This window comes from Oncorhynchus mykiss, chromosome 1 (assembly GCF_013265735.2).
Source record: "Oncorhynchus mykiss isolate Arlee chromosome 1, USDA_OmykA_1.1, whole genome shotgun sequence".
Lineage (NCBI taxonomy): Eukaryota > Metazoa > Chordata > Actinopteri > Salmoniformes > Salmonidae > Oncorhynchus > Oncorhynchus mykiss.
In genome coordinates, this window is record NC_048565.1 from 73,438,787 (window position 1) to 73,944,361 (window position 505,575).

Sequence of the window (505,575 nt, forward strand, 5' to 3'; positions counted from 1 at the left end):
GTCTGCTCTCGTGTTGTCTGACAGGTGATGGGACATTCCGCTCCTCAAACTAGGCTCTGTATGCTGTGCATGTGTGATAAATAATTTATCCTTTTATTTAACTAGGCAAGTCAGTTAAGAGCAAATTCTTATTTACAATGACGGCCGAACCCGGATGATGCTGGGCCAATTGTGCACCGCCCTATGTGACTCCCAATCACGTCCGGATGTGATACAGCCTGGATAATAAATAAGATGCATGACGACTAACAGAAATACACACGTGCCAATTTAATTCCACTAAGTTATGCAAATTAACATAAAGACCGATAAGCATGACTGGTCAAATGTGTTTTCGACAGCTAACCGATTAACAGTTAACCGTTTATATCCCTATAATACAGTATCAGGGTTCTGGGAATAATCCTTATAATAGAGTCCCCATCCCCAACCAACCACCTGCCCTCTTCCCCACATTCTCTCTACTCTTATCCACCCTTCCCATATCATTCGCTCTCTGCCTGCTCCTCACATTTTCCCTTTTCAACTCTCTCCCCCTCTACTCTCTTTTTTTTCTGTTGCCCAGCCGTGGAGTTAGCTAGAGCACAGAGCTGTGGCAGGACAGCTGAAAACGCCAGAGAGAAAAGGCGTTCCTGAAATGTCCGGTTTTTAGAGGAGCTTCCGTCGGGGGTCCTGTATGTGCGTTTCCTCCCAGCTGCAGAATTCCGAGCCCCCCGTGCCCTGGGCTGTAGCTCCTCTAGGAGCTCTGGAGCTTTTTAAAAACACTTAAAATAGTCTGAGTGGAATGATTTTGCCAGTAGGACCAAAGGCAGAGGTGGAGGTTGTAGCCCATTATGTGGTATAGAACGGCCTGCATTTGGTTCCTAATTAGGTCTTTGAGGCATTAATGGAAATGATTATGTTCCTCTATGTTATAGACAGGCTCATATGCTGAAGGCCACAGGCAAGTAGCTTGGCATTATGCAAATACTATAATAAAATCTCTGCTGTGTTTTATTGAATTAATGCAATGTATTGTGTTCCTCTTGAATTTTAATGCCATAGCTGGAATTTGGTAGATACTACGCCTATCTGACATAGGGCATCATATTCTTGCTAGTTTCATTCAAATTTTGGTCAAGTTACATTGGATCTTGGCAAATGTGTTCATCACATCCACAGATACTGCCATTGTACTGTGTGTTTGTGTGCATGCATTATGCAGAAATTAGAGGCAGTTCAAGGGAGTCAAGTCTTCACCTTTCTCACCAGAGTCGTCAGTGGTGTGTCAAATCTTGGAGACTAGTTTTAAAATGATTTGCTCCAAAAAAACAGACATTAAATTGGAGCTGTTTGCCATTCTATTTCTGACACGGTGACACAGGAAACGTACAAAAGGGTGACCTTTCGTCAGTGGTTAAAGTGCAAAATCCCACGGCTTATGTAGGCAGACAGGCTTCAGAATGTCAGTTACAGATAGAAGTGGAGATGATGTGCAATCAATTCAATAATGTTTTGAGATATGACATTGAAGTTGATATGGACATGATCGCACATAATATGGTTGACATTTGTCCTCCAGAGACAGAAATGAGTTTAGTAGTTTAAAGTATCTTTCAAAAAAACGCAGATGCACTAGAACATTTTCAATATGCAGCTGAAAGTAACAGCTTCATTTTGCACTTAATGAGTGTGTGGGTTTAGCAAAATGGTTGGTCAATAGAAATGTTTTTGCAATCATCTTAAGTCGTACACAGTGCCATTGAGATGGTATTATTCAAGATATTTTGATGTGCAGCCTAAACCAGTGATTGTAATGAATTTTGGGGTTACAATTAGCCTGTTGCTATATTTTACTCTAAAAATAGGGATCCAGAATTGCTATGTCTTTAGTTCAATAAATTTGCATACATATTTTGTGTGGCTACAAATAGGCTATCACAAATAGCTACAAATAGGCTAATTCCTTTAGGGCTAATTTGCCAACTGAGGAAGTGGAAACTCCAAATGCATTAGCTAGGTTGAGGAATATAATATGTTGCTAGTAAGCCATGTAATTGGTTAATCTAACAGCAAATGTAATAACTTTGTAGCATTCCCAATGATGTCTAGGCCTATGTAATCACTGTAAATGGCAGATGCGTGCTCCCCCGTTCCGCATATCTCAAAGCCCATAGCCTACCAGATACTTTTGTTTAAAAAACGGCACTCAGACAGTCAATATTGAGAGTTGAGAAATAAATGTAATACAGAAAGCTGAGAACCTCTTCTCTCCAACAGTCACAACAGTAGTTGCTTTTGGAGAAAAACAAATATTTTGTAAAGGTTGCTATTACAACACATTTTTTCTCAGCCACTAGCCTACTCAGAGCCTGCAGGAAAAATGGGCACAGGCAAGCACTTTCATGCACTTTAGGCCAGGGTTTCCAAAACTCTGTCCTGGGACCCCCCTGGGTGTACATTTTGGTTTTTGCCCAAGCACTTCACAGCTGATTCAAATAGTCAACTCATCAATCTTTGATTATTTGAATCTGCTATGTAGTGCTTGGGCAAAAACAAAACGTGCACCGGGGGGGGGGGGACACTGCTTTATGCTAGTTTGACCAAGTCATGATTTCAGCCACCCCATAACAGAATGTTTTGAATGAAGTAACCAGATAGAATTTGGAGCTTGCGCCAATGTGACCAATTAAAAATTGAACTTGACAATTCAAGTCAAAGGGTGGCAAAATGTAACCACCCTGGAGCCCTGTTCGTCGCTGAAGTCACCCCATCAGCGTGTTTCACTGCTCCACTGTTCCTCCCCGTGAACCCCATAACCAATTGTCATTTATCCCAACAAGATACTTTTCTTGTCCGTCAAGGCAGGGTCCTCATTACTCTTACATTTGATCTGTTAAATATTCCATGTGATTCGGCTGGGGCTGCAGGAAAATTAAGCCCAACATCTGCGACGATCTCAATATAACTAGGGCTCTATAAATACATGCAGGTCAAGCTGTGTAAATTCTCCTAGTGCACCCACATGTGGGCCCCGCTTGATTAGGAGTGCTCCGGTCCTCTCGGCCTCTCTCTCGCCCTCACACAGCCAACACCATCTGTTATTCTACTGATCACAACCCTTCTGCCCAGCACTGTACTTTCCCTTTCTGTTCATTACTGCACAATGACACCCACATGGTGATACAAACGTCATGATGATATTTCTTCAGACCTTTTGTGATAGGATTACGTTGTAAGCTAGAGGTTTTGGTATTGTATGAGCTATACAGTGCATTCCAAAAGTATTCAGACCCTTTGACTTTTCCCACATTTTGTTACAGCCTTATTCTCAAATGGATTACATTTTTTTCCCTCCTCATCAATCTACACATAATACCCCATAATGACAAAGCAAAAACATGCTTTTATATTTTTTGGGATCAAATTTATAATAAAAAAATAAATAAACATAAGTAAACTGAAATATTACATTTACATAAGTATTAAGATCATTTACTTTGTTGAAGCACCTTTGGCAGCAATTACAGACTCAAGTCTTCTTAGGTATGACGCTACAAGCTTGGCACATCTGTATTTGGGGAGTTTCTCCCATTCTTCTCTGCAGATCCTCCCAAGCTCTGGCAGGTTGAATGGAGAACGTTGCTGCACAGTTATTTTCAGGTCTCTCCAGAGATGTTCGATCGGGTTCAAGTCCGGGCCACTCAGGGACATTCAGAGACTTGTCATGAAGCCACTCCTGCCTTGTCTTGGCTGTGTGCTTAGGGTTGTTGTCCTGATGGAAAGTGAACCTTTACCCCAGTCTGAGGTCCTGAGTGCTCTGGAGCAGGATTTCATCAAGGATCTCTCTGTACTTTGCTCGGTTCATCTATCCCTCGATCCTGACTAGTCTCCCTGCCGCTGATAAACACACCCACAGCATTTTTGTTATTTTTTATTTAACTAGGCAAGTCAGTTAACAACAAATTCTTATTTACAATAACGGCCTACCACAGCCAAACCCGGACATCGCTGGGCCAATTGTGCGCTGCCCTATGGGACTACCAATCACGGCCGGATGTGATGCAGCCTGGATTCGAACCAGGGACTGCAGTGACGCCTCTTGCACTGAGATGCAGTGCTGCAGAAATGGTTTGGTACACTTCCCCAGATCTGTGCCTTAACACAATCTTGTCTCTGAGCTCTACGGACATTTCCTTTGACTTCATGGCTTGGTTTTTGCACTGAGATGCATGGTCAACTGTGGGACCTTATGTAGACAGAACTGATCCTATCCAAATCATGTCCAATCAATTGAATTTACCACATGTGGACTCCAATCAAGTTGTAGAAACAGCTCAAGGATTATCAATGGAAACAAGAAGCACCTGAGCTCAATTTCGAGTCTCATAGCAAAGGGTCTGAATTCTTATGTAAATAAAGTATCTGTTTTTTATTTGTAATACATTTGCAAAAATGTCTAAACCAGTTTTTGCTTTGTCATTATGGGGTACTGTGTGTAGATTGATGAGGGGAAAAAATAGTTAATACATTTCATAATAAGGCTGTAACATAAAAAAATGTTGAAAACGGAAAGGTGTCTGAAAACTTTCCAAATGCACTGTATAGGATTTTCTTCTATCTGTGTGTCCTTGACCCAATGGTGACCACAGATATCTATCCAAACATCATTGCTATGGGCTTTCCTGCAGAGCGACTCGAAGGAGTGTACAGAAACAATATAGACGAGGTTGTACGGTGAGTAACAAAACAATCCAAGTTGATAAAGTATCCTGAGGTGTTTTACATTCTCATTAGATGCATTATGTTGTCAATTTCTGTAGTTGCGGAATGTTTTGAATGTAACTACCTTTTACCTCAACAGGTTTCTTGACTCGAAACATAAAAACCATTATAAGATTTACAATCTGTAAGTATACCGCTAAACACTTAAATGCTAATATCAATGTTTTGTTGACAAATGAATTGCTCCTTCATGACTGCTGACCTAATATCCTTCCTATTTCAGTTGTGCAGAACGACACTACGATGCTGCCAAATTTAACTGCAGAGGTACGCCGTCACAAACAAAATGTTTTTAGAGCCAGGTTGCTTAAAGGAAACTTACTCTTTATATTTCTCTCTAACTCTCCACCCGCCAGTTGCACAATACCCCTTTGAAGACCACAACCCGCCTCAGCTAGAGCTCATCAAGCCGTTCTGTGAAGACCTCGACCAGTGGCTGAGCGAGGATGACAATCATGTGGCGGCCATCCACTGCAAGGCAGGGAAAGGCCGCACCGGGGTGATGATCTGCGCCTACCTCCTGCACCGTGGCAAGTTCCAGGACGCCCAGGAGGCACTCGACTTCTATGGGGAAGTGCGGACAAGGGACAAGAAGGTCAGTGACAGTGACTTGCCAGGGGTGGTGACTAGTGATGGGCATTTTACATGATTTAACTATTCAAATAATATGACATTTTATTATTTGTTCGGATATCCGGATAGTGATTTATCAGTACGACGCAAATGCACATGGCAGAGAACTGAGGACAGGCTGTTTTTTATTCTCTGCTTGTTTTTTGGCTGAAAGCAACAGTGAAAGAGAAGTCCAATTTTTGCCATGATAGAACTGATTCTGTTACAAAAAGGTTTTCTGATTCATGTTTTACATTCATCTGGGTCAGTTATTGTGGGAACTCTGTTAGGTGTGCTCCTGTAGTTGTTATTCAAAGTGGGGAAAATAGCAAACCAATGTCAATTCATTTTTTTTGTCAAAATTTGCCTAAAAAAAAAAAATCACAAAAAATGAACACAAGTAAACGAATAATAACGTCAGTTCGGATATTCAATTAACCGTGCCCATCCCTAGTGGACACTAGACGCTAGTACTCGGTGTGAGAATTTTTTAATAAACGCAGACTAGGCCTAGATCGTCTGTTTTGTCATAGACCTGCCGTGATCAAATTTTTACATTGACATTTTAGTCATTTAGCAGACACTCTTATCTAGAGCAATTTACAGTAGTGAGTGCAAACATTTTCATACTTTTTTGTACTTACAAGCGCCATGCTCTACCAACTGAGCCACACAGGATTTCAAAGACATCTTTTTCACAATCTGTATATCCTATTCTTTGTGGTAATTATTAAATTGCGGTCATTCCCTATCATTGACTGTTTTTGTTGTCTTTCCTTTTCAGGGAGTGACGATCCCAAGCCAACGGCGCTACGTGTACTACTATAGCCACCTGCTGAAAAACAAGCTGGACTACAAGCCTGTGGCTCTCCTCTTCCACAAAATGGTGTTTGAGACGCTACCAATGTTCAGTGGAGGCACCTGCAGTGAGTCACTCATGTTTAACTTGAACTCCGACTCAGGGTGTAGGCATGTAGCTCTTTAAATGGTGTGTATACGGCCACCCACGGTAGTAGAGAATGGTGCAGGTCAACTTGTGTAGTGAGAGCATAGAGTCATATTATGTACTTTACATTGAAGCCAACGAAGCTCTTGATCAGTTGCTTGTACTCTTTAAGAAAGATGGCTAGATATTGATGAGAAAGAGAGCATGGATGACACTATTCTCAGCTGCGTTCAGCAAGGCTGGCTTCTACCTGCTTTATCCAAATTGTGACATGTTTATGCTCTGCAGTTCAGAGGAGGAATTCAGTACGTGTAAATAACAAGTCACCAATGACCTCTTACAGATAGCAAATATAATAACTGCGTTTATTGTTGTCCAGGGATTTTCAGAAAGACAAAGACTTCAACTCCTAGCTCAAGTAGACATTTTCACCTATGATCTTTAATCAAGAGATGTAGTGATCTATGTTTTTCATCTAATAGAATGTGAATGACTATGCATGTACATCTACTGCATGTAATTTGCTTGGCTGAACTCTTCTGTGAAACAATGATTTTAATATCTTTCCATTTTGGTCATATGAAATATGGATTTCTGGTTTAATGTGCCTGAGTCACGGATTATCTTCTTGTTTTTTCTCAATATTTCACCTTTTTCCTCCTTGGATTATCTGTGATGCTCTAACCTAGCATTTGAATGTGCTCAACTGCTCTGAACTAACCCTTCTCTTTCCCTCTTAACACTCCCTAGAGAGGGCCCTATTCTGAGTTTGACGTTCTCTATTTGCAAAGACCTAGATAGAAAACATCATGTTACTTGTTCGCACTCATTTTAAAGTATTGGCTAAATACTGAGGTGTATTGTAGTGATGTGCAGATCAGCTGTTTGTTCACCCCCCCAAATCTGAGGCCTGCACTCGACCCTAACCCGCAAATATTGAAAATGCGCTGTACCGTCAGATGGCACAACAATTTTTTGAAGAGGTCTTTTTAGATAGGTCCATGTTTCGTCTGATAATTTCCGACATTTTGTTAGGCTATTTGTTAGTCAACTTGTCTATAAATCGATACATGCAGCTTCTCTTCTGTCATTACTTGTTTCCCTTAGACTAAATAAACCCTTTCTCAACAAAATGTCATATATCGATAGAATGAATGATTCAATCTAGTTGGCATCGGTAAAGTTTGCTTTCTGTTTCCTCTTTCATCTCTGCTTCTCTACAACGATGTTTAGGTACTGGGGAGAAAATGCAATAACTAAAAAATAATAATAATAAGATTTTCAGTACAACATTTCCTAATGACATTGGTTTGACTGGTTTTAAGGAAATGTAAATCTGTTGAAATATTATCAGCTTTTATGATGCTGATAAAGACAGCACATATACAGATGGTCGTGTCCATTCTCTCAGGAAGCTAAAATAAATCAATCCTATTTCTCCACTCCTGTTAATATTATATCAGGCTATGAGCGAGGTTATAGAGCTACAGTGTATAACCTCCTGGTCCCTAAGCATCTTTCCAGATTCAGTTAGGCTACTATTCAATTTAACCCATCTGAACAGTAGAGTTACCTTGATGTGCCATATTGATATCCCTGTCTTGTGACTGTCAAGTGTATATAGAGGTTCACAATCATCACACACAACATAGCCGGACGGCACTGCAATCATCCTACCACTTCCGCAAATCTTGCCCAAACATTAGACTACTGTTCTTGCCCTCTGTTTAATTTATTTTCAACTCTCCATTTCACAGCTTTTCTCTTATTGAATTCAACTCTTAACATGATCCTTTTTTGCCTCAGTCGATTGACATGAACCTTTTCTGCCCAAGTTCCCAAAAGCATTTGGCAATTACAGTGTTTGGCCCTAAAGCCTAGGCTTAGGCAACGCACTAATTCCAGATACAAAATAATTAATGAAAACCTCAATGTAGACTATAGATATAAATTGCACATTGCATACATTTATGTATTTGTTATGCATTTTCTCTTTATTTAATCCTCCCGCCACCCACCTGCCCTTCATCCACACAATATTTAATGACCCATAACCCACCCGCCCAAGCGGGTCCTGTGGGTTATGAGTCAACCCGCACATCACTAGTGTATTGGGTGAGAAGTTCATTTGGAGAGAACTTTCCTTTTTCAATGGACTAGCATATAAGACTAGCTAGCATATAAGGCGGTTCTCATTGGTGAATACATTATCACACATTGTTAAGAATTAAATTGGCTAGATGCAGGTTTCTACCATTGGGATTTATGGTGGTCAATTGAGATGTTCTTGGAATATCTACAGTCTGAAGTTCCCACATGTTCTTTTTCCTGTGAATTATTAATGTATTGCACCATGTATCCCAAGTCTTGTGGACTAGATTTAACTTGATATCTCCATTTGAAAGCATTGTTTTTAGATATGTGGCTGTGTATGTATATAATTGATATCCTAGCATATATATGTACTGTTAGAAGTGTTCCTGCTGTGTTCTGAAGGCCCAGCTTGCCAGCCCAGCCAGGCTGTGAGTTAATCTCCTTCTCTCTCTCTAAGGGGACAGTACCGTTAAAAACAGGAGCGAGCCGATCCCTCTGGGCTTCAAGAAAGGGAATTGGCATTGGGGTAAATGAGCCTTTCATCCGTTTTGATGTCCTTCCCTCATATACTGTTCATTTGGCTCCAGTTCCAACAAGAACTAAAAAGGTAGAACTTATTCTAGTGAAGGCTAGAAAAAGGAGTTGTAGCATTAAAACATCATTGCAATGTGGAGGCATACAAAGACCAACCAACCACCCCCTTATGAGAGGTTTCAAACTCTTACAAATGTAAGGCTATTGTTATAGAAGAAAGCACAACAGTCATCAGAATGGGGTCCCATGTCTTTAGTTCTGGTTCTTTTTGGGTGCTATTTGTGGTCTGGTTATTTCCCCCTATCCTCCTTTGTGGTCTGGTTCTTTCCTTCTCTCCTCCTATATTGGAAAACACGGTTTTAGAGAACTCCCAACTAGGGGTTGCTTTTGTAACTGTCATGGCGGCAACTCCAAGACTACTAAGACTTGTATCCTGTCTTGTCTGGTTCTCTCTACCACCATTACCCTTCATTGCAACCTCTCTCCATATCTCTGAAACACTCACCCCTTTTAGATCCTCAGTTTGTGGTGTATCAACTTAAAGTCAAGATCCACACATCCAACCCGGCTCACACGCGGAGGGAAGAAAAGCACATGTTATTTGAGTTTCCCCAGCCGCTGCCCGTCTGTGGAGACGTCAAAGTGGAGTTCTTTCACAAGCAAAACAAAATGATGAAGAAGGTTGGTTAGTTCCGCCTGTCACATGAGTGTCTCTAATTTCCCCCTGGGTTTCCTTGGCTTCAGCTGTTATGGGGTTTTCAATTGCTGCCCCATTGTAGTTATTGTCATAATTGCAGTGTCACTCCAATGTTTACCTGGTATTTTATCATAAAAGGTGTTTTATGTGAGTCCCTTATAGTATCATACATGATAGTCGTAATGACGTTAAACCGCACTCTGATGTTATAATTGGCTAGCTTACCTGGAAATGTATTGAATCATGTTACTATAAATAGCTGATAAGGATTTTCACACTTATGTACTGTAAATGTGTAGCTTTTCTAAGCCGGCATTAGCGTGGTAACTATAACCACAATGATCGTCAGACATACTCCATTACAGTTAGTACCTCTCCCTCTCCACTATCCAGGATAAGATGTTCCACTTCTGGGTTAACACCTTCTTCATCCCCGGGCCACCGGAGGAGAGCATGGAGAAGGTGGAGAACGGGTCGGTGGTGGTGAACGATGTGGACGGGGTTCAGAACCAGTCCACGATTGGCACCCCTCCCCAGGCCCCGCAGAGTTCCGAACGCAGGGACAGCGGCAGGGACAGCGACAGGGACTACCTCATCCTCGCGCTCACCAAGAATGACCTGGACAAGGCCAACAAAGACAAAGCTAACCGCTACTTCTCACCTAATTTCAAGGTGAGCCATTTAAACTAATGTTTGTAATGGAATCTTTTATTTAACTAGGCAAGTCAGTTAACAACAAATTATTATTTACAATGATGACCTACCCCGGCCAAACCCTAACCCAGGAAACGCTGGGCCAATTAATAATATGAGGAAGGTACTGCAAATCTGTTGTGTAAATCTCTCAATTGGTCTTTACGCTATTAGAATCCTGATGAAATTGAAACATTGGTTTTCAATGACAGCAGTGCTGAGTTCTATTGTTTGACAAGGTTCCTTGTTCTGATATTATGGCTTCCCCTTTCTCTCCCTGTCTCGCTCCTTTAGGTGAAGTTGTATTTCACGAAAACCGTGGAAGATTCTTCGAATTCCGAGGCGAGCACTTCGACATCTGTCACTCCAGACGTTAGTGACAACGAGCCAGACCATTATCGATATTCTGACACCACTGACTCTGATCCGGAAAACGAACCTTTTGATGAGGAGCAGCACACGCAGATCACGAAAGTGTGAACTCTTACTTTTTTTTATAGGAACACGAAGAAAAAGATATGTACACCAGAGAAAAAAAGGAGCAAACTTGAATATGAACTCAAAAGAAGAACCTTTGTTCCCCTGCTTCCCCCAAAACGGCAGCAGAGCATCATGTCAAATGCCAATTTTAAAAGAAAAAAATAATATTCTGACCAATATATTGTTTTTAGGACTCTTTTCTTTGGCACGGCCATGTACCATGCGCGAGGTATTGACGTTGTTGGGGGAAGGTGCTGTAGCTGTAATGTTTATATATATACACATACATACATACATACATACATATGTAAACAAACTTTTTGGTGTCATAGACAATGGAAAAGAGTAACAATCAGGAGGACTATGCTGCTCCTTCTCCTGTCGAAACCAAGGCCAGTGCTGCAGTCACTTTGTTTATTTTCCCGTCTTCTCTCCCTCCCTCTTCTCTTCTACCCCCTTCACCACACCTCTTCCCTCATCCTCCTTTACTGTGAATGCTTCTCGTGCTCTTTGCAAGCTGTCTCACACGACGATTACCTTTGGCCTTTGTGCAGTGGAAGCTGCATGCAGGCAATGGGTTGGGGGCGGGGCTGGGTTATGAGTCTGTGATGTCTAAAGCGTTGCCATTCCTTTCCGTACTGTTTAAATTATGCAGAACAAGGCATCCTATGTAATTGTCAGTTTTTTTTAAAATCCTAAAATAATAAAAATATAATACACAAAACAGCAGGGAGACAAGTGTTTGCAATGTCAACACTTTATATACATTTAAAGAACCGTGGCGGTATGCATGTATTGGAATTTAGCACCCATCCCTAATAAATGTATGCAATGTCATCCTTTCTTAGACACAAGCTTTTCAATGTCTTTTAAGATCTCAGGGTTACCCTGTGGATCATTTGTCATAATGGACTTCCTGGTGCCTTTGGAGTGAATTGCATCATGGAAGTTCATGATGTTTTATGATTTAAGTGATTTCACACCATCTGCACTGTGTGTGTGTGTGTGTGTGTGGGGGGGGGGGGGTCTGTTATAGAGTTACAGTTCATGTAAGGACATAAAATAATATCATTAGGCCCTGATCTAAGGATTTCACACTGGGAGTACAGATAATGTATGCATCTGTTGGTCACAGATACCTTAAATAAAAAAGGTAGTGGCGTGGATCAGAAAACCAATTAGTATCTGGTGTATGACCACCATTTGCCTCATGCACCGCATCACATCTCCTTCTCATAGTTGATCAGGCTGTTGCCTGTAGAATGTTGTCCCACTCCTCTTCAAGACTGCGAAGTTACTGGATATTGCTGGGAACTGGAACACGCTGTTGTACACTTCGATCCAGAGCATCCCAAATATGCTCAAAGGGTGTCTGGTGAGTATACAGGCCATGGAAAAAACTGGGACATTTTAAGCTTCTAGGAATTGTGTACAGATCCTTGCAACATGGGGCCGTGCTTTAGCATGCTGAAACATGAGGTGATGGTGGCGGATGAATGGCACGACAATGGGCCTCAGGATGTCAGGGTATCTGTGCAGTCAAATTACCATTGAAAAATCCAATTGTGTTCGTTGTCCGTAGTTTATGCCTGCCCATACCATAACCACACCGCCACCATGGGGCACTCTGTTCACAACGTTAACATCAGCAAACTGCTTGCCCACACGACGCCATGCACGTGGTCTGCGGTTGTGAGGCCGGTTGGACGTACTGTCAAATTCTCTAAAACAACGTTGGAGGCGGCTTATGGTAGTGAAATTAACATTCAATTTCTGGCAACAGCTCTGGTGGACATTCTTGCAGTCAGCATGCCAATTGCATGCTCCCTCAACTTGAGACATTTGTGGCATATTGTTGTGTAAAAACTGCACACTTTTGAGTGGCCTTTTTATTATGCCCAGCACAAGGTGCACCTATTTAAAGATCATGCTTATTGATATGCCACACCTGTCAGGTGGATAGATTAACTTGGCAAAGGATAAATGCTCACTGAAATGGATGTAAATACATTTAAAATAAATAAGCTTTTTGAGTGTATTGAACATTTCTGTGATCTTTTATTTGAGCTCATGAAACATTGAACCAACACTTTATATGTTGTGTTTATATTTTTGTTTAGTGTATCTCCACACTATGAGGTTGTAAAATATTGGTTTTGGTGGGATGGAGTTTTTGCCTGCCTGGTGATATTAGGTAATAGACCAGAAAAGGTTCCAAACTGTTCTGCCAATAAAATCTAGTTTTCCGTTTTCCCCTCCCCACTCAGACCACTCCCAGACAGTCCTAGCAAAAATCGTCCTTGAGAAATTGCTCCTTGCTAAGAAGCTATTTTTGTTTATTTTTGACCATTTTAATTAAAACAATCATAGTAAGGTGCTTAATTGTTACCCAGAAATATTGATATTGAGATAAAAACAGCTGCATTGGCCCTTTAAAGGCAATGTGCCTGCATTCCTGGAGATCACATTCATGGTAAATGCTGCATATGTTGGATTAATCAGAAAATCCCTTTAAATGTCAATCGCGCTGTAAGGCGGATGTAACGCGGATCAGAATCAATCCCGGCCCTAGTCTGAACAGCATCTATCCATTACCACAACTAGATCAAAAACCCAGACACAGTTGACTTTCATTTCATGCAGGGGCGCAAATCGATTTACATTGCGGGCGGCATACCAAGTTTCTCAACTTTAACCAGTTGATTTCATACCCAGCTATCAGTATCAAGCCAGTGGGATGTCTGTCTGTTTGTCCAGGTCTTCTCCATCCCAGCAGCTGAAGGATAGCCAACTCCGCATTACTTCCTGATAATTGAGATGCAGCCCTGGAGAGAGAGAGAGCGAGAGCTGCCTGGGTAAAGCAGCTTGCTGCGCTCCCCACCCTTCAGTGGCTCCCCAAATGAAAGAGTAACAGGATTAAGTACCATGTCACTGTGATAGGAGGCACAGAGAGGCAGGACCCTGGCTAAAGCAAGGTCCAGGGTCCTCCGATAATAAAATAGAATTTAAATAAAGTACAAAAAAAGTGTTCCCACCCCAGGGACAGTCAGTCACATAATCTCCCCCTCGGCTCTATTAAGAGTCGCTCCCCCGGTCGCCTCATGTTGATGGACATCAAAGACGCAGCTCGTCAGCGAATGAGTCTGGCAGCAGTCGGTGGGGTATTACTGTAATTGGCTAGAGCGATGGTGAGACAAAGAAAGTCCCTGGTATGTGAGATTAATAATGAATGTGCTGGGTTGGGTTGGGAGACCAGAAGAGAGATGCCTCAGCACTCTCTGAACAAATAAAGACTGAAGCTAAATACACTGGCCTCTGAAAGAATCGAGCTCAAGCTGGCAACCCACATGGTTTTAATTATGCCTTCATCGCAGTGACTTATAGATAAATAAAATACAAACGCAGCTTGATGGTATAGTGAACAGCGATCCCCCAAGAGAAAGATTTCCCCTAATATACTGGGTTTTTCATGGTATTTCTTTAACATTATATCTCTCTGGCTTCACCATCTTACATTCACAGCACTGTATCTCTAAAAGAATGGGAGGGGTAGAGCTTACATCAAATATATAGATTTAAACACTATGATCAAATGGGGGTCAATTTGGCCTATAAAATCTGAGATAAACCCAATCCGACAAACCTTTTTTCCCCTCCCATCTGCTGGGAGCAGTTGCAAAGTATGGCTCAGCACAGCAGGACCTGGCAACCCTCCCCCAGCTCTCTGCCTGGCTCAGCACAGCAGGATCTGGCAACCCTCCCCCAGCTCTCTCTGCCTGGCTGCACAGCTGTGTTGCGCTTGGATTAGGCCAAGAATAAAACAGGAAGTCAAAATTAAACAAAAGCTTAAAAAAACACAGGCTCTTTAAGTTACCAAAGACTTAGCGGCATGACTCTGACAGCCTGTGGAAAAAACACATACACTACACCTACACGCACTTACAGTATCATATTAAAAACACACATAAACGCTCAATCATTCTGCGAGCACAGTAATTCACATACATTTAGTCTAACACATTTCACACCCCTCCATGCACACACAGACACACAAGCATATTGTCTATAGCTCACGCCCACACATATGGTCCATACACACATGTTAAGTGCCTCAATGCTTTTTTCCCCTTTGCTAGTTTATTGTAGTAGTTTATGAGGGTTATTGCAGCCGAAGAGATCCTCAAAATAATAAATGGCAGAAACATCTGTGGAATATCACTCTCCTCTCTTTGATTGTTCTTCCTAAAGAGGCTCAGAGCTTCAAATCAATACTTTTTTTGTTATGCAAAATTAGCCATTTAGCTACTTCACTGACTTGTCATACGATGAATGAATGAATGACGAGCGAAAAGGTGAGAGCAGTGGCGACCCGTCATTCAGGGCAGGTGAATGCTGTTTTGCCTGTTTTGAATGTTATTTTGGCATTAATAAGTGTCACATATTAGTGTCTTAAGAGTTAATAAACCTGCAACCTTTATTGATTAAGGCAGCTTCAAAATGCAGGTGTTTCAGCCTAGCTCAGTGCTTTCTGTGGCGGTGGGGCAGCCAGCGGAAAATACGGAGCGTAGATGTTGGTAATGTTCTCTAGTTTCACTGTGATTGGCTCAGTGTTCTGTCACTCATGGGGACACTACATCACCGCCAAGTCTAAGGGTAGAGCTTGAAAATGTAAGCCTCTTGGGTGCTGCCATAGAGTTAAATTAGAAGTGCCCATCCAAGAAGGCTCAAGGTCATTGACCACAGATACAATTACGTCATATCACGTTATATCTACCATGGCTTTGATTGGACTTTCAAAATCTTAGCTAGCAGTCATCATCATGAATCAAATCCTTTTTAATTATTGTCATATGAAGAGAAATTATAGATAAAACGTATCGGTGCTCATCGGCCATTGGACATAAACATTACACAACAAGTTGGAAATCGTAAATTCAACAATGAGTGGTTTGGAAGGAATCAGTGGCTAAATGCAAGCATTGCAAAGCAATCTGCTATTCAGTGGAGTGGCTGTGTGGTCCCAAGTCTGGGATTAAGGGTCTCTTTTCCAAGCTTAAAATGATAAACATTCAACATTGGCCATGCTGTCAATGCTCAAAACAACTGTTAACTCGGAAGACAAGAAAACTGGGAACTCGGGAAAAACGGGATCTCGACTGGGAAAATACGTTTTGAACAGTCATCCAACTCGGAATTGTAAATCCGGAACTCGGGCCTTTTTCTGGAGCTACGACCTGAAAATCACTGACGTCATCATGATTCAACATTGTTTTTTTTCAATAAACAATAAATCCAGAGAAAGCCAGACTTTGATGACAAAGTTTGATGACAAAATTTGCCCACGAAGGACCACAGCACCAGCTTCCTGTTCAAGTGAGCACACACAAGCTGTGCTGCAGTACACTGCAACTTTTAAAGGAAGACCCACTGTATGTATACTGTAGCTATGAAAGTAATACTAAGTGTATGTTGTGTAAGCTGTTTGTAGGCCATGTGCCTCCCCCAAAAAATGTCCTTCTTAATATCGCCTACTGTTCTGACTGGTGGTGCACATGTAGCCAATAACCTGTTTTAGAGAAATGTAATCATTGAATATTGTAAGAGCTTTCAATGTCTGCTTATATGCCCCCTTTATTTATCCTACGGTTCTGACTTGGTGTACAGGGAGAACACTGCAAGAACGGCCCATGTTCTGAATTCTGTCACTGTCAATTTCAAAAGTGCTGAACAAACAGTTATATTGTCTACGTCCGTCCTAGCTCGCTCATTAATTTCTTAATCGAAATTACGGATTGCCTCTTACTCGCTTGTCGTCCCCTTATGCCATAGTTTGTACATCTCAATTGTTAGTAGAAACCACATTTGTTTAAGCAAGTCACCCATATCAGCTATGTTTTTTTAAAGGCAGTAAATGAGGAAGAATTTACTGTTTTGCTGCCAGACAAGGCTCCGCTGATAGCCAGGTGTAGCAGTGGTAAGGTGTTGGGACTCTGCTGTTGGTACAGCTTTATGAAGACCCTAACAGTTTGTGGGCACCGTTTGTCACCATTATAATGCAATTAATGTATTGGTTAGTGTTGTGTTGTGTAGTGGCTTTGCTGGCATGCATCCCATATGTTTTGTTTGTTTGCTCCACCAAGATTTACAGTTGCAGTCGGAAGTTTACCTTAGCCAAATACATTTAAACTTAGTTTTTCATAATTCCTGACATTTTATCCTCTTTATAATTCCCTGTCTTAGGTCAGTTAGGATCACCACTTTATTTTAAGAATGTTAAATGTCAGAATAATAGTAGAGAGAATGATTTATTTCAACTTTTATTTCATTCATCATATTCCCAGTGGGTCAGAAGTTTACATATACTCAATTAGTATTTGGTAGCAGTGCCTTTAAATTGTTTAACTTGGGTCAAACGTTTCAGGTAGCCTTCCACAAGCTTCCCACAATAAGCTGGGTGAATTTTGGCCCATTCCTCCTGACGGAGCTGGTGTAACTGAGTCAGGTTTATAGGCCTCCTTGCTCATTTTGCCACAACTTGGAAGTATGCTTGGGGTCATTGTCCATTTGGAAGACACATTTGCGACCAAGCTTTAACTTCCTGACTGATGTCTTGAGATGTTGGTTCAATATATTCTCATAATTTTACCTCCTCATGATGCCATCTATTTTGTGAAGTGCACCAGTCCCTCCTGCAGCAAAGCACCCCCACAACATGATGCTGCCACCCTGTGCTTCACGGTTGGGAGGGTGTTCTTCAGCTTGCAAGCATCCCCCTTTTTTACAAACATAACATTGGTCATTACGGCCAAACAGTTCCATTTTTGATTCATCAAAAGGTCCAATTCTGGTTAACAATTAACCTTACAGTGATAATTTTTTTACCATTTGAAATTAAAACAAACAAAAATTAGAAAATAACACAAAAATTATTTTGATAGGACTGTCAGTTAATGACCTTACTGAGAGGGGAATACTGAAAACGAGCTATTATTGGCAGAGAGGTTTGATATTCTCTCTCTTATTGGTCTATTAAGTAATTTACCACCGAGTGAGAGATGTTCTCACCCGGTCACAAATTGGCATTAGAACTTACCCTAAAATTGGTTGCTTCCCTTAGAAATCCCTTTAAAAAAAATCCCTATATGTTTATTTAAAAACATATATTTTTTAACTTTTCTCCCCAATTGGTACAGTTTTGGTACATCGCTGCAACTCCCTCCGAAACATGACCCTGCCACTGCTTCTTGACACACTGTTCACTTAACCCGGAAGCCAGCTGCACCAATGTGTCGGAGGAAACACCGTCCGACCAGCGACGCTAGTCAGCTTGCAGCTTCCCGGCAAGGAGTTGCTAGAGCACTATGGGACAAGGAATTCCCGGCCGGCCAAACCCTCCCCTAACCCGGACGACGCTGGGCCAAATGTGCACTGCCTCATGGGTCTCCCAGTCACGGCCGGCTGTGACACAGCCTGGGATTGAACCCGGGTCTGTAGTGATGACTTGGGCACTGGTAAGCAGTGTCTTAGACCGCTGCGCCACTCGAGAGGCCTGTCTACCCTCCCTGTTAACCCTAAAGAATGTCTGACAACTTCTCAGGGTGTTGGGCCTTTTCCTTCCATTAATGTATTGTATAAACCATAGTCCCACTGCATTTTGTTATGACACTGTTTAATCTATTCAACATTTTATGATAATTTAGTTAGTTAATGTCGGTGTTACTGTAATTGTTTGTCTTTGTGCATGTGTGTGTGTGTGTGTTTGAATATAGTCCTATGCATGTGACAATCACATGGAAATAGTTACCGCTGTCACCACAACTAACCCCCTCCCCAACACTCACCACAGCATGACCACCCATTCCCCACAATGTATTCTAGGAAGAGTGCACTTGTGTCTAGGGTCCATTGCATACAAATCAAATCAAATTTTATTGGTCACATACACATGGTTAGTAGATGTTAATGCGTGTGTAGCGAAATGTTTGTGCTTCTATTTCCGACAGTGCAGTAATATCCAACAAGCAATCTAACAATTTCACAACAACTACCTAATACACACAAATGTAAAGGGATGGAATAAGAATATGTACATAAAAATATATGGATGAGCGATGGCCGAGCAGCACAGGCAAGATGCAGTAGATGGTATAAAATACAAAATATACATATGAGATGAGTAATGTAAGATATGTAAACATTATTAAAGTGTCATTTTTTTAACTGGCTAGTGATCCATTTATTAAAGTGGCTAATGATTTGAGTCTCTATGTCAGTAGTAGCCTCTCTGTGTTAGTGATGGCTGTTTAACAGTCTGATGGCCTTGAGATAGAAGCTTTTTTTTGTCTCTCAATCCCAGCTTTGATGCACCTGTACTGACCTTGTCTCCTGGATGGTAACGGGGTGAACAGGCAGTGGCTTGGGTGGTTGTTGTCCTTGATGATCTTTTTGTCTTTCCTGTGACATCGGGTGCTGAAGGTGTCCTGGAGGGCAAGTAGTTTGCCCCCGGTGAAAGCATTGTGCAGACCGCACCACCCTCTGGAGAGCCTTAGGTTGAGGGCTGTGCTGTACTGTAATTGTTGACATTATACTGTGCTGTACATATCCACATGTCCATAAACAATTACAGTATAAATCGTTCACACACAAATAGTCTCCATATTCACAGAACACACGCACATACAGGAACTTGCAGTATGTTGTGCTTGGCTCAGAGGAGTGTGGTGGTAAAAAGCCTCTCTCCTCAGTTGTGTTGGCCTCGGAATAAAGACTCCACATTTATCAGTCTTTACTGGAACATGTCCCATTCTACCTGACTTTTACTCTGAAGTCAGAGCTGGTATAATCCTCCCTCTTTCCTCCCCCTCTTCCTATTTCCTTCTCCGTTATCATTTATTCATGTTTATTTGCAATAATGTTCTATTCATGTTTGTTTCTGTGTAATGTTGCTTATGTTACTTTGAAAAGTGTTTCTTTGAAAATAAAAACATAATTGGTCTGTGCTTGTGAGTGGCTGTATTACCTAAATACATAGAATATACTGCACTATGAATAACACTCACACGACAGTATGCATGTGTCCTCTCATTTGTACCCAGCACGGCAGCCAGTGTTTTTTAAAGGGCCTGTGATTTGACAGAATCCTGAGGGGAAAAGGGGGATTAGGTTTAGCAGCTGTTTCCCCTCAAACACTGGAGACGATACGCCGTGGCTACGCCATGCCGCTGACGGCGAATTAATAGATGAAAAGGACATGCGTGGGTCGTCTCAGATAATGCTTAAACCCACCCGCTTCTTAAATAGCGAAGAAGGTGTCCTTTTCTTGAACCCAGCTGTGTGAATCCACTGACACACGAGCATGCAAGCAGGCAAGCACACACAAACACACAGACACGCAGACACATGGAGAGAGTTGAAGGCATATCGTGTCCATGAGAAAGGTTTAAAACATCATGTCTTTAATCTGAGAGCAGCACAAAGCCAGCCTACAGATTAAGCTGCCTGCCTCTCAAGCTACTGTGCAGCAAATCTAGATGGCCCACACTAAGACCCACAGAGACAGGGGCTTTTAACCCCAGACACACACACACACACACACACTCATATGAGCCCGCTACTGCCAGCAAACCAGAAAACACACGTGCACGCGCAAGCACACACACACACACACACACACACACGCACAAGCATCAGGCTAAAATACATTCCAGCTCCAGTCATCTCATTAATTGAATTGACAACTAAGGACATGTTTTATTCAAATCAAATCAAATGTATTTGTCACATGCGCCGAATGCAAAAGGTTACTGTGAAATGCTTACTTACAAGTCCTTTAACCAACAATGCAGTTCAAAAAAGAGTTAGGAAAATATTCACTAACTAAAAGTTTTTATAAAAAACAAAAAAAACAAATAGCAACAACAAAATGGCATAACAATAATGAGGCTATGCAGTGCTGTAGCAGAGAGAACAGTCTATGACTTGGGTCACTGGAGTCTGACAATTTTTTGTGCATTCCTCTGACACCGCATAGTATATACAGTTGAAGTCGGAAGTTTACATACACCTTAGCCAAATACATTTAAACTCAGTTTTTCACAATTTGTTTTTGGAACAGTGGCTTCCTCCTTGCTGAGCGGCCTTTCAGGTTATGTCGATATAGGACTCGTTTACTGTGGATATAGATGCTTTTGTACCTATTTCCTCCAGCATTTTCACAAGGTCCTTTGCTGTTGTTCTGGGATTGATTTGCACTTTTCACACCAAAGTATGTTCATCTCTAGGAGATTGAACGCGTCTCCTTCCTGAGCGGTATTACGACTGCGTGGTCCCATGGTGTTTATACTTGCGTACTATTGTTTGTACAGATGAACGTGGTACGTTCGGGCGTTTGGAAATTATTCCCAAGGATGAACCAGACTTGTGGAGGTCTGGACACCAAGGAACTTGAAACTCTCGACCTGCTCCACTTCAATCCTTTTGATGTTAATGTGGCCTGTTCAGCCCTCCTTTTCCTATAGTCCACAATCAGCTCCTTTGTCTTGCTCACATTAAGGGAGAGGATGTTGTCCTGGCACCACACTGCCAGGTCTCTGACCTCCTCCCTATAGGCTGTCTCATCGTTGTCGGTGATCAGGCCTACCACTGTTTGTATCATCAGCAAACTTAATGATGGTGTTGGAGTCGTGCTTGGCCACGCAGTCATGGGTGAACAGGGAGTACAGGAGGTGACTAAGCACGCACCCCTGAGGGGTTTTGAGGATCAGTGTGGCAGACTTGTTGTTGCCTACCCTTGCCACCTGGTGACAGCCCGTCAGGAAGCCCAGGATCCAGTTGCAGAGGGACGTGTTTAGTCCTAGGGGCGTTAGCTTAGTGATGAGCTTTGTGGGTAATATGGTGTTGAATGCTGAGCTGTAGTCAATGAACAACCTTCTCACATACTGTAGGTGTTCCTTTTGTCCAGGTGGGAATTGGCAGTGTGGAGGGCGATTGAGATTGTGGATCTGTTGGGGCGGTATGCGAATTGGAGTGGGTTTCCGGCATATGGTGTTAATGTGAGCCATGACCAGCCTTCCAAAGCACTTCATGGCTACCGACATGAGTGCTTACAGGGCAGTAATCATTTAGGCAGGTCACCTTCGCTGGGCGCAGGGAATATGGTGGTCTGTTTGAAACATGTAAGTGTTACAGACTCGGTCAGGGAGAGGTTGAAAATATCAGTGAAGACACTTGCCAGTTGGTCTGCGCATGCTTTGAGTACACGTCCTGGTAATCCATCTGGCCTCGCGGCTTTGTGAATGTTGACCTATGCAAAGGTCTTGCTCACATTAGCAACGGAGAATGTGAACACACAGTTGTCCGGAACAGCTAGTGCTCTCATGCATGCTTCAGTGTTGCTTGCCTCGAAGCGAACATAAAAGGCATTTAGTTGATCTGGTAGGCTTGCGTCACTGGACAGCTCGCGGCTGGGTTTCCCTTTGTAGTCCGTAATAGTTTTCAAGCCCTGCCACATCCAACGAGCTTCCGAGCCGGTGTAGGAGGATTCAATCTTAGTCCAGTATTGACGCTTTGCCTGTTTGATGGTTCGTCTGAGGGCATAGCGGGATTTCTTATAAGCATCCGGATTAGTGTCACGCTCCTTGAAAGCGGCAGCTTTAGCCTTTAGCTCAGTGCAGATGTTGCCTGTAATCCATCACTTCTGGTTGGGACATGTACGTATGGTCACTGTGGGGACGACTTCCTTGATGCACTTATTGATGAAGCCGGTGACTGAGGTGGTATACTCCTCAATGCCATTTGATTAATCCCGGAACATATTCCAGCCTGTATTAGGAAAACAGTCCTGTAGCGTAGCATCCTCATCATCTGACCACTTCCGTATTAAGTGAGTCACTGGTACTTCCTGCTTTAGTTTTTGCTTGTAGAATTATGGTCAGATTTGCCAAATGGAGGGCGAGGGAGAGCTTTGTATGTGTCTCTGTGTGTAGAATGTGGTCTAGAGTTTTTTTCCCACTGGTTGTACATGTGACATGCTGGTAGAAAAGAGGCAAAACGGATTTAAGTTTTCCTGCATTAATTGGCATTAACTGGCCACTAGGAGCGCCACTCTGGATGAGTATTCCTAACTCATTTTGAAGTAAATAACACACTGAGTATTTGAAGGGACGGTACATTTCAACAATAAAGCACCAAAATGCCAGTGAAGCAGAGGTTGATGGTTATTTTGAGGACCCAGGCATCTGTGTGAATGACATGGACTGATAGACATAAACTTGAATTACTCTGACTGAAGAACAACCATCCCTATAGAATGACCTCAATCCAGCCGAACCAGTTACAGATATTGATGACAGACCTGAGACGGAACTAATCAACTGATTCTACATCAAGTCACTGACCTCTCATAGACAAGACCAGCTCTGTTGGTTGGAGTAAGGAGCTGAGACACAAAGTGAGTTAGCTCAGCTCACTCGATTAGAACTAGGGCAGACATGATGAGCCTGTTAACTCAGTTCACCTGTGAGCATCAGACTCTCCACCAGTCAACTATCAACCACCAAGACAGACACAATTTGTTTACAGAAGCCTTGTAAAAAGAGAGATAGAAGAGGGCGACAACAGTTCCCTTCAATCGACTTCAGACCAGACACTGATGTCAGACAGTAGTGGGTCATTTCTATGAAAGAAGGTATCCACAGACATGGCAGAGAAAAAAAGAAAGAGAGACTAGCTACATGTTTCCAAGTAATGTTTCCATTAACTTGTCCAGTGAGACATGGGACATAGAGAGAAAGAAGGTGGGAGAGAGGAAGTAAGACAAAATATGAGTTGGAGTATAAGTGATATTTGGTGTTAACAGTATCTTGGGTTTTCAAACCCAGATAGTGGGTGATACTGTGGGGTACAGTGTATTCATGGATGCCAAGGGAAGCCAAGCTTCCCCGAAAAATTGACCAAGAAAAAAAGAAAATAATGTGTCTTTCTTCTCTCTGTGTTTCATGATTTTCCTTCAATTCACAAGAGGCTGAATGTATCTCACTGGAGAAAGCATCCGAGTGAGCGAAACAGCGCCCCTCTGTCTCAGTATGTATAGGCCATATATCTGATGCTGTCTGGTCAAACAGAGTATGACATAGTTTCCGCCTGTAGCATTGAATTCAAGGGAAGCCAGAGAGCACTTGGCTTTCCTTGATAAAAATAATAATAATAGCCAATCAGCGTTGAGCTAAACTGAGTATGCTCAAAGCCAGTTTAGATTTGGCTTCACACCAATCACAAGCCAAAAGTAATTTACAGAAAAAAATTGAATTGTTCTATCTCACTGTGTCCTTGTCCTCCAGTGGCTAGCTAGCTAAAATCGTCCCTTTAGCTATGGATGGAGATAGGGATTTGGCAGTGGTTTTACTTAATTATCCGTACTGGCCAATGATTATAACGGTAATTCTGATTTAACCATAAATTCTTACATTGTGCCCTTGACCTAAATTCAATATGAGGCTAGATGTAGTAGGCTAATGTTAACTAGCTGGCCTGGCGCATCATTGCCAACAAAAAGCATTTTAGCCAGTTAGTCTACTACGACAACAAAAACAAAAAGCTTGTACTGTATGACAGTCATGAAAGAAAGGAGGGTGGCATTGGTGTTTCTGGGTGACTCAACATGTTTTTTTTTCACATGCGCACACGAATACACACACACACACACACACACACACACACACACACACACACACCATGGACAGCTATATCAAATTTAGTTTATGTTGATTGGACAAAATAGTTTTTGGTATCTTAGTTGTGACTGTATTAGGCTAAGCGTAGGTGATTTGATGATGTTGAAATATTGAAGTTGAAATAGCAACTCCGGATGCTGGCCTTCTAGACAAAGTTCCTCTGTCCAGTGTCTGTGTTCTTTTGCCCATCTTAATCTTTTCTTTTCATTGGCCAGTCTGAGATATTACTTTTTCTTTGCAACTCTGCCTAGAAAGCCAGCGTCCCGGAGTTGCCGCTTCACTGTTGACGTTGAGACTGGTGTTTTGCGTGTACTACTTAATGAAGCTGCCAGTTGAGGACTTGTGAGGCGTCTGTTTCTCAAACTAGACACTCTAATGTACTTGTCCTCTTGCTTAGTTGTGCACCAGGGCCTCCCACTCCTAATTTCTATTCTGGTTAGAGCCAGTTTGCGCTGTTCTGTGAAGGGAGTAGTTCACAGCATTGTATGAGATCTTCAGTTTCTTGGCAATTTCTTGCATGGAATAGCCATCATTTCTCAGAACAAGAATAGAGTGACGAGTTTCAGAAGAAAGGTCTTTGCTTCTGGCCATTTTGAGCCTGTAATCAAACCCATAAATGCTGATGCTCATGATACTCAACTAGTCTAAAGAAGGCTGGTTGTATTGCTTCTTTAATCAGAACAACAGTTTTCAGCTGTGCTAACGTAACTGCAAAAGGGTTGTCTAATGATCGATTAGCCTTTTAAAATGATAAACTTGGATTAGCTAACACAACATGCTATTGGAACACAGAAGTGATGGTTGCTGATAATGGGCCTCTGTACGCCTATGTAGATATTCCATTAAAAATCAACCGTTTCCAGCCACAATAGTCATTTACAACATTAACAATGTCTACACTGTATTTCTGATCAATTTGATGTTATTTTAATTGACAAAAAAAATAGATTTTCTTTCAAAAACAAGGACATTTCTAAGTGACCCCAAACTTTTGAAAGGTAGTGTAAGTATTCAGACCCTTCACTCAGCACATTTGGCAGTGATTACAGCCTCGAGTCTTCTTGGGTATGACGCTACAAGCTTGGCACACCTGTATTTGGAGAGTTTCTCCCATACTTCTCTGCAGATCCTCAAAAGCTCTGTCAGGTTGGATGGGGAGCCTCACTGCACAGCTATTTTCAGGTCTCTCTAGAGATGTTCGATCAAGTTAAAGTCCAAGCTCTGGCTGGGCCACTCAAGGAAATTCAGAGCCACTCCTGCATTGTCTTGGCTGTGTGCTTAGGGTCATTGTCCTGTTGGAAGGTGAACCTTCGCCCCAGTCTGAGGTCCTGAGAGCTCTGTAGCAGGTTTGCATCAAGCATCTCTCAGTACTTTGCTCCGTTCATCTTTTCCTCGATCCTGACTAGTCTTCCAGTCCCTGCCATTGAAAACATCCCCACAGCATGATGCTGCCCCCCCCAATTCTCCAGACGTGACGCTTGGCATTCAGGACAAATTTTTCAATCTTGGTTTCATCAGACTAGAGAATCTTGTGCCTTTTGGGAAACTCCAAGCGGTCTGTTGTGCCTTTTACTGAGTAGTGGCTTCCGTCTACCATAAAGGCCTGATTGGTGGAGTGCTGCAGAGATGGTTGTGCTTCTGGAAGGTTCTCTCATCTCCACAGAGGTCACCTCGACTACGACCAAGGCCCTTCTCCTCCGATTGTTTAGTTTGGCCGGGCGGCCAGCTCTAGGAAGAGTCTTGGTGGTTCCAAACTTCTTCCATTTGAAGAATGATGGAGGCCACTGTGTTATAGGGGACCTTCAATGCTGCAGACATTTTTTGGTACCTTCCCTAGATTTGTGCCTCGACACAATCCTGCCTCGAACCTCTATGGATTTCATGGCTTGGTTTTTGGTCTGACATGCACTGTCAACTGTGGGACCTTATATAGACAGGTGTGTGCCTTTCCAAATCATGTCCAATCAATTGAAATTACCACAAGTGGACTCCAATTAAGTTGTAGGAAACATCTCAAGGATGATCAATGGAAACAGGATGCACTCATTGACTCATAGCAAAGGGTCTGAATACTTATGTAAATAAGGTATTTTTTAAATGATTTTTCATTATACATTTGCATAAAATAATACAAATCTGTTTTCGCTTTGTCATTATGGGGTATTGTATGTAGATTGAAACATGTATTTCATCAATTTTATAATAAAGCTGTAACGTAACAAAATGTGGAAAAAGTGAAGGAGTAGTTTACCGAATGCACTGTATCACACTGGCAAGGGATATGAACTAACAGGTCACAGAGCAAACAATGCAATTATCACAACATATAGGTTGTAATATGGCTTCCCCCTCCCTGTCTTTGCTTCCTCAGGGACTTCACCCACGCACAGCTCCTGGTGGGGTAGTGATTGTATCAGCCTGACAGATAGGTACATAGACACTAACTCTGAGTATAAGAGTTAATTGGAAGGTTGATGTTTTTGACACACTTTAACAGTAAAGTTTATCCGCTTTGACCACATTGAGAAACCAGCACTCTGTTAGTGGTGGTTTGGGAAACACGTGTGAGAGAGAGAGCACACCCTGATGTTTCCTGTGTGTGTCTGTGTGTCTGTGTGTGTGTGTGTGTGTGTGTGTGTCTACTGTATACTGCATGTGCATGTTGAATGAAAATAAGTGTTATACAAATTGTGAAGAACATTTTTGTATTAGCATATTCCTATGTGTTGTATACAAGCATGTCTCTCTGTATACAATATCTATTCATTTGGTTCCATTTTTGTTTTGATTTGCAATTCACATCAGTGCCAAATAGAATAAACCTTAACTAGCAACATCCTCTACTGTAGGGGCTAACTGAGCAGGGTACTGTAGCTGTTATAAGAGTAATCAGAATAGAAATAGCCTTGATTGAATCCATAAAGCTGCATGTCTTCTTATAGCAGTTCCCCAATCAGCTTCATTTCTCACATACTGTATCTATCTCAAATCAAATCAAAGTTTATTTGTCACGTGCACATGATACAGCAGGTGTAAAAAGCGAAGTGAAATGCGTACTCTTCCTCAACAATGCAATTATGCTAAATCATATAAAATAATACACATGAGAATGTACACTATATACAAGGCCAATACTAGTACCATTCAATGCGATCGAGGGCGTTGCTATTGTAGCCAGTCAAAATGCTCTCAACGGTACAGCTGTAGAACTTTTAGAGGATTTGAGGGCCTATGCCAAACTTTTTCAACTTCTTGAGGGGAAGAGGCACTGTCACACCTTCTTCACGACTATGTGCGTGTTCGGACCATTTGAAGTCTTTAGTGATTTGGACACCGTGGAACTTGAAACTGTCTACCTGCTCCACTGCAGCCCCGTCGATGTGGATGGGAGAGTGGAAGGGTATAGATGTCAGACACTGCCTGGTATAGATGTCCTCAATGGCTGGGAGCTCGCCCCCAGGGATGTATTGGACCATCCGTACCATCCTCTGCAGAGCCTTGCGGTTGAGGGCGGGCAGCTGCTGCTGATGCAGCCAGACAGAATGCTATCAACAGTGTATCTGTAGAACTAGAATGTGTTCATAGGAACCCACCCCACCCAGTTGGGGATGGCACCTACAAAGACACAGTGTGTTTGCATGTGTGTGTGTGCTCGTGTGTTAGTGCATGCATGCCTATGTGTGTGCGCAGGGTGTTCCCCCAGTTGCATTTATCTACTATAACAGTACATCATTTATACATTTACATGACCATTTAGTCATTTAGCAGACGCTCTTATCAAGTTTACAGTTAGTATGACAATGTGCTGAGGTTTCATGTCTTTTCACTTCCTCTGTGATTTTGGCAGAGCGAGAGGGAGAGAGGCATGCTTAAGACCTGCAGTTAAAAGCTCTCGACCACAAATAAATGTGTGATTCATCACTTCCTTCCTATTGAGCATGAATAGCGCAAGAGCACAGGGTGTAAACTCTTTTCTCCCCTTCTCTCTCTGTGTGTGTGTGTGTGTGTGTGTGTGTGTGTGTGTGTGCGTGTGTGCTGGTTTAGTCCATGTAGTATGTGGACAGAGACCCTGCATACATTAGCTATACATATAAAGTATAAGTATGCGTAGTGTGTGTAGACTGTAGTAGAAGGAGCTCTCCAGTTCTCCTGCCGACCTCTGGTGCCATCTGCCAGCGACAGGGAAGAAATGCAAATCAGCTGCATCCCTATAATCCACCAGGGCCAGCTCTCTCCATTAGAGCAGTCCACAAAACTAAACTAGGTCAGACAGACCAGCAGCCAGCTGTGTGTGTGTGTGTGTATGTGAAAGACGGCACACATGCACAGTTCCTTTGTGTAGTGAGATGACTGTACGTGTGTGTATGGGGGATGGAGGTTGGGTTGATATGACAGTGTATAGAGGCCTTATTATCATATTATCTATCGTGTGTGTTCGTGTGTGTGTGTGTGCAATATCACTTAAAGACATTCTAACACACAACGACCTCATCTTCAAACATATCTTTTAACACAAAATTATCACCTGATGTCGACACACAGTATGTGACCAGACAGGGCGGCTTAGAAACTCAATGGCAAATAATGCCTCTTATCTGAGCCTGAGCCACAACACAACTGACAGGGAACCTATTAAACTTCTGAAAACCAAACAGCCAGGAGGATGATGCAACATTAAGGCAACACTTGCGTAATGCAGACAGACGCGTCCTTTCTCATATCTCTGCCTGGGACGACGCCTCTGAATTATAAATGAGGACTCTTTGCAGCCACTGTTATGCTCACAATTATGTGTGTTTTTTACTGTGTTATTCTCCATTATAAACTGAGTGGTTTGAGCCCTGAATGCTGATTGGCTGTCACTCGTGGTATGTCAGACTATATACCACAGCTATGACAAAATATTTATTTTTACTGCTCTAATTACGCTGGTAACCTGTTTATAATATCAATAAGGCACCTCGGGGGTTTGTGATATATGGCCAATATACCACAGCTAAGGGCTGTGTCTAGGCACTCAGCCTTGCGTCGTGCATAAGAACAGCTCTTAGCCCCCTTTCCCTTATTGCTTAAATATATTATAATCTCTGTCTTTCACCTTGATTTGAGATATTCAATTCCTATTATTTTATTTTATCTTGATTGCATTTACCTTGTTTTTTTGTTCTTGGATAGTCAAGTATAGTGGTGTGGAGCTTCACTGCTCTGTGAATGTGAATGTGTATGTTAATGTGTAAATAGAAGTGTGAGAGAGAGAGAGAGAGAGAGAGAGAGAGGGAGAGCGAGAGAGAGCAGGGGGATAGAGAGTGTGAATGAGAATGAGTGAGGGAGAAGTAAAACATCCGATCTGACATCTGAAGTTAATTTCATGTAATAAACATGTAGTCACAGTAAGGCCTACAATAAATATTACATGCTTTTAAGAATTGTTCTTGAGAAAACACAGATATCCTACAGTCAGTAAAGTTAGCTGGAAAATTCTATTTTCCTCCTCTAACTTATCTAGCGGGCAGATGTGCACTGTTGAGGGACATGGGACAATGTTTTTCATTTCCTGCGTTAAGATTGTTTCCCTACAGTATATAGGCTAATCTTGCAGATATGCCCAGATGCATGTGTGGAAGTGTCTGCCTTCTTTCTGAACAAATGGTTAGAACGTTAGAATGGGCAAAACGAGTGACCTAAGCAACTTTGAGCATGGTATGATCGTTGGTGCCAGAAATGCAGAAAGGCTTCCTGGCCGGCTTCCTGGGCTTTTCACGCATGACATGGTCTAGGATTTACCGAGAATGGTGCGACAAACAAAAAACATTCAGTCAGCGGCAGTCCTGTGGGCAAAAACAGGTCGATGGTCGAAGGAGCAAAAATCGTGCAAGCTAACCGGTGAGCCACAAACAGGCAAATAACAGAGCAGTACTACAGTGGTGTGGAGAACGGCATCTTGGAATGCACAACTCGTCAGTCCTTGTCACGGAAGAGCTATGGCAGCAGACGACCACACCGGGTTACACTCCTATCAGCTAGAAACAAGAAGAAATGGCTCCAGTGGGCATGCGATCAACAACACTGGACAATTGAGGAGTGGAAAAACATTGCCTGGTCTGACGAATCCCGATTCCTATTGTGTCATGCTGATGGCAGAGTCAGCATGAGTCCATGGCCCCATCCTGCCTGGTGTCAATGGTAGAGGCTGGTGGTGGTGGTGTAATGGTGTGGGGAATGTTTTCCTGGCCAATGTTAGGTCCCTTGATACCAATTGAGCAATGGTGCCATGCCCCAAATAATTCAGGCCGTTTTGGAGGAAAAGGGGGTTCTGACCCAGTACTAAATGGGTGTACCTAATAAACTGGACCATGGCCTTGAGTAGGCTAGGGGACAGACTACTTCAGATTTCAGCATCACCAGCTAGCTAGCTCACATGTCCTATACAAGACCTGTGCAAGTAGAGAGTTTAAGGAGCATGAGGACAGGAAGAGGACAGGTTGAGGACAGTGTGATTACATGACAGAGACAGGTGGTGAGGAGTTGACATGTTGACTAGGGGTCTGTACAGCTGCAGGCACACTGGTTTAGCTCATTCTGCCTCTGTTCTGTTTGCATTAAGTCCCTAACCGGATTTCTCAGATACCACTACCCCCGATAAATCTATCTCTATGGGATTTTCAGATGGGATTATTCCTGTCATTCTCTATGGCAGTCAGAGCCGCACTCGGCACAGCCAGTTGTAACAAGGCATACTATTCACTCTCCTTCCTCCATTGTCTTTCCCTCCAGACACTGTCTGGCTGAATGTTCCCAGTCAAATCCCTCAGCAGTGTACAGACACACAGATACACTCAGCTTTAATTAGGCCGACCACTAGAAACGGGGCAGGGAAATCTCTCTGTACAGACATACCGTCTAGAGCCAGCTTTGCAGATTTATTTCTGTGGGTTTTGTGTGTGTGTGTTTTGTGTGTGCGGGAGAGAGAGAGAAAGTATGAGTGTGTGCATTCCATGTGTGTGTGTGTGTTTGTTTCAGCACATAAAGTACTCAAAATCCACTCAACACTCTCTGCTTGCCCCTGAGCTCCTCATCATCAGCTCTGAGGTCACGTCCTGTGGTCATGGAGCAGCATGTCTCTTTTCCTGTTCTATGTGCTGTACAACATCAGCTCTCTGGGCAACCTACACTTCCACATCCCCACTGTCCCCTGTACGTGCGAAGGCATCAGGCGGGAAGGGGTGCAAAGCAGGCAAACAGTGGCAACAGTCTATGAGTCACATGCCCTCTAAGACGGTCTGCTTACACATTTACAGTGGTCACATCCTATCTCACCCTGTTCTCACTCTGACTGCTAACGTCTTGTGGGCCACAAATGTTTCCAACTTTAGAAGGTCTAAGTTCATGAGTGCTAGGCTGCAGTGGTACCAGGTCAAAGCTCAGAGGTCAGGATCACTGGGCTGAAAGCAACAACACTTTGAAGTTTAGACAGTGTGAATTAAGACTGTCTCCAAAGGGAGATGAATGGTTTGTGTTTACTTGCCTTTCTTGAACTAACACTTGCACTTGTATTTTCTTTCTAGCACTGACTTTGCTGACAGCTGTGTTATATATATATTTTTCTTCTTTCTATGACTGTGATATGCAGTTGTCTTACCTAGCTACCTTAAGATGTACGTCGACATGGATAAGAGTGTCTGCTAAGTGACTAAAATGTAAAAATGTAATGAAGTGAACGTTGAATAATTACTACCTAAACTCAGGCCAAAACACTGAGCAGACTACCTAATTACTCAATTTGGAATGGAAATAATTAAACAGCTTTGAAAACCCTGTTGTCTGACATACTTTAACAGCAAGTCACTTCTACAACTTTACCAGTTTTAGATCAGTAACAGTTTAAACAAATGGGCTACCATTGAATAATAATAACATAGTCTTGAAATTCACTACTGTAAAAAAATAACTTGTTAACATACTCGTGCAAGTAGATCTATTACCTGTGTCCTCTTACTCCACTCACTCTCTGAAGGGAAACTTCGCCATACATTCCTATGCATCCTCCACACAACAAAACACAACACTGCTTTTTCCATCTCTGTGGAATAGCAAAGCTAGTACGAGAAGGAAAAAAAAACCATTCTGCTGAGGCTTGGAAACCAAATCTACTATTCACCCAAAAAGACTGTTTGGGGAACACAGACTGGCTAGACTTTACGCTTTCAAAATTTGATGAGAAACATTCAGCGCTCATTCAGGGGAATCTCTTCCAAGAAATTAAATGAACGACTGTGTTGAACTAATTCTGTCATCCATTTGGCTTGAATAAACGAGAGGTATTGTCTGGTTTGAAAGCCTCACAGCAAACCGTGGCAGAATCCCCAACCATAGCTGTAAATTAAGGGTCAAAGTACGGTTTTGGAATCTTCAACTGCTGTTACTTTTCAACATAAGTAAAGTACTAACCAAATGATGTGTCTGTGTGCAGGCTATAGGCCTACCTAAAAGTCAGCGTTCAGGGTGAATATGTACTGGCTAACGTAGGCACACATGCACGCACGCACGCACACACACGCACACAGACACACACACACATCTTTGCTTAAAGGCTTTATTAAGCATCTGATAAGGTGCTACTTGCCTGTCAAGCTCAAACAGGTCTACAAATGCAAACATCCACTCAAAGTATTTAATATATCAATCTATAGGATTAAACAGTAAGACTGGTGTGATATTTACAAGTCCTGGGTGAAGATAAACATTAGCTACATCACTCCCTGATGCAATGTCAGAGACCTACAGAACACATACCACTCATCTGACCTAGTCTAGTATTCATGATGTCACTGTCAATTAAGAAAATGAAGAAAATGTGAACGATTCAGGTTGAACACTTTATTGAGCTATTTCAAAATCAAATGTCCTTCTCCATCAGACATCTGTTGTGAACTGCCAAAGATGTATAATATGTGTGATTGCTTGAAAATATGACACATTTTTCCTTATAGAAATGTCTATAGAGATATGTGACTAAACATGTTTATCAGCTGTATAGGTCTATATTTCAGTTTTGAAGAGCCATAAGAACAGACGTTGTGGGCTAGCACAAAGCTAAGTCGGGACTTCCAAGAATCAGTCAGTCTACAAAGGGCTGAAATTTGATACACTTGAAAAAACAAAACAAATCCCACAGGAGGTCTGCTTCTAGGAAGTTCTTGTTCTCCAGCCAAAAATACTTTTCTTTTAAGATAAAAATTAACATGAGGCCTTTTCGTAGAAAGGCTAAAGTCCTAGTTGACTCCACTTGGCAGAGATCAAACAAATAGTTGAGGGAACTGTTTTTTAAACATTGTTTGTAAAAAAAAAAAATAACATACCAGGTTACATTGAAATAATTCACTGCAACATACCTAGATGATTGTATAGCTAGCTGATCTTAGATCATAGCTTTATGGGCAACCCCTAACCAGAAGCATTCAATCAGCCACGACTTCAGTGTCCATTCCTTCAATACTATTTCTATGAGAAGAATTGAAGATTCTACCACTTTTCTGGTTCACTATATTGTCCCTTTGATGCTGATGGAGACTCCCAGTGTTACAAGCAGTGTCGTATCCACTGCTGGCCATCAAACTAGTACCGTAACTAACTGCTGAATATAAAGTCATCCAGAGGTCTGAGAGGCCTGAGCACAGTCCCCAGACGTATAACAGTAATGAGTCCCGTCCCATCTGTGCGCCGCTGTGCACTTATCATGTCTACTCTCTATTTCAAACCTGACTGGCCACTCTTGGAATATCCACTATTTCAGTATCCTTTCAGTGATCCCACACATCATACTATTTCCACAAATATTCTTTCCCACTCCCTCCTGCACTATCTATCTGAATAGGACTCACAGAAAACCAATGTGAAGGACTACATTTCCTCTCACCCAGGCCTGGTTCCATGAGGGTGCAAAAGGGGGATTAGCCCCCTAAGTTGAAACTCATACCACCTCAGTTTTAGTTGTATGTCCCTATATAGAAATAGCTAAAAAGTTCAAATGATTGAATGACAGGTTGATGTTGAATCTGTATCTCTGCTGTGCTGTGTCTGTAATGAATACTCAGGGAGAAAAAGGTGTAGATTCACGCTCAGAGCGCGGCAGGTGTTTATTTCGCCTTCGAAGAAGGCACAAATTTTGGTCACAGGCCGGCAATGGTCATACACAGGTAGGCAAACAGGCAGGTGAATCAAAACTAGGACTTAAGGCTCTAACTGGTTCTCACAAACGAGCTAGGAAAAGGCTTAGTGGAGTGAAAACGAACAATACCTCACAAAGGCACAAACAGAATTAACTGAACTAAATAAGGAGCTGATGAGACCAGGAGAGTAACTAACACAGGTGAAATCAATGAACAAAAATGAAAGACAGGGCTACGTCCAAGAACACAAAGAAACAGGGCTACGTTCAAGAACACAACGAAACAGAACACAAGGTTGACTAAGAAAATAAACACAGAACCTTACAGTATCAGCACCATGGACAGAGCGTGCCACGGATTGTGTGTGTGTGTTTGTGTGTAGGGGGGCTATGGAAAGCCACTGGGTGGTTAGGTATGACTCCTTTGAGTGTCCATAAAAAGCATTAAAAAATTCTGCTCATCTGTGGTAAGCTATGTGAATAACGTGGTAAGAGACGTGAATAAAGAGATACGCCTCCGCCTATAATATCTGATTTTGATTTATAAGGACGGGGTCAAGTTTACAGTTGAAGCTGCTTCACTGAACTTTGCCTCACGCCACACCACTACAGAGTTTAGTTAGCTTCTTAGCTAGCTTTAAAAGGCATTAGTGTTTTTAGCCTATTTAGCTTTAACCAGCTAATTTGCCACTGCCATTATGGATATCAGAAATGAAACCACAGAGGCCGCCGCCAAGCCCAACAGCGCTGAAGCTGCCGTGCTCCAGCTAGCTCCATTCCACAAGTGCCGCCAGGATAATGGCTTCACAGCCCCCTCCACCCCCGACTGTTCCTGATAATTAATAGCAACTGGTTCATAGGCAGAGAGTGGCTGGAATACTAGGTTACTGCAGATGCGACATTTTGGTTCCCATGTCAAAAGTCCTGTATTAGGTCTAATGCTAATTCAGACAAGGCCTTGACCCAAGGCATGTATTCTATCTGGAAGCATGCTATTGATAGAAACAAAGGATTCGCTAGACACGCATAAAGCAAGGAGCATTTGAAATGAACTACACTATGGAAAGAAAAACAAGTTGTATTCGGCTGCATTCACATAGGCTGTTTGTAATTGGTGAATTACCCTATCTATCCTGTAGCCTATATTCGTTGCCAAATAGGCCTTGCTTTACAGTGTAGGCCGCTGTCCGTTGTGCTGATACAGGGGAGATGGTTTACAGATTTTGCGCCAACATGTCACTTTAAAAGCACTCAATGGTCTTGGAGTCTCGGCATTTGAACTTTATGTTTACTATGGTGTAGCGTTATATAAGTAGAATTCAATATAATTCCAATGCAAGAACCCCCCAAAATTGTGCCCCCTCGCCGATTTTAGCTGCCCCCTTAGTCACTTTATCCTGGTGCCGGGTCTGCTCTGACTACTCTCTTGCTCTACCTTCCCTCTCCCAAAAATGTCAATAAGCTATTAGAATGGCAAGGGTGATACCATGTACAGTAGCTCCGTTTTTTTTTTTAAAGGCATCATAGGAGTAACACGTTGTTTAACTAATGTACCAACTTACGACTGGATCATAAATATAGTATAAGGCTATTTTATTCTCAGTATACAATCATAAAAATATCACACCAAAAAATCACTACCGGCCTATACAATTAAAATTGTAACAATCGGTCCTCACATCTCCACTGTGATAGCATGTGATATAGTGATTTAGAGTCATGGCTCCAATGAATGTACAAACATACTGTATGTGTCTGATAGAGATGTGTGGTAACTGAGTGATGTGACAGTCGCTGCTGTGCCTCACCAGTAGGGATTACTCCATAAGTGTAGTATGCAGACCGTTGGTCTGTAGGGAGCTCTGAATTGCGTCAACCTTTAACCCTAAAAGTGCAAACAGGGGTAAATTCTAACCCCAATGGGTTAAAAAAAATAATTCTAAACCATATTTTTATCATAACATTTTACGACATTGTCAAGCAACTAGTCACAGACAAAAAACACAATTAACCACGATTTATGTGATAAAATGGAGGGTGGAAAAATAATCTCTCTTTTGTATACTAGTGGTGAGCGCCTAAAATGAAAATGTTGTATCAATAGTTAACTTTGTGATCAAATTTGGCACAGAGGGTAGATAGATGTATGTACCCTTAAAAAAATATAGATATGGAGCCACCCCATTTTTGCCTTCTATGGGGAGTGGTAGACTTCTTCATAAAAAATACATCAGAAATGTAAATCCATATTTAGCTACAGTGCATTCGGGAAAAGTATTCAGACCCCTTGACTTTTCCACATTTTGTTACGTTAGAAATTCAAAAATTGATTACAATTATTGCATCCATTATGTCTATCATGGATTCATATTCTATTTGGAACGAATTGATGACATGGGAATATGGCCAGACGTTTTTCCTGTCCACCTGATTAGAAGAAAACCTTGAGGCTGTATAAGTCACAGAGAAGTGTCTTATGCAATGTAGTCTCAACATTGTTGACTGTAGCTAATACACTGACTGGCAGTTTTTGAGGATCACCTTACTGTTTTTGAGGATTTACCAACCAATGATCTCTATTGCACAGCATGGTAGGAAGAGAGCTTGATAGTGAAACAATCGAATCTGCCTCGGGACTTGGTGTGCTTGAAAAATGACCAGCACACATCCTGTCGGTCCTGACGGTTCGCTGCAGTAACAGACCCCTGAAAATAAGTAAAGAGAGGAGCTACCCAGTCCTTCCCGCGCTAAGGCCACTCACTTCCTCTAGTGGTACATGCAGCGATATACCATGCCTTCAGATAGTAGTTACACCCCTTGACTTCTTTCACATTATGTGGTTACAGCCTGAATTCATAATGTATTAAATATATATATATTTCTCTCACCCATCTACACACAATACCCCATAATGACAAAGTGACATTTTAGACATTTGTGTGAATTTATTCAAAATTAAATACAGAAAAATCTCATTTACATAAGTATTCACACCCCTGAGTCAATACATGTTAGAATCACCTTTGACAGCGATTACAGCTGTGAATCTTTCTGGGTAAGTCTCTAAGAACGTTGCACTGTTACGGTGAGTGAATGAGGACCCAAAAGCGAATTAACTTAAACAGAGCTTCTTTAATAACCAAACATAGGTAGGCTCAGATAGACCGGCAGATTCCGACAGGACAGGACAAGGTTACAGCGAACATGACGATAGTCTGGTTCAGGCATGAAACACAACAAACAAGAATCCGACAAGGACAGGAGCAGGAACAGAGAGAGATATAGGGACCTAATCAGAGGGAAAAAGGGAACAGGTGGGAAAAGGGGTGACGAGGTGGTTAGGAGGAGACAAGGCACAGCTGGGGAAAAGAGGGGGAGAAAAGGTAACCTAACAACGACCAGCAGAGGGAGACAGGATGAAGGGAAAGGACAGAGACACACAACATGACAATACATGACATGCACACCTGGATTGTACAATATTATTATTTTCAAAATTATTCAAGCTCTGTCAAATTGGTTGTTGATCATTGCTAGATAACCATTTTTCAAGTATTGCCATAGATTTTGAAGTAGATTTAAGTCAAAACTGTAACTAGGCCATTGGGAACATTCACTGCCTTCTTGGTAAGCAACTCCAGTGTAGATTTGGGCTTGTGTTTTAGGTTATTGTCCTGCTGCAAGGTGAATTCATCTACCAGTGTCTGGTGGAAAGCAGACCGAACCAGGTTTTTCTCTAGAATTTTGCCTGTGCTTAGCTCCATTCCATTTATTTTTTATCCCAAAAAATTCCCCAGTCTTGAACGATTACAAGCATGTCGATAACATGATGCAGCCACCACTATGCTTGAAAATATGGAGAGTGGTACTCAGTAATGTGTTGTATTGGATTTTCTCCAGATATAACACTTTGTATTCAGGATAAAAAGTGATGTGCTTTGTCACATTAGGTTAGTATTGTGGAGTTTTCTCCTATCACAACCATTCAACTCTGTAACTGTTTTAAAGTCACCATTGGCCTCATGGTGAAATTCCTGAGTGGTTTCCTTCCTCTCTGGCAACTGCGTTAGGAAGGACGCCTGTATCTTTGTGGTGATTATGTGTATTGATACACCATCCAAAGTATCATTAACTTCACCATGCTCAAAGGGATTTTCAATGTCTGCTTTTTATTTTTACCCATCAACCAATGGTCTTTGTGGTTAAATCTGTGTTTGAAATTCAGTGCTCGACAGAGGGACCTTACATTTATGTAAGGGGCGGCAGGGTAGCCTAGTGGTTAGAGCGTTGGACTAGTAACCGGAAGGTTGCAAGTCCAAACCCCCGAGCTGACAAGGTGCAAATCTGTCGTTCTGCCCCTGAACAGGCAGTTAACCCACTGTTCCTAGGCCGTCATTGAAAATAAGAATTTGTTCTTAACTGACTTGCCTAGTTAAATAAAGGTAAAAAATACAAAATAAAAATAAAATAAAAATGTGTGGGGTACTGAGATGAGGTAGTCATTAAAAAATCTTGTTAAACACTATTCTTGCACAGAGTGAGGCAATGCAATTTATTATGTGACTTGTTAAGCAAAGGTTTACTTCTGAACTTATTTAGGCTTGCCATAACAAAGGGGTTGAATCCTTATTGACTCAAGAATTCATTTGTAAATATTTAGAAGAACAGAATTCCACTTTGACATTATGTGTTATTGTGTGTAGGCCAGTGACAAAAAAAAATCTAAATTTAATCCATTTTAAATTCAGGCTGTAACAACAAAATGTTGAAAAAGTCAAGGGGTGTGAATACTTTCTGAAGGCACTGTAAATTCCTACTTCAACTCATTGTGTGGATCTCATGAGATGATAAGCCTTTTCAATAGTCAAGCGTACATTTGGATTTCGTTAGTAAATAAAAACATTGTGCTAAATTGTACATATAGTACACCATTAATGACAGACTGGGTGTTATTGTGGGTGTCTACTTCCTTCAAAACTAAAACTAACGAACATTTGCAACGACCGTACAGAGGGCGCAGAAATTTCTTCTTGGTGGCGTCAATTTGGAAGATGAACAAATATACGTTTCTATGTGTCCTGTGCATTTTGGTGAGTTGACGATCAACATTTTATCGTTGACATACTTTGTATAGGGTAAACTCTAACACTTTATTATTGTCAGGGGGTAGCTAACTAAACTAACTCCCATCCAACTCAAGTCACTACGCCGTGATCTTGCGTCAATTAAATAGATGACTACACATCTACAAAACACGATGTATCAATACTCTGGTATATCATATATTTAAGACATATTTAATTGTCAACTAACATAATTGCCACTGTAAGATACATGTATCTTTATAACTCCGTAAAGTTTAGCCTAGTCAAATTCATTCACTCGTCTGTGCTGAAGACAAGTAACGTTAGTTTCACTTTCGATGTACAGTATGTGTATTTTTTTATTCACTTCTTGGGACTTACCACTGGAAATGTGGGTAATATTTGTTTGAGACGTTGATCAATGAGATTTCATTCTTTATTCACCCACCTAAAATACAGCCAGAAATGTGTTGAATTCCCACCCAATGTGTTATCACTATACTTTCAACCACTTAAAAGCACAACAACGTTCAAGATGGAATGTTAAATACACGGAGTATACAAAACATTAAGAACACCTGCTCTTTCCATGACAGACTTACCAGGTGAATCCAGGTGAAAGCTATGACCCCTTATTGCTGTCACCTGTTAAATCCACTTCAATCAGTGTAGATGAAGGAGAGAAGATAGGTTAAAGAATGATTTTTAAGCCTTGAGACATGTATTGTGGCTCCGGAGTGGCACAGCGGTCTAAGACACTGCGTCTCAGTGCTATAGGTGTCACTACAGACATCCTGGTTCGAATCCAGGATGTATCACAATCTGCCGTGATTGGATGTCCCATAGATGTCCCCGCTGGGCGCACAATTGGCCCAGCGTTGTCCGGGTTTGGCTGTCATTGTAAATAAGAACAAAAGATTTAAGAGCCTTTGAATGGGGTATGGTAGTATGTGCAATTCGCAATGGTTTGTGTCAAGAACTGCAACACCGCTGGATTTTTCACACTCAACAGTTGGATGTTACTCATTTTAAGGTTGAATAAATACTGTTGCTTTAGTTTGTAAGATACATTAAATGGCCTAAAGTTAAGGCTAATTAATTTATTGCAAAAGTCATCTTGAATTGTGTTTGGTTGAAATATCAACATTTGAAGGAGATGTATCTTTTGTGCCACAGACTTTGAATCCAGTTTGTCTACAAATTAATAATTTATATGTTGGATTCACACTTCCATTTCATCCAAAAAATGTATGTTAAAAAATAGGACTAAATTATATCAAATCAAACTTTAAATGCAGTTTAGATAAAATTAGATTCAGTCTTATTTTTTAACTTAGGTTTTTGGTTGAGATGGAGACTTGAAACCAACATATTAATTAACAACTTGAAGATTACAGGCTGTATCACAACCAGCCGTGATTGAAAGTCCCATAGGGCTGCGCACAATTGGCCCAGCGTCGTCCGGGTTCATGTTTGAGAATTGATTGCTTCACGTGTGTGTAAAATATTACTGTTGGCAGATTTTGTTATTCATAGATTTTAGATGTGTATGGCAATGTGTTGTTTTTGCCAAACGCTATATGTCCATTGTTTAGCTGGAATGGAATGTTTGTATCCTGAATATTTGACTGTGATATATGGTTGTCTCACCTAGCTATATTAAAATGAATGCACTTTAATTATTAATTCATTTATTTAACCTTTATTTAACTAGGTAAGTCCGTTAATTAAGAACAAATTATTATTTACAATGACGGCCTACCAAAAGGTAAAAGGCCTCCTGCAGGGATGGGGGCTGGGATTAAAAATACAAAATAAATAAAATATAAATCATGACAAGAGAGTCAACACAACACTACATAAAGAGAGACCTAACACTTACTGTACTGTAAGTATGGTTCCAGGCACCCCAGCTTGAGTGTGTCAAGAACTGCGACGATGGTGTGTTTTTCCATGCTCAACAGTTTCCCTGTGTATCAAGAATGGTCCAACACCTAAAGGACATCCAGCCAACTTGACACAACTGTGGGAAGTATTGGAATCAACATGGGCCAGCATTGCTGTGGAATTCTTTCAACACCTTGTAGAGTCCATGCCCTGACGAATTGAGGCTGTTCTGATTGCAAAAGGGGGTGCAACATAATATTAGGAAGGTGTTCAAAATGTTTTGTACACTTGAGTGCATATCAAAGCTAAGCAGGGTTGGGCTTGGTTAAAAATCCGGATGGGAGACCAAATGGATAGCTGTACAGTATATAGGTCAATTCTCCAGTAGCATTTGCTTCTCAGCCCAAAACAAATTCCAGATAGTGGATATAACATTGAAGATCTGATGTTGTGTCAAAGGTACAAATTCAACATATTTGATACAAGGTTTTTGATACAAGATTCTCTATGTTGAAAATTGGTGACCATGATGACATAATCCTGAGGTTGAAATGTCACCCTCAACACAACTGTTGATTACTTTTTTCAAAACTTAAATGTATTATCTACGTAGATTCCACATCACAATACATTGACAAATTACGTTGAAACATGTTGATTCAACCAGTTTGTGCCTAGTGGGTTGACACACATAGGCATGTTTTTTTTCTTAATGATCATTATTGACCTTCCAATCATACTTAAATCACTAATACCCGCTCGCTCTTTCTCACTCGCTTCCTCTCTCTTTTCACACACACACACACACACACACACACACACACACACACACACACACACACACACACACACACACACACACACACACATTGTGTGCCTACTATAACTGCCTACTTACTCTGTCTGTTTTAATAACACGCAATAATGTCATGGCATTTAACAGTGTATAGTTCGTTCAGCTACAACTTCCAAAGCAGAGCAGAGTTCCCAAGACATAACCATCAAATTGCGCACCAAAAGGCAGAGTTGTCAAGATGGCAATTACCAATATGAAAACAAGACATGCTGTCTCTGTGCTGCTGGTAAGCATCTAAAATGTTTAATATTATCTGTATTGAACTATCTAACTTTAGCTTTTTTATGGTCCCCACCATGACAGCATAATACCATAATAACAGCGCAAGAACATTTACTTTGGCGTGAGAACTGAAATGTTCACTAGTTATTATATGTACTGTCTCAGTCAACTGTAAATTGCATGAATAAAATGATTGTATGCTACTATGTCTTTCCCTCTGACTCCCTATGTCTTTGTACTCTGTGTGTACAGGCCATCATCTGGACAGCCACTGTAGTATGAACACAGACGATGGGACCTGCATTCTCTGTGAGCTTGGCAGAACCTTCAACAGTTACCCGAACTTCCTGGACTCTTGTGAGCCCTGCACATCTTGCAACCCTAAAGGTAGGCATACACACACACACAACAGGTGGAACTAACACCCTAACATAAGTCCTACCTACTGTAGCAAGTGAGGTTTCTAACGTACTGTCATTGTGGTGGTTGTCCTCCGTAGCCAATCTGGAGGTGGAGGACAAATGTACCATCATCAGGGACACAGTGTGTCGATGCCAGCAGGGCCACTACTGTGACAAGGGGAAGGTGCACTGCAGGGCCTGCTACCCGTGTACCATGTAAGTCCAGAATACTGTAGTTTAACCAAATAACCATCAAATAAAACATTGATTTGGTTTATTGTTTGTAAATGCTAAAGGTAGACTCAGCGAAATGATGTTGCCACGAGTAGCGCCACAGATATTGAGATGAGTGAGATGCAAGACTTTGCTTTCCCACAGTCACACACAGTATCTGCGCATGTACATGTGTTCGCTTCACGCTTTTAAAGTGTGGTAGACACGGGACCAAAACAGCGGAGAAGTTGAGCCTCACGCTTCAACACTTACTTGATGCGGACATTGACCCACTATGCTGTTTAACTTTCTGCATCTACGTCATATCGCTGGGTCTACCTTTATAACACATTGTTAAATCGGTTGTAGGCCTATTATTATATAGACTAGAGAGATATCAACCTGCATCAAATCTTTTAATTTATCTTCAAGATGTGGGGATGAAGGTACCAAGGTTGCCTGTACCACCACCAACAACACCATATGCCATGACGACCAAAAACAAGGAGGTTTGGGGATTGAGCAAAACCATAACATTTCAATGCAGTACAAAGATGTGGTTTCACTTACAGTATGATTATAATAAGTCTGTTTTTTATTTGAAAATGTGGCTGTTATTTTTCATTTCTTTGTTTCAGGAGGAAGAACTCATGCAGCAGTACTTGGCTCAGTTATGGTTATTGCAGTTTTTCTTATTTTTTGCTGTCTGAGGCGAACAAATAAATGTTGTTTTGGTAAGCATTTGGGTCATTCAGACAGCTGTAGGCTATGCTAAACCACCACAAGGAGGCACAAGAGATTGTTCTATAATTTTAGTTAGTAAAGCAGTTGGAGAGAGCGGAAGTCTGTTTTTCGTTGGAAAGCTCCCTGTCCAAAAGTATCAAAATTATGTTTTCACCCTTGAAACATTTTTAAAAATGTCTGTTTTTGCTTCATTAGGGAAAAAGCTGGGGCAAAATGGTGGTTTGACCAAAATGCCCAACCAGAATTTAGAGGTAGCTGAGGTAATTATCTTCAATAAGTTACACTACTCTACCCTGTCCTTGACCAAAACCACTGCTTAAAACACACCCATGCATCTCTAGTGCTACATTAATGTCACAGTACATACACTACATGACCAAAAGTATGTGGACATCTGCTAACCGAACATCTCATTCCAAAATCATGGACATTAACATGGAGTTGGTCGCTCTTCTGGGAAGGCTTTCCGCAAAATTCTGGAACTTAGCTGCGGGGACTTGCTTCCATTCAGCCACAAGAGCATTAGTCTGGCACTGATGTTGGGTGATTAGGCCTGGCTCGCAGTCTGTGTTCCAATTAATTCCCGAAGATGTTAGATCGGGTTGAGGTCAGGGCTCTGTGCAGGCCAGTCAAGTTCTTCCACACTGATCTCGACAAACTATTTCTGTATGGACCTCGCTTTGTGCACGGGGGCATTTTCATGCTAAAACAGAAAAGAGCCTTCCCCAAACTGTTGCCACAAAGTTGGAAGCACAGAATTGTCATTGTATGCCGTAGCGTTTAGATTTCCCTTCACTGGAACAAAGGGGCCAAGACTGAACCATGAAGAACAGCCCAGACCATTTATTCCGCAACCAAACTTTACATTTGGTACTATGCATTGGGGCAGATAGCTTTCACCTGGCATCCGCCAAACCTAGATTCGTCAGTCAGACTGCCAGATGGTGAAGTGTGATTCATCACTCCAGAGAACGCGTTTCCACTGCTCCAGAGTCCAACGGCGGCAAGCTTTATACCACTCCAGCTGACGCTTGGCATTGCACATGGTATCTTAGGCTTGTGTGCGGCTCCTCTGCCATGGAAACCCATTTCAGGAACCTCTCGACGAACAGTTCTTGTGCCGACGTTGCTTCCAGAGGCAGTTTGGAACTCGCTAGTGAGTGTTGCAACCGAGGACAAATTATTTTTACGTGCTTCAGCACTCGCCGGTCCCATTCTGTGAGCTTGTGTGGCCTACCACTTCGCGGCTGAGCCCTTGTTGCGCCTAGACGTTTCCACATCAAAATAACAGCACTTACAGTTGACCGGGGCAGCTCTAGCAGGGCAGCAATTTTACGAACTGACTTGTTGGAATGCTATGACGGTGCCACGTTGAATGTCACTGAGCTCTTCAGCAAGGCCATTCTACTGCCAATGTTTGTCTATGGAGATTGCATGGCGGTGTGCTTGATTTTATACCTGTTGGCAACGGGCGTGGGTGAATTAGCCAAATCCACTAATTTGAAGGGGTGTCCACATACTTTTGTATATATAGTGTATCATGACACTTATTATAATTACTGAGTGAAATTTCATTGGTGAATTTGTTTTACTTGTAAACATTTGTTTGCTTATTTGCAGGAAATGCAGCCACTGAGGGGTAATGACGTCATCAATATTACCATGTTTACTAATATGACCCATATATGCCATCCCCAACTAAGAATTAACCTCAATCCTGCTTCTTGGTTTCAGGTATTGACCTCTGGCCACATCTCCCAGATGTCGCTAAGACCTTGGGGTGGAAGGACATGAAACAGGTGGCCGAGCGCAGTGGGATGACTATTGCCACCATAGAATCCCACCAGCTAAACTATCCCAATGACTCCGAGGAGCAGTGCTCCAGCCTACTTAGGGCCTGGGTGGAGAAGAAGGGGATGACCACAGCCTCTGAGACACTGATCCATACTCTACGCCGCATGAATAAAAATGCCAAGGCAAATAATATCATGGCTATCATCAGCAACAAGGAAAACATAGTTTCGAACTCCGGGGTAGAACAAGTGTAGATACCGTACGGTCAGTGGTACTGTCCATGCCAGTACTAAGTACCTATGTGCAAATGACCTGTTTGTTGCATTATAAAATATATATTTATTTACAGTTGAAGTCGAAAGTTTACATACACCAAATACATTTAAACTAAATTTTTCACAATTCCTGACATTTAATCATAGTAAACATTCCCTGTTTTAGGTCAGTTAAGATCACCACTTTATTTTAAGAATGTGAAATGTCAGAATAATAGTAGAGAGAATGATTTATATAAGTCTTTATTTATTAAATTACATTCCCAGTGGGTCAGAAGTTTACATACACTCAATTAGTATTTGGTACCATTGCCTTTAAATTGTTTAACTTGGGTCAAATGTTTTGGGTAGCCTTCCACAAGCCTCCCATAATCATTTTGGTCCATTCCTCCTGACAGAGCTGGTGTCACTGGGTCAGGTTTGTAGGCCTCCTTGCTCACACATGCTTTTTCAGTTCTGCCCACAAATGTTCTATAGGATTGAGGTCAGGGCTTTGTGATGGCCACTCCAATACCTTGACTTTGTTGTCCTTAAGCCATTTTGCCACAACTTTGGAAGTATGCTTGTGGTCATTGTCCATTTGGAAGACCCATTTGTGACCAAGCTTTAACTTCCTGACTGATGTCTTGAGATGTTGCTTCAATATATCCACATAATTTTCTTGCGTCATGATGCCATCTATTTTATGAAGTGCACCAGTCCCTCCTGCAGCAAAACACCCCAACAACATGATTCTGCTACCCCCGTGCTTCACGGTCGGGATGGTGTTCTTTGGCTTGCAAGCCTCTCCCCTTTTCCTCCAAACATAACGATGGTCATTATGGCCAAACAGTTATATTTTTGATTCATCAGACCAGAGGACATTTCTCCAAAAGTGCGATCTTTGTCCCCATGTGCAGTTGCAAACCGTAGTCTGGCTTTTTTATTGCGGTTTTGGAGCGGTGGCTTTTTCCTTGCTGAGAGGCCTTTCAGGTTATGTCGATATAGGACTCGTTTTTACTGTGGATATAGATACTTTTGTACCTGTTTCCTCCAGCATCTTCACAAGGTCCTTTGCTGTTCTGGGAATGATTTGCACTTTTCGCACCAAAGTACGTTCATCTCTAGGAGACAGAAGGTGTCTCCTTCCTGAGCGGTATGACGGCTGCCTGGTCCCAGTGTTTATACATGCATGCTATTATTTGTACAGATGAATGTGGTACCTTCAGGCGTTTGGAAATTGCTCCAATTGTACATCTCCAATTGACTCAAATTATGTCAATTAGCCTATCAGAATCTTCTAAAGCCATGACAGAATTTTCTGGAATTTTCCAAGCTGTTTAATGGCACAGTCAACTTAGTGTATGTAAACTTCTGACCCACTGGAATTGTGTTACAGTGAATTATAAGTTAAATAATGTGTCTGTAAACAATTGTTGGAACAATTATTTGTGTCATGCACAAAGTATATGTCCTAACTGACTTGCCAAACTATAGTTTGTTAACAAGAAGTTGGGGAGTGGTTGAAAAACAAGTTTTAATGACTCCAATCCAAGTGTATGTAAACTTCCGACTTCAAAAAGTATAGCTCGTGATTAGATTACAAAACTATTTGTATCCACATTTGTTTTGAGACTAGATATGGTTCGTATTATTGTGGAACAATTATATGAATGGTTTGTAGGTTGACTGATATATACAACATTGTACACATTATTTTTATATCAAATGTTTAAGTACGCTCTCATTGGTTTGACCTGTACTTCCATTTTGTATACCATTTGGTATTATTAGTTTACAAATCAAATTGGAAGATACATCTGATGAATTTGAGACTATTTATTTATCACCAAGCCAAGAGTGCTAATGTATGTAAGATTGTAAAATCCCAGCACAAAATACAGAAAATATTAAAAAGAATTGAGCTGTTACTGTGTACTAGTGTTTCTGTGTCAGAGAGCATCAAATGAACTGCAAAACAAGTGATACTGCACTTCTCACTTATTTCAACACGGTGTTGGTATTGTATAGAGTGCCTGTTATTATTTCGTCTGTCACTCAATTGGTGGAGTCAACCACTAGCCATAAAATAATGTTGAGGATTTACACCAACTTCTGAACCAGAACAGTATTTTAACTTTGTGCCAATGAGTCATCACTATCCTTTCTTACAAACAGAGCCACGGTAGACTTTGGCTAAGATTGGCATTATTATTATTATTATTGGGGCGGCAGCGCAGCCTAGTGGTTAGAGTGTTGGACTAGTAACCGAAAGGTTGCAAGTTCAAATCCCCTAGCTGACTGTTGTTCTACCCTGAACAGGCAGTTAACCCACTAGGCCATCATTGAAAATAAGAATTTGTTCTTAACTTGCCTAGTTAAATAAAGATACAATTATTACAAATTCATTGTTCTGCATGTTCTGCATTATAATATACATTATATTTGGCTCATATTGATTTTATTATGATTTTATAAAATAGTATGTGTATGTGTTCACATACAATTTGCAAAGTGATGATGACCAGTGGAAAAAATTATACTTTCAAAGAAATGAAAGTTGGGCACTTGTTTATATTGCAGTGCAATTATTTTCCTTCATTTTATCTACACAATGTCCCTTTCCAGATTGTGTGGCAAACAAATCAAAGGTCAACGACGATAATGGTGTTGGACTTTCATTTCTTTGAAGACTGGCAATATTCTCCTCCTGATTAAGTGGCAGTAATGAAACAAAAGGCTGTGAAGCTTATGAGGTATAGCCTGGCTGAAGCCACCCACGTGAGGACGAAGTTAGGTGTAAGCTAGGCTATATGAAGTAAGCCCAAGACAAAAATGGGTGAAAAGCCCAATATTGTGTAGTATTTCAGTCAAATACCTAAATGATCAAGAGCGTATCTGAGTAGTTTGTTGAAAAACTGTTAAAGGATAACTTACACTATAAAAAAAAATATATATCCAGTTTTTACATTAACTTACTGGAAGCCAGTTACTTCTAAGTTACTGTTACAAAAATATACAGTATGTGCCTGTAAATTGCAAATAACATTTGGTTTAATAGTAAACTATTGTAAAGTTTAGTTTTCTCTCTCAAGCATTGCCAGTCAGTCACATTCCCTAATGACTAGGGGGAGGAAAATTAAATGAGATGGGTGATGATCTAAAAGTGATCCACAGTTATTCAAAGGCACAGAGAAATAACACCTAAAGCCATGCCTGTACTTTTATTCATTCACATGAGTTTTATTCACTCATGCTTTGTTTTGTAAGGTGAGTAATTTGAGGGGAATGAACCAAACGTTTTCTCACCAGGCGAAGTGGATAATGTTTTATTTATTTAGTTGAGAACAAGTTCTCATTTACAACTGCGACCTGGCCAAGTTAAAGCAAAGCAGTGCGACACAGACAACAACACAGAGTTACACATGGAATAAACAAACATACAGTCAATAATACAATAGAGAAAGTCTATATACAGTGTGTGCAAATGAGATAGGATAAGGGGGTGAGGCAATAAATAGGCCATAATGGCGAAATTATTACAGTATGGCTAATTAATCACTGGGGTGATAGATGTGCAGAAGATGACTGTGCAAGTAGCGGTACTGGAGTGCTGTTAGATGAATTTAGTAACTATGTGTTCATTAACCAATTCAATTTACCTCTTACAGCTACCCCCATGAAGACATACCCAAATCTAACTGCATGTAGCTCAGGCCCAGGACCAAGGATATGCATATTTTTGGTTTCATTTGAAAGAAAACACTCTGAAGTTTGTGTAAATGTGAATTGAATGTAGGAGCATATAACACAATAGATCTGGTTTAGATAATACTATGACAAACCATACATTTTTTCATTTTTATTGTTGTATCATCATCTTTAAAATGAACAAGACAAAACAAACATTCAGATAGGATGATGGCGACAATTTCAGTTAAACACATAAGAGGGCAACAGTACTTGTGCAAAGTTTCAGAATGATAACTTCCAAAATGAGTGTGCTACATGACATTTATCATGAAGTCACCCAGGTGTCCCACACAAGTAGCCCAAATGTACCCATGTGGCCAAATTGGTGAAGTTATACATTTTGAATGGAACAACTATATTCAAAATATCAAAATGGTATTCTAACACACCCCCCCCCAAAAAATTGAGAAAAAACATGAAAAACATATATATATACATTGACTGTTCTACATCAGAATCATACCTCTTCTTATCAGGATTTCTTTATAATCTTCATCAAAGAAACAGTCTAAACATCAAAACAAGAGATAACTTAAACATTAAAAATGGTCTCATCCAACATAGGCTCCTCGTATGTGATGAAGCCGGATCCATCTGCTAGGTCTAAAGTCATGTATTCATCATTCCACTGGTCAGAGCTCGGAATCGGTCCGTATCTCACCATCTGTTGCGTCATCGATTTCCCCAGAGTCCTGAAAATGAGAACCTTTCACACCGGAATCATCTCCACAAAACTAACACAGTCACACAGGTGAAGGTTGCCCAAAACACAGTGATTTGTATGCTTTGTACGGTCTTAGATATATATGTGTTTGTTAATTTAAACAGTAACCTTTCTCTCCTTTCTTATTTCACAGGCACTAGTCAATGCTACTATTTCGGCCTGATTGTGCAGAATAATTTCTGGGCAATGTTTCCGTGTTAAACCCCTTAGTTCCTGAAACCAACTAAGCTTTCATTCCCCCTTTTGTCTTCCCCTATCTTGCTCATTTCCTGGCCCCCCTTCTAAACCTTCTCCTCTCTGCTCTCAAACCTTCAAGTTCACAGCAGTGCGAGGAGGGCTCCTCTGTCTGTCATTTCCCCTATCTGTCTGTAGCTCTTTCTCATAACAGTCCGTAACAACTATGTGTTGTTTCCAAACATTAACTAAGTGTCTCACTGTTTGGCTTTATCTGAACTCATGGATGTTTTGAAAAAACATGTCTATGGTGGCAATTTGGTGGCAATTTCTAAAGTCCTCACTGTCACGACTCCTACCGAAGGTGGCTCCCCTTCCCATTCGGGTGGCGCTTGGCGGTCTCCGGCCTACTAGCTGCCACTGATCCCCCCCCCCCCTTGTCTGTTTATTAGTTACACCTGTGTTTAGTTAGGTTAATTGGTTGGGCTTTATTATCCAGCCGGCCCGCCTGCTGGGTGTGCGGGATTGTTTTATGTTTCGCGTGTACGTGTGTTGTTCGGGACTCTTTAGTTCCCCTGTGTTTTGGTGCATTTGTTTGAATGGCGTCGTTATCACCTGTGTGGTGAATAAAGAAGTATTGCTACTCTGAACTCTCTGTTTCCTGCGTCTGACTTCTTTTTTTAAAATTGTATTTTTATTTAACTAGGCAAGTCAGTTAAGAACAAATTCTTATTTTCAATGACAGCCTAGGAACAGTGGGTTAACTGCCTGTTCAGGGGGCAGAACGACAGATTTGTATACAGCTCGGCGATATGAACTTGCAACCTTTTGGTTACTAGTCCAATGCTCTAACCACCAGGCTACCCTTCTTCCACCACACCCCGGGGATTACACTCACATAGGTTAATTAAGGTTATCTCGATCCTATCAACAATCCTGAATAACCACAGATGTCATATATCCCTGTCCACTTTATACTATTTAAATAAAAATATTCTAATGATCAAATGAAACCAAAACAAATCCTACCCAGCTTTCTGTACTAATGAAATCTCTCCTTCAGGAGTCCACTGTATTTTATCTAACAATAACATGGGTTAACCTTAAATCAGTCTCATCAATAATTAATATTTGTTGCATAGTGTGGGATACATTATCTACAGTAATTTACCATCCCTAAGATGTCATGTATTGTCATGTTGTGTCTTTCTGTCCTTTCCTTTCACCCTGTCTCCCTCTGCTGGTCGTATTAGGTTACCTTTTCTCCCCCGCTTTCCCCCAGCTGTTCCTTGTCTCCTCCTAACTACCTTGTCACCCCTTTTCCCACCTGTTCCCTTTTTCCCTCTGATTAGTCCTCTATATCTCTCTCTGTTTTTGTTCCTGTCCTTGTCGGATTCTTGTTTGTGTGTCTCATGCCTGAACCAGACTATCATCGTGTTTGCTGCAACCTTGTCCTGTCCTGTCGGAATCTACCTGTCCATCTGAGCCCACGTGTGTTTATCATTAAAGAAACTCTGTTTGTTAATTCGCTTTTGGGTCCTCATTCACGCACCTGACAGAAGAATCCGACCAAGAATGGACCCAGCGACTTCGGATCCTCTCCACTCAGCCGTCGAGATCCAGGGAGCGATGCTAGGCAGACACGAGCAGGAATTGTCTGCTGCTCGACATGCCGTTGAGACCCTGGCCACCCAAGTCTCCAACCTCACAGAACAGGTTCACCATCTCCGCCTCGATCCACCGGCCACTTCCAGGGCTTTCGAATCTCCGGAGCCCAGAATCAATAACCCGCCGTGTTACTCTGGGGAGCCCACTGAATGCTGCTCGTTCCTCACCCAGTGTGATATTGTGTTTTCTCTCCAGCCCAACACTTACGCCAGGAGCACTGCTCGTGTCGCCTACGTCATATCTCTCCTTACTGGACGGGCTCGTGAGTGGGGCACGGCAATCTGGGAGGCAAGGGCTGAGTGTACTAACCAGTATCAGGACTTTAAGGAGGAGATGATACGGGTTTTTGATCGATCTGTTTTTGGGGAGGAGGCTTCCAGGGCCCTGTCTTCCCTATGTCAAGGCAATCGATCCATAACAGACTACTCTATTGAGTTTCGCACTCTTGCTGCCTCCAGTGGCTGGAACGAGCCGGCTTTGCTCGCTCGTCTTCTGGAGGGTCTCCGCGCAGAGGTAAAGGATGAGATTCTCTCCCGGGAGGTTCCTTCCAGCGTGGATTCCTTGATTGAACTCGCTATTCGCATTGAGCGACGGGTTGATCTTCGTCACCGAGCTCGTGGAAAGGAGCTCGCGCTCTCCGTTGCCCCCCTCTCCGCATCACTACCATCTTCCTCTGCCGGCTCGGGAGCTGAGCCTATGCAGCTGGGAGGTATCCGCATCTCGACTAAGGAGAGGGAACGGAGAATCACCAACCGCCTCTGTCTCTATTGCGGTTCTGCTGGTCATTTTGTCACTTCATGTCCAGTAAAAGCCAGAGCTCATCAGTAAGCGGAGGGCTACTGGTGAGCGCTACTACTCCTGTCTCTCCTTCAAGATCCTGCACTACCTTGTCGGTCCATCTACGCTGGACCGGTTCGTCAGCTTCCTGCAGTGCCTTAATAGACTCTGGGGCGGAGGGCTGTTTTATGGACGAGACCTGGGCTCGGGAACATGACATTCCTCTCAGACAGTTAAGGGAGTCCACGGCCTTGTTCGCCCTGGATGGTAGTCCTCTCCCCAGGATTCAGCGTGAGACGCTACCTTTAACCCTCACTGTTTCTGGTAATCATAGCGAAACCATTTCTTTTTTAATTTTTCGTTCACCTTTTACACCTGTTGTTTTGGGCCATCCCTGGCTAGTTTGTCATAATCCTTCCATTAATTGGTCTAGTAATTCTATCCTCTCCTGGAACGTCTCTTGTCATGTGAAATGTTTAATGTCTGCTATCCCTCCTGTTTCCTCTGTCTCTTCTTCACAGGAGGAGCCTGGTGATTTGACAGGGGTGCCGGAGGAATATCACGATCTGCGCACGGTGTTCAGTCGGTCCAGGGCCACCTCTCTTCCTCCCGGTCGTATGATTGTAGTATTGATCTCCTTCCGGGAACCACTCCCCCCCGGGGTAGACTATACTCTCTGTCGGCTCCCGAACGTAAGGCTCTCGAGGACTATTTGTCTGTAGCTCTTGACGCCGGTACCATAGTCCCCTCCTCCTCTCCCGCCGGAGCGGGGTTTTTTTTTGTCAAGAAGAAGGACGGGTCTCTGCGCCCCTGCATAGATTATCGAGGGCTGAATGACATAACAGTGAAGAATCGTTATCCGCTTCCTCTTATGTCTTCAGCCTTCGAGATCCTGCAGGGAGCCAGGTTTTTCACTAAGTTGGACCTTCGTAACGCTTACCATCTCGTGCGCATCAGGGAGGGGGACGAGTGGAAGACGGCGTTTAACACTCCGTTAGGGCACTTTGAATACCGGGTTCTTCCTTTCGGCCTCGCTAACGCTCCAGCTGTCTTTCAGGCATTAGTCAATGATGTCCTGAGAGACATGCTGAACATCTTTGTTTTCGTTTACCTTGACGATATCCTGATTTTTTCACCGTCACTCCAGATTCATGTTCAGCACGTTCGACGTGTCCTCCAGCGCCTTTTAGAGAATTGTCTTTTTGTGAAGGCTGAGAAGTGCACTTTTCATGCCTCCTCCGTCACATTTCTCGGTTCTGTTATTTCCGCTGAAGGCATTAAGATGGATCCCGCTAAGGTCCAAGCTGTCATTGATTGGCCCGCCCCTAAGTCACGCGTCGAGCTGCAGCGCTTTCTCGGCTTCGCGAACTTCTATCGTCGTTTCATCCGTAATTTCGGTCAGGTGGCAGCTCCTCTCACAGCCCTTACTTCTGTCAAGACGTGCTTTAAGTGGTCCGTTTCCGCCCAGGGAGCTTTTGATCTCCTCAAGAATCGTTTTACATCCGCTCCTATCCTTGTTACACCTGACGTCTCTAGACAGTTCGTTGTCGAGGTTGACGCGTCAGAGGTGGGCGTGGGAGCCATTCTTTCTCAGCGCTCCCTCTCTGACGACAAGGTCCACCCATGCGCGTATTTTTCTCATCGCCTGTCGCCGTCGGAACGTAACTATGATGTGGGAAACCGCGAACTGCTCGCCATCCGGTTAGCCCTAGGCGAATGGCGACAGTGGTTGGAGGGGGCGACCGTTCCTTTTGTCGTTTGGACTGACCATAGGAACCTTGAGTACATCCGTTCTGCCAAACGACTTAATGCGCGTCAGGCGCGTTGGGCGCTGTTTTTCGCTCGTTTCGAGTTCGTGATTTCTTATCGTCCGGGCTCTAAGAACACCAAGCCTGATGCTTTATCTCGTCTCTTCAGTTCTTCAGTAGCCTCCACTGACCCCGAGGGGATTCTCCCTGAGGGGCGTGTTGTCGGGTTGACTGTCTGGGGAATTGAGAGGCAGGTAAAGCAAGCGCTCACTCACACTCCGTAGCCGCGCGCTTGTCCTAGGAACCTTCTTTTCGTTCCCGTTCCTACTCGTCTGGCCGTTCTTCAGTGGGCTCACTCTGCCAAGTTAGCCGGCCACCCTGGCGTTCGGGGTACGCTTGCTTCCATTCGCCAGCGTTTTTGGTGGCCCACCCGGGAGCATGACACGCGTCGTTTCGTGGCTGCTTGTTCGGTCTGCGCGCAGACTAAGTCCGGTAACTCTCCTCCTGCCGGCCGTCTCAGGCCGCTTCCCATTCCCTCTCGGCCGTGGTCTCACATCGCCTTAGATTTTGTCACCGGACTGCCTTCGTCAGCGGGGAAGACTGTTATTCTTACGGTTGTCGATAGGTTCTCTAAGGCGGCTCATTTCATTCCCCTTGCTAAGCTTCCTTCTGCTAAAGAGACGGCACAAATCATCATCGAGAATGTTTTCAGAATTCATGGCCTTCCGTCAGACGTCGTTTCGGACAGAGGTCCGCAATTCACGTCTCAATTTTGGAGGGAGTTTTGCCGTTTGATTGGGGCTTCCGTCAGTCTCTCTTCCGGCTTTCACCCCCAGTCTAACGGTCAAGCAGAACGGGCCAATCAGACTATTGGTCGCATCTTACGCAGTCTTTCTTTTCGCAACCCTGCGTCTTGGTCAGAACAGCTCCCCTGGGCAGAATACGCCCACAACTCGCTTCCTTCGTCTGCGACCGGGCTATCTCCTTTTCAGAGTAGCCTCGGGTACCAGCCTCCGCTGTTCTCATCTCAGTTCGCCGAGTCCAGCGTCCCCTCCGCTCAGGCTTTTGTCCAACGTTGCGAGCGCACCTGGAAGAGGGTCAGGTCTGCACTTTGCCGTTATAGGACGCAGACTGTGAGGGCTGCTAATAAGCGTAGAACTAAGAGTCCTAGATATTGTCGCGGTCAGAGAGTTTGGCTCTCCACTCAGAACCTTCCCCTTAAGACGGCTTCTCGCAAGTTGACCCCGCGGTTCATTGGTCCGTTCCGTATTTCTCGGATCATTAATCCTGTCGCAGTTCGACTTCTTCTTCCGCGATACCTTCGTCGCGTCCACCCGGTCTTCCATGTCTCCTGTATCAAGCCCGTTCTTCGCGCCCCCGCTCGTCTTCCCCCCCCCCCCCCCCCCATCCTTGTCGAGGGCGCACCCATCTACAGGGTCCGCAGGATTTTGGACATGCGTCCTCGGGGCCGTGGTCACCAGTACCTCGTAGATTGGGAGGGGTACGGTCCTGAGGAGAGGAGTTGGGTTCCCTCTCGGGACGTGCTGGACCGTGCGCTGATCGAGGATTTCCTCCGTTGCCGCCAGGTTTCCTCCTCGAGTGCGCCAGGAGGCGCTCGGTGAGTGGGGGGGTACTGTCATGTATTGTCATGTTGTGTCTTTCTGTCCTTTCCTTTCACCCTGTCTCCCTCTGCTGGTCGTATTAGGTTACCTTTTCTCCCCCGCTTTCCCCCAGCTGTTCCTTGTCTCCTCCTAACTACCTCGTCACCCCTTTTCCCACCTGTTCCCTTTTTCCCTCTGATTAGTCCTCTATATCTCTCTCTGTTTTTGTTCCTGTCCTTGTCGGATTCTTGTTTGTGTGTCTCATGCCTGAACCAGACTATCATCGTGTTTGCTGCAACCTTGTCCTGTCCTGTCGGAATCTACCTGTCCATCTGAGCCCACGTGTGTTTATCATTAAAGAAACTCTGTTTGTTAATTCGCTTTTGGGTCCTCATTCACGCACCTGACATAAGAACTGCAACTTATTTATTTTCATAAATAATCTTAATGCTTATAAAATCACAATATATTTTCCTGCCCTATTTGCTTAAAATATGTCCTGTCCAAACCTCAAAGGACCATATCTTCCCCTATTTATTATCGATGATAAGTAGGATTTCTGTTCCTGTTGTAATACCAAATCGATAGTAGCCAATTCGAAACATTCACAGTCAGTGTTTACAACAGAATCCTGAACCTCTTTCTTATCCTCACTAGAGTCTATTCCCCCGCTCCCCATAATTTGTCCTTTCTCAATTCCACTTTCTCCTCTGTGGTTTAAACTACAATTATGTCCAAGAACTATAAACTCCATCATAATTAATTTACCTTGAAATCAGTATCACAAATGACCACAAATACATTATCCAAATGGCCCTCCACTGAGGCTGATCAGACCATAAGGGAAAGCCATGATAGAGGTCAATGGTTATACCACCCTTTTACAGTCGTGTTCCATACTATATTAGACATATTAAAGAACCCGTTATCTAAAGAATTCACGTGTTTAATTAACTTCTTATGGCTGCAGGGGCAGTATTGAGTAGCTTGGATGAAAAGTTGCCCATTGTAAATGGCCAGCTCCTCAGTCTCAGTTGCTAATATATGCATATTATTATTAGTATTGGATAGAAAACACTCTAAACTTTCCAAAACTGTCAAAATATTGTCTGTGAGTATAACAGAACTGATATTGCAGGCGAAACCCTGAGGAAAATCAAAACAGGAAGTGGCTTCTATTTTGAAAACTCCATGTTCCATAGCCTCCCTTTGCTCCATTTAAAGGGCTATCAACCAGGTTCCTTTTCCTATCGCTTCCTCAGGGTGTCAACAATCTTCAGACATAGTTTCAGGCTTTTATTTTGAAAAATGAGCCAGAAAGATAACATCTCGTCAAGTGGTCGCATGAGTTTTGCTCGCGCAACAGTGCTTGGACAGACATTGCTTTTCCCTCTCCTACTGATAAAGACATTTGCGGTAGATATATTATCGATCATATATTTTAAAAACAACCTGAGGATTGATTATAAAAAACTTTGACATGTTTCTGTGGACATTACGGAAGCTATTTGGAATTTGTCTGCGTTGTCGTGACCGCTCTTTCCTGATGCTAAGTGTACTTAATGTATTGTCGAGCGATCGATAAACTTACACAAACGCTTGGATTGCTTTCGCTGTAAAGCACATTTTCAAAATCTGACACGACAGGTGGATTAACAAAAGACTAAGCTGTGTTTTCCTATATTGCACTTGTGATTTCATGAATATACAGTGCCTTGCGAAAGTATTCGGCCCCCCTTGAACTTTGCGACCTTTTGCCACATTTCAGGCTTCAAACATAAAGATATAAAACTGTATTTTTTTGTGAAGAATCAACAACAAGTGGGACACAATCATGAAGTGGAACGACATTTATTGGATATTTCAAACTTTTTTAACAAATCAAAAACTGAAAAATTGGGCGTGCAAAATTATTCAGCCCCTTTACTTTCAGTGCAGCAAACTCTATCCAGAAGTTCAGTGAGGATCTCTGAATGATCCAATGTTGACCTAAATGACTAATGATGATAAATACAATCCACCTGTGTGTAAACAAGTCTCCGTATAAATGCACCTGCACTGTGATAGTCTCAGAGGTCCGTTAAAAGCGCAGAGAGCATCATGAAGAACAAGGAACACACCAGGCAGGTCCGAGATACTGTTGTGAAGAAGTTTAAAGCCGGATTTGGATACAAAAAGATTTCCCAAGCTTTAAACATCCCAAGGAGCACTGTGCAAGCGATAATATTGAAATGGAAGGAGTATCAGACCACTGCAAATCTACCAAGACCTGGCCGTCCCTCTAAACTTTCAGCTCATACAAGGAGAAGACTGATCAGAGATGCAGCCAAGAGGCCCATGATCACTCTGGATGAACTGCAGAGATCTACAGCTGAGGTGGGAGACTCTGTCCATAGGACAACAATCAGTCGTATATTGCACAAATCTGGCCTTTATGGAAGAGTGGCAAGAAGAAAGCCATTTCTTAAAGATATCCATAAAAAGTGTCGTTTAAAGTTTGCCACAAGCCACCTGGGAGACACACCAAACATGTGGAAGAAGGTGCTCTGGTCAGATGAAACCTGAATTGAACTTTTTGGCAACAATGCAAAACGTTATGTTTGGCGTAAAAGCAACACAGCTCATCACCCTGAACACACCATCCCCACTGTCAAACATGGTGGTGGCAGCATCATGGTTTGGGCCTGCTTTTCTTCAGCAGGGACAGGGAAGATGGTTAAAATTGATGGGAAGATGGATGGAGCCAAATACAGGACCATTCTGGAAGAAAACCTGGTGGAGTCTGCAAAAGACCTGAGACTGGGACGGAGATTTGTCTTCCAACAAGACAATGATCCAAAACATAAAGCAAAATCTACAATGGAATGGTTCAAAAATAAACATATCCAGGTGTTAGAATGGCCAAGTCAAAGTCTAGACCTGAATCCAATCGAGAATCTGTGGAAAGAACTGAAAACTGCTGTTCACAAATGCTCTCCATCCAACCTCACTGAGCTCGAGCTGTTTTGCAAGGAGGAATGGGAAAAAATGTCAGTCTCTCGATGTGCAAAACTGATAGAGACATACCCCAAGCGACTTACAGCTGTAATCGCAGCAAAAGGTGGCGCTACAAAGTATTAACTTAAGGGGGCTGAATAATTTTGCACGCCCAATTTTTCAGTTTTTGATTTGTTAAAAAAGTTTGAAATATCCAATAAATGTCGTTCCACTTCATGATTGTGTCCCACTTGTTGTTGATTCTTCACAAAAAACTACAGGTTATATCTTTATGTTTGAAGCCTGAAATGTGGCAAAAGGTCGCAAAGTTCAAGGGGGTCGAATACTTTCGCAAGGCACTGTAAATATTTTTAGTAATATTCATTGAATGTAGCGCTGTGCAATTCAGCGGTTGTTGATGACAATTATCCCGTTAACGGGATTGCAGCCATAACAAGTTAAAACTCAGAAAATAAAACTCCTAATATTCCATATGTGAGTGTACCCCTTTAAGATATCTTGTTTCTGGGAAACATGGAAATCCCCTCAAACCCAAACCTAATTGGCTAATACAAACAAAACCTAATAATTATGATAATTCTATTGTACTCCCTCAAATCATTAGTTTTAAATTTCCTCAATGATTATATCTAAAAACCCATTCAATCTCTCTTCAAACAGTCTCCCCAAAATGCTTGATAGGAATACCCTGCTATTTGACACACACAACTGTGATAAACGTGCACTGTCTCTTTCAAATAAAATCAACTCAACCTGCAATCCCCTTTGTGGACCTGTCATGGTTCCACTTAATGGAAACAGGCTATAATGTTAGTATACCTTAACTTCCTGTTAAATTTTACTGGTGTTACCTAAACAATCAAACTAAAAATCAATAAAGAGCTATCACAAAACTTTTACGATTCAACTATTCAGACCTTCCTCTCTTATAGCCAAATATAGCCGAGCGAGCGCCACCAACCAGTGATGCCCACCTAGCAATTTTGTTGCTAGTTTTAGCGTCTTTTCAGATTAACCAGACAAATTCATCTACTTTTTAAAAATGTTTTTGGAACCTTTAGCAACTTTTGAAAAGTGACTCAAAGCTATAATGCACGCATTTTCCCTCTAAATGGCACAAACAATTTTCTCTGTCACCCTCAGTCACAACATCATTGCCATCAGATTTTAGTCAGAGCTATTTAACCACTGAACCACCATCACTATTGGAGTGACGGAGCCTCCCCTCCAACAACCCTATTATTATAATTGTCTGTAGTCGCAAACTCTGGCACCGAGACAATTCTCCGAAAATAGCCCTAATTTTAAGGTCCAAGCTTTTCCCCAGCGAGGATTCTCCTTACTCTCTCTCGTTTTCTCTGTATGTCCCCTTATCTTGTAACCTTCTTTTCCGGGATTCAGACAGCCCGGTATTTAACCCTCGTCCTGCTGTTTCTCTTGACTATCTACACCTTTCTTTTGACTGTCTCTATACACTTTTCTCGACTTTCCCCCCTTTCTCTACCTCTATTCACTTTCTCGATAAGTTTGCTAAATCCTGTCCTAGTTTGGTTAACTCTTTCCTGACTTTCCCAGAGTAGCAATAAATATTTGATTCCTGTCTGTCCGCTCTCTCTCTCTCTCTCTCTCTCTCTCTGCTCTCTATCTATAGCCCACTGTAAACCCACCGCTGCCCCCTGTCCTGGGGTTCCCCTTTTCCTTTTACAGCCGCCCAATCCTTTTTCTGTCTCATCTTCTTCTATGTGTATGTGCTTTTTGCCTTCTATGTGTGTGTTCTTTTCTACCGCTATCCAATTACTATAGTTACAGTGGGGCAAAAAAGTATTTAGTCAGCCACCAATTGTGCAAGTTCTCCCACTTAAAAAGATGAGAGAGGCCTGAAAACACTTCAACTATGACAGACAAAATTAGAAGAAAAAAATCCAGAAAATCACATTGTAGGATTTTTTATGAATTTATTTGCAAATTATGGTGGAAAATAAGTATTTGGTCAATAACAAAAGTTTATCTCAATACTTTGTTATATACCCTTTGTTGGCAATGACAGAGGTCAAACATTTTCTGTAAGTCTTTACAAGGTTTTCACACACTGTTGCTGGTATTTTGGCCCATTCCTCCATGCAGATCTCCTCTAGAGCAGTGATGGGGCTGTTGCTGGGCTAGACAGACTTTCAACTCCCTCCAAAGATTTTCTATGGGGTTGAGATCTGGAGACTGGCTAGGCCACTCCAGGACCTTGAAATGCTTCTTACGAAGCCACTCCTTCATTGCCCGGGCGGTGTGTTTGGGATCATTGTCACGCTGAAAGACCCAGCCATGTTTCATCTTCAATGCCCTTGCTGATGGAAAGAGGTTTTCACTCAAAATCTCACGATACATGGCCCCATTGTCATGTATTGTCATGTTGTGTCTTGTTTCTGTCCTCTCCCTTCACCCTGTCTCCCTCTGCTGGTCGTTATTAGGTTACCTTTTCTCCCCCTCTTTCCCCCAGCTGTTCCTTGTCTCCTCCTAACTACCTCGTCACCCCTTTTCCCACCTGTTCCCTTTTTCCCTCTGATTAGTCCTCTATATCTCTCTCTGTTTTTGTTCCTGTCTTTGTCGGATTCTTGTTTGTGTTTTTCATGCCTGAACCAGACTATCGTCATGTTTGCTGCAACCTTGTCCTGTCCTGTCGGAATCTGCCGGTCCATCTGAGCCTACCTATGTTTTGTTATTAAAGAAGTTCTGTTTACGTTAATTCGCTTTTGGGTCCTCATTCACGCACCGTAACAGAAGAATCCGACCAAGAATGGACCCAGCGACTTCGGATCCTCTCCACTCAGCCGTCGAGATCCAGGGAGCGATGCTAGGCAGACACGAGCAGGAATTGTCTGCTGCTCGACATGCCGTTGAGACCCTGGCCACCCAAGTCTCCAACCTCACAGAACAGGTTCACCATCTCCGCCTCGATCCACCGGCCACTTCCAGGGCTTTCGAATCTCCGGAGCCCAGAATCAATAACCCGCCGTGTTACTCTGGGGAGCCCACTGAATGCCGCTCGTTCCTCACCCAGTGTGATATTGTGTTTTCTCTCCAGCCCAACACTTACTCCAGGAGCACTGCTCGTGTCGCCTACGTCATATCTCTCCTTACTGGACGGGCTCGTGAGTGGGGCACGGCAATCTGGGAGGCAAGGGCTGAGTGTACTAACCAGTATCAGGACTTTAAGGAGGAGATGATACGGGTTTTTGATCGATCTGTTTTTGGGGAGGAGGCTTCCAGGGCCCTGTCTTCCCTATGTCAAGGTAATCGATCCATAACAGACTACTCTATTGAGTTTCGCACTCTTGCTGCCTCCAGTGGCTGGAACGAGCCGGCTTTGCTCGCTCGTTTTCTGGAGGGTCTCCGCGCAGAGGTAAAGGATGAGATTCTCTCCCGGGAGGTTCCTTCCAGCGTGGATTCCTTGATTGAACTCGCTATTCGCATTGAGCGACGGGTTGATCTTCGTCACCGAGCTCGTGGAAAGGAGCTCACGTTCTCCGTTGCCCCCCTCTCCGCATCACTACCATCTTCCTCTGCCGGCTCGGGTGCTGAGCCTATGCAGCTGGGAGGTATCCGCATCTCGACTAAGGAGAGGGAACGGAGAATCACCAACCGCCTCTGTCTCTATTGCGGTTCTGCTGGTCATTTTGTCACTTCATGTCCAGTAAAAGCCAGAGCTCATCAGTAAGCGGAGGGCTACTGGTGAGCGCTACTACTCCTGTCTCTCCTTCAAGATCCTGCACTACCTTGTCGGTCCATCTACGCTGGACCGGTTCGTCAGCTTCCTGCAGTGCCTTAATAGACTCTGGGGCGGAGGGCTGTTTTATGGACGAGACCTGGGCTCGGGAACATGACATTCCTCTCAGACAGTTAAGGGAGTCCACGGCCTTGTTCGCCCTGGATGGTAGTCCTCTCCCCAGGATTCAGCGTGAGACGCTACCTTTAACCCTCACTGTTTCTGGTAATCATAGCGAAACCATTTATTTTTTAATTTTTCGTTCACCTTTTACACCTGTTGTTTTGGGCCATCCCTGGCTAGTTTGTCATAATCCTTCCATTAATTGGTCTAGTAATTCTATCCTCTCCTGGAACGTCTCTTGTCATGTGAAATGTTTAATGTCTGCTATCCCTCCTGTTTCCTCTGTCTCTTCTTCACAGGAGGAGCCTGGTGATTTGACAGGGGTGCCGGAGGAATATCACGATCTGCGCACGGTGTTCAGTCGGTCCAGGGCCACCTCTCTTCCCCCACACCGGTCGTATGATTGTAGTATTGATCTCCTTCCGGGAACCACTCCCCCCCGGGGTAGACTATAATCTCTGTCGGCTCCCGAACGTAAGGCTCTCGAAGATTATTTGTCTGTAGCTCTTGCCGCCGGTACCATAGTCCCCTCCTCCTCTCCCGCCGGAGCGGGGTTTTTTTTTGTTAAGAAGAAGGACGGGTCCCTGCGCCCCTGCATAGATTATCGAGGGCTGAATGACATAACAGTGAAGAATCGTTATCCGCTTCCTCTTATGTCTTCAGCCTTCGAGATCCTGCAGGGAGCCAGGTTTTTCACTAAGTTGGACCTTCGTAACGCTTACCATCTCGTGCGCATCAAGGAGGGGGACGAGTGGAAGACGGCGTTTAACACTCCGTTAGGGCACTTTGAATACCGGGTTCTTCCTTTCGGCCTCGCTAACGCTCCAGCTGTCTTTCAGGCATTAGTCAATGATGTCCTGAGAGACATGCTGAACATCTTTGTTTTCGTTTACCTTGACGATATCCTGATTTTTTCACCGTCACTCCAGATTCATGTTCAGCACGTTCGACGTGTCCTCCAGCGCCTTTTAGAGAATTGTCTTTTTGTGAAGGCTGAGAAGTGCTCTTTTCATGCCTCCTCCGTCACATTTCTCGGTTCTGTTATTTCCGCTGAAGGCATTAAGATGGATCCCGCTAAGGTTCAAGCTGTCATTGATTGGCCCGTCCCTAAGTCACGCGTCGAGCTGCAGCGCTTTCTCGGCTTCGCGAACTTCTATCGTCGTTTCATCCGTAATTTCGGTCAGGTGGCAGCTCCTCTCACAGCCCTTACTTCTGTCAAGACGTGCTTTAAGTGGTCCGTTTCCGCCCAGGGAGCTTTTGATCTCCTCAAGAATCGTTTTACATCCGCACCTATCCTTGTTACACCTGACGTCACTAGACAGTTCGTTGTCGAGGTTGACGCGTCAGAGGTGGGCGTGGGAGCCATTCTTTCTCAGCGCTCCCTCTCTGACGACAAGGTCCACCCTTGCGCGTATTTTTCTCATCGCCTGTCGCCGTCGGAACGTAACTATGATGTGGGAAACCGCGAACTGCTCGCCATCCGCTTAGCCCTAGGCGAATGGCGACAGTGGTTGGAGGGGGCGACCGTTCCTTTTGTCGTTTGGACTGACCATAGGAACCTTGAGTACATCCGTTCTGCCAAACGACTTAATGCGCGTCAGGCGCGCTGGGCGCTGTTTTTCGCTCGTTTCGAGTTCGTGATTTCTTATCGTCCGGGCTCTAAGAACACCAAGCCTGATGCTTTATCTCGTCTCTTCAGTTCTTCAGTAGCCTCCACTGACCCCGAGGGGATTCTCCCTGAGGGGCGTGTTGTCGGGTTGACTGTCTGGGGAATTGAGAGGCAGGTAAAGCAAGCACTCACTCAAACTCCGTCGCCGCGCGCTTGTCCTAGGAACCTTCTTTTCGTTCCCGTTCCTACTCGTCTGGCCGTTCTTCAGTGGGCTCACTCTGCCAAGTTAGCCGGCCATCCTGGCGTTCGGGGTACGCTTGCTTCCATTCGCCAGCGTTTTTGGTGGCCCACCCGGGAGCATGACACGCGTCGCTTCGTGGCTGCTTGTTCGGTCTGCGCGCAGACTAAGTCCGGTAACTCCCCTCCTGCCGGCCGTCTCAGGCCGCTTCCCATTCCCTCTCGACCGTGGTCTCACATCGCCTTAGATTTTGTCACCGGACTGCCTTCGTCAGCGGGGAAGACTGTTATTCTTACGGTTGTCGACAGGTTCTCTAAGGCGGCTCATTTTATTCCCCTTGCTAAGCTTCCTTCTGCTAAAGAGACGGCACAAATCATCATCGAGAATGTTTTCAGAATTCATGGCCTTCCGTCAGACGTCGTTTCGGACAGAGGTCCGCAATTCACGTCTCAATTTTGGAGGGAGTTTTGCCGTTTGATTGGGGCTTCCGTCAGTCTCTCTTCCGGCTTTCACCCCCAGTCTAACGGTCAAGCAGAACGGGCCAATCAGACTATTGGTCGCATCTTACGCAGTCTTTCTTTTCGCAACCCTGCGTCTTGGTCAGAACAGCTCCCCTGGGCAGAATACGCCCACAACTCGCTTCCTTCGTCTGCGACCGGGCTATCTCCTTTTCAGAGTAGCCTCGGGTACCAGCCTCCGCTGTTCTCATCTCAGTTCGCCGAGTCCAGCGTCCCCTCCGCTCAGGCTTTTGTCCAACGTTGCGAGCTCACCTGGAAGAGGGTCAGGTCTGCACTTTGCCGTTATAGGGCGCAGACTGTGAGAGCTGCTAATAAGCGTAGAACTAAGAGTCCTAGATATTGTCGCGGTCAGAGAGTTTGGCTCTCCACTCAGAACCTTCCCCTTAAGACCGCTTCTCGCAAGTTGACCCCGCGGTTCATTGGTCCGTTCCGTATTTCTCGGATCATTAATCCTGTCGCAGTGCGACTTCTTCTTCCGCGATATCTTCGTCGCGTCCACCCGGTCTTCCATGTCTTCTGTGTCAAGCCCGTTCTTCGCGCCCCCGCTCGTCTTCCCCCCCCCCCATCCTTGTCGAGGGCGCACCCATCTACAGGGTCCGTAGGATTTTGGACATGCGTCCTCGGGGCCGTGGTCATCAGTACCTAGTAGATTGGGAGGGGTACGGTCCTGAGGAGAGGAGTTGGGTTCCCTCTCGGGACGTGCTGGACCGTGCGCTGATCGATGATTTCCTCCGTTGCCGCCAGGTTTCCTCCTCGAGTGCGCCAGGAGGCGCTCGGTGAGTGGGGGGGTACTGTCATGTATTGTCATGTTGTGTCTTGTTTCTGTCCTCTCCCTTCACCCTGTCTCCCTCTGCTGGTCGTTATTAGGTTACCTTTTCTCCCCCTCTTTCCCCCAGCTGTTCCTTGTCTCCTCCTAACTACCTCGTCACCCCTTTTCCCACCTGTTCCCTTTTTCCCTCTGATTAGTCCTCTATATCTCTCTCTGTTTTTGTTCCTGTCTTTGTCGGATTCTTGTTTGTGTTTTTCATGCCTGAACCAGACTATCGTCATGTTTGCTGCAACCTTGTCCTGTCCTGTCGGAATCTGCCGGTCCATCTGAGCCTACCTATGTTTTGTTATTAAAGAAGTTCTGTTTACGTTAATTCGCTTTTGGGTCCTCATTCACGCACCGTAACACCCATTCATTCTTTCCTTTACACGGATCAGTCGTCCTGGTCCCTTTGCAGAAAAACAGCCCCAAAGCATGATGTTTCCACCCCCATGCTTCTTTGGATGCAACTCAGCATTCTTTGTCCTCCAAACACGACGAGTTGAGTTTTTTTTCATCTGACCATATGACATTCTCCCAATCTTCTTCTGGATCATCCAAATGCCACTCCTGCGTTGTCTTGGCCGTTTGCTTAGGGTCGTTGTCCTGTTGGAATGTGAACCTTTGTCCCAGTCAGAGGTCCTGAGCGCTCTGGAGTAGGTTTTCATCAATGATCTCTCTGTACTTTGCTCCGTTCATCTTTGCCCCGATCCTGACTAGTCTCTCAGTCCCTGCCGCTGAACAACATCCCCATAGCATGATGTTGCCACCACCATACTTCACCGTAGGGATGGTGCCAGGTGTCCTCCAGACGTGAAGCTTGAAATTCAGGCCAAAGAGTTCAATGTTGGTTTCATAAGACCAGAGAATCTTGTTTCTCATGGTCTGAGAGTCTTTAGGTGCCTTTTGGCACAGGCAAGTGGGCTGTCATATGCCTTTTACTGAGGAGTCTGGCCACTCTACCATAAAGGCCTGATTGGTGGAGGTCTGCAGAGATGGTTGTCCTTCTGAAGATTCTCCCATCCCCACAGAGGAAATCTAGAGCTCTGTCAGAGTGACCGTCGGGTTCTTGGTCACCTCCATGACCAAGGCCCTTCTCCCTGATTGCTCAGTTTGCCGGGTGGCCAGCTCTAGGAAGAGTCTTGGTGGTTCCAAACTTCTTCCATTTAAAAATGATAGAGACGACTGTGTTCTTGGGAACATTCAATGCTGCAGAAAATTGTTGGTACACTTCCCCAGATCTGTGCCTCGACACAATCCTGTCTCGGAGCTCTACGGACAATTCCTTCGACCTCATGGCTTGGTTTTTGCTCTGACATGCGCTGTCAACTGTGGGAGTTTATATAGGCAGGTGTGTGCCTTTCCAAATCATGTCAAATTAATTGAATTTAACACAGATGGACTCCAATCCAGTTGTAGAAACATCTCAAGGATGATCAATGGAAACAGGATGCACCTGAGCTCAACTTCAAGTCTCATAGCAAAGGGTCTGAACACTTAAGTAAATAAGGTATTTGTTTTTTTATTATGAATACATATATTTAAAAAAAATCTAAAAACTGGTTTCGCTTTGTCATTATGTAGATTGCTGAGGAGTTTTATTTATTTAAGCAATTTTAGAATAATGTAACAAAATGTGGAAAAAGTCAAGCAGTCTGAATACTTTCCAAAGACATTGTATTCATACTCCCATCTCTTTCTTGCCCAAGAGCTACGACATCACACCTGCTTTTACCCTCTGTTGACTAACTGAGGTTGACACTCCAATAGAGCTAATGTGCTTGGCTCCAGTCCAGTTAGCCCTAAGCTTTTTTGGGGTTAGGCTGCTGGGGCGTCACTCATAGCCCCATTAGTTGAACCTCAGCCAGGTTTCCATTGCTCCATTAATGTCACATTGTCCCAGACTTGGCACCTATCCTAGGACTTGGACTCTGCAGTCACACAGTGCTGCCTACACCCTCACTTTCCTGATGATGCAATCCATGGCCTTCCTACGCAATAAAAACTCCATTGCTGAAGGAAGGTGGGTGGGGAATATTCTTCCTACGCTGCCACCATGAGTCATCTTCATAGAGTTTGTTTTGTCTGTGGGGGTTGAGGGTTGGATCACTAATTGTTATAAGTGGAAAGGGATGAGTTGATTTAATCAACAACTTCTGATCCCGCAGACAGCTAAATACACAAGTAGATCATCTAATTGAATTCAGTAAACCAGAAACTTTTTCTCTGGCCCTGTTTTTTCAACCTTTATCTGCAAAAAGCAACTACTTCAAACAACTTACCTGTACTGAGATCAAGTATCAACCTACTTTGCTGGTATGATTAGTCGAATCCTATTGAATGCAGGTGGTTGGTTACTACAGACAGGTCGTCAAAGTGTCAGCATTTCCCTTGTAGTATGCTCATACCCCCTGGCCTACCAATATCTGCCCTCCATTACCAAAAGCTAGTTCAGTGGTTCTGTTGTAGAAAAAAACAGCTCTTGTAGTCAAGAAAACTGTTAAGCATTCACCCAGGGTTTATTCAATAGTGACCTGCGCATGGGAGACCTTTTCTGGATGCAGCTCTCTTAGACATAAATACGTTTTAGCTTATATAGGCTAGGAACATCTGGCAAGCTTATCTATTCAACTTGGATAATAACTTTAAAGCACACAGTACAGTTGTCTGACAATTGTCATTAAGCTTAATTTCCCCATTGCTGCACTCACCCATGTAAGCTTTATGACTGCAGGGAACATTAGCTAACTGGTGTTTCTGGGGGATGTTTTCTATTTCTCCTCAATAAGACCCATGTGAGATAAAAACGTCACAGCAGTGAATAATTATCCCCCTTGCATCAAAGGAGAACTTATTCGCACTGATATCCAGATGCCTGATTCTCCAGCTCACTGATATCCAGATGCCTGATTCTCCATCTCTCTCTCTCTCTCTCTCTCTCTCTCTCTCTCTCTCTCTCTCTCTCTCTCTCTGTTCGTGTTTGCATGTGTGTATACTGTACTGTATGCTGTATGTGTATAAAACTAGTTGTCAAATCATGGAGTAATACTATGTGTTATGACCCACTTACAGTAATGGCATCACATGCTACCCATAAGTCAAACATTCCCCATTGGTGTCGGGTTCTGAATGAGGAAGAAAACTGACCACAGACTCATCCTGAGTGATATTTTGAACCCCGGCTTATTATCCTGTCTGTCTACTCTCACTTCTGCAGTTGATGTCAATCGAAAGTGATGGAAGATATGCACCAGTGGTTAGCTACCACACAACAATGTTATCTATACTTTCTGTTATAATCTAGAGATGTCACAATTGTCTCCATAAGAGGAAAAGGGGTATACCGCATCAACCATGAAGACAAACACGAAAATACTATTTTAGTCCATGACCCAGAAGGCTACATTTCTAATGTTTGTCCACTTTGGGGTGACAAAGTCTACTGATGATTTTCATTAAGATCCATGTCTGTGGGTTATATTTTGGTATGATAACCACATATTGGAGTTAGCTAAATGTGGTTATCACTGCATTATATATAATGACCCCTACTCGGTTAATTGGGCCAACAGGATTGAGGGTATGAAATGTAATTTTGTATGACCAGGGAACAATCTTCTCAACCTAAGGCAATTTGATATTATTAACTTCATAATACAACACATATGAAGGTATGAAACAATTGGATTGGTAATGACATCTGTATGGGCCCACCTGGAGAGGTGATCATACATGTCATTATTTTAGGGTACATTGAGACAGAATGGGCAGTATTGGGATGTGCTCTGTTTCCACTTGGTGTCCTATATCACCTATATCACCTTATATCACCTTGCCAAGGCTTTCGACTCTGTCAATCACCATATTCTTATCGGCAGGCTCAGTAGCCTCGGTTTTTCGGATGACTGCCTTGCCTGGTTCACCAATTACTTTGCAGACAGAGTTCAGTGTGTCAAATCGGAGGGCATGCTGTCCGGTCCTCTGGCAGTCTCTATGGGGGTGCCACAGGGTTCAATTCTCGGGCCGACTCTTTTCTCTGTATACATCAATGATGTTGCTCTTGCTGCGGGCGATTCCCTGATCCACCTCTACGCAGACGACACCATTCTATATACTTTCGGCCCGTCATTGGACACTGTGCTATCTAACCTCCAAACAAGCTTCAATGCCATACAACACTCCTTCCGTGGCCTCCGACTGCTCTTAAACGCTAGTAAAACCAAATGCATGCTTTTCAACCGATCGCTGCCTGCACCCGCATGCCCGCCTAGCATCACCACCCTGGATGGTTCCGACCTAGAATATGTGGACATCTATAAGTACCTAGGTGTCTGGCTAGACTGCAAACTCTCCTTCCAGACTCATATCAAACATCTCCAATCGAAAATCAAATCAAGAGTCGGCTTTCTATTCCGCAACAAAGCCTCCTTCACTCACGCCGCCAAGCTTACCCTAGTAAAACTGACTATCCTACCGATCCTCGACTTCGGCGATGTCATCTACAAAATGGCTTCCAACACTCTACTCAGCAAACTGGATGCAGTCTATCACAGTGCCATCCGTTTTGTCACTAAAGCACCTTATACCACCCACCACTGCGACTTGTATGCTCTAGTCGGCTGGCCCTCGCTACATATTCGTCGCCAGACCCACTGGCTCCAGGTCATCTACAAATCCATGCTAGGTAAAGCTCCGCCTTATCTCAGCTCACTGGTCACGATGGCAACACCCATCCGTAGCACGCGCTCCAGCAGGTGTATCTCACTGATCATCCCTAAAGCCAACACCTCATTTGGCCGCCTTTCGTTCCAGTACTCTGCTGCCTGTGACTGGAATGAATTGCAAAAATCGCTGAAGTTGGAGACTTTTATCTCCCTCACCAACTTCAAACATCAGCTATCTGAGCAGCTAACCGATCGCTGCAGCTGTACATAGTCTATTGGTAAATAGCCCACCCATTTTCACCTACCTCATCCCCATACTGTTTTTATTTATTTATTTTTGTGCTCTTTTGCACACCAATATCTCTACCTGTACATGACCATCTGATCATTTATCACTCCAGTGTTAATCTGCAAAATTGTAATTATTCGCCTACCTCATGCCTTTTGCACACATTGTATATAGACTCCCCATTTGTTTTCTACTGTGTTATTGACTTGTTAATTGTTTACTCCATGTGTAACTCTGTGTTGTCTGCTCATACTGCTTTGCTTTATCTTGGCCAGGTCGCAGTTGCAAATGAGAACTTGTTCTCAACTAGCCTACCTGGTTAAATAAAGGTGAAATAAAAAATAAATAAAAAATTCGCAAGAAATGCCGTCGGTGGTACACCAAATAAAAATGTGATTCACTTTTAACAACAAAAAAAAGAAAACAGTCCATTTATATTTTCCAACGGGGCTATACATCTGGGTGAGTTTTTTTGCTCGCCTGGGTAGCCTCGTTTCACTGCCAAAAATAAAATTAAACCATTTCTGTTCAACGAAATAACAACACAGTGTCAAATACAGGTAGCCTAGTCAAATAATTAACATCCAATCACATTAACCATTACTCTCTCGCGGGAATTCCACTAAGGGTCCAAATGTAGCCAAACGTAGCTTCTGCTCATTACGTTTGCTCGAAAATTGATAAATGGTTAAAAAAAAAGTAAGGCCCGCGTCCATTGAGACACATACCAGCTCTGCTGGTAGTACTGCTACTAGCAGTACTGCTACACCTGCACCAGCAGTACTACACCTGCACCTGTCGACGACACAAGATGTTCTGCTTCCACGAACACGTCCAATGCTAGCATCAGTAATTCTACATTTGTTGTTAGCCCAGCTGGCATGGACACTGCCAGTTGTGAATCTGATGCAGCTGAAGAGCTACTGCCCCCTTACCCAGGAAAGCACCAAACAACAGACCGGGACGTTGGACCATCGAAGAGGCGCAAATATGATGAGAACTACATTGATTTGGGGTTCACTTATATTGCGAGTAGTGCCTTTCCTCAGCCACAGTGTGTTATATGAACAAAAGTACTATCTCACAACTCAATGAAACCTTCACTCTTGAGCAGACATTTAGAAACAAAACATGCCTATTTGAAAAATAAGCCACGGGAGTTTTTTGAATGAATAAAACTTTTGAGTAGTAAGACATGTATCAAAGCAACAGATACCATTAATAAGAAGGGGCTAGAAGCGTCTTCTATGGTGATCTACTGAGTGGCTAGGACAGGCAACCCCATACTATTGTGGAGGACTTAATCATTCCTGCTGCCCCAGATATGGCTGGGACAATGCTGGGGGAAAAGGCCAAAACAACGATACAGACAATGCCTTCATCAAACAACACTGTTTCACGACGCATCAGTGACATGGCAGGAGATGTTTTGAAACAATTACTGCTTCGCATACAAGCCAGTCAATTCTATGCATTACAGCTGGATGAGACAACAGACGTCTTGGGCCCAGCGCAGCTCCTGGTATATGTCCGTTACGTTTATGAGTTGCCAATTAAGGAAGACATCCTCTTCTGCAAACCACTGGAAACCAGGACAACAGGAGAGGATATTTTTTAAGTACTGGACAGCTTTATGACATCAAATGGACTTTGGTGGTCAAGATTTGTTAGCATCTGTACTGATGGCGCAAAAGCCATGACAGAGAGACATAGTGGAGTGGTAACACACAGGCAATCAGTTGCTCCTGACGCCACTTGGCTACACTGCAGCATCCACCGAGAGAATCTTGATGCCAAGGGAATACCTGACAGCTTGAAAGACGTTTTGGACACAACAGTGAAAATGGTTAACTTTGTTAAAGCAAGGCCCCTGAACTCTGGTGTATTTTCTGCACTATGCAATGATATGGGCAGCGACCATGTAACACTTTTACAACATACAGAAGTGCGCTGGTTATCAAGGGGCAAAAGTTTTTTTAAATTGAGAGTCTAGCTTAAAGTCATTACTGACCATCATTTTCACTTGTCTGACCGCTTGTATGATGACGAGTTTCTCACAAGACTGGCCTATTTGGGTGATGTTTTTTTCTCGCCTGAATGATCTGAATATAGGATTATAGAGACTCTCCGCAACTATATTCATGGAACTCTTCTCTGTCTGCATTAACAAGGACAACACACAGGTCTTTCCATCATTGCGTGATTGTTTGTGTGCAAATGAACTCAAGCTTACGGAAAATGGCAAATAAGAAATAGCGACGCACCTGAGTGAGTTGGGTACACAATTCCGCAGGTACTTTCCCGAAATGGATGACACAAACAACTGGATTCGTTATCCCTTTCATGCCCTGCCTCCAGTCCACTTACTGATATCTGAACAAGAGAGCCTCATAGAAATTGCAACAAGCGGTTCTGTGAAAATTGAATTTATTTAGAAGCCACTGCCAGATTTCTGGATTGGACTGCGCTCAGAGTATCCTGCCTTGGCAAATTGCGCTTAAGACACTGATGCCCTTTGCAACCACTACCTATGTGAGTGGATTCTCAGTCATCACTAGTATGAAAACTACATACAGGCATAGAATTTGTGTGGGAAATTATTTAAGACTGTGGCTCTCACCAATACAACCCAACACTGCAGATTTATGTGCATCTGTTCAAGCACACCCTTCTCATTAACCCTGGTGAGTTATTTACAATTTCCGATGAACAAATATATGAGAGAGGGGGTATGCAGCTGGAGATCGAATGTTTGAAGGGGTACGGGACTACTGCCCTAGATGATGACTACTCAAAGTTTAAGACAGAACAAGAAAACCCATTGGGAAAGTATTTTTTTATCTACAGTATATAGAGTCATCATAGACTTTGTCTATAATCAGTCCCAGTATCCTATTTTCAACATGGCTGCCATTCATTTCAATGGGAGGAACTGCATTGATTGCATGGCCATAATATAATAAATAATTTGTGTAATGCAATTTTTGTGGGCTTAAAATGTGTGTTAAAATAAGGACAACCCAAAATGATGGTCCACGTTTCATCAGTTATATGTATTTAGCTAAATATTTCCAAAATAGTGGTAAAAATATGAGTTTGTAGCCGTTTCAAATGTATTACATTAAAACACATGGAAAATGATTTAGACGCATTCAGTAATGTCTAGTGATTAAAATGATATGCAGTATGATTCTATAAATTGTGTTGTAAAATCTGCCCTGTACATTGTACCCCAAATGAAATCCCATAGGAATGCATTACGTTCAGCAAAGAGGTACAGGTAACCCATTTTCACTAAATGCCTTCACAATAACTGTAACCAGTGTGAAATGGATAGCTAGTTAGCAGGGTGCGCGCTAACAGCGTTTCAATTGGTGACGTCACTCGCTCTGAGACCTTGAAGTAGTTGTTTCCCTTGCTCGCGGCTTTTGTGGAGCGATGGGTAAAGATGCTTTGAGGGTGTGAGTTGTTTATGTGTACAGATGGTCCCAGGTTCAAACCCAGGTAGGGGCGAGGAGAGGAATGGAAGCAACACTGTTGTTACAAGAGCACCAGACCTGACACGAAGCTAGGAAAAGTCTAAACCATGATGCCTCGGTATTGCTGATTTTAACCATAGGATACACATTTTCCAATAAGGCAGCTCCACTGGTGTTCATTGGATGGGTCTGACATTGCCACAACTCTTTCAATAATAGGTGGAATATGCCTAATGATAATTAGATTTAATGATAATAGTTATGCAGACAACACAGCCAATTTAGCTAGGCTTGCAAAACATATAAGCATTTGTAAAATATCAGCAAAATTGTTTTCAAAATATGCCTAAAAACACTATTCATGTAACTGGTTTTGGTCAGTATTTGCATCCTTCATTTCTATATTTTAATTTCAAACAATAAAACATGTATCTATAATATTCTTAATAAAGGGATCTTTCACCAGTATGTTGTGATTATAATGATATACAATATTATATTATGCCATATTGTTAAATATAAGATCTTGAATCATGTCATAACATAACATTCTAACAAACCTGACTGATGATGAGGGCATCAACTTACATAGATGATGAAGTATTAAAGCCTTATAGATTGTGTCTAGTTGCAATACTAATGCAAAATTGTATATTGTAGCATAGGGCCTACTGAAATATGTAATGGTTAGTAGCTGCTAAGGGTCGTCAAGGCCGGCAACGGTCAATTTGGTAAAATGCTGGATTTGTTTCATTTTTAAGATAGAATGTTCCGTTGTTGTTGGATACAGTCATTTTCAATGAGCATGTGAACATTCCAACTTGTCTCAACATTATTTTATCAGCCTGCAAACATTCTTTTGCATAGACTCCCATATAACAAAATATGAAAGGTGTGAAAAACATAGAAAGCTGCTTTTTTGGAGAGGTTGTTATATATCAATTTGATCAGGGGCTTGTGGGGAAAAAATGCAATACCATCAAACCTTTGCCACCCCAAAGTGGCCACAGTCTTATCCTGGCCCATGGACTTGTGGCAGTTATGGTCAATGCCATCTTCAATAATCTTTTTTAATGAAGTCCACATAAATAGCACAATGCCCCAAACTCACTATTAAATTAGTCCCAAAGAGTGTGCCAGACCTAACGCAAAAGGTGACTATATTTTTCAAATATCCTGTTTTTTTATACAGTCAAAAAACGATTAACCACAAGTTATTGTGCAGAGTATTCCCTGCATCTCTCTTCAAGGGGACGTTCCCTGGCATTTGTAGACTCCATAATTGGAAATTCATGTGGCGAAAACTTTAGGGTAGCTGGCTGATTTGTGAGAGTGAGATAAAATAAAATAACTTGGTAAACAACAGAATCTCAATCTTAATGGGAATCTACCCAACTGCTCAATGTAAGGAAGGATCAAGAGACACATACGTCATAAAAGACAGAACACACCTTGAGGTGAGCAAATTCAAACCACCAACAAAATAATGAAATCCTTGTTGAGTGATGACATTCATTCACGTTTTAATAAAAGAGGTTGCTTCGTTTACTTTCATAAAAAAAATGTTTTTGAAATCAACAAACGTATTACTCTGAGTAATGCCTCACTTTGACTAAGAACCATGTCTTTTACCAGGGTGTGTGCCATGGTGTTCGTTTAGCATTCACTTACTCATTCACGTGACAAAAAGATGTTCAGGATTACTGTAATGAATAAACTCAGCAAAAAAAGAAATGTCCTCTCACTGTCAACTACGTTTATTTTCAGCAAACTTAACGTGTAAATATTTGTATGAACATAACAGGATTCAACAACTGAGATACAAACTGAACAAGTTCCACAGACATGTGACTAACAGAAATTGAGGGGGGGGGGGGGGGGGGGGGGGTTCAAAATCAAAAGTAACAGTCAGTTGTAAGGCACCAGCTACATTAAGTACTGCAGTGCATCTCCTCCTCATGGACTGCACCAGATTTGCCAGTTCTTCCTGTGAGATGTTACCCCACTCTTCCACCAAGGCACCTGCAAATTCCCGGACATTTCGGGGGGGGAATGGCCCTAGCCCTCACCCTCCGATCCAACAGGTCCCAGACGTGCTCAATGGGATTGAGATCCGGGCTCTTCGCTGGTCATGGAAGAACACTGACATTCCTGTCTTGCAGGAAATCACGCACAGAATGAGTAGTATGGCTGGTGGCATTGTCATGCTGGAGGGTCATGTCAGGATGAGCCTGCAGGAAGGGTACCACATGAGGGAGGAGGATGTAATGATGCTGTGACACCGCCTCAGACCATGACGGACCCTCCATCTCCAAATCGATCCCGCTCCAGAGTACAGGCCTCGGTGTAACGCTCATTCCTTCAAAGATAAACCTGAATCCGACCATCACCCCCGGTGAGACAGAACCGCGACTCATCTGTGAAGAGCACTTTTGCCAGTCCTGTCTGGTCCAGCGACGGTGGGTTTGTGCCCATAGGCGATGTTGTTGTCGGTGATGTCTGGTGAGGACCTGCCTTACTACAACAGGCCTACAAGCCCTCAGTCCAGCCTTTCTCAGCCTATTGTGGACAGTCTGAGCACTGATGGAGGGATTGTGTGTTCCTGGTGTAACTTGGGCAGTTGTCGTTGCCATCCTGTACCTGTCCCGCAGGTGTGATGTTCGGATGTACCGATCCTGTGCAGGTGTTGTTACACTTGGTCTACCAATGCGAGGAAGATCAGCTATCCGTCCTGTCTTTAGCGCTGTCTTAGGCGTCTCACAGTACGGACATTGCAATTTATTGCCCTGGCCACATCTGCAGTCTGCATGACTCCTTGCAGCATGCCTAAGGCATGTTCACACAGATGAGCAGGGACCCTGGGCATCTTTCTTTAGGTGTTTTTCAGAGTCAGTAGAAAGGCCTCTTTAGTGTCCTAAGTTTTCATAACTGTGACCTTTATTGCCTACCGTCTGTAAGCTGTTAGTGTCTTAACGACCGTTCCACAAGTGCATGTTCATTAATTGTTTATGGTTCATTGAACAAGCATGGGAAACAGTGTTTAAACCCTTTACAATGAATATCTGTGAAGTTATTTGGTTTAGTTTAGGATGTACACTCTTTGAAAAAAGGCTTCCAAAAGGGTTCTTTGGCTGTCCCCATAGGATAACTATTTTGCGTTCCATGTAGAACCCTCCGTGACAAACGGTTCTACATGAAACCCAAAATGGTTGTATTTATATAGCCCTTCGTACATCAGCTGATATCTCAAAGTGCTGTACAGAAACCCAGCCTAAAACCCCAAACAGCAAGCAATGCAGGTGTAGAAGCACGGAACCAAAAGGGTTCTACCTGGAACCAAAAAGGTCTCTTCAAAGGGTTCTCCTATGGGGACAGCTGAATAACCCTTTTAGGTTCTAAATAGCACCTTTTTTTCCACATAGAGTGTAGCAGATCTCCAAAGAAACCACGTTTTTTTGAGTGTATTGTTTGCAAACAAAAATGAGATTAGTAACCTATCCACAAACCAAGGTTGTATTATTTCTGGATGTCAAGTGGGTGAACAAGAGTGTGTCCCTTTACCATTAGCCACTCTCTGTGACCAATAACATTTGATTTGATTTTATTTGCGCACTAAAAGGGCTCATGAACGTTCAATCTAAAGCATTTTATTTCATGGAAATTCCCAAAACCCGATTTTCCTTCGCTGGGACTGGTACAGTCACGTTATGCCCAAAACGAACCAGTTGTGGATGTAACTGTTAGTTTTGCATTGATGGATTCATGTGCATTTAACATCCCAAAACCCATACTGCTCCCATAGTATTCACATACCTACATACATATTGCTTTCGCAATACTCCAATGCCCAAGTGAGATGACAGACACTTTGGCACCCTACTACATAGAACCTGACAGGCATGATTCTCTATTTCCATGCATTGTTTTGTCTTGAAAGATATTTTTGCACAGAGGATGTTGCATGACAGTTGTATTGTGAGTAATGTTTTAGTTTTGGTACCTCTGCCAATAGTTCATTGACATGTACTGATCTGTTGGAAGGGAGGTACAATTTCAGTGAGTTTATAAATAATGTATCACATGTACTGGTCCTCAGACAGTTTTCCATTCGGTCTTGAAACAGGAAATACTGGTCAGGAAATACTGGTCTTAAATCTGTGACTGCACTTCCTCCTTGCAGTATATACACTGTAATGGAAAACTGTAATTTATACGGTAATTTTAGGAATTATAAACAGTAAGAAACTCAGACATTCCTTCAGTCGTTCATTCCGATTTCATTGGCGTTGACTTTTTTATTACAGTTTAATAGTCATTTTTACGTCGTTGTTCTGTGTGTCATTACACAGTACTTACTTGTGTGCTCTCCTTGAGAGTTTTATTTCTGGTTTAAAGGTGTACACGCACTATACATGTTAGATAGCTTTTCATATTTGTGTTTTATTTTGGTAGAAAATGTAAGTAAAATATGATTGACAGTCAATGTCAATACCCATTGATTGTGAAATATAGTATAATCTGTGAAATAAATAACATGTGCATGTAAATATAAATAACACAACACACACACATGCACATATATATATATATATATATACACACACAGACACATACAGTACCAGTCAAGGTTTTGGACACACCTACTCACTCCAGAGTCTTTCTTTATTTTTACTATTTTCAAGAGGTCTATATATCCTTAGCAGTGACTGGCAAGTCATCTCTAAATGACACTCTATACACTGGATTTGGTGTCGGACCCCTACAATCACTCAGTGGCAGTATGGACAATGCATCTGCATTGCCATGCTGCTCTGACAGTTTGTACTGTATCTCATATGTGTAAGCTGCTAAAATCAAAGACCATTGTTGCATTCTAGATGCTGCAAGTGTTGGGACACCTGTTTTAGGACCAAAAATCTTAACAAGAGGCGTATGGTCTGTCAGCAAGGTACATTTCATACCATACAGATACTCATGAAATGTCATAACTTCAAACACTAGTCCTAGAGCTTCTTTCTCTATTTGAGAATAGTTGCTTTCTATTTTGGTAAGCATCCTAGAGGCAAATCATATAGGCAGTGGTGGAAAAAGTATCCAATTGTCATACTTGAGTAAAAGTGAAAGTCACCCAGTAAAATAGTACTTGAGTAAAAGTCTAAAAGTATTTGGTTTTAAGCAGGGACGTCACTAGAGATTCATGGATAGGTGAGCTAAACCTCTTTTAGGGGGGTCTGGCCATACTCCTCCAGGATTTGTTTTAAAGCCTGTTTGTTGTTCCTCTCTCTCTGGATCTGTTTGTTGTTCCTCTCTCTCTGGATCTGTTTGTTGTTCCTCTCTCTCTCTCTGGATCTGTTTGTTGTTCCTCTCTCTCTCTCTGGATCTGTTTGTTGTTCCTCTCTCTCTCTCTCTGGATCTGTTTGTTGTTCCTCTCTCTCTCTCTGGATCTGTTTGTTGTTCCTCCCTCTCTGGATCTGTTTGTTGTTCCTCTCTCTCTCTCTCTCTGGATCTGTTTGTTGTTCCTCTCTCTCTGGATCTGTTTGTTGTACCTCTCTCTCTGGATATGTTTGTTGTTCCTCTCTCTCTGGATCTGTCTGTTGTTCCTCTCTCTCTGGATCTGTTTGTTGTTCCTCCCTCTCTGGATCTGTTTTTTTGTTACTCTCTCTCTGGATCTGTTTGTTGTTCCTCTCTCTGTGGATCTGTTTGTTGTACCTCTCTCTCTGGATCTGTTTGTTGTTCCTCCCTCTCTCTCTGGATCTGTTTGTTGTTCCTCTCTCTCTGGATCTGTTTGTTTTCCCTCTCTCTCTGGATCTGTTTGTTGTACCTCTCTCTCTGGATCTGTTTGTTGTTCCTCCCTCTCTGGATCTGTTTGTTGTTCCTCTCTCTCTGGATCTGTTTGTTGTTCCTCTCTCTCTGGATCTGTTTGTTGTTCCTCCCTCTCTCTCTGGATTTGTTTGTTGTTCCTCTCTCTCTGGATCTGTTTGTTGTTCCTCCCTCTCTCTCTGGATCTGTTTGTTGTTCCTCTCTCTCTGGATCTGTTTGTTGTTCCTCCCTCTCTCTCTGGACCTGTTTGTTGTCCCTCCCTCTCTGGATCTGTTTGTTGTTCCTCTCTCTCTGGATCTGTTTGTTGTTCCTCCCTCTCTGGATCAGTTTTTTGTTCCTCTCTCTCTGGATCTGTTTGTTGTTCCTCCCTCTCTCTCTGGATCTGTTTTTTGATCCTCTCTCTCTGGATCTGTTTATTGTTCCTTTCTCTCTGGATCTGTTTGTTGTTCCTCTCTCTCTGGATCTGATTTTTGTTCCTCTCTCTCTGGATCTGTTTGTTGTCCCTCTCTCTATGGATCTGTTTGTTGTTCCTTTCTCGCTGGATCTGTTTGTTGTCCCTCTCTCTCTGGATCTGTTTGTTGTTCCTCCCTCTCTGGATCTGTCTGTTGTTCCTCCCTCCCTCTCTGGATCTGTTTGTTGTTCCTCTCTCTCTGGATCTGTTTGTTGTTCCTCTCTCTCTGGATCTGTTTGTTGTTCCTCTCTCTCTGGATCTGTTTGTTGTTCCTCCCTCTCTGGATCTGTTTGTTGTCCCTCTCTCTCTCTATGGATCTGTTTTTTTGTGCCTCTCTCTCTGGATCTGTTTGTTGTCCCTCTCTCTCTCTCTGGATCTGTTTGTTGTTCCTCCCTCTCTCTCTGGATCTGTTTGTTGTTCCTCTCTCTCTGGATCTGTTTGTTGTTCCTCTCTCTCTGGATCTGTTTGTTGTTCCTCTCTCTCTGGATCTGTTTGTTGTTCCTCCCTCTCTGGATCTGTTTGTTGTCCCTCTCTCTCTCTATGGATCTGTTTTTTTGTGCCTCTCTCTCTGGATCTGTTTGTTGTCCCTCTCTCTCTCTCTGGATCTGTTTGTTGTTCCTCCCTCTCTCTCTGGATCTGTTTGTTGTTCCTCTCTCTCTGGATCTGTTTGTTTTCCCTCTCTCTCTGGATCTGTTTGTTGTTCCTCTCTCTCTGGATCTGTTTGTTGTTCCTTCCTCTCTGGATCTGTTTGTTGTTCCTCTCTCTCTGGATCTGTTTGTTGTTCCTCTCTCTCTGGATCTGTTTGTTGTTCCTCCCTCTCTCTCTGGATTTGTTTGTTGTTCCTCTCTCTCTGGATCTGTTTGTTGTTCCTCCCTCTCTCTCTGGATCTGTTTATTGTTCCTTTCTCTCTGGATCTGTTTGTTGTTCCTCTCTCTCTGGATCTGATTTTTGTTCCTCTCTCTCTGGATCTGTTTGTTGTCCCTCTCTCTATGGATCTGTTTGTTGTCCCTTTCTCGCTGGATCTGTTTGTTGTCCCTCTCTCTCTGGATCTGTTTGTTGTTCCTCCCTCTCTGGATCTGTCTGTTGTTCCTCCCTCCTTCTCTGGATCTGTTTGTTGTACCTCTCTCTCTGGATCTGTTTGTTGTTCCTCTCTCTCTGGATCTGTTTGTTGTTCCTCTCTCTCTGGATCTGTTTGTTGTTCCTCCCTCTCTGGATCTGTTTGTTGTCCCTCTCTCTCTCTATGGATCTGTTTTTTTGTGCCTCTCTCTCTGGATCTGTTTGTTGTCCCTCTCTCTCTCTCTGGATCTGTTTGTTGTTCCTCCCTCTCTCTCTGGATCTGTTTGTTGTTCCTCTCTCTCTGGATCTGTTTGTTGTTCCTCTCTCTCTGGATCTGTTTGTTGTTCCTCTCTCTCTGGATCTGTTTGTTGTTCCTCCCTCTCTGGATCTGTTTGTTGTCCCTCTCTCTCTCTATGGATCTGTTTGTTTGTGCCTCTCTCTCTGGATCTGTTTGTTGTCCCTCTCTCTCTCTCTGGATCTGTTTGTTGTTCCTCCCTCTCTCTCTGGATCTGTTTGTTGTTCCTCTCTCTCTGGATCTGTTTGTTTTCCCTCTGTCTCTGGATCTGTTTGTTGTTCCTCTCTCTCTGGATCTGTTTGTTGTTCCTTCCTCTCTGGATCTGTTTGTTGTTCCTCTCTCTCTGGATCTGTTTGTTGTTCCTCTCTCTCTGGATCTGTTTGTTGTTCCTCCCTCTCTCTCTGGATTTGTTTGTTGTTCCTCTCTCTCTGGATCTGTTTCTTGTTCCTCCCTCTCTCTCTGGATCTGTTTGTTGTTCCTCTCTCTCTGGATCTGTTTGTTGTTCCTCCCTCTCTCTCTGGATCTGTTTGTTGTTCCTCTCTCTCTGGGTCTGTTTGTTGTTCCTCTCTCTATGGATCTGTTTGTTGTTCCTCCCTCTCTGGATCAGTTTTTTGTTCCTCTCTCTCTGGATCTGTTTGTTGTTCCTCCCTCTCTCTCTGGATCTGTTTTTTGATCCTCTCTCTCTGGATCTGTTTATTGTTCCTTTCTCTCTGGATCTGTTTGTTGTCCCTCTCTCTCTGGATCTGATTTTTGTTCCTCTCTCTCTGGATCTGTTTGTTGTCCCTCTCTCTATGGATCTGTTTGTTGTTCCTTTCTCGCTGGATCTGTTTGTTGTCCCTCTCTCTCTGGATCTGTTTGTTGTTCCTCCCTCTCTGGATCTGTCTGTTGTTCCTCCCTCCCTCTCTGGATCTGTTTGTTGTTCCTCTCTCTCTGGATCTGTTTGTTGTTCCTCTCTCTCTGGATCTGTTTGTTGTTCCTCTCTCTCTGGATCTGTTTGTTGTTCCTCCCTCTCTGGATCTGTTTGTTGTCCCTCTCTCTCTCTATGGATCTGTTTTTTTGTGCCTCTCTCTCTGGATCTGTTTGTTGTCACTCTCTCTCTCTCTGGATCTGTTTGTTGTTCCTCCCTCTCTGGATGTTTGTTGTTCCTCCCTCTCTGGATCTGTTTGTTGTTCCTCTCTCTCTGTATTTGTTTGTTGTCCCTTCCTCTTTGGATCTGTTTGTTGTCCCTCCCTCTCTAGATCTGTTTGTTGTTCTTCTCTCTCTCTCTGGATCTGTTTGTTGTTCCACTCTCTCTGGATCTGTTTGTTGTTCCTCCCTCTCTGGATCTGTTTTTTGTTCCTCTCTCTCTGGATCTGTTTGTTGTTCCTCTCTCTCTGGATCTGTTTGTTGTTCCTCTCTCTCTGGATCTGTTTGTTGTTCCTTCCTCTCTGGATCTGTTTTTTGTTCCTCTCTCTCTGGATCTGTTTGTTGTTCCTCTCTCTCTGGATCTGTTTGATGTTCCTCCCTCTCTCTCTGGATTTGTTTGTTGTTCCTCTCTCTCTGGATCTGTTTGTTGTTCCTCCCTCTCTCTCTGGATCTGTTTGTTGTTCCTCTCTCTCTGGATCTGTTTGTTGGTCCTCCATCTCTCTCTGGATCTGTTTGTTGTTCCTCTCTCTCTGGGTCTGTTTGTTGTTCCTCTCTCTCTGGATCTGTTTGTTGTTCCTCCCTCTCTCTCTGGATCTGTTTTTTGATCCTCTCTCTCTGGATCTGTTTATTGTTCCTTTCTCTCTGGATCTGTTTGTTGTTCCTCTCTCTCTGGATCTGATTTTTGTTCCTCTCTCTCTGGATCTGTTTGTTGTCCCTCTCTCTATGGATCTGTTTGTTGTTCCTTTCTCGCTGGATCTGTTTGTTGTCCCTCTCTCTCTGGATCTGTTTGTTGTTCCTCCCTCTCTGGATCTGTCTGTTGTTCCTCCCTCCCTCTCTGGATCTGTTTGTTGTTCCTCTCTCTCTGGATCTGTTTGTTGTTCCTCTCTCTCTGTATCTGTTTGTTGTTCCTCCCTCTCTCTCTGGATCTGTTTGTTGTTCCTCCCTCTCTGGATCTGTTTGTTGTCCCTCTCTCTCTCTATGGATCTGTTTTTTTGTGCCTCTCTCTCTGGATCTGTTTGTTGTCCCTCTCTCTCTCTCTGGATCTGTTTGTTGTCCCTCTCTCTCTCTCTCTGGATCTGTTTGTTGTTCCTCCCTCTCTGGATGTTTGTTGTTCCTCCCTCTCTGGATCTGTTTGTTGTTCCTCTCTCTCTGTATCTGTTTGTTGTCCCTCCCTCTTTGGATCTGTTTGTTGCCCCTCCCTCTCTAGATCTGTTTGTTGTTCCTCTCTCTCTCTCTGGATCTGTTTGTTGTTCCACTCTCTCTGGATCTGTTTGTTGTTCCTCCCTCTCTGGATCTGTTTTTTGTTCCTCTCTCTCTGGATCTGTTTGTTGTTCCTCTCTCTCTGGATCTGTTTGTTGTTCCTCCCTCTCTCTCTGGATTTGTTTGTTTTTCCTCTCTCTCTGGATCTGTTTGTTGTTCCTCCCTCTCTCTCTGGATCTGTTTGTTGTTCCTCTCTCTCTGGATCTGTTTGTTGTTCCTCCCTCTCTCTCTGGATCTGTTTGTTGTTCCTCTCTCTCTGGGTCTGTTTGTTGTTCCTCTCTCTCTGGATCTGTTTGTTGTTCCTCCCTCTCTGGATCAGTTTTTTGTTCCTCTCTCTCTGGATCTGTTTGTTGTTCCTCCCTCTCTCTCTGGATCTGTTTTTTGATCCTCTCTCTCTGGATCTGTTTATTGTTCCTTTCTCTCTGGATCTGTTTGTTGTTCCTCTCTCTCTGGATCTGATTTTTGTTCCTCTCTCTCTGGATCTGTTTGTTGTTCCTCTCTCTATGGATCTGTTTGTTGTTCCTTTCTCGCTGGATCTGTTTGTTGTCCCTCTCTCTCTGGATCTGTTTGTTGTTCCTCCCTCTCTGGATCTGTCTGTTGTTCCTCCCTCCCTCTCTGGATCTGTTTGTTGTTCCTCTCTCTCTGGATCTGTTTGTTGTTCCTCTCTCTCTGGATCTGTTTGTTGTTCCTCTCTCTCTGGATCTGTTTGTTGTTCCTCCCTCTCTGGATCTGTTTGTTGTCCCTCTCTCTCTCTATGGATCTGTTTTTTTGTGCCTCTCTCTCTGGATCTGTTTGTTGTCCCTCTCTCTCTGGATCTGTTTGTTGTTCCTCCCTCTCTGGATCTGTCTGTTGTTCCTCCCTCCCTCTCTGGATCTGTTTGTTGTTCCTCTCTCTCTGGATCTGTTTGTTGTTCCTCTCTCTCTGGGTCTGTTTGTTGTTCCTCTCTCTCTGGATCTGTTTGTTGTTCCTCCCTCTCTGGATCAGTTTTTTGTTCCTCTCTCTCTGGATCTGTTTGTTGTTCCTCACTCTCTCTCTGGATCTGTTTTTTGATCCTCTCTCTCTGGATCTGTTTATTGTTCCTTTCTCTCTGGATCTGTTTGTTGTTCCTCTCTCTCTGGATCTGATTTTTGTTCCTCTCTCTCTGGATCTGTTTGTTGTTCCTCTCTCTATGGATCTGTTTGTTGTTCCTTTCTCGCTGGATCTGTTTGTTGTCCCTCTCTCTCTGGATCTGTTTGTTGTTCCTCCCTCTCTGGATCTGTCTGTTGTTCCTCCCTCCCTCTCTGGATCTGTTTGTTGTTCCTCTCTCTCTGGATCTGTTTGTTGTTCCTCTCTCTCTGGATCTGTTTGTTGTTCCTCTCTCTCTGGATCTGTTTGTTGTTCCTCCCTCTCTGGATCTGTTTGTTGTCCCTCTCTCTCTCTATGGATCTGTTTTTTTGTGCCTCTCTCTCTGGATCTGTTTGTTGTCCCTCTCTCTCTGGATCTGTTTGTTGTTCCTCCCTCTCTGGATCTGTCTGTTGTTCCTCCCTCCCTCTCTGGATCTGTTTGTTGTTCCTCTCTCTCTGGATCTGTTTGTTGTTCCTCTCTCTCTGGGTCTGTTTGTTGTTCCTCTCTCTCTGGATCTGTTTGTTGTTCCTCCCTCTCTGGATCAGTTTTTTGTTCCTCTCTCTCTGGATCTGTTTGTTGTTCCTCACTCTCTCTCTGGATCTGTTTTTTGATCCTCTCTCTCTGGATCTGTTTATTGTTCCTTTCTCTCTGGATCTGTTTGTTGTTCCTCTCTCTCTGGATCTGATTTTTGTTCCTCTCTCTCTGGATCTGTTTGTTGTCCCTCTCTCTATGGATCTGTTTGTTGTTCCTTTCTCGCTGGATCTGTTTGTTGTCCCTCTCTCTCTGGATCTGTTTGTTGTTCCTCCCTCTCTGGATCTGTCTGTTGTTCCTCCCTCCCTCTCTGGATCTGTTTGTTGTTCCTCCCTCTCTGGATCTGTTTGTTGTTCCTCTCTCTCTGGATCTGTTTGTTGTTCCTCCCTCTCTGGATCTGTTTGTTGTTCCTCCCTCTCTGGATCTGTTTGTTGTCCCTCTCTCTCTCTATGGATCTGTTTTTTTGTGCCTCTCTCTCTGGATCTGTTTGTTGTCCCTCTCTCTCTCTCTGGATCTGTTTGTTGTTCCTCCCTCTCTCTCTGGATCTGTTTGTTGTTCCTCTCTCTCTGGATCTGTTTGTTGTTCCTCTCTCTCTGGATCTGTTTGTTGTTCCTCTCTCTCTGGATCTGTTTGTTGTTCCTCCCTCTCTGGATCTGTTTGTTGTCCCTCTCTCTCTCTATGGATCTGTTTTTTTGTACCTCTCTCTCTGGATCTGTTTGATGTCCCTCTCTCTCTCTCTGGATCTGTTTGTTGTTCCTCCCTCTCTCTCTGGATCTGTTTGTTGTTCCTCTCTCTCTGGATCTGTTTGTTTTCCCTCTCTCTCTGGATCTGTTTGTTGTTCCTCTCTCTCTGGATCTGTTTGTTGTTCCTTCCTCTCTGGATCTGTTTTTTTGTGCCTCTCTCTCTGGATCTGTTTGTTGTCCCTCTCTCTCTCTCTGGATCTGTTTGTTGTCCCTCCCTCCCTCTCTGGATCTGTTTGTTGTTCCTCTCTCTCTGGATCTGTTTGTTGTTCCTCTCTCTCTGGATCTGTTTGTTGTTCCTCCCTCTCTCTCTGGATCTGTTTGTTGTTCCTCCCTCTCTGGATCTTTGTTGTCCCTCTCTCTCTCTATGGATCTGTTTTTTTGTGCCTCTCTCTCTGGATCTGTTTGTTGTCCCTCTCTCTCTCTCTGGATCTGTTTGTTGTCCCTCTCTCTCTCTCTCTGGATCTGTTTGTTGTTCCTCCCTCTCTGGATGTTTGTTGTTCCTCCCTCTCTGGATCTGTTTGTTGTTCCTCTCTCTCTGTATCTGTTTGTTGTCCCTCCCTCTTTGGATCTGTTTGTTGTCCCTCCCTCTCTAGATCTGTTTGTTGTTCCTCTCTCTCTCTCTGGATCTGTTTGTTGTTCCACTCTCTCTGGATCTATTTGTTGTTCCTCCCTCTCTGGATCTGTTTTTTGTTCCTCTCTCTCTGGATCTGTTTGTTGTTCCTCTCTCTCTGGATCTGTTTGTTGTTCCTCCCTCTCTCTCTGGATTTGTTTGTTTTCCCTCTCTCTCTGGATCTGTTTGTTGTTCCTCCCTCTCTCTCTGGATTTGTTTGTTGTTCCTCTCTCTCTGGATCTGTTTGTTTTCCCTCTCTCTCTGGATCTGTTTGTTGTTCCTCTCTCTCTGGATCTGTTTGTTGTTCCTTCCTCTCTGGATCTGTTTTTTTGTGCCTCTCTCTCTGGATCTGTTTGTTGTCCCTCTCTCTCTCTCTGGATCTGTTTGTTGTCCCTCCCTCCCTCTCTGGATCTGTTTGTTGTTCCTCTCTCTCTGGATCTGATGTTGTTCCTCTCTCTCTGGATCTGTTTGTTGTTCCTCCCTCTCTCTCTGGATCTGTTTGTTGTTCCTCCCTCTCTGGATCTTTGTTGTCCCTCTCTCTCTCTATGGATCTGTTTTTTTGTGCCTCTCTCTCTGGATCTGTTTGTTGTCCCTCTCTCTCTCTCTGGATCTGTTTGTTGTCCCTCTCTCTCTCTCTCTGGATCTGTTTGTTGTTCCTCCCTCTCTGGATGTTTGTTGTTCCTCCCTCTCTGGATCTGTTTGTTGTTCCTCTCTCTCTGTATCTGTTTGTTGTCCCTCCCTCTTTGGATCTGTTTGTTGTCCCTCCCTCTCTAGATCTGTTTGTTGTTCCTCTCTCTCTCTCTGGATCTGTTTGTTGTTCCACTCTCTCTGGATCTATTTGTTGTTCCTCCCTCTCTGGATCTGTTTTTTGTTCCTCTCTCTCTGGATCTGTTTGTTGTTCCTCTCTCTCTGGATCTGTTTGTTGTTCCTCCCTCTCTCTCTGGATTTGTTTGTTTTCCCTGTCTCTCTGGATCTGTTTGTTGTTCCTCCCTCTCTCTCTGGATCTGTTTGTTGTTCCTCTCTCTCTGGATCTGTTTGTTGTTCCTCCCTCTCTCTCTGGATCTGTTTGTTGTTCCTCTCTCTCTGGGTCTGTTTGTTGTTCCTCTCTCTCTGGATCTGTTTGTTGTTCCTCCCTCTCTGGATCAGTTTTTTGTTCCTCTCTCTCTGGATCTGTTTGTTGTTCCTCCCTCTCTCTCTGGATCTGTTTTTTGATCCTCTCTCTCTGGATCTGTTTATTGTTCCTTTCTCTCTGGATCTGTTTGTTGTTCCTCTCTCTCTGGATCTGATTTTTGTTCCTCTCTCTCTGGATCTGTTTGTTGTCCCTCTCTCTATGGATCTGTTTGTTGTTCCTTTCTCGCTGGATCTGTTTGTTGTCCCTCTCTCTCTGGATCTGTTTGTTGTTCCTCCCTCTCTCTCTGGATTTGTTTGTTGTTCCTCTCTCTCTGGATCTGTTTGTTGTTCCTCCCTCTCTCTCTGGATTGTTTGTTGTTCCTCTCTCTCTGGATCTGTTTGTTGTTCCTCCCTCTCTCTCTGGATCTGTTTGTTGTTCCTCTCTCTCTGGGTCTGTTTGTTGTTCCTCTCTCTATGGATCTGTTTGTTGTTCCTCCCTCTCTGGATCAGTTTTTTGTTCCTCTCTCTCTGGATCTGTTTGTTGTTCCTCCCTCTCTCTCTGGATCTGTTTTTTGATCCTCTCTCTCTGGATCTGTTTATTGTTCCTTTCTCTCTGGATCTGTTTGTTGTTCCTCTCTCTCTGGATCTGATTTTTGTTCCTCTCTCTCTGGATCTGTTTGTTGTCCCTCTCTCTATGGATCTGTTTGTTGTTCCTTTCTCGCTGGATCTGTTTGTTGTCCCTCTCTCTCTGGATCTGTTTGTTGTTCCTCCCTCTCTGGATCTGTCTGTTGTTCCTCCCTCCCTCTCTGGATCTGTTTGTTGTTCCTCTCTCTCTGGATCTGTTTGTTGTTCCTCTCTCTCTGGATCTGTTTGTTGTTCCTCTCTCTCTGGATCTGTTAGTTGTTCCTCCCTCTCTGGATCTGTTTGTTGTCCCTCTCTCTCTCTATGGATCTGTTTTTTTGTGCCTCTCTCTCTGGATCTGTTTGTTGTCCCTCTCTCTATGGATCTGTTTGTTGTTCCTTTCTCGCTGGATCTGTTTGTTGTCCCTCTCTCTCTGGATCTGTTTGTTGTTCCTCCCTCTCTGGATCTGTCTGTTGTTCCTCCCTCCCTCTCTGGATCTGTTTGTTGTTCCTCTCTCTCTGGATCTGTTTGTTGTTCCTCTCTCTCTGGATCTGTTTGTTGTTCCTCTCTCTCTGGATCTGTTTGTTGTTCCTCCCTCTCTGGATCTGTTTGTTGTCCCTCTCTCTCTCTATGGATCTGTTTGTTTGTGCCTCTCTCTCTGGATCTGTTTGTTGTCCCTCTCTCTCTCTCTGGATCTGTTTGTTGTTCCTCCCTCTCTCTCTGGATCTGTTTGTTGTTCCTCTCTCTCTGGATCTGTTTGTTTTCCCTCTCTCTCTGGATCTGTTTGTTGTTCCTCCCTCTCTGGATCAGTTTTTTGTTCCTCTCTCTCTGGATCTGTTTGTTGTTCCTCCCTCTCTCTCTGGATCTGTTTTTTGATCCTCTCTCTCTGGATCTGTTTATTGTTCATTTCTCTCTGGATCTGTTTGTTGTTCCTCTCTCTCTGGATCTGATTTTTGTTCCTCTCTCTCTGGATCTGTTTGTTGTCCCTCTCTCTATGGATCTGTTTGTTGTTCCTTTCTCGCTGGATCTGTTTGTTGTCCCTCTCTCTCTGGATCTGTTTGTTGTTCCTCCCTCTCTGGATCTGTCTGTTGTTCCTCCCTCCCTCTCTGGATCTGTTTGTTGTTCCTCTCTCTCTGGATCTGTTTGTTGTTCCTCTCTCTCTGGATCTGTTTGTTGTTCCTCTCTCTCTGGATCTGTTTGTTGTTCCTCTCTCTCTGGATCTGTTTGTTGTTCCTCTCTCTCTGGATCTGTTTGTTGTTCCTCCCTCTCTGGATCTGTTTGTTGTCCCTCTCTCTCTCTATGGATCTGTTTTTTTGTGCCTCTCTCTCTGAATCTGTTTGTTGTCCCTCTCTCTGGATCTGTTTGTTGTTCCTCCCGCTCTCTCTGGATCTGTTTGTTGTTCCTCTCTCTCTGGATCTGTTTGTTGTTCCTCTCTCTCTGGATCTGTTTGTTGTTCCTCTCTCTCTGGATCTGTTTGTTGTTCCTCCCTCTCTGGATCTGTTTGTTGTCCCTCTCTCTCTCTATGGATCTGTTTTTTTGTGCCTCTCTCTCTGGATCTGTTTGTTGTCCCTCTCTCTCTCTCTGGATCTGTTTGTTGTTCCTCCCTCTCTCTCTGGATCTGTTTGTTGTTCCTCTCTCTCTGGATCTATTTGTTTTCTTCTCTCTCTGGATCTGTTTGTTGTTCCTCTCTCTCTGGATCTGTTTGTTGTTCCTTCCTCTCTGGATCTGTTTTTTGTTCCTCTCTTTCTGGATCTGTTTGTTGTTCCTCTCTCTCTGGATCTGTTTGTTGTTCCTCCCTCTCTCTCTGGATTTGTTTGTTGTTCCTCTCTCTCTGGATCTGTTTGTTGTTCCTACCTCTCTCTCTGGATCTGTTTGTTGTTCCTCTCTCTCTGGATCTGGTTGTTGTTCCTCTCTCTCTGGATCTGTTTGTTGTTCCTCTCTCTCTGGATCTGATTGTTGTTCCTCCCTCTCTGGATCTGTTTGTTGTCCCTCTCTCTCTCTATGGATCTGTTTTTTTGTGCCTCTCTCTCTGGATCTGTTTGTTGTCCCTCTCTCTCTCTTTGGATCTGTTTGTTGTTCCTCCCTCTCTCTCTGGATTTGTTTGTTGTTCCTCTCTCTCTGGATCTGTTTGTTGTTCCTCCCTCTCTCTCTGGATCTGTTTGTTGTTCCTCTCTCTCCGGATCTGTTTGTTGTTCCTCCCTCTCTCTCTGGATCTGTTTGTTGTTCCTCTCTCTCTGGGTCTGTTTGTTGTTCCTCTCTCTCTGGATCTGTTTGTTGTTCCTCCCTCTCTGGATCAGTTTTTTGTTCCTCTCTCTCTGGATCTGTTTGTTGTTCCTCCCTCTCTCTCTGGATCTGTTTTTTGATCCTCTCTCTCTGGATCTGTTTATTGTTCCTTTCTCTCTGGATCTTTTTGTTGTGCCTCTCTCTCTGGATCTGATTTTTGTGCCTCTCTCTCTGGATCTGTTTGTTGTCCCTCTCTCTATGGATCTGTTTGTTGTTCCTTTCTCGCTGGATCTGTTTGTTGTCCCTCTCTCTCTGGATCTGTTTGTTGTTCCTCCCTCTCTGGATCTGTCTGTTGTTCCTCCCTCCCTCTCTGGATCTGTTTGTTGTTCCTCTCTCTCTGGATCTGTTTGTTGTTCCTCTCTCTCTGGATCTGTTTGTTGTTCCTCTCTCTCTGGATCTGTTTGTTGTTCCTCCCTCTCTGGATCTGTTTGTTGTCCCTCTCTCTCTCTATGGATCTGTTTTTTTGTGCCTCTCTCTCTGGATCTGTTTGTTGTCCCTCTCTCTCTCTCTGGATCTGTTTGTTGTTCCTCCCTCTCTCTCTGGATCTGTTTGTTGTTCCTCTCTCTCTGGATCTGTTTGTTGTTCCTTCCTCTCTGGATCTGTTTTTTGTTCCTCTCTCTCTGGATCTGTTTGTTGTTCCTCTCTCTCTGGATCTGTTTGTTGTTCCTCCCTCTCTCTCTGGATTTGTTTGTTGTTCCTCTCTCTCTGGATCTGTTTGTTGTTCCTCCCTCTCTCTCTGGATCAGTTTTTTGTTCCTCTCTCTCTGGATCTGTTTGTTGTTCCTCCCTCTCTCTCTGGATCTGTTTGTTGTTCCTCTCTCTCTGGGTCTGTTTGTTGTTCCTCTCTCTCTGTATCTGTTTGTTGTTCCTCCCTCTCTGGATCAGTTTTTTGTTCCTCTCTCTCTGGATCTGTTTGTTGTTCCTCCCTCTCTCTCTGGATCTGTTTTTTGTTCCTCTCTCTCTGGATCTGATTTTTGTTCCTCTCTCTCTGGATCTGTTTGTTGTCCCTCTCTCTATGGATCTGTTTGTTGTTCCTTTCTCGCTGGATCTGTTTGTTGTCCCTCTCTCTCTGGATCTGTTTGTTGTTCCTCCCTCTCTGGATCTGTCTGTTGTTCCTCCCTCCCTCTCTGGATCTGTTTGTTGTTCCTCTCTCTCTGGATCTGTTTGTTGTTCCTCTCTCTCTGGATCTGTTTGTTGTTCCTCTCTCTCTGGATCTGTTTGTTGTTCCTCCCTCTCTGGATCTGTTTGTTGTTCCTCTCTCTCTCTATGGATCTGTTTTTTTGTGCCTCTCTCTCTGGATCTGTTTGTTGTCCCTCTCTCTCTCTCTGGATCTGTTTGTTGTCCCTCTCTCTCTCTCTCTGGATCTGTTTGTTGTTCCTCCCTCTCTGGATGTTTGTTGTTCCTCCCTCTCTGGATCTGTTTGTTGTTCCTCTCTCTCTGTATCTGTTTGTTGTCCCTCCCTCTTTGGATCTGTTTGTTGTCCCTCCCTCTCTAGATCTGTTTGCTGTTCCTCTCTCTCTCTCTGGATCTGTTTGTTGTTCCACTCTCTCTCTCTCTGGACCTGTTTGTTGTCCCTCCCTCTCTGGATCTGTTTGTTGTTCCTCCCTCTCTGGATCTGTTTGTTGTTCCTCTCTCTCTGGATCTGTTTGTTGTTCCTCTCTCCATGGATCTGTTTGTTGTTCCTTTCTCGCTGGATCTGTTTGTTGTCCCTCTCTCTCTGGATCCGTTTGTTGTTCCTACCTCTCTGGATCTGTTTGTTGTTCCTCCCTCCCTCTCTGGATCTGTTTTTTTGTACCTCTCTCTCTGGATCTGTTTTTTGTACCTCTCTCTCTGGATCTGTTTGTTGTACCTCTCTCTCTGGATCTGTTTGTTGTCCCTCTCTCTCTCTATGGATCTGTTTTTTGTGCCTCTCTCTCTGGATCTGTTTGTTGTTCCTCTCTCTCTCTCTGGATCTGTTTGTTGTCCCTCTTTCTCTCTCTGGATCTGTTTGTTGTCCCTCTCTCTCTGGATCTGTTTGTTGTTCCTCCCTCTCTGGATCTGTTTGTTGTTCCTCCCTCTCTCTCTGGATCTGTTTGTTGTTCCTCTCTCTCTGGATCTGTTTGTTGTTCCTTCCTCTCTGGATCTGTTTTTTGTTCCTCTCTCTCTGGATCTGTTTGTTGTTCCTCTCTCTCTGGATCTGTTTGTTGTTCCTCCCTCTCTCTCTGGATTTGTTTGTTGTTCCTCTCTCTCTGGATCTGTTTGTTGTTCCTCCCTCTCTCTCTGGATCAGTTTTTTGTTCCTCTCTCTCTGGATCTGTTTGTTGTTCCTCCCTCTCTCTCTGGATCTGTTTGTTGTTCCTCTCTCTCTGGGTCTGTTTGTTGTTCCTCTCTCTCTGTATCTGTTTGTTGTTCCTCCCTCTCTGGATCAGTTTTTTGTTCCTCTCTCTCTGGATCTGTTTGTTGTTCCTCCCTCTCTCTCTGGATCTGTTTTTTGTTCCTCTCTCTCTGGATCTGATTTTTGTTCCTCTCTCTCTGGATCTGTTTGTTGTCCCTCTCTCTATGGATCTGTTTGTTGTTCCTTTCTCGCTGGATCTGTTTGTTGTCCCTCTCTCTCTGGATCTGTTTGTTGTTCCTCCCTCTCTGGATCTGTCTGTTGTTCCTCCCTCCCTCTCTGGATCTGTTTGTTGTTCCTCTCTCTCTGGATCTGTTTGTTGTTCCTCTCTCTCTGGATCTGTTTGTTGTTCCTCTCTCTCTGGATCTGTTTGTTGTTCCTCCCTCTCTGGATCTGTTTGTTGTTCCTCTCTCTCTCTATGGATCTGTTTTTTTGTGCCTCTCTCTCTGGATCTGTTTGTTGTCCCTCTCTCTCTCTCTGGATCTGTTTGTTGTCCCTCTCTCTCTCTCTCTGGATCTGTTTGTTGTTCCTCCCTCTCTGGATGTTTGTTGTTCCTCCCTCTCTGGATCTGTTTGTTGTTCCTCTCTCTCTGTATCTGTTTGTTGTCCCTCCCTCTTTGGATCTGTTTGTTGTCCCTCCCTCTCTAGATCTGTTTGCTGTTCCTCTCTCTCTCTCTGGATCTGTTTGTTGTTCCACTCTCTCTCTCTCTGGACCTGTTTGTTGTCCCTCCCTCTCTGGATCTGTTTGTTGTTCCTCCCTCTCTGGATCTGTTTGTTGTTCCTCTCTCTCTGGATCTGTTTGTTGTTCCTCTCTCCATGGATCTGTTTGTTGTTCCTTTCTCGCTGGATCTGTTTGTTGTCCCTCTCTCTCTGGATCCGTTTGTTGTTCCTACCTCTCTGGATCTGTTTGTTGTTCCTCCCTCCCTCTCTGGATCTGTTTTTTTGTACCTCTCTCTCTGGATCTGTTTTTTGTACCTCTCTCTCTGGATCTGTTTGTTGTACCTCTCTCTCTGGATCTGTTTGTTGTCCCTCTCTCTCTCTATGGATCTGTTTTTTGTGCCTCTCTCTCTGGATCTGTTTGTTGTTCCTCTCTCTCTCTCTGGATCTGTTTGTTGTCCCTCTTTCTCTCTCTGGATCTGTTTGTTGTCCCTCTCTCTCTGGATCTGTTTGTTGTTCCTCCCTCTCTGGATCTGTTTGTTGTTCCTCCCTCTCTGGATGTTTGTTGTTCCTCCCTCTCTGGATCTGTTTGTTGTTCCTCTCTCTCTGGATTTGTTTGTTGTCCCTCCCTCTTTGGATTTGTTTGTTGTCCCTCCCTCTCTGGATCTGTTTGTTGTTCCTCTCTCTCTCTCTGGATCTGTTTGTTGTCCCTCTCTCTGGATCTGTTTGTTTTCCCTCCCTCTCTGTATCTGTTTGTTGTCCCTCTCTCTCTGGATCTGCTTGTTGTCCCTCTCTCTCTGGATCTGCTTGTTGTCCCTCCCTCTCTGGATCTGTTTGTCTGTTCCTCTCTCTCTGGATCTGTTTGTTGTTCCTCTCTCTCTCTCTGGATCTGTTTGTTGTCACTCTCTCTCTGGATCTGTTTGGTGTACCTCCCTCTCTGGATCTGTTTGTTGTCTCTCTCTCTCTCTCTCTCTCTCTCTCTCTCTCTGGATCTGTTTGTTGTCCCTTTCTTTCTGGATCTGCTTGTTGTCCCTCTCTCTCTGGATCTGTTTGTTGTCCCTTTCTTTCTGGATCTGCTTGTTGTCCCTCTCTCTCTGTATCTGTTTGTTGTCCCTCTCTCTCTGGATCTGTTTGTTGTTCCTCTCTCTCTCTCTCTGGATCTGTTTGTTGTTCCTCTCTCTCTGGATCTGTTTGTTGTTCCTCTCTCTCTGGATCTGTTTGTTGTCCCTCTCTCTCTGGATCTGTTTGTTGTTCCTCTCTCTCTCTCTGGATCTGTTTGTTGTTCCTCTCTCTCTCTCTGGATCTGTTTGTTGTTCCTCTCTCTCTGGATCTGTTTGTTGTTCCTCTCTCTCTGGATCTGTTTGTTGTTCCTCTCTCTCTGGATTTGTTTGTTGTTCCTCTCTCTCTGGATCTGTTTGTTGTTCCTCCCTCTCTCTCTGGATCTGTTTGTTGTTCCTCTCTCTCTGGATCTGTTTGTTGTTCCTCTCTCTCTGGATCTGTTTGTTGTTCCTCTCTCTCTGGATCTGATTGTTGTTCCTCCCTCTCTGGATCTGTTTGTTGTCCCTCTCTCTCTCTATGGATCTGTTTTTTTGTGCCTCTCTCTCTGGATCTGTTTGTTGTCCCTCTCTCTCTCTCTGGATTTGTTTGTTGTTCCTCTCTCTCTGGATCTGTTTGTTGTTCCTCCCTCTCTCTCTGGATCTGTTTGTTGTTCCTCTCTCTCTGGATCTGTTTGTTGTTCCTCCCTCTCTCTCTGGATCTGTTTGTTGTTCCTCTCTCTCTGGGTCTGTTTGTTGTTCCTCTCTCTCTGGATCTGTTTGTTGTTCCTCCCTCTCTGGATCAGTTTTTTGTTCCTCTCTCTCTGGATCTGTTTGTTGTTCCTCCCTCTCTCTCTGGATCTGTTTTTTGATCCTCTCTCTCTGGATCTGTTTATTGTTCCTTTCTCTCTGGATCTGTTTGTTGTGCCTCTCTCTCTGGATCTGATTTTTGTTCCTCTCTCTCTGGATCTGTTTGTTGTCCCTCTCTCTATGGATCTGTTTGTTGTTCCTTTCTCGCTGGATCTGTTTGTTGTCCCTCTCTCTCTGGATCTGTTTGTTGTTCCTCCCTCTCTGGATCTGTCTGTTGTTCCTCCCTCCCTCTCTGGATCTGTTTGTTGTTCCTCTCTCTCTGGATCTGTTTGTTGTTCCTCTCTCTCTGGATCTGTTTGTTGTTCCTCTCTCTCTGGATCTGTTTGTTGTTCCTCCCTCTCTGGATCTGTTTGTTGTCCCTCTCTCTCTCTATGGATCTGTTTTTTTGTGCCTCTCTCTCTGGATCTGTTTGTTGTCCCTCTCTCTCTCTCTGGATCTGTTTGTTGTTCCTCCCTCTCTCTCTGGATCTGTTTGTTGTTCCTCTCTCTCTGGATCTGTTTGTTGTTCCTTCCTCTCTGGATCTGTTTTTTGTTCCTCTCTCTCTGGATCTGTTTGTTGTTCCTCTCTCTCTGGATCTGTTTGTTGTTCCTCCCTCTCTCTCTGGATTTGTTTGTTGTTCCTCTCTCTCTGGATCTGTTTGTTGTTCCTCCCTCTCTCTCTGGATCTGTTTGTTGTTCCTCTCTCTCTGGATCTGTTTGTTGTTCCTCCCTCTCTCTCTGGATTTGTTTGTTGTTCCTCTCTCTCTGGATCTGTTTGTTGTTCCTCCCTCTCTCTCTGGATCAGTTTTTTGTTCCTCTCTCTCTGGATCTGTTTGTTGTTCCTCCCTCTCTCTCTGGATCTGTTTGTTGTTCCTCTCTCTCTGGGTCTGTTTGTTGTTCCTCTCTCTCTGGATCTGTTTGTTGTTCCTCCCTCTCTGGATCAGTTTTTTGTTCCTCTCTCTCTGGATCTGTTTGTTGTTCCTCCCTCTCTCTCTGGATCTGTTTTTTGTTCCTCTCTCTCTGGATCTGATTTTTGTTCCTCTCTCTCTGGATCTGTTTGTTGTCCCTCTCTCTATGGATCTGTTTGTTGTTCCTTTCTCGCTGGATCTGTTTGTTGTCCCTCTCTCTCTGGATCTGTTTGTTGTTCCTCCCTCTCTGGATCTGTCTGTTGTTCCTCCCTCCCTCTCTGGATCTGTTTGTTGTTCCTCTCTCTCTGGATCTGTTTGTTGTTCCTCTCTCTCTGGATCTGTTTGTTGTTCCTCTCTCTCTGGATCTGTTTGTTGTTCCTCCCTCTCTGGATCTGTTTGTTGTTCCTCTCTCTCTCTATGGATCTGTTTTTTTGTGCCTCTCTCTCTGGATCTGTTTGTTGTCCCTCTCTCTCTCTCTGGATCTGTTTGTTGTCCCTCTCTCTCTCTCTCTGGATCTGTTTGTTGTTCCTCCCTCTCTGGATGTTTGTTGTTCCTCCCTCTCTGGATCTGTTTGTTGTTCCTCTCTCTCTGTATCTGTTTGTTGTCCCTCCCTCTTTGGATCTGTTTGTTGTCCCTCCCTCTCTAGATCTGTTTGCTGTTCCTCTCTCTCTCTCTGGATCTGTTTGTTGTTCCACTCTCTCTCTCTCTGGACCTGTTTGTTGTCCCTCCCTCTCTGGATCTGTTTGTTGTTCCTCCCTCTCTGGATCTGTTTGTTGTTCCTCTCTCTCTGGATCTGTTTGTTGTTCCTCTCTCCATGGATCTGTTTGTTGTTCCTTTCTCGCTGGATCTGTTTGTTGTCCCTCTCTCTCTGGATCCATTTGTTGTTCCTACCTCTCTGGATCTGTTTGTTGTTCCTCCCTCCCTCTCTGGATCTGTTTTTTTGTACCTCTCTCTCTGGATCTGTTTTTTTGTACCTCTCTCTCTGGATCTGTTTGTTGTACCTCTCTCTCTGGATCTGTTTGTTGTACCTCTCTCTCTGGATCTGTTTGTTGTCCCTCTCTCTCTCTATGGATCTGTTTTTTGTGCCTCTCTCTCTGGATCTGTTTGTTGTTCCTCTCTCTCTCTCTGGATCTGTTTGTTGTCCCTCTTTCTCTCTCTGGATCTGTTTGTTGTCCCTCTCTCTCTGGATCTGTTTGTTGTTCCTCCCTCTCTGGATCTGTTTGTTGTTCCTCCCTCTCTGGATGTTTGTTGTTCCTCCCTCTCTGGATCTGTTTGTTGTTCCTCTCTCTCTGGATTTGTTTGTTGTCCCTCCCTCTTTGGATTTGTTTGTTGTCCCTCCCTCTCTGGATCTGTTTGTTGTTCCTCTCTCTCTCTCTGGATCTGTTTGTTGTCCCTCTCTCTGGATCTGTTTGTTTTCCCTCCCTCTCTGTATCTGTTTGTTGTCCCTCTCTCTCTGGATCTGCTTGTTGTCCCTCTCTCTCTGGATCTGCTTGTTGTCCCTCCCTCTCTGGATCTGTTTGTTTGTTCCTCTCTCTCTGGATCTGTTTGTTGTTCCTCTCTCTCTCTCTGGATCTGTTTGTTGTCACTCTCTCTCTGGATCTGTTTGGTGTACCTCCCTCTCTGGATCTGTTTGTTGTTCCTCTCTCTCTCTCTCTCTCTCTCTCTCTCTCTCTCTCTCTCTGGATCTGTTTGTTGTCCCTTTCTTTCTGGATCTGCTTGTTGTCCCTCTCTCTCTGGATCTGTTTGTTGTCCCTTTCTTTCTGGATCTGCTTGTTGTCCCTCTCTCTCTGTATCTGTTTGTTGTCCCTCTCTCTCTGGATCTGTTTGTTGTTCCTCTCTCTCTCTCTCTGGATCTGTTTGTTGTTCCTCTCTCTCTGGATCTGTTTGTTGTTCCTCTCTCTCTGGATCTGTTTGTTGTCCCTCTCTCTCTGGATCTGTTTGTTGTTCCTCTCTCTCTCTCTGGATCTGTTTGTTGTTCCTCTCTCTCTCTCTGGATCTGTTTGTTGTTCCTCTCTCTCTGGATCTGTTTGTTGTTCCTCTCTCTCTGGATCTGTTTGTTGTTCCTCTCTCTCTGGATTTGTTTGTTGTTCCTCTCTCTCTGGATCTGTTTGTTGTTCATCCCTCTCTCTCTGGATCTGTTTGTTGTTCCTCTCTCTCTGGATCTGTTTGTTGTTCCTCTCTCTCTGGATCTGTTTGTTGTTCCTCTCTCTCTGGATCTGATTGTTGTTCCTCCCTCTCTGGATCTGTTTGTTGTCCCTCTCTCTCTCTATGGATCTGTTTTTTTGTGCCTCTCTCTCTGGATCTGTTTGTTGTCCCTCTCTCTCTCTCTGGATTTGTTTGTTGTTCCTCTCTCTCTGGATCTGTTTGTTGTTCCTCCCTCTCTCTCTGGATCTGTTTGTTGTTCCTCTCTCTCTGGATCTGTTTGTTGTTCCTCCCTCTCTCTCTGGATCTGTTTGTTGTTCCTCTCTCTCTGGGTCTGTTTGTTGTTCCTCTCTCTCTGGATCTGTTTGTTGTTCCTCCCTCTCTGGATCAGTTTTTTGTTCCTCTCTCTCTGGATCTGTTTGTTGTTCCTCCCTCTCTCTCTGGATCTGTTTTTTGATCCTCTCTCTCTGGATCTGTTTATTGTTCCTTTCTCTCTGGATCTGTTTGTTGTGCCTCTCTCTCTGGATCTGATTTTTGTTCCTCTCTCTCTGGATCTGTTTGTTGTCCCTCTCTCTATGGATCTGTTTGTTGTTCCTTTCTCGCTGGATCTGTTTGTTGTCCCTCTCTCTCTGGATCTGTTTGTTGTTCCTCCCTCTCTGGATCTGTCTGTTGTTCCTCCCTCCCTCTCTGGATCTGTTTGTTGTTCCTCTCTCTCTGGATCTGTTTGTTGTTCCTCTCTCTCTGGATCTGTTTGTTGTTCCTCTCTCTCTGGATCTGTTTGTTGTTCCTCCCTCTCTGGATCTGTTTGTTGTCCCTCTCTCTCTCTATGGATCTGTTTTTTTGTGCCTCTCTCTCTGGATCTGTTTGTTGTCCCTCTCTCTCTCTCTGGATCTGTTTGTTGTTCCTCCCTCTCTCTCTGGATCTGTTTGTTGTTCCTCTCTCTCTGGATCTGTTTGTTGTTCCTTCCTCTCTGGATCTGTTTTTTGTTCCTCTCTCTCTGGATCTGTTTGTTGTTCCTCTCTCTCTGGATCTGTTTGTTGTTCCTCCCTCTCTCTCTGGATTTGTTTGTTGTTCCTCTCTCTCTGGATCTGTTTGTTGTTCCTCCCTCTCTCTCTGGATCTGTTTGTTGTTCCTCTCTCTCTGGATCTGTTTGTTGTTCCTCCCTCTCTCTCTGGATCTGTTTGTTGTTCCTCTCTCTCTGGGTCTGTTTGTTCCTCTCTCTCTGGATCTGTTTGTTGTTCCTCCCTCTCTGGATCAGTTTTTTGTTCCTCTCTCTCTGGATCTGTTTGTTGTTCCTCCCTCTCTCTCTGGATCTGTTTTTTGTTCCTCTCTCTCTGGATCTGATTTTTGTTCCTCTCTCTCTGGATCTGTTTGTTGTCCCTCTCTCTATGGATCTGTTTGTTGTTCCTTTCTCGCTGGATCTGTTTGTTGTCCCTCTCTCTCTGGATCTGTTTGTTGTTCCTCCCTCTCTGGATCTGTCTGTTGTTCCTCCCTCCCTCTCTGGATCTGTTTGTTGTTCCTCTCTCTCTGGCTCTGTTTGTTGTTCCTCTCTCTCTGGATCTGTTTGTTGTTCCTCTCTCTCTGGATCTGTTTGTTGTTCCTCCCTCTCTGGATCTGTTTGTTGTCCCTCTCTCTCTCTATGGATCTGTTTTTTTGTGCCTCTCTCTCTGGATCTGTTTGTTGTCCCTCTCTCTCTCTCTGGATCTGTTTGTTGTCCCTCTCTCTCTCTCTCTGGATCTGTTTGTTGTTCCTCCCTCCCTGGATGTTTGTTGTTCCTCCCTCTCTGGATCTGTTTGTTGTTCCTCTCTCTCTGTATCTGTTTGTTGTCCCTCCCTCTTTGGATCTGTTTGTTGTCCCTCCCTCTCTAGATCTGTTTGCTGTTCCTCTCTCTCTCTCTGGATCTGTTTGTTGTTCCACTCTCTCTCTCTCTGGACCTGTTTGTTGTCCCTCCCTCTCTGGATCTGTTTGTTGTTCCTCCCTCTCTGGATCTGTTTGTTGTTCCTCTCTCTCTGGATCTGTTTGCTGTTCCTCTCTCTATGGATCTGTTTGTTGTTCCTTTCGTGCTGGAACTGTTTGTTGTCCCTCTCTCTCTGGATCCGTTTGTTGTTCCTCCCTCTCTGGATCTGTTTGTTGTTCCTCCCTCCCTCTCTGGATCTGTTTTTTGTACCTCTCTCTCTGGATCTGTTTTTTTGTACCTCTCTCTCTGGATCTGTTTGTTGTACCTCTCTCTCTGGATCTGTTTGTTGTACCTCTCTCTCTGGATCTGTTTGTTGTCCCTCTCTCTCTCTATGGATCTGTTTTTTGTGCCTCTCTCTCTGGATCTGTTTGTTGTTCCTCTCTCTCTCTCTGGATCTGTTTGTTGTCCCTCTTTCTCTCTCTGGATCTGTTTGTTGTCCCTCTCTCTCTGGATCTGTTTGGTGTTCCTCCCTCTCTGGATCTGTTTGTTGTTCCTCCCTCTCTGGATGTTTGTTGTTCCTCCCTCTCTGGATCTGTTTGTTGTTCCTCTCTCTCTGGATTTGTTTGTTGTCCCTCCCTCTTTGGATTTGTTTGTTGTCCCTCCCTCTCTGGATCTGTTTGTTGTTCCTCTCTCTCTCTCTGGATCTGTTTGTTGTCCCTCTCTCTGGATCTGTTTGTTTTCCCTCCCTCTCTGTATCTGTTTGTTGTCCCTCTCTCTCTGGATCTGCTTGTTGTCCCTCTCTCTCTGGATCTGCTTGTTGTCCCTCCCTCTCTGGATCTGTTTGTTTGTTCCTCTCTCTCTGGATCTGTTTGTTGTTCCTCTCTCTCTCTCTGGATCTGTTTGTTGTCACTCTCTCTCTGGATCTGTTTGGTGTACCTCCCTCTCTGGATCTGTTTGTTGTTCCTCTCTCTCTCTCTCTCTCTCTCTCTCTCTCTCTCTCTCTCTCTCTCTCTCTCTCTCTCTCTCTCTCTCTCTCTCTCTCTTTCTCTCTCTCTCTCTCTCTCTCTCTCTCTCTCTCTCTGGATCTGTTTGTTGTCCCTTTCTTTCTGGATCTGCTTGTTGTCCCTCTCTCTCTGGATCTGTTTGTTGTCCCTCTCTCTCTGGATCTGTTTGTTGTTCCTCTCTCTCTCTCTGGATCTGTTTGTTGTTCCTCTCTCTCTGGATCTGTTTGTTGTTCCTCTCTCTCTGTATCTGTTTGTTGTTCCTCTCTCTCTGGATCTGTTTGTTGTTCCTCCCTCTCGGAATACTATATAACAAAGTATTGAGATAAACTTTTGTTATTGACCAAATACTTATTTTCAACCATAATTTGCAAATAAATTCATAAAAAATCTTACAATGTGATTTTCTGAAGAAAAAAAAATCTAATTTTGTCTGTCATAGCTGACGTGTACCTATGATGACAATTACAGGCCGCTCTCATCTTTTTAAGTGGGAGAACTTGGACAATTGGTGGCTGACTAAATACTTTTTTGCCCCACTGTATGCTGCCATATACTGTACATTGATTGAACTGAAAGCTTAAACATCTACTTGCTTTTTTTCTCACTAACCTTCTTCAGACATGCTCCCTCAGCCCTGTCAGCCTCCAACTGCTTTCCCTCATTCTTGTCTGCTGTGTTTTGACATGTATTGTTATTAAACTCCTATTTACAATAACTCAAGGCTTAATAGGTGATTAATCAGTTTAAGTTTTAATTTGTTTGTTTGAACTGGTCAAATCTTAATTTCTCACCAGATTGGCCTTCTGGCTGCTGGCACTGCTTCTCTTGAAGAGTTTCCATATATCCATCTAACGTTAGTCATTAGCTAGCCTACAGTTGAGAAGTTGAGGATAATACAATGACATTGTGATCAACACTATGTCGCCTTTTCTACACATGACCTACTGATAATTGTTTTGCAATGGCCTACTGAATGAAAGCAACTGAGTACGAAAAGGTTTGTGCATGATGTTACGTCATCTGTCTCATTTATAGCCTGGCACAGATAGCAAGACTACATTAAATATAATGTTAATTAGATATCATCTGTCTCATGTATAGCCTGGCACAGATAGCAAAACTACATTAAATACAACGTTAACTAGATATAACTTAACTTGTGTCGAATTTAAAAGACACCGTCACCGTTAGCTAGCTCGCAGCGTCTGTTACACTGTAACTTACAGGCAGACTCACATAAAAACTTATTGGTTAACAAAAAATACTTTATTTTATTCAGCCAGGAGTTTATTGTATGAAAAACATATTTCACTGTCTCTGGCATCTAATGGTGTTTGTCTTGGTCTTAAAAACATCTGATGAACATCTGATGTTAATTTCATCAGTGATTTGAAATGATGTCATCAGTGGGAAAGGCAGGGAAAGTTTTTTCAGGGTATTTAGGAGCATACACTGGGGAATGGTTCCTAGCTACCTACAGTATGAGGCCATGAGAATAATTAAATAAAATATCAGAAGCCAACGAGAGAAGTTTTGTGCAAGAGAGAGATGGGAGGGTGAAAAGAAAAGGAAAGGGAACGCGAGGAACAGGGAGTAGCAGGTACTGTATATGAATGTCAGGTTAGCGAACAAGAGTCTTGAGGGTCATTGTCCCTTTACCATCAGCCACTCTGTCTCAGCCAGTCTTACGGAATACATCAACATGCATTATGCAAATATGTGTTAACAACCAATGACATTGATTTGCTGTGATTTGATTAGATTCGCTCTAAACATACTCATGAAAGTTCAATCTAAAGCATTTTTTTAATGGAAAATCCCAAACCTCGTTTTTCTTCGCTGGGACGGGTACAGTTCAAGTTATGCCCAAAACGAACCAGTTGTGGATGTAACTGTTAGTTTTGCATTGATGGATTCATGTGCATTTAACATCCCAAAACCCATACTGCTCCCATAATATTCACATACCTCAGTTTGCTTTCACAATTCTCCAATGCCCAAGTGAGATGACAGACACTTTGGCACCCTACTACATAGAACCTGACAGGCATGATTCTCTATTTCCATGCACTGTTTTGTCTTGAAAGATATTTTTGCACAGAGGATGTTGTGTCACAGTTGTATTGTAAGTAATGTTTTAATTTTGGTACCTCTGCCAATAGTTCATTGACATGTACTGATCTGTTGGAAGGGAGGTACAATTTCAGTGAGTTTTCCAGTGAGTTTTCCATCCGGTATTAAAACAGGAATTACTGGTCAGGAAATATTGGTCATAAATCTACTCTACTCACAGTGTGCTCTCCTTAACAGTTTGACATCTGGTTTGAATATGTACACACTATACATTTCAGATTGTGTTTTATTTAGTAAAAAATCGAAGAAAAATATTATTGCTGGTAACTAATGAACGTATCCTCTGCATCAAAGGTAACCCTTCCTTTCCTTTGGCGGTCATGTTTTTTGCAACTGCACTTGAAGAAACTTTCAACGTTTTTGAAATTGTGCAAATTGACTGACCTTCACGTCTTAAAGTAATGATGGACTGTCATTTCTCTTTGCTTATCTGAGCTGTTCTTGCCATAATATGGATTTGGTCTTTTACCAAATAGGGCAATCATCTGTACCACACCTACATTGTCACAACACAACTGATTGGCTCAAACGCATTAAGAAGGAAAGAAATTCCACAAATGAACTTTTAACCAGTGACACCTGTTAATTTAAATGCATTCCAGGTGACCACCTCAAGAAGCTGGTTGAGAGAATGTCAAGAGTGTGCAAAATATATTTGGATTTGTTTAACACTTTATTTGGGTTACTACATGATATGTGCTATTTCATAGTTTTCATGTCTTCACTATTATTCTACAATGTAGAAAATTGTAAAAGAAAAGAAAAACCCTTGAATTAGTAGGTGTGTCCAAACTTTTGACTGGTACTGTATATACACACACACACACACATATATACACATACACACACATACACATACTGTATATTCCAACGATTTTACTGAGTTACATTTCATATAAGGAAATTGGGTAGGCCTGGGAGGGCATAGGCCCACCCACTTGGGAGCCGGGCCCACCTACTGGGGAGCCAAGCCCAGCCAAAAGTGCTTTATTATAGACAGAAATACTCCTCAGCACCCACCACCAATGTTCCCTCAAATGTTTTTCGTCACTGAGCAAATGTCATGTCTGCTGAGTGCAAACCTGAGCGTTGTGAAAATTCTGTGCAACTTCCAGCAAACTTTTACTGTGAACTCTGAGGCTGTACCCACTTTAAGTTACAGTTTTAAAAGTGGCCAAGAAGGCTACTGTGGCTATTTGATCATGATGTAGGCCTACCAGAGTGACCTACCATCAAAAACAATGGAGAAAATGCACCCCATAACATCTTAACATAGAAATAGCTGTTCAATCATTCAGCCTACACTAGCAGCCAATGTGTGGTATTCAATGTAGGTCTACATTCCGTGAGACTTTTGAAAAAAACACATGCAGGGCTTGATATCAACCTGTTTATCCACTTCTCCTTCAGACAAGGAGTTGACTGAAAATGATGCAAGAATCCACCTTATAAAATAAAATGCATTATTATTACAGAGAATTAGACAAATTATACTACCCTCTGCCCATTGGCTACTTAGCTTATTCAAGCCTGTCTCAAGATACAACACTTTCAGCTCATGAAACATGGGACCAACATTTCACATGTTTTTATTCAGCAAATATACACATTAGATATATGTATACAGTATATATATATATAGATACACATATATATATATTTATAGATACACATATATATATATATTTATATGTATACACACTGTATACACACACACACACACATATATATATATATATATAGATATAGATATAGATATATAGATATAGATATAGATATAGATATCGATCTATAAATATATGGGTGATTATGCAACTACGGGCACTTCTATGTCCTCGGGTCAATTTTGGGGATTTTATAAAAAATAAAACAAATACAAATATGTGTATGTTAAGTTCACACTGGAATCACCCCATACTTTTTAAAACACCTCTCTATCAAGTATTCTAGCTACTTTTCAGATGCATTGTATACCTCAATTTCACTATTTTGCCCTTGTCCCTAACCCAGACTTTTAAGCTTCTACTACGTTTTTCTATGAGAAAACATTAATAATTACACATTATATAATATTATGTACTACAGAAAGAGTCAATTAAATAAAATCTATATCAATATTTATTGTGAGTGTGCATACAGAGCATACAGAGATCTTATTATGACAAATGTCAAACTTGATCATGCTTTATGGAATGCTGAGAAATACAAAAAAAGGTATGATCGACTGATGAACAAAATGGAGAGACAAGATTCCCCAAAGACAAAGACAAAAACGCAAATGAAGGGAACTCTGAAGAACTTGAGAAGGATTGTATTGTTTCAAAATGCCATCATTGCAGAGTTAAAACAAAAGTATAAAATAAATTGCAGTGCCAAGGACAAACAAGGGGCTTCAAAAATGCTCAGACATCCTGAGAACGTATGGCCTGGTCAAAGCCGCAAACAGAGAATTTTGGGGCCAATGAAAACAGGCCGTCAAGTCTTCAATACTCCAGGAAAAATTTGTGTAACCGAATTAGCACAGCCACAGAAGAGAACATCACAAGATTCTATGAACGTGATGACAACAGCAGAGACAACAGGGAAAAGGACACACTAACGAGGAACAAGAAGAAAAAGCAGAAGCACTTCTTGAATGACACAATTCAGAACCTTTATCAGAAGTTTAAGAGGGAATATTCAGAAATTCAAATTTCCTACTGTGAATTCTGCAAAAGACATCATGTTGGTGTTGTCAAGGCAGCAGTACAAGATAGGGATACATGTCTCTGCAAAACCCACGCCAACCTCCAGTTCATGGCGGACAAACTACAATATCACTAAGTGATCAGCTGCAGCAACATTGAGGAAGTTATTGAGTCTTTGTGCTGTGAGAACCTGAAGAAAGAGTACATGTATAGAGAGTGCTCTCTTTGCCAAGCCAAAGAGCTTAAAATATCTGACTTTGATGCTGGTGAGCAGACATAGTGGTTAGAGTGGAAAAACAAAGCGAGAGAGAAGAAAAACAAAGAGGGAAACATGGAGAAGTTCACTGTACATTTGACAGTAAAATAAAAGGTAGGTGGCACACTGCAGATTCTATTGGAGGACTTCTCCAACGGATTGAAAGAGAAGTTGGGGAAACACGTGTACAACATTCGACACCAATACTCCAAACTGAGAGAATTAATAGAGAATCCGGAGAAAGAGGAGATCATTGTGCATATTAACTTTGCAGAGAACTACAGTACCTGTGTAAATACACCAGTGAAATCCAGGCTGTTCACTTTGTTTTCATGTTTTATTTTTACATAGAAGTCATTTCCACCACACCTTGTCATTTCCATCACAACCCATATTTTTGAGGTAAATTAGTATATTCTGTATAATTTACATACATTTATTTGTTTTAGATATGGAAATCATACGGTTATTATCATAATCTCACAAAAAGGTTGGGTGGAAATATCTTATTTTTCATGATAAATAAATGTTTTCAGCTGTCAGCAAGGCAAGTTTATACATTCAGGCATCGTGTTGAATTATTCATATTAGGAAAACCTTAAAAATCACTTAAAATAATATTCAATACAAGTTCATGTACAAATGTATAAGAACTCCGTCATAAATCAATTGTATGATATTTGATTTTCAACAAAAATGGATGTTTAATGACGTGATGGAAATGACATTTGTCTATGGCTGTCTGGGAAAAGGGACAAAAATATATACATTCCTGAATAGTACGATCGCAGGCATTATCAGATATAGTTTCTAGACAAATAAAAGGCAAGTACAATACTGGTAAAATGGTGTTTGAATAAGTTTTACTTTCTGAAAGTTTGCACGGCCAAAGTGGCCAAAGTTGCAGAATCACCCATATATACACTCATATACACACACATACATAAATTCATTGTATTGAAGCAGCTACAGTAATAGTCCATTGGTCACATGATTCTCAATTTTTTTCTTCACAGTTTTGCCATTTTTAAAAACAGAGATAAGATTCATACATTCATACAGTGACATAGTACTATTCTGTTTAGTTTCGTTCTAAGTTAAATGTATACATAATTTAGTCATTATTCATAAAAATCCAAATAACAGTCAGAGAACAGGTCCTCATTTTCCTCTGAACTGTACCTCATAGTCTTTCACACAGCTTTGTGTAGTCTCATACACTGGTGCATGGCTTACATCAGTCACACCACTTGATGCTGTATCACATCTTTTTGAAGCATCCAACACATCTACATCAAACGTGTCTGGTTTGTCTGTATGCAGCAGCGAGCCAAACAGCCTGTCCCAGTGTGTGAAGTAGGGTGCGTAGTTGACCATGAACTTGAGATGGTGGAGGTCGTGGTGTGGAGATCCGCCATAGAGCCCAAAGGGTACCAGTCTGTGAGGGGCCCAGGGCAGGTCATAACCTGAGTGGTCCTCCACAGACAGCCAGATGTTCAGGGTGAAGAAGAACATCTTGGTGAGCGGGTGGCAGCCCAGCAGGTTAGGGTTCACTGCAGCAAACAAGCCCAGACTCAGGGTCTCCCAGATCCCAGAGTGCTCTGTGGTCAGGGCGAAGGTGGCTGTGTAGCGGTGGTGCACCTTATGGAAAGTCCGGTAGAGCCAGGGCACCTTGTGGTGCAGCACGTGCCACACAAAGTACTGCAGGTCAAAGAGAAGGAGACAGGCTAACACATCCCAGGCCACACGAAGAGACCCAGGGGCTTGGGCAGGGAGGACCACTGGTCTCCAGTACCAGTGCAGAACACTGAGGGGGAAAATGAACACAGCGTGGGTGTGCAGGGAGGTAGCCAGGCAGCTCCATGCCATTGCCCAGGTCACCCTGCTCTGTGACTGAATCTTGTAGCGGTGCACCAGGGCTACTCTGGAGGACAGGGTGTCCAGGCACAGGTAAGGCAGGCAGCAGCTCAGATAGAGTGTCATGGAGAACAGGACAGGGAACAAGGGAGAGCGGAGAAAGTCTTCTTGTGCTCTTATCTTGTCCCATAAAGTCTGTAGCAGGAAAGGAGAGGAGGACTCCAGTGAGGGCTCCATCTTTACTGATCGAATGGTCTTCAGTCTGCAGTAGAGGATGCCCTGCCTTTTAAAGAGGGTGTATTGTTACTCTGTGTGACGTTGTGCAGGTCCTTATGAGTCTTTTCCTGCTGGGGAACTCCGCAAGGAGGGAACGACATGCTTCACTCTCCAAACTATTTAACCCTGTGTGTCTATGAACAACTGTCCTCAAATCAAAATGTCATTTTTCAAAGGGAAATAAAATGATGTTTAGGGTGACACAATGCTTCAGACAACGAAGTAAGTCATTATTCATTAGTTTAACATAGTTGATCGTAACTGTTTTCAAATGGTCTACAACACCTTCCCACCCGTTTGAACCATAGACAGGTAAATACATCACTTGATCACATCATGGACTCTAGTTTCCAACTGTGTGTATGTTTGTTTTGTTTCGTGTTTTTATTTACAAAAATACTAGTATTTAGTATTTATTGCTGGGTTAACCAATAGGAATACGCCTGAGTTTCATTTATATGCAGTACCAGTCAAAAGTTTGGACACACCTACACACCTACTCTATTAAAGGGTTTTTCTTTATTTTTACTATTTTCTACATTGTAGAATAATAGTGAAGACATTACAATTATGAAATAACACATATGGTATCATGTAGTAACCCAAAGATTTGATTTTATATTTGATGTCTTCACTATTATTCTTCAATGTAGAAAATAATACAAATTTAAGAAAAACTCTTGAATGAGTAGGTGTGTCCAAACTTTTGACTTGTACTGTTGGTACAAGGTCAGGGTTAGGGTAGGCGGTCAGAGACAGAGTTTTGGTAGAAAGCAATGTGGAATGAAAGGTGACTAGACTTCAGTATCCATCCCAATACATCACCTTCTCAGAAGTGCTCCAGAAATCACAGTACAATTTCTCTTAGAAACATTGGACAACATTTTGCCAGTAGGCCTACTGTACAGTATTTCACATATTCTTAAACTTCTATTGTACATGACATTATTGAAATACCCACTACACTGCACACCTATTGATCTTCTTGATGTTGTACAGTGCAGTAGTAGTGACAGCGGGGTCATTCGTGGGTCATTCGTCTCTTTTTGAACGGCTCTTGTTGGTGAACGTCGAATCGCATCCGTGGAAGAGACATTTCTTTGTCTCCCAGATTTGTCTAGCCTGCTGTTACCACTGCTTTTTGAATCTGCCAACAACAATTATCTGTAGATAAGTTCTTTTAAATATTATCTGGAGATTCCTCACTGCAGGAATAATAGGTAGTGAGGAGAGAGCATCATTCTGGTCCACACACTGTGTTAAAAAAAAATCATTTCATTTTCTTTGCAGATGTGCTCTTTTGTATGGTTTTATGTAAAAGTTTAAGCACTACAGAATGAAGAACTATTTGAGAGGCAAATTAACAACTCTTTTAGTTGAAAGGAGCAAAATGATCCGGCTCACCAAAAAGACCAGAATGCCCATCACTATAAAGTAGACTACCCCTTCAGTCTTCGTGATATACAACACTCTTTTCCTTGCAATGGCTTGACAAAAAACAGGATTTTTATTTTTGTTTAAGGTTCCACCTAGTGTTTTAGTAAAGTCAATGCATCACTTCACCATCGTCTCATGCAGGGATTGGCAACTCCAGGGTTCCCCAAACACGGTCCTGGGGCCACATTTTGTTTTTTTCCCCAGCACTAGACAGCTGATTCAAATAACCAACTCATCAACTAGCTTTGGTTATTTGAATCAGCTTTAAGGAAATAAGCAAACGAGTTCGGGAAACCCTGGCCTAGCCCATAACTCTTGTGCGCTCTTAAAGGGGCACACAGCGATTTAACATTAACGTCACATCTCTCACCATCTTTTTCTCTTTGAAAAGTGAGATGACGAAACATTGCTTTTGATTTCTTAAGAAGAAGAACTAAGAACTAAGATGTTTCAAACATTATAATAAAATGTATCTAAAAAAGCTAAGTCTTGTTGTCAACTATGGGAACCTGTCCTGGGTTATTAACTGTGGGAACCTGTCCTGGGTTATCAACTATGGGAACCTGTCCCGGGTTATCAACTGTGGGAACCTGTCCTAGGTTATCAACTGTGGGAACCTGTCCTGGGTTATCAACTGTGGGAACCTGTCCTGGGTGCACCAAGAGGAGCTAAACCACACGTGATGCCATAAAATATGAAACCTTTACATCTGGTGTACAACACATCTAGACCTTGGACCTGAAAGAGCCTGCTCTCTGATCTTAATAAACTTTAACCTGTAAGATGTGATACACAAAACCTCCTTTGGCTCAACGTGTTGACTCAACATCTCTGTGACTGCCAATTAAAATGGGTCAGTTAGCAATCCACTGACGTGTTTCTTACTTTTGCATAGAGTAAAAAAGGCTGAATAATGTTTGTATTCATTTCTCAGAAATATCATAATATCATATATTAAGTCATTGTGATGATGGGTCGGTTGGTTGGTTGGTTGTTTGAAGTTGATTGATCTTTAAATGTAAATGATATTGGAATGGTGTCTTCAATGACCATTCACTTTAGTCTCTATTTGCTAGAAACAAAACTATGGCTAGAAATTAAACTTTGATACTGCTTGTAAAGTGAGGCAGTAAACAGCATAAGCAGCTGATTGTAAGATAACAATGTGGTCCAGACAGTATAAAATCAGGAGAAAAGTCAGTGAGGTATCTAATCAGACACTCATTTGCTCTTGAAACTCAGAGACGACAAGATGGCTTTCTCTTGTCCAACTAAGAGGTAAGCTCTCGCTCTCTCTCTCTCTCTCTCTCTCTCTCTAAACAAGTAATTGGTTCATCATCCAGGTCTGAAATATTTCTCTTAAGTATTGTTAGTTCTAAACTATTTTGATTGAAATGTTGTCTTTTTTTAAACCAGAATGGCTCAGACCTCCTTGAAAATTAGGCTGCAGGGTTTGGAATGCCACTTCACCTGGAAGCTGGACGACAGCAGATCTAAACTGGAAAGTCTCAGACATACCCTGATAGATATCATCAGCAGCGAGGGGGTTCTCTGTTCCTGGACGGGTCATCTGTACAACCTCCTGGCTTACCTACACCACGCTTTGGGCTCCACAGAGGACGCTCTTCAATGCCTGAAGAAGGCTGAAGAGGCCATTCGCCTAAACAGCCCAGACGACGTGGAGCTAAGTCTAGTGGTCCACTATGGGAACTTGGCCTGGGTGCACTATCACCAAGGGGAGCTGACAGAGAGCCAGACCTATGTGGAGAAGGTGGGGAGACTACTGCGGGACAACCCCTCACCCTGCCCAGGTGTAGTGTGGGGAGAAAGGGCCTGGACTTTGAATAAGTTTGATGTAAGCAAGAGGAAGGCAGCGGTATATTGTTTCCGGATGGCCTTGAAAGGGGACCCTGAGAACAAGGTGCTGCGCTGTGGTTATGCCATAGCATTTAGTAAATCTTTTGAAAATAAAGACATTACCCCGAGGCTGCGATCTGAGATGTTGGAGCACCTACGGATTGCTAGAGAATTGGATCCAGAACATTTGACCATCACAGTGATGTACCTGCAGAGGCTTGCAGATAGCGGCCAGGTTGAGGAAGCACGTAAACTTGCAGAGGAAGTGATAGAGAAGCCTTTGGACAGCTTTGGTGGATTTGGACTCTTACTATCATTTTTCAGAGATTACGTCTCTCATGATTCAAGCATTGACCTGGCAAGAAAGACCCTGGAGAGACACCCTGATTCACGCCAACTGAAAAAGCGTCTTGCGCAGTGTTACAAATGGAAGATTTTCTCTCCGGAAGAGAAAAGGAACCCAATGAGGCATATTCTGATTGAAAATGCAGTCAGCCTTTATGAAGAGGTGGTCACACTCTACCCAAAATCCCTTGCTGTAAAACTGGAACTGTCTTCCATGTACAAAGAATCTGGCAGACTTGATAGAGCAGATAAGATATTCGAGGACCTGCTTCTTGAAATAGAAGCAATGGATCCACAGGATTTACAAAAATTCTACAACAGGTATGCCCAACATCTGTTTTATGCCAAACACGATGCTTCCAGGTCAATTGATTTCCACAAGAAGGCAGTAGAGATTATGCTACCCACTGGCCAACGTGACAGCAGTATTCGTGTTTTGTTGTCAAATGTCCATAACGGAGGAGACAGAGCTGAGGAAATTGTTGACTTTCTGGATGGACTTGATAGAGATGGTGCTGTCAGCCAGTTCTAGACCTTTTTTTTACAATAAAGGCTTGAATTAACCAGAACTGCTTGTCGAATCAGTCAAATTTGCATAACCTGTTTATGATTGATTCATGTGGAAAATATATTCACTATACCACTAGGACAAATCTAGGGCAATCTAGTACAAATTTTAATTTAGTTCTAACTGAATACCTTCGTATTCCAAATGTCTGTGCTCAATTTTACTACTGGGATTGCTGAGAGATGCATGATCATCAATACTAACACTGGAAAGGAAATTCAAGGCTGAGAGTAAAGTCATAAATATGTAGGCCTAACAGGACAATATCTGTCTGGAATCCACATTTTGAATTGAGTCTCTACAAGTTAACTGTGGACAATGTACTGCAGACAAACTAATATGTTATTTTAAATGTTTCATTATAGAGTAGAGAGGTCCAGTATAGCCTCACAGACAGACTATCCAGAACAATATGATCATATTTATTTTATTTTCTTCACACTGGGCACAATAGATAGAAAATGAAAATGTATGTAATGTGTAATATTATACTGTCTAATATCTTGTAAGTTCTTGTGAAAATAAAGTTGTTCTGTTCTATTAAGAGATCATTAATTAAAGAAATACAATAACAGCAAACAACAACAAGTCATTTTATAATTATAAACCACTATCCCAGTAGGTTACTAAAATGTCTTAATGCATAGCTGTGGATATCCAGTTGAAATTGTATGACTAAATACATTGACTGTCATCAGCTATGGTCTGAGTTTGATTGATTAAGGCTCTGAAGGTCATGGATACGGTACAAGGTCAGGGTCAGGGTACACGGTCAGAGACAGAGAACACCCCAATACAGCACAGAATGTTTCAGTGGAAAGCAATGGGGGAATGAAGGGTGATAAGTGTCAGTTGACATCACAATACATCCATCACCTTCTCAGAAGTTGCTCCAGCAATCACAGTATCATTGCTGCTGAAAAAGATTGGCCAACAGTACTGTGCAGTTTTTCACTAATGTTTTAAGTTCTAAGGTATGTGACTTTATTGAAATACAGATTACACTACACACCCATTGAGCTCCTTGATTGTGTTCAGGAGGCTTCCTCTTCAGTTTTTGTCATAGGAAAAACAGGATTAGATGTGTATACTTCGCCACCTAGTGTTTTAATAAAGACAATGCATCACTTCCCATTGTCTCATGCATCACCACCAGTTCAGCATCCAAAATTATGTCAACCTTCATGAAGAGGTGGTCGCACTCTACCCACAACCCTTTGCAGTAAAACTGAAACTGTCTGGCTTGTACAAATAATCTGTCAGCGTTGATTGAGCAGATAATATAGAGGATTTACAAAAGATTCTTCAACTGCTATTTCCAACATCTGTTTTATGCCAAACAAGATGCTTCCAGGTCAATTGATTTCCACAAGGCAACAGAAATTATGCTACCCACTGACCGACGTGAGAGCAGTATTCGTGTTGTTTCGTCCACTATCCGTAATGGAAGAAACAGAGCGGGGCAAAAAAAACGCCACCTGCTGGAGACTTCATATTTTGGGCCCACTTCACACCTCTCGGTTCAACTCTCTCCCCTAACATAACTTTCATGCGCTCTTAAATGCGGCACACACCCATTAGCTTTAGTCTCTATTTGCTAGAAACTAAATCATAGCTAGAAATAAATCTGTAACACTTGAGGCAATAACAGCCCATTGGAAGATAAGGATGTGGTCCATACAGAATAAAATCAGGACAGAAGTCAGTGAGGTATCTAATCAGACACTAATTTGCTCATTAAACTCAGAGATCATGAGGTGGCTTTCTTTCCCTAAGTGCGTTTCTCTCTCAATCTATCCCTCACTCACTCACTTAGGCATTGTTAGTTGAACTAACTTAGTTCTAAACTATTTCTCATTGAACTGTTTTTTTTTTTAAAAAAGCTCTTCAACTGGTATGCCCACCATCTGTTTCATGTCAAACAAGATACTTCTATATCAATTATTTTCCACAAGAAGGCAGCAGATATTACGCTACTTACTAAACACCGTGACAACAGAAACCGTGTTTTGTTGTCACTTGTTCGTAATGGAGGAGCAGCTTTGGAAATTGTGGACTTTCTCAATGACCTTGATGGAGAGGGTACCGTTGGTCAGTTCTATTCCTTTTTTCCAATAAAGGCTTGAATTAACCAGAACTATCTAGTATCTAGAACAATCTAGAGACAAAAATGATTTAGTAAAATCAAAATACTTTCACATAAAAAAGTGTCTGGGCACAGTTTTAGCTACTGGGATTGTTGAGAGATGCATGATCATCCATACAAACATTTCAAAGTAAATTCAAGGCTGATGGTAAAGTATTCTAATTCCTGTAAACATGTAGGCCTAACATGACAAAAATGTGTCTGGAATCAATATTTTCAAAATCAAATAAATAACAATTGGTCACATACAGGTGTTGAGCAGATGTTATAGCTGGTGTAGCATAATACTTGTGCCTCTAGCTCCAACAATATCTAACAGTTTCACAACATATACCCAAAATACATGTAAATCTAAGTAAGGAATGGATTAAGAATATACAGTTGAAGTCGGAAGTTTACATACACTTAGGTTGAAGTCATTAAAACTTGTTTTTCAACCACTCCACACATTTCATGTGAACAAGCAAGTTTGGCAAGTCGGTTAGGACATCTACCAGTTCCTCTTGCAGCAAAGCACCCCCACAACATGATGCTGCCACCTCTGTGCTTCACAGTTGGGATGGTGTTCATCGGCTTGCAAGCCTCTCCCCTTATCCTCCAAACATAATGATGGTCATTGTGGCCAAACAGTTCTATTTTTGTTTCATCAGACCAGATGACATTGCTCCAAAAAGTACTATCTTTGTCCCCATGTGCAGTTGCAAACCGTAGTCTGGCTTTTTTATGTCAGTTTTGGAGCAGTGGCTTCTTCCTTGCTGAGTGGCCTTTCAGGTCATATCGATATAGAACTCGTTTTTACTGTGGATATAGATACTTTTGTACCTGTTTCCTCCAGCATGTTCACAAGGTCCTTTGCTGTTGTTCTGTGATTGATTTGCACTTTTCGCACCAAAGTATGTTCATCTCTAGGAGACCGAAGGTGTCTCCTTCCTGAGCGGTTTGACGGCTGAGTGTTTATACCAGCATACTATTGTTTGTACAGATGAATGTGGTACCTTCAGGCATTTGGAAATTGCTCCTAAGGATGAACCAGACTCGTGGAGGTCTACAATTGTTTTTCTAAGGTCTGGACTGATTTATTTTGATTTTCCCATGATGTTAAGCAAAGAGACACTGAGTTTCAAGGTAGGCCTTGAAATACATCCACAGGTACACCTCCAATTGACTCAAATTATGTCAATTATCTTATCAGAAGCTTCTAAAGCCATGACCTCATTTTCTGGAATTTTCCAAGCTGTTTAAAGGCAAAGTCAACTTAGCATATGTAAACTTCTGACCCACTGGAATTGTGATACAGTCAATTTTAAGTGAAATGATCTGTCTGTAAACAATTGTTGGAAATATTACTTTTGTCATGCACAAAGTAGATGTCTATAGGCAGCTAGTGATGGCTGTTTAGCAGTCTGATGTCCTTGAGAAGCTGTTTTCCAGTCTCTCGGTCCCAGTTTTGATGAACCTGTACGGACCTCGCCTTCTGGATGATAGCAGAGTGAACAAGCAGTGGCTCGGGTGGTTGATGTCCTTGATGATCTTTTTGGCCTTCCTATGGCATTGGGTGCTGTAGGAATCCAGGAGGGCGGGAAGTTTGCCTCTGATAATGCATTGGGCAGACCACACCACCCTCTGGAGAGTTTTGCGGTTGTGGGCGGTGCAGTTGCCATACCAGGTGCCATACCAGGTTGTGATACAGCCCGACAGGATGCTCTCAATTGTGCATCTGTAAAAGTTTGTTATGGTTTTAGGTGTTAAGCCACATTTCTTCAGCCTCCTGAGGTTGAAGAGGCACTGTTGCGCCTTCTTCACCACACTGTCTGTGTGGGTGGACCATTTCAGTTTGCCAGTGATGTGTACACCAAGGAACTTGAAGCTTTCCACCTTCTCCACTGCAGTCCCATCGATGTGGATAGGGGAGTGTTCCTTCTGCTGTTTCCTGAAGTCCACGTCCTTTGTTTTGTTGATGTCGAGTGAGAGGTTATTTTCCTGGCACCACACTCCCAGAGCCCTCATCTCTTCCCTGTAGACAGTCTCATCGTTGTTGGTAATCAAGCCTAGTACTATTGTGTCGTCTGCAAACTTGATGATTGAGTTGGAGGCGTACTTGGCCATGCAGTCATGGGTGAACAGGGAGTACAGGAGTAGGCTGAGCATACACTGTTGTGGGGCCCCAGTGTTGAGGTTCAGCGAAGAAAAGGTGTTGTTTCCTACCTTCACCACCTGTGGGCGACCCGTCAGGAAGTCCAGGACCCAGTTGCACAGGGCCTTTGTTCAGACCCAGGGCTTCGAGCTTGATGATGAGCTTGGAGGGTACTATGGTGTTTAATGCTGAGCTATAGTCAATGAACAGCATTCTTAGATAGGTATGCTTCTTGTCCAGATGGGACAGGGTAGTGTACAGTGTGGTGGCGATTGCATCGTCTGTGGATCTTTTGGGGCGGTATGCAAATTGAAGTGAGTCTAGGGTGGCGGGTAAGGTGGAGGCGTTATAATCCTTGTCTAGTCTCTAAAAGCACTTCGTTATGACAGAGGTGAGCACTACGGGGCGATAGTCATTTAGTTAAATTACCTTTGCTTTCATAGGACAATGGTGGCCATCTTGAAGCATGTGGGGACAACAGACTGGGATAGGGTGAGATTGAATATATCTGTGAACACACCAGCCAGCTGGTCTGCGCATGCTCTGAGGATGCGGCTATGGATACCTTCTGGGCTGGCAGCCTTGCGAGGGTTAACACGCTTAAATGTCTTACGCGTGTTGGCCACGGAGAAGGAGAGCCCACAGTCCTTAATAGCGTTCCCCGTCAGTGGCACTGTATTATCCTCAAAGCGAGCGAAGAAGGTGTTCAGCCTGTCTGGAAGCAAAACTTTGGTGTCTGCGATGTGGCTTTTTCTCCTTTTATAATCCGTGGTTGTCTGTAGACACTGCCACATGCGTCTCGTGTCTGAGCCGTTGAACTGGAACTCAACTTTGTCCCTATATTGACGTTTAGCCTGCTTGATTGCTTTGTGGAGGGAATAACTACACTGTGTGTATTCTTCCATATTCCCAGTCTTCTTGCCCTGGTTAAATGTTGTGGTTTGTGCTTTCAGTTTTGCGCAAATCAAATCAAATGTATTTGTTACATACACATGGTTAGCAGATGTTAATGCGAGTGTAGCGAAATGCTTGTGCTTCTAGTTCCAACAATGCATTAATAACCAATGAGTAATCTAACCTAACAATTCCAAAACTACTACCTTATACACACAAGTGTAAAGGGATAAAGAATATGTACATAAAGATATATGAATGAGTGATGGTACAGAATGGCATAGGTAAGATTCAGTAGATGGTATCGAGTACAGTATATACATATGAGATGAGTAATGTGGGGTATGTAAACAAAGTGGCATAGTTTAAAGTGGCTAGTGATACATGTATTACATAAAGATGCAGTAGATGATATAGGGTACAGTATATACATATACATATGAGATGAGTAATGTAGGGTATGTAAACATTATATTAATGCTCCCATCTATCTACGGTTTCTGGTTGGGGTAGGTTTTAATAGACACAGTGGGTACAACATCTCCTATGCACTTCCTGATAAATTAATTAATCGTATTTAATGACTCCAACTGAAGTGTATGTAAACTTCTGACTTCAACTGTATATGTCAAAACGGCATTGGACTAATATACAGTGACATAGTATAGAGTACATTATATACATGTGTGATGCAATATTTACAAACAATTCAAGTGGCTAATGTGTCAATATTATTTTCTGAAGCTACTCTGAACATATCCTAGTCCACGTGATCAAAACATTCTTGAAGAGTGGATTACGATTGGTCAGACCAGAGTTGAATAGTCCTCACCACGGGTGCTTCCTGTTTGAGTTTCTGCCTATAGGAGGGGAGAAGCAAGATGGAATCGTGTTCCGATTTGCCGAATGGAGGGCGGGGGAGGGCCTTATATGCATTCTGGAAGGTAGTATAGCAATGGTCGAGGGTTTTAGCAGCGCGAGTACAGCAATCAATATGTTGATAGAATTTAGGAAACCTTTTCCTCAAATTTGCTTTGTTAAAATTCCCAGCTCTAATAAATAAATAAATGCAGCCTCAGGATATGTGGTTTCCAGTTTGCATTAAGTCCATTGAAGTTCTTTGAGGGCCACCATGGTATCTGCTTGGGGGGGATATAGACCGCTGTGGCTATTATTGACGAAAACTCTTTCGGAGATAGTACGGTCGGCATTTGATTGTGAGATATTCTAGATCGGGTGAACAGAATGTCTTGATTTGCTGTATGATATCAATTAAACCATAAGTCGTTAATCATAAAACATATACCTCCACCCTTCTGCTTCCCGGAGAGATGTTTGTTCCTGTCGGCGCGATGTACTGGGAACCCAACTGGCTTTACAGAGTCAGACAGTATATCTCGAGAGAGCCATGTTTTCATGAAGCAGAGTATGTTACAATCCCTGGTGTCTCTCTGAAAAGCAATTATTTTCATATTGTGTCTGTAAAGGCATACTGCGGACGAATGTAGACAAACTAATGTTACTCTTAATTCTTGCATTATAAAGTAGAGAAACCCATTATAGCCTCACAGACTGACTATCTGTTTGTTTTTGTTTTCTGCACAGTGGGAACAATCGATTCTGTTTCTAGAAAATCTGTTAAATGTGTAAGATATACTGTATAATACCTTATAAGTTCTTGGGAAAATAAAGGTATTCTATTCTATTGTCTTTACATATCATTAATTCAATTAATACAGTAACAAACAAGGCAAAGTAATTTTACAATGTACATCACTATCCCATGTAGATAACTAGAATTTCTAAATGGAGTTGTGGATATCAAGTAGCAATTTTAAGGCTTAATACATTGACTATTAGCTAAAGCGCCATTGAGGCCATTTTCATTTTGAAGTAGTCAATATTCTTCTTCTACTTCTTCTAGGAGTTGGCAAACAGACTGAAAGGGAGCATTCTGCCACCTAGAGTGGGTTGTTTGAAAAGGTATAAAGCTACGGTTTGTAATTTACTGCCATATCCAGTTATGGAATGTTTGCTCACCAGTATAATTCATTGGAATATCCCTTCTGGTGACCCGGATGTAATCACGTGCAGTGATGCCAACTTAGCAATTGTGTTGCTAGATTTAGCAACTTTTCAGACTACCCTGGCAACTTTCTTTTCAAACAGCACCTAGCAACAAATTTAGCTACTTTAAAAAATGTATTTAGAACTTTTAGCAACTTTTGAAAAGTGACTCAAACGCTAAAATGGACACATTCTCCCTCACACTCAGTCACAACACACGTGCCTGGCTGCAAAAGTGCATTGTGAGTGATGTCAGCAGCAGGCGCTCAGCTCGTGCACAGGCAGCAGCAGGCCAGCAGCTATTTCAGCAAATTGCAAATCATTGTTGGCTGACTGCAGCAGCAGTAGTACAGGTTCGACAAGCCAGACCCAATGAATATACACTGCTCAAAAAAATAAAGGGAACACTAAAATAACACATCCTAGATCTGAATGAATGAAATATTCTTATTAAATACTTTTTTCTTTACATAGTTGAATGTGCTGACAACAGAATCACACAAAAATTATCAATGGAAATCAAATTTATCAACCCATGGAGGTCTGGATTTGGAGTCACACTCAAAATTAAAGTGGAAAACCACACTACAGGCTGATCCAACTTTGATATAATGTCCTTAAAACAAGTCAAAATGAGGCTCAGTAGTGTGTGTGGCCTCCACGTGCCTGTATGACCTCCCTACAACGCCTGGGCATGCTCCTGATGAGGTGGCGGATGGTCTCCTGAGGGATCTCCTCCCAGACCTGGACTAAAGCATCCGCCAACTCCTGGACAGTCTGTGGAGCAACGTGGCGTTGGTGGATGGAGCGAGACATGATGTCCCAAATGTGCTCAATTGGATTCAGGTCTGGGGAACGGGCGGGCCAGTCCATAGCATCAATGCCTTCCTCTTGCAGGAACTGCTGACACACTCCAGCCACATGAGGTCTAGCATTGTCTTGCATTAGGAGGAACCCAGGGTCAGCCGCACCAGCATATGGTCTCACAAGGGGTCTGAGGATCTCATCTCGATATCTAATGGCAGTTAGGCTACCTCTGGCGAGCACATGGAGGGCTGTGCGGCCCCCCCAAAAAATATTTTGGAGGAAAGTGTTGTCGGTGAGAGACACAAGAAGTGGTCATATTTAGACATTTTGTGTGTTTACCAAGCAGAAGAAGCATGTTTTAATCCTTATTAAAAAGATAATCGGTGGAATGTTCCTGTATGGTTTTTTTTACGAAGCAGGGCGCCTATCAAGAGGGTTATTTCTGGGGTTGTGTAAGAAGTAAAGGCAGATGATATAACTGAAGACATACTGTAGATGGAGTGGTTGTTGCACGTTGACTGACCCGTATGGTGGATGGAGAAAATACATTTACTTCATCCATACTAGTGTTCTTTAATGAAGAGTCTTTCCCTTCTCATATAAAGTCAGGATTCATGAGTTTTTGTGCACAAACCCTTTCAGTGTCATTAATGCAGAAGTTTTGATCTCGTGTCAAATGCGGGTAGATGGGAAGAGTATCATATGCCAGATGAAGTGAAATGCTGCAATTGTCGTGGTGAACATGCGTCCGAATTCCTGGAGTGCCCTTTTAGGGTGAAGGAGACAGAGGTGGAAAGAGTAAGGGGTGTCCAGAGTGTCTCCTATCTGGAAGCGGAGAGAAGAGTGGAAGGAGCAAATGGCGGTGAAGGAACAATGGTAGTAGAGCCACACTAGTTTCTCATTAAACAAGGGATCATGAAATGTTACATGTTAAAAAGATGGACTTTGTATTATTTATTTCAATGGTTGTAAACTGTACAGCACAAGCTGAGTAGAAGTCTGAGAAAATTGGAATCATTGTGAATGCAGATTATAGTTTTTGGGATATTCATGATTTCACAGCGAGGCCTTGCAATAAATCTGATCGGTGAATGTTCAATCTCACAGGCCTCTGAGCCTGTGTAGGGATGCATTCTGAAATGGACTGTGATTGAATAAGTGGGATGCGTTTTGTTTGTTGAAGTGTTTTTTCCACAATTAATGTTTTTATTTTCTCTTTCAATACCCCGTCCAGCTGGTGACAGTAATGCACCATTAACATTGGGTGCCAACGGCCATCAAACCCCATCAATGGAGAAGGAAATGTGAAAGCTTATCGTCAGTTCTAAACAAGCTCCTGTTGGTCTTGAAGAATTGCAATCACAGAAGAATGAATTACGTTTAAACGTTTGTGATTTTAAATAGTTCTTAAAAATGCAATGTATCATAAAATGTATCATTCAGTTGATCATCTTTTATTTCGGCTCCAGTTCAAGTGTTCCCGTTCATTCATTGGCCTAAACATTATTAATGGAAAAACTTCTAGTTTTGTTGAGTTATTGCATGAATCCACAATTAAACCATGGATTGTTACAATAGAAAATGGGTAAATTGCAACTTTTTTAATAGACAGCTGGTTTTGATAGGCTCAATGTATTATGTCTACGTTTAAAGCAACATCTTACATTATTTCAAGTTGGAACTTTATGACTCATCGTCAGGTCCGGCAGTGCTAGTCGTCAAGGGTCCAAATTGCAGTGTCATAATAAATGTCCATCCTTCATTGGCGTATGGGCTAGTTTGAAGTATCTTTTAAACAATAACAAAACACTTCATTACAAATAATCGCTTTGCTAATGGTGTATGGTTGTAGGCAGTTCCTATTTCAATTCTGTCCGCCATCTTGGCAGCCATCTCTCCTGTTCTGTCTCTCTCACCTCTATCGCTTAGATTCTGCCAGTCCACTCTGTCTTCCATCTGTTTTCCACAAACAAGTGCTGTGACATGGAAATATGGCCGTGTGGGAACCCTAAACATACAGTGCCTTGCGAAAGTATTCGGACCCCTTGAACTTTGCGACCTTTTGCCACATTTCAGGCTTCAAACATAAAGATATAAAACTGTATTTTTTTGTGAAGAATCAACAACAAGTGGGACACAATCATGAAGTGGAACGACATTTATTGGATATTTCAAACTTTTTTAACAAATCAAAAACTGAAACATTGGGCGTGCAAAATTATTCAGCCCCTTTACTTTCAGTGCAGCAAACTCTCTCCAGAAGTTCAGTGAGGATCTCTGAATGATCCAATGTTGACCTAAATGACTAATGATGATAAATACAATCCACCTGTGTGTAATCAAGTCTCCGTATAAATGCACCTGCACTGTGATAGTCTCAGAGGTCCGTTAAAAGCGCAGAGAGCATCATGAAGAACAAGGAACACACCAGGCAGGTCCGAGATACTATTGTGAAGAAGTTTAAAGCCGGATTTAGATACACAAAGATTTCCCAAGCTTTAAACATCCCAAGGAGCACTGTGCAAGCGATAATAGTGAAATGGAAGGAGTATCAGACCACTGCAAATCTACCAAGACCTGGCCGTCCCTCTAAACTTTCAGCTCATACAAGGAGAAGACTGATCAGAGATGCAGCCAAGAGGCCCATGATCACTCTGGATGAACTGCAGAGATCTACAGCTGAGGTGGGAGACTCTGTCCATTGGACAACAATCAGTCGTATATTGCACAAATCTGGCCTTTATGGAAGAGTGGCAAGAAGAAAGCCATTTCTTAAAGATATCCATAAAAAGTGTCGTTTGAAGTTTGCCACAAGCCACCTGGGAGACACACCAAACATGTGGAAGAAGGTGCTCTGGTCAGATGAAACCAAAATGGAACTTTTTGGCAACAATGCAAAACGTTATGTTTGGCGTAAAAGCAACACAGCTGAACACACCATCCCCACTGTCAAACATGGTGGTGGCAGCATCATGGTTTGGGCCTGCTTTTCTTCAGCAGGGACAGGGAAGATGGTTAAAATTGATGGGAAGATGGATGGAGCCAAATACAGGACCATTCTGGAAGAAAACCTGATGGAGTCTGCAAAAGACCTGAGACTGGGACAGAGATTTGACTTCCAACAAGACAATGATGCAAAACATAAAGCAAAATCTACAATGGAATGGTTCAAAAATAAACATATCCAGGTGTTAGAATGGCCAAGTCAAAGTCCAGACCTGAATCCAATCGAGAATCTGTGGAAAGAACTGAAAACTGCTGTTCACAAATGCTCTCCATCCAACCTCACTGAGCTCGAGCTGTTTTGCAAGTAGGAATGGGAAAACATTTCAGTCTCTCGATGTGCAAAACTGATAGAGGCATACCCCAAGCGACTTACAGCTGTAATCGCAGCAAAAGGTGGCGCTACAAAGTATTAACTTAAGGGGGCTGAATAATTTTGCACGCCCAATTTTTCAGTTTTTGATTTGTTAAAAAAGTTTGAAATATCCAATAAATGTCGTTCCACTTCATGATTGTGTCCCACTTGTTGTTGATTCTTCACAAAAAAATACAGTTTTATATCTTTATGTTTGAAGCCTGAAATGTGGCAAAAGGTTGCAAAGTTCAAGGGGGCCGAATACTTTCGCAAGGCACTGTATAAAGTTGATCAATTTAATCTGTTTCGATTAATGAAAGATGAAGAAGGTCCTCATGCTTCCAAAACCGTACCGCAAGCAATGGGGGTTAATGTTCAGACAGAGTGTAGCAGCTCTTAACAACCCCCCCCCCCCCAAGGAAGATGCCTTCGTCCAATAACTCTTATGTGTAATGTAATGCAACTGAGAGTCATGATCAAGGGCTAGGGATGTATGGCAGGCTACTGTAGAGTCGTAAGAGTGGCCTTTTGGTGTTAGCTGTTATCAGTAATTTGTCTTGATTCTAAAGACAAATGTCAGTGCTTTGAATAGAGAACACCACTTGTCATCTCTTGTTGTTGCAGGCCTAGATTGTTTGTTGAACTGTAGATTATGGAAAATGCAAATAGCCAAGTGAAGTAAGTAATGGGAGAAAAGATTTGAAGTGTTAGCAAGGTAAAATGTTACTCTGAATTATATTTTTCCTGGCTCTATAACTTTCATACCTCACTATAGTCTTTGTCATGAGGGAAAATTCAAAGAACAGACAAAACCCACCTAAAAGCCATGACAACTTTATGGGGTATATTTTGTATCATATGCTTGGCTACTATTGCAGTTTGCAGAGGAATTGCCAAATATTCTGAACAAAATATAAACGCAACATGTAAAGCATTGGTCTCATGTTTCATGAGCTGAAATAAAATACCCCAGAAATGTTCCACAAGCACAAAATGCGTATTTCTCTCAAATTGTGTGCACACATTTGTTTATATCCCTGTTAGTGATCGTTTCTCGTTTGCCAAGATAATCCATCCACCTGTGTCACGACTTTAGCCGAAGTTGGTCCCTCTCCCCTCTTGTTCGGGCAGCGTTCGGCAGTCGACGTCACCGGCCTTCTAGCCACCGCCGATCCACTTTTCATTTTCCATTTGTTTTGTCTTAGTCTTACACACCTGGTTTCACTCACCCAATTACCTGTTTATTATTTAACCCTTTGTTCCCCATGTTTGTTTGTGAGTGATTGTTCTTTGTAAACCGTTATTTGTGGGCTCGTATATTTGCCTTGTATTTTTGAGTAAAGTACGTTGTTTACTCATTTCTGCTGTCCTGCGCCTGACTCTCTACACTAGCTACACACAGGACCACATTAAAACCTGACAGGTGTGGCATATCAAAAGCTGATTAAACAGCATGGTCATTACAGAGGTGCACCTTGTGCTGGGGACAATAAAAGGCCACTCTAAAATGTGCAGTTGTGTCAAACAACACAATGCCACAGATGATTCCAATTTTGAAGAAGTGTGCAATCGGCATGCTGACTGCAAGAATGTCCACCAGAGCTGTTGCCAGAGAATTGAATGTTCATTTCTCTACTTTAAGCCTCCTCCAACATTGTTTATAGAATTTGGCAGTACATCCAAACACCCTTGAAACCACGTGTAACCATGCCAGCCCAAGGACCTTCACATCCAGCTTCTTCACCTACGGGATCGTCTGAGATCAGCCACCACGACAGCTGATGAAACTGAGGAGTATTTTTGTCTGTAATCAAGCCCTTATGTTGGGAAAATGTATTCTGAATTGTCGGGCCTGGCTCCCAAGTGGGTATATATAAACGCAACAATTTCAACGGTTTTACTAAGTTACAGTTCATATAAGGAAACCAGTCCATTGAAATACATTCCTTGGGCCCTAATCTATGGCCTTCACATGACTGGGCATATGCCCACCCACTTGGGAGCCAGGCCCACCCATGCCTGCACCCCTGCCCAGTCATGTGAAATCCATACATTAGGGGCTAAGGAATTTATTTCACTTGTCTGATTTCCTTATATGAACTGCAATAGTATATTTTTGTTCAGTATAATTAAAGGAAACTATTCCCCTCTGTTTAAGTTCAGTCTTGGGTCAATGTATAATTAAATGTCAAATAGAAATGTATGGTTGAAGATAGAAGAGTGGAATGCACTAGTTAAAATTTGTGTAAATGTTTGTTCCTTTTATTTAAAAAAAAGTTGTATGTTTTGTAGTATTGACAGTATCTCTCATACCCATTGTAACTTGCCTATTTTACCACAGAATGTAATTTTAACAATGTATGTTTTTATTTGCATTAATGCAAATAAAAACGATTCATTAATGTTGAAGGCTGCTTCCATTTTGAAGGACTGTCTATTACTTGTGTTGTTAGTCATTACGTTGATTTAGCTATGCGTGGACATACAAGATAGGACTTGACAATGTGGCAGGCAAGACAGTAGAATAACCAATTCCACAAAGAGATATTATTACATGGCAGTGCTCCACCCTCTTTTCACAGACCTGTCCAAGTACCGTATAGGTTTATGTCAGGACTGGTGGTGAACATAAGGTAATGCAGATGACTATCACACTATTTCACTTCCAGATTTCAGGACAACAATAAAAAAAACACCGGAACTCTTGTTGTGCAGTCTTTATTACATTAAAATATTTATATGCTTTTGTAAATGTTTTTTTTTTTTTTTAATATGTCAGGTGTTGACAGAGCATGATAGAATTTAACTTCAACAGACATGATTCACATAGTTCCCATCAGTATTTCTGATCTACCTCTTATGAACCTACACTACAATCATTCTAAATAATCATTGTTATGGGTTCATTGAACATCTGGTAATCAAACCATGTTCCATATACAATGAAATGTAAACAAAGGAAAGGAGTACAGAAATGAACCTTCAGAAAAGTTTCCTATGAGATCAACAGCTGCACAACTAAGTTGACATCTTCAGCTGATGCCCTAATTACATAGAGGATATATAAGAAATCATTTTAGAATGGGAAAACTGGGCGGTTAAGGGTGAATTACCATCGTGCCATGTATCTACAGGCAATAGTCAAAATTGGATTTCCATTCGACCTTTGTTAATAAAGGCCTTGTACAGTAGGTCTCATTGGGGTACATGGTGGCTTTCACTGTTGGATCCTCAAACATGCATTCCGTCCACTTCTTGAGCTCAGTGGGAATAAGAGAAGAGATGTATTTTATTTTTTGAAATGAGACTAATGAGCCCTTGTCGATCGCAGTGCACTTTAGTTGAGCCAAACTATATAAATCACTCAAGTAACAGGACCATCTCATAAAACCTGTGAGAGACGCAATAAGAATATGGAGGATTTTGTAGACTGCTATTCATACACTAGGGCCAGTATTCACAAAGCATTTCAGAGTAGGAGTATGATCACACTATCGTATGATCAGGGGGGACCAGAGCCCTTATCCAAAAAGCGTCCCAGAGTAGAACATTTGTCGCATGTGCTGAGAATAAACTCTTATGGGTAAAAATAAAAACTATGAATGAAACCTCTTTATTCATAAGAGTCCCACTTAGGAGACAGATACTTAGGATCTAATGAGCTCAGTGTTGCCAACTCATTTTCAGGGTAAGTTGCTAGAGGCAGGTTGATTTGTTGCTAAAAGTTGCTAAATGACGTTGTGATGTCATTGCGTGATAACGTAAAACTGCGTCATTACATAGAATAAACAATAACGTTACTCAAATTGACTGGCCATCTCGGCAAAAAATATGATTTGACATTTGTTCAGGTTACAGACTCCCACTCTTTTCTGTACTTCTGGCTGTGCAATTTTGATTGAGACATGTTGATTGATGTTGTAAGTTCTGTTCAAGTTCAAACATTCGTGACCAACTATATTCATTGGGTTTGGCTCGTCGAACACGTACTACTGCTGCTGCAGTCAGCCAACAATAATTTTCAATTTGCTGAAATTGTTGCTGGCCTGCTGCGGCCTGTGCACGAGCTGAGTGCCTGCTGCTGACATCACTCACAATGCACTTTTGCAGCCAGGCACATGTGTTGTGACTGAGTGTGTGACAGAGAAAATCGTTTTTGTGTCATTTAGAGGGAAAAGGTGTGCAGTGTAGCATTTGAGTCACTTTTCAAAAGTTGCCAAAAGTTCAAAATACATTTTTAAGTAGCTAAATTTGTTGCTAGGTGTTGTTTGAAAAGAAAGTTGCCAGGGTAGTCTGAAAAGTTGCTAAATCTAGCAACACAATTGCTAAGTTGGCATCACTGAATGAGCTGCCCTAACCAGTTGAGTTAATAGCAGGTGTCATTATAATAGAAAAAGGCAGTGAGTCAATGGTTCCTGCGCCACATGCAACTGCTTTGGAGTTGCTAACATAATGTTTTGGTATATGATCACTCCATAAATAATGTAGACCTACATGCAACAGTGTCTCTTGCGCTTTTGACAATGATGTTGCATGATGCCTATTTCACATGATATGCCTAAATACTTAAAACCACTAGTCCAATGAATACGTTTCTTTCGATTATTGAATTAGCTACATCATGTTATTATTGAAGCGCAACATCACATAAAAATAAACAAAAATCCCTAAATTGGGCATGCTTAAAGTTGGGAAATTGAAGGCATCTAGGACTTATGTTAATTTTGATTTGTGTTTGATGGGAAAAAAATCAACATTTGTTTCAAACGTATGCAATGTTGTATGCAACCCAGACAGCACACATACATCTCACAGAAGTCAGCCTGAAGGCGGGATATAATTAGTAGATCGGGGTCCATTTAGAAGGTTGGCACGAGGGCGTGTAGACATCGAAATGGGGCCGAGTGTAACAATGCTGCCTTCTCTCGATGCATAATCATTCCTCACCCGCTGGGGCCACATTTCACATCTTTTATGCATAGCCTACCCATGGACAGTCAAACATCTACGGGTCATGGTTGGCAATACTTTTACCAGAAAAGATGTATAAAGCCTATAAGCTTAAATTAATTAATTCAAAACGCATTTTCTGACAACAGGACACCACTTGGCTCAAATGTTATCATTTTTTGTAAATATATTCATCACACATTCACTGCAAAAATCAATTAGCCTGTAATAAAACCTTAATTCCATCTTTATCGAGCTAACTGGACACCATCTGCATTAGATATATTTTTGTTACATGTGATGTTTCAGTTTCTCTGTTCCTTGTTTCTCTCTTTATGCTGGAGTTCTTTTAAGAACTTGATTGTATAGCAGTAGCCTGATAAACATTAACTTGAACCTTTTCTTTTCATTTTACTTACAAACAAAATCCCTTATAGTCCATTATAGTCCCATTTAGCTCAGTTGGTACAGCATGGTGCTTGAAAAACCAGGGTTGAGGGTTCAATTCCCATGGGGGACCAGTATGAAAATGTATGCACCCACCACTGTAAGTTGCTCTGTAGAACACTCTCTGCTAAATGAAAAGCATATTGTGTTTCATTATTGCCAGTGTAATTTTGCTAATAATATTTTATATATTTTCCATTCAAATTTGATGTTAACACTCATTTGGTAATGAGTATTTCAAATCGTGTAGTGAAACATTATTTGCTGTTGGATCCGACCTCAAATAAAGGTATTTTTAATGTTGTCTGTAGAGAGCTAGAGGCATCAACATCAAGTCACTTTCCCCGGTCAATTGTAAGTGCAGTTATTGTGAAGTAGAAACGTCTAGGAGCAACAACGACTCAGCTGCGAAGTGGCAGGCAACACAAGCTCACAGAACGGGGATGATGAGTGCTGAAGCGCCTAGCGCGTAAAAATTGTCTGTCATCGGTTGCAACACTCACTACCAAGTTCCAAACTGCCTCTGGAAGCAATGTCATCACAATAACTGTTCCTAGAGAGCTTCCTGATATGGGTCTCCATGGCCGAGCACCCACACACAAGCCTAAGATCACCATGCGCAATGCCAAACATCAGCTGGAGTGGTGTAAATCATTCCACCATTAGACTCTGGAGCAGTGGAAATGTGTTCTCTGGAGTGATGAATTCCGCTTCACCATCTGGCAGTCCGACGGACGAATCTAGGGTTTGCTAGGAGAACGATACGTGCCCGAATGCATAATGCCAACGGTAAAGTTTGGTGGAGGAGGAATAATGGTCTGGGGCTTTTTGCCATTGCTCCGGCCAGGCCCCTTAATTCAAGTGAAGGGAAATCTTAACACAACAGCATACAATGACATTCTAGACGATTCTGTGCTTCCAACTTTGTGGCAAAGGGCCCTTTCGTGTTTCAACATGAGTCTTGTGGAGCACACACCCATTTGCTTAAGTCTCTATTTGTTAGAAACGAAACTATGACAATAACCACATAACCCTCCCATTGGAAGATAACAATTTGGTCCATACAGTATAAAATCAGGATAGTCAGTGAGGTATCTAATCAGACACTAATTTTCTTTGTCGTGAAACAGACACTCATTTTCTTTGTCGAGACCACAAGATGGCTTTCTCTTGCCCAACTACGAAGTAAGTGATCTCTCTCTCTCACTCACACATAAACAACAAGTAATTGGTTCATCATCCATGTCTGAAATATTTCCCTTAAGTATTGTTAGTTCTAAACTATTTTGATTGAACTGCTGTCTTTTTTTAAACCAGAATGGCTCAGACCTCCTTGAAAATTAGGCTGCAGGGTTTGGAATGCCACTTCACCTGGAAGCTGGACGACAACAGATCTAAACTTCAAAGCCTCAGAGAATCCATGATTGACATCAGCAGCAGCGAGGGGGTTCTCTGTTCCTGGACGGGTCATCTGTACAACTTCCTGGCTTACCTACACCACGCTTTGGGCTCCACAGAGGACGCTCTTCAATGCCTGAAGAAGGCTGAAGAGGCCATTCACCTAAACAGCCCAGACGACGTGGAGCTAAGTCTGGTGGTCCACTATGGGAACTTGGCCTGGGTGCACTATCACCAAGGGGAGCTGACAGAGAGCCAGACCTATGTGGAGAAGGTGGGGAGACTACTGCGGGACAACCCCTCACCCTGCCCAGGTGTAGTGTGGGGAGAAAGGGCCTGGACTTTGAATAAGTTTGATGTAAGCAAGAAAGCAGAAGCACTAGATTGCTTCCGGAAGGCCTTAAAGGGGGACCCTCAGAACAAGGTGCTGCGCTGCGGCTACGCCATGGCGTTTAATAAATCTGTTGAAAATAAAAACATTACCCCGAAGCTGCGATCTGAGATGTTGGAGCACCTACGGATTGCTAGAGAATTGGATCCAGAAGATTTGTACATCACAGTGATGTACCTGCAGAGGCTTGCAGAGAGCGGCCAGGTTGAGGAAGCACGTAAACTCTCAAAGGAAGTGATAGAGAAGCCTTTGGACAGCTTTGGTGGATTTGGAATCTTGCTATATTTTTTACGAGATTACGTCTCTCATGATTCAAGCATTGACCTGGCAAGAAGGACCCTGGAGAGACACCCCAATTCACGCCAGCTGAAGAGACATCTTGGGAAGTGTTACAAATGGAAGATTTTCTCTCAAGAAGAGAAAAGGAACCCAATGAGGCATATTCTGATTGAAAATGCAGTCAGCCTTTATGAAGAGGTGGTCGCACTCTACCCAAAATCCCTTGCAGCTAAACTGGAACTGTCTGCCATGTACAAAGAATCTGGCAGAGTTGATAGAGCAGATAAGATGTTCGAGGACCTGCTTCTTGATAGGGAAGGAATGGAACCACAGAATTTACAAAAAATCTACAACTGGTATGCCCAACATCTGTTTTATGCAAAACAAGATGCTTCCAGGTCAATTGATTTCCACAAGAAGGCAGTAGAGATTATGCTACCCACTGACCAACGTGATAGCAGTATTCATGTTCTGTTGTCCATTGTCCGTAATGGAGGTGACAGAGCGAAGGAAATTGTGAACTTTCTGGATGGCCTTGATGGAGAAGGTGCTGTCGGAAAATTCTAAACCTTTTTTCCAATAAAGGCTTGAATTAAGTAGAACTGTCTGCTGAATCAGTCAAATGTGCATCACCTTTTTAATATTGATTAATGTAGAAAATATATTTACTATACCAAACACCACTAGGAAAAATCTAGGGCAATCTAGGACACAGTTTGATTTAGAAGAAACTGAATACCTTAGTATTAAAAAGATCTGCACTCAATTGCATGACCATCAATACTAAAACTTGAAAGTAAATTCAATGCTGATAATAAAGTCTTATAAATATGTAGGCCAACATGACAAACATCTGTCTGGAATCCACATTTTGAATTGAGTCTGTAAAAATGTACTTTGGACTAATGTACTGTAGACAAACGAATATGTTATTTTACATGTTTCATTATAGAGTAGAGGCCCTGTATAGCCTCACAGACAGACTATCCAGAGCAATAGGATCGTATTGCTTTTATTTTCTTCACACTGGACACAATAGATTGTGTTCCTGGAAAAGGTATGTAATGTGTAATATTGTACTGTCAAATATATTGTAAGTTCTTGTGAAAATAAAGGTAGTATGTTAAGAGATCATTAATTAAAGAAATACAGTAACAGCAAACAATTCCAAGTTATTTTATAATACACCACTATCCCAGTAGTTTACTACAATTTCCTAATGCATAGCTGTGGATATCTAGTTGAAATTGTACAACAAAATACATTGACTATGACCAGCTATGGTCTGCGTTTGATTAAGGCTCTGAAGGTCATGCATACGGTATAAGGTCATGGTACACAGTCAGAGACAGAACACCACAATACAGCACAGAATGTTTCAGTGGAAAGCAATGGGGAATGAAGTGTGACAATGGTCAGTTGGCATCAAAATACATCTTCTCCGTAGTAGCTCCAGAAATCACAGCATCATTTGGGCGGCAGGTATTCTAGTGGTTAGAGTGTTGGGCCAGTAACCGAAAGATTACTAGATTGACTCCCCGAGCTGACAAGTTAAAAAGCTGTTGTTCTGACCCCGAACAAGGCAGTTAAGAAGGCTGTTCCTAGGCCGTCATTGTAAATAAGGATTTGTTCTTAACTGACTTAACATTGCTCCTTCAGTTTTATACAGACAACTACTTATCTCGAAAGGGTTTGACAAAAAAAATGATTTTATGTGTATAAGGCGCCACCTGGTGTTTTAATGAAGACAATCCATAACTCTCCATCATCTCATGCGTCACAACCAGTTTAGCATCCATAAATTCACCCATGTGTCTCTATTTGTCATTGATTGACTGACCTGCTGAAGTCCGGTCAAGGAAAACTCCTGGCCTTAAACATAACATTCTCATTCCATCTCTCTTCTCCTGTCTCTGGTGGTGGTAGCTATTCATAGTAGGTGAATCCAGTGTGAGGAATATGTGAACCCTGGGCTCGTTAATATACATTCTGTCCCGTACTCTTCGATTGTATATCCTGTTTCTCTATTTGGTTATCTCTCCCCTAACCTAATCTGTCAGGCCTCCCCAACATCCTGGATCTGACATGAAGAAAAAAAACTTTCGGGGGAGGTTCTCTTCTGCACTGTTCAACCAATCCAGTAAATGTGGAGTCACCTCGTGTCTGCCAGCAGGGGAGGACCTAACACCTCAGCTCGTGCTGTATGGGGTGGGCCGAAGGCCCATTCCATCAAAGGCCTTCACCAAGCTCTGGCCCACCCTCACGTGCCTGAAGGAAGCACTGTGGTCCTCCCGTAACCTGCTGGTAGCGAAAAACGTAGAGACCACCCCCCAGGCAGTGGCCACGGTAGCCACGGAAGCCCTGGGGTGGTACGGAAGGAAGGGGGCCTCGACCCCAGGCGAAGGGTCCCCCACAACACCCTAGGTCCCGGCGGCCACGGCCTGACAGCGCTGCGGCGCCTAGGGCGATGCGCCTAGGGGAGGGATCTCCTCTGGGCCCCGAAGGATGGGACGATGATCTATTCAGAAGAGCAGGATGAGGTGAGCTTGATAAAGGACTCACCCCGCTCCTGTACAAGGGACCGAAGACAGCCTTTTAACAAAGTGACTTTTTAACATGTTTTTCATGTCTTAAAAATGTTTTACCTTTGTTAGATCATTAGTACACATTTTAAATGGCTTTTACAGATTTGATGTTTTTACAAGGAAAGTACTTTTATTCATGGTTGTTTTCATTGGTTTTAACAACATGTACTTTTTAACAAATTTAAATGTAACTTTCAAATGCTGTGTTTTATGCTTTGTTGCCGTTTTTATGTGTATCAATGATGTAAAAAATGTATGAGCTGTTTTTAAAGGAATGTGTCAATAAAACTTTTCCAAAAGAAAAAAGTAACTGTGGAGTAGTTCAAATGGAGTGTCGCCACAGATAGAACAATGAGACAGATATTTCACTAGGTGTATAAATGTGAAGCATCCGGAAGCATCCGCCAGCAAGCCTATTTGCGGGCAATGGGAGAAGATGGAATGAGATGGATTTTGATCGACATCCTGCAAATCTTCACATCAATGAAACATTTGATCTCAATGCAGTTTTCTGTTCCCAAAACTAAAATATGTTATGAACAGAACATACAAAGTTTTGTAGACTTCACCCTTTGCCAAAGCTTTTAAAAAATTGCGCTGTTTAAGAGTGCAAAGGTGAATTGAGTTCTTACACACACACACACACACACACACACTTCAGAGTAGGCGTTCCCAAACGGAAATATGCAGCTGTAGACTAGAATGCGCCAATAGGTTCTGCCCACTATGACTCATTTGTTCCTATTGGAAACGACAAGCTTTTTATTTTATTTTTGTCTAACGTTTTTGTCTCTTTTTTTTACAACACAATTTTTGATTGTTTTAATGTATTTAGAAGCCCTCGAATGAATTACATCCAAAATCAAGGCAACATTTCTTCAGCCAATGGCTGGGCCACAAATTCAATACTAAAATATCCAACTTGTCATGTCTGATGCAACAAAAACTATTCTAATGACATGCCACTATCGTTGTTGTCTCGTTGTTAACGTCCAAAAGCGGATTTGGTTCACAAGCTCTCTTTCCATTTCTTCTGAAAACCAGAACCAGATCTGGTTAGGGGACTCGGCAGAGGCACAGATAATCGATTATATTGACCAGAAACTCCAGAGAGAAATAGTAATTACGTATTTTTGAGGCACACGAACTCTGAATTGTGTTTTTGTAGTTTTGTTTTTGGATAAACGCCAAAAATAAGGTCAGCGGCAAACACAGGTTTAGGAGATCTTAAACGTGTTTTTGTAATCTTTATCAGGCTAATGTCACTTAAAAAAATAAATAATTTAAAAGCACATAAAGGCTTCATCATTAATAAAGGTCATGTTAACTGACTTATATTATTTCACAGAATCATGTATGTTAACCTCAGACCTTATTTTCGGCATTTAGTCCAAAACCCTTCTCTTTCCCAATAAATAATCCACATTGGAATACATGAACCAAAGATTATGGTCATACTGACAAAATACATGTTTCACAGCCATAACAATGGGAGTTGTTGTTCACAAAGCGGCACAGAGAGCTGTCTAGCTCCCGCTTATCCTTTCTTTGGATTGGTGGATATATCTCATTATTGTAAACCTCTTTTGAATATTCGATGAGGGTTGTTGACGTCAACCGCCCATATTCAATAGAGAGATGCTATGCTACTAACCTCAGACCATGCATCTCAAGACAACTCTGATTACGTTATTTTTTTCAAAGTTGCTGGGTTGCCACGCACACTCGTAACAGCAATTAGCAGTAATTAGCATTACGAAACCTATTTTCAATCAAATAAACCTCACGTAGCAAATAAGCCATGCATTTTTTTATTTACCAAATTCGAAACTCCATACAATTGATTTCCTTACAAAAAGTCCTTGCTTGGTTGGGGAAACAACAAAAAAACGTCATGCTGGAGGGAGACAAAATTTCCCCCGAGTTGGGTCTTCCTCTCTAGCTGAACGAACCAGAGGAAATGTATTTCCAGGTTTAATGACTACAACAAAGATATGTACAGTGGGGCAAAAAAAGTATTTAGTCAGCCACTGTCCACTATCCCAAAATATGTTTTCTGTATAGTTCACAGTGAGCAAATGAAGAAATGAGCTGGGCAAAGTCAAGCACGAGATACTGGCGCGTTGTAGCAACTATTTGCATATTGTCGTTAGGTAACGCCTTCTCTGTGAAGTACGCGTGTGCACAAACTCAATTCAAAATTGCACTCCTTCTAAACAACGCATTTTTTTTTTTTTTACTTTAGCATTGTGTCAACTCTATAAAACTTAGTGCACTGTGTTCGTAACATATCTTAGTTTGGGGAACTGAAAAATGTATTGAGATCAAATTTTTCATCGATGAGCCAATTAACAGGCCCAGTTTGACCAGAGATACTTTAGAGGAGACGGAAAACTCCATAATTCTCTTGATAACGTCATTGACGATGCATGGGCAACGTACACAAAGGGTGTGCATTCTGAGCTATTTTGGGACACAGAGCGTCTCTCCTTCAAAAGGGTGAATGGGAGTCAATTGGGTGCCAGCTCAAATCAAATCAAATGTTATTGGTCACATACACATGTTTAGCAGATGTTATTGCGGGTGTAGTGAAATGCTTGTGTTCTTAGCTCCAACAGTGTAGTAATATCTAACAATACACACAAATCTAAAAGTAAAGTAATGGAATTAAATAAATATTAGGACGAGCAATGTCGGAGTGGCATTGACTAAAATACAGTACAATAGAGTACAGTATATGGATATGAAATGAGTAAAGCAATATGTAAACCTTATTAATTACGGTGCAGGGTTGAGTAACCAGGTGGTAGCCAGCTAGTGATGCCTATTTAACAGTCTGATGACCTTGAGACAGAAGCTGTTTTTCAGTCTCAGCTTTGATGCACCTGTGCTGACCTCGCCTTCTGGATGATAGCGGGGTGAACAGGCCGTGGCTTGGGTGGTTGATGTCCTTAACAATCTTTTTGGCCTTTCTGTGAAATCGGATGCTGTAGGTGTCCTGAAGGGCAGACAGTGTTCCCCCGGTGATGCGCTGGGCAGACTGCACCACACCTGGAGAGCCCTGCAGTTGCGGGCAGTGCAGTTGCCGTACCAGGCGGTGATACAGCCCAACAGGATGCTCTCAATTGTCCATCTGTAAGAGTTTGTGAGGGTCTTAGGGACCAAGCCAAATTTCTTCAGCCTCCTGCGGTTGAAGAGGCGCTGTTGTGCCTTCTTCACCTCACTGTCTCTGACCATTTCAAATCATCAGTGATGTGTACGCTGAGGAACTTGAAGATTTCCACCTCCACTGCGGTCCCTTCAATGTGGATAGGGGTCTGCTTCCTCTGCTTTTTTCTGAAATCCACAATCAGCTCCTTTAGTTTTGTTGACGTTGAGGGAGAGGTTATTTTTCAGGCACCACTCTGCCTGGGCCCTCACCTCCTCCCTGTAGGCTGTCTTTTTTTATTTGTTTTTTATTTAACCTGTCAGATAAGAACATATTCTTATTTACAATGACGGCCTATACCGGCCAAACCCGAATGACGCTGGGCCAATTGTGTGCCACCCTGTCTCGTCATTGTTGGTAATCAGGCCTACTATGGTTGTGTCTTCGGCAAACCTGATGAATGAGTTGGAGGTGTGATTGACCACACAGTCATGGGTGAACAGGGAGTACAGGAGGGGGATGAGTCCTACCTACCCTTGTGGGAACCCTGTGTTGAGGAACAGTGAAGTGGAGGTGTTGTTTCCTACCTTCACCACCTGGGGGCGGCCAGTCAGAAAGTACAGGACCCATTTGCACAGGGCGGGGTTCAGACCCAGGGCCCAGAGCTTGATGATGGTACAATGGTGTTGAAGGTTGAGCTATTGTCAATGAACAGCATTCTTAGATATAAGTATTTGATGAGAGGGCGGAAAATGAGGTTTTGTTTGAAACTGTTAGTGAGTTAGGTGAAGATAATAGCACAGAGAGTGAGAATGAGTGGGTTACAGTGGAAAAAAAGGGAAACAAGAAATGTACAGTTGTGGTGGAAACTAGGAAACCCCTAGACTCATTTTTAGTCGGAGTGAGGGTATTGGACCAATGCTACCTGGGAAATCTGTTTAACGTCTCTAGGAAAATCTGGAATGTGTTGAAGGAAAGTGTTAAGTCAGTGAGAATCACAAGAAGTGGTCTTATTTAGATGTTTCATGTCTGCGGAGCAGAAGAAGCATGTTTTAATACTCAAAAAGATAATCGATGGAATGCTTCCTGTATGGATTTTCTGAAGCAGGGCGCCTATCAAGAGGGTTATTTCTGGGGTTGCGTAAGAAGTAAAGGCAGATGATATAACTGAAGACATACTGTAGATGGATGGAGTGGTTGTTGCACGTTGACTGACCTGTAATGGTGGATGGTGAAAATACATTTACTTCATCCATACTAGTGTTCTTTAATGAAGAGTGTTTCCCTTCCCATATAAAGTCAGGATTCATGACTTTTGTGCACAAACTATTTCAGTGTCATTAATGCAGATGATTTGGTCATATGTCAAATGTGTGCAGACGGGAAGAGTATCATATGCCAGATTAAATTAAATGCTGCAATTGTGGTGGCGATCATGCGTCCAAAATCCTGGAGTGCCCTTTTAGGGTGAAGGAGACCGAGGTGGAAAGAGTAAGGGGTGTCCAGTGTCTCCTATCTGGAAGCTGTGAGAAGAGTGGAAGGAGCGAGTGGCGGTGAAGAAACAATGGTAGTAGAGCCACACTAGTTTCTCATTAAACAAGGGATCATGAAATGTTACATGTTAAAAAGATGGACTTTGTATTATTTATTGTAATGGTCATAAACTGTACAGCACAATCAAAGAAGAAGTCTGAGAAAATTGGAATCATTATGAATGCTGATTAATGTTTTTTAGATTTTTGCTATTTCACAGCCGAGGCCTTGCAAGAAATCTTGTCTTTGAATGTTCCACTCTCACAGGCCCCTGAGCCTGTGTAGGGATGCAGTTTGGAATGGACTGTGATTGAAAAACGTGAGATGCGTTTTGTTTGTTGAAGTGTCTATTTTTTGTATTTTGTATGATGTAATTTTCCCCACTTTTCTGCAATGGATTTTTGTATTTTCTCCTTCAATATCCCGTCCAGCTAATGTACTATCAAAATTGGATGCCAAACGCCGTTTAACCCAAATGAAGAAGAAGGAAATGAGAAGGCTGAACCAAAGATTTTTATAAATTAAACAAGAAATCCTATTGCACGTTCTAGCACACGTCTGCATATTTCCGTTAGGGAACGCCTACTTTGTGACGTGTGCAATAACTCAATTTGTCTTTGCACTCCTAAACAGCGCAATTTAAAAAAAACTTTTGCCACGGGTAAAGTCAAGAAAACTTTTCCCACTCTGTTCATAACCAATTGTAGTTTGGGGAACAGAAAACTGTATTGAGATCAATTGTTCAATCGATGAGAAAATTTACAGAATGTCGGCCAAAACGCCAGTAGTCTTCCTCTCACTACCATATTTGTTAGGGAGTGGAAACGCCAACCGGATGCTTCACATTTATACATCCAGTAAAATATCTGTCTTATTGTTCTGTCTGTGGCTGAACCACTTCTTCCTCATTCGCACATTTCAGAGTTTGCGTTTCCCCGGTTCTAAATAATCTCCTGTTTGTCTTGAAGAATTGCAATCGCAGAAGAATGAATTATGTGAGATCTGACATCACTTAAAGGTTCGTGATTTTAAATAGTAAATCAAAATGCAATTTATCGTTTAGTTGATAATGTTTTATTTCGGCTCTCGTTCGAGTGTTACCGTTTATTCATTGGCCTAAACGTTATTACGGGAAAAAAAAACGTTTTATTGAGTTATTGCGGTAATCCACAATTATCTATGGATTGTCAGAAGAAAATGGGTGAATTGCTTATATATACACACACACATATATATATATAGCTTGTTTTGATAGCTTCGATGTATTCTATCCGTATTTATGGAAACATCTCATTCTTTCAAGTTGGCACTGTGTGACTCATCCTCAGGTCCGGCAGTGCTAGTCGTCAGTGGTCCAATTTGAAGTGCCATTCTGTTTTTCTATCCTTCATTAGCCTATGGGCTATTTTGAAGTACCCTAGAAACAATAACAAAACATCATTGCCAGTAATCACTTTGCTAATGGTGTGTGGTTGTAGGCAGTTACTATTTCAGGCAGAGAGTACTGCAATTTTGTAAAAGTTTTTTTGTTTTATGGTTTTCCATTGAGTCAGTGTATTTTATTTTGTCCCCTTTAAGTTATGGGTTGTAAGTAGCACAATATTGGACTAAAGGAGCTAGCGTTACTCCTTTGTCAAAGAACCATACAAATACTCCATCTGAACGTGAAATTGATTCTCAATTGCTGTATGTCTCTGGAAACATAAATCCATCTACTTTCATATCAAAATAATTTCACAAATGCAAAAAACACACTTAATGTACACTGTTTAACCGGTTTAACACAATTGCAGACGACAGTTATTTTACAGTGACAGCACGTTTGTGGAGTCAGTCTTCTGTTTATACACAGGTGGTCGGAGACACAGATAGCTAATTAGCACAGGTAGTCCACTTTGGGATTGGGTTGGCGGATCGCATCCAACTTTTAGGTGCATATACCGCCACCCACGGTCTAGGAGTGTGAGGCCAGTCACGGCCTACCTACAATAAATTCTAGTACTACAAAATTGTGGAAAAAGGAAAATTACCCTGCCAACTATTATCCCTCACAAAAAAACACCACCTCATTCCACTATTTAACCGTATCTAATCTTACTACTGGCCAATGGTCTGGGAAGACAGATACTATCACACAACACCCCCTGCAACTCTTCTGCAGTAAAACCTTGCAATCCCAAGGACTTCTTTGCAGCTGCCAACACAACCTCTATTTTCTGTGACTTACTTTTTCTGTAGTACAGTTGACAACCATGGCTAAGAATGCTAAGAAAACCCACCATACTGAAGCACATTCTTCCCATCCCCCTGTATTGGTCTCTGCTTATTCACGGGAATCCTCTCAGGATCCCTCACCCTGTACCCATCTTACTCTACCAATCTCTTCACTGCTTCAGCATACAACACTTTCTTTACTACTCTGACCATGGAAACCTCAACCTGCTTTTCTCTCACCGGACACCTCTGATTTCCTGCCCCATGGGCAACCCCTCGGCTAGCACACACAACTTTCTCCACCGATACTACACATTCCTTCATCTCATGTCCTCTTGCACACTTCTCAAATCTAAGAATCTCCCTCTTACACACTGCTGCCACATGACCATAAGCTTGGCACCTAAAACACTGTAGTACTTTTGGAACATAATCTCTCACGGGATAACTGACACATCCTACATTGACCTCGTAGGGCAAAGACGGCATCAAAACTTAGCAGGACAGACAATGTCTTCACTGTTTCACCACGTTCCTACCTCGTCTGTGTCACACCAAACGCCAGGCGTCACAGACACCAGGGATCTTCGATTTCAGCTGATCCTCCTCAACACTTAATGCCACCCCCTTTACCACTCCTTTCCAACGTCGCCCTGCTCCAGGGAGCGAAGCAAGTCACAGTTCTTGTTGCGTGGTCCAGTTGTGTTTCGGAGGACGCACGCCTCTCCTGAGTCCATACGGGAGTTTCGGCGATGAGACAAGACTGTAACTACCAATTGGATACCAGCAAATTGGGGAGAAAATGGGGTAAAACAAACAACGTTCCACTTTTCTCATTTCTTTCTTGTCCACCATCTTCTCCTTTATCAGATCTTCCAGAAGGCTTGTGTAATCCACCACTCCATATTTACTCATATGTTCATATGTTGTTAGCCATCTCTCCTGTTATGTCTCTCTCACGTCTATCGCTTAGATTCTGCCAGTCCACTCTTTCTTCCATCTGTTTTCCATAAACTAGTGCTGTGACATAGAAATATGGCAGTATGGGAACCCTAACCGTATAAAGTTGATCAAACCTTTGTTTTTTGGCCGTTATTTCTCACCGATATGAAAGACAGCGAAGGTCCTTATGCTTCCAAAACCATACCGCAAGCGATGTGTGTTAATGTTCAGACGGAGTGTAGTGGCTCTTAACAAATCCCCCCCCCTAAGTAAGACGCCTTCGTCCAATGACTCTTATGTGTAATGTAATGAGGGGTTGGGTTAAATGCGGAAGACACATTTCATTTGAAGGCATTCAGTTGTACAACTGACTAGGTATCCCCCCTTTCCTTTCCTAATGGAACTGAGAGTCATGATCAAGGGCTTGGGATGTAGGATAGGCTACTGTAGAGTCAAAAGAGTGGTATTTTGGAGTTAAAATAGTTTAGGCTTTAGCTGTTATCAGTATTTTGTCTTGATTTTTAAGGCTAATGTCAGTGCTTTACATAGGGGAACAACCTGACATCTCGTTGTTGTAGGCCTATAATGTTTGTTGAGCTGTAGATTATGGAAAATACAAATAGCCAAGTGAAGTAAGTCATGGGAGGAAATGTTGCCAGTGTAAAATGTTACTCTGAATAAAAAAAAAATCCTGGCTCTACAACTTTCATACCTCATCATAGTCTTTGACCTGAGGGAAATTTCAAAAAACAGACTAATTCCACCTAAAAGTCATGAACAACTTTATGGTGTATATTTTGTATCATATGCTAGGCTACTATTGCTGTTTACAGGGGAAATGCCAAATAGTTGTTCAGCATCTTAATGGCCTATGGGAAATTCCAGCGAAATGTCTCAGAATGGACCAACCAAACAAATTAAATGTGTGTCTACAGAACCACTTCGGGGGGAGCGTATACCCCAAAAAACAGACTTATACATATTGGCATGTTGGAGAAAAAGCTAATAATGGACGTTATAGATGTGTCATGAAATGGACAAGCTTTTTGGGGAGACTGAACATAATTAGCGATGTGAGTTTGTAAGTCCTACGTTAATGCATGGATGGCCATTTTGAAGGAAAGGCTTGGCTGAATACAAAAACAATCATTTTGATCAAGAAATCAATCATAACACATTTGTAGTCATCTGGAATAGGGATGCACAATTTATTGGTGAACATATCGGAATCAGCCGACATCAGCTACAAATGGCAACATCGGTATCGGCCCGATGTCTAGTTTAACATCGATGTGAATAACCGATGTCAAAGCTGACATGCATACCTATATGACGTAATGACGCCAAGGAAAATTTTTCGCTACACGTGCAACACAGCATTCCTAACCTAGCCCACAATGTCTGCTATGTGGATCGAGCAGTCATTTGAAAGAGTAAGAAAATTTCAGCGAGACAACTCAAAAGGCGAAATCCATTAATGCCAAGATAATGGAATTCATTGCTCTTGACAGTCAACCGTTCTCTGTCATGGGTGATGTTGGCTTTTGCTAATGGCTTCAGCACCGGTACACACTAACGTTACCAACTGCACTGTTATTCAGATGTTGCCCTACCGGAGTTACACAGTAATAACGTCACTGCTATTAGCTTCACAGCATAGCTAGCTTTTGCTTGGTACCTAGAGATCACCAATACAACCAGCATGAAAACAATGACCAGTAGAAACTGCAGTCATTTTCACTGTTCTTAGCAATGATTTAGGAATCCTTGTGAGTAAGTATTAGCTAGGTAGCCACTTGTTGTTTTCCTATTTAAATTGAACTTCAGTTCATGAAAATAAATAGCTAGCCAGCTACTTAACCTTGACGCCCAAAGCTAATGTTATAAGCAGCCAGACAACTTCATCTGGCTAGTGAGGCTTGACCTGACCGGGTTATGTGTTGTGAAGCTAGCCACAATAAGAATTAGGCACAATAGTGGAATTTGCTGTTTGACTTCAAAATAAAAGTACCTCTTTGAAAGTGATGCAGAAGGTTACAATTGGTGGAATCATGCCATATTTAGACTAGATAATGTTAAACAAGGTTGGAATGTGACGCAATGAAATGGGGTATCAGTCTACTCGGTGACACCCACAGAACACAACTGTAAAGAGTTTACGCAAATAGCATTGTAGCTCTTATCGCGGGACTGTGACTATGTGAAATCACCTCCCCAGTTAGCCTATTGTGTGTATTGACATTAATTTTGCACTCTACAGCTTTACCTAAGAATTGGGAATCAATGAAATGGGGTAACACTCAATACCCAATATATTTTCTCCCAATGTGCTCCTCATCAGACTCAGCATCCACACAGTATTGTTATTCCTTAGGAATAGTGTTCAATACACATAGGTTGACAATAAATGTGGCTCAATTCACAGTTGTTTCAGAATCCCGCAATAAGAGCTACCATGCTAATGTTCTCTGGGTGTCACTGAGTAGACTGATACCCGTGTCATTAATCCACAATCCATAGGTAAGGCTGTACAGTGAAACACGTATGCCCCCCAATGCAATTCTAAAGTATAATTAATCCAGTGTGATTAACAGATTTGCCAAATTAACAAATTGTCTTTTGTTGATTTTATATAACAACATTCCAACCTTGTTTGGCATGAGCTACTAAAACAAGTATGGCATAATTCTACTATTTGTAATCATTTGCATCACTGTCAATAAAATATTTTTATTTTGAAGGCTAACCGCAAAGTTCACTATTGTGGCTAATCCTTATTGTGGCACGCTTCACATAGATGTGTCCGACCACCATTAATCAAATAAGAACTGTCTTATAAATTAGGGTTCTTTTAGATGATGACACATAGCTCCATAGTTAGCTAGCTAACTGTAGCCACTGAAACAGATTATGCCGTTTTGCTATGTTTTTGGGGAAGAACATTGTTTGCATCCATGAGCTAGCTAGCTTTTCTTTATGACCAGCACTGTAGGTGTGCGAGACAACTTCACCAGCATCATAGCATCGGTATCGACGAATCGTTGTGACATATGAAATACGAGTGATTGTGTAATAACTACGTAAAAAAATGTATGAACGCCTTAAATGATTACGTGCAGTCATATTCAGGTCTTGATTGGTCAACATGCTTATTTGACGTGTATCTTTTTTGACATGCAAAGACCCAAACGGCGTTCCATAGAAATCCTGGTTGAGAATGAAACAAATGAGCAACGAAACAGCACAGCAAGTAAGTGAAATAAATAGGTTTTGATTATGTTTTACTGGTAATGGGGACATACGTAAATGCCAACAAAATAACTTTTTGGTCAGTGTGGTGTGTGTGTAATCTTTTTTTTACTAGGCAAGTCACTTAAGAACAAATTCTTGTTTACAAATGACGGCCTACCCCGGCCAACCCCAGACGACGCTGGGTCAATTGTGCAGTGCCCTATGGTACTCCCAATCACGGCCGGATGTGATACAGCCTGGATTCGAACCAGGGACTGTAGTGATGCCTCTTGCACTGATATGCAGTGCCTTAGACCGCTGCATTCATGTGTGTGTGTTAACTATTTAACTGTACTAGAATGCTTAAAAGGCTGCCAAAAATGTCATATTGGTGCGTCACTAGTTTGGAAGGTTTATGTTCAGTCTCCCAAAAAGCTTGTTAATTTCATGACCCATTCATAATGCCTACAATTTCTTTATTTCTCCAAATATTTAGACGTCTGCTTTTTTGATTATATGCTCACCCCATTATGGCATTTCCTTTCCTATTTAGGCTAAATTATGGTTCCTTCCTATCTAAACACAATCAAAATGTTACATGAACTGAGCTACTATTTACTCCCTTAATAGCGCTATGCAATAGTGATTCTTTGACACAAATAAAAATGAATTATACATTTGCCAAATTAGTTATTGTAAGGCTTTTCATCTAATTGTTTACTGGAAGCAAATTCTTTACAGATGCAATGCGATCCGTTCTGTTTGGTTCTCGCAGTGCTTACTTCCTTCCATGACACACAGTTCAATTTTTGGCTACAGTGCGTCACTCCTCTCTCTCTATATTTAGAGGTGCAGGCTGCTTCCTCAAGAAGGCTGAGGCTCTTCAGAGTTAACATGTGATTTTGTGTTATGATTCTACTGAATCACCTCGCAATGCATAGTACACAATAACAACGTGTTTGAAGAAGTAAACTAGCTCTCAAGCTGATTACGAAATCCTCCAAAAAGTTGCAAGGACATTTAATAATTTAGTCAAATCCTATTTATTTTTCAGGTTTTGGGCTGCAGCTTGATCAGAGTTGATGAGATGCTGGCGTGAGGGGTGACACTGGTTTTGTCTCCCCCCTGAGGTCCAGGGAGCCAGGATGCAGGGGGCCATAGCACGGGTGTTTGTGGTGGTGGCAGCAGCCATCTTGAACCATCCGCTGCTGTTCCCGCAGGAGAACACCACCCTCCCAGAGCAGGATGAGGCCCTGCTGGCCCGCATGAGGGAGCATGAGAAAAGGCTGGAGCTGGAGCAGGCGCGGCTGGAGCAGGAGCTCTTGTATGCAGGCACGGAGCAGCAGGACCCTGGCTCAGAGGACGGCTACGGCTGGTACTTCTGGAGCGCCCTCTCACTGGTCATCTTCTTCACTATAGAGGTGTGTCGGCAGGATTTGGCAGACATGGAAGCCCGATACGCTGATGATGAGGATGGGTTTGTTGAGGGTGGATCCATCAGTTCCAAGACACTCCAGCTTGATAAGGGAGTCCTAAACAGCTTCTGTGAGAGATGCATCCACACCTCGGCCCATGAGAACTGGAGGGTGCGGGAATTTGTGGAGGGCTTCGCTGATGACCTGCTAGAGTCCCTGAGGAGTGTGTGTGACAGGGAAACTGACATGGAGGTGGCGGACTTTGTGGGCGTTGGGAGCATGTTTGAGTCGTGGAGGGTGAGCAAGCCCCTGATGTGTGATCTCATTGTCCCTTTCGCCCCACCGGAGCCATACTCCTTCCAGTTCCATCTGTGGTGCAGCCCCTCCAGTGACGTGCCCCTGGACATGCAGGGCTGTGGCAGGATCAAGGTGACAAAGGTCGGGGAGAATGAGGACGGCTGTCTCTGTGGCTCTGCCAACCTGGGTGAGGACATGCTGTGCTTGCTACACAGCAAAAATGAAAAGCCTAGAGCAGACTACACCCCGGATGACCTTCTGTGCTCCAAGAACACACCTTATCTGGCTAAGGACCAGGTCATGAAGTGGTTCCAGATCTCCGTGACCAAAGCCTGGGGTCGGATTTCTCACAAGTACGAGTTTGAGCTCACTTTCCGCAACCTGGATGCTACTGGAGCACTGAAGGTCCGATTCCGCTCAGGAAAGGTTGTTGTGATGAACATCATCCCTGTTGTGGAACTAGATGGCACAAATGCCTACTTTGTGTCACACTTCCCCTCTGACAGCAGCACCTCCTCAGACACTTACTGGCCCCTCTCCTTCGCTGTCTATGAGAGGAACCTGCTCAAACATCTGGCTAAAAGCCTGCCTGAAAATTCCTGCCACCTCCACTGCCTTCAGATCATCACTTTCCTACACAACAAACAGATGGGTCTAACTGGCAGGTGTGCTCTGACCAACTACCACCTGAAGACGACCCTGCTGCACCTGTTGTTGAGTAAGGGCTCGTCTAGCTGGGGCCCTGAGAGTCTGGAGCACAGGCTACGGGACATGCTAGGCTTCCTTCACAGGAGTCTTCAGGAGAAGAGACTCTGTCACGCTCTGGTTGGGAACAGCCAAGTTCCGCCAGAAGTCCGGGTTCCGGAAACATTCCACAGAGCGGAACCCATCAATCTTTTCCGGCCACTGGTGTTACAGAGAGAGCTTTACGCTGACACGCTTCGGCATTTCCAGGAGATGCTCAGGAACGCTCCTGTTCTGATTCAGGAGTACACGCCTCTGTTACAAAATGGCGACACTCACCACAGATTCAACTCGATGGCACAGTCTGAGTAATGGACTCTGTTTTAATGCACTGCAATGAGTGGAGGTATCCTTAATAACAACAATAATAATAACAATAATTAACAAATGTATGTTACAGCCTTAAGACATTTCTCTAGGCACTGAAAAGAGAGGTGAACAATGTTCCTTTGTTATTTTGAAATGGACTTTGTGGTTGGTGGTTTTATTTGATAGCAGGTTCTAAAAACACTCAAGGAAGTTACCAAAGTGTGTTCTTAGTAACAGTACTGTAACTGCTATTTCAATATGGCTGTTTCCCAAGTGCAATTATATTTTACTGAATGAAGGTTTACAAAAACAGTTTTCCCCTCACAAAATTAGAGCAGTATATTTTGATATGAAGAATAAGTATTATTTTTGTATTCTAGAGAAGACCACATCATACTTTGTAGTATGTGTGTTTTTATGATGCAGTACTTGTCAGCAATTGCTGTTTGACATGAAGGAATATTAATTTTGTAAGCCGTGCAACAGTTTGAAAATACCAATTGAAGACTCCCTGTTACATGTCTTGGCTGTCATTCACCAAAAGATAAGAATGTCAGCAAAGGTATTCCGTTGAAATTCCTTTACAATGGGTACACGAGGAACATAAGATTATTTTAGAAATTCCTTTCAGCATGACAATCTTAGAAATGACACAACATGTACACAGCAGATGTTGTAAGGTTGTGCTAACTAATTGAAGGAAAAATTCCCCTCTGTTTAAGTTCAGTCTTAGGTTCAAGTATAATTAAATGGCAAATAGACAACGTATGGTTTGAGATAGTGGAATGCACTCGTAAAAATTGTATTTGTATGTATGTGTGTGTGTGTGTGTGTGTATGTATGTATGTATAGATGTATATACACATACATATAGATGTGTGTGTATATATGTATATACACATGCATATTTTGGAAGCCGAAATACTCACATTTTATTTATTAAAAGAAAATGTATATTTTGTATTACCTGTATCTCTCATACCCATTGTAACTTGCCTGTTTTACCACCGAATGTACTTTTAACAGCGTATGTTTTTTGCAGTAATTTTATTCATAAATGTTGAAGGACTATCTATTCCTTGTGTTGTGAGTAATGCCATTGATTTTTCTACACATTCTACACATTTTTCTACATAAAAGATAGGATTTGGCAATGTGACAGGTAAGATAGTGGCATAACCAGTGGCAGTGCTCCACATTCTATTCACAGACTTGTCCAAGTACGGTGTAGGTTTATGTCAGGACTAGTGGTGAAAATAAGGTAATGCAGATGACTATCACACTATTTCACTTCCAGATTTCAGGACAACAATATAAAAACACTAGAACTCTATTACATAACAATATTTATATGCTTTGTAAATGTAAAAATACATATCTGCCAGGTGTTGACAAAGCATGATAGAATTTAACTACAACAGACATGATTCACATAGTTCCATCAGTACTTCTGATCTAGCTAAACTAAATTATCATTGTTATGAGTTCATTGAACATCTGGTAATTAAACCATGTTCCATATACAGTGAAATGTAAACAAAGGAAAGGAGTACAGAAATGAACCTTCAGAAAAGTTTCCTATGAGATCAACAGCTGCACAACTAAGTTGACATGTACAACTGATGCCCTAATTACCATAGCAGGAATATAAAATATATTTAAAATGGGAAAACTGGACGGTCAAGGGTGAACTGCCACTGTACCATGTATATACAGGCCATGGTCAAAATTGGGTTTCCCTCCAACATAGCTCCCTTGTAGGTCTCACTGGGGAACATGGTGGCTTTCACTGTTGGATCCTCAAACATGAACTCTGTCCACTTCTTGAGCTCAGTGGTACCATTCAGACAGCTTGGAATAAGAGATTACTTTTGAGTTTTGAAAATGAGATCTTGTCACTCGCAGTGCACTTTGGTTGAGCCAAACTATATAAATCACACAAGCAATAGGACCTTCTCATAATACCTGTGAGAGACACAATAAGAATGTGAATGATTATGTAAACTGATATTCATACACTAGGGCCAGTATTCACAAAGCGTTTCAGAGTAGGAGTATGACCACACAATCATATGATCAGGGGGGCCCAGGGCCCATATCCACAAAGCGTTTCAGAGTAGGAGTATGACCACACAATCACATGATCAGGGGGGCCCAGGGCCCATATCCACAAAGCGTTTCAGAGTAGGAGTATGACCACACAATCACATGATCAGGGGGGCCCAGGGCCCATATCCACAAAGCGTTTCAGAGTAGGAGTATGACCACACAATCACATGATCAGGGGGGCCCAGGGCCCATATCCACAAAGCGTTTCAGAGTAGGAGTATGACCACACAATCACATGATCAGGGGGGCCCAGGGCCCATATCCACAAAGCGTTTCAGAGTAGGAGTATGACCACACAATCATATGATCAGGGGGGCCCAGGGCCCATATCCACAAAGCGTTTCAGAGTAGGAGTATGACCACACAATCACATGATCAGGGGGGCCCAGGGCCCATATCCACAAAGCGTTTCAGAGTAGGAGTATGACGACACAATCACATGATCAGGGGGGCCCAGGGCCCATATCCACAAAGCGTTTCAGAGTAGGAGTATGACCACACAATCACATGATCAGGGGGGCCCAGGGCCCATATCCACAAAGCGTTTCAGAGTAGGAGTATGACCACACAATCACATGATCAGGGGGGCCCAGGGCCCATATCCACAAAGCACCCCAAGAGGGGAAAATTGGTTGCAAGTTCTGAGAAGAGACATTTTACTCCTACTCTTATGGGTAAAAAAATGGATTTTTAGGGAACCTCATGAGCTGTCCTAACCAGTTCTGTTTTAATAGCAGGTGTCTTGATAATAGAAAAATGCATTGAGTCAGTGGTTTCTGCACCACATGCAATTGCTTTGGAGTTGTTAAAATGTTTTGATTTTTTCATCCATAAATAATCTAGAAGTACATGCAACAGTATTTGCGCTTTTGACTATTTCGATCATTTAATTACCTGCATCATGTTGTTTCAAGTTATCCCTTTGGAGCGCAACATCACATCGTAAAACAAATATTTCTACAATTTGTAACGGTTGTCGTAGGTGGAAGAAGGTGAAGAGGACCAATGTGCAGCGTGGTACGTGTACATGGTAAATTTAATAAAGAAACTGCACACTAGAACAAAAGAAACAACAAAACAGTTATGTTTGATGCAGACAGAAAACCACACCCATAGTAGGAAAACAGGCTGCCTAAGTATGGTTCTCAATCAGAGACAACGATAACCAGCTGCCTCTGATTGGGAACCATTCCAGGCCTAAACATAGAAACACAACACCTAGACATACAACATAGAATACCCACCCACATCACACCCTGACCAAACTAAAAATAGAAACACACAAAGCAATCTACGGTCAGGCCGTGACACAATTGTGCATGCCTAAAGTTGGGCAATTGAAGGCATCTAGGGCATATGTTAACTTTGATTGTGTTCGATGGAAATAATAGACAGTTTCAAACGTATGCAATGTTGTATGCAACATTATCAGGAAGTGACTTAATCTTGATGCCTGTCAGCCAAAACGATTTAGAGTTGTAAAACTGGAGTGACGAGTGTGTTGATACAAAGGTAATATTGTAAAAATTCCACTTTAACAACCATCAGAATTGCTTTAAAAAAAGTTATTCATGCCAACAGTCATCCATAATTAAGAATATGCAAAGTGATCATGTCAGGCAAAAAATATTTTAAACATTTATACTAATGCTGATGGTTGTTAAAAGCGGAATTTTGACAATATCACCGTTATATCAACACACTCCTCATTCTCGTTCTACAACTTTAAATAGTTTTGGCACACAGGAATCAAGATCAAGTCACTTGCTGGTAATGTTGCATACAACATTGCACAAGCAGCCGCACAATGCATAATGCCAAGCGTCGGCTGGAGTGTTCTAAAGCTCGCTGCCATTGGAAACACATTTTCTGAACGGACGAATCTGGATTTGGCAGATGCCAGGAGAACTCTACTTGCTTGAATGCATAGTGACACATTTTTTATTTGTTGGAGGAGGAATAATGGTCTGGGGCTGTTTTTCATGGTCCGGGCTAGGCACCTTAGTTCTTCAGTGAAGTGACATCTTAATACTACAGCATAGAATGACATTCTAGAAGACGATACCGTGCTTCCAACTTTGTGGCAACAGTTTGGGTAATGCCCTTTCCTGTTTCAGCACGAATATTGTGCACTCTTAAAAGTGGCACACATAGGACTGTGGCGGTCATGAAATTTCGTCAGCTGGGGATTGTCAAGCAAATAACTGCTGGTCTTACGGTAATTGACAGTTAATTAACAAACACATTTAGCATATCCAGGCTTCCACACAAGCTACTGATGCAGACCTTTGGAACATCTACATTTTAAAAAGTCAAATAAACCCATGTGATATAGCCTACATCTTCACAATAAATCCATTATTTATTTAGGATAAGTCTAAAGAAACATGATATGAAGAAAATGTAGTCTATTTCAGAAGAACTGAATAGCATACTCTGAGTTGTCCTTATGTTAGGTCCTGATCTGGCTATGCCATTTGGCTGTGGGCTACGCTAGTTAATTTAGCAGACAAGATTGGCTTAGAATTCCATGGCATTATTTTACAGTTTGAAAAATACAATTGAACTAAGCAGAATAAAATAGAAAGGATATTTTCTCCAAACAATTTGAGGGAGTGCGCACACTTACCTATTCTGTGTTAAGTTGTTAACATACTGTAGAAATACAATGCATTTGGAAAGTATTCAAATCCCTTGACTTTTTCCACATTTGGTTAAGGTATTGTTTTTTTCCCTCATCAATCTACACACAATACCCAATAATGACAAAGCAAAAGCAGGTCGTAATCTTTTTTTGAAAATGTATTAAAAATCGCAAAGTATTCAGACCCTTTACTCAGTACTTTGTTGAAGCACCTTTGGAAGCAACTACAGCCTCAAGCCTTCTTTGGTATTACACTACAAGCTTGGCACACTCGTATTTGAGGAATTTCTCCCATTCTTCTGTACAGATCCTCTCAAGCTCTGTCAGGTTGGATGGGAAGCGTCGCTGCACAGTTATTTCAGGTCTCTCCAGAGATTGATCGGGTTCAAGGCTTGGCCACCCTAGTCTGAGGTCCTGAGCACTCTGGAGCAGGTTTTCATCAAGGATCACTCTGTACTTTGCTCCGTTCATCTTTCCCTAAATCCTGATTAGTCTTCCAGTCCCTGCCGCTGAAAAACATCCCTGAAGCATGATGCTGCCACCACCATGCTTCATCGTAGGGATGGTCCAAGGTTTCTTCCAAACGTGACACTTGACATTCAGGCCAAAGAGTTTAATCTTGGTTTCATCAGACCAAAGCATCTTGTTTCTCATGGTCCTTTTGGTGCCTTTTGGCAAACTCCAACCAGGCTGTCATGTGCCTTTTACTGAAGAGTGTATTCCATCTGGCCACTCTACCATAAAGGCCAGATTGGTGGAGTTGGTTTTAAACTTCTTCCATTTAAGAATGATGAAGGCCACTTTGTTCTTGGGACCCTCAATGCTGCAGAAATGTTTTGGTACTCTTTCCCAGATTTGTCCCTAGACACAATCTTGTCTTGGAGTTCTACGGACAATTTCTTCCACCTCATGGCTAGGTTTTTGCTCTGACTTGCACTGTCAACTGTGGGATTTTATATAGACAGGTGTGTGCTATTTCCAAATCATGTCCAATCAATTGAATTTCCCACAGGTGGACTCCAATCAAGTTGTAGAAACATCTCAAGGATGATCAATGGAAACAGGATACACCGGAGCTCAATTTCTCACTTTTGAGTCTCATAGGAAAGGGTCTGAATACTTATGTGAATAAGTTTATATATATATATATATATATATATACAGTCATGGCCAAAAGTTTTGAGAATAACACAAATATACATTTTCACAAAGTTTGCTGCTTCAGTGTCTTTAGATATTTTTGTCAGATGTTACTATGGAATACTGAAGTATAATCATAAGCATTTCATAAGTGTCAAAGGCTTTTATTGACAATTACATGAAGTTGATGCAAAGAGTCAATATTTGCAGTGTTGACCCTTCTTTTTCAAGACCTCTGCAAATCTGCCCTGGCATGCTGTCAATTAACTTCTGGGCAATGTCCTGACTGATGGCAGCCCATTCTTGCATAATCAATGCTTGGAGTTTGTCAGAATGTGTGGGTTTTTGTTTGTCCACTCGCCTCACACCTGCCTGCTGCCATTCCTGAGCAAGCTCTGTACTGGTGGTGCCCCAATCCCGCAGCTGAATCAACTTTAGGAGACGGTCCTGGTGCTTGCTGGACTTTTTTGGGTGCCCTGAAGCCTTCTTCATTCACAACAATTTAACCGCTCTCCTTGAAGTTCTTGATGATACGATAAATGGTTGATTTAGGTGCAATCTTACTGGCAGCAATATCCTTGCCTGTGAAGCCCTTTTTGTGCAAAGCAATGATGACGGCACGTGTTTCCTTGCAGGTAACCATGATTGACAAAGAAAGAACAATGAGTATATGCAAATTGCCATCATACAAACTGAGGCAGCAGACTTTGTGAAAATGAATATTTGTGTCATTCTCAAAGCTTTTGGCCATGACTGTGTGTGTATATATATAAATTGACAATTTCTTTAAAAAAATCTGTTTTCACTGTCATTATGGGTATTGTGTGTCGATTGATGAGGATTTGTATTTATTTAATAAACTTTAGAATAAGGCTGTAACGTAACAAAAATGTGGAAAAAGGTATGGGGTCTGAATACTTTCTGAATGCATTGTAGGTACTACTATATGCTTAATTTAGTTGTTCTACAAACACTGGGCTATATGTTTTGATTTTGAATACATTGTAAGGCTGCAGCATGCGATTAATGATGATTTGAAAAAAGTTGCATGAGATGTGCTTTGTTTTTTTGCACAGGCTGTACACACTTCATCAGTCTGTCATTCACAATTTGACAAGCACATGATAATGCCTCGACTTTCTCCTTTGTGTGTCCGTAATGCCTCCTAACAAAATCCATGCCTTTGCGCTGAATATAATAAATTACTATTCCCTTCTCCCTGAGTGCTTCACGCTCCGAAGCACCTCTCACTCACATGGTTCTCCATCATCTGATCGAGTGTTGTTAGGCCTACTTTCTCACAGGCTACAAGTGAAGACAGACACATCGGGGACTCAACTACCTTATCCTATTCCGAGGTGCATATTGAAGATATTAGAAGATCTGTCCACATTTACAATTTTGTCAGCCAACATGATAAGTAGGCCTGACAAACAGCAAAAGCACTAGCCTATGTCAATCCACTATCCATAATACAAAAGTTGACTTATTCTATTCTGTGTAAGAAAAATATATTCCAAACATAGTCTGGGACAGTTATGGGAAGCTATAGATCCCAAATTAATACAACTACTGGCATCAAAAAAACAGTTTTACTCAATGAGGCTGACTCAACAGATTAGGCTGACTCAACTATTAGGCTATTTCTTCACATTATAAATGCAGCAATGCACACACAGCAGTAGGCTATAAGTGTGAATGGTCCACTTAGCGGGAAAACACCATTATCAAGTGACTGCAAATGCGATTACTCATGTAATGCTTTTATTATAAAGGTGCGTTTTTATTGTGAAAATGATCTTCCCCAAATTTGAAACTCACGCACTGCTTATGTATGCCAGTTAGGCTGTAAACCCCTTGTAAAGCGGATTAATGTGCTTATTTATAAGAAGTTATTTGGCCACTTTAGTTGTAAAACAAACCTTATCAAAACATACAGGCCTATGGGCACTTGATAATGGTGTTTTCCCGCTAATGCACCATTACTCATGTAATGCTATATGATTCAAAATTGTTGCGAAAAAAAAGCACAGTTTCTTGCCTTACGCTGGGCATCATTCACAAGTAATAAAATATCATTTACAAGTGATAGCCTAATATTGTTATTAGGGATGCACGATATATCAATAAGCATATCGGAATCGGACGATATTAGCTAAAAATGCCAACATTGGCATCGGCCCGATGTCTAGTTTAACGCCGATGTGCAAAACCGATGTCAAAGCTGACGTGAAAACCTACAGTGCCTTGAAAAAGTATTCATCCCCCTTGGCGTTTTTCCTATTTTGTTGCATTACAACCTGTAATTTAAATAGATTTTTATTTGGATTTCATATAATGGACATACACAAAATAGTCCAAATTGTGAAAAAAATTACTTGTTTAAAAAATGAAGCCCCTAAATAAGATCTGGTGCAAATAATTACCTTCAAAAGTCACACAATTAGTTAAATAAAGTCCATCTGTGTGCAATCTAAGTGTCACATGATCTGTCACATGATCTCAGTGCATATACACCTGTTCTGAAAGGCCCCAGAGTCTGCAACACCACCAAACAAACGGCACCATAAAGACCAAGGAGCTCTCCAAACAAGTCAGGGACAAAGTTGTGGAGAAGTACAGATCAGGGTTGGGTTATAATAAAAAATCTGAAACTTTGAACATCCCACGGAGAACCATTCTATCCATTATTTAAAAAAATGAAAGAATATGGCACCACAACAAACCTTTTGTGCAAAGCAATGATGACGGCACGTCCCAAGAGAGGGCCGCCCACCAAAACTCATGGACAAGGCAAGGAGGGCATTAATCAGCGAGACAACAAAGAGACCAAAGATAACCCTGAAGGAGCTGCAAAGCTCCACAGCGGAGATTGGAGTATCTGTACATTGGACCACTTTAAGCCGTACACTCCACCGAGCTGGGCTTTATGGAAGAGTGCCAGAAAAAAGACATTGCTTAATAAATAACAAAATAAGCAAACACATTTGGTGTGTTTAGGGAGACTCCCCAAATATATGGAAGAAGGTACTCTGGTCAGATGAGACTAATATTGAGCTTTTTGGCCATCATGGAAAATGCTATATCTGGTGCAAACCCAACACCTCTCATCACCCCGAGAACACCATCACCACAGTGAAGCATGGTGGTGGCAGCATCATGCTGTTGGGATGTTTTTCATCGGCAGGGACTGGGAAACTGCTCAGAATTGAAGGAATGATGGGAACGAGGGAAACCTGTTTCAGTCTTCAAGAGATTTGAGACTGGGACGGAGGTTCACCTTCCATCAGGACAATGACCCTAAGCACACTGCTAAAGCAACACTCAAGTGGGTTAAGGGGAAACATTTAAATGTCTTGGAATGGCCTAGGCAAAGCCCAGACCTCAATCCAATTGAGAATCTGTGGTATGACTTAAAGATTGCTGTACACCAGCGGAACCCATCCAACTTGAAGGAACTGGAGCAGTTTTGCCTTGAAGAATGGGCAAAAATCGCAGTGGCTAGATTTGGCAAGTTAATAGAGAGAGAAGTATTGACTTTGGGGGGGTGAATAGTTATGCACCCTCAAGTGTATAGTTTTTTTTGTCTTATTTCTTGTATGTTTCACAATAAAAAATATGTTTAATCTTCAAATTTGTAGGCATGTTGTGTAAATCAAATGACCCCCCCCCCCCCCCCCAAATTAATCTATTTTAATTCCAGGTTGTAAGACAACAAAATAGGAAAAATGCCAAGGGGTTGAATACTACGATGACGTAATGATGCCATGAAAAATATAGCTCTACACGTGCAACACAGCAATCCTAACCTAGCCCACAATGTCTACTGTGTGGATCTATTTTTAAGTTTCAAAGGAAGATAACAAAAAGGCCATATGCAACGTTTGTGCTGCTATTATTTCCCGAGGAGGAAAGAAAGTGACATCATTTAATACCACAAACCTAATTACTCATTTGAAAGTGCATGACCCCCAGACGTTCAGCAACTACTTAGAACAAAAGCAGAAAAATAGAGCTCTAGGGGCGCTATTTCATTTTTGGATAAAAAACGTTCCCGTTTTAAGCGCGATATTTTGTCACGAAAAGATGCTCGACTATGCATATTCTTGACAGTTTTGGAAAGAAAACACTCTGAAGTTTCAGAATCTGCAAAGATTTTGTCTGTAAGTGCCCCAGAACTCATTCTACAGGCGAAACCAAGATGATGCATCACCCAGGAATTAGCAGAATTTCTGAAGCTCTGTTTTCCATTCTCTCCTTATATGGCTGTGATTGCGCAACGAATGAGCCTACACTTTCTGTCGTTCGCCCAAGGTCTTAGCAGCATTGTGACGTATTTGTAGGCATATCATTGGAAGATTGACCATAAGAGACTACATTTTCCAAGTGTCCGCCTGGTGTCCTGCGTCGAATTCGGTGCGCAATTGCCAGCTGCTTCTACTTTACCATTTGATTCAGGGGAGAAAGCATGTGTCCAAGAACGATGTATCAATGAAGAGATATGTGAAAAACACCTTGATGATTGATTCTAAACAACGTTTGCCATGTTTTCAGTCGATATTATGGAGTTAATTTGGAAAAAAGTTCGCGTTTTGAGGACTGAATTTTCGGATTTTTTTTGGTAGCCAAATGTGATGTATAAAAGGAGCTATTTCTAATACACAAGGAATCTTTTTGGAAAAACTGAGCATCTGCTATCTAACTGAGAGTATCCTCATTGAAAACATCAGAAGTTCTTCAAAGGTAAATGATTTTATTTGAAGGCTTTTATGTTTTTGTTAATGTTGCGTGCTGGATGCTAACGCTAATGCTAACGCTAAATGCTAACGCGAAACGCTAACGCTAGCTAGCTACTTTTATACAAATTATTGTTTTCCTATGGTTGAGAAGCATATTTTGAAAATCTGAGATGACAGTGTTGTTTACAAAAGGCTAAGCTTGAGAGATGGCATATTTATTTCATTTCATTTGCGATTTTCATAAATAGTTAACGTTGTGTTATGCTAATGAGCTTGCTGATAGATTTACACAATCCTGGATACAGGGGTTTTTTCATAGCTAAACGTGACGCAGAAAACGGAGCGATTTGTCCTAAACAAATAATCTTTCAGGAAAAACTGAACATTTGCTATCTGAGAGTCTCCTCATTGAAAACATCTGAAGTTCTTCAAAGGTAAATGATTTTATTTGAATGCTTTTCTGTTTTTTTGTGTAAATGTTGCCAGCTGAATGCTAATGCTAAATGCTACGTTAGCCATCAATACTGTTACACAAATGCTTGTTTTGCAATGGTTGAGAAGCATATTTTGAAAATCTGAGATGACAGTGTTGTTAACAAAAGGCTAAGCTTGAGAGCTAGCATATTTATTTCATTTCATTTGCGATTTTCATGAATAGTTAACGTTGCGTTATGGTAATGAGCTTGAGTCTGTATTCACGATCCCGGATCCGGGATGGGGAGATCAGAAAGGTTAAGAGCACACTTCCAACAACTGAACAAGTTCAAGTCGAGCAGTCATTTGAAAGAGTAAGAACATTTCAGCAAGACAACTCAAAGGCGAAATCCATTAATGCCAAGACAATGAAATTGATTGCCCTTGACAATCAACAGTTCTCTGTCGTGGATGATGTTGGCTTTCGCCGACTGGTCAAGCACCCCGACTCACATCCATGAACTACTTGCTATGGGCGTCACTGCTATTAGCTTGATAACTGACATTTAGACCAGCGATGTCAGCCCCATGAGCATGCCGAGTCTGACAGCACAGTGGGTCGACAAGGATTTCGTACTGAGGAATGCCGTATTGCATGCTCAAGAATGTGCTGGCACCCATACCGCTGCTGCCATTTCAATGGCATTTGAGAACATGTTTGAAACTTGGAAACATGAACACACTCCTCGCTCCATTCAAACAACTGGCTCGAGAAATAAGCTCATCAACTGCTTCTGCAGCAGACGTAATACCCTCTGTCACGGCATTGAAATGCCTGCTCAACAAAACTTCCGCCAGACCGTGAGGTTAAACTTGCAAAGGTATTCTACTAGAGGCTGTGAACAAGCGATTCGGTGGCATTCTCTCTGAGCCTCTTTACTGTGTCACCACCATGCTCGATGCTAGGTACAAGGACCGCTACTTCAATGCAGACAAGAAACAGGGTTTACGTGAAATGTTACAGACACAGCTGGACAAGTTGGAAACGGACACAGTGACAGTGCGCACCAAGGAAGAGAGACCAAGGACACACAGAGCTGAAACTTCACTACTTGACATGTATGACAAAATCCTGGTTGAGAATGAAACGACTGAGCAAATGAACAGCGAAACAGCCAGCAAGTAAGTGAAACAAATTGGTTTTGATTATGTTTTACTGGGAATGGGGACATAAGTAAATGCCAACAAAATAACTTTTTGGTCAGTGTGTGTGTTTCAACTATTTAACTGTACTAGAGCAATTAAAAGGCCTCTAAAATTTTAAATATTGGTCATCGTATCGGGTTTTCTGGCAAGAAAATATTGGATTTTGGTATCAGCTAAAAATGTAATATCGGTGCATCCCTAATTGTCCCCAATCAGACTATTCTTGATTTAATCTTGTCTTTACATACACTAAATAATATGTGTGAAATTTGTTTTGATTTAGAATGGACTGTTACGGAGTCTAGTTGATAGGTAATCGACTAGCTGGGCTGTTCCCCGGACCCCGTATGTAGGGACTACTACAATACTTGAACAAGGCTATTGAACTTCACATTTGTGTCTGTCTTTATTCGTTTATCCAATATATCATACTGAAACATGGTATCAGAGGCTAAAAAAACATGTTTGTTATTTTTGTAGCTAAGTACAGTTTAGGCGCAGTTACGTTCCATATGTTAACATACACCGTTTCCTACTGCCAATGTTAGTCACACCACTGATCAACTCGTTGTTAGCTGGCTAGCTAGCATCACTACCTACCTCGATGGCTGAAGGCAAAGAGATCTCCTATTCCATAGCTATGGCAGTGAGCATTCCGCCACCAAATCCCGTGGTTCTCACAGGGGACTGGAATACTAATTGGGACAACTTCAGGGATGAATTTAAAGACTATGCACTAGCGACCGGTCTACAAGAGAATCCCAAAGAGGTCCAAGCGGCAACTCTGAGGAGCTTAATGGGGAGAGAATGCAGGCATATTTAACGGCACAATCTCACCCTCACAGCACGACAACAGGCTGATGCAAAGGCCATACTGGATACATTAGGGAATTACTTCAAACCCGCCAGGAACGTAATTTACGAGTGGTTCGTTTTTGGAAGCTGCAAACAGGAAGAGGGTGAGTCAGTACACAACTTCGTAACCCGTTTGAGAGAAAGATCAGCTACTTGTGAATGCGGGGGATTGAAAGATTAATTGATTCGTGGCAAAATAGTACTGGGAATTCCAAATGAGAACACGAGCTGAGGGCGACTACTAAGAGAGATAGGCTTAACATTAGTAACTGCCATTGAAGTGTGCCGCACTGCCGAAGTCACTGACATGAGAATGAGAGCAATGGAAATTGAAACCCCACGCACAAGGCAAAGTGCACTGCTCTGCCAACGGAAAACCTGCATTGCTTGTGGAACTAATTATCCCTTTGCAAAAGTGTCTCAAAAGCAAAAAATGGGTGAGTGAGGGCAAGATTCACTATTTTTTAAGGTACACTTAAAAAATTGGATGAGAGCTTCCCTCCAGTCCAGTGTGCTCCTCGCAATGTGCCCATTGCAATGAAACTGGATGTGAAGGCCCAGCTGGACAAGTATGAGGCCGATGGCCACATGACATCTTTTTGAGTAAAGTAACGGTTATTACTCATCTCTGTGTCCTGTGCCTGACTCCGCCTTACCCGTTTCACATAGACATATGACAATTCTTGGTATCATTTGAAAGGAAACACTCTGAATGTTGTGGAAATGTGAATTGAATGTAGGAGAATATAACACAATAGATCTGGTAGAAGATAACACAAGGAAAATGTATTTTATTATTTATTTTATTATTGTTGCATCATCTTTCAAATTAATAACAACAGCCAAACATTCAGATAGGATGCTGGGGATAATTTCAATGAAGAACATAAGAAGACAACAATAGTTGAGGAAAGTTTCAGACAGATAACTTCAGGAATGAGCAAGCTACATGACATTGAGCATGAAGTCACCCAGGTGTCCCACACACATGTACCCAAATGTACCTAAGTGGCCGAATTGGTACAGTGATACATTTGGAAGCAAATAACTATATACAAAATACATAAATGCTATTCTAACACACCCCCTAAAATAAAAAATAAAGAATAACAAGGGTAACTATTTACACACTTTCAATTTACAATATTGTGAAGACCCTCAGTCCTCTACACAATATTGTGCTGCTGATGCCATGGCCCATAGCAGTCTCTTTCTGCTGTAAAGCAGAGGGTTACTGAACAAGTGGTGCAGGTGATGGGTCATTTCCTGTGACAAAGCGCACAACGATAACCTCCCTACTGTGCCCTTTTTGCCCTGTGGCACATTCATGCCTGCAGAGATGAATCTGGGCAGGTGAACACCACTGGTTGGAGCAGAAGGGACAGAGGTAGAGGGGACAGAAGGTGCTACAGTGGACTTGCTGTAGCTAGCAAGCTCCTGGATGAGCAGCTCTCTGAAGGCTAGCTGTGAGATGGGGGGCTGTCCACAGTTCTTAGCCATTTCCTTCTGGAGGATGAAGGCATTCACCACAGCAATGCCGATGAAATGATAGAACAATGTCTTGTACCATTTCATTGTCTTGTGGAGAACATTGTAGTAGCCTATCAGTGCGTCTGACAGGTCCACACCTCCCATGCCCTTGTTGTAGTCCTTTACAGCAGCTGGAATGGGGACATTTTTTTGTGGTCCATGCCCCAGTAGTGACCTACACGCCTGATGATGTGATCGCCACTGAAGGACTTGTGGATAGTTGTGCACATGACCACCTCTCTGGTATCCATTCACTTTACAAAGAGCAGGCCATCTTCACGAATCCATCACATGGTACCCCGATCAGCCCGCTTAGGCATGTCGTTCACCTTTGTTTTTGGAAAGCCCACTCTGTTGGTCCGAATGGTGCTACAAGCCCACACAACCTGCTTCCTCAGGTCTGTAAACAAGGTAGGGCTTGTGTAGAAGCTGTACACAAACCATTTGTAGCCCTTCCCCAGCAGTTGAAAATCCTATAACTCCATAATGGAGTCATGACTAAGTCCTTTACTGGTAGCAAAACTGTTTACCCTTCATAAACAAAATAATGTAAGTGTAGGCAAACAGTATCAGCCAAAACAAACAGTTTGTAACCCCATTTTGTTGGTTTGTTACGCATGTATTGTTTGAGGCCAATTCTGGCCTTTGAGGCTACCATCCTCTCATCTAGGGACAGGTTCTAGGCAGGCTGGGTCTTGCAGGCCTCAACGATGTTGGGGTAGAGATGTTTGATTTTGCAGAGCCTATCAAACCTTGCTGTGCCTCTCTTCTTGTCATTCTCCCCATCAACTTCTGGGTCACTGATGTGAAGCGCCCCTGAGATAGTCTGAAACCTTTTACAATACATGACAGTGATGGGGAAAGGCAGTAGATGGAGAGGTGACGTTTTCCAGTAGTCCCTCAGAGTTTTCAACTTCACCAGCCCCATGTAAATGACCAGTGAAAGGTAGCAGAAAAGGTCTGACATGGAAATGGGCTTCCATGCCTCTTTCTTTCCTGCCTGCTTCTTAGCCCCATACTTGTTGGTGTTAGACACCAGGGAATCAATAACAGACGAGGTGAAAAACAGCTGAAAAAGTTGAATGGGGCTGTACTTTGAGGTCATGTCCAGCTGCGGTCCTGGTGGTCTTTTCGGTCTGAATGTTGGTGGAAGTGGCTCCACATCCTCGTCTAATACAGTGTGCCAACGATCTTCTGCAGGTTTTACACTTTCCCTCCTCCACTTCTTTGTCAGTGCCTTCACACCTCTAGATGGCCTGGGTAGGTGTGGAGACGGAAACAGCAGCGGTCCGGCTCGATGAACCAGCTTCAGTTGGGGATGGACACCTTGACATTGGGGGCTCATATTCAGAGTGCTTGGCAAAAAAAATACAAAAAATCAGTAAGAATACTTTCACCTATGAGCCCTGTATCAACATGTAAAATTAACAGATATATGTATTATATAGAGTACAGGGAACATAATCACTATGGTGAAGTGCTGTTCCATTCTACTCCATTCCATGTTTTTATAAAATAAATGTAAAAAATATATAATACACACACACACATCCACAATGTATAGCCAATGTTACTTTACACATTTCATTAATTATGATATTTTTTATATATTGCAAATAAAATAAGAAAATCTCAAAAAAATTCAAATTAATAATATTTGATATTATTAATTTCAAACAACAGCATTAGCATGACAAGTACTTACCAATCCAAAATGGCATCCTCTCCAAGCAGAAACATGTCTTCTGCCTGTGAGTCAAAACTATCATCGTTGACTGACTCATCTTCCTGAAGCAACTCTGTCTCGCTTTCCCTATCAATTTCCTCTATAATTTGGGTTAAATCTGTATGCCTAGACTTTGTTTTTGCTTTTCCAGATTTATTCCCCACAATTTAAATATATAAAATAGCTGAAAATGCTCTTTACCATGTACTGCTATGTGTAACACTCGTGGCATCGTCAAGTATGATTTGCAATGGCGAATTAACCTCTTTTACGCCTGAGTTTATGACAAAGGCTGGTCTTCGAACGTATAACCATTACATAATGCCTTTTACCTCAGCTCATTGGCTATCTTCCAAGCAAGATTTCAAGATGATCAGTGGTCATTGGGCCAAAATATAGTCATTCGACGAAAGACTAGTCCTATCATTGGTGCGCAATTAGATCATTGATTGGTGTCTTCAAATCGGTTTGTTTCGGTCAACCAGAGGATTGCAATAAACCAACCATGACTGGATAAACGTATGTTTAGTGTGTGTAATTACATTGAATGTTTCGTCAAAAGTTGAATGAGACGGAATTCACGACACAAGCGGTTTACAAATGTTCCATGTTAGGCTATAAAAATTGATTTTATCAAACAAAATGAACATTCACTGTATCGCTGGGATACTTGGCATTGCCACCAGAGGAATATCTTTAAAGGTAAGCGATTTATTTAATTGCTATTTCTGACTTTCGTGACGCTAATCCTTGGTTGGAAAATGCTAGTAATACTTTTGTGTGATGGGCGCTGTCCTCAGATAATCTCATAGTATGCTTTCGCCATAAACCTTTTTGAAATCTGACAAAGCGGCTGGATTAACAAGAAGTTAAGCTTTTAAATGATGTAAGACACATGTATTTACATGAATGTTTAATATTACAAATGGTGTATTTAGACTTTTAGCGCTCTGCAATTTCACCGGATGTTGTCCCACGTTACCGTCCCACATGCCCATAAATTAAGCTACGCTTTGGCCTGAAGAAGCTGCAGTTCAAGGTGAAAGGCGTCCACTTCCATGGCCACATTCTCTCGGTCAAAGGCCTGAAGCCAGACCCAGACAAAGTCAGTGCGATCCTCATCATGTCAAATCTGTCTGATGCAAATGGAGTGCAGCGTCTCATCAGCTTTGCAAACTATCTTGCAAAGGTCATGCCACACCTATCAGCAGTCTGTGAGCCTCTGCGCTGGTTGCTGGACAAAGACACACCATGGCACTGGCTAACCAAACATGAGGCCATAGTGCAGGAGATTAAATCTTTGGCTTCATCCATGCCAGTTTTGCGGGACTCCAGCCAAAGTGAACTTGGATGTTGCCTTATTCAGAAATCAAATCAAACTTTATTTGTCACGTGCGCCAAATACAACAAGTGTAGACCTTACCGTGAAATGCTTACATACAAGCCCTTAATCACCAGTGCAGTTCAAGAAGAGTTAAGGAAATATTTACCAAATAAACTACAGTAAAAAACAATTAAAAGTAACACAATAAAATAACAAGAACATGGCTATATACAGGAAGGCCAGCCCATTGGGTTCGCTTTGAGATCGCTCACCCCCATCTAACATGCACAAATTGAGAAAGAGTGCCTCAGCATAGTCTTCTCCTGCCAGTGCTTCCATCACAACTTATATGGCCGAGAGCTGGTCACCAATGAAACGGACCACAAACCACTCATTGCCATATTCAATAAACCTCTCCTCAACGCGCTCAAGAGGCTTCAAAGCATGCTCATAACTATGCAAAACTACAGCCTGAAGGTTGTCTACAAGAAAAGGCCAGAGATGTACATCAGCGACACAATGAGCAGGGCAACAGCACAATATACAGGCAGAGGCACTGCCTATCAGCAGCATGTCATCTGTTCGCTACAGCAGGAACAACAATATGTTCAACAGAGCAATCAAGCAGACTACTTAAACGTCACTGAAGTCCATGGCTCTCACATGTTGGCCATACCTGAAAGAGGAGACACCTTTCACAGTGAGAGAATACTGGATCTTTCGAGATGAGATCAGCGTGCAAAATGGCATCTTGTTCAGAGGTCAGAATGTCATTATTCCCAAATCACTAAGTCCAGAGATGCTTACTCGCATACACTCGAGTCACGTTGGAGGTGACACATGCTACTGCCAGGCACGTGAAACATTATACTGACCAAAAATGCAAGCAGAAATTAAAGACTTTGTCAGCAGCTGTACCACATGCAACGAGTACACTCTTAAACAGCAAAAGGAAACCATGATGTCGCACAAACTGCCCACAAGGGCTTGGCAAATCATCAGCATGGACTTATTCAGCCACAGACAAAAGCACTATCTTCTCATTTTTGAGCACTACACTGACTTTTGAGAAATTGAACGGCTCCCTGACTTGTCTGCAGAGACAGTCATAAAGTGCTTCAAGGCGCAGTGCAAGGTAAGGCCAGCCTGACAAGGTCATCACGGACAACTGCACAGTTCAAGCGTTTCGCCTCAGAATGGGAGTTTGACCATGTGACCTCCACGCCTAAAGGCAAATGGCAAGGCAGAGTCAGCTGTCAAGATTGCAAAAACCCTGTGACGGAGGGCCTTGCGTGACAGCAACGACCCCTGGAAAGCCATCTTACAGTGGGGGAACACACCCACCGAAACATGGACAGAAGCCCAGTGCAACGCTTGCTGTCCAGACCTCTGAAGACTACCATCCCCGTAGCTAAAAAGCCACTTGAGCCATGCGTCATGGTTGGGGTCACGGACAAACTGTGGCACAGAAAGCAGCTCACTAAGTGCTTCTACGACCAGACTGCTGGAGACTTACCAGAGCTGGAGGTGGGTGAAACAATAAGGATGAAACCACTGCCGGGAGACCACCCAGGACTTTGGAGTCTGGATACATGCCTACAGAGTGTTGCACCACATTCTTACCTGGTGGCTCCCTCTATCGTCGCAATCAGGTGGATCTGCATGTAGCAGAGCAGACAACTAACGAGAACACGCCATTCATGCACCTAGATGAGTTGGATCTCAGTCCAGGGCTAAAGGCAAGGGGCACAGAATTGAGACAGGAGCCAACTGAAGGTTAGGATTCTAGCACACCAAGCTCTCCAGCTCGTGGCCCTAATCCTACCCCTGTCAGAGCCCATACTTACTCACGGGTGGGTCAACTGTGTAAGCCACTAGACAGGCTTACTCTGTAAGCAAGAGTCTGTGGTAACTTGTCCTCTGTTTATATAAAAATATCAAATGTAAAAACAGAGGAAAATGACAACTGATGTAAATAGAAAATGTAATGCTTTTTCAATTGTTATGACTTGACTGTTAATAAGAACTTAATGTTGTTCTGTTATGTTTTCACTTTCTATTGAAAAGGATGATGTTACGGAGTCTAGTAGATAGGTAGTTGATAGCTGGGCTATTCCCTAGACCCCGTATGTAGGGACATGTACAATGACATTTGTGTCTGTCTTTATTATTTTTACCTAACATATCATACTTTAACATGGACCATTGTCATACACCTGTCTCAAAACAGGGGCAGGGGAAAAAAAAAGACATGTCATCCATGCACATGTCATAAATAGCAAATGGAGGCTCATTGTTTAATGCCAGCCAGGTAGGCTATACTCCTGCTGTAAAGAGAAGCAATTTGCTTAATATTAGGAAAGTTGAGAAATGAATATTGTAAGCCTTTAGAAAGCTGATGGAATCCTCCTCTTTTTAATAGAGGCCACCACTCTGTTTTCTCATGCAATTGCATAGACTATAGAAATGTTGCACAACATGAGCTCATGGGCTCTCATGAAGTGTTAGATTAGATTTTTGATGACATATGCATTGACGTCAGAGTGATTAGAGGGACAATAGAGTGCTGAGTACCAGGCAGTTAGCGTGTTTGGTAAGCTACTAATGACCATCATTAGCATCAGAGCTTGAATGAGACTAATTACCGTGACTAAACGGTCAAGTGGAATTTGACTGCCTTCATGACTCATAACTGCTGATGACGGTAATATGGTTATCATAACAGCCCTTGGCAAACACTAATTTGCTTTGGTCTCTATTTGCTAGAAACAAAATTATGATAGTTGTTTGTAAAGTGAGGTAATATCAGCATAACTTGCCCATTGGAAGATAATGTGGTATAAAATCAGGATAGAGTCCGTGAGGTATCTAATCAGACACTCATTTGCTCTGTGTTGAAACTCAGAGACCACAAGATGGCTTTCTCTTGTCCAACTATGAGGTAAGTGATATCTCTCTAGCACTCTCTCTCTCTCTCTCTCTCTCTATCCTCTCCTCTCCTCTCCTCTCCTCTCCTCTCCTCTCCTCTCCTCTCCTCTCCTCTCCTCTCATATGACTGAAATTAGTCCTTGGTTCACCATCCAGGTCTTAAAGATCTCTCTTAGGTATTGTTCATGAAAAAAATGTATACAATTAAAATGTTGTCTTTTTTTAACCAGAATGGCTCAGACCTCCTTGAAAATTAGGCTGCAGGGTTTGGAATGCCACTTCACCTGGAAGCTGGACTACAGCAGATCTAAACTAGAAAGCCTCAGAGAAACGATGATAGATATCAGCAACAGAGAGGGGGTTCAATATTCCTGGGAGGGTTATCTGTACAACTTCCTGGCTTACCTACACTATGCTCTGGGCTTCACAGAGGACGCTCTTCGTTGCCTGAAGAAGGCTGAAGAGGCCATTCGCCAAAGCAGCCAAGATGGCATGGAGCTAAGTCTGGTGGTCCACTATGGGAACCTGGCTTGGGTACACTATCACCAAGGGGAGCTAACAGAGAGCCAGACCTATGTGGAGAAGGTGGGGAGACTATTGCGGGACAACCCCTCGCCCTGCCCAGGTGTAGTATGGGGTGAAAGGGCCTGGACTTTGAATACGTTTGATGTAAGCAAGAGGAAGGCAGCGGTATATTGCTTCCGGATGGCCTTAAAAGAGGACCCTGAGAACAAGGTGCTGCGCTGTGGCTACGCCATGGCATTTAATAAATCTGTTGATAGGAAAGACATTACCCCGAAGCTGCGATCTGAGATGTTGGAGCGCCTACGGATTGCTAGAGAATTGGATCCAGAAGATTTGTACATCACAGTGATGTACCTGCAGAGGCTTGCAGAGAGTGGCCAGGTTGAGGAAGCATGTAAACTTGCAAAGGAAGTGACAGAGAAGGCTTTGGACTGCTTTGGTGGATTTGGAATCTTGCTAGATTTTTTAAAAGAATACATCTCTCATGATTCAAGCATTGACCTGGCAAGAAGGACCCTGGAGAGACACCCCAATTCACGCCAGCTGAAGAGACATCTTGGGAAGTGTTACAAATGGAAGATTTTCTCTCTGGAAGAGAAAAGGAACCCAATGAGGCATATTCTGATTGAAAATGCAGTCAGCCTTTATGAAGAGGTGGTCACACTCTACCCAAAATCCCTTGCAGCTAAACTGGAACTCTCTGCCATGTACAAAGAATCTGGCAGAGTTGATAGAGCAGATAAGATATTTGAGGACCTGCTTCTTGAAATAGAAGGAATGGAACCACAGGATTTACAAAAATTCTACAACTGGTATGCCCAGTATTTGTTTTATGCCAAACAAGATGATTCCAGGTCAATTGATATCCACAAGAAGGCAGTAGAGATTATGCTACCCACTGGCCAACGTGACAGTAGTGTTCGTGTTTTGTTGTCCATTGTCCATAATGGAGGAGACAGAGCTGAGGAAATTGTCGACTTTCTGGATGGACTTGATGGAGAAGGTGCTGTCAGCCAGTTCTAGACCTTTTTTTACAATAAAGGCTTGAATTAACCAGAACTGCCTGCCGAGTAAGTCAACTTTGCATCACCTGTTTATGATTGATTAATGTGGAAAATATATTCACTATACCACTAGGACAAATCTAGGACAAGATTTTATTCAGTAACCATTGAATACTTTAGTATTAAAAATGTCTGCGCTTAATTTGGCTACAGGGATTTATTTGCATGATCAACAATACTAAAACTAGAAAGTAAAAATTCAAGGCTGATTGTAAATCCTATAAATATGTAGGCCTAACATGACAAACATCTGTCTCAAATCCACAGTTTCAATTGTATCTGTAAAGGTTTGCTGCACACTAATGTAGTGTAGACAAACTCATATTTTGTTCTTCAATATTGCATTATAGAGTAGCCTTACAGACTGTCTATCCAGATAGGATCTTATTGCTTTAAAAAAAAAAATGCGGACCTGGCACAATAGATTCTGTTTCTGGTAAATGTATGTCTAATATTATACTGTCTAATATCTTGTAAGTTATTGTGAAAATAAAGGTATTCTGTTCTATTCTATTAAGAGATAATTAATTAAAGAAATACAGGAACAGCAAACAACAAGTCATTTTATAATTATAAACCACTATCCCAGTAGGTTACTAAAATGTCTTAATGCATAGCTGTGGATATCCAGTTGAAATTGTACGACTACATACATTGACTATCATCAGCTATGGTCTGAGTTTGATTGGTTATAAGGTCATGGATACGGTCCAAGGTCAGGGTCAGCGTACACAGTCAGAGACAGAGAACACCACAATATAGCACAGAATGTTTCAATGGGAAGCAATGGGGGAATGAAGGGTGACAAGTATCAATAGACGTTACAATACATCCATCACCTTCTCTGAAGTTGTTCCAGAAATCACAGTATCATTGCTGCTGTGAAAGATTGGTCAATCTATTGCCAGTACTGTGCAGTATTTCAAAAATCCTTAAAGTACATGACATTATTGAAGTACACATTACACAACACAACCATTGAGCTCCTTGACTTCGTACAGTAGGCTACCCCTTCAGTTTTAGTCAGACAACACTACTTCCCTTGCAATGGTTTGACAAAAAACATGATTTTATCTGTGTAAGTAGCCACCTACTGTTTTAAGAAAGACAACGCATCACTTCTCCAATGTCTCATGTATCACCAGTTCAGTATTCATAAATTTGCCCATGTTTCTATTTTAGTCATTGATTAACTGACATACAGAAGGTTGAAATACAGGCTCAGAGTTTTTCCTGGTCTTGTCAGGTAAAACTCTTGGCCTTAAACATTCTCATTCCAAGAATATGTGAACCCTGGGGTCATTTATTTACATTATGTCCTGTACTCTAAGATAATTTATATTCTTTCTCTATTTGGTTATCTCTCCCCTAAACTAATGTAGCAGGCCTAACATAAACGCCTGAAACTAGATTCCCCCAATATGCTGGTCTTGACAAAAATAAAATAAAACTTGCAGGGTTCTCTTCTGCACTGTTCAACCAATCCAGTAAATGTGGACGAGTTAAAATGGAGTGTCGCTTTGTTAACGTCCAAAAGCGGATTCGACCTCACAGGCTCTCTTTCCATTTCTCCTGAAAACGGGAACATCTGCTTAGGGGACTCGGCAGAAGCACAGATTATCCATTATATTTACAGAGAGAAATATTAATGGCATCTTTTTCTAGGCACGCTCACTCCGGCATGGCTTGTTGGACAAAGCCTATGTGGAAACGAATGGTGTTTTTGGATAAACTCTGAAAATAAGGTCTGTAGTAAAAACAGGTTTAGGAGATCTTATACGTTTTGTTCTATGAGATAATCTATCAGCTAACTTCCCTTTGTGAATGTTTAAGCATTTATATGATTTAAAAAAGCACATAAAGGCTTCAGAATTCATAAAGGTCATGTTAACTGACATAATCTCACAGAACAAAACGTAAAAGAACTCCTAAACTTGTGTTAACCTCAGTGTAATGTTCGTCGTCTTCCTCTGATGAGGAGTAAGATAGATCGGACCAATTTGCAGCGTGGTAAGTGTCCATTTTAATGAGTAAAAACTGACCTGGGCAGTAGCCACCTACTGACAAGCGGGAGACTCCGGCAGTGCTGGACAGGCGGGAAACTCCGGCAGCTCTGGAGTGAAGGGCGATTCCGGCAGCTCCTAGCTGACTGACGGCTCTGGCAGCTCCTGGCTGACTGACGGCTCTGGCAGCTCCTGGCTGACTGACGGCTCTGGCAGCTCCTGGCTGACTGACGGCTCTGGCCACTCCTGGCTGACTGACGGCTCTGGACAGACTGGCGGCTCTGGCAGCTCAGGACAGACTGGCGGCTCTGGCAGCTCAGGACAGACTGGCGGCTCTGGCAGCTCAGGACAGACGGGAGACTCTGGCAGCTCAGGACGGACGGGAGACTCTGGCAGCTCAGGACAGACGGGAGACTCTGGCAGCTCAGGACGGACGGGAGACTCTGACAGCTCAGGACAGACGGGAGACTCTGGCAGCTCAGGACAGACGGGAGACTCTAGCAGCGCTGGAGAGGCGGGAGCACCTGTAGGGAGAAGACGGAGAGACAGCCTGGTGCGGGGGGCTGCCACCGGAGGGCTGGTACGTGGAGGTGGCACCGGATAGACCGGACCGTGAAAGCGCACAGGAGGTCTTGAGCACTGAGCCTGCCCAACCTTACCTGGTTGAATGCTCCCCGTAGCCAGACCAGTGCGGCGAGGTGAAATACTCCAGATATAACAGACTGACCCTAGCCCCCCGACACATAAACTACTGCAGCATAAATACTGGAGGCTGAGAGAGGAGGGGTCAGGAGACACTGTGGCCCCATCCAATGATACCCCCGGACAGGGCCAAACAGGCAGGATATAACCACACAAACTTTGCCATAGCACAGGCCATACACCACTAGAGGGATATCTTCAACCACCAACTTACCATCCTGAGACAAGGCCGAGTATAGCCCACAAAGATCTCCGCCACGGCACAACCCAAGGGGGGACGCCAACCCAGACAGGAAGACCATGTCAGTGACTCAACACACTCAAGTGACGCACCCCTCCTAGGGACAGCATTGGAAGAGCACCAGTAAGCCAGTGACTCGGCCCCTGTAATAGGGTTAGAGGCAGAGAATCCCAGTGGAGAGAGGGGAACCGGCCAGGCAGAGTTAGCAAGGGCGGTTTGTTACTCCTGTACCTTTCCGTTCACCTTCACACTCCTGGGCCAGACTACACTCAATCATAGGACCTACTGAAGAGATGAGTCTTCAATAAAAACTTAAAGGTTGAGACCGAGTCTGCGTCTCTCACATGGGTAGGCAGACCATTCCATAAAAATTGAACTCTATAGGAGAAAGCCCTGCCTCCAGCTGTTTGCTTAGAAATTCTAGGGACAATTAGGAGGCCTGCATCTTGTGACTGTAGCATACGTGTAGGTATGTTCGGCAGGACCATTTCGGAAAGATAGGTAGGAGCAAGCCCATATAATGCTTTGTGGGTTAGCAGTAAGAACTTGAAATCAGCCCTTGCCTTAACAGGAAGCCAGTGTCGGGAGGCTAGCACTGGAGTAATATGATCAATTTTTTTGGTTCTAGTCAGGATTCTAGCACTAACTGAAGTTTATTTAGTGCTTTATCCGGGTAGGCAGAAAGTAGAGCATTGCAGTAGTCTAACCTAGAAGTAACAAAAGCATGGATTAATTTTTCTGCATCATTTTTGGACAGAAAATGTCTGATTTTTGCAATGTTACGTAGTTGGAAAAAAGCTGTCCTTGAAACAGTCTTGATATGTTCATCAAAAGAGAGATCAGGGTCCAGAGTAACGCCGAGGTCCTTCACAGTTTTATTTGAGACGACTGTACAACCATTAAGATTATTTGTCAGATTCAACAGAAGATATCTTTGTTTCTTGGGACCTAGAACAAGCATCTCTGTTTTGTCCGAGTTTAAAAGTAGAAAGTTTGCGGCTATCCACTTCCTTATGTCTGAAACAGAGGCTTCCAGCAAGGGCAATTTTGGGGCTCCTCCATGTTTCATTGAAATGTCAAAAACAGCTGTGTGTCATCCGCATAACAGTGAACATAGAAGTTAACATTATGTTTTCGAATGACATCCCCAAGAGGTAAAGTATATAGTGAAAACAATAGTGGTCCTAAAACGAAACCTTGGGGAACACCAACATTTACAGTTGATTTGTCAGAGGACAAACCATCCACAGAGACAAACTGATATCTTTCCGACAGATAAGATCTAAACCAGGCCAGAACTTGTCCGTGTAAACCAATTTGGGTTTCCAATCTCTCCAAAATAATGTGGTGATCGATAGTATCAAAAGCAGCACTAAGGTCTTGGAGCACGAGGACAGATGCAGAGCTTCGGTCTGACGCCATTAAAAGGTAATTTTCCACATTCACAAATGCAGTCTCAGTGCTATGATGGGGTCTAAAACCAGACTGAAGCATTTCGTATACATTGTTTGTCTTCAGGAAGGCAGTGAGTTGCTGCGCAACAGATTTTCCAATTTTTTTTAGAGGAATGGGAGATTCGATATAGGCCAATAGTTTTTTATATTTTTTGGCTTTTTCAAGAGAGGCTTTTTTACTGCCACTTCTAGTGAGTTTGGTACACATCCGGTGGATAGAGAGCCGTTTATTATGTTCAACATAGGAGGGCCAAGCACAGGAAGCAGCTCTTTCAGTAATTTAGTTGGAATAGGGTCCAGTATGCAGCTTGAAGGTTTAGAGGCCATGATTATTTTCATCATTGTGTAAAGAGATACAGTACTAAAACACTTGAGTGTCTCTCTTGATCCTAGGTCTTGGCAGAGTTGTGCAGACTCAGGACAACTGAGCTTTTGAGGAATACGCAGATTTAAAGAGGAGTCCGTAATTTGCTTTCTATTGATCATGATCTTTTCCTCAAAGAAGTTCATGAATTTATTACTGCTGAAGTGAAAGCAATCCTCTCTTGGGGAATGCTGCTTTTTAGTTAGCTTTGCGACAGTATCAAAAATAAATTTAGGATTGTTCTTATTTTCCTCAATTAAGTTGGAAAAATAGGATGATCGAGCAGCAGTGAGGGCTCTTCGATACTGCACAGTACTGTCTTTCCAAGCTGGTCAGAAGACTTCCAGTTTGGTGTGGCGCCATTTCCGTTCCAATTTTCTGGAAGCATGCTTCAGAGCTCAGATGTTTTCTGTAGGGGTGCGACTGAATCTAGGGTTTTGCGCAAGGTTAAATTGAGTTCCTCAGTTAGGTGGTTAACTGATTTTTGTCCTCTGACGTCCTTGGGTAGGCAGAGGTAGTCTGGAAGGGCATCAAGGAATCTTTGGGTTGTCTGAGAATTTATAGCACCGACTTTTGATGATCCTTGGTTGGAGTCTGAGCAGATTATCTGTTGCGATTGCAAATGTAATAAAATCGTGGTCCGATAGTCTAGGATTACGTGGAAAAACATTAAGATCCACAACATTTATTCCATGGGACAAAACTAGGTCCAGAGTATGACTGTGGCAGTGAGTAGGTCCGGAGACATGTTGGGAAAAACCCACTGAGTCGATGATGGCTCCAAAAGCCTTTTGGAGTGGGTCTGTGGACTTTTCCATGTGAATATTGAAGTCACCAAAAATTACAATATCTGCTATGACTACAAGGTCCGATAGGAGTTTAGGGAACTCAGTGAGGAACGCTGTATATGGCCCAGGAGGCCTGTAAACAGTTGCTATAAAAAGTGATTTAGTAGGCTGCATAGATTTCATGACTGGAAGCTCAAAAGATGAAACATCGTTTTTTTTTGTAGATTGAAATTTGCTATCGTAAATGTCAGCAACACCTCCGCCTTTGCGGGATGAGCGGGGGATATGGTCACTAGTGTAACCAGGAGGTGAGGCCACATTTAACGCAGTAAATTCATCAGGCTTAAGCCATGTTTCAGTCATGCTAATCACATCAAGATTATGATCAGTGATTAGTTCGTTGACTATAACTGCCTTAGAAGTGAGGGATCTAACATTAAGTAGCCCTATTTTGAGATGTGAGGTATCACAATATCTTTCAATAATGGCAGGAATGGAGGAGATCTTTATTCTAGTGAGATTGCTAAGGCGAACACCGCCATGTTTAGTTTTGCCCAACCTAGGTCGAGGCACAGACACGGTCTCAATGGGGATAGCTGAGCTGACTACACTGACTGTGCTAGTGGCAGACTCCACTAAGCTGGCAGGCTGGCTGGCTAACAGCCTGCTGCCTGGCATGCACCCTATTTCATTGTGGAGCAAGGGGAGTTAGAGCCCTATCTATGTTCGTAGATAAGATGAGAGCACCCCTCCAGCTAGGATGGAGTCCGTCACTCCTCAACAGGCCAGGCTTGGTCCTGTTTGTGGGTGAGTCCCAGAAAGAGGGCCAATTATCTAAAAATTCTATCTTTTGGGAGGGGCAGAAAACCGTTTCAACCAGCGATTGAGTTGTGAGACTCTGCTGTAGAGCTCATCACTCCCCTTAACTGGGAGGGGTCCAGAGACAATTACTCGATGCAGACACATCTTTCTAGCTGATTTACACGCTGAAGCTATGTTGCGCTTGGTGACCTCTGACGTTGGTGCCGACGTGGATAACAATATCCCTATACTCTCTACACTCACCAGTTTTAGCTTTAGCTAGCACCATCTTCAGATTAGCCTTAACGTCAGTAGCCCTGCCCAGTGGTAAACAGTGTATGATCGCTGGATGATTTGTTTTAAGTCTAATACTGCGGGTAATGGAGTCGACAATGACTAGGGTTTTCAATTTGTCAGAGCTAATGGTGGGAGGCTTCAGCGTCTCAGACCCCGTAACGGGAGGAGAAGAGACCAGAGAAGGCTCTGCCTTTGACTCCGACTCGCTGCTTAATGGGGAGAATGGGTTGAAAGTTTCTGTAGGCTGAATGAGCGACACAGGTTGAGCATTCCTACAGCATTTCCCTCCAGAAGCCATGAGAAAGTTGTCCGGCTGCGGGGACCGTGCGAGGGGATTTATACTACTATCTGTACTTACTGGTGGCACAGACGCTGTTTCATCCTTTCCTATGCTGAAATTACCCTAGCCTAACGATTGCGTCTGAAGCTGGGCTTGCAGCACAGCTATCCTCGCCGTAAGGCGATCGTTCTCCTGTATATTATGAGTACAGTGACTGCAATTAGAAGGCATCATGTTACTGTTACTACTTAGCTTCGGCTGGTGGAGGTCCTGACGAACCCTGTCCAGATAAAGCGTTCGGAGTGAAAAAGTTGAATGAAAAAAAGTTGAGTGAGGGAAAAACTAAAAAATATACACGGTAATTAAAATGTAAAGCCGTAAAGTTGTCAGGTAGCAAAGTAAGGTTAGTGAGTTGAGTGAGGGAAAAACTAAAAATATAAACGTAATTAAAAGTAAAAATCGTTGTTAGGTAGCAAAGTAAGGTTAGCAACAAAACGCACAGCAGCACGTAAACAAGTCTGCAAGTTGTGACTGGAAATAAGAGATTACATTTATGTGAGTTTTGAAAATGAGACTAATGAGTCCTTGTCACTCGCAGTGGACTTTGGTTGAGCCAAACTATATAAATCACACAAGCAATAGGACCATCTCATAAACCATGTGAGAGACGCAATAAGAATGTGAAGGATTTTGTAGACTGCTATTCATACACTAGGGCCAGTATTCACAAAGCATTTCAGAGAACGAGTATGATCACACGATCCTATGATCAGGGGGACCAGGGCCTGTCAGACACCTGGGAATAAGAGATGAAATTTATACTGAACAAAAATATAAAGGCTACAATTTCAACAATTCTTTATGATGGGGAGGAGACAGGTTCAAGAAGGATTTTCAATTCAGACATGGATTGTGTATGTGTGCTATTCAGAGGGTGAATGGGCAAGACAAAATATTGAATTGCCTCTGAACAGGGTATTGTAGTAGGTGGCAGGCGCACCTGTTTGTGTCCAAAACTGCAACGCTTTCTTCCTTTACAGACTCCATAAACTTATGACTGTTTCCAAAATATTAATTTTGTGTATGGCTTCCTAGAAACAAGGGGTGGCTCAACTAACCTTTTGGGACAATTTATCCCACCCTCCCTTAACTTGAACAAAGATCCTTATAATCCAGTGACAGTGAGTTTGCAGAATTTCAAGAGCACTAGGCTACATACAGTAATCACATCTTGATCATGGTGACTTAAATAGGTCCAAACGAGGTCATATCTCAAGATATCTTGTAAAACAAATGTCCCATCCTTATCCTGAAGTAGATATCTAATATATGTTGAATATGTACAGTACCAGCCAAAGTTTTGACACACCTTCTACTTCTAGGGTTTTTCTTTATTTGGACTATTTTCTACATTGTAGAATAATAGTGACGACATCAAAACTATGAAATAACACATGGAATCATGTAGTAAATGCCTAGGTGTCTGGCTAGACTGTAAACTCTCCTTCCAGACTCATATTAAACATCTCCAATCCAAAATTAAATCTAGAATCGGCTTCTTATTTCGCAACAAAGCCTCCTTCACTCACACCGCCAAACATACCCTCGTAAAACTGACTATCCTACCGATCCTCGACTTCAGCGATGTCATTTACAAAATAGCTTCCAATACTCTACTCAGCAAACTGGTTGCAGTCTATCACAGTGCCATCCATTTTGTCACCAAAGCCCCTTATACCACCCACCACTGCAACCTTTATGCTCTAGTCTGCTGGCCCTCGCTACATATTCGGTGCCAGACCCACTGGCTCCGGGCCATCTATAAGTCTAGGTAAAGCTCTGCCTTATCTCAGCTCACTGGTCACGATATCAACACCCACCCGTAGCACGCGCTCCAGCAGGTATATCTCACTGGTCATCCCCAAAGCCAACACCTCCTTTGGCCGCCTTTCCTTCCAGTTCTCTGCTGCCAATGACTGGAACGAATTGCAAAAGTCGCTGAAGCTGGAGACTTATATTTCCCTCACTAACATTAAACATCAGCTATCTGAGCAGCTAACCGATCGCTGCAGCTGTACATAGCCCATCTGTAAATAGCCCACCCAATCTACCTACCTCATCCCCATATTGTTTTTATTTACTTTTCTGCTCTTTTGCACACCAGTATTTCTACTTGCACATCATCATCTGCTATTTATCACTCCAGTGTTAATTTGCTAAACTGTAATTACTTCACTACTATGGCCTATTTATTGCCTTACCTCCTGTCATTTGCACACACTGTATATAGACTTTATTTTTTTTCTGTTATGTTATTGACTCTACGCTTGTTTATTCCATGTGTAACTCTGTGTTGTTGTTGTGTCGCACTGCTTTGCTTTATCTTGGCCAGGTCACAGTTGTAAATGAGAACTTGTTCTCAACTAGCTTACCTGGTTAAATAAAAGGTGAAAAGAATAAAAAAATAAAAAAATAAAAAAAATGTGACAATGGGATGGGATGTTTGTTATGAAGTTGAACGTATGAGCTATGACAGAATGTGTAACGATTGTCGTTGGTGGAAGGAGAGGAGGACCAAAATGCAGCGTGGTAAGTGTTCGTCATACTTTATTTGACTGAACGCACAAAACAAAATAACAAAGTGAAATGAAAGAAACAAAACAGTTATGTAAGGTGACATGCACTAAACAGAATACAAACACCCACAACCAAAATGGGGAAAACAGGCTACCTAAGTATGATTCTCAATCAGAGACAACGAACGACACCTGCCTCTGATTGAGAACCATACTAGGCCAAAAACACAGAAATATAACATAGAAAAAAGAACATAGACTACCCACCCCAACTCACGCCCTGACCAACCTAACACAAAGACATAAAAAAGGAACTAAGGTCAGAATGTTTAAAATGAAAATAAAAAGTTAGTTATTTTGGACAAAAAAAATACACTACCAGATATTCTATTCATATATTTCAAACCTTTATTTAACTAGGCAAGTTAGTTAAGAACTAATGCTTATTTACAATGTCAGCCTACCAGGGAACAGTGGGTTAATTGCCTTGTTATGGGGCAGAAGACCGATTTTTGCTTTGTCAGCTCAAGGATTTGATCCAGCAATCTTTCGGTTAATGGCACATATAATGAGGCAAGGACAAGGTAGAAAATACAGCTGGAGGAAATACAGCCTAAGAACTATAGCTAGCTATGGGCCCGAACCAACACATTACATAACCCTTGTGTGGTATTCATGTTTTTGTTATTCACCCAATGTTTGCGGGTCTGATGGACCCACAACATTATTGTGTTTTTAAAACAATACAGCAATAACAATTTACTTAAAAATATTTAATACTTAAATATTGACTTATATCAATTACAAGCAATATAGACAGCATACATGGTTAATATTTGCCATTTACCTCTGCTAGATCACATTTATCAAGAAAAGCTCTATTCATAAAATAAAAAAAATAAAAGATTTTGTAAACAAAAATCTATTATAATCAAGACATGGGTAGAATAAATAATGTTTATCTGGAACAAATATAAATGAAACAACGTTTTCATAACTATTGATGTTTGTTGCTTCGAATTGAACAAATTGGAAGAACAAATGTTGAACACAAATTAAGGCCGGTCTATACACCACATGAGGGACAGAGTTTTACTGTGTGTGTGTTGCAAATGCATTTCTTGCACGTGCATGTGTAATGTGTCTTTCTGTCCTTGGGTCCACACACATCGCAGCGCTTCTTCTTGTTGGTACCGGCTGCAATCTAGTATGATGAAAACACTTAGTTCAGGAATTTTACGAACATCTCACTCACTCAGTCACATATATAGCTGCAGCAGGCCAAGGTAGGAGAGTCAGACACACGCACATGCAACATCACTCACACTTACTTGTGTGAATTGTCGGTTCTGTGGGTCATGCGGATGGGGCAGCCGCATCCTCCTCCTGAATCCTCTTCACGATGGATTCGTCAAGATGACAAACACGTTGTACGCCAAAATGTCCAAGTGGCCAGCGTAGGGTTCTTCTTTTGCAGCTGTAGCCAGTCACCAGCTTATCTAAAAATTGTCCACCGCTCCTTTCATGGCATTGTAATAATTCATTATGATTTCTGTTTTTTTCTGGTCATCCCTATTCAGAACACTCATGAGTACCACATTTTTGCCTTTCTTTGGCACGTAGGACACTAGGGACGTATCGGTCGTTAACACAAACTTAGAGGAATTGATAGGCCTGTGCCGTGTATTCAACAGGAGACAGGCAGACTGGCAGCGAGACAGACAGGTGCTTGGTGCTATGTTGAAACAGCCAGCCCAGGGAGGAGGAAGACACACACACTTTTCCACACTTTTATTACCCTCGGGTCCAGGAAGACCTGAACACCACATATGTAATATAAATGTGTAGGGGGGTTCACAGTGTGCACTCAATGAAAATGTGTTATTTTACATGGTCTTCACAGAAAATTAGCCAAGGCCAGTGAGTCTTAGATTGAAAAAATAATTAATTGTATAATTTTTAATTTAGTAAACATTGAAAATGGGTCCCACAGGCCCGAACACCACACAAGGGTTAAATAGATTTTAGAAGTTGTCTTTCTTACTTTTGGCAAAAGAAATTCAGAGGCCATGGAAGATGAGCAGTTGTGGTTACTCCGAGTCTCTAAGTGACAAATGAACATGTTGCACACTTGTATAGAAACATTACAATGCAAACACTCCTTGTGCACATGTTTTGTCAAATTAAATTAATACCTAGGTAACACTATTTTCTTTACCAAAGTCACAGATAGAACAAGGAGCTAGTTATAGTGTTAGTTATTATAAATATATTTGGCAATGTTACGTTCTCCTCTTTGTTTTGACCGTGTTTCCGAGGTCTGTGGATTTAACACAGAGTTACTGTCTTAACAAGAGTATGGACAAATATGTTTTTTTTTGTGGTATGGTCAAAGATTTGTTTATTTTATTTATTTATAAAAACATGTTTTTTTACAAAAAGTATAAACTGGGTGGTTTGAGCCCTGAATACTGCTTGGCTGACATACAATGGGTATGACACCACTTTTCTTTTTACTGCTCTAATTACGTTGGTAACCAGTTTCAAATAGTAATAAGGCACCTCAGGGGTTTGTGGTATATGGCCAATATAAGAGCTGTATCCAGGCGTTGAGTCGTGACTAAGAACAGCCCATAGCCACGGTATTTTGGTAATTTTATTTTCTTTTGTCTTTTTTAAAATTCATAATGCAGATTACATTGCTACATCAACTTACATTGCTACATCAAACAAAAAGAACGCAAGTATTAACCAGAAAATACTAAAACACAAAAAATATCAATGAAATAATAAAAAAAATAAACAATTATAGTGCACTTGTAATCCCTCTGAAACAATATCATTATAATGATTCAGGAACATTTTATTCCTGTTGTTATTCACCGGGGTTAATCTTTTAAGAAGATAGTTAAATTCAATCAAAAATATGTGTAATTTTGGTATAGAATTTGGGGATTTTTGTTTGTGTATAAAGTATTTGGCAACAAGAATTTTAAAAAATCACAATCATTTCAGTGGTCTTGTTATCATTGCAATAGCAACATATTATATATATCCTTCATGTCAAAAACATGGGTAGTGTTCATAATGGTAAATAAGTATTCTGCAAGCTTTTCCCAAAATTCTGACACAAATTTACATTCAAAGAACAAGTGGTCAAATATTTGTATGTATTTTACTTTCCTGGGTGTGACGGATTTAGAAATCAACAAATGGTTCAAACGCATGTAGGGGGAGGGTGTGGAAGGGAAATTGTAGTTGTCAAGACAACAAACCAAACATTTGCTCCTGTGTTACATGCTAGCTGTTAGTTGTCTTGCACAGCTCAGTTTATTCAGTACATTTCCAGAAATGGATGTATTGGGAAATTTAGAAGTCAGGTAAGTTAAAATGCATTGGTTTGTTCGTTTGGTGATGCGTGGTGTATCTTACTTAGTTCATCTAAAATTATGTGTGTTAGCGAAATGGTAAGATAGCAAACTATATAAATTATGTATCTATATTCACGTTAACGTTACAGTAACTAACGTTACTAGCTAACGTTAGCTACTATAATGCACGCTTAGAAAAAATGGTTCTTCGTCTGTGTGTTCTGTTTCTTAGGTGGGCTCAGGGTTTGACAAGCCAAAATGTTGAATTTGTTGACAAGAAAACAGCCTGCTACATTTGTGGGAATTACATCGTTTTCCTGAATATAGAGACGAAAATTAGAAGTGTGCTGCAGTGTCCTGGTCGGGGTATTGGTGCCTTCACAGCAAATGGACATTGCAGGACACTTGCATTCTCCAACCATAAACTAAATCCCTCCATATTTGTGTACAACTACCCTGAACTTATTCTGAAGAATGAACTGAAGGGTAAGTCTTTATCTGAAACACTGACATTATTAACATGATTAAAGAGTTATATACATTGCATTAGCTATTCAAATACTTCCTCCAGTTAGCAACATTACTAAAGTGTTTTCTCATTTACAGGAACAGCCCATGTAGACTACACATCTCTGGCACTAAGTGATGCTGGTCCTTATTTGGCCTGCTGCTCATCAATACCAGACCACACCATAACAGTATGGTAACTGAAACCACTCCACTTAATATCCTCCTTCCACATTCATTTAAATGACCTCTGTTTTGTACACTCACTATTTGTGGTAATACCAATGCTTTTTTGTAGGAACTGGGAAACTGGGGATCCAATTTGTAACCAACCACAAGCTGGAAAAGACATCACCTCTTTGGTGTTTAACCCAATGAACTGGCTCCAGATTTGCTCTTTGAGTGCATCATCATCCCTCACAGTTTGGACCGTTGAGAAGAGTGACAGCTTTCATATAATGAAACCAGGGTAATTGAGGTTAATTGTAACTACATAAATGCTGCTGGTTATTTCAATAATCACAATTGACACCTACAATAAATGTTATCCATGTCTTCACTATAAATTACATTTCATGGGTACATTTCATGTGTTATTAATGTATTATTCATTACATTGTCAATTGTCAGTGTGATAGATCTCCCTGCGACTGATGGCTGTCTGGTTGAGAGGGAGATTAACCCCTCTCATGTCCCCACTGGAATACTCACCTACTTCGGACCTCAGATGCCCATCTCAGCCATCGCAGGGCTTGCAGAAGACAAGGCAGAAACCTTTGTGGTACTGTCTTCTTAACACCTCTCAACTGCAGGAACTAATTGCACAGGTTTTGTCTCACTCTGTAGTGAGTAGCTTATGTAAAAAAAAAATTTTTTAAAATGTGCAATTGTACTCTTCTCAATCTCAAAACAAGTTCACTATCCCTGTTTTGAAAGCCCAAAGAGCGCATCAAGACCAGGCTAAGACCTAGCACCATCTGCTGGACAGCCTCATCAGAGCTCTATGTGGGCTGTCAGGAAGGCCACCTGCTGCAGGTTGACCCAGACTCTCTGGCTGTCTCTGTCCTCTTCAACCCCTCAGGTACACCCTGCTGTCTCATAGCGTTCTTTACTCTGGCCTAGGGGACCTGCTGTGCACTGGCTCTCACTCCAGATGAGTATCAGTCAGACACTCATACTGAGGTTCATGGGGAACAAAAATGTACTGACAGTCACCAATTTTAGAAACATTGCCGAAAATAATCTACTTGGTTAGAATAATTGTGCACTGACATATCACGTCAATGATCACAATTATATGTGTAGTGTTATATTGCATGTTCATATCAATATGATAAAATATGTGTGCTTACTATTGTTCAGCTGCAGATGACATTCCTGGGTTCCAGCAGGGTAGCTTCCAGAGCTTAGCCCTGCACAAGGATGGACTATTTGTGTCAGGAAAGGTAACAAACTGCTCTTCACATTGATTGGAGGATGGATACATGATATCCAGCGAATTCAGCAGTATGAAGTCTGGGTCTTAGAGTTCAACTTACCCAGATGCATTCTATTTAGAGCCAACAACAACATATTCCAGATTTATATTGTTTAAAATAGGCTTTTCTATTCTACAGGAGAATGTGCTACGCTGCTTAAAAATTAAGGGGAACCAAGTGGAGGTTACACAAACTTGGACATTGGAGGAACCAGCCACAACCATAATATATTCGCCAGACTATGAAACACTGCTCTTAGCTTCCAGTACAGTGAGTGCATACATTGTACTGTATTATGGATACATATTTTTATTATTTCTAGGCTCTTGTTATAGTATGCTTTTGCTTTTTTCCCAGGGGCGCATCTACAGGTATAAACGATCCCAGTGCGAGAAGGTGGTGAAAGTCCTGGATGTTCTCAGTGGAGACTTTGTGGCAGCAGCTTCACTGTATACTGATAATAACTTATGTGTGGTAAGAGATCATTGATGTCATGTTTAACTGATGTAAATGTTTTGTAATGGATCCTCATTCATAATGATGTTGGCGTTTCTCTCCTCGTTACAGTCAGTGAGGGACTCGGGAGAGTTGCAGCTGTGGTCTCTAGATACTGGCTTCTGCATCGGCTCTATATCTCTTCAAGTAAAGGTTAATAGTCATTCAATTACAATAGTATTAGGGCAGCTATGCTAAATAATACAGTAAGTAGGCATAGTCAATTGTGAATTGTGCTTGTTACAGTATTTAAGTGAAAGTCTCATGTAAACTTCATGGACAATAGAACAATAATAAAAAAATAATAATAAATCAACTACTATTGTGTCTAGGTGACCAGTTTGGCCTGCTGTCCGATTGCTCAATACGTTGCCGTGGGAACAGTGTCGGGGCATGTCCTGTTCATTGAGCTGACCAAGGAGCAGCAGCCTCGTCTGGTGCACAGGGTTCACCTCTACTACACTCCTGTGGACCACCTACTGCAAGTATCTCCAATGGGTTTACTGTTGTTATTTGCGTTTTGGTTGTTCTTATTGTAAAATGAGCCTTTTAAAGTTATCAATGTTCAATAGTAATATAGGATTTCATATTGTTTTTGGTTTACAGTTTTGATCAAGGAGGAAACTTCCTTATCACTGGTGCCTCGGATGCAAATATATATGTGTTGAATGCAAGGGCTTCCAGAGTATTTGAGGTAATCGGATACACAGGTACATTAATGCTCCACAAAAGTCCATATATGTTTCTCCTGGTATTTCTTTAACTCATTTCAACCCATTATGTTTGATTAAAGCAGTGTTGTTCTCTCCAGGTGCTAAAGGAGCCATCGTGTCCCTGTCTACCCAGTACAGCCGGGACATTAAGCAGGTCAAACTGCTGGCTCTGTGTGCTGGAGAGAAGGACATAGGCCGAGGGGAGGGAAGTCTGCTTACACTGCTCACTCTGCCTGTGCAGGAGCTTACGGGTACTGACTGGGCTGTGTGTGTGTGTGTGTGTGTGTCCATAGAAAGAAGCTGTTGTTAATCATCCTGCCTGACTTTGGGTCTGTTCCATTTTATTTCACATCTGTCTCTGTTTAATTCCTGTATTGACATGCTGGAACTGAGATAGAATGGAATTTGTGTACTGCTGTTGCTTTGCAGGGGCAGGAGTGTGTGCAGACCTGAGAGGATGTCTTTCCAATAATGTCCTACAGCGGTGCACATATGAGGTCCCTCACGCACTCAGCTCCTCTGCCCTGGGAGCCAATAAGATCTTTGGCTACTGCCAAAAGAGGAAAGCTCTCCAGAGATTCCAGCTACCTGAGGTAAGGTCCCATGCATTACCAGTCTGACTTATGTTTAAAACCCCAAAAATCTTATATCTAACATCTGAACATTTGTTGATGATGGGTGGTTTGCTGTTTAGTTTTTATTTGGTCATGACGTATGACCAAATTTGACACAATACCAATAACATTTGCATAAACACAACACAATACACGTGACCACTGTGCCATCCATGTCTGTCTCCTAGAGCACAGAAAGGTTCTCTGACCAGGACGTGGTCCAGTTGACCCCAGAGAAGGAGGTGGAGGGTCACCCTATGGGCCCCGCCTCCATCCTCCTGTCGCCCCACCAGTCTTGGCTGGCCTCAGTGGGCCAAGACGGACTGCTGCGCATCCGGGAGATCTCCAGTCTGGTACGACCTTGTTTCACTTCAGGCTTTGCATGTTACATTGAACATAACATGCAGCTTTATAGAGCTCATTTGAAATATGCTGAAGAAAAAAAACAGTATTGTATTATAAATGTAGTATTGTCCTTAAAAGAGTGAATCTCAAAAGAGGAAATCTGTGAGAACAAAATATTGATGAAAACACATTATCTTTGTGTTATGACCACTCGTAATGCTATTAACCTGAGTATGTTGTCATTGTCATGTACAGGACCGGTATGTTCAGATGCAGTGTCACTCGTGTTGGCTGGGAGGGGTGAGGACAGTGTCCTTTACCTCAGACAGTCAGACAATGATCACTACAGGCCTGAAAGACGGCTCTATGGTCTGTACAAGACTAAGGTAAGTCAACGGGGACAAGTCTGAAGGCAATGCAGCGTTGAACACCAGAGAGCACTGTAGTTCATGTAGATGTGGAATTTCAAAGATTATTAGATCATTCTAAAACATTTCACAATTTCTACTATAACAAGGAGAACCTTTCTCTCATTATAATGCATTGGACTACTTTTATTTGTAAGACATTGTATTCTGTCTATGTATTTTTCTGTTTTCCATGAAGACTGAAAATGGCAGGTGTTGGCAAAGCGAATGCAGCTACACAGTACAGCCAGTCTATAGCCAAATACCAGGAGAGTGTGATAACATCAGAGAACCCTATTCTCAGTAGGATGGCTGACTGGGACCCAGAGGCCCTGTCCCCTCCTGGGTCAGCAGATCTACACAGAGAAGAGGTAGCCAAGGTTACCATTCACATCACAGGAAGTTGCTGGCACCTTAATTGAGGAGAACAGGCTGGTGGTAATAACTGGAGCGGAGTTAGTGGAATGGTGTTAAATACATCAAACACATGGTTTCCAGGTGTTTGATGCCATTCTATTTGCACCCTTCCGGCCATTATTATGAGTCATTCTTCCCACAGCAGCCTCCTGTGATTCATATAGATTTTACATCCTCCATCTTAGCTTACGCCTCACTGCGCCAGCTAAATACATCCTAGTTGACGCTATTCACACAGGGTTTGTCCTTTGCATCAGTGTAATGAAGATCATTTCAGATCCATCAAATCTTATGGAGTCAGATATGTGATGTTTCATATTTACACATGAAATGTAGTTAATTTGTTTGTCCTCACCTCCTGTCTTTAGGCCAATGATAAGCGACAGATAGTTGATGTGACGGAACAGGATGAGAGCTCCACCAACCTGCCCTCAGCCACAGCCTCAGACTCCACCTGGCTGGACAACAAGCTGGAAGCGGTCAGTAACACTGCTGATGTCACTTCAGCACAAGAGCTTTAGTCCGTCATTGTAGGCCGTCAATATCAAGAAGAATTAGTCCGTCATTGTAGGCCGTCAATATCAAGAAGAATTTGTTCTTAACTGACTTGCATATTTAAATATAGATTTGGTACTCAGTTTCACTCCAGTACTGATGGGAGAAATATTGATGTTGCCCGTGACAAATACTTCAATACCGGATTCACAAAACAGCTGTGTTGCTGTTGGCACATTCTTCCTGGGTGAAAAGATCAGGCGCAGGTTGGGAGAAAGGCAGATAAACATTTCGGAGATTGTAGATAACACTGAACTGATATCAAAGCTGTGGCATTCATTGTGTTGTGGGTTTTCACATTGTAGATCACAGTTAGATAACAGTTAGATAACATAAAACAGCCATAGTTGGGTAACGTTCAGCCACTGTGCCATTACCTGCTTTATTATTTGTGTGGTGATGTGTTTGATTCCATTCAAGTCCCATCATGTTGAGTATAGAAGAATTTAGTAGGGTGTAATGTTATAGCTGATGTATTGTGAAATATATGACAACAGTTCTGGTGAAAGTCAGTGTTGAAAGATATGCTGGCAAAACAATGTACTGTTTTTCAGGTAGTCCAGATAAATGTATCCACTGACGTGCTTTGAGTATGGGGATACAAAACAGAACAACAAATTGTCATCAGACAATACACACATCCTGCTACTACCATTATACTGTCCACAGGTTATCAATGAGGAGATCCAGCAGTTTTCACAGACAAAGAAAAGCCTGAGGAAAAATGTCAAACAATTGCGTGACACAGTAAGCAGAGCTCTAATCCTCTTTTTATTTACTTTGCTTAATGAATCATGCGTGAGTGTAAAATTAGACACAATATCATCAAAATGCTAATGGCTAATGTGACCATGTCGTCGGCCCCAGATCCAGGCAATGATGCGTGAGAATGAGACACTGCCTGACATGGAGAAGCTGGAGCAGCAGGAGTTCAACCTGGATGTAGATGAGCAAAAGAGACTGCAAGCCGAGGGGGAACAGGAGGTCACCAGGGTAAAACACACACACACACACACACACACACACACACACACACACACACACACACACACACACACACACACACACACACACACACACACACACACGTGATAGTATTCTTATTGACTCCCTTACAGGTCCGAAATGAGATTGAGTTGGAGAACCTAGCCAAGTGCTACCTGCGTGACGTCCTTAAGAGAGAATGCTGGGATTCCATGAAGGTCAAAGGGCAAGCTATCAAGGTAAGTTGAGAGTCACAACCAAAATGGAGTTGGTTTTCAAAGGTGCAGCAACGGATATGTTTTGAGACTGTGTGTTTTGTTGGCTTTACCTTAGGCTTTCCACACTGAACACGAGGTGAAGAACTACCCCATGAAGGAGCGGACACAGCAGGAGCTGGATGAACTTCATAGAGTGGAGAGTATGAGGAAGATTGAACGGGCTGACAGTAATGTGAGTTAGAATGTGCTGTATGTCCCTTTAGTCACAGTGCAATTGCTAGAGATTTTGCCAATTTTATACACCTTCATTGGCAATAGTGCCAAGCAATATTTTTTTTTGTTTTACATGCCACTCATCCTCTTCCAAAACACTCTAGCTCCAGCAGGAGATTCTAGAGAAGAAGACCAAGACCACGACGGAAGAAGAGGAGGAGGAGGAAGGCCGTGAGATGGAGAGTGCTTCCCTCACAGGTAGCCTCAGTGCCCAGTATGGAGGCTCAAACCCCTACCTCTACAATCAGTTCAACCTGCATATCAGAGAGCAGAAGATCAACCAGATCACTTTGCTACAGGTAAACAAACAGTTTGACAATATGTACTAGGATTTTAATAATCAATGTATACATATTCAGCATTTAAAGGGCAATTCCACCACTTTTCAACCTCTTATTCATTATCTCCAGCACGATAACAACAGTGTCTACATATGCGAACACAGCATATTTCTATGATCTGTGGTTGAAATGATAAAAAAATCCATGAATTGCGAAACCTGTAACAAGTTGTTTTTGCCAAAGACAGGGTATTTTCTTGCTCCTCATGTCACGGTGAATCTCAGTGTTTGAAAATCATTTAATATATTTTTTTACTACAAAACATAAACACGCCGTTTTCACATATGTAGACACTGGTATTGTGCTTGAGATAATGAATATGAGGTTGAAAAGTGGTGGAATTGCCCTTTAATGATTAAAGTATTAGTGTTTAGCATTTAATAACCAAATTGAGTTTAGCTAAGTATTTCACCTAATTGCCTATAACAGCCTCCTTCTCCATTTGACTTCTCACCTTCACTCACACACTAGGATGTCATCTACAAAGTGAAGACAGCCTTTAACACAGACTTTAAGGGGGTGCACAAGCAGAAGGAGCAGGAGATCAACCGAGTGAAAGACAAGAACCGTCGCATCATGGAGATCATGTCAGAGCTGGACCACAAGATGAAGCTGTGGGAGCCCAGTCTGTCTGACAACGAGCGGCCAGAGAGGGCACTGTCTGTGGAGGACTCTGAGGTTAGACTTGAAGCTGTTTTTTTTGTTATTGACCTACTTTAATGGTTTAGATTTCCACCAAAACACAAGTTACTGCACATGAAATGATAATTTATGACTTATGACTCCGTCTCCAGATTCATTTTGAAAAGTACCTCACCCCAGAGCAGAGAAAAAAAGAGGAGGAGAAGAAGAAAGAGGAGGAACAAAGACGGCAGACGGCCAAGGTACTGTACCTTCCTACCTTTCCCATCTCCCACTTATTAAATGTTTACTCTTAGGGGTCATTCTAACAGCCGATAAACCATTACTAACCCAAGCAAGGTCTTAATCACTAACCGATAAATTGTGAAAACTGAGCTGTTTTCTTAGTAAAAATACAGTGTGAATTGATGTTATTGGCTTGGGTACCCATTGAAACAGACATTCTGGTTCTCCTTTTCCTTAGAGTGACAATATCAGAGAGCGAGCTCTGGATGAAATGATGGGTGGAGTACTCGAGCTAAAAAAAGAGGACATCTTGAGAGTGGTATGGTGGTGGTCAAAAAATGAAAAATCTGAAATATGGATATGAATTTAATATCCAATATTAATTAACATTTAATACATCTACCGTTAACATGATAAACATTTATTAAACATCATTGTCCTGAAGAAAAGTATTTGAATGACAGAATGTAGAGAATGTGTTTGAATGTATTTTCTGACCCTGTACTTTTCTACATGCAGGAGGTGCCTCAGCCTGAGTTCATTGTATCCAAACCAGACATTCAGTGGACAGAGGAAGAGAAAAAGATCTATAAAGAGTATGAGAAGAAAGCCAAAGAACTGAGCGAGGAACAGGAGAAGTACAGAAAGGTGTGATTTTTGTGTGAAAACATCTGCTTTTCAATGTTGTATTCAAAAGAAACACACCATCATAATAGGACCCAGACTTGATTTACTACATACGTTCAGTTGCCATTGTCTTGTTCCAGACTCTGGAAGCTGAAATGAATAAACTACAGACGTCCATCATGGACTCCACTCAGGGGTTTGATGAAACCTTGACCAAGCTCTTTGAGAGGAAGGTGAAATCTGAGATGGTTATATACCAGGTAAGACAGAGCACACACCCACACAGATCAAGATTTAATTAAAGAAATATACAGTTCATTCCATGTGCCATTGTTGTTTTCATGCTATGTTCTTTTGTAGGAAGAGCTGAAGATTACAAATCTAGTTCACTCCATTCTGATAGAGGAGGAGGTTCTCAATAGAGAGCGAGAACTCAGCCTCAAGCTAGAAAAAAACAGGGTCTATAAGGTGAGATGTCGTTATATTAATGCCAATGGAGGCTGGCGTGAGGAGCTAATAGGAGGACGGGCTCATTGTAATCCAGCCTTTACAATGAGCACATCTTCCTATACCTCAACCTACCAGCCTTCATGCTCTATTGGCTATCTTTCTCATGGGGAAGGGATTTACAATGGTTGAGTCCACAGGAGGTTGGTGTTTGTGGTAATGGCTGGAGCGGAGTGAGTTTCCATGTGTTGGATGCCATTCCATTCCAGACAATGTTATGAGCCGTCCTCCCCTCAGCAGCCTCCTGTGGTTGGGTTAGAGATCATTTTATGTTAGCTATCCTCTCTCTATTATATACAACCATATTATTACACATTCCAGTCAGATATTATCCTGTTTCTCTGTCTTAGACTGTGTTTTACAAGCTTCAACATGTGTGGCATCTTAATTGGTTTGCCTTCAACACTGTTCTTGTTACTTCCTGTACTTTGCGTTCCCATCGCTTAACATGCCTTATTCTCCTGACAGAATGAGATTGGAGAAGAGCTTAAGAAGCACAAAGAGGATGTAGAAATGTTCCGGGAGACCTACGACAATGTTGTGGCCGAGGACAAAGTACGACTGGCAGTAGCACGTCTACTATCTCATGTCAGATACTGTCCGACACTTGTTGTTCTTGGGTACTATCTGACATATTGTGTATCCCTAGCTTCTCGACAGGGGATTCAGGAAGGAGTTCTTTGATGTCCCAGGCCATATTGTTGATCAGCTGTACAAGCTATACAAGCGCAGACCCAGGTACTGCATAAAAAAAGAGAAACTGTACATAGCTTTTGCCATTCAGATTTTTAGAATAGGGTGCAACATCCCAGTACTCTCTTGCCCAGGGTCCAGAGGATGAGGACCCAGGCAGACAACAGTACCAGCCCCTTTAAAGAACGGCCCCTGCCGGGCCCAGTGGCAGTAGAGGGTCTCTGTCAGATGATGAAGGCCATGGAGGAGCTGGAGGCTCCAGAGAACATGCCTGAAAGCCTAGACGTGTCTGTGTGGGAGAGGTTCTGCCTGGCCCGCAGAGCCAAAGTTGAGAGTGAGCAGCAGGTAATGGAAAACCAGCCACGGAACAAGTGAGGTAGTCTGAGGAAATGTTAGTGGCAGTACATGCATTTCCTTGTCATTGACGTTCTCCAGCACCTTGAAACCTACAGTATATTTCATAGAATATATAAACTTACTTTACTTACAGGGTAAGTCTGCCTTATTAAAGTGTTATGTAACACAGGACACAAAGAATGTGGAACAGAGAATGAGAGATTGGATCCAGTTAATTATCCAATTTTGTTAAACATTGTAGTAGTTCTAGGTAATTTCCCTTTGTTATTTCAATGTCATCTTTTGTGTCTTGTCCTACTCAGGTGAAAGTTAAGGCTTTGACTCTGGCTGAAATGCAAGCCTTTCTGCAGAAGAGGACCGATGAGGATGAGAGTGCAAGACTGGAAATGAAAAGTCTCATGGATGACATCAATGGGTAAGAGTGTCATACCGTGAGAGTACATCAATTATATTCTTAAAAGCGCAGTACATTTTTCACTAAACACAAATGTTTCCACCCCATGATTCTTTTGAACACTTTATACAGGTGTAGTCTTTCTTAACAGCTGTCTGTCTGAGCACGAATAAGCTTGGCACGCAAGGCTAATTCAGGAGTGACTCATTGATAGCGCATGGTCTTTAAACTTGATGTCTCCAGGCTACGAGAGGAGAAGATGCGTTTCCGCCTGGACATCATGGTTCAGATCCTGATCAAGCAGGGCCAGGTGGAGGTAGAGAACGGAGACTTCATTGCGGACTACTCTGACTCTCTGCTGCTCCATAAGAGTGTGGTGGAGGACCTCAACGGGACCATCAGAGTGAGACCCATAGACATTCTTTATTCATTTATGTGAGCAGAATCATGCTAACATTGTAGCATAAGTTAAACATTTCTAAATGGGGACAAACAGGGCAAAAATGGGTCATGAGGAACTCCACCGATGAGATGCACAGGCTATGTATTGACCTGTGCTCTTCTGTCAGGCTCTGGGAGAGCAGAAGATAGCCAGCATGGTGGAGTGCAAGGACTTCCGTAAAGGCATCATCCAGCAGGAGTGGGAGCACAAGAGGATGAGGATGCAGAAGGAGGACCTGAACAACAAAGCCAGGGACATCCAGATGCTGCGAGTCTCTCAGGAGCTGCAGGAGGTACACTAACGCTTACCATGGGACAGGTCTCCCTGGAACAATAGTTAATTGCAAAGGCATACAGTACACTACCGTTCAAAAATTGTCACAGAAATATCTTTTTTTTTTAATAAAGAAAAGCAAAAAAAATTGTCCATGAAAACAATCAAATTGATCAGAAATAGTGTAAACATTGTTAATGTTGTAAATGACTATTGTAGCTGGAAACAGATTTATGGAATATCTACATTATCAGCAACCATCACTCCTGTGTTCCAATAGCACATTGTGTTAGCTAATCCAAGTTTATAATTTTAAAAAGGCTAATTGATCATCAGAAAACACTTTTGAAATTGTTGGAACAGCTGAAAACTGTTCTGATTAAAGCAATAAAATTGGCCTTAGACTAGTTGAGCATCAGCATTTGTGGGTTCGATTACAGGCTCAAAATGGCCAGAAACAAAGAACTTTCTTCTGAAACTCAGTCTATTCTTGTTCTGAGGAATGAAGGCTATTCCATGCAAGAAATTGCCAAGAAACTGAAGATCTCATACAACGCTGTGTACTACTCCCTTCAGAAGAAACAGCGCATACCGGCTCTAACCAGAATAGAAAGAGTGGGAGGCCCCAGTGCACAACTGAGCGAAAGAACACAAAGTACATTAGTGTCTAGTTTGATAAAGACGCTTCACAAGTCCTCAACTGGCAGCTTCATTAAATAGTACTCGCAAAACACCAGTGTCAACGTCAACAATGAAGAGGCGACTCCAGGATGCTGGCCTTCTAGGCACAGTTCCTCTGGTGTTTTGTGGGTACTATTTAATGAAGCTGCCAGTTGATGACTTGTGAGGCATCTGTTTCTCAACCTAGACACTAATTTACTTGTCCTCTTGTGCACCAGGGCCTCCCACTCTTTCTATTCTGGTTAGGGCCAGTTTGCACTGTTTGGTGAAGGGAGTAGTACACAGCGTTGTACGAGATCTTCAGTTTCTTGGCAATTCCTCACATGGAATAGCCTTCATTTCTCAGAACAAGAATAGGCTGACGAGTTTCAGAAGGTCTTTGTTTGACCATTTTGAGCCTGTAATCAAACCCACAAATGCTGATGCTGAAGATACTCAACTAGTCTAAAAAAGGCCAGTTTTATTGCTTCTTTAAAATCGGTACAACAGTTTTCAGCTGTGCTAACAATTGCAAAAGGGTTTTCTAATGATCAATTAGCCTTGTGTTAGCTAATCCAAGTTTAGCATTTTTACAACATACTATTGGAACACAGGAGTGATGGTTGCTGATAATGTAGATATTCCATAAATCTGTTTCCAGCTACAATAGTAATTTACAACATTAACAATGTCTACACTGTATTTCTGAGCAATGTTATTTCAAAATGGACAGAGTACTTTTCTTTCAAACTTTTTTTTAAGTGACCTCCAACTTTCGAACAGTAGTGCACATGTGATAATAGAAACCTGTGGTCTGGTTAGCGCAGCTGGTTTGAGCAAAATGCTAGCAACACCAAAGTTGCAGGTACAAGTATGAAGCCTCTATAGGCCACAAGACATCTCATTGGCTGTAATATAGGTTATGCTGAAAAAGTGTCTGCACTGTAACAATGTAAAATACCTGCATTGCCTCTTCCACATGGCCAAAAACCATTGACATATCAAAAATACCCTGAACCACCACCTATTTTTGAGCTATAAAATGATCAACCTGCTTTTTTTGTTCTGACATTTGACAGTGAGAGCTTGTATCGTTCGGGGGATGTAGAATCAATCTATGTCAAATGAAATATGCATGTTTTTCCACACAAACTAAGAGATCATTATTTAAACAAAGCTTTTTTGCCCCAAGTATCTCAGTGAGACGGATCATGACAACCGCATATCAAAGCAGGTTTCAACTCTGGAGAAAACCATAACATTACAGGAAAAGGTAATGTGAACAGAGTTAATATAATTTCATATCGATTACATTTATTCAAGTGCTTAAAATATCAGCTATAATGCTTGTGTATTTCAGACTCACCAAAAGAATGTGCTGACCTGTAAGAAGTTGATCAAGCAGCTGAACAGACAGGCAGCAATGAAGGCATCGAAGAATTCTGCTCTGGATGAGCAGCTGACCAACATGCAAGTGACTGTGGCTGAGAGGAGACACATCTGTGAAGCCATAGGTACTGTAATAACTACACATTTCATTGCAGTATAGGTTTACACAATTGTAGGTACATCATTACTTCAACTGTGATGTTATCAGGAGATTTATTGGCATCAGTGTGTACATGTGGTGGATATTGTTCCATTGCATTGTTGTTTTTAACCCCTAACTTGCCCCTTGATGCCTCATTTCCTATAACACTTCCACTGAATCATCTAATGAACTGTGATGTTATTTGCTGCTCTGCTCAGCCATGGAGGAGAACCATGAGAGTGATGCAGAGGAGAGATACCAGGAGATCATCCAGAGGAAGAAGCTGGTGGAGCTAGCCAGGGCCCAGGCTGAGGAGGTGGCTACCCTCAGGGCAGAGGTGGAACGCATGAGGATGAAGTCCTTCCCCGCTCTCGCTCAGCTAAAACATAACTGACACATTTAGGAAACACTTTATTTTTAAAAAATTTACAAAACATCAAACTGATTTTCATGTTTAAATATAGAACTAATATAAATTACTATGGTAGGTAACAGTATGAAATTAAACTGATGAAGTGGCAAATTAATGTTATTTTTTTCACTCAAATTACTTGTGGATCATAGTAAATTTAGGGTGAAAAACATCCAGTACATAAGATTGAATCTAGATTATTCAACAAAGGCAGGAAATCTGCATGATAAATCAACAATTAATATTATTTGTGACAACATGAACAGAAGGCATGTGGGTCTATGCATTGGTGAAGTCCTCTTCTGTGCGGTTAAAGTGCAGTATGCTGTCCTCTACACCAAAGAGGTCAATTAGCTGGGAGATGCTGGCTTTCCTGCCATCTATGGGGAGATCTGACTGGAGCTCATACAATGCAGCCTGACTACAACTCCGCCACTTGTCAATCAAAACTCTCAACTGTGTCAGGTCATTCTAGAGAGAAGTGAGAGATGGGGAATACAATAAACAGTGGTTGAATATTCACAACAAATTATACACATATTATTCACAAAACAAATTATTTTTTACACCCATGTCATTTAGCATTTTCATTGAGTGGTTACCTTGCTTCTGTACATTTTAGCCATCTTCAGTCTCCGTAGTCTCTCGGTCCTTTCTTTAACCTCTCTCTTCAATTGGTCTCGTAGTTGTAGTAAGTCTATATGAGTGGGTTGAGCTGATTCAGACATGGGGCCAGGGACCCCAGCCCTTCTAGTCTCTGGACATTCACTGGGCGTGATCTCATTTCTGTTCATGTCAATATTCTTCAGTCTGTCTGTTTTGGCACCATGCTCGGTCTCTTTGTCTGCTGTTGAGGGTAGTTGGTCATCATCGATGTTAAGACGTTTGGCCACGGAAACAGGAGAGGTGAAGGAACGTTTTGATCTTTTCAGTCGTTCCTTCAGAGAATAACTCATCTGCTGTTTTGGCTGAGAAAACGTTTGACACTTGTGAATGACAATGAACAGCTAGAATCATACCAGAGGCCCATTATTTAATACGAAAATCCATGTAGAAAAACATCAGTACGTTAAATATGCATGTTAGAGGGGTTTGACAAACGTTAAGAAATGGTATCTAACTATACTGTAGCTATCTTTGTGTGTGTGTGTATTCAGCACAATTAGATGGGTTTGAAACAAATTAGATTAGCTACTGGCTGCTACATATATTAGTTAGGTAATTTTAGCTACTTAGCTAGCTAGATTTCACTGTAAATTACATTGCAACATGCCTGGTTCTGGTACTGTAGACCGTCCTTACCTTTTGCACACTACTGGATTCACATGGGCTTGATTTTAAATAACAGGGTGTGCCGTACACAGGTTTTGATTTGGTTGTCTTCGGTGTGGTCTCCATTTCTTTAATTACAACAAGCTACATCCATATAAACACAACGCGTAGGTTACAAATTGGCCTCACGAAAGTTTTCCACAGGGTTAGCTTGCTAACAACAAGCTCATGCAAACCTCCAAGCTTTTATTGGTCATTATTACAGTCACAAAGTCATAAACCCCGCCTATTTCTACAATTTATTTTCTTAAAATCTGATTTTAAAACTAACGTTAACCACACTGCTAATTTATACATAACACTAACCTTACATTAACATCAAAAAGCCACTTGTTGTTTCCATGTTTTTTTACGATTTGGCCCATTTTGACTTTGTGGCTGTGGTAACTAATGGGACTCCTTTTGATTGGTTGAAAGTTAGACTCCATATTTCCTGTTTACAGAAAATAACTGTGGGAGTTGTAGTATATCAATCCTAAAACAGATTTAATTCGTTTCAGGCCAATGTATTTATGAATATTTCAACTGGAAAATCTATTTTGTTTTAGTACAGAAATCAACAACACATATTGCTTTATTTTATTTAATCAGTGGTGTTGAAGAAATAAAATAATTGAAAACATGTCTGTTTTTTCCCCGGATTATTTTAGATGCCCAGGCCTTCAATATTTTGTTGCAATTACGTTCAGCTCAACAAAAAACATTTGAATTCCCTATTAAAGGATTTATTCGCTAATCTCAAATATGGCCACATATGGTTTTCAATTCGTGAGAGTTTTGCGATGCCTTATTGTATTAATTGTCTTTCAATAGAGTTAGCCAGTCTGTAGTCCTAAAAACGGAAATGAGCTAACTCTGCTTTGTTCAGCCATTCCTATGGGGAAAATAAATGGTGAAAGAATCAATGTGTTTAATCCCTGGATTGCTCATGCTATGTGTATTTAAAGTATTTGAAGCCACCGTTCGTACTCCATAGGAATTCTACAGTATTTCAATTAAATGTTTCAAAGACAAAATTACATGTATTTAAGTAACATTAGTACTCTATATAAAAAAATACTTTAATAAAATGTTTTCATATATTTTTTCATATATTTTTTCATACTTTTTATGTTTAGCTCATGTAATGTAGTTTAAAAGTGTTTATAATAAAATAACCGTGTCAAATACTAAATGCATTTTTATAGCTTCTAAAGTTTTTTTTACAACGGAGGATGAGTACCAAGATGGCCGCTCATTGGCTTCAATACAGAACCCAGTCATCCAGGGTTTATGCACATAATTGGTTATTAACACAGGCTTTGGAGATATTATGTTTTATTGTATGAAATAATATCAGTCAGTTAACATGACCTTTATGGATTATGAAGACTATGCGCTTTTTCTGATTACATAAATGCTTCAAAATCCATAAAAAGTGATGAAAATTATCTCAAAGAACAAAACGTACAAGATCTCCTAAGCCTGTGTTTACCACAGACCTTATTTTCGGAGTTGATCCAAAAACCCTAGAAAAATAAAATACATTTCCCCATAGGCTTTGTCCAACAAATCATGGCGGAGTTAGTGTTTATGAAAAGACACCATTACTACTGGTCTGTATAGCCTTGGGGAGAGAGGTGTGGATTGAAATTATATCCTGTCTTGACTTGAACATCAGCATCTGGCTGTCTTATATTACACACCTTAGGGGAGGGAATTTTTTACTTTTTATACTGCGGTTGATTCTCCTAGAGATGAAGGTTGATGATGATTACTCTGTCTGAATGAGTAAGCAGACAGAACTTTTTTTCTTCAGGAATTAAACCGTTGGAAGTTGTTGAGCATGACTCATTTTTTGTGGACTGTTGAGAGAATATAGACATTCAGAGACCATCAGACATTCCAAAGTGGGGCTAGATAAATAAACATGTTTCTACAGTATATGGGTCATCCACCAATTTGTGCAGTTTTGAGCATGGTTACTTGGTAAAACAATTGTTTTAATAATTTAAACATTCTGTCATAAAGAGCACATGTTCAACTTCATAAAAAACAAATTTTTCCATTTTAAGAGCTTAAATTAAAAAATTACCATAGTAAGTGCCTATTATGTGTCAAATAAAGTAACAGGGCTGACTGTAATAGGGTTGACCGTAACAGGGTTGACGATTTCATCTTAAATCAGCCATAAATCCTTGTGCCAGGGGGAATGAAAGCTTGTTGCGTACAATAGGGAGGGGAAATTGAATGCAAGCATAAAAAACAAATAAAAATTGTTAAAACATTTCTAGCCTGTCTATCTATGGGTAACAGGGTTGCCGTGTTATTCTAGCCTGTCTATCTATGGGTAACAGGGTTGACGTGTTATTCTAGCCTGTCTATCTATGGGTAACAGGGTTGACGTGTTATTCTAGCCTGTCTATCTATGGGTAACAGGGTTGACGTGTTATTCTAGCCTGTCTATCTATGGGTAACAGGGTTGACGTGTTATTCTAGCCTGTCTATCTATGGGTAACAGGGTTGACGTGTTATTCTAGCCTGTCTATCTATGGGTAACAGGGTTGTCGTGTTATGCTTGACCCGCTCAGTTTTACACCACAAAACTTCAGAAAATGGCCAAAACGAGTATAACCAGCTCACCTGCCTTTACACTATGATTTGACTATTAGTTGTTCAATGTTTCTTTTGAAAAAAATATTTTAAAAGGAATAATTTCACCATAATTAAAACGAGAGCTCAGTTCATGAAACAGGGTTGAGCTTAAAATGAGGGACAGACGTAAATGAATCACTAATCACATGGAATAAATAATCATCTTCATAAATTACTTTGTCAAAGCAACAAAATAACTAGGGCTTTACAATGATGGTGAATATTTGGAGAAATGTTGGTGTGAAGTGGGTTAAAATCTTCCTAGAAGTGATTGAGGGTGTGCGGAGGGACATGTCAAAATGCACAATTTTGTAACTTTAGCAAGTCCTTATTCATATATCATGCTTTTAAAATTCATTATTGCTGCATAGTTTTTCATTAAAATGTCAAAGGGATGCAAAAGCACTCATTTTCATGGAACGACCTATATGAATACTCTTGTTTTTAGTCAAGGATTTGCAGACATGGGCAAAAAAAAAACAGTATGACCAAGTCCATCTTTCAGGTCTGCATATATTTCAAATGGTAGCATTCATTCTGTCAGAGGTTCTGTAAGAATGGAAATGTCAGGGAGAGGAAAGATCTAGAAGATTCTGGGGGGAACCAAATGGCTAAAGATAAAGGACATTTAGCATTTTATCTGTAAATAGGACATTTGCTTTTAGACCCTTTCCAAGAGAGATTGATAGATAAAACACACAATAATTTAAGAAAACAAATGGCAAAGTTCCTTACATAATTAATGAATGTAAATAGGGTGTGTAGGCCAAACAGTATCTCTGGTGGGATGTCTTTGTTGCTATGGGCTGTGATGTCTACCCAGCCGTTTTGCTGTCAGTTAACCAGTGTACCATCCCTGATGTTTTCTGGTGTATCTGAGGTAAAGTTGCGATATCCTGGCAACACCTACATAATCATATTATTTAATTGAGTGGTGAATCATCAATCTATTCATGCTTTAAGGGCATTAAAAGTCACTCTTAATCAGTGGCGTAAAAAAAAAAAGTGGAATGCATGCCAGCCAGCAAAGCCACTACACAACACAACACTAAATAATACATTAATTACACTATAACGGTGACAAACGGTGCCCACAAACTGTTAGGGTCTACATAAAGCTGTCCCAACAACAGTCTCAACATCTTACCACTGCTACACCTGGCTATCATCAGAGACTTATCTGGCAGCGAAACAGTTCATTCAGTCTCATTTACTGCCTTTTAAAGAAACATAGCTGATATGACTGACTTGCTTAAACAAATGTGGTTTCTAATGACACCTTAGATGTACAAACTATGGCATAAGAAGATGACTAGCGTATAAGAGGCAATCCATAATTTCGATCACATTAATGAGCGAGCTAGAACAGTTAGTCAATATAACTATTTGTTTAGCACTTTTGAAATGTACAGCGACAGAATTCAGAACACTGGCTGTTCTTACAGTGTTTTCCCTGTACACCAAGTCAGAACCGTAGGATAAATAAAGGGGACACATAAGCAGACAATGAAAGCTCTTACAATATTCAATAATTACATTTCTCTAAAACAGATTATAGGCTACAGTAAAACAGTCAGAACAGTAGGTGAAATTAACCTTTCTGATCTCCCCATCCCGGATCCGGGTTCGTGAATACAGACTCAAGCTCATTACCATAACGCAACGTTAACTATTCATGAAAATCGCAAATCAAATGAAATAAATATGCTAGCTCTCAAGCTTAGCCTTTTGTTAACAACACTGTCATCTCAGATTTTCAAAATATGCTTCTCAACCATTGCAAAACAATCATTTGTGTAACAGTATTGATGGCTAACGTAGCATTTAGCATTAGCATTCAGCTGGCAACATTTACACAAAAAAACAGAAAAGCATTCAAAAAAATCATTTACCTTTGAAGAACTTCAGATGTTTTCAATGAGGAGACTCTCAGATAGCAAATGTTCAGTTTTTCCTGAAAGATTATTTGTTTAGGACAAATCGCTCCGTTTTCTGCGTCACGTTTAGCTATGAAAAAACCCCTGTATCCAGGATTGTGTAAATCTATCAGCAAGCTCATTAGCATAACACAACGTTAACTATTTATGAAAATCGCAAATGAAATGAAATAAATATGCCATCTCTCAAGCTTAGCCTTTTGTTAACAACACTGTCATCTCAGATTTTCAAAATATGCTTCTCAACCATAGGAAAACAATCATTTGTGTAAAAGTAGCTAGCTAGAGTTAGCATTTCGCGTTAGCATTTAGCGTTAGCATTAGCGTTAGCATCCAGCACGCAACATTAACAAAAACATAAAAGCCTTCAAATAAAATCATTTACCTTTGAAGAACTTCTGATGTTTTCAATGAGGATACTCTCAGTTAGATAGCAGATGCTCAGTTTTTCCAAAAAGATTCCTTGTGTATTAGAAATAGCTCCGTTTTATACATCACATTTGGCTACCAAAAAAAATCCATAAATTCAGTCCTCAAAACGCAAACTTTTTTCCAAATTAACTCCATAATATCGACTGAAAACATGGCAAACGTTTTTTAGAATCAAGCCTCAAGGTGTTTTTCACATATCTCTTCATTGATACATCGTTCTTGGATACATGCTTTCTCTCCTGAATCCCAGGAGAAAATGACCGCACCTGAAGATTACGCACAAATTTAGACAAAGGACACCGGGCGGACCTCTGGAAAATGTAGTCTCTTATGGCCAATCTTCCAATGATATGCCTACAAATACGTCACAATGCTGCTAAGACCTTGGGCGAACGACAGAAAGTGTAGGCTCATTCCTTGCGCAATCACAGCCATATAAGGAGAGAATGGAAAACAGAGCTTCAGAAATTCTGCTAATTCCTGGGTGATGCATCATCTTGGTTTCGCCTGTAGAATGAGTTCTGGGGCACTTACAGACAAAATCTTTGCAGATTCTGAAACTTCAGAGTGTTTTCTTTCCAAAACTGTCAAGAATATGCATAGTCGAGCATCTTTTCGTGACAAAATATCGCGCTTAAAACGGGAACGTTTTTTATCCAAAAATGAAATAGCGCCCCTAGAGCTCTAACTGGTTAAGAGGGGTAAATAGACCAAATTATTAATGTGAGGCACATGGGCTACTAACATCTTACTACACAACATACACATAGTATTACTATCTTAGCTACAGTATACATATATCCCTGGCATATTACATAATTTATGAAGCAGCATACAATACATTTTTGGACTCACATTGTTCATGGTGTACTCACTTTAACAGGAAGGTGGTGCGGCGGCCCTCTGAGTTAACAGTTGTTTTGTGCGCGTCACAAATCATGCTTCATTGACAGCATGGCCAATGTTGAATGTTAATGATTTTAAACTTGGAAAAGCGCCCCTTAATCACAGATTTGGGACCACACAGCCACTGTCACTGATTCCTTCCAAACCACTCATTGTTGAATTTGCGATTTCCAACTTGTTATGTATAGTTTATGTCCAATGGCCGATGAGCACCGATACGTTTTGAAGCTGCCTTGCTAAAAAAAAAAAAAAAAAAAAAAAAAAAAGAGACTATGTTTGTATGCGGCTTTATTAACTCAATGATATATATATATATATTTTTACATTGTTTGCAAACTGATATGTGACAGGTATTAATTACAAAATAACATGCAAAACGGTTGGAACCAAAACTCTCAAATTTGGACTCATCAGACCAAAGAACAGATTTCCACCTGTCTAATGTACATTGCTCGTGTTTCCTGGCCCAAGCAAGTCTCTTCTTCTTATGGTGTACTTTGGTAGTGGTTTCTTTGCGGCAATTCGACCATGAAGGCCTGATTCACACTGTTTCCTCTGAAAAGTTGATGTTGAGATGTGTCTGTTACTTGAACTCTGTGAAGTGTTTATTTGGGCGGCAATTTCTGAGGCTGGTAACTCTAATGAACTTATCCTCTGCAGCAGAGGTAACTCTGGGTCTTCCGTTCCTGTGGCGGTCCTCATGAGAGCCAGTTTCATCATAGCCCTTGATGGTTTTTGCAACTGCACTTGAAGTAACTTGAAATTCTTGAAATTGTACAGATTGACTGACCTTCATGTCTTAAAGTAATGATGGACCGTCATTTCTCTTTGCTTATTTGAGCTGTTCCTGCCATAATATGGACTTGGTCTTTTACCAAATAGGGCTATCTTCTGTATACCATCCCTATGTTGTCACAACACCACTGATTGGCTCAAACGCATTAAGAAGGAAATAAATTCCACAAATTAACTTTTAACAAGGCACACATGTTAATTGAAATGCATTCCAGGGGACTACCTCATGAAGCTGGTTGAGAGAATGTCAAAAGTGTGCAAAGCTGTCATCAAGGCAAAGGGTGGCTACTTTAAAGAATCTCAAATATAAAATATATTTTGATTTGTTTAACACTTTTTTGGTTACTACATGATTCCATATGTGTTATTTCATAGTGCTGATGTCTTCCCTAGTAGATAATAGGAAAAATAAAGAAAAACCCTTTAATGAGTAGGTGTATCCAAACTTTTGACTGGTACTGTATTCGAATATGAAACAAAAAATGAGTTCACACATTTTTAGATAATTGACATTAAAGGTTAAAGACATTTTTATAAACTAAATTATGGAGTAGTTTGACAACCCTGTTTGTAAGCTTTTCAATTATATCAAACTCAACCATTTATCTTTTCCATGAAGATACATGTCTCATGGTATGTTGGTGAATGCAATATTGGTCAACTTTGACCGCATTTATCTCCTACATGTTTTGTCATTCAGGTTCAAAAGGTCACTTTCTGACCAACATGGGCAAACATGTATGGAAAGTTTTTTTTAAATCAAAATGTAATGTATTCAAATGGCTTTACCCATACACATTTTCTGACACTCATGTTACAGTAGTCTGGTAGGCAACATTTAATTACTGTAAAGTAAGTGGTGGTGTTGACAGCAGGCGTATTATGTTTGTGTGACTTTAGGCATCACTAACTTTAAAATACCTTGGAATTAGGGCACCTATAATTTTAGGGATGGGTTTATCACTTTCTCCTGTATCTTTATCTATAATTCATCGGTTAAGATGCTGTGTAAGCAAGATGAATCCACAATCACTAGTTCCTCTTTGTGTATATTATAATAAAAATACCGGTGTCATTTTATGGTAACTATCAGTGAAGAAGCTGATGGCATCCAAATACCAAGTGCATGTGAAGAACCACTTAAAAACTTCTACCACACTTTTTTTCTGACATTAAATAGCCGATTCGGAGCAAACACAGATTTCTCAGCAATGCATCATTCAAGCCTGTGAATCATTCATCATTCAAAAGCTGAAGAGCACAATGAGTTTTCAGTGATAATTGCAGATTAAGAGGTGTATCCCGGAGTGAGTCATGCAGGGTGGGTGGTTGTTTCTGGAGGGTGTGGTGGGTGGAGACTGGTACCCACCCGACGAGAGCAGGGTGGCAGCCAACCAACCCCTCAGGACAGCAGAGGAGAAGACTTGTGACTGCCGGGATCCTGGGCAGCCCTCCTAATGAAACATCCTCATTTGTTCCATCCTCCCCCTCACAGCAATAAGGAATCAATGAAAAGGCATTTGCACATGCTCCATCTTGTTATATTGGACTCAATGGACATTGGTAGAACACACAATTCACTGAGCCTTTGTTATCAAATGTTCCTTTTCCTATTCTCAATCATCAACAAAGCATAGCTATCTAGGTTGTGGAACTTTATACACACAGTAGGTCTATATGAGGCAGTTTATAAGACCCTGTAGGGAAACAACTTCACCATCATAAATCGGCACCATTCAATTCAACTGCATGTTTCTGTAACTTTGAAATCAGTATTAAAGTAGGTCTTGTCCAGGCATGGGAGGTTAGTGTGTGTGTGTGTGTGTGTGTGTGTGTGTGTGTGTGTGTGTGTGTGTGTGTGTGTGTGTGTGTGTGTGTGTGTGTGCGTGTGCGTGCGTGCGTGCGTACGTGTGAAATGTATATAAATCTGAAAAAGTTCATTTAGAATTATAAAGTCAAATAGGTAGAATGTCAGTCCAGAAAAGAGAAAAACTATCCAAAAGCAGATTCTTGGTTTGCTTTTTAACAGTTAAAGGCTCTAGAATATCTAGACACTACTCAAACTCCTATCTCCGAGTATGCACATGTTTTGAGTGTGAAAAGTTAATTGGTCATTCCCGAGGGCACTGTTTCTTTCAAGCCGTGCTGGGTAGCCTACCTGTTACCTGCCAAGCAACGGTGATGGGTGTGGTTGGATTGGGACAAAAGCCCATTGCCCTGTTATGACTTGCCTGAGAAAGTTGAGAGAAAATAAAAAAAGAGGCAGGTATAAGGACAAACCACTTCACTACCCTGCAACAGTAACATCAACAACATTCACTACCTGACGGATATCAGTTGGACTATCTTAGTGGATTTTATTTATCTTCTTCAGAAGTTGACTGAAGATTCTCCTATTGACACACACTAAAGGTATGCCACGGGTCCACTTGATGATGATATATTTTTGTTGTTTGACTGTTTGATGAACTTGCAGGTTTTAAAAGTGCATATTGCACTGATAATTCAAAAATACTTTTTGGGAGAAAAATGTTGATTTAGCTGTTGTTTGTTGCTGTAAATTACTGTAAGGTAGGTGGTAGGCTAGTCAGTTCCCCAAGACACAAAGACAGCAGGTTAATTATGGTTGTGTGGCTTTAGGCGTCACTAACTTTAAATACCTTGGCATTAGGACACCTATCATTTTAGAGATTGGTGTATCACTTTCTTCTTTAGGACTATTTTGTCTGTTGTCTAGTTCCTTGGTTGAGACACTATGTACAGGTATACGTCCACTTCATGATGATCAATGTTTTTGTTGTTTGACCGCACCTGCAGGTTTTCTAAATTCTGGGTTTGCTGTATTTTGATTGTTGCAACTACATTTATGGGAGGCATAGGACCTTTTCTATTGAAGAAATTGAAGAGCTAAAAAATTGTGACAGAATCGCTTAATTAATGAAACAAATGCTTTGTTATTCTTTCTTTTTTAAATATTTTTTTTTTTACATAGGCTAAGCCTTTTTATCTCACGGGCATAGACTAATAATAAGCAGTCATACAGAATGAATGTTATTGCTTTAACAGTCTAACAGGGATGTAGCTACGTTATTCAATGACCAAAAACTTGTTCTGAGATGTGCCGTTTGTGCGGTGTTTATGTCCTATTTTAGAATGATAGCAGGTATTCTAGTCCCTGTTTTAGCACGTTCAGTTTTGACCATGGAAATTGGAGTTGAGCATGCGGACAAAGAAACTGAAGCTACGCCTAACCTAATGAAATGGAAATTATATTAAATCATAGTAGGTCTGTAGATAGGGGTCTGAAACTGATTTTCAAAATGCCCAAAGTCTCCGATGCATTCTATAGATCTGGGTGTGGTAGAGAGACAAGCCACAGTTAGAAAGGATGATCCTTTGTGTCCTCAGAACAGTACAATGCACCAGGGTTTTTTGTTCTTTGATTACCATGGGATCTTCAAAGAAGACTGCAAAGTTATTTTACCCCAGGCCTCAGGCCCATTCAAAAGCTGCTTGCTCAGGCGTACATAATCTCCTTTTGGGAATTGAGGGCTTTTCCTGGGGTAGGCGAAGTAGTTATGCTATTCAATTTCATGCACTGGCTGTAAATGTGTAAATGCCTCTAACGAACACAGCAAACAAAATAATAGTAGAAGCTCAAAAAGCTTAATGAATCTGCTTGTAAAACACCAAACTAGGCTACTCCCTACAATAATTATGGATGATCTCTGTGTAACATGTAATGCCTGCACGAGAAGGCCTATCTGAAAATCCAGGTCCTCTACAATGTAGTGACCTTAACCCAACACCTACTGTAGCAACCTCGTCAAGAGGTTTGGCTCTCTTGGTGCAACGGCTAAGATTTGTCGGAGTAGGCCTGTGAACCGTTTGTGTGATTATAATTTATATTGTAAGAATGATAATGCTGTGCTGTGCATGTTAACTAAACTAAGAGGAAACTTTAAATAGGCCAATTTTCAGTATCTACTGTAAAATGATCAGTTGCAGTTGCTAGCTGATAACTCTTTGAAAAGCAAAACAAATGTTATCAGTCTGTGTTTAATCTGCACTTAATACTCTGGTAAACTATCACTGATGTTGTTATTTGAGATCAATTGAGGTTATCTAGTTTATAATGAGCTGTATCTATAAGTGCTTTCATGAAAGGAGTGACTGCGGGAGGTGATTTTCTGCCCTCAGGAATATAAAAATGAAATGAATGAGTACAGTATGTGTTCAGACATATACTTGGCTTGTGCGCTGTATTTTTGAGAGTGTTACTGGTTTAAGAAATTAAGCTGTTTATTCTCATCGTTAACCTTTAATTTTAGCAAAAAAAATACAATGGTAACAAAAAAAATGCTAGACCACACAACTAAAAGCTTTTTAGTTCAGTTGTTGAAGTCAAGTTAATACGCTAATGCTATTGACATATTATTTTCCCTAAATGTGGTCTCACTTCACCAGATAACATGGGATGGATGATTTAACAACAAGAAAGAGAAACCACTCAGGAGGAAGCTCCGGGGGAAAGGGTGAGAATTGCCTTCTTACAGTTCTAATGTCGACCTTGTTGAGATATTTATTATTACGTCTATTGTATAGTAGAGATCTAGGATAGTCATGAACTGCTAGTCATGTGATTTACTGTGTTTCCAGTTGCATATCCATTTCCATTCCTGTCTGAACAAACCATTCTAATTCCACCTTTAATACACAGATGTGAAATGTCTGGATGAAAGCAATTATCTCCAGTCAGGCTATTAGTGGGCTGGGTGAAGTCATCATCACTATGTTCCTTGCACCTATTTGGTAGATCCTGAACACAAGAGGGGGTTGTTGCTTGGGGAAGGGTGGAGCCCAGGGAGGTGTAGTGCAATGTTTTTGTTTGAATTGATTGAATTGGACAGTCGATATTGTAGATACAGGGTGCCACCCAGTGGCTTCTTAAAGTTATTGCAAATCCTCTGCTGAATCCCAAATCGACCCTTTTCAAGTGTCTATTTGTGACTGTAAAATGTGATAACCAAACACAGATATACGATCTTATAAATTGAATAACATTTGTAAGTGATTTTCTTCTCTTTGTCTCCAGTTGTGACAGAAACTACAACCTCGACAAGTAGATTGGTATCTTTACCTCCAAGTAAGTTTTCTGTACTCTTAAAATTCCCCTCAAACTGTTAAATTGTTTGATTAAAGGTATTGGTAATGCAGATTTTGTAATAATTTGATTATCATTTCACACTATCTTTTTGTGAAAATTCTGAGAGTTGGACTGCTCTAACACATTGAAAGAACTGTTGAAGAATGTGGCCATGTATCTCTTTATCTACCAGAGGGTGGCAGTGGATCAAAAAGTAGTACCCACAGGACTATGTCTAGCAATGCTGGAGGCCTGTGGTTGGAAAAGAACATTTTAACCCAGAACAGCAGTGGAACTAACTTTTCCTCATGTGAGAATAGATCTGTTAAAATGTTAATTTGTACATTTTTAATCTGGAACATGGACATTAGGCTATGACTATAAATACTTAGGGGGATTAACCCATGCTCTCTGCCCCTCCAGCTTCTGTGGGTGTCAATGCCGGAGGATCCAGCTCCTCATCAGGGTTCTACATGGGGGACTACTCTGAGGGTGGTGGAGATGGTGGAGGGGGAGGTGGTGGAGGGGGAGGTGGTGGAGGTGGGGGAGGTGGAGGAGGCGGCGGAGGTGTTGGCAGTGGAGGTGGGGGTGGCTCAGGCTATGGAGGAGTGTATGGAGGAAGCCCCGGGTCAAAAGTAAAGAGCAGCTCGTCAGGGTGCTCCAGGAGGGCCCAGAGCTCTGCCTCGCCTGGGGGTCTCTCCCCTGGCTTCCTGGAAAGGAAGAGTATGGCCAGTCGCTCAGGAGGCTACGACGGTAAGGGAGGATCCAGCCAATCACACTGTTGATTGTGTGTGTGTGTGTGTGTGTGTGTGTGTGTGTGTGTGTGTGTGTGTGTGTGTGTGTGTGTGTGTGTGTGTGTGTGTGTGTGTGTGTGTGTATGTCAGAGAAGGCTGGTGGGAGGAGCTATAGGAGAGCGGGCTCATTGTAATGGCTGGAATAAAATCAATGGAATGACACCGAACACATAAAACACGTGTTTGACTCCGTTCCATTGATTCCATTCGAGCCATTAAAATGAGCCCGTTCTCCTATATCTCCTCCAACCAGCCTCCTTTGTTGTGTGTGTGTGTGTGTGTGTGTGTGTGTGTGTGTGTGTGTGTGTGTGTGTGTGTGTGTGTGTGTGTGTGTGTTTGTGCATGCGTGCGTGTATGTGCAGCTTCTAAATGTGTGTTAGTGTAAATGACTAATCTGTCTTGACCTGTTTTCATTCAGGAAGCTCAAGTGGCAACTCCTCCCCCGAGTTTACACGGAAAGACTATGGTACCTGTTTTATATCAATACATTTTAGAATTATGTATAGGAGTATTTTTTGTAGCTACATTGTGACTATAGAGATCATACTGACATTTCAATAAAATCCAATTTAGTCAAAATCTACATAATATCAATATGTGTATTTCTTTTCAGCAGGGTCAGGTGCCACTAGAATAGGGAGGAGCCAGAGCAGAGGTATACCAATACTTATATTTATTTCTGCTTTCTCACCTCTATTCCTCCCTCACCTGTCATACTGATAATGACAAGGTGACTATAAAACACCATTATTAATAATAATAATGTGTTTGATATTCCAGAGAGTGAAATCAGAGCCAGACTGCAGAGTGCCTCTCCCAGTGCTGGCAGATGTGAGTTGATATGTCTTCAGGGAAATTGTTTCTAGACACAATTCATCAAATATATGTCATGATGTTGTTTTTGAGATATTGCGTGGCAATGAATAGCAGCATGGGGAGTTTTATTTTTATCTGACAGAGCTATTTGTACACCATTTTAGTTGATTCATTTTGATCTGGTGGATCAGTTGTGATGTGAGGTTACCATTTCAGTAATAACATTACTGACTCAGTTGACTTCCACACAGGGACTGAGCTGGATGATGTGAAGAGGCTGGTGAAGGGAGGACGCTCCAACAGTGTCAGCCCCACCCGCTCCTCCGCTTCCTCCACCCTGCCTGTCCCCAGGAAGGCCACCGTCGAGGCCAAGATCGTCACCCAGGCCTCCCAGTCAGGTAAGCTACACAGTTCACACACAGACCATGTACACACACTTGCAGCATGCTAAACAAGAACACACACCTGCAGGATCAAGAGTCAGATGGTTAGGTTATATTTATTTATGGTTTACCATAGATTTATGGCTGGAGATGGTTTTTGCTGTTGCTGTCCCCCTACCTCCTCCTATTGGGGCATATAAAAAGCCTCAATTTACAGACTCTTTCTTCCCTGGTCCCTCTAGTCTCTGGGCAGTATGAGACCACTACCCTGGACTCTGGCCTACCTTCTTCCTACTGCTGGACTAGCTCTACGCTGCCCATCTCCTCTGCCACTGGCAACAGCAGCAGCGCATACGGTTACCATAGTAACACAAACAACATGTCTCCAGGCTTGGGGTCCTCCCTGCTCAACACCACCTCACCCTCCTCCTTGTCAGGTGAGACAACCAATGAGAGCACTGAGCAGCACTCTGGATGATGTTAGGGCAACCAAATTTGGATCCAGTTCAATTATATCCAATAAGACGGCAGATGCTGCCTTCAGAAAAGCGCCCCCCACTTAGCTATATTGGGTACTACATACTGTATGTTTTTCATGATTCTTATTGGTTCGTCTGAACTCAGTAAATTGTTTTGGGTGTATATCTTAACCTCACAGTTTAGCAAGCGCTCTTCTAGTGCATTCTCTCATGTTTCAGAAAATGTAAAGCAAATGTTCTGTTTCGACATAAAGCCTCACAGCTTTGAGTACAATTCTGTGTGTTGTCTGTGACTGCTGCAGTGTATGGATTCCAGAATAACTTGGCGCCCATGTCCAGTAGTGTCCTCACCACCAGTGGAGTTAACGCACATTCAGGCACTTTGACAGGTATGGTAGTAGAACCTCCTCATCCTACAGAGAGTATACATTTTAATAGACTTAGACACTCATGAAATTAACACTGTGTGTGTGTGTGTGTGTGTGTGTGTGTGTGTGAGCGTGCGCGTGCATGCGTGCGTGCGTGTATGTGTGTATGTGTGTGTGCGTGTGCGTGTGTGTATGTGTGTGTGTGTGTCAATGTGTGTGTGTGTGTGTGTGTGTGTGTGTGTGTGTGTGTGTGTGTGTGTGCGTGTGCATTCGTACGTGCGTGTGTGCAAGCAGGATATGGAGTGCAGAAGAACATATCGAATGGTGGTGGTCTCGTCAGCACCGGAGTGTCAACCTCTGCAAGTAAGTCTAGAGTTTAGAGGATTGCTGAACTTAATGTATAGATTTCGTGATACTGAATTAGAGAACCATGTTTATGGCAACTTATGTTTTTAAAGGACTATTTGTGTTTCTCCATAGTGTCCGCTTTGAGGTCTCACACTGATGACGCATACAGGAAAGACTTAAAGTACCTTGTGCTGCAGAAGGAGAATGTTCCAGTCAAGAGAGATACTGAGGTGCTCACCCTCACAAAAGACAGTGGAAAACACTTCACTAGCAGTGTTCGCAGTGTTGGGGGTAAGACAGCTCCTTCAATATCAGAGTATTCACTGCTTTGTAATGTTGATGTGATATTAACTTCTGTGTATGTTATCACAGGTTCACTGTCTGGTGATTCTCTAAAGAAGGAGAAGATGGTGTCCAGCTACAGTGAGACTGCACCAGTCCTTCTGAAGTCTGAGTCCAATTCATACTGTAAGCACCATGTTTATATGTGCACTCACTCACTCACACACAGGCACGCACACACACACACACACCTGAAAACGTTAACCCTAAACCTAACCCAAGCTCCTAACCCTAATCCTAAAACTAACTCTAGCTCTTAACCTTCAACCTAATTCTAACCCTAACACTAATTCTAACCTTAACCCTAAACCCCCTAGAAATGTAAAAACGTCCCCAGTTGGTCAAATTGTTTCTTTACTATTCTTGTAGGAACTTCTGGTCCCCACAAGTATAGCTCGTTAAACACGTCCACACATGCACACAGTGAAGAGAATGCTGCTGATACATCACCATTTTATCCCGTAGATGGATCACCCCTAGTGTCAACAAAAGACAAAGCAACATATGCAGGTATTTGTGATTTAAATATATCATTAGTTGGCCATTTGTATCTCACACTTCATCCATAACCCACCCATCATATTCTCTGTTCCCCCTCCCTGTCAGAGATCCAAAAAGAGGGGGACTACTACAGCAGCGGAGGACGAGGTGGGGGCTGCTGTGGGTGTGAGGACTCCTGCTGTTCCTGGTGGAAGTGGCTGCTAGGACTGCTCCTGCTCTCCCTGCTGCTCCTGGGCCTGCTCTTTGGGCTCATTGCCCTGGGTCAGTCATGTTTAGGGACAAGAGTTTCCCCTGACCTTATGACCTATAGATGTAGGATCCTAATTTGACCAGTATGGTCATAGTAAAATAATCTTGCAGCAACAGGATTTGAAGGTTTGGTTAGGCTATTAGCAGAACAAAAGTAGGCTACATTAAAAGTGCAATACTGTTATAGTTTTTTCAATTGCTAACAAGCATCTGTCAATACTGAAGCCACTTTTTCAAAACAATTCTCACTCAGAAAGCATACATTGTCACTCATAACACACTGACCTAAAAAACACTAACAGGGAGCATTACGTAAATTATGAACTTTTCTCTTTGAAGTTTGAATGATTTGTCACATAAATTTGATTATGGAATAAGAATAGCATCTTTTCACTTTATTGACTGTACTAAAGTATATGTAACAAGAATTCATCAGAAATGCAGCAATTTGCTTCAGTAGCCTTTATTTTTCTATATCTTTGCACATAGTAATTTACTGGTGAAAAATAAAAAGTTGATACAAAAAAATTATTATTGAAATTCCAGGGCTGCAATAATAATTACAAACAAGAACAACATGTATAGTATAATCACTCATACTGTACAGTACTCTGAGGGTTCTAGTTCTCCCTCTCTCCTACATGTGGTCATTTGGTTCTCATCAACATCACATCTTATGTCTTCTCTGGCGATGCATCTTGGGAAGTATCTTCTGGAATGTCTAATCCAACCCTGGCAGTCTTCAGGAGAAGTGTTTCCACACCCCGCATTCATGGCATCTAGTAAGGACATCTGGTCATGTGGATGGTGGTCATAAACCTTCCACCTCCAAGCAGAGAAAAGCTCCTCTATGGGGTTTAGGAAGGGGGTGTATGGAGGCAGGAATAGTACTGACATCTTGGGGTGTGCAGCAAACCAGTCTGTGACTGCAGCAAAGTGGTGGAATGCCACATTATCCCACACAACAACGAAGTTAGGGGAGTTTCTTGCCCCTCTCTCCTTCACCGGCACAAGTCGATTATGCAGGTCATCCAGACCACATGAGCCTCTGTATCATAAGGGCCAATGAGTGGTTTGTGTAAAAACAAACCATCATTGGACAGTGCTGCACACATTGTGATGTTAGCGCCTCTCTGGCCTGGGACATCCACGGTTTCTCTCTGTCCAATCACATTTCTTCCCCTGTGGCGTGTTTTTGCCAGGTTGAATCCAGCTTCATCCACAAAGATGAATGTATGTGCAGTTTGCCTGGCTTCCATCTCCATTACTCTTTAAAATACAGTAAATACACAGTTTTACAGTACTTGACATTATGAATAGCTGTGTACCCTGTTTGGTTATTGAACCATATATTGATACCGGAGTTCTTTCACAGGTTCACCGTTTCTCTCAAAGGGTACAGTGAACAACTGCTTCATCCTTATTTTCTGTTTCTCTAGGACTCTGGCAATTGTCGTTTTGCTGACCGTAGTCACATTGCCAAAAATGATCTAGTCTGCCAGCACTCTGTCCCGAATTTCCCGCCATTTTATTGAATTGTTGCCAATTACCATGTCAACAATGGAAATTTCCTGCCCATCTAATAATATTCTGCCTCTCCCTCTTGTGGGAGGCAACCATTGGATCCTACTGAAAAACACAAAACAATCAATATATTTCTAAATGTAAATACATGTAAAAATGTGAACATACTGTATTGTACTGTAGTATGTAGTTCAATTATCATTGGATGCACATCTCACCTGTTGTTTTGCCGGAAAATTCATACTATTGATGCAACTGTTGAAAGCTGCAGATTTGGTTGCACCCTGAAACCGGCCACTCTCAAAGAGAGACCATGGTTTACAACATGGTCAATAATTGTGGCCCTTATCCCATCAGAGACCACCGCTCTTGGTCTTCCTCTCCTTTGTCCTCCACATATTCTCCCTCTCTCTGCCACTCTTCTTTCCCCACCAACCTGTCTTCCTTGATCCATATTTATATTTACAAATTAAATGATTTCGAAGCCGTCCTCTTTTGTCTGTTTGGTAACGAGTCTAAAAACAGGACACTTGGGTAGGCTTTCAGCTAAAATTACAATCAGCTGTGTTTGGAATGATCAGCTATTCTGCTGAGATTTTCTATATGTTTATATGTTTACTGCAGAACTGTGCGACATTTGCCATCATTCTGTTTTGAATGTGTTTTTAACAGTTTTGGAAACAGTGTGTTAGCATTTGAAAACGTGCTGCAAATATATAGTTTTGCAGGTGGTGGAGAATGAATGTGAAAAGAGGATGGATTCATGGATTTCGGAGAATGTGGTCATTGAATGCATTTTGTGTGAAAGCAATGAAAAATGATTCACAGTTTGGACCACATGCACTTCTTTTTCGCTGACTGTGTGATGAGTTTTGACAATGTGACTTCAGTTTTGACCAACGCATATTAGCAGTTGAAAAAAACTGTAATAAAACCGTGTGTTTGTGTGGGTTTTCAGTGAATTTATGTAAATCACGAAGCTCTCAGCAACAAAAGAGTGATTCAATTAAGATCCTACATCTGTATAGTTAACTAGGACCAATGCACACAATATAGTCAAAACATGTAGAGATACCGAACATAGTGAACTTGTATACAATCATCTTTACCTCTAGAAACATTTCTCACTCTGTGTCCCTCCACAGCGGAGGACGTGAGGAATCTGAAGTCTCGAGTGGCAGCTCTGGAGACCACCTCCACCGCTGCTCACGCCAGCCGCCTGTCAGCCTCCAATAACGACATCCACAACCCCCAGTCTGGCACCTACATGGACACTGGGGGCGCGGCCCGCTCCGACAACACCCTGAACCTGGATACCAGCCTGGGCATGGGGATGGGCACTGGCACGGGCACTGGCATCGCCGGGCACACAGACAATGCTGCCCTCCAGAGGACCATCCAGCAACTACTGAGAGCTGAGATGCAGTCTCAGTCATTCAGAGGTATTGTACACACATGAACATGACTAGAACTCGAACGTAAGAAATACATTCACCATTTATGGTATATGTACATTAAACATTTACTGAATTCACTGAGCATTCATTTTCTTCCCAAATGTGTGCTTATTTTGTTATTTTGTTTCACAGCCCTTCTTACCTCTTCAATGAAAGGGGACAGAGGAGAGCCGGGAACTAAAGGTAAGATCTCTTGTGAAAATATTGTCAGTATGTGTATTTTGTGAGTACAAACAATGGAGACAATTGTGTAATCCAAGGATATTCAAAGAATTCTGTCTCTACACCGATACTTTAAGGAGTTATTCTGTCTCATTGCTCTTTCTGCTTTGTTTCATGTATTCTGTTTACTTTGCTTCAGGCGATGCAGGGAATCATGGAACTAAAGGTTTGTTTTTTTAAGACTTAAAAAATAAACGTATTTATTGTACTTTAATTTGAAGTTCGCTGTCACCAAGTGTGTAAACGTCATTTTCTTTGTTTCAGGTGACAATGGTTTCCCAGGACTGCCAGGTAAGGACAATGGGTATGATGTGGAAGTTACCATTATGCTGGTTCAGTACTAGTTTAATTGACAGTACAGTATGACTTTTAAGAATAACTTGGTACTTATGTCACACATTTTTGACCTCTCACCTTTGACTTCAGGTCCTCCAGGTGCCATTGGTCACCCAGGACACGAAGGACCCAAAGGACAAAAAGGAAGTCAAGGTACAATAACATTAACCTTTTTTTTTATTATTACTTGTGTTGATTCATTTTGTAACCAGCTTTTATCAAAAAGCTAATATGGACCCATTTAAACAAGTGGGTTACAAGTCAAACTATGTGTATGCTTATACATGTGCATGTGTGTGCATGTGTGTGTAGGTGACCATGGAGCTGAGGGGCCACAAGGGCTCAGGGGCCGAGAGGGGCCTGGAGGGCCCAGAGGGGAGCCAGGACCCTCAGGGTTTGGAGAGAAGGGGGAGAAAGGTAGGTTGTGAATTTAGATTTTCCTAATTTATATAGACTGCATACTCACATGGTTCACTTTCCAGGTAAAAAAAAGAGTTAAATGATCATCAATGTGGGTTTGTTCTCACAGGTTCTCCTGGTGAATCAGGATCTCTTGGTCCTGCTGGTCCAGTCGGCCCGGCTGGGCCCAAAGGTAGGGCTAAGAGTGGGACTGTGTGTCTCAGAGAGGATCATAAACACAATAGCGCTTCACTCTAGACCAGGGGTGTCAAACTCATTCCATGGAGGACCTACAGTAGGGTCTGTGAGTTTTTGCTTTTTACTTTCATTTAAGACCTAGACAACTAGGTGATGGGAGTTCTTTAGTAATTTGTGACCTTAATTCATCAATCAAGTACAAGGGAGGAGCAAAAACCCACAGATATTCTGTGGAATGAGTTTGACAGATATGCTCTACACTGTAACAAAAAAATATTGATTCAATGTATATTTGTAAGGAAACCAGCTGCAATAGGATTGCGAGTTGGCTTAACATCTGGGCATATAGCTGAACCAACATACATTCTCAAGTTGAATTGTATGTTCACTCAACTTAAAATTTTAGGTTGAGTGAACATACATTTCAACTTGAGAATTTATTCAAACTTATTTGCATATTTCAATGTTTGGTATACTAAGTGTATATCATAAGGTCTTTCTTTGAGATCCTATCCACTGGGCACACACTGGTTGAATCAACATTGTTTCCACATCATTTCAATGAAATTACGTTGAACCAACGTGGAATAGACATTGAATTGACCCACCTAACACAGTGGTCTGAAACTCTTTAACAGTCCACATCAAACCTGCAAGTCATATTATGCTGGTTTACAAAGTGATGGGTTATTCCTATTGGAATCCAGTCAGCGTGAGGATATCCAACAACTGGAACTTTTAATCACCCTCAACCTGCATTGAGAAGATTAATATAAACTGCAACTACTAACAGATTGGAGTAGTTTAGAAAAATGTATGTTTCTGTAGCATAAGATTAATCAACCAATCAATGTATATACAAAAACACAGGTATTGAAACAAGCAATTTTGAAAACCAACCTGCAATAGAGTATGCTGGGAAATATGATAATGATGGGCATGTTTTTTTTGTGGTTTTAAGCAAAAATGAAATAGTAATTCTTGTAATTTGTTCAAATTCAGCTCACGTCGATCTGTTTGTTGAGTAAACAAACTTTAACATATTAGCTCAAATTATTGTCCTTTTGATGTCCACTCAACTCACAGAATAACGCTGATTAAGCCATGGGTCAATAATGGCTTTTTTACAGCGTTCCCTTCCAAAGGCAAACATGAATTTGTAATTTTACTCAATCAGCTTTTTCATATTCAGCTCACTTCGAGCAGAGTTTTTTGAGTAAACGAACTTGAACACATTAGCTTGATTCTTGTCCTTTTGAAGCACAGGAGGTTGGTGGCACCTTAATTGGGGTGAACGGGCTGGTGGTAATGACTGGAGCGAAATAGGTGGAATGGTATCCAATACTTCAAACACATGGTTTCCAGGTGTTTAATGCCATTCCATTTGCTCCGTTCCAGCCATTATTATGAGCCGCGCTCCCCTCAGCAACCTCCACTGTTTTTAAGTCCCCCTCAACTCACAGAATAACTCTGATTAAGCAATTGGTTAAGTTGGCTTCTTTACAGTATACTACCAATGTCAAACTGAGGGTAGCCATACAACATCGTGCTTCTGAAGTGTATTTCAAAATGAAGGGTATTGCATACACTCTATCAGGTTTCTAATATCCTTTCTAAATATCTGTTCCAGGCTCAGGGGGTGCTCCGGGTACTCCTGGTACGCCAGGTCAGTCTCCTTCATTCACTTAGGGCTAAATCCTAACTTGAGATATAAACTCTGAGTAGCCTACATGAAAGTTTGAATTAAGTGTGCGTTGACCTTTTGGAATTATTCCACAGCGCATTCAGTGAAAGGTTAAAACCTTGTTATTGTGTATATGCTTCTAGGCCAACCAGGATCTCAAGGCTTCCGTGGAGAATCAGGACTACCTGGTCCGAAGGGTACAGTATGACCTTACATTATGTGGGGCTAATTGATCCAGAGATCATTGATTGAATTAATGAATACTAGTATTGAACTGTTCAATCATGTATTTTCTCTGCTACAGGGGAGAGGGGTCCTGCTGGATTTCAGGGAATCAAAGGTATGTCTTAGGAACTATGTGTTAACATAGAGACACAATCTATTGTGTGGTTTTACTTTTGGCAGTGGAAAACATTGAACTGTTCATTGACCGCTAAGCAGTGTAGGCTATTGGGAGGAGCTATAGGTGGACGGGCTCATTGTATTGGCTGGAATGGGATAAATTAAACCGTGTCAAATGGTGTGTCAAATCAATCAAACGTTCAATCAATCAAATGTATTTATTAAGCCCTTTTTACATCCGCCGATGTCACGAAGTGCTATACAGAAACCTAGCCTAAAACCCCAAACATCAAGCAATGCTGATCATTCAGAGTTAGAGACAGCAGTTGAAAACAGCAGAACCGGGACAAGGTAGCGCGTCCGGTGAACAGGTCAGGGTTCCATGTCCGCAGGCAGAACAGTTGAAACTGGAGCAGCAGCACGACCAGGTGGACTGGGGACAGCAAGGAGTCATCAGGCCAGGTAGTCCTGAGGCATGGTCCTAGGGCTCAGGTCCTCAGAGAGAAGAGAAAGAGAGAGAGAGAGAAAGAGAGAGAGAATTAGAGGGAGCATACTTCACACAGGACACAGGATAAGACAGGAGAAGTACTCAAAATATAACAGACTGACCCTAGCCCCCCGACACATAAACCATTGCTGCATAATTACTGGAGGCTGAGACAGGAGAGGTCGGGAGACACTGTGGCCCCGTCCGACAATACCCCCGGACAATGCCAACCAGGCAGGATATAACCCCACACCACTAGAGGGACATTTTCAACCACCAACCTACTACCCTGAGACAAGGCTGAGTATAGCCCATGAAGATCTCCCCCACGGCACGAACCCAAGGGGGGCGTCAACCCGGAAAGGAAGATCACGTCAGAGACTCAACCCACTCAAGTGACGCACCCCTCCTAGGGACGGCATGGAAGAGCACCAGTACGCCAGTGACTCAGCCCCCGTGATAGGGTTAGAGGAAGAGAATCCCGGTGGAGAGAGGGGAACTGGCCAGGCAGGGACAGCAAGTATGGTTCGTTGCTCCAGTTCCTTTCCGTTCACCTTCACACCCCTTGGCCAGACTACACTCAATCATAGGACCTACTGAATTGATGAGTCTTCAATAAAAACTTAAAGGTCATCAAACATATGGAAACCACATGTTTGACTCCATTCCATTCACTCCATTTCTGCCATTACAACGAGCCTGTCCTCGTATAGCTCCTCCCACCAGCCTCCACTGCCACTAAGAGAGTCAGTAACATGCCTGTGTTTTTCCCATATGATATACAGTAGTAACCTTTATTTTTTATAATAGGTGATCATGGTGAGAAAGGACCTCGTGGTGCCGCAGGTGCGTAGCTGGCGTGATATAGATATACGAAAGGCACTTTCATCCCAAGCAACATATTCAGTATTTAAATGACCCATGATGCAGCATCTGGCATTGAAGGTACTGTATTCCAATCAACGGTCTTTTCCCTCAGGTGACCCAGGACTATCAGGCTTGCCAGGACCAGCCGGAGAGAAAGGACCCAAAGGATCTGCAGGTGAGTGAGTGGCTGGCTGGCTGCGCTTTGAATCTCTACCATTCTCCCCAAACTCATTCTAGAGCTTAACGTGGTTTAATACATTTATTTAATTCTCAAACAGGAACTCCTGGAATTGATGGTGACAAAGGCCAAAGAGGTAGAGGAAATAATATGTTCTATGTAAAAAGACAGGAAACAAAACATCAAGTGTTACGTACAATAGGCCTATATAACGATGATGTCATCCTCAGGTGATCACGGTCCTACTGGGTTACCAGGGATCAGAGGTCCATCTGGGCCTGCAGGGGACTCAGGCCTACCAGGTAAGCTACTGTGTCACGCTTAAAATATTCCCTGAACACCTCTCTTATTTACATTCCTGTTCATCCTGACTTGGCTTTTCTACAGAAAATGATCACATTGTATCCACTTGAAAGAGAAGATTGAAATGCATCTTAACTGATCGTTCTCCCTATAGGAACACCCGGGCTTCAAGGGCCACCAGGTATGTTGTTGCAGTTGGGATTTAGTGTAATAACAGAATTATGACGACAAGCTCAAGTGAAGTCTTTTCATCACTCTTGTCATCAGTTTTCCTCTAAAGTGTTCTTCCCTCTGTAGGAATACCAGGGAATCCTGGACAACCAGGAGCCAAGGGTAAAACAGCTGACATTTTTTTTAGAAAATGGAGGGCTTTAAACTTTGATATTGTGATGACTGTGTAACTTTCTTTTAGGTGAGGCAGGAGAACCAGGAAGAATCATCAATGCAGGTAACCGGTTGACTATTGCAGAACAGCGGCGATGTGTTTACAGTAGCTATACATCTGTATGACTGTCAGTGTGTACCTAAAACTGCTTGTGGTGATTCCTCAGGGGGATCCAGTTCTGTGGCCATCCCCGGCCCCCCAGGAAGCCCCGGAGCACCCGGTCAAGCCGGACCCCCAGGGTTATCAGGTCAGACATAGACTTCCTGTTTAGCTTTGTAGCACTGTGTTTTGTTACAACTACAACATAACAAAGTTGTAATAGCGATACCATGTAGTTTCTACGGTACGTAGTTGACCTAGCTGTGAACCTATGTTGGTTTGGTCAATATGAATGACATGTATAACACAACAGTGTTTTCTAATACAACTTTTCAATCTCCTCAGGCCCCATTGGCCCTGCTGGTCTTCCTGGCCAGTCTGGTAAGTCAGATAACCTATGGATCTGTGGATAGCTAAAGTATTGGTCTTATACATGCTATCTATTTTCTGGCCAAGAGTCCTGGACGTACTGTATGTATGCTTATTTCCCCAGGTCCTAAAGGTGAGAGAGGGCTGAAGGGTGAGATGGGTATTCAGGGACTCCAGGGAGAGGCAGGTATCTCAGTGAAAACCAGTGAAACCGTCAGCTCATCCAGAGCTGAGAGTGAGTACTCATTACAATGATGCTTATAATTTAATTAAAGGATAAATTCATATTTTTTCAACCAAATCAACATTTTTGATGTAAATGGCATGTTATAGAAGACACTGTGGACTCGAGCAATGCTTATTGCCTTATTGCCCAAGCATGCACACATTGAAAAGTATCACTCGAGTCCAACACAGTGAAACATAACGTTGCGGATAAAACAGTCAGATGCTTGTGTAACCTCATGGTTCTTCTTGATATCCTCATCCAGGACAGTTCAATCTTCCTGCACAACCAGGTCCCCCTGGTCCCCCTGGACCCCCTGGAGCCCCTGGACGTGCAGGTGACTCAAGATCAGGACTCCCAGGACCAGCTGGTCCCCCAGGAGAGCCAGGTAAGCCTGTGAGAAGTGTCCATGTTAAGAATGAATATCAACAATACACAAGTTACTGATTTTTTTTGTTTGTTGATTTGGCTAAATGTTGAGTCTTGATGTCATCGTATGATTTTCCTGGTGCTTCTGCCTCTCAGGATATGGCAGACCTGGTCCTAGAGGAGAGAAAGGAGAGTCAGGAAGCTTTGTACCCAATTCAGGTGCGTAACAACATGACTTACATGACCAAACCCATAACGCAATCGAGTTCAAGAAGTGACCCTACATTTTTGTAGAGCTTTTTTTGGCTGCATTGTAATGTTGTGCTTGTCACTATAATTCTTTCAGGAACATTCTTCTCTGGACCCCCTGGACCACCCGGGCCATCTGGGCCAAAAGGATCACCCGGTAGGCCTTTCAGACACCTTTCACCTGCCTTTCAGAGGCATTGCAGATGCATACTGACAGCATACTCTAAACTGGCTCTGTTTATCATCACAAATGTAATCTCCTAGTCCTATGATCTTCATCTAAAAGTATTTAAAAAATATTCTTACTTCAGGTACACCAGGACCAAGAGGAAACCAAGGTATGTGATCTGTCCCCCTACAATCTAAAAAGCTACATTGGGTGGAAATCAATTCATATAACAGAATGAACTACTTATCTGGATCCACATTGGTTGTTCCCATTGGAAACACTAATCCTCTGTCCTTCATCCCTGTGTCCCATGTTCCCTTGTAGGAGATGCAGGCCAGCCTGGTCTACCAGGGAGCCCAGGAAGACCAGGAGGAGGCTCTGAAAGAGGTGAGCTTATCTTGGTCCAACTCAAGGCTAAGCCAACAGCGATTGAAAAAAAACATGACCAACTCTGATACAGGAGGTTATTGACCCAGTAATGAGAATTTATTGTGGCCCACCATAGTCTACCACTGGTCTAGTGGTTCTCAAACCTCTCCTCTGGGACCCACAGACTAGCTCATCTCTAAATTAGCTCAACTAATTCACCTAGTCATGGGCTTGATAATAAGTGGACAAGTTGAATCAGGGGGTGCTAGCTCTGGAATAGATCAAATACATGGAACGGCTGGGGGGCCCAGAGGAGAGGTTTGATAACCACTGCTATAGACCATAGTCAAAACATTGTTAACGGGCAGAAGTCTAGAAGTATGTATAGTAGGACAAACTATTTCTGATTAATTGCTTTGCTCTTTTGTTCCACACAGCATCACCATACGGTGGAACACATGGGCCACCTGGGCCCCCAGGGACTCCAGGGATTCCTGGACCAGAGGGACGGAAAGGTAAACTACCAAAACTTGGGAATCTTAATTAGAAACAAATACACTTAGCTTCTGAAGGTTGTGGTGCCTGTAAAAGTAACAGGTCTAGACTCAGTCTTTGAAATAACTAGTTGTCTTGTTCTCCACATTTCCAAGGCGAACCTGGAATTCCCGGTTCTCCTGGTCTTCCTGGCTCTGCAAGAGGTAAACACTCATCTTTGACCTGCTGTCAATATTCCACCCACAACATTAGATACACTTAGATCATCAAGGTCTCCAAGGTGAACAGCCTCTGGCATGTTAGAACAATGTAAGGGAAGTAGGCAGGTCGGATCCGTAACTTCAGGATAAAGATTGGCTCTAAGGGCTGGGTCGGTCGGGGCTGGGTTGCGAAGCGTGGCTGCGCTCGAGCCGCGGCTGGGGGAGCAGTTGCTCCGCCTCCCTTCTCTCGCCACTGCTGGAAGTTCGTTGTGCGGTCCAACTTGTGGGCTCTCGTTTGTGGTCTCGCAAGGGGCTGCTTATGGGGGTTCATTTGGGTGGTGTCTGTCGGCGTGCCGAAGGTGGATCGGTGGGGATTGGGTTGGTGGTTGGCAGCGGCGACTCTGGACGCGTGCTGGGCCCTTCTCGCGGATCTCCCCAGCTACAGTGCTCGTTGGCCTCGTTTACGTGGGGTCTCTGGCGGGTTGCCTCGGCCGGCGCCTAGCAGCTGACTTAGAACTGGTGTCGACCAGGGGAATCCGACTGTTTAAAATGAAAAGCCCCGGAAAATAGTGAAGCGTGGGCAAGCAAACACAATACTACACAAGAAATGGGAACTAAAAACCAAAATAAAATCGGCAGACAACCGGAGGGCCACAACATAATATAGCTACTAAAATGCATTTATAGCGGGCAAGAAATGTATGAACAAAGGGGCCATTGGACAGGACCCCAACACCCAATTGTGGTGAGGAGCAAAAAGAGAAGTCTAAGGCCCAAGCTATGGGGCCGTGTAAGCAATAAAAATGGATATATAGCGGGCAAGAAATCTATAAATTAAGGGGCCCTCAGACCGGGCCCCAACACCTAATAAAGGTGATGAGTACAAATGTGTTTACAAAGGGGCCTGTAGACAGGACCCCAACACCTGATAATGGTGACAAATGCAGTGAGAACAAATCAAAAACCTGGACCTCGAGCGGACACCACAGGGAAAAAAGGTTGCGAAGTGAGCTAAGTAATGCAGGATGCACCTCCTGATAGCCGAAAAAAAGGTGCCGCTAGTGGGTTGGGTACCACTGGTGAAATCTTCTTATCTTGACCCAGTACAGCTTCAGAGGAAGGGCCACTCCAAGGAGCCGGGTCCTCCCAGGGATTCTCCGCTGGGCCCGACTAATAGGGAGTTTTTGCCACTGGCCGCCTTACATCATTTTCAAACACAGTGATCTCCAAGGAGTACCGGCTGGGTCAAGGGACCCCTTGAAGTACCAATTTACCCCGTTTTCCGTCACCGATTCGGAGCGTTCCGAAGGGCCCGTTAGTAGGGAAGTCCGTTGATTACGCCGAACATCCGCTTGTTCAACTAAGGCTGGGTTAAAACTAGACATGAGGAGTTAATGGGAATTTTCGCCACGACTGTGTTTAACAACCAATTTTGAAGCAATGTGCACAACTTTAAATAGCCGATCATTTCATGAATGCAGATACTTCTCATTAAATAAAGACTGTTGTATCTAATTATCTAATTTCTGACAGGCACTGTGGCGGCCAGCTCAGGGTTCCCAGGTCCTCCTGGTCCACCGGGTCCTCCCGGACACCCAGGCATTCCAGGCATAGCCTCTGCTCCTCCTGATCTGCGTCAGTATGTCAACGACTATCTCCGAAGTAAGAGTCTTCTTCTAAGGCACATTGAACACTAAGTCATGAAGTAATAATTCCCACATGAAATATCGTGACGAGCTACTCTACTTAGATTAACCTGTGCTGGTTGTCCTTTGCAGTTAATGCTAGGAGTATGTCCTCTGGTCTTCCTGGCCCCCGTGGCCTCCCTGGACCCCCAGGAGCCCCTGGATCCTCTGGATCCTCTAGTTCTGTGGAGGACATATCTTCTCGTGTCATTGCTTATCTGCAGCGTAAGTTCCTTTCCTGTCCAATTTTGTAGTTCTGTGGAAGAGTGGAAGCAGCCTAATGATTGTACTGTCTTGTCTCAGGTTCAGGATCAGGCTTCGGCGGTGGTGCTCAGGGTCCTCCAGGCCCCCCAGGACTTCCTGGGTCCTCTGGCTCTGGTTCTGGCTCAATGTCTGTCAACGACCTCATTGTTATGCTACAGAGTGAGTACTTGCATGGTCATTCAGCAGACTCTTATCCATAGCAACTTACTGTTGATAGTTGTGACTGAATAATATATATTCAATATATAATGTATACTATGTAATTTCTACTTTGTAACTACTGTGAAAAAAAGTGCCATGTATGTAATATGTGTCTAGAATGTACAAAAATAAAAACCTGGAAAAACTATGTTTGGGCAAATAAAAAAAAGTATAAATACTTACAATTGATTGATTGACTGATTGGTTCAGGGGATGACGTACGGCGATATGTAATGGGCCCACCCGGACCTCCAGGCCCAGCAGGACCAGCAGCCAGAGGAGGCAGTACGGCAAACTACGACCCACAGGAAGTGGCTACCTACGTCTTCAGAATCATGAACGGTAAGTAGGGGCTACTGGAGCAAAACACACGCACAGTATGGGTAACATGAATGTCTTTGGGTTTCTTATGGACCAGGCTTCAATCTCTCACCTTGTGGATGGCGTTTTTTAAATTATTATTATAGAACGCGGGATCGGTGGTGGGCAGCCTGGACCTCCGGGTGCAACCGGGCCTCCAGGGCTACCTGGCTCCTTCAGCGGTGTTAGTGACATCTCCGCACTCCTGCAAAGTAAGACCTCACCCTCTGGGATTTACAGAGGTATCTTGTGTTTATGATCATCTAAACACGTTTGATTTACTGCTTACTCTTTGTCTTCTTCCTACTTTCCCGCTTTCTAAGATTCACAATTCCGTGCAATGGTTGGGCGCTCTGCTGGAGCCCCTGGTCCTCCTGGTACTCCAGGTATCCCGGGACCCCCAGGCACCCCTGGTACCCCAGGAGGGTCATCTTACAGGAGCTCAGCCTCAGGGGGTTTAAGGATAGAGGACGTCCAGCATTACCTACAAAGTGAGTCTGGTTCAGTTAAGAGGTTCTCCATCCTTCTGCGCTCAGTCGACAAAGACCATGAAGGTTTGACATCTGTCTCTGTCTCATCTCAGGTTCTGGGTACAGTGGTCCTCCAGGGCCACCCGGCCCCCCAGGACCTCAGGGGCCCCCAGGGAACTCTCACGGAGTAGTCTCCTATGGAGATAGTAGAAACATAGGAAACTACCAGCGAGAAAGCATCCGCACAGAACTCCAGGCGTACCTCAGCAGTGTGTTGACCTCTTCCCTATCCATTGGAATAGATATTAACCTGACACTCTACATCACATTAACTATTGTTGTGTTATTTCCCAGGTGACAGTATACGGCACTCCTTCATTGGCCAACCAGGTCCTCCTGGGTCTCAGGGTCCCCGTGGTCACAAAGGAGACCCTGGAGAACCTGGTGGGGTTCAGACTAACCGTCAGAGTTATGCCCAGAGTGACCCACGTTACTCTTCTGACCTTGAGCGGCGCCAGAGTGACATTGGGAGATTGACAGAGCCACTAGACTACTCCAACGTTGCCTTGAGAGTGACAGACTACATCAAGAGTGAGTGAATGACTAGCAATAGCGTGTCTCTGTAACTGTGTGCTTCTACAGTATAAGTGCTGAGACTTGATTGGGTTTGAGGCTTTGATTGACTTTGCACAGTGGCTTAGACGGTGCTGTGACCTTTTAGGTTAAAACAGACAGTATATAAACAGTCTATCCTCTGATCCTCCAGACCAGGGCTTACTGCAGGACATCCTGTCTGAGAGTCACCAGCGAGGAGGCTCCTGGGAGTCCCAAGGCCTCCCAGGACCCCCTGGGCCTCCTGGACCTCCCGGGTATAGCCGTGTCATTGGAGCTTACGGCAACGTGACTGCTGACCTCATGGACTTCTTTAGAAGTAAGATTTGGGGCAAACTCTCCGTTTTTTCTAAATACTGAACTAATGCACAGTTGTGAATTGAATTGTGGTACCCAGAATAATTGCTAAGAAAATGCTTGCTGAAAAGATTTGTGGCCTTGCCTCCTGTCCTCTGACATGGCGTGTACTCTCTGCTCTAGCCCACGGCACCATTGTTGGCCCCCCAGGGAATACTGGCCCGAAAGGAGACAGGGGGTACCTCGGACCCAAAGGAGACAGAGGTACGGTAGTCATACTACAGGGTCACACTGTTGAATTACATTTCCAACAGGGATTGACACTAGGACATAACATGACTATGGTATATCTATCTGCAGGCGAGATGGGTCGCCCAGGCCCTCCAGGACTGCAGGGACTACATGGTCAGGATGGATACAGAGGAGAGAAGGGAGAGAAAGGTAAACATTTCACTTTGCTTGCACCATTTGGGATTTTTGTGATACAAAATCACGTGCAGCTCAGCAACTGTTTTTCATTCCCTTGTTTTCTTTCCAGGTGCAGGTGAAGTTAGGGTTGGTCGTCGGCGTCGGAGCATCGGTGTTTAAGGTGTTTTAAGCTTAACCAGATCTATCAGATAAAGCTTTATTTCTATTCAGCTCTTCTGTCCTGTGCATAGTCAAAATCATACATTACGTTAGAATATGCCTGCTTGCCTATTCAATTACAGTTTCTTTTTTGAGTGTGAATAAAATGGATGATATGGAAATGTTATAGTGGCAGTAAAGCAGAGGTCTCCGACAGGTACTATAGGTTGCGAGCTAGCAGTAGCTCGCAGCCCACCTATGAGTAGGTCGCCAAGTAATTCTGAAAGTACATGGATTTTTTAAAATATGTTCCATTGCAAACTGTCATAAACATAAAGCTCCTGGCAACCATCCAATCAAAGCCACATTGACATTATCCCACCCCTGGTTAGCCACTATTGGCTTAAAAAGCCAAATATAACACAATATCTGGCAATTAATTTCAAGCAATATTGCACTTCTGTCTGTATGGTTCACAAATGTGTCTCACTGTATGTAACCTGTTAGCGATGCTAGTAATGATAACCGTCTTGTGGGTACACAGACTTTCCCCAAAAACCTTCTGCCTACCTGACAGAAATATATAATGATTATTCGTATCAATTGGGTGTTCTTTTTTTTTTACTCTGCCATGAGGTGCTGCAGAAGTAGGCCTAACATAGACATTGATAGACTCAGACATTCCTATCTTTCTAAATGCGCAATTAAAGGGTAATTACACTCAAAAATCTAAATGTATGTTTTTTTTCCAGACCTCAAAATTAGTCGTCTGATGTGATTTAAGCATTGACATGGACTCAAAACATCAATTGTGGTTATTTTTCTATGAATAACTCTAATATTAAGAGTAAAAAACATAATACAAAAATACAGCAATTTTATGGGGCCCCTTAGAGTTGTTTATTAACCATTATTTTACTAGAAAACACATATATTGTACAACAAGGACCCGGGGAAGACAGGTGAAGAGAAGAATGTGCCTATTTGAAAGTAAAAAATAGTTTTGAAGTACAGTAGCTCTCATGCTAGAAAAGGTTGGAGACCCCTGCACTAAATAATGTGTTTAACAGTCTGAAGTAGAGTGATACATTGGCTGCTGGTCATGGTTGTGGTTGCACTCTTTGATATTCTAGTTAGTATGTGGGTGTATCGTGTTTACCTTTCTTAATAAAGCTCTAGTTATTTTTCTCAAGGGAACTCATGGGAAAATGTACTTTTCAAAAAGATAATGATAGTTATGGATCTTAGCTTTATTGATAACATTAAAGTATTTTTCACCCAAAACGTTTAAGTGTTACTTGGGCACTTTTGAACCACTCAAAACAACAATTGTCATTTATTCTTTATTTTCATTAAAACTTCAGAAAACTTAATTTTCAATAAATGTTTATTCCTTGTCAAGCCATGTATTGAAAATTATTGCAATGTATTTTGTGTGGAGAAAAGAAAACTGCACTGAAATGGACTCTTGTCATGTTGATGTTGACCAGCTTTTTGTACCTTGAAGTAAATTCTACAAATAACAATAAATACTATTAGTAAGAACAAACAAGAACATAGTTTAACATAATTATTGTTTTATTTACAGCACAAATGTCCATTAACAAACATCTTATATACACTTTACCTGACCTCAAAAATGCATATGTTTGTTCAGGATGATAAGATGTCCCACATTATAGCTAAATGCAACAACAATAGGCTCATGACGTGTTATATTTTAAATCAACCCCTGTTGATTTTCAATATCCAATTACTTGCAATAGTTTTGTGCCTGTAGGTATTTGAAAAAAAAAAAAAGTAACAAAGAAAATAGAAATATGATAATGCCTGAACCATATAGAATTACAGAGTCCTCTAGTGGTCAAAATGCTGTATTAGCATGTGCAGCGCCATTGAGGGCTTCCACCATTTTAATGTAGTCAACTGGGTGGCTGAACCCTCTTGGTGGCCTTGTTCGAGTCATGTCTAACCCGGGTCATCAGGAGGGATCAGCCAATCGCAAAGAAGAAAATTGACTACTTCAAAATGGAGATTGCCTCAATGGCACTGCCCATGCTGTCACAGATGCTATAATGGTCCAGATACAAAGATGAAACCCCCATCTAGCGCTATGGCCTGAACCTAATGTGCATTACGGGTAATATTACCCACAATCCCAATACAAATCCAGAATTCAAGACGTGATGTCATTGTAATAAAATAACAGCATTCACCCTTTGCATGCCATCTATGTTTTTTATTAGGACGTCATACACAAACCATGACATGCTATAAGAATATGTTTGTTATAGAGCGCTTGCCATCATGTCAAGGGGACTCACTTGAAGGGGTCAGTACTTTGTCCATATTATTAATACATACAGTACATACATTCTTATTTGAATCAACTAATTAGGACAGTATAATGACTTCCATTTACAGATATCATATTGTCCATCCAAAAACGATGTCCAAAGACTATATTGAGATGTACATTGATACAACATGTATACATATTTAGAAAACTGGTCATCATAAAATAGCAGGGATGAGATCAATTCCAGAAATTCAATTCAAATCGCTCTCCCTGTAAATCCCATTTAAATTAAATTCAAGTTCCGGATCAATCTTTAATTTCAGAGATAATTCCATTCAACTCAATATTATCACAACAATTCAACAAATTCCAACTCTAATTCAGTTCCCTCAGGCTTTGAGGCTGACCATATCACTGTTCAGACAGCCTAGCTATACCTGAAATATAGAAATACAAGTTGAAATGATTCAAATCAAATCATACAGTCAATGTTTGATGCTATATGTGCATTCACTTTATTAACTGGTTTTTACAATTCCAATTCAAAAAGTCCAAACAATCTAATTCCAGTTCAATTCCATAGCTTGAAGACTTTTTAAAAATGAGAATTGAATTAAATTCTCCACTTCATGAGTGAATTCAAACTATTTATTGGAATTTTAAATTAAATTAGAATTGACCCCAACCCAGTAAAATAGTAAGGACATATTTCAAATTGAAAATAAAAGTATAAATACAGAACAAAATGCAAGGCGCCACAGCTTTGAATGATTCAGTTCATTTGAAAATAAAATAGATTTGGGTAGAGGCGGCAAAAAGTCATTTGAAAATAGAACTAATCCAAGTGGACCCTCGTTTTTTTACTGACTGTAAGACACAGTGAGCTCCAAAAGTATTGGGACAGTGACACACGTTTTGTCGTTTTAGCTCTGTATCGTTTCAAATACAGAGTACAATGACTATAAGGTTAAAGTATCATTTAAAATCCAAAGTGCTGGAGTACAGAGCAAAAAATAAAAATGTGTCACTGTCCCAATACTTTTGGAGCTCACTGTACATACATAACAGTCCATTACTGCATATTCTCAGTTCACATAAAACAGTGAAAAATTATGACCAGCGGCTTACATTCCTTTCAGCGTAATAATATGTATGTCTGCCACATCCAAAATAATGTGTTCAAAGTATAACCAAAAGACAATAAGCTGTGTCGATTTTTAACAGGAAAGGTGACTGACATGATGACAACCCAGAAGTCTAACAAAAACTATCTACTGATTACAATAGGGAGAAAGTGGGAACATTTGTTCTAATATACAGGACAGTTTGATTTGATTGATTCAACAGCACAGTATCTAAAATAAATCACAACTCCATACATAGTACATCACGTGAATGAGCACTTCACGATTTACCAAAAAATGACTTTTATTTGTTAACAGATATCCATCAATCAACGACCTTAGAATGAACTCAACCACCAGCTTATATGGATCACTAAAAAATACAAGTTTGATGGTATTTCATGGTTTGTACAAATTTCCAGCCATTTTAGTGCAAAAGGCCTCAGGGGAGCACTGGGCTGCAGGTAAGAGAGCAAGTCTGGAGAAAAGCACGATCATTATGTCAATTCATTTAGGCACTGGGTTCTTTATAAACTTGGTACTTGCAATTGGTTTGAAATTTGCCTGAGCTATTTTAAAAGTGGTAGAACATAACCGTGCTCAGAAAAGTGCAATTGTCACTTTTGACAACATTTTCCTTGGAGCTGAGAAGGGTGAAATTGTAAGGGGGAAGAAGGAGAAAATAAAGTCTTGAAAAGGAAAGTGTTGTGATTGCATCCCTCTATATGACAGCTGACACTGCTGTGTGTGTGTGTGTGTGTGTGTGTGTGTGTGTGTGTGTGTGTGTGTGTGTGTGTGTGTAGACTTAAGTGTGTGCTCTTGCATATGTACACTACTGTTCAAAAGTTTGGGGTCACTTAGAAATGTCCATGTTTTTTCAAGAAAAGCACATTTTCTGTCCTTTAAAATAACATCAAATTGATCAGAAATACAGTGTAGACATTGTTAATGTTGTAAATTACTATTGTAGCAGGAAACCTATCTACATAGGCGTACAGAGGTCCATTATCAGCAATCATCACTCCTGTGTTCCAATGGCACATTGTGTTAGCTAATCCAAGTTTATCATTTTGAAAGGCTAATTGATCATTAGAAAACCCCATTGCAATTATGTTAGCACAGCTGAAAACTGTTGTACTGATTAAAGAAGCAATAAAACTGGCCTTCTTTAGACTAGTTGAGTATCTTCAGCATCAGCATTTGTGGGTTTGATTACAGGCTCAAAATGACCAGAAACAAAGACCTTCTGAAACTCTGCAGCCTATTCTTGTTTTGCGAAATGAAGGCTATTCCATGTCAGAAATTGCCAAGAAACTGAACATCTCGTACAACAATGTGTGCCACTCCCTTCACAGAACAGCGCACATGCAATAGCCTTAATTGTCTCAGAACAAGAAAAGACTGATGAGATTCAGGAAAAAGGTCTTTGTTTCTGGCAATTTTAGGCCTGTAATCGAACCCGAAAATGCTGAAGATACTCAACTAGTCTAAAGAAGGACCGTTTTATTTCTTCTTTAAATCAGTACAACAGTTTTTAGCTGTGCTAACATTATCAATTAGTCTTTTAAAATGATATACTTGGATTAGCTAATACAATGTGCCATTGGAACACAGGAGTGATGGTTGCTGACAATGGGCTATGTATGACTATGTAGATATTCCATTACAAAAAAAATCTGCCGTTTCCAGCTACAACAGTCTTTTAAAACATTAATGTCTACACTGTATTTCTGATCAATTTGATGTTATTTTAATGGATATTTTTTAAATATTTTCTTTCAAAAACAAGGACATTTCTAAGTGACCCCAAACTTTTGAACATTAGTGTATGTACATGCTTGTGTGAAGACATCACACTAGCCTAAGATCCACAATAGACCAACGCTAGTTTCCAGATAACAACAGGGCTGAGGTCCTCCCCACCACCATGGGGACACAGTCTATGAGCCCAGCCAGTATGTTCCTGTGCTGGGGAGGGCTATAAACCAGAGTTGTGCACACTGGGGATGGGGTAGAACTTGGACACTCGGCTCTGGGTCGTGGGGTTAAGGCATTCCGACTCCCCGCTCATCTTGAAAAAGACCTCCTGCTCCTGGAGCTTGCGTGTGAATTCCTCCTCCAAGGCCTACATGTGCCAGAAGAGGAAAGACAACAGACTCAAACATCCAAAACAACAACTTACACTGAGGCTATGTCATGATTCTCCACACTGTGCACTTACAAACTCCCAGTCATGGAGTCAAAAGCAATGGATTGGTGTAATCATTGGCTAGAGGAAGTTTCCACCATTGTTACATCCATGCAAGTGCATTTTAGGAGAATCGCAACGCAGCATGAAACTTTAAAGGATGAGAACATAAGAGGGTTGTAAACATGGATAGGTCTTTGTTTCACCTTCTTCCTGGGCCGCAGTTTCTCCCTCCACTCCTGCAGCTCCTGGCTGTGCTCTTCATCGAGCTCCTTCAGCTTCTGAGTCTCGTGTTCAATCAGGAGATGGCACTTCTCATTCTGAAACACACAACAGCAGGAACAGGGTTACCTACTGGAGCTACCTACATACATAATGGGGATGCCTAGTCAGTTAAAAAACAATGCATTCAACCGAAATGGGTCTTCTGAATTTAACCCAACCCTTCTGAATCACAGAAGTGCGGGGATCTGCCTTAATCAACGTCATCGGCGCCGGGGAGTAGTAGTTGTTGGGGGTTCCCTGCCCTGCTGAAGGGCAGAACAGCAGATTTTTCCACCTTGCTAGCTCAGGGATTCGAACCAGCGACCTTTCAGTTACCGACCCAATGCTCTTAACCGCTAGGCTACCTTAAAAGGAATTGTATCACAATCCGTGTTTTAAGGAAAGGACAATAGCAAAACATGCCAGAATGTCTATCCGCAGGCCTTCATCATTGGTGGAATGTAGGATTTGCCCCATTCTGAGCTGTGAGCTGCGCTGTTCAGCAGCCATGGTGCTGAAACTGGCGATCAGCTATCCGCTTTACCTAGCGTTTGACCGTGGAAGGTGTCCATGGTGCTAAAACATTGCTTGTGTGTGCGCCAGTGCATGACACTTTGGAGTTACCACAAGCTCCTTTATTTTAACAGTGCATTCAGAAAGTATTGAGACCCCTTGACTTTTTCCACATTTTGTTACCTTACAGCTTTATTCTAAAACTGATTAAAACGTGTTAGTGTCATAATATATATTTTCACCAATTTCTCTTCTGACTGAATAGTCCATGACACAAGAGCTGAGGCAACAGAGTAGATGGGCAAAGGTTGGTTTGATGCAGCAATTTGATGGATGCTCATGATGACAACATCTCCCTCAACATGATCAAGACAAAGGAGATGATTGTGGACTACAGGAAAAAGACAACCGAGCACGCCCCCTTTCTCATCGACGGGGCTGTAGTGGAGCAGGTTGAGAGCTTGAAGTTCCTTGGTGTCCACATCACCAACGAACTAACATGGTCCAAGCACACCAAGACGGTCGTAAAGAGGGCACGGCAAAACCTATTCCCCCTCAGGAGACTGAAAAGATTTGGCATGGGTCCTCAGATCCTCAAAAAGGTTCTACAGCTGCACCATCGAGAGCATCCTGACTGGTTGCATCACTGCCTTGTATGGCAATTGCTCGTCCTCCGACCGCAAGGCACTACAGAGGGTAGTGCGAACGGCCCAGTACATCACTGGGGCCAAGCTTCCTGCCATCCAGGACCTCTATACCAGGCAGTGTCATAGGAAGGACCTAAAAATTGTCAAAGACTCCAGCCACCCTAGTCATAGACTGTTCTCTCTGCTACCACATGGCAAGCGGTACCGGAGCGCCAAGTCTAGGTCCTAGAGGATTCTAAAGAGCTTCTACCCACAAGCCATAAGACTCCTGAACATCTAATCAAATGGCTACCCAGACTATTTGCATTTTTTTCAACTGCATTGTTGGTTATGGGCTTGTAAGTAAGCATTTCACTGTTGTATTTGGCGCATGTGACTAATACAATTTGATTATAATTATCACTACATAAAGAGTCCCCGTTATTTATTCTCTATGATTTGATTATATTTATTAAGATCCCCATTAGCCGACACCAATGGCGACAGCTAGTCTAAACTGGGGTTCGACACGTAACGATAAAGACAGACAAAATAGTTTACAATTGACATACATTTAAAAACATTAACATGTAGTGTGCATCTATCAGTTACACATACTGTACATGTCAATACATACACACAACAAGTAGGTCACATGTGGGAGAAACGCTGTGCAGTGAGGTGTTGCTTAATTTGTTTTGCTGTTCACTTGCACAATGTGAGATGGAAAAGAGTTCCATGCACTCATGACTCTGTATAATTGCATATAGATTGTATAGACTTTTTCTATTGTATTATTGACTGTATGTTTGTTTATTCCATGTGTAACTAACTATGTGTTGTTGTTTGTGTCGCACTACTTTGCTTTATCTTGGACAGCTCGCAGTTGTAAATTAGAACTTGCTCTCAACTAGCCTACCTGCTTAAATAAAGGTGAAAAAAATACAAAATAAATACTGTATGTTTCCTTGAATTTGTTCTGGACCTGGGGACTGTGAAAAGACCCCTAGTGGCATGTCTGCTGGGGTAAGTGTGTGTGTCAGCTGTGTGTAAGTTGACTATGCAAACAATTTGGCATTTCCAACACATTTCTTATAAAAACAAGAAGTGATGCAGTCAGTCAGACTGGCATGCATAGTATTAATATCAGCCCTCTGATTACAATGAAGAGCAAAACATGCCGCTCTGTTCTGGACCAGCTGCAGCTTAACTAGGTTTTTCGTTGCAGCACTTGACCATATGACTGGACAATAATCAAGATAAGATAAAACTAGAGGACTTGCTTTGTGGAGTGTGGTGTCAAAAAAGCAGAACATCTCTTTATTATGGACAGACCTTTCCCCATCTTTACAACCATTGAATCTATATGTTGACCATGACAGTTTACAATCTAAAGTAACACCAAGTAATTTAGTCTCCTCAACTTGTTCAACAGCCACACCATTCATTACCAGATTCAGTTGAGGTCTAGAACTTAGGGGATTTGTACCTTTCCTAGTGGCTGGGGATTTTAATGCAGGGAAACTTAAATCCGTTTTACCAAATTTCCACCAGCATGTTAAATGTGCAACCAGAGGGGAAAAGAACTCGAGACCCCCTTTACTCCACACACAGAGACGCGTACAAAGCTCTCCCTTGCCCTCCATTTGGCAAATCTGACCATAACTCTATCCTCCTGATTCCTGCATACAAGCAACAATTAAAGTAGGAAGCACCAGTGACTTGGTCAATAAAAACAAAATAGTCAGATGAAGCAGATGCTAAGCTACAGGATGGTTTTGCTAGCACAGACTGGAATATGTTCCGGGATTCTTCTGATGGCATTGAGGAGTACGCCACATCAGTCACTGGCTTCATCAATAAGTGCATCGATGACGTCGTCCCTACAGTGACTGTACGTACATACCCCAACCAGAAGCCATGGATTACAGGCAACATCAGCACTGAGCGAAAGGGTAGAGCTGCCGCTTTCAAGGAGCGGGAAATTCTGCTATGCCCTCTGACGAACCACACCGGCTCCGATGCTCGTCGGATGTGGCAGGGCTTGCAAACTATTACAGACTACAAAGGGAAGCACAGCCAAGAGCTGCCCAGTGACACGAGCCTACCAGACGAGCTAAATGACTTCTATGCTCGCTTCGAGGCAAGTAACACTGAAACATGCATTAGAGCATCAGCTGATCTGGGCGGCTGTGTGATCAAGCTCTCCACAGCCTTTAAACAAGTCAATATTCACAAGGCCACAGGGCCAGACGGATTACCAGGACGTGTACTCAAAGCACGCGCTGACCAACTAGCAAGCGTCTTCACTGACATTTTCAACATGTTTCAAGCAGACCACTACAGTCCTTGTGCCCAAGAACACTAAGGTAACCTGCCTAAATGACTCCGGCCAGTAGCACTCACATCTGTAGCCATGAAGTGCTTTGAAAGGCTGGTCATGGCTCACATAAACACCATTATCCCAGAAACCCTAGACCCACTCCAATCTGCATACAGTCCTAACAGATCCACAGATGATGTAGTCTCTATTGCACTCCACACTGCCCTTTCCCTCCTGGACAAAAGGAACACCTATGTGAGACAGCTATTCATTGACTACAGCTCAGCATTCAACACCACAGTGCCCTCAAAGCTCATCACTAAGCTAAAGATCCTGGGACTAAACACCTCCCTCTGCAACTGGATCCTGGACTTCCTGATGGGCCGCCCCCTGGTGGTAAAAGTAGGTAACAACACATCCGCCACACTGATCCTCAAAACAGGGGCACGTCAGAGGTGCATGCTCAGTCCCCTCCTATACTCCCTGTACACTCATGACTGCACAGCCAGGCACGACTCCAACACCTTCAATAAGTTTACCGATGACACAACAGTGGTAGGCCTGATCGCTGACAACAACGAGACAGCCTATAGGGAGGAGGTCAGAGACCTGGCCGTGTGGTGCCAGGACTACAACCTCTCCCTCAACGTGCTCAAGACCAAGGAGATAATTGTGGACTACAAAGTTGTCTGCAAACTTGATTTGGAAGCATGCATGGCCACGCAGTCATGGGTAAACAGGGAGTACAGGAGGGGGCTGAGCATGCGCCATTGTGTTGCCCCTGTTTTGAGGATCAGCATAGTGCAGGTATTGTTGCATACCTTCACCACCTGGGGAGGACCCAGTTGCACAGGATTGGGGTTCAGACCGAGGGCCCCAAGCCTAATGATGAGAATGGAAGTGATTACGGTGTTGAAAGCTGAGCTATAGTCAATGAACAGAATCCTTACATAAGTATTCCTCTTGTCCTGATAGGATAGGGCAGTGTGCAGTGCGATGGCATCCATGGATCTATTGGGGCGGTATGCAAATTGCAGTGGGTCTAGGGTGTCGAGTAAGGTGGACGTGATATGATCCTTAACTAGCCTCTCAAAGCACCGATGACAGAAGTGAGTGCTATGGGGCGATAGTCATTTAGTTCAGTTACCTTCGCTTTCTTGGGTACAGGAACAATGGTGTACATCTTGAATCAAGTGAGGACAGCAGACTTGGATAGGGAGAGATTGAATGTTCGTAAACACTCCAGCCAGCTGGTCGGTCTGCGCACTCGGGAGGACCCGGCTCGGGGTGCTGTCTGGGCCTGTACTCACATCGGCCACGGAGAACGAGAGCTCACATGTCCCAGTCCGCGTGATCAAAACAGTCTTGAAGCATGGATTCTGATTGGTCAGACCAGCATTGAATATACCTCAGCACAGGAACTTCCTGTTTTAGTTTCTGTGAGGGAGGAGCAAAATGGAGTCGTGATCGGATTTGCCGAAGGGGGGGGGGGGATCGGGGAGGGCCTTGTAGCCTTCCTGAAATGGGGAGAAACAATGGTTGAGAGTTTTTGAAGAGCGAGTACTACAGGTGATGTGTTGATAGAACTTCTGTAGCGTTTTCCTCAGATATGCAGTTTCTAGTTTGCACAAGGTCCAGTGTAGTTCCTTGAGAGCTGTCGTGGTATCGGCTTGAGGGGGAATACACATAGCTGTGACGATAATCGAAGAAAATTATCTAGGGAGGTAATGCCGTCTGCATCTGATTGTGAGGTATTCTAGGTCGAGTGAACAAATGGACTTGAGTTCCTGCACGTTACCTCAATCACACCATGAGTAGTTAATCATGAAACATACACCTCCGCCTTTTTTCTTCCCGGAGAGTTCTTTATTCCTATCCTAAATGTATTGAAAACCCAGCTGGCTGTATGGATGGGGACAGTACATCCGGAGAGAGCCATTATTCCATGAAACAGAGTACGTCTCTCTGGAAGGAGACCCTCGCCCTGAGCTCGTCAACTTTGTCCAGGGACAGAACATTAGCGAGTAATATACTCGGAAGCGGTGGAAGGTGTGTACGCCTCCTGAGTTGGACTAAAGGTCCCCCCCCGAAAACCTCTTCACCGGCGGCTTCTTGGATTAGCCTCTGGGATAAGTTCAATCGCCTTGGAAGGTATGAACAAAGGATCCAATTCAGGAAAGTCGTGATACCTGGTCGAAATGATGTTGAGTTTCCGTTTCACTGTATGTAATAATGCTAAGAACATTCTGGGCTAGGGGTAAGTGTGTGTGTGTACCTGAAGCTGCTGCAGCTCTCTGATGTTGGAGTCACACTGCAGCTGCAGGTCTCTCATCTGGTTCTCATGTTTCTGATGTTGATGGAGTCTCTCGTTCTTCTGCCTCTTCTCCTCCTGGGCAGCAAACTGTAACAAAAAACACACACCTCACATGATTCTGTTGAAAAAAATATATAACTGTGTGTGTACACACACTATAAAATACCTGTTTGATCTTCTCCCTTTCCTGCTCCGGGGTGCCAGGTGCAGAGGTGATGCGGAGGCTCTTCTTGAACATGGCCATGCGTGTCTTGGCATCACCCCGCTGGATCTTCGGCAGACGACCTCTCTCCTGGGCCTGTCTGTTCTTCATCTCCTCAATCAGACGCTGGTTGTAGCGCTGCATCTGCTCCATTTCCTACACGACACATTTCAATTATTAACCTTTATTTAACTAGGGAAGTCAGTTAAGAACAAATTCTTATATGCAATGGCGGCCTACCAAAAGGCAAAAGGCCTCCTGCGAGGATAAAAAAATAAATTAATTAAAACACACATCACGACACGAAACACCACAACACTACATAAAGAGAGACATAAGACAACAACATAGCATGGCAGCAACACCACATGACAACAGCACAATGTGGTAGCAGCACAAAACCTGGTACAAACATTATTGGGCACAGACAACAGCAAGAAGTTAGAGACAACAATACATCACGCGAAGCAGCCACAAATGTCAGTAAGAGTGTCCATTCAATACTTTATCTGGATCCACAATAAAATGCATTGAAATGAGAGCTCTAACCTTTCAGCACACTTTCAAATCACCCATTAATGTCAAAATGTAATGCACCTCACAGTCTACCCTCAGTCCAGATTACCTGATGTAGATAATACCAATACTGGATTGTACTTCACCAGAGCTGTTCAGTAGGTCCCAGAGCACTTACCTTCTCGTGTCTCTTGAGCAGCTGGTGTCTCTGCATGAAGTACTGGTCCTTGAGCTGCTGCTTGAGCAGCTGGTGCTTCTCCTGCAGGTGGCGCTCTTCCAGCTCCCACATGGCTGCCTCTCGAGCTGAGGGAGGAGGCCAGAGACACGTCAGGCGGGGTGGTAACGCAACACACACACACACACACAAGCAGCATTTCCGGTAAAGAGCACCATCTGGCAAGACAGGCTGGTCACAAATAAGTCATTCAGGAAATTGCATCACTGTGGTGGGAAAGTTATAACACAACACTCCACTGAGAACTTCACCATTTACAATAGTATTATTTCACTATCAAATCCTTCATATAGCAGAAGGCCTTCACCCATTGAGGTAGCCAAGGTGAAGTCATGTTAAATGATTGAGATCTCTCTCTTAGGCAGTCTCTTTATGGTAGTCTGTGGTAAGTATATGTATTTTTTCACAAAGCTGTTGTATGTGGCTAGGTTTGCTGTGTTCATAAGACTCTGTGGTACTGTGCATTTCTCCCTCACATCTCATGAGCGGTTGTATCTGGTTAAGTTTGAAAAGTGCATTCGGAAAGAATTAATTCCCCATTCCCTTTTACATAATATATATTTATATAATTTAAAATCTACCATAACGACAACCTGAAAACTGGTTTTAGACATTTTTTGCTAATTTAAAAAAATAAATCCCTTTACATAAGTATTCAGACCCTTTGCTATGAGACTCGAAACTGAGCTAAGGTGCATCCTGTTTTCATTGACCATCCCTGGGATGATTGGAGTCCACCTGTGGTAAATTCAATTGATTAGACATGATTTGGAAAGGCACACACCTGTCTACATAAGGTCCCATAATTGACTGTGTCAGAGCAAAAACCAAGCCATGAGGTTGAAGGAATTCTCCGTAGAGCTCTGAGACAGGATAATGTTGAGGCACAGATCTGGGGAAGGGTACCAAAACATTTCTGCAGCATTGAAGGACCCAAGAAAACAGTGACCTCCATCATTCTTAAATGGAAGACGTTTGGAACCACCAAGACTCTTCCTAGAGCTGGCCACCCAGCCAAACTGAGCAATCGGGTGAGAAGGACCTTGGTCAGGGAGGTGACCAAGAACCCAATGGTCACTCTGACAGAGCTCCAGAGTTCCTCTGTGGAGATGGGAGAACCTTCCAGAAGGACAACCATCTCTGCAGCACTCCAGCAAATCAGGCCTTTATGGTAGACTGGCCAGATGAAAGACACTCCTCAGTAAAAAGCATGACAGACCGCTTGGAGTTTGCCAAAAGGCACCTAAAGGACTCTCAAGACCATGAGAAACAAGATTATCTTGTCAGATGAAACCAAGATTGAGCTCTTTGGCCTAAATGTCAAGTCATGTCTGGAGGAAACCTGGCACCATCCCTACGATGAAACATGGTGGTGGAAGCATCATGCTGTGGGGATGTTTTTCAGCAGCCGGGACTCAGTCAGAATCGAGAGAAAGACGAACAGAGCAAATTACAGAAAGATCCTTGATAAAAACCTGCTCCAGAGCACTCAGGACCTCAGACTCGGGCAAAGGTTCACCTTTCAACAGGACAACGACTCTAAGCACACAGCCAAGATAAAGCAGGAGTGGCTTCGGGGACAAGTCTCTGAATGTCCTTGAGCGGCCCAGCCAGAGCCCGGACTTGAACCCGATCAAACACCTCTTGAGAGACTTGAAAATATCTGGGTAGCGACGCTGCCCCATCCAACCTGACAGAGCATGAGAGGATCTGCAGAGAAGAATGGGAGAAACTCCCCAAATACAGGTGTGCCAAGCTTGTAGCGTCATACCAAAAAAGACTTGAGGTTGTAATTTCTGCCAAAGGTGCTTCAACAAAAGTACTGAGTAAATGGTCCGAATACTTCTGTAAATGTGATAGATTTTTTTGATTTTTGATTTTTTCTTTGTCATTATGGGATATTGTGTGTAGATTGATGTGGGCAAAAACAATTGAATCCATTTTAAAATAAGGCTGTAACGCAACAAGATGTGGAAAAATTCAACAAGTCTGAATACTTTCCGAATGCACTGATTTCATAGCTCTCTATGGTACTGTAAATCTCTCTCTCACGAGCTGTTGTATGTGGTTACGTTTGCTGTATTATAGCGCTTTATGGTACTGTAAATCTCTCTCTCACCTCTCATAAGCTGTTGTTTGTGGTTGAGGCAGTCTCTCTCGATGGTGGCGATCTCATGTTTGTGCTGTTGGATGATCTTCTTCAGGGCTCCATCCAACTCCTGCTGCTGCTTCTGCAGAAACTCCTGCTCCTGAGGATGGAGAGAAGGGATAGAGAGAAAGGGGGTATGGGGGACAGAAAGGGAGTGAGCAGGGATAAGGGGAGGAAGTGGGGCAAGGTAAAGGTACCAGAGGGTGATAAGAGGACAATGGGTAGATGGGGGTTCATTGACAGAAGATGGAGGGATGAGACATGGGCATGGGGAGGAGGGATGCAGGAGATGGTGGGGTAAGAAACAGACACATGGTGCGAATGAGGTATAGAAATGAGGCATGGGGATAAGGAACATTTAGAAAGGACAGGGGGTTAAGAGTTGATGACAGAGAGGGGAGAGAGAAGGAAAGAGGCAAACATGAGTGATTTTATTTATTGTGCATCACACACCAGGGACAGCCAAAACAGTGCAGACTACATGAAGGAACTTTCATAAATACCATGCCAACCACTACTATAGATCAACACAGTACAGTACTACACTCCAAAGAAGAAGCACATCATTGACTGCAGTCAGTGGGGCAAAGAGACAGTCAGAAGTCATGGGAATGATCCAACATTTGAGGAATGGATGGAAAGAGAGAAAAACATTTAACAACCCAGTCGAGATCCACAGTTTCCATGTATGACGACATCCAAATTGACATTCACAGAAAGAGTAAATTATACATAACCTCATTACGGTAAAATAATATGCCTGGTTATTGTTGCTGAGGGGTATGTTTACATGATTATTAAACATGAAACCAAAGTTATTGTCCTGGTCATGCCTTTTGAAGCCATCATTGAGGAAAAGCTTTCCAATAGAAAATGAAGTTTAAAGATTCACTATGCAGAAATTGCTCTGCCATTTCCTGGATGTAATAGTAATACCTCATTTCAGTTTGTGACAAAACAAGGCAGTATAGTGTAGAGAATCATTGTACCATCTAAGCCACAGTGAAGTATATTTTCCATAACAGAAAATATAGTATTTTGAGCTGTTTGAAGCTGGTGTACAAAACCGAAAGTAAGACGCAAAAACTAAACTTAAGAACCGAAAGCACAGAAATAACGCACATAGAACCGATCTACCGCTTCTTAGACAAGCTTTCAACGAGAATGACAGATCTGTAACTGACATTTCCGTGTGAATTTGGTCGGGTCGCCCAGAAAGTGACATATTGCAGATTTAACAATGATTAATTCTCTGATATTTCTCAGCAGGTTACACTACTATAACATTTACAATATTATACTTATTAACTTCTTAGGTTTTAATCCAAGAGCGTTAGCATAACCTAGAGTTAGCATAACCTAGAGTTACCAGAAAATACTCTCCATTGGATCACACCACAAAAAAAGGTTCAGCTCTGTTGCAGTCTCCCAAACAGAGTGTGATGTCACAGGTGGGGGCGTAACATACAGGACACACCTACAGTTACAGTGCGTGGCAGAAGAGATATCAAACAGAAGAAGAAGTACCAGTGTAGCAACACAGTGACAACACTGCAATACATCGACACCACAATGCTCGTATGTGCAGTCTCAATCTCAATCAGGTTTACACTTTGACGAAGACATACACATGTGAGCAGGAGGCCGGTAGAGACGGAGAGGGGGTGACAACTTACATCCTGCATCTGAGCGTTGAAGAGAGCACATGAGGACAACTGAAAAGACTGTATCATAATCTGGGCCACACCCTGTGGAGGAGAGCACACAGCGCACTCATCCAGATCAGGGAGAGAGCACACGCTACACACAGCAGGCTGAGGAAAACACACACAAAGACACACAAAGACCGACAGACACAGGCTAAGAAACACACCCGCACACCCAAAGACAGACACTCGCCTCGACACAAGCCGAGAAACACAAAGACAATCCAGTCAACAGGAACAACCACACACGCACACACCAGACACACTTTCCCAGAGTTTCTAAACCTTTTTCTGTTTTAGGGGTAGACTAAAGCAGGAGAGAGGCGCACGGCACAGTAGGAGGACGAAGTTAATTCAATTCAGGTTATTCATATGCATAACGAATACAGGATGGGTTAGTGTCGTTGTTGTCCTATTCATGCGTGGTCAGATTGAGTTGCCTGTGCAGTAGGAACTACTAGTCACACTTCTATTCCAGCGATCAATACAAAACTGTGTTAAACTTCCATGCTCCCTTTCTGATTAGCTCCTTCTTTGATGGTCATGTAAAAAACTGAGCTAACCAACTCCTGAAAACAATCATTTCAAAAATGGAGGGAAAAAGAAGAACAAGGGGGATGAGATCTTGTCCTCAACAATGCTCAGAGACATTTGAAGAGGGGTGTATTTGTGGGAGAAGATTTGAGAAAGTGTGTGTGAGAGTGAGTGTGTGAACATTTACCTTTGGAGTCTGAATGAGAGCTAGATCTTCCTTTAAGAGTTTCATGAGCGCTCTCCTCATGAATTTGGGTGACTGCTCAACTTCCTGTTTCACCTATAGTGTGGGAAAACTGGGAGTTGTAGTTTCCTGGACAGCTATGTACGGCAGCCATAATAACTTGGGAAAAGTCATGCAAGGACCTGATGAATTAATTTAGATATCCACAAACCCTGGTTTGATTGATAGTGTCTCCACGCTAGATCTCCAAGGGGTCGGTGTTCGATTTAATGAGGAAATGTTTTGCTTTGTTTGATTAGAAGAGTGTTCAAAACCTTTAGCGCAAAGACATGTTTCCAGTGTTTGAGGGATTAGAGTTGATTAGTTTCTGTTGACAGACTTGATACCTGCATGATTAAATCAGTTTGCAGTGTTAAGTAGGAAAACAAGCTTGTCTGGAATAATTCCCTAGTGTTACCTTCCCACCATGCAAGTCCTTTAGAGAGATTTAATCTTAAGTACAGAATGCTTCCACAGTGATCTCAAAAGAAGGTGCACACTACTAATCCAGTCTATAAAATATCTTTTTAGTTTTGACCACAGGCAGCTAAGGCAGTTTTGTTGAGACATGGCACCAAAATAATTTCCAGAGTTTTCTCCTGACCACAGTTATTTTTTTGTCAAGACATTTTCTTGGGACAGCTTGGTATTTGAATGTGCATCAATCTTGGGATCACTGGTCAGTAAGAAAACCCCCAATAGGAAAAGGCCTAAACGGCTACAATACTTCACAAGGCCATTGAAGTGTTTCATCAAAGATGTAATCCTATGAGCCTTTAACAAAATGAGTTTCCCAAAACCTGCCATCCCATCACCAAGCCCAACTCACACACTCACACAAGCGACATGGTTACTTACACATAAATACAGTACAGTCAAATACATTTATGGACTAATATAACTTAGAATACAATATAAATAGCCATATAATACAATATGAAATTTAACAATATATAAAACAACTATGCCCGAAAGAAATATGGATTTTAAAGATTCATTCCAGGAGCCAGTGCAGATCCTGTATAGGTTCGAAGTAGTTACTATGTTCAGTTGAGCAGCGAGAAAGGTCAGTCTAATCAGGTGTGTAGGATTGCCATGCATGTATGAAATAACCACCATCACAGAGTTAGATAGAATTGGCTATGAGAGTTGCCTGAGAACACTTCACCAACATGGCAGAATACTTAAAAGCTTCCCAGATAGCTAATGGAGCTATAAGAGCAGCATAAATTAGAGACACAGTAAAGCTAAGCTACATTGCCTGTACTCTACACAGAACAAAGAATGCATCATTTATAGAACTTGGAAAAAGAAGCCACATCATTTTCAGATGTATGGCATGAATTTTAAAAAAGCACATTGTATGCATGACTAATACCAAGAAATAAGGCAAGAGTTGCATGCCAAAGCTGTTGAGCAGAGAATCACCCTGTTGCATCCCAAAAATCATGAAAAAGGCATGATACGGGCTTATTATGGCTATAGACTATAATAAACAGTTTATAAACCACTTATAAACCCTTTATAAATTATACTCAAATGTAAGGAAGGTATCAACAGCAAGGAAAATGGGAGTTTATTTAGATATCAGCACACCAGCTCTGGTAAGTAAGCCCCAGTCCCCAACAGTCTCATGCACTTTCCATTCATGACAAGAGCTTGAGGCATTGCACATGCACAGACCCACGGCCCCTTACCTCCTTCTTGCGGTTCTTGAGCATGTTCTGGAACTTGGAGAGCTCCTTGTCCTGCTCGGCCTTGATGCGTTTTGCCTCGTCCCTCAGTCGGTTGGTATGGTCCTGCTCCAGCCGCTCGATGGTCTGCTTCTGTTTCTTCTCCAGATTCTCCACTTCCTGGTCGTACTGACGCTTCTTACCCTGAAGGAACACACATGGGATTAGTAAGATCAGGCCTTCACAAAGACAAATGCCTATCCTTAGTGGAATGGCAAACGCTTATTTTGATTATATTTATTATGGATCCCCATTCGCTGCTGCCAAGGCAGGGGTCCAGCAAAATGAAGGCACTTATACCATTTTTAAAACATTACAATACATTCACAACAGATTCTGACTCTGAGGGATGTATATTATTAAAGTATTCGAACATGTCCCAAAGGAATAACAGTTGCTCATTTTGTTATTCATTTCTATCTAAATACGTGTGCAGGATAAAAACCCATTGATATGAATCATCTGGTTTCCAAGGGGACATCCCTAGACAACAACAACGGCATGCACAGATAGATGCACCAGGATGGGTGACTTACAGTCATCTCCTGCTCGAAGCGGCGGTAGATCTGTTCTCTCTGCTGCTGCAGCTTGTCGCTGAGCGCCTGCTGGGCTCTATGCTCCTCCTTCTGCAGCAGACGCAGCTCTCTCAGCTCCTGGCGCCTGACAGCACACAACAACAACACTTCACATTTGGACTCAACAGATTTCCACCTTCAACTAATGAATAATAACGTATAATATTTCATTCCCGGGAGGGGCACGGAATCTGTCCCTCAGGTGACCGATTAATATCCTGATTTGACTCGAAATGGAGTCAAAATGGAATGAACCCAGCTCTCAACTCAAGACACCAATAGAGGAACAACAGATGACATTTGAGATGGAATATTTGTTTCACTGCTTTTTAAAACATACAGAGGCCAAAATAGACCATAAAAGTCTACCCATCATCATTGTTCATCAATCTTGGAGTTGTAAAAGCCAGAGAACTGAGCAATGAATGACAACTATTTATGGCAGGGCTCCGAAATGGGTCACATGCCATATTTAGTCACGGTAGAGAGGAGAGAAATACCTCAGGAATCTCATCTCCTCGTTCTTGGTGTCGTTATCGGTGACTATCTTTGACGTGGTCACACTGACCTCCACTCCGTCTACCATGAACTTACGGGTCTTCTTCAGAGTCTTCTTCTGCCGTCTCGTGTCCTGTGGAGAAAAGGAGTTTGTTTTATGTAATGTCTGAATTGAAGTGCATATGTTGGCCCCTTAAATAGGATGTTCACTTGAATGACACTATGTATATCCTGTATATAGGACACATTTGTCATCATTGGTCCTTATGCCTTGTTACCTGTATGGACACAGACCCCGCCTCAGCCTTTTTGGACAGGAAACTGGAGATGGATAGGTTGAGGTCCATGCTGTTGCTATCTGCTGCAGAGCTGCTCCCCGAGTCAGAATCCTTCTCCACATCTGGCTCCGACTTAACAGGAGTGCTTTCCTGGTCGGTCTTTGACTCCGAAACAGCATCCTGGGATGGAGCTTCCTCATCTGGTGGCTTCTCCTCCGTCTCGTCTGTGGTCCCCTCCTCAAGAATCACCACCGGTATTACATTATTGCCTCTTTGGGCTTCTGTGTCTGCAGAGACCTCTGTGGAGCCCTCAGCTGCGTCTACCTCTGCGTCTGTGTTGACGTCCGATTCTGTGTTGTCTGCGTCTGTGTCTTCATTCAAGTCGGTGTCTGTGTTTATGTCTGTGACCCCATCAGCCTCTGGTTTAACCTCCTCTGTCATCTCCTCAATGAGCGTCTCCTTCTCAATCTCCTCTGGTTTAGCATTGACCTCGGTCGATACGGCGCCAGGCTCTTCTAAAGCACTCCTAGGCTGGTCCCCTGGATCTGTGAATTTGGTGGGAGGCTGGAGAATCACCTCTGGCTCCTCTTTGATTGGTTCCTTCTTCACCTCCTCCTCTGTCTTCTTCTCCTCTACTTCTACTCTTTCCTTCAGGAATACTTGTGGAGGTCCATCCTCTACTTTCTCCTCTTCCCCTGTCTCCTCACTCACAATCACACTCTCCTGTGTGTCTGATGGTGCTTCTGGCACAATGGTGATCTGACGGTCAGGAATCTCCTCAGGCTTTCCAGCAGGGCTTTCCGCTGGTTTGGGCTCCATGGCCTTCATCTGTCCATTGACTAAGTCCTCATTACTGGCATCAGACACCTCGTTCAGTTTCTCACCCTCTGCCCTGTCGCCCACGCTGGTCCCAAGGCCCTCGTCAGACAGCTTATCACTGGCCTTGTCCTCTGCAGTCTCAGGCTCTGTCTTCTCTGTGACTGAGTCCAGTGTAGAGGTGGTCTCAGAGAGCTTCTCATCCTCAGAGCTGGCCATGCTGGTGTCTGATGGCGCTCGCTTATGTCCGGGCACCACCTTGACAGAAACAACACATGGTCAATCAATGCTGTGAGACCTTTTATGACATTGTACGACACTATTCCATAACAGATTATGAAAACAGTGCGCTATACTACATACCAGAGTTGCATCCGTCTCTTCTTCTTCATCTTCCTCTTTGCCTTCTTCTATCTCCTCTAAGACGTCAGCATTGGCCTCAGCAATCAGTTCTCTCAGCGGTTTGTTGTCAACTACACTGCTAACAAAGGGATGCTGTATGGAGTGGTGGGGAAACAAGGTAGTAAATTATCCCACAAGATACAGGAGCCTGCGTGTGACATCAGCACATCATTTAAATTAGGTGTTAGGGTGGGGTATTTCAGATGTTTGTTCTTCGCATGTGACAAAGAAGGATTGGAAACAATTTTTTTCATATGCAGGTTATCGGACATGCCGAGTCGTTCACCTGCAAGAGCTGGGCTGTGCACCACCTACGGTCCACATTCTTATCCAGTGCCTTCCTCAGAAAGTCATTGAACTCTGGTGACCTGCCAAACAGAGGGGAACCATATTTAAGACTACTTTTTATTTTACCAGGCAAGTCAGTTAAGAACAAATTCTTATTTTCAATGACAGCCTAGGAACAGTGGGTTCAGGGGTAGAACAAGAGATTTTTTTTAACCTTGTCAGCTCGGGGATTCGATCTTACAACCTTTCAGTTACTAGTCCAACGCTCTAACCACTAGGCTACCTGCCACCCCATACAATGAAACTCTTTCAACACCTGGTCTAGGGTCTGTTTCTACGGCACTAGTCCTGACTCATTCCATCACCGCTCCCACTCTACAAAATTATTCTACACTCTCACCAGCGTGAAGGCTGCATGAGTGTGGGCGGATCGGCCTTGGCTATTCTCAGCAGGACTCTCATGGGGTTCATCTCGTGGTTAGGAGGTTCTATCTGTGCCAGCTCAATCAGGGTGACCCCCAGGGACCAGATGTCAGCCTTGTAGTCGTACGGACGGTCCTTAGATGTCTCACACATCACCACCTCTGGAGCCATCCTGGAGAACCAGAGGAAAGAGAGGTTGTTTTAGTATGTGTACGTGTGTGTCAGGGTTTAAGTTAGCCGGTAATAGTCGGCTTTTGGACAGTATTTTTTTATTTTTAAAAAGAGGATGAAGAAAATTGGCTCCGGCCAGTTGTCCGGGAAAAGAAGAAACCAATTCCCAAATGCGAAATCATACTTTTTAGCCTATTCATTGATGGAAATACCAGTCGATGTAAATACAATGCCTTTGGAAATGATTCAGACCCCCTAACTTTTTACACATTTTGTTAGGCCTCGCCAGCAGCATACCACCCTGCATACCACTGCTGGTTTGCTTCTGAAGCTAAGCAGGGTTGGTCCTGGTCAGTACCTGGATGGGAGACCAGATGCTGCTGGAAGTGGTGCTGGAGGGCCAGTAGGAGGCACTCTTTCCTCTGGTCTAAAAAAAAGAAAAGAAAAAAGAAATATCCCAATGCCCCAGGGCAGTGATTGGGGACACTGCCCTGTGTAGGGTGCCGTCTTTCGGATGAGACGTTAAAAGGGTGTCCTGACTCTCTGAGGTCATTAAAGATCCCATGGCACTTATTATCGTAAGAGTAGGGGTGTTAACCCCGGTGTCTTGGCTAAATTCCCAATCTGGCCCTTGAACCATCACGGTCACCTAATAATCCCCAGTTTACAATTAACTCATTAATCGCCCTCCTCTCCTCTGTAACTATTCCCCAGGTCGTTGCTGCAAATGAGAATGTGTTCTCAGTCAACTTACCTGGTTAAATAAATAAAAATAAATACAATTCTAAAATTGATTAAAGTGTCGTCGTCCCCCTGATCAATCTACATACAATAAATACCCCATAATGACAAATTAAAAACAGGATATTAGAAATGTTTGAAGAAAAGAAAAATAAAATATTACATTTACATAAGTATTCAGACCCTTTACTCAGTACTTTCTTGAAGCACCTTCGGCAGCAATTACAGCCTCGATTCTTCTTGGGTATGACCTGTATTTGAGGAGTTTCTCCCAATTTGCTCTGCAGATCCTCTCAAGCTCTGTCAGGTTGGATGGGGAACATCGCTGCACAGCTATTTTCAGGTCTCTCCAGAGATGTTCGATTGGGTTCAAGTCCAGACTTAAGGACATTCAGAGACTTGTTCCGAAGCCACTTCTGCATTGTCTTGGCTGTGTGCTTAGGGTCATTGTCCTGTTGGAAGGTGAATTTTTGCCCCAGTCGAAGGTCCTGAGCGCTCTGGAGCAGGTTTTCATCAAGGATCTCTGTACTTTGCTCCGTTCATCTTTGCCTCGATCCTGACTAGTCTCCCAGTCCCTGCCGCGCTGAAAAACATCCCACAGCATGATGCTGCCACCCCCATGCTTCAGCGTAAGAATTGTGCCAGGTTTCTTCCAGAAGTGATGCTTGGCATTCAGGCCAAATAGTTAAATCTTTCATCTGAACAGAGAATCTTGTTGCCCTGCATTTGAATGACTTGTTACTTTTATTTCTTATTCTTACCAGTATTTTTTTAAACTGCATTGCTGGTTAGGGGCTCGTAAGTAAGCATTTCACTGTAAGGTCTACCTACACCTGTTGTATTCGGCGCATGTGAATAATACAATTTGATTTGATTCTCAGAGTCCTTTATGTGCCTTTTGGCAAACTCCAAGTGGGCTGTCATGTGCCTTTTACCCGAGGAGTGGCTTCCATCTGGCCACTCTACCATAAACGCCTGATTGGTGGAGGTCTGCAGAGATGGTTGTCCTTCTGGAAGGACAGAGGAACTCTAGAGCTATGTCAGAGTGACCATCGGGTTCTTGGTCACCTCCCTGACCAAGGCCCTTCTCCCCCGATTGCTCAGTTTGGCCGGGCGGCCAGCTCTAGGAAGAGTCTTGGTGATTCCAAACTTCTTCGATTTAAGAATGATGGAGGCCACTGTCTTCTTGGGGACCTTCAATGCTGCAGAAATGTTTTGGTACCATTCCCCAGATCTATGCCTCTACACAATACTGTATCGGAGCGCAACGGACAATTCCTTTGACTTCATGGCTTGGTTTTTGCTCTGACATGCACTGTCTATAGACAGGTCTATATAAGGTCCCACAGTTGACAGGGCATGTCAGAGCAAAAACCAAGCCACCAATCAGGTGTGCAGACCTCCACCAATCAGGTGTGCCTTTCCAAATCATGTCCAATCAATTGAATTTGCCACAGGTGAACTCCAATCAAGTTGTAGGAACATCTCAAGGGTGATCAATGGAAACAGGATGGACCTGAGCTCAATTTCGAGTCTCATAACAAAGGGTCTGAATACTTATGTAAATAAGGTTTTAAAAAAAACAGATTAAAAATAATAATATTAATAATATATAATATAATAATACATAAATGAGCAAAACATTTTTTTTTTTTAAGTTTTCGATTTACGAGGTATTTTGTGTAGATTCTTGATGATAAAAAAATCGATATATTTTAAAATAAGGCTGTACATTTGATCGGTCATGCTTATCGGTCTGTAGGTTAATTTGCATAATTTAGCCAAATTAGCTTGTGTACAGTATATTCGTTATGCATCTTATTTATCACGCGTACTGCATACAGATACAGAGCCTTTGAGTGTAAAATCTGTAAGACCACGTGGGAGCTGCTGCTGCTACAGCATCTCAAACAGCAAATGCACAGGCAACGGAAGGCAGGCTCCATCAGCGCGTCACACCCCACTTTGCAATGAGCTGGAGGCAGTATGCATTTTAAAAACATATACTTAACTGTTTGAAACCTGAATATTTTACTACACATTATGAGGCATGTCTCACCTTGATTCAAAGTAACCTAGCCAAAATCAGACCATCTCCGTGGAGGCAATTCTTTTATATAAACTTTCTTTCATTATCCAGTAGTCAAACGCACAATTCTACTCATGCAGTATTAGCAACCCATGCTAGTTGTTGCTTATTATCTCTCCCCTCTCTACATTTTGAATGGATATTTTCCATCTCTGTCGATTGACGCCGCTCGCATGTGCAGTGCGCTTTCCCAATAACTGCATTATGGAACGAACATTCACCCGTAGCCTACTGACTTGTGCACACTGTTAAGCTTATAATGTGAAGAAATAATAGTTAATCAACATTTTAAGCTGAATGTTCTGATCTGTGGCATCAGACACATATTTTTAATGTAGCTTAGGTCTACTGGTTGTTGTCACACGACTGTCCCAGGGTCTGTTTGGAATAGGCCATTTCTTTCTCGACAAACTGACCAAAAGATTCGGTACACTTTTCTACAATGGGGAATAGTAGATTGACATAGGCTAGTGATGTTGCTGTTCGTTACTCATCTTGCTGGCTAATGTAAATGTGGACAGTTATTCTAACACCTTCAAAGTGCGCATCAGAATGATGTAAAGACCGCACATCGTTTTATTCTCGACTTTTTATTTATTTATTTATTTTTATTTCACCTTTATTTAACCAGATAGGCAAGTTGAGAACAAGTTCTCATTTACAATTGCGACCTGGCCAAGATAAAGCAAAGCAGTTCGACACATACAACAACACAGAGTTGCACATGGAGTAAAACAAACATACAGTCAATAATACAGTATAAACAAGTCTATATACAATGTGAGCAAATGAGGTGGGATAAGGGAGGTAAAGGCAAAAAAAGGCCATGGTGGCAAAGTAAATACAATATAGCAAGTAAAACACTGGAATGGTAGATTTGCAGTAGAAGAATGTGCAAAGTAGAAATACAAATAATGGGGTGCAAAGGAGCAAAATAAATACATTTATTAAATACAGTAGGGAAAGAGGTAGTTGTTTGGGCTAAATTATAGGTGGGCTATGTACAGGTGCAGTAATCTGTGAGCTGCTCTGACAGTTGGTGCTTAAAGCTAGTGAAGGAGATAAGTGTTTCCAGTTTCAGAGATTTTTGTAGTTCGTTCCAGTCATTGGCAGCAGAGAACTGGAAGGAGAGGCGGCCAAAGAAAGAATTGGTTTTGGGGGTGACTAGAGAGATATACCTGCTGGAGTGTGTGCTACAGGTGGGAGATGCTATGGTGACCAGCGAGCTGAGATAAGGGGGAACTTTACCTAGCAGGGTCTTGTAGATGACATGGAGCCAGTGGGTTTGGCGACAAGTATGAAGCGAGGGCCAGCCAACGAGAGCGTACAGGTCGCAATGGTGGGTATTATATGGGGCTTTGGTGACAAAACGGATTGCACTGTGATAGACTGCATCCAATTTGTTGAGTAGGGTATTGGAGGATATTTTGTAAATGACATCGCCAAAGTCGAGCATTGGTAGGATGGTCAGTTTTACAAGGGTATGTTCGGCAGCATGAGTGAAGGATGCTTTGTTGCGAAATAGGAAGCCAATTCTAGATTTAACTTTGGATTGGAGATGTTTGATATGGGTCTGGAAGGAGAGGTTACAGTCTAACCAGACACCTAAGTATTTGTAGTTGTCCACATATTCTAAGTCAGAGCCGTCCAGAGTAGTGATGTTGGGCAGGTGCAGGTAGCGATCGGTTGAAGAGCTTGCATGTTCTGTTAATATAAATGACCATAATCTAAAATTGATTTCTGTCATCCTGAGCACCGTGGGTGGACACCCTAATCAGGTTACGCACCAATGCATACATGTCAGGTAAATGAATCAAATGTCCAGTAAATTAAAATGCTGCTGGTCAAATGTCCGGCACCACATTTTCCTAACGGAAACCCTCTGTGTGTGTGTGTGTGTGTGGTGAGTGCCCACAAGAACCATTCTTTGTGTGTGTGTGTGGTGAAAGCTGGTGTGCATTTGTGTACACCGAGTGTGCGTTCTGGTGTTAGTTTCAAATAATGTACTATTGGGAACATGAGTCAGTGCTTTGGACACTCTGAAAGAGCTTTTTCATTCACCCCTACAGTAATATACTGGTAATTAGCTTGACATCATCGCTGCGAAACAAATGGTTGCCCCTTGGCAATGAAATACCCCTCACACAAGTTTTGTTCAGTTCAAATCAGAAGCTCTATAAAATGGATACATAAAGAATCAGAACAGCATGACTCACCAATATGGAGTGCCAATGAAAGAATCTCTTCTCTGCAGCGTCATGGTATTCTTAGCGGACACGCCAAAGTCAGCTGAAAACAGACATCGATTCAGAATTTAGTAGTTGGGCAGTTGGGTAGAGATGGAGAATGACAGAGACTTTATGCATTTCATTGTTTTTATAAGAAAAGGTTAATATAGGTTAATATACATCCACATTATATGAATAATAAAGGACTACTTCTACTGTCATTGCTACACTACCTTGTGATTATTTCAGAATGTTACTGTGCGTCTCAACGCAGTCTTCGAGTACATCTGAGAGGTCAAATGAAGCGTTGTGTAGCTAGCGACTGCCTGCTAATTAAGGCTACGCCTAGCCCCGTCACGACCCTCTGTATGCCTACATCGTATGAATCATCATGGAAACTGTAGCTATGGATGCTATCACTTAACTCAACTGCAATCATTTACATATCCAAGGCTTCATTTGCATACATTTGCAGCCTGCATGTTGCCAATAATGATGATGAATCGCCCACATCATGAAACCTGTATTTTTAACAATACATATCAGGCCAGTGTCCAGTCCACTACATTCTCTACTGGGCTGGATGCAAAGGCACTCAAAGGGGTAGTAATACTACACTTTTCCAGCCTAAAGCCTGTTAGGAGTGTCACGTTTGAACAATATCTTTTCAGGATACCAGTTAAACCTATTCGCAAGTCAACAGAGGACAGCCTACTACTCATGAAATACAGTAGGAGATATTCTTAGACAAAGAGCCAATAGAAGTCCAGCGAGGCAAAGCCTTACCCAATTTGATGTCTCCCTCCTGTGAGAAAAGGATGTTCCCGGCCTTCAGGTCTCTGTGGATGACCTTGATCTCATGAAGGTAGGCCAGGGCCTCCAACGTCTGCCTACACACCACCCGGATCTGGGGCTCTGTCAGAGGCCTCTCAAGCTCTGCAGAGGCAAAGACGGAAGCATCCACATGAATTTAGTGTACCATAAAATCTCTATCCACTGGAACTTTCTGTGTCGTATGTTGACATTTCATGAAGGTTTTACCAATGCTTTATGTACTGTATCCTTCATAGTACATAGTGAACACACACTAAACATAACAATTTGGAGACATGGGCCTGTAACCCTTAGCAACTGCAAAAGAACACTGTTCCATGCCCTTCTTCCCACAGCCAGCAGTCATAACTGGACCAACAGCATGGTAGAGTGAGTCACACCACTGGACCACTCCTGATCCAACAGAAGAGGTTCAACCATGACATCTCTTCTCTGTTTAAAGAGTGACTGCTTTTAAAAAGCAACGAATCCCTTTGAAAAAACAGCCTGTGGCATCAATATGAGTCAGACACAGTTATTCCAGTGTCAAAATTGACTACAAAGTGTAAATAGGATAATTTAGGTGATAAAGTCAGTCTAACCTAAAACGGAGTTTGGACCATCCGTGCGTCACAACGGGTAAATGATTTCATTTGATGATGTCCATTTTCCCACTAACATGGGGTGAAGAGCTGTGGTGATTGCGCTCTATCCAACAGCATACACGATGAGACATACCTGCCCAGCAGCCTGGCATTATCTACATAGTAGAACATGTTGCACATTTTCTACTAGCGAAATCCTGCAACAAACTCCTTAAGATGTCAAATTGCGCAACTCAAACATTCTCAGCAAAAACATAAAAATTAATTACAGATGTCTTGTTTTATCTTAGATTCATTGTGGCGATTTTGAGGGGACAAACATCATCAACCAAACGCGGAATCGGTCAGGAAACACACCTACAAACTGAAACCATGTGTTTGATGTATTTGATACCATTCCATTTATTCAGCTCCAGTCATTAGAACGAGACCGTTCTCCCCAATTAAGGTGCCACCAACCCCCTGTGACTTACATGCTTAGAGTGAAGAATGGTAGCAGCCTATGTCAACTTATTACACAAAACAGGCTATTTGTGCTATCATTATCAGCCTGTGTGAATTGTGATCTACTCACTATAAACTGTGTGGTACAATATAATGACAGGGTGTTGTTACAAAATGGAGGACATGTGGTCTCAACTCAAAGATTAATTTAATATCTTACATATCACAGTGTAAAGACTGACACCCAGTGTTACAGATACAGGTAACCTGTGTGTATCCTGTGTGTATTTCTTTTCTCTCCTTCTCCCCTCACAGGTGACAATCATCATTCCCCAATCAGTCACCAATCAATCATCAATCAGAAGACACCTTCTCCTTTTCCCTTACCCTATCACATTCCCTTTCCCTTGGTTTAAAAACCCATTCAGTTGTTTTCTCTGGAGCTCAATCTCTCTGTAGATCTCTTGTTTGGTTTAGCAACTACATGTCACAATGTCTGTTACCCTGTGAGTATTGTTTTTGTTATGGTGTTTGACTTTGTTTGATGGTGGGGAAAGGGGGTACCAAGACAAGTCGCCCATGGGCATACACTACCCGTAGGAATACTTTGTCTAAGAACACTAGTTAGAACTGGGTGGACCACCCACTGTATTTTTGGTTAGTTAGTTAGCTGTATTGAAGTAGGCTAGTCTAGCTTAGGGGTGTTTTTGGGAGATTTGTTTCTTTCCTTGGGTCCAGCTCAGCCCCTTTTCCTGCCCCGCTTTACCGTGTGTTTACCAAATAAACCATGAGTGTTTGACGGTAGATTTAAGTTGTCTGTGGTTATTCTCACTGTTACTTTTTCACTGTTATAATTTGCATGAATTATGAGCCAAAGCGATTCGTATCACCCAGTCACATCTGCAGGCTTAATTTTGTAGCCTAGCGATTATTAAGAGCATTGGGCCAGTAACCAAAAGGCCGCTGGTTTAAATCCTTGAGCAGACTGTCTGTGCCCTTGAGCAAGGCACTTAAAGCTAAATGCTCCTGTAAGTCGCTCTGGACATTTAGCGTCTGCTAAATGACTAAAATATCAAATCAGCAAGTCCGAATACAACTCTAAACCAATGGTGGGAGGTTCCTTAAATTCCAAAGAACACAAAGGAAAGTACTGAGGCATTAAAACTGGACTAACCACTCCTAGAAATGGGAACTATGATACACTTTCACCACTCCACCACTGAGTGGAGGGAACATTCTACACTGGCTGAAATGTCTTGAAATAGAAAAAAACATTTGATCTGACTGATGATCTGACTCTCCAGAGGGTAGTGAGGTCTGCACAACGCATCACCGGGGGCAAACTACCTGCCCTCCAGGACACCTACACCACCCGATGTCACAGGAAGGCCATAAAGATCATCAAGGACATCAACCACCCGAGCCACTGCCTGTTCACCCCGCTATCATCCAGAAGGCGAGGTCAGTACAGGTGCATCAAAGCTGGGACCGAGAGACTGAAAAACAGCTTCTATCTCAAGGCCATCAGACTGTTAAACAGCCACCACTAACACTGAGTGGCTGCTGCCAACACACTGACACTGACTCAACTCCAGCCACTTTAATAATGGGAATTGATGGGAAATGATGTAAATATATCACTAGCCACTTTAAACAATGCTACCTTATATAAATGTTACTTACCCTACATTATTCATCTCATACGCATACGGATATACTGTACTCTATAGCATCGACGGTATCCTTATGTAATACATGTATCACTAGCCACTTTATACTATACTATGCCACTTTGTTTACATACTCATCTCATTTGTACATACTGTACCCGATACCATCTACTGTATCTTGCCTATGCTGCTCTGTACCATCACTCATTCATATATCCTTATGTACATATTCTTTATCCCCTTACACTGTGTACAAGACAGTAGTTTTGGAATTGTTAGTTAGATTACTTGTTATTACTGCATTGTCGGAACTAGAAGCACAAGCATTTCGCTACACTCGCATTAACATCTGCTAACCATGTGTATGTGACAAATAAAATTTGATTTGATTTGATTTGATTTGATTTGATTTGATGAGTGACATTTTCCATGTATTCCATTTTGAAAATCCATACTCACCCAACATGACTGCATCGACAGCACCTCCCGCACAGAACTCAATCAGAATCTGAGGAGAGAAAAATACAGTTACTGTACCAATGTGTCCCCCCCAATGTTATGTGCGTTTCAGAGTAACACTCAAAGCAGGAGACATCAACGTTTTGAGGGAGCCTCGAGGTCAAATTCTTTGTAGCTGGATGAAAACAGCATTTCACAAAAGGCGTTTGCGAGACACTTTGATTCAACCTACTCTGTTGCATGCACAAACTTGTCATTTAATAAGATGAGTGAGTTTCACAGTGGATATTCACATTCTATTATGTAAACTGTGAGCTTAATTCACATGTAAAAAAAAAAAAAAGGGACAACTCAATTACAGATATCCTTCACAGCAAATTATCTTAACAACCCTGTGAAAGCTCTTCAAATTCTCGTGGTCAATGCTAACCAGTGCAATAACTTTCAATCAAGTGTGAGACTTCATGAAGGGGACTTCTTCATTTTTTGTAAGGGATTCAGTTTGGCATACATGTTTGTTAATCTGCAGCAGAAACGACATCAAGTTTTTACATCAGCTCTATTTCAAAGAAAGTGTGGAGTCCTCAGACAGCAATGTCACTGCAAGCAATTCAAATCTGACCACACTATTTGTATTACAGGAAGATGTGAGAAAAACAAATGCCTACTCTATTGAGCTCTGCTCCAGTGTTGTTCCTAGGAGGAAGAATCATTGTAGCAGCCCTTGCCTCAGATACAATGGTCCACACACACAGCAGAGGAATGAGAGGTCTACTCTACATAACCTCTTAGAACCATTCCAACACTTTCTACAACAACTATTAAAGATAACTTTATCAATTGACCCTTTGCTAAGCACCATCCCAGAATTTTGGGCAACCACTTGCAGCACTCCAATAGATAGCAACTGTGTAAAATCTGACAACTCTGACAAGCTCACGTTTGTATTGCATGAAAGCCAGTGAGGGATATGGCAAAAACGGTTTAAAAAATGTATGTTTAAATGGCTAAATAATTGAACAGTACACCAGAGGTACTTGCTACTTGTTGTTCCTGAAATGCAGCACCTGTTGGACCTGTTGGATAATTTTTTTAAATCTGAAATTACACTTGTTATATTGTTTGCTAGCTCTGTCTTATTGACCACCCCAAGTTTCTAACGCTAGCTAGCCACTTAATATAAGTTTTTTTTTTTCTCAAAATATATGTTAGCTAGCAAAGCTAGGAACGTTATGAATACATCTCCAATCTGCTGTCGACATCAGGATACGATTTGAGAGCACTAGTTATCTCCAAAAGTGGATATAGCTTTGACTGCGTGCTGACAGTGAATTCAGAACCCTTCAGTGGCTAGCTAAAAGTTTGAGATCACTGTGAGGGGATTTCGCCAGTGGTTGGATGGGGAATTGGGCTTCCCGGGAAAATGTTGTCCAAGGTTGCAACAGTAACCAAGGGGGGGGGGGGGGGGGGGGGGGGCTTAGCAAATTGTAAATTGAAGGAACAGAACTTCAAACCTGTGTTGTGTTCAGTTGGCACACCATGGAAAAAATGCTTTGAGGAGGTACTACAGGAACATGTCACATAAGAACACTCATTTTCCGTTTGAAAAAGTTTGTCTGTTTGCTGCTGCTGAACACAACCGAGTCCTACTGAACGCAACCCTTATTTCTCTGTTGAAATTAACATCCCCAACATAGCTAAACATCACTATCGTGTGCATTGCGATTTTTCAAAGACATCGCATCGAGCTGATCTAATGCAATTCTTGACTTGCACAGGACTAGGTAAGCGCACTAACCTACTGGTAAAGTTCCGCCTGGTTTATCAGATGATGTCATGGACTAATGCAGTTTTGGAGATGTGAAAACTGACCAGCCTCTGTGATAAAAGCTATTGTGAACTATACTATATCACCTGATCTATGGGAGCATAGCCAGGACGTGTCAAACAGCAGCTTGAGGTATCGGATGCACAAATCAATCAAAACCCTCACTGAGCAACGCCCATTCAGTGAGTTAAACAAAGAGGATGGAAAGACTGGTGATCCATTATGTAATGATGCACATCAATGGAGGGCTAACCGTTTTACAATAATGAACCATTTGAAACGGTTTACTAATGTTATCATGAATTAAATATGATACAATTATCCTTACAGCAGTAAAGATCTCCATTATTGTTTACTATGCCTTAACCGTGCCATAAGACATCAGCCGCTAGCTACCATTTTACTGGCAGTGCCTGCCTTATGTATATTTCACAGCATTCACCTACTGTTGCACAGGGTTTGGTATGAATGAGTCCTTTTTTTGGCTGAATGGAATGTTCACACACATTAACTAAACGCCTGACATGTTTTAAAGGCATACGTTACACATTAATCTCTCTCAGGACTCAACCAGTGGCACACACGACAAGGTTTGATGTCTCTAAATTATTCATTAGCACTTTCTCAAGCCCAGAGTAGCAGTCCATTATCTTCCCATGGCTGCAGCCCCACAGCGGGGGATCACATGATACCACCTGGACATAAATGCGCTGTTGTTCTCTCCAAACACACCAACAGTGTGACAGGATCCTCTGACAGCGTTCACACAGCAGTTGATGGTGATTAGTGCTTTTTGAGGTTGGTTCATTTATGAAAAAATAATCACAGTTTTGATTCAGGCTGCCCACTGTTCCTAAGCCGTCATTGAAATTAAGAATTTGTTCTTAACTGACTTGCCTAGTTAAATAAAGATTTTAAAAAATACAGAAATAGGAAATTACTATGAAATAATAAGATATTTATGTTGAGTATATTACTTTGTTTTTATTTGAGGACTTTGTCATCATTTAATCTCTGCTAAGGCAGTAGCAGCCAGCCAGTCAGACCACCTAACCTTATCTCTGTCTTTAGCCATCCTATTTAGATACACTAGACTGCCTAAGGATGCTGCAGAGCTCTCTGACAAAATCCTTTTACTAGTTCTTCAAAGTAGAAAAGGTACTTTCACAAACTGTCTCTATCCCTCTCGTTGTTGTGTACATTCCTCTCTCATGCGTTCTGTGTGTATCTAACCTTACATAGCAGGGTAAAAGTGTATCCGAAAGAATCAGCACAGTGGATTCTGGTCATTGTAGTTAATTTCCACGTTTCTGCTCTGAGCTAGGTTGAATATTTCCTTAGTGAAAACTTCAACTCCCTTCAACCCAGTGTCCCATAGTTCTTGACTTCTCTTGTGAATTATCTGATTTCTCTCTAGAGAAACGGCACAATGGGCTCACACAGAAATACAAACTAAACGGAATTCAAGTAATTGAACTGAAAATTATCGAAAAAATGCATAAAAACAAAATGGTCGCTCAGCACTATCCCCATGTGAAGTCTGGGACTTGAGAGAGAATAAGGGGCGACATTGATAAGAGAATGTGAGGTGACCTTATTTAAATCGTAAGGTTAATCTCTCAAGCACTGGTTTGTGAATAAATTAGGAATATCATCATGTTTGACTTGTGTGAGGTGCATATAGATTGATGTTTCTCAAGTGTTAGACGGTGAACTCCCGCACTTTAGCAGGTTCATGAGTATACACACAAGTGTGTGAGTGGTGTGAACTGTGAACACTGTCAGTGGCCCTGTTCTCCACATCTGAGAAACCCAATCCCTCCAGAGGGAGCCCACTTACCCACAGTTTGCTTTCATAATAGAAGGCATCCAGCAGTTTGACTATGTAACGGTGATCACAGGAGGCCAGAATGTCTATCTCCACCATGTAATCCTCCAACTCCTCCTCTGTCTTGGTATCGATCACCTTGGCAGCAGCCAGGGTCCCAGTCTGCTTGTTCTGGGCCTGAAACAAAGACACCGACAAAGGAAATGAGTGAATATATTCCCCTGATAACAAGCACCATTCGATCAAACTCATACCGCAGAAAAAGAGCAACAGATTATTAGCCGTACTAATGGATAGTGGTTAATGTAAAGACATTTATGAACGGTAACGATAACATGAAAAGGCCACTGCCATTTTGGAGTTGGAGCATTTAGCATTGGAGTGGTTTATGGTAGAGCAGCTGAAGGCAATTTTCTAAAAAGGTCACATCTTTCTGTAAATGTATTTCATCATTCAGACACAAAAACGTAAGAGGCTTTATATTTGCAGGAAAATCAGCTTGAGGAGAGGCCAAATTCGCATCTGGGGTCAGGACAATTACAGTGTGGAGTCTGGAGAAAACGGATCATCTGTTAGCTGAACTGTATTAACTAGTCTATCAAGGTTAACTGTTCCTATGTGTTTCATTTCATGAACAACGGATACCACATGCCCAAGCTATGCCATCTATCCTCGGTGATAACTACTGTAGAAACATTTACCGAAACATATTTTATATACTGTTTTATAGCAATATAAGCATGTTTCTGCTTTTAAAACAACAAAATTGTCATGACAGTTAAGTTACTGTGACCAATAGCCATATAACAGACACAAATGTTGACAGTAGGAAATTACAATAAAAAGAAGGGATTTAGGATCCAGCTCAAGGTCTGACAAAAGAGGAAGTTTGATTAGATATATAGAAAAAGGTATTAGCTTATGGCTTTAGGAAGCATAGACAAGTAACCATGTGTAATGGTCAAACGCATATAGATACATGCATGTTCCTTTGGCTACTTGCAAAGGCTTGACCTAGTTGAAAATGAATACATTTAAAGGGGAGAATGACCAGTTGTTCCATTCTCCACTTCCTCTCGCTCATGCAGACGGGGCTGCTATTTTGAGCTAAGCTTTGGCCGTAATGTTTATGGATACAGACCCAACCTAGTGGAGTTAAGGAAAGTTAAGGAGGGAAAGAGGGTGTGTCAGTGTAGCGAACTGCATCAGAATTTATATTTACACATAGTCACTCCCTTTTGTCTGTACCAGGCAACGCCTGCCCTAGCCTTAGCAGTCACACATTCAACACGAGGTCATACCTGTGACACTGTGCATATTTGCCTTCCTATTTTAGAGGGCTCTATGACCTCAGTTCTACTGGGCATGAGCCTTCACATTCCATCAAGAACTCTGATGGTTCATATCCAAGAAACAGTCTGACCTTTAGCAAAGCATAACAAGGAAACTGGCAAGAACACCAAATCAAAACATATCCAAGGATTTACATTAAAGAAGCATGGGCACATCCCCAAGCACGCAGAAGAGAAGGTAATGCGCTCTCAAATGATGAAGGGGAAAGTAACCTAGCTACAGTATGTGAATAGAGGGCTATCAGTTGTTTTTATTGGCCATTGTGACAGGGAGCTTTGGCTTGTCCTCACACCCACTTCAGCGGCTGTGCTCCACGGCCCGTCATGGGGTGAGCTCAGAGCTGTGACTCAGACTGAATGCCAAGAATCCCCTTCCTCCCAGACCCAGCCAGCTGATTCACCCACTGCTGCCACCTCTAACACCACCACACCTCAGCATGACACAGCCACTACAGGGCTGTGAAATAACACATGGAATATGATATTAAAAGGATCACTTTTATTTATACCAAATCTCTATTTGATGTAAATCAAATCAAACGTTATTTGGTCACATACACGTATTGACATGGCATGTAATATACAAAGGTCCAGATACTTTTTTGTCGATTTCACATGTTTTTGAGAAACTTACCAAAACCAGTGATTCACTTCCTCATCCTCGTTGTGCAGTACAGGGGCTCTGAAAAAATGGTCCAAAAACACCCAAGTACAGCTTGATTCGCAAGTAAATGGAATATAATGTTGTGGATAAAGTATAGAATGACAATTTCACGTGTACAACATCTAAAGACATGCACCACTATACTAAGAGCTTTTGCATTTCTAAAAGGACGTCTTTGGGTGTTTTTTGCAGCATTTGTTCCATGTTTTTTTCAGAGCCCCTGTAGTACACAATGAGGATCAGGAAGTAAATCGCTGGTTGGGGTAAGTTTCTCAAAAACAAGTGAACAAGTGAAAAAAGGAGTGTGGAACCTTTTATATCATGCACTTACACCAAAAATAGAGATTTGTTTGTGAAAGAGCTCAATTCTCCTTTAAGGTACAGCAGTGTGGAACAATGGCTGTAGGACAAGGGATGACTAAGATAATAGTGTACAGGGTATGATATTGTTATTACATGGTAACAGATTTGGTCAAGTGATCGGCTATGCACACTGCTCTGACACATACACTTACCCCACCAGACATGCCACCAGGGGTCTTTTCACAGTCCCCAAATCCAGAACAAATTCAAGAAAGCGTACAGTATTATATAGACCCCTTATTGCATGGAACTTCCATCTCATATCGCTCAAATAAACAGCTAACCTGGGTTCAAAAAACAGATAAAGCAACACCTCGTGTCACAACGACTCTCCCCTATTTGACCTAGATAGTTTGTGTGTATGCATTGCTATGTAGGCTACGTGTGCCTTTAAAAAATATATTGTTAACCATTAGGGCAAACTCAACTTACTACATTCCATGACTGGGAGTGGATAGGAATTATATAGTACAATCTGTGACTGATAATATTAGAGCTGAGCTCACTGAAACAGTTGACATGATGTGTTTACTAGTGACAAAAGATATCCAGTTTAGACACACCAAATATGTTCTTATGTTGACAGAGACATTAGACATTAGAATGCTTGACTGAGGATGACAAGAAAAATAATTACAAAACAATGACAACAGGTAGGTGTTTTCCCCAACTCTGTTTGAGGGCTGCAGTGTCTCCAGTCCTGGCTTTCATCATTGCCTGCTAATCAGCTAATGAAGACATGGGTAACTGGGGAAAATTGACTCACTGGCTAATCACTGACATTATTTGATCAGTTAAGTTCCAGGAAAAGGAGAGAATCAGCAGACACGGAAGGCTCCAAGGACTGAATAAGAGACTTCTGACCTATAGAATACCTGAACATGCGCATGCAATAACAATTTGTTTACATTAGACATTAATAAACATGAGGAAAAAATTAAATCGATTTCAAATGTATATTTTTCTCTTGGTCATCAAAGCTCCGTTAGCAGATACCATGTAGGAACAGGTCAGCAACAAACAGTGATATTCCCTCTGCTCCATCTTGCTGACTCGGTCAAAGATGACACCCGTCCCAAACACGACAACGAAGAAAGTACAGCAGGGGGTAAATCATCAACAGTTCTATCTCTCAGTGTGTTGGTCCCAACCCTGACAGAGTAATGTTCAGGCCTTAACTAAGCATGACAACTATTGAATGGTTTAGCTTACTAGCCGCAGAGCCAAGAATAGACTAATACAACTGTTAATTGGCAAAATAAAGGAAACATCAACATAAAGTGTCGTAATAGGGCTTTGGGCCACCAAGAGCGAGAACAGCTTCAATGCACCTTGGCATAGATTCTACAAGTGTCTGGAACTCTATTGGAGGGATGTGACACCATTATTTTACGATAAATTCCATAATTGGATGTTTTGTTGATGGTGATGGAAAACGCTGTCTCAGGTGCCACCTGTTTTCAATATACTTTGTATCCCTAAATTACTCACATGTTTCCATTATTTATGCAGTTACCTGTAGATAGCCAATGTACATTATCACAAATTTCCACCCACATACTGACCTTCCGACATGAGAACCTACTACAGTATATGGTACTAACGCACATCCTGCTCACCCCTGAGCTATGCCAACAAAGTACCTGTTCACTAATGATGATGTGTCTACACTGCTGGGGCCTTTCTGACTGATAAGGCCCACTTATCTAGGGAACTATTCAACTGTATCCTGTTTCCTATGAGGTTTACTGCCTGCAATTCACACCCTCAAGCAATCCATATTGCTCTCATCTTCACAGTCAACAATAAGCTCTTCTTGAATGTGAACTATTCTGATTTGTTTTGCAGCCAAAGAGTTCCCCTTCCCAACTGGCCATGAGGACTTTCATACCCCACTGCACTGCTGTTCTGGGAGTATGAACTTGAACCCTTTTATTTGCACTTATCACCCACCATATCATTATGGAGGCCCCGTTGACTTTCTAGGAGAGGCACTCCTTGAAAACTGAATTTTTGACACAGATGAGCATTGAAAATGTCATTGTTTACCAGCAATGTATAATTCAGTAAGGATACCACTACCATATTCAATATTCATTCATAGAACAGTTGTGAGACATGTTCCCTTGGGTTGTGTAAAAAAAAAAGGTACTGTTTAGACAGGCAATGAGTCTTGCTATTTCATGTTGAGGTAGCCTAGTATTTGACATGTCAAGGGTGAACAAAAACGACAAAATTAGATGGGCCATGAGACAACAAAAAAAGGCATATTTGACATGTTGATGATAGGAGGGGTTGAGTTATGTCTCTCAGTAGAACTTCCTGTACGAAGGTATCATGAGTTACAGACTTGATCTTAATGGATTTTATATTGAAAGATAATATATCCGTTCGTTTTACCTTGTATACTTTCCCAAAGGCCCCATCTCCCAGTTCCCCAATAATCTCCCAGATTTCCTCCGGGTTCTCGTCTCTGTGTACGTGCTCATACTGTTTCTTCTTCTTATCAGACCCCAACTTGAAGATTTTACGAAAATTGAAGAACGACGACATCTTCTGTGAGTTTAGTATGAGTGGCCTTTCCAGCAATTCCCACAAAGAAAGAAGAATAATCCAATATTCCCAATAACGTCCAAGTGTCTATCAGGCTGTAATAGGGCAGCTTGCTCGCGCCACTGTGTCCATTTAGCCGCTAGACAAGTAGACAGACGATTCTTGAAATAAACCCAATAATAATAAACTACAATTCAATACCCGAATTTACTCATGAGCTGAAACATCAATCGCGCATTATTATTATTGTAAATTAAACAGTTCACATAACACGTTGGCTACATTTGATCGTTCTCAACAAAATTCACAAGGGTGGTCTTGGGATGGTTAACGTTACTGCCCCAATACACACACCGTCATTCTTAGACAATGTAACAACCGGTTTAATAAATGGATCTCAACAGACTAGCAGCATATTCTTGAAGTTCAGCGGTAGCGATTTCATAAAACTCCCTTCAAAGACATACTTATAACCCGTAGTTACGGCCCAACCACGCAATCTAATACAAGTCCTCTGTCGTCACAAGGAACGGAAAAATAAACGCGAGAATGAAATTAAGTTTCTCAGACTTGAAGCTCCACGAGACGGTAGTCATTTATGGTGTGGCCATTTCTAAACATTTCATTTTCCTCCGGTTGGTTTTAATAGGGAATATTCCTTCATACCGAACCAACTTCAGAATTGATAGAGTGCCTTGCCACCTCCTCCTTGCTGCATGTTGTGGAAAGCGCGTACCCGTGAAGCGCAGCCGCAATGAAAGCCTTGACATGGCCAAACAAAGCATTTGATAAATTCCTTCCAACCGATTACTAATACATTAAACAAATTCCACTCAAATGCAGTCTTCTTCATATCAATTTGTTTAATTCAGTTACCTGACTCAATTTGAAATTTAACAAGCTTGATATGTTTTATTCCTGTGCAATTAGCCGAGGCCTAAATACGATTCCAGTTCATCATCAAATCTTACATTTCCATATTTAAATTTTAATTAACTGATGTAATTTTTTTTCGATTGCATTGACCCTCACCCTCCCTGTTCAAACTAAAGTGATGCGAGTTATAATTGAAGTCCGTGCTTTTGGCGCCACCTTCTGAATTGTTTTGTCACGCACTCTTTTGTCATTTGCAATTTCTGTCTCACATCGAGGTTCAAGCAGCCAGCTCACTGCTTTGAAGAAATATGTATTTCTGAAAGGCTTGATTTATTCCAGTCTATTAACAATAAGCCAGTCCATTTTTGAACCCCACTCCCCCTTGTCAGTCTGAAATAGGTTAGGTCCACATGTAGTGGGGCAAAAAAGTATTTAGTCAGCCACCAATTGTGCAAGTTCTCCCACTTAAAAAGATGAAAGAGGCCTGTAATTTTCATCATAGGTACACTTCAACTATGACAGACAAAATGAGAAAAAAAAGCCAGAAAATCACATTGTAGGATTTTTAATGAATTTATTTGCAAATTATGGTGGAAAATAAGTATTTGGTCACCTACAAACAAGCAAGATTTCTGGCTCTCACAGACCTGTAACTTCTTCTTTAAGTGGCTCCTCTGTCCTCCACTCGTTACCTGTATTAATGGCACCTGTTTGAACTTGTTATCAGTATAAAAGACACCTGTCCACAAGCTCAAACAGTCACACTCCAAACTCCACTATGGCCAAGACCAAAGAGCTGTCAAAGGACAGCAGAAACAAAATTGTAGACCTGCACCAGGCTGGGAAGACTGAATCTGCAATAGGTAAGCAGCTTGGTTTGAAGAAATCAACTGTGGGAGCAATTATTAGGAAATGGAAGACATACAAGACCACTGATAATCTCCCTCGATCTGGGGCTACATGCAAAATCTCACCCCGTGGGGTCAAAATGATCACAAGAACGGTGAGCAAAAATCCCAGAACCACACGGGGGGGACCTAGTGAATGACCTGCAGAGAGCTGGGACCAAAGTAACAAAGCCTACCATCAGTAACACACTACGCCGCCAGGGACTCAAATCCTGCAGTGCCAGACGTGTCCCCCTGCTTAAGCCAGTACATGTCCATGCCCGTCTGAAGTTTGCTGGAGAGCATTTGGATGATCCAGAAGAAGAGATTGGGAGAATGTCATATGGTCAGATGAAACCAAAATATAACTTTTTGGTAAAAACTCAACTCGTCGTGTTTGGAGGACAAAGAATGCTGAGTTGCATCCAAAGAACACCATACCTATTGTGAAGCATGGGGGTGGAAACATCATGCTTTGGGGCTGTTTTTCTGCAAAGGGACCAGGACGACTGATCCGTGTAAAGGAAAGAATGAATGGGGCCATATCATGAGATTTTGAGTGAAAACCTTCCATCAGCAAGGGCATTGAATATGAAACGTGGCTGGGTCTTTCAGCATGACAATGATCCCAAACACATCGCCCGGGCAACGAAGGAGTGGCTTCGTAAGAAGCATTTCAAGGTCCTGGAGTGGCCTAGCCAGTCTCCAGATCTCAACCCCATAGAAAATCTTTGGAGGGAGTTGAAAGTCCGTGTTGCCCAGCAACAGCCCCAAAACATCACTGCTCTAGAGGAGATCTGCATGGAGGAATGGGCCAAAATACCAGCAACAGTGTGTGAAAACCTTGTGAAGACTTACAGAAAACGTTTGACCTCTGTCATTGCCAACAAAGGGTATATAACAAAGTATTGAGATAAACTTTTGTTATTGACCAAATACTTATTTTCCACCATAATTTGCTAATAAATTCATTAAAAATCCTACAATGTGATTTTCTGATTTTTTTTCTCATTTTGTCTGTCATAGTTGAAGTGTACCTATGATGAAAATTACAGGCCTCTCTCATCTTTTTAAGTGGGAGAACGTGCACAATTGGTGGCTGACTAAATACTTTTTTGCCCCACTGTATGTGTAAGAAATGGCCTAGTCTTACTCATACATGTATGTGCCTTATTGCTCACTGCAATAAGGCACAAAGGTTCACAGGAACTTTGTACAAACATATTTAATAAAAAAGTAAGTAGGTTAGTAGCATAGCATCAAAAAGCAAAGCTAAATAGAACATTTGGAGATTACTGGAATAACTGCAAAAACTGCAGAACATTATGCCGAGATAGGGAACCTCACCAGAAGGTGAACGTAACAAATATAGCTGTTGCCTATAGGTCTAGTGTGATCTCAACCACTGCCCTTCCGTTAAGCGTACCATAGAGCTGGTTATAGGCCTATAGCGCCGTCTTGAACTTGGAAGATTCCAACAGCAGGTAGGGTCAGGAAATGTATTATTTAAACATGAATAGGCCCATTCTTGTAGCATATCATGCATTATTTAGATTATCCTTTTTGTTTTATATACAATTTTAAACCGCAATTAAATAATTCAATGAGCATTAAATTTAAACAATTGGCAAATCATTTTAATAGTCTGAAAAAATAGGCCTACCAATACCATCCCTCTCAAAGGACAATGTAGAAAAAAGGCCAACGTAGAGTCCACGCAGTGAAGTGTTTTTGCGAACACACCTCAGTTCCTGGCAATTCGACACTGAGAGAGAAACTCATAAACAAAAGACAACAAACAAGTATTAGAAAACAAACAATTCAAACTTTGTGAACGAATATGTTTTACTTTAATAAATATCCCAGTCTCAGTGTATTTGGATTGTGTAGTAGGCCAAACAAACCAAAACATTGTCAGAGGTGTTCACTGGCCTCTACTCTCACATTTCAAATGCAGAATGTATGTGAAATGTACAGGTTGGCAAGTTCGAATCAGCCAGTGGATGAGCTCTATTGGGACCTCCACACAGTATGGTGGGGATCGTACATACCATACAAACGTAACATATCATACTAAATAGAAAGTTCGGTTTTACGTGCAGAATAATGCTCTGAGACCAAGTTGCAGCCCGACCTTTTACAGGGCTATCAGTTTCAATATTTTCAACAGCCTCTTTAGAGTTGGTGAATATTGTCAGAGGGAGTTTTCAGGGTAAGTGTGGGAGAACACGGTATTCGGTACAGTAGGACCCAGCTAGCGTCGGCTCGAGGCTTCGCTCACGTGTTACAATAGGTAAATTCTGGGTTCATGAGCAAGAACAATAGAATGCATTATTTAAGATGACCAATAGAGTGCAGTATAGCCACTTGTTTCAACTTCTTTCTCAACAATGGAATGCGGTCAGGGAAAACAGTAGGCTAACAGACTGAGATAAAACGAACTATTGGAAATACCATTTTGTTAAGACTACAAAAACATGTCCTATGGCAATTTGCTGAATGTGTTATAGTGGACTTGTAGGGTGTCAGAATTTCAACTGTAAAAATGCGTATTGCTTTATACTCATTGTGTCGATTGGACTACTTAAATAACCCCGTGAGACTTATGAAATGGTCGATTTTGTAGCCTATGCCATATACGTCATTGTTGGAATCCTATTTAGAGCAGACCTTAAATCCCTGCTGTAGCCTATAGGCCTATTTAATGATAGGCCTAACTAGTCATGGTAGATATGATCCCTTTAGATACGTCTATTCTACTATAACATTTTAAATAAGCTATTCTATTTTATTATATTCTAGTTGTTTATAAATGTTATGTGTTTGGGAGCACGCTATTTTTAAGGCTATAGTAATTCATCAGCCCTACGAATTACAATGGCTAGAGTCACACCGCCCCTCATTTAAGGACAGTAACTGTCCAACACAAGGGCCAACCTACTTTTCTTTCAAGGAGGGCTGAGCAGCAGTGCTCTGCAATATGCGCTCCCCGAACCGCTGCCCTCCTTCGGTGTGTTGTTTACAGTATTTCCTGCTCCGCAAAAATAACATGCAGCTGGTAACAACTTACATTGGATGGATGTAGCGGATCAGCACGCACGTTGTGCATTGTTACGCCAAACTTTACTTGACAAACATCGACTTTTCTTTTAGGCCTACATTGTCTTTTTTGGGACAATTGCGAAACTTTCCTTGACAATAAAGGATCATAAATGCCCCACACGTAACTCATTTCCCACCAACTGGATCAAAAGTTGTTCAAGATGCAGTTCCGAACTGTCCTTGAAGTGAAAGTTGTGGATGTGCAAAAGAGGCGGAATCCCTCCAAACATTATGTGAGTATATTCTATTGATTTCTGACAATGCTTGTGCTTGGCTTGTGCTTCATGACCATAAACAATAACTTGACGTTTTGTCTGATATATAATTTTAAATACGTACACTTGCTTATTATTTTATTTTCTGCTGTCAGTTTTTATTTTACATTTACTTAACTAGGGAAGTAAGTTAAGAACAAATTCTTATTTTCAATGACGGCCTAGGAACAGTGGGTTAACTGCCTTGTTCAGAGGCAGAACGACAGATTTTTACCTTGTCAACTCTTGCAACCTTCCGGTTACTAGTCCAACGCTCTAACCACTAGGCTACCTGCCGATCCAAGTAAAACCGTCAATAAGTAAAACATTGAGTTATCTATATTGTAGAATTATATGCACTGGAACAAGTAGGAACATTGCTAGTCTCCATAGAGGAAAATCAATTAGTCTGCCAAATCCAATAGGATTAATTAAGCAGAGAGAGGATACATGTAACCAGGACTGCCTGAGGTCCCCAAAGCCTTCCCCCCTGGGGTATCACATTGGGAGATCCTGCTGGCCTGGGAAGTCCCTTGAGTAAAACATAAATCAAATCTCATTATCGATGAGCTAAGCAACTGAAAATGCTTATCCTGTTTTAGAGAGAGGAAAAAGGCAACCCTTTGTCTTTTGTCTCCAAGGTTACAGTGTGACTTCCTTGCATGGGTGAGAGAGGGACACTGGGCACAAGGACTGAGAGTCTTTGGCAACTACAGTATTGCCACAGTGTTTTGAGATAGAAGACAGTTTCTTTCAGATACCTTCCATAACCTTTTGTCCAAAAAGCAATTTTGTTCATTCTTAAAAATGTTCTATAATGCATATAAATGAAATAACAAGCCTGTGTTTAACTTGCATTGGATGAAATCCCATGTCCGTGTGCTTTTAGCCAGTAAGAATAAGTAAAAACACTACTTATAAATAAGTAATGTCTCCACAGTCCACATCCCAAGCTTTAATGGTAGGTGTTTTTCCTTAATATCCTGCCAGCATGGAGATATTCTGTGGAATCCGTTGGCCTCTTTGTCAAAAAGTCTTGAAAGTTTGCTGGTCATGCAGATATTATGCTGACTTGCATGCAGAGTACTGTGGACATGGTCAGATACCATGTTGGATTTTATTGCAAGTTTTATTTTGTCAGTCCAACAACAACACCAGAAAGTGCTTGTTTTGTACATGTATTGTACATTCAGCAGTATTATGTTGGGCTTGAGAGGACCTCTCTTGATGATGTGTTGAATGAGTCTCTAGTGCCCAAAACGCATTCTACATATAGTAAATGTGTGTCATACGAACAAATGAGGTGTCTGAACTGACATTACCATTTACTGCACAGCTCCAAATTTGCTCTCTATGCACAGTATGTAAGACATTCTCAAAGGGATCTATATTTACCACACTTTAGGGGCACTGTTGTTTCCTAAACACTTAATCCAAAGCATTTGGCCATGTCGTCTGCACTCAATTAACTGTACAGGAACTTGGTCCACCCTGCAACACACTATTTCTGTAATGAACTATGCATAAAATCAAGAATTGATTTCAAATAGGACAGTTAAGTCTTTACTGACTGTAGTAATGTGTAGCGACACTTAGAAACCGCATGCAGATGCAGAACAATTAGCATATGTTCCTGCATCTGCAGTAGAAGAAAGGGTGTGTCCAAATGTTTGTGGCCTACATAGTAAGTGCCAGGGAGAGCTCCCACTCTAGCCATATAGTTATAGTCAACAGCCCCCTCTGGGATTATGCCATGGCTGTCGACTAGAGTCTGACAAAACAACATTGTAAAATACTAGAAAATGCAACTCTGGCCTAACTAGCTAGAGTATCTATCAAAGTTGGAGCCAATGAAGTGTAAATAGTTGATTATTTCCTTGAATTGTTTAAATGTAAAACCCAAAATGAAATGGCTAATGATTAAACCCTGTTGACCACCTCTTTGACCCGGCACGGGCTTCTAATGAGGTGTGTGCAGACAGACAGGCCTAATGAGTTAGCTTGACCTCTACTGACCCCCTGAAGTTTAGTCTGAAGGGAATTCTCTATGTGTCATTGGGTCAGTCAAAACTAAGTGGTATTACAGTGCCTTCAGAAAGTATTCACACCCCTTAACTTTTTCTACATTTTGTTGTGTTACAGCCTGAATTTAAGATTTTGTGTCACTGGCTGACACACAATACCCCATAATGTCAAAGTGGAAATATGTTTTTAGAAATGTTTACAAATTAATACAAAATGTAAAGCTGAAGTGTCTTGAGTCAATAAGTGTTCAATCCATTTGTAATGGCAAGCCTAAATAAGTTCAGGAGTAAAATTGTTCCCAACATGACACATAATAAGTTGCATGGACTCACTCTGTGTCTAATAATAGTGTTTAACATGATTTTTGCATGACTACCTCATCTCTGTACCCCCCCCCCCCCCCCCCCCCCCCCCACACACACACACAATTATCTGTAAGGTCCCTTAGTCAATCAATACATTTCAAACACAGATTCCAACCACAAAGACCAGGAAGGTTTTCCAATGCCTTGCAAAAATGGGCACCTATTGGTAGATGGGTAAAAATAAAAAAGCAGACATTGAATATCCCTTTGAGTATGGTGAAGTTATTAATTACACTTTGGATGATGTGTCAATACACCTATTCACTACAAAGATACGGGCATTCTTCCCAACATAGTTGCTGGAGTGGAAGGAAATCGCTCAGGGATTTCACCAAGAGGCCAATGGAGACTTTAAAACAGTTTAATGGCTGTGACATGAGAAAACTGAAGATAGATCAACAACATTGTAGTTACTCCACAATACTAACCTAAATGACAGAGCGAAAAGTAGGAAGCCTGTACAGAAAACAAATATTCCAAAACATGCAACCTGTTTGCAATAAGGCACTAAAGTAAAACGGCAAAACATTTGCAGAAATTAACTTTATGTCCTGAATACGAAGTGTTATTTTTGGGGAAAATCCAACCCAACACATCACTGAATACCACTCTTCATTTTTTTCAAGCATGGTCAGGGCGGCATCATGTTATGAGTATGATTGCCATCGGCAAGGACTAGGGAGTTTTTTAGGATAAAAATAAACAGAGTAGAGCTAAGCACAGGCAAAATCCTTGAGGGATGTGGCTCAGTCTGCTTTCCAACAGACACTGGGAGACAAATTCACCTTTTCAGCAGGATAATAACCTAAAACACAAGGGCCAAATATACAATGGATTTGCTTACCAAGACAATTTTGAATGTTCCTGAGTGGCCTAGTTACAGTTTTGATGTAAATCGGCATGAAAATCTATGGCAAGACTTGAAAATGGCTGTCTAGCAATGATCAACAACCAACTTGACAGAGCTTGAAGAATTGTAAAAATAATAATGTGCAAATATTGTACAATCTAGGTGTGCAAAGCTCTTGGGCCTACCCAGAAAGACACAGCTGTAATCAGTTGCAAAGGTGATTCTAACATGCTGTATATGTATATATATTTTTTGCCTTTACCTCCCTTCTCACCTCATTTGCTCACATCGTATATAGACTTGTTTATACTGTATTATTGACTGTATGTTTGTTTTACTCCATGTGTAACTCTGTGTCGTTGTATCTGTCGAACTGCTTTGCTTTATCTTGGCCAGGTCGCAATTGTAAATGAGAACTTGTTCTCAACTTCCCTACCTGGTTAAATAAAGGTGAAATAAATAAATATTCGCTCACGGGTGTGAATACTTATGTTAATGAGATATTTCTGTATTTCATTTTCAATAAATTTGCTAACATTTCTTAAAACTGGTTTTGACTTAGTCATTATGGGGTATTGTGTCTAGATGGGTGAAAAAAAGTAGTATATTTTGAGTTCAGGCTAACACAACAAAATGTGGAATAAATCAACGGGTATGAATACTTTCTGAAGGCACTGTATATGTCTGACGTATGTGACTTTGTTAATGAATCTTCCTTGTTTGTTTTCTTCTGTAGGCATACCTCATCAATGTCACATACTCTGACTCCACCTCTCATGTCATCTATAGGAGATACAGCAAATTCTTTGATCTCCAGGTAAAAGTATATATTTTTTCCTTTGGCTGATATCACCATAGCACAATGATATAGAACCATGTTCCAGTATCTGTTTGATCATGCACTCAATCATCTTAAACTTATACTAATGTAAACGTGTATTTAAAACGGTCAATCTGTATGTTTTAACATCTATTTGTCTTTCCATGTATACATTTCCTCACTCACTTTTCCCCAACCCTGGATTTCCTGTCAAACTGACCTGCTGCCCTCTGAATGGGCAATAATACTCATGATCTATTAGAATAGGTTGCAAAAGACATTGCTATGAGGTTCTCTATGAGATTACATTAACATGAACTTTGAGTGTTGGACGTCTGGGGCTCAGTGGGGAGTCAAACCTCAATGCTCTGTGTGTTCCCCACAAAATAATGTTTCAATCAGGGGAAGCCCCAACTGAAAAGCCCCATTGAAGACCACTGGTGCCTGGCGGAAGTAGGGAAAATCCCATTCACCCATGCAGTCTAGTGGTGAGAGGAAAAAATGACCTCAGACTAAAAGATTGGATATGGGGTGAAGTTGCCCCTTTATTGGTTGGAGGGACACCAATGCCCTCGAGGGAAACTTCTTGAGCTGCTGATGCCAGACTTTCCAATTGAAACCCACTGAAGATGCATGAATGTAGGGAGGCCACAGCTCTGAACAGTGTGGGTTCAGACTGTACTGCAGGTCTCGTGACTGTTGAAGTCGGACCCTTGTCTGTTCCAGGGACCCTTGCTCTGTTTGATGGAAGTGGAGCATATCCCCCGTCTCTGTAAACATGAGTCTTTTCCAGAGACCCCTTCTCCTGGCTCTTGCTCAGTTTCAGTGTCTGTAAGGCACAAAGGTCAACACCTGCCCACACAGAGAATGGGGAGGGATACTGCCTTTTACTAGTCCTCAGTCATACAGTATGGTCCATTAGTCAGTTAGGGTGTTGTTCAGCCCTTGTATTGTTATCTACTGACTGAAAGCATATGATGTATCATTTACCATAATGTGGGACCATGTACAGGAAGAAGGGCAGACTCATTGGTCGATCCAGGAAATTGATTCATAGTTATAACATTAGTAACATGGTTAGTTATCTTTATCAATGTCTCCAAGTCCTCATCTGAACAATGTTTTGTATTTTTGTGGAAGCAATTTAGTTTAGCACTTGATTATATTGTAGCCCAATTTGAGAGTGACCGGGCCAGTGGGCTTTGTGACCTGCTTGGAGGTATAGGATCCAGCTGAGGAGATGACAGGCTTCAATCCCAAGATGCACTGAGTGGAAATAAAGGGGAAGTCAAGATCAGGAAGGAGGGGTGGGGGAAGGATGGAGGGAGGGATGGCCATTGGGGAGTGAAATGACCACCAAACATGATGAGGGTGAACGATAAGAGTGGCTTTTCCTGTACTACATGTTGGATATAGTAATGAATCCTTCCCGCTTGCTCTAGATTGTAGATACTCAAACACAGTTTCTCGCTGTGTTTTAGTGATGCGTATATTTCCAATAGTTTTAGATTTTTCAACATACATCATCTAAGATTATGACGTTTCACTGTACTTCATTGTCAAAAATTATTCATTTTCTAGCAGTAGTTAGTTTGATCCACTCCTTCATTCCTCTCTGTTCTATGAAGTCCTCTAGTGGCTTCTATTCTTGTTTTAAGCTAAGTAGACACAAAGCCTGTCTGTGTGTGTTAGTGTTTGTGCCTGGTGCCAACAGACACTTACAGTTCATCTGAGGCTCAGCTCTGTTCTCTGTCCTTTCAGCACAATCACACACTCAGTTCGAAGCTGGCAGGGAAAAGGAACGTGCTTTGCACTCTCTGGCTCGCCAAGGGATCATATGCATGATTTTGTATGAAAGAATGAAATCTGAGATTAAAATGGTGGTTGGTGTACACAGTTGTAACATAAAGCCGGACATGCATTTTCATGGGTTTATGAAATTGCCTCTCATAGTTGTTTGTCCTTGAAATTCAGTAGCTCTTGATAGCTAGATGTGTAGTATTGTTAGCAAGTGTTCACTAGCTTAGTTTGTAATTTGTCTGTTAGATAAACCATCACCCTTCTTCCAAGGGATACTTTAAGTACACTTGCTCCTTGTTTTGCCAGCCTCTCTAGCACACTCATCAGCTCTAGTGATTTCTCCTCAGGGATGCAATCACTATAAACTATTATTTTCCATCCAGTTCACTCTTTCATATTCAGCTGATTTCACAGTATATAATTTGTGGAGTGTAAAAACACATGATTAATCTACACATTTCTTACCAGTTCCTGAGATTTAGCTCAATAATGGCTTTAATTTTGTTGGGTGTAAAAATGTTACAGAGCTTGTGTTCCTACAACATCATCTCTGGTGTGTATGTCTGAGAGAAATGTTTTCACCCACACATTTCATTTTGAACTAAGCAGAAATTATCCCGAACAGAGTTTCTACCCTCAAAGAGAAATGATCTTCCCCGCTCCACACCCTTGGACCACAGAGGACATAACACAGAGGTCATGACATTCCACTGGGCGATTGTGGCGTGTGCAAGTTGGCCCGTTTCCCTTCACTCTCCGCTCGGATGGAAACTCCTCTAAAGGTCCCTTAGTCACTTTATTTTTGGGTTCAGGACTTGGACCAGAATCAGAACGGCATCTCTGTCTGCACTGTAATTTGTCTGCTGCCCTGGTTTCCTACTGAAATAAGCAGGCTCCGTAACAAGTTTGTTCACTTTTAAAACTCTTATCCAAAATCCTACGAGCTTTGATGTCATTTTTAGTGTGAAAGTATTAATCATGAAACCCTGAGTAAAGCAATGGAAGGCAGCATCAATAAACTGTTGAGATATTGATCAGTCCTAAGTGTGCTAGCCATCATCTGTAATTGGTCAAGGATGCAGTGGCGTGTTCAGTACATTTTGAATGAGGTGGCCAATGTGGGGCACAGACCCAGTTTAGGGGAGGCCATAACATTTTGATCCTTAATCGATTTAAAAAAAACAAAAATTATAGTGGTTAAACGCATTAAATGCTTCAACTTACAGTATGTTTGGTACATTTTCCTGTTCCCCAATTAAAATATGTATTCCAAAAGTAGTGTTTTATATTTAGCCTAACCTTAAGATTTCTTAGTTAATGCCTAAACTTAACCCTTACCTTAAAAGTTATGAGTTAACATCTAAACTTCACCTTAAACACTTTGAAATGTGATGTTTGGAACTTTGACATTTGAGAAACGTGAATGAACATCTAATTCTGACGTGAGACGGCGAAAGCTAGTTGCTATTACAAACGCAAAGTGTCATGACATTCAGCCTAAAAAGTGGCGTGTATTCATGGATGCCAAGGGAAGCCGTGCTGCCCCAAAAATGTTAGCAATAAAAAAACTTAGTACAAAATTATTTTATCATTCATGTCTATCCTTGTTTCCAAATGTTCCTTCAATTCGCAAGAGGCTTAATCTATTTCACCAGAGAAAGTATCTGAGCAAGGCAAACAGCGCCCCTCTGTCTTAGTATCTGCAGCCCATCTATCTGATACTGTCTTGCCAAAAAGAGTATGACATGCCATGTGATGTTTGGCCAGACCGCATCAGATACATGGGCTACTCATACTAAGACAGAGGGACGCTGTTTCGCTTGCTCTGATGCTTTCTCCGGTGAGATTGAGTCTTGCTGTCGGTGCACGTCTTGGTAAAAATGATCAATATATTCAGAGAGAACCTATCAGATCTCAGAATTTCTGCTGTGGCCATCCCCTGGATATGCCACTGCAAGGGCATACAATCGGAATCATAGGAGTACTGTGTACCAAGACATCCAACCAGAACCAGAACAAATAGCAGGCCAAACTATCCCTCTCAGCACTGCCTGGACTGTGCAAAAATGCAAATGCTTTCCGTTTGAGTTATATTAGGTTTTATTTTCATTGTTTTGTGTAGAGTAATGACATGAAAACAGATTTGCCTCTCTGTCTTTTCATTTCTCTGTTGTGAAGTTACATGCAGTAAATAAATGTACTGTTGATGCTAGAACACAACCACTGCATGGAATTCAGTTGGCTTCCCACTCAAACATTCTTCCACCCTCTTTCTGTCTGAGAGCTGAACAACACTCACTGTCTCCTTTTTGTCTCCCTCCTATTCCTCTCTTCGTGTTCTGTTTATGTATGTCTGTGCTTCAGGAATACTTTTTATAGTATAGCAATCTGAAATATACTTGAAGCATAGTCACTGACTTTTTGGCAATCTTTTCAGTTAGGGAGTAATGTAAAAGATAGCTGTTAGAATTTTTTTGTTTGTTGTAATGTTTTCCCCCTTCTCCCAATTTCTTGATTACGATCTTGTCTCATGAAGGTCGAGTCATGCGTCCTCCGAAACAGGTGTCCGGCCTGTCACAAGGAGTTGCTAGAGTGTGATGAGCCCCCCCTCCCTCCCCTCCCCCTCGTCCAAACCCAGATGACGCTGGGCCAATTGTGCGCCGCCCTATGGCACTCCCGGTTACGGCCGGTAATGACACAGCCTGGGATCGAACCCCAGGCAGTAGATCCTAGCATCTGCATTTTAATCCGCCCCTAGGGTAGACTTGGCTGACACAGCACTTTTAACATATTAAACTGAACTGCACACTTTGGGAAAGAAACACTGTATACACAAATATAATATCTCCTGGGCAACTGACTAAAGCTGCCGTAACACAAATGTAACAGGAGAAATGCCCGCACAGGGAGTTGTGATTCCAAGCTGTTACTTTGTTTCCATGGGAATGATGGGTCTCCCACCTGTCTCGGGAAGTTTGGAGCAGATCCAGTCGTGCCTAAGAGGGATCCCATCATCACTTTGGGATTGGGAATGTTCTCTGTTTGCCAGGGATCTGTTAGAGGTGTGGAGAGAACTCTCCTAGCCTGCGGGGAGCAGGCTACTGCTATCATGTCCACCAGCGATACAGATAACATGGTACTATGAGTGTGTGGCACAATCTCAGATAAACAGTCAGATAACTAATAGGAGCTTATTGTTTATCTGACTGTGCCATACACTCAAAGTAACATGTTATCTGCATCTCTTTTGAGAAATGCAATTTTGAGAAAAGCCCAGCTTTAGTGAAGGTACAGTTGAGTACTCTGTAGACATCATAATGGCAGTGTGTAGAGTAATGACATGAAAACAGATTTGCCTCTCTGTAAGCTTATACCATATTTTGTTTCTTTGCATTGTTTTGTACGATACATTGAATCTGGTTTTAGTAGAGTTAAGTCTTTGCTTTTTTGTCAGTAGCATTTTGCCATATAAATGAAAGTTTCCCATCTTCCCATTTATATACTGTAGACAGCTCTTACTGTTCAGCTTTTCCCCCTTACCCTCAAAGGACAATATTGAGTGCTCTCCCCTTCAAAGGAAACTCCTCATTTACGGTCTCTGTTTGTTTGTGAGGGGGAAATACCAAGGTCCAAAATAGATGTAAAGTTTCATTAACAGAAGCAGAGAGAGAGAGAAAAACCACAAGAAAATAACTAAACCAACTTTAGCTGGAAAACCCTCTCAAACAACCATTCCATCCCAGACAAGTTGGCCTGGGACTCTTTGTGCACCTGGTTCTTTTGCGCCCTCTTTGGTCCACTTTGGCCCTGGCCCAGTCCCCTGGCCTAGATACATCTGTTCACAGCATCAGTCCCTCTCCAGAGCACATCTGGAACAAGGAAGAGCAGGACCACATCTGGAGCTGAGCAGGCTTGTTACTGTAGGACTCTCCCACTGCATGTGTTTACTACAGCACACTGCAGTGATTTATTAGACCAGGAAACCCGAAGCTCAGTGAGCATGACGCTAACAGATATACACTTGACACTTAAAGGGTGCAAAAGAACACACCTTTTCACACTTACCAATGCATGCACTCGTGTATTGATGCACATGACACGCTACATGAACACATGCGCTCATGAACACATGCAAGTACATATGTACACACACACACACAACCACCCAAACACACATAGGCAAACTCGCAGGCATGCATGCATTCACAGCAGAATGCATTTTTATGCGATCTCGTCATAAAAGACCACTTGATCCAGAATGACCTCTCCTTCATGCACATCTGTTGCCCTAACTCGATTTTATTATTGGGTTACTCCATTTTTAATGCACTCAGTAGCGACAATGATCATGGTTCAAGAACTGTCTCTGAAACTACAGTCGGAAGTTTACATACACTTTAGCCAAATACATTTAAACTCAGTTAAAAAAAAAAAAAATTACGATTCCTGACATTTAATCTGAGTAACAATTCCCTGTTTTAGGTCAATTAGGATCACCACTTGATTTTAAGAATGTGAAATGTCAGAATAATAGTGGAGAGAGTGATTTATTTCAGCTTTCATTTATTTCATCACACTCCCAGTGAATTTTGGCCCTTTCCCCCTGACAGAGTTGGTATAACTGAGTCGGGTTTGTAGGCCTCCTTGCTCACACATTCTTTTTCAGTTCTGCCCACAAATGTTCTATAGGATTGAAGTCAGGGCTTTGTGATGACCACTCCAATACCTTGACTTTGTTGTCCTTAAGCCATTTTGCCACAACTTTGGAAGTATGCTTGGTCATTTGGGAAGACCCAAATGGGAAGACCCATTTGCGACCAAGCTTTAACTTCCTGACTGATGTCTTGAGATGTTGCTTCAATATATCCACATAATTTTCCTCCCTCATGATGCTATCTATTTTGTGAAGTGCACCAGTCCCTCCTTCAGCAAAGTACCCCCACAACATGATGCTGCCACCCCCGTGCTTCACGGTTGGGATGGTGTTCTTCAGCTTGCAAGCGTCCCCCTTTTCCCTCCAAATATAACGAGGGTCATTATAGCCTAACATTTATATTTTTTGTTTCATCAGACCAGAGGACATTTTTCCAAAAAGTACGATCTTTGTCCCCATGTGCAGTTGCAAACCGTAGTCTGGCTTTTTTATGGCGGTTTTGGAGCAGTGACTTCTTCCTTGCTGAGCGGCCTTTCAGATTATGTCGATATAGGACTCATTTTACTGTGGATATAGATACTTTTCTACCTGTTTCATCCAGAATCTTCACAAGGTCCTTTGCTGTTGTTCTGGGATTGATTTTGCACTTTTTGCACCAAAGTACATTCATCTCTAGGAGACAGAATGCGTCTCCTTCCTGAGCGGTATAACGGCTGCGTGGTCCCATGGTGTTTATACTTGCGTACTATTGTTTGTACAGATGAACGTGGTACCTTCAGGCGTTTGGAAATTGCTCCCAAGGATGAAGCAGACTTGTGGAGGTCTACAATTGTTTTTCTGAGGTCTTGGCTGATTTCTTTTGATTTTCTCATGATGTCAAGCAGAGGCACTGAGTTTGAAGGTAGGCCTTGAAATACATCCACAGGTACACCTCCAATTGACTCAAATGTCAGTTAGCCTATCAGAAGCTTCTAAAGCCATGACATAATTTTCCAAGCTGTTTAAAGTCACATTCAACTTAGTGTATGTAAACTTCTGACCCACTGGAATTGTGATACAGTGAATTATAAGTGAAATATTCTGTCTGTAAACAATTGTTGGAAAAATTCCTTGTGTCATGCACGAAGTAGATGTCCTAGCCGACTTGCCAAAACTATAGTTTGTTAACAAGAAATTTGTGGAGTGGTTGAAAAATGAGTTTTAATGACTCCAACCTAAGTGTATGTAAACTTCCGACTTCAACTGTAGGTTTAACATGTCTAGAACACTTCATGTGGTTAGACTACCTACACTAATGCAACAGAACTGTGAGTTCTGGGGGTTGTTGTTGTGAGTGTGTTTTCAGATGACTGTGTTGAGTGATGTAAGGCTGTCTGCAGTTGAAAGTGGGCCTGTGTCTGGTACATAGTAGCTCTTCAGAGACTATGTAATTACACCCCACATTGTAGTCATTTAATTGGGAGGTCGACTGACGCGAAGAGGCCATGACCCAGTGGTTCTCCTCCTGATCTCATCTAGATTCCTCCATTTTGAGCTTCCTCCCATTTATTGCTGATAGCTAAATGGCTTTGTTTGTCACATAGCTATCAAATATACTTTATTGCCACCAGTAATTGATTTAAGTTTGAAATAGTATTGACCATAAAAAAACTACTTAGTACTTAGGACTGGATTAATTGAAAACTGTTATCCATTTGTTTAATATGACAAAAGTTAAGATGTCCTTTATTTCGCTTTAATTCCAGATGCAGATCCTGGACAAGTTCCCAGTGGAGGGAGGGCAGAATGACCCCAAAAAGAGAATAATTCCCTTCTTACCAGGTGAGCATGCCGACATGTACAGAGAACATACTGCACTCATCAACCAGTATAGCAGCATTTTAGAGGTGGGGGTTTGACAACACAATGAAACAAAATGCAATGAATCCCAAGAACACACAGAAAGGACATGTTTCTCTATCATTTTGTAACACACCACATTTCTATTCTTTCCACTGTTCCAGCTGGGTGAATAAGGCTGTGTTGTGGTTGTGGTATGGCAGTGGGAGGCTGGTAGAGAGAATCTCTCTAATCTGATAACCTCAGCATGCCCCAAAGGAGTGAAGAGTGCCATTGTCAGAGAGCTGCACCGCTCCCAAACGTCTGGATAGTGTTGTTTACACTGCCTTGTAAAACCTAGCCAGGGAGTTGGCTCTGTGCACTTAGTCACTCGAAAAGAAACAGTCCTCTTACTGTTATCACAGACAGACAGGGTAACAGAAAGACAGATACACACACACACACATTTCCCACACATATTTGACATTGGTCTTTTTCATGAAATGTTGTCTTGAGTACTACATACTATTTAGAATAGGCCTACTACATAATAGGCCAGACCTTTTTTCTTAAGGTCCACTGCTGAACGCTTGGGTCTGTGCTAATGTCATGCCACCTGGTGGTAGCTTTTAGAAACAGCACATTCAATGACAACTCAAAGTGCAAAGTCTTTTTTACAGGTAAAGTTTTATTTCGGCGAAGTCAAGTCAGAGACGTGGCTGTGAAAAGGTTGAAGCATCTTGATGACTACTGCAGAGTAAGAACAAATTATCACGTTTTTTTCTTCACAGTAATTGATGATGCACTGTTTGCTGCTTTAAAGGGATGCTTCGGGATTTTGGCAGTGACGCCCTTTATATACTTCCCCAGAGTCAGCTGTAGTCATGGATACCATTTTTATAACTCTGTCCAGTATGAAGGAAGTTAGAGGTAGTTTCTCGAGCCAATGCTAACTAGCATTAGGGTACCCATAGACTTCCAGTCATTGCGCTAACAGTAGTTAGCATTGGCTGGAGAAACTCTCTAACTTCCTTCATACTGGACAGATACAGAAAAATGGTATCCACGGAAGTAGATAAAGGGTCTCATTCCCAAGTATCCCGTTAATGTATGGCAAGAGGTCTATCTATTACTCATAACCTTCTAAGGAGCCTCATCTCACACAGTCCAGTCATTTCAAGAAATGGTTTAGATTGAATGTCTTTGTAGCATGTTTGCTGTGGTAGAGACAGGCCTCAGAAGCTATCTCCTCCACCAGCATCCACAGGAAAGTCCTGCTCTATCTTCTCTTATGTCATTTCCTTCCACGTAGTGGGTTTATATAGGAAAGGAGGGAAATAGGGGCACACAGGTCAAACACAGCATCTGTAGAACAGAATGATTCAGCAATTGAGAAGGAGAAATGAATACAGCTAGCCACCTAACCTCATTTGTTTCAGGCTTTCTGGGATCTGGGATACTTGGTGGCTTGCCAAGTGGGGCTGTAATCGCACCTATTTATTGTGGAAAAAAACTGAAACTTGTCTTGTGAGCTGAATGTAGATTCTTGTGACCCAAAGTAAAAAAAATGTAATGTTCTAAAATGATCTGTTTTACAGTATAATATAAATACTGTATGCACCTATGTCTATCATATACATCTGTTAATTGTGTATACAAACAGTAGAAGTCGTTTTCAAAGCAGACAAAGATGTAGTCCTGTCAGAGAGGATTGTGGTAGTTATCGTCCTCCATCTGTTTTCCTCTGTGTTATCCCTGCTCCGGGTTCTGATCCCTCTTCCTTCCCCTTTATCCTCTCCACTGCTGAGTAACAGGGCCTTACTGAAGTGTAAACTGTGCCGTCCACATCCGTACTATACAGGAACACACACACAGTCCTTTTGTGATGTAATGGCAGGCTTCCACATATGGAGTCAGTCAGTCGATGAAATCCAGGGTACATGTGACCACATTAGCTGATAACGTTGTCTTGATGATGTTCCATGAAGTATTGTGAATGAGCATTATACTATTTCACAATTATAATCTTTTCCATCTCCTTCCCTCTCTCCCTACAGGCCCTGATGAGGCTCCCTAACCAGATCTCCCAGAGTGAGGAGGTGCTGAGGTTCTTTGAAACCAAGGCTGAGGACCTTAACCCTCCTAAAGAGTGAGTTTAACTTATTATAATAATACATGGTTATCCCACATATTGTAATGTTTTATAGTGTGGCTATTTATCCATTTCTGTCTTTACTGTTTGGGGCTAATTACCGGTTCTTCATGTTGTACTTTTCAGCTGTACTGTAATGTATCAAACACTGCCCCCAAGTGGACTTGTTACAGTAGTACAACAACACACATGTTTCATTTAGGTTACTATGTACTAGTAGTTCATTTGCATGAGTATGATTATACCAAGTATATGTGTAATGTGTGTGTGTCAGTGTGCTAGCAGCTGGTGCAGATGTCTCTCACCCACGCTGACATGTTTTGATCTCCAAGTGACCTCATGTCACATAGATGACGGATGGTCAGCAAGGCACTGGTGTTTTATTAATGATGATACATGGGAGGTGACACCTGATCCTAGCGCAGAGCTTTTTGTTCAATGGTATTATGAGAGGGAGGTTAAGTTCAGGTCTCAGGTCAGACAAGGCATTACTATAATTAATTGATCATCCTTAGGGCTGTGACGGTCATGGAATTTTGGATGACGGTTATTGGCTAGCCACATGACCACAGTCACCATAATAACCGGTCGAATATGATTTTTTTTGATTGGTTATTAATTTATATATTTCTCCTCTCCTCCGCTAGTTGCTGCATGTGCTGCCATAGAAATAGAATAGAACCACTGCACTTTGTATACCAGGGTTGGCTGGCCTTCTCTAGTCACTCGTAGGCTCAGTCACTGGTATACTTTTATTTACAAAGCCTACCTTTTTATTTGTGCATTTTTATTGTTCAGAAATGGGGTGGGTACTCTCTTCGTTCGCTGGACTTTATCCTGCTAACTGTTCCAAATGTCTGAACTGAATTTGGTAAAAGGGCTTTTATGTACTCTGCGCCATCGTCTTGGAACACCTTACAAAATACTTTTAAACTGGAAGAACTTGTCCCGATATGGTGTTTTTAAATCACCGATGAAGGATTTTGAGGCTGATTCCCTGACCTGTCAATATTTTTAATTTGCTGTTTTATACTCTTGTGAATTCAATGGTTTTTACTAGATTACTTGTAGTTTTTCATGTTGTCTGTCTGTAATTTTTTTTTTGTAATGACTTGGTGCTGCCTATCTTGGCCAGGGCGCTCTTGAAAAAGAGATTTTAATCTCAATGAGCCCTTCCTGGTTAAATAAAAGTTAAAAAATCAATTTAAAAAAATAAAAGAATGACTAGAACGGAGGTCCACATTTCAAGTCAATTAAGGAATAATGGGTGGACTGGTGGCCATTGTGAGTGTACCCTTAGGTACAAAGCAAGAGGTAAAAGAAAGAAGTAAAAGCAGGAAGTGTACCCATCAATATTTGCTGTGATTTGTTGATTCAACTCAACTGACATTACAAAAATATATTCCATTGCATGAGCCACGTCAGTTAACATAATTTGAATAAACATTCTACATTACAGTGGAAACATTGCAAGTGTATCCATAGGTTTACCAGTCAAATTGCCAGGGTTAGAAGTTCCCAAGCCTGTTTTTATTAATTATATTTCTATGTGTGCTGCTGCTGCAGGGAGAGGGCCATTGCTTAGGCAACCAAAGACTTATTTGCTGCAACACCTTGCTTGTTTCAGCAAGGATCAACAAGGTTTCATCACGTTGTTAGGAGTACGTTACCGTCACATCTTCGGTCAGCTGTTCGCTCCTTAAAAACGGTTATGACGTTAGTCATGGCGATCTTCATCCATAACCGTCGGTTACACGGTAATATGGTAATTGTGCCAGCCCTATTCATCCTCAGATCTATACCAGTAGGCTTAGGTACTTGGTGTCAATGGACATTTGATCATTGGAAACTTACATCTGCATTTAGTTATTTTTTTCTCACCTCCTTGAGGTCATCTAGTTAATTTTAGTTCAGCTCATTTTCCTTTCTTGGAAAATGTGCAGTAAAAGCTGACATTTAACTTTGCAGCAAATGCCAAAGATGTTGGCATTTGTTTAACTGTGAATTGCCTCAAATATGTTTAACAGCATTCAGATGTATCTTCGCTGCCTCAACCAATTATTCTCTTGGTATTCTTCATGGTGGTCTCCACCTACGACAGCTACCCTCCACACACACACACGCACTCACACGATAATCCCACTTCAAAAAGTATAATCCTTCTTCAATCCCACAGATAGCCCACCACAGCTTTCCCATAATCAGTTTGGAGTAAAGGCAGGATGGTTGTCAGCGGAGCCCCTCCATACCACCCAGATCCCGGCCTGCTCCTGGGTTATAGTTCAGAGAGAGAGAGTTCTGCTCTACTGATCTATGGCTCCCTCATGGCCCCATGTTGTCTGTCACATTACAGTCAATGTTAAAATCCCTCTATGACAACCAAAGAAGATTGTTCTTATTATGTAGTTGGTAGAGAATGCACAGGCAACTGCCAAAATAAAGGAAACACCAACATAAAGTCTCTTAAAGGACGTTGGGCAACACGAGCCAGAACAGCTTCAATGCACCTTGGCATAGATTCTACAAGTGTCTGGAACCCTATTGGAGGGATGCGACACCATTCTTTTATGATAAATTCCATCATTTGGTGCTTTGTTGATGGTGGTGGAAAACGCTGTCTCAGCCCCCGCTCCAGAATTGGCTTGAGATCTGGTGACTGAGACAGCCATGGCATGTGGTTTACATCGTTTTCATGCTCATCAAACCATTCAGTGACCACTCTTGCCCTGTGGAGGGGGCATTGTCATCCTATGGGGGCATAGTCTTGCTAGCAAAAATAATGGCCTGCACAGCATTTTTATACATGACCCTAACGGCCCTGCTACACTGCAGCCATCGGGCGTCCGGCATTGCAATCAGCTGTTAAGGGAATTCTTCCTTTGAAATCAATTAAAGCTGCTATACTGCTCGTTTGTTGAAGTCATGTGTCCAATGGCAGCGTCCATGCTCAAGAATTGCTGAGGTTCAGTTCTCGATGGCTGACACATGCGTTAATCTTTGTGAATGGAAATAATGAGAATTTATTTTAGATTTTGGTTGGTTTCTGTGTAGCAGGTAGAATGTCACGTTGACGGCAAAAGGAAGACAACGTGTGTAGTTTAGCAGAAGTGTTAGCGTTATGGGATGTTAATTGCTTAATTAACTCAGGAACCACAACTGTGTGGAAGCACCTGCTTTCAATATACTTTACTCAAGAAGTTCCATTATTTTGGCAGTTACCTGTATATTGGCTTCATGAGCGGACAATAAATAGATTCAGACTTAGTCCCGCTTCTTTTGGTCTGACCTGACAGTCCTTGGTTTGCTCTCTGTCAATAGTCAGACCATGGGACTCATTGTCAAATTGTGTATTGTATGAAGGTAAGTATGAAGGAAACAACCTGATGTGACTTGTTGCCTGACAAGTAGTTTGTTTGTTGAAGTCATGTGTGCTCATTTCTCAGACGGAAAGCATCTTGACAGTTACAATTGCCTTCCCTCCACTGCCCTCTATTTTCTCAGGAACCTCATTCCACCACTCAAGCAGTATACAGAAACCAGAAATACAATACCTTTACTATCACAAGAGGGAGCCACCGATATGTTTCTGAACAAGGGTTTTACGGTAACAAAATAGATTGAATTATGCATAGAGTTTTCATCTCAAAAGATAAGATGATAGATATTGTACTGAAACAAACTATTTTGGACAAATGTAGGCCAAAAAGCAAATATGCTGGCTTCTGATTAGCCAACAAACTAATCTAACCATCGTGCTATTTACCTTCACTGACATGGATCCAGGAGCTCCATTGTCTAGGGGCTTTTACTAAATTGGAAACTAGGTTGTCATTGACTCTGTACCTCGGGACAGGATGGAGAACGGAGTACAGTGTGTGTGTGTGTGTGTGTGTTTGTGAGAGAGAGAGAGCACATAAGGTTCAGTAGATTTAATCAGAAGAAGTGCTTTTGCATGTCAGTTGCATGCATATCCCGCACAAGCACACACACACATGAACCAGAAACACAACCTACCCCTTGGAGATGCTGTATAAACAACAACAACATAAAACCCGTGTCATGTTATTAAATCACCACGAGATATATCATTAGTAGTTGACATAGGGTCAAAACAGCATTCTCTATATCTGACCTGATTCCCACTGCTATCCAAGGATGATCACCCAATGGATGTATCCATGCGCTTGTCATCTCCCTCCTCCCACAAGTGCACACACTGCATGATTCTGTGGGCAGGTCAACTCTTGATTAGGCCTGTAATGACTTCCTGTTCAATGTCTTTTGACCACGGACCAGGGGTAACGCATGCAGGGGACAGACTAAGGTTACGGACAGCAGTATTTGTTTAGTGTATACCTCGAGCAGACTCTGTCTCTTGGATGAAACCCAACTGGTTAAAAACTGTGTGCAAAAGCCTAATATTTCACATTCCATGTCTAATAGGCCCACCTACAAAGACTGAGCTGCAGTTGCACACAAACAGCTGGTTATTCTCAACTCTGGCTCAGGATGGGCCCTCGCGGATTCAGATGCAATGGTATATTCAAAACTCCCCCACCCATGCAGTGAATGTTTCTGTGTGTGAGGGTGTGTATTAGGGAGAGAGTGTGTGTGAGAGTGATTGTTTTGTTCTTGTATATGTATGTACTGTACAGTGTCTTCGGAAAGTATTCAGACCCCTTGACTTTTTCCACATTTTGTTAGTCAACAGCCTTATTCTAAAATGGATTTAAAAAATAAAAAGACCCTCAGCAATCGGCACACACTACCCCAAACTGTCAAAGCAAAAGCAGGTTTTTAGAAATTTTTGCAAATGTATTAAAAATGTAAAACAGATACCATATTTAGGTATTCAGACCATTTGCTATGAGACTTGAAATTGAGCTCAGGTGCATCCTGTTTCCATTGATCATCCTTGAGATGTTTCTACAACTTGATTGGAGTCCATCAGTGGTAAATTAATTTAATTTGACATGATTTGGAAAGGCACACACTTGTCTATATAAGGTCCCACAGTTGATAGTGCATGTCAGAGCAAAAACCAAGCCATGAGGCCGAAGAAAGTTTCCGTAGAGCTCAGAGACAGGATTATGTCGAGGCACAGATCTGGGGAAGATTACCAGAAAAGGTCTGCAGCATTGAACGTCTCAAATAACACAGTGACTCCATAATTCTTAAATGGAATATGTTTGGAACCACCAAGACTCTTCCTAGAGTTGGCCGCCCGGCCAAACTGAGCAATAGGGGGAGCAGGGCCTTGGTCAGGGAGGTGACCAAGAACCCGATGGTCACTCTGACAGAGCTACAGAGTTCCTCTGTGGCGATGGGAGAACCTTCCAGAAAGACAACCATCTCTGCAACACTCCACCAATCAGGCCTTTATAGTAGAGTGGCCAGACGGAAGCCACTCCTCAGTAAAAGGCACATGAACGCCCACTTGGAGTTTGCCAAAGGACATCTAAAGACTCTCAGACCATGAGAAACAAGATTCTCCTGTCTGATGAAACCAATGAACTCTTTGGCCTGAATGCCAAGTGTCACATCTGGAAGAAACCTAGCACCATCCCTATGTTGAAGCATTGTGGCGGCAGCATCATGCTGTGGGGATGTTTTTTAGCTGCAGGGACTGGGAGACTAGTCAGGATCGAGGCAAAGATGAACAGAGCAAAGTACAGAGAGAGATCCTTGATGAAAACCTGCTCCAGAGCGCTCAAGACTTCAGACTGGGGGCAAAGGTTCACCTTCCAATAGGACAATGACCCTAAGCACACAGCCAAGACAATGCAGGATATATTTCAGGACAAGTCTCTAAATGTCCTTGAGTGGCCCATTCAGAGCCTGGACTTGAACCTGATCAAACATCTCTGGAGAGACCTGAAAATAGCTGTGCAGCAACGCTCCCCATCCAATCTGACCTTCTCCTCTTGAGAGGAGAAGAATGGGAGAAACTCCCAAAATACAAGTGTGCGAAGCGTGTAGCATCATACTCAAGAAGACTCAAGGCTGCAATCGCTGCCAAAGGTGCTTCAACAAAGTACTGAGTAAAAGATCTGAATACTTATGTAAATATCATATTTCTGGTTTTTATTTGTAATAAATCAACAAACATTTCTAAAAACCTGTTTTTGCTTTGTCATTATGGGGTATTGTATGTAGATTGATGAGGGGAAAAAAACGATTGAACACATTTTTTGAATAAGGCTGTAACGTAACAAAATGTGGAAAAAGTGAAGGGATCTGAATACTTTCCGAATGCACTGCATTTGTGTGAATATGCATGTGTGTGTGTGTGTGTGAAGACAGACACTTTCCAGTCAGCAAAAGGTTAACATCAAAGCAGAAAGCAATAACACACCATCTTAAACATTTTAATAGTGTTTGGACGTATTTTCTCCCCTTACCATCCCCACATCTATTAGATTTTACTATTGGTAGCAGTGGGTTGAGCCAGAGTGCATATGCATTCTTCTCCTGGGAAGTGTATTATTCCATCTCTGAGGTACTAGTCACTTGCTAGCCTGGCTGATCCAGCCCCCCCCCCCCCCCCACTCTAGCCCTTAACGCTCCCCAGCCCCTCTACCCCACCCAGTCCTCCATGGTAATGCGTTTCATATGCCACTACGGCCCAGGACCATAAATAGCTAGATCCAGAGGCCAGAGGTCCAACCGTCCAATATAACAGCTCTATTCTCCTGACTGGCCCTCAGCAAAGAATTGGCTGAAGTGGTGTAATGATTATTGGTGTGTATGTTAAGGGATAGGGTTTGTGTTTAAGGTAGGTGTAAAACTGGACCCGATGGTTGCTTACTATAACCTTAACTACATCAACTACCTCAACTTACAAATGATGAATAACCTATTAATGAGATACTAATAAGCACTTGCCTAGTTCCATATACAGTCAGTACATGTTTTCATGTTCACAAGTCAGGATAAACTTTAGTAAAGTGTTCCCAAAAACTATTGTTCATTTTTGATACAGTTCAAGTCTTAGTATGTTGGCTAGGAATCAAAAGGAGCAGGATATAAGGTTATGTGTCTAGTGTCTAGTTTGAGAAACCAACGCCTCAAGTCCTCAACTAGAAGGCCACCATCCCGTAGTCGCCACTTCACTGTTGACGTTGAGATTGATGTTTTGCGGGTAATATTTAATGAAGCTGCCAGTTGAGGACTTGTGAGGTGTCTGTTTCTCAAACTAGACACTCTAATGTACTTGTCCTCTTGCTCAGTTGTGCACCGGGGCCTCCCACTCCTCTTTCTATTCTGGTTAGAGACAGTTTGCACTTTTCTGTGAAGGGAGTAGTACACAGCGTTGTACGAGATCTTCCGTTTCTTGGTAATTTCTCACATGGAATAGCATTCATTTCTCAGAACAAGAATAGAGTTTCAGAAGAAAGTTATTTGCTTCTGGCCATTTTGAGTCTGTATTCGAACCCACAAATGCTGATGCTCCAGTTTCTTGACTAGTCTAAAGAAGGCCAGTTTTATTGCTTCTTTAATAAGTACAACAGTTTTCAGCTGTACTAACATAATTGCAAAAGGGTTTTCTAATGATCAATTAGCCTTTTAAAATGATAAACATGTATTAGCTGACACAACGTGCCATTGGAACACATGAGTGATGGTTTCTGATAATGGGCCTCTGTACGCTTATGTAGATATTCCATAAAAAAATCTGACGTTTCCAGCTCCAATAGTCATTTACAACATTAACACGGTCAACACTGTATTTCTGATCAATGTAATGTTATTTTAATGGACAAAAAAAATGTGCTTTTCTCTCATAAACTAGGACAATTCTCAGTGACCCCCAAACATTTGAATGGCAGTGTACGTATGCTAGATCCATGTAATAGTTAAATGGAAGTGTCTGTTAATCTGATTACCTTGTTATTTCAAAATGAGGTAAGATTTAATGAGTCTGTTTTTCATGAAGTGAAAAATTAACTATTTACATGTCTCTTGAGGCACCAAGAGGACTCTGCCTAGTTGAGTTTGTTTCAGAAAATTATTCTGAATATTTAGAGGTACTGTTCTTAAAATGTTCCATTGGCTGAAGGAATAGGGACGTTTGTTGGAGTTTGTTGTGATAGCGCTATTAAATTGTTCCAGTTCAGTTTTATTTCTAGGTTTAATATATTAAGTACAGTTCAGGCAACAAGTAACGGTCGTAATACTGTATTTCATTAAGCGGGTTTGATGTCGCTTCACTGATATTTTGTCATATAGATCCATTTATCATAGTTAAAATGGCCACTACTATGACTTTAAGAATCAGCTGGGCATATCACACTACCCAAAGGCCTATCATGTCACAATGGCAACTCTTGACAGCTTAAGAAAGACCTCATTGAGTTCAAACAAAGAATAGGCTCTGTGTTCTGACAATGCTTGTCGAGTCAATGACTATTTTAACATTCATAGTGGATACCGTGGTACAGTATTTTACTTTAGGTAATAACATGTCAGGATTGGATACTTTTATAAAGGGTTATAATTTCTACATTCACCAAAACAGTTTATTAACTTCAGCAGCTGATCATAACCTACATTTTCTTGAGGTTGATAAACACAACTTATGGAATTGTTTGACCAAATTGTACATTGTTGTAGTCCTGCTGCTGGCCTCACTAAACAGCTGTCTGTGTTTGCATTCACATTGACCTTCAGTCTTTCAACACACACTGTTCAGTCTGAGGTTAACCTAATGAAAACCTGCAAACTGCCATTTCCAAACTGCAGTACGCATGCACACACATGCACAACATACACACACACACACACATGCTCCACCAATAAACAGATGCAAATCAACAATCACTCACTCACTCTGTCACTCTCTCTCACTTTCACATACTGTACACACAGCAATCTCTCCCTCTGTCTCTCCCTTGTTCTCCCTCTCAATTTCAATTTAAGGACTTTATTGGCATGGGAAACATATGTTAACATTGCCAAAGCAAGTGAAGTAGATAATAAGCAAAACTGAAATAAACAATAACAATTAACATTAAACATTACACTCACAAAAGTTCCAAAAGAATAAAGACATTTCAACTGTCATTATGTGCAAATAGTTAAAATACAAAAGGGAAAATAAATAAGCATAGATGGGTTGTATTTACAATGGTGTTTGTTCTTCACTGGTTGCCCTTTTCTTGTGGCAACAGGCCACAAATCTTGCTGCTGTGATAGCACACAGTGGTTTTTCACCCAGTAGATATGTGAGTTTATCTACATTTGATTTGTTTTTTGAATTCTTTGTGGATCTGTGTAATCTGAGGGAAATATGTGTCTCTATGGTCATACATTTGGCAGGAGATTAGGAAGTGCAGCTCAGTCTCCACCTCTTTTTGTGGGCAGTGTGCACATAGCCTGTCTTCTCTTGAGAGCCAGGTCTGCCTACGGCAGCCTTTCGCAATAGCAAGGCTATGCTCACTGAGTCTGTACATAGTCAAAGCTTTCCTTAAGTTTGAGTCAGTCACAGTGGTCAGGTATTCTGCCTCTGTGTACTCTCTGTTTAGGGCCAAATAGCATTCTAGTTTGCTCAGTTTTTTTGATAATTCTTTCCAATGTGTCAAGTAATTATACCACAGGCTTTTTTGGGTTGGAGGGTTTGTATTTTGTCCTGTAGTTCATTCAATGTAATTGGAGAATCCAGTGGGTTCTGGTAGTCTTTAAAAGTTGATTCTAAGATTTGTATTTGATCATGTATCGGTTTCTGTTGTTTGTTCTTTGTTATAGGGCCAAAAAAGATTGGAGAAGAGATTTACCTATACATCTTCATTTTAGATAGATAGATAGATAGATAGATAGATAGATAGATAGATAGATAGATAACTCTTCAAATCAAATGTATTTATATAGCCCTTCGTACATCAGCTGATATCTCAAAGTGCTGTACAGAAACCCAGCCTAAAACCCCAAACAGCAAACAATGCAGGTGTAGAAGCACGGTGGCTAGGAAAAACTCCCTAGAAAGTCAAAAACCTAGGAAGAAACCTAGAGAGGAACCAGGCTGTGGGGTGGCCAGTCCTCTTCTGGCTGTGCCGGGTGGAGATTATAACAGAACATGGCCAAGATTTTCAAGTGTTCATAAATGACCAGCATGGTCAAATAATAGGTCTGGGACAGGTAGTACGTCCGGTGAACAGGTGGACTGGGGACAGCAAGGAGTCATCATGCCAGGTAGTCCTGAGGCATGGTCCTAGGGCTCAGGTTCTCCAAGAAAGAGAGGGAGAGAGAATTAGAGAGAGCATACTTAAATTCACACAGGACACCGGATAAGACAGGAGAAGTACACCAGATAAAACAAACTGACCCTATCCCCCCGACACATAAACTACTGCAGCATAAATACTGGAGGCTGAGACAGGAGGGGTCAGGAGACACTGTGGCCCCATCCGATGATACCCCCGGACAGGGCCAAACAGGAAGGATATAACCCCACCCACTTTGCCAAAGCACAGCCCCCACACCACTAGAGGGATATCTTCAACCACCAACTTACCATCCTGAGACAAGGCCGAGTATAGCCCACAAAGATCTCCGCCACGGCACAACCCAAGGGGGGGCGCCAACCCAGACAGGAAGATCACATCAGTGACTCAACCCACTCAAGTGACGCACCCCTCCTAGGGATGGCATGAAAGAGCACCAGTAAGCCAGTGACTCAGCCCCTGTAATAGGGTTAGAGGCAGAGAATCCCAGTGGAAAGAGGGGAACCGGCCAGGCCAGGCCTTCCCCATTCCTCCTTCTCCCAAATCCGTTCAGCTGATGTTCTGAAAGAGCTGCAAAATCTGGACCCCTACAAATCAGCCGGGCTAGACAATCTGGACCCTTTCTTTCTAAAATTATCTGCCGAAATTGTTGCCACCCCTATTACTAGCCTGTTCAACCTCTCTTTCGTGTCGTCTGAGATTCCCAAACATTGGAAAGCAGCTGCGGTCATCCCCCTCTTCAAAGGGGGGGACACTCTTGACCTAAACTGCTACAGACCTATATCTATCCTACCATGCCTTTCTAAGGTCTTCGAAAGCCAAGTCAACAAACAGATTACCGACCATTTCGAATCTCACCATACCTTCTCTGCTATGCAATCTGGTTACAGAGCTGGTCATGGGTGCACCTCAGCCACGCTCAAGGTCCTAAACGATATCTTAACCGCCATCGATAAGAAACATTACGGTGCAGCCGTATTCATTGATCTGGCCAAGGCTTTCGACTCTGTCAATCACCACATCCTCATCGGCAGACTCAACAGCCTTGGTTTCTCAAATGATTGCCTTGCCTGGTTCACCAACTACTTCTCTGATAGAGTTCAGTGTGTCAAATAGGATAGTGCTGTCCGGACCTCTGGCAGTCTCTATGGGGGTGTCACAGGGTTCAATTCTTGGACCGACCTTCTTCTCTGTATACATCAATGGGGTCGCTCTTGCTGCTGGTGAGTCTCTGATCCACCTCTACGCAGATGATACCATTCTGTATACTTCTGGCCCTTCTTTGGACACTGTGTTAACAACCCTCCAGGCAAGCTTCAATGCCATACAACTCTCCTTCCGTGGCCTCCAATTGCTCTTAAATACAAGTAAAACTAAATGCATGTTCTTCAACCGATCGCTACCTGCACCTGCCCGCCTGTCCAACATCACTACTCTGGACGGCTCTGACTTAGAATACGTGGACAACTACAAATACTTAGGTGTCTGGTTAGACTGTAAACTCTCCTTCCAGACCCATGTCAAACATCTCCAATCCAAAGTTAAATCTAGAATTGGCTTCCTATTTCGCAACAAAGCATCCTTCACTCATGCTGCCAAACATACCCTTGTAAAACTGACCATCCTACCAATCCTCGACTTTGGCGATGTCATTTACAAAATAGCCTCCAATACCCTACTCAACAAATTGGATGCAGTCTATCACAGTGCAATCCGTTTTGTCACCAAAGCCCCATATACTACCCACCATTGCGACCTGTACGCTCTCGTTGGCTGGCCCTCGCTTCATACTCGTCGCCAAACCCACTGGCTCCATGTCATCTACAAGACCCTGCTAGGTAAAGTCCCCCCTTATCTCAGCTCGCTGGTCACCATAGCATCTCCCACCTGTAGCACACGCTCCAGCAGGTATATCTCTCTAGTCACCCCCAAAACCAATTATTTCTCTCCTTCCAGTTCTCTGCTGCCAATGACTGGAACGAACTACAAAAATCTCTGAAACTGGAAACACTTATCTCCCTCACTAGCTTTAAGCACCAATTGTCAGAGCAGCTCACAGATTACTGCACATGTACATAGCCCACCTATAATTTAGCCCAAACAACTACCTCTTTCCCTACTGTATTTAATTTATTTTGATCCGTTGCACCCCATAATTTTTATTTCTACTTTGCACATTCTTCCACTGCAAATCTACCATTCCAGTGTTTTACTTGCTATATTGTATTTACTTTGCCACCATGCATCTTGTGACCGTAGCGTACGTGTAGGTATGTACGGCAGGACCAAATCAGAGAGATGGGTAGGAGCAAGCCCATGTAATGCTTTGTAGGTTAGCAGTAAAACCTTGAAATCAGCCCTTGCCTTGACAGGAAGCCAGTGTCGGGAGGCTAGCACTGGAGTAATATGATCACATTTTTGGGTTCTAGTCAGGATTCTAGCAGCTAACTGAAGTATATTTAGTGCTTTATCCAGTTAGCCGGAAAGTAGAGCATTGCAGTAGTCTAACCTAGAAGTAACAAAAGCATGGATTACATTTTCTGCATCATTTTTGGATAGAAACTTCTCATTTTTGCAACGTTACGCAGATGGAAAAAAGCTGTCCTTGAAACAGTCTTGATATGTTCGTCAAAAGAGAGATCAGGGTCCAGAGTAACGCCGAGGTCCTTCACAGTTTTATTTGAGACGACTGTACAACCATTAAGATTAATTGTCAGATTCAAAAGAAGATCTCTTTTGTTTCTTGGAACCTAGAACAAGCATCTCTGTTTTGTCGTGTTGTTGTTCCAATTTTCCCAGAAGTGGTTGGTCTATGATTCTTCAATTACATTGAGCTGATTTCTGACGTGTTGTTCCTTCTTTTTCTGTAGTTTATTCCTGTATTGTTTTAGTGATTCACCATAGTGAAGGTGTAGGCTCAGGTTTTCTGGGTCTCTAACAGGCTGACTACACCACTCACGTCAAGTGCGCGAGCGTTGCAAAATAAATGTAGAAATCTATGTTATTCAATTATTGCACCCCACACTGCTCACGCGCGTCAAGGAGCATCTGCGTTGCCAAGGGCTAAAATAGAAGTCAGTTCTATTTTTGACGCAGATTGCGCTGCAAGTCCTGCCTCTCCCATCTCCTCATTTGTTTAACAAACCATTAAATGATAAATAATTTTGTCATTGTTCAAATTTTTATCAAATCAAATGTTTTTTTGTCACATCGGCCCAATACAGGTGTTAACATTTACAGTGAAATGCTTACTTACAAGCCCTTAACACTTATTTTTCTTAACTGCATTGTTGGTTAAGTAAAAAAAATAGATAAGTAAAAAATAAAAATGACAAATAATAGCTGTTTTCAGCTACAATAGTCATTTACAATATTAACAATGTCTACACTGTATTTCTGATCAAGTTTATGTTATTTTAATGGACAAAAAAATTATGCTTTTCTTTCAAAAACAAGGACATTTCCCAATGACCCTAAACTTTTGAAAGGTAGTATACATGTAGGTAGAGTTAAAGTGAGTATGCATAGATAATAAACAGAGAGTAGCAGAAGCGTAAAAAGGGGGGGATCAATGCAAATGTTCTGTGTAGCCATTGAATTTGCTGTTCAGGAATCATGGCCCTAGACTTGGCGCTCTTGTACCGCTTGCCTTGCGGTAGCATCGAGAGCATTCTATGACTAGGGTGGCTGACAATTTGTCTTTGACAATTTTTAGGGCCTTCCCTTAAAATTGTTTGTTAATTTTCTAAGGTTTTCTGTTTGAAATGTTTAGATTTGATAGGGAAGCTGAAAGGTCAAATGTAATGTTTTAGGTTTTCTTCTGCCAAGTTTACACCTTCACTGTTACAGTGGAACGTTTTGTCCAGGAAGTTGTCTAAAAGGGATAGAATTTGTTGTTGCTTGATTGTTTTTTGGTAGGTTTTCACACTACTTTCCTTCCATCTATAGCATTTCTTAATATTTTTTAGTTCCTTTGGCTTTGATGCCTCATGATTGAGTAATGCTCTGTTCAAGTATACTGTGATTTTGCTGTGATCTGATAGGGGTGTCAGTGGGCTGACTGTGAACACTCTGAGAGACTCTGGGTTGAGGTCAGTGATAAAGTAGTCTACAGTACTACTGCCAAGAGATGAGCTATAGGTGTACCTACCATAGGAGTCCTCTCGAAGCCTACCATTGACTATCTACATACCCAGTGTGTAACAGAGCTGCAGGAGTTGTGACCTGTTTTTGTTGGTTATGTCGTAGTTGTGCCAAGAGGGGCATATGGGGGAGGGAATGCTGTCACCACCAGGTAGGTGTTTGTCCCCCTGTCTGCTGAGGGTGTCAGGTTCTTGTCCAGTTCTGGCATTTAGGTTGCCACAGACTAGTCTCTCTCTCTCCTTCTTTCTCCCTCTCTGTCCCTCCCTCTCCCTCAATCTTTCTCCCTCTCTCTGACATGCTCCATGTGGGGTGCCTGTCTGTGTGTGTGCATTCTTAATGAGGGTTTGGCTGGTAGTGTACAGAGTCCTCTGTAGGACAGCATGCTCCTGCTCTGGCCTGGCTCCCTGTCACAACACTGACCATGACTCTCTGGTGTTGTTTTTTTTGCAGGGACTATGGGGGATCCACCAAACGCAAGTCAGGTAAGACAAGTCACCCAATTTCTCTCTATATTGATCAGCACTCACATAGAAGTGCATCTACTCTGCTCCGGTCAGTTACATTGCATGGAGTCCTGTGTGTAATTTGTGTTTTCAGTGGAAGTGCGTTCTTTTTTGATTTAAGTTATTACAGTAGTGTATGACTTTGGTTGGTTATCCAGTTACCTGGAACAGGTCATGTAGCCTATGAGATGATTTTTCTAAGTCCATTTTTGACATTTGTCTGGTGTGTGTGTGTGTATCTCTGTTGGTGTTTGTGTGTGTAGGCATACATGTCTTTGTACCAAACAGGCATACAGTAACAAAACATTTATTGGGAGTCCATATCCTTTCCAGCAAAGATTGAATAGACCGTTGAAGAAAGCTCTATAACGTCACAAGTGTATACTAAGACCAACTCGGCTCACGATAACATATCAAGTCTCTGCTTAATGCACACAGCCAAATCCAACACAGCTTATTGTGATGAAAGGGTTAAGCAAACAGCGTTGGGTGGGAAGGAGCACCTGTTTGTACAGCTATGCTGTGCCTGGGTTGGGTGCTGACTGTTGGGACGGTGAGTGGGCTCAGTGCATGGGCATATGGCCTTGGGTGGGTTTATACGTAGGATTCAGAAGGGCTGGGGGCGCAGCTGTGCATCTGCAGTATGACCGTGTGTGTGCGTACTTGAGTCACCAGCATTCTACACTCCAGGTGATGTTACCAGGTGATAGTTCTGAGCAATTAACCCAAATTTCGGTTATTTTTTGTTTTATAAACAATTTACTGGAGTCCGTTCAATTATTTTAAATCCATTTAGTTTTTCTTTCTTCTGTGTGCTCGATACGCAGTTTCTCTAGAGATCACTCGGATCAAGCCTGAACTGTGCAATGTAGTAGGGAGTTGTAGTTTCTAACAGGCCAATCATTATTCTACATAGTTTTGCTTAGAGAACGTGGTAATTAACTGCAATGACCATAATCCATTGCGCACCCACCTACTTGTCCGGTCTGTGTGGAGCAGACACAGAGACTGAGAGAAGAGAAAACGCATGATCTAGAGGAATAGAAAGCAGTTGCCTGGCAAGGTATCTCTACCTGAAAGTGGTCACCAACCGGTCAATCGCGATCGACTAGTCGATCTCCAAGGCATTCATAGTCGATCACCAAACATTTCTGTAAAAAACAACAACGGTAAAGCCTTGCGTTTCTTCGTTCAGTGCTGTTGGCGGTAGGCACACTTGATTCTGCAGCCTTAATGCTGGGAAGGCTAAGTGTTCCCTTTTTTAAAACATTTAATGTGTCTGATGGTAGAACTCTGCATACCCGGCAGGCCCAGAGAGCAAATCAGGTGCACCTATAGGCCTACCCCTGGTCAATCAGATAGCGCAGATCACAGTGTCTGCAGTTTCCTCGAGACATAAAAAATGTAGGCTGTATGATTTCAAAACTTTTAAAACCATGACTATAGAGAGACTCAATGAATACAGCAAGCAGCTGCTGTTTTTACAAGTAAGTTCATGTTTAAGTTGTTAATCAGCACTGTCAACACTTTGTTCAACACTTTTATAAGCCATAAAATGCACGTTCTCCCTACGTCCACTCGCGCAACAACAAGCACTAAAGCTACAGTGAATGAGTATAGCAGTGTCATGCACCAATTCAGAGAAAGTGAAATATTCCTTGATATTAGAAAAGACACAAGCCGCTGATAATAATAACGCAAACTTATCGAAGCAGCAGAGGGAGCACCCCGCTATCCACATCGACAGGACAGTAGTGGAGAGGGTAGTAAGTTTTAAGTTCCTCGGCGTACACATCACGGACAAACTGAATTGGTCCACCCACACAGACAGCGTTGTGAAGAAGGCGCAGTAGCTGAAGAAATTCGGCTTGTCACCAAAAGCACTCACAAACTTCTACAGATGCACAATCGAGGGCATCCTGTCGGGCTGTATCACCGCCTGGTACGGCAACTGCTCCGACCACAACCGTAAGGCTCTCCAGAGGGTAGTGAGGTCTGCACAATGCATCACCGGGGGCAAACTACCTGCCCTCCAGGACACCTACATCACCCGATGTCACAGGAAGGCCATAAAGATTATCAAGGACAATACCACCCGAGCCACTGCCTGTTCACCCCGCTATCATCCAGAAGGCGAGGTCAGTACAGGTGCATCAAAGCAGGGACCGAGAGACTGAAAAACAGCTTCTATCTCAAGGCCATCAGACTGTTAAACAGCCACCACTAACATTGAGTGGCTGGTGCCAACATACTGACTCAACTCCAGCTCACTTCAATAATGGAAATTGATGGAAATTGATGGAAAAAATGTATCACTAGCCACTTTAAACAATGCCACTTAATATAATGTTTACATTCCCTACATTACTCATCTCATATGTATATACTGTACTCTATATCATCTACCGAATCTTGCCATCTTTATGTAATACATGTATCACTAGCCACTTTAAACTATGCCACTTTTATGTTTACATACCTTACATCACTCATCTCATATGTATATATTGTACTCGATACCATCTACTGCATCTTGCCTATGCCATTCTGAACCATCACTCATTCATATATCTTTATGTACATATTCTTTATCCCTTTACACTTGTGTGTGTATAAGGTAGTAGTTGTGGAATTGTTAGGTTAGATTACTCGTTGGTTATTACTGCATTGTCGGAACTAGAAGCACAAGCATTTTGCTACACTCGCATTAACATCTGCTAACCATGTGTATGTGACAAATAACATTTTATTTTATTTGCTATACTCATTCATTGCAGCTGCAGTGCTGGTTGTAGTGTGAGTGGAAGTAGGGAGAACGCACATTTTATGGCTTATAAACTCAGCAAAAAAAGAAACATCCTCTCAATGTCAACTGCGTTTATTTTCAGCAAACTTAACATGTGTAAATATTTGAATGAACATAACAAGATTCAACAACTGAGACATAAACTGAACAAGTTCCACAGACATGTGTCTAACAGAAATGGAATAATGTGTCCCTTAACAAAGGGGGGGTCAAAATCACAGTCAGTACCTGGTGTGGCCACCAGCTGCATTAAGTACGGCAGTGCATCTCCTCCTCATGGACTGCACCAGATTTGCCCGTTCTTGCTATCAGATGTTACCCCACTCTTCCACCAAGGCACCTGCAAGTTCCCAGACATTTCTGTGGGGAATGGCCCTAGCCCTCACCCTCCGATCCAACAGGTCCCAGACGTGTTCAATGGGATTGAGATCCGGGCTCTTCGCTGGCCATGGCAGAACAGAGACATTCCTGTCTTGCAGGAAATCACGCACAGCACGAGCAGTATGGCTGGTGGCATTGTCATGCTGGAGGGTCATGTCAGGATGAGCCTGCAGGAAGGGTACCCCCTGAGGGAGGAGGATGTTTTCCCTGTAACACACATCGTTGAGATTGCCTGCAATGACAACAAGATCAGTCCGATGGTGCTGTGACACACTGCCCCAGACCATGACGGACTCTCCACCTCACTAGATTCCGCTCCAGAGTACAGGCCTCGGTGTAACGCGTATTCCTTCAACGATAAACGCGAATCCGACCATCACCCCTGGTGAGACACAACCACGACTTGTCAGTGAAGAGCACTTTTTGCCAGTCCTGTCTGGTCCAGCGACGGTGGGTTTGTTCCCATAGGCGACGTTGTTGACGGTGATGTCTGGTGAGGACCTGCCTTACAACAAGCCTACAAGCCCTCAGTCCAGCTTCTCTCAGCCTATTGCGGACATTCTGAGCACTGATGGAGGGATTGTGCATTCCTGGTGTAACTCGGGCAGTTGTTGATGTCATCCTGTACCTGTCCCGCAGGTGTGATGTTCGGATGTACCAATCCTGTGCAGGTGTTGTTACACGTGGTCTGCCACTGCGAGGACAATCAGCTATCCGTCCTGTCTCTCTGTAGCGCTGTCTTAGGCGTCTCACAGTACGGACATTGCAATTTATTGCCCTGGCCACATCTGCAGTCCTCATGCCTCCTTGCAGCATGCCTAAGGCACATTCACGCAGATGAGCAGGGACCCTGGGCATCTTTCTTTTGGTGTTTTTCAGAGTTAGTAAAAAGGCTTCTTTAGTGTCCTAAGTTTTCATAACTGTGACCTTAATTGCCTACCATCTTTAAGCTTTTAGTGTCTTAAAGACCGTTCCACAGGTGCATGTATATTAATTGTTTATGGTTCATTGAACAAGCATGGGAAACGGTGTTTAAACCCTTTACAATGAAGATCTGTGAAGTTGGATTTTTCAGCTGTTCTAACATAGTTTCTAATGATCAATTAATCTTTTAAAATTATAAACTTGGATTAGCTAACACAGTGTGCCATTGGAACACAGGAGTGATGGTTGCTGATATTGGGCCCTTATACGCCTATGCAGATATTCCATTACAAATCAGCCGTTTCCAGCTACAATAGTCATTTACAACATTAACAATGTCTACACTGTATTTCTGATCAATTTGATGTTTTTTTAATGGACATAAAATTAGCTTTTCTTTCAATGACAAGGACATTTCTAAGTGACCCCAAACTTTTGAACGGTAGTGTATGTACTAGGCGGTGTCAGAGGAAGGCCCAAAAAATTGTCAAAGACTCCTGTTACCCAAGTCATAGACTCTTCTCTCTGCTACCTCACACAAGCGGTACCAGAGCGCCAAGTCTAGGACCAAAAGGCTCCTTAAAAGCTTCTACCTCCAAGCCATTTAACTACTGAGCAACTAAACAAATTAAGTGGTCCTCTTTTTGTTTTTACATTGCTGCTACTCGCTGTTTATTATCTATGCACTCACTTTACAAATGACCTTGATTAACCTGTACCCCCGCACATTGACTCGGTATTGGTACCCCCTGTATATTGCCTCGTTATTGTTATGTCACTTTCTTGTGTTACCTTGTGATTGATTTGCATTTTTAAAACTCTTTTTTTTTAACTGCATTTCTTGAACTGCATTGTTGGTTAGGGGCTTGTAAGTAAGCATTTCATCCTAAGGTCTTTGATTTGACCACTGATCTAAGTGATTGCTATTCAGCAGTCTTAAAAGTATGCCTTATTTACTTTGAAGAATTACTAAAATAGTAATTTTGTCAGATTGCCTAGGCAGGAGATCTAAAGAGATGAGATGATGACTTGGAATAAAAAAAATGTCATATAATAAACAAATGTAAGATACACAACATCTGAAATATTTTATGAAAGTAAAGTAATGAAAATAATGGATGGTAAATAAGTGATAAGCAGTAGTGTGTAGTCATTACCATCATGGAATTTGTATTAATTGTTTTATTTTCTGTTACAGCATTCAACTCACAATGTCTTTAAAAATTATCAAAACCTGGGGGAATAAAAATGTGGTAACCAAATCCGAACCAACCTCAAGAAGCACAAATTGCTCACTACTACCAGGTGAAAAAAATAGAAGATTCAACAATTCATGAAGTTGCCATAAATTTGACTATAATTATTTGAATAGTACATTATACCTGAAGCCTTCAAAATCAACTCTGGACCTCCAAGCCATTTCCACTGCATTTTTTTGTTTCCCTCTGATCAGGGACTGATTTAGACCTGGTACACCAGGTGTGTGTAATTAATTATCAGGTAGAACAGAAAACCAGCATTCTCCAGAGTTGAATACCCTTGACCTACGGTATTATGCATTAAATAGTACAGCTGAATTACACATTCCTGGCAACCTAATGAAGTTGCCACCAAATGAAATGAGACTCCAACCTCATTTTATTCTACACTCTATGGTATTGTGCCTTTACGTAACAGTGAATTCCATTGACATAAGGAAATGGAAAGCTAGATTTTTTCAGGCGTGTGTCTCTGTCGTAGCCTACGTTCAGACTGTGCAAGATATTGCATTTCTTCCAGGAATCGGAGGCTGGAATAATAGCTTATCCACAGTTGTAAAAGTTGCTCTTCCGATACATTTTGAATAGTTACAGTAGACAAACAATGATTCATTAATGAAATGGTCCTATTTTATTGTCTCTTGTAATAGTAAACATAATTTTCCATCTTTTAAATTAAGACGGAAAGCCTTGGAGGAATCTCTCAAGATGCTGATATTTTGCCGCACGACTCTAGTCTAATCAAGGCTTCTATAGCTTAGCCTTACTGGACATCTCGTTTTTAAATCTTCCTCCGGCACACCAAGAAACAGAGTTAACTGCACTGAGATATTGGTATTACTTTATTAAACCAGAACAGCAAAGAGACTGTGCAAGTCTGTGGTGAATTTTTGCTGTAGCTGCAGCTTAAGGTCCCCATAATTACATGTTGTTGGTCTCTCCTAAGAGTTTAGAGTTAGGGTTAACAGGAAAATGTGCCCTAACAGGAAAATGTTGCCCCAGGCCACAAAACTGCTGGTGGTTACTGCATGGTTTAGCCAGACTGGTTCCCACTGTTTACCTGGCATGGACATTCTGCAGAAATCACAGGCTATCTGAACAGCTCTGTCTTATACTCTGACGTAGACAATCAGTCATTCATAGCATCGTCATGATGACTGCCCCATTCTCTCGCTCTCTCTCTGTGTGGTTTGTCATTCCCTCATACACTCGCCAGCTATCTTGAATTTCTTCAATGTTTATTCAGTGTTCAAAAGTTTCAAGTTCCGTTATTTATTATGGACTGGTGAAATTGCCCATAGGTGAACCGCTGGGTCCCTGATTAGGAGCAAAAAAGGATTTACTCCATAGATTATGACATTAAGATAAAGAAAAGATGTCCCTGAAAACCACTATTGAGTTACGAATAAATGATTTGCTCCTTCATGTGGTTTCGGTAAGGTTTTGGCCTGTATCTCAGTAATTATTCTCCAACTGTGTCCTCCCTTACAATCAAATCAAGGGCCCTATGGGGTTCTCAGTTGGATGATTTCCACTCCCTGTTGAGTCCACTTCATTCTGTAGATCTGTTGCTCTCTATGGGTCAAAACAGGACATACAGTACCTTACTAGTTCTCCAGGTATATATATCTTAGCACTGTTTACAGTACGTCTCTTTCTGTCTATTGTTCTCTTCACTTGTTCTCTTCACTAACTTCACAGACAGCATACAGTACAGCCTGGGTGGCTGCCTAAGCATGTGTGGTTTGGTCAACTCCTCATGGGCACAGCACAACTAGACTTGAGACAAGCACATAGAGTAGTGCTATTGATAGACAATATGAGGTTACTCATGAAGTAAGACCTGAATGTTTTCGCTAAATCTGCTGTGTCTCCAAGGAAAATGGTTTGGAAGTTAACACACTGTTAATACACTGTTAACACACTGTTTGGAAACTGTTTTGAAGTAACTATGACAGAGAACAGTTCAGGCTGAAACCCTATTTACTAAAAGAAAACTTAACTTAAACTTGTACAACTGAGCACAAGTGAATAAAATGAGCTGTTTGTCTGAGCAGCTTTACTGTGTTAGGATAACAGGACTGAGTAGAACGAGTAGGAGAGGGGGAGCGTGAGAGAGAATGAGAGCGAGAATGAGAGTTTGGGAGGGAGAGAGTGTAAGAGCGCTTGGGGGCTCTGCATGTGAGGAGAGTAGGTTTACGTGGCAAGTGTTACGCACGGACCGGGGGTGTGTGCGCAGCCATGCTGGCTTTATCTGAGCTGGGGGGCTCAGGGGCATATAGGGAGTGGAATTGTATGTGACGGGTGGTAGGGTGGGGTGGGAGGAGTATCAGGGGGAGTATCGGGGTGTGTGTGTGAAAGGTCAAGGGGCGCACGGGTAAGAGGCCAGCTAGCCGTGTGTGTGTGTGTGCGCGTGTGTGTATGTGTGTACGAAGGTGTGTGTGTGTGAAGGGGAACTGACAAAGAGTTCCTGCACAAGGCTAAAATCTCTATGACGAATGTGTGCTTCTCTACCACATAAACAACTGTGGGCTGTTTCAGCAATCACACTCCCCTTACTTGATAAGCCATTGCATACTGAGCTTTTTGACTCATGCTGCCTCCCAGACACAGGACTTTTATTGTACATGCTGCAAGTCCAATACCATCTGAAAGATTGAATTAACTGAATCTCACTCGAGTGAAACTACCATTTTTAAAATGACATTTTTGCGGGTTAGACAATGCGAGGCAAACATTTGCACCATTCTTATGTTTTTCTATAAAGATACTGTATGGATATTTGGCTGAACTAACTCTAAAATACACACAGCAGTAGCAGAACTGCATTATAAACAGGCAAGTCTCTTAAACCACAAAGTCTGTGTGTGCACTGAAAGTTTGTGACTTTTTGCCGAAGTAGCTAACACCATCATGAGTTCTAGAGCCAAGCCAGTGACCATTGTCACCTCTGCCTCAACAAGGAACCAACCCCTCCTAAGCCTGTAGGCAGCTAGCTGGAGCACTTGTGAAAAGCAATCGAGTCTTCATCTCATAATACCCAGTGTGTGCCAGAAAATACATGTTAGGAAACCAACAGACACAAAATAAGACAAAGGGGCTGCCTGATGATTTTCAATGCTAAACAGCTGTTGAGTGTCAATATGTGGCAAGAACACATGACACTCCAGTTGTCTGATGAATCAATAACAATCAATAAAGACTTTATAACGTAGATGCAATCTGCAAATTGTATATTGAGACGTTTATGTTGGAGTCAATAGATTGTTTGCCAATGCTGCTTTGAGATCCTTTGAATGTTTGAGTTTTGTGTTTCTCAACTCGTGCTGTGGTACAAGAACATTCATAACTGTTCTATAACACCTCAAATTAATGTCACTTTATTGAAGGTTTCTGTGCACACTCTATAAGGGCATTTGACATGGTTATGATGCCCATCATTCCATTTAATGTAATAATGTGACACAGATGTTGGTAAATTACATAACACCCTGTTTATATCATCTGGTATGTATAGATTGCTAAATAGCATGTAATAACATATGACATTAGTTGTCATTCAGGCTCTGTTATAGCAGCTGTTATTAACAGTTGACATTAAAGCATATGTCAACAGGATCAACAGTCATCTATAACACCCGTTATAACTAGTTTTATAACATCTTATGCCATTACTCATAACAATATAAAACTCCTTATGTCACTTTATGACTAATGTTATGTGTTATAGCTGTTATAAGGGCTTTATGAATGCATACATAAGGACACCTACAATCGTGTTACTACATAGGTTTATGTCCTTATACAATGTCTGATTTTGAATATGAGCTGCTCAATATGGTTAGAACCCCATGTGCAGTTTATTTCCCTTTATGCAGGGTTTTATTTATTTGTTGTCTGACGGTACACATTCCACATCCTTTTTAGAGATAGTTTTAACAAAGTGACTCAGTGAAAGCATCTGTAAACTGCATTGAACAACCGCTCAGTATCCCCTTCTTATCCACCCACACAACTGCAGCTGGCGGTCCAAAGACCAGATTGAGATCTACTCCATCTCTCTGCTAAATCAGCTTCAGTGAAATCAAAAGGTCCTCATCATGCCAGTGTCACACCAGCCCCCCCTCTAACCAGACCCAGAGTAAGATCAGGAACCCCGACAACAAAGGAGGATAAATCCTCTGACCCAAACCAACAGCCTTCCCAATTCCCAACCTCCCCTGTTTCCTCCCCAAGATGCATTCTTGCAACGCTCCCAACTTTCGTCCTGTTTTGGACAGGACCAATAATGGGATTGGGAAGGAGGGAGAGCAGGGCTGGGAGCAGGAAGTGCAAGTATAAATCTGAGTGAGGTGAGATGTAAACAGAGAGTGTCTAACAGGGCTATTTCAAAAGTCTGGTGTCAAATATAAAATTTGAAGGGTTATAGATACAGTGCATTGCGAAAGTATGGTACTTTGGTACCTTTTGCCACATTTCAGGCTTCAAACATAAAGATATAGATATACAAACAAAGATATAAAACTGTATTTTTTTGTGAAGAATCAACAACAAGTGGGACACAATCATGAAGTGGAACGACATTTATTGGATATTTCAAACTTTTTTAACAAATCAAAAACTAAAAAATTGGGCGTGCAAAATTATTCAGCCCCTTTACTTTCAGTGCAGCAAACTCTCTCCAGAAGTTCAGTGAGGATCTCTGAATGATCCAATGTTGACCTAAATGACTAATGATGATAAATACAATCCACCTGTGTGTAATCAAGTCTCCGTATAAATCCACCTGCACTGTGATAGTCTCAGAGATCCGTTAAAAGCGCAGAGAGCATAATGAAGAACAAGGAACACACCAGGCAGGTCCGAGATACTGTTGTGAAGAAGTTTAAAGCCGGATTTGGATACAAAAAGATTTCCCAAGCTTTAAACATCCCAAGGAGCACTGTGCAAGCGATAATATTGAAATGGAAGGAGTATCAGACCACTGCAAATCTACCAAGACCTGGCCGTCCCTCTACACTTTCAGCTCATACAAGGAGAAGACTGATTAGAGATGCCGCCAAGAGGCCCATGATCACTCTGGATGAACTGCAGAGATCTACAGCTGAGGTGGGAGACTCTGTCCATAGGACAACAATCAGTCGTATATTGCACAAATCTGGCCTTCATGGAAGAGTGGCAAGAAGAAAGCCATTTCTTAAAGATATCCATAAAAAGTGTAGTTTAAAGTTTGCCACAAGCCACCTGGGAGACACACCAAACATGTGGAAGAAGGTGCTCTGGTCAGATGAAACCAAAATTGAACTTTTTGGCAACAATGCAAAACGTTATGTTTGACGTAAAAGCAACACAGCTCATCACCCTGAACACACCATCCCCACTGTCAAACATGGTGGTGGCAGCATCATGGTTTGGGCCTGCTTTTCTTCAGCAGGGACAGGGAAGATGGTTAAAATTGATGGGAAGATGAATGGAGCCAAATACAGGACCATTCTGGAAGTAAACCTGATGTAGTCTGCAAAAGACCTGAGACTGGGACGGAGATTTGTCTTCCAACAAGACAATGATCCAAAACATAAAGCAAAATCTACAATGGAATGGTTCAAAAATAAACATATCCAAGTGTTAGAATGGCCAAGTCAAAGTCCAGACCTGAATCCAATCGAGAATCTGTGGAAAGAACTGAAAACTGCTGTTCACAAATGCTCTCCATCCAACCTCACTGAGCTCGAGCTGTTTTGCAAGGAGGAATGGGAAAATTTCAGTCTCTCGATGTGCAAAACTGATAGAGACATACCCCAAGCGACTTACAGCTGTAATCGCAGCAAAAGGTGGCGCTACAAAGTATTAACTTAAGGGGGCTGAATAATTTTGCACGCCCAATTTTTCAGTGTTTGATTTGTTAAAAAAGTTTGAAATATCCTATAAATGTCGTTCCACTTCATGATTGTGTCCTACTTGTTGTTGATTCTTCACAAAAAAATACAGTTTTATATCTTTTATGTTTGAAGCCTGAAATGTGGCAAAAGGTCGCAAAGTTCAAAGGGGCCGAATACTTTCACAATGCACTGTATGTGCTGTGTATATGGGGCGATGCCCGCAGGCATCCTAGGAGGCAGGCAGGCACACACGCACGTAAACACAGTAGTCTAGACACTAAAGTTGTTGATATTCTGAGATTCCAGGAAGGGTGGGGGAACTGATATCAATCATATGTGCTAAAAGCAGGATTTCTCTCCTAACAGGCTCAGTTTGTTAACACTATTGTGGCCACTACTTGAAGCACACTAACCCATCCTCCTCCAATCGATCAAATTGATTTAATCTACTGCATCTAATTTAATGCCCTCAGATGATGGAGTTGGAATACATAACTACTGTAAATCACATGTGCTTACTAAAGCTACAGAGTTTGGAGACAGAGTAGAAGGAAGTATTATGGTATGAAGCATATTTCACCCAACATACAATTTCATATTAATCTACATTTCTCTTTGTGGAATGTTACACAGGTTAGAGTTAAAAAATAATTTCATTGGTATCCAGATGAAGACCTTATTTTAGCTCTACCCTACAACGTCTTAGGCTTTCCCTCCTAATATTTCTCACCTTAGTGACCCTTGTTCTAGCCTGTTCTTCCTGCTGATGCAAAACATTTCATTTCCTGAAAGGGGCTGAAATATTAGATTTTGTTTTTGGGACCTACTGAGTGTGTTGACACAGTCTTTACTCATTCGCATAGCGCACACCCTCCCTGCCCAACAAGAGAAGCAGCACGTTTCAAAAACATCACTTCACGTCGTTTTGCGTCGATTCCTGTTTTATCAGATCACACCCTGTTGAGTTTTTTAAATATCTATTTTTATTTTTAATTAATTTGTTAGGCCCGAGGGGGTGTAGTATATGGCTAACATACCACAGCTAAGGGCTGTTCTTAAGCACGACACAATGCGGAGTGCCTGCATACAGCCCTTAGCCGTGGTATATTGACCATATATCACCAACCCCATAAGTGCCTTATTGCTATTATAGACTGTTTACCAATGTAATTACAGCAGTAAAAATAACTTTTGTCATACCCGTGGCACACGGTCTGAAATACAACGGCTGTCAGCCAATCAGCATTCAGGGCTCGAACCACCCAGTTTATATATAGATATACACTTTTAGTCGGAAGTTTACATACACTTAGGTTGGAGTCATTAAAATTTGTTTTTTTTCAACCACTCCACAAATTTCTTGTTAAGAAACTAGTTTTGGCAAGTCGGTTAGGACATCTACTTTGTGCATGACACAAGTCATTTTTCCAACAATTGTTGTACAGACAGATTATTTCACTTATAATTCACTGTATCACAATTCCAGTTGTTCAGAAGTTTATATACACTAAGTTTACTGTGCCTTTAAACAGCTTGTGGAATTCCAGAAAAAGATGTCATGGCTTTAGAAGCTTCTGATAGGCTAATTGACATGATTTGAGTCAATTGGAGATGTACCTTTGGGATGTATTTCAAGGCGACATCATGGGAACATCAAAAGAAATCAGCAAAGACCTCAGAAAAAAATGTAGACCTCCACAAGTCTGCTTCATCCTTGGGAGCAATTTCCAAATGCCTGAAGGTACCACGTTCATCTGTACAAAAAATAGTACGCAAGTATAAACATCATAGGACCACGCAGCCGTCATACCGCTCAGGAAGGAAACACGTTCTGTCTCCTAGAGATTAACGTACTTTGGTGTGAAATGTGCAAATCAATCCCAGAACAATAGCAAAGGAAGAAGATGCAGGAGGAAACAGGTAGAAAAGTATTTTATATTTAGAGTAAAACGAGTCCTATATCGACATAACCTGAAAGGCCGCTCAGCGAGGAAGAAGCCACTGCTCCAAAACCACAAATCAAAAACCACAAAAAAACCACAAAACAAAAACCACAAAAAGCCAGACTACGGTTTGCAACTGCAAATGGGGTCAAAGATCGTACTTTTTGGAAAAATGTCTGTTTGGTCATAATGACCATTGTTACGTTTGGAGGAAAAAGGGGGAGGCTTGCAAGCTGAAGAACACCATCCCATCCGTGAAGCACGGGGGTGGCCACATCATGTTGTGAGGGTGCTTTGCTGCAGGAGGGACTAGTGCACTTCAAAAAATAGATGGTATCATGAGGTAGGAAAATTATGTGGATATATTTAAGCAACATCTCAAGACATCAGTTAAAGCTTGGTCGCAAATGGTTCTTCCAAATGGACAATGACCCGAAGCAGACTTCCAAGGTTGTGGCAAAATGGCTTAAGGACAACAAAGTCAAAGTATTGGAGTGGCCATGACAAAGCCCTGACCTCAGTCCTAAAGAGAAATTGTGGGCAGAACTGAAAAAGCATGTGCGAGCAAGGAGGCCTACAAACCTCACTCAGTTACACCAGCTCTGTCAGGAGGAATGGGCCAAATTCACCCAATTTGTTGTGGGAAGCTTGTGGAAGCCTACATATTTGACCCAAGTTAAACTATTTAAAGGCAATGCTACCATATACTAATTGAGTGTATGTAAACTTCTGACCCACTGGGAATGTGATGAAAGAAATAAAAGCTGAAATAAATCATTCTCTCAACTATTATTCTGACATTTCACATTCTTAAAATAAAGTGGTGATCTTAACTGACTAAGACGGAGAATTTTACTAGGATTAAATGTCAAGAATTGTGAAAAACTGAGTTTAGATGTAGTTGGCTAAGGTGTATGTAAACTTCCGACTTCAACTGTATATAGATTTTATTTTTTTATTTAACCTTTTATTTGTTGTCTGGTAGGCTTTTGAGAACAATTTCTCATTCACAATTGCGACCTGGCCAAGATAAAGCAAAGCAGTGTGACACAAACTGTCATGCCCTGACCTTAGAGAGCCGTTTTATTTCTCTATTTGATTAGGTCAGGGTGTGATGTGGGGTGGGCAGCTGTCTATCTTTGTCTCTGATTGGGAACCATACTTAGGTAGCCCTTTTCCCTCCTTTCTTTGTGGGAAGTTAACTTTGTTTGTGGCACATAGCCCTTAAGCTTCACGGTTGTTTTGTATTGTTTTTGTCGGCGTCATTTCTAAATAAAAGGAATATGTACGCTTACCACGCTGTGCTTTGGTCCTCTTCATTCGATGGCCGTGACACAAACAACAACACAGAGTTACACATGGAATAAACAAACACAGTCAATAACACAATAGGAAAAAGTCTATACATTGTGTGCAAATGAGGTAAGATAAGGGAGGTAATAAATAGGCCATAGTGATTAAATAATTACAATTTAGCAATTAAACACTGGAGTGATAAATGTGCAGAAGATGAATGTGCAGGTAGAGATACTGGGGTGCAAAGGAGCAAAGAAAAATAATAACAGTATGGGGATGAGGTAGTTGGATGGGCTATTTACAGATGGGCTATGGACAGGTGCAGTGATCTTTGAGCTGCTCTGACAGCTGGTGCTTAAAGTTAGTGAGGGTGATATGAGTCTCCAGCTTCAGTGATTTTTGCAATTAGTTCCAGTCATTGACAGCAGAGAACTGGAAGGAAAGGCGGCCAAAAGAGGAATTGGCTTTGGGGGTGACCAGTGAAATATACCTGCTGGAGCGCGTGCTACGGGTGGGTGCTTCTATGGTGACCAGTAAGCTGAGATAAGGCGGGGCTTTACCTAGCAAAGACTTTTATAGATGACCTGGAGCCAGTGGGTTTGGCGACAAATATGAAGCGAGGGCCAGCCAACGAGAGCATACAGGTCGCAGTGGTGGTAGTATATGGGGATTTGGTGACAAAACAGATGGCACTGTGATAGACTGCATCACATTTGCTGAGTAGAGTGTTGGAGGCTATTTTGTAAATGAAGTCGAGGATCGGTAGGATAGTCAGTTTTACGAGGGTATGTTTGGCAGCTGGATGCTTTGTTACGAAATAGGAAGCCGATTTCTAGATTTAATTTAGGATTGGAGATGCTTAATGTGAGTCTGGAAGGAGAGTTTACAGTATAACCAGGCAATAACCCTCCGATTTGACACACTGAACTCAGTGTGGGCAGTCATTTGAGAAACCAAGGCTGTTGAGTCTGCCAATAAGAATGTGGTGATTGACAGAGTCAAAAGCCTTGGCCAGGTCTATGAATACAGCTGCACAGTATTTTATCTTATTGATGGGGGTTATGATATCTTTTAGGACCTTGAGTGTGGCTGAGGTGCACCCATGACCAGCTTGGAAACAGGATTGCATGGCGGAGAAGGTACGTTGGGATTTGAAATGGTCGGTGATCTGTTTGTTAACTTGGCTTTCGAAGACCTTAGAAAGGCAGGGTAGGATAGATATGGGTCTAGAGTGTCAACCCCTTTGAAGAGGGGGATGACCGCGGCAGCTTTCCAATCTTTTTGGATCTCAGACGATACGAACGAGAGGTCCAGATTGTCTAGTCCTGCTGATTTGTAGGGGTCCAGATTTTGGAGCTCTTTCAGAACATCAGCTATCTGGATTTGGGTGAAGGAGAAATAGGGGAGGATTGGGCAGGTTGCTGTGGGGGGTGCAGTTATGTTGACCAGGGTAGGGGTTGCCAGGTGGAAAGCCTGGCCAGCCGTAGAAAAATGCTTTTTGAAATTCTCAATTATCGTGGATTTATCGGTGTTGACAGTGTTTCTTATTTACCATGGACTTTACAGTGTCCCAGAACGTTTTTGAGTTTGTGGTGCAGGATGCAAATTTCTGTTTGAAAAAGCTAGCCTTTGCTTTCCTTACTGCCTGTGTATATTGGTTCCTAACTTCCCTGAAAAGTTGCATATCGCGGGGGCTATTCGGTGCTAATGCAGTACGCCACAGGATGTTTTTGTGCTGGTCAAGGGCAATCAGGTCTGAAGTGAACCATGGGCTATATCTGTTCCTGGTTCTACATTTTTTTAATGGGGCATGCTTATTTAAGATTGTGAGGATAGCACGTTTAAAGAATAACCAGGCATCTTCTACTGACGGAATGAGGTCAGTATCCTTCCAGGATACCTGGGCCAGGTTGATTAGAAAGGCCTGCTCACTGAAGTGTTTTAGGGAGCGTTTGACAGTGATGAGGGGTGGTCGTTTGACCACAGACCTATAACGGACGCTAGGAATGAGGCAGTGATCGCTGAGATCCTGGTTGAAGACAGCAAAGGTGAATTTGGAGTGCAAGTTGGTTAGAATGATATATATGAGGGTGCCTGTGTTTACGAATTTGGGGTTGTACCTGGTAGGTTCATTGATAATTTGTGTGAGATTAAAGGCATCAAGCTTAGATTGTAGGATGGCCGGGGTGTTAAGCATGTCCCAGTTTAGGTCACCTAACAGCACGAGCTCTGAAGATAGATGGGGGCAATCAATTCACATATGGTGTCCAGGGCACAGCTGGGGTCAGAAAGTGGTCTATAGCAAGCGGCAACGGTGAGAGACTTGTTTCTGGAAAGGTGGATTTTTAAAAGTAGAAGCTCAATTTGTTCGGGCACAGACCTGGATAGTAAGACAGAACTCTGCAGGCTATCTCTGCAGTAGATTGAAACTCTGCCCCCTTTGGCAGTTCTATCTTGTCGGAAAATGTTATAGTTAGGGATGGAAATTTCAGGGTGGCCTTCCTAAGCCAGGATTCAGACATGACTTGGACATCTGGGTTGGCACAGTGTGCTAAAGCAGTGAATAAAACAAACTCAGAGAGGAGGCTTCTAATGTTAACATGCATGAAACCAAGGCTTTTACGGTTACAGAAGTCAACAAATGAGAGCGCCTGGGGAATGGGAGTAGAGCTAGGCACTGCAGGGCCTGGATTAACCTCTACATCACCAGAGGAGCAGAGAAGGAGTAGGGTAAGGGTATGGCTAACGGCTGTAAGACTGGTCATCTAGTACGTACGGAACAGAGAGTAAAAGGAGCAGGATTCTGGGTGCGGTAGAATAGATTCAATGCATAATGTACAGACAAAGGTATGGTAGGATGGGAGTACAGTGGAGGTAAACCTAGGCATTGAGTGACGATGAGAGAGGTATTGTCTCTAGAGACATCAATTAAACCAGGTGAGGTCACCGCATGGGTGGGAGGTGGGACAAGAGGGTTAGCTGAGGCGTATTGAGCAGGGCCGGAGGCTCTACAGTGAAATACGACAACAATCACTAACCAAAACAGCAATGGACAAGGCATATTCACATTAGAGAGAGGCATGCATAGCCGAGTGATCATAGGGTCCAGTGAGTAGCTGGGCGGGCTGGAGACACGGCGATTCAGGCAACTAACGGGCGTAGAAGATATATATAGATCTATATATACAGTGCCTTGCAAAAGTATTCATCCCCTTGGTGTTTTCCCTATTTTTTTTGCATTACAACCTGTAATTTTAAATGGATTTTTATTTGGATTTCATGTAATGGACATACACAAAATAGTCCAAAAGGTGAAGTGAAATGAAAAAAATAACCTGTTTCATTTTTTTTAAATATAAAATAAAAACGGAAAAGTGGTGTGTGCATATGTATTCACCCCCTTTGCTATGAAGCCCCTAAATAACATGTATTGCAACCAATTACCTTCGGAAGTCACATAATTAGTTAAATAAAGTCAACCTGTGTGCAATCTAAGTGTCACATGATCTCAGTATATATACATCTGTTCTGAAAGGTCCCAGAGTCTGCAATACCACTAAGCAAGGGGCAACACCAAGCAAGCGGCACCATGAAGACCAAGGAGCTCTCCAAACAGGTCAGGAATGAAGTGGAGAAGTAAAGATCAGGGATGGGTTATAAAAAGTATCCCAATCTGAACATCACAAGGAGCGCCATTTAAATCCATTATTAAAAAATGTAAAGAATAGGGACCACAACAAATCTGCCAAGAGAGGGCCACCCACCAAAACTCACAGACCAGGCAAGGAGGACATTAATCAGAGAGGCAACAAAGAGACCAAAGATAACCCTGAAGGAGTTGCAAAGCTCCACAGCAGAGATTTGAGGAGTATCTGTCCATAGGGACCACTTTAAGGGTACACTCCACAGAGCTGGGCTTTATGGAAGAAAAAAAAATCTAACGTGTTTGGTGTTCGCCAAAAGGCAAGTGGGACACTCCTCAAACATATTGAAGAAGGTACTCTGATCAGATGAGACTAAAATTGATATTTTTGGCCATCAAGAAAAACGCTATGTCTGGCGTAAACCAAACACCTCTCATCACCCCGAGATAACCATCCCCACAGTGAAGCATGGGGGTGGCAGAATGGAAGGAATGATGGATGGTGCTAAATACAGGGAAATTCTTGAAGGAAACCTGTTTGTCTCCCAGAGATTTGAGACTGGGACAGAGGTTCACCTTCCAGCAGAACAATGACCCTAAGCATACTGCTAAAGCAACACTCAAGCGGTTTAAGGGGAAACGTTTAAATGTCTTGGAATGGCCTAGTCAAAGCCCAGACCTCAATCCAATTGAGGTATGTGGTATGACTTAAAGATTGATGTACACCAGCGGAACACATCCAACTTGAAGGAGCTGGAGCAGTTTTCCCTTGAAGAATGGGCAAAAATCCTAGTGGCTATATGTGCCAAGCTTATAGAGACATACCCCAAGAGACTTGCAGCTGTAATTGCTGCAAAAGGTGGCTCTACAAAATATTGACCTTGGGGGGGTGAATAGGTATGCATGCTCAAGTTTTCTACTTTTTGGTTTCACAAGAAAAAATATTTTGCATCTTCAAAGTGGTAGGCATGTTGTGTAAATCAAATGATACAAACCCTGCAAAAATCTATTTTAATTACAGGTTGTAAGGCAACAAAATAGGAAAAATGCCAAGGGGGGTGAATACTTTCACAAGCCACTGTATATATTCACCAGGAAATGACATCATGAACTTGTTTCTATTTTCTTTTTTACAATATGGTGTCCAAACATTTTAAGAGATGGGATTAATCTTCCTCTGTCTTCCACCATCCTTTTTACAATTCCCGACAGGTTATTAAAATGCCTTGAGTGATCTGCACTCAAATTTTAACTAATATTAACTTTCCAATGCTTCTGCGCCCAACCTCGCGGTGAGAAAATAACTGTGTGAATAATGAAAAAGCAATGGAAACCACAAAAGGAACCACACTGGTTCAACTTCACTCATTGGCAGGTTTAGTATTTTGAATGCTATTGAAGCTGAACTCATCCGGTTGATTTATTAGTGTTTTGATGTTTCTGCTAGAATGTGAATATAATCCTAATTTACGGAAATGTTCATCTTTAGTCTGGCAGCTGTCATCAGGTCCTCTCTTTTATACTGGCAGCTTAATCCAAGCAGTATCAATCACTTCTTATCTAATCTTCTTTATTGGACTGGAATCATGCTACACTATTTTCCATTGTCTGAGATAGAGCTCTCTTTACAATGTTCCAGACACTGAGTTTACCACAGGTTGAATAATCTATTAATTTAGACGCATTTGGCTTCATCTAGTTTAACATTTTGTTTGGTATACATTTCTCTTATGTGGGACAGGAACTCCACTATTTCATTTATTTTTCACTAAATACTGTAATTGATTTCATCTAAGAGAGAAACAGTATATTGACAATGTTATTGCATTTTCTTTGTATCCTCTGTTTTAGTATCCATATACTTGAATTGTCTGTTAGCAGTTAAACTACACGTCTGTTTACTCAGGCAAGCCTTGAAGCAGCTTGGAGTTTAGGCCAAAGGATATCCTGGTTTTTCATCCAGATAACGTAGTATGTGCTGTATACTGTCTTGTTACTCTATGTGATCTGTGAATCACTTCTCTCCTCTTTTTATGACACTTTATTTATTTTATGGAACTCTGTGAATAGTCTGAGCTGTCAGTAATGTGTGAACTCCATCTCAGCAGTCTCTGATTCTAGGGTACAGCGGACATGTTAGTTCTGCTCCTAAACGGGGTTCTCTGCAGCTGGAGATGTTTTGGAGTGTTTTTAAGATTCAGTGTACGGTGGTATGTGGGTCAATTTGTTAGGAAGATTTTATTTCCTGTTTTGAAGTCATGCAACAGGTGCTTCGTTTTTGAAAATGAGAATTATCTCCAATGATCTTTCCTTTTGAAGTTTAGGTTATTATATTTTTTACAATACCTGTCTGTGCATATTAAGTGTGCTTTAGTCTTTGGTACAATCCTCTGGTTCAAACTTGCTTTATGGTATGATATTTATAAAATAAACACCAATGCCATGCAATGCAACAGGGACTGCACAGTTTGTGTAAAAGCCAGATATATGAAATAAACCCCTGCAAAACTGCCATCACAGTGTAAGAGCAACCTCATCTATAATAGTGACACATTCTTGGATGTTTGAAGTGATAAATTTATGGTCTTGTTGAACAACATTGTCAAAATGAAGTCATTTCTGGTGCTTAGATGGTTAACCCAGAGAGGGCAGGAAAGAAGCTTTCCATTGGCTATGCTGAATGAAAGTCCTGTGTTCTAGTGTTTCATAGCAGCTGAGGCCTGGCCTCCTGAGCTCAACTCCAGCCCACTCATCTGGTTCTATTTAAGGCCTCTGGTGTCGACTCTTATGATTGGCGTACACAACCCCCCTACTCTTCCTCCAGCCCCAACGAGGAGGAGAAGGAGGCTTTTTAGCAGTGTTTATTTTCCAGGGGAAACCGTTCCTCTATCCCACTACACTGTCCCATCTATAAACTGCTGCTGCTCCTGCTCTGTCTCGCTATTGCTCTCCTCTCTTTCTCCTCTCTCTTTCTCTAACTAAACCCATCTATTCCTATTTTTTTATCTCAAGTTTGGACAATGGATGAGGCCCCCCAACATCATAGAATGGATTCTCTTCAGCTAACTGCTTGATGTTTTTGGGGGGACTTTTAGTTTTCTTTTTAGACTCTCCACTGCCCCTGGTTTTGGGCTGGTGGGGGATCCAGCTATATGGCCAGACTCTTGGGAAGATGCACTGAGCCCAGCGTGTGTTCCCATTGGCTAAGGTCTACTGACAAATTGGCCTATGGCACAGCGGGTGCCCGGCAGTCGCTCTCGCGGACCCATGCCCGGGAGTTGGCTGACAGCTTGTTTTTTCCCATCAACCCCAGGCTTGGATGGTGCGGATCCTATGCTACTGGAGCAGTACATGGTGGTGGCCAACTATGAGAAGCAGGAGCCAGCGGAAATCAGCCTGCAGGCCGGCGAACTGGTGGACGTCATCGATAAGAGCGAGAGCGGTGAGTTACCAACTTACACATGCATATGCATACACATGCACGCACTCACACACAGAGATGCACATGCATGCACACTTTCCGGCCAGCATCAACATGAGCACTTCCATTTTCACCTCTCAGTCTGGGTTTCCTGTCTTTCCCTCATCCTGATAGTTTCCCTCATGTTACCTCCTCTCCCTATCTTTCCCTCTCTCTCCCCTCCCTCTTTGTCCACAGCCTTCCAACTGTGCCTTAGCCCCATCTGGAGGCTTGCTTTGGCCTGCAGAGAGGCCTGTTTTTTTTCTCTCTTTGTTGGTTTAGGCTGGGGGCCAGAATGTTGCCTTTTGTAGGGGGAACGTCTCTCAGACTTCTTTATTAATTATCCAGCTCACTTTAATGGAAAGACATATGCCAGCTGCACAGAGTCCTGAGTCAGCTGTTTAACCTCTAAAAATTGAGTGCTAGGAGTGCTAAACCCTGCACGCACAGCCCTTAAGATCTTCAAAAAGAACTGAAAACGATTTTCATCTAGCCCTTGTTATGAGATTCATTCAATTTGGCTTTTTTCTGTAAGTGTATTTCACAATGAGGTGTGGTGGAAGTTCGCAGAGCTGCCTCTTGACTATTATGCATATTAGGCCCTCCAGAAGAAACAAAGACATGATGTACTCTTTATAAAGTGGCCTTACTTGATGATGGCCTTGCCTTACTTGAGGATGGCCTTGCCTTACTTGAGGATGGCCTTGCCTTACTTGAGGATGGCCTTGCCTTACTTGAGGATGGCCTTGCCTTACTTGAGGATGGCCTTGCCTTACTTGAGGATGGCCTTGCCTTACTTGATGATGGCCTTGCCTTACTTGAGGATGGCCTTGCCTTACTTGAGGATGGCCTTGCCTTACTTGAGGATGGCCTTGCCTTACTTGAGGATGGCCTTGCCTTACTTGAGGATGGCCTTGCCTTACTTGAGGATGGCCTTGCCTTACTTGAGGATGGCCTTGCCTTACTTGAGGATGGCTTTGCCTTACTTGAGGATGGCCTTGTCTTTCTTGAGGATGGCCTCACTTGATGATGGTCTTACTTGATATGATGTCAATGTTTACTTTTGCCGCTACACTTTGACGCAGTTAAGGCTTCTCACAAACCCTTGCACTATAACATCAAAGCACATCTCACCAATTAACTGAACCAGTTTTAGCTGATGCAGCATAAGGAAACCTGTAGTTTTACTGTCCCTTCAGCAGAATGAAATGAGAGGTTTTGTCATGTCCATCTCATGAGCCTCTAGAGAGAGAGAGACAGGCTCAGTAACAGAGGTTGACATCCTGGCTTTAATGGTGTGCCCAGACAGTAAAGCACTAATGGGACTCATGTGTTCTTCAGAGGGGAGGAGAAACGGGGATCAGAAAGCAATTGGTTTCACATTGGGTGTGAGTGAAACCCCATGCCATAGAGGCCTAAAGGAATAGAGTCAATTGGCTGCTTTGAAGTGTCTGTACCCACCCTTTGAGTTCCTCCATTTATTTTCCTGCCTTGGTCCAGTTGGATTTGAGCCCACTAGGGAGTCACTTTGAGGCAGATTTCCAAACACCTTGAAGTCCTTTTGCTCAAGGCCTTGACCTGAGTCCTTTCCTCCATAATTAGCATGGACCTTGATGGATGGTGCTGGAGACTGGCTGCAGTACATTTTGATGACTACAGGGTAAATGTGTCACTGGTTAGGGAGTTCATCCACCTGCAGGTCTAACTGAATCACTGTTTGATTCATAGGAACACAACCAATAGTGTATAGACAGTATTTGACATAAAGGACTCAAAGCACTGTAGGCTAGGGACTCCCAAGTATTAGAGGTAGCTAAAGCCAATCCACTCAGCGCACTGTGTTCAACAAAATGGTTAGCATTAGCTGAAGCCTATTTTGTTATACAGAATGTTTAGCGTTAGCTAAAGCCTGTAGTGTTCATCAAAACCGTTAGCATTTGCTGAAGCCTGTTGTGTTCAACAGAATGGTTTGCATTAGCTAAAGCCTTGACACCTCCTGGACAGCATAGGCTAAGCTGCAATGTGGGTGACATCATTCCTCAGCCCTGTGCCAATGCTAACAGTTCCAGGTGTGCGTAAAAGAGTCCATTTAGTTTATTATCCATTTCTCACAGAATAAGTTAATCTAAAGTCTCAGACTTTCAGTGGTGAACAAGTTAGTTATATGCTCTTTATGAACCCAAAGCTGCTAAAAGGTCTCCATACGTCTCTGTGGAATGATGTCAAAAAGGTTCTGCAGGTCTTTAGAGGCTTGTACATTTCTTAAAGGGTGTTTACCATTCCTCTTCTACAGAGCGCTATCATGAATAAGATGGCTTGGAATGTAATTTGTCCTTATGTCTGTGTAGTGTATGCATGGCGTAAGTGCAATTATATTGTGCTTTACTTATTACCATGTTGGTTCTCAAATTTGAACATAGAAAGCACTTTGGTAAGTAACTCTATGTACCTTCATTGTACAAGGTAAATTTAACTGTGAATTTCACTGCTACCGTATCCAAGGTTAATGCCATTGTAATGCAAAGGATTGCCCACTACACTAAAGGGAAGGCATGTTTTCTTACATTGGATTATATAATATATTTCTGACAGGGGCTTTGAATCTAGGTCAGTTCATATATGCAAGCTCCGGTTTATCAGTGTTCCATGTCCCTTTACCAGGACAAGTCAGTATTTTCCATTGCAATGGTTTGTTGATACTGTACTGCTTTTGGCCTCCGGTCGCTGTCATGGTTAATAATGATTCATGTTTTCATGAGAGGGTGTTCCTTGTTATTAGATCAGGTACCAGAGGGGTATACTACAAAGCAAGATCAATGACTTAACTAGCTAACTTATTCTGAAATATTCTGAAATAACTTTACATTTTTTAGAAAGATATGCTTGAAATTGACTCAACAACCAAAACAACATATCTAGCTGGCTAAATCATTGATCCTGGTTTGTACTATACTCCTCTGGTTAATCAACATAGCTCAGAATGGCAATGTGTGTTGTGGACGCACTCAGCTCTGATTTTATTTTTCTTCTTTTTTTTTTCAATTTTTTTATGTATATCATAGAATTCTTGTAAAATAATATTTAAGACAAGGAATGCTGCACTGCCAGGACACATCAAAGACAGAGAAATGGGACAAATCTATGCTTTTGATTATGTAATTTTCTCAGCGTTGCATAAAAATCAACTGCCACTTTTTAGGATACTCAAAAGAAGTGTTCCATCAGTGTTTTTATCCCTGATGCCCTTGCAGTTGCTTGCATTTGTTTGATTGCAATTCCTCTAATGGTCTATTTTCACAACTGAATTAAGTCAGAGCTTGTCAGAGAGAGACCCTAGCTTTGAAGAGTAGAGGTGTGTGGGGTGGGGAGAGAGTCAGCAGGAATATGGAAAAAGCCATTTCCTGCCAAAGTTAGTGGTTCAGAGGTTGGTTCATTATAATGGATCCTCCAGGATGCTCCTCAACATATACACTGTGTTAGAGAGATGTTAACCAGGGATAGGCTAAACTAGCACCCCACTTTTTAACCTTCACTTAACCAGGTGGGTCAATTAAGAACAATGTCGTCTTTATGGCAATTATGACCTGGCACAACAGACCCAGTGCATTTCTCTGAGGTTCAAGTGCACTTCAGTCTACTGTTGAACTTTTCTTTTTATCGAAATGTGTAGGAAAGGTAAAGAATTTCCCTCTCGAGGTATGCTGCCTGTTGTCTAGTCTACTATATACCTCAAGGGCAGCCTAGCCTTGCCCAGTCCAACCCAGATAATATCCCTCTAAATCTTTTCTGACCACTGTGCGTTTACATTGGCCTTGCTCCAAGTCTAGATCAGCTTTTTGAATTGTAATTTGCCAAATTAACTCCAGGAATGTCTGTGTCGGAGAGGGCAGCAATTCGGGTTTGTCAGCCCCTCAGGCTCTCATAGCCTCTCTGTACCACCCTGCGTGTGTTTCCGTCAATGAACCAATAACTGCGTCAGTCAGTGGTGAATTCTGGGAACACGTTGTGGGGTATTTTAGTCTGCTTAAGGGCTCTCAAATGTTAAAGCTGTGTCCCAATTCTCTTCCCCATCTCTCTTCGTTATTGATGGACCATGGATACGTTGAGGAGGAACTAGATGGCTTTCCTACGTACTGTATTACTCTCTGCTCTTAAATCCTCTCTGATACTGTAGATCAGTGTTCATGAGGGACAGGAGATGTGGATAGGAAGCTGTTGAACACCATTTGGCTACGGCCAGACGATGGACATGAACCAATGGATTCGTGAGGCGCCTCACACTTAGGAACAACCATTAAAGTTAAATAGCATTTTAGAGGGTTGGGATATCAGGCACATCTCACATGCCATCTGTGCTGTCTAGAGCCTGGGACTGCAGAAGACTTTTCTAAAGCTACGTACAGCACACCATGAGGGAATCCTTTCATATTCTAAGGTGCTGCGTGGGTTGTTCCTTAGGTCAACATTAGTTCTTATGCCGTTTTTCGCCTAGCACTCTTAACAGAACCATCGCTGGTAATTGGACCCAGTGTTTTATAAAAAAACTGAAAGTGAATGTATTGCACTTGATATATTTCCCCTCTTTGATACAGTGTTAATAACTACAGAAGCTTGAACTGAATTAGGTTTTCTCCTGCAGTGCTTTGAATTTACCAGAGGACTCCAATGAAGTTGTAGAAACATCTCAAGGATGATTAATGGAAACAGTATGGACAAATTTCAAGTCTAATAGTTATGTAAATAAGGTATTTTTATTCTTAATATATTTGCAAACATTTCTAAAAACCTGTTTTCGCTTTGTCATTATGGGTTATTGTTAGTGATGCACCAATATGACATTTTTGGCCGATACCGATATCCAATATTTTCCTTTGCGCCCCCAAAAAAAACAGATACCGATAACCGATATTTATCATTTTAGCGGCCTTTTTAAGCATTCTAGTACACTTAAATAGTTAACACACACATGGACGCAGCAGTCTAAGGCACTGCATCTAAGTGCAAGAGGCCCTGGTTCGAATCCAGGCTGTATCACATCCGGCCCTGATTGGGAGTCCCATAGGGCGGTGCACAATTGGCCCAGCGTTGTCCGGGTTTGGCCGGAGTAGGCTGTCATTGTAAATAAGAATTTTGTTCTTAATTGACTTGCCTATGTAAATAAAGGTTACACACTCACACCACACTGAACAAAAAGTTATTTTGTTGGCATTTACATATGTCCCCATTTACCAGTAAAACATAATCAAAACCTATTTATTTCACTTACCTGCTGTGCTGTTTCGTTGTTCATTTGTTAGGTCATTTCATTCTCAACCATTTTCTATGGAACGCCATTTGGTCTTTGCTATGGAACGGCGTTTGGGTCTTTGCGTGTCAAAAAATATACTATTTAACACGATCTGACGTGTCAAATAACACTTTGACGTGTCAATTAAGCTTGATGACCAATCAGGACCTGACATGACTGCACGTCACATAATAATTTAACACGTTCATAATTTTTTTTACATAGTGTAATCAATGTGTAATAACTATCACTCGTATTTCATGTCACAACGATTCGTCGATAGGTATGCTATTATGCTAGTGAAGTTGTCTCGCGCACGTACAGTGCTGGTCATAAAAAAAAGCTAGCTAGCTCATGGATGCAAACAATGTTCTTCCCCAAAAACAAAGCAAAACGACATATGTTTAAGTAACTATAGTTAGCTAGCTAACCTATAGCTAGGCGTCATCATCTAAAATAACCCTAATTTATAAGACAGTTCTTATTTGAGTAATGGTGGTCGGACCCATCTATGTGAAGCTAGCCACAATAAGGATTAGCCACAACAGTGGACATTTCGGTTTGCCTTCAAAATAAAGGTATGGCATAATTCTACTATTTTTATTAATTTGCATCACTGTCAATGACATACTTTTATTTTGAAGGCAAACCCCCAAATCCACTAGTGTGATTAATCCTTATTGTGGCTAGCTTCACAACACATATCCCGGTCCAGTCGAGCCTCACTAGCCAGATGAAGCTAACTAGCAGCTTGTAACATTCGCTTTACAACAGGGTTAAGTAGCTGACTAACTATTTATTTTAATGAACTGAAGTTCAATTTCAATAGGCGAACAAGTGGCAACCTAGCTAATAGTTTCTCACAAGGATTCCTAAATCACTGCTAAGAATAATGAAAATGACTGCAGTTTCTACTGGTCATTGTTTTCAGGCCGGTTGAATTGGTGCTAGCTAGGTACCAATCTAAAGCTAGCTACCCCAGAAGTTGCAGTCAAACAAATTATGCTTTTATTACCAACCCGGTATTGAAAACACATTGACAGTGCTACTGTATATTTTTTTACACGCAAATACCTCAACAGCGTTCCATAGTATGTATGTTGTGAAGCTAATAGCAGTGACGCTGTTACTGTGTAACTCCAATAGAGTACTTGGTAGTGTGTACCGGTGCTTGACCAGTCGGCGAAAGCCATCATCACCCACGACAGAACGGTTTCTGCAGGTGCTTCTACACGAAGGGCTATATAAATAAATGTGATTTGATTTGATTTGGTTGATTGTCAAGGGCAATGAATTCCATTATCTTTGCTTTTTTTCAGGCAGCCTAGTCATTGTGTGTAGATTGATGCGGGGGATAAAAAATATATTTAATTCGTTAGAGCCTTATTCTAATATGTAACAAAATGTGTAAAAAGTCAAGACAGAAGGCATCTCAATACTGTGTTAATTACACTGCATATCATTATAGTTTAGATGAGTGCATAATGGTATATATTCACAGTAGGAAAATCTGGAGTTGCTGGTCGTGTCCCATCTTTGTCTTGAGCACTAAATATGTTGATTACAGTAAAAAGGAGACTGGAGTGTTTAACCTAATAGTGTTTCCGGACACCAGGTACTGTAGGGGAGACCAATAGGGCTGGCCCTCCTCGACAGATCTTTTGTCCTCCCTCGGAGAAAGAGAGAGGAGCAGAGTAGTGCTTACAAATAAAGCTTTATCACTTTGAAGTCTGAACCAAACATCTGTTTACTTCCTCCACTTTCTCCTTTCAAGGAAATCCATACTGTAGCAGTACCATTTTTCTTCTCACCCCCTAGAGCCACATTACGACACACATGGCTTACATAATCAGCATAGTTTTTAATGATTCATTTTCTTTGTAAACAAAACAAAGAACCCACTGGGCACACACTGGTTGAATCAGTTGTTTCAACATAATTTGGCAATGTAATGTGATGTGGAATCAATGTGGAAAATACATTTGATTTGAAAAAGTAATCAACCAGTACTGTTTTCATAACATTTGAACCAATGTTGTAAACATTGAAATTAGAGTAAAACTTAAACTTAAATACAGTGGACCAAACCTAGCACTGTTGCAGTTCTTGACACAAACCGGTGTGCCTTCTACCATACACCGTTCAAAGGCACTTAAATATTTTGTCTTGCACATCCACCCTCTGAATGGCACACATACACAAGCCATGTCTCCATTTTCTCAAGGAGTGAGGTTGGGTTTATGTAGGTTTATTGGATCTTTGGAAGTTTAGAAGTAGTTACCATTAGCCCTTATACATGTTTTTTCATAATGTACAGAATATATACTATCCACGCAAATGTTGATATTTGGTTGTGTTCACAATTCAATATCTGGTTTGTCTACAAATTAATGATTGATTTGTTGGATTCACGTTCCAAAGTAAAAAAAAATAGAACTAAATCAAACTTTAAATGCACTTCAAATAAAGTTTGATTTGATTTAGTGCTATTCTTCCACTTAGATTTTTGGTTGAGATGGAGACGTGAATCCAACATACAGTTGAAGTCGGAATTTTACATACACTTAGGTTGGAGTCATTAAAACTTGTTTTTCAACCACTCCACAATTATTTTTTCTTCTTGTTAACAAACTATAGTTTTGGCAAGTCAGTTAGGACATCTCCTTTGTGCATGACGCAAGTCATTATTCCAACAATTGTTTACAGACATTATTTCACTTATAATTCACTGTATCACAATTCCAGTGGGTCAGAAGTTTACATACACTAAGTTGATTGTGCCTTTAAACAGCTTGGAAAATTCCAGAAAATGATCCCATGGCTTTAGAAGCTTCTGATAGGCTAATTGACATAATTTGAGTCAATTGGAGGTGTACCTGTGGATGTATTTCAAGACCTACCTTCAAACTCAGTGCCTCTTTGCTTGACATCATGGGAAAATCAAAAGAAATCAGCCAAGACTTCAGAAACAGCTTGTAGACCTCCACAAGTCTGGTTCATCATTGGGAGCAATTTCCAAATGCCTGAAGTTACCACATTCATCTGTACAAACAATAGTACGCAGATATAAACACCATGGGACCACGCAGTCGTTATACCGCTCAGGAAAGAGAAGCGTTCTGTCTCCTAGAGATTAACGTACTTTGGTGCGAAAAGTGCATAACAATTTCCAGAACAACAGCAAAGGACCTTGTTAAGACTCTGGATGAAACAGGTAGAAAAGTATCTATATCCACAGTAAAACAAGTCCTATATCGACATAACCTGAAAGGCCGCTCAGCAAGGAAGAAACCTACTGCTCCTAAACTGCCATAAAAAAGCCAGACTACGGATTGCAACTGCGCATGGGGACAAAGATCGTACTTTTTGGAGAAATGTCCTCTGGTCTGATGAAACAAAAAATATAAATGTTTGGCTATAATGACCATCGTTATGTTTGGAGGAAAAAGGGGCAGGCTTGCAAGCTGAAGAACACAATCCCAACCGTGAAGCACGGGGGTGGCAGCATCATGTTGTGGGGATGATTTGCTGCAGGGGGGACTGGTGCACTTCACAAAATAGATTGCATCATGAGGAGAAATGATGTGGATTTATTGAAGCAACATCTCAAGACATCAGTCAGGAAGTTAAAGCTTGGTTGCAAATGTGTCTTCCAAATGGACAATGACCCCAAGCACACTTCCAAAGTTGTGGCAAAATGGCTTAAGGACAACAAAGTCAAGGTATTGGAGTGGCCATCACAAAGCCCTGACCTCAATCCTATAGAACATTTGTGGGCAGAACTGAAAAAGCATGTGCGAGCAAGGAGGAATACAAACCTGACTCAGTTACAGTTGTGGCCAAAAGTTTTGAGAATGACACAAATATTAATTTCCACAAAGTTTGCTGCTTCAGTGTCTTTAGGTATTTTCTCAGATTTTAGTATAGTATAATTACAAGCATTTCATAAGTGTCGAGGCTTTTATTGACAATTACATGAAGTTGATGCAAAGAGCCAGTATTTGCAGTGTTGACCCTTCTTTTTCAAGACCTCTCCAATCTGCTTCGGCATGCTGTCAATTAACTTCCGGGCCACATCCTGACTGATGGCAGCCCATTCTTGCATAATCAATGCTAGGAGTTTATCAGAATTTATGGGGTTTGTTTGTCCACCTGCATCTTGAGGATTGACCACAAGTTCTCAATAGGATTAAGGTCTTAAGGTGCGCCATCATGCTGGAAAAGGCATTGTTCGTCACCAAACTGTTCCTGGATGGTTGGGAGAAGTTGCTCCCGGAGGATGTGTTGGTACCATTCTTTATTCATGGCTGAGTTCTTAGGAAAAAATGTGAGTGAGCCCACTCCCTTGACTGAGAAGCAACCCCACACATGAATGGTCTCAGGATGCTTTACTGTTGGCATGACACAGGACTGATGGTAGCGCTCACCTTGTGAGGTGTATGTAAACTTCCTACTTCAACGGTATATTAATACTTTTGAAATCAACCAACCATCCTTTTTATACAAGACAATATCCAAATGTAAAAGTGTATAATGAATTTCCCATCCTATTTATAATGGTAAGTACTTCTAAACAAATTAATGATAGTAGCTACACGTTGAAACTATGGCGTCCTTTGTTGGGCAAATCAGATTTTTATTTATTTAACTAGGTTAAAGAACAAATTCTTATTTACAATAAGGCCTAGGAACAGTGGGTTCAGGGGCAGAACGACAGATTTGTACCTTGTCAGCTTGGGGATTTGAACTTGCAACCTTTCGGTTACTAGTCCAACACTCTAACCACTAGGCTACACTGCCGCCCCTGTCAATGTAGCCTACATAGACCCAACCTTACTCCAAATTTACTTTCACATACAGCTTGTGTAAAACTATTCAACACAAATGAGTATGAAAGCTGATCATGTCTAAATGTGCTGACATTATAGCTCAGCTGAAACGAACACCGCCTGTTTCCAACGTGCCCAGTGTTGTCTGGGTTTGGCCAGAGTAGGCCGTCATTGTAAATAAGAATTTGTTCCTAACGGACTTGCCTAGTTGAATAAAGGTGTAATATATATATATACAAAAATGTAATTGATTGGACACCATTTGTAAAGGCACACACCTGTCTATATAAGGTCCCACAGTTGACACTGCATGTCAGAGCAAAAACCAAGCCATGAGGTCGAAGGAATTGTCTATAGACCTCTGAGACAGGATTGTGTCGAGGCACAGATCTGGGGAAAGGTACCAAAACATTAATGGGGCATTGAAGGTTCCCAAGAGCACAGTGGCCTCCATCATTAGTAAATGGAAGAAGTTTGGAACCACCAAGACTCTTCCTAGAGCTAGCTGCCCGGCCAAACTGAGCAATTGGGGGAAAAGGGCTTTAGTCAGGGAGGTGACCAAGAACCCTGATGGTCACTAACAGATCTCTAGAGTTCCTCTGTGGAGATGGGAGAACCTTCCTGAAGGACAACCATCTCTGCAGCACTCCACCAATCAGGCCTTTATGGTAGAGTGGACAGATGGAAGCCACTCCTCAGTAAAAGGCACATGAGAGCCCGCTTGGAGTTTGCTAAAAGGCACCTAAACAACTCTCACACCATGACAAATAAGATTCTCTGGTCTGATTAAACCAAGATGAATACCAAGTGTCACTTCTGGAGGTAACCTGGCACCATCCCTACGGTGAAGCATGGTGGTGGCAGCATCATGCTGTGGGGATGTTTTTCAGCTGCAGGGACTGGAGACTAGTCAGGTAGATGAGTGTAGGTAGATGAGGGGAAACAAATATTTAATACATTTTAGAATAAGGCTGTAACGTAACAATATGTGTAAAATTCAAGGAGTCTGAATACTTCCCGAAGGCACTGTTCCTCTTTATTTAGGTTGATAGCCCGACGTTGAAACAATGTTGATTCAAACTATTTTACTATCAACATTGAAACAAGGTCAAATAAAATGTCTAATCAAATCTAAAATTCTACGTCATTTCAACCACCCAGTAAACTGTTGTATTGAATCTAGGTATTAATATTATAGCTTTTTTTAATGTGGAATTTTCAGCACTTTTTCAACATATACATAGTTCTGATGATTACGTTGAAATTAGATTGATGCATCAACCTGTTTGTCAGCTTAAATCAATTAATTTAAGTTGAAGTTTTACCCTAATTTCAATGTTCTTTTTCAAATCCAATGTATTTTCCACATTGATTCCACATCACCAGTGTGTGCTCAACCAGTAGGTGCTCAGTGGGAAGTTTTTTTTTCTCCAGATGTGTTTTGTTAGTGTTTTTGTAGCTGTGCATCTCAAGCTGTGTAAATCAGGCTGACATAGGCATTTTGTCTAGGTGTTAAAATCCTAATTAGATAGTTGGCAACCGTATCCTTTAATTCAGTACATCCTGTATAAACTCTGTGTGCTATGGCAAACATAAACTTTGCAACATAATTTATTTGACTTTTTTCATGGTTTCCTTGCAGTACAACCACTAAAGTTGTCATGACAAACCATTTGTATTGTTTGCAGTAAAGTTGTGACATTTAAATCAGGAATCCTCAATGGGGAAAAAAACATGGCCGTTTGCGATATTACTAACAAAGTGTAAAACTAATAAGACAAAACCAACAGACAAACGAAAAAGGGATCGGTAGTGGCTAGTAGGACGGTGACGACGACCGCTGAGCACCGCCCGAACAGGCAGGGGAGCCAACTTCGGCGGAAGTCGTGACAGTAACCCCCCTGACGCGCGGATCCCGCAGCACGCCGCCACCGGCCTCGAGGACGACCCGGAGGACGAGGTGCCGGGCGATCCGGGTGGAGGCGGTGGAAATCTCTCAGGAGAGAAGGGTCCAAAATGTCCCCCTCCGGACCGTACCCCTCCCAGTCCACGAGGTACTGTATGCCCCCCACCCGGCGTCTCAAATCCAGAATGCCCCGAACTGTGTACGCCGGGGACCCCTCGATGTCCAGAGGGGGCGGAGGGACCTCAGGCACCTCACCTTCTTGCAGGGGACCAGCCACCACCGGCCGGAAGAGAGACACATGAAACGAGGGGTTAATACGGTAATACCTAGGAAGTTGTAACCTGTAACACACCTCGTTTATTCTCCTCAGGACTTTGAACGGCCCCACACACTGCGGCCCCAGCTTCCGACAGGACAGGTAAAGGGGCAGGTTTCGGGTCGAGAGCCAGACCCTGTCCCCCGGTGCAAACACGGGGGCCTCACTGCGGTGCTGGTCAGCGCTCCTCTTCTGCCGTTCTCCCGCTAACCGTAGTGAGTCCTGAACGGCTTTCCAGGTGTCCTTGGAGCGCTGTACCCATTCCTCCACCGCAGGAGCCTCGGTCTGGCTCTGATGCCATGGGGCCAGGACCGGCTGGTAACCTAACACACACTCAAGTTAGTTGAGGAGTGGCGTAGGGAGTTCTGAGCTAGTTCAGCCCAAGGAACATACCTTGCCCATTCACCAGGCCGGTCCCGGCAATAGGACCGCAGAAACCTGCCCACATCCTGGTTTACGCGCTCCACCTGCCCATTACTCTCGGGTGTAAACCTGAGGTTAAGCTGACCGAGACCCCCAGTCTCTCCATAAACGCCCTCCACACTCTGGACGTGAATTGGGGGCTCCGATCAGAAACGATGTCCTCAGGCACCCCATAGTGCCGGAAGACATGGGTAAACAAGGTCTCCGCAGTCTCCAGGGCCGTAGGGAGACCGGGCAACGGGATGAGACGACAGGACTTAGAAAACCGATCCACAACGACCAGGATCGTAGTACTTCCCTGGGACGGGGGAAGGTCGGTAAGAAAGTCCACCGATAAGTGTGTCCACGGCCGCTTGGTCCTGTTGTGGTGGGTGATTCTGTAACGGTTCTCTTGTTGTGAAGTAGAGGCGGACCAAAAAGTAGCGTGGTTGTTATTCATTGTACTTTAATAACGAAACTGTACATGAAAAACTAACAAAACAACAAACGTGCGTAAACCTAAAACAGTCCTATCTGGTGCAAACACAGAGACAGGAACACAAAAACAATCCCGCACAAAACAAGGGCGGGACAACCTACTAAATATAAGGAAGCTAATTAAACTAAAATACACACAGGTGAAACTAATAAGACAAAACCAACAGACAAACGAAAAAGGGATCGGTAGTGGCTAGAAGGACGGTGACGACGACCGCCGAGCACCGCCCGAACAGGCAGGGGAGCCAACTTCGGCGGAAGTCGTGACACAAAGAAGTTACTGCAAACAACCAACACAGTTTTTGCCCCTCGGACATCATTGCACGCGCGACGCTGATCATCTCATCGACAAAAGCAATAACAATGGTGGTGGGGTGGCCAGTGGCGCTCTTTCCTCCTACTGCGGATTCCATCTTTAAGTTTAACAGACCTAAAGGTTCAGTGAATTAATAGAAGACCTCCACCAGAGAGTTGTGGGTTTGACCCTGTTGTCTCACTATTGTCTCACTGAACCACCAACCTAAAGGATAGGGCACAGATCTAAGCACAACTCAGTGGGGAGCTGAGGAGATAAGCACTGCATGGACCTGGACATAAACTTTATGAAATTACTCCTAATTTAAGTGAATGTAGTTTCTTTGGTTTATTTGTCGTGTTTGCAATGGATCCTCGCAATTGCCCCTAGAAGCTAGTTGATGGGCACTACAGTATAAAATGAAAATAGTATTTGCTTTATCCATTGCTTCCTCAGCACAACTAGTGATGCAGACAGACACAGATGCGGTGTCACAGAGGATAAAGATTCATACAGCTGCAGGAGGCACAGATGATGATGTTAATAGAGATGACAGACATACGGTAGACAGACAGACAGATGAGGATGTTAATAGAGATGACAGACATACAGTAGATATACAGACAGATGAGGATATTGATAGAGATGACAGACATACAGTAGATATACAGACATATGAGGATGTTAATAGAGATGAAAATGCAACAGAAACAGTTGTAGCACTTTAATATTAATAGTATTTATTACTGAAAGACAAGAGACAGGCTCTGAAAAAAAACATGTTTTTTGGGTTCCTGTCATTTGCACCTACGTGTTATAAACCTGCGTTGGCAAGGAAATCAGCACTTGTGTAGTGGGCATGTGTTTCCAAGTACTTTTATTGCCTCTTGAGGATCATTGAACTCAGCCTAAGCACCTGCCATATGGGAACAAGGTTGAAAAATACAGTCGAGGCAGTCCTAGCCATCAATAACAGCTTTTATTTACTCAAACCTTTTAAAGTGACAGAGTTTTTTTTCCCATAATGTATATTCAGACATCTAGCTAAGCACTTTCAAATTAAGGTACCACATTTCTACACCTTATTCCCATATTTGCTTTGATTTCAACAGCTGCCAATTTATAAAAGTGCAAAGGAAAATGTTCCCTATACTGGCAAGCCAATATGAAATTGGCAATTTGATCTGTAAATTCTTAACAATTTCATTCTTGACTTCCCAACAAACCAAAATGTAATGTTTGTATAAAGCTTTTGGCTGATGTTACAAGAATGTTCCTGGAACATATTTAATCTGTTCTTTAAAGTTTACTAGAATGTTTCATTAGGTTGTGGGAACATTGTGGGGACATCACAGAAGATATGTTCCCTCCCCCCTAAGAAATCCAGTTTTACGGATGATTCTTAATGTTTCTTTTAGGGTGCAAAAAACATTCACCTGATGTTTCAAGAACATTCCCAGAACACATATTGTCTGTTCTTTAAAGGTTTCCAGTATCTTTCTTTAGGTTGTAGAAACATTGTGTTGATATGACGGACTAGGTTCCCGAAACACTAAAACTGTCCAGTTATGCTGACATTCAGCAGATGTTTGTATCAGGGTGCACAAAACTTTATTTTGATGTTGTTATAATGTTTACAGAACAGACTTTCTGATTTCTTTAAAGGTTCCCAGAAGATTTAATTAGGTTTTGGGAACAGTGTGGGTACATTACAAGAGAGAGGTTCCCAAAACACAAAATATGCTCAGTTGTGATGGCATTCATACAATGTTTAAGTTAAGTTGCACAGGACATTCCTATAATGTTGGCAGAACACCTGGTCCAAGTTTCCCAGTATATTGAATTAAGCTATGAGAGTTGTCTGGGCTGTTGCAAGAATATTTTTGTGATATTCACATAGGTTTTTATTTTTATTTTACCCTTATTTTACCAGGTAAAATGTTGCACAGAACATTTCCACAATGTTCCACAATTTCCAAATAAGTCAGTTTTTATGATGCTCATAGCACATTTGTTTTAGGTTTAGCATAATAGTCCATTGATATTCAAGCAATATACATTTGCCCTGGTCTTGGAGGTTCTCAGAACATTTAGAAACTTTTATTGTATTTTTATCTACTATTACCACAACATTCTCAGCATGCACATTTGTAGCCACTTAAGGCACAAGAAAGCAGATTGGATGACATCCCCACAATTTTGTTCTCCAGATTTAATGGCAATTCATATTTGAAGTTGATATAGAGATACATGGCATTTTCTTCATAGGACATTTGAACAGCATTTAATCATACAAAACCCAACCATATTCTTTACACTGCATGCAGTACATTGACATTCTGCACATGTAGGGTTTGAACTTGCAATGTTTGATTTCCAAGGCCAGTCTTTTATCCTCTGCACCTTCAGCACCTTTGCTACTTTTCCTAGGAGTGGCCATCTTGCAAAGATGACTGCAAGAGCGCAGCACATAATGCTCAATGAAGTTAAGAATAATCCTAGAGGGTCAGCTAAAGACTTACAGACATCTCTGGAACATGCTAACATCTCTGTTGATGAGTCTACGATGCGGTAAACACTAAACAAGAATGGTGTTCATGGGAGGACACCACAGAAGAAGCCACTGCTGTCCAAAAAAAACATTGCTGCAAGTTTGAAGTTTGCAAAAGTGCACCTGGATGTTCCACAGCGCTACTGGCAAAATATTCTGTGGACAGATGAAACCACAGTTGAGATGTTTGGAAGGAACACAACACTATGTATGGAGAAAAAAAGGCACAGCGTACCAACATCAAAACCTCATCCCAACTGTAAAGTATGGTGGAGGGAGCATCATGGTTTGGGGCTGCTTTCAGGGCCGGGACAGCTTGATATCATCAACGGAAAAATGAATTCCCAAGTTTTTCAAGACATTTTGCAGGTGAATGTTAGGCTATCTGTCCGCCAATTGAAGCTCAACAGAAGTTGGGTGGCGCAACAGGACAATGACCCAAAACAGAAGTAAATCAACAACAGAAGAAAATACTCCTTCTGGAGTGGCCCAGTCAGAGTCCTGACCTCAACCTGATTGAGATGCTGTGGCATGACCTCAAGAGCAGTTCACACCAGACATCCTAAAAATATTGCTGAACTGAAACAGTTTTGTAAAGATGAATGGTCCAAAATTCCCCTTGACCGTTGTGCAGGTCTGATCCACAACTACAGAAAACGTTTGGTTGAGGTTATTGCTGCCAAAGGAGGGTCAACCAGTTATTCAATCCAAGGCTTCACATACTTTTCCCACCCTGCATTGTGAATGTTTAGATGGTGTGTTCAATTAAGACATAAACGTATAACTGTTTCTGTGTTATTAGTTCAAGCAGACTATCTATTTGTCTATTGTTGTGACCTAGATGAAAATCAGATCAAATTTTATGACCAATTTATGCAGAAATCCAGGTATTTCCGTAGGGTTCACATACTTTTTCTTGCCACTGTTCATCTTCTTTTTCAGTATAGCCATGGCAGGGTGGTCAATCAGGAATTCCATGCTTCCTTTTTTTTTTTGCAATTTTTATTTTACCAGGTAAGTTGACTGAGAACACATTCTCATTTACAGCAAAGACCTGAGGAAAATATGAATGAGCCAATAGGAAGCTGGGGATTAAGTGAACATGATGGTATGAGGACCAGGTTGGGACTTTAGCCGTAAAACCAGGGTTAACACCCTTATTTTTACAATAAGTGCCGTGGGATCTTTAGTGACCACAGTCAGGACACCGTTTAACATCCCACCTTAAAACTGCACCCTACACAGGGTAATGCCCCAATTACTGGCTGAGGGCTTTGGGATATTATTATAGCGTTGGGTTATTATTTTTTTTCCAGAGGAAACAGTGGTTCCTTCTGGCCTTCCAACACCACTTCCATCAGCATCTGGTCTCCCATCCAGGGACCAACCCTGCTTAGCTTCAGAGGTAAAACAGCAGTGGGATGCAGGATGCTATGCTGCTGATGTAATTCATCCAGGGAAATAATGTTAATTGTGTTATTCACCATCACTTCACCCATCCTCTTTTTATGCTGCATACTTCTGGGCCAACATTTACAAGGTATCCAGGACTGACTGCTGATCTAGGCTCACTTTTGCTTTTCAGATTATGTAAAATAAGTCTGGGGGGGGGGAACATATCAAGCATCTCAAAAGTAGGAATTATATCGGGTGTGTTTAAAAAAAAAAAGTTGAACAGTACAATTTTACACAATGTTTAATTTTGTACAGTTTGTCTAAATTCTGCATTTATGACTGGATTAGAAAACATCTGGATGGAATAAAGACATCCTATCTTTTCGTAGATTATATCTGAGCCTCAATTTTTTGTTAAATGTCTAAAGAAAACATGGTAAAAGAAGATGGAATTAAACCTGCAGTCTTCAGCTCTGCATTCACATCATTAACTCGCTGCACCAACAAGAGATAGCTGTAGCGTTTTTTTTTAGTTGTCTAATATGGTCAATCAGGACACAACACAATTTCTGAGTTATTCAAATGTTCCCATCCTCTTCATATGAGGTGTACTTGTAACACTGTATTTTATGACAAAATGTGTTCTGGGAACGTTCTTGCAACACCAGGCAAATGTTTTATATAAATATTGTATAATCATTGTATAATCATCAGCACGACTGGACAGTTTTTGAGAACATTTGCCCGAAGCCTAACTAATGTTCTGGGAACTTTTACAGGACCAGTTTTGGTTTGCTTGGACAATAGTACTGCTATTGTCTAGTATTAGTATTGTACTAGTATTGTCTTATTATCTAGAAACCTAGTGATAACTTTTGGGGAATGTACTTTGGTGGTTGTTACAGATGTTGTGCATGACATTTTAGTAAATGTTAGGGGAATATTTCAAGGATATTTCGTTTTAAACATTTAAAAAAAAACATTATTTGAATGTTTTTGGGATGTTATCTTAATGTTAGATAAAACCCTAACTAGAACTTAATGGGAATCTTAGCTAATGTTCTGGGAATGTTACCGGTTTGCTGGATTGAGACACTTGACCACTGCCAACATGAGATACCCATGTGATAGTTATTGACGCTGGATATTTGGCTCCTTGTTGCAGATATAGCAGAAAAGAAAAAAATTATTTCTAGGACAATATACTGGACAAGCTTCCAACCGTGCCTTGTACAAGTGGAAGCAAAATGGCTGTATTTTAAAGGCTCCGGTCCTAAGTACTGTAGACTTTAGCTCTCAGTTCTCCGTTTAATTTATTGGCACAGGATTTATATGAAGCCACAGCTTTGGTGTAAAGACATTACATGGCTTGTTAGGGCCTTGAGCCTTTGCCAATGTGGGGGCGCAGGGCCAGATCTAAACAGCCTTCTAGTCTCTGGACCCACACAAAGTCAATGTAAAGTACATTTAACAGCTGCTGCAGCATGTGTGATTGAATTGGTCAATTCAAATTAAACAACTCACCCATGTATATAGATTGAATAGGTGATATTCTAGGTTGGCAAATAACATCTTTGTTGTTAATCTATCTTAATACCACTCTGTTCAATTGTTTGTAAGTTCTGCACGTTATCCGGCAATTCACTGTTTTAAACTTTAACTGTTTTTTTCTATATTCAACCTAGCCCCAGCCTCTGTCAGGGTTTCCCAACTGGCCGATTTTGGCCCGCTCATGGTTTTATTTGGCCCTCAAAGTTTTCAAAGTTTTCTGGGGACATAATAGACTAAAAACACCAGGAAATCAGCTCCAAGTGATTTTAATTTAAGAAATCTGTTCTCATGTATTCCCACACAAAATAGAGAGACACGTGATCATATACAAATGAAAGCAAGGTTTGAAAGTATTATGTTTTAGACAAACATATTTTTTGGGGCTTCTTGCTGTCAATTTGCCGTCTAGAAATTATTTGTAATTATTCATAATTATCCCTGCTCTATGTCCTTGAAGCACTGCAACTGTTGCCTGTCAACTTGTTTAATTGAATGTGGCAAAGACATTAAACCGCTTGTAGTGTAGCAAAGCGTTATAGTGCAGTCCTCTCCCTCTAAATGACCTTGGCTCTCATCATCATCATCAACTCATGGTTAACCCTGATACCTATAATTGCTATCTGTCTGTCTGTTATCGAATACTCCTGATTGGACGATATAAAATAGCTTGAAAACATTATGTTCCATGATTGGTTTGGGTGAGGACTGTCCCATAGGCTTTCATGAGGTTACAGACTTGCGTATCTGACATGACCAACATCATAGTGTACTGTACCTCAGCGCTCTGTGTTCTGTTTACATGTTTGTAAAGTACAGTGTTTTTGTGATATATCACATAGGTTAGTAGCTAACGCAGCAGGCAGTAAAGAAACACCTGAGCGGAGTCCCCACATCCGGTTTTCAGGGGAAACGGAACTAGTCTGACGAGACTGTGTCTTCCAGTTTCTTCCAACTCCGCATAGGCTACATAGCTATTGACATAGCTTTAGCTTACATAGCTCTAATAAATCATTTTAGGCAAGTAAGTATTTACATTTCACAGCATTGCTCCACAAGACAGTCAGTGAACGTCTAGAGGTTGGAGAAGCAGTGAATGTTCCATGGAACCCTCCAGTCTTCTTTATGAGGGTTGTGAAGAGCTGTCAGCCATCTTGGATTCCGGTTACCACAACAAATAGAGCATTCGTGGAGCGCCACATCACAGGGGAGGTTTAACGAGGGTGTTTTGTCACTTCACTCTCCTGCAGAGAACAGACATGACCTCTCCAGAGCAAAGCGACAGAGAAATGGTATTGATTAGCCTACGTGGCAGCAGCCCTGGGGTTCGTGCAAAAAAGTTAATAGAGATCAAGGTTACTGGCTGAAGCCAGTCAGGCTATGTATTGTTTCACATCCACTCTGTGAATGACCGTATGACTCAGAAATGGACCCAAACATGCGTGACTCACAAGGCCTGGAACTTAAATCTCACTGTTTTAGTACATCATTTATTTCCATGCACTAAGAACATCAATATTGTCTTACATTATTTGTTCGATGAAGCTGTCCTGTGTATGCTCAATACTGTACCTTTCACTCAGACCTTTGTCTGGTATCCAACTGACTGAGTAACTCAGTCATATCCCAAGGAAATAAATAAAATCAAGCAAGACGTTGAGTGTTTTGCCAGTAACGTCCCACCCATTTAAATTATGATTGATGTTGATGAAAGTCAGTTCAAACAAGGCCAAATCAGGATTTATGTCGTCACAAAGACATCCCAAACCAGATGTGATGTTGTTGGGCTTGGGGATAGAGACTATAAAGTACACAGTGAGCCAACATTAATAATTTGCATGTCAATCTCTCCTGTAGAGGAGAGATTAACTTGAACCCTACTTGTATTTGTGAGAAGTATTGACATGCACCAAGCTGTCTGTTAAACTACTAGTACACAGCTCAGACACCCATGCATACCTCAAAAGACATGACACCAGAGATCCCTTCACAGTCCCCTAGACCAGAAAAGACTATGGGAGGCGCACAGTACTAAATAGAGCCATGGCTACATTGAACTCTATTCCACATCAAGCAACTGATGCAAGCCGTGAAATCAGATAAATAGATGTTATGGAACAGCGGGGGCTGTGAAGAGACACACACACAGGCACAGACACACAAATACACACCTACACATGATAACACACTGTAGGCACTATACACACACGTACACATGGATTTTGTGTTGATCGGGAGTCCCATAGGGCGGCGCACAATTGGCCCAGGGTCGTCCGGGTTAGTAGAGGGTTTGGCCGGGTGGGTAGGCCGTCATTGTTGTCACGTCTTGACCATAGAGAGCCTTTATTTTCTATGGTGGAGTAGGTCAGGGCGTGACTGGGGGGTTAGTCTAGTTTATATTTTCTATGTGGGGTTCTAGGTTGTTTTTTCTATGTTGGGGTTTTGGTATGATTCCCAATTAGAGGCAGCTGGCTATCGTTGTCTCTAATTGGGGATCATACTTAAGTAGCATTTTTTCCACCTGTGGGTTATGGGATATTGTGTATGTTTAGTTGCATGTTAGCACTGCATTGTCATCACGGTTCGTTTATTGTTTTGTCTTTGCTAAAGTTTCTCTTCTTTTAATAAATGATGTGGAACTCAAAGTACACTGCGCCTTGGTCCGACATTCTTTCCAACGATCGTGACAATTGTAAACAAGAATTTGTTCTTAACCGTCTTGCCTAGTTAAATTAAGGTAAAAATAAATGTATTCAGGTTCTATAAACTAGAACAGACATTTTTCTTGAAATGGAGGAGGAACACTCCTCTAAAGTCCTTTATCAGATTATTTTATAAACCATACTGAAAGATGCTGTGCTAGTCATGTTGAACGAACATCCTACAAAATCTGTCTCGTTTAAGGCAAGTTCCAACGGAAATTGATTTAATCCAAAATAATTGTTCTATAATTGGAATTGTCAGGGTAGGTGTCTATTCCAATAGGCAATGAATAACCAGTCATTTACCAGGTACTGTATGATAACTTTTTACCTTACAGTACCTCCATTGACCTCCCTCTCTCTGTGCCCCCAGGCTGGTGGTTTGTCAGTACAGCGGAAGAGCAGGGCTGGGTCCCTGCCACCTACCTGAACACCCACAGCAACACACGAGATGACCTGGAGCTGGGAGCCTCCAAGTCCGGGGAAGGTAAGAGCTCCACACCACTTTGAATACAGGAAGAAAGCTTGTACAATACATCTAGTATTCAAGCTGCACCACAATACCGACCATGTTAGCCTTCGTCACTTCCAGCAACATGGTGACATTTAGGGACCTACAACCTCCCCCCACCCATCTCTAAAAGGGTACAGTAGTCTGACTCCCACCCCCGACCCACCGCCGACTGACGCTCACGTCCCTCGTCCAGTGAGAACACCCTTCTCTGTGCTGTTATCCACTATAAGCACCCATGAACAAGCTCCAGATTCAGCCCTGAGTAAATAGGCTGGAGAAGGACTGCCAGGGCCTAAGCCACAACTCTGGGCTGAGGTGCACTGAGTGATGCACTGTACTCTACAGTAGCAGTGTAGAAATTCTATACTAAAAGGAGGTTACCTCCTTGGAGTTTTGGACGGTGAACGAATGAAAGAGGTGCATGTTTGGTTCACTGTAGGGATTGAGCTGTGAGGAAGATGTTTATGCGAGTCTGTTGCTAGTAAAGTCATGTCTGATGTTAATTATTCCGGGCCCTGAGATAAATTCATACAGACTGATCAGTGCCTTAGCATTTTCACTCTCCACTCTCTCACAGACAAGTGCAAATATCTTGGAAAAGGCCACAACTGTTTTAGTCATTATTTTACAGTAGGCATCTTTAAAGATGGAAATCATTTACTTGCATCTTACTGTTCCAAGCAAACATTCAGATTTTCCAGCAGTCTGGCAAAACAAGCATTTACTGTAACGAGTGTCGACTCAAACACTGTGACCCACATTCCTAGGACCGGAGTTATGGGCGGGCCTTAGGGGGCCTGGCTCGCCCTACCGTACCTTCTTGCCCTTCCCAATAAAAATTATAAATATTGATCATTTATTTGACCAAGATGCTCGCCGACAGAAAGATACATTTTCTGATAAAGCATCCGAGCGAGCGAAATAGCGCCCTTCTGTCTCAGTATTTGTAGCCCATGTATTTTATGATGTCTGTCTAAAAGGACTGTGGCATGTCATACTGTTTTTCGCCAGACGTCATCAGAAACATGGGCTGCGTATTGTAAAGCAGTGGGGTGCTGTTTCACTCACTTAAGATGCTTTCTCCAGGGACATAGTTTCAACCACTTTTAAGGAAAGTTGGCAAGTGCACTGTTTTGATTGTGCAATTATTTTGGACGAATGTACGATGGTAACCTACTTTTTGAAGTCATTTGTTTGACAATCAAATGAAAACATTGTGACTGGTTGTGTTCATGCCACATTGAAAGGTAATACATTTTTACAGTTAAATTACATATCTTTAGTATAACACCCATACCAAAATAGAAACTTGCCTCCCTATTGAAATCAAATGCCCTTCCAACTGATTAGTTCTGGCCGCCGGCCCTGTACATCCCCCCCTGGCCCTGTAGATATTTTGATTGGAGGAGAGAGGAGATGTCATACAGCACATAATGTACTGAGTTAGCCTCTTTAGTCCAATAGTTACAAAGTATTCTCAATGGGCTTCTTTCTCCCAAGGCACGCATCCAAAATGCATATCCATTCCATATAAAGTTTTTTTTTATTTTTAAAGAAGGAATTAATCTCTCTGTTAGTGAGACAGCTTTCTGGATTTTCACATTCATGCAAACCCCACAACTGTGACCCCATACACGCAGGCATACGCACACACGCACGCGCACTCACAAGCACACACACACATAGCAGATGCTGCCAGAGCGGTCAGGGGACAATCTGTCAGTGTAATTAGCGTTTATGTGTCTAATCAGTCATGGGAATAACTCAGGATCCATAAACTCTCTCTGTCAGCCCTGTGGATTGTGCTCCATAGCACTCTGTAAGACACTTTCATTGAGATGGGGCTCTTGTGGCGAACAGGACTTGGAACACGTTATATGGCTTCAGCTGAAGATGTTGACGTTTGGACTGGAGGATATGACGGTGTAAATGGGGAATTTCTTCCTCATTGGAGAAAGACGATCACATGAATGAGAAACACTTGGATATGTTCCTACTTGGGGTGGTCATATTTCATCATTTGTTTTTATTCTGTAATACCTATGATAGGCCTTCTCAGATTGACTCATCCAATATAATGGTTATCAATCTGTCTTCTGACATTAGTGTTCTGGAGGAGTATGTGGGTCAGTTTTAGTATAGTTTTGAGCAGGTACTTCGAAAAATGTCTCATTTCAGTTTTTCAGCTCCCAGTGTACGTACCACTCAGTTTTTGCCTGAAATCTCAACTTCATGCTAAACGTTGAGAGTAGTGCTCTGGTTTAGTGATGGAAACCTTTTCCTTGAACTAGATAATTATATAAGCCTTGCCGTTTTATAGTGTTGGAATGTGACAAAAGATCCCTCCGAAGCGCCTAATCATTCCCGTCTCCTGCATTTAACTAACAAAAACCCCCAACAATTATAGACCTGTTGTGGCTGCTGCCAAAGGAATTCAGCTGGTCTATTAGTTGCATACTATTCCCAAGCAGCAATGTGTTCCCCAGATGCTCGAGCAGGACAGGATGGGAAGACCATGCTAACAATCCACGCTAATTACCAGCCACAGAGAAGATGTCCATGGCTTACATTTCCTGTGTAACATTCATTCAACCCCATCACTGTCCAGTCCTTCCATTGCAATGTGGCATTTTGTTTCCATGTTTGCCATGTGACTAACTAATAACAGAGTTGAATCTATGTCGTTTGTGATATATGTGCCTGCCTTTTATGTTTCTGTCCCCATTTGTGTGTGTTTGTGTCTGGTCACCATGTGCGTGGTTCAGTCACTAAACGACGTAAGGCCCATCTGAAGAGGCTGGACCGGAGATGGACCCTGGGGGGAATGGTCAGCAGGCAGCAGAGCCGAGGTGATCTGAGACAGGGTGCCCACCTCCTCATCTTCCTTCACCTCTCATCCCTCTATCCTCTGACCCCTCACCTGTCCTCACTCCTGTCCCCATTGTACCTTGTCCTGTCTTCTCTCATACCTGATTAGGGTTGCAAAGCTACCTGTAATTCACCAAAGTTTACAGAATCTTCAAGTAATCTATGGCAATTTATGGTCATTTATACTTGAGTTTCTAGTGGATATACCATATGGATAAAGAGAAAATAGCCTAATTAATTTTAAAAAGCAGCTAATCAATAATGGCATTATTTTCAATTAATTCTTCCAAATATTTACTTTTTTTCACAACTGCCACCAGTTTGGTGCCATAACATTTACAACAAAGACATATTTACATGGTAAAATCCATAAGTGTGTCATATTTCATGATGAAACCCTCATATTAAACACCAATGGTATTCGTTAAGTAGGTTTATATTTAGGATCATGTTTTACGGCTTTGTCATTCTATTATTATTTTTTTTAATTTTTTTTAATCATTTTACAGACACCTGTGATGATCTGACGTACCCAAAAGGGCCACTAGATGTCTTGTGATAAATTACATAAAATCCTTGAAAGTTACCTGGAAGTTTACTGATAAACTTCTAAAGCTTCTAGTAAAATACCCTCGCTTTGCCACCCTACAACTGATGCCTAATGTATTGTCTTGTCATATGCTGTCTGTTACACCGTAATGACCCACACCCAATAATCACTAACATCGTTATTATCCAGTTAATTAACAGTCCAGCCATGTCATTACCATGCTAAACAGGGTTTCACATCCACAGTGGTGGCTTGCAACAGTTACAGATTTGACCTTATGCAAGAAGATAAACTTACAAAAAAATGTACCATCTTGTTGTTTCAAGACTACTACATTCAAGTGCAGAAACTGAGTCTTTTCTGCACTTGAATGTAGTAGTCTTGAAATCAATGATTAAGTCAGCAACTTATATTTCAGTGTTGGAAATTGAGTGAAATTATATTACAGTATATAATAAGATTGCCTCATGTAAGCAGTTCATTTTAATTCACCGCTATGTGCAACTCCAATCTTTTCTGAATTACACCTATAGCTATAGCTACAGAACCATCTAAAAGTTGTAGCATCATTTACTTTGGTAGGCCGCATAAAATATTTTGCCACTTTGTTGGGTTTTTACGAGCAAATTAAACATGAATACAGTGCATTCGGAAAGTATTCAGACCCCTTGCCTTTTTAAACATTTTGTTATGTTACAACCTTATTCTTAAATGGATAAAATAGTTTTTTCCCTCTCATCAATCTACACACAATACACACATTTTTTTTGCAAAAAAATGAAAACATTTATAAAGTAAATATCACATTTACATAAGTATTCAGACCCTTTACTGAGTACTTTGTTGGAGCACCTGGCAGCGATTACAGTCTTCCTGGGTATGACGCTACAAGCTTGGCACACTTGTATTTGGGGAGTTTCTCCCATTCTTCTCTGCAGAGTCTTTCAAGCTCTGTCAGGTTGGATGGGGAGCGTCGCTACACAGCTACTTTCCGGTCTCTCCAGAGATGTTTGATCGGGTTCAAGTCCAGGCTCTGGCTAGGCCACCCGAAGACATTCATTGACTTGTCCCGAAGCCACCCCTGTATTGTCTTGGCTGTGTGTTTAGGGTCATTGTACTGTTGAAAGATGAACCTTCGCCCCAGTCTGAGGTCCTGAGTGCTCAAGGATCTCTCTGTGCTTTGCTCCATCTTTCTCTCGATCCTGACTAGTCTTCCAGTCCCTGCTGCTGAAAAACATCCCCACAGAATGTATATTTTATTTTTAATTTAACCTTTAACTTTAACCTTATGCTGCCACCTCCATGCTTCACCGTAGGGATGGTGCCAGGTTTTCTCCAGATGTGGCGCTTGGCATTCAGGCCAAAGAGTTCAATATTGGTTTCATCAGACCAGAGAATCTTATTTCTCATGGTCTGAGAGTCCTTTAGGTGCCTTTTGGCAAACTCCAAGTGGGCTGTCATGTGCCTTTTACTGAGGAGTGGCCTCCGTCTGGCCACTCTACCATAAAGTCTCGGGGACCAATGCTGCAGAAATGTTTTGGTACCCTTCCCCAGATTGGTGCCTCGACACAGTCCTGTCTCGGAGCTCTACGGACAATTCTTTCGACCTCATGACATGGTTTTTGCTCTGACATGCACTGTCAACTGTGGGACCTTATGTAGACAGGTGTGTGCCTTTCCAAATAATGTCCAATCAATTGAATTTGCCACAGGTGGACTCCAATCAAGTTGTAGAAACATCTCAAGGATGATCAATGGAAACAGGATGCACCTGAGCTCAATTTCAAGTCTCATAGCAAAGGGTCTGAATACTTACGTAAATAAAGTATTTCTGTTTTTTATTTTTAATAAATTTGCAACGATTTCTAAAAACCTGTTTTTGCTTTGTCATTATGGGGTATTGTGTGTATATTTGATCCATTTTAGAATAAGAGTGTAACGTAACAAAATGTGAAAAAGTCAAGAGGTCTGAATTCTTTCAAAATACACTGTGTGTACTTTTCAAAAGGAGTTAAAAAGACAGACGTTTATCGACTGGAGGTGTTAAGAGCGAGCAGGTCTGCCGATGGACCAGGCCAGTAAAGAGTTTTATTCATCTTTCGGAGAAAGTGTGAAACGTGTTTGTGCTTGCACATATTAGCCTTGCCTCGAGCCAGGTTTTTTTTGACAGGGGATGCAGTTGGATTGCTGACAGCGGAGTGAGGATAAGCTATTTGAGTCCAGCCCAGGGTTTGTGCTTGGCAACAGTGTCCACAGTGCACACAAAAAATGTACGGCCTCTGGAGTAAAAAGAGATTTTTCCACTGCAAGAACTAAATCTCGCATGTAAAAACAAATAAAAAATAAGCAGAAATAGCGCTGACTGCAGGGAAATAATGTATAAAAGTTATGCAAGCGATGCATGTTGTGGTTAACATAATATCTGATTCAGAGATTCCCCCCTGCTGGTGAGTGTGAGCTCAGGAAGGTTGAACAGGGTTGCCCCTGTACAGAGAGCCCTACCAGGCCTTAAAAAGAGCGACCGGAGGTCCCATAGGTCAGTGCAGAGGAAAACAAAGCATACAGGAAGTGGCATTTTCGGTTCTATTTACACGGCTGTACATGAGCCTATTTCTTTGAAAGTATTAGGAATTTGAACTATATCCTTAATCAGTTCTTTCAAATCCCTGAGTGAGACTCAACATGGGCAGAGGAAAGGAAACAGATATCAGATAGGCATCCAGTGATTCCAGAGGTATTCAAAGATAGGATATCCCCTCTTCTCTCTTTACTCTGCTGGGCAACATTCCTTCCTGTGTTTTACGGTGTGATGAGATGAGACCTCTGGTCTGTAATGACAGGAAGCACTGTCACTGAGCGTGCCCTCTGGCCTTTTGGGAAGTTACAAATCAAGATAGCGTCTCTGTTCTCTATCATCAGTCGAGTTTACAGAGGCTGACCGCCACCATGCCATTAGTCCACTCTGCCGTTACCCACTGGACACAGTTATCAATTCAACGTCTATTCCACTTTGGTTTAACGTAATTTAATTGAAATGACGTGGAAACAACTTTGATTCAACCAGTGTGTGCCCAGTGGGTTGGAACTGTTTTCCTCATTTCAAAAGACTAGTGTTTGAGTCTATTTTGCCCCATATTTACACCGAGTAATCAACTATCATGACATCAAGTCAAGGTAATTGTCAGTTGCTGCAGGAAGGCATTTTCAGTATGAAGTGATTGACAATTTATTCATTTTATTATTTTGAAACTTTATTTAACTAGGCATTTAATTGGTGTCCCTGATTCTTCTTAGAATCCTTTGAAAGTAAAATGCTGGATATCTTTGTGGATCTGACAGAATCAATCACATCAGAACTACACACAGAGACATAATATTAAGTCAAAAGACTTCTATATTATGTGGCCTAGATAAAGTACCTTCAGAAAGAATTCACACCCCTTGAGTTTTCCTAGATAATTCTCGATTTAATTTCACTTCCTCTGAGATGTTTCTACCATTGTTGCAGTAGGGAGACTGGGGTTGGTTGTCTCACAGGTTGGTTGTCACAGTGCCTATTACTCAAAGTCCTTTGGGTGCTGTGTTATAATTTCAATATAAAAATGTGCGTCCTCTATAGGAGAGGTCATCCATGTGGTCAATTCAGGTCAGGATCACAAAACAGTGAGGTGAGAGGAACACTTCATTGGTGGAAGTAAATATTAAAATGCTTGTTATTTCTTTAATGAATAGTTAATTAAGCAATATTATCCATACTTTTCAACTTTTATTGAAAAGAGGAAAGGGAGAGCTTTATTCCAAGCCTATTTGTGAGTTCCAAGGTCATTCAGATTCAGAACACTTTTAATGTCCTCAGAGAGTTACATTCATCCTGCAGCAGTCGTAAAACATATCACATCGGGTAAATAACATCTTAATTAGCATTGGGGGGGTTAGGGATGGTTGTCACAATCTGACAACCGTCTCCATTGTAACAATGTACCTAAAAGCTAAATGACATTGAAAAACGCCTTGAAGACTTATTTTCCGGATGTTGAAAAGACGTAAATGTTTCACAAGTTTGGACAGCACAGTACAGAACAGCACAGTACAGTCTAGTAGAGTTTAATTCAGCAGAGTGCAGTGCAGTACAGTACAATTTAATTCAGTAGAGTACAGTATATTAGAGTGTGGTGCAGTTTAATTCAGTAGAGTACAGTAGAGCAAGTACTGTACAGTTGAGTGTATTTCAGTAGAGTAGCGTACAGTATATAAGATTACAGTGCAGTACAGTAGGACAAAGTAGAGTACAGTACAGTTGAGTTTATTTCAGTAGAGTACTGTAGGATATAATACAGTACATTACTGTACTCTACCTTACTGTGCTGTAGACTACATGTCTGTTCTGTACTGAACTATAGTCTACTTTACCTTTCTTTACCCTACTGTATCCTACTGTACTGTTCCCTACTGTATACTCTTCTGTCCAAACTTGTGAAACTCTATGATTGGTTCAGATTTGGTCCAATCTGGAACTACTTGTCAAAACTGTGAATCATGTTATTCCGACTGAGAGTCAGCAACATTCACACACACACATTCACACACACAAACACACACTTTTTTCAAACTGTTCCTGTTTGAAAAAGCATTCCTTGCTTTCAACAAAAAATGTAGTAAACACAAATGTTTACAGCTTTACTTTTTTCATCTGCATTAAAATATTTCATTTTCATCCAAATATCAGATGGTTACTGTTTTATTAAGCATTGATATTACAATTTGAGTGGAGTAAGAACTACAATGTCAAAGCAAATACTCAATTATGTTGAATTTATTTGAATGTATTTATTTTTATTATTTTAGAAATGCTGTTCAATAAATAAAGCCTTTACTTTTTTTCTCAAATAAAGGCTTCACTTTTTCTAAAACTTTGTAAATTGGCTCAATTGTTGCTGAAAAACAAATGGCAAACACTGTAACAACCAACCCTATAGTGTGTGACAACCAACCCCGGGATGGAGCCGGGTGTCACAAGTGGACAGCGTGTGTTTAATGGCTTATAATTCCATGTTAGAATACGTTATGAGGATTAAAATGGTCCCCATTTCAACTCAAGACCTTAGTCTCTCCTAATATTGAAAATTGTCTTGTAAGATATACTGGTCCTGAGAAATACACTTATTGATAAAAAGTGTGACAATCAACCCCGGTCTCCCCTACCTCCTATAAAATGTTGACATATTTTACATTCGTTTGAGTAATGTTTTGTTATTGAAGCAGCGTAGTAAGAATGAAACTGACGTGAGTCTCTTGTGTTCCCACGCCCTCTCTGTGGCCCGACAGAGGAGAAGTATATGACGGTGCAGCCATACACCAGCGAGGGGAAGGATGAGATCGCCTTTGAGAAAGGAGTCATCGTGGAGGTCATCCAGAAGAACCTGGAGGGCTGGTGGTTCATCAGGTAAGGCCATGATTTGTGCTCCAACCACAATATAAACTGTTGCCTGTTTATGCTGTCTCTTATTCTCACTCATGATCACCTCCTCTCCTCCCTCTCTCCTCAGGTACCAGGATAAGGAGGGATGGGCCCCGGCCTCCTACCTGAAGAAGGTGAAGGAGGATTTTTCTCCCCGTAGTAGTAATAAGAAGAGCCCCTTAACTAGCCCTGTGGAGATAATCGGAAACATCATGGAGATCAGCAACCTGCTCAACAAAAAGGCCCTGAGTGAGAAGGACGTGCAGACGGACGGCCAGTCAGAGGACACCCCCCTGACCACCCTCTCCCTGGCCAAGAGGCAGATCAGCCTGCCCATACCCTGCTCTAGCTCGGACTTCAGCCCTGGTGCCACCCTGGTGGACGGAAAGGGCAAAGCAGAACCGGCCTCTCCAGCCATAGCCCGCGTCACTCCTCACAGAATAGAGATTGGTGAGTTGTCATTCAGAGACGGAATTGGAAGGCATAGCGGTTTGTTAAACTAATACACTCTCAGAATTCAAATCACAATCTCATTTTCTTCTATCTAGGCTCCCCGATCCTCAGACAAAAGCCACCTCCTCGAAGAGATGCAACTCTGGTCAGTATGAAAAAAAGAATTACAGTTGAAGTTTACATACACCTTAGCCAACTACATTTAAACATAGTTTTTCACAATTCCTGACATTTAATCCTAGTAAAAATTCCCTGTCTTAGGTCAGTTAGGATCACCACCAATACCTTGACTTTGTTGTCCTTAAGCCATTTTGCCACAACTTTGGAAGTATGCTTGGGGTCATTGTCCACTTGGAAGACCCATTTGAGACCAAGCTTTAACTTCCTGACTGATGTCTTGAGATGTTGCTTCAATATATACACATCATTTTAATTCCTCATGATGCCATCTATTTTGTGATGTGCACCAGTCCCTCCTCCAGCAAAGCACCTCCACAACATGATGCTGCCACCCCCGTGCTTCACGGTTGGGATGGTGTTCTTCGGCTTGCAAGCCTGCCCCTTTTTCCTCCAAACATAACGATGTTCATCATAGCCAAACAGTTCTATTTTTGTTTCGTCAGACCAGAGGACATTTCTCCAAAAAGTACGATCTTTGTCCCCATGTGCAGTTGCAAACCGTAGTCTGGCTTTCTTATGGTGGTTTCGGAGCAGTGGCTTCTTCCTTGCTGAGCGGCCATTCAGGTTATGTCGATATTGGACTTGTTTTACTGTGGATATAGATACTTTTGTAACTATTTCCTCCAGCATCTTCACAAGGTCCTTTGCTATTCTGGGATTGATTTGCACATTTCTCACCAAAGTACGTTCATCTCTCGGAGACAGAACGCTTCTCCTTCCTGAGCGGTATGATGGGTGCGTGATCCCATGGTGTTTATACTTGCGTACTATTGTTTGTACAGATGAACGTGGTACCTTCAGGTGTTTGGAAATTCTTCCCAAGGATGAAGCAGACTTGTGGAGGTCTATAATTTTTTTTTAGGTCTTGGCTGATTTCTTTTGATTTTCCCATGATGTCAAGGAAAGAGTTTGAAGGTAGGCTTTGAAATACATTCACAGGTACACCTCCAATTGACTCAAATTATGTCAATTAGCCTATCAGTAGCTTCCAAAGCCATGACATAATTTTCTGGAATTTTCCAAGCTGCACAGTCAACTTAGTGTATGTAAACTTCTGACCCACTGGAAGTGTGATATAGTTAGTTATAAGTTAAATATTCTGTCTGTAAATAATTGTTGGGAAAATTTATTCTGTCATGAACAATGTACAGTGGGGCAAAAAAGTTTTTAGTCAGCCACCAATTGTGCAAGTTCTCCCACTTAAAAAGATGAGAGAGGCCTGTAATTTTCATCATAGGTACACTTCAACTATGACAGACAAAATGAGAAAAAAATCCAGAAAATCACATAGTAGGATTTTTAATGAATTTATTTGCAGATTATGGTGGAAAATAAGTATTTGGTCAATAACAAAAGTTTATCTCAATACTTTGTTATATACCCTTTGTTGGCAATGACAGAGGTCAAACGTTTTCTCTAAGTCTTCACAAGTTTTTCACACACTGTTGCTGGCATTTTGGCCCATTCCTCCATGCAGATCTCCTCTAGAGCAGTGATGTTTTGGGGCTGTTGCTGGGCAACACAGACTTTCAACTCCCTCCAAATATTTTCTTTTGGTGTTGAGATCTGGAGACTGGCTAGGCCACTCCAGGACCTTGAAATGCTTCTTACGAAGCCACTCCTTCTTTGCCTGGGCGATGTGTTTGGGATCATTGTCATGCGAAAAGACCCAGCCACGTTTCATCTTCAATGCCCTTGCTGATGGAAGCAGGTTTTCACTCAATCTAACGACACATGGCCCCATTCATTCTTTCCTTTACACGGATCAGTCGTCCTGGTCCCTTTGCAGAAAAACAGCCCCAAAGCATGATGTTTCCACCCCCATGCTTCACAGTAGGTATGGTGTTCTTTGGATGCAACTCAGCATTCTTTGTCCTCCAAACACGACGAGTTGAGTTTTTACCAAAAAGTTATATTTTGGTTTCATCTGACTATATGACATTCTCCCAATCTTCTTCTGGATCATCCAAATGCTCTCTAGCAAACTCAGACGGGCCTGGACATGTACTGGCTTAAGCAGGGGGACACGTCTGGCACCGCAGGATTTGAGTCCCTGGCGGTGTAGTGTGTTACTGATGGTAGGCTTTGTTACTTTGGTCCCAGCTCTCTGCAGGTCATTCACTAGGTCCCCCCGTGTGGTTCTGGGATTTTTGCTCACCGTTCTTGTGATCATTTTGACCCCACGGGGTGAGATCTTGCGTGGAGCCCCAGATCGAGGGAGAATATCATTGGTCTTGTATGTCTTCCATTTCCTAATAATTGCTCCCACAGTTGATTTCTTCAAACCAAGCTGCTTACCTATTGCAGATTCAGTCTTCCCAGCCTGGTGCAGGTCTACAATTTTGTTTCTGGTGTCCTTTGACATAGTGGAGTTTGTAGTGTGACTGTTTGAGGTTGTGTACAGGTGTCTTTTATACTGATAACAAGTTCAAACAGGTGCCATTAATACAGGTAACGAGTGGAGGACAGAGGAGCCTCTTAAAGATGAAATTACAGGTCTGTGAGAGCCAGAAATCTTGCTTGTTTGTAGGTGACCAAATACTTATTTTCCACCATAATTTGCAAATAAATTCATTAAAAATCCTACAATGTGATTTTCTAGATTATCTTTCTCATTTTGTCTATCATAGTTGAAGTGTACCTATGATGAAAATTACAGGCCTCTCTCATCTTTTTAAGTGGGAGAACTTGCACAATTGGTGGCTGACTAAATACACATCTAAAGCTTTTTCTTTTGGGGTGTTGCTATCGGCCACCAAGTGATAACAGTCAGTATCTAAATAATATGTGTGTAATGCTTTATAATCTATGTGATATAAACAGATAGGTCTACTTTCTTGGGGACCTGAATATTGACTGGTTTTCATCAAGCTGCCCGCTCAAGAGGAAGCTTCATACTGTTACCAGTGCTTGTAATCTCGTTCAGGTTATTAATCAACCTACCAGGGTGTTTACAAACACTACAGGAACAAGATCATCCACATGTATCGATCACATTTTTACTAATACTGTAGAACTTTGTTCTAAAGCTGTATCCGTACCCATTGGATGCAGTGATCACAATATAGTGGCTATATCCAGGAAAGCCAAAGATCCAACAGCTGGGCCTAAAATAGTGTTTAAGAGATAATACAGGCCTCCCGGGTGGTTAAGGGCGCTGTAATGCAGCGCCAGCTGTGCCATCAGAGTCCCTGGGTTCGCGCCCAGGCTCTGTCGTAACCGGCCGCGACCGGGAGGTCCGTGGGGCGACGCACAATTGGCCTAGCGTCGCCCGGGTTAGGGAGGGCTTGGTCCCTGTCCTTGTCTCATCGCGCACCAGCGACTCCTGTGGCGGGCTGGGCAGTGTGCGCTAACCAAGGTGGCCAGGTGCACGGTGTTTCCTCCGGCGCATTGGTGCGGCTGGCTTCCGGGTTGGATGCGTGCTGTGTTAAGAAGCAGTGCGGCTTGGTTGGGTTGTGTATCGGAGGACGCATGACTTTCAACCTTTGTCTCTCCCGAGCCCGTACGGGTGTTGTAGCGATGAGACAAGATAGTAGCTACTACAACAATTGGATACCACGAAATTGGGGAGAAAAAGGGGTAAACATTTTTTTTAAAAACAAGAGATAATACAAAAGATTTTGCTGTGACTCTTATGTGGATGATGTTAAAAATATTTGTTGGTCTGATGTGATTAGTGAGGAGCATCTAGACGCTGCTGCACTTAATGAATTTATGAAATTGCTTCTTCCAATTATTGATAAACATGCACCTGTTAAGAAACTGACTGTTGGAACTGTTAAGGCTCCATGGATTTTTGAGGAATTGAAAAACTATGGTTTAAAGAGATGGGGCAGAAGGAGTGGCTAATATGTCTGGCTGCACATCTGACTGGCTTACTTACTGCAAATTAAGAAATTATGTGACTAAATTCAACAAAAATAAGAAGAAACTGTATTATGAAGCCAATGATATGAAAACTTTGGAATATTAAATTATGGGCAGAAAGACAAATTCAACTCCGTCTTTCATAGAATCAGATTCATCACGAAATCATTTGATGTTGGCAATTATTTTAATGACTATTTCATTGGCAAAGTGGGCAAACTTAGGCAGGAAATGCCAACAACGAACAGTGTGAAATTGTATTCATTCATAAAATAACAAATAATGAAACAAAAACATTGCAAGTTTGAATTTTGTAAAGTTAGTGTGGGAGGTGGAAAAATTATTGTTATCGATCAATAATGACAAACATCCTGGCATTGACTACTTAGATGGAAAGCTACTGAGGATGGTAGCTGACTCTATAGCCACTCCTATCTGTCATATTTTTAATCTGAGCCTAGAGGAAAGTCTTTGTCCTCAGGCCTGGAGGGAAGCCAAAGTAATTCCGCTACCCAAGAGTGGTAAAGCGGCCTTTACTGGTTCTAACAGCAGACATATAAACTTGCTGCCAGCTCTTAGCAAACTGTTGGGAAAACATGTGTTTGGCCAAATACAATAATATTTCTCTGTAAACAAATTAACAGACTTTCAGCATGCTTATAGAGAAGGGCACTCAGCATGTACAGCACTGACACAAATGACTGATTATTGGTTGAAAGAAATTGATAATAAGAAGATTGTGGGAGCTGTACTATTACATTTCAGTGCAGCTTTTGATATTATTGACCATAACCTGTTGTTGAATAAACTCCCTTCACAGAACAGAGCAAACGGGCGCTAACCAGAATAGAAAGAGGAGTGGGAGGCCCCAGTGCACAACTGAGAAAGAGGACAAGTACATTCGAGTGTCTAGTTTTAGAAACAGACGCCTCACAAATCCTCAATTGGCAGCTTAATTAAATAGTACCCGCAAAACACCAGTCTCAACGTCAACAGTGAATAGGCGACTCCGGGATGCTGGCCTTCTAGAGTTCCTCTGTCCAGTGTCTGTGTTATTTTGCACATCTTAATCTGTTCATTTTATTGGCCAGTCTGAGATATGGCTTTTTCTTTGCAAGTCTGCCTAGAAGGCCAGCATCCCGAAGTCGCCTCTTCACTGTTGACATTGAGACTTGTGTTTTGCGGGTACTATTTAATGTATGAGATCTTCAGTTTCTTGGCAATTTCTCGCAAGGAATAGCCTTCATTTCTCAGAACAAGAATAGACTGATGAGTTTCAGAAGAAAGGTCTTTGTTTCTGAACATTTTGAGTCTGTAATCAAATCCACAAATGCTGATGTTCCAGATACTCAACTAGTCTTAAGAAGGCCAGTTTTATTGCATCTTTAATCAGCACAACAGTTGTCAGCTGTGCTAACATGATTGCAACATTATTTTCTATTGATAAATTATCCTTTAAAAATTATAAACTTCAATTAGCTAATACAATGTGCCATTGGAACACAGGATTGATGGTTGCTGATAATGGGCCTCTGTACGCCTATGTATATATTCCATAAAAATCTGCTGTTTCCAGCTACAATAGTCATTTACAACATTAACAATGTCTACACTGTATTTCTGATCAATATGATGTTATTTTAATGTTAAAAAAAAAAAAAAATCTTTAAAAAACAAGGACATTACTAAGTGACCCCAAACTTTTGAACAGTAGTGAATGTGTTATGGCTTTTCAACCTCAGCTCTGAATTCACGACATGGCAATCTATATAATAGAACTCAGAGTTTTCTTTAATGGAAGCTTCTCTAATATCAAACATGTAAAGTGTGGTGTACCGCAGGGCAGCTCTCTAGGCCCTCTATTATTTTATATTTTTACCAATGGCCTGCCACTTGCATTAAACAAAACATGTGTGTCCATGTATGCTGATGATTCAACCATATATGCATGAGCAACTGCAGCTAATGAAGTCACTGAAACCCTTAACAAAGAGTTGCAGTATGTTTTGGAATGGGTTGCCAGTAATAAACTGGTACTGAACATCTCTAAAACTAAGAGCATTGTATTTGGTACAAATCATTCCTTAAGCTCTAGACCTCAGCTGATCTGGTAATGAATGGTGTGGCTGTTGAACAAGTTGAGGAGACTAAATTACTTGGTGTTACTTTAGATTGTAAACTGTCATGGTCAACATATAGATGCAATGGTTGTAAAGATGGGGATGGGATCCGTAATAAAGAGATGCTCTGCTTTTTTGACACCACACTCCAAGAAGCAAGTTCTGCAGGCTCTAGTTTAGTCTAATCTTGATTATTGTCCAGTGCTGGAAGGAAAGACCTAGTTAAGCTGCAGCTGGCCAAAAACAGAGCGGCACATTTTGCTCTTAATTGTAATCAGAGGGCTGATATAAATATGATGCATGCCAGTCTCTCTTGGCTAAGAGTTGAGGAGAGACTGACTGCATCACTTCTTATTTTTATAAGAAATATTAATGTGTTGAAAATCCCAAATTGTTTGCATAGTCAACTTACACACAGCTCTGACACACACGCTTATGCCACCAAACATGCCACCAGGGGTCTTTTCACATTCCCAAAATCCAGAACAAATTCAAGAAAGCATACAGTATCATATAGAGCCCTAATTGCATGGAACTTCCTCCAATCTCAAAACAGATAAAGCAACACCTCACGGCAAAATGCCTCTACCCTATTTGACCTAAATAGTTTGTGTGTATGCATTGATATATTGGCTACGTGTGCCTTTAAAAAAATATATGGTATTTCTGTTTTTGAGCTGTTCTTATCTGTTGATGTTCTCTATTATGTCATTGTGTTTTGTGTGGACCCCAGGAAGAGTAGCTGCTGCTTTTGCAACAGCTAATGGGGATCCTAATAAAATACCAAACAATGACAAAGCGAAAACAGATTGTTAGAAATGTTTGCAAATGTATAAAAAAATACAAAACAGAAATACCTTATTTACATAGATATTCAGACCCTTTGCTATGAGAATCGAAGTTGAGCTCAGGTGCATCCTGTTTTCATTGATCATTCTTGAGATGTTTCTACAACTTGACTAGTGTCCACCTGTGGTATATTCAATTGATTGGACATGATTTGGAAAGGCACACACCTGTCTATATAAGGTCCCACAGTTGACAGTGCATGTCAGAGCAAAAAACAAGCCATGAGGTCGACAGAATTGGGGAATGGGTAGCAAGCATTCAAGGTCCCCCAGCAAGGGCCTTGGTCAGGGAGATGACCAAGAACCCGATGGTCACTCTGACAGAGCTCTAGAGTTCATAAACTCTACTGAAAGTAACAAACTCATGAAAATGCTATTATGTTCTTTGAAATAATAGTTTTTTAGTATTCTAATGTTTGTTACCTAAGACCTTTATAAACACAACCAAATTATTATTCCTCTGATTGCATATATGAAATGCATTTATTAGACTGTTCGAGTGTTGTTGATGCATCATTGGCTCGAAGTGTTCCAAATGGACTTTTGGCCTATGTTGTTAACTAGGACTTTGTAGAATTATACAAAACAGAGTAAAGGATATTCTATCTAAATAAATAACTGTTTTTATATATTTACATGGATATATTTCCACAAATATGTATTCATGCAATTCATGATTTACAGTTGTTTAAGAACTATTTATCAAGCAAGGGTGCTTATATTTGCGCACCTTGTGCGTTGATATGCATCTGATGCGTATGCTAAAGGTGACGCCCGGCAACATTCTCAGGGTTCCGTAGTGGGTACTTATAGGCTCAACTGCCTGTCGGTTCTATTATTAAAAGTATCAGCTGTGCAATATTCATAATGCCTGACATTTTTTTCCACTCAGGGATCCAATTTACCCTCACCACCAGAGCCCCCTACTGTTGAAGCAGAGTACTACACCATTGCAGAGTTCCAGTCTGTCATTTCTGATGGCATTAGTTTTAATGGAGGGCAGAAAGCAGAGGTAAGCTTTTTTCATGTTATTTTTTTATTTTTATTGTTCAGGTAAATTATTGAAATTAACAGATACTGCATGTAGTTCATTTCTCCCCATCTATTCCCTCTGTTCTGTCCTGTAGGTGATCGAAAAGAACTCTGGTGGCTGGTGGTATGTCCAAATCGGGGAGAAAGAGGGGTGGGCTCCCTGCTCCTACATCGACAAACGAAAGAAACCCAACCTAAACCGCAGAACCAGCACTCTGAGCCGCCCCAAAGTCCCACCCCCAGCCCCGCCCGTCAAGAAGCAGGACTCTGAGGAGACCGCCCCTCCCAGCAGCCCTGGGTCCGAGGCTCCAGAGTCCCCTGTATCTCCCGGGAGGCCTGTGTACGAGGAGCCAGAATATGACATTCCTGCCATTGGGTTTGATCTGGAGTCAGAGTTTGAGTTCCTCAGGACAGATGGGTCCTCGGGGGATGGGAAGAATGAGGATGACTCCTCAGGTAAGGGCTCTCATCTGTCCTCCAAGCTGTCTCCGGCCTCTTCTCTCCACAGCGCCTCCTTCAAGATGGGCGAGTCATCAGAGGACGTGGGACAGGAAGAGGAGGAGCCTGAGGGAGAGGAGTGTATCTATGAGAATGACGGCTTCAGGCCTTTCAGAGAGAAGCCTGATGCACAATCCAGTGGCGACTCGGATTCCCCGAAGACGAGCGCCCCATTGGAGACTTGCAAGGCTGAAAACTCTCACTCCACGTTGGGGGCAAGGAGAAAAGGGAAAAATATCCAGCTGGAGCTGAACGGAAGCCAGTCCCATTCTCGAACAAAAGCAGAGGCTGGGGAGTCCAGCCCCAAACCTGCTTCCACAGAGTCCATCCAAGATCTATCCAAGCAGTCCAGGTCCAAGAAGGACAAAGAGGAACACAAAATGGGTTCCACCAAGTCATCCACCAAACCTAAGCCAGTGGTCAGGCCTAAGCCCCAGGTGGCCAAGGCCTCCAGTGCAGAGAAGATGGACATCAGCAGCCTCCGGAGACAGCTGAGGCCTACAAGCCAGCTGAAGAAGGGCTCCAGAGGAGAAGACTTTGAAACAGCCTCTGTCATCTCCTCTGAGGACTCTGTGTCTTCCCACAGCACCTCTGACCTCTCCTCCATCTACTCTAAAGGCAGCCGTGGAGACTCAGACGAGGGCTGCAGCTTCTACCGCACCACAGACACCTATGAGAAGGTCCAGGACTCAGAGATGAGCTTCCCTGCCGGGGTGGAAGTGGAGGTGCTGGAGAAGCAGGAAAGTGGCTGGTGGTACGTCCGCTGGGGCGACACTGAGGGCTGGGCTCCAACCTACTACCTGGAGCCTGTCAGGCAGCTGGACGACACAGCTGGGTCCGAGTCCGATGGCACCCCCACCAAGCCAGGCAGCCTGAGCAAGTCCAACAGCCTGGAGAAGAATGAGCAGAGGGTCCAGGCTCTGAACAACATCAACCAGAGCCTGAAGAGGAGCACACCTCCCATTCCCTCCAAACCCCCCGGGGGGCTCTCCAAGCCCTTTGACCTGTTCAACAGCTTGCATAAGCAGAGGAATGGTACGAAACAACAGCAGGTGGTCAGGCCTCAGTCTGTCTTCATCTCCGGGCCGATCATCGACGGCCCAAACCCAGTCGGCTCCCTTAGGAGAGGTGAGTCACTCAACTCCACCGACCACCCACGCTCTAGTCCCACCGTGCGTCGCAATGCTTCCTTTGGTACAACCCCGCGGAACCCAGCGCCAAACGGTAACATGGCGAACCGGAACAGACCCGGCACGGGCAGCTCCGAATCACTGGGCCTTGGGTCTCCAAGGAACGGTCTACCTGTTTCCACTGTAAAACCCAAACCCCACCTCATCCACAACAACCTCCGTGAGGTGTATGTCTCCATAGCGGATTACCATGGTGATGAGGAGACCATGGGTTTCCCTGAAGGAACAATTCTGGAGGTTCTGGAGAGGAACCCTAATGGGTGGTGGTACTGCCAGATCCTGGATGGAGGTCGACCTCGGAAAGGCTGGGTACCCTCGAACTACCTGGAAAGGAAGAACTAGTATCACGCTTCTGTTCAGTGCATGTGCAATCAGGTCGTCAAGGTCAGAGACCATGGAAGACAGTGGAAATGGAAATGGAAAGAAGACACTGCTTTTTTACATTTTATAGATGGATTACATTTTATAGATGGAAATCAGAAGAGACCATGCATAATCTAAGTGGCATCCTTTGTATTTTCTAAACTGAGGGTGGCCAACCCATCCTGGCATGTCATTTCTTGCCATTTTATTACTCTCATCTAGTGACAGATAAAGCACTTCATCGTGCAATTTTTAGACAGGATTTTTTTATATTCACAGACAGCCGGGTGGACAGAACAAATACCTTTGGCATTAAAATCAGCAGAAGGTCAACCATATTAAACGGAAGAATTAAACAACAAAAGTGGTTGATTTGATGAAACATGCTTTTTAATCCAAAATGGAAGAATAATGGGACTTGGACACGAGAAGAGGAGCTTTGGACATCTTTGGCTGATGATGATCCTTTATAACAACGAGAGAGGGTTTGTAATATGATAACATTACTTACTTAATGATTTCCAATGGGCAAAACATGACTCACTTCTGATGACATTTGATCATAAAACATTTACTTTTTAAAGCTTTTTGCATGGTTAAAAGGTTTCTATACTGACCAAGCCTTGGGCACATTTTAAGTAAACATTTCTCTTAAAATGTTTTGTATGTTGTGTTTAAAAGATCTGTTGCTACACCTTCTCATATGTTAAATGCAATCTGCAGAATGTCTTGTGCATGTTTTTACGTCAAAAAAATTGTGAAGGTTAATGTGTATTTTATGTAATACTTTTATATAGCTTTGTGTGTATGTCATCTTGTTGTAAAGTGTATATTCTGTCCATTTATTACAGTATGTAAGTAATTTTAAATCTCTTAAAGCTACAGTCTGCAATTTTTTTATGGGGTCCCTGCCACCTGTTTTGGTATACAGCTAAAGGATACGGCTAGGGAGATTTTGAGACATGCTATGCTGTAGCTCATGAGGCATTTCTAAGTATATTCTTCAATAATCAATGGGTAAATATGAAGAATTTTTAATAACAATTAAACAGCTTCCCAAGTTGCAGACTGTAGCTGTAAATCTTTATGAATGTTTCATGATTTTCTTGATGACACTCTAGCTAATGTCTTATACGTACAGTATGTATCCTTCACCTGCTTAGAAGTGTATTTCTGCTCTGGTCTTGTGACACAATATAGGTCAGCCTATTTGAAGGAGTGGTAAATCAGCTATTTTTTGCGCTCTCTAGAATCGTCGTCTTCTAGTAAATTTTGATGTTTTCTATCAACAGATTTCTCCCATGGCTCCATTTGACCTATCATATTTAGAATAAAATAAAAGACCGATACCATATGGTTATGATTTGTTTAGTCCTTTTGAATCAAATTTGAAGTTTTGTTTTCACATTGAACTTGACCTTTGAAGGTGTTCGCTAGGTTGTAAACAAAAAAGTGGTGAGCTGCTTATGCATTTCCATTATTCCATTTAAGCTACCAGAGGAAGGAATATTTGACTTGAGGAATATTGGAATTGAGGCTTTTCATTTGCTTTCAAAACCAAACCCCAGGGATGTGTAGAATAGCAATTGAACTTAAATTGTGATTTTATCTGAGAGAGAGAACTCATTGCAAATGAATTCAATACCTATTTTAATCCCACAAGGGGCTTGCAGACAGCAGTGCAAATACATAAACAATGACCCATCTGGTGCTACTCATATCTGGAAAGACTTGATACTCATGCCCCTTTGAAAAAGGAGGAACATACAGCAAATAAAAATGTATACTCTTAATATTGCTGTGCAGTATTAATTTTAATCTTTGAACATGTCATCTATTCTAGCTACATAACTTTTGTTTTAAGTATTTCAAATTCCCTAATTAATTCCTTCTAATTAAGTAATATCTAGTTACATTGAGTTAATCTTACCCAGTGGTATACAAAACTTTGACTTATCAATTTATAGGTCACATTACATACTTTTTTGCCCAAGCATTAAATTCTCAAATTCTGTTAATGAATCTGGACCTGCTATGGCTGATGTTCAAGACTGTTGAAATATGGTTCTAGTGAAGGATCCTCTTTTGCCAGCTTGATATCCCATTAATATTTCCTTTGTCATTGTCTGCTGGACAGTATTGTATCTAACATTAGTTTTATAGCCTGCTACATTGCAGAAATTGTATTTATATTACTCAGCAGAGAAAACGTTCATTTTATGATTACATGTCAAAAAAAATAATGATGAATTAAGTGTGTTTTTGTGAATAAATGCACTTTCTGCATTACCAGATTCCACATTGTTTTACAGAATTATTGATGATTCCTTCCATTTCTGCAACTTGTATAATTCAAGGTATGAGACAGCTCAGGTATAAAGCAAACTAAAGTGCCTTAAACCTTAACGCATAATTCAAAGCAGTGAAGCAGATGCAACAGATTGGGTAATGACACTGTTATGATTCACAGCAGTAAAGTGGATTTTCCTGCAAGAATCTGACCAAGAGCACCCTCTTGTGCTTTACAGTCTATACTACAATACATATACATCTTACATTAAGGACAAGATAAATATTGTCAATAAAAATGTTTTATTTGTATAAAAACAAAGAATTTATATGGATACATTTTTATTTAAAAAATTATAATGTTTCTAAAACATTCTAAAATGGAGAGAATGCAAGTGTGTTAGCAATCAGTGAAGCCTCATGTATTCAGTTATTGTGTTGGTTTTGCCATTTGTAAACATATGTTTACAGTGTGTATTTGTAACACATGTTAACCATTTTGTTACGTATTGAGAAAATTTGCAGATTGACTTTGCATTTATAAAATTGCAGTTACTTCAGGCAAAGTTTTGTACAATATAATATAAATCCTTCCTTTGCTATCTAAGAACTGATTGAGATTATGCGTAATTATTACGATGTGGGTACATTACTTTTGTAACAATGATAGTTAATATAAAGCCTGTGCTGACTCAGCACATTTAGATTTGGCTTTACCGTAATGGCTATTTACCCAATGGCCCAATATGGATTAAGTGCACGTTTGTCTGGTTACTGTTCAGCTCCTAGTGTATAAATAGCCATTGAAGTTCACGATGTCAGACAGTGTGTTATGCTGTATTAGCAAGTTTACATCCGATAGGCTTTTCCTGTGAAATATGTTCTCCCCATTGGGCCATTCCTTCCACTGGGAACCTCAGGCTATACTCCTCAGCTTAGCAGTGAGTTATGGCTGTCTGATCTGGTTGGTGTATGTGCAGTGCTGTAACTAGGGCCGGGAATTGCAAAGGGCCCCACAATACGATATCACAATACTTACGTGCCAATAAGATTTCGATGTTCCAAACACATGTCTTCTGCAGAGAGACGAAAGACCCATGATAACTCTTGGAAATAGAAGTGCTGAAAACATGTTGGTTCACTATTTAAAAAGAAGGAGAACAAGCTATATTGCCTAATATAATACCTAATACCGCCACAGGCAAAGTAAACCTTGTGGAGTGTTATGATCCCATATCCTCAAGGGGGCAGTATGAGCACTCCAGAACAGCTCAGCCCAAACATAAAGGTCCAATGTAGCCATTTTTATCAAATCATTTCTGGGTAACAATTAAGTACCTTACAGTGATTATTTTAAATTAAAATGGTTAAAAGAAACATAAATAGCTTGTTAGCAAAGAACAAATTCTCAAGCAAAAAACATTCTAGGACTGTCTGGGAGTGGGGAGGGGAAAACTGAAAACTAGCTGTTATTGGCAGAGAGGTTTAGAACTGTTATTGGTCTATTAACCAATTTACTGTCTGTGATGTCATCAGACATGCCAAAACTCCATCCCACCAAAACAGGCTGAAATTTCAGGTGGTCTTTTCAAACAGCTCTTAAACTAAAAGGGCATTATCATAATTTCACAGTATTATTCCAACCTCATAGTGTTGAAATATATATAAAACACAGGAAAATCACATTTTTGACTGAACAGGGCCTTCAACGATCAAGTCCTTACGTCAACACTATGCCATTAGAGTAAGATACATAATTGAAATTAGTATTATTTTATGAATAAAGCATGGTCTAGAAGGGAAGGAAACACCTATTTAGGCGAGGTGCTGGCTAGCATAGTGGAACAGTTGAAAATAAAGAAGAGCCGCACACTCTAGAAACGTCCAACGTTTCAACAGACATCAGGGTGATGAAGATGAAGACAGCTTGTCTGTCGAAATGTTGAACATTACATTTTTGCATCTGAGCTCCCAGAGTGTGCGGCTCTCCTTTATTTTCAAGAATAAAGCATGGATCTGAAATAGACAACAGCTTTACTTACCAGACAAGTACATGCCAATTGAAATACACCTTCGGTGACTACCACTAGACTTTTGAAGCTCAAGTGTCCAACAATTACATTGAACCAACAGTGCACAACTTTGATAAGTGTTTGATAGTGAGTCATTATCAAATCAGTTTACTTTTACATTCATTCCCCAACAACCGTACCCAACAGGGTGGGAGGAATCAGTATACGTTTAAAATGTCTGCTGCCAAAAGTCTTAACTTACCGGCAGTTTGAATGAGGCCCAGGTTCACTCAGAGGTCTACATGGAAAGTCTGTGTACACACCAGTGAGATATATACTGTGTTCCATGTCATTTTTACACACGGTGGCTGTGCGTCTCCCTTCACTTCTGAGAAAATTGTCCATTAGCAATGGCTGCCTCTGCCTGTTTCATGTCCAGCCGTCACAGACTGTATTTGTGCGTATTAGACTGCAGTATAAAACACTGGTGCAGCCAGCCCAGCTAAGGCAGGATAGTAAATAACAGATGATGTTCACTCTGGCCAGGCCGACATGCCTCCGCTCTAAACAGACTATGTGAGTTATGCCTGTAGCCCTGTGCTTTGTTTTTCACATGCACAGACTGAAGACCAGAATACTACGTGCAGCATGGTTGTGTTAAATAGTAAGTAGGCCTATGGTTGGGCACAAACGTCAATTCAACATCTATTTCATGTTGGTTCAACGTGATTTAATTGAAATTACGTGGGAAACAATGTTGATTCAACCAGTGTGTGCCCAGTGGGTTGTTTGTATTTTTGAGGAATTGCTCTAATATTGCTGATTGAGGTGTACATATTGAACACTAATAACACACCTCTCCATCGTAGAGTGCACTCAACACATACACTGCCTTCACAAAGTTTTCATACCCCTTAACTTATTCCACATTTTGTTGTGTTACAGCCTGAATTCAAAGTTAAATTGATTTTTTTTCTCACCCATATACAGACAATACCCCATAATGACTTAGTGAAAACATGATTTTAGAAGTGTTTGCAAATTTATTGAAAATTAAGTACAGAAGTATCTTATTTACATAAGTATTCACACTCCTCCATTTGTGAGTCTTTTTTATTTATATATTTTTAGGGGTGGATCAGCTTTAATATTGCAAATAGATTGTTGCTTCCACCAATGTAATTGTCTGCATCATTTCCAATCCCACACATTATATATATTTAAAAATATATATATTTTCCCTTATTTTCCTCTAACCCTACCACCACTCCCTTAATTGGAGTAAACTAATAGAGAACACTTAGGCTTCTACTTCCAGCTTATACATCCTATATACATTTTACGACCAAGGTACATTTTCCATTAGTTATGTTTTGTTTGTTTTAGTCCCATCCATCAGCTACCATCAACCCCTCCCATCTATCTCTGAAGACCATGCAGTTTTGATGCATATTTGCATTATATTTTTCAACTGTGCTGTGATGTTTCACAAAAGTTCTGAACCTTTCTATTCTCATAGTTTCTACAGATTGTAAATTGAACAAAACAAATTCTAAGTGTATTATTATATTATGTTATATATTGATTCTCTATGACTTTTCAGATCACCCAGCAGTGCTGTTTGCAAAGTTATTTGCAGGTAAATGTTGCAATTCTTCAGCCATTCAGAATCTGCGACCAAAAAGCAGCTACATATGGACAGTACCAAAACAAATGATCTAATGATTCTTCGTTAATCTGCAGAGCTGGGATGGTTGTATCCCCTATATACGATGCTGGATTAAAAACCTAGTTTTTCCATTTGAATTATTGTACAAAATCTTGCAACCAATAGAATGTTATATATATATATATATATATAATATATATATATATATATATATATAACATTCTATTGGTTGCAAGATTTTGTACAATAATTCAAATGGAAAAACTAGGTTTTTAATCCAGCATCGTTTTTTATATCAGTTCATAAACAATGTGCCATGGAATCATTACATGGAAAATCTGTCCCCAACTATTTTTGCAATCTGTATGGCACATCTGTCAATTTAATGGGCCTTAAATGAAACTGGTATACTTTATCACAATGCTCAATTTTGGTCATTTTTTGCAACAAAATGATACACATCCATCATTTGAATTAATCTTTCAAAGCAGCAACACACGGATGTACTTCATACAAAACACTGCTGTCTTTAGTACTTTGCATACCTTTTTAACTTTCTCATACTGACTTCTGAAAGATTATTCCAGTACAGTACATCTACTCACATTTCAATGAACATAAAAATATAAAGGCTTCAGAAAAAAATATATAGCTTATTTGTTTGCCATTGCTGGTTTTTAACAACAACAAAAAACTAAGAAAAATAGAATTACAGTACTTTAATCAATACAATATGGTACTGTAAACTCAAGGAAACAAAAATAATAATAGTAAAATTACAGTGCAATGGCAAACAAACAAATAGTATTGTAAGGGATGGGGTGGATGTTTTATGGATCCCTCCTTCTGTAGGGTCTGGCCACATCACCTCATCCACATCACAAGCAATGTCATCCCTGGCGAGGCAACGGGGAAAATATTGCCTTGTGTGCTGTATCTAACCCTGGACTGACCCCACCTCATTGTCGCTGCGTGCCTCTTCCGATGCTTGAAGAGGCTGGCGCGCATATGGTTGGCGGTCATACACTTTCCAACGCCAAGCCGAAAAGTATTCCTCAATCGGATTGAGAAATGGGGAGTAAGGGGGCAACATTCAGTCAAAACTACAAGCTACAGGCAAGGCAGGTGTCCCCACAGATGACACCACCCCCCACTCCAGAATGGGGGCACCTTAGGTCACATACTGCTTTGTCTTAATCTATGCAGTGCCAATAGGACACAATCTACTGCCATCACTGTATAGTACAGTGGCACTTACTTGCACATAGTCATAGCGAAGGTCTTTGACTCTAACGCTGTTCCTCTCAAATGGAACCCTGTACAGCTGCTTCATTGTAAGTTGGTGTTGACATACTGATATGGTTGATATTGTGGAATGTTGTGTGATCTGTGAGGATTTTCTCTCGTAGATGTAGACGGGTGGTGCTGTTATCATGACACTAGGCGAGACCCAAATGCAGACACAGGAGGCAGATCGTTGGAGTTTAAGATGTTTAATAAATCCAAAAGGAATAGGCAAGAGAATGGTCGTGGAGAGGAAAAAGGTCATAACCAGATCAGGAGTCCAGGAGGTACAGAGTGGCAGGCAGGCTCGAGGTCAAGGCAGGCAGAATGGTCAGGCAGGCGGGTAACAGAGTCCAGAATAGGCAAGGGTCTAAACCGGGAGGACTAGAAAAAGGAGAAAAGGCAAAGCAGGAAAACGGGAAAACCCGCTGGTAGGCTTGGACATACAAGACGAACTAGCACAGAGAGACAGGAAACACAGGGATAAATACACTGGGGAAAACAATCGACACCTGGAGGGGTGGAGACAATAACGAGGACAGGTGTTGTTTGCCAACACTAGATTGACAATGGCCAGTTCCTGTTCATGGGTGAACAGACGTTGCGTTCCTCCCTCAGGAGGTCATCTGGCAGTTCTGTATAAAATGCAACAAAATTATGTCATTGGTGAGGTTATTTTTTACATACTGTACTTACAAATCTGCCGTTTCCAGGTACAATAGTCATTTACAACATTAACAATGTCTACACTGTATTTCTGATCAATTTGATGTTATTTTAATGGACAAAAAAAATGTGCTTTCCTTTCAAAAACAGGGACATTTCTAAATGACCCCAATCTTTTGAACGATAGCGTAAGTATAGATTTTGTATGATTGAAGCCTTTAGTGAGAGATCTAATGCTTTAGTATTCAGTCATGTCTGCTGTCCAAATTCATATTCATTATATAAATAGGCCCGTTTAATTTTGTCTGGCTGGCCATAAGCAAATAGATTAACTGGGATATGACTAAAGTTCATCAGGGAGATTTTTTTCCCCCACAAATACAGGTATTTTCTTTCCATGGTAGCAAGATATTATCTGTTTTTGCTAACTTTCTATTAAAATGTATTCTAGTGAGATCATCGCTTCCTCCGGGATATGAATACCGAGTATGTCCACTTCACAGTCAAGCCATTTTATCAACTACACGGTAATGTAAAAGTTGTATTTTTTTGTGATCCAATACGTAATATAGTACACATCAGAATTTGGTTGTAATCCAGAGGTTACAAAAATTATCTAGATCCTCTATGAGGCTATGGAGGGATACAAATTGTGAATTAATAAAATGGATGAATCATCAGCGTACATTGACACCTTTGTTTTTAATCCCTGGATCTCTATCCCATTGATATTATTGTTGGGTCTGATTTCAATAGCTAACATTTCGATGGCCATAATAAATAGATATGCCAATATTGGACAACCTTGTTTTACTCTTCTTGACAGTTTAATACTTGTTGAGAAGTAGCCATTATTTACTATTTTACACCTATTGTTACTATACATAACTTTAACCCATTCTATAAGAGATTCTCCCAAATAAAAATATTCCAGGCATTAAGATGTATATATAAATTCCAGTCGTGCCTTATCAAAGGCCTTTTCAAAGTCAGCCATGAATACCAGGCCTGGTTTCACAGATTTTTCATAGTGTTCTATTGTTTCCAGTACTTGTCTTATATTATCTCCAATGCATCGTCCATGTAAAAAAATCTGTCTTACTAGGATGAATAATATCTGACACTGAAGTATAAGGGGCCGGCAGTTTTTTTTTATGGACGATAACTTTATATTTACCACCTAGGTCCTGTTTCAGTAATAGTAAAATAACACCTTCTTGTTGAGTATCTGATAATCTACCCTTTTTATAGGAGTGGTTAAAACATTCAAATAACGGTATTTGAGTACATCGGAAAAGGTCTGAAATACCTCAACTGGTATGCCATACAGCCCTGGAGTTTTCCTGGACATAACGGCTTTAATTGCATCAATAAGTTCCTCCTCTGTAATTTTACCTTCACATGAGTCTTTCTGTACAGCTGTTAATTTTACAATGAATAAAAAATCCTTACAATTCACTTGGTTAAAAAAATATTTTTTTTAAAAATAATATATGAATTACATGTAGTCTTTTTTGAATATGTTCCTCCAGTTCTTTTTGTTTTTCCTCTAACTTATTTGGTGCCTCTATGGTACAGTTTGTATTGCTATCTACCTGTACTGTTAGTCCTTCTAATATGAACTCTTTTGACCTAAATTGCTTTTGTTTCAATTATTGAATTGCATTGCCTTTAAAGGCACATTTAAAAGTGCCCTGTACATTAAGGGGATCTGCTGTACCTATTTTATGTCGGGAAAAAATCAGTCATAAATTCTTCTGTCCTGGTTAAAAACAAGTTGTCATCCAATAGGCTTTGATTCAATTTCCAATATCCTTGCCCACATGGAAAATCTGTAAGCGTAACGTGTAAGCCAATTATTTGATGGTTCGACCGCATTCTGTCCCCAACAACACTTTTAAACTTTTGGTGCCAACGAGAATGAAATATTGTGCAACATTTTCCCATTATTACTTTCAAAATTCTTCAAGCTCTCTCAGTGGTTGTTGATCATTGCTTGACAACCATTTTCAGATATTGCCATAGATTTTCAAGCAGATCTAAGTCAAAACTGTAACTCGGCCATTCAGGAAAATTCATTGTCTTCTTGGTAAGCAACTCCAGTGTAGATTTGGCCTTTTGTTTAAGATTATTGTCCTGCTGAAAGGTGAATTCATTTCCCAGTGTTTGGTGGAAAGCAAACTGAAACAGGTTTTCCTCTAAGAATTTGCCTGTACTTAACTTCATCCTGAAACACCACTATGCTTGAAAATATGGAGAATGGTACTCAGTAATGTGTTGAATTGGATTTGCCCCAAACGTAAAACTTTCTATTCAGGACAAAAAGTGAATTGCTTTGCCACATTTTTTACAGTATTACGTTACTGCCTTGTTGCAAACAAGAAGGAAGCCTCTGTACAGGCTTCCTTCTTTTCCATCAATTAGTCAATTAGGTTAAAATTGTGGAGTAACTACAATGTTGTTGATCCATCCTCAGTTCTCTCCAATCACAGCCATTAAACTCTGTAACTGTTTTAAAGTCACCATTATTGGCCTCTTGGTGAAATCCCTGAGCGGTGTCTTTCCTCTCCGGCAACTGAGTTAGGAAGGACACCTGCATCTTTGTTTTGTACTGGGTGTATTGATACACCATCCAAAGTGTAATTAATAACTTCACCATTCTCAAAGGGATATTTTTATTTTTTACCCATCTACCAACAGATGCCTTTCTTTGAGACACATTGGAAAACCTCCCTGGTCATTGTGGTTGAATCTGTGTCTGAAATTCACTGCTCAACTAAGGGACCTTAAAGATAATTGTATGTGTGGGGTACAGAGATGAGGTACTCATTCAAAAATCTTGTTAAACACTATTGTTGAACACAGAGTGAGTCCATGCAACTTATTATGTGACTAGTTTCTGAAGGGACTGTAAAATTAGAGATATTACCAGCAGTCATGAACTCAGCTTTGGTATAGTCATATCTACACTGAACAAAAATATAAATGCAACATGTAAAGTGTTGATCCCATGTTTCATCAGCTGAAATAAAAGAAAATTGTACGCCCAAAAAGCATATTCCTCTCAAATTTGTTTACATCCCTGTTAGTGAGCATTTCTCCTTTGCTAAGATAATCCATACACCTGACAGGTGGGACATATCAAGAAGCTGATTAAACAGCATAATCATTACAAAATAATCAAACAGATGACTGAGCAAATCAGTAGGCCTGTCTGGATCAAACAAAAGTATATGACACCTGACGGATAACTCTCAGCAGACCAACTCGTGCTGGGGACAATAAAAGGTCACTCTAAAATGTGCCAGATGTCTCAAGTTTTGAGGGAGCGTGCAATTGACAGGCTGACTGCAAGCATGTCTACCAGAGCTGTTTCCAGCTCATTTTAATTAAATTTCTCTACCATAAGCCGCATCCAATGTACTTTTAGAGAATTTTGCAGTATGCCCATCCGGCATCACAACTGAAGACCACAGGTAACCACGCCAGCCCAGGACCTCCATATCAGGCATTGCTCGGGATCGTCTGAGACCGGACAACCGATGAAACTGTGGGTTTGCACAAGCAAAGAATTTCTGCACAAACTGTCAGTAATCGTCTGGGGAAGCTCATCTGCATGCTCTTCGTTCTCACCAGGGTCTTGACCTGACTGCAGTTTGGCGTCGTAACCGACTTTAGTTGGCAAATGCTCACCTTCGATGGCCACTGGCACGCCGGAGAAGTGTGCTCTTCAGCGATGAATCCCAGGTTCAACTGTACCGGGCACATGGTAGATAGCGTGTATGGCGACACATGGGCAAGTCGTTTCCTGATGTCAACATTGTGAACAGAGTGCCCCATGATGGCGGTTGGGTTATGGTATGGGCAGGCATAAGCTATGGACAAACGAGCACACTTGCAATTTATTGATGCACAAAATGACCGTGATGAGATCCTGAGGCCCGTTGTCTTGCCATTCATCCACCGCCGTCACCTAATTTTAACATGATAATGCATGTTGAAAGGATCTGTACACAATTCCTGGAAGCTGAAAATGTCCCAGTTCTTCCATGGCCTGTATACTCACCAGACATGAGCAGTTTGAGATGCTCTAGATTGATGTGTACGAAAGCGTGTTCCAGTTCCTGACAATATCCAGCAACTTAACACATACATTGAAGAGGAGTGGGACAACATTCCACAGGCCACAATCAACAGCCTGATCAGCTCTATGCAAAGGAGATGTGTCACGCTGCATGAGTCAAATGGTGGTCACACCCGATACGGACTGTTTTTTCTGATCCACGCCCCTACCTTTTTTTAAGGTATGTGACTAACAGATTCATATCTCAAATCAAATCAAATGTTATTTGTCACATACACATGGTTAGCAGATGTTAATGCGAGTGTAGCGAAATGCTTGTGCTTCTAGTTATGACAATGCAGAAATAACCAACGAGTAATCTAACCGAACAATTCCACAACAACTACCTTATACACACAAGTGTAAAGGGATAAAGAATATGTACATAAAGATATATGAATGAGTGAGGGTACAGAACGGCATAGGCAAGATGCAGTAGTTGGTATAGAGTACAGTATATACATATGAGATGAGTAATGTAGGGTATGTAAAAATTATATTAAGTGCCATTGTTTAAAGTGGCTAGTGATACATTTTTTACATCAATTTCCATTATTAATGTGACTGGAGTTGAGTCAGTATGTTGGCAGCAGCCACTCAATGTTAGAGGTGGAAGTTTAACAGTCTGATGGCCTTTTCAGTCTCTCAGTCCCTGCTTTGATGCACCTGTACTGACCTCGCCTTCTGGATGATAGCGGGGTGAACAGGCAGTGGCTCGGGTGGTTGTTATCCTTGATGATCTTTATGGCCTTCCTGTGACATCGGGTGGTGTAGGTGTCCTGGAGGGCAGGTAGTTTGCCCCCGGTGATGCATTGTACAGACCTCACTACCCTCTGGAGAGCCTTACGGTTGTGGGCGGAGCAGTTGCCGTACCAGGCGGTGATACAGCCCGACGGGACGCTCTCGATTGTGTATCTGTAAAAGTTTGCGAGTGCTTTTGGTGACAAGCTGAATTTCTTCAGCCTACTCAGGTTGAAGAGGCACTGCTGCGCCTTCTTCACAACGCTGTCTGTGTGGGTGGACCAACTCAGTTTGTCCGTGATGTGTACGCCTTGGAACTTATAACTTACTAACCTCTCCACTACTGTCCCGTGTATGTGGATAGGGGGGTGCTCCCTCTGCTGTTTCCTGAAGTCCACAATCATCTCCTTAGTTTTGTTGACGTTGAGTGTGAGGCTATTTTCCTGACACCACACTCCGAGGGCCCTCTTGAAGGAGAGTCCGCAGGTTTTGGTAGCGGACCGTGTCAGTGGCACTGTATTGTCCTCAAAGCGAGCAAAGAAGTTATTTAGTCTGTCTGGGAGCAAGACATCCTGGTCCGCGACGGGGCTGGTTTTCTTTTTGTAATCCGTGATTGACTGTAGACCCTGCCTCCTGTGTCTGAGCCGTTGAATTGCGACTCTATACTGACGCTTAGCTTGTTTGATTGCCTTGCGGAGGGAATAGCTACACTTTTTGTATTCGGTCATGTTTCCGGTCACCTTGCCCTGGTTAAAAGCAGTGGTTCGCGCTTTCAGTTCCGCGCTAATGCTGCCATCAATCCACGGTTTCTGGTTTGGGAATGTTTATTTATTTATTTTTTAAAATTTTACGCACACTGCGCCCGGCCCGCCACAGGAGTCGCTGGTGCGCGATGAGACAAGGACTGCTTCAAAGCAGCCTTGAAGCAGTCTTGAAGCGTGGAATCAGATTGGTCGGACCAGCGTTGAACAGACCTGAGCGCGGGAGCTTCCTGTTTTAGTCTCTGTCTATAGGCTGGGAGGAACAAAATGGAGTCATGGTCATCTTTTCTGAAAGGAGGGCGGGGGAGGGCCTTATATGTGTCGTGGAAGTTAGAATAACAATGATCCAGGGTTTTACCAGCCCTGGTTGCACAATCGATATGCTGATAGAATTTAGGGAGTCTTTCAGATTAGCCCTGTTAAAATCCCCAGCTACAATGAATGCAGCCTCAGGATATGTAGTTTCCAGTTTACATAGAGTCAAATAAAGTTATTTCAGGGCCATATATGTGTCTGCTTGGGGGGGAATATACGGCTGTGATTATAATCGAAGAGAATTCTCTTGGTAAATAATGCGGTCGACATTTGATTGTGAGGAATTCTAAGTAAGGTGAACAGAAGGACTTGAGTTCCTGTATGTTGTTATGATCACACCACGTCTCGTTAATCATAAGGCATATCCCCCCGCCCATCTTCTTACCAGAAAGATGCTTGTTTCTGTCGGCGCGATGCGTGAAGAAACCAGCTGGCTGTACCGACTCCAATAGCGTGTCTCGAGTGAGCCATGTTTCCGTGAAGCAAAGAACGTTACAGTCTCTGATGTCTCTCTGGAATGCTACCTTTGTTCAGGTTTCTTCAACCATGTTGTCAAGAGACTAGACATTGGCGAGTAGTATGCTAGGGAGTGGTGCGCGATGTGCCCGTCTCCGAAGCCTGACCAGAAGACCACTTTGTTTGCCCCTTTTATGGCGACGTTGTTTAGGTTCGCCGGCTGGGATCCAATCCATTGTCCTGGGTGGAAGGCAAAACACAGGATCCGCTTCGGGAAAGTCGTATTCCTGGTCGTAATGATGGTGAGTTGACATTACTCTTATATTCAGTAGTTCCTCCCGACTGTATGTAATGTAACCTAAGATTACCTGGGGTACCAATGTAAGAAATAACATGTAAAAAAAACAAAATACTGCATAGTTTCCTAGGAACGCGAAGCGAGGCGGCCATCTCTGTCGGCGCACAGACTGTATTCCCAGTCATGTGAAATACATAGATTAGGGCCTAGTTAATTTATTTCAATTGAGTAATTTCTTTACATGAACTGTAACTCAGTAAAATCTTTGAAATTGTTGCATGTTGCATTTATATTTTTGTTCAGTGCAACTTGTCCACTAATGGACTTGCCAACCTCAGCAGGTAATAACCCTGACCAGTAAGTTGACAAACTGACATCGCTAGTTATAACAGGTTATGATGCATATTATTCCATGCATATCTGTGTACAGTGTAGGCAAATTAGAGTTCAGTAAGTTAAGTAGTTCCAGGCATTTAGCTTTTTAACACCATTTAAACTTTATTGAAAGTCATGTCCATCTGACTCACACAGTGAACATGATGTTGCAAGATCATTTGCAAGAAAATGATCTTGATCATTATTGTACACACAGAGGGATGTTTTGACAAAATGATCAATTGAAAGTAGAAAGAACAAACAATGACTTGATTTCTGCTTCAAAAATCAATACTTCTACCCTACGTCTCATATGGCTGTGCCTGGACTGTAAATATTTGGTCCCATTTTACGGTTATAGATATTGAATATAAAATAAAGGGACGAAGAGATTGTGTGAGAGAGTGCATTTTGTCCATGTTTCAGCACAACACATGTTGCAATATAAGATTGAACATTTGGAATATTGGAGAGGACTAAAACTAAACTTTTTTGGCTAAAAAGTCATATTTTGCTAAGGAAAATCATATTTCAACCCACACTGTACAGTAGGTTAACTTTTTTATTTTTTTATTTTTACCTCAGTAGAAATTAAACAATTGACAAGACCTCTACATTTATTTGTTATTTTGACATCCTGTACAATATATAAAACAAACATAATAATTAATGATATGATTGACAAAATAAATAATGATCGTACTGTACAACACAATATCATTATCATACTTTTTCTCTGTTAAAATGTCTCCATGGTTGATCTCTGTATGTACTAACGTGTTCAGAAAACCTGAACCACTAGAAAAATCAAAGCGGACCACTTCTCGAGCCAATATAATTCCAGTATTATGCAATACAATGACAGTGGGGGTCTTGTGTTATTTAGACAGTGTCTATTAACAGCACTGAATAACTTCATACACACATTACTCACACTCAAATGTTGGCTTTTAAACACCAAATTTTGACATAAATAGATGGGATGTGTAATTTACGTAAGTCTTCATTCCCACAAGAATATACTCTTCTATCATATTCAATCTTGATCAGTTTCCGTAACAGAGGGATGAGATGGAACATGTTGACACCATGAACCAACACATTCTTTAAGAAAATGTACATATAATTCAATCTTTTTTTTATGAACCTGAAAAATGGCTTGTTTTTCCTCTATACATGACCATTGTTGTCTTTTAAACATTTTTGATTAAAAACACTGTATTATGAAAACTTAAAGATTAGTTTGTTAAAAGGATTTGCCTAAAATACAGAAAGAACTTCAAGTCTAAAGCTCACACACTGTGCAACAATAATCAGCTAGCTAGATCCATGACTTCCACACATGTGATGACACAGATGTTTACAGTTTCCTGTGTAAACAACAAAAACACAAAGCATGAAAGCATTATATATATCACACAGGGAATTTCTCACTGAAAGAGTGAAAGGGGGATACCTAGTCAGTTGTACAACTGAATGCATTTAACTGAATTATGTCTTCCGCATTTAACCCAACCCCTCTGAATCAGAGGTGTGGGGGGGCTGCCTTAATCGACATCTTTGTCTTCGGTTTCCCGGGGAACAGTGGAGAAATATCCTTTTTCCTTTACTATAATATTGTCCACCAGCCGGCTCTTTTGCAATTATTCTGGGGACGAGGTTACCTTTACCATAACAATATTGATGGACGCATGCAACCTTACAGTAACAGAGAAAGAAGCTCAAGCATGGTTTTGTATTTAAAACAATCATTAGAACAGTAAAGTACAGTACCTTGGATAACAGGGGTGCCAAGGAGTAACTTTGGATAACATAAAACTATTGACAAAGATCAACGGGAAAAAGTTGTGATGGAGTACTTTCCGGAGAACAATCATGCCATGTTGATCAGACAATGAGGAAATCCTTGATTTCGGTAAAAATATGATGACAGTGATGGGGAAAAAAATGGAGCTCAACAGTGTTGTTGTCACGGAAGTTGACCGAGTTTTGAAATCAGTGGAATGCCCGGTGGAAGCAGAGTATGATTGCAAATGCGGAGGGAGTTGAAAAGAGAACACAGAAGGCTGTTGTATAAAACCCCTGTCTCTGGATTACATCTTCAAACTAAGGGAAACCATGAAATCCATGACAGTGAGGGAGAAGCGTTCATCCATGTATAAGGGTAAGAGTCTAGCTACATTTTCAGATATTATACGTTTCTAATTTAGTTAGAAAGTCATTTTAATATTCCTATCTTTGCTCCCGAGTGGCACAGCGGTCTAAGGCACTGCATCTCAGTGCAAGAGGCGTCACTACAGTCCCTGGTTTGTTTCCAAGCTGTATCACATCAGGCCGTGATTGGGAGTCCCATAGGGTGGCGCACAATTGGCCCAGCATCATCCAGGTTTGGCTGGTGTAAGCCTTAATTGTAAATAAGAATTTGTTCTCAACTGACTTTCCTAGTTAAATAAAGGTGGGGAGTATCTCAGAAAGACATTTGCATTGCTAGTTATATTTATTAACTTAGTTGTTTAGCCTTTTAAGATTATAAACTTGGATTAGCTATCACAACGTGCCATTGGAACACAGGAGTGATGGTTGCTGATAATAGGCCTCTGTACGCCTATGTAGATATTCCATTTTTTAAAAAATCAGCTGCTTCCAGCTACAATAGTCATTTACAACATTAACAAAGTGTTCACTGTATTTCTGATCAATTTGATGTTATATTAACGGACAAAAAAATGTGATTTTCTTTTAAATACGAGGACATTTCTAAGTAACCACAAACTTTTGAACGGTTGTGTATATATTCAGAATTCATTACTTTACTTAGATTTGTGTGAATTGAGTATATGTTGTGAAATTGTTAGATATTACTTGTTAGATATTACTGCACTGTCGGAGCTAGAAGCACAGGCATTTCGCTACACCCGCAATAACATCTGCTAAACACGTGTATGTGACCAATAACATTTTATTTGATTACTACTTTCTATACTTTTAGTCTTAATCTTTGGTTGTTTACTACACAACCTTACTCACTCTGTTTAGGACAGCCTCACACGTGAATCTTTAAAGAGATGGGTGGGGCTAAGGATTAGGAGTGTGTGAACGATGCTGAATGGGTGTAGACATAGAAGAGCTCTCCAGTAGGTGTACCAAAACATTCTAAGGCTATTTTCTCAAAAGTGGGGTTACAAGTTCATCGACTTTCAAAGCACAATTACTTTCCCATTGTTCCTCAACTGCAGTGTATGATATAAAACATTTTTAGCTCTGAGTCTCTACCAATGTAAAAAAAAAACACAATTTTAAATTTTGCTAGATAGGACCAAATCATTGTGTTCATGAATTTTTACAGTATAGCCCATTTTGACTTTGGAGTTTTCCCATCTAGTGGAAATCGCTCAGTTCTGCCTGAAGAACAAGACTCATCCCAATAAACTTCAACCTGCGATTACTTCCAATACACCCAGGAAATGGCACAATAATTAACCAGAGTTAGTTAGAAGATAGTCAGGAAGATGGCTGTATACAATAGAGTCAGCATTTTACGACCCTTCAGACAGTTAGAGCTTTGATATATGTTGCGTATATATGTTGCGTCTTTGCTAAGGGTTTCTGTGCACTGAACATTGTGCAGACACACACACAGGACCAACGTGCCCCTACACTGTGTAACGAAGTCTATGGTCACGTCTCCCTCACTATACACAGAACATCCTCTATCCCAGGGATGTCAAACATACAGCCCATGGGGGATCCAATCCAGCCCGCAGGTGGTTTAAGTAACAAAACATGTTGGGGGGGGGGACAGACGGACAGGACAAACTCAATTTAACAAATCAAAACTGTGTATAAATGATAATGAATCTACATTCATACAGTTTTTTGTTTTACTGTGTCCAGTTCGCTAATAATCATCTAAATTAAAGCTAGACAGTCAAGAAGCATTGAAAATTCCAAAAGACAATTTGTCCATTTTGATGGTAAGGAAATAACACATTTTCAGTGGAGCCATCTGGACCTTGTTGAAAACCGAATGCGGCCCGCGGGGCAAAATGAGTTTGACACCCCTGCTCTATCCACATAGATTTATATCCATCTTGAATCTATAACATTCTATGGTGACCAGCTGACTGTATTCTCACGTTTTTGCCTGCATGTGATCTTCCCTACAGTGTCTTTGAGATTGGGTAGAGAATGCATGTAAGGGATTATTCATGCAACATAGGCACACAGCTAATTACTATATTCCTTACTTTTCACGGGTAAAATACTTCCTCTGATTACACCATCCCTTTTTCATGGCAATATCTTTCACTTTCTTCTCCAATCAAACAAACTAAAAACTGCATGTCCTCTTCATTCATGAGTCACTTGTCCAAAGGGTAACGTTATTATTCAACCAGGCGGAACATTCAGAGCGTCACAGATGGAAATGAATTGTACAGACACTAGGGCTGCCACAATTACTGTATGACTGACAGTTATGTATGAAGACCGTTATGAAAATAAAATAACTGTCATAACGAACTGCAGACTGAAAATGGGACGGAAGGGCATTCATGCGGTTGAGTCCGTTTCGGATGTAACGTGGACTCTTAACAACTTGCTGAAACAAGCAAATTAGTCTTTGGTTGCCTAGGCAACACCCCCCACAATGCAGCAGCAGGACACATAGACATAGAAGGAATATTATGGGCTTGTAACCTTAAACCCTGGCAATTTGACTGGTGAACTCATGGGTACACTACTCGCAATGACTGCCTGGTATTGGGATGCAATAATTTTCATGGTAATGCAGAATGTTCATTTAAATTATGTTAACTGGTGTGGCTCATGTAATGTCAGTTCAGTTGAATCAACAAATCACAGCACATATTTTACTTCCTGCTTTGCTCCTATTGGTACACTCACAGTGGCTGCCCGTCCACCTATTATGTCATCACTGACATGAATGGCGAAGCCCGTTCAATTCATTCAATTATGTGAGAGCACATGCAATCATGGGCGGTGGATAAAATGTCAGTCTAAATTTGTCATTATGGTGACCGCGGTCATTTGGCTGGCCAAATACCGTTATCCAAAATTCAATGACTGTCACAGCCCTAACAGACACAATTCTCCATCTTTCATGATATTGAATGTCTGTGCTGTACAATACATTTATAACTGCAACCTTCTGAATGATAGGTCCAGGGTGCTGATAAAACCATAGATAGATAATTCCCCTTGCTGCCTTCAAGGCTCTGGAGAAATTAATGTCTCTGAAACATCCTAGTAGCAATGATATCATCAGTGGAATGAATGATGATTGTTCTGCAGAGAGTGAGCCAGATCCCTCCTGGTTAAGTCCAGCTCCATGGTGGCTGAACCCAATCCAGTATCTGGGCCACAGTGACACACTGGAGGCCAGCATTACCTCTTCCTGTTAATCTTTACAATGTATTCATATCCCAACATGTTTTTATAATATCTTTGATGGTCCAACTGCATGATGCTGAATCTCATAATGTTGCTGAGCAATATTGAGACAGTCAGGCCAAACGTACATGCTCCAATACGTCTCCATGGTTTCTTTGATGAATGAGCCTTGATGTTACACAGCCAGGCAGATCCTACGTGCTCCGGTAGGTCTTTATAATGTCTTTGATTGTCCTCCTGCAGATTGGGCAGCTGGCATTGGCCATCTTCTTCAGTTTGAGGCCACAGGCGTAGCAGAGACACATGTGACCACAGGCGTACAGCACCGTGTCCACCACGTTCTCATAGCAGATGGTGCACTCGTCACTCCACGAGCCAGAGCATGATGGGAAGGTGGGGGATTCCGAGTGGCTGGAGAATGGCGAGCTGGGGCTCGTACCTGGGAGACAATGGAACAGGTTTTAGAGGTTGGTGGATCATTTGCATACAGTATAACTTGGAAACTGTACTTAGGAATAGTTTTTCAATTTCTGACTATCTATACTGTATCTGCTCTGGAATGTTCTCTTCTATGTTTACACATTACAGGATATTGCGTCAAATAACTTGTTTTCATCCTTTTGAGAGGGGCTTAACCATCATAACAGGTGTGATATTGTGCAATATAAACATCACATTTCATCACATCACATTCCCTATTAAAGTCAAAAGAAACTCTCAACAAATGCCGGTTACGTTTACTGCAACTGACGTTGCCTTTCTTGGTCATGGTATGTTGACTGTTTTGTCACATTCCTGCCATAAACAGAGGTGGAAAATCAGGGAGAGAGAAAGAGAAAGAGAGGGGGGGTGGGGAAGGGGTATGAGAGAGAGAGAGAGAGAGAGAGAGAGAGAGAGAGAGAGAGAGAGAGAGAGAGAGAGAGAGAGAGAGAGAGAGAGAGAGAGAGAGAGAGAGAGAGAGAGAGAGAGAGAGAGAGAGAGAGAGAGAGAGAGAGAGAGAGAGAGAGAGAGAGAGAGAGAGAGAGAGAGAGAGAGTGTGAGAGAGAGAGAGAGAGAGAGAGAGAGAGAGAGAGAGAGAGAGAGAGAGAGAGAGAGAGAGAGAGAGAGAGAGAGAGAGAGAGAGAGAGAGAGAGAGAGAGAGAGAGAGAGAGAGAGAGAGAGAGAGAGAGAGAGAGAGAGAGAGAGAGAGAGAGAGAGACACAGACAGACAGACAGACAGACAGACAGACAGACAGACAGACAGACAGACAGACAGACAGACAGACAGACAGACAGACAGACAGACAGACAGACAGACAGACAGACAGACAGACAGACAGACAGACACACAGATGTAGGATCTTAATTTGAGCCAGTTTGCTACAGCAGGAAAATGATCCTGCATCAACAGGAAATGTAAATTATTATGTTGATTATAATACATTTTTGTAGGAGTTTTCTTTTTAAACCTCAAATACACTACACATTTTACATTTACTGCATTAAAGGAAAGTTCTCCAGCAACACAGTGATCAAATTAAGATCCTACATCCTACAGAGAAAAGAGAGAGAAAAGAGAGTGAAAGACAACACAGGGATAACCTGGTGAGCGAGACAAGGTAGTAATGGAAAGGCGGTTTACCTGTGGAGCTGCTGAAGGCTGGTGGGTTGCTGGCGTTGAGGCTGGTGTTGAGGTTGATGTTCAGGTTGGAGTTGAAGTTGGGCTCGGAGCTGACGCTGCAACGCAGAGTGGGGGTGTTGGGGGAGCTGGGAATTGACAGTCCCCGAGGGTCTGCATTCAGAGACGAGCCTGAGGGCACAGAGAAGCACTGTGTCACATGCAAACTACTCGGAACTCATGTATGTACAAATTCCTCAGAAAGGAAAACGCTGGGTCTAGTTATTTGCAGATCTCCATAGATATGGTGTAATAACACTGTATGTCAGAATAAGACGAAGTTCAACTTTGAGAGTCTGGCTAAAGCTGACTAAAGCACACACAAACACCCATTTGCGTGTGTCTATGAGCGAGTCAGGAGCCCTTGAGGTATTGTAGTCTCGCCCCCCTCCCCATCCCCCACATATACAATCCCTCTGGCCATGGAAGAGAGAGTCTACTGTGTCTGTCCTGTGCCATCTCCATCTATTCTGAACAGCAGCACCGGCAGCCCTATTTGACATCAGCCCTCACATTGACATCTCTCTCCGCAGAGGAGAAACCTCTGACAGTTCCAAATCCACAGACCTAGTAGGCTATGTCGGAATGGCATAAAACATTTTTGTTTACACAACTTGATGTCTGCCATAAAACTGCTCTTGCACTGGTATAGGCATGGCATAATATATATCTTATGTGCCAAATGAAACAACACAGTCAGTTTGCAAGCAACAGCAAGCATACGCAACTAACCTACACATCACCCAATTTTTTTCAGGATCCCGTACCCCAAGTCTCCCTGAAATGGCAGAGATCTGTGACTTTACTCCCTAAGATTAAAAACAACTGCAAACAGCTGTGCTTTAGTCGATGTGACCTGAAAAAAACTGAGCAGGGTCTAATGCTATAGAGCCTTGACAATGGGGTGCCCCTATCCGTTCCCCTGAGTTCCCATCTCTCTTGGACCACCCTTACTGCTGTGGTTTCAGTTTCAATCTAAATAAATAAGCCTTGTTAGCTTCTGCAAACAGTGGTTCATATGGTGGCCAGGTTGCTTTTCAAAATGTTGAAACATTAACAGACACACTGTACTGTGGGCTGAGGGAAATGGCAAAAGAGAAGAGAGAGTAAATTCAAAGGCTTGGAGCCTTTAAAAGCCACCCTAGCTTTGTCTTACTAGTGTTTATTGTTGTATTGAACAAGGTTACACTCAACCATGTTTGGTTTCTTGCATGGTTATTACCAGGGGCGCAACATTCACTGGGGACATGTCCCCCCCACATTCTGAAATCGCATTTTTGTCCCGCCCAGTTTTATCATTGGAATGTGATACAAAACAAGACAATGGTGTGCTTTAGGACCATGCAGGTGCCTCCGAGCCGTAGGGAGGCTGTTTGGAGTGTAAAGAAATATCTTCTAAAACCTAAAGTTGGTTATTACACTAGTGACAAATGGATCAATGTACCACTTGCAGATACACAGTATCATCTTTAAAACGTGTCAACCAAATACATCCCCAGCATTACTAGCAACAAGGACAGGGACATCGTGGTAGACTACTATAGTTACATAGGTTTGCTTGCAAACTTTCTCATGATCGTTAACCTGACCTGTTTGACTGACCGGCTGCACAGCTGTCTGGTAACATCCTGGTCACATCTAATAGGAGACCAGACAGAAAGACAGACAGATACCCTTCATGTCTATTCATAAACCCTTCCATCCAGGATTAGGTTCAGATCCTGCCATCGTATGAATGCACTCCTGGCCCCTCTATCTGGAATGGACGACATCTGAGGGCATTTGAGTATGTAGGGAAGCCTGGGAGGTCTGCATGGTTCCCCAGATAAATCCACTGTGGTTATTTAGTGCATTATATCACCTTCTTATCGTTGGCAGTGATCTTTGCCACACCGCCATGGTTGCTTTTTTTTTATGTGACAGATTTACTGCATCAAAACACATAAACTTTCTCATTAAGACATACTTTTAAATGCCTGACCTTACAATAAATACTAGGATTACATTTGAGGTCTCATTTGCTGTCCTCTATAGCTCAGTTGGAAGAGCATGGGTCTTGCAACACCAGGCTAGTGGATTAGATTCCCGGGACCACTCATACAGTGAATATAAAATGTATAAGTCCTTTTGGATAATAGCGTGTACTAAATGGCATATATTATCATATACGGCCTTGTTCAGTTTGCTACTCCATTGGTGCTGTAGGGACATCAGCCACTGTACTTACATAATATGAACATATGTTTCAAACCATGTTTATATTATCACGCTTAAGCCCCATCTAGAATGTATGTGTGGAGTTGCAATGGGAATTCAGACAAACAAGTACGTTTATGAAGCTTATACAACCAAACTAAGATATTCACACAGACTCCATGACCATGTAAAAGTGATGAACTCCCATCTGCTTCATTTCACAGCTCTAACGACACCCGACCACAGACAAGTGCCACTTTCAGAGGTGGCGGTACGTTTCCATGGCAATGCGTGGCATGTGGCGCCAGTGTGTGGGCGGAGAGAAACGTCAGAGCTGCCCTCCCCACAGCTGGAGGGGGTAATGGGAAGCGCTGTCAGAGTCATAAGAGGGGAGAGAGACAGAGAGGGGGGTGGAGGTAGAGTGAGAGAGAGGAGGTATAGAAAGAGAGAGAGAGAGGAGGCCACTGCTAGGATAGTAAGGTATGAGGGAAAACGCTGGCGCCTGAATGCGAGACGCAATTACATTTTAATAATGCATATGGAAGGCATCATAAACAGTTAGTACAGCAGCTAGCAGAGCCCCTCCCCTAATGGACAGGGGGCTCTGCTAGCTGTCTGATGCTGCTGGGCCCACATAGGACAGAAATAACCTCCTCAACCCAGGAGAGGAGAGGAGAAGAGGAGAGGGGGTATGACAGTGGAAAAGATAGGACACACAAACTACCTTGTAATATCAAAGTAGCTCATGATCAGTTCCATCACATTTTTTTAAAAGTCGTCTTTAAAGACATTGCAATATTGCTCTCAAACTAGCAGTCAGTTTGGAGAATAATCAAACGAATTGAGACACGATCACTCTTATTAACAAGTTGGCCAGAAAACAAAGCCTAGCAGGGGGAACGGGGTGTTCAGGGCCTGATGACAAATATCCTTGTCTCAGCGGAGCTTGTTAACAACCTAGAGAGCACACACATCTGTGCTTACAAGCTGCATTCTGCCTCACAGCCAGAATCAAAGTTATGAACATCTAGTAATGAACTTGCTTGCAAACCAGAAAAATATATGATCCTGTATTATTATAATGTATGCCTACATCTTCAGTGAGTTATGATTTGTTTCAACCTGTAAACACAGTCTTTCTTCAAATCAGTATTTCCTCATCTCTCTGTGTACCACATTGTAGGTCTGCTAAAGGGACACTGCGAGATTTTGTCAATTCAGTTTTTCTACTTACCCAGAGTCAAATTAACTTGTGGATAGTTTTTTTGTTGTTGATGTCTCTGCGTACAGTATGAAGGAAGTTAGAGATAGTTTCCCGAGCCAATGCTGGCTAGCGTTAATGCAATGACTGTAAGTCTAAAGGTACGCTAGCATTATGCTAGGGGCTTAATTGCCAAAATCTTGCAGGATCCCTTTAAATTCCAGCCCTAGAATCCACTTACAAACAGGAGAATCACTGCAAATTAAATACGACCACAAACCTCCACATGCATTTCGCCATTAATTCCCCATTTCCAACAGCACCCTTTCCTGTCAGCCATTATTTATAACATGTTATTCTACTGTTCATTTATCATGGGCTGGTCCTAAAACCAGCCTTTTACTGAATTCAATCAAGACAGGGTTTCCCCCCTTAGGCCTCCTCATCCGGACAAGCTTGTCATGGTATGTACTGATTGGGCATGATGTGTTAGTCTGCACCTGAGATGACTTACAGCTAGGGAATTAGAGTGTTCTTATGGTCATACAGTAAGTGTGTGTGTGTGTCTGTGAGCGTGCGTGTGGAGAGTAACAGCTTTTTAATGTGACCAACTACTATGCAAATACATTATTGCACCATGTTCTAATTGGCCTTTACAGTTGCCTAGAGTCAAAACTGAATGGATTCAGTCGACTAGGCTAGGCTAGGATTAATTTCCCAATCAGCAAGTGAGCTGCGGTAAACTTCCATCTGTTGGAGCCACTTCCGATAACAAGTGAGTTCATAGAAATGGAGTAGAACTGAAGATGAAACGCTCGCCTAAATTTACAAACTGTGGGAGGAGAAGCTAAATGCCAAGTGAGATATACGAGTTGATAAAAAGTCAGAGTGCAACAAGGAACAGAGGAAGAGGAAAACTAGTTCATGACTTGGCTATGTAAGAATCCATCCTCCACAGGTCATTCAAGGATCAGACACTGAAATAGTTTCTTAATGGGAAAAAAAGACTGAAAAGTCTCACGATTTTCAGATAAACTTGAACAAAGATGAATATGATGTCTTTGAGTCAATGAGAATGACTATATAGCAACATATTAGCATGTATTAACCCAGTTTATACTGTAATCTCACTTTAAGCACGTAATGACAATGACATGAATGTCAAACAGAATTATGTATCGTATTATTACATTATAACTGTTTTACAAAACTGTTCAGTGAACTCACCTAGGATCTTGAGTTGTGTGACAGCTCCATGCAGACCGAAGAACATCCACAGAGGTCTGGAGTTGTCCACACACACCTGCATCCCTGCGTTGATTCCATTGTGGCTCAGAAACACCTCCCCCTCCACGTTCACCACGAAACCCAGGATGTCACCACTCTGCAGGGGTGCCCCCACCCGACACACCGCCCAGAATTCCTTGCGGTCGACCAGGGACTCCGGGCTGTATGGTAGGTCGCTTGGACGAAGCCAAGCCGGGTCGCACGACGTCACGCCATAGGAGAGTGAACCGAGACGTGTGGCACCCGTCTTAGTCACTTTCACGAACACGCTCTCTCCGCAACGCAGGGGCCGGCTGGTGAACACCAAGGTCCTCTCATCACCGCTGCGATGCTCCACGCCCCGGGACACCGTGTGCTCATCGAGGGCCTTGATGTGGGCACCTCGGAGCGGGTGGAAGTGGAGATCGCTGTCGAGGAGCGAGGGGAGCAGGGAGCACTGCTGGGAGTTGAGGGAGTTCTGGGGGATAGAACAAGAGGTGGTGGGGTGAAGGCGCTCCTCTTCCTCCTGCTCCTGCTGCTGGAGGCTGAGGTCACACAGGCTAATAGAAAGGTCGCCTGGGTCCCGCCGTAGCGATGCTCGGTGGGCGGTGGTGAAGGAGCGAGGACGTAGGCATTCTAGAGGCACCATCTCACTGTCTGTAGGAGAGAAACAAACACAGAGTGATCAATCATCACTTTTCTTATAATGTGCCGCAAAGGGTCAAAGCTTTGTAAAGAACTTGCTATGTTAGTACAATCCTCCCATTTGTACACTGAAGTGCAGTTTTTTGGAATACTGGTATTATGAGCTGTTTACTAAACGCTTTTCGGTTTTCTTTCTTTCACATTCAAGATCCACTCAATGTTATGAAACATACTATCACATAAATGCACAAATAAAACAATTTTGTATTTTTTTTTTATGTCACACACAGCGGAAAGGTGCAGTGAAAAGTGCTGTTTTGCAAGGTCAGATATAGTAGTACGTCACCCCTGGAGCAAATTAGGGTTAAGTGCCTTGCTCAAGGGCGCAGACAGATTTTTCACCTTGTCGGCTCGGGTATTTGAACCAACTACCTTTTAGTTACTGGCCCAACACTCTAACTGCTAGGCTACTTGCCTCCTGCAAATACCTAAATGTGCGTTTTTCTGTGTTTAGAAATAAAAGTGTTAAAGTATATATCCTTTCATCAGCCTCAAACAATCCTCATGGAATGTGAGTGTACACACAATGTATTGGAACTTAATGCTTTAATGTGAAAGTATTCGGGTTGGTGAAGTATCTTCTACGAGTAAAACACATGTATGCATAAACATGTTTCAAAAAGCTATATGACAACTTTACATAACACACAATCACAGTGACTCTATGTACAGTATGTCCACTGTAGTCATTGAACTATGTGTTTGGGTGTTAAAGAGATGGCCAATACTGCAACTGAGAGGGACAGACATTGAAGAGCCAACAGTATCACCTTTCCTTTGGCTGTGCTCAACACTAATAAATAGCCTCCCTTGAACTAAATTGGCAAACCGTTGAGTGAGAGTCACATGGCCGTTCATAGACCGCCTTAGCAGAGAAAATAAACCTCTGGTTGGTACAAACGGATCTGCATCATAGCACGCTTAGGGACAGGGGACAGACAGCAGCCAAAATTAACCTGCCCCTCTAAACCTGGGCTAAAATTAGCCAGATTGGACATGTGAGAAGAGTGGAAAGGGGTTGACTGACCTAAGAGGCAGGGTCCACTCACTGTACAAAAGAGAGAGCGCAAAGGATAGCGTGCGAAGGGAAGTGTGAGAGAGACAGTGAGAGGGTGTGTGTGACGGAGAGAAATATAGAGAAAGGAAGACAGGGAGTAAAAAAACGAGGGAGAAATAGAGAAGAAGAGCCAGAGGAGACTTGCTACCTCACACTCCCTCTTTCTCACACGGAGGCAGCAAATCTCCGGTAGGTTGGACCCAGATGATAAACTCCTTTGTCGTAATTACTTCCTGTGTGAACGGTGTCCACTAACAACAGCCACAGTCTTAAACTTAGCACCACTATTTCTGTCCATGTCGTGATGGGGCCCCAAAATAATTGTGCCACTGTACTACAGTTCACATACACATTCAGTCTCCCCAACAGTGAATACGGTTCAAATACACTACATATTAGTATCATTTACACCTATAAATCATCTGAATCCTCTCAATTTAGATTACAAAGGAGATTGGGTTAGAATGACATGAGTAGGGGTGCAAAATTCCGGTAACTTTTAAAATTCCCAGGTTTTCCAGAAATCCCGGTTGGAACATTCCTGGAATAAGGCAAAAATAAGCAGAAAATCCAGGAATCCTAGAACTAGAATTTCTGGAAAACCTGGGGATTTTGTGAAAGTTAGCGTATTTTTGCAACTATAGACATGAGACACGAGGGGAAGACCAAGGCCTAAAGTCACACAATGAGATCTTCACCAAACTAACTTAATGGTCAATTTGGGCTCACACCAGGTATAGGACATGATTGTACACAAGAGAGAAACATATACAGTATTTTCACAACAAAGTTCCCTAGCAACAGCACCCAGACCCAGGGTACAGCCTCTCTCATCTCCCTCTTCGATTTTGCAACTCTTCACGAAAAGCATTCATACTATTTGATGTATGACTTTACATTATTTCAATGGCACATACACCATATCACTGGCCAATGTTTTTCTTTTAATAGAGCTGCTCCTAAGCCAAGTGTGATTACCCTCATAGTTGGGGGTTTAGAGCTTGGTTCCTCTCAGACTGAGTGCCTTGGTGTTTCACAACCTCACTCATTAAAACATCAATCACACACAGACAGGTGCAGACTTGCATCTTTTGTCCTCTGGATCCCGTTTGAAGCCATTGTGCCAGAAAATTAGGCAAAGGCATTCAGACATTCACTGTCGCCTAACGAGTGCCACTTTGGCGTTCCCATTTTTACTGGTTCATTTGGATACGCTCCGATGGTTTTATAATAGGGCGTATGAGGTCTAATGGTGATTATCCATCCACTATTTAAAAACGTTTCACAAAAAAACAGCAAAGTTCAAGTCTTTGAAGTTTCTGAATAGCAAAAGAAAATTGTGATCACATTTTGAGTAAATTAGAAAATAGACGTGATTAAGTGACTACAACTCCACTCAAATCAGGTGAACAACACATTATACACTAATGTTATTAACAGTGGTCGGTGCAGTGGTTGACCTCATGAATGTGGCCATTTAAAACCATAGATTTTAATCCTTGGGGCAAACTTCAAAAAGTAAACGTTTGTAGTTCTCATATTTGTGGCTATTGAAAACCACAGCCTGTCAATCATCGAACCGCAAACATGAAACAAAAAGGTAAAGGAGTCATTTCTTGTTTTATTGTGTTACTTTTTTACTTTAGTTTATTTTGTAAATATGATTTTAACTCTATGTTCTTAAAACAGCATTGTTGGTTTAGGGCTTGTAAAGAAAGCATTTCTGTTGGATTTGGCGCATGTGTCAAATACAATTTGATTTGCTTTGAGAGGTGACTTTGGAAAGCAGCTTAGTTATAATCCACGTAAGACCCTTCCCAAAACTGACTCCAAATATAAAAAGAGGAACAAACAGAAACTGAGGGACTAACTGACTGAGCGCAACCTAGTAAAACCAGTTGGTAAGGATTAGAATGTGACATTTTGGGGAGGTAGAAACTCCAGGATACGGCAGGGAAAAAAATTAAATCAGCCAATAAACACATTACCATTATATTGTACCCAATAAGGGTTATTTAACCTCATGGAAGAAGATACATAAACGGCCCATCAAGCATTGGTCTCTGGTGCTGTTAGTCCAGTCTGGTCTGGGCTGTGTGCTGGGCTGGAGGGTGAAAGGGAGGAGGATGATAGTTTAGCCTATACTAATGCAGGAATGTAGGTCTGGACCACTGATTACTATTTCCCACTCATTAAACACAGAGAGCACCTGCTAACATAGAAACGCATGATTAGTCTGATGCTGCCCAGATTCTAAATGTTCTCCTATATTCCCCAGCCAATTTAAACAACCTTTCCAACTTGGAAAGCGGAAAACGTCCTATAACTAAATTACATTTCATTCACACTGGCATATTTTCAGAAGGACCCAAATGCAATAGCAGGAAAGATAGAGCACAGTCCAGTCTAAAGGCAATTAAAGCTAAATCATTCACAGTAATTCAGGAATCCTATACCTTTTATAGACTTTTAAAACATCAGTTGAGACAGTGGTGTGCAGCTGTGAGTTGCCTGAGAGCGTTTGATTCATTCCTTGGCGTAGTGGAACTGGATTAGGGGGCTCACTGGGCTTTACTGAGAGCACGGCTGTAACCTCTACAAGGTCAGTGCTCCCAAGTGGCCTGTGTGTGTGTCTTTGTGTGTGTGTGTGGTGGGGGGATTTGCAGTAAGTATGCATGACTCAAGGGCCTATGATCTGTCCAGATTGAGTAAGTGAGGTCATATATCATGAAACAGAGGGGCTGCCTGGGGGAGAGAGAGAGGGGGAGAGGGGCAGCTTTGTCTGTCCCAAAAAGGAGAGAGAGGGGCTTTCGTTTATCAGGGGAAGAAAGGGTGAGGGCTCTGGGGAGAATACACATCAATGAGCTTTTAAGGAGTGTTATCCCAGCTGAGATAGTGGCGCATAGGTGTATGTGTGTACAGTATGTGTATAGTGGGATGGGGGGTTGGGCACTGTATTGGTGTGTAGCAGAGGAGGTTGGTGGGAGGAGCTATCGGAGGACGGTTTCATTGTATTGGCTGTAATGGAATAAATGGAACAGAGTCAAACATGTGGTTTCCATTTGTTTGATACCGTTCCATTTATTCCATTCCAGCCATTATAACGAGCCCGTCGTCCCATAGCTCCTCTGGTGTGTAGTGGGAGGCTATATGTTTCAATGAACTCTCAGCCTCGGAGATGGCAAATGTAAGATGAGCTGTGCACGTAGCATTTTGGAACACCAAGTTGGATTCTCTGGCCCAAAGCCAGATGATTCTGATTCTTGGACCTCCTTCCATTGTGGAAAGAAGATGGAACTCCCTGAGGTGACAAATATCTACAAAGGCAGGCAGGGTCAGCACTTTGTGCCACTGTACTACAGTTCACATACACAGTTCACATACACATTGTGCCCTTAGAAGCACTTTGTGCTGCTAAGGGCACAATGTACCCTGGGTCAGCGGAGAAGCTTGCCTGCCTACCCAAACTGCTTGCTCCAGCCAAACGCTACGCCACGCCCACGGACATTTGAACAACTTTAATGATAGCAGTCTCAGACTGAAGTATGTAGCGAACATCGAGCAGCGGAAGAATTCAGTCTGTCGTCAGGCATTTGAGAACCCCTTCTGTAGACATTATGCTTCAGGTGACTGCTAAACTATTGACACACACCTTCTGCGAATCATGTCATTTACCAAGGAGGACAAAAAACAACAACTATGTTTTAGACACTTGAAATATCTTAAGGTTCTTTGATGACTCCAACATTAATCATACCTCAAAGTTGTATTGTGTCAGCAAAAAGTTAAGTATTTATGTCACTGCACTTCTACGGCTGAAATGTAAACATTTTCATCTGTGTGATGGTTCTGGTGAATCAACAATATTTTGCTTTGGGGCTATGGGGGGGCTATAGAGTCAATGGTGATTCTCTCTAATCACAAACAGATTTCCTCAATTAGTCTCATCTCCTTGTTTTGGTCAAGAAAACCCAGGGTAACCCCCAGTGAAACATCCACACACAATGAGCTCATTATTGATAATGGACTCTCTGGCCATCTGAAAGTGATTAGCTTCTCCCCCTGTACTGTATAGCTGAGTTCCCCAGATTCTGAGCTGACATGTTCTATTACCATTTCCATTATGATTTCCCTGCAAATTTCTTCGATTCCATCCGGACTGATTAAGTCATGGTTAAGACAACTGGCCCTGTCTAGAGACATTTATATTTCTTAACAAATCATATCAATATAAAGAGCTGAGGTCATCTGAAATAAAGCTAGATTTAAATATGCTAAAACCTTGCATGTGTATAGCATGATGTTGATGAAAGAGGGTCATCCCACATTCTAGTTTCTACTTATCCTCATTGTCCAGTGGGCATCCAGTGTGAAATGTTGGATGTTTGGAGTTGTATCTTGGGCAACATACCTGAGAATAGGGTTGCCATGGGGACTAGATATTTTCTAAGGGAGGGCACTTATACTGTACTCTATGGTTGATCCATAGAGTGTTATTTGAATAATGGTTTATTTGGCCTTGGCCTGGATTCTGGGGTCTAAGAACATATGTATATAATTCACTGTAGTGCACACATACACTCCATTTGATCAAAAACCTCAGGACAAAGGTGATGATACACATCTTAACCTCATGAGGTCTAAGAATAAATGGCAATTTTCCAAAATGTGGAAACCTGGAGCAGGATCCATACTCTTGCAAAGTTCAAATGTAACTTTAACCACCTTTAAAACACACAACCAACAAAACAGCAGGGAATTTGCAGATTATGTATTAGTGTGATCAGCAGTCCCAGACATAGAAAGGTACGAAATAGAGAAAAAGAAAGAAAGAAAAGAAAGAAAGAAAAGAGAAAGAAAGAAAGAAAGAAAATAGAAAGAAAGAAAGAAAGAAAAGAGAAAGAAAGAAAGAAAGAAAGAGAGAAAGAAAGAAAGAAAGAAAAGAAAGAAAGAAAGAAAGAAAGAAAGAAAAGAGAAAGAAAGAAAGAAAGAAAGAAAGAAAGAAAGAAAGAAAGAAAGAAAGAAAGAAAGAAAGAAAAGAGAAAGAAAGAAAGAAAGAAAGAAAAGAAAGAAAGAAAGAAAGAAAAGAGAAAGAAAGAAAGAAAGAAAGAAGAGAGAAAGAAAGAAAAGAAAAGAAAGGAGGGATAGAGAGGAAGGGCTGTACAATGTTTCACGATTTTAACATGCCAAGCATTTCAGCTCAGTGAATTAACTAAATGTTAATAATGTGGAGGCACTTAGCATCCCCCCGCCTTTCCCTCCATTCTCCTTTGGGTCAGAGCAGACCTTTAACAGATGAATCTGCACATTATTATTACCACTGTGAACTCCAAGCTTCACTGTTTTTGGATGATCCATTCGTAAGCAGCAGACCCATAAATAGAGGTATTAGTACAGCCTTTGCTTACTTGGGTATAGACCCTGCCTCCAGGCCTATCAAATGCATCCACCAATCACAACTAAGAAAGGAGCTTAGTTCTGCCCTCCTTTACTAAGGTGAACATCCAAAATAAATGAAACGCTTGAGTAAATGGGGCAAACACAGTAAGCAGGTGCTTCCACATAGGTGTGGTTCCTGAGTTAATTAAGCAATTAACATGCCATTATGCTTGGGGTCATGTATGCAAATGCCTAGTTGCCCATTATTTTGGCAACCATGGCTAGAAGAAGAGATCTCAGTGACTTTGAAAGAGGGGTGATTGTTGGGGCACGCTTGGCATGATCTTTAGTGACGAAGACTGCTCAACTTTCTGATGTTTCACAAAGAACAGTGGGATTAATTGAAAACATATGTAGGATTCTGGCACAGCGCCCGAGAGAGCCTTTTCCAGCACCATGAACAAAACACCAAATTATGGAATTTCTCGTTGAAAAATGGTGTCGCATCCCTCCAATAGTGTTTCAGACACTTATAGAATCAATGCCGAGGGGCATTGAAGCAGTTCTGGTGGCTCGTTGTGGCCCAACGCCCTATTAAGACACTATGTTGGTGTTTCCTTTATTTTGGCAGTTATCTGTATCTCGCCTCATGGAGATGGTAAACATAACCTATTGTTCTATCTATGAAAATGTAAGATTTAATGGGTCCACAAACTCAACAATTCTTAACACATGCATCTGGATATACTGTACAGACCCCCTTACACTTTTCTTAAATAATTCTCTATTTCTTCGTCTAAAAACTGCTGAAATTCACACCCTGTTATGGATTTTCAACATTGCAGAACCAATTCAATTATTGTAAACGTAAGTTTGACACATACAAAATTATAGACACTCCGGAGCTAGTACAGCCTTTGGCCAAGTTAAACTGCCAAGAAATGTTTCTTGTAGCCATCAGTGAGCTTGCTGCACCTTTCTACCGGTCCACTCTTCAGTAGCAAACTGCTCTAATTCTTCAATGTTTGCGGGGTGCCCTCAATCAACTGCTGTTTTCAGATCTTGCCATAGGTTTAGGATGTGATTCAGACCTGGACACTTCACTGGCCACTCCAGAACAGTCCAGCATCACTTTTGAACCATTCCTGGGTGGGTTTTTTAATGTGCGTTTGGGGTTGTTGTCCTGCTGGAAGACCCACAACCTTCAACAGAGACACATGTTTTGGACACCGGGTTGAATTAGAGCAATTTCCAGCCCGGAAAGTGGGCCAAATTGCCAGTAGAAAGGTGCAGCAAGCTGGTGGCTACATGTAGCGTTTGTCTTCAATTGTCTCGGCCAAAGGCTGTACAACCAAGTACTAGCTCCGGGGGTGTGTACAACTTTGTTCTCCTCATTAATATTTATTCTCTGAATTAAAATGGTAAAATTAAATTTTACAAAATAAAAATAGGTTCTGCAACGTTGAAACTCCAATAACAAGGTGTGGTCACAAAGTTGCTTTATTTTATTTTAGAAGAAATCTGGAATTACTTAAGAAAAGGGTTTCTATATATTTGGCCGCAACTGTAGTATGTAACACACAAGTGGAATTCAGTGAATATACATAAGCTGTAAGCAGTGCCACTCAAAGACATACAAATAGACATTACTATTTTGTTTAGTGTAAATGTTGTTTCAATGCTGTCGCCAGTGCTGCTTTAGAATGACCAGATGTTAAACAAACCTACATTCACCTGCGTCGCCCTTGAATAAACCCTGGCCTGTTTGGCTGGCTGCTTCAATGGCCAGATTGTACAAATCTGATCTAGCCTGATTGAAAACTATTCCTATCCACAGATGGAGACCATGTGCAGCCCCAGATAACATCTACGGTGACAAGTAAAACAAAAAAAGTAAGCTCTATGTGCGTGTGATTGTTGACAAATACAAACAGGTTAGGAAAGCCGTGTACAATAGGGTCAAGACAGCCCTAGAAGAATCAAATTGCTAAAAAAAAATATTCAAAGAGTTTCAGTTCACATTGACCAGTATAACATGGCATGCATGAGTGATTTAAGAGTAAAAAGGTGTCTTTTCCACAATTCATGTTATGTTTTAATCAAATGTTACAATGAGTTTTTTCATCCAGTACATGTTGATCAATTGTCCATTTTTACTAGAGAGCAATATTCTATTCTCATGCGAGTTTGTATGAGACGACCAGTATTCTATTTCTCACACCATGACATATAATGTAAGGCAACACACACCATGACATTAAGCTAGTCCTTAGCTTCCACAAGATTATATTTTACCCTGAATCTGGACATCATTTTATATCTTCCTTAATATGACTTCAGGGACACTACCTCTAGCTTCACGGACCACTAGCACTTTGTCAGTGATAAAGTGATTAATCTAACTCCAGTAAACTAACTTCTAGCTCCAAATACCATAACCATCCAAAATCCATAAAAGGCTTACTTATATTCACTGATGAACAAACTGCTTATTTACCCTGTAAGACAACCTGGTCTCAGAGAATTTTGTATTCGTCTGTACTTAAATCAGAACCACTACATTTTGTATGGTGTGTATTAATTTGTGGATGTCCATCATCCATATGATATTTTATACAAATTACAATTCATATTATATGTTACAAATTTGCAAAACCTACAATATTTTACAAATTTGCTAAACTTGTATGTTACAAATTCTGGCTAGGTGGCTAATGTTAGCTAACGTTAGCTAGGCTAGGGGTTAGGGTAAATGTTAAGTTTAGGAGTTAGGTTAAGGGTTACGGTAAGGGGAATGGTTAGCTAAAAGGGTTAAGGTTAGGGTTAGGTGAATGGTTAAGGTTAGGGGAAGGGTTAGCTTACATGTTAAGTAATTTAAAAGTTGCTAATTAGCTAAAATGATAAAGTTGCCCATGATGATATTCAAACTCACAACCTTTGGGTTGCTAGACATTCATGTTATATACCCTCCATCCCTCCCTCCTATCCACCCACACTAACCACTCTACTTTCGTTTTTGCCTTAAGTAACCATCAGTCTTATGTAACACTACCAAACGTGACATACAGTGTATTCGGAAAGTAGTCAGATCCCTTCCCATGTTTTCCCATTTTGTTACTTTACAGCCTTGTTCTAAATTGGATGAAATAAAACATGTTCCTCACAAATCTACACACAATACCCCATAATGACAAAGCGAAAACAGGATTGGAAATTTTAGTAAATGTATTAAAAAAATATGAAACCGAAATACCTTATTTACATTATTGAAGTCAGAAGTTTACATACACCTTAGCCAAATACATTTAAAGTCAGTTTATCACAATTCCTGACATTTAATCAGAGTAAAAATTCCCTGTTTTAGGTCAGTTAGGATCACCACTTTATTTTAAGAATGTGAAATGTCAGAATAATAGTAGAGAGAATGATTTATTTCAGCTTTTATTTCTTTCATCACATTCCCAGTGGGTCAGAAGTTTACATACACTCAATTAGTATTTGGTAACATTGCCTTTAAATTGTTTAACTTGGCTCAAACGTTTCAGGTAGCCTTCCACAAACTTCCCACAATATGTAGGGTGAATTTTGGCCCATTCCTCCTGACAGAGCTGGTGTAACTGTGTCAGGTTTGTAGGCCTCCTTGCTCGCACACACCTTTTCAGTTCTGCCCACACATTTTCTATAGGATTGAGGTCAGAGCTTTGTGATGGCCACTCCAATACCTTGAATTTGTTGTCCTTAAGCCATTTTGCCACAACTTTGGAAGCATGCTTGGGGTCATTGTCCATTTGGAAGACCCATTTGTGACCAAGCTTTAACTTCCTGACTGATGTCTTGAGATGTTGCTTCAATATATCCACATAAATTTCTTACCTCATGATGCCATCTATTTTGTGAAGTGCACCAGTCCCTCCTGCAGCAAAGCACCCCCACAACATAATGCTGCCACCCCCGTGCTTCACGGTTGGGATGGTGTAGTTCGGCTTGCAAGCCTCCCCCCTTTTCTTCCAAACATAACAACGGTCATTATGGCCAAACAGTTTTAGTTTTGTTTCGTCAGACCAGAGGACATTTCTCTAAAAAGTATGATCTTTGTCCCCATGTGCAGTTACAAACCGTAGTCTGGCTTTTTTATGACGGTTTTGTAGCAGTGGCTACCTTCTTGCTGAGCGGCCTTTCAGGTTATGTCAATATAGGACATGTTTTACTGTGGATATATATACATTTGTACCGGTTTCCTCCAGAATTTTCACAAGGTCCTTTGCTGTTGTTCTGCGATTGATTTTCACTTTTCGCACCAAATTACGTTCATCTCTAGGAGACAGAATGCATCTCCTTCTTGAGCGGTATGACAGCTGCGTGGTCCCATGGTGTTTATACTTGCGTACAATTGTTTGTACAGATGAATGTGGAAATTGCTCCCAATGATTAACCAGACTTCTGGAGGTCTACAATGTTTTTTCTGAGTTCTTGGCTGATTTATTTTGATTTTCCCATGATATCAAGCAAAGAGGCACTGAGTTTGAAGGAAGGTCCTGAAATACATCCACAGGTACACCTCCAATTGACTCAAATTATGTAAATTAGCCTATCAGAAGCTTCTAAAGCCATGACATACTTTTCTGGAATTTCCCAAGCTGTTTAAAGGCACAGTCAACTTAGTGTATGTAACCTTCTGACCCACTGTAATTTTAATACAGTGAATTATAAGTGAAATAATCTGTCTGTAAACAATTGTTGAAAAAATTACTTCTGTCATGCACAATGTAGATGTCCTAACCAACTTGCCAAAACTATAGTTCGTTGACAAGGAATTTGTGGAGTGGTTGAAAAACGAACTTGAATGACTCCATCCTAAGTGTATGTAAACTTCCCGACTTCAACTGTAAGTATTCAGACCCTTTGCTATGACTCTCAAAATTGAGCTCCGGTGCATCCTGTTTCCATTGATCATCCTTGAGATGTTTCTACAACTTGATTGGAGTCCACCTGTTGTGAATTCAATTCTTTGGACATGATTTGGAAAGGCACACAACCATCTATATAAGGTCCCACAGGTGACAGTGCATGTCAGAGCAAAAACCAAGCCATGAGGTTGAAGGAATTGTCCGTATAGCTCCGAGACAGGATTGTGTCGAGGCACAGATCTGGTGAAGGGTAGCAACAAATGTATGCAGCATTGAAGTTATAAGACGTTTGGAACCACAAACACCCGATTTGTGGTCTTGGTCAGGGAGGTGACCAAGAACTCGATGGTCACTCTGACAGAGCTCAAGAGTTCCTCTGTGGAGATGGGAGAACCTTCCAGAAGGACAACCATATCTGCAGCACTCCACCAAATCAGGCCTTTATGGTAGAGTGGCCAGACGGAAGCCACTTCTCAGTAAAAGGCAGATGACAGCCTGCTTGGAGTTTGCCAAAAGGCACGTAAAGGACTCTCAGAACATTTTTTTATTTTTTTTTATTTTACCTTTATTTAACTAGGCAAGTCAGTTAAGAACACATTCTTATTTTCAATGACGGCCTAGGAACAGTGGGTTAACTGCCTGTTCAGGGGCAGAACGACAGATTTGTACCTTGTCAGCTCAGGGGTTTGAACTTGCAACCTTCCGGTTACTAGTCCAACACTCTAACCACTAGGCTACCCTGAGAAATAAGGTTGTCTGGTGAGAGGAAACGAAGATTGAACTCTTTGGACTGAATGCCAAGCGTCACATCTAGAGAAACCTGTCACCATCCCAACGGTGAAGCATGGTGAAGCATGCACAGCTCCCAGCAGTGCCCTGGACACCATATTTTAATTGATTGCCCCCCATCTATCTTCAGAGTTCGTTCTGTTAGGTGACCTAAACTTGGATATGCTTAACACCCCGGCTGTCCTACAATCTAAGCTCGATAATCTCAATCTCACACAAATCATCAAGGAACCCACCAGGTACTACCCTAAATCAGTAAACATGGGCACCCTCATAGATATTATCCTGACCAACTTGCCCTCTAAATACACCTCTGTTGTTTTCAATCAGGATCTCAGCGATCACTGCCTCATTGCCTGCATCCGTTATGGGTCCGCAGTCAAACGACCGCCCTTCATCACTGTCAAACGCTCCCTAAGACACTTCTGCGAGCAGGCCTTTCTACTGACAACCCGTCATCCCTCACCATCTTAAGTAAGCATGCTCCTTTCAAAAAATGTATAACTAAGAACATATACAGTGCCTTGCGAAAGTATTCGGTCCCCTTGAACTTTGCGACCTTTTGCCACATTTCAGGCTTCAAACATAAAGATTTAAAACTGTATTTTTTTGTGAAGAATCAACAACAAGTGGGACACAATCATGAAGTGGAACGACATTTATTGGATATTTCAAACTTTTTTAACAAATCAAAAACTGAAAAATTGGGCGTGCAAAATTATTCAGCCCCCTTAAGTTAATACTTTGTAGCGCCACCTTTTGCTGCGATTACAGCTGTAAGTCGCTTGGGGTATGTCTCTATCAGTTTTGCACATCGAGAGACTGAAATTTTTTCCCATTCCTCCTTGCAAAACAGCTCGAGCTCAGTGAGGTTGGATGGAGAACATTTGTGAACAGCAGTTTTCAGTTCTTTCCACAGATTCTCGATTGGATTCAGGTCTGGACTTTGACTTGGCCATTCTAACACCTGGATATGTTTATTTTTGAACCATTCCATTGTAGATTTTGCTTTATGTTTTGGATCATTGTCTTGTTGGAAGACAAATCTCCGTCCCAGTCTCAGGTCTTTTGCAGACTCCATCAGGTTTTCTTCCAGAATGGTCCTGTATTTGGCTCCATCCACCTTCCCATCAATTTTAACCATCTTCCCTGTCCCTGCTGAAGAAAAGCAGGCCCAAACCATGATGCTGCCACCACCATGTTTGACAGTGGGGATGGTGTGTTCAGGGTGATGAGCTGTGTTGCTTTTACGCCAAACATAACGTTTTGCATTGTTGCCAAAAAGTTCAATTTTGGTTTCATCTGACCAGAGCACCTTCTTCCACATGTTTGGTGTGTCTCCCAGGTGGCTTGTGGCAAACTTTAAACAACACTTTTTATGGATATCTTTAAGAAATGGCTTTCTTCTTGCCACTCTTCCATAAAGGCCAGATTTGTGCAATATACAACTGATTGTTGTCCTATGGACAGAGTCTCCCACCTCAGCTGTAGATCTCTGCAGTTCATCCAGAGTGATCATGGGCCTCTTGGCTGCATCTCTGATCAGTCTTCTCCTTGTATGAGCTGAAAGTTTAGAGGGACGGCCAGGTCTTGGTAGATTTGCAGTGGTCTGATATTGATTTCCATTTCAATATTATCGCTTGCACAGTGCTCCTTGGGATGTTTAAAGCTTGGGAAATCTTTTTGTATCCAAATCCGGCTTTAAACTTCTTCACAACAGTATCTCGGACCTGCCTGGTGTGTTCCTTGTTCTTCATGATGCTCTCTGCGCTTTTAACGGACCTCACAGACTATCACAGTGCAGGTGCATTTATACGGAGACTTGATTACACACAGGTGGATTGTATTTATCATCATTAGTCATTTAGGTCAACATTGGATCATTCAGAGATCATCACTGAACTTCTGGAGAGAGTTTGCTGCACTGAAAGTAAAGGGGCTGAATAATTTTGCACGCCCAATTTTTCAGTTTTTGATTTGTTTAAAAAGTTTGAAATATCCAATAAATGTCGTTCCACTTCATGATTGTGTCCCACTTGTTGTTGATTCTTCACAAAAAAATACAGTTTTATATCTTTATGTTTGAAGCAGGAAATGTGGCAAAAGGTCGCAAAGTTCAAGGGGGCCGAATACTTTCGCAAGGCACTGTATAGCCCTTGGTTCTCTCCAGACCTGACTGCCCTCAACCAGCACAAAAACATCTTATACTGCACTAGCATCGAATAGTCCCCGCAATATGCAACTTTCAGGGAAGTCAGGAACCAATACACACAGTCAATTAGGAAAGCAAAGGCTAGCTTTTTCAAACAGAAATTTGCATCCTGTAGCTCTAACTCCAAAAAGTTCTGGGACACTGTAAAGTCCATGAGAATAAGAGCACCTCCTCCCAGCTGCCCACTGCTCTGAGGCTAGGAAACACTGTCACAACCGATAAATCCACAATAATCGAGAATTTCAATAAGCATTTCTCTACGGCTGGCCATGCTTTCCTCCTGGCCAACCCAACCCCGGCAAACAGCTCCGCAGTTACTTGCCTAAGCCTCCCAGCTTCTCCTTCACCCAAATCCAGATAGCTGATGTTCTGAAAGAGCTGCAAAACTTGGACCCGTTGAAATCAGCTGGGATAGACAATCTGGACGCTCTCCTTCTAAAATTATCCGCCGCCATTGTTGTAACCCCTAATACTAGTCTCGTCAACCTCTCTTTCATGTCGTCTGAGATTCCCAAAGATTGGAATTCTGCCGCTGTCATCCCCCTCTTCAAAGGGGGTGACACTCTAGACCCAAACTGTTACAGATTTATATCCATCCTGCCCTGCCTTTCTAAAGTCTTCAAGAGCCAAGTTAACAAACATAATACTGACCATTCTGAATCCCACCGTACCTTCTCCGCAGTGCAATCCGGTTTCCGAGGTGGTCACGGGTGCACCTCAGCCACGCTCAAGGTACTAAACGATATCATAACCGCCATCGATAAAAGACAATACGGTGCAGCCGCCTTCATCGACCTTGCAAACAGCCTTGGTTTCTCAAATCACTGCCTCACCTGATTCACCAACTACTTCTCAGATAGAGTTCAGTGTGTTAAATCGGAGGGCCTGTTGTCCGGACCTCTGGCAGTCTCTATGGGGGTACCACAGGGTTCAATTCTTGGGCCGACTATTTTCTCTGTATACATCAAGTGATGTTGCTCTTGCTGCTGGTCATTCTCTGGTACACCTCTACGCAGAAGACACCATTCTGTATACTTCTGGCCCCTCTTTGGACACTGTGTTAACTAACCTCCAGACAAGCTCCAATTGCTCTTAAAAAAAACTAAATGTACACTCTTCAACCGATCACTGCCCGCACCCGCCAGGCCGACTAGCATCACTACTCTGAAGGGTTCTGACTTAGAATATGTGGACAACTACAAATACCTAGGTGTCTGGCTAGATTGTAAACTCTCCTTCCAGACTCATATTAAGCATCTACAATCCAAAATTAAATCTAGAATGGGCTTCCTATTTCGCAACAAAGCCTCCTTCACTCATGGTGCCAAACATACCCTCGTAAAACTGACTATCCTACCGATCCTCAACTTTGGCGATGTCATTTACAAAATAGCCTCCAACACTCTACTCAGCAAACTGGATGCAGTCTATCACAGTGCCATCCGTTTTATCACCAAAGCCCCATATACCACCCACCACTGCGACCTATATGCTCGCGTCGGCCGGCCCTCGCTACATATTCGTCGCCAGACCCACTGGCTCCAGGTCATCTATAAGTCTTTGCTAGGTAAAGCTCCACCTTATCTCAGCTCACTGGTCACCATAGCAACACCCACCCATAGCACACACTCCAGCAGGTATATCTCACTGGTCATCCCCAAAGCCAACACCTCCTTTGGGCGCCTTCCAGTTCTCTGCTGCCAATGACTGGAACGAATTGCAAAAATAGCTAAAGTTGGAGACGGATAAATAAGTGTTTTAGGGAGTGTTTGACAGTGATGAGGGGTGGTCGTTTGGTCGCAGACCCATTACGGATGCTGGCAATGAGGCAGTGATCGCTGAGATCTTGATTGAAAACAGCAGAGGTGTATTTGGAGGGCGGGTTAGTTAGGATGACATCTATGAGGGTGCCCGTGTTTACGGATTTGGAGTTGTACCTGGTAGGTTCATTGATCATTTGTGTGAGATTGAAGGCATCAAGCTTGGACTGTAGGATGGCCGGGGTGTTAACCTGTTAGATCTCTAGGGGCGCTATTTCATTTTTGGATAAAAAACGTTCCCGTTTTAAGCGCGATATTTTGTCACGAAAAGATGCTCGACTATGCATATTCTTGACAGTTTTGGAAAGAAAACACTCTGAAGTTTCAGAATCTGCAAAGATTTTGTCTGTAAGTGCCCCAGAACTCATTCTACAGGCGAAACCAAGATGATGCATCAACCAGGAATTAGCAGAATTTCTGAAGCTCTGTTTTCCATTGTCTCCTTATATGGCTGTGATTGCGCAAGGAATGAGCCTACACTTTCTGTCGTTCGCCCAAGGTCTTAGCAGCATTGTGACGTATTTGTAGGCATATCATTGGAAGATTGACCATAAGAGACTACATTTTCCAAGTGTCCGCCTGGTGTCCTGCGTGGAATTCGGTGCGCAATTGCCAGCTGCTCGTACCTATCCATTTGATATAGGGGAGAAACCATGTGTCCAAGAACGATGTATCAATGAAGAGATATGTGAAAAACACCTTGATGATTGATTCTAAACAACGTTTGCCATGTTTTCAGTCGATATTATGGAGTTAATTTGGAAAAAAGTTCGCGTTTTGAGGACTGAATTTTCGGATTTTTTTTGGTAGCCAAATGTGATGTATAAAACGGAGCTATTTCTAATACACAAGGAATCTTTTTGGAAAAACTGAGCATCTGCTATCTAACTGAGAGTATCCTCATTGAAAACATCAGAAGTTCTTCAAAGGTAAATGATTTTATTTGAAGGCTTTTATGTTTTTGTTAATGTTGCGTGCTGGATGCTAACGCTAATGCTAACGCTAAATGCTAACGCTAGCTAGCTACTTTTACACAAATGATTGTTTTCCTATGGTTGAGAAGCATATTTTGAAAATCTGAGATGACAGTGTTGTTTACAAAAGGCTAAGCTTGAGAGATGGCATATTTATTTCATTTCATTTGCGATTTTCATGAATAGTTAACGTTGTGTTATGCTAATGAGCTTGCTGATAGATTTACACAATCCTGGATACAGGGGTTTTTTCATAGCTAAACGTGACGCAGAAAACGGAGCGATTTGTCCTAAACAAATAATCTTTCAGGAAAAACTGAACATTTGCTATCTGAGAGTCTCCTCATTGAAAACATCTGAAGTTCTTCAAAGGTAAATGATTTTATTTGAATGCTTTTCTGTTTTTTTGTGTAAATGTTGCCAGCTGAATGCTAATGCTAAATGCTACGTTAGCCATCAATACTGTTACACAAATGCTTGTTTTGCAATGGTTGAGAAGCATATTTTGAAAATCTGAGATGACAGTGTTGTTAACAAAAGGCTTGAGAGCTAGCATATTTATTTCATTTCATTTGCGATTTTCATGAATAGTTAACGTTGCGTTATGGTAATGAGCTTGAGGCTGTAGTCACGATACCGGATCCGGGTTTGGGAGATCAGAGAGGTTAAGCATGTCCCAGTTTAGGACACCTAGTAGCACGAGCTCAGAAGATAGATGGGGGGGCAATAAATTCACATATGGTATCGAGGGCATAGCTGGGGGCAGAAGGAGGTCTATAGCAAGCGGCAACAGTGAGAGACTTGTTTCTGGAAAGGTGAATTTAGTAGAAGTAGAAGCTCGAATTCTTTGGATACAGACTTGGATAGTAATACAGAACTCTGCAGGCTATCTTTGCAGTAGATTGCAACACCGCCCCCTTTGGCAGTTCTATCTTGGCGGAAAATGTTATAGTTAGCAATGGAGATTTCAGGAGTTTTGGTGGTTTTCCTAAGCCAGGATTCAGACACGGCTAAGACATCCGGGTTGGCAGAGTGTGCTAAAGCAGTGAGTAAAACAAACTTAGGGAGCAGGTTTCTAATGTTAACATGCATGAACCCAAAGCTTTTACGGTTACAGAAGTCAACAAATGAGAGCACCTGGGGAGTGGGAGTGGAGCTAGGCACTGCAGGACCTGGATTACCAGAGGACCTCTACATCACCAGAGGAACAGAGGAGAATTAGGATAAGGGTACGGCTAAATGCTATGCGAACTGGCCCGTTCGGAACACAGAGTAAAAGGATCAGGTTTCCGGGCACATAGCATAAATTCAAGGTATAGTGTACACACAACGGTATGGTAGGATGTGAGTACATTGGAGGTAAAACTAGGCATTGAGTAATGATGAAAGAGATATAGTCTCTAGAGACGTTTAAACCAGGTGATGTGATTGCATATGTAGGAGGTGGGACAACATGGTTGGTTAAGGCATATTGAGCAGGGCTAGAGGCTCTACAGTGAAATAAGACACTAATCACTAACCAGGACAGTAATAGACGAGGCATATTGACATTAGAGAGAGACATGCGTAGCCAAGTGAACATATGGGTCCAGTGAGTGATTCAGACAGTTAGTAGGCCGATGCTAACACGCTAACAGTTAGTAGGCCGGGGCTAAAAAAGCTAGCAGTTAGTAGGGGTTAGCAGTTAGCAAACCAGGGCAGGCAAGCTAACAGTTAGCAGACCGGGGATAGCAAGTTAGCCTATGGGGGACGTCGCGATGGGGGTAAGTCTGTTTTTGCCTCTTCGTGCGATGACGTCGATAGACCAGTCGTGGAATTAATAGGGTTCCAAGTAACTCTAGGTAGCTAGCAGGCCTAGCAGGTTAGCAGAATGGGCCTTCAGTGGACGTCGTGCCTGAGGGGCCTGTTGGAATCCTCAGGCAGATTACGTTGGTATTCCAGTCGTAGAGGACCGGCGGGGTTCCGTGCCCCGTACCGGAAGTAGAAGGGGTCCGGATATTGTAGCCCAGGAGTAAGCCGGGAGATGGGGTTAGCATGGGCTAGCTTCAGGCTAGTTGGTGCTAGCTCTGGGACAGAAACGTTAGCCAGGAGTTGTCAACCCGGGTTGCGGTTAGCTAGCTGTGATGATCCAGGTGAAAAGGTTCAGAGTTTGTGGTAGGAATTTGGGGATATGGAGAGAAAAATAGGTCCGGTATGCTCTGGTTTGAAACGCGTTGTACGAACTGGCGAGAGCTTTCCGAGCTAAAGGTTAGCTGATGACCTCTAGCAGTGGTTAGCTGACTGATAGCTGGTAGCTAGTTAGCTAGCTACCTTCAGTTGAGGTATTCCAGTTCGGCGGTAAATAGAAATACTTTAGGAAAAAACAAACAGATCCCCACCACATTGGGTGAGGCGAGTTGCAGGAGAGTATTTTGAAGTTGATGTTTAGGAAAAATATTAAAAAGAATGCGAAGAAAAAGATATATACACATGGGACGAGACAAGACAAAGACGTCTGACTGCTACAACATCTTGGGTAGATGGCACGATCGAACATCTCTGGAGACACCTGAAAATAGCTGTGCTGTGACGCTCCCTATCCAACCTGACAGAGCTTGAGAGGATCTGCAGAGAAGAATGGGAGAAATTCCCCAAGTACAGGTGTGCCAAGCTTGTAGCGTTATACCCAAGAAGACTCGAGAGTGTAATCGATGCCAAAGGTGCTTCAACAAATTACTGAGGAAAGGGTCTGAATATTGATATTTCAGTTCTTTATTATACTTTTGCAAAAATTCATAAAAAACTGTTTTTACTTTATAATTATGGGGTAGTGTGTAGATTGATGAGAGAAAATCTATTTAAATTATTTTAAAATAGGGCTGTAACGTAACAAAATGTGGAAAAAGTCAAGGGGTCTGAATACTTTCCGAATGCACTGTATCATACTAAATGGAGTGTCTTGGATTTACTTACAGAATAATACGAAATGCTCTGAGACCAGGTTGTGTAAGAACACAGCAACACCTGTGAGCAGTGTTGTCATGTTCACAGTTTTCTCGCTAAATTGGGCTAATTTGAAAAAGATGTTGCGGCCACCATTGCATTTGTCTTAAAATATATATACAGTGGCGATTTTGGTGAGGAAACAAAAAAATGTAGATGCATACCAGCAAAGACACTACACAACACAACACTAAACAATACATTAATTGGACTATAACGGTGACAAACGGTGCCCACAAACTGTTAGGGCCTACATAAAGCTGTCACAACAACAGAGTCCCAACAGCAGTCCCATCACCTTACAACTGTTACACATGGCTATCAGCAGAGCCTTGTCTGGCAGCGAAACAGTTAATTCAGCCCTGTTTTCTGCCTTTAAAAAAAACATAGCTGATATGGCTGACTTGCTAAAACAAATGTGGTCTCTACTGACAATTGAGATGTACAAACTACGGCATAAGGGGACGACGAGCGGATAAGAGGCAATCCGTAATTTTGATTAAAACAGCCCCACACACCTCTCTGATTCAGTGGGGTTGGGTTAAAAGCAGAAGATACATTTCAGTTGAATGCAGTTAGTTGTACAACTGACTAGATACCCCCACCCTCCCATTTCTGTATTCTCTGTAAATGTTTTATAGGTATTGTCTAAATGAGGGTCAGAGATAGTCAGAATATTGTTATCTGTTATTAATTTAATGAACATTGTTTCTTAAGCTACAGTCGTGGCCAAAAGTTGAGAATGACACAAATATTAATTTTCACAGTCTGCTGCTTCAGTTTGTATGATACTCCAGAATGTTATGAAGAGTGATCAGATTAATTGCAATTATTTGCAAAGTAATGAACTGAATCGCCCCAAAAAATTCCACTGCATTTCAGCCCTGCCACAAAAGGACCAGCTGACTTCATGTCAGCGATTCTCTCGTTAACACAGGTGTGAGTGTTGACGAGGACAAGGCTGGAGATCACTCTGTCATGCTGATTGAGTTCGAATAACAGACTGAAAGCTTCAAAAGGAGGGTGGTGCTTGGAATCATTGTTCTTCTTCTGTCAACCATGGTTACCTGCAAGAAAACACGTGCCGTCATCCTTGCTTTGCACAAAAAGGGCTTCACAGGCAAGGATATTGCTGCCAGTCAGATTGCACCTAAATCAACCATTTATCGGATCATCAAGAACTTCAAGGAGAGCGGTTCAATTGTTGTGAAGAAAGCTTCAGGTCGCCTAAGAAAGTCCAGCGAGCGCCAGGACCGTCTCCTAAAGTTGATTCAGCTGCGGGATCGGGGCACCACCAGTACAGTGCTTGTTCAGGAATGCCAGCAGGCAGAGGTGAGTGCATCTACACACACATTGAGGCGAAGACTTTTGGAGGATGGCCTGGTGTCAAGAAGGGCAGCAAAGAAGCCACTTCTCTCCAGGAAAAACATCAGGGACAGACTGATATTCTGCAACAGGTACAGGGATTGGACTGCTGAGGACTGGGGTAAAGTCATTTTCTCTGATGAATCCCCTTTCTGATTTTTTGGGGCATCCAGAAAAAAGCTTGTCTGGAGAAGACAAGGTGAGCGCTACCATCAGTCCTGTATGATGCCATCAGTAAAGCATCCTGAGACCATTCATGTGTGGGGTTGCTTCTCAGCCAAGGAAGTGGGTTCACTCACAATTTTGCCTAAGAACACAGCCATGAATAAAGAATGGTACCAACACATCCTCCGAGAGCAACTTCTCCCAACCATCCAGGAAGATGTGTATATATATAACTGTGACCTACTGCTTATGACTATCAGGCATGAGCATGTTGTTCATTATTGAGTGAGTGAGTGAGTGAATGGTGGAGAGGGGGAGGGCCTGGAGGGGTGTGTGTGCATTGGGAGCACTGGTTGAGAGGTTCTGCAGCAGAAGCAGCTGAGTCACGGAGACAGAGCCATCACACGTGCCAGTCGTGACACATTTTTTACCAGTTGTAGGTAGGCTATTTAGATTTATGGAGACACACTTTTTCCATAAAACATTAACTCACTAGAAATTATAGAATGGCGACAAAGCATTGGAAAACAACTTTAGGTGCACTAGAGCTCTTTATATAAATTTGCTCAGAGGTGGTTTAAAGTAAACTGCATTCTAATGTTGACTTTTCTTATACATAACAGTATCAAGGGAAGGGTTTTGCTCAGTTCTAGGGTCTGGAGCGCTGAGCGAGTGGAAATTTGAAATGGAAGTTATGGAACTCCTTCTCGTGCTTGTGTTACGGGGGAAAAGTCCACAATGAAAATTACATTAAATGTGGAGAGTGATAGGCTACAACTGCATCTGTTGACCATCAAGTTGGCTATTCATTTCTATGCCATTGCAGGCTACTGTAGCCTACTATTTTATACAATAAATATATATTGAAATGACAATATCACTGGAGTCAATGCAAATCCATTTGTGCCACTTGTGTAGCCTACCTGGAGCTGGCAAACAGATGTAATAATTGGGACGTCCTGACCTTAGAGATCCTTATTATTCTCTATGTTTGGTTAGGTCAGGGTGTGTCTCGGGTGGGAAATTCTATGTTTTCTGTTTCTTTGTTTTTGGCCGAGTGTGGTTCCCAATCAGAGGCAGCCTAGCTGTCTATCGTTGTCTCTGATTGGGGATCATACTTAGGCAGCCCTTTCCCACCAATAGGTTGTGGGATCTTGTTTTCTGTTTAGTTATTGTGGCCTGACAGAACTGTGCGTTTTCTATTTTGTTTGAGTGTTTTTTGAATTACTACAGAAGGTCCCACCAAAAACGGACCAAGCAGCGTGGCCAGGAGGAGTAGACATGGGAGAACATCCTGGATGGAGAAGGTCCCTGGGCGCAGGCCGGAGAGTATCGCTGTCCAAGGGAGCAGATGGAGGCAGCGAGAGAGGAATGGCGACGATACGAGGAGTTACGTCAATGACGGAAGCCTGAAAGGCAGCTCCAAAAAATATTTTGGGGAGGCACACGGGGAGATAGGAGTCAGGGTTTAGACCTGAGCCAACTCCCCATGCTTACCGTGGGGAGCGTGTGACCGACCGGTCAGGGACCGTGTTATGCGGTGATGCACACTGTGTCTCCAGTGCGCATTCACAGCCCGGTGCGCTCTGTGCCAGCTACCCGCATTTGCCGTGCTAGAGTGGCATTCAGCCAGGACGGATTGTGCCGGCTCAGTGCTCATGGTCTCCGGTGCGTCTCTTTGGCCCAGGATATCCTGCACCGGCTCTGCGCACTGTGTCTCCGGTGCGCCTTCACAGCCCAGTACGTCCTGTGCCAGCACCCCACAGTTGCCTGGCTAGGGTGAGCATCCAGCCAGGACGCATTGTGCCAGCTCTACGCTCTAGACCTCCAGTCCGCCTCCACGGCCCAGTATATCCTGCACCGGCTTTACGCACTATGCCTCCAGTGCGCCTGCACAGCCCAGTGCGTCCTGTGTCAGTGCCCCGCACTTGCCGGGCTAAAGTGAGCATTCAGCCTAGTATGTCCTGTGCCTGCTCCACGCACGAAGCCTCCAGTGATGATCCATGGCACGGAGCCTCCAGTGATGATCCATGGCACGGAGCCTCCAGTGATGATCCATGGCACGGAGCCTCCAGTGATGACCAATGGCACAGAGCCTCCAGTGACAGTCTGCAGTCCGGAGTCTCCAGCGACGGTCCCCAGTCCGGAGTCTCCAGCGACGGTCCCCAGTCCGGAGACTCCAGAGACGGTCCGTAGTCCAGAGCCTCCAGCGACGGTCCGTAGACCAGAGCCTCCAGCGACAGTCCGTAGTCCAGAGCCTCCAGCGACGGTCCGTAGTCCAGAGCCTCCAGCGACGGTCCGTAGTCCAGAGCCTCCAGCGACGGTCCGTAGTCCAGAGCCTCCAGCGACGGTCCCCAGTCCGGAGCTTACAGGGTGGGTTCCTAGCCTGGAGTCCCCAACAACGATCTACGGACCGGAGGCCCAGGCGACGATCCCTGCACTAGATGCGCAACCGAAGTGGGGGGAGCATCAAGCAGAGCGGGGTCTGCATCCCGCACCGGAGCCCCACCGAGAGTAGATGCCCACCCGGACCCTCCCCTATAGGTTCAGGTTTGAGTCCGGAGTCCGTTGTTGTAGCCTTGTAGTATTATGCCATTTTTAAATGGCCATGTTTAGTTAATTAAATCGGAAGTGATTCATTATTATTGTTGTCACAGCTCAATCGCAAATGGATCATTCTCCACATTTAATGTCAGTTTGTGGACTTTCCCTTGAAATTAGATGTTGGCCTATCAGGGGCTATAGGCTACCCGCATCTAGCTCAGCAAACCATGGCAAAGTTGAGTTACAATTATAAAACGCAGATTTTTTGTATCCTATGCCTGTTGAAATTACAATTCAATCTCGCAAATACGCCATTTATAACAGTTTGTAATCTTAACATCTGGCACATAATAATGCCACAATTGCCAGAAAATAGCCTAACATTTGTTTTTTGAAGTTTGTCCAAAAGTTTCTTGCACAGAGATTGAGATCCTTTGTCCAACTTTCATCATTCAAACTCTGTCGGGTTTATCTATAGTTATGCACATGCACAAATGGGATTCATTTACAATTACAACCTGGGTGGTTTGAGCCCTGAATGCTGATTGGTTGAAAGTCATGGTATGTCAGACATGTACAAGGGGAATGATAAAAACATACTTTTTTACTGCTCTAATTATGTTGGTTACCAGTTTATAATAGCAATAAGACACCTCAGAGGTTTGTGATATATGGCTAGTATATCATGGCAGCTGAGGGCTGTTCTTTGTGGTATATGGCCAATATACCACGGCCAAGGGCTATGTCCTAAGAACAGCCCTTAGCAGTGGTATACTGGCCATAAACCACACCTTCTTGGGCCATGTTGCTTAATCATAGCAGTCAAAACATGTTAAATCGACATACATTCATTAAAATGATCTGGAGAGTTAATAAGGGCGATTTATCTTCTCTCGCAACATTCTTAAACTTGCAATAATTAATTTGATGGAAATCCACATTTTGCTTCTTTGCCTATGTTGTTAAAAATGACGTTGATATTCCTTCTTAATTCGCTCAATAAAAAGAGTTTATTGGATAAATGTGGAAACTCTTTGGGATAGTTTTCAGGCTTTGTGGCAGGTTTTCAGAGGTCAATGTTAACTAAACCTGGCAACCCTGCCTGTGAGACACTGTCTGAATGCCACAGTCTCATGAGCATTATTCCCATAGATATGGTAAAGAGGTCAATTGAAATCGACCAAAACAATGGAATTGCCATGGAAACACATGGGGGAAAGGACCGTGGGGGAAAGATTCAGAGTCTCCTCATTGTCCCCCAGCAAAATGTGCCTACATTTAGGCTATTGTTTATACAGTATGTGTATTTCACACTATGGTGAGGTAAAAATCTGACATTAACGCTTGTATGGATGTCAACGCCATCACAGGTTCATGTCATAATTTCCAACTGTATTACAGTTAAAAACGACTGACTACCACCACCGATTTCTGTATGCTAGCTATGCTAACCAGCTCATACGAACGGGAGTTAGCATTTAGCAGTCACTTCTTCTAAACCTGAAAAGGGATTACTTCTACATGCAGAGAAAACAGACAAATATATCCAAATCGGACTTAAGTAACCACATTGTGGGCCTGTTACAATACAGAAATAATGACAATAAATAATGACAGATTTGATGAATATCCACTTTGTTAGATCAGATTTGTTGAATGTGTGCCAATCTGGTCAATGGAACATCTGTGCTCCTTCAACAAACAGTTGTGTCATAGAACAGAACTTTGGTATCAGTCAGATTAGCACATAATCCGTTCATGTTGTTAAAAAGCTGTGTGATTTCTCACCATTTTCAGCCACGAAAGGGAGGTACACTACATGACCAAAAGTATATGGACACCTCATTCCAAAATCATGGGCATTAATATGGAGTTGGTCCTGCCTTTGCTGTAATAACAGCCTCCACTCTTCTGGGAAGGCTTTCCACTAGATGTGGAACATTGCTGCGGGGACTTGCTTCCACTCAGCAACAAGAGCATAAGGGAGGTCGGGCACTGATGTTGGGCTATTAAGCGTGGCTCGCAGTCTGCGTTACAATTCATCCCAAAGGTGCTTGATGGGGTTGAGGTCAGGGCTCTGTGCAGGCTAGTCAAGTTCTTCCACACCGATCTCGACAAACCATTTCTGTATGTACCTCGTTTTGTGCACAGGGGCATTGTTTGTCTGTGGAGATTGCATGGCATAGTGCTTGATTTTATACACCTGTTAGCAACGGGTGTGACTGAAATAGCCGAATCCTCTAATTTGAAGGGGTGTCCACATACTTTTGTATATATAGTGTATTATGACCTGAATCATTATATTTAGGGGTGCCGTTACCTTTTTCTGACATGAACTCTCTGATTCATCTAATCAGGGTGAGACTTAGGGTTTTGTTCCCGTAACAGACTTTTCATACAGGAACTTCAGATAAAAAGGTTAGCTTGACCTTGTGAAATAAAAGAAGTGGACCTTTTTAAACATGCTTTGATCATTACTCTAGAAAACTGAACTATTTTAAAGTCAAAACAAACTTGAAATACAGCTAAATTAATTTCTCTCCAAAAGGCGAAAGTTATTCACTGCAACGGGACTCATTGCAACATACAGTAGCTGATAACTAGTAAAAACAACTCCTATTACCCTCTACTTCTGCTCTAAAAGCACTGTGGTTATGTATACGATTGCATGAAGGAGCATACTGAATAGAGATGGCACTCAACCATGATAATATTCTGTATATACTGAACAATTCAAAAACGCCCATGCTGGTGTGCTCTACTGTATTAGAGAAAACCTTTTCTCAGGGCTTTGGATGAGCCTTAGCTAAGTGAGTCATTAACATCAGCAGTTCATGACTACAATAACCAAGCCTTTCTGTATTGATATCTGTGTAGGAAGAGAGCCTAGTGATGTAACAAATCTTACTTAAATGGCAGGGGCAGCAATGTTGGTCTAGAAGAGCCCTCAGGCTCAGTTTGATTCCGGCAGATTAATTTAGCTTCACTGGTTATGCAACACCATCTCGGCTTTCAAGTAGTCTCACCAGTCTCTGGATCACCTTTGAATTCTCACATGGGTGGCTAGCTACTGAGCTACACTGCCCTGTTACTGTAGCAGCCTTAGAGGAAACAGAACTAGAGATCCTTAGATCCTGTGTCGTAACACCCCATGAAGGCAGACAACATGAACACCACTACTGGTACTAAAAACCAAGATAACAGCCCGACATCACTGAACTGTTCTGTATATTCAGGCTGATACAGAGAGACTCATCCATGCTTATTTTACAAGCAGGTTTGACTACTGTAATGCTCTCCTGTCTGGTCTACCCACAAAAGTCCTTGGTCAATTGCAAAAACATACAGAATGCTGTAGAGTGAGTACTGACCAAGACCAGACGGAGATCACACATTACACCGGTCTCTGTGAGTTTTAGAATTTTTTATGATTCTTCTATTGGTTTTTAAATCAATTTACGATTGTGCACCCCAATACATGTCAGACATGCTTTTGGAGTTATGTACCCAGTAGGTCCCTCAGGTCCTCTGGCACTGGCCTTTTAACTAACCCAAAGCCTAGTGGAGATGCAGCCTGTAGTTACTATGCCCCCAGACTCTGTTATAGCCTAACAGAGAACCTGAGGGCGGCCGAAACTGTGGCCACATTTTAAAGAGATCTTAAAACACACACATTTTTAGCTTTGCTTTTCCTTAGCATTTCAGTTTTTATTGTTATTCTTTATTTTTTTTCATCCTCTTATGTTTGTTGAGTAGTAAATATGTTTAAATATGTTTTTATTTTCCTGTGAAGCACATTCTTCATAAAGCACATTTCAGACATGGAATGCAACGCGCATTCCATGTCTGAAATGTGCTTTATGAAAAAAGCTTGATTTGATTTAATGCAGAAATTTGTTTACTTTATCTCTTTGTGACATGTTAAAACAAAGTCCCAGATCACTACATGACCCTAGGGGCAATGGTGTCTGCATATGATGTGGAATTGAACTGGATTGAACAGGCAGTGACTTATTAAACTCTAGTACGTTCCACTCCTTCTCTACTGTACTGCTTTTATTTACACACACGATCTACGGTATCTTAGACTATAGCGTTGTGCCACTACCCACATCACTCAAGTCTCGCCTCACAACAAATATGATGGGAAATGCATTTATAGCACAGAGCAGTCTCCTTGGGGCTGGTACTGAGGAACTGCTACAGTTACACTGATCTGGCCAGACATGTGATCAGGGACACTTTTAAAATCAATCCATCAAACGTGAAAGGCAAGGCACCAGAGAGGAAATGGGTAGCTACATTTATGCATTGAGACTGAGTATGCATCTCTGACTGGAACACAGAGTGAAAATTGGTTTGAAGTTCATTTGAAGACAAGATATTGTCACGCAGATGGAAGAGAGTCATGGCTCGGTGGTGGAGCTGCTCAAGATTTAGGAGATGGAATTGGTCACATTAGATCAAATTTTAAGCTACTCATATTTTATACATTTCCTGATATATATATATATATATATCACGTAATGTAGGTCACCAGAGACTATAAAGTGTGGAATCAATGTTAAAATGGTCCTCATTCATTTCCCACATTTTCCATTTGTTTAACGTGTTTACTTGAACAACCAAAATCACTTATTCCAAAGCATTGTTTGTTAGCTAAACTCGCCCCATTTCGTCCCTGCAGAAAACAGCTGGAGCTAGTCTATAGGACCAACCTCCCGACAGATTGTATGATAAATAGCTTCACGCACAACAGGTGAAATGTGTCTGCCTTTATCAGCTGGCTTAGCGTTAATGTCAGCTCCTAGTGTAAGCATCATTAAGAATCAAAATGTCCCCCGTTAGGAAACTGAGCACATGTGCCAGTTCACCGGGGCAGTCTTTGATGTGGCCGCCCCATATTTCAGGCACTAAGTGCTGCTTGAACTGCGGCCAACGGGGCAATACTAGGGCTTTGAGATATACCATGCTCTTGACTGGTGACGTTCTTAGGCTATAGAAGAAGCCTGATAGTGAAGTACCCTTCAGCTGACTGAGTGCTAAGGCTGCTCTGCTGTTTCTGTAGGTCAGTGTAGGCACGTATAGTCAGTGTAGACATGTAGGGGGCAACAAGGCTTGAGTCTCTCGTAGGTAACAGTAATATGGAGAGCTGCTGTTCTGACAACCTACAATAAAGGCAGAATCTACTTGGACATTCAATTTTTTTTAAATCTAGGATATATTTGAAATGGAATGTTTGTAGATCACTGTTAAAATGGGGATTGCATATGATTATGTTTAGGTAAAGACACAAAGCCGACTGGAGATCCAATGCTGAAGATGTGATTTCCACAGTGCTAACACAACATTCTCTTTCTTAGCTGAGTGAGAACACTGTATTTGTTCTCCTGTCTGGGAAAATGGCTTCAGTCACGCCATTTTCCTGACATCATCTTTCCTTAATGTCTGTCGAGGAACAAGAGCTATGCACAGTGTGTCATCACAGCTCGTCGCTAGCCCACTGAACTCCAGATAGTCTCACTCTAGCGCTGGATACCAAACAGCCCAACAGCAGATAGCACACTGCTTGCTGTCAACTAGCACTGCCAGAAATGAGTTTAAATGGTATTATCTATAATATATGGGAGCCTTTTCTATTTATATTAATGGTGATGACAGCCTCCATTCCTTATAGAGAGGGAGGATCATTATTGGAAATGAGTCCATGTTGATTGAATTATTGGGATGTTTGCAAGTTAATTCCATGAGGGGTGATGATTATGTTTAGTAAACAAAATTGTACTCTGACAAAAGCAATTTAGGATTAAGCAAAATCTAGGAAGAGATACTACCACTATTTTACAGTAATATACAGTGCTGTGAAAAAGTATTTCCCCCTTTATGATTTTCTCCTTTTTGCATATTTTCGATACTGACTGTTATCAAATCTTCAACAAAACCCTAATATTGGATAAATGGAAGCTGAGCTTACAAATAACAAAAAAATATATACTTATTTTATTTAAATTAACAAAGATCTGCAACACCCAATTACCCTGTTTGAAAAAGTAATTAGCCCCTCACACTCAATAACTGGTTGTGCCACCTTTAGGTGCAATGACTGCGACCCTTACTGCAACTCTTACTGTAGTTGTTGATCAGTCTCTCACATCGCTGTGAAGGAATTTTGGCCCACTCCTGCATGCAGAACTTTTTTAACTTGGCGACATTTGTGGGTTTTCAAGCATGAACTGCTCGTTTCAAGTCCTACCACAACATTTCAATTGGGATTAAGTCTGGACTTGGACTAGGCCATTCCAAAACTTCAAATTTGTTGCTTTTTAACAATTTTCATGTACACTTGATTGGGTGCTTTGGATCATTGTATTGCTGCATTACCCAGCTGTGCTTCAGCTTCAGCTCAAAGATGGATGGCATGAAATTATCCTGTAGAATTCTCTTTCACCTAAAATGACATAACCAAATCTAACTGCCTGTAGCTCAGGACCTGAAGCAAGGATATGTAGATTCTTGATACCATTTGAAAATAAACACTGAAGTTTGTGGAAATGTTAAATTAATGTAGGAGAATATAACAATTAGATCTGGTAAAAGAACAGAGTATTTTTTGTACCATCATCTTTGAAATGCAAGAGAAAGGCCATAATGTATTATGCCAGCCCAGGCGCAATTTAGATTTTGGCCACTATATGTTTTAGAGTGATTCAATGAACCATTGCATTTCTGTTCAAAATGTTGTATCAAGACTACCCAAATGTGCCTAATTGGTTTATTAATACATTTTCAAGGTCATGACTGTGCACTCTCCTCAAACAATAGCATGGTATTCTTTCACTGTAATAGCTGCTGTACATTGGACAGTGCAGTTAGATTAACAATAATTTAAGCTTTCTGTATCAGATATGTCTATGTCCTGGGAAATGTTATTGTTACTTACAACCTCATGCTAATCACATTAGCCTACGTTAGCTCAACCGTCCCACTAGGGACCCACCAATCCTGTAGAGGTTTTAAGGCAAGTCATCCAGGTCCTGAAGCAGCAAAGCATCCCAAACCATCACACTACCACCACCATGCTTGACTGTTGGTATGAGGTTCTTTCTGTGGAATGCAGTGTTTGGTTTTCGCCAGGCATAATGTCGTCCAAAATGTTGACTGAAGTTTGCCAAAAAGCATCGGGAAGCACCAATACTCTTGGAAGAACGTTCTATGGACAGATGAGTCAAAATTATAACTTTTTGGGCGAAAGTATAACTTTTCATGCTTGAAAACCCACAAAGCAGTTCTGCATGCAAGAGTGGGCCAAATTTCCTCCACAGTGATGTTAGCGACTGATCAACAACTACAGGAAGTATTTTGTTGCAGTCATTGCAGCTAAAGGTGGCACAACCAGTTAGAGTGTAAGGGGCCAATTACCTTTTCACAAAGGGGAATTGGGTGTTTCATAAATTTGTTAACTAAATAAATAAAATAATTGTATTTGTTATTTGTAAACTCAGGTTCCCTTTATCTAATATTAGGTTTTGGTTGATGATCTGATAACATTCAGTATAAAAAAAATATTAAAAAACAGAAAATCAGAAAGGGGGCAAATACACTACATGATCAAATGTATGTGGACACCTGCTCGTCGAACATCTCATTCCAACATCATGGGCTTGACCTTTTTTTTTTACATCAGCAGATGTCACAAAGTGCTATACAGAAACCTAGCCTAAAACTCCAAACAGCAAGTAATGCAGATGTAGAAGCACGGTGGCTAGGAGAAACTCCCTAGAAAGGCAGAAACCTAGGAAGGAACCTAGTGAGGAACCAGGCTCTGAGAGGTGGCCAGTCCTTTTCTGGCTGTACCGGTGGAGATAAGAGTACATGGACATTTAAGGCCAGAATGTTGTTCAAGATCTTGAATCTTGAATCGGAATGGCCGATTAATTAGGGCCGATTTCAAGTTTTCACAACAATCGGAAATCGATATTTTTGGACACCGATTTGGCCAATCGTCTTCTTTTTTTTCACCTTTATTTAATCTTTATTTAACTAGGCAAGTCAGTTAAGAACACATTTTTATTTTCAAAGACGGCCTAGGAACGGTTGGTTAACTGCCTTGTTCAGGGGCAGAACGACAGATTTGTACCTTGTCAGCTCGGGGATTCAATCTTGCAACCTTACAGTTAACTAGTCCAGCGCTCTAACCACCTGCCTCACGAGGAGCCTGCCTGTTAAGCGAATGCAGTAAGCCAAGGTAAGTTGCTAGCTAGCATTAAACTTATCTTATAAAAAACAATCAATCAATCATAATCACTAGTTAACTACACATGGTTGATGATATTACTAGTTTATCTAGCATGTCCTGCGTTGCATTTAATCGATGCGGTACGTATTCGCGAAAAAGGACTGTCGTTGCTCCAATGTGTACCTAACTATAAACATCAATGCTTTTCTTAAAATCAATACACAGAAGTATACATTTTTAAACCTGCATATTTAGCTAAAAGAAATCCAGGTTCGCAGGCAATATTAACCCGGTGAAATTGTCTCACTTCTCTTGCGTTCATTGCACGCAAAGTGGTGTATGCAACAGTTTGGGCCGCCTGGTTCGTTGAAAACTAATTTGCCTGAATTTTACGTAATTATGACATAACATTGAAGGTTGTGCAATGTAACAGGAATATTTGACTTATGGATGCCACCCGTTAGATAAAATACGTAACTGATTGAAAGACAAACTGTTTTGCCGGTGGTTGTGGTAATACAATGAAAGTTTGGATGGATCACCATATAATTTCAAAGATGAAAACGCCTGGAAGGAGGAGAGATGACTAGAAACGAGTCGGTTGGCCATTTTATGTGTGGATTAATTGTCGGAGTAGAGGACCTTGTGCTTTTCAGGTAAAATAACAACTCAATGTCTATATCCCAAGACAAATTAGCTAGCAACAGCAAGCTAGCTAAATAGGACAAATTAGCTAGCAAGTGCAAGCTAACTAGCTAAATTGCCATACATGTTTAATGCTCTTCGACCTGTCCCCAAATTAATGTCATTGGTTCAGAGTTTGTTTTGATATTTTAACCTGCGTGTCATGATCTCTTTTGGTGTAGGGGGACAAAATAAATGTATGCACGATGGCGCACGCGCGCAGCCGGTTTGGGTTCCGTGTTAGGGTTTTAGTTCCCTTAACAGGCTTTTCATTCAGGAACTTCAGATAAAAAGGTTAGCTTGACCTTGTGAAATAAAAGGAGTGAACCTTTTTAAACATGCTTTGATCATTACTCTAGAAAATGTAATTTGAAAATTTAAAACATACTTGAAATACAGCTAAATTAATTTATTTCCAAAAGGGGAAAGTTAGACAGCATATTCACTACAACGGGACTCATTGCAACATAACTGATTACTTGTAAAAACAACTCCACCAACCAACTTATTTGCCAGAATATACTCCTAATACCCTCTATTTCTGCTCTAAAAGCACTGTGATTATGTATACGATTGCATGAAGGAGCATACTGAATAGAGATGGCACTCAACCGTGATAATATTCTGTATATACTGAACAATTCAAAAACACCCATGCTGGTGTGCTCTACTGTATTAGAGAAAACCTTTTCTCAGGGCTTTGGATGAGCCTTAGCTAAGTGAGTCATTAACATCAGCAGTTCATGACTACAATAACCAAGCCTTCCTGTATTGATATCTGTGTAAGGAAGAGATTCTAGTGATGTAACAGATTTTAATTAAATGGCAGGGGCAGCAATGTTGGTCTAGAAGACCCCTCAGGCTCATCTCATTTTACTGCCAATGTTTGGCTATGGAGATTGCATGTCAGCAACGGGTGTGGCTGAAATAGCCTAATCCACTATTTTGTGTAGTGTACTTTCTCACAGCACTGTAGTTATTTTCAGTTTAAAAAATATATCAATTTTAATCAGTTGACCAGCTCTCAAACTGGGTAAATCTTTAGATACTGGTAAAAAAAAAACTTTACCTATACATTACAAAAATGTTCTTAAACTTTTCAAAATCTGTTGGATGGGAAACTTTTCCTGAATTAGTTTCAAGTGTTTGGGGTAAACCCATCAAACAGGGCATTTCAGAATAGAAGTTTTGTTTTCCAGTGGTTCTCAAATTCCATTGTGGTGGCATTTCCTTTATGCTAACAGTGTAACTACGCAACCTTTCTAATCTCTCTCCATCTTTTTTCCATTGGAGTATTTTGGAATGATGGTGTGTGGGAAAGGTAGAGCAGTAGTACAAAAGTAACATCACCAAACAACCAACCTCACGCAAACACACCCACCAGCACATACAATTTTAAACATTTAACCACCACTTGCTGTCATTAGTCAATTTGGGAAATTCATCAAAATGAATTGGAATAATATTTGGCAAGGAACGTCATTAACGCCCATAACACTTTCCCTTCTCCCTGTGAAACTTACCCAGTAGCTGGACCCCTCGTGTCAGGCCGTAGACATCTATGAGAGCCCAGAGTGTCTCAGAGGCATGGACCCCGCTGAAGAACAGCATGGGGCTGGAGCCATTGATGCGGTAAAATACACGACCCTTCTTGTCCACCCAGAAGGAGATGACATTACCCTCATTGGACAGCTCCTCGGGCAGGGCCTTGGCCCAGAAGCCATTCTGGGAGACCAGATCTGGGCAGGCATACTTGGGCAGGTTGTCTGGGTTGATGCGGGACGGGTCCTTGGAGGTGAAGCCCAGACGCAGGGCTCCGCTCCAGCAGCACTGCTTCTTAGTGATCTGGAGGGGAACAGGTAATGGGTTTGTACCATTTTTTATTTCTCCTTTATTTAACTAGGCAAGTCAGTTAAGAACAAATTATTATTTACAACGGCAGCCTAGGAACAGTGGGTTAACTGCCTTGTTCAGGGGCAGAACAACAGATTTTTACCTTGTCAGCTCGGGGATTTGATCTAGTAACCTTTCAGTTACTGGCCCAACACACTAACCACTAGGCTACCTGCCACCCCAATTTCATTTTGATGAAGGGAGTTAAGCTGGTGAATAACCTAAAGTCCATTCCATTAGTTGTGTTAACCTAAGATTTACCAAAATACATTATGGTTGGCCATATGTTAAAACTTTTACAAACCAAATGGTAAACAACAACACAAATAAACACATATTGTATGTCTGTTTATCATCAGACTGGATATTCTTGTCTTGTCTCATTTAAAACCTCTATTTACACTTCTTTCACCATGCAAGATAACAGTGGCTCACATGGCAATGCTTCCCCTGCTCTTTCACTTGAGACATAGATGGACTGATAGGTGAAGTGGAAACTTTGGCTAAGCTGTTTTGGCCCACACAGAATCAGGGGAATAATGAAGGCAAAACACACAGTGAGTGAGAGAGACAGACAAACAAATAAATGGAAAACAGTTAGGCTAAAAGAAAGGAAGGAAAAGACAGTGTGCTGATAACCATGGTCCACTGCCCAGTCTGTCCATACCTTGAGGCGGACCTGCTCGTACAGGGCAATGGACCGGTTGCTGAAGGTGATGGCATTGCAGAAGCTGGCCTGCCTCTTAACGGTCCTCTGGGCCACGTCCATGATGATCTGGGAGCCCTTGGCACTGGGGTGGAAGAGCAGGGGAAAAGAGGACAGGCTGCTCCCACACTGCAGGACGGGCAGACTTTGCTTGGTGGGCTTATGGTGATAGCGGTGGGATGTGGTGGGGAAGGGGCCACCCAGAGAATCTGAAAAGGAGGAAGCATAGGGGGAGTTACTGTAGATATACGGATCTACAAAGAACATTACTATGGCATCCACTGTTTAAATATGCACAAAGCCAATATAACAATGCATTAGAATCATTCACACAATCAATAAAAACTGCCTTTCCTCAATGTCGTGGCGATGACTGGGTGTACAGGTAACTGCCAAAATAAAGGAAACACCAACATAAAGTGTCTTAACATGGTGTTGGGCCACCACGAGCCAGAACAGCTTCAATGCACCTTGGCATAGATTCTACAAGTGTCTGGAACTCTATTGGAGGGATGCGACACCATTCGCACATGAGAAATTCCATAATTTGGTGTTTTGTTGATGATGGTTGAAAAACGGCCATAGCATATGGTTTACATCATTTTCATGCTCATTCTACCATTCAGTGACAACTCATGCCCTGTGGATGGGGGCATCATCATCCTATGGGGGCATAGCAATAGTAGCCAAAATGCCCTGTCCGGCATTTTTATACATTACCCTAAGCATGATGAGACGTTAATTGCTTAATTAACTCAGAAACCACACCTGTGTGGAAGCACCTGCTTTAAATATACAGTTTAAGTCAGAAGTTTACATACACTTAGGTTGGAGTCATTATAACTCGCTTTTCAAGCACCTCACAAATTTCTTGTTAACAAACTATAGTTTCGGCAAGTCGGTTAGGACATCTACTTTGTGCACGACACAAGTATTTGTTCTGACAATTGTTAACAGACAGATTATTTCACTTATAATTCACTGTATCACAATTCCAGTTGGTCAGAAGTTTACATACACTAAGTTGACTGTGCCTTTAAACAGCTTGGAAAAGGTGTACCTGAGGTGTACCTGTGGATGTATTTCAAGGCCTACCTTCAAACTCAGTGCCTCTTTGCTTGACATCATGGGAAAATCAAAAGAAATCAGCAAAAACCTCAGAAAAAAAAGTGTAGACCTTCACAAGTCTGGTTCATCCTTGGGAGCAATTTCCAAACGCCTGAAGGTACCACGTACAAACAATTGTACGCAAGTACAAACACCATGGGACCACGCAGCCATCATACCGCTCAGGAAGGAGACGCGTTCTGTCTCCTAGAGATGAACGTACTTTGGTGAGAAAAGTGCAAATCAATCCCAGAACAACAGCAAAGGACCTTGTGAAGATGCTGGAGGAAACAGGTACAAATGTATCTATATCCACAATAAAACGAGTCCAATATTGACATAACCTGAAAGGCTGCTCAGCAAGGAAGAAGCCACTGCTCCAAAACAGCCATTAAAAAGCCAGACTACGGATTGCAACTGCACATGGGGATAAAGATCATACTTTTTGGAGAAATGTCCTCTGGTCTGAAGAAACAAAAATAAAACTTTTTTGTTTTATTTTAATTTCTCTTTTATTTAACCAGGTAGGTAAGTTGAGAACAAGTTCTCATTTACAATTGTGACCATTCCAAAATAAAGCAAAGCAGTTCGACACATACAACAACACAAAAATAGAACTCTTTGGCCATAATGACTATTGTTATGTTTAAAGGAAATAGGGAGAGACTTGCAAGCCGATTAACACCATCCCAACCGTGAAGCACAGGGGTGGCAGCATCATGTTGTGGGGGTGCTTTGCTGCAGGAGGGACTGGTGCACTTCACAAAATAGATGGCATCATGAGGAAAGAAAATTATGTGGATATATTGAAGCAACATTCAGGAAGTTAAAGCTTGGTCACAAATGGGTCTTCCAAATGGAGAATGACCACAAGCATACTTCCAAAGTTGTGGCAAAATTGCTTAAGGACAACAAAGACAAGGTATTGGAGTGGCCATCACAAAGCCCTGACCTCAATCCTATAGAACATTTGGGGGCAGATCTGAAAAAGTGTGTGTGAGCAAGGAGGCCTACAAAAAGGAGGCCTAGAAACCTGACTCAGTTATACCAGCTCTGTCAGGAATGGGCCAAAATTGTGGAAGGCTACCCGAAACGTTGGACCCAAGTTAAACAACTTAAAGGCAATGCTACCAGATACTAATTGAATGTATGTACACTTCTGACCCACTGGGAATGTGATGAAATAAAATCTCTACTACTATTCTGACATTTAATATTCTTAAAATAAAGGGGTGATCCTAACTGACCTAAGACAGGGAATTTTTACTAGGATTAAATGTCAGGAATTGTGAAAAACTGAGTTTAAATGTATTTGGCTAAGGTGTATGTAAACTTCCGACTTGAACTGTACTTCATATCCCTCATTTCCATTATTACCTGTATGTTTCTTTAAGAACCATTTAACTCACTCTATTTTCAGAAATCCAACAACGAGTGCAAACAAAAAGATAGGTCTGTTAGTCATCTTGATTTTCTCCTTGGATGAAAATACATATTTTTTTTAACTAGGCAAGTCAGTTAAGAACAAATTCTTATTTACAGCGATGTCCTAGCAACAGTGGTTGCTATACATCAGAACAACAGATTTTTACCTTGTCAGCTCTGGGATTTGATCTAGCAACCATTTTGGTTACTGGCCCAATGCTCTAACCACTAGGCTACCTGCCAACCTGAGATAAGAGCTGCTTGGTAACCAGAGAGAAATTGTACAGCTGTGAAAAACTCACAAAATGAGGTAATATCAGTAATTGGTAAACTCCTGTCACACCATTCATTTTTTTGTTGTTCTACATTTTGCCAATTTGGCACTGGTTTATTCAGATCCCCATTAGCTTTTGCCGAAGCAGCACCTATTCTTCCTGGGGACCACACAAAAACAAAAAGGACAAGTAACAAAGCAAAACACTGATAGACAAGAACAGTTACACAAATTTAGCAAAAATACAATGATATTCAAACAATACAACTAAAGAATAAGGTGTATCATTTCAGTCTCTATTGTGCCACGAGATGTTTTATTGATTGTTTTAAGGTAATTTTGCTGTTTGCTTCAGTCATTGGAGATGGAAGGGAGTTCCGTGCAATTATGGCACTGTATAATACTGTGCGTTGCCGTGAATTCCTTTTGGATTTGGGACTGTGAAAAGACCCCTGGTGACATGTCTTATTGGGTAAGTATGGGTGTCTGAGCTGTATGTTATATGATTATGCAGACAATCTGGAATTTAACACAGTAATATTTCTAATGAAAACTAGAAGAGAAGCAGTTAATCTCTCATCAACACTCAACTAGGAAAGACTGGCATGTTGTTGATGTTACTTTTGTATGTGCAGTTAAGGGCAAGGCGTGCTGCTCTGTTTTGAGACAGCTGCAGCTTTGCTAGGTCTTTCTTTGCTGCTCTTGACATTATTACCAGACAGTAATCAAGATGGGACAAGACCAGAGCCTTAACAACTAGTACAGTTGATTTGTGTCAAAAATGCAGAATATATTTTTAGAACAGATATACCTCTCCCCAGCAACTTTATCAATAGGACTTGACCGTGATAATTGACCATACAATGTTATATCTAGGAGTTTAGCTTCCTCAGTTGGCTCAATGGTCACACCCTTTATGTACAACTGAAATAAACCTGTATTAGTCACATGCTTCATAAACAACAATGAATTGTTTACACACAGGCCCTTCCCAACAATGCAGATAAAAATAAATAATAGAAAAGTAAAACACGTAATAAAATAAATAATAAATACACAATGAGTAATGATAACTTAGTTATACACAGCGTACAAGTACCGAGTCGATGTTCAAGGTAAGAGGTAGTGTTAGTGTTTAAATACTGGAGAGTTGAGACCAAATCACGGACGCTGGACAGAGTGGATTTCAGTTGTAACAAAAGACAGTTTTAATGAGTCAAAGATATCTTGTCCCGCAGTTTTACGTGCACGGATCTAGTTCATATAACTCGGCAAGGAGTCAGGTGAAAAAGAGACCTTATACAACGGTTACATTCATTTTTATACATAGAATAAAGTAGGTGGAGTCTTGTCGTTTTGGTCTTCTGATTGGTCACAAAGGGTTGGAGGCGGGCCTTGCTCTAGCCAGAGCGGGCCCCATTGGTGCACAGCAAAAGTCCTTTGCTCTTGGGACCCGACCAGTAGAGGGGGATGAGATGTGTGTCAAGGAGATATTTGTGTGTCTGGAAATCTGATACAGGAGAGCAGAGGGGGTCGTGAAAGAAGAGAACAGAGGGGGTCAGTCTTATGGCTGGGTGTATGTGTTCTTGCGATGGAATGTCTTTGTTTATATGAGCTATGTGTATGAATATTTATATAACAGTAGATATGATACATATAAGTAGGAATAAAGTGGATAAAAAACAGTAGCAGCGGTGCATGTGATGAGTCAAAAAAGTTAGTTAAATAGTTAACCAAATAGCTACCTGGACTAACTATTTCTAAACAAATTATAAATACTCTCCTGACTCACCCAATGTGGCATGGATCTGTTTTTTTCTAAAATATTTCTATTTACTTCGGATCTGGAATCCCTCAACTGAAGCTAGCCAGCTAACTACCTAACAGCTATCAGTTAGCAAAACATTGCTAGCGGTCATCAGCTAACCTTTAGCTCGGAAAGCTCTCGTCAGTTCGAACAATGTGACTCAAACAAAAGCATAACAAACCTATTTCTCTCCATATCCCCAGATTCATACCACAAACTCCGAACATTTTCATCTGGATCTTCAAAACTAGCTAACCGCAATCCCGGGTGACCACTCCTGGCTAGCATTTCCATCCCAGAGCAAGCACCAATTAGCCTGAAGCTAGCCCGGACAGGACTCCTGTGCTACCACCGAAGCCCACTCCTGGGCTACAACATCCGGACCCCTTCTACTGCCGGTACGGGGCACGGAACGCCGCCAATTCTCTACGACTGGAATACCGACATAATGTGCCCGAGGATTCCAACAGGCCCCTCAGGCGCAATGTCCGCTGAAGGCCCATTCTGCTAACCTGCTAGGCCTTCTAGCTACCTAGAGCTACTTGGAACCCTACTAACTCCACTGCTGGTCTATCAACGTCACCGCACGAAGAGGCAAAAACAGACTTACCCCCATCACGACGTCCCCCAAAGGCTAACTTGCTTAGCCCGGTCTACTAACTGCTAGCTTGCCTGCCCCGGTCTGCTAACTGCTAGCCCCTGCTAACTGCTTGCTTGCTAACCCGGTCTGCTAACTGCTAGCTTGTTTAGCCCCGGTCTGCTAACTGCTAGCTTGTTTAGCCCCGGTCTACTAACTGTTAGCATCAGCCTGCTAACTATCTGAATCGCCATGTTCCCAGTCAGCCCAACCACTCACTGGACCCATATGTTCACTTGGCTACGCATGCCTCTCTCTAATATCAATAAGCCTCGTCCATTCCTATCCTGGTTAGTGATTAGTGTCTTATTTCACTGTAGAGCCTCTAGCCCTGCTCAATATGCCTTAACCAACCATGTTGTTCCGCCTCCTACATAAGCGATGGCAACACCTGGTTTAAACGTCTCTAGAGACTATATCTCTCTCATCATTACTCAATGCCTAGGTTTACCTCCAATGTACTCAAATCCTACCTTACCTTTGTCTGTACACTATGCCTTGAATCTATGCTATCGTGCCCAGAAACCTGATCCTTTTACTCTCTGTTCCGAACATGCTAGACGGCCAGTTTGTATAGCATTTAGCCGTACCCATATCCTACTTCTCCTCTGTTCCTCTGGACATGTAGAGGTTAATCCTGGTCCTGCAGTGCCTAGCTCCACTCCCACTCCGCAGGTGCTCTCATTTGTTGACTTCTGTAACCGTAAAAGCCTTGGTTTCATGCATGTTAACATTAGAAGCCTACTCCCTAAGTTTGTTTTACTCACTGCTTTAGCACACTCTGCCAACCCGGATGTCTTAGCCGTGTCTGAATCCTGGCTTAGGAAAACCACCAAAAACCCTGAAATCTCCATCGCTAACTATAACATTTTCCGTCAAGATAGAACTGCCAAAGAGGGCAGTGTTGCAATCTACTGCAAAGATAGCCTGCAGAGTTCTGTATTACTATCCAAGTGTGTACCCAAACAATTAGAGCTTCTACTTCTAAAAATTCACAAATTCCAGAAACAAGTCTCTCACTGTTGCTGCTTGCTATAGACCTCCCTCTGCCCCCAGCTGAGCCCTCGATACCATATGTGAATTTATTGACCCCCATCTATCTTCTGAGCTCGTGCTACTAGGTGTCCTAAACTGGGACATGCTTCACACCCTGGCCATCCTACAATCCAAGCTTGATGCCCTCAATCTCACACAAATGATCAATGAACCTACCAGGTACAACTCCAAATCTGTAAACACGGGCACCCTCATAGATGTCATCCGAACTAACTCGCCCTCCAAATACACCTCTGCTGTTTTCAGTCAAGATCTCAACGATCACTGCCTCATTGCCTGCATCCGTAATGGGTCTGCGACCAAACGACCAACCCTCATCACTGTCAAACTAAAACACTTCTGCGAGCAAGCCTTTCTAATTGACCTGGCCGGGGTACCCTGGAATGACATTGATCTCGTCCCGTCAGTAGATGCCTGGCTATTCTTTAAAAGTGCCTTCCTCACCATCTTAAATAAGCATGCCCCGTTCAAAAAATGTAGAACTAGGAATAGATATAGTCCTTGGTTCACTCCAGACCTGTCTGACATTGACCAGCACAAAAACATCCTGTGGCGTTCTGTATTAGTATCGAATAGCCCCCGTGATATGCAACTTTTCAGGGAAGTTAGGAACAAATATACACAGGCAGTTAGGAAAGCTAAGGCTAGCTTTTTCAAACAGAAATTTGCATCCTTTAGTACTAACTCAAAAAAGTTCTGGGACACTGTAAAGTCCATGGAGAATAAGAGCACCTCCTCACAGCTGACCACTGCTCTGAGGCTAGGAAACACTGTCACCACCGATAAATCCACTATAATTGAGAATTTCAATAAGCATTTCTCTGCGGCTGGCCATACTTTCCTCCTGGCTACCCCTACCCCGGTCAACTGACCGGCACCCTCCACAGCAACCCGCCAAAGCCCGCACAATTTCTCCTTTACCCAAATCCAGATAGCTGGTGTTCTGAAAGAGCTGCAAAATCTGGACCCCTACAAATCAGCCGGGCTAGACAATCTGGACCCTCTCTTTCTAAAATTATCTGCCGAAATTGTTGCAAACCCTATTACTAGCCTGTTCAACCTCTCTTTCATATCGTCTGAGATTCCCAAAGATTGGAAAGCTGCCGCGGTCATCACCCTCTTCAATGGGGGTGACAAACAGCTTCAGGCCTATATCTATCCTACCTTGTCTTTCTAAGGTCTTCGAAAGCCAAGTTAACAAACAGATTACCAACCATTTCGAACCCCCCGTACCTTCTCCACTATGCAATCTGGTTTCAGAGCTGGTCATGGGTGCACCTGAGCCACGCTCAAGGTCCTAAACGACATCATAACCGCCATCGATAAGAGACATTACTGTGCAGCCGTATTCATCGTCCTGGCCAAGGTTTTCGACTCTGTCAATTACCACATTCTAATTGGCAAATTCAACAGCCTTTGTTTCTCAAATGATTTCCTTGCCTGGTTTACCACCTACTTCTCTGATAGAGTTCAGTGTGTCAAATTGTTGTCCGGACCTCTGGCAGTCTCTATGGGGGTGCCACAGTGTTCAATTCTTGGGCCGACTCTCTTCTCTGTATACATCAATGATGTTGCTCTTGCTGCTGGTGATTCTCTGGTACACCTCTACGCAGACGACACCATTCTGTATACTTCTGGCCCCTCTTTGGACACTGTGTTAACTAACCTCCAGACGAGCTTCAATGCCATACAACTCTCCTTCCGTGGCCTCCAACTGCTCTTAAATGCATGTAAAACTAACTACAAATATCTAGGTGTCTGGTTAGACTGTAAACTATCTTTCCAGACTCACATTAAGCATCTCCAATCCAAAATTAAATCTAGAATTGGCTTCCTATATCGCAACAAAGCATCCTTCACTCATGCTGCCAAACATACCCTCGTAAAACTGACCATCCTAAAGATCCTCGACTTCGGTGATGTCATCTATAAAATAGCCTCCAACACTCTACTCAACAAACTGGATGCAGTCTATCACAGTGCCATCCATTTGTCACCAAAGCCCCATACACTACCCACCATTGCGACCTGTACGCTCTCATTGGTTGGCCCTCGCTTCATACTCATCGCTAAACCCACTGGCTACAGGTTATCTACAAGTCTCTGCTAGGTAAAGCCCCACCTTATCTCAGCTCAACGGTCACCATAGCAGCACCCACTCGTAGCATGCGCTCCAGCAGGTATATCTCACTGGTCACCCACAAAGCCAATTCCTCCTTTGGTCGTCTTTCCTTCCAGTTCTCTGCTGCCAATGACTGGAAAGAACTGCAAAAATCTCTGAAGCTGGAGACTCATATCTCCCGCACTAGCTTTAAGCACCAGCTGTCAGAGCAGGTCACAGATCATTGCACCTGTACACAGCCCATCTATAAACAGCCCATCTATCTACCTACCTCATCTCCATACAGTATTTATTTATTTATCTTGCTCCTTTGCACCCCAGTATCTCTACTTGCACATTCATCTTCTGCACATCTACCATTCCAGTGTGTAATTGCTATATTGTAATAACTTCGCCACCATGGCCTATTTATTGCCTTAACTCCCTTAACTTACCTCATTTGCACTCACTGTATATATACTTTTTGTTTTATTTTGTTCTACTGTATTATTGACTATGTTTTATTTATTCCATGTGTAACTCTGTGTTGCTGTATGTGTCGAATTGCTATGCTTTATCTTGGCCAGGTCACAGTTGCAAATGAGAACTTGTTCTCAACTAGCCTTCCTGGTTAAATAAAGGCGAAATAAAAAATATAATATTTTTTAACGGTCTTATTGTTTGGGGGTAGAAGCTGTTCAGGGTCCTGTTGGTTATAGCCTTGGTGCCTCGGTACCGTTTGCAGTGTAGTAGCAGAGAGACCAGTGCTGCATGGAGATTGACGCTGCAATGGATAGCTGTTTTACGGGCTCCTGACCAATTTTGCTATTTTGTTAATTTATTTTTTGTACACAATGTTTCTGCCATTGTTTCCTATGACCAAAAATAGCTTATGGACGATAACCATTGAGGTTCAGATTTTAGCTACATTTTGAACCAAATACAATGCTTTTAGTATTACATTTTAGTCATTGAGCAAATGCTCTTATCCAGAGCAACTTACAGCAGTGAGTGCATACATTTTCATACAGGTCCCCTGTGGGAAGTGAACCAACAACCCTGGCATTGCAAACACCATGCTCTACCAACTGAGCTCCATGGGACCAGTGACAAAATATCTCAATTTAATCCATTTTTTATCCAGGCTGAAACACAACAAAATGTGGAAAAAGTCGAGGGGTGTGAATACTTTATGAAGGCACCCTATTTAAGTCCAGTTTATTATTAATCACAGATTCTGATACTGATAACTCCTTATTTAGAATTTCAGTGAGCTCATTGGCTTTTGGTGCTGACATGTAGAGTGTGGAATCATCCACATACAGTGATTCTTGCTTTGTGTAAGACAAGTGGCAAATCATTTGTCATAATTGAGAAGAGGAACAGCCCAAGCCAACTGCCTTGAGTGACACCGCACTGTACATATCTGATGTTAGAGAAGCTTCCATTGAATAACCCTCTCTGGGATCTATTGGATAAATAACTCTCCAACCATGTGATGGCAGGTTATTTAAATCCAAAGCAAGTGAGTTTTTTCAATAACAGTTTATGATCAATAATATCAAAAGCTGCACTGAAATCTAACAGTACAGCTAAAACGATCACCTTATTATGCATTTATTTTAAGCAATCATCAGTCATCTAAGTCAGTGACCTTCTCTGTATGCATGCTGAAAGTCAGTAGTTAACTTGTTCTGTGAAAATAGCATTGTATTTGGCCCAACACAATTCTCTCCATCAGTTTACTAAGAACAGGCAGCAAATTGATTGGATGACTGTTGGTGACAGTAAAGGGTGCTTTACTATTTTTCGGGAGTGGAATTACTTTAGCTTCCTTCCTTCCACAAACACACACACACACACACACACACACACACACACACACACACACACACACACACACACACACACACACACACACACACACACACACACACACACACACACACACACACACACACACACACACACACACACACACCTTTAGGCTTTGGTTAAAGATATAGCACTGGTTTGATCATGAGTCTTGAATATATGTATATGCATTTATATTGAATATAGCAACAATATATAAAGTGGGGTCCACAATTATTGACACCCTTGATAAAGATGAGCAATAATCGACTGTCTGAAATAAATAATTCAAATACTGAGCTATATTGTATGCTACATTTTTTGGGGGAAATTATATTTTATACTAATACAATTGCTCAGAGAAAGAGATTTTGTTTATCAAGTAACCATTTTTTTCTCAAAAAGGTAGGTGTCAAAGGTATTGACACCCTAAAGATTCTTATAAATCAAGTAGTCAAAAGTTCAGTATTTGATCCCATATTCCTAGCATGCAATGATTACAGCAGTGTCTCCCGACCCCTCCTGTCTCAGCCTCCACTAATAGTTTATGTGTCGGGGGCTAGGGTCAGTCTGCTATATCTGGAGTATTTCTCTTGTTTTATCCGGTGTCCTGTGTGAATTTAAGTATGCTCCTGCTAATTCTCTCTCTTTCTCTTTCTCTTGGAGGACCTGAGCTCTAGGACCATGCCTCAGGACTACCTGGCCTGATGACTCCTTGCTGTCCCCAGTCCACCTGGTCGTGCTGCTGCTCCAGTTTCAACTGTTCTGCCTGCAGCTATGGAACCCTGACCTGTTCACCGGACGTGCTACCTTGTCCCGGACCTGCTGTTTTCGACTCTCTCTTTCTACCGCACCTGCTGTCTCTAACTCTGAATGATCGGCTATGAAAAGCCAACTGACATTTACTGCTAAGCTGCTGACCTGTTGCACCCTCTACAACCACTGTGATTATTATTATTTGACCCTGCTAGTCATCTATGAACGTTTGAACATCTTGGCCATGTTTTGTTATCATCGCCACCCGGCAGAAGAGGTCAGAAGAGGAGTGGCCACCCCTCAGAGCCTGGTTCCTCTTGGTTTCTTCCTAGGTTCCTGACATTCTAGGGAGTTTTTCCTAGCCACCGTGCTTCTACATCTGCATTGCTTGCTGTTTGGGGTTTTAGGCTGGGTTTGTGACATCGGCTGATGTAAAAAGGGCTTTATAAATACATTTGATTGATTGACTCTACAAACTTGTTGGATGCATTTGCAGTTAGTTTTGGTTGTGTGTTTTGGTTAGTTTAGTTTTGGTTGTGTGCCCAATAGAAATTAATGGTAAATAATGTATTGTGTCATTTTGGAGTCACTTTTATTGCAAATAAGAATATAATATGTTTCTAAACACTTCTACATGTGGATGTGGATGTGAATGCTACCATGATTACGGAAAATGCTGAATGAATGGTGAATAATAATGAGTGAGAAAGTTAAAGAGAGTCAAAGAATAGCATAACACGAAAAAAAACAACTACAAAGCTACTTTGGGATGTATCTGACTTGTAGTAAATACCAAAGAATGAATCATGGGTAATAGCCAGCTCCTACACATACATTCTTCAATGCAGCTCTAATTGACTCCAAATCTACTGTTCTCACATCTGCCTTTTTGTAGACTGAGAAGGCGTGGGTTGTGCCACTGTATGCGCAAAAAATCAACAGTTAGGCTATTCCCCTAATCTCCTTTTCCCCATTCACATTTTCACATCTCCCTTCAAAGCAATACAACAACGCCAAGGACATTGAGTTGTCAGGAAGATATTTCTGGTGAGATCATCTCAAATAATGACTTATTCAACAGACAATTGTGTGGGAATGAGGCATATGTACCAAATGTTGTTTTATGACTTGCACTTAGCCGATTGTCAAATTAACAGTCACAAATAATATTTTATAATATATAATAATATGAAGATAATATCACAAATACCTGTTCTTTACAAACCTACAGTATAAACCAGCAGAGGTTTGGGAGCAGGTCAACACTGGCCTGTCACCAGGTCACTGCACTAAAAATCAAAAGGTCTAAGGATCAACAACTAGAGGAGCACATTCGCCTAATTAAGAGGGGTGTGTGTGTGTGTGTGTGCGTGTGTGTGTGTGTGAGAGGGAGAGTATCCCTAGTCTAATTTCTTAGGGATAGAAAGTTATTATTGCTCCTGACCTATAGGGGTCAAGAGCTTTTCAGTGTACCCAGGAGACATTTCAATTAGGCAGCTTATATTGGCAACAGAGAATCATGGGCCTTCTGCGAGTGCAGTCACTTCAATTTCAAGACAGAAATATTCTGCAAGGTAAACAGTCTCATATCCATCCATGGATGTACATATAGCATCATTTGAATAACACATTTTGACCAGGAAATTAACCAAAGATAAAGCAGCACAGAATTTGAGTTATTTTCTCCATTGTTGAAACTCTTTTAGATTGTGGCTGCCAAGAGAACTCCAACGAATTGTTCAGGCTGAACTGGCATAGGAAAAGTACAGCCTATTTGTCAGAGTATACACTACTGACTTGAGGTATTCACGTCTGTCCCTGGGCTACATAAAAATGATGAATGGTTCTCTATGTACAACAATGGTCCTAAATTAAGTCATAATAAATCAAGTAACCATATTTTATTCATCATGTCAGATTGTTTGATGGCAACATAAAAGGGTGTATTGTATTCAACCACTGGCCAAGCAAATGATAATGCATGACATGCCAGAACATACAAAACAAACACTTTTGGTTGACTCAAGGTCCAAAATTAGTTTACAAAAGACCTATCAAATGCCAAATGCATTTTGCTTGTTGCTACTACTGCTGCCACATTGATAGAGTTGAATTCTTTATGCTTATTTACCTTCAGCATTACATTGGATTGTCTGAGAAGGTCAGTGCCTACCTCCTCAACTGCACAGAGGTTCTCTGGGCATGTCTTGAGAGCAATGCAACCAGACAGAGACGTCAAGCATAACATTGAGCAGAGACTGGGCATGATAAAGAGAAGTGCCACGACAAGCATCATGCACTCAGGTTAAGGAAGGGGAATATTGCTCAGAGCTCAATCGTCATTGATTGGTCAGGGCAACCAAACAGTGAAGACTGGATAGACAGAGCCAGAGACTGCCATAGGCAGTCACACCTGGCCCGCTGCCCCGCTCTGGAGTCTTTTTTCCAGACTTGACATTACGTAAACATCAGGGCTCAGTGACCTGCTAATGTGGGACAACAGCTCAGAGGCAGCAGCCCTGGAGAGCACAGGGCAAGTGTGTTACAGCAGCTTGGTTGTCACACTGTGTCATCTCTGAAAGGGACAGGTGGAGGTTGGCCCTAACCACTGATCTAATGTCAGTTTTACATTGGACCTGCTGATGGTCAAGGTTTAGCTGGGTTTAAGTAAGATGTTCCTAGATCTGACTCTAAGGGCATCTGGCTGCCTGACTGGGAAGCCTAGGGTGTGTACTACCCTGGTTGTCACAACTATAATTTCACATTTCTAATAGACCTCTCCTACCTGTGAGGTATAATGTAAACTATAAACTTAGTGGTTTGAGCCCTGAATGCTGATTGGCTGACAGTTGTGGTATACCACAGGTATGACAACACATTTATTTGTACTGCTCTAATTACGTTGGTAACCAGTTTATGATAGCAATAAGGCACCTTGGGGGTTTGTGATATGGCCAATATACCATGGCTTAGCGCTGTGTCCAGGCACTCCGCGTTGCGCCTAAGAACAGCCCTGAGCCGTGGTATATTGGCCATATACACCACACCCTCTCGGGCCTTATTGCTTAAGTATATCATATACTGTACATTGCACACAATCTCTGTATCATTGCATAGCCAGGAAAAATGGATTGCATAGCTAGGAAAGCGGTTTGTGACGTTCACCAAGATGGTGCCAATAGACACCTTGTTTCAGGCTCTTTTACAAGCATTTGGCTACACCCGCAATAACATCTGATAAATATGTGTATGTGACCAATACAATATGAATGTTTATACAAGTTTAGAACCTCTTATTATAGCCTCATCATAGAGATCTATCTGACAAGGGACAAAAAGGGACAAAAAAACAAATACAATGTATTACACTATGAGGCTGTCATTGTAAATAAGAATTTGTTCTTGACTGACTTGCCTAGTTAAAATAAAAAAATGTAATAATCAGAGTAGAAGTGCAGACTATATGCATTAATTTAGAGTAATTTAACATTACTAATTAGATTAGTTATGTCATTGCATATGGTCTTGTGGAGTGTCAGACAACTGATTGGACACTTGGGCAGTCAATGAGGCACACTGTTTACAAATACTAGGCAAGGTAAACGATTTAAATAATAATAATTAAGGAACACCATTTCTCCACATTGATAACTTCAAAATCCAGTTATATTCAAAGTCCAGTTATTTGGCTCAATCATCCCAGATATACTTAAAACTTAATTGTAATCTGAAGAAAATATGTAGCAAATAAAAAAAATAAGAGATATAAATACCATCAGCCAATTTGCAACTATGCAAGTACGAAGTTAATTCTTGAACATTCACGTTGCTGCACATAACAGAATATTGCATTGCTATAATTGTGTTTGAACGTTAGCATGCATCTAACATAAAAAAAGCACACAAGTCATAGCTAGAGCATTCATAATACTTTAACTAATTTTCTTGCTGACTCATTTCTTTCTGTGAGGGATAAACTGACACTTAATCAATTTAGAATCATCCTCAAATGATGCAATTTTTGACTCTAGGTTTACATTGTACATTTACATTGTACATCAGCAACGTTTTTATTATTGCTAAATATACGCAATCAATAATCGAATATAGGCTACCCCCCCCCCCCCCCCCCCCCCCCCAAAAAAAAAGTAAAATATCCTTACCGTACAAGGTATGTCTTGTTATCTGACCTCCCATGTTTAAATACAAGGTGAGTTCCTCTTCTCTGGTTTTGTTAGATAAAATATTCACAGACATGCGCTCCTTGGCTGTCAACATAACATAATCAGATAATCACGATTTCGTTCTCTCCAAACACCGTTTACCCTCAGTGTAGTTAGTGGCTGTCCAAGGCTATTTACATTGGACCGCGGCAGATAGGCTACAAAGCAGTCCCACACGCAGCGCAGAATAACGTTGAAATTAACATAAAATGTGGAGGTGGAGCTTCAAGAATAACAATTAACACTGTCGATACTACCGAGGAAGGTGCCTTCCAACTTTTCTCCTTTTGAAGTCGACAATAGCCTACGTGACCGCATTTTTCGGTAAACAAGCCTAGCGCGCCCAAAACCAGTATGCACTGAGAGGAAACCAGCTATAGGAAATCTGAACGGTGTACATAGTTTTGCCAATGCAGGGAAATTCCACCAATTTACTTGTAGCTACTTTAGGATGCATTTACACAGGCAGCCAAATTATGCATTTATTTTTTCACTAATTGGACTTTGAAAAAATCTGATATGATTGGTCAAAAGACAAATTAGTGGAAACAATATCAGAATTGGGCTGCCTGTGTAAACACAGCTTAAGTTTAATAGCTAAAATCATCTGCAATCTACACTATATATACAAAATATGTGGACACCCCTTCAATTTAGTGGATTTGGCTTTTTTAGCCGCACCCATTGATGACAGGTGTATAAATTGAGCACACAGGTATACAATCTCCACGGAGAAACATTGGCAGTAGAATGGCCTTACTGAAGAGCTCAGTGACTTTCAGCGTGGCACCGTTATAGGATGCTACCTTTCCAACAAGTCAGTTCGTCAAATTTATGCCCTGCTACAGTAGATCTCCCCCAGTCAAATGTAAGTGCTGTTATTGTGAAGTGGAGATGTCTAGGAGCAACAACGGCTCAGTCTTGAAGTGGAAGGCCACACAAGCTCATAGAACAAGACCACTGAGTGCTGAAGCGCGTACCGCATAAAAATTGTCTGTCCTTGGTTGCAACACTCACTACCGAGTTTCAAACTGCCTCTGGAAGCAACGTCAGCACAATAACTGTTAGTTGGGAGTTTCATGAAATGGGTTTCCGCGGCCGAGTAGCCGCATACAAGCCTAAAATCACCATGTGCAATGCCAAGCGTCGACTGGAGTGGTGTAAAGCTGGCCTCCATTGGACTCTGGAGCATTGGAAACACGTTCTCTGGAGTGATGAATCACGCTTCACCGTCTGGCAGTCCAACGGACAAATCTGGGTTTGGCCGATGTCAGGAGAACACTACCTGCCCGAATGCATAATGCCAACTGTAAAGTTAGGTGGAGGAGGAATAATTGTCTGGGGCTGGTTTTCATGGTTTGGGCAATGCCCCTTAGATCCAGTGAAGGGAAACCTTAATGCTACAACATACAATGCCATTCTAGACAATTCTGAGCTTCCAACCTTGTGGCAACAGTTTGGGGAAGGCCCTTTCCTGTTCCAGCATGACAATGCCCCTGTGCACAAAGCAAAGTCCATATAGAAATGGTTTGTCAAGATCAGTGTGGAAGAAATTGACTGGCCTGCAAGGAGCCCTGACCTCCACCCCATCGAACACCTTTGGGTTGATTTGTAACGCCGACTGCGAGCCAGGCCTATCGCCCAACATCAGTGCCCGACCTCACCCTATGCTCTCATGGCTGAATGGAAGCAAGTCCCCGCAGCAGTGTTCCAACATGTAGTGGAAAGCATTCCCGGAAGAGTGGCTGTTATAGCAGCAAAGGGTGGACCAACTTCTAACTCCCCTATTAATGCCCATGATTTTAGAATGAGATGTTCAATGAGCAGGTGTCCACATACTTTTGGTTATGTAGTGTATGTCAATTGGTTTGAATGTTTATGGTCAATTGTCAATAGAGAGTTATATTAATGATCTATTTTTGTAGGCACTAATTTCGCCATGGTTCGTTGGACAAAGCCTATTGGGAAATTAATTGTATTTTTGTAGGGTTTTTTGATAAAAGCCGAAAATAAGGTCTGTAGTAAACAGACTCAGGAGATCTTATACATTTTGTTCTATGAGATAATCATCAACTAACTTAACTTTTTGTGAATTTTGAAGCATTCAAGTAATAACAAAACACATAATGCACATAAAGGCTTCATAATCCATAAAGGTCATGTTAACTGACTGATATCTCATAGAACAAAATTTATAAGATCTCCTAAACCTGTGTTAACCTCAGACCTTATTTTCAGCGTTTATCCCAAAACCTTATTCTCTCCCCATTAATTTTCCCCATAGGAAAGGCTGAACGAACCAGAGATTACTCATTTTAATTTTTTAGGACTACAAGATGGCGAGTTCTACTGTAGGCCTTGTGCAGCCCAAAGTTTAGGTAGATATTTATTAACAAGATATTAATTAATGATATCAGTGTAAATATAAACCTGCACCAGTAGCTAATTTTAGTTTACAGTAGGCCTACAGTACGCATAACTTCTGATTTTGGTTGCACTTTCACTGTCAGGCAGTGGTGGAAAAGTACCCAACTGTCATACTTGAGTAAAAGTAAAAATAGAAAATGACTCAAGTAAAAGTAGAAGTCACCCAGTAAAATTCTTCTTGAGTAGAAGTCTAAAGTATTTGGTTTAAAATATACTTAAGTATTAATACTTTCAAATTCTTTATATTAAGCAAACCAGATGGCACCATTTTCTTGTTTTTTTAATTTAATGAAAGCCAGGGGCACACTCCAACACTCAGACATAATTTATAAACAAAGCATATCGGTTTAGTGAGTCCGCCACATCAGAGACAGTAGAGATGACCAGGGATGTTCTGTTGATAAGTGTGTGAATTGAACTATTCTACTGTTCTGCTAACCATTCAAAATGTAACAATTACTTTTGGGTGTCAAGGAAAATGTATGGCGTAACCAGTACAATATTTTCTTAAGGAATGTAAAGTAAATGTAAATGGAGTCAAATAGTAAAGTAAATTACAGGTACCCAAAATAACTACTTAAGTAGTACTTTAAAGTATTTTTACTTACCTATTTTACAGCACTGGTGTCAGGTAGGCCTAGTCTATATATAGCATGGTACAAATTATCCGTTGGTAGACTGAACAAACGCTGTCATTCAAAATTGTGCACATATGTGCAGAATTTTGAATGACAGCATTTGTTCAAAATTGGCTCTCATGAGCATAGCAAAAACCAATTGGGTCTTGCTATGCTCATAAGAGCCAATTTTGAACACTGATGCATTTTGAAAGGTTTTTGACTGTGGAGCAGCTAAGATGCCCATAGGCAGCTAGCTGTGGGCCGGAGCTGAATAAATTAATTCAGGATGCCAAGACAGCAGGGAGGTGCCCATTGGGAGCTTATTGAAGGATAAAAGTCTACGAAAGCATCATTCAATGTTACATTGCATCATCATAGCCTCGGCTCCCAATGGGCAACCTCTCAGAATTGCACTGGCTTCCATTTTCCCAAAGAAAATGGTAGTTCTTTGTTGGTTTTATTAGACATGGCAAACAAGCCACTTGTTACAGTGTAGGTCTGCTCAGCAGTGTCTGGGTCCAGCCATGCCAAGATGGCATCATCATAGCCTCGGCTCCCAATGGGCAACCTCTCAGAATTTTCCTTATCACCTTCCTTGTTACATAATGCATGTCGCAAGCCAGCCTTCAGATACGTAGCTTGGCTAAGAGCATTGGTGTTAATAATACACGTTTTGAAGCCATACTGGTTAACTAGACACGCGTTTGACTGACAGGCGAGTTTGTTTAAAACTGCCATTCTTTAGCCGTCTCTGCTTGTCCAGTTGTTGCAAGCTGTTTCTGTCACTATTGATCCCAACCACAATGACAGAATGGAAATCAGAGAAAAATGACAGCAGCCTTTACTTGACAAAATGTACAATTTATTAGATCTTTTAAACATAAAAACTACATTTCTGATGATGGATTGTACCGTTTATTGATAGGAAAATGGACAAAAACACATTTGGCTCAGGAAATAGGAATACAAAGAGAATAACAGCGCACTTGGAGGATGTTTTCATCTACGATGGAGACCCCCGGTGGCTATTACATTTATTATTAACATTGCTACAGGCCACCTGATCACTTGGCTTGGAAAATATGATTGGGCCTTTTCTGATAACAGGAGTAGTGTTGTAAACATGTAGAACAGCATGGCCTGGAGTGAAATAACTCTCTCTGTACAGCATGTGGTTTAGGCACGCTTTTGAAAGGGACTGCATCACTCAACAACAAGTATAAATTCAAAAAGGGGAGGGGTAAGAGGTTGGAGGGGGGGGGGGGTGACTAGTGGTGGCTATTCAGCAGTCTGATGGTCTGGGGGTAGAACCTATTGACCGGTCTGTTAGTTTAAGCCATGATGCTCCTGTACTACCAGCGTCTAAGTGAGTGATGGAAGCGGGGATGTCCCTGGTGATCTTGACCTTCCTGCGACCCTTCATGTTGTAGGTGTTCTGGAGGGCAGGCAGTGTGCACCTAATTGTGCGTTCGGCTGAGCGTACCACCCTCTGTAGTGCCTTGCGGTCAGAGGCGGTGAAGTTGCCATACCAGGCTGTGATGCAGCCCGACTGTATGCTCTCAGTGGTGCTCCTGTAGAACACTGTGAGGGCCCTCTGGGACAGGCCGCAAATTTCTTCAGCCTCCTGAGGTTGAAGAGTCGCTGTCGTGCCTTCACCACAGTGTCCGCACAGTGTCCGTGTGGTTCGACCATTTCAGCTCCTCAGAATAGATACCCTTAAAACTAGCATAGAATAATACTTTATAATGTATGACATTACACAGATGTTATCCACAAGGAGACATGTATTGAATTATACATGATCTGTAAAAACAACGATTTTGCCTCGAGAGGAGAAACATTAGTGCCACTATGCCTCAGCCACAATCCAGTCCAAAGATGTCCCTAGATTTTAGGGTGCATCTCTTCCTTTTTCTTACGTGTAGGGCTGAAAATACAGCACTGACAGCACTGACTGACACCTACCTCTCCAGTAGATTATTTGTTGAATAGAGACTGGCAACAGCTGCCAAGTGGGGTGTGCTGGTGAGGGGCCTCCCGAGGACATCTTGACAGCATTGTCTGTGAGAGCCATGCGCCTGTTTTGCAGGGACCAGGGTGAACAAACACACCATTCAGCCAAGCGTTTGGACACTGGTCCTGTGGCCATGTGCAAAACATTACAAAGAAACAGAAGAGCATCATATGATCCTCAACAGGAGATAGTCAAATATCACTCCATCCCTCCAGCCAAATTATGGTGAGAAATAGGAGTTAATAACAGTCCCTGTTGAATGATATTGAGGCCCCACAGAACTTTAGTCCCCAAAACAGCCATACACTCACAAGGTTACAGGAAAACTGTTAGATATTTGTGGAATCATCCTAAGGCACATTCAAGTGAAACAGGGCTGTGTCAATGCTTTCCAAAGATTCTATTTTGCTCGTCATTGTTGCAGTAACTGACTTGTGAAATACAGTGGGACAAAACAAGTATTTAATCAGCCACCAATTGTGCAAGTTCTCCCACTTAAAAAGATGAGAGAGGCCTGTAATTTTCATCATAGGTACACTTCAACTATGACAGACAAAATTAGAAAAAAAATCCATAAAATCACATTGTAGGATTTTTAATGAATTTATTTGCAAATTATGGTGGAAAATAAGTATATGGTCAACAACAAAAGTTTATCTCAATACTTTGTTATATACCCTTTGTTGGCAATGACAGAGGTCAAACGTTTTCTGTAAGTCTTCACAAGGTTTTCACACACTGTTGCTGGTATTTTGGCCCATTCCTCCATGCAGATCTCCTCTAGAGCAGTGATGTTTTGGGGCTGTTGCTGGGCAACACGGACTTTCAACTCCCTCCAAAGATTTTCTATGGGGTTAAGATCTGGAGACTGGCTAGGCCACTCCAGGACCTTGAAATGCTTCTTACGAAGCCACTCCTTCATTGCCCGGGCAGTGTGTTTGGGATCATTGTCATGCTGAAAGACCCAGCCACGTTTCATCTTCAATGCCCTTGCTGATGGAAGGAGGTTTTCACTCAAAAATCTCACAATACATGGCCCCATTCATTCTTTCCTTTACACGGATCAGTCGTCCTGCTCCCTTTGCAGAAAAACAGCCCCAAAGCATGATGTTTCCACCCCCATGCTTCACAGTAGGTATGGTGTTCTTTGGATGCAACTCAGCATTCTTGGTCCTCCAAACACGACGAGTTTAGTTTTTACCAAAAAGTTATATTTTGGTTTCATCTGACCATATGGCATTCTCCCAATCTTCTTCTGGATCATCCAAATGCTCTCTAGCAAACTTCAGACGGGCCTGGACATGTACTGGCTTAAGCAGGGGGACACGTCTGGCACTGCAGGATTTGAGTCCCTGGCGGCGTAGTGTGTTACTGATGGTAGGCTTTGTTTCTTTGGTCCCAGCTCTCTGCAGGTCATTCACTATGTCCCCCTGTGTGGTTCTTGGATTTTTGCTCACCGTTCTTGTGATCATTTTGACCCCACGGGGTGAGATCTTGCGTGGACCCCCAGATCGAGGGAGATTATCAGTGGTCTTGTATGTCTTCCATTTCCTAATAATTGCTCCCACATTTCATTTCTTCAAACCAAGCTGCTTACCTATTGCAGATTCAGTCTTCCCAGCCTGGTGCAGGTCTACAATTTTGTTTCTGGTGTCCTTTCTGGTGTCCTAGCTCTTTGGTCTTGGCCATAGTGGAGTTTGGAATGTGACTGTTTGAGGTTGTGGACAGGTGTCTTTTATACTGATAACAAGTTCAAACAGGTGCCATTAATACAGGTAACGAGTGGAGGACAGAGGAGCCTCTTAAAGAAGAAGTTACAGGTCTGTGAGAGCCAAAAATCTTGCTTGTTTGTAGGTGACCAAATACTTATTTTCCACCGTAATTTGCAAATAAATTCATTAAAAATCCTACAATGTGATTTTCAGGATTTTTTTGTGTGATTTTGTCTGTCATAGTTGAAGTGTACATATGATGAAAATTACAGGCCTCTCTCATCTTTTTAAGTGGGAGAACTTGCACAATTGGTTGCTGACTAAATACTTTTTTGCCCCACTGTACGACTTACAGTATGTTCATATACTAATGTTGACTTTTTCACAAGTCAAGTGTTGATCTTTGTTATGTTGTGGCAAACACCACTTTACATCTGAACTCCCTCACATTGAACTCTCGCTCACTAAGCGCTCACCCATCTTGTTTTTTCTTCTTCACTTTAGTTCACAATTGTCATGCTTTGAATATTTTGGCACTATGGGCCGCCTCTCTAACTCAAGACTTTAATCGCTTTATTAATCCAGTTTAGTCTTCATCTAGTCTGGCCTTTGATGCTGTGCAGTGGGCTAGAGAATGTAGGAACGATGGATCATCAATGGAATGGAGATGTGGGTAATGAACTGAGGGACTGTGGCATGACTCATGCACTAGCGGAGGCCCATCTCTTTCCAGATATAAAAATATTAGAAGGCAGGCAAGACTGAATGTAAATACTTCCTAAATATATCCTAAGTGTCTTGCATTGTCTGAAAGACAAACTGGAAATGTAGGGCTGGAAAAGGATCTACAGTTAGGTTACATTCAAGAACAGTGGTGTGATTGGTGAGAAGGTTTGCTTTAATGTGCCTAATCAATAACATCACTGACAGATTTAACACCTCCTAGAGTCTCTCCTGTAGCCACTGTAAACAGCCCTGAGAATTATTACAGTCTATTTTTTTGCAATTCACATGTGACAAAGGTCAATAAATGTGGCTTATATGCGCTCACTTGCCCAGGATCGAGGCATTCCTTGTAAGGTAACTGGAACCCAGGACCAGAGAGTAGATCTAGGTTGCAACGTCACAATATTTAGACAGAAGACAAGCAACAGAGTATTTGATAGTCAACACTTCTCTCCATGTCAGCCACTAGGTTAAATACAACAGGCCAAATACACCACTTTTTGGAATTGAATGGAATGCAAGGCCCTAGACTACCTTTTTTAAATACATTTGACAGTTTGTCATTCAGCAACTACTTGTTACCAGGTCATTGTTGTCAGTATTGTGGCGAAAGGAGAAGGCTTTTCATTTGAAACTTATTTTTTCCCCCAATGTTATCCATCACACAAATTGTTAGAGCGTGTTGGATTGTCATATCAAAGTGTCCCATCCCTGAAGCTGGAGTATGATACTTATTAGACACACAACCCCTGGTGACTTTGCTGCTTGAAATTACAATATTTCATTTCTTACTTTGAGGCCTTTGCAGACTACCCTCCTGTTCTGCCATGTCTTCATGTTCATGTCCAGAAGACGTCCAGCATGGCTCTCATTATAAACTAGGAGGTACTGTACAGTACTCTCCACACAAGCAACACATGGTTTAGGTTTCACTGTGGCTCTGTTTTGCAGTGCAAGTAATAGGACTTTGAGGAGAGATTCTTAAGTGAGGACTTTGGTGTTCATTTGTTATGGCAGCTAAGTTCAGCTATGTGAAATGTTTTCAGTGGTTTCAAAAGTGGTTGTCAGCACCTAAAGGGCTATGCACTTGGAATGATTTCGGTACTCTTTTAACTTATTATTAAGCCAGCATCACATGCCATCTCGTCATGAGACAAACACAAGTTTGTATCTCGCTTAGATGGATGAGAATCACCTCAAATGAATATTCAGAAAGTCTTGAAATACTTGTAAAATGCCTGTCGTTTTGAAACGGATTCATTTTAGAATCTGCACAAATCCAGTCTTCTATAGTTTTCATTCTTGCTTGAACAGCATGACTGGAACAAGGACTAAAGTCTAGATGTAGCATCTTTGGGATAACACATTGTCAAAGTGATTACTAGGAAGCAGATGGTTAACGATATGTCCTGTGCAATGCAGGACTGGGCCTGTGATCTTATTTGTGTTCAGTTCATTAGTGTCAAAGCAGTTTTGCAATGGCTGCATATTCTTTCCCAACATTTATTTGCCTGCACTTAAATAGCTGTCTGTGTACCATATGTCTCCCCTGAAACACAGTCCTTGAACTTTTGTCCATGATTTAAATGGAACAAGGTGTCCTATTAAAAGCCACATCAATTAATAAGTCTCTCTAAAAGGAACCTGTAATACTTCTGCATTGAAAATGAATGTTTTGATTAATTATGCTTTAAAAGAGTCACTACAGTAGTGTTAGTCCAACATCCAAAGTCAAGTATAGTTCATTTCAGATCTGAGCGCTATTTGTATCTACAGGTAACTGCCACAATAAATGAAACACCAACAAAGAGTGTCTTAACACGGTGTTGGGGCACCACGAGCCAGAACAGCTTCAATGCACCTTGGCATAGATTCTACAAGTGTCTGGAACTCTATTAGAGCGATGAGACACCATTTTTTCATGACAAATTCCTTAATTCTGTGTTTTGTTGATGGTGGTGGAAAATGCTGTGTCAAGCGCCATTCCTGAATCTCCCATAAGTCTGCAATTAGGTTGAGATCTGGTGACTGAGCCATGGCATATGGTTAGCATTGCTGTCATGCTCATAAACGACTCAATTGACCACTTGTGCCCTGTGAATGGGGGCATTGTCATCCTATGGGGGCATAGCCCTGGTAGACAAAACAATGACCAAAATAATGGCCTGCCCAGCATGTTTATACATGAGCCTAAGCATGATGGGATGTGTGAAAGCACCTGCTTTCAAAATACATTGTATCCTTCATTTACTCAAGTGTTTCCATTATTTTGACAGCATACTTTAAGGCAATTAAACATGATGTTTTCCACCCTATCAGTTAGTACATATTCATTGCTGTGATCACTTTTGAAATGGTAAAGTTTTCAACCAGTTCTGAATGACAAAAAGTAATGCACGATAGGGGACTGACTCCTGTATAGGTATGTCAAACATTTGTCAAATACTTTCATTATTAATATGCATTCCTATAAAGTGGTCCAAACTACAATGAAAAAAATCTTTAGAAGAACAAAATACTCTCATACATTATTTTATTTAGGTCTCTTCTCTTTTGAGAATGTGTCTAAGTGTTGGGCTGTCATAGAGTGAACTCCTGAGCGATAGCATGGTTCAGTGCAGTTCAGCTAGAGTGCCGTTCCCTCTGCAGATGTTTCCATCCACTCAACGTACATGTAGTCCATGATGCAAGAAAACAAGCCAGATGGTACCAGCACAACCTCCGCCGCCCCATACAGTAGCTAGATCAATTCAGCCAATGAGGAAGTGAATGAGATGGAATAGGAATTGAAGTATACCGAGGAAGGTCTCCAGCCAACGAAAAGCACATGCCAGTTTCCCCTAAACCTGATAGTAATCTCCCAATGCTGGTTCTGAAGGATCACTGTGTAAAACTGTATTCATATCAGATGGCCTCACAATGAATCATTTAGTTTAGTCTCTATAATCCTTCTTATTCCCCAGTATGGGCGGCTTTGTCTTTGGCCTGACCAAAAAAATCTCTTGAGGATGATTAACACATATAAGCACACTGAACTTATTAACTATGTTGTTTGATTGACAGAGGTGAAACTAGGAGACAGTGGTCTACATAATCCTCTGAGGTTTTTCCCTTCCTTAACCTCCAATCCCACAAACATGTTAGTGCCACTTGGGGAATGCATGGAAGTGTAGCATTGTATTAACAACCCATCTACCCTTGCTGATCAAGATTATAAACTGTTTAATAATATGCCAACAGTGAGTATAGAGCATGCAAAACATGTCCAAACATTTGTCTTCAAACGCGTCTGAAGGCTAACAGTACAAGGGCAATAAATCAGGCAAATTAAATATGACATTTACAATCAATAAATACTTTACATGGTCCCATCTAGCTTGGTTTAATGCAGAATTAAAGTACTCTAGGTAAACTCATAATGCACATGTAAAAGCTACAAGGGTTAGTAATGATGGGTTCAACCAGCACTGTTGAGGCTCGAGGTAATTAATTACTAATGAGTCCACATGGTAACTGCTTGATTGATGTTGACACATCATTACTTATTACATAGTAACTATTGTGGGACTTTCTTTAACTCAAAAAAAATGTGTGGTAGTGGAAGAAGTTTAAAGCATTTTCTTAAGCCAAGCAGTTAAATATAGTCAAAGTTTAATGTAGTAAAATAATTGGTCTGAATACTTTGATAGACTACTATATCAACCTTATTACTATGGATTGTTGGACATTTAGATCACACATTTCATTAGAAATAACTACACACTGACTACTACACTTTTATACACTCTCCTACTAGAATACTAGTATATTCAAATTGTAATAATAGAGTACAGAATACAAGGCATTGTTGAATATGTAAATGCATATATGTATTTAGATGACAGCGGGATGTTAATGAAGTCCTCTCTGGGCTAGAGAGGGGGATTAGTGGGAAGAGGGACTACAGGCCGGAAAGGGGGAACCCCTTCCCTTAGAGCACCTCTTCCTCCAGAGGGGACACACAAGTTAACTGAACATATATTTTGATTAGTTTAACACTTTTTTGGTTACTACATGATTCCATATGTGTTATTTCATACTTTTGATGTCTTCACTATTATTCTACAATGTAGAAAATAGTAAAAAAAATAAAGAAAACCCTTGAATGAGTAGGTGTGTCCAAACTTTTGACTGATACTGTAAGTGCGGACCACACTTACACACAACAGGAGCATTCCTGTCCTGTTTCAGAAAAATGCCTTGAAGTCTGAAGTTTTCACATGCAAGAAAACAACAACTAAGATACGGTTTTCCCTTTTAGCCTACTTATCAGATGAATCTAGTCTGTTGTTATTAGGGGTGTGACAACCTGACAATACTCATTTTCATAATTGTATCCGTAAATTGACAGGCAAATGTAAGTGTTTCTTATGCCTAAGTAGATGTTGGCAAAATACCTATCTCCCTGCAACAAAAAGTTAAAGATTAGGAGCAGCAGGCAGAGGTGGGTGTGTGTGACTGTGTCTGTGTATCCTGTTCTCAACTTGCAGCAGGCAGACACATTTTCTGTCACTCAGTCAGAAAGCGCATCAGCGTTTCTTCTTCTTTCCCTACACTCGCTTCCCTTGTTTGATATTTTTCACATTGATAGATTGCTAGCAAATGTTCTCACCTATTGATTTATCATACCATAGTAGCAGACTATCAGGAGGAAGAGCAATCTAAATGACCAGACCGAAACATGCGATGAGAAGTGATCTGGTGAAATATGAAATGCTCTATCCAATCCAAGCAGCAAGATCAATGTACAGCCCGCCCTTCTCTTTACAGACAGGCAAACTAGCCAGTTAAGTTATTTACCATACTGTGCACAATGCTGAGAAGGAGGACGCTGTGCTGTTGCCTTGGCTGCCTCCTTGGCAGCCTCCTTGGCAGCAGTATCTGCTTTCTTGGTGTTCACAATTCTTCATCATCATTACAATATTGTTCTAAATTCCATCACCCTCTTCACCATCCCCAGAAATGTTGCCTGCGCTGCCCCATGCGCTCCTTTGGGTGTGTGAGTATCCATAGCAACTGCTCTATTTGGGCTGCTCAATTACAAGACATGAAACAGCTGTTAGCTGACGTTAGCTAGCTACTTTTTGTCACTCTAAACTCAGCCAAACAGCTGTAAATTTTGATTTGTAGCAGATAATTCTGTTCCAGATTTGAATAATAGATAAGTAGACCAAGATGTCATACCCTCTAAGATTTTGTCTAAAGTGCTGCAAAAGTTGTAAAAATGTCAGTTGTTTGGAAAAAGTTAGGAATGTTTTGACAGCTGTATCGTTAGATTGAGGAGCAGGTATATTTAAACTGATTTCAGATGTGAATAGCAGAGAACTAGAGGAAGATTTGTAACTTTTTGTCTTGCTTGTTGGGAAAGTGGTCAAAGTAGCTGATTTGTGTCAAAGTAGAATTTTACTAGAATGGCGCTGCAATGGTTATCTGCCTTTTTACAGGCTACTTACCAATTATGCTATTTTGTGTGTTTCATTGCACTGATCTTAGTTTGTACATACTGTCCTGAGGCATGGTCCTAGGGCTCAGGTTCGCCGAGAGAAGAATTAGATGGAGCATACTAAATTCACACAGGACACCAGATGAGACAGGAGAAATACTCCAGGTATAACAGACTGACCCTAGCCCCCCGACACAAAAACTATTGCAGCACAATACTGGAGACTGAGACAGGAGCGGTCGGAAGGCACTGTGGCCCCGTCCGACTATACTGTCCGGGGGGACAGGGCCAAACAGGCAGGATATAACCCCACACACTTTGCCAAAGCACAGCCCCAACGCACAGCCCCCACGCAATTCAAAGGCTCATACACGAGAGGTATGTGGCTGGGTCTACAGTCAATCACGGACTACAAAAGAAAAACCAGCCCTGTCGCGGACCACGATGTCTTGCTCCCAGACAGACTAAAGAACTTCTTTGCTCGCTTTGAGGACAATACAATGCCACTCACACGGCCCGCTACCAGAACCTGCGGGCTCTCTTTCACTGCAGCCAACGTGAGTAAAACATTTAAACGTGTTAACCCTCGCAAGGCTGCAGGCCCAGACGGTATCCCCGGCCGCGTTCTCAGAGAATGCGCAGACCAGCTGGCTGGTGTGTTTACGGACATATTCAATCAATCCTTATCCCAGTCTGCTGTTCCCACAGGCTTCAAGAGGGCCACCATTGTTCCTGTTCCCAAGAAAGCTAAGGTAACTGAGCTAAATGTCTACCGCGCCGTAGCACTCACTTACATCATCATGAAGTGCTTTGAGAGACTAGTCAAGGACCATATCACCTCCACCCTACCTGACACCCTAGACCCACTCCAATTTGCTTACTGCCCCAATAGGAATAGGTCCACAGACGACACAGTCGCAATCACACTCCACATTGCCCTAACCCATCTGGAGAAGAGGAATACCTATGTAAGAATGCTGTTCATCAATTACAGTTCAGCATGTAACACCATAGTACCCTCCAAACTCGTCATGAAGCTCGAGACCCTTGGTTCTCAGCCCTCTCCTGTACTCCCTGTTCACCCACGACTGCGTGGTCATGCACGCCTCCAACTCAATCATCAAGTTTGCAGACGACACTACAGTGGTAGGCTTGATTACCAAAAACGACGAGACGGCCTACAAGGAGGAGGTGAGGGCCGTCGGAGTGTGGTGTCAGGAAAATAACCTCACACTCAATGTCAACAAAACAAAGGAGATGATCGTGGACTTCAGGAAACAGCAGAGGGAGCAGCCCCATATCCACATTGACGGGACAGTAGTGGAGAGGGTGGAAAGTTTTAAGTTCCTCGGCGTACACATCACGGACAAACTGAAATGGTCCACCCACACAGACAGGGTGGTGAAAAAGGCGCAGCAGCGCCTCTTCAACCTCAGGAGGCTGAAGAAATGTGTCTTGTCACCAAAAACACGCACAAACCTATACAGATGCACAATCGAGAGCATCCTGTCGGGCTGTATCACCGCCCGGTATGGCAACTGCTCCCCCTATAACCGTAAGGCTCTCCAGAGGGTAGTGAGGTCTGCACAATGCATCACCGGGGGCAAACTACCTGCCCTCCAGGACACCTACACCACCCGATGTCACGGGAAGGCCATAAAGATCATCAAGGATCTGCCTGTTCACCCCGCTATCATCCAGAAGGTCAGTACAGGTGCATCAAAGTGAAGACCGAGAGACTGAAAAACAACTTCTATCTCAAGGCCATCAGACTGTTAAACAGCCATCACTAACATTGAGTGGCTGCTGCCAACATACTGACTCAACTCTAGCCACTTTAATAATGGAAAAATGTATGTAATAAATGTATCACAAGCCACTTTAAATCATGTTTACATACCCTACCCTTACTCATCTCATATTGTAACGGTCGTCGTTGTCTGATGAGGAAGAATCGGACCAAAGCGCAGCGTGGTAAGTGTTCATGACTTGTATTAAACTGAACACTGAAACAAAAATAACAAAGTGCAAAACGAAACCGAAACAGTCCTGTCAGGTGCAGAACACTAAACAGAAAACATCTACTCACAAAACATAGGTGGGAAAAAGCTACCTAAGTATGGTTCCCAATCAGAGACCACGATAGACAGCTGTCCCTGATTGAGAACCATACCCGGCCAAAACAAAGAAATACAAAACATAGAAAAATGAACATAGAATGCCCACCCAAATCACACCCTGACCAAACCAAAATAGAGACATAAAAAACTCTCTAAGGTCAGGGCGTAACACATATGTATACATACTGTACTGTATAGTATCTACTGCATCTTGATGTAATAAATGTATCACTAGCCACTTTAAACTATGCCACTTTATATCATGTTTACATACCCTACATTACTCATCTCATATGTATATACTGTACTCTATACCATCTACTGCATCTTGCCTATGCCGTTCGGCCATCACTCATTCATATGTTATTATATACATATTATTTTTCATTCCTTTACACTTGTGTGTATAAGGTTAGATTACTTGTTAGATATTAATGCATGGTCGGAACTAGAAGCACAAGCATTTCGCTACACTCACATTAACATCTGCTAACCATGTGTATGTGACAAATAAATTTGATTTAGAGGGATATATATCTTCAACCAGCAACCTAATACCATGAGAGAAGGCCGAGTATAGCCCACGAAGATCTCCAACAAGTCACGAAACTGAGGGGGGCGCCAACCCAGATGGAAAGATCACGTCAGTGACTCAGTCCATTCAAGTGACGCACCCCTCCTAGGGACGGCATGGAAGAGCACCAGTTAGCCAGTGACTCAATAATATGGTAATATGGTTAGAGGCAGAGAATCCCAGTGGAGAGAGGGGAAACGGCCAGGCAGAGAGCAAGGGCGGTTCCCGCTCCAGTGCCTTTCCCCTGGGCTAGACTACACTCAATCATAGGACCTACTGAAGAGATGAGTCTTTAATAAAGACTTGAAGGTTGAGACCGAGTCTACGTCTTTCACATGGATAGGCAGACCATTCCATAAAAATGGAGCTCTATAGGTGAAAGCCGTGCCTACAGCTGTTTGCTTAGAAATTCTAGGGGCAGTAAGGAGGCCTGCATCTTGTGACCGTAGCGTACATGTAGGTATGTATGGCAGGACCAAAAATCGGAAAGATAGGTAGGAGCAAGCCCATGTAATGTTTTGTAGGTTAGCAGTAAAACCTTGAAATAAGCCCTAGCCTTAACAGGAAGCCAGTGTATAGAGGCTAGCACTGGAGTAATATGATCAAATGTTTTGGTTCTAGTCAAGATTCTAGCAGCCGTGTTTAGCACTAACTGAAGTTTATTTAGTGCTTTATACGGCTAGCCAGAAAGCAGAGCACTGCAGTAGTTTAATCTAGAAGTGACAAAAGCATAATACATTTTTTTGCATCATTTTTGGACAGAAAGTTTCAGATTTTTGCAATGTTACGAAGATGGAAAAAAGCTGTCCTTTAAATATTCAAAAGAGAGATCAGGGTCCAGAGTTACGCAGAGGTCCTTCACAGTTTTGTTTGAGATGACTGTACAACCATCAATATTAATTGTCAGATCCAACAGAATATCTCTTTGTTTCTTGGGACCTGGAACTAGCATCTCTGTTTTGTCCGAGTTTAAAAGTAAAACATTTTCCGCCATCCACTTCCTTATGTCTGAAACACAAGTTTCCAGGGAGGGCAATTTTGGGGCTTCACCATGTTTCATCGAAATGTACAGCTACAGTGGGGCAAAAAAGTATTTAGTCAGCCACCAATTCTGCAAGTTCTCACACTTAAAAAGATGAAAAAGGCCTGTAATTTTCATCATAGGTACACTTCAACTATGACAGACAAAATGAGAAAAAAAAATCCAGAAACTCACATTGTAGTATTTTTAATGAATTTATTTGCAAATTATGGTGGAAAATAAGTATTTGGTCAATAACAAAAGTTTCTCAATACTTTGTTATATACCCTTTATTGGCAATGACAGAGGTCAAACGTTTCCTGTAAGTCTTCACAAGGTTTTCACACACTGTTGCTAGTATTTTGGCCCATTCCTCCATGCAGATCTCCTCTAGAGCAGTGATGTTTTGGGGCTGTTGCTGGGCAACACAGACTTTCAACTCCCTCCAAAGATTTTCTATGGGGTTGAGATCTGGAGACGGCTAGGCCACTCCAGGACCTTGAAATGCCTCTTACGAAGCCACTCCTTCGACTATACTATCAACGGGACCTGAACAACTGTATTAAACTATGTTCTCTAAGTCGTGGCTGAACAAAAACATGGATAACATACAGTACATCTAGCTGGTCTTTCTATGCATCGGCAGGATCGAACGGTACCCTCAGGTTATCTCAAGGGGGAGATGTGTTTTTCTTTGTTAACAACAGCTGGTCAGCGATCTCTAATGTTAAAGACGGAGTTAGAATACCTCATGATAAGCTATAGACCATATTATTTACCAAGACAGTTTTCATCTATATTGTAGCTGTCTTATTTACAACCACAAGCCGATGCTGGTACTAAGACCACACTCAACAAGCTGTATAGGGCCATAAGCAAACAAGAAAATGCTCAGTTTGAGCTATGATCAAACAGGAAGAACCAGTGATGCACTCAATACGGAAGTGGTCCGATGAAATGGATGCTAAGCTACAAGACTGTTTCAGTAGCACAGACTGGAATATGTTCCGGGATTCATCCGATGGCATAGAGGAGATTATCACATCAGCCATCGGCTTCATTAATAATTGCATAGACGAAGTTGTTCTCTCAGTGACCATATGTACATTTCCCAACCAGAAGCCATGGATTAAAGGCAACGTCCACAGTAAGCTAAAGGCTAGAGCTGCAACGTCAAAAGAGCATTACACTAATCTGGACGCTTATAAGAAATCCCACTACGACCTCTGTGCCATCAAACAGGCAAAGCATCAATACAGGATTAAAATCAAATCCTTTAAATTGATGCTTGTCGGATGTGGAGGGCTTGCAAACTATCACGGATTACAAAGGTAAACCCAGCCATGAGCTTCGCAGTGACACGAGCCTACTGGAAGAGCTATATGCATTCTATTCTCACTTCGAGGCAAGCAACACTGAACCATGCATGAGAGCACCAGCCGTTCTGGACGACTGTGTGATCACTCTCTCTGTAGCCGATATGAGTAAGACCTTTAAACAGGTTAACATTCACAAGGCCGCAGGGCCAGATGGATTACCAGGATATGCATTCAAAGCATGCGCTGACCAGCTGGCAAGAGTCTTCACTGACATTTTCAACCTCTCCCTGACCAAGTCTGTAATACCTATATATTTCAAGCAGACCATAGTCCTTGTGCCCAAAAACACCAACACCTATTGCCCTGTAGCACTCACATGTGTAGCCATGAAATGCTTTGAATGGCTGGTCATGGCTCACATCAACACCATCATCCCAGATACCCTAAACTCACCCCAATCACATACCATCCCAACAGATCCACAGATGACACAACCTCTATTGCACTCCACACTGCTCTCTCCGACCTGGACAAGAGGAACACCTATGTGAAATGCTGTTCAGAGACTACAGCTCAGCATTCAACACTATAGTGCTCTCCAAGCTCATCACTAAGCTAAGGGCCCTGAGACTGAACACCTCCCTCTGGAACTGGATCCTGGACCACCCCAGGTGGTGAGGGTAGGATCAACACATCTGCCTCACTGACTCTCAACACAGGACCCCTCAGGGGTGTGTGCTTAGTCCCCTCCCATACTCCCTGTTCACCCACGACTGTGTGGCTGGGCACGACTCCTACACGATCATTAAGTTTGCAAACAACATGACGGTGGTAGGCCTGATCGCTGACAACGATGATGCAGCCTATAGGGAGGAGGCCTGTTATTGTGGTGCCAGGGAAACAACCTCTCTCTCAACGTCAGCAAAACAAAGGAGCTGATTGTGAACTACAGGTAAAGCAGGGCCGAGCACGTCCCCATTCACATCGACGGGGCTGTAGTAGAGCGGGTCGAAAGCCCCACACACCAACATAGTCATGAAAAGGGCACGATAACGCGTCTTCCCCCTCAGGAAGCTGAAAAGATTTGTCATGGGCCCTCAGATCCTCAAAAAGTTATACAGCTGTACCATTGAGAGAATCTTCACTGGCAACTGCTTGGCATCCAACCGCAAGGCTCTACAGAGGGTAGTGCATATGGTTCAGTACATCAATGGAGCTGAACTACCTGCCATCCAGGACCTCTATACCAGGCGGTGTCAGAGGAAGGCCCTAAAATTGTCAGACTCCAGCCACCCAAGTCATATACTGTTCTCTGTGCTACCACACGGCAAGCGGTACCTATGCAACAAGTCTGTAACCAACAGGACCCTGAACAGCTTCTACCTCCAAGTCGTAAGACTGCAAAATAGTTAGTTAAATAGTTGACCAAACAGCTACCTGGACTATCTGTAATGACCCTTTTTGCACACACTTTTTTGACTCATCACATATGCTGCTGCTCTGTTTATTATCTATCCTGTTGCCTTGTCACTTTATTCCTAGTTATATGTACATGTCTACTTCGTACCCCTGCACATCGACTCGGTATTGGTATATAGCCAAGATGTAATTTCTTATTGTGTATTTGTTATTACTTCTCTTATTTTTCTCTGGATTGTTGCAAAGGGCTCATAGGTAAGCATTTCACTGTTAGTCTACACCTGTTGTTTACCAAGCATGTGACAAATAAAATTGAATTTTATTAGAATGGAATGTTGGAAGTCTGGGAGTTGATGATGTCACAATTGGACGTTTAGACTGTTGAAGAAATCATATGAGAATGAATGAAGATGGACAAAAAGTTTAATCATTTAAAAAGTATAATATATAATAAATAACAAGTTGTATGCAAGCCCACTGTTCCTGACCGCTCTGCTCGTCTTAAAGTTTGAATGATGTTTCTAGCAAGCCGCACTAATGAACTCAATGTATTAAATAGTAAGTACTGTCACTGACTGCCTGGGGGCCATTGAGGAACAGGACGGGAGTAACTAGTCCTGAATGTGTTACTTAATGCTTCACAGAGCTTGGTTTATACGTCACTAGCAGTGACAGTTGAGGTAATGTGATATTTTGACATTCTCTCCAATTCAGTACCCAAATACTTAACTGAGGAATCCTAACAAAATATAGGCTTGTATTTGTGTGTGGTGTCTGTTGTGATAACAATATCTGCCTGTCGTCCAGTCAGGTGCAATACCTTACATATTCCACATACCACTCCTACATGGGTACACATAGACTTCAGTGTAATTGTGTGTAAAGTCAGGAGGCAGACAGCCTATAGTACTTATCATACAGTACAGGCTAATATTAAACACATACTTAATTGTATAATCGGGGCACAGAAACAAAGCTTGAAAACATTTAATCTAGAAAAACAACCAGATACTGTGTATATATAATGTCAAATAATATCTGTGTGTCTTCTGTAGTTTATAATATACATCTGGGTGAACCAGTAGTGTATTTTCAAAGTCAGTGTATAACAAGATAAGGGACAATTTACTCCAAACTATTGATTTTCCCGACAGTAACGGATGTTCTGTCATTGGCTCTGACCCACAGTCAAATAAAGCAGACGACGACGTGAAGGCCATGTTAAATCTGGTTGGCAGCTGTGCACTGCTAAATACAAACACGTTTACACACACACACACACACACACACACACACACACACACACACACACACACACACACACACACACACACACACACACGCACACGCACACGCACACGCACACACACACACACACACACTCAGCAGTGAGGCTGGTGGTGTTACATTAGATAAGGCAACATGTCACCAAGTCACCATGGTGATGAGGTGTCCTCCTACTGTAGACTGCTATTTGTTCCATGTGTCAGAGCTAGAAGTCTTTCGTGGTAGAATGGATACTTCAGAGTACCATTCAGAAATGTTCTTATAGTATAGATGTTTCGGGGGTTGTCGGTCTTCGCATCCCAGGTTCACATAATTTATAGCTGCACACTGGTAATTAGTATTGAAAATGTGCTCTTATTCTGTCTCGATCGATAGTTTCAGAGTTTAACCATTTCCACCGTGTAGCCAATGCTCCATGTGGTATGGTTAGGAGTTCATCAACCATTACAACCTTAGCTTAAACTGAGATTTTTGTGGTCTCTACTCAAACCTTTGCCACCTCAGCTGACTGAGGTATGCATGGTCTGAAGAGGATTTCTTCAGGTGGGGGTTTTATTCGGAACAGTAGAAAAGGGCTGTCCCATGACGCCAGATCAATAAACTTTAAAGGAAATACATTTCTCTCATATTAACATCATTACATAATTTCACAAATAGTTTAATCTTTACTCGTTCATTTTATGCAATAATTAGGAGTAGCACTGGGGTCAGGGTGTGGGGTTTGGTTCGGAAGTGGAACTCTAGATGTAAGGTTTACGGTGTCTCTGACTGGGTTTCAGCCCTGATACCAGCACTGGCCCGTATATTTTTTGCTGAGTGAAAGCAGTATATTTTAAGACCGCACATGAGGTCATTGTTAGCAAGAGACATACATTGGTTGATTGATTGATACTAGTGGCAATGCTAGTATTGTCCCAATGAGCAAAGACGTCAGCTCAATGTCTCGTTGGTTGATTTGTCAACTAATCTGAATTCAACGGGAAAATCAACAAAAAATATTTTAGGTTAAAAGTTGGGTGAACAAAAATAAGAAATAATCTTATGTTGAGTTTTCAGTTTTCCATGTTGATTCAACGTCATCACATATCTTTTTTTTTTTTTTTGAAATTACGTTGAAACAACGTTGATTGATCCAGTTTTTGCCATAAGGTGACCAGATTTTGGAAATTAAAATCTAGGTGTAGCTAAGCGAAAATATTTTTTAAATGACATCGAACTATATTCTTCTATAGTCCTTTCGCTATAGTCCTTTCAAATACTTGTATTAATTATAACACAGAGATGCATTACCTCCCGGCCGCGACTGGCAGGTCCATGGGGCGACGCACAATTGGTCTAGCGTCGTCCGGGTTAGGGAGGGTTTGGCCGGTAGGGATATCCTTGTCTCATCGCGCACTATCGACTCCTATGGCGGGCCGGGCGCAGTGCACACTAACTAGGTCGCCAGGTGCACGGTGTTTCCTTGACGCATTGGTGCGGCTGGCTTCCGGGTTGGATGCGCGCTGTGTTAAGAAGCAGTGCGGCTTGGATGGGTTGTGTTTCGGAGGACGCATGACTTTCGACCTTCGTCTCTCCCGAGCCCGTACGGGAATTGTAGCGATGAGACAAGATAGTAACTACAATTGGATACCACGTAATTGGGAAGAAAAAGGGGGTAAAATAAATGTAATTAAAAAAAAAATGCATTACCCCTCCACAGTTTCCCTAATCTTAGCCAATCTAATCATTTTAGAATCGCCTATGTACTTTCTGGCCATGGGAATGGTTGTTCATACAATGTTTACAATGCATACTGATCAAACGTTCTCATTTAAGGTCTGCAAACAAGTTTTTGTACAGGAATAGCCATCAAATCTGATTGCATACAGTGTTTGATTATTAATATCAGCCTCAATTTAACTTCAGAAACAGAGTTGCTTTTTTCTTTCGGAAGGCTAAGCTAATTGGAGACATTTTCGGGGGCAGCTCTAGCTGGGGACAGGACATCAAAATCAGGGACTGTCCCTGGAAATTCTGGGATGTCTGGTAAATCCTAGCATTGTGACCTCATTATGTAGCTATTATAAATAATTGGATTGTTGAATGGATTAATAAATTGAATGGACTAATAAATTGAATGGACTAATAAAGTTAATTGTATGTGTGTGTAAACAGACGCACCAACTCCCTATGGGTCTACACAACAATAAAACCACACAACATGATGGGTATCCTGCAAAGCATGCTAGATCTACACAGGGTTTTCTAAAGCTTGCCAGCTTCAGTTAGTTTACATTCCAGCTCACGCTTCATACGTAATATGACGGTGGATATTGCTGATGCTAACGCTAGTGGGCTTATAACTGCGCGTGCATGTTGCAAATGGCTAGACGAACACCGAACTCTTCATTGAGACAATACTAAAACGAAAAGCAAGCAGCTTGGTGAGAAGGCAACAACTGTTGGCGCAATTATTAGAAAATGGAAGAAGTTCAAGATGACGGTCAATCACCCTCGGTCTGGGGCTCCATGCAAGATCTCACTTCGTGGGGCATCAATGATCATGAGGAAGGTGAGGGATCAGCCCAGAACTACATGGCAGGACCTGGTCAATGACCTGAAGAGAACTGAGACCACAGTCTCAAAGAAAACCATTAGTAACCCACTACGCCGTCATGGATTAAAATCCTGCAGCGCACGCAAGGTCCCCCTGCTCAAGCCAGCGCATGTCCAGGCCCTTCTGAAGTTTGCCAATGACCATCTGGATGATCCAGAGGAGGAATGGGAGAAGGTCATGTGGTCTGATGAGACAAAAATATAGCTTTTTGGTCTTAACTTCACTCGCCGTGTTTGGAGGAAGAAGAAGGATGAGTACAACCCCAAGAACACCATCCCAACCGTGAAGTATGGAGGTGGAAACATCATTCTTTGGGGATGCTTTTCTGCAAAGGGGACAGAACGACTGCACTGTATTGAGGGGAGGATGGATGGGGCCATGTATCGCAAGATCTTGGCCAACAACCTCCTTCCCTCAGTAAGAGCATTGAAGATGGGTCGTGGTTGGGTCTTCCAGCATGACAACGACCCGAAACACACAGCCAGGGCAACTAAGGAGTGGCTCCGTAAGAAGCATCTCAAGGTCCTGGAGTGGCCTAGCCAGTCTCCCGACCTGAACCCAATAGAAAATCTTTGGGGGGAGCTGAAATTCCGTATTGCTCAGCGACAGCCCCGAAACCTGAAGGATCTGGAGAAGGTCTGTATGGAGGAGTGGGCCAAAATCCCTGCTGCAGTGTGTGCAAACCTGGTCAAGAACTATAGGAAACGTATGATCTCTGTAATTGCAAACAAAGGTTTCTGTACCAAATATTAGGTTCTGCTTTTCTGATGTATCAAATACTTATGTCATGCAATAAAATGCAAATGAATTACTTAAAAATCATACAATGTGATTTTCTGGATTTTTGCGTCTCTCACAGTTGAAGTGTACCTATGATAAAAATTACAGACCTCTACATGCTTTGTAAGTAGGAAAACCTGCACAATCGGCAGAGTATCAAATACTTGTTCTCCCCACTGTATTTAATGTCGTTGCAAAGTTGCTAAAATGCAGAAGTTGTCCCTGATGAGATTCTAACACGCAGCCTTTGGGTTGATAGACGTTTGCGGTATATGCCTAATTATCCACCCCAACCAACCACTTTCGTTTTTGCCTTAATTAGCCTTCTGTCTTATGCAACCATACCAAATGTAGCATATCATACTAATTTGAGTGTCTCTGATTTACATTTACTATGTTAAGTTTACGCTGAACAACATCATAACACAATTACGGTAATATAACACACCACCCTACAACACCCTCAGACATCATGCTCTTTGTATATACATACACTTTGAGATGTGAAAGCGACCGTGTGTGAGCGGACTGAGGAGGCTTTCAGTGCTGCAGTACAGTACAGTCTTTTTCTCTGACCGTGTCCACGTTCATGACAGACTCTGTCTTCAACACATCTGTCTCTACTCACACTGTAACTGTGACATCATCCTCACAGCAGAGCTATGGACCCTCCAGGCTGCACTTTTGCAGGGGGACTTGAATAAATAAATAAAAATCAACAACGGGCAACTGTTTGAAAAGCCTGACAGAAGCCAGGAAGCTGTCCTAAAGTGCTCATTCAAGGAAGGTCAAGATAGAAAATGGAAAATGTATATTTTGCTTTTTGGATACGAGCATATAACTCAAATTGTCATTGTTGTGCTTTGGACATTTCCATGTAAAAGGACCCATGAGCACCAACATGTGAAGTTCATAGGAGCATGTATGTCAAACAGTGTGTCAAATATAAACTAAGAGTCTATATATATATATATATATATATATATAAACTAAGAGTATATATATATATGGAATCATGCATCATTTTGTTTCCGGATGTACGTAAATCCACTTCACTTACTGTAGTTCAATAACCAAACTTAATTTTTTTCAAAGTCAAGGTGTCATTGTCATAGCTGACACCTGATTCTTTCTGTAGAGATTTTTGAATATTTTTGGAAAGCATGGTCACATAAAAAACTGAAAATTCTGTTACCAAGCTTTGCATATGCACAGTTCCTCCAGTAAATGTGTTTTTGTAAAATGTTCAGTTAAATTGTTAAAATTAGTCCTTGTGCAAAAATCTATGGTTTTTGTTTGGCAACATTTTGTGAACAATACAAATCTCAGCATAATTCCAACTCCATGCAATTGCCCCTTTCCGTTATTATGCTTAAATGTAGGCCACTAATAGCAGAGAGCGGTAATCACCAGGGAGACAGGAACGGTTGAGGAGACCATTGACGTGTCATCCTTGGTTGTCAAGGAAACTTAGCTGAATGGGGTCTGGTGGCCTTGGATATAATGTGCACTGTGTACCTCTGGCCATCTGTTGCATTCAATTATATTTTTTTCCCAAACATCTGCTGCCTGCAAATTAAAATGCTGCAAATTAAAATGTCGCTAATTTCAATGGTGCATGGAGCATATGGTATATTTGTAAATGCAGCAAAATATTTAGAGTTGCTATAATACAGTATTCAGTTCGGAATGTGTGGGTATTGGTTTACATTGGTTGGCCTCTTGAATTGTGTCCTTGATGAGTTCTGTGTGTGACCTCTGTACCAGGAGCTGTCCTTCAGCACCACCAACCACAACAGAACCCAATGGTGGCTCACACTCACTGCTTATTATTGTTGGACCATAGCTGAAAACTGAGTCCTGCTTAAAACTGTTTGTTTGTTTAATTTACTGCAGTGGGCTAAATCATGGTCACACCGACTGGTTCTTGGTAGTCTTAAACAAATTTACTTTGAAACAAAAGTATATACTTCACACACATGGTTATGGGCTTAAGAAAAATAAGACACCTGTACCATGTCACATATAGAGTTGAAATGTATTCAATTTTGAGTTTGCATCCCAATATTACACTTTATATACATCACAAAAGACTGAACTATAACAAAACCATTGAACATAGAAACACAGGACCCACCCCCAAAAAAATGATTATGACATTTTGAAAAATATGAATAACATTCCACCTATGAGGCCACTAGAGGGCAGTTTGGTCATTTGACTGCAGGAAAGGGCTACTGGAATTAGATGCATACAGTGCATTTGGAAAATATTCAGACCTTGAATACTTATGTAAATATGATATTTCAACTTTTTATTTTTAATAACTTTGACATTTCTAAAAACCTGTTTTTGCTATGTCATTATGAAGTATTGTGTGTAGATTGATGAGGGAAAAAACAATTTCACTCATTTTAGAATAAGGCTGTAACGTAACAAAATGTGGAAAAAGTCAATGCGTCTGAATACTTTCCGAGTACACTGTATAATGGTTTGTGTAACGTTTTCCCCTATCAACACAGGTCAATGCGTCTGAATACTTTCCGAGTACACTGTATAATGGTTTGTGTAACGTTTTCCCCTATCAACATAGGTCAATGCATATGAATACTTTCCGAGTACACTGTATAATGGTTTGTGTAACGTTTTCCCCTATCAACACAGGTCAATGCATATGAACACTTTCCGAGTACACTGTATAATGGTTTGTGTAACGTTTTCCCCTATCAACACAGGTCAATGCATATGAACACTTTCCGAGTACACTGTATAATGGTTTGTGTAACGTTTTCCCCTATCAACACAGTCATCTAACGGCAAATATGTTCTGCCTTTTGAGAAATTCATGCAAATGAAATTGTCGGAGAATGAACTTGCAGCCAAGCTAATCCTCATCCCTGCCTGCTGAAGTTGTTCTCTTTCTGTTTCAACGTCCACCATATGTCTGTCAGCTTTGCAGGGAAAACCATGGATAAAATAATCTCCAATCATTTCATTTTATTTATTTATTTCACCTTTATTTAACCAGGTAGGCAAGTTGAGAACAAGTTCTCATGTCTTAGCTATTTTTCTGTCACGTTCACATTCCAGATATTTAGAAAGGGCAGGTCTGCATCTGCCAAATGTTTACCTCATAATGCACTACATAAACCTAGGTATCAATTAGGTCATTTGATATAACCACAGTAAAACATAAACAATCTTCTAATTTCTTTATTTTATCCATAACATGTTTTACCAATGTCACATCCAATGTCATGCCAATAACTGAAACTGTGGAACCCTTGATTATTCACAACCCATTTACATGCAATATATTAGTCTTATAGTCTCAAGTTATTTATTCTTTAATTTATTAAAATAACTATTACTGCTACACCCATTCTGCTCATGGCTTAGTGATGAAGTAAACAACATCTCAACAAGGCACAGCTGGTTGCCAATGATCTAACCCCACCTTGTGTTTCATATACATATCACAGCCTTGTAGTCTAAAACCCCACGAGACTAACTGGGATTGCCAGGGTCTGAGTTTTAGTGAGGTCCACTAAAACAGCAAATTTGGAGGAAAGCAAAAACAAGCAAAAATTATCCCACTATTATCACATTGGTTGCTGTATCTTCATTCACCTCAGTTGATCTTCAAAAATATAGCCTATTAGCTTTACAATTAGCCTCCATACATTAACTACCATTAACTCAGCAACAGAATTAAAAACTTGAATGTAATATGCACAGAGTTAGCTAACAGAGTCTGTTAGCATTGTTAGTATTGGAAAATGACTTATCTTTGGATCCTTCTAAAAACCAGTTATTTGACAGGATTATATGGTGGGGACACTATATTGATGATGTTTGCCTGCTCTGGACTGGCCCAGAAGATTAATGTATTTCCTTCCGCCAATAACTTAACAGCATTAACCCTAATATCAAACAAACTATGGAGTACAACAAGGATAACATACATTTTTTGGACCTTGACATCAGTAAAATTAACAAAAGTTGTTTGCACACATCGATCTTTAGAAAGCTTACAAATGGGAATACCATTCTGAGGGACAGACAGCTTCCAGGCCACAAGACTAAAAGAGAACATTCCATATGGCCAAATCCAAAGAGTCCGCAGAATTTGTTATCAGGAAACAGATTACAGTGTGAAATTTGCTGAATTGGAGAATCGCTTCTAGAATCGGGGATACAGCGCTCAGGTCCTGAAAGATCAAGGTAAAAGGGCCGGACGACTTGACCAATGGTTTTGAGCCCCACATTTGAGTCCCACATGGGCTTACTTGTTTTTCATGTTATTTCGGCATTAACATGTGTCACATATCAGTTTGCAAACAATGTAAAAAATAAAAAATAAATAATTGAGTTAATAAAGCTGCATACAAACATGGTCTCTTTTTTGCTTTCTTGAGTATGGCAGCTCTAAAATGCAGGTGTTTCAGCCTAGCTCAGTGCTTTCTGTGGCGGTGGGGCATCCAGTGGAAAATACAGAGCGTAGGTGTTGGTAATCTTCTCTAGTTGTGCCATGATTAGCTCAGTGTTCTGTCACTCATGGGAACAGTACGTCACCTCCAAGTCTAAGGGTAGACCTCGAAAATTCAAGCCCCTTGGCTTGAGTTATTCAATTCAAGCCCCTTAGAGTTACAGCAGAAGTGCCCATCCGAGAAGTCCAAGGTCAAATCAATGGCGTCAAGTCACATTATGTAGCTTTGAATGGACTGATCATATCAACATAATACTTTTCAAATCTTAGCTAGCAGTCATTATAATGAATCAAGTCGACAATCTACTGGCAAATCATTTTTAGTCCTTGTCATATGAAGATAAATAATGAAGAGAAATTATGGATAAAACGTATTGGTGCCATTGGACATAAACATTATGCAACTTGGAAATCGCAAATTCAACAATGAGTGGTTTGGAATGAATCAGTGGCTAACTGCAAGCATTGCAAAACAATGCTTTAACAAATGAACATTATACCAGGGGCATTGGTAGACACAATGTAAGTAACCTATTTTATGTCCCTCTAACTTCCCTTAATGCCTCTGCTGATCCTACAGATATTGTATGCACAATCATCTGCCTATGAACCAGATTTATGCTGTTAGCACTGAGGCGGTGTGCCCTAGTAAGCTTCAGCAATGAAACAAGCAATCATGCCAGAAAAGTACTCAAAATTGTCCAATTTATATCTGTAGCTTAAGAAACAAGGTTAATGAAATTAATAACAGATGACATTAATATTCTGACTATCTCGGACACTCACTCAGACAATACCTATATAACATTTACAGAGAATACAGAAATGGGAGGGAGGGGATACCTAGTCAGTTGTACAAATAAATGCATTCAACTGAAATGTGTCTTCTGCATTTAACCCAACCCCTCCGAATCAGAGAGGTGTGGGGGGCTGTCTTAATCTAAATTACGGATTGCCTCTTATCTGCTCGCTGCCAGACAATGAGTGGGTTTGGAAGAAATCAGTGACTGTGGCTAACTGCAAGCATTGCAAAGCAATCACTTGCCTGCTATACAGTGGAGTGGCTGTGTGGTCCGGAATCTGGGAATACGTGTCTCTTTTCCAAGTTTAAAATGATAAACATTCAACATTGGCCATGCTGTCAATGAAGCATGATTTGTGCCGCACGAAAAACAACTGTTAACTTGGAATTGTGTTGGGGAATAATCAGAATTAGTTGGTAACATAGGTAAGATGTTTTATATTCATCATATGTTTGTAAGTTACTTCTCATCAGAATGTGTTTGTATAATACTGTGGCGGGGTTGCAGTATCTGTTCACTGTCAAGACTAAGTTACTTGGGCCGGAGAGAGGGGAGAGGTCAAGCGTGGATCTCTTGGCTCCACAATGTCTGTGTGCCAGTCAATGTGTCTCTGTGATCTTGTCAAGATAGGATGGATTTGATATATGCCTGTTGATATGGAGGATTGGTTTATGGTTCTGAGTTTGAGAAAAGAACATAGTTTAGGAGACAAAGCTGAACGATAAATTATGCCTGTTGCTGTCTGGCTATGTGTGTCTTTGCTATAAAGGATCTCAGTTGCAATGTGTAAGGGACTCTCAGAGAATTCATTTATAGACACTGAATTGATCTGAGAGTCACAGGGTTGTGATAGAGCTCATATAATTAAAGATGGACTTTGTGATAACTAACTCTGACTTGTGTGTGGTTTGCTCTCATGATTTGGTAAATACAGAAAATTTCCACGACAATTGCGAAAACTTGACTTCAGTGAGTTCAAGACAACAGGGGATAGTGGAAAAAACATACTACGATTGGGAAATACGTTTTGAACGGTCATCCTACTCTGAAATGTAAGTCAGGAACTCTTTCTACCGGAAGATCAATGACGTCATCATGATTCAGTTCTCAGTTCTCAGTTGCCTTGAAAGCACCATAAATCCAGAAAATGCCGGACTTTGATGACACGATTTGCCCACGAAGGACCGCCGTGCCACCTTCTTGTTCAAGTGAGCACAACACAACAAGGTGTCCAAAAATATATTGTATGCTGCTGAATAAATTCTTTAATATGCCAGGGAAATATGTATACTGTAGTTAATAAAGTTGTACTAAGTGTATGTTGTGTAGTAAGCTGATAGTTGCCCATATGCCTCACCCTAATCATTTGGTCTATTTTCCCCTCTTAATTTTGCCTACTGTTCTGACTTGGTGGTGCACATGTAGCCTATAACTTGTTTTAGAAATGTAATCATATAATTTTGTAAGGGCTTTCACTGTCTGCTTTTATGCCCCCCTTTATTTATCCTACGGTTCTGACTTGGTGTACAGGGAAAACACTGTAAGAACAGCCTGTGTTCTGAATTCTGTCGCTGTATATTTCAAAAGTGCTAAACAAATAGTTCTATTGACTACCTCCATCCTAGCTCGCCCATTAATGTCTTAATCGAAATTACGGATTGCCTCTTATCCACTTGTCGTCCCCCTATACCATAGTTTGTACATCTCAATTGTCATTAGAAACCATGTTCGTTTAAGCAAGTCAGCCATATCAGCTAGATTTTTTAAAAGGCAGTAAATGAGGCTGAATTGACTGTTTTGCTGCCAGACAAGGCTCCGCCGATAGCCAGATGTAACAGTGGCAAGGTGTTGGGACTGCTGTTGGTAAAGCTTTATGTAGACCCTAACAGTTTGTGGGCACCGTTTGCTACCGTTATAGTGCAATTCATGTATTGTTTAGTGTTGTGTTGTGTAGTGGCTTTACTGTCATGCATCCCACTTTTATTTAAAAAAAAATCCCCACCAAGAAGTACAAGCTGAAATCGCCACTGCACTTGACAGAGAGGACTTATTGAAAAGGGGAGCACTTCGTGATGCACCAGAGAGAGTGTACTTTGTTACAAAATAAAGCACTGAAGCAGAGAGCATTAAAATAATCCTTAAAAATAATTGAGGAATCATCCAAAGTGATACGCTACTACACTAAGTCTATCCTGAGCCATAAGCTTTACCCTAAATGACAAACTAGTCCACAGTTATCTTCCGGGTGACTCTCAAAAAACTTGGCTAGACCACAAACCCAGTGCAACCACTGCAGAAATAAACATATTTTGTAGACAGCTTCTAAAATGTAGTTTCAAGTCAAGCATTTCAGTAACTGCAAATCCACTCATGTCATCTACACATTGGAATGTCCACAGTGCAAGGTGTTCTATATTGGATGAACAAAGAGACGCCTCCAAGACTGCTTAGCGGAACACAAGTATACCATATGGGTAGGCAATGAAGACAACACTATGGCAAAGCAGTCCTTAAACGATGGCATCCCAGCCTCCCTACAAGCTATGGGTTTTGATCATGTTTAGGCCTCAATTAGATCAGGGGACCATCTTAAACAGCTAAACCAAAGGGAACGTTTTGGGACTTACAAACTACAGAACACTAAGTATCCTGTATCCTGGTTTAAATGAAGATCAAATCAAATGTATTTATATAGCCCTTCTTAGATCAGCTGATATCTCAAAGTGCTGTACAGAAACCCAGCCTAAAACCTCAAACAGCATGCAATGCAGGTGAAGAAGCACGGTGGCTAGGAAAAACTCCCTAGAAAGACCAAAACCTAGGAAGAAACCTAGAGAGGAACCAGGCTATGAGGGGTGGCCAGTCCTCTTCTGGCTGTGCCGGGTGGAGATTATAACAGAACATGGACAAGATGTTAAAATGTTCATAAATGACCAGCATGGTCAAATAATAATAATCACAGTAGTTGTCGAGGGTGCAGCAAGTCAGCACCTCAAGAGTAAATGTCAGTTGGCTTTTCATAGCCGATCATTAAGAGTATCTCTACCACTCCTGCTGTCTCTAGAGAGTTGAAAACAGCAGGTCTGGGACAGGTAGCACATCCGGTGAACAGGTCAGGATTCCATAGCCGCAGGCAGAACAGTTGATAAGATATGGATTTCTCACCTTTCCTGTAGGGTCGTGAGAAGTCCCTTTGCTGTCATCTAGTGGACATATTGCTCTATTGCCCTCAGCCTTGTTTAGACTCTTGTGGTCCATGTAAAAACATTTTTTTATTTAATTTGACCTTTATTTAACTAGGAAAATTAAGAACAAATTCTTATTTACAATGACGGCCTACACAGGCCAAACCTGGACATCTCTGGGCCATTTATGTGTCCCCAAAAAATGTAATTACAAATCAACCCTTGTTACAGTTCCCGAGTCAATCAAGGCCCTGATTGGAGAACCATTGATCAATTCAGAACTCTTTGTTTGTCGGCAAGGTTAGGGATACTCACACAGTGCTTCTAAAATGTAATATTTGACAAACTTGAGTGTTCATTTACAGTGCATTCTGAAAGTTTTTAGACCCCTTCTCTTTTCCACATAAAAACAATCTACATACCATACCCCATAATGACAAAGCAAAAACAGGTTATTAGAAATGTTTGCAAATGTATTAAATATAGAAACAGAAATACCTTATTTACATAAGTATTCAGACCCTTTGCTATGAGACTCGGAATTGAGCTCAGGTGCATCCTGTTTCCATTGATCATCCTTGAGATGTTTCTACAACTAGATTGGAGTCCACCTGTGGTCAATTGATTTAGAAAGGAATGATTTAGAAAGGAACACACCTGTCTATATAAGGTTCCACAGTTGACAGTGCATGTCAGGGCAAAACACAAGCTATGAGGTCAAAGGAATTGTCCTTAGAGATCTGAGACAGAATTGTGTCGTTGCACAGATCTGGGGAAGGGTACCAAAACATTTTTGCAGCATTGTAGGTCCCCAAGAACACAGTGGCCTCCATCAGTCTTAAATAGAAAAAGTTTGGAACCAACAACACTCTTCCTAGAGCTGGCTGCCTGGCCAAACTGAGCAATTGGGGGGGAAGGAGCTTGGTCAGGGAGGTGACAAAGAACCCGATGGTCACTCTGACAGAGCTCCAGAGGTCCTCTGTGGCGATGGGAGAACCATCCAGAAGGACAACCATCTCTGCAGCACTCCACCAATCAGGCATTTATGGTAGAGTGGCCAGACGGAAGCCACTCCTCAGTAGAAGGCACATGGCAGCCCACTTGGAGTTTGCCAAAAGTCACATAAAGGACTCTCAGACCATGGGAGACAAGATTCTCTGGTCTGATGAAACCAAGACTGAGATCTTTGGCCTGAATGACAAGCGTCACGTCTGGTGGAAACCTGGCGCAAGCCCTATGGTGAAGCATGTGGTGGCTGCATCATGCTGTGGGGATGTTTTTCAGCAGTAGGGACTGTGAGACAAGTCAGAATCAAGGGAAAAATTAATGGAGCAAAGTAGAGAGAGATCTTTGATGAAAACCTGCTCCAGAGCACTCAGGATCTCAGACTGGGGCAAAGGTTCACCTTCCAACAGGTCAACAACCCTAAGATTTAGGTATCGTTAGAACAATAAAGAAGTAATAAAACTGGCCTTCTTTAGACTAATTGAGTGTCTGGAGCATCAGCATTTGTGGGTGCGATTACAGGCTCAAAATGGCTAGAAACAAAGTATTTTCTTCTGAAACTCATCATTTTATACTTGTTCTGCGAAATGAAGGCTATTCCATGCGAGAAATTGCCAAGAAACTGAAGATCTCGTACAATGCTGTCTACTACTCTCTTCACAGAACAGCGCAAACTGTCTCTAACTAGAATAGAAAGAGGAGTGGGAGGCCTCGTGTACAACTGAGCAAGAGGACAAGTACATTAGAGAGTCTAGTATGAGATACAGACGCCTCACAAGTCCTCAACTGGAAGCTTCATTAAATAGTACCCGCAAAACACCAGTCTCAATGTCAACAGTGAACAGGTTACTCCGGGATGCTGGCCTTCTAGGCAGAGTTCCTCTGTCCAGTGTCTGTGTTCTTTTGCTCATCTTAATCTTTTATTTTTATTGGCCAGTCCGAGACATAGCTTTTTCTTTGCAACTCTTTTTCTTTGCAACTACGCCACTTAGTAGGACTATCATTTGTTTTTCAACAGGACAATGACCTAACACACCTCCAGGCTGTGTAAGGACTATTTGACCAAGAATGAGAGTGATTAAGTGCTGCACCAGATGACCTGGCCTCCACAATCACCCAACCTCAACCCAACTGAGATGGTTTTAGTTGAGTTGGACCGCAGAGTAAAGGAAAAGCAGCCAACAAGTGCTCAGTCTATGTGGGAACTGGTTGAATGCCAAGAGTGTGCAAGCTGTCATCAAGGCAAATGGTGGCTACTTTGAAGAATCTCAAATATTAAATATATTTTGATTTGTTTAACATTTGTTTGGTTACTATTTGATTCCATATGTGTTATTTCGTAGTGTTGATGTCTTCACTATTATTCTACAATGTAGAAAATAGTAAAAAATAAAGAAAAACCATTGAATGAGTAGGTGTGTCCAAACATTTGACTGGTACTGTATATTTAAGCAAAAAGGCATGAGTGGGTGTGGTATATGGCCAGTATACCACAGCTAAGGGCTGTTCTTACGCACGACACATCGTGGAGTGCCTGGACACTGCCCTTAGCTGTAGTATATTGGCCATATACCACAAACCCCCGAGGTGCCTTATTGCTATTAAAAACTGGTTACCAACGTAATTAGAGTAGTAAAAATACATATTTTGTCATACCAGTGCTATACGGTCTGATATACCACGGCTGTCAGCCAATCAGCTTTCAGGACTCGAACCACCCAGTTTATAAATATATATGACATGCTGGTAGAGATATGCTTCTGAAATTAATATAAAGGATTACTTGAAAAAGTAACTTTAATAATATTACAGTATTTGAAGACAGTAACTCTTTATATTACTCTGTTACTGTAAGTAATATATTACCCTCAACACTGGTCCCAAGTCATTCTGTTGCAATTTGTCTAATTTTCACATTAAAACTTGGAGATTGAACTCTGTGTTGTGTGTTGTTTTGGTATCGCTGGTATCATTATTGCTTAAATGGTAAATGTGAGAAAGGACATACGGGCTATTGTAAATATACACATTTCAGATATTCTGAGAATATGGCAACCATGTTCTTGGTATGTTTCTATCAGAGGCAACACTACCACCTGGGCCATTTTACACATAGAAATGCAATGATGAGAGCTAATGTGATTCCTTATCTGAGACACATTTGTTTTACATGCTATTCTGTGGTGTGGATTTCAAAAAGACGAGAGATGCTCACCTATCTAGAATTCTACTGATTCCCATCTTTCAAAGATAAACTCATTTTAATTAGATAAGATAGGTGTTCTGTAACTGTTGCCAAGTAATTACATTAACATACAGTTGAAGACGGAAGTTTACATACACCTTAGCCAAATACATTTAAACTCAGTTTATCACAATTCCTGACATTTAATCAGAGTAAAAATACCCTGTCTTAGGTCAGTTAGGATCACCACTTTATTTTAAGAATGTGAAATGTCAGAATAATAGTAGAGAGAATGATTTATTTCAGCTTTTATTTCTTTCATCACATTCCCAATGGGTCAGAAGTATACATACACTAAATTCGTATTTGGTAGCATTGCCTATAAATTGTTTAACTTGGGTCAAACATTTCGGGTAGCCTTCCACAAGCTTCCCACAATAAGTTGGGTGAATTTTGGCCCATTCCTCCTGACAAAGCTTGTGTAACTGAGTCAGGTTTGTAGGCCTCCTTGCTCGCACACGCTTTTTCAGTTCTGCCCACACATTTTCTATAGGATTGAGGTCAGGGCTTTGTGATGGCCACTCCAATACCTTGACTTTGTTGTCCTTAAGCAATTTTGCCACAACTTGGAAGTATGCTTGGGGTCATTGTCGATATGGAAGACCCGTTTGCGACCAAGCTTTAACTTCCTGAATGATGTCCTGAGATGTTGCTTCAAGGTTGGGATGGTGTTCTTCGGCTTGCAAGCATCCCCCTTTTCCCTCCAAACATAATGATGGTCATTATGGCCAAACGGTTCTATTTTTGTTTTGTCAGACCAGTGGACATTTCTCCAAAAAGTACAATCTTTGTCCCCATGTGCAGTTGCAAACCTTAGTCTGGCTTTTTTTATGGCGGTTTTGGAGCAGTGAGTGGCCTTCGTTGCTGAGCGGCCTTTCAGGTTGTGTCGATATAGGACTCGTTTTACTGTGGATGTAGATACTTTTGTACCTGTTCCCTCCAGCATCTTCACAAGGTCCTTTGCTGTTGTTCTGGGATTGATTTGCACTTTTCGCACCAAAGTATGTTCATCTCTAGGAGACATATCGCGTCTCCTTCCTGAGCGGTAGACGGCTGCGTGGTCCCATGATGTTTATACTTGCAAACTATTGTTTGTACAGATGAATGTGGTACCTTCAGGCATTTAGAAATTGCTCCCAAGGATGAACTAGACTTGTGAAGGTCTACATTTTCTTTCTGAGGTCTTGGCTGATTTCTTTAGTTTGTCCCATGATGTCAAGCAAAGAGACACTGAGTTTGAAGGTAGGCCTTGAAATACATACACAGGTACACCTACAATTTACTCAAATTATGTCAATTTAACTATCAGAATTTTCTAAAACCATGACATCATTTTCTGGAATTTTCCAAGCTGTTTAAAGGCACAGTCAACTTAGTGTAAGTAAACTTCTGACCCACTGGAATTGTGATACAGTGAATTATAAGTGAAATATTCTGTCTGTGAACAATTGTTGGAAAAATTACTTGTGTCATGAACAAACTATAGCTTGATAACACAAAATTGGTGGTGTTGTTGAAAAATGAGTTTTAATGACTCAAACATAAGTGTATGTAAACTTCCGACTTCAACTGGATATTGCTAAGAATATGAGAGTAGAGAGAGTCCTCTAGCGGCTCTCGGATTCTGGCCACCAGCAGCAATAACAAACACCCTAACCACTGTCCCAATAGGGAATATTTCTAGGGCATGTGCTTATTGGGCCAGTATAGTTAAGTGTGAGCAATAGGGTGAATGTCAGCTCTGTTAAATCAAATCAAATTTTCTTCATCAGATGAATCAAATTCAATCAAATGTATTTATAAAGCCCTTCTTTATTCAGCTGATGTCACAAAGTGCTGTACAGAAACCCAGCCTAAAACCCCAAACAGCAAGCAATGCAGGTGTAGAAACAACAGTTGTAGCCTTCCCGTGAAATGCTTGTTTACGTGCCCTTCCCAACGATGCGTATGAGCCCTTCCCAACGACGCAGATTAAAATACAATTTTTTTTAATAATGTACACTCAAGAAAAACTTCATGTGCCCCACAAACATTAGACAACTATACAGAAAGCCCTTAAATTGTTGAAATATGTGAGAGAGTAGTAAAATGAACTGATAATGGACACAGACATGGTGACGTAGCAGGAATATCTAAATGACGTGAACCAAGAGGTTGTGAAGATAAATCCCAGCTGAAGATATGTTGAATAATAATTACTGTATAAATGAACATGCATGACATTTTTTGGGTTGGTGAAAACGTTTCTTTGGGACCATCAGGCGACATCTTGACAATTCTTGCAATGTTCCCATGAAACATGTCTAGTTCATTAATATATTTCTTACATTCTGCGAACATGGTAACCAGTCCCTGAATTTCTACCCTCAAGTTTTCAGAGCAAGAGAAAACAATCTGACAATTAAGACTTGAAGAAGTCACAGTAATACCATCAGGGGGCACTGTAAAGCCACAGAGTTGCAGGTATTAGGCATTGTAGGTCTATGTAATTTTAACAGCTGTCATTTTCACAACAATCTTTGTATCTGATATCCATCTTCTTCTTTTCAGAAAATAAAAAGAATCCAAATGAAATTAATGATAAAAAGGTCTGGTTGATAGGTTGGAATCAAAGGTTATGGTGTCTGGAATATGCAAATCTGTCATGCACTGGCAACTCCCTGGGTGTGGATCACTTATTAAAAGAATAGTTGGGAGGGTTTATGCAAATGAAGCCAAATCAAAGCAAGCATTCCCTTGGCTGGTTCCATTGCACAAGAGAGGAATTTGTGACTGAAACTGTGCCTGATATTGCTGTGTGGTGTAGCTACTACACTACTACTGTAGATAATCAGAGATCACCTGTGCTAGTATTAAATTAGGAATTCATGTTTTTTTGTGCCAGGGTGTTCCAGACAAAAGCTTCTCGGCAAGTTTCATTTCCCGTTGGGTGGATTGACAGATTTGTTGGAGAGAAAGATGGATAATATCCGTTGTGGCCAAAGGCTGCTGTGAAGTAGTCTAACACAGACCCTGATTAAGCCTCTTGAGATCTAAAGAGATTGTGGGTCTTAGCAGAGAGAAAAAAACAAAGAGAATTGAACAGGCAGCAAGAATGGGGCTAGGCTACAAATTGGATTGCATGAGATGCCTGTGGCTTCTGGGTGTACTATATTGTATGCCGAGGTTCCAAAGTGCTGATCTGGAGTCTGTTTTGCTTTCCTAACCTTCTATCATTTACAATTAGTATTTGGGAAGGGGATAGTGATCTTAAATCAGTTTTAGGATCAACCTCTGCCTTGAGTTATTGTCCGCTGTGTATTATAATTCTAGGTGATTTATCCTAAATAGGGAGTGTCCATGAGTTACAGTATGGCTTTGTGTATAAAGTATGACATTGAGGTCTATATTGGACCTCTTGACTTGGGTTTGTGTTTACTCAAGAGTCTTGATGCTAATGTGAACACGACTGACATATGAAATCAACCCTGCCATCCACATCACATATTCCAATGCCAATTTGGAGAGCAAAGGTGAGGCCTTGGTGTTCAATATTTATATTTTGACAGCAAATGAAGTGAAAAGAGCAGAGGTCAATGTATTTCTCACAGACAAATATGCTAAATATGCAGTTTTGTAGGCTAAATGTCACTAGCCAGTCAAGGCCCCCACCATACATGTCCTCAGTTTGGAAACTTTTAGGTTTTTGAACAGCAGTGAAAATAGTAACAACATTTTACCAGTATCAGTTGTTGCTGATTAAATATTGTTGGTATTTAAATAGGAAATGTAGGGTCTTATTCTAGAGAGTGTGTCTGTGACGTGGGCAGTTTACATTAAGTGCAATTGCCGTCATTAACAGATCATGCAATAAATGAAATGAGCATAGATTGTATTTCCGTCATTGCCTCTCAAAGCATTTTCAATCAAGAAATATGTAGACATTGTAGAAACGCAATCTCCATGCCTCTTTCTGTCTGTATTATGGCAGCAAGGTTCAAGCTTTAACGAAATCACTCAAACTCATTTCAGCATTTAACCCAATCAGAAACCACATTAGAACAATAGATCCAAATGGACACTTAGACTGTCATGAAGACAGACTAACTTCACTTCCTACTTCAATACTTTCTAATGTGAAAGCAGAGGCACTAATACTGCCTAATGTGAATCTAAGGGGCTTCCAAATTACAAAGTCTGATTGAATTGTTAATCAATTACAGGAATGACAAGTCCATTTTTATGAATGCACAAAATAAAATGTCTAGGGGCTGCAAGTTTCCTGATTCAATAGTATGCAGTTAGCAAGTTCATTGTTTAGCTATTACGTAACAATATAATGCCTATTCCCTGACATCCCTTGTTACTCTGCGAAGTAGGCTACTTTATGCATTATTGTTTATTGAGGTAGCATATTGTATAAATCTACAAAACAGTTGATTTAAGATTCATTACGTAAGTATAACGTCCTTTTTAAAAAGAGAAGATTCCAAATTGGAGAAAAAAAACAATGTCCTGGTACGCTCAAATGGGCAAAAACTGTAAGACCATAGAGACTTGGTATAAGGTTCTCCTTTTCTTCAAGAATTCCCTGAGTTCCCTGATTCTTCAAGAGTTCCCTGATTTTTCATTTAGTAAGTGGTGGCCATTATCCCCTTAGTTTTTCTGCCAGATTATTAAATCATTTAGAATAATGTATGTTTTGATGTCTTTTGCGATAGTAAATTGCATTTATAAACGTTGGCTTTTAGATAGTTCTCAGACCATGCATGGCCCATAATACCATCATCAATGAAGTTTAAGTTATTGAGTACAGATCAATAATGGACTGGTCTTGATGAAAGCAGGACCTCATAAAAACCTTCAGAGGAGGGCAATCAATGTGCTTTCATCCCAAGGCCGGATATTGCACTCACACTGCTCAGACGATATGAAGGTACCCCCCTAGAAAGCCAAATCATTAACATCAAACTTGTACAAAGAAATCTAAATGTCAGTCTGCCATGGACAGACTAGTACTGGAGCCTTGCACCTTGTAATTCTATAAACATCTACTCAATGTACTGTAGGCCTATTTTCAATACCTGATTGAACTGCATTGACATTTTACCATAAATCGAAACAGGATCATTGAACGTTTTGGATTATGGCATTTGAAGTGTATTTAAATGGCATTTGGATCATTCTTAAATTGTGGAGGCACGTGCATCCCTTTGCTTTGCAACCATTAAAAAACACTTTATAATGACAGTTACACATCATACACACAGCAAATTCTCCAGTGTTAAAAATACAAATGTATATATAACACTGAGAGTGTTGAATCAACCCTTCTACACACTGGAACAGTATTAAATTAACACACTGCTTAGTGTAAAGCCTTATTCAAATGTTTCCCAGAGAGCCTTGCCTTTCGAGTAGATTGTAGAGTTACTATCCATGACTGTATTCATAAGTGACAGAGACATGGATGTTGCATTCATCCACTTTTGGTCCAATGGACTTCAGCAAGTCAGATCCTAAGCGAATATGTTTAATATATCTATTTAACATAATACCATACATATTTCATAAGGCCTTATTTTGAGGGCCTAGTTTTACCTTAATACATGAGCCTCAAACTCTTACACATCACTTTGAACCAAAACCACCCATCATTGTCATATTTCCCAGCATACTCTATTGCATGTAGATTTTTTTCTATTGTCTGTTTCAATATCTATGTTTGTGCATGTACATTGATTAATTAATCTTATTTTAAACAAAGGTATATAACATATTATAACATATATTTTAACAAGGCTTTACACTAAGCAGTGTGTTAATTTAGCACTGATTCCATGAGTATATGGGTCCACAAACTCCACACTTTCAGTGTTGATTGAACACTCTCAGTGTTATTTTTATGTTATTTTTTAACACTGGAGAATTTGCTGTACATATTGTGGTTTATATTGAACTGTTTATGATTAATAAAATATAATGCAAGTCCTTCATATGGCAAAACCTATAAAGTACTAATGACAAGCCATTTGTCTTGTTGCAGTAGTGCTGAGTAGAGTTGTAGTGACGTGTTGTGGGGATTTAGAGATAGAAAGTAAACCAAATCAGTAAATATATTGTATAGATCCACAAAAACAAAGAATGCTATTAAAATCCTTTTTTTTGGTTATTTAATACTGTATGTGTCCCTTATTATTATGTCATTGGTGGTACCGCCATGAGAATCACTAATTACAAAGATATACACAGACCTTGAACATTCCCTCCAGTGGCAAACTGTAATCAGGGAGGGTCTATATTAAAGAAATGTATTAGCTAATCACACCCTTTTAGTGTGTTATAAATTTGAGGATTCCATGATAATTTGGTGTCTAAATTCAAAACTGTCCTTGGTGTTACTCAGGAAAATTACACTGTGAGCAAAACGATGAGCCATATCACACCAGCCCAGGACGTCCACATCTGGCTTCTTCACATGCGGGATCGTCTGAGACCAGTCACCTGGACAGCTGATGAAACTGAGGAGTATTTCTCTGTAATAAATCCCTTTTGTGGGGATTTTTTTTAAATTATTGGCTGGGCCTGGCTCCCCAGTGGATAGGCCTGGCTGCCCACTCATGTGAAATCCATAGATTAGGGCCTGATGAATTTATTTCAATTGATTGATTTACTGTAACTCAGTAAAATCTTTGAAATTGTTGCATGTTGTGTTTATATTTTTGTTCAGTATACATTAATTCAGAATGAGATGATGTACCCAAACTACAGCCACGGTAGTTAATAATAAACCAAGTCACATTTTTTTATCCAATCTGAAATACATATTCCATTAAGCATAATCTACATTTAAATCATATTGACGAGATGTTGATCAATGAATTAGTCTATTCTCCTTGATATTGTACCTTTGAAATAGGATTTAAAACAAAAAAGGCCAAGACATGTTTCTGATTGTTTAATTTTCATGTTTGAAGAGAGATCTACATTGATCTAATCATCTGACTGTGATATTTTATATTACACTTTCAAACACTCAGTTGTCTACTTACAATAAGCTTACAATAAGCTTCATTCAACCAGCTTGCTGTGGCATCAAATCCTTAGATTTGCAGCATTGACTGCCACCTATTGAATTTTCTCAGTGAGTTTGTTCCCATTCTATTGATGTGACAGAGGTGAACGTTTTGTTATTTTCAGAGTACAGTTCCCGGAAAAGTATGAATCTCTATTTAACAACTGTGTCATGCACATTGTCAAAGGTTTACATAGATGTGATGTTATTTGTGAAGAGCAAGTCACTCGGTTTCTTTGAGATGATCCAAAAAGTGTTAAAATAAGATGACAGATGTGGACTCACTGTACTGAAGATGGAAGTCTAAAGGCAGAATGCTCTGGTTGTGAACTGCATTAAAGCTTGCTTGAAGTTGATGAAAGCTGTAATGAGGGAAGTGCTAGCCCCACTACTACTAAATAGTGTAAACAAATTCAGCAAAAAAATAAAATGCTGGAGGGTCATGTCAGGATGAGCCTGCAGGAAGGGTACCACATGAGGGAGAAGGATGTCTTCCCTGATATGCACAGCGTTGAGATTGCCTGCAATGACACCAAGCTCAGTCCTATGGTGCTGTGACACACCGCTCCAGACCATGACGGACCCTCCACCTCCAAATCAATCTCCAGAGAACAGGCCTCGGTGTAACGCGTATTTCTTTGACGATAAATGCGAATCCGACCATCACGCCTGGCGAGACAAAACCATGACTCGTCAGTGAAGAGCACTTTTTGCCAGTCCTGTCTGGTCCAGAGACGGTGGGTTTGTGCCCATAGGCGACGTTGTTGCCGGTGATGTCTGATGAGGACCTGCCTTACAACAGGCCTACAAGCCCTCATTCCAGCCTCTCGCAGCCTGAGCACTGATGGAGGGATTGTGCGTTCCTGGTGTAACTCGGGCAGTTGTTGTTTCCATCCTGTACCTGTCCCTCAGGTGTGATGTTCAGATGTACCGATCCTGTGCAGGTGTTGTTACACATGGTCTGCCACTGCGAGGATGATCAGCTGTCCGTCCTGTCTCCCTGTAGCACTGTCTTAGGCGTCTCATAGTAATTTATTGCCCTGGCCACATCTGCAGTCCTCATGCCTCCTTGCAGCATGCCTTAGGCACGTTCACGCAGATTAGCAGGGAGCCTGGGCATCTTTCTTTTGGTGTTTTTCAGAGTCAGTAGAAAGTCCTCTTTCATGTCCTAGGTTTTCATAACTGTGACCTTAATTGCCTACCATCTGTAAGCTGTTAGTGTCTTAACGACCGTTCCACAGGTGCATGTTCATTAATTGGTTATGGTTCAATAAACAAGCATGGGAACCAGTGTTCAAACCCTTTACAATGAAGATCTGTGAAGTTATTTGGATTTTTACAAATTATCTTTGAAAGACAGTGTCCTGAAAAAGGGATGTTTCTTTTTTTGCTGAGTTTAGTATTTTTTGTTGTAAAAGGTAAAGACCGAGCCAGTTTCACAACTGAATGCCTTCAACTGAAATGTGTCTTCTGCAATAAACCCAACCTCTGAATCAGAGAGGTGCGGGGGGCTGCCTTAATCAACATCCACGACTTTTCTGCCCGGTGAACAGTGGGTTAACTACCTTGCTCAGGAGCAGAACAACATAATTTTACCTTGTCAGCTCAGGGATTCAACCTTTCGGTTACTGGCCCAACGCTCTAACCACTATGCTACTTGTCGCCCCTAAAAACTATTTTTGTTGTCTCTTGGTGTCTTTCCAATATACATATGTATACACTACCGGTCAAAAGTTTTAGAACGCATATTCATTCAACGGTTTTTCTTTATTTTAACTAGTTTCTACATTGTAGAATAATAGTGAAGATGTCAAAACTATGAAATAACACATATGGAATCATGTAGTAACCAAAAAATGTTAAAGAAATCAAAATATATTTTATATTTGAGATTCATCAAATAGCCACCTTTGACCTTGATGACAGCTTTGAACACTCTTGGCATTCTCTCAACCAGCTTCACCTGGAATGCTCCAGAGTCCAATGGCGGTGAACTTTACACCCCTCCAGCAGGCACTTGGCACTGCGCATGGTGATCTTAGTCTGCTCGGCCATGGACGTTGCTGACGTTGCTTCCACAGGCAATTTGGAACCAAGGACTGATGTTTTTTATGCACATCAGTACACGGCAGTCGTGCTTTGTGAGCTTGTGTGGCCTACCACATCGCGGCTGAGCCGTTGTTGCTCCTAGAGGTTTCCACTTCACAATAACAGGGGCAACCGGGGCAGCTCTAGCAGGTCAGAAATTTGACAAACTGACTTGTTGGAAAAGTGGCATCCTATGACGTTGCCACGTTGAAAGTCACTGAGCTCTTCAGTAAAGCCATTCTACTGTTTTCTATGGAGGTTGCATGGCTGTGTTGTAATGACGTTCGTCTGTACGAGAGGCAGACCAAAGCGCAGCGTGGTTGTTTTGATTCATGTTTTTAATAAATAACTTCACATGAACAAACTAACAAAAACAAGAAATGTGAAGACGCAAAACAGTCCTATCCTGTGACAACAAACACAGTGACAGGAACAATCACCCACAAACACACAGTGACACCCAGGCTACCTAAGTATGATTCTCAATCAGAGACAACTAATGACACCTGCCTTTGATTGAGAACCATACTAGGCCGAAACATAGAAATACCCAAATCATAGAAAAACAAACATAGACTGCCCACCCAACTCACGCCCTGACCATACTAACTACATACAAAACAAAGGAAATAGAGGTCAGAACGTGACAGTACCCCCCCCCCAAAGGTGCGGACTCCGGCCGCAAAACCTTGACCTATAGGGGAGGGTCTGGGTGGGCGTCTGTCCGCGGTGGCGGCTCTGGCGCGGGACACGGACCCCACTTCACCATTGTCTTAGTCCGCCTTATTGTCCGCCTCCGTGGCTTTCTCACCATGGCCACCCCTCTCAATGACCCCACTGGACAGAGGGGCTGCTTGGGACAGAGGGGCAGCTCAGGACAGAGGTGAAGCAGCTGCTCGGGACAGAGGGACAACTGCTCGGGACAGAGGGGCAGCTGCTCGGGACAGAGGGGCGGCAGCAGCTTGGGACAGAGGGGCGATAGCAGCTCGGGACAGAGGGGCGGCAGCTGCTCTGGACAGAGGGGCAGCTGCTCGGGCGGCCCCTGGCTGACTGGCGGCACTGGCGGCCCCTGGCTGACTGGCGGCCCCTGGCTGACTGGCGGCACTGGCGGCCCCTGGCAGACGGGCGGCACCTGGCAGACGGGCGGCACTGGCGGCTCCTGGCAGACGGGCGGCACTGGCGGCGCTGGGCAGACGGGCGGCACTGGCGGCGCTGGGCAGACGGGCGGCACTGGCGGCGCTGGGCAGACGGGCGGCACTGGGCAGACGGGCGGCACTGGGCAGACGGGCGGCACTGGCGGCGCTGGGCAGACGGGCGGCACTGGCGGCGCTGGAGAGGAGGAAGGCTCTGGTAGCGCCGGAGAGGCGGGAGACTCCGGCAGCGCTGGAGAGGAGGGAGCCCCTGTAAGGATGGGCCGGAGAGACAGCCTGGTACGGGGGGCTGCCACCGGAGGGCTGGTGCGTGGAGGTGGTGACGGATAGACCGGGCCGTGCAGGCGCACTGGAGCTCTTGAGCACCGAGCCTGCCCAACCTTACCCGGTTGAATGGTCCCGGTCGCCCTGCCAGTGCGGCGAGGTGGAATAGCCCGCACTGGGCTATGCAGGCGAACCGGGGACACCGTGCGCAAGGCTGGTGCCATGTAAGCCGGCCCAAGGAGACGCACTGGAGACCAGATGCGTAGAGCCGGCTTCATGGCACTTGGCTCGATGCCCACTCTAGCCCGGCCGATACGCGGAGCTGGAATGTACCGCACCGGGCTGTGCACCCGCACTGGGGACACCGTGCGCTCCACAGCATAACACGGTGCCTGCCCGGTCTCTCTAGCCCCCCGGTAACCACAGGAAGTTGGCTCAGGTCTCCTACCTGGCGTAGCCATACTCCCTGTTAGCCCCCCCCCCAAGAAATTTTTGGGGCTGACTCTCAGGCTTCCATCCACGACGCCGCGCTGCCTCCTCATACCGGCGCCTCTCCGCTTTCGCCGCCTCCCGTTCTTCCTTGGGGCAGCGATATTCTCCTGGCTGAGCCCAGGGTCCTTTACCATCCAAATCTTCCTCCCATGTCCATTTCTCCAAATAGTGCAGCCTCTCCCACTGCTGCTGCTGCTGCTCCTGTTGCTGCTGCCTCTGTTGCTTCTCCTGCTGCTCCTCTTGCCGTTGCCCGTTACCACGCCGCTTGGTCCCGTTGGGGTGGGTGATTCTGTAATGACGTTCGTCTGTACGAGAGGCGGACCAAAGCGCAGCGTGGTTGTTTTGATTCATGTTTTTAATAAATAACTTCACATGAACAAACTAACAAAAACAAGAAATGTGAAAACGCAAAACAGTCCTATCCTGTGACAACAAACACAGTGACAGGAACAATCACCCACAAACACACAGTGACACCCAGGCTACCTAAGTATGATTCTCAATCAGAGACAACTAATGACACCTGCCTCTGATTGAGAACCATACTAGGCCGAAACATAGAAATACCCAAATCATAGAAAAACAAACATAGACTGCCCACCCAACTCACGCCCTGACCATACTAACTACATACAAAACAAAGGAAATAGAGGTCAGAACGTGACATGTGTGCTCAGTTTTATTCACATGTGAGCAACTGGTGTGGCTGAAATAGCCAAATCCACTAATTTGAAGGAGTGTCCACATACTTTTCAATATATAGTGTAAGTTCAGGTGTAAAAATGTGCTGAACAAGTCACATAATATGTTAAATGGACCGCAATAATAGTGTTCAACATGATTTTTGAATGACTTCCTCATCTCTGTACCCCACACATACAATTTTCTGTAAGGTCCATCAGTCGAGTAGAGAATTTCAAACACAGTTTCAACCACAAAGACCAGGGAGGTTTTCCAATGCCTCGCAAAAAAGAGCACTTACTGGCAGACATTGAATATCCCTTTGAGCATAGTCAAGTTATTAATGACACTTTAATTGGTGTATCAATGCACCCAGTCACTACAAAGACACAGGCATCGTTTCTAACTCAATTGCCAGAGAGGAAGGAAACCGCTCAGGGATTCACCATGAAGCCAACGGTGACTTTAAAACAGTTACAGAGTTTAGTGGCTGTCATATGACAAAACTGAAGATGGATCAACAACACTGTAGTTACTCCACAGTACTCCACAATACTAACCTAATTGACAGAGTGAAAAGAAGGAAGCCTGTACAGAATAAACATATTCTAAAACAAGTTACAGTTCTGATTTAAATCTACATGACAATCTATGGCAAGACCTGAAAAAGGCTGTCTAGCAATGATCAACAACCGATTTGACAGAGCTTGAATAAATCTTAAAAAATAATGGGCAAATGTTGCACAATCTAGGTGTGGAAAGCTCTTAGACACTTACCGAGATAGACTCACAGCTGTAATCGCTGCAAAAGGTGCTTCTTCAAAGTATTGACTCATGGATGTGAATTAGATATTTCTGTATTTCATTTTCAATACATTTGCAAACATGTCTAAAAACATGTTTTCACTTTGTTGTTATGGGATATTGTGTGTAGATGGGTGAGATTTGTTATTTATTTAATCCATTTTGAATTCAGGCTGTAACAAAACGACATGTGTAATATGTCAACGGGTACGAATACTTTCGGCACTGTATCTCTTATATTATTTTTTGTTTTCAATTTAATGTAATAACTTATGTTGTTCTTGTCTATAACTGTTCTGTACTTTGTCATGTATTTTTGTATGTTTTATGTGGACCCCAGGAAGAGTAGCTTCTGCATGTGCAGTGGCTAATTGGCATCCTAATAAAAATAAACTGAACTACTGATAGCTCTCAATGCACTGGATCTATCAGCTCCTAATGTTTGATGTTTAGAGAGACAATTAGCTCCAGGTTCTCTGTGTTTATTGACTCTGGTGGCAGAGAGTCTGTGATTCAATACACCAGAGGTGCTGAACTGGAGAGGAGTGCAAGAGTGCCCTGTCACCAATCAAGCTGGGCTCTATTCACTTACAGCCATTTTGCAATCCATCCACTACACTGCTATACAGGGAGCTAGCTCTAGGTACCAAAGTGAATTAATGTTGTCATTGTCTTACTTCCCATGCATTTGCTTCAACCATCTCAGGAATGGAAGCGAATGGAAATAGTAAATGAGCTCTAAGGCCAGACTGATGCTAGCCTGAATCAGTTGACTGAGTCAATAGAACTGAGCTGCCTGAGACAGGAGAGTAACAGGAGAGAAACAGAGAGGAGCTGGAAGGGGGGGCAGACATCTCCAGATCAAACGGCTTGATGTGTAAAAGGACCTGACATCAGATACAGATTGACTCAGGTACAGAGATGAGGGCGCCAGTCAGATAACTCACAGCTCATAGTGGGTGAGAGGGACAGATATTGGGCCGATGCCAAGGCCATTAAATCCAGGTACTTTTGTATTCTGCAGGCAGTCTGGTAGAGATTATGGGCGCCATACTGATAACATAGGAGGACTCACCTTTGCCCTGTTGAACTCCTATCTTGTGGATGGGGAGAATGATGCTATTATGGACCCCAAGATAGTTGTCCGTTCTCATTATCGTCCCGGCCAATGATTAAATACCTCACACTATCTATTTCAGAATGTGCCACTGCTAAATCTACTGTTCATGCAGTGGATTATTTGCTTTCCATTTAGAAGGCTGTACTTTACATTAAATGACTGTAAAAAGCAGTGTGGGAACTGTCTCATGAACAATTCTTCTCCCCTTTGAAAACTGGGAGAGGTTTCACGCCTGATTAAATTCCCAACGCAACAATTTCATAATCAGTGATCTTTATTGAGGGGTTGAACACCTATGACGTGAAATATTTGAAAATGTGTTACCGAAGATTAGAATCAATTTGTTTACACGTGTAGCTCCAAATTGGCAATCTCGTCGTTTGAAATGAAAAGTGAACCTAGCCACAGCCCAGAATCTTAAACACACATCAAAGTAAGATAGATCTGTGCTCTGGCCACAAAGTGAATCTAATGCTGTGATAGATGCTGAATAAAGGCCCTAATGTGTTGTGGTACACACTGTCTGAATAGGACTCGTCAAAGGGAACATAATTTCCTTTCCCCATGACAGCCAATATATGGTAATGTCTTGGCTTGTTTGTGTTGTGTTTGGGGAGACTGCTTTGAAAGGGAAATGATAGGGATGTTTCCCTGTCAGGCGTGGTGACTTCCCATTAAGCCATCTCCAAAGTATATAATAGAGAGCCCCTGTGCATGTAGATTAGCATCCGAGCCGGACAAAACATACCCATTAATTTAACTGAACTTCAAAAGCAGAAGGACTTAGAAATTACGCCTGGCCAGCTTTATGTACATTTTTTTGTTTAAGCTTGTATCAATGTTTATACTGTAAAATATTAACACACATGCTTCAAACTTATGAGCCCACACAGACTGTGATTTCAATTTAAAAAAATACTGAACCAAAATTCAACCATAGATTTCACTAACCACCTGTTACAAGTAGCTTTGGAAGAAGTTTAACATGAACTAAGAGATGCCAATTATGACACACAGCCTTTTGTCATTTCCTATATCCCATTGTGTAAACTTGTTTCTTTTGATCATTTCCTGAACACAAAAGATACATTCCACGGATACATTTCACTACTTACTTTCTATAACATTGTAACAAGTCAACAATTTGTCTCCCACAATGTTGAGACAATGAATTAAGTCTTTGTTCTCTCCATTACTTGTTTTTACTGTGAGTGGGACATCAGTGAAAAATCACTAAGCACCTCACTGTTACACTAAGCACCTCACATCTTTGGATTCATGAAACATATACATTTCTCCTTGTTTGCATAGCCACATTGTACTGTAGATGGGAATGCGATGATAGCGTGTAATCAATTGACTTTGGGTTAAAGCAATGAAATAATTGCAGGTTGACGTTTATTGAGATGGGTCTTGTCCTGGAGGCAGAATTGAGTGATTTCTACTAGAAGGGCCAGCTGCAAAGTCAAAATTTGCTATATTGTTAAAATTCATGAAAAACTACAAATATATTTTTGATCTTAATTTAAGGTTAGGGTTAGGCATTATGGTTAGCAGTGTGGTTAAGGTCAGGGTTCGGTTTAAAATCCGATTGTATGACTTTGTGGCTGTGCCAGCTGGTGACCACTCTGCAGTGCTGCCTCCAGAACAAGATTCATGATGAAAAATGCTAACCTGCAAAATAATTGTGAAAAGCCATTATAAAATGGATATGTAGTTCAACTGACAAAGTGATGAACATCTACTATTCGTCTGACTACTAGTTTCAGCTGTGACATTTTTGCCTAATTTTTGAATCTCCTCTCTTATTCTAAAAAAAACAAAAGTACTGGCAGCAAAGAGGGTTTCCCACACACACACACACACACACACACACACACACTCTCTCTCTCTCTCTCTCTCTCTCTCTCTCTCTCTCTCTCTCTCTCTCTCTCTCTCTCTCTCTCTCTCTCTCACACACACACTGTGCAGAGTAATTGAAATTGAATAGTCTGACAGAGCTGGCCTTGTGTAGTGACTCAGTGACAAAGTTAAATCAACTTTTAAGGCAGAGATATAACACCATTTCACCAATGACTCTGTGCTTCTGTTTCATCTTTGCTAGTGAATTGAAATACTTTGCTGCGTGACAGGATAGAAGGACTATAGGAAAGGAATGATAATGAAATATGCACACATGATAACTTGCCTTGACTTCATATTTATTTGTTTAAAACTTTAGAGAGTTGACAATTTGAGTGATATTTTTCATGAGATCAAAAAGTAGTGCAGTGGTTGTAACTTTCCACTCAGCCAGAAAATGGAAGATGACAATTTGAACCTGAGTTACAAAAATAAAGCACATAGACACTGTTGAATGTGTGCTGACCAAACAGAATACTAAGCAAAGCATTGTGAGTGGTTCAGCAAAAGCAACAAAAGTACCAATTTGCCTGTTCTTTGTCTGTGGGCTTTATACTCACTCTAAGGTTTGTACTTCGATGACTTTGCCATCCGAGAGGCCCTGTGCCTTACAAGACGCCATAATGCACTATAAAACAGCTTGGTTTGTCTGGTATGTCTCTCTGTGGCATATAGATACAGCGATTACCCCACACGTAAGAGTCCCATATACAATGTGGATTGCCATGCTGGTCAGACACAGCAGTGTAGTGAATCTCTGATTGCTGTTGTTTTTAAAGGTCTTTTGGATCATTGCATTCAAACCCCATTAGGTAAATAAAGTCTGCTGCTGACTTGCATTCAAAGATGTTCATATCAATAATGTATAGAGACTATAGTTGAGATGTACCTGGACAATTGTGAAATTGCAACCTAACATGCTGATATATTCATAGCTTTATTTCCACATAGGTTACAGAGATACCACTTTCATTTTCACCATGATATTTCTGTTTAGTGACATGCAATTTTCTCCATAGGACTTGAATTTCCTTTCGATCATGTCATACTCAGGTCATTCAGCAGTATGAACATTGAGCCAAGTGGGAAGGATCTACTGTCACTTACATCTTAATTCTACAGAGTTCTGAAAGACATAGAGTGGCAAGAAAAGGTATGTGAACCGTTTGGAATTAACTGGATTTCTGCATAAATTGGTCATCAAATTTGATCTGATCTTCATCTAAGTCACAACAATAGACAAATGCAGTCTGCTTAAACTAATAACACACAAACAATTATACGTTTTCTTGTCTTTATTGAACACACTGTGTAAACATTCACAGTGCAGGGTAGAAAAAGTATATAAACCCTTGGATTTATTAACTGGTTGACCCTCCTTTGGCAGCAATAACCTCAACCAAACATTTTCTGTAGTTGCAGATCAGACCTGCACAACGGTCAGGAGGAATTTTAGACCGTTCCTCTTTACAAAACTGTTTCAGATCAGCAATATTTTTAGGATGTCCAGTGTGAACTGCTATCTTGAGTTCATGCCACAGCATCTCAATTGGGGTGAGGTCAGGACTCTGACTGGGCCACTCCAGAAGGCGTATTTTCTTCCGTTGAAGCCATTCTGTGTTTTGGGTCATTGTCCTGTTGCATCACCCAACTTCTGTTGAGCTTCAACTGGCGGACAGATAGTCTAACATTCACCTGCAAAATGTTAGCTTGCTATCCGTCGATGATAGCAGGCTGTCCAGGCCCTGAGGAAGCAAAGCAGCCCCAAACCATGATTCTCCCTCCACCATATTTTACAGATTAAGTTTTGATGTTGGTGTGCTGTGCCTTTTTTTCACCTCACATAGTGTTGTGTTCCTCCTAAACAACTCAACTGTAGTTTCATCTGTCCACAGAATATTTTGCCAGTAGCGCTGTGGAACATCCAGGTGCACTTTATCAAACATCAGATGTACAGCAGTGGTTTCTTCCATGGTGTCCTCCCATGAACACCATTCGTGTTTTACGTGTTTCGTGTTTTACATATCGTAGACTTGGCAACAGAGATGTTAGCATGTTATTTATTCTGCGCTGTGCTCTTGCAGTCATCTTTGCAGGACGGCCACTCCTAGGGAGAGTAGCGACAGTGCTGAACTTTCTCCATTTGTAGACTATTTTTTCTTACCGTGGACTGATGAACATCAAGGCTTTTAGAGATACTTTTGTAACCCTTTCCAGCTTTATGCAAGTCAACAATTCTTAATCTTAGGTCTTCTGAGATCTCTTTTGTTCGAGGCATTGTTCATATCAAGAAATGCTTCTTGTGAATAGCAAACTCAAATTTTATGAGTGTTTTTTATAGGGCAAGGCAGTTATAACCAACATCTCCAATTTCGTCTCATTGATTGGACTCCAGGTTATCTAACTCCTGACTCCAATGAGCTTTTGGAAAAGTCATTAGCCTAGGGGTTCACATACTTTTTTCCAACCTACAATGTGAATGTTTAAATGATGTGTTCAATATAGACAAGAAAAATACAATAATTTGTGCGTTATTAGTTTAAGCAGACTATGTTTGTCTATTGTTGTGACTTAGATGAAGATCAGATCAAATTTGATGACCAATGTATACAGATATCCAGGTAATTCCAAAAGGTTCACATACTTTAACTTGCCACTCTATGATCAAACCTCCATTAAGCAGATGAAATGGGCTTCCCAGGGTTTATTTCAGTCTTTGATAGTATAAGTCACATGTTCACTCAATTTGGAGGCAATTTCAAGTACACTCTTAGAAAAAAAGGTGCTATCTAGAATCTAAAAGGGTTATTTGTCTCCATAACCCTTTGAAGAACCCTTTTTGGTTCCAGGTAAAAACCCTTTTGGGTTGCATTTAGAACCTTTTGGACCCAAAGGGAACCCAAAATGGTTCTACCTGGAACTAAAAAGGGTTCTCCTATGGGGACAGCCAAAGATCCCTTTTTGGAACCCTTTTTTCTAAAAGGGTTCTTCGGCTGTCCCCATGAAGAAACCTTTTTAGTTCCAGGTATAACCCTTTTGGTTCCAGGTAGAACCCTTTTGTGTCCCAAGTAAAACCTTGTCCACAAAATGATTTTCCTATGGAGACAGCCAAAGAACACTTTTGGAACCCTTTTGTTCCTGTATACACTGTATACTGCAACAGGATAAGTCCAGATACATAGAATGTAAAATTATAAGACAAATTAATAATGTATTTTCTCTTGTACAAATTTTCAACCTACTCTTTTTCTCAACCTACTCTGCATTTTAGTTAGTCACAGAAACTATGAGCGTACTAACGATGCGTATTTAATGTTCTTCTTTGTCTCATTTGGGAGTTTTTGAAGGTAAACCTGGTCTAGCTATCCCTGGGGTATGCACATGACAAGCAGTGAATAAGCTTGAACTAGCATGAACACTAGAAGTCAGTTTGTTTGTGGCCTTCATGTAGAGTTTGATGCTGATTGCAAGCGGGACAAGTGTTATTATTTCATGCATGATGCATCTAACTTTTCATCTAATAGCAACAACATATAAAACCAGTACGCCCGAAATAACGCAAAGTAATCACAACTTATTGATCCGCCAAACCTTATATTAATAGTACATGTGAAAATGCCATATGCTACACTAATAGGTTATAGATAGCACTTTGTATGACAATTACCACCCTCAATGCCCCGTGGGTTTCTGTAGGCTATGTATGACAATTACCACCCTCAATGCCCCGTGGATTTCTGTAGGTTATGTATGACAATTACCACCCTCAATGCCCAGTGGGTTTCTGTAGGCTATGTATGACAATTACCACCCTCAATGCCCTGTGGATTTCTGTAGGCTATGTATGACAATTACCACCCTCAATGCCCTGTGGATTTCTGTAGGCTATGTATGACAATTACCACCCTCAATGCCCCATGGATTTCTGTAGGCTATGTATGACAATTACCACCCTCAATGTCCCGTGCATTTCTGTAGGCTATGTATGACAATTACCACCCTCAATGCCCCGTGCATTTCTGTAGGCTATGTATGACAATTACCACCCTCAATGCCCCGTGGGTTTCTGTAGGCTTTGTATGACAATTACCACACTGAATGCCTTGTGGGTTTCTGACATCAATAAAACCAGATTTAAATAGTTAGAAAACATTTAATAAAAAAGTTAACAGTTTGCCCCTTTGTAACCTTGGTGTAATTATTCATACAAGAATAAAACTGCAGTCCATAACAACTCTGCATGCACAGTTAGTTTAATTTAGTGTTGCGAAGGGAGGTTCTCCTCAGCATGCCTCTGTTTGATTAAGGCGCTATCACCCTGAATGAGAGGAATGATTATCACAACAACACATTCATAAGCCTTCTATTAGATTAAGGCCCATTTTAATAGACTCCCAGCAAGTGGGGGAGTGGTAGCTTTATGTAATTGGTTACAGGGCAACACGTAGGGAGGCGTCAAGAAAAATGAACCAAATTTATAGTGCTTTGTTTTGCTTGCTTTATTTTCCAATGCAGCAAGAAGCTTTATTTGACCATTTTAATCTCTCTGTCTTGTGATCCTGTAGTGTTTCATATAAATGGTTTGTGCATTTCGTTTATTTTTCCCATCCATAATACATGGGGTATCTAAATCCTGCTGGTGCGTGCAGGGGAGAGAGAGGCTGGCTCGCTAGTGCTGTGAGGCATGGAGGCACAAAACAAAGTGGTGGAAATATAGACGCGACTAAAGGCAGAGAAAAAGCCACTCAGGACTGACTGTTATTTTGATAGTTGACTGTTTTGTTTTTTAGTTTCTCATTCATCTGCACTCATATATATATGCAACAGCATATGAATATTTCAACTGTGTTACCCAGAGCTAGACAGTATCAGCGCAACATGAAAGTCGTCTGTTTCAAAGAGATAAAAAAAAAAAAAAACTATGCCGCTTGTCTTTAATATGTCTAACAGGAAACACAGAGGGGATCCTTTGCAATTGTTTTTCAATTTGTGGGAACAAAAAAAAAACTCTGTTTCTAGCCGAATTTGTTAAATGCTGTTATATGAAGATTGTCTCTGAATATAGCCCACCTTGGGGGCTGGAGAACAGCTGTCCATTTAAAGAATGAGTTAACCATGACACTCCGAGTGGAAATTACCCTGATTCTTCCAGAGTTCAGGTAAAGTACTAAAGCTATTCCTCCCCCTTGCCTTTTAAATTAACTAGAGTACTCCGACTAAAGAAAATAGGAAATCACAAGGCAATTACACTGTCTGCTGCAGTCCTTTCGCTTTAATATATATCTGATCCCAGCTGTGTCCAAAGGCACTACCTTGAATAGAAAGTGCTGTCAAAGTTACATGAAAAGACGGATAGGGATTATGACAGATCAAAGAGCATTTCTCACATATCTAGGCGAAGCTAGTAAGAACATTCAGGGGCCATGCTTCCTGATACTAGTTCTTGGAAAATATCAATTATTTTTGGCATATGCTGTTAAAAAAAAAAAATGCTCAATCCTTCACAGCATCACAAATGTGATCTAGACTGCCAACTGACAACCGAGTGAAAAGCTTTAAAAAAAGAAGAAGAAGAATGTTGACATAAAATGAGATGGAAGTTGCTGTGGTAGGAAGATTCCTCGCCCTCTCTGTGGAGAGCTGTCACGACAGTCCTCATCATCTGCTCTGGGAACAGCTAGGAGTCGCTGTGAAATGTGTCACACCTCCTTCACTCTGTTTAGGGCACAGTCAGGAGTCTGTGCAAGTCTGTTACACTGCCGTGGCGCTGTTGTAAGCCACCCTGCATCGAGGAAGAGGAGCCGAGTATATCCGGGCGCAGAGAGGAGCAGCCTTTAATTTAGTCTCCCAGGAATTGTCTCAGCCTCCATCTTAGCAGGGAAGAATAGCATCATGAACCACCCCGTTGCCTGAAAGTGTTTACTCAAATCACATCCATGTTATCCTATGATGGGGACTGACTGTTCATGAGTGTGAATAAATCATTTTTTGCTGTTGATGTTGTTACACTAGCTGTATTGTGCCACGGGTTTGTTTCCCCCCTATCGGACACAGAGGAGTATCCTCACTGCATGAGAGTAATGGTGAGTAGTTCAGGGATTCAGGGAGTATACTGCAACTCATGTCATTCTGGATTAGACTCAGCCTCACATTCTACATGAGTCAGTTTAAGTTTTAGTAATTATAAATGGCCAGACTCTTAAGGCCATGTTTGATTCCACTTCAAAAAAGCACTTCGCTATATATTATTCCATGATCTGATATCTACTACAGTTGCTTGTACTTTGTACTTTGGGGGTACTGTTTGTTGTTGAATACAGACATAAAATTGTTTGTTCCTA

General features: G+C 41.9%; 13 protein-coding genes and 1 long non-coding RNA gene across 25 annotated transcripts in view; 10 read left to right on the forward strand and 4 right to left on the reverse strand.

Annotated features, from left to right (window-relative positions):
• The window catches only part of LOC110528986 (phosphatidylinositol 3,4,5-trisphosphate 3-phosphatase and dual-specificity protein phosphatase PTEN), a 17,403-nt gene extending 5,734 nt beyond the window's left edge, over nucleotides 1-11,669 (forward strand). The window contains exons 2-10 of one of the 2 annotated variants that reach the window (XM_021611148.2): nucleotides 4,632-4,716; nucleotides 4,844-4,888; nucleotides 4,988-5,031; nucleotides 5,121-5,359; nucleotides 6,161-6,302; nucleotides 8,874-8,942; nucleotides 9,465-9,631; nucleotides 10,041-10,319; nucleotides 10,635-11,669. In XM_021611148.2, the coding sequence (XP_021466823.1) occupies nucleotides 4,632-4,716; nucleotides 4,844-4,888; nucleotides 4,988-5,031; nucleotides 5,121-5,359; nucleotides 6,161-6,302; nucleotides 8,874-8,942; nucleotides 9,465-9,631; nucleotides 10,041-10,319; nucleotides 10,635-10,820 (1,256 nt within the window). In that variant the 3' untranslated portion in view covers nucleotides 10,821-11,669. The remainder of the gene's footprint in view (nucleotides 1-4,631; nucleotides 4,717-4,843; nucleotides 4,889-4,987; nucleotides 5,032-5,120; nucleotides 5,360-6,160; nucleotides 6,303-8,873; nucleotides 8,943-9,464; nucleotides 9,632-10,040; nucleotides 10,320-10,634) is intronic. The other variant, XM_021611153.2, reaches the window with a different exon arrangement.
• Nucleotides 11,670-39,501: 27,832 nt separating this feature from the next.
• On the forward strand, nucleotides 39,502-46,362 carry LOC110529004 (tumor necrosis factor receptor superfamily member 6). Of its 2 annotated transcripts, XM_021611157.2 has the most exons (9): nucleotides 39,503-39,808; nucleotides 42,633-42,771; nucleotides 43,020-43,154; nucleotides 43,267-43,384; nucleotides 43,814-43,890; nucleotides 44,020-44,115; nucleotides 44,321-44,385; nucleotides 45,746-45,764; nucleotides 45,860-46,362. In XM_021611157.2, exons 1-9 carry the CDS (start codon nucleotides 39,563-39,565, stop codon nucleotides 46,171-46,173), a joined length of 1,209 nt encoding a protein of 402 aa, XP_021466832.2. In that variant the 5' UTR covers nucleotides 39,503-39,562; the 3' UTR covers nucleotides 46,174-46,362. The 2 variants fall into 2 exon arrangements, with proteins under 2 accessions (XP_036840893.1, XP_021466832.2); XM_036984998.1 differs by lacking the exon at nucleotides 42,633-42,771 and having other exon boundaries at nucleotides 39,502-39,808.
• A 61,949-nt stretch (nucleotides 46,363-108,311) lies between these two features.
• Nucleotides 108,312-110,167, reverse strand: LOC110529015 (cholesterol 25-hydroxylase-like protein). Its single transcript, XM_021611166.2, has one exon. The coding sequence runs from the start codon at nucleotides 110,135-110,137 to the stop codon at nucleotides 109,205-109,207; it is 933 nt and encodes a 310-aa protein (XP_021466841.1). The 5' UTR covers nucleotides 110,138-110,167; the 3' UTR covers nucleotides 108,312-109,204.
• A 2,664-nt stretch (nucleotides 110,168-112,831) lies between these two features.
• Nucleotides 112,832-114,962, forward strand: LOC110529026 (interferon-induced protein with tetratricopeptide repeats 1-like). Its single transcript, XM_021611170.2, has 2 exons — nucleotides 112,832-112,891; nucleotides 113,030-114,962. The coding sequence occupies exons 1-2, from the start codon at nucleotides 112,866-112,868 to the stop codon at nucleotides 114,345-114,347; spliced, it is 1,344 nt and encodes a 447-aa protein (XP_021466845.2). The 5' UTR covers nucleotides 112,832-112,865; the 3' UTR covers nucleotides 114,348-114,962.
• A 17,226-nt stretch (nucleotides 114,963-132,188) lies between these two features.
• Nucleotides 132,189-134,585, forward strand: LOC118936305 (interferon-induced protein with tetratricopeptide repeats 1-like). Its single transcript, XM_021611211.2, has 2 exons — nucleotides 132,189-132,371; nucleotides 132,504-134,585. The coding sequence occupies exons 1-2, from the start codon at nucleotides 132,346-132,348 to the stop codon at nucleotides 133,819-133,821; spliced, it is 1,344 nt and encodes a 447-aa protein (XP_021466886.2). The 5' UTR covers nucleotides 132,189-132,345; the 3' UTR covers nucleotides 133,822-134,585.
• Nucleotides 134,586-141,384: 6,799 nt separating this feature from the next.
• On the forward strand, nucleotides 141,385-150,747 carry LOC110529036 (inositol 1,4,5-trisphosphate receptor interacting protein). 2 transcript variants are annotated; one of them, XM_036985027.1, is made up of 3 exons: nucleotides 141,385-141,538; nucleotides 146,859-146,926; nucleotides 147,962-150,747. In XM_036985027.1, exon 3 carries the CDS (start codon nucleotides 148,053-148,055, stop codon nucleotides 149,673-149,675), a length of 1,623 nt encoding a protein of 540 aa, XP_036840922.1. In that variant the 5' UTR covers nucleotides 141,385-141,538; nucleotides 146,859-146,926; nucleotides 147,962-148,052; the 3' UTR covers nucleotides 149,676-150,747. The 2 variants fall into 2 exon arrangements, with proteins under 2 accessions (XP_036840922.1, XP_021466854.1); XM_021611179.2 differs by lacking the exon at nucleotides 146,859-146,926.
• A 10,649-nt stretch (nucleotides 150,748-161,396) lies between these two features.
• Nucleotides 161,397-198,974, forward strand: cfap43 (cilia and flagella associated protein 43). Of its 4 annotated transcripts, none has more exons than XM_036985030.1 (38): nucleotides 161,404-161,900; nucleotides 184,986-185,239; nucleotides 185,360-185,456; nucleotides 185,559-185,729; nucleotides 185,891-186,041; nucleotides 186,197-186,341; nucleotides 186,623-186,705; nucleotides 186,877-187,008; nucleotides 187,096-187,212; nucleotides 187,306-187,386; nucleotides 187,566-187,714; nucleotides 187,840-187,943; nucleotides 188,045-188,197; nucleotides 188,376-188,539; nucleotides 188,749-188,913; nucleotides 189,161-189,291; nucleotides 189,512-189,683; nucleotides 190,098-190,208; nucleotides 190,954-191,031; nucleotides 191,152-191,277; nucleotides 191,403-191,507; nucleotides 191,602-191,718; nucleotides 191,864-192,058; nucleotides 192,572-192,778; nucleotides 192,895-192,984; nucleotides 193,206-193,286; nucleotides 193,487-193,615; nucleotides 193,735-193,854; nucleotides 193,955-194,062; nucleotides 194,570-194,656; nucleotides 194,751-194,839; nucleotides 194,929-195,139; nucleotides 195,454-195,566; nucleotides 195,789-195,948; nucleotides 196,115-196,279; nucleotides 198,113-198,193; nucleotides 198,281-198,434; nucleotides 198,670-198,974. In XM_036985030.1, exons 1-38 carry the CDS (start codon nucleotides 161,671-161,673, stop codon nucleotides 198,843-198,845), a joined length of 5,202 nt encoding a protein of 1,733 aa, XP_036840925.1. In that variant the 5' UTR covers nucleotides 161,404-161,670; the 3' UTR covers nucleotides 198,846-198,974. The 4 variants fall into 4 exon arrangements, with proteins under 4 accessions (XP_036840935.1, XP_036840925.1, XP_036840929.1 ...); XM_036985034.1 differs by lacking the exon at nucleotides 161,404-161,900 and adding an exon at nucleotides 184,629-184,762; XM_036985040.1 differs by lacking the exons at nucleotides 196,115-196,279; nucleotides 198,113-198,193; nucleotides 198,281-198,434; nucleotides 198,670-198,974 and having other exon boundaries at nucleotides 161,397-161,900; nucleotides 195,678-195,818.
• LOC110529046 (interferon-induced protein with tetratricopeptide repeats 1-like) lies at nucleotides 170,223-172,225 on the forward strand. The gene is made up of 2 exons (XM_021611189.2): nucleotides 170,223-170,300; nucleotides 170,518-172,225. Exons 1-2 carry the CDS (start codon nucleotides 170,275-170,277, stop codon nucleotides 171,833-171,835), a joined length of 1,344 nt encoding a protein of 447 aa, XP_021466864.2. The 5' UTR covers nucleotides 170,223-170,274; the 3' UTR covers nucleotides 171,836-172,225.
• Nucleotides 198,849-200,739, reverse strand: sfr1 (SWI5-dependent homologous recombination repair protein 1). Its single transcript, XM_021611213.2, has 3 exons — nucleotides 200,166-200,739; nucleotides 199,466-199,831; nucleotides 198,849-199,334 (listed from the first exon to the last, which is right to left on the reverse strand). The coding sequence occupies exons 1-3, from the start codon at nucleotides 200,259-200,261 to the stop codon at nucleotides 199,143-199,145; spliced, it is 654 nt and encodes a 217-aa protein (XP_021466888.2). The 5' UTR covers nucleotides 200,262-200,739; the 3' UTR covers nucleotides 198,849-199,142.
• An 8,417-nt stretch (nucleotides 200,740-209,156) lies between these two features.
• On the forward strand, nucleotides 209,157-233,521 carry col17a1b (collagen, type XVII, alpha 1b). Of its 2 annotated transcripts, none has more exons than XM_021611215.2 (55): nucleotides 209,157-209,311; nucleotides 211,367-211,434; nucleotides 211,995-212,045; nucleotides 212,239-212,355; nucleotides 212,469-212,798; nucleotides 213,258-213,305; nucleotides 213,453-213,494; nucleotides 213,620-213,670; nucleotides 213,907-214,053; nucleotides 214,281-214,475; nucleotides 214,820-214,906; nucleotides 215,177-215,248; nucleotides 215,366-215,524; nucleotides 215,606-215,701; nucleotides 216,041-216,085; nucleotides 216,182-216,337; nucleotides 218,995-219,291; nucleotides 219,439-219,489; nucleotides 219,668-219,694; nucleotides 219,793-219,819; nucleotides 219,955-220,017; nucleotides 220,177-220,281; nucleotides 220,394-220,456; nucleotides 222,092-222,127; nucleotides 222,289-222,342; nucleotides 222,450-222,485; nucleotides 223,785-223,820; nucleotides 223,954-224,016; nucleotides 224,120-224,155; nucleotides 224,250-224,321; nucleotides 224,477-224,503; nucleotides 224,620-224,655; nucleotides 224,735-224,770; nucleotides 224,874-224,954; nucleotides 225,152-225,187; nucleotides 225,300-225,410; nucleotides 225,667-225,789; nucleotides 225,927-225,989; nucleotides 226,117-226,176; nucleotides 226,331-226,357; nucleotides 226,513-226,575; nucleotides 226,995-227,072; nucleotides 227,208-227,255; nucleotides 228,786-228,914; nucleotides 229,031-229,162; nucleotides 229,241-229,360; nucleotides 229,613-229,744; nucleotides 229,870-229,974; nucleotides 230,086-230,253; nucleotides 230,346-230,501; nucleotides 230,587-230,823; nucleotides 230,999-231,163; nucleotides 231,325-231,405; nucleotides 231,502-231,582; nucleotides 231,680-233,521. In XM_021611215.2, the coding sequence occupies exons 2-55, from the start codon at nucleotides 211,377-211,379 to the stop codon at nucleotides 231,727-231,729; spliced, it is 4,965 nt and encodes a 1,654-aa protein (XP_021466890.1). In that variant the 5' UTR covers nucleotides 209,157-209,311; nucleotides 211,367-211,376; the 3' UTR covers nucleotides 231,730-233,521. The 2 variants fall into 2 exon arrangements, with proteins under 2 accessions (XP_021466890.1, XP_021466893.1); XM_021611218.2 differs by having other exon boundaries at nucleotides 215,180-215,248.
• Nucleotides 233,522-236,871: 3,350 nt separating this feature from the next.
• slka (STE20-like kinase a) lies at nucleotides 236,872-272,508 on the reverse strand. 4 transcript variants are annotated; one of them, XM_021611222.2, is made up of 20 exons: nucleotides 271,593-272,508; nucleotides 266,826-266,990; nucleotides 263,158-263,206; nucleotides 259,953-260,102; nucleotides 259,155-259,227; nucleotides 253,915-254,109; nucleotides 253,513-253,594; nucleotides 253,188-253,319; nucleotides 252,009-253,082; nucleotides 251,733-251,863; nucleotides 251,194-251,317; nucleotides 250,622-250,801; nucleotides 248,889-248,981; nucleotides 248,138-248,209; nucleotides 246,432-246,561; nucleotides 244,256-244,380; nucleotides 243,526-243,717; nucleotides 243,321-243,446; nucleotides 237,526-237,639; nucleotides 236,872-237,256 (listed from the first exon to the last, which is right to left on the reverse strand). In XM_021611222.2, exons 1-20 carry the CDS (start codon nucleotides 271,743-271,745, stop codon nucleotides 237,110-237,112), a joined length of 3,507 nt encoding a protein of 1,168 aa, XP_021466897.2. In that variant the 5' UTR covers nucleotides 271,746-272,508; the 3' UTR covers nucleotides 236,872-237,109. The 4 variants fall into 4 exon arrangements, with proteins under 4 accessions (XP_021466897.2, XP_021466903.2, XP_021466901.2 ...); XM_021611228.2 differs by lacking the exon at nucleotides 248,889-248,981; XM_021611226.2 differs by lacking the exon at nucleotides 248,138-248,209.
• A 3,926-nt stretch (nucleotides 272,509-276,434) lies between these two features.
• LOC110529112 (SH3 and PX domain-containing protein 2A) lies at nucleotides 276,435-371,769 on the forward strand. Of its 2 annotated transcripts, XM_021611240.2 has the most exons (14): nucleotides 276,435-276,843; nucleotides 280,841-280,921; nucleotides 289,124-289,199; nucleotides 289,877-289,953; nucleotides 291,254-291,345; nucleotides 306,162-306,193; nucleotides 327,659-327,787; nucleotides 349,908-350,021; nucleotides 352,814-352,897; nucleotides 358,792-358,909; nucleotides 359,013-359,374; nucleotides 359,473-359,522; nucleotides 367,285-367,404; nucleotides 367,520-371,769. In XM_021611240.2, the coding sequence occupies exons 1-14, from the start codon at nucleotides 276,772-276,774 to the stop codon at nucleotides 369,452-369,454; spliced, it is 3,342 nt and encodes a 1,113-aa protein (XP_021466915.1). In that variant the 5' UTR covers nucleotides 276,435-276,771; the 3' UTR covers nucleotides 369,455-371,769. The 2 variants fall into 2 exon arrangements, with proteins under 2 accessions (XP_021466915.1, XP_021466924.1); XM_021611249.2 differs by lacking the exon at nucleotides 352,814-352,897 and having other exon boundaries at nucleotides 276,436-276,843.
• Nucleotides 371,770-387,637: 15,868 nt separating this feature from the next.
• On the reverse strand, nucleotides 387,638-448,171 carry LOC110529113 (E3 ubiquitin-protein ligase NEURL1). Its single transcript, XM_021611256.2, has 6 exons — nucleotides 447,795-448,171; nucleotides 432,576-432,823; nucleotides 431,539-431,860; nucleotides 396,158-396,853; nucleotides 391,498-391,665; nucleotides 387,638-390,315 (listed from the first exon to the last, which is right to left on the reverse strand). Exons 1-6 carry the CDS (start codon nucleotides 447,907-447,909, stop codon nucleotides 390,071-390,073), a joined length of 1,794 nt encoding a protein of 597 aa, XP_021466931.2. The 5' UTR covers nucleotides 447,910-448,171; the 3' UTR covers nucleotides 387,638-390,070.
• Nucleotides 448,172-504,231: 56,060 nt separating this feature from the next.
• On the forward strand, nucleotides 504,232-504,788 carry LOC118964464. Its single transcript, XR_005051521.1, has 2 exons — nucleotides 504,232-504,393; nucleotides 504,742-504,788. It is a non-coding gene; the product is annotated as an uncharacterized LOC118964464 (long non-coding RNA).
• Nucleotides 504,789-505,575: the final 787 nt, after the last annotated feature.

Bases quoted from the DNA above. Each gene is read 5' to 3' on its own strand.
- LOC110529036 (XM_036985027.1), top strand. From the start codon at position 148,053: ATGCAGGGGGCCATAGCACGGGTGTTTGTGGTGGTGGCAGCAGCCATC.
- LOC110529113 (XM_021611256.2), bottom strand. From the start codon at position 447,909: ATGTTGACAGCCAAGGAGCGCATGTCTGTGAATATTTTATCTAACAAA. The intron at 432,824-447,794 runs GTAAGGATATTT...CCTCCTTTTCAG, and splicing joins AACAAGACATACCTTGTACG to ATTCTCTGGGTGGCCCCTTC. The intron at 391,666-396,157 runs GTGAGTTCACTG...CTGTGCCCTCAG, and splicing joins CACACAACTCAAGATCCTAG to GCTCGTCTCTGAATGCAGAC.
- sfr1 (XM_021611213.2), bottom strand. From the start codon at position 200,261: ATGGAGACCACACCGAAGACAACCAAATCAAAACCTGTGTACGGCACA. The intron at 199,832-200,165 runs GTAAGGACGGTC...ACGTTTTCTCAG, and splicing joins AATCCAGTAGTGTGCAAAAG to CCAAAACAGCAGATGAGTTA. The intron at 199,335-199,465 runs GTAACCACTCAA...ACTTCTCTCTAG, and splicing joins CTAAAATGTACAGAAGCAAG to AATGACCTGACACAGTTGAG.
- LOC110529046 (XM_021611189.2), top strand. From the start codon at position 170,275: ATGGCTTTCTCTTGTCCAACTATGAG. The intron at 170,301-170,517 runs GTAAGTGATATC...TTTTTTAACCAG, and splicing joins TTCTCTTGTCCAACTATGAG to AATGGCTCAGACCTCCTTGA.
- LOC118936305 (XM_021611211.2), top strand. From the start codon at position 132,346: ATGGCTTTCTCTTGCCCAACTACGAA. The intron at 132,372-132,503 runs GTAAGTGATCTC...TTTTTAAACCAG, and splicing joins TTCTCTTGCCCAACTACGAA to AATGGCTCAGACCTCCTTGA.
- LOC110529004 (XM_021611157.2), top strand. From the start codon at position 39,563: ATGATAAGCCTTTTCAATAGTCAAGCGTACATTTGGATTTCGTTAGTA. The intron at 39,809-42,632 runs GTGAGTTGACGA...GGCATTTAACAG, and splicing joins TATGTGTCCTGTGCATTTTG to TGTATAGTTCGTTCAGCTAC. The intron at 44,116-44,320 runs GTAAGCATTTGG...TTGCTTCATTAG, and splicing joins AACAAATAAATGTTGTTTTG to GGAAAAAGCTGGGGCAAAAT.
- slka (XM_021611222.2), bottom strand. From the start codon at position 271,745: ATGTCGTCGTTCTTCAATTTTCGTAAAATCTTCAAGTTGGGGTCTGAT. The intron at 253,595-253,914 runs GTGAGAGTGTAG...TCTGTTTGGCAG, and splicing joins CTCATGCAGCCTTCACGCTG to GTCACCAGAGTTCAATGACT. The intron at 246,562-248,137 runs GTAAGTTGTCAC...CTCCATCCTCAG, and splicing joins TCAACGCTCAGATGCAGGAT to GAGCAGGAGTTTCTGCAGAA.
- LOC110529015 (XM_021611166.2), bottom strand. From the start codon at position 110,137: ATGGAGCCCTCACTGGAGTCCTCCTCTCCTTTCCTGCTACAGACTTTA.
- cfap43 (XM_036985030.1), top strand. From the start codon at position 161,671: ATGCTCGATGCTAGGTACAAGGACCGCTACTTCAATGCAGACAAGAAA. The intron at 185,457-185,558 runs GTAACTGAAACC...GCTTTTTTGTAG, and splicing joins GACCACACCATAACAGTATG to GAACTGGGAAACTGGGGATC. The intron at 194,657-194,750 runs GTACGACTGGCA...GTGTATCCCTAG, and splicing joins ATGTTGTGGCCGAGGACAAA to CTTCTCGACAGGGGATTCAG.
- LOC110529112 (XM_021611240.2), top strand. From the start codon at position 276,772: ATGCAGTTCCGAACTGTCCTTGAAGTGAAAGTTGTGGATGTGCAAAAG. The intron at 352,898-358,791 runs GTGATCTGAGAC...GTGGCCCGACAG, and splicing joins CAGCAGGCAGCAGAGCCGAG to AGGAGAAGTATATGACGGTG. The intron at 358,910-359,012 runs GTAAGGCCATGA...CTCTCTCCTCAG, and splicing joins GAGGGCTGGTGGTTCATCAG to GTACCAGGATAAGGAGGGAT.
- LOC110529026 (XM_021611170.2), top strand. From the start codon at position 112,866: ATGGCTTTCTCTTGTCCAACTAAGAG. The intron at 112,892-113,029 runs GTAAGCTCTCGC...TTTTTAAACCAG, and splicing joins TTCTCTTGTCCAACTAAGAG to AATGGCTCAGACCTCCTTGA.
- col17a1b (XM_021611215.2), top strand. From the start codon at position 211,377: ATGGATGATTTAACAACAAGAAAGAGAAACCACTCAGGAGGAAGCTCC. The intron at 227,073-227,207 runs GTAAACTACCAA...CACATTTCCAAG, and splicing joins TGGACCAGAGGGACGGAAAG to GCGAACCTGGAATTCCCGGT. The intron at 227,256-228,785 runs GTAAACACTCAT...AATTTCTGACAG, and splicing joins TCTTCCTGGCTCTGCAAGAG to GCACTGTGGCGGCCAGCTCA.